We start from the raw sequence: 576,716 nt of genomic DNA on the forward strand, positions 1-576,716 counted from the left end.
AGAGGGCTGCCGCCGTGCTGTTGTGGGCCGTGCCCGGCCCGAGCGTGAAGAGTCCCAGCGGCGGCCCCTGGAGCCTTGGGGAAGGCCGCTGCGAACTGCAAGCCAGCCGCCGTGAATTCCAGCCAGGCCGCCGCTACTCCAGAGCGGGCCGCACTAGGCCTGATGAAGCAGACAACCCGCTCCACATGACGGGGGCTCAGACCATGCCCCTATTAGGCGCCGCGCAGCGATAGGCTGAAGCTGCCGCGCCCTCCAGTACTGCCTGCTGATTGGCCGCTGTGGCCGAGCCTCCTTTCGTGCCTCGCACCTGATTGCTTCCCGGGCCGCCCGCGTCATCACGGACCCGGGAACAGGTCACCACCTCACCGGAGGGCTCAGGGAAGACTGAGGGCCCTCCCCACTATGAGACACCATCGCAAGGAGCCCAGAGAGGCCCGAAGACCAAGGTAACCCCCCCGGGGAGGAGGGCGGGAGGGCGGAAGGCCGGAGGAGGCCCAGTTCGCCCCTCCCCTGGGGAAGACTGTTGCAGGGCCCCGTTGGCCTTAATTGGCCTGTTAATATACTGGACCTGGGCCAGAACCCTGCAGGACTCCCTTGAGACCTGCGTTGGTTGGAAATAGCCCCTGTTGGTGAACGGATTGTTCACGCTTGCCTTGTGCTGGCCCAGAGGGTTATGATTATTTCTGGCCTGATGAAATGTTTATTCCTGATTAATTTTACCTAAGGCAATGGTTCACTTCTACTTACTGGAAGGTTATTCATCCCTGATGCAATGTTCATAATTACTTGGTGATATGTTTCCTCTTGTCTAACAAGATGTGGCCTGGCATGTAGAGATCCGATTATTCCTAATTCATGGAATGTTATTTAAATGTCTTTCTAAGGAATTTCTTGCAGGTAGTGACTAGGAGCAGGCCGGTTGCCAGGCCTACCGTTATTTAATATTTAATATTTATTTATTTAAGTATTTATGGCCGGGTAATGCAAAACATGTGCTTTTAAGGGAAGGAAATAAGTCAATACTACTGTGATTTTTGATTACCCTGATCTTGATCTTAGATAAAACTTATTTATTTGAATCAACCATACTGGTGTGGTCTCAGTCTTTGCGTGCATTCATTGTTTCAGCGGATGAGTGTGCTGTGTAGTCACTTTACACCGAAGCTTCGGGTGCCTACCTGCTCGAGCCAAGCTACCCCCGGGGACCTGGTGACCCCAGTTCCTACACTCCCTGTACACCAGAATTCTGCCCTCGAGTACAAATGTATTTGTAGGATTTTGTGATCTGATATCATGAACTACCTGTCCATGCCAAAATTTAGTTTTTTGAGTTGTACGCTTTTGGTTTTATGCTGAAAACAATAAAAACTAAATACATTGTTTTAAAATTATTTTCTATGAAATTTTCACCATGTTACTCTGCAATTAGCCCCTTCCTTTGCACTTACATTTTCTGCACACAAGTAAACTGGAGTGCCGGGAGATAATCAAATTTGAGCAAGAACGCAATGTGCACAGAGAGTGAAATCTTAAACTGGGTCTCCAAGGTCAACAGTCTACTGGTTAAACTACTAGCCAACATCTCATCTCATCATGATAGTTTTAGTTTAAAGGCTTCCCAATGAAGCATTATAATTTTCTGAAAATGGTCAACCAGGCCCAAGCAAAGTATTTTACATAACGAATAAAACAGGATTCTATAAGGAGTAGTCCGAAAGCTACTGGTGGCTCTCCAGCTACCTATAAGTTGATTTCCTATGTGCTGCCCAACCTTTTGCTTGGTTGAATGGATATATGGAAGCATTGAAAAGCACTAAGTTGAGACAAAAATGTGTGCATTTTCAGAACTGACGTTTTGGAGAAAAGAATTTACATTTCAAAAATATATTTAAAGCAGATATTTCTCCGATAGATCATGGAGTGCTGTGGTGGCTTATTACTAATATTATTACCTTGGTGCAAGGGACATTGCCTCTTTAACTGTTAAGTATTACTAATATAGAGGCATTGCACATAGACAACGCCGTTTTAACATTACAGTAGGCAATCATGCCTGATGCATCAAAGTAATTACTGCCGGTAATCTTGCATATGCCATCTACTAATATAACCTAGTCTGATGTGGTCTCATTTACAACACTAATAATATTAGTAGCTCAGGATCATTCTCATTGATCACAAGTAGTTCTAGTTTGGAGATCCCTGGAATAAAACAACAATAACCCTGGAGACGATAGTTCAGTGATAAGTGAATGCTGCGTTTGAATGAATAGCTCTTGAAGCCAGACCGGTCTTTGGAAGGAGAAAACCAGCAGCCAATAAAAATAAATAGTAAGTTAATAGGGAAGACACAGGTGGGAAAGAAACCGACGTAGAAAACAAAAGGAAAATTCACAAAGGAAAACAACACAACAGAAAATAAACAAGTGGAAAACAAATGGCAAAGACAAAGAGGGGAAGAACAACACGGAAGACAGACAATGTATGCACAAGAGGACTGAGTAAAACATTAAAAAGTCTGTCTCCGTCTGCAAAGAAAAAATTAAACAACAAAGATTGCCTTCTGTGTACAATGCATGTATGATCTAAATAATTTCATGTGTGATGATTTGTTATAATTTTGAGATGTAATGTAGCCCCCTCATATCCCCCTATGATAGCAAACGGCATGAGTCGACTTGGAAACATTCCACTAAATCTCAGGTATGTTTATATCTCATTATCCATTTGGTTATATCAAATATTCTAAATGTAATCTTACTATACTAAGTGTGCCTAAAATCTTGAGGCATTGTTGAGTTCATACACGTAGTGATGTGTGGCCTTTTGGTGAGGTAAAACTGCAAGGTGTAAGCTCAACAACTTTTGGTGCTGCCATTTCCCGAGTACAGTAATACTTTCTCTAATAGGGGGCTGCTTGCAATAAGGCCCCTAGTAGACAATATTTCTCATGTAGATTATCTACAAAATGAAAAATCTGCAAGATAAAAGATGGCCACACACGTGCATTTATTTGTACGATTAACTTTTTTCCCTCCACAGGTGAAACAGTTCTCCCTCTGGAGAAAACCTTTACCCTGTAACCAAATTAAATACAGAAATGTACTGGTTGTTTCAGAGTGGAAAGAATCCTACCGGAACGTCTGTAAATGCCCACAAACTTGAGAGTTGTGGGTGTCTTTTGCATTCTACCTTTGAAAAAACTCACTAGTTCACACCGGTACCCCTAAACGTGCAACCCCAAAAACTTTTACAGAATAGCAAGTGCACTTTATGATTTTCAAATGTCATGTATCATTATTTTGTGAATCAGGGCTGCTGTAATTTAATTTAATTGCGGGTTTATATAGCGCTAGGATCGACTCCCGGAGGAGTATCTCCGCGCTTCGACCGCTGGGGAACCCGTCCTGGCTCACCCTGAGAGATGGTCCCTAATGGGTATCTCTAAGGTGCGACCAAGCATCCCCGGCGGTCTGGGGGGGGGGGGCGTTGTGAAGATGAGGCAAGCTAATGCCCAGAGTTTCCGAGTGTGATCGCTGGTTAGAGTAGGCACCGAGGCGAGAATTATCGAGCCCGCTGACCCTGGTCCACGGCCCTGCCGCGTCGGGAATCAAACCCTGGTCCCGGGCCGTCCTCTGCTTACGGGTCTGCCGCCTCTAACCAGTGAGCCACACCACTCCACTCCACTTGGGTCTGCCGTGACAGCACAGCTATCTGTATGACCCATTGTGATTAGATCTTCAAACATATGCAATTATAGGCGTTGGCTGTGATCAGAGTACTGGTTCTCTCTCGCCTTTTGCCATTGATTGGCTGCTGTATCATTCTCATTCCTATTGAGTGTTTGTATTGCAGTGCATGAGGGGCTATTTTAAATGTTAAAATTATTCTAATCATCACGCATTCAAATATTTCTCTCTTAGATGTATTATATACTTAAAGCAGTCATTTTATTTCACAGAAGTGTATGTTAACGTTTGCGGCAATAGAAACAACCTAAACCTAATTTTGCCAAGGAGCACTGGTGTCACTGGCCTGCATATCACAATTGATGCTGCTAGGAAGAAATTATCCACAACAAATATGAGCCTGTCTCCGTCTGTTTGTCATGTAAACAACACGGACATTTCCGCAGACTGGTGACAGAGCTGCCATCAAAGAAGCTCATTAGCTTTGAAATGTAGAACCCTTGATACACATCTACAACTGGTTTGTTGAGTCCCAAGGCCACTGACCACTGCATGTTATCCTGCTCCACTGCTGCAAAGACTCTCACGTGCACTAGAAAGGACCTAGTATAACAAGCTAAAAAGACTGTAGAATTACAAGATGACACCAGGCCATTAGGACACCACGTTGAAAGTCATGGGCTTTCATTTAAAGTTTGTGCATTGTACAAACAAAGGCCCTGGTTTTCTGGACCCAACTCACTGGATATCAAATCCAGGACTCAACAACTGGAGTGCAGTGACCAAAAGCCATCAGGCCATCCTGCTTTGTCCTGCAGTCACAGCAAGAAATGCGACTTGTCCCACAGATGGGAGATGTTTACTGTGACATCTGATGTAAGAGGAAAGGAATAAAGCCTTGAACAAGCTCGGGGTATTTAATAAATCAGACTTGTTCAACAAGCAAAGTCTTGCAATAATTAACAATACATCACCTCATCGACGAGCACGGCACCACACTCTCGGGAATGTCTGAACAGACAATCGGGAAAAATAAAAAAAACAGTAAATATGCGTTGAAGCATTTACTGAGACTCATGAAATACTCGTGACCTTCTCCAAATACAGACTGTGCACCCACAGTATACCTTACTCCAGTGACATACGAATTCCAGCTGTGACTTTAAGTGCATGGGAAGCAGCTTGTCCAGTCTCAGCTCAGGGTCGGCGGCCTGGGCCCTTCCCGAGGAGAGGTAAACCCCCAAAGGCCACGCGTGCTGTTATCATATTACAGTCAAACTACATCGATCGCCGCATGTCTCCCTCGTTGGATGGGCGTGTCACACCTTAGGAACAAGTCTACCAGCCTCCGCGGTATCACGGGCCCCATCAGAATACCACACGCCATGGGGAAAATGACGTCAACGTTTGTTAAAACAAAAAAAAAAAAAGGTTTTTTTAATAAAACTCTAAAGACCAAACACTTATGGTCACTAAGGTGGGGTCACCCCGATTATAACCAAGTTTCTGATTTAGGCGAGTTAACGTCACTTTACAAACAACTAACTCTTTGAGGATGCGACGTTTGGAGACATGAAACTATGCATCTCAGATACTACACTCCAAGAACAACCGCGGCTCATCGGTACACCAAATCAGAGCGGCGGGGTGCAAATCAGTAGACATGAAAGGGTCAGGGCAGTCCGTTGCGTATGTGCATTACATTACGCCTGTCTTCACAATAGGCACAAACACTACCCTCCCAATCCTCCGTAGGTCTCCCACCCTCCCCACCAACCAATGGTGCATACAAACCATGGAGAAAAAAAATCGTGGTCTGGCCACAATACAACTAATCTACAGCATATGGAAATAGGGCCGAGTTTCAGATGTGAAATAGGGGGGCTAATGCAAGTAGAGGTAATGTCCCACGGTCGGTGCACCCCGGTACCACTGCACCTGCTGTACTGGTAACTACACCGCTGCCAGAACCAGAATGTCTAATGGCACACCGAGACCCTAACTAACGCTAGCTAGACTTGAATGGACGTGTTAATGTCAACCTACAGGCGTCACCTCCAGGGCATCAACACGCATGCTTTCCTTCTCCCTATCACTGTTTTGTAAAATGTCAAATTCGGGGTGTAGTGACGTACCACACGCCCTCGTAGTGAGGTGCGTCTGACGAGGCGAACCTAGTGGTGATAACCAAGGGTTAAGTAGGGTGATGTAATGACAATAACCCTACCGGTGGCAGCATCGCAAACTCCACGTGACCCTAACGGAGGCATACAAATACAATCCCAGTGTGTGTGGTTATGGAATATGTTAATGTATGTTATAACCCCGGTAACCACTGGGAATAGCATTAACATATTGGACTGTGGCTACCATGTTTACTAAACCGGCCCCAGTGCACATCTATGTAGTAATGATGTAAGGACCTCTGGGTGCCTGGATATGATGATGGTTATGTGTCCTGGATCATAAAACATGGACCCGCCATCACATACATACATGGGCCTCTGAGTCGCGGTGGCATGGGGCTTCCGACAAGAGCATCACAGGGACCAGGGATTAATAATGCAGCGATGCCTGTCTTTCTATAATAGGGGACCTCGGTGAGGTGGTCATTTAAGGGGCCTGGCATTGTCCGTGCGGCTTCTGCTGCGATGCACGGGGCCGGGTGGAGGGGGCCCGAGCTGAGACCCCCGCCGCGGCGCTTCCAGAGGACTAACGACGCCGCGGCGGGGGGCGCAGTGGTCTGTGACTGCAGAGACAGGGACGGTGACACCGACACCACGAGGCTCCCACCGCGCGCCCCTCAGCCGCACACCGCCCCCGGCAGCGGTACTCACACACGGCAGCGGTACTCACCCCGCGCAACGGTCCTCGCACCCACCGCCGCTCCGCTCTTTAAAATGCTGTTCGGCTATCACGGACACGGCTCATTCAGCAGCAGGACCAGGACACAGCCAGGGGCGGGCCTCCGAGGGGGCGGGGCCGGCTGTAAACACCAAGCAATGCCCCGTGCGGCGTTCAGAAGGAGGGCTCCGTGCTTCAGGGCAAAGGAGGCGGCAGTCTGGGCGTGCGCAAACACCTCCACCAATCACCGGAGGGATCGTGCATGCGGGTTCAGCTTTGGCTCCACCCATTGGCCTGACAGCCTTTTGTTGCCGTCGTTTGAATCCGCCCACTTGCGTCTGGAGCGACGCTGCAGCTCTCAGGTGTAAAGATACACTCTTTTCAGGGGCGGTAGAGGGCGCGCGCGGCCGTAACATGTACGTCACAGCTGCTGAGCTGGGTGACGACACTTGTCATAAAGGCAGTGCGTAAAAAAGAGAAGAGGGCTGCTGGAGGGAAGACCAATCAGCGGATAGATTGGTGTTGCCCCGGGAGCTGGAACAGCGGTGTAAAGGGAGCTAGCCTATGAATTCTTTCGCCGTGTTGAGGGCTTGATGTGGGCGGGGCTTGGTTTCCGTGGTGACAGCACAACACGCCTCGCGATCTCCCTTTCTTTCCTCCCCTTTGCCTTATTTTTAAAGGGATACGCAAGGGGAGATCTAATAAGGTAAGGATGCTCCTGTCATTCAAAATGAAAGTAAATAAAAGTGCATGCAGACCTGCGTCCCGCTATTGCAGTTTGCCCTCTCCTGCATGTGCAGCCACATTATATTGCCCGTGCAAATGCAGCTGGGAGTTTCGATTGCTGCTTAATGCTTGATCGAGTATTCAAGGGAGGCTGGAGGTGTGCCGCTCAATGTGTGGGCCTATTGCATGGCATTTTATTTATTTATTTAATGCGATTTTATATAGCATGTGTGCCCATTAAAAATGTCTGTAAGGGCGTTTAGGAAGAATATCTGTGTTTTGAGCGACAACTGTAAAGTGCAATCGCTCTGCACTGAACCAGGTTCAAACATAAGGAGGACAACATAGCAGTGCCACTTCATTATTAAACATCATTTATTAATTATTAAACAGCATTTATTAAGCGTGTAGCTACCCTGAGGCATCCCAGCGCTAGCAGCAGAGACATGATGAATGAATGAATGAAAGAACATTTCTAAGGCGCCTTGATGCTTTTCGGCAAAGTTGCGCAATATACGTTTTTATTCAATTCAATTCAATTCAATAGCGCATAGCTACCCGCGAACATCTCAACGCTTACTGTAGCGCCCTTCGAGCTTAGAGCAGATCAAGGAAAGAGACACATTTTAAGCTGTTTCCTGAAGTTTAGATAGTTAGGTTCCAGACGTAGGTGATGGGAAAGACAGGAAGAACTAGATGGTTTATAGGTTGGTATTTCGGAACAACCAATTTTTGACGAGGTTTTGAAAAAGAAGATGGCCAGACTCTGCGCGAAGATGTAAGGGAAGGGTGTTCCAGAGTTTAGCTGTACTGTAGGAAAAGGACCTGCCTCCACATCTTACCCTTTTAGTTTTAGGGGTTGCGGCTAAGTTTAGGTTAGTCGAACGAAGGCATTTCCTGGGATGGTAGAAAGTAATGATAGAGCCATTGACTAAAGGGCCCTTCCCCCATAAGTATTGGGGCACAGCAAGTGATGCAGCGGCTTGTTTACACTATTTGGTGTTGTCAAAGAAACTAGGGAGCCAGTGGCATTAAGCAACACATAGACAATAACCTACTACGAACAACTGCTTAATCATATATCAAGCTGTTCTGTGTTCACATTGTCTGGTTACACCTTTTGGGCAATGTGTAACATTAATTTTACAGGCGGTTGTACTGGGGCTCAAATGCAGAGCTTAATTTGAGCTGGTGGTTTATGGTGTTCGGCATCATCACTAAATTGTCAACACCGGCACGTATGACAGCGGCCTCGTGGTGGTGCTGTTTGTCTATTTTATGATGAACATAACAGATGTTTAATAATTCCATATTCATTAAAAATGACTAATACCTGACACCCAAAGCTGTAAGACTAGCTTGGGCGGCAGGCATTAGTAATGTTTAATGAATATTAAAAGTCTGAATTGTCAGACTTATAGGTATGTGATGGCTAGTATGAATTAAGGAGAAATTAGGAATTCTTTATTTGCATGGTTATTTAAAACCATTACAAAATACGTTAAAAACTTGTGAAGGTCGAAAAATAGAATATATGTGCAGGACATTCTTACAATCAATTTTGGTGCCGCAGCGCACGAGTTGTTCATGTGTGAATACTGCTTTGACTATACGGCTCTCTCCGGCTGGTGAAGGAAATCGTGGGAGGCTGCTGTAATCTGCTGTGCCCTGACCCAGAGAGGCGCTGCTCGTTGCTCTTACCTGGAGCTTTGTGTTGGGAGATTGGAGGGACTGCGAGTCCCAGGACGCTTTGCTGCGCACACCTGTGCTGGAGACCTGACACGCCCTTAGCCTCAGGCGCATTTGATAAGACCTCGCCGCACCCGCTATCTCGGGTGCCGCAGCGCACAAGGTGTTCGTGTGTGAATACTGCTTTGACTATACGGCTCTCTCCGGCTGGTGAAGGAAATCGTGGGAGGCTGCTGTAATCTGCTGTGCCCTGATGCAGAGATATTTACAACAAGGGGTGGTGAGGGACAGAGTCTCTGAATTAAGCAGAAAGCTCTCACCCAGTCAAGAGATCAGGGCTAGATCCAACACCGTTTTTTAGCTCACTGCACCATCCCAGTTTCAGAACCTGGCTGTATGCAAATTAGTCTGTTCCTGTCCCAGTGCATGATGGGAACAGGGCAAACCAAACTACAAAAGCCAATTCTTACACTGGGAAGGAAACAAGCTCCCGGGGACCGGTTTCTGGCATTACAGCCGTCTTCGGCCCGGTTTGCTTGAATCCTGATGGTGCAATGAGCAAGGGTCTCACATCTGAGAATACCCTTCCACGCTTAGGGTGGACAAAAATATTTACAACAAGGGGTGGTGAGGGATAGAGTCTCTGAATTAAGCAGAAAGCTCTCACCCAGTCAAGAGATCAGGGCTAGATCCAACACCGTTTTTTAGCTCACTGCACCATCCCAGTTTCAGAACCTGGCTGTATGCAAATTAGTCTGTTCCTGTCCCAGTGCATGATGGGAACAGGGCAAACCAAACTACAAAAGCCAATTCTTACACTGGGAAGGAAACAAGCTCCCGGGGACCGGTTTCTGGCATTACAGCCGTCTTCGGCCCGGTTTGCTTGAATCCTGATGGTGCAATGAGCAAGGGTCTCACATCTGAGAATACCCTTCCACGCTTAGGGTGGACAAAAATATTTACAACAAGGGGTGGTGAGGGACAGAGTCTCTGAATTAAGCAGAAAGCTCTCACCCAGTCAAGAGATCAGGGCTAGATCCAACACCGTTTTTTAGCTCACTGCACCATCCCAGTTTCAGAACCTGGCTGTATGCAAATTAGTCTGTTCCTGTCCCAGTGCATGATGGGAACAGGGCAAACCAAACTACAAAAGCCAATTCTTACACTGGGAAGGAAACAAGCTCCCGGGGACCGGTTTCTGGCATTACAGCCGCCTTCGGCCCGGTTTGCTTGAATCCTGATGGTGCAATGAGCAAGGGTCTCACATCTGAGAATACCCTTCCACGCTTAGGGTGGACAAAAATATTTACAACAAGGGGTGGTGAGGGACAGAGTCTCTGAATTAAGCAGAAAGCTCTCACCCAGTCAAGAGATCAGGGCTAGATCCAACACCGTTTTTTAGCTCACTGCACCATCCCAGTTTCAGAACCTGGCTGTATGCAAATTAGTCTGTTCCTGTCCCAGTGCATGATGGGAACAGGGCAAACCAAACTACAAAAGCCAATTCTTACACTGGGAAGGAAACAAGCTCCCGGGGACCGGTTTCTGGCATTGCAGCCGTCTTCGGCCCGGTTTGCTTGAATCCTGATGGTGCAATGAGCAAGGGTCTCACATCTGAGAATACCCTTCCACGCTTAGGGTGGACAAAAATATTTACAACAAGGGGTGGTGAGGGACAGAGTCTCTGAATTAAGCAGAAAGCTCTCACCCAGTCAAGAGATCAGGGCTAGATCCAACACCGTTTTTTAGCTCACTGCACCATCCCAGTTTCAGAACCTGGCTGTATGCAAATTAGTCTGTTCCTGTCCCAGTGCATGATGGGAACAGGGCAAACCAAACTACAAAAGCCAATTCTTACACTGGGAAGGAAACAAGCTCCCGGGGACCGGTTTCTGGCATTGCAGCCGTCTTCGGCCCGGTTTGCTTGAATCCTGATGGTGCAATGAGCAAGGGTCTCACATCTGAGAATACCCTTCCACGCTTAGGGTGGACAAAAATATTTACAACAAGGGGTGGTGAGGGACAGAGTCTCTGAATTAAGCAGAAAGCTCTCACCCAGTCAAGAGATCAGGGCTAGATCCAACACCGTTTTTTAGCTCACTGCACCATCCCAGTTTCAGAACCTGGCTGTATGCAAATTAGTCTGTTCCTGTCCCAGTGCATGATGGGAACAGGGCAAACCAAACTACAAAAGCCAATTCTTACACTGGGAAGGAAACAAGCTCCCGGGGACCGGTTTCTGGCATTACAGCCGTCTTCGGCCCGGTTTGCTTGAATCCTGATGGTGCAATGAGCAAGGGTCTCACATCTGAGAATACCCTTCCACGCTTAGGGTGGACAAAAATATTTACAACAAGGGGTGGTGAGGGACAGAGTCTCTGAATTAAGCAGAAAGCTCTCACCCAGTCAAGAGATCAGGGCTAGATCCAACACCGTTTTTTAGCTCACTGCACCATCCCAGTTTCAGAACCTGGCTGTATGCAAATTAGTCTGTTCCTGTCCCAGTGCATGATGGGAACAGGGCAAACCAAACTACAAAAGCCAATTCTTACACTGGGAAGGAAACAAGCTCCCGGGGACCGGTTTCTGGCATTACAGCCGTCTTCGGCCCGGTTTGCTTGAATCCTGATGGTGCAATGAGCAAGGGTCTCACATCTGAGAATACCCTTCCACGCTTAGGGTGGACAAAAATATTTACAACAAGGGGTGGTGAGGGACAGAGTCTCTGAATTAAGCAGAAAGCTCTCACCCAGTCAAGAGATCAGGGCTAGATCCAACACCGTTTTTTAGCTCACTGCACCATCCCAGTTTCAGAACCTGGCTGTATGCAAATTAGTCTGTTCCTGTCCCAGTGCATGATGGGAACAGGGCAAACCAAACTACAAAAGCCAATTCTTACACTGGGAAGGAAACAAGCTCCCGGGGACCGGTTTCTGGCATTGCAGCCGTCTTCGGCCCGGTTTGCTTGAGTGGTCTGCTCAGAGTGTCTGCTCAATTCAGACACTCTGTTCATCACCACCCCCTTTTGTAAATCGATTTTGGCCACTATAGGTGTGGCAGGGTATACTCAGACATGAGTCCCTTTCTCACTGCTCCATCAGGATTCAAGCAAGCCGGGCCGAAGAGGCTGAAATGCCAGAAACCGGTCCCCGGTAGCTTGTCTCCTTTCTGGTAAAGAATTGGCTTGGTAGTTTAGTCTGCCCTGTTCCCATGATGCACTGGGCCAGGGACAGACTGATTTGCATATAGCCAGATTCTGAGCTGGGATGGGGCAGTGAGATAAATAACGGTGATGGATCAAGCCCTGATCTTTGGACTGGGTAAGAGTGGTCTGCTCAATTCAGACACTCTGTTCATCACCACCCCCTTTTGTAAATCGATTTTGGCCACTATAGGTGTGGCAGGGTATACTCAGACATGAGTCCCTTTCTCACTGCTCCATCAGGATTCAAGCAAGCCGGGCCGAAGAGGCTGAAATGCCAGAAACCGGTCCCCGGTAGCTTGTCTCCTTTCTGGTAAAGAATTGGCTTGGTAGTTTAGTCTGCCCTGTTCCCATGATGCACTGGGCCAGGGACAGACTGATTTGCATATAGCCAGATTCTGAGCTGGGATGGGGCAGTGAGATAAATAACGGTGATGGATCAAGCCCTGATCTTTGGACTGGGTAAGAGTGGTCTGCTCAATTCAGACACTCTGTTCATCACCACCCCCTTTTGTAAATCGATTTTGGCCACTATAGGTGTGGCAGGGTATACTCAGACATGAGTCCCTTTCTCACTGCTCCATCAGGATTCAAGCAAGCCGGGCCGAAGAGGCTGAAATGCCAGAAACCGGTCCCCGGTAGCTTGTCTCCTTTCTGGTAAAGAATTGGCTTGGTAGTTTAGTCTGCCCTGTTCCCATGATGCACTGGGCCAGGGACAGACTGATTTGCATATAGCCAGATTCTGAGCTGGGATGGGGCAGTGAGATAAATAACGGTGATGGATCAAGCCCTGATCTTTGGACTGGGTAAGAGTGGTCTGCACAATTCAGACACTCTGTTCATCACCACCCCCTTTTGTAAATCGATTTTGGCCACTATAGGTGTGGCAGGGTATACTCAGACATGAGTCCCTTTCTCACTGCTCCATCAGGATTCAAGCAAGCCGGGCCGAAGAGGCTGAAATGCCAGAAACCGGTCCCCGGTAGCTTGTCTCCTTTCTGGTAAAGAATTGGCTTGGTAGTTTAGTCTGCCCTGTTCCCATGATGCACTGGGCCAGGGACAGACTGATTTGCATATAGCCAGATTCTGAGCTGGGATGGGGCAGTGAGATAAATAACGGTGATGGATCAAGCCCTGATCTTTGGACTGGGTAAGAGTGGTCTGCTCAATTCAGACACTCTGTTCATCACCACCCCCTTTTGTAAATCGATTTTGGCCACTATAGGTGTGGCAGGGTATACTCAGACATGAGTCCCTTTCTCACTGCTCCATCAGGATTCAAGCAAGCCGGGCCGAAGAGGCTGAAATGCCAGAAACCGGTCCCCGGTAGCTTGTCTCCTTTCTGGTAAAGAATTGGCTTGGTAGTTTAGTCTGCCCTGTTCCCATGATGCACTGGGCCAGGGACAGACTGATTTGCATATAGCCAGATTCTGAGCTGGGATGGGGCAGTGAGATAAATAACGGTGATGGATCAAGCCCTGATCTTTGGACTGGGTAAGAGTGGTCTGCTCAATTCAGACACTCTGTTCATCACCACCCCCTTTTGTAAATCGATTTTGGCCACTATAGGTGTGGCAGGGTATACTCAGACATGAGTCCCTTTCTCACTGCTCCATCAGGATTCAAGCAAGCCGGGCCGAAGAGGCTGAAATGCCAGAAACCGGTCCCCGGTAGCTTGTCTCCTTTCTGGTAAAGAATTGGCTTGGTAGTTTAGTCTGCCCTGTTCCCATGATGCACTGGGCCAGGGACAGACTGATTTGCATATAGCCAGATTCTGAGCTGGGATGGGGCAGTGAGATAAATAACGGTGATGGATCAAGCCCTGATCTTTGGACTGGGTAAGAGTGGTCTGCTCAATTCAGACACTCTGTTCATCACCACCCCCTTTTGTAAATCGATTTTGGCCACTATAGGTGTGGCAGGGTATACTCAGACATGAGTCCCTTTCTCACTGCTCCATCAGGATTCAAGCAAGCCGGGCCGAAGAGGCTGAAATGCCAGAAACCGGTCCCCGGTAGCTTGTCTCCTTTCTGGTAAAGAATTGGCTTGGTAGTTTAGTCTGCCCTGTTCCCATGATGCACTGGGCCAGGGACAGACTGATTTGCATATAGCCAGATTCTGAGCTGGGATGGGGCAGTGAGATAAATAACGGTGATGGATCAAGCCCTGATCTTTGGACTGGGTAAGAGTGGTCTGCTCAATTCAGACACTCTGTTCATCACCACCCCCTTTTGTAAATCGATTTTGGCCACTATAGGTGTGGCAGGGTATACTCAGACATGAGTCCCTTTCTCACTGCTCCATCAGGATTCAAGCAAGCCGGGCCGAAGAGGCTGAAATGCCAGAAACCGGTCCCCGGTAGCTTGTCTCCTTTCTGGTAAAGAATTGGCTTGGTAGTTTAGTCTGCCCTGTTCCCATGATGCACTGGGCCAGGGACAGACTGATTTGCATATAGCCAGATTCTGAGCTGGGATGGGGCAGTGAGATAAATAACGGTGATGGATCAAGCCCTGATCTTTGGACTGGGTAAGAGTGGTCTGCTCAATTCAGACACTCTGTTCATCACCACCCCCTTTTGTAAATCGATTTTGGCCACTATAGGTGTGGCAGGGTATACTCAGACATGAGTCCCTTTCTCACTGCTCCATCAGGATTCAAGCAAGCCGGGCCGAAGAGGCTGAAATGCCAGAAACCGGTCCCCGGTAGCTTGTCTCCTTTCTGGTAAAGAATTGGCTTGGTAGTTTAGTCTGCCCTGTTCCCATGATGCACTGGGCCAGGGACAGACTGATTTGCATATAGCCAGATTCTGAGCTGGGATGGGGCAGTGAGATAAATAACGGTGATGGATCAAGCCCTGATCTTTGGACTGGGTAAGAGTGGTCTGCTCAATTCAGACACTCTGTTCATCACCACCCCCTTTTGTAAATCGATTTTGGCCACTATAGGTGTGGCAGGGTATACTCAGACATGAGTCCCTTTCTCACTGCTCCATCAGGATTCAAGCAAGCCGGGCCGAAGAGGCTGAAATGCCAGAAACCGGTCCCCGGTAGCTTGTCTCCTTTCTGGTAAAGAATTGGCTTGGTAGTTTAGTCTGCCCTGTTCCCATGATGCACTGGGCCAGGGACAGACTGATTTGCATATAGCCAGATTCTGAGCTGGGATGGGGCAGTGAGATAAATAACGGTGATGGATCAAGCCCTGATCTTTGGACTGGGTAAGAGTGGTCTGCTCAATTCAGACACTCTGTTCATCACCACCCCCTTTTGTAAATCGATTTTGGCCACTATAGGTGTGGCAGGGTATACTCAGACATGAGTCCCTTTCTCACTGCTCCATCAGGATTCAAGCAAGCCGGGCCGAAGAGGCTGAAATGCCAGAAACCGGTCCCCGGTAGCTTGTCTCCTTTCTGGTAAAGAATTGGCTTGGTAGTTTAGTCTGCCCTGTTCCCATGATGCACTGGGCCAGGGACAGACTGATTTGCATATAGCCAGATTCTGAGCTGGGATGGGGCAGTGAGATAAATAACGGTGATGGATCAAGCCCTGATCTTTGGACTGGGTAAGAGTGGTCTGCTCAATTCAGACACTCTGTTCATCACCACCCCCTTTTGTAAATCTGATGCAGAGAGGCGCTGCTCATTGCTCTTACCTGGAGCTTTGTGTTGGGAGATTGGAGGGACTGCGAGTCCCAGGACGCTTTGCTGCGCACACCTGTGCTGGAGACCTGACACGCCCTTAGCCTCAGGCGAGATATAACCAACCACCTATCCCCGCGGCGCGGGAGCGTCCCGGGAGAAGCCTGGGACAAGGGCGGGACCGTCCAAGGCCGTCACAGGCCGGAGGAGGCTGGGCTGGGGCACCCCTTTAAGGCCTTACATCGTTTTGCTGTCCATTCTGCAAACTTAGTATCCACTCCCCATTTGTATTTGTACTTCTGTTTTTCGACCCCCAACTGCTCCAACAGCCTACACAAGCCCATCTACTTTAGGACTCTTCCCAAATGCCAATGTCCACACGAGCGAGTAAGGGAAAAAGGGCGGGGGGGGAGCGTTGTCTGCGGTACACTAGACATTTTTATAACTTGTGCTTTCTCTGTTTTGGAGAAGGAAATAGCTATTACTGAGAGTAGGATCTCGACTGAGCTATTGACCAACAAGCGCTCGTCGCTAGGGCTATTGGCGCTAGCAGCTTCACCGACCCTTACCCTAGAGACTGATACTGGACTAGATTCTAATTCTGTCTCTATTGGGTGCACCATCGAGGAGGTGGAAACGGAGGGCGCTGCCACATCTGAAATCACACCTAGCCAGGGCCCTCTGGACCTATCGACCTCGGTTAGCTTAATTATTGAACATGATGAACATGACGTTGAGTGTCATAACAGCACTGCCCAGAGCCCTCAAAATTTCACTGTGAACCTTGACCCCCCTAGGTCAAACAGTAATAACACCCTGAATAAAAGGAAGAGAAAAGGTAGTGGGCAGAAGGGGGCTTGCCAGAAACCTAATAAAAAACCTAAGGTTGCAGGTCATATCAACTGCATCAGGGATAAGGAAAAGAGGAGGGTGGGGAACATAGACAAATCAGCTACAAACAGCTACATCACTAGCTAGTAAATCTCCTGGTGTAGGACCAGAGCAAATTACAACTTTGCCAACCTCTACAATCCCGACAGAGTTTACAGAACTGACCCCCCTCTGGCTCAATTTGAGCATGTTGTAAGATCCCTTGTTCTCCCGATACTCATGAGAGTGAAGGTACTAACAACGAGAATAGATAGATTTGAACAAGTGACTCTTGACAACTTTTTTTCACTTAAAACCCTGATTAAATTACAATCTAGACTAGGGCACGAAACTTCTGAACAGGGGAAAACGCCTGACTTGGATTCTGCAGCTATGCCCGCATTGCTGCAGGATAAAGCAAAATCAGGTGCTATCCCCAGACCCCAGCCTGGCGTCATTTCGGGAGCCGCTAATAATGTGCGGAATGGTGCGAAGGGAGCTAGCAAACCCCTATCCTCTTCTATACGTAAGGGAAAAAAGAAAGACGCCTCGCAGCAGGCTCCCGTTAGCAGCCCAAAAGTTGATAACAATTTGAGCAAACCATCTACATCAGACAATGGTAGCCTAGTACCACGCCAGGCGACAAGCAAGTTAGCGCCCCTAGCACAAACTACTAGACACATCAACCTCCCCCCACAGTGTTCACCGTTTGTAGTGGTCCTGACCGGAGTCCCGCAGCTAGAACCTGGCAGGCGGGAATCCTATCAAGAACTAAAAAACAAAACAACTTACTGGCTAAATGCTAATAGACCATTACAGCCTCACATGGATGGCCAGGTCCTCCATGTGAGACGAACCCATTGGGTTGGGTACAGGACTAAGGATATCCCAGGCGATTGCATCTTAGTAAATTTCAGAGATGCTAGAGTTGCAGGCTTCATATGTTCCCAACAGGGTTGCCAGTAGGGCAGTGTGATTAGAACTTGTGATTTGGGGTATTTTTATCCCCAACCAGTGTACCCACACCAAATGTATGCTCCCCAGCCTCGCTATGGAGGGTGGCCGCAGGATACTCCTGTACATAGCAATCACCCAGTTTGGCGTGTAGCATCTCACAATGCCCACTCTGATCTTAACCCGTATGGGGCTGACTCTATGTACTGACACGATTCTCATAAGTCAACGAACAGTAAGAAAAACCGAGTGTCAGTCTTAGATGGATCAAATGCATGCGAGGATCCCCAAGACCACCAGGTAAACATCAAGGCAGGTTCTTGACAGGTCCCATCTCCCCTGAATATATTCCTTGAGGATAAACCTAATGGGGCTGGAAGTTCTTCCTGCCCTGCCAACTCTAGCCAGACAAGTGAACCCATCCCGGGAGGTGGATAGCCACTCACCATGGTACCCCTCAAATCGTGCAGGATTGGCCTCGGATGTATCCCCCCTGAGGATCTTGAGTTGGAACTTAGCAGGAATTTTGCAGAAACTAGAGTTACCCGATTGGAACGAGCTCATTGAGACCCATGCAATTTGCTTGTTCCAAGAGACATGGAGCCTGGTTCCACATCATAAAGTAGGGTACACTACTTTTTTCCTCCCTGCAGTTTTGTCCCAATCAGGCAGAGGTCGCCCTTCGGGCAGGCTCCAGATATGGGTGAGCATTTCCTTGGATTGTCAGATCACGCAGATCCAAAGTAACTCCCCCGATATCCTAGCCCTGTCCTTAATCAAAGGGCATAAGGGCAATAAATTGGATATCTATAATATATATGCCTGTGGAACGAAAGGAGGAACTTCTTCACCCTTGATAAGTCTCTTGGAAAAAATGTTTAGACAGCGACCCAGCGGTGTGCATGTTTGGTCGCGGGGGATATGAATTGCACATTTGAGCCCCTTGCTACCGATGATATATTGGACACTAATGAGGAGGATATTAGAAGGGGCATCCCAACTCTTAATTTACCGCCTATAAAGAGGTGGACGCAACGAGCCATCCAGTTGAATTCGATGGCCGTTGAATTTGATCTGAGAGCAGTAAATGGTAGATAAGCTTCAGATCAAATGGGGGCCCACACTTTTAATAGAGTGAACTATACCTCTATAATAGACTATATCTTTCTTGATTTTAAACTCTGGCAACTAATGAAAGATATGAAAGTCCTTCCTACTACCGATAGCGATCACAATTCCCTATTGCTTCATGTTAACTCATTGTGGCAAAATATTGGAGATCCTAAACTTGCGGCTCCAATCCGGTCAACTAAAGATGTACACCCATCCAATTGTGGAAGGCGCCTGAGATGGCCTAGAATTGCTCTAGATGAAGGCAAGCTGAAGGGTATTGAGGGAATATTAGTATCAGCGCTGGCATATCTATCTCACCAACCTGCCCTGCCTAGCGTTTCTGAAATCTTCCAGAATATGATCACTTCTCTGGGAGACCTCTTCCTTATTCAAATCCCATCAGCACAGAGAAGCAAGCCCCAAATGGCGATTACCAAAAAAGACTGGTATAACACTGAGTGTCGCAAAAAGAAATCATTGCTAGTTAAGGCAGTCAAGTCTAGACAGGTAGACCAGCTAAAACTGGCTAGGAGCGAGTATAAACAGGCTGTAGCATCAGCTAAAAAAACTCGGAAGATCGATACTGGGAAGCATTGAAAGAGGCAAGTCTGGGGAAGGATGCAGGACGTTTCTGGGCTATCATTAGAGAAAGGAATAGGCCAGATGGAACACTGATAACTTGTAACATATCTGCCCAAAGGTGGTTTGACCACTTTTCAAAACTCTATTCATGTTCCCAGAATATCTCTTCGCAGTGTAATGTGTTAAATTACCTAAGAATTAAGGAGGACCCAAATACTTATCCTTTCACACAAAAGGAGGTAGAAAGGGCAATTGATTGCATTGTTCCCCGTAAAGCGGCAGGTCCTGATGGTATCCCGGGAGACCTTATCCGTTTTGACCGGCCGAAATGGGCAAAGGTCATCACTATATTAATTAATGCTATGGTAAATGGTGCACAGGTCCCTGTGTCGTGGAAAGGGGTAGAGGTCGTCCCTATTTTCAAAAAGGGAGATAGGGACGACCCTGCCAACTACCGACCAATACGTTTATTGGACTCCTCACAAAAAGTAGTGGGGAATGTGATCCTTCAGAGAATTCAACAATGGATAGATGATAGTAGAGTCCTTTCTGATTACCAGGCAGGTTTCCGATCAGGAACTGGGACCATAGAGCAGGCATCTTGCCTGCTCCTAATTTATTGGAAAGTGGTCATTCTGGGCCATGGCAGTCTTTACCTCGCTTTTATAGATCTAAAGACTGCCTTCGACCTGGTCCCAGGGGAGCGTCTGTGGGGAGTTCTCTTAGGAATGGGGATTCCCCGCTACCTTCTCCTGCTATTAGTGAGGATGCACGAAGGCAACTTCGCGCAAGTAAGGTGGGGCCAGCAGGGGCAAAAGACTGACAGAATCCCGGTGAACAGGGGCGTCCGACAGGGATATGTTTTGGCTCCCACCCTGTTCTCTTTATATGTGAACGGGGTGGTGCAGCACTTACTGCAAATTCTATCTGATGCACCATCCCTGGCGGGCGAAAAAATTCCAACTGTCCTGTTCGCCGACGATACTCTGCTTATTTCTAAATCCCCTGTTGGCCTGCAGACCCTCCTAGACAGTTTCCAAGCATTCTGCACTTTGCGAGGCCTAGTGATAAATACAGATAAAACTAAATATCTGATAATAAATCCTCCAAAAAAACACATTAGGCCTCCTGTCCTGAACCATGTCCAACTGGAGAGGGTTACTGTTTTTGATTATCTGGGCATTTGCATCTCTGATAATATGCAGTGGACATCCCACTTACAGAAGATGCTACTGTGTCACAAAAGAGTAGGGGGGGCTATTCTTCAAGAACAGCGCTCCACAACATCGAAGCCTATTGCCCCTGTGATAGTTATATACAAAGCCAAGGGAGTGACCTCTGCCCTGTATGGTGCAGAGTTATGGGGATTGGGTAATGTGGACTTGTTGAAAAGATCGGAAAACAAGTTCCTTAGGGATATAATGGCGCTCCCCCAGAGCACGCCTATGTTACCCCTGCTCATGGATCTGGGTTGCCATGCAATATCCGACCTCGCCAAACTTCGACCACTCCTACTATGGGCTCGCTTATGGCAAGCCCCAGAATTAGCTAAGTACGTAGAGGGCTTGTCAGAAGTCATGTCTATGGTTGGTTGGTACAAAATTAGCTGGCTCAAGCACGTTAAAACACTCTTATGTGACTTGGGTCTTAAGGACGCCTGGGTAACCAAATCTGCCCCCCTTAAAGTAGTGTTAAAGAGAATCTACTGGGATTGGGTAGCGTCCAAACAATGTTCCGACCCTAACCTAGGCAGGCTTAATGAACCCTTCATGGAGACCAAAGATGTAGCACTTTGCAAACCTTACCTGAATATCATTCAGAAACCTTTTGATCGGGCACTGTACTTCAAATTCAGGGTTGGTATTTTACCGATCTGTGAGTTTACTGCTCGATGGGCGCCTCCCCGACAGACCCTACCCAATTGCCACTTCTGTACCTTGAGGGTAAAATCAATGGATCATGTTCTGTTTGCATGCCCATTGTATCAACTGCCAAGGAGGCGTTGGCTTAAGCCTCTCTGTAAAGAACTGGGAACAAGGCAACATTCTGTGGCACTACGTATTCTTAAATCTGACACCCGTACACTTTATGCATGCGGCATTGCAAAGTTTTTAAGTTGGGCTTGGTCCATCAGATCTCAAAGGCTTAAAGTTATTATTTAATCCAGCTTTTAAAAAATTTGTGTTAATGAATTGTATCCCTATGTCCCACCTAATTGATAATGTGCAAAGTCTATAAGATGGCTTTTATGTATTTTATAGTTATTAGAACTTTGCATTGGGCGATAAGGATATTTTATCAAATGTTTTTTATATTTCATGGAATAATATGTGTATTTATGCTTTTAAGATATGCCTTTTATCGAAATAAAGCACTTTGAACTTTGAACAATCATTTTTTTTCCTTATTTTATTTAAAACATGCAACATAGGGACGGGATTTTGAGGCTGAAAGTTCCCCGATGTGAGTCAGTTGTTCAGTAATGGCCGGACCTCCGGGACGGTAACCCTGATGTTTTAGGGGCTGCTGGGCTGTCCGCAGCACTCAGCCTGTGGAGACTTGCCCTTCATTGTTGTGCGAGTGTGGTAAACAAATTTCCCAAAGTTAGCCATGTGCTTCACAATGTCCAGAGTGTACAGCTCTTGGACAACCTTCTTTACTGTGCGGGTGCCCAGTTGGAGAAGAATGGGTCTGAAATGGATTCCGCATACTAGCCGCAAGGCAGGGCAGCAAAGTATGATGTGTTCCAGGGACTCTCTTTTGTAATTGCAGAGGAGCCACTCCTTAATGCCCAGCAGAGCCTTCCCAGTTGGATATAATTCTTTTAGCTGGAGCAGATGTAGTCTGGCTGCTAGGATCCGATGTAAAGCTTGTCTCCCCACGGGCTGTGTGAGGTCGAGCTTGTGGCTAAGCAGTATGTGAGGGAGACTTTGGGTTTCATGAAAATCTCTGGCTGAATTTCTATGCGGTATAAGTTCAATAAAATAGCTCAATCAAATGAGAGGCAGAGTCCGTGGAGTCTGAGTTTATAAGGGTTTTATTCCATGTAATGGAATGGTTCGAACCATGGTATCGTGTTCCTTCACCACGAAGGTTCAGGAAGGGATAGACAATGCTTTATTAACAGTGCGCAATATATATAGTCAATGCATACAATGGTGATGGATACAGAAGGCGTAACAGCTGAAAGAAACGAGATAAGAACACATGTGTGTAACAGAAGGCGTGCACGAGGGCGTACACGGAGGTGTGTGCTAGAAACGTCACATGAAAGTGTCACAGGTGGGTGGATTCATAGAGAAATCCTGCAGTGTCAGCAGAAATATATGGCTGGATGCGCGCGCAGGCAACATGACGTGTGATTGACGTGGGACTGGAGGGTGCAGGGGACTTGACATTTAGCACTATAAGGGAGAGACAGAAGTCTGGCATGTCAGAACAACCTAAACCCAATCATATCTGATATCTTGTGTTTAAAGAACTGTATTATCTAGAAGGAAAGGTCTTTCGGGCAGGGGCTATTCTATACTGACTGCTAGTGCGTGCATATGTGTCTACGTGTCTACGTGTAATGCGAGGGGCCATGGGCCTACCATGGTAACAGGAGCAATGAATTACTTGCATGGAGACAGAAAGGCCGGGCCCTTTGCTCTGCAGCTGAAGATATGTTTACCTAAATCACCAGACTGGAATGTGTTTTTGAGGAGCGGAACAGATAACTTGAAGGCAAAATACTGTTCTTGGCAGGCAAGCAGGCCGGCCGGGCACCGCTCGCCGCGCAGGGAGTAAGGTAGAGGTCATGGATGCAGATCCAGGCTGCAGCTTTCAGAGGCAGAAGACAGAAAGGGCTTGATGGCAGAAATCAGGGCCTAACTCGCCAGAGCCAGGAAAACGTGAAAGTGCACCATGTAAAGACGGTGGCACGGCATACTTAGGAACTGAATTATCGACCCATTCATGGTGGATCTGAAAGAAGACTTGTTAACGTTGGACGCAAATGTATTTGCGTCTTCATGGCTGGTTGTGGAGGGAAATAACATGTACTTGAAGCACGTACATGGAGCCGTTGGGATTCACAGTAGGGGACACATTTGACCATAAAAATTCTAATTACCTCATTCCCTCCTTGTCCCCTACGGACCCTTCATGATATATCAATCTTCATTAGTCCATCTATTTGTTCATATAACATCATTTGCTCATCCTTTTTCAGGCGGGATCTAGAACGTGAACTTGGATGGGGAATACATGATGTGGCGCACAAGTCGCAAACCGCTGGCCCACATTGTAAGCATAGACAGCAACTGAATACTATGAGTAGTATGACTCCTAGAAATGACAGGATTTTCCATCCCAGGCGGATATTGTACTCCAGAGCCAGCCGGACCAAGTCCAGGTGCCTGGATTCTGATGTATCTGATTAGCTATCTTATGGAGACGGGTTATGGCTCTATATACTGACGGTGCCTTTTCCGGAATGAAAACGCAGCAACTCGATCCGATGACTCTACAAGCTCCGCCCCTATCGGCCAGGATGACGTCAAGAACGAGACGATTTTGGAGAACGACAATCCTCATAGCGGACTGTTCTTCTGTTAAGTTGCCTAGGGCGGAAGTAGTTTCATTCACTACTGCTTCGAGGGTTCTGGTCAATCTACGTATCAGTTTACTATTCGAGACAGTGCCTAAATAGGGAAAGAAACCTTTATTGAAGTCTGTGTATTGCTCCCATGCTGTTTCAGTATAGTCGACAATCGGGAGTTCTCTCTTGGGTCTATTATTGTTGGATCTTTCGCCGACTCAACCCACAACCACGGAAGCGAGGATGGCCCCACTCCTCTACCCCTGCTCGGAACGCCACACGCAAGTTAGGACAGCGTGACCGCGAACCGGGAAAAGGGAGAAGGTAGGAAAATATAGAACAAAGAAAGAGTAAAGCCACTCCTCTCTCTATGTTACACCGCTGCAGACTCTCTTCAGCTGCATAGGAAAAGGTCTTCTAACCTGCAGTCAAGAAAGAAAAGAAACACAGAAAAGAAATAACACATTAACGTATGGCCCAGTGTTCCTTCACCTGAATCCTTATTCTCACCCAATAAACACGACCAACACACCCCAATCCCCTCCTTACTTGTGTAACATAGCAGGATTGTCCCGAGGAGAGCGAAAGTCCAGTCACGGTGCAAGGATAAAATACTCGAATACTCTTTCTAGGCGAAAGGGGAAAAAAGTCATACGTCTGACATAAAAAAACCCAGGAAAAACGAGAAGTGCAAACTAGGCACTACTAAAGCAAATAATAAATGCAAATTACTGTGGCCACAGTCTAGACACGCAACCAACTGGTAGCGCTAATAACTACTCTATACCTCGGGCACTAAGAACCCGGCAAAGCATCCGCGGTTCCCTCGGCGGCGAGGAGAACCCTTGAGCACAGTCCCAATTCGACAACAGCACGTTCTCTTGCTTTCCAAAGCGGACGCCTCTCTTACGTTTCCGCCGGTTCTTCCTCGATCTTGGAGACGACCGGAGTTGCACCCATCCGGGCGGCTGACACGAAGCCTCGTGCAGCAGAACGCCTCCTCTAGCCGAGACGCGTCAAGAACACACAAAGTCCCACAAGAACCCTCGATGAATACGAGAAGTCTCGAAATCCAGACTCACGAAAAACGCCAACAAGGTAAGAAACCAAGCACAGAGCCCAAGTGCTGGCGACCTAAATCCACGGAGGGAAAGGGGGCGGGGTTACCGAAAACAAGGAAACAGAGGAAGGACACCAAAGGAAAATCGAAAGAAGGAAAAAAGACTAGTCCGGAAAGGAAAAACCCTAACTAATCCCTAACAATTATGTACTAGATGGGAGTTCCTATGATAATCAGGTGGGGCTAGAAAAACAGGTGGTAGAAGGAATGCAATATAGCAAGTCCCATCCCAATCTGGAGGTAAACGTATGTATGCTGTCTGACCACAAATGAAATAGGAATGACGGGAAGCTTTGAATGTAGACTTGCCTTTATCACTGAATTCGATCACAGTAGTACATTCACTATGACCTAGGTGTACCGAACCATTTTTCCTGATACATAATTCACCTTTTACTGGTAATACTGACATAGCGGGCAAGACTGGTTTGGTTTCGGACTGGACATTCAGAATCATGAGGTTAAGTGTAAAATTACCTAATCCATATACTTCGTTTTCTAGATCGGTCCCTGTCCTCCGGGGAAGACCCTCCTTGTCAGGGAAACATGCTTTATTCATAACTGTGTTCAGATTTCCCCATACCCAATTGCCCTGGTATACTATGGAATCAGAATTCAAAGAATTCATTAAACTAAACCATGCACCACAGGAACCATTGTGTGTGAACGGATACGGAAAGAGGGGCAGTACTCCCTTGTACTTCTGATAGGGAGGGAGTCGGCCACATATCCAACAATTGGTAGCGTTGCTGGTCTGATGGGAATGATGTAACATACTGATGAAAGTATTGTTGCGCAGCGCAAGTCGGTAAGATAACTCGTGCGGGGGCAATTCACTGAAAGTATGCTCGACAGTGTTATTTGAGGAAGAATGTGCACGTGCGGAAATAGGAAAGTACATGTGTAATAATAAACTTGTAGCAATAATCGTAAGACTCAGAAAAAACATAATCAATAATGTAACAATACAATGGCTACGGAGAGATTTACAATATTTCTGTTTCTTGATCTGTTTCTGTCTATCTCTCTCTCTATTGGGGTCTAACTTATACATGTCAGGAACCTGTCTAACCGCTTCACCTAGGGGAGGACTTAAACAATTAAACTGTCTGACTTGCTAGACCTCAATTTCATTCGAAACTCCTGAGAAGGAGTTTTCTCTACCAGGGGGAGTTTAGTATCAAAGTCTGGAATGCAAGGATCCTGGGAATCTACTTTTGGCGGAAGTCCATAATGTCTTTTTACATGACTGGAGTGGAGCCACCCCTTGCGGCCCTCCACCTTCACTGCAGTCCTTGTTGTTAACAAAACAAGCTTCGGCTCCTTCCAGCGGGGCTCCAGCGGACTCCTCCTATCGAAATTCCGGATAGACACTAGGTCTCCAGGGACGATCTGGTGTGGTTTCACCTCGGTGTTGTCGGGAAAGGCTGCTGCTACCTGTGAACGACATGATTGTAGTGCAGACATCAAGGAAGCAAGGTAATCTGTCAGCATATTACAGTCAACATCTGTGATCTTACGAGGCAGAGGCGTCCCCCACATATTCGGTGGCCTGCCAAAGATCACCTCGTACGGGGATAGCCCTGTCCTAGAATGTGCTATCATTCTCATATAAAAAAGGGCAACTGGTAAAGCTATTATCCAATCTACGCCTTTCTCTTTACACACTTTGGCGAGACGTATTTTCAGGGTCTGATTATGTCGTTCCACGAGACCTGCTGCCTCGGGATGTCGGACACAGTGGAACCTCCACTGGTAACCTAGCAGGAGTGATACCTGCTTCATGAGCTCGGACGAGAAGGGCTGACCATTATCTGAGTACACGACACGGGGCAAACCGTACCGTGGAAAGAATTCACGTACCAATTGCTTGGCAGTGGTCGGGTCAGTGTAATCTGGGACTGGATATGCTTCTGTCCAACGGGAAAGTGCACATACAACTACGAGGACATACTTGAATCCTCGACAACGTTCCATCTGGATATAATCCATCTGGAGGACTTCAAAAGGGTGATCAGGAGGATGAAATCCACCTTGCTCTACGGGAATGCCTTTACCTGGGTTGAACTGACAACAGATCATGCAAGTACGCACTTTCTGTTTTGCTGCTGCTCGTAAATGCTTATTGTACCAAAGGTTTTGAATACTGTCTAACATGGCTTTTTCTCCTAAATGTGCAGGACTATGTACTGTGTTAATGATAACTTGAACCATAGAGTTGGGGAGAAACCATGTGGCTTTTCCCTTCGTCATCCATCCCTGTTCTGTCTGGATCCCTCCTAGTTCAGTCCATTTCTTGATTTCGTCTGGTGTAGCATGTGTCTGTATGTCAATTACATCTAGTGCGGGATCCCTAACTGTCATGCAATGTATCGGCGTCGGTACTACTGTCTTTGTCAGGTCAGTTGTGTGAGTATGGGTCTGAGCTGTATGTTTGGCTGTTCGGTCTGCCAGGTCGTTACCCTGGGAAATGGTATCTGTGACTTTCGTATGTGCTTTGCACTTCATGATGGCTATGGCTGTAGGCAAATGTATTGCTTCTAACAGAGATTGAATGAGGGGACCATGCTGTATCTTGGCACCGTGGGAAGTTAAGAAACCTCTCTCTTGCCAGAGGACTCCGAAGTCGTGTACAACTCCGAAGGCATAACGGGAATCTGTGTATATGTTAACTCTCTTGTTCTTTGCTTGTATACAGGCTTGAGTCAGAGCGATGAGCTCTGCTGCTTGGGCTGACAGGTTGTCAATACGATGTGTTTCTATGACTTTAGTTTCCGTCGTTACTGCATATGCGGCCACCAACTCTCCTGTACTTGTTCTCATACATGAACCATCCACATAAAGTGTCAGGTCTGGATCTGGTAATGCGATGTCTGTTAGGTCTTGTCTGGGTTTCGTCGTAGTGTTAATGACTTCAACACAATCATGTGCCATAGGGTCTGTCATACTTAATGGTAGAAGTGTAGCAGGATTCAATGTATTGCAGCGCCTGATGTCTATGTGTGGCTGAAACAATGTCAATTCATAACCTGTCAGTCGTGCTATAGTCAAGTGCTGAGTCTGTGTTCTGTTCAAAAGGACTTCCACGGAATGTGGAACTTGTACTGTCAATTGATGTCCTAACACTATGGAATCACTTTGTCTGATTGCTAGAGCTGTTGCTGCTACAGATTTCAAGCACGCAGGCAGAGCCTGGGCTACTGGATCTAATGTACTAGAAAAATAAGCACACGGTTTGTGTGAACCTGCTTGATCCTGGGTGAGTACTGACAATGCAGTACCTTCGCGTTCTGTGACAAAAAGTGTAAAAGGCTTGCTGTAACATGGTGTCTCTAAAACAGGTGCTTGACATAAGGCTTTCTTTAAGTCGTCAAAAGCTTGTGTATGTTCCTGAGTCCAAGGGAGGACAGTCGATGACGCTGCCTCCTGGGTTGTCAACTGTATAAGGGGCTTGGCTAGAAATGCGTACTGAAGGATCCATTGTCTACAGTAAGAAGTGAGGCCTATAAAGGCCCGTACCTCCTTTTGTGTCTTGGGTTGTGACATATTTACAATTAACTGGATGCGGTCAGGTGTTAGCTGTCTCCCCCTCTTGGACAGCAAGTGCCCAAGGTACACCACTTGCTGGACACAGAATTGCAGCTTCGAAGGAGACACTTTGTGTCCCTTGTCAGCCAGGAAATACAAGACTGTCAGTGATGCTTGTTCACATTCTGGTTCACTACGGGCGGTGATCAATAAATCATCGACGTACTGGAGTAGGGCAGTGTTAGCAGGCATGTGAATACTGTCAAGTTGTCTTTTCAACGCTTGGCTATAGATGCTGGGGCTTTCTGTGAATCCTTGAGGTGCGCGTGCAAATTTGAAGCTACGGCCATTTAAACAGAATCCGAAAAGGTATTGGCTTTCCGGGTCAATGGGGACACTAAAGAAGGCGTTCTTCAGATCAATTACAGTAAAGAACGTCGCCTCTGAATCAATAGCTGTCAATAATGAGGAGATGTCTGGAACCACAGGGTACTGTGGTACAATACATTTATTCAATTCCCGTAAATCGATCACTAATCGATAAACTGGAGGTGCATTCGGATCAGTACGTTTAAGAATCGGTATAATAGGGGAATTACAAACATTCAAGTCGGTTTCTACAACCACTCCTTGTGCTATGAGCTCGTCAACGATTTTCAGTAAAGCCACTACAGCATCAGGAGGTAACTTGTATTGTCGGATTCGAGGTAATATAACTCCTTCCTTGAGTGTTACTCGATATGGTGTAATGTGCATACACCCTACATCAGTCGGGCCTTGTGCCCATAAATGTGCAGGAACATTCTGTAATCTGGAATCAATATCTCTCAACACATAGTGACCCTTGAAGTCACGCAGAAACAGTCTTACTCCTTCCGGAGAACAACAAATTACAGCTCCTAGAGCTTTCAGTGTCTTGATACCCAACAAGTTTTCTGGACATGATTTTGTGAGCAATAAATCTGTAGTGCGAGACAACGGACCAACTGTAAGGGGAACAGGTTTCGATACTTCATTAACAATAGGCTTTCCTGAAAATCCAAGGGAAACATTCTGTGAGCCTGAGAGGGGTGCCCCTGGAACTTCGTCATGACTGATTGTCGTCCTGCTGGCCCCTGTGTCAATCAAAAACTTTCTATCCTTGCCTAATACTTGACTATGTACATAAGGACCCTCTTGATCTACAGGAATCTCGATGAGAGGCAAGCCAACCTCCCTCTCTAGGCTGTTTCATGAATACTGTTGGTAATCTGGGTAATCTGACTGTGCATACTGGTACATCTGCTGTGTGACATGTTGTGTTGCAGCAATCGGTTGTGGCTGTGGTACCGCTACGGTCTGTACTGTCTGTTGTGGAACATGCATAGGCTGTACATTCTGTGGAATACGTTGCTGGACCTGGTGTTGAACCTGGTCCTGTCTAGGTTGACGTGGTCTTTCTTTAGTTTTACCTGTGGATATATTATGTTTCAGAACTGCACAATCATTTACATAGTGACCTGGTTGTTTGCAATAGTTGCATGTCCCTTTAACAGGAGCAGCCAAATTATTGGACTGTGTCATACCCCTTTTCTGACCGTCAGCTGGAACTGACTGAGCAACTAGAATTTTCATTTTCGTGTCCTTCATACGTCTCTGTTCGTGTTCATGTTCCTCCCTGATTCTGTTCTGGTGGTACTGTAACATTTGTAACATTTGGGAAGGCGTGTTTGCTTGCCATGTGCTCTCGACTTTCAATACACGGTTCTTAACCTGAGGCAAGGAATTCTCAACTAATTTGGTTACAAAAAGATGCGGGTAAGACTCGCTACTTGTTTTCATACCGCTATTGATAATGACACATTTCTCAAATCTAGAATAAAAATCACTAGTGTCTTCATCGTGTTTCTGATTGCAGGCTGAGATTGCATCCCAGTCCTCCTTTTTAGTTGTCAATAATCTTGGCAAAATCTGTACTAATAAACCTGGTAATGCTTTAGTTTTATCCCCAAGACCTAGACCTGGGGTTCGCCCTTTTTCCTCGTCTTCTAATTCAGTCCACTTGATCTTTTTATCTCCCACCTCCCAATCTTTTTCTTTCAGTTTCTCGTAAATCCCTGCTGGCAGTAACACTTTTAACATTTTAAGAATATCTGTATATGTGTAATCACCCATCAATAACATGTCTTTTATTTCTCGGTGGAATCCTGCTGGATCTTTATCGTGACAGGGTACTATTTTCTTCATCTCTAGTAACTCTATTTTAGTTAGTGGTGTGTACACGAATACACGTTCTAGTGTGTCATCCGGCTTCCGGATTGGATGAACTTCTCGTAATGGATTTTGTCTGTCTATGTAAAACATTTTCCTCTCTGGGGGTGGAGCTGAAACGAACTGTGGATTCAGGAAGGCACTATATCTGTGCCGATGTTCTAAGATTACTTTAATTAAGTCGGTACCTAGGCCTTTCCATTTATTCGAGAGGAGTTCTACTAATACATCAGATAGGGGACCTGGATCAGAATGTTTACTTTTGTACAACGTAATGAGGTGTTGTATCATGTACATACCAGCTAGTCGCTGTTCATCTGGGGAAAGATTCAAAAAGGTTTGTGCTACTGCATCATCATTATATATACTAGAATTGTCAGCCCATTGCACTGCTGACCTGGCTAGTTCTTGTTCATCCATAGAACTGAGTACATGGTACCCCATTCGTTCTTGAAGTACTTTATCAGTAGCCTGGAATAGGTGTTCAGGAGTTCTCGGGTTTGACATAGCAGAGAGAAAAAGTCTCTTGCTTTCTGGACATATCGTTTTATTAAAGGATCTACCCTTACCTACATACGCGATCATTTCTGTACTCTCTGGTTCGTCCTCCTCTGAGTATTCATTCTTACTGGTTTCCGCTTCCCTTTCAGCTTTCTCTCTTTCATGCATTATTACTATTTCTTTGCGGATCTTTCTGTACATGGCCTCTATACATTTCTGTTTATCATGTTTTCCGTCTGCAATATTCTGACCCCATGTAGTTAGTACCTCCATCTCTTCTTTATTCACTCCAGGCCGATCTCGTTCTCTTATGAAACAGTTTATGAGGAATCTTAATACCTTGAGTGTCTACTTTCTGATATGCCATGGCCTCGTGAATACATTCAGGAACCTCCCCAGTCTGAACAAAACGGTATATCCTGTCTAGATACTCTGGCATTCCAGGTAATAAAACTAAAAAATTTGCAGCACGTCTTAAACGTATCGAGGCTAACATCATGGGCCCTTGCTTGCCTGGAACGGGATCATATCTACAGTCTGTAAGATATTCTTTAAGCTTTTCTGCAGGGGCCCCTTTCGGGGTATGTTGTGCAGCTAATTCTCTCATTGTTAATCGCTGTGCTGGTGGCGGGGTTCGAAAGTGACCTCCTGCTGCACCACCTGAAGCTTGACCGTCAACCTGACCGTCAGCCATCGTGGCCGGTATAGTATGTACAGTAGGTAGGCCCCTGGGAAAAGGATTCCCAGGCCCAACGACGGGAACAATAGTAGGAGGAACAGTAGGGGGAGACGTGACATGGGCATGAGGGGGTGTCGTACCTTGAACAGTAGGTTGAGCAGTCGGAGCGAGCAGATGTGCATTATTAGCGGGCTGTGCGGGTATATTAGTATAAGCTGGAGCTACATCCTCTAAATAGGAAGAAAGGAAAATATCTGCTGCGGTCTTTTGACGCACTTTAGTCGGAACCAATGGTGGCGGTAAATTACTTGGCACTTCCGGAGTGGCCGTAGGTAGGCCCTCGGCCAGAAGAGGATACATGCCATTAATAAGTGTATTTCGTTGTCGGTCTATTTGTTTTGTTTTAACACGTTCTGCTTCTGCGATTAATTCTTTTTCTCGTTCTTTTTCTGAATCTTCTCTATGTCTCTCTGCTTTTCTGAATTCTTTCTCTGTGCGTCTATGCGATTCTTTACGCCATAATTCTATAGCATCTTTCTGGGATTGTCGGGCTTTCTTTTTCCATAATGCTTCCTCTACTCTCATGATGCATTCAGCATCCCATGTTCCTGTAACAGGCCATCTATATTTCTCGTCTAAGTTCTTGGTGTAGTCAGCCCATAAGTCTAAGTACAATATGGCATCTAAGCCATGCTTGTGGTACATAAAGTGCCCTGGGGTGTCCCTGGGTGGAACAGGCACTGCTTCTTCTAATATCCCTTTCCTAGTTCCTAACTGTCGTAACTTGGTAAACAGTGGCATTCTGAACCTTGATACTTGATACTTACTCGAACTCGAACACAATTAATACAATAAACACAGTAATGAAGATCAAACAATCACTCATACCACTACATTAAACACATTAAAAATTTCGGACAGATACTGAATATGAACGAGCTCTATAACGAAAACACAACCTGACTATATTACTTGATGTACTGCTAAAACAGCACAGATACACTGCTAAAACAGTGCAGACCGGATCTGTGTACCCAGACCCGTCTTGACCGGACACAAATTAATGCACCCGTCTAGATGCGTCCCCAGCAACGGTACTCACCGGGAAGCACGGAACAGAAGGCCTCGGAAACTCGACACCGGACTGGACCGGACTGGACTCGACTCGACACGTGACGTAGGTACTTCGGAACTGGTGGGCCTCTAGACACCTCGGACCTTGCTCTCTCGGCTGGGCTCTGGTCGGGATCCTCCGCACTCCTCACCGCCTCGTCTGGATGTCGATCGCAGTCTCCGTCACCTCCGTAGGCCTGAGGGAGATACAGGAAATCCTGCGGGTACGCGTAGTTGTCCGTCACGGCTGTGGCAGGGGGCAAGGCCTGCGACGCATCGCCGGCGTGTAAGGTGGGGGAGGGGTCCCTATTCGGGCTCCAAATTATGTGGTAAATAAAGATTTACCGTATACTGAATTTCTATGCGGTATAAGTTCAATAAAATAGCTCAATCAAATGAGAGGCAGAGTCCGTGGAGTCTGAGTTTATAAGGGTTTTATTCCATGTAATGGAATGGTTCGAACCATGGTATCGTGTTCCTTCACCACGAAGGTTCAGGAAGGGATAGACAATGCTTTATTAACAGTGCACAATATATATAGTCAATGCATACAATGGTGATGGATACAGAAGGCGTAACAGCTGAAAGAAACGAGATAAGAACACATGTGTGTAACAGAAGGCGTGCACGAGGGCGTACACGGAGGTGTGTGCTAGAAACGTCACATGAAAGTGTCACAGGTGGGTGGATTCATAGAGAAATCCTGCAGTGTCAGCAGAAATATATGGCTGGATGCGCGCGCAGGCAACATGACGTGTGATTGACTTGGACTGGAGGGTGCATGGGAATTGACATTTAGCACTATAAGGGAGAGACAGAAGTCTGGCATGTCAGAACAACCTAAACCCAATCATATCTGATATCTTGTGTTTAAAGAACTGTATTATCTAGAAGGAAAGGTCTTTCGGGCAGGGGCTATTCTATACTGACTGCTAGTGCGTGCATATGTGTCTACGTGTAATGCGAGGGGCCATGGGCCTACCATGGTAACGGGAGCAATGAATTACTTGCATGGAGACAGAAAGGCCGGGCCCTTTGCTCTGCAGCTGAAGATATGTTTACCTAAATCACCAGACTGGAATGTGTTTTCGAGGAGCGGAACAGATAACTTGAAGGCAAAATACTGTTCTTGGCAGGCAAGCAGGCCGGCCGGGCACCGCTCGCCGCGCAGGGAGTAAGGTAGAGGTCATGGATGCAGATCCAGGCTGCAGCTTTCAGAGGCAGAAGACAGAAAGGGCTTGATGGCAGAAATCAGGGCCTAACTCGCTAGAGCCAGGAAAACGTGAAAGTGCACCATGTAAAGACGGTGGCACGGCATACTTAGGAACTGAATTATCGACCCATTCATGGTGGATCTGAAAGAGGACTTGTTAACGTTGGACGCAAATGTATTTGCGTCTTCATGGCTGGTTGTGGAGGGAAATTACATGTACTTGAAGCACGTACATGGAGCCGTTGGGATTCACAGTAGGGGACACATTTGACCATAAAAATTCTAATTACCTCACAAGGACTCCATGTCCAGACTGCGAGAACGTAAGCGTAGCTGCTTTTTTATTGTTGTTTTGATGATAGCATAGTTGATTATGCTAGGGTCCCAGTTCTCTGTTGCAAGTTGCAGATCTTTGGCTGTAGCAAGGCAGGCAGACCAGGGGATACTTGGTTGTAGGAAAATTAATTTGATGACGGTCTTCATGGTGTTCTCTGGAGCCACAGTTTTTAGATAAAAGTATTTAGTCAGCACAGCGAGCTCTTCTAATTTTTAATGGTTAAGATTGAATTCCAGGGGAATCAAGATGTTCCTAGTACAAGTTGGTAAATAAAATATCTTTTTATATGCTGTGTAATGTATTATTTCCAAGTCTTTTCGCAAACCTCCATGGAAATGCCTGTTGCACGTAGTTGCACGTAGTTAAGGGACGGTAGTAATTTAGCCGTCAATACTCTTTGAATGGCCGTAGTTGTTGGACTAGCTAAAATGGCATATCATTTACAGAGGGCATAGGTGACTATCTTGCCTTTCTGCCACAGCTTGTGGAGGTGGGCCTGTGGACGTCTAGTTTCGCTAAACCAGGCCCCAAAGTAGTTATAGGTTTGTACACATTCCAAAATCAGGGGACCCAACCTCTACTTCGCCAGTTTTTTCTTCGGGTAGTGGCTAAAAATCACTATTTTGGACTTGATTGGGTTAGCGACCAACTTGTTTTCGGTGTTATATTCAGGGAGGACGGTAAGTGCTTTTTGAAGACATATTTTGGTGTGGTCCAAAAGAACAAGGTCGTCGGCATATAGCATCAGCTGGATCTTTGTGTGGCCGATCTTAGGGGTAGCTAAAGTAGCTCATGCAGTGCTCGGCCCATATCTGCAGTGTACAAATTAAAAAGTATTTGTGCCAAGGCGCATCCCTGCTTTAGATCAGTAGCATTTTTTTCCGTGGCAGACTCCCTGGTAAGTTTTGACCCATACCCAGGTTCGAGAATAAAGAGATCTAATTGCTTGTAATAATGATGGGCTAATGTTCCAGAGTGGCAATTTCTGCCAGAGGATGTTACGGTCTATCCCATTGAAGGCTGCTGATTGGTCAATGAAGCAGACGAAGAGTGGCGGGGAGCGATGGGCCACTGCTTGTTGGGCTAAGTATGACAGAGCAGTGATGTTATCTATGGTAGAACCCCCTGGTCTGAACCCAGTCTGGTAGAAGGGCACAAGACCTTTGATGCAAGCCCAGTCAACTAATCCCTGCAATAGTGTACCTGCATTGGCCTTGCCCTCAATGTCCAACAGGGCAATCATCCGGTAGTTCCTGGGGTCGTGTTTGGCCCTTTTTAGGTCTTGGCCTGCGTAGGCTGCGCTTGCGCAGTCTCGCCAGCGAGATCTTATGTTTTTCAGTGAGGGCTTGAACGCGCCCCTCTTCTCCATTGGCTGGCTTCCTTAACGGAGGCCAGCCATTGGAGGAGTGTGGCGTCTGTCTGTTTAAGCCCCGTGTTTTTGGGATTGAGGGGCGTGTTTTTTTAGGTTTTTTCTCTCCACTTCCCATTGGCTGGAATTTTACTTTCCAGCCAATGGGAAGAGGAGAGAAAGAAAACCACGCCCCCGAATCCCAAAATGACTGTGCGTTTCTCCGAGGCATTTCTGCTTCGCCTCGGAGAAACATGGTGGTGTTTCCACCACCTCAGCTCCTTTCTCCCGGTTGCCTGCTCGGACCGAGCGATTTGCAAGGTCCACTGGGTGTATTTGCAGGCCATTATAACTTTGTCCTAATAAAATGAACTGGCGCCCATTCAGTTGTTTAAAGGAATAAATCGTGCTCGCGATTCTCTTGCCTGAAGCCTGAAGCATGAATCCACCATAGCGGCTACATTCAGTGACAAGGACACCCAGACGTTACCCAATCCTGGTTGTGCAAACATTTTCGTATGCTATATAAAGACAAACGGCGCGCCCTGCGAGCTCCTCGTACCTAATGCATGGAGGTGAACAGTCAATCTGATCTTCCTTAACGAGTCTGGGTGGAAGGGTCACACTGCCTTCCATCCAGTTGTATAGCTAGCCTTCTGAAGCACCTAGCGGATAAGAGGGCAGCTCTAGGCGCTAGATGAAATCGGGTGGCATCAGCATGTGGTCGTAGACCAGAAAGGCAGATGGTAAAAATACGTCTTTCAACTGGTTCTACAAAGTAGGTTGCTGTAAAATGGTGAGGTGCCAGAGGACGTCGGAGAAACATGGTGGCCCCCAGTCTTCCCCCTGCCGTACTTTGGCTCTTTCTGCACCTGCTCGGCTCCGCTCGCATACCCCCCTTCCCTCTGCCCGCAGCCCTCCTCCGTCCCGCTCTCGCCTCCCCCTTCCCTCTCGGCCTCCGAGGGGGCGCGAGCCAAGAGACGCTGCACTAGTCGCTGCCCCCGGCACGTGTAGGAGGACAGCGGCGGCGACATTCCTTGGCCCGAGCAACTCCAGCCGTGTAACGGGCTCCGCAACAATGGAGCTGCCCGCGGCCGGTGAGCACGTCTTTGCTGTCGAAAAGAAGCGACAAATTTGTCCTGCCATGAATATAACCTGTGAGCTAGATATTGCTCTAATATTCGAGAGATTGTAGCGGGAGGGCACCAACTCACAGAGCTGTCCATTTTGTCTCGGGTATGCAGCTCACTGAAGTGCTTAGGTAGGTGTCAGACAAACAGAGCCAAGTGAACCCTTGCCATGCAAGATAAATTCACTCAGTCCTGCTTTTAGCCAACAGTGCTTCATTGGAACTCTAATGTGGCTTGTGCTTACATTGTTAAAAGTGAAACTACATGTTCCAGAATTGAGTAAGTGTTAAATAATGGTTAGCTAAATGTGTTGCATGTAAAATGACGCCACTTTACATGCAGGTAAATTGCAATGATTAAAATTTAGTGTTGGACATCTCGGGAGAGGTCTGACCTGTGGTTTAATGGCAACTTGTTATACAAATAACAAAACGCTTCAATTCATCCCATTGATGATTCAATTCATACATATAGATAGGAGAGAAGGGTTGCAGCCATTACTGACAATTACCCAAATATTCCTTATAGAAAACTTTTTTTCTTGCCTCTGTTCCCTGCTGCTGATCGTTTTTTTCTTGCCTCTGTTCCCTGCTGCTGTTTGTTTTTTTCTTGCCTATTTTCCCTGCTGCTGTTCGTTTTTTTCTTGCCTCTGTTCCCTGCTGCTGTTTTTTTTCTTGCCTCTGTTCCCTGCTGCTGTCCCCTGCTTCTGATCGTTCCCTGCTTGTCATCGTTTTTTTCATGCCTTTGTTCCCTGGGGCGTTACTGGGCAGACATGGGCGTGTGGCTGACCTACACTGAGGGATGTCTGTGTGTGTCGCTCTGTGTGTATGTGTTGGGCTCTGTGTGTGTGGGGGGGGTTCTGTGTGTGTGTGGGGCTCTGTGTGTGTGGGGGGGGGGCTCTGTGTGTGTGTGTGTGGGGGGCTCTGTGTGTGTGGCTCTGTGGCCTCTATTCCCTGCTTTTGCTTGATTTTCTTGCCTCTGTTCCATGCTTTTGCTCGATTTTCTTGCCTCTGTTCCCTGCTTCTGCTCGTTTTTTTCTTGCCTCTGTTCCATGCTTCTGCTCGTTTTTTTCTTTCCTCTGTTCCCTGCTTCTGTTTCCTGCTTCTGATCATTCCCTGCTTGTCATAGTTTTTTTCTTGCCTCTGTTCCCTGGGGCGTTACTGGGCAGAGATGGGCGTCTGGCTGACCTAGACTGAGGGATGTCTGTGTGTGTGGGGGGGGGCTCTGTGTGTCTGTGTGTGGGGCTCTGTGTGTCTGCTTGTGGGGCTCTGTGTGTGTGTGTGGGGGGCTCTGTGTGTCTGTGTGTGTTGGGCTCTGTGTCTGTGTGTGTGGCTCTGTGTGTCTGTGTGTGTTGGGCTCTGTGTGTGTGTGTTGGGCTCTGTGTGTCTGTGTGTGTTGGGCTCTGTGTGTGTGTTTGTTGGGCTCTGTGTGTGTGGGGCTCTGTGTGTGTGTGTGGGGGGCTCTGTGTGTGTGTGGGGGCTCTGTGTGTGTGTGGGGGGGGGGCTCTGTGTGTGTGTGTGTGTGTGGGGGGGGGGGGCTCTGTGTGTGTGTGGGGCTCTGTGTGTGTATGTGGGGCTGTGTGTGTGTGTGGGGCTGTGTGTGTGTGTGTTGGGCTCTGTGTGTGTGGGGCTGTGTGTGTGGGTGGGGGGGCTCTTTGTGTGTGTGGGGCTCTGTGTGTGTGTGGGGCTCTGTGTGTGTGTGGGGCTCTGTGTGTGTGGGGCTGTGTGTGTGTGGGGGGCTCGCTGTGTGTGTGTGGCTCGCTGTGTGTGTGTGTTTGGCTCGCTGTGTGTGTGTGGCTCTGTGTGTGTGTGTGGCTCTGTGTGTGTGTGTGTGGCTCTGTGTGTGTGGGTCGCTATGTGTGTGTGTGTGGGGGGGGGCTCTGTGTGTGTGTGGCTCTGTGTGTGTGTGTGGCTCTGTGTGTGTGTGTGTGTGTGGCTTTCTATGTTTGTAGCTCTGTGTCCGCTAACACTCTCTACTACTCTCTAATGCTCACCTAAGAGAAGATGCTTTCAAGTCGACAGTGTACAGATATTTCATGTGAGCTACCCAAGTGTCCGCATCAAGTGGGTTCTCTCTGCTGGAAGTCTCGTGGATTAGATTATTTAGATATTGCCAGAATTCTTGGGACTTGCACGGAGCCAACAGCGCAAAAACAGCCATTTTGCCTCTGTGGTTCACGTTTTGCCTTCCAAACCAGTTAGAGTGGGTTTTTGCTGCTTTTCAGTTGCTTTTTGGCGGACTCCGACCCAGTTTTTTGATACTCCCTTCGTTTGGTGTTTAGTTGTTTTGCACATTGCTTGATCGCTGAAATTTGGACCAGGGAAGGTTTTGGATTAATTATGATTCTATAGGTGGTGCTCCCTCGGAGCAACACAGCTAGTTCTTATGAGAGTTTGTCCCATTCACCTATGAGATCCGAGTTATTTGGGCCAGTCTGCCAAACAGTCCATGTCGATTTCCATGAGCCAAATTTGTTGCTTGAAATTTGCCCTCATTTAATTCTTCTGAGGAGCCTGTGTTGTTCTTCATCCTTGGACGCTCCAATGGTGCAGAGGGTATGGCAGGATTCTGCTGTGATGGTTAAATGCAGTAGTAAGGCGTCATGATTGTTTTCGCTCTGTAGGAGCACTGCATAATTTAGCACGTCTTTTTGTAGCCTCTCACTTAATAAAATGTAATCTATGGTAGTCTGATTGTTGTAGGTAGTTGCGTGGATTACCCCTGGCTTGGACTCTATAGATAAAGAATGAGTTGTTGCCAAATTATATGTCTGAAAAAGCGCAATAAATCTTCCAGTACTCCCAGAGGGGTTGCCATCAGATGACTGCTCCCCTATAGCGTGCGTATTGAAGTCCCCAAGAATGATGGGTTCCATGGATGCAAATTGTGTGAGCAGGGTTTCAATCTGTGTAATCAGCTGAGTGAGATTATCCTTGGAGCTCTGCCCGTGGGGATTTTATTATACATTATTTAAAAGTATTGGCAATGGGACGTCTACCATGTTGAGGCCTATCAGAGTACTAGCTAGGAACATGTCAGATGTGTTCTTTATCTCTGTGAATTGTAGTTTCAGGGCATGCCTAATATATATGGAGATACCACCGGAGGGTCTCCCAAATACGTTCCCTTTGGTTGCAGGTTTGAAGTATTCTGCATAGCCTGCTAATGGAATGGATGGGATTGCCCAGGTTTCTTGGGCACAGATTAAATCGTCCCTTTCAAGGAATATGATCGCCGATGGGCTTTGCAGAACCTTGATCATCCCTGCAACGTTCCAAGTCATGATGCTTAATGGTTTGGTGCTAGCTGATGTGCATCTATGCTGGACAGACCCATTGCTTGGAGAGGACCTGAATTTTGACGACCAAGGTGCAGTACTTGATTGGGGCCTGAATTTTGTCAACCAAGTTGGAGGCGACCCAGCCTCAATAGGCCAAATTTGGGGAGGGTGGAGCGCAAAAGGGGGAGAAGTTTTTGAGAATGGAAGTGACCTGCACTGGATGTTCATGTTTGCTTGTTCGAGGGTGCCTTCTCTTCAGTGGATCCCCCTCAGTATTTTAACCGTGGGTTTGTTCTTTGTGGGTGTCTGTAAAATGAATGGATACTTCTCCTGTTCCAGCCTCCGAATGTCGATTCCCCATTCTGTGAAATGTTCTTTTTCAATGTAAATGCTTGCCGCTATGTCTGGGTTGGCCCAAGTTACAATAGTTTGTTCCTTCCCTGCTTGTGAGGGCGAGGGGACAAATTGCACCCTGACAATGTCCCTGCTCGTGATATAGGACAATGTCTGTGTATGTTGGAGGAGTGTCAGAATATTTGATCTATTAAGAGTATCAAGGTTCCCCTTCAAGATGTACAATGGTGTCATGCTCATTTTCGCAGAGTAACCTGCACCTGGTACCAGCGTATTTGACCTGAAGATGCAGTCATTGTGGAAGGGCCTTTGTGTTATTGGAATTTTGTCCGCATGTTTCAGCGTAGACCGATAAACATGCAGGAGGCCGACTTCAGTCCTTCGGTGCAATCTTATAGATTGTGTTCTCATGGGGGTGGCGTTGTAATGTTGAGGCTGGGGTGTTGATTTTCCATTGATGTTACGCTGGCTTTTTATTAGATTTTTTCCATGCTCGGTATCACTCTGGATTCTGATAGGACTTGGAGCCTGGGTTGAGGGCAAGGTGGTAACGACATTCCCGATTGAAGGGCCGTCCCCTAAATCAGCCCCCACCACCCTGGCCTCCCTGTCGTTGTTTGAAGTTAGGCTGGTGGACATGGGTGGACAGTGCTGGGACAGTGTTGGATCAAGACCTGCTGTTGCTAGGTCCCCGGGCATGCTACTCTCTGTCTGCCTGGAAGAACCCCCTGTGGCAGCCTCCACATTTGAGGGCAGATTGACTGTATGCGTAGTCGATGGGGCTGGTACTGATGGAGGTTTAATTTGGGGAATCTTGCAGAATGTGGGGAAAAGAGGTTAAATATTTTCCGGTTTGATTGCCCGCATTGCTGATAATATTTTTTGTTCAAAGGCTGTTAAATTTCGCTGGGGTTTTCTTAATAGTAGTCTCTTAGCGTGCTTTTTTTGCTGTTTAAGATGTTTCTTCTCCCTCCGTGTTGTTGGCGGGGCAGACTGAGATACTTCCAGCGAGCTTTAGGCCCCTATGTTGTTGGGGGCGAGGTCCGCTGAGTGGTTGCTCCCTCCCGTCATACCCTCTGGATATGAGGGGTGTGATGGCTGGGTTTCTGTGCTTAATAGTGATTGTTGGGGATGGATTGATTCTAGGTCTCCATCCCTGGGCACTACAGTGTGGTCCTTTATGCTCTTCTCCAGGCTCGCAGGGTCTTAGCATGTTCTGATGCCGAGTTTTAATTCCTCCACCAGCGAGGAAAGTACAGTCGGGAGCGATGCCAGTTTGTCAATTAGATCAGGGCACCAACATTCAGGAGAGGGAGTTAGCAGGGTTGGATTGCTACTAGTTGCAGCCAGCGTATCGATTTTCTTGGCCATCTCTGCCATTTTTGTTGCCATGACTTGGAGGGTGTCCATTTGTAATTCGAGCTTCTCTGATTGCCACGTTAGCGCCTTAATGGCAGTGGAGAGGGAAGTGCTGACTGACCTTAGCAGGTTGTCCTGCGCGCATGAAAGTTCAAACGACAGGAGCGATGGTGATTTGTGAAGAGAGTCACTGTGATGGCTAGTAGTTTTGTTGATACTGTCATTGGCTGTGCGGGCAGGTGTAGTGGGTATTGCAAGGTACAAAGGTCTCCTCACACGTCACCCTGGTACGTATTTTTTTATTTTTACAAATTAAGCACTGGGTTCAAGAGTGGGTGAAAGGAGGAAGCTATATCAACTGTACTTTAACCCAAAATTCCCGTAAATCTATTAGCTAATTTGCTTTCTAAAGTTTACTAATATTTAAGTGAGCATTATTGGTTCTTTTATTCACAGAATGCAATCATAATAAATTCAATGTATTCATTTTAGATTTGAGTGAGACACAGATGGCAAAACGATTTTGATTTATTGTTACTCATTTTTTTTTAGATAGCTACTTTTTAATTTCATAGTAACGCGGTTTCTTCGTATTTATAACTGATATGCACTGTCAATTATCTTCCATCTTAGATATTGTATTTTCTCCCATTTTTACTTTTAAACTTGTCATTTTTAAGTGTGCATAAGCTCTGCAGTACTTTGTTATACTGTACATTATGTGGTGTTACTACGTCATACTTTTATCATTGGTATAGGCCTTTATCTTCTTTTTCCATGATTGCCAGCCAATCAGAGTGTGCGGATTCGTAGATCTAGCGCAGATCCCTGAATCTGCAATGAATGATGAGACAAACAGTTTCCTCGTCCAATATGGTGTTTTTTAATTTTTAATTTAATGGATTCACTGATCCTTTGCAGATTTGCAAATCCACTGACTAATTGAATATGTTTCTATCCTGTAACAGTTTGAGCCCTTCCAATACCTATTTGTAATGCTGCTTCCTTAGAAGCTGCTGAACGGATTACACCAATGCAAGCAAATGCAATTCCTTGTATAAAGTTATAGGTTCATGGTAAATTTGTTGTTTTGTGCTGTACCAGAGAGCAACACTCTATGTGGCAGTAAAAATGTAAAATGCTCAATTTTTGATCCTCCCTTTATGTACCTCCACCCCTTGACTGAGCTGCATGAAATGTGAGATTCCAGAGTTTAGCCACTATTATCATTGGATTAGAAAGTTTCAAAGAGACATGTCAAATGGCAACTACATTATAATAAAAGAAAATATTGTTTTTTAAATGGAAGCAAAGCTCTAACAATAACTACTGAGTCACTGTTGTTCCCTCTGCAGTATCATTAGATATGGATTTAAAGTTAGTCTGGTCATTTTCAGCAGCAGAGCATCGAGCGAGAGTGTAATGAGGACCAATGTTCTGAATAACTCTAGTAAACAGGGATGAGATTTTAATCTACCTGACTTAGAGATGATGGCTAAGTTAAATCGAGTGACTCGAAAACATCTGCTATAAAGGTCTGTACTCAGAGGGAGAATGACTTGGCCCTGCTACAGCAAAATAAACACATTCATTTAGTTTTTGAAACTCTTGTTTCAAAGGACCAATAATATCGTGGGTCAAATTTGCCTGGTTACATCAAATAAAATAACTAAGATTCAGATTGTTCTATATTCCCATATATGAATTTGAGGGGAAATTGAATCTAGCTTGTAAAGGAAAGTCTGCTTGGCAACTTTGTGGACTTACACCTGAAACGGTTATGCACATTTTATGTATTTGGCCTAAGGTTTTGTATCTAAGAAAAGTCATTGTTCCATGGCACAGTATTTTTAGGAGCATTGTTTGATAGCACAGGATTCTGAAGGGCATTGTTCCATTTCTCTGTGTTCTAAGAGATTTATTCCCATGCACAGTCTTCCCAGGAGCATTGTTTCATAGCACACAATTCTGAATTGCATTGTTCCATATCAAAGTATTCTAAGAACTTTTTTTCTATAAACAGTCTTCCTAGGAACATTGATCCATAGCACAGTATTCTGAGGTGCATTGTTCCATGGCACAGTATTCTGAGGTGCATTGTTCCATGGCACAGTATTCTGAGGAGCATTGGTTCATGGTGCAGTTTTGTGAGGGTCAATATTCCATTGCACCGCACAGGTATGTGTCAGTTGTTCTACTAGTTCAACATTTTTCTAATGGAATTTTTCTTAGCACGGTCTGAATTCACATACACTGAATGGAACAGGAATGACCGCCCATACGCCAGTTCCAAAACTTCAGTTTTGTTCAGAGAGTGACAGCACTTGAAAGGTGGCTGGGGCCAAGAGTAATGCCAAAGCTGCAGCTCTTATTCAAAGAGATGGGCTTCCATTCCCACACACCTGTATCCTGCCTTACTCCGCCCAGAGAGGACGTTGTCAAAAGTAGAATAATTCCTTTGTAGCCTGTTTGTCATGGTGATGTGGCACATCTTTGACTGGACTGGCTTCACCCAAAAGTTGGGAGCCACACTGTGTATAAGCTGACACCTTATAACTGTGCCATGCACACCCTAGGAGTGACTGTAATCGGCTATGTGCGCTCCAATGTGTGTCTGCTTTTGTCGTTGTCCCATTGAGGTCTGCAAGCCATGTAAGGGCGGCCATGTGCCTCCACTCTTGTTTCTTAGCCTTTTTAGCGTGTAAGCATTGTCAACTTGTTGCATGAAGGCCTGTGTGCTTCGGTCCCTGAGAGACGTCTGTGAGTGGCAGCATCTTCTAAAAAAAAGGCACATGTGCCCCCATCACATTCATTGTTCGTCCAGAGAATACTACGTGGCCGTAAAGCCCGTGTGAGGCTCATGTATCGCAGACCTTGCCTTCTGCATATGAGTTGCATCCGTGAGTGGAGTTGTCCCAACATGAGAGTCTGTGTGCAGTCGTCCAACATTGCAGCATCCGCGCTCCCCAAAAGAAGCAGCTCTGATTCTGAGTGAAAGCCCATGGGCCTCTGCCACAGCCCGTTGTTATTTTATGTTTTTAGACTGTTTCTGCTGTTTTCTGTGAACCACACAGGACAACAAAAGGCATCCCCTTCCACCTTGTATGGCACCCTTGCATTGCCTCCCCTATTTCAGAGCAGCCATTGCAAAGAACCCAGACACTGTCTCGCCACCAGTTGAGTAAGATATCTGACTGTGTGTCTGTGCCAACCCTAATCCCAACACTGCCCCTTGGTTGTTAGTAGGGCTATCCGCTTGTCACTCTATCCTTGCCTGAGGTGTGTAGGACTTGAGAGACACAGATGTAGCCGCAGAGTAACTGCAGTACTTATGGCATAAAGGTTTATGCTATGAAACTGCAAGATATTACTAAGCATATTTGTTTATTTGTACGACTCTTATTAAGAAGCAAACATTGGCAAAGCCAGCTGGTCTGGCTTTTTGTTAGGGGCTGGGTTTGTTAATAGTTGGGCATATTTGAGTCTTTTGCCGCAAGCAGCCCTAAAAACAAACCGCTTTATGAATTTACATCTTGGGCTACAACAACATGGAAGCTGGGAGTGAGACCCCTTTGCTGAACAGACTGTACCAGCAGAGTAACGCTGTACCCTCAAGGAAAAGGATCCAGAGGACGAAGCTTGTGTTGTAAATGGTGAACATTCAAGGCATACATAGCAAAATATTGCATAGTAGATACTTTTGATTAAAGGCCACAATTTTTTATATCTTTAAATAAGCCTTTTTGCACGAATGTCTTTGTGAACAAAAGGCAGCCATAGTACCGGCAACATGTTATCATGACAGTAAAGTAAAGCAAATGCATGTGCAAGACTGATTAGTGAATAGTGCAGTCTTTATGAAGAGCTAAGGCATCCAAACAGTAAGCAATTCCTAAATCTGTGAAGTACATACATCAGCAAATCACATAGCACTGCAGTCCCACTGCTGGGCACCTAAGGTCATCATCGGATGGCCTTAGGATAGAATGCTCAGTCAGCTTTGTCAGTTTTCAGACTTGTGGTCTGAAGATCACCGCATAGCTCAGCAGCAAGCGCTTAATTCTCGAAGCCATCCGTTTGGCTTAGACTCCTTAGAGAATAACAGCACTGTCACTGTACGCTGTTTTAGCTCTGCAGTACTCCTTTTTTGTTTTTATAAACTCTTTTTTATTGATTTTATGCAACAAAAACAGAACAGAAAATATACAAGCAGTGCCTGGCTCCGCTCTCAGAGAAGGAGAAATTCCAATCATATGTCAGAACAGTACAGTGATGGGAAAAAAAATTGAAGTAGACATGGCTGAACCACCCACCAAATGCATAGATCAAGTTAGAGGTCAAGAGCACGTCAATGGCAAGTCGTCATGTAGATTATACAGTACATTACAGTTACACAAGCTTGACTGCCAGAATCACATGGCCACGGCACCTAGAGCCCACGCATCATCCCTACCCATCAGAACCCTGCTCCGAACCCAAAACGTCTTCCCCTGCAAATTTATTGAGAAGATATTATTATTACATATTTTTTATAAAGTGCAACTATCACCCAATGAGCACCTTGACACTAATAACTTATCAGTAGATATGAGAGATCTTTCTTACAGTGAACTCTAATTGGTAAAAATAGAAGATGGGAGCACACTGCTAGCCTCTCCGCAGTATCGCCCCTCTGCATTATGGTCAATGCAGTGCAAGTGTTTCAAACAAGCACTGGCGTTGCCAATAGGTTTCGCATTTGGAAAGTTGGAGCTATTGGTTTTATAAATGACATTTTATATTTATATATTGTTATTGACAATGCCAATAACGATATATAAATATAAAATGTCAATTACAAAACCAATAGCTCCAACTTTCCAAATGCGAAACCTATTGGCAACGCCAGTGCTTGTCCTGACAAGTGCCCAACTTATCTTCCAGCGTAATTTTGCTTTTCCTTCAAGTGAAGTTATAAAAACATAGTCGGACTCTTGCAGGACCCTCCCGTACCCCGTCTGCCCCCCGAGGTGCAACCTGACAAGCATTTAAGTTTACCGTCCTCCTCCCACCATTTCCTTAGCATGCCTTATTCTCAAAGACTCACAAGCCTGTTTACTAGGTCTGCCAGTCTGCCATGCACTCTCTTCTGCGCCATCTCTCGGTACACATCTCGGCAAGCTTGTTTGTGTCTGCCCGCCTACGCAACCACACATTGTTTAACTTCCGTGGGGCAACAGCAAGCACCCTCCCAATTGGCTGTCTCAATTGCATCACGTCCAACTGTACTGCATAACTATTGGCACGAGCCACAGCAGGCTTTTTTTATGTATTTATTTATTTTGTGCGTATTAATTTGTCGGAGGGATTTGAAAATATGCCGGTATGGTGTTGGGTGAACGAACCGTGGTGCCAAAGGTTACCTTACCATTCAGGTGTTAACAACTTTAAGCATGGGCAGAGGTTTCTCACTAAACTAAGTAAATACTACAAAATGCCTATGTTTTCAAGAAGATCAGTTAGACTCAATTCGTGTTTAAAAACACTATGACTCCGATAGATAGAGGTAGGTGAAAAAAAAAATGCAGGCCACCGTCAGAGACCCGTGCTGGGGTAAACAGCCCAGGAACACGTCAGCAGGCTTGTGTGTATGCTAATGCGATACTACTGACTGTTTGTGTGGGTGTTCGGAGGGGAAATGAACAGCTCAGAACCACACCGAGTGGAAACCAAAACCTGCAGGCTGTCACACAGCTCTGCACTGAAAGACCCAAGTGACCCTATTCTGGCAGAGTTGTCATTCTTTTATACCGATGTTGTTAGCAAGGGCCCCTTAGACTATCTGTGTTATGCCAGCTGCGTGGGCTCTACAATCTTTCAGCGTAAAGCAGTCTGTTTCAAAGCAAACGTAAGACATTTTACTTAACTTCTGGCACACAACTCTGGCTTGCATGGCTTCTTTGTTTGTCTTAAACCGAATGCTACAAATGTTTTTCTTCAGCTGGCCTCGCAATGCTGCCAAATGGCCGGAGGGAAGCCGGATGGGGACGGGAGAGCCTGGTGGGGGGGGGGGGCGGGAATGCAAGCGAGGGGAGGAGAAGTGTGGCAGGCGGATTAGGGAGATGCGCGTGCTTGTGTGGTCACGTGACCCGCTTTTGTGGTCACGTGACTCACATGCACTGTGAAGAAACCGCAGTGGTTTCACGAGTCGATCGAGCACTTGAATTTTCGCCTATTACATTCGCAAGCGAATGATAATAGGCGAAACCTAAAAACGAGTCCAAAGTTCAAAAGTGTTTCACCACAATCGGTGCAAGTTAGTACTTGAAGTGTAGTTATCTCTCGACACGAGACATGGCTCGTGTTTCGGGATTGTTTACCTCATCAGTAGAGACAGTTCTGGGGTAGCAGAGCAGGCCGCAAAACATCCGTCAAAGGCCTCGTTGCCCCTCCGGCGCGCAGGTGCGTCTCCAAAAGCTTGTCAGCTTGGATGGCTCACGGGAGCCACTGTAGTAGAAATAGAAGATGGGAGCACACTGCTAGCCTTTCCGCCGTATCGCCCCTCTGCATTATGGTCAATGCAGTGCAAGTGTTTCAAAAACCGAGTCCAAAGTTCAAAAGTGTTTCACCACAATCGGTGCAAGTAAGTACTTGAAGTGTAGTTGTCTCTAGACACAAGACATGGCTTGTGTTTCGGGATTGTTTCCCTCATCAGTAGAGACAGTTCTGGGGTAGCAGAACAGGCCTCTGGGGTAGCAGAGCAGGCCGCCAAACATCCGTCAAAGGCCTCGTTGCCCCTCCGGCGCACAGGTGCGTCTCCAAAAGCTCGTCAGCTTGGATGGCTCACGGGAGCCACTGTAGTAGAAATAGAAAATGGGAGCACACTGCTAGCCTCTCCGCCGTATCGCCCCTCTGCATTATGGTCAATAGAGTGCAAGAGTTTTAAAAAAACGAGTCCAAAGTTCAAAAGTGTTTCACCACAATCGGTGCAAGTAAGCACTTGAAGTGTAGTTATCTCTAGACACGAGACATGGCTCGTGTTTCGGGATTGTTTCCCTCATCAGTAGAGACAGTTCTGGGGTAGCAGAGCAGGCCGCCAAACATCCGTCAAAGGCCTCGTTGCCCCTCCTCGTTTTCTCTACTGATTAGGGATACTATCCCGAAACACGAGCCATCTCTCGTGTCTAGAGATACTGGAAATATCAAGTATACTCACAAACTTTTGCCCAACTCTTCAAGTCATACGCACTGCATATACCAAAGTGCAGAGGGGCGATCCGGCGGAGAGGCTAGCAGTGTGCTCCCATCGTTGATTCCTGTTATAGGGCTCCCGTGAGCGCCCAAGCTGACGAGCTTTTGGAGACGCACCTGCGCGCCTGAGAGGCAACGAAGCCTGTGACGGTTGTTTGGCGGCCTTCTCTGCCACCCCAGAACTTTTCTCTACTGATGAGGGATACTATCCCGAAACACGAGCCATGTCTCGTGTCTAGAGATACTGGAAATATCAAGTACTTACTTGCACCAACCTTGGTGAAACACTCACAAACTTTTTCCCAACTCTTCAAGTCATACGCACTGCATATACCAGAGTGCAGAGGGGCGATCCGGCGGAGAGGCTAGCAGTGTGCTCCCATCGTTGATTCCAACTCTAATTGGTAAGTCATTCAATTTAGCCTTATATTTCCAAGGGTAGCTAAGTTTTCAGGTTCTTTCTAAAACTCAATAGATTGGTATTGGTTCTTAAGGAACGTGGGAGATTATTCCAAAGTTGAGCACCTTGGATCTGGAAACCGCAGTTCAGGCAGGCTTATATTCCGCTCCGTTGAGCTTGTCTGGAATTGTTACAACCCAGCATCAGTACCGCCGGATCGGGACACACCAGGGCGTACTGCCCTCACAGATCCCACGGACTTTGGGCCTTATCAAGGAGGCACAACCCATCCACAACCACGGACAACCGGAGGTACTGACACTGGGTTGTAACAATTCCAGACGAGCTCAACGGAGCGGAATCGCACCACACGACCACAGGACACGGCTGTAGAAAGAACTTTTCTCTCTCGCCGTCCCACTGAACAACGATCGATCCCACGGACCTTGGCCTTTATCAAGGAGGTCATAACCCATCCACGGACAACCGACGGTACTGACGCTGGGTTGTAACAATTCCAGACGATCTCAACGGAGCGGAATCGCACCATGCGACCAGAGGACACGGCTGTAGAAAGAACTTTTCTCTCTCGCCGCCCCAACGAACAACGATCGCCCTGAAGAAGTTCATTGTGTAATGAACGAAACGCGTTGGCTGGAACTCAGTTTTGTTGGATGACTTTGAAAATAAAGAACTGATTTTTGATACAACTTTACAAGTGAACATACTTATTGAACTGACCACCGGGGTAGTACACCACTCCAAATTCTGGTGTAGTTCTCTCTCTGCTTTGCAGTTGGCACCCAAGAACGGCATGCGCACACCAACCCGAAATACCTTTTGATCTACCACACAGGGAATACAGCAGGGAAGTGCGGCTATCCCGGCTATCCCGGTCCGCCGTTGCTCGTCTTGTTCCATTAGATTTTTAATAATTATGAAGGAAAAGTAACTTTTAGTAAATTATCCTTTACCTACATGAACTGTCAGAAGGCTAGTTAAAAGTTAACCTGAGACTAGTTCCTGAGACTAATTAAAAGGTAACCTGATCTCAGTTGTGTTCTTTGGCATCAAAATCTGTTTTGGACCAGATCAAACATCCCTGCAGTTGATCTTTCCGCTGTTACAGACACAGCCCAACTGGATTTGGATAAATGTATTATCGATGTATGTAGGAAAATGTGTTTCTGTTGCAGTAACCCCCCGCCCACTTTTTGCTCGATATCTGATGCACTTTGACTGAGTATGCCCTAGGTCCCAGCCAATCAGGTTTCCAAGGCCTTTGTTCTTTTCCTAAACTGTTCTATTTGTCCCACAATTGGCACACCTCTGACCCACAAATAAGTCCCTAGTAAAAGGTACCAGTGGTACCAAGGGCCTTTGACCAGAGAGGGTCCCTTGCTGCAGCATGTAATGTGCCACCCTAAAGGGCCCCACACCAAACACATACACACTGCCATTGCAGGCTATGTGCTGTGGTGTAACTAAACTAAAAGAGTTGACTTGGCACACCTTCCTGGGTGCAATGCATACACAACACTACCTGTGTCATAGGTAAGTCACCCCTCTAGCAGGCCTCACAGCCCAAAGGCAGAGTGCACTATACCTGCATGAGCAGTGTGCCCTTACAGTGTCCAAGTCCATTCTTGGGCACTTTTAAGTGCAGTGAAGAAATTTTGAGTACATGGGCTGGGAGTTTGTCATTACAAACTCCACAGCTCCAGGATGGCTTTACTGAAAACCGGAAATTTTGGTACCAAACGTCTCAGCATAATAAACCCCCACTGACGCCAGTGTTGGATTTGTTATCAAATGCACTCAGATGGCATCTTAGAGATGCCCCCTGAAAAACAACCAAATTATAGTGTATTGGCTGACTGGTCCCTGCCAGCCATCCACAACCAGCCTGATCTGGGTGGAGGTGCTTCACACCTCCTCCTGGCAGGAACAGCAACAGCTGGCAGTGAGCCTCAAAGGTTCTCACCTTGTGATATCCTGAATTGGACAGCTCCAACTAGTGGGGATGCCCCCCGTTCAGGCCCACTTTTGGCGACAGAACAGGCGGGGTCCGACACTTGTCTCAACACTACTCACTACTGAGAAAAGAACCCCAAGACCACAGCGGTAGAGGACATACACTCGTGTTGACGCAACTCTGCCCTGCCAGAAGAGTGCACTGCAGCTGGATGGCCTCTTGGACCTAGAGGGAGCCTCTAGCTCCGTTCCTGAAAGCCTGTACCCTCGTCCAGGTGGCCCTTTCGGCTTCCTTCCGCCCCGCCTGCTCGACCACAGCATCTCCGAGAAGGCCCAAAATCTGTGAAACTCCTCCATCCACTGCGCATCTACATCCCCACGATCGTGACTGTTGGGCTGGTGGTGCCTCCATTTGACCTACAGTGACTCGCTGACAACGACCGCAACAGTCCCAGCGTTGGCGGCCTACAGACTACTATTTATCCCCATTGCTCTCCGCTGACCACGAGAGCAAACAATATTGCCGGTATCGACCACTGCTTCTTAGATACTAAACTCTGCACTTCTCCGGGTGCCCCCAGTCTCCATTGACTAGCCTTGGGCTCAGTGAACTCTGCACCCGGCTGCTCCAGTGCCTCTGGTGCTGCAGTGCCTATCTAAAACTGACTCTTGCCCACGGCCAGTCTAAACCCCCGATGACTGAAAACTTAAGTTGTGTACTTACCTGCTGATGCATAGCTCTGTTTCCTTCCTCTGGATTGCATTGCATTCTAACTATTGCCTACAACCGTCTATCCTTTGCAAGTACTAAATGTTACTGTTTGGGATTGACAATACCAAAGTATTTCCAAGACCATATAGTATTTCGACTACCTTTTTGAAAGTATTACTTGCTGGAAAAGTCTACTTGCCTGTAACTGAGTTCAACTTGGTTCCTAAAATAAAAGTAACTGAAGTAATATTTTTGCAAGACATTGGTCTGTAGTTAGTCATTGAGTGTGTGTTCTTGAGTTGTAATAGCGTGTACAACAAATGCATTCACACTACCCTCTTATAAGCACAACTGCTCAGCCCAGTCCAACTGCCACTAAAGTGAGAGTAAATTATTATCTACTTTAACCTCTGCCATACCTCTGGGGACTCACTGGACTCTGTGCACACTATAACTCTTTTTAGTATGATATATACAGAGTTGGCTTCCTACAGTGTGCATTTGGGATTTCATACTGTGCCATGGGCTTACGTATGTCGTAGCTAACTTGTATGTGTTGAACAGCACTGGTAACATTGTTGATCGTTGAAGAAATTTCTACATAATGAGTTGATTTTAAACTGTTGACTTCTGTCAGAGAGGAAGAATCAGATCTGCGTTAGTAGTGTTTTCGTCACCTCTGCCACTTCTCCTTGTAGCCTCGAGAGATACTGTTGTCCACAGAAATGTACTTACTGGCAGCAGTCCAGATAGTTTCAGTGTGAAACTTAATTGAGTTTCCAATGCCAACTACATACCTCTGGAGACTCTGAAACCAGATTGATTTTGTGATTCTCCAAGGTGGTTTTCCAGGGTGTCTATAATCGCCTTCTGACCTCCCCATCCATCACTGATCAGACTTATGAGTGAGAGGTTACAAATTAGATGATAGTTACCAGATAATTCTGGATCACCTCATAGGTGCTGGAAGTAGGGGTGTTGAGGGTGCTGCAGCACCCCAAAATACCCATGCTGGATTTCAAGATGTTAATGAGCCACAAAGAGGAATTTTTAATTATCTTTTTATTTTGACACATTTGCTACGTAGTTCAAAGACAGAGGTTAAGTGTCTGGCTATGTCATCTGACGAACTTGCTATTTTTTTAACATGGAGACTGGTGTTTTTCTTTTCTTTCTCTCACTGAAAAGTGAGAGGATTTTGTCAAGTGAACTATGTGACAATCTTGCTATATTACAGTGAGCATGAAAGGTAGGGCTCTATGTAGGATGTCAATTCTATTCTAACACACTGTAACATTTAAATACTTGTAAATGAACTGTACGAGGATTTCAAAATATATCAAACTATATCAGCCATGAGGAAAGCATATATGAGGCACTTTTTTGTAACTCTTAATTGCGATGGAAACAAAGATTTTAATAGGATGAAAACAAATCAAGACACTTTTCATGGTGATGCGCAAATGATAAATATTTCCTTAAAGCCGGTTTCTACATATAACTGTATGCAGACTATACACTGTTATCAGTAAAACTGGACGTCTGTGCCAATTTAGTGGCCTTTTTAATGGGAAATGTGCTGTCTGTAAAATACAGTGCGCTACCACACCTGGTTTTAGTGAGATATTTGCCACAGTGTGCTCCAAGATGCACTAGGAGCCACAAACTGCACCGAATGCACGTGGCTCATTTGTTACACTTTTTCTCAGTGTGACACGTGCATTTTTCACAGTCCCTATGACTTCAGTGATGTAACGTTGCTGGCAGCACCCCCACTCTGGACATGAATCCAGCCCCACCGGTTCGCCTCCTGTATTTCTTTACAGGTGTTCAGGAATGCCTACTTTATTGTGTGGGCACCGAGCCCGGCAGGCAGCAGGGATGGGTCCAGCATTAATGTTATGTCTGGCACAAGAGAGTGTCAGAAACTCGTGCAAGTGCCACCTGGTGCTTGTGCAATCAGCTGACACGAGGCCAAGTTCCAGCAGTTTTGATGGCTTTAAATCCACCGGTCACTGGGCTCTGGAAGGCACTCGGCGCCCACCTGGAAGAGGACACTGAATTAGCCACAGTGGCAACATATTCAGTAGACTGAAAACCGCATATATTTACATAATAATCATTGCCCAGATCGGGCCGATACCGATCGCATCTCCATGGCGACCGCCATATTGTGACCTCAGCAGAAGGCCCGACTGCTAATGGCCTCACCTGCGGTCCACACGGCGAGAATTAATGGTGGCAACTAACAATTATTGTAACGAGGCGCATGAAAGCGCCGAGTGTGGCTGTTGACATTTTGTGTTTCACTCTCCTAAAAACGAGTTGGTCGCTTGTTTCCTTAACCTCCCAGTCACCTCCCCTGGGTCACGTAGTAAGTAAACTACCCGCACGGCTCAGACATAATGTTCCTCTTTGTAATTATGGTTTCGCGCTGCCACGTTCTTATCGTGCTCAGCTTTTGGGCCTTTGTGGTTCGGAGATAAGATCACGTCCCAAGTGCCTCAGAGGCGCTTTTCACATCAAACGAGTCGCTGCCAATATTAGAGAGTTCAGACCCAGGGCAGGCTGGGTCCGGGCCCGGGAGCCGTGCCAGGCCCGGGTTGGCCCGGAGTGCTTCGTCGAGGTATACAATGAGTACACATCGCTGTTCGTGGGTCCCAGGACAATACAATGTCAACACTACTCGCGACTTGGTCGGTGAGAACCCCAGAACAACAAAGGCACCAGCATAGTGAATACGCTGCAGGGCCATAAACATTGGCATACAAATAGCATTTGTAAGATGTTTATGCAGGGGAGGCCTTATGATATAGCATCGTATTAAAATATATATATATATATATATATATCTATCTATATATATATATATATATATATATATATATATATATATATATATATATATATATATATATATATATATACATACATATATATATATATATATATATATATATACATACATACATATATATATATATATATATATATATATATATATATATATATATATATATATATATATATATATATATATATATATATATATATATATATATATATATATATATATATATATTATTCTGCGAGTTCCAAAAGTAGAGAACACTTTACCAGGCTACTCCAGTCCTGATCAACAAACACAAAATAATAATTATGGCCCCCCTGCTGCGCTATACTGCACCCCAAGCTACAAGCATCGCATTGCCTTTCAGAAGAGCACGGTCTGCTCTCCTGCAACACACTCCATGCTTGGAAACAAATGTTTAGCGCCAAGAAGCCTGTTTAGGAGTTAGACTCAGTACACAAAATAATCAAATCAAACAGTTACTTTGCTGAGAGCAAGATGCCTTTCTGGACAGGCGGTCCCTTCTGGTCTGTCCTTTCCTAAGTCGTCATCTGGGGCCTACGGACTTTATGCGTTTTCTCTCCATGAACAGACATCTGAAGCAAAACATATTATTGAGCGGGGTCTAACCTGCTGATGAGAACCGTGTGTACCTCAGGAGTTCCTGTCAAATCCGGTCAGGGTTCACCAACCTCTCAGAAAATTATAGCTAGAAAAACATCAAAATCCTACACCAGGTTCTTCTAATTCATAGATGGAGAGCTAGGGTGGATCTGTTCAGCCTTTGTAGAGATTCCTGTATTGCTTGAAGGCCATGGGTGCAAATCCCAGGTTTGCTCATACTTTCAACCGTCTGCCTGGGCAACTTACTGAGGTTGATAAAATGAGTACCATTGAGATGGGCAATAATTAGCATATCAGCATCTAGACCCAGATAATGCTATATGTGCAGTATAGAAGTGTACTAACCAGGGCTTGAGTCGGAGTACCATGCGGGTGGACGCCGTCCCCCCACTTATTTTACTGTGAGCTCGGTAACAGGAACAAATGGACTCTTTGGCCTCTCTGGGGCGAGATTGGAGCTCATTCACAACGCTGCTCACGCGCTGGCTTCTCTGATGCAATCGCATCTAAGGGGTGAGCGAGGGGAGGCAATGAGTCTGATAGTGCAAGCGACCTTTCGTGACGTCACTTCATGTCGTGACGTCAGCGTCCCCCCACTTCTTTTTTAGGACTTGTGCCCTGGTAGTAACCATTACATATTACGGTGGTGCTGTAGTTGTAGTCAAGCCAGTGCATGGCGGGAAGAGCTATAATTAATACGCAACATGTCTCTGTATCACAAACACTCAAAAAGGGCTCAGAGTGATTATTTGCCTCTTATTTAGAGTCCCACGAACTGTGTACAGGCGGGAGGACCGAAGGCTTTAAGATTTGCATTATCATGTAGCACATGATGAGGAAAGTGTAAAGAGAGAATTTATGAAAACAAGGACAATGTCCGAGTCTACAGTCTCAAATAGAAAATGTTTTAAAGCAACAAATAAATAATCTAACACTTAGAGGACTGTCGAGTAATAACTCTAAGCCTGCGAAGCATCATGCATTTGGTATCGCTTATTAGCTTCTCATCCTTGAAAGGTGAAGAGAAATTCATTATTGTATGGGGGTTCCTTGCATGGAAGTGAAACAATGAAACTTTGGCATTAAACACATTGAGAATTTGTTGTTATGCATAACATACATCACTGAAAATACTCTGACATCATTTTGATGATATTCCAGTCAGTTCAATATGTTTATTCCGATTTTAGCCCATGAAACAATCATTCAAAGCGCACTTTAGATTGGTAGTTTATAAAAGTATTCATCAAAATATATTATATAGTTAATCAAAGCCAATCAATAAAAGTTCTAGTTCACACGTTTATTATAAAGATTACTGTCAGAAATACAATTACAAAAATCCAAAGCCTCTTCCCTTGATTTTAAAACCAGAGATTTTAATAGAGGAATTAGATAAACATGTCTAAGAAAAACCTGGCAAAAACTGACCATCACATATACACAACACATTATTGTCCTGTTTCCCTTGAACAGTGACGTTGTTCAGCTCAAGAATCCCAAACGAGTCCGGAGATCATAAGAATGCCTGATAGGCCCAACCCAAATATCCCTCCATGTTCTTCATCTGAGTCTCACTTATGTATTGTGTACCTATGATTCTGGTAGACAGGATTTACAGTTGGCCTAGCACCGCAGAGCCACAACACAACAATTATTTTGTATCCGCTCAGGTTCACACCAAATGTTATTTAAGCCAATATATGTCAATGGTTTGTGGACATGATTGAAACTGGGGAGAAATATGGAACTAGTAAGACACAATATATCTTTATGCACTTTCTGATAGACTAGGAGCTCCAGATTAGATCTCAATGATGCTGGTATCATTGTGTATAATGATTTTAAGTCAGAATTCAAATCTAAGGGAAGTTAGCACATTTGGGCAATTGATATAATCGTGGGGGAAAACATTAATTTGCATTCCAACTTTGAATAGTGGATACACCATAGGCTTGAATTGGCGTGGGCAAAAGATTGTCACCAAGATTAAAATTATTCAAGTAAAGGTCCTGGTAAGTATTTGTTAGGTTACATTTGCTTTTGGGGATCTGGGATGTTTAGACCCATTCTCTATAAATCAAAGACTGAAATAATCTAAAGGATTCACTATTTAGAGTTTGCTTCTTTTTAGCCTGAATTATACTTCCGGAATGTAGACCAGTTGTTTTTTACCGGTGGTCTGCAGACTCCTGGGAGGCTGCAACACCTACTCAAGGGGTCTGCAACTGTTTTGAAAATTCAATATTATTAGCAGATTAATAAAGTGTGTATATACATAAGAAAGCATAAATAAAAGTTACAAATGTTAAAATTCTCTGTAAATGTGTGAAGATTTTAAATCTGAGGCTAAAAATGAAATTGGTAACTTTAGCTTGATTTGTGAGAGCAGGACAAGCACAGCAAACAGAATCTAGTATAGATTATTGGTCCCTCAACTGAAGCACTGATATGCACAACTAAAAGAGCCTGCATTAGGAGCAGAAAAGACGAAGTGATATGCTAGAAGCTAGCTTATCACTTCGTCTTTTAGAAATAAGATAACATTTCAAAAGTCTCAAACCTTCCCTTTAAAATTAAAATTGCGATTTTTGTAAATGTGTTAGTGAATTAGGGAAAATATTTCATAATATGTGTATTTGTTTGTTTTACACTTGTTTCTGTATTTTTGTGATTTGTTTTGAGTGTCAAATTGTAGAAATTACTTAGGCCATGCCCCCCATCTTCCAGCACTGATTCTGTGGGGTCTGAAGAAGTCAAAAGGTTAAGTACTGTTTCTGTAGACTGTCCATCTATCAGGGTAGTCCATCTACTAATCGTGGAAAGCATTTTAAGTCTGCAATAGTTTTCAAATGAAAAAATAACTGGTTGAGCTTGCAAACAGATCTGCATCACTCTTATACGTTGACCATGTTATATATGTGCCCCTTGAGCTCAGATCATTAGCATTTCAGGAATGCATGTTCAAAAAGTATTGATCAGAAGTATATTAAATAGGGTCTGTTACAGGATATAACCCTAGTTTATCCATTAGTTGAAGGATATTGCTTTTGTGCATTCACCTGCAGGTCTATGGTAAATGCAGGTCTTACCTAAATATGGGATTAGAGTATAGGGCAGTAACAAAAGTCAAATGTGACTGCCACCAAGGTTTATCATTATGAAAGTATATCATTACTGCTAAATGTGTGTTGTGCAGATCCAAAAAAGACAAATCAGTGCATTCTTTTTTGACATATTTCATTAATCAAGAGTCTAAGGGCCAGATGTATGACCATGACAATTTGCGAGCCGCAAAATGACATGTACAACAGTGTCAGAGACACTGTTAGCGACTCCCAATGGGTTAGTAAACTGCGTGGGTCATGAATATAAATGAGCCTGTCCCATTTTGCGACCCCATTTGAAATCGCTGGCCCTCCCAGGGATGGTGGCCTGCTGGGCTCAGCAGACCTCCATGCCTTGGACTGCTTTTAAATAAAGCAGTTTTTATTTAAATGCAGCCCATTTTCGGAAATAATATTTATGCAATACAAGGCTTTGTATGCTGATTATTAATCATTTTGAACTATGGTGGAATTATATTTTTTTGTTCGCATTTTAGCTTTGAAATATCAGTGATATCATAATATGTTGTCTATGTTGTTTGACGTGATGTAAGCACTGGTTAAATAAAAAGGTGGTTCTGTTGGGTAAGGCAAATCACTTTGACAACGCTAATAAATGCAAAGTAAACGTTTAGAAACTCTCTGAAAACACATATGCAATGAGAAAATGAATACTCAAGCAATCTAATGATAAACTTCATATAGCCAAGGGGTGATTTGCAAAGATTTTATATCAGAATTCAATCATGTTACATCCGAATTACTTCATTCAATGATGACATTGGATTCATAGAAAAGACCGTCAAACACAAGTGAAAATGATGTGACAATTGGTGAAAAGTGCTTAGTGCATGAAGCAATGTACAGTGAAACTGAATAACACATATTTACAATTATATACAAGGGTTAAGTTAACATCAGTAATTGAATATTTTTGGCACCAGAATCTACAGGCGTCATCTTGAAGAAGGTTACATTTGTGACCCAGGTTAGCAGACCTCCCAATGTCTGTCCAAACTGTGCTTGCAGTGCAGTAATGACAAGGCGCTTTTGCTTAAACAATTTCTAGCACCAATGCGTCCTGAAAATAGTTTAAATCAAATTGAGTTTAAGTTGTGACAATTAAAACCATCAATCTTGAATGAAGTTTCCTGCCTATATTTGCAAAGGAAGGATCAAAGAGCAGATGCCATGCACGGTGGGGAACGTGTACCAGGGCCTAGATGTAGGTAATAGCAAATTACCGAATGTTAAATACCGAATTTTACCGATTCGGTATTCACTATTCGGTAATTGCTATGTAGGTAAAATATTCAGTAAAAATACTGAATCTGTAAGATTCGGTAATTACCGATTCTGTAATTACAGAATCGGTATTTGCCATTGATTCCTATGGGCCTTGAAGCCCATAGGAATCAATGGCAAATACCGATTCTGTAATTACAGAATCGGTAAAATTACCGAATTTGCAAGGGTGACAGGGTGTCACTTTGACACCATGTTGCACCCCTGTTTCTGGCTTGTGTGCCATGTGACACACAGACATGCCCTAAAGGCATGTCTGTGTGCCACATGGCACAGGTGTACATGCACAGATGTGCATGTACACTGGAATTCGTTATTTACCATGGGATAGTATTCCACGGTAAATAACGATTCGGTAAGGGTCTGTGGCACTGATTACAGTGCCACCTACATCTTGATTTACAGAATCGGTAAATTTACCAATTCGGTATTTTACCGATTCTGTAAATTTACCAAATCAGTAAATATACCGATTCTGTAAATAAAATGCCCCCTACATGCCAAATCCCAAATACCGGTCGGTAACGGCCGAAATCGTCCGTTACCGGCCGGTAATTGGCGACCTACATCTGGCCCTTAGTCTCTCATTTCCTATCCTTCATTGTCAATCTACATTATCATGGTCTGAGATTGGAAGCCCTGTCTGAAATGCTCAATATGTTCCAATAGACTATTGAATATCAGTGGGCTGAACCCCATGCACCATGGGCCTTTAGCACAGAGTTAACATGTTGTCATAAGTGTCCGAAGAAGGTAAAGGAAACCTCTTCACTTTACAAAGAGAGAGTTAAATGTAGAGGAGGGTCCACCTGCAAAATATCCTCTCCCATTGTGAGAATATGTTGGAAGGTTGGGGGATCCTCCAGGATTTAGGGTCTTCATCCATCCAATTTTAAGTCGCATCCCACGGCGGAAAAACAGGAATATGGGAAGTATCTATGGAAGAGATGCAGGTCTTGGGCTCATCATGTGTTTTCAGCTGCAGCTGGCACATCATCTTGAAAGATGTAACTTGTTTTAGGAGGTAAATGACCGAGCATCATGGAATTTATTCATGACGCCCAGTTATTTATACTAAGTTTTTCTTTTCTCGTGTGTGGGAGGCAAAATTGATACTGTCTTGCACTTGGCCATGTTGCAGAAAAAGACGAGTCTGTTGCAATGAAAGTATGAAGCAAAGGCATACCGCTGGAAATACTAAGGGCCATATGTATCATCATGACCATTTGCGATTTCTAAATAGCGATTTTTAAGGAATCGCTATTTAGAAATCGCAAAATGGTATGTATGTAGGAAATCGCTTCTTTTTAGCGATTCCTTAACATTCCTAAATTGCGATTAGCAAATTGCTAATCGCAAATTTCTCATTCATTTCTATGGGTCAGGAGGCCCATAGGAATGAAGGGGAAATTTGCGATTAGCAATTTGCTAATCGCAATTTAGGAATATTTTCAAGGGTGCAGGGGTGTCACAAGAACACCCTGCTGCACCCCTGAAAATGACATGTGTGGGCATATGGCGCACATACATGCCCTTAGGGCATGTATGAGCGTCATATGGTACCTTTGGATTTTGAATAAATTGCTTATGTAAAAGAATTCGCAACTTACCACCAACTAGAAGTTGGTGGTAATTTGCGAATCCTTATGGGCATTTTTGAATTAATTTTCCTTTGATACATTGCATTTAAGGAATCGCACAATTTTTGATTCCTTAAGTGCAATTGCAAAATAAGGAATGGCAAATTTTGCAATTCCTTATTTTGCTGCCAAAATGTTTCATACATACCATTTAGCAAATTAGTATTCGCAAAGGCCGAAATTCTGCAAATCTCGGCCTTTGCAAATGCTAATTTGCTTGATACATATGGTCCAAAGTGCCCTTGGGATTCACCCTGCCAGTAGCGGCTCGCACAGGGAAGATCAGCGAGGCAGTGGGGCGAGGTAAGGGGTGGTGGAAGTCGCCAGACGATGGGATAAGTAATGTTAAATAAATAGATAAACAAAACCACTTATTTTGCACTCGCCGCATCGCCACGTCGGCAATTCTTTCGAACGCCAAGTAAGTGGTTCAATTTATTTAATATTACTTACCCCGTCATCTGTCTACTTCCACCACCCCCCACCTCGCCTCACTGCTCTTAACTGTGTGAGCCGCCTCTGTGCCTGCCTACAACCGGCCAGGAGGAACCATTGACTGGCTTTGGGGGAAAGAAGTGTTTGAGTTCAGCTATCGTTTGGCGACCTACGCGTGTTTCGGTGAAATAAGGAGAAGTTAAAACCTTAAAGCCTTGCAAGCACCCAAAGGAAATATCGCACCCTTGATAAACCAAGAGTGTTGACCCAAACTAGAGTTATCTGAGCTTAAACTGGCATCTACATTCCAGCCCTTGGCCTAGGGTTTGCCCTAGAGTGCCTCAAGAGCTTGGGTGTAGTGTACATCCATAGTCTGTGATATCATGGCGGAGTCATGGTGCAGAAAGGTCTGAGAGTTGTGGTTCCCATATCACTAGGTGGATTCATCTGCCCTTGTTTGTTACCACCCCCTCAGCGATGTTGGTCCAGGAAGTGATGATGAACCTAACCTTTGTTAGTAGAGGAGGAAGAACATGACAGCATTGGTGCAGCCAATCATAGAGCACGAGTAAATTCTGAGTCTTTTCATTCTGGCATAACTCGAATCACAGTCATCACCAATGACTTGTGTCTTATCTTCAAGTGTTGAAGTTCTGAGATGCATCTTTGAAATTTGAAAGGCCATGAGCCCCTTTACGCTACTGTGATCTCTGACACATACAGCTTACTAGCGCCTTTTGTTGAAACGTGTTGTTGAATTCTGCAACCTAATGTTGAGCATCTCTGTAGATCCCTATCCAGATATTAATTTCCAAAACAGCAACCATAATTTACATTTTGTAACAGCTTGTCCCGTGTCTTTAGTTAGCCACTGCTATGAATAAAAATTAAATTAAAAAAAACCTGTCTTTGAAGACTAAACCTTATGTGACTTACCAAAGACACGAGGAAATAGTTAAAAATGTTTTTAAGAGGCAGGAAACTTTGAAACAGTTTCTTCCAAAACATGCATTGATATCGTTAGGGACATCTATGCTTTGTCTGTGGTCACCAGAGAATGTATACTGGTCTTGTAGGTTACACCTTCCAGGAACGATTACATGGGTAAGCGGGACACGTAGGCGAAGATAAAAAATTTGGTGTCAGGCAGTAAATATTTTTGTAATACCAGCATCCACACAAAGAGTGTCACATGTTTTTCAGTACGCTTTTTCTTAACCTCTATTATTTGTTTGCGACGTACGTGAGATGGTCCAAAAAAGATCAATCAATGTGAGGAATTTCAAAGCAACTCGTTGAAGATCTAGAGTCCTGATTGTTGTCTAGTGACTAAGAACTGAAGAAAAGTGATTGACAGTGTGTAAGAGCTCAATAATGATGGAAGAAGTGACTAAAGTGTGAAAAATGACAAACTGGAGTCGAGATTCAGCAGATTCAGTGCACGGCGGACATGCTGACAGGTCGAATCCCAAACAAGGCCAGGAGCTCTATTGGCACGTACAGTTTAGTGAACTGAGATGATATTGGCACAATGTTCACCTCTTCTGTGTCTTCAGACTACTGCTGCCCTACATGGTGAGCCATCACTGCCGGCACCAAGGTCAGACTGGCCTTTAGGGCAATCAGGCAGTGCCCGATGTGCAGGTCTGGCCGATTACTGCGAGGGCCGGTTTTTCAGCAGTTTGTGGGCCTGTTTTATGGCCCGGTGGGTTGGTTTTTACTGTTGATTTCCCTGATATCACCACAAACATTGCCTGCAGCAGATACAAAATGCCTGCTGTGTCCTATATTTTGGTAAATACCCACACGGCGTGTCTTTGCTAGATCAAAACTGGCCTGATTTACAATTGTGGGTCACTTTTTTAGCTATCGGGTTCGCTAATCGGGGCCTTTTTTATTTTGATGCCTTTTTTTTGTCCAATCCAACTCTGAGCGATACCCTTGCCAATATGACTGGCAAGTTTACCATCTTCAGTGACTCTCGACTCACCTGCTGCCAGGTTACCATTGGGCTGGAGATGAAGAAGTCCAAAAAGGAGAAAAACAGAAGGTAACAGGCCTTCTCCATTTTAGTACCCAGAATGATATTTAAGTATCCAACAAGACCCTCACTACCTTGATACAATTTAGTAGTGAGCAGAATACACCCGTTTAAAGAATACTGCATGATTATGCAGTGACAATCCTCTCTCTATCTTAGAAATCAGTTAATCTGACAATCAAACATTTACCCTGTCTCTTCCTTTTACCAGTTGCAGTGCTCCACTGCCTTTTGCTGGGCTTGCACTACATATCGTTCCTCCTTAGCTCATGCCTATTATTAAACAGAGGCCATGTGAACCAAATGCCCTGTGTTATTAACCGGATTCCCATATTATTATTATCAGCAAAGGCAGGGCTGGACTGGGAATCAAAACCGGCCCTGACAAAGTGCTCGGCCGGCCCCTCCACCCCCACCCCAGGGGTTGGAGGTGCCACCGAGCTCTTTGCCGGGGCCAGGTTTTCGGACTATTTTGTTACAGGGTCGATTTTGCAGCTATGCTGCAAAAATGGCCCTTTAACAAAAACAGCCCCCAGGGGCCCAAAACCGCCCCCCACCCGTGTGGCGCACTGGGGGTTTGCCCGGTGCCGGCTACGGCCAGTCCGGCCCTGACCAAAGGACTTATTTAATGTGATTATTCAGCGGCCTATATATTGTGGCCACTGGGGCCACTGGGTGTTCAATATCAGTGCACTCCCAATTTCTGCATCCTTGGCACACTGTTGTGTCACAGAAGGGCCCGCAGATGCTTGTGCAACTCTTCCTGCAATACTGATAGAGCCGGAGCTCATATTGAACCAGCACTATCTTAAGAGGACGTTCCCTCATTTGCATGTGGGCGTGGCCCCATGCAATTGAGAGAAACACTGCTCAGCACTTGCACTGAATTACGGATACAGGAGCAGAGGCAAAGAGGCCGTTGGGAGGGACACTGACAGTCAGTGTGCCCCTTGATGACAGCCTTCTGGAGGGGTACCATGAACCACATACATCTCCCTGCAGGCGGGCGCAGCCACTCACTATACCCTCCTGTAGGGGGATATCTGACCCATCTCTATGAAGCTCAGGCGGATGGTGCCTGCACTGTGGAAAAGGAAATGGCTACTTCAAGCAGCTGCTCTGTCTTTCACTAATGCTCTTCCCTAGGGCATTGGAAGATTTGTGCTTCGCTTGAGGGAGGCACATTGATGTTAATAGAGTGCACCACCCCTGTCTGCAACAGGTGCAGTGAGCCATTACCGTAATACAGCCCAGGATGTCACTATGTTGTCATATCCCTTTTTCTATCATCCAAAGGCTCACCTATATACCATAAATACTCAGAGGCCCAGATGTTATTACCGCCGTGCACCCGAAAGTTAATAATACATGGCCCTAATATCGCCCTGACCTACAGGTCTCTATATCAGTACCATTACCCAGAGGCCCCTATATTATCATGAAATTCAGGCCAACATACCATGATCACACAGAGGTGCATATATTATCATCACCCACAAATCCTTTTTATTAGGATCACCCAGAGGTTTCTGTATTATAATATTTCCAAGTGACACCTTTATCAGTATTACACCACCGTGCCCATGTGTTGCCCTACATTATAATATCACCAAGTAACACCTTTATGTGTACTTCTCCTCATTGCCCATATATGATCAAGGTCCTAACCTGTCAGTATTATTTTCATTGTAAGAGCATGGGCAGCACTACACCTAATTTTGTCATTTCGCCATTTATTTTCCTAAGGCAAGAAATGTGCCTCTTGTTTTCCATAATGTGTTAGCTGCGGGTTGAGGTGGACGCCTGGAATAGCACAAGTTAGCGAGTGTTTGTGTGTATGCCGAGCCAAAGAGCATCTCTGTGTGATAGGATTTACACATGCCGATGGATGGAATGCTTGAATCAATCTCAACCACTGGTAATTATTCAGGGCTGCATCCCAGTCCATGGTTATTTTGCACACCATGCCACCTCGGTTTGACCACACTGAATGCAAATCATTCTTGACCCTGCTCCCATAGGATCAGTCCATTCTGAACTGCCACACCAGGTCATCCCTCAACTGTAACACAAGCAACCCAATACCTGTTTCTCCCTTATTAGGGCTCATCAGTCCGATATAACTTGGTTCCGGTGGCACAGTTTGCAGGGAATCCACGTCTGGACATTCCCGTCCCACTTAAGGCATTGCACTAAAAAATACAAAAAAACAATGGATTAAAAAGCTTCAATTAATGTCGGCCAATGATAATCCCTCAGGATGCATCCCAGTTCATTGATATTTTGCACACCATGCCACCTCGGTTTGATCCCAGCCATATGCAAATCATTTTTGACCCTGCTCCGTTGGGAACAGTCCAGCCTGAACTGCCAGGCCAGGCCCTCCCTAAACCGGGACACATGCGACCTAACACCAATTTTGCCCTTATTAGGGCTCATCAGTCTGGCATAGCTATGTTCCAGTGGCACAGTGATGGATGGAATGCTTGAATTACGCTTAGTTACTGTTAATTACTTGGGCCACATGCCAGTCCTTTGTTATTTTGCACACCATGCCACCGCAGTTTTGACTCAGCCATATGCGAATCAGTCTTGACTCCGCTCCAGTGGGAACAGTTGAGTCTGAACTCCCAGGCTAGATCCTCTCTGAACCAAAACACAAGCAACCCAATTCGCCCTTATTTCAACAGTCATGTATAGTTTGCCTTAAGTTCACCAGTGTAAACTGGTTGAGATGTGGGCAAACAATGTATTTTTCAGGGCTTGACATGCCATGAATTGTACAGGGTTTGTGTGTACCATTAATTAGATGGAATGTACATGTGTCAGGAACTATGCATAATGTTAATTTGCCAGTGCTGCCTCTATTTAGTAGGTTTTTTTGTATATCATAAAGTGAATAATTTTGTGAATTCTCTGAAACTGCTGAAACTAGCCAGATTTACAAATTAGACTGAATTTGTACATCTTGATAAACCAGAATTTAGACATACCACTAATTAGCAAAATGTGTGCATTACACAAATTAGCCTACACAGAGCATGCTTGTCCTACAACTAAGCTAGGAAGTTGTCCATTCAGGAGGTTGTCAGATACTTGTATATATTTATCAATATGCATGGTTTATGCATATAAATTAATCCTCCCTTATTTTACATGCCACCCCAGTCCCTCCAAACAATCTAGCAGCGTTCGTATCTCAGTGATGACCCTCCAGTGTGGTGATGACCCTCCAGTGTGCTCCAAAGACACCTGCAAAAGGACAGACATTGGAAAGCATAACAAAAAGTATTTGTAGAGCACATGTTCACCCCAAAGGATATCTTGGCGCTGAATTAACAGATTGTTACTGTAACCCAACTCAGTGGTGCTCACTTTATCGATCTCAGAAGGATGAAAGGCTGAGTGGACCCGGTTTCAAACCTGTGTCCAGCCGGTCATACACAGATTTTTGAGTGGATGCATTTATCGACCGAACCAACAAACACACCTATGAAATGCATCTATGTCCCACAGCACCAGACCACCCAATCCCTTGTCTACTCAAGGGAATCAGACCCCATGTCCTGAGTTCCACCATAAACTGGGTAGTAGTAACATCTGTTAATTACAGAGCTGACACATGGTGGGTTTGCAGCATGTAAAAAAACAAGCTATTAATAATATTAGAGTCTTTTATACACCTGAAGCTGCTAAGAATTTAGACTGCATTTCCAAGGTGTGAGACCCCCATCCAAGGGAAGAGACGTGCTGCGTTCAGTGCTGTAGATCAGTTGTTCCTGCCTTTATGACATCACACGTGGCCGCTGGGATTTTACGTTTCCTTTGGAAGCCCATTCTTGTCCCTGCGTGACCAACCTGGGGTAGAGTGAGATCAATATATGTATCTTTCGTGTACTTACCAATGCAACGCCGATAGTTGTTATTGCGTTTATGTACGGGGTACAGCTGGAATTCTGGTGATCCTGTGATAAGGAACCCTCTACGAGTAAAGTTTGTTCATTGAGCATCTCATAAGTACTGTTAAGTCTCAGTAAAGGCTTGCAGGATGTAATTACTCTTGTTAAATGAAGTGGAGCAGTTGGTGAGTTCTTTAAATTTTGTTCTCAAGAAGGTCACCTAGTACCTGATCAGTATTACATATAAAGAGGATGGTATGATGGGATTGATAGACTACAAAATATCTACCTTGAGCATGTTACATTTCCTTACCGCTTGACCCCTAATGCCAAAGATTTGGCCTCAGGCGGGGTCACGTGACAGACAAGACCATATTTTACAGCAACCACAAACAAGGGAGGGAGTGAAGAGGTTCTGTAAGCTATGGACTCAGCCTCCTCCACAAATCACGAAAAAACTAAGAAAGTCCACACTTTACTTGTAGAAAAATGGATACCATTTTTCTACAAGTAAAGTATGACTTTATTTGTTTTTTCATATTTTACAGCACCCAGAATCCTCTTTTTTTGAGGCTTCATTCTCTGTTGTTTTTCTCCAAGCTTGTCCTACTAAGGCGATTTTATTATTATTATTATATTATTATAAAGTCTTGTATAGCGCATAGATACCCAAATAGGGATAATATGGCAAAGTCTTGCCTCTTAAACACATTTGCATTAATGTCCCTAAATGGACTGTTTCAAGGACTGCTCAAATTAATCTGTAGCTATGGTGACCAGATGTCTGTTTGCACTTGTCTTTCCTTAACATGTGATGGTCCAACCAGGACTACACATCCCAGAATGCACTGATTTGTTAAATATAAGTTCCAGGCATGAATCTTAGAGTATCACTAACATGGAGCAATCTGGTAATTATATAGTCAGTAGGTTTAGTACTTGTTGTACAAGTTCCTTCCTTCTGCATGTGGGAGTCACTGTAGCGGTGGAGTAGGGTCTAGGGCCTTGGGACTCAACAAACCAGTTGTAGATATGTATCAAAGTTTTACCTGTCAAAGCCACCAAGCATCTTTGATGACAGCTCTGTCCACCTTGTTTAGACAACAAACAGATCCAGACAGGCGGATATTTGTTGTGAAAAATTTCTTTCTTAGCAGCATCTGTTGTGATATGGAGGTTAATCACACCGCCCTGACCTCTTGACCTTTTTTCTTTCTTTTAACAGAAAGCGATATAATTTTTACGTCTGTAAAAGAGAATTACTGTCCCCACCTCCAGAAAAAGCAGATGGACAAAACCTCCTCAGTGTAGGGCACGCTACTTCTCTCAGGGGCAGCTCCTCCGCTAATGCGGAGGAGCGGCACCCCACTACTCTTTCAGCAGGAAAAAGAAAATGTTAATAACGTAGTTATTATAATTTTATCTTTTGCAAATTCAGGGCTGGGTTAGGACGGGGCGGGGCTGGTGGCACGGGGGAGGAGTGGTTTGCACAGTTCAAGTGCGCATGACTTCTTGGCCGACCGTCTCGGGTCAACCAAACAGTCATGCGCACTTTAGTCATGCGCACTTTGCATGTTCCCAAAAACTGCTTAACAATAAAAATATACAGAAAAGTATTTATTTATTTAAAAAAGGTTTTTACAACTCTTGAACGATCAAAAGCATGACAATATAGTCTCGTGGACAGGGATTTTCTTTGTTTTTTTAATATTACTACCAGTCCCTTTTACTTTGAATTAGGGTATCTCCCTCTTATTTTGGTCATAGCAGCGTAGAGATACATCATAAGCCAGAATGTATACCCTTATACTAGAGGGGGCTCCACCACGCCATTATTGTTCAGAGTGTGTCAACCATTATCACCACTGTGCCAGGACCAGCATTATATCTGTGCTGGCCGCCATTGTGCCGTGGGTACAAACACTCTGTCAGTTATTATTGCTATCATGACAGGGCTGGCAATCTATCAGGGTTTGCACTACTGACTACTGCATCTAGAATGCCCACAATATGCCAATGATGACCAGGTTGAGCCTTGGGTGACCCTAGTATTCCAGCGACAGTGCCCATATCCATGTAATGTAATAGCAAGATAAGTGATCGGTGGCTGTGAGACGCACACACACACCCTCGAAACAGTAAGGATAAAGTTGCCTTGTTTTCAAGGTGCAAATGCATAGGGATTGCACCCAAAAATAATTGGGGTGTAGAGAAAGGAGTTTTTTCACATGGAGAATATGTTTCCTGTGTGAAAAAACGATGCAGCAGTGTCCCCCTTCAAGTAGTTGTCCTAAAACTCTGTACCTAGAGGAGCAGATGCTCTCTTCTGGCCACTGGGTAGTATTAGACCCAAAAGTCGTGGGTACTATTTGCAGCTGTATCACCCAACACAACTTTGCCATCTTGTGCGCCTCTTGCATCATCTGCAGGAACTACATTTCTTTTAACAATAAAATTGGGAGTGATTAGATAAGGGTAGTGGTCTGTAACTAAATGAAAATTTAAGTTTACCCATACATGAGATGTATCTATATTAGGCATCTCAATAACTCTAAGCACTCTTGTGCATGCTCTCTAAATAAATTACACTGCAAATATGAAAATATGCCAAAGCGCCTACAAAATAATAGTTTCTGCTCTTTCCTGAAAATTTACTAACCTCTACAGTGCTTTGATGCTGTCGTGGAAAACACTTTTACAAAACTTTCTATATGAATTCTAGGATCATCAATTCTATCTGCTTATATTTTTTCAAACTGTTGCTAAACATTTGTTTACAGAAAAAGATGGCGGTGCAACCCTGAAAACCCTCTCAATCTTCTGCTTGATGCATAGTATTGGAGACATTAAAATTCAGTTATTTCTAAAGTTATATTACAAATGTTATGTCTCCTTGAACTGTTTGCAGGATTGATGTGTTGTCTCATCTTAAAGGTACCTTGACCTACTCTACTTTTCCTACGTTTCAGTAACGAGGCTCTGGATCAGGTTGGGGGTTTTTGAGGCCCAATGGCGTTTGCACCCCCTAAGAACGCGGATGGCTCTAAAATGCAAACCAAAATGAGCACCTGGACGCCACTCAACCACCAGCTCATGAACGACAAGGTGAGATGGATGTACTCATAATGTTAAAATGCCATATTGACTGGCACAATTTTTCTGCCTTAGTTGCTTTCCATGTACTGCACTGTGAGCATGTTCCAATTAAAGGAAAAGTAGCAGGGTCCCAAAGCAACATGGGTTAACTTACTAATTTTTTTAACAAAATAAATTGCTAGTCTTGTTGCCTATATGACCAAATTCTGTCTCATTTGACTAAGCATTCATAGGATTCACCTTGTTGTACTATTCAATTTGAAAAAAGTCTTGCTAACTCTTGTTTTATGGTAGCAATAATTGTGGTTTAGCAGGTATCAGCTAAACACTTTTCTGGGCCCCACTCTTTTTCTAAGATACCATGGCTATACCAGGAGTCCATAGATGCCTCCTCCCAGGTAAAGATAACTTTGCCCTCATGTTCTGTTTCCAGCTTAGCTATAAAGCTGTGCAAAGTTTTGACATATACTAGAGGTCTCTTTATAGATACCATCTCTGGCACCAGGTTGTGAAACCTCAGAAATCACATTTTTGGCAGACCAGATTGCAAACTCGCCATGACCAATTAGTTTCGAAGAACTTCCTCCTAGGATTCTCAGATGGGCCCCTCTCTTCTCATTATCCAACCTCTCAACCGGGCATCCATCTTCCCCCTACCATACAGGTTTTACAGTCCATCATCTTTCTGCTTTTGGAATCTGCAGCCATATTGTTCCCTCTAGCTCTTGGAGATGAGCTTCTGGCTGTTCAATGTCCTGCTCAACCCAATCACTCTTTTCTTAGGACTACCAGTGTGGATTGCGCATCTGAGGCTTCAGAGTGGACAGCTCTGAGCTCTTTACTTCCTCTGTTCAGATCACAGTTCATAAGTGTGGTAGTGAGAATTATTATGACTAAAAATAAAATACCATCACAAATGATGTTACGGTTTACCTAAATGCCGCTAAGACCTAGCTGGACGCTCGAGAGCCAAGATAATGAAAATGTTATCGGACTGCTATTTCCCAAGGGAGGCTGGTGTTACATAAAAACACCAATATATTTGCTCCGTTTGGTGTTAGATACCAGCTAGATGGCTCATCAGAAGTTACGCGACCCCCAGCGAGGTGTACGAGAACTCCGTTGTCCTTCGGGATTTATTTCAAATACATGCTGTTTCCTCGTCCCCCTCCCCTCTTCTGTGTGCCCTGAAGAAGGTGTGGCCTTAGACCTGGCCTTGCACCGAAACGCACGTCGGCGTTGTTTGTTTTGTCCTAATATCTTGTCTACTAGTCTCCTATCCCGAGTTTGGAAACTATTCAGGACATTACATAAGTATAACATCTGGCTACTGAAGTACAATGTATATGGGATGATTTATGAATGAATGAGTATGTCAGAACTTTTGGAGTTGGTGTATGCAATAAGTATGTGTGTGGTTGCCGAGTAGTATGATTGAACTTTTTTTGGGGTGTGTGGGATTTTTTTGAACTATGTTGTGATTTATCAGTAATTCTTGTGTGGTCTAAACCTTGGTCTTCAGTCTTTAAAAAAATGATATTTTTATAATGAAAAAAGTAAATAAAATATGACTATCCTCATATAAGCTTTTGTCCTGACATCAGTTGTTTTTGTTTCTGGTTACTGTGAGCTTATCCCTGCTCTGTGTGAATCGAGGACTCTTTTTGAGCCTTATTATAAATCATAAGGGGCAGACCGTTCTGATTTCTTGAATTTAGCTGTTATTTCCTCTGCTTGTCTGCCTCTCATCCGCTTTCCCAGGGGGCTCCTTTCTTATCTATTGGCTCATCAGAAGCGTTTGACTCTCAAGGGTCACACACTCAGGCATTGGATGGGAAGATCATAGAGGTTTCAAGTTTGATCATTAAAGGATTACACTTGGGGATTCCAGCCTCTCTTCATTTGGTGTGATACATTTTCTGGATTTCTTTCCAGAACAGGGCCCGGAAATGGGTTTTCTAAATCCTCTAACACTAAGGGCTTGGTCAATATGCCAACCTCAGACAGAAAAGCTGGTGGACTGTCACCACACCCCAACCCACTGAGCATTAGTGGAGTGGGCTGCCTTTTAGGTCACAATCATTCCTATGATATTTTACAGGGATAGTTGGTGGAACTCAGCATGTCATTTCATCATCAATACGCATACTCAAGAATACTTGGAAATCAAGAATATAGTTTTCAGATTTATTAAAATAGAAATCTTATCAAAATGAATAGTAATTATTATAAAAAGAAACAAGATCTAGCAACTATACTTGTCACAAAGTGGAATAATAGAAATTATTGTAACATTATGACGGTATTGTAAAGCATCTTTACATCAGTATCCTCAACCTCTCCTTCCTCTTGGCTAACTAAGCTAAACGTAGCACCAAAAGAGGCCTACTTCGAGTTTATTAGATGGTTCACACATGCATACCTTTTCTGAACAGTAGAACCAAAATTCAGGATGTATATAACAGCGGCTGTCCCCAAGTTGGAAGATTAGCCGAGTGTTGGTTGGATGGGCCTTTTCTTGGAGCCTTCAGCAAGGCAATGTGATTACAGCTTCTGTCTGAGTCTCAGCCTTAAATCCCTGGTACGAAGTTTCTCTCTATTTAATAATGCTGTACTCTAGTTTATATATTCTGTCAAAACACTGTTGATCATTTTCAGAAGTAATGCACATCTAACCTTTCACTTACATTCTGTGAAACCTTGCTCAGTGTTCATAAATAAGTGAGAAGTCAAGGTATCAATTTCTATGAAGTATGGTTTATTATTTAAAAGCAATCAATGGAAAGACACCTCAAACTGTACAGAAAAACATGAATATATATCCAAGCGAGCCGAATTGTCACAATGCAATAACAGCATTAATAAATGTGCATTTCTATTTGAAACATACTCCAACATATGCAAACATATAGAATACGAACGGGGGACGCAGAGAAAAGAAAATATATGATTATTATAACAGGTGGCTAGTCTCCCTATGATTATCCAGGTGACTATTGCATTACAATTTCATCAAATCACTGATAGATACTGTAACCGAAACAATCTTCATTGTGATTATTGCTGTTGTTCCTTTATTATGTAAATAGAAGTAACGTTTAACATTTGGTTTCTCTTCCCACAGGTGTTTGAAGAACGTGCAACACTTCTTGGAAAATGGGTAAATAGCGGAAACATGTTTTAAAGCTTTGCATTTCAACAGTGACTCCACCATAGTCCAGCTTCTATGTGTGGCTCTTATGTGGGGCCTTAAACATTTGTGTGCATGCAGGATTAGGTTATTAGTTCTGACCCATATCTGCTTGAAAGCAAAGTACTCCAGCTAGCACATAGTCTAATTATTCAAAGTGCCTTAATTCAAACTGAAGAAATGAGGGAAACACAATCTTTGCCTAGTATGAACTTTACCATGCTGCCTTTACCGTGCAGGTGAGTACCACACAGGTACAAGTTTGCACCTTCACTTTACCAAGCAGGTAAGTATTTTTTATGAAAAAAATCAAATATCAAACAGTTTCTCAAGATAGACAGTTCTTCAATCAGTCCATACATACATGAAAGCCGTAAAGATAAATCTTCAACAGATTCTTATTCTTCATATACAAAACATACAGCCCTTCCAACACATTTTGTCCTTCAAAGAGATATTCAGCGGGGAAGAAAACATTTTTTTATTGCTGCCATCATTCACACACTACCTCCTGCACAAATATGGATACGTTTATAACCGTAACCATGTGGTAAATATTTGCACTGAACCATCCGTTGCAGATGGTCCCTCTTCACACATAACGTCATTCTCCCATAGCCGAAACGCCCTAGCAGTGCTGCATGTTTTGTTTTTGAAAAATAAAGATCTGTTGAAGATTCATCTTTACGACTCTTGTGTATCTATGGACTGATAGAAGAACTATCCATCTTGATGAACTGTTTAATTTTTATTTTTTTTGGTTAAATACTTGAATTACCCAAATGCCCTATTGTAAGTTCAGTAGTGCTCCCTATTCTGTTGAAAGTTGTTTGGTGGGAAAGTTGGGGACCTATGAGCAGTATGGCTGATTGGAAGGTGTAACGCTGTGCATTGAGATATACATATCAACAGTAGGCAAACCCATTACTGCTTTTTTGGATTTTGTTATCATTGTTATTGAGATGTGCAAAAAACTGGACGAGTACATCTGTGTTAACAGTCCAGGTCAAGAATACATAGTCTAGAAATCTCCTCTGGTAAATAACATGTTCCGTTAGATGGGGTGGACATGCTTTCCATAAAGGTAAATTTTCATACCACCCCATATAGAGGTTGGCGTATGAAGAAGAACATTTGTACCCCATAGCCTCCACTTGTATTGGTCATTACCACTGACCATTATGAGTAAAAGCATTCTTGTCAAGTAAAAAGGAGATAATTTCCAATAATATGAAGGAGTGTTCTTACAACGTGGCATCTCTGAAAAAAGGGAAAGGTTTGATGACCTCGAAGACTTTTTCGCTTGGAATACATGTGAATAGAGAACATACATTTAAGGTTCCAAATGTAAGTTCTTCATGCCATTCAATGTCAATTGGTTTATGTAAAATGTAATTGGAATCCTGTATGTACGATGGAAGATTTAGAACTTTCGTTGGAGAAATGAGGTTAATATATTCTGACAGATGTTCAGTGGGAGGCCCTATACCAGAAATGATAGGCCTGCCTTGTGGATAAGGACCAGTTGTATGCATCTTAGGTAAAACGTAGATGCATGGTGCAGTAGGTGTAGGATTGAAAATATACATGTGTTCCAAATCAGTAATTAAACACAGTTCACGCCTTTCAAATAGACTGCATTCCAATTTTGACGTGATATGCTTTAAGGGATTCTTATCTAGTAAACCTTAAGCCATACTGTCAACAATTGATGATCTAGTTCCTGTACGTAGTTAGAGCGGTTAATTAAAACAATGTTGCCAGAGTGACAAACATGTTCCATTAACAGAGAATGTTGTGGTAATTTCATCAGGGCATCAGGACCACTGTATCACCCATTAGTTCCCCACACCTGCACAGGGAGAAAAAAAGGGGTAGAAGATGGTAGGAGAGGACTAGAATAAAATATGTAGTGATAAAGTAACAAGGGTTAAGGAAGATGGGCTAATGAGACAAGAGAAAAGAAAAGAATCAAGGACAAAGCAACAGAGAAATGAGAAGAAAGAGAAGAAAAGAGTGGAGAGAGACATGGAGAAAGGGAAAGCAGAAAGTGGTAAGAGAGATGAGGGAAAAAGAAATGGTGGAGGAACAGAGAGGAGAGAAATATAACAAGCATTTACAATGCAATGGTCTCGTCTTTGTTAAAGTTAGAGCTATTGGGATTGCTCATGACATTATTTTTGTTTTTAAAACATATAAATAAATGGCATTGTCATTGACAATGCCAATAGCTTAATCTCTCACAAATGCAAGACCTATTGCATTTGCACCCACACACACAAAGAGCGCCATACACAGAGCCACACACACATACACAGAGCCACACACACATACACAGAGCCACACACACATACACAGAGCCACACACACATACACAGAACCACACACACACACGCAGAGCCACACACACATACACAGAGCCACACACACATACACAGAGCCACACACACATACACAGAGCCCCAGAGCATAATTCCAAGAGCCAGCAAAGGCTCGAAGCATAGGAACCAGGGAAGTCGTCACCCCAGGCAAGCCATGTCCATGAAGGTGAGTGTGAGAGGATGAGTGAGGGTGTGTGAGGGTGTGTGAGGGTGAGTGAGGGTGAGTGAGGGTAGGTGAGGGTGAGTGAGGGTGTGAGAGGGTGTGTGAGGGTGTGTGAGGGTGAGAGGGGGTGTGTCAGGGTGTGTCAGGGTGTGTGAGGGTGAGAGGGTGAGTGAGGGTGAGAGGGTGAGTGAGGGTGAGAGGGTGAGAGGGGGTGCGAGGGTGAGAGGGGGTGTGAGGGTGCGAGGGGGTGTGAGGGTGTGTGAGGGTGAGAGGGTGGGTGAGGGTGAGATGGTGAGGTGGAGAGGGTGTGAGAGAGTGCGCCATCCGCTCTCGGACCACATTAACACCTCAACAGCCTCCAGCTACCCCCCGCCCGTGCTGCCTACCCAGCTGGGGCACAACCGCATGGCCCTTGAGCTTGCCACACACCCCCTGGCCAGACTGGGCGAACATCAATCGCGGGGGGGGCCGCTGCACTGCAGCCCGCAGCTCACTCCCCCCCTTGCAACCAGAGGCGGGGAGGGGGGACGCGAGACTACACAGTAGGAATTCGCCCAGGGCCATAAATTCAAGTGCCTCCCGTCCCCAACCGTCTGGCCGGGCATGGCCCTGGAGATAGAATCCACGCTGCCGGGTTTATCTCCGGCCCCGGCGCGGGCAACAAAGGGGGGGGGGCGTAAATGTCCATAATATCTCCTAACTTGGTGGTGACTGGAGAAATTAAACTAGGCAAGAACAAGAGGGAGTGAAGAAGTCGGGAGGAGCCAGATGCGGCCTTCCGAACATCCAGTCCACCTATGAAAGGGGTGCCGCTGCTGCACCGCACACATCCACGCCACCGCCCCATGCTCGGAAGAGATCTTGTCTCCTCGGCGGTGCCACCACAGCCGTGAAGAGCGCGCCGGCACATCTGCGCCTCTCAGCTCCCAGGCGCTGCCTGGGGTTGTGAGGGGCCCGGGAGCCAGCGCGGCGGCAATTGATTCACATACGGAAATACTGTAACACCTGGGACCGGATGAGAAATGTCACAAAACCAGGCACTGTCACCAGGAAAGAAATGCCACATAATTCAGCCGCGCTCAGCTATGTAAAGAACCAATGGGAATCAGACAAAGCAGCGACGATCAATAATGAATGCCACCGATCGCAGATGCCACTCCAGCCTGGCACAAACAAGAGGTGAGGAAAGGAATCAAAGGTCACAACAAAGCCAAGTAGACACAAAAGGACACTCGCACTAAAAAGTAACAATTGTTACAGAACTGACTAACAAGGCCTAACATTGACAGACAGCAACAGAGACAAACCACTCAACAACACATGAACAGGCACGCAAAAAAATTACGCAGGGCAACACGTATAACAGAAACAGGTTAGCAAAATAAATAACATGGCAAAACAAAAGATTGCACACACAGGCCCTGATTACGACCTGCATAGGACTTATGCAAACTCAGCATGCTAAGTTAACTTTTGTTAAAAATAAATGGAGTGTGCCTGACACCACCATATTTCTCCGAGGTGAAGCAGAAATGCCTCGGAGAAACGCAGCGCCATTTTTGGATTCGGGACATGTTTTTCTTTCTCTCCTCTTCCCAGTGGCTGGAATGTAAAATTCCAGCCAATGGGAAGAGGGGAGAAAGAACATGAAAAAAAACGCCCCCGAATCCTAAAAAGACGGGGCTTAAACGGACAGACGCCCCTCCCCTCCAATGGCTGGCCTCCGTTTAGGAAGCCAGCCAATGGAGAAGAGGGACGGATTCAAGCCCCACACTCTAAAACATAAGATCTCGCCGGCGAGAAGGCGCAAGTGCAGCCTATGCAGGGCGAGACCTAAAAACGGGGTAAAATACAAAAAAGGGAAATGAAGAATGTAAACCTGGGGGATAAAGGAGTAGTTAAGAGGATTGACATAATGAGAGTGGATAATGTATCTGATTATAAAATGATCAGAAGAGGAGGACTGAGAAAGAAGAGTCATTAAATGTTTGTCTCCTCGACGCGCCCTTAGATATGCCCCTGGCTCCACCTCTAGTCCACAGTTCAGTGGGTTGAGTACCTGCACTTATTTTTCCCCATTGTGGATTCATACTCATCAACACTATGAAGTCTAAATTGAGAAATAGTCAGGAGGAGAATCACTTGGACATGCTGATCAGGACAAAAGCCTACATTTTGAGTGGCTAAGTTAAGCTTGATAAAGGTTATTAGCGGTGAAAGATGGGCCAGGACCGGTGAAAGAAGCAGACATGTCACACACCTCATGTCAGCACTTGACTTGTCTGAGTCACCCTTTACCACAGTCTGTTTGTCCTGGATGCGCTCATTTTACAGACTGCCTCTTAGCAGGGACACAAATTGCTAGGTGGTATATCAACATGTTAATGTGTTATGTAATTGTCAACTTTCTAAATATATATACACCCTTGTATAGTCTCCCAACATTCTCCCGCCAAATTAGCAATTCTGTAATTGAGAATATTCAATAAAATCTTAATATGATGCTACCTTCTGAGTCCTGTTCTTTTCTAAATTTGGGGTGCATGCACCACTAGAGTAAACAAATCATGTCATGATGATCTGTATCTACATTGCAAAACTGTCTCAAGACTATTAAATGGAGCTATATTTGTGAAATACTCCTGTTTTCACTCTCATTGTAAACACATTTTCGAGTGGTAAATGGCAGTGATTTATATACTCAAGTACTGCGCTGGCATGCTTGGTGCACAAAGCCTTGGCTGAAGCGCACAAAGATCTTGCACGGCCGCACAAAGAGGAAATAAATTAGAGGGAACATTGGTTGCCACCCTTGTCCGCTTCTTTAATAAGAAGGGCTGGCGACTGCATGGTACTTCAAAGCTGTTCTTTCTCGATTGTTTAGATTTCTGGTAATACATTTCTTCTTCTTTTGACACTGTCCTCTAACCTATGAAGATCCCAGGTGACAAGTTAGTAAAAAAACCTCAATTGAGTTATCTGGAAGCAGGAATAAAGGTAGATTTAGAACTCAGACCACTGTCAATATTCAAAGTTGGTGTGCTGTCCAATTCTGTCAACAATATTGTAATGGAGGAAGTGGTAGGGTCAGACTCATCACTCCATATTAATAGTTGTAGGTCCTGCCTGTCTTTAATAGATCTGTTACATTTACCTAGGTTGGTAGGAAATGCAAATGGTTGGTGTTCTGACAAATTAATGATGGAAATACCATGTTCTATTGTGTCTGCTACTGTCGCTTATCCTTGTCCAGACCCGGATGTTTGTTTGCTTTCTCCTACCCCTGCAGTTGAGTGAGCTGACTCTAGTTCTTCTGATTCCTGAGGTTGCCCATTTTGTGACTCCTCCTTTTCTGAACACCCCTGGACCTGCTCTATCCCTCCCCTCCTGATTGGTTTGAATTTGTGACCTGTTTTTTGTGATTTGATTTGTTGCCTATGCGGAATATCAGTGCTTCCACAAAAACATGGATGTACCAACTACCAATGGATCTGTTACCTTAGGGGTGGTAAGAACATCCTTAATAGTGTCACTGATAATACTTGACACATCAGAACCGCAAGGGGAATTTGTCACCGTGTTGCTGGTGGTACACCTATTGTCAGATTGATTTGTGGGCCTGGTATTGTCAAACCTATGTGCATAGGTAAACATTCTCCTATTCCTATAGTTGTTCTCATCCCTCTCTGGCTTTCACATTTTGTTATGTTATGTTATGTTAATATAGTCTTTTATAGCGCACGGCTACTCCATAGAGTGTCCCGGCGCTTTTATTGACAAACCTGCAACAGAGAAAAACACAACACAGTAAAATAAAACGGACCAGGCAGAAAGAAAAGAGAGCGACCTAAAGGGCAAACAGCCAAGTTTTAAGGCCCTTCCTGAAGTTCAGCAAGTTAGAGGTGCAGCGCAATGCTAGGGGCAAAGTGTTCCAAGCTGTGGGGCCAACAGCTTAAAAGAGCGACCTCCAATACGAGCCCTTTTTACTCGTGGGACCACCGCAAGGAACAGTGATTCAGACCTCAGAGATCTGGCCGGATGGTAAAAGGCAAGCCTCTTTTTGAGATATTTTGCTCCTGAGGCGTGGAGAGCCTTATGGGCCAAGGTCAAAGCCTTAAAAACTATCCGCTTCCGGATAGGCAGCCAATGGAGCGACTGCAAAAGACCCGAGACTCTGGCTCGCCTATACAGACCAAAAATGGCCCGTGCGGCCGAGTTCTGGACCACCTGCAGCCGTTGCAGGACATATTCCGGCAGGCCGAGATATAGGACGTTGGACTAGTCCAATCTTGAACCTATTAAGGCCTGCACCGTCGTCTTCCTATGATCCTCTGAAAGCAGAGGAAGGAACTTACGGAGCATCCTGAGGAGGCCAAAACATGTTCCCGTAAGACCAAGGATCTGAGATCTTAACGTCAGACCATTGTCAATCTTGATCCCCAAGTTGTTTGCAAGCTGGGACGAGCCCGCTGGAGGGAACATGTTAACCGGTCACCATTCCTGCCAATCTGGATCGGATGGACAGCCGAAGAAGAGTACCTCAGATTTATCTGAGTTGCACTTGAGGCTGTTAAGCTGGAACCATTTAAAAATAGCCCCAAGGCACTCACGGATACTCTTTCCACCGAAATCTTCTCCGTTCCTGCACGTAAAGAGGAGCTGGGTATCGTCGGCATAGGAAACAATCTGGTCCCCAAAAGACTCCGCCAGTGCCGCCAAAGGGTTCATAAAGATGTTAAAAAGAGTCGGGCTCAACACAGAGCCCTGCGGAACTCCGACTCCCAAAGGCGGCATCACGGCAGAGCTAGGTGGGACCCAGACCGTTTGTCGACGGCCAGCCAAGAATGATTTAAACCAGCTGAACACCGTCCCCCTCAGACCGATCTCATGAAGTCTGGCGAGGAGACCCTCATGGGGGACGGTGTCAAAAGCCGCCGACAAATCTAGCATTACAAGCATAGCTTTGCCCCCCGAATCCAATGCCTCTTTAATGGCTTCAGACACCTCCAAAAGCGCCGTCTCGGTGCTTAAATTGGGGCGGAAGCCAGATTGAGTAGGGTGCAGCAGATTGTACGATTCCAGAAAGTTGGAGAGCACGGTGTGCACATGCTTCTCCAAGATCTTGATCAGCGCAGGGAGAAGAGAGATAGGCCTGTAGTTGGCCAGGGTCTAGGCCAGGCTTCTTGAGAAGGGGAATAACATTTGCCTGTTTCCAGGCCTGCGGGACCACCCCCCAACTCAAGGAGAGATTCAAGAGTGGGTTTGCCAACGGATTTCCAACTTCAGCCATTTTATCCAAAAATTTGGCCGGACAAGGGTCAAGAGGCGACCCAGATTCAAGATTGGCCATAAGTGCCAATGAAGATACAACTGAGATTGGTGGAAAATCTGCCAGGACTGGACCCAATGGGGCCAATGAAACTGACCCTTCCTCAAAACTGGGGGGTACTTCAACCACCCTCAAGGGAAAAGAGTCCTGGATCAGTTTAATCTTGGTTGTGAAGAAATTGGCAAGGGCAGAGACCCACGACTCAGAGGGAGCGGCCTGGGTCGAATTGGATCGTGGGGCTGTAAACTCCCTGACGATCGTAAAGATCTCCTTACAGGAATTAGAGGCAGCCTCTATCCTCCTTGCCAAGTATTTTGTATCTTTAATGTAGAGTTGGCAATGTTGCGAGTACTTCTTTTACTTTTTCATTCTGCTCAGTAGTCTTGAGTAGTGGAGAAGTGTGGCTCAATGGTTAGAGCGGCAGACCCTGATGCAGAGGTCTGGCCCGGGACCAGGGTTCAATCCCCGCCTCGCCGGCTCTTGGACTCAATCTCCCCGGACCTGATAATTCTCGCCTCAGTGCCTAGTCTAATCAAAGGTCCCACTCTGTGACTCTGGGCAATAGCTTGCTTAATCTCCACAACGGCCCCAGCAGCGCTTGGATGCCTGGCTTCACCTTGAGGGTGCCCAGGAGTGGACATTTCACAGGAAAGCCAGGAAGGGTTCCACAGCGGTATGAGTACAGAGCTACGAGACCTCAGGGTAGAAGTGCGCTATATAAATACAAACACATTTACATTTACATTTATAAATACAAACACACATCTTGGTAGGTTTAAATCCTTAATTTCCTTTTCTAATTTACAAATATCTGGCAAAAGACGTTGACTCTGTCTTTCTGCATGTCTTATGAGTATTGACATAATGCCAAAAGAAGAGTTGTTAAATAATTGTTTCCATTCTATTAGGAAGTCTTCCTTCAATTCATCAAATGAAGGAAATATCACAACTCTAAGAAAAATATGAAATAATGTGACCAACCCTAGCTCAAGAGAGTAGAATGCATCTTTACTAATATTCTCACCTATGTCATAATTTCATCTTCACACGTTGTTCTAACTCACTGCCTATAGCTATGGTGTTCTTTCACCTAACTATACAATAGGTGGCAACATTGGCATGCGACTCTTCACAGCTAAGTTTAGTCTCATCTCTTTTCACTTGGGGTCTAGTGGGCACTTAATCATCCTCACTGTAAGCTTGCTACAACTACTGGTACATTTTCATTTGGACTTACAATTTCATATGACACTGCACCATATTGTTTTTTAATAACTGCCTATTTGGATTCTCTGTTTCGAAATGGATGTGGTCTCAGGAGTTTACTCTCACTATGAATATTATCTTTGCAAATGTATATAACTATGATTGCATTTTATTCTGTTGCAGCCTTGAGTAAGTCTGATGGGTCAAAACATGCGTTGGCTATGTGGAATGATTTGTCATTTTGTCTCATTCAAGAAAATATTCTTTACGTTTCACGACACTTTGTGGATTATTGTCTCTTCGGTTTGTGAGTGTTCCGATACTGAATCTTTTGTGTAAAGGGAGGTGAGGGTAATTTTAGGGGTTTGAGGTGAGTAGAGACAAAGGGAGGTAAGGATGATTTTAAGGTTTAGGGTTGGGTAGAGGTAAAGAGAGATAAGGGTAAATTTGGGGTTTCGGGTGGGTAGAGATAAAGTGAGGTAAGGATACATTTTGAGTGTCTGCTTAGGTAAAAGGAGGTAAGTGTAATGTTAGGGTTAAGGGGAGGTTAGAAGTTAAAGAAGGTGAGGGCAAATTTAGGTTTTGTGAAGGGAAGAGGTCAGAGGAGGTTAGGAGTAAAAAGAAAAGAGGGGGTTTGGGAGGATCCCCCTCAAAATAAATAAAAAATAAGAATAAAATGAATACATATATATATATATATATATATATATATATATATATATATATATATACATATATATGTGTGTGTGTGTGTGTGTGTGTGTGTGCGTATGTGTGCAAACACAGACACCACATAAATGTGTTGTAAAGGACCATGAAGTAATGCAATGCGTTGTAGAGGTCAACGTGTTGAATTACATGGGTGTGGTAAAGGCATGCATGGTAATGGCATGCATTGTAATGACATAAAACCAAGAAATTACAACTGTTTAAAAATGTGTTCTTTCTATTTCTACTTCTATGTCGCTCTTGGTGCCCATAAGGTCAAACTCGAACTACATGCAAAATAACTGGTAGCTCCAAAACTATCTTTTCTACAGAAAATGTGAGGACTGGATGGCTTCCCGAGCCACCACCTGACCAGTATTTCACCGGCCTGGCTGGTATTTTCACAACAAATACAATTAAAACAGTAAAATCCATTATTTTTTTCTAACAATTTAAAACAAATACCACATTAAAACACATTCAGAAAAATGTAATGCTGGCTAGACCGTTTGTAAAAGGTTTTTAAAGCAAACGTGTCCAGAACTGTTGTGTTTCGGAAAAAATACAGAGGATTGTACACAATCTGTTATTCGAGAAATTTGCTTCGGGCCCCACCAGAACTTCAAACAGGCCCCCCATGGACAGTATTGGAGAATCTGAGAGTTTACAACCCTGCTTTCTCACATAGGTGTCTCTGATGGCCAGTTCCATACTGTTAACGCATACGGTGTTCTTTTATGTACCACTCCACTGAAAAGCCACACCCTGCTATTTCCTTCTTGATGGTGCCTCCTTATCTGCAGAAAGGTCACCCAGCTACCTAGGATAAAAAGAATAACGTATAGAAATATATTATGACAAATAGCATGCAGGCGACAACCAATCAGACCAGAATCATACGAGCCTATTCACAAATTGCATTTTGTAGTAGGTTTTGTAGTACTACAAAATATACTACAAAATGCTGTTCACAAACCTATATGTAGAATTTACACCGCCAGGGCTCCTATCTCATTCAGTGCGGATATCCTCACCCTAAGTGTGTAGTCTACACACATATAACTATACATTTTAGTATTAACTGTGTGATGGAGAGAGGGGAGTGGCTGGAAAATGAAGAATAGTGACTGCTAAAGGAGAGTAGGAAGGAGTAGGGAGGGACTAAGAGAGGGTCAGGAAGGGTTTTATTGAGGGATGTCTAATCACCCACAAACCGGTGACTTCATTCCAAGTCACAAACTGCACTTGTAAAGTTACTATATCCAAAAATAGACCCAAAATGGTATTAAAGCACTCCTGCTCATGGCTGGAGTGAGTTGCAAAACACATGGCCAACCACCTGCATTTCAATATTCTCCCATAGAAATCAACGGAGTGAGGGACTTAAAATAAAAACCTATATAAAATATTGTTAAATTAAATTAATCTAAATAATTAATAATAAATAATGTAATGTTCAGAAATATTATAAAGCATAGATTTTTAATTTAATTATGAAATATTTAAATAACTTTTTGGCAAAAAGTAGTACAATATTTTCTAATATGTACTTTTATAATATTTCTTAACATTAAATTATTTATGTATTTATTTATTTGACCAGTTGAAATATTTCAATTAAAATTAACACTATTTCCTATTGGGTTTACATCAAGTCCCTTACACCATTATTTTCTGTGGGAAGTGTTGCCCTACCAAGGGTTACCATGTGTGGTGCTAGGCTTACTACTGTTTTTTTTAGTAGTAACTTACACATGGAAGTTGGGCTACACTCCCTTTTTCAGAGACACTTTTACATAACCTTAGGCCTGGATTTGGTGACTAAGCAAAAGTAGTAAAGTTACTTAAAAGTTTAAAAGGCGGGGGCGTGGCTTGCAGCAGCGGAAGATGGCCACTTGCTGATAGAGTTCCGCTAGCAGTCAGCAATCAAACCCACAATCTGGCATTATCCGAGGGCAGTTCTTGGAGATTTTCGGGGCTCTGACAGCAGAAACGTGGTGGCAGGCTGAGCGGACTTGTGGCGGCCGCCAACGAGCATTCTGCCTGTAAAACAGAGACTTACGCCATTCTCCCCTACACGGCCAGGATGGCGCCTTCCAACCCCTGAGACAGCGGTAACTACAGCCTGGTGACAGCGACTGCAGACGGGGGCTCAGACACGCATCTGTACTGAGATCGTGGTGAGCAGAACAGGCGGCGTGGCTCGCGTTAGGAGGCGACGTGCCCAGAGCAGCTAGTGGAGGCAGCCGCACTGTGCCTTAGGCCGGAAGAGGCGCCCGTCATCTGGCAGCCGGTGAGTGTGGGCCAGACGTGGCGAGGCCGCAGGCGAGATTCGGCGCTCTACGGGAGGAGGGGGCAGCAAGGCCCGCCACAGCTTCAGCGCCTACCGGGGTGATAATCTGGAGCATCGGTGGGGCATAGGGCCCACTGAGTGTGTGCACTGCACAGCCCTGAAGGTTGGAGCGTGGACCCCCATCCCAAAGAGGAGTGGACCGCTGCTCTGGGCAGTGAGGAGAGCCCAGAACTGAGCACGTGAGCGGGCAGTGAAGCGGCGGCCCCCGGGCCTACGTGTCTGAGGTACCGGCCACACTGCGGGGCACTAGAGGGGGCCTTAGGGGAGAGAGGCCAGGCCCTGTGGAGACGTGCTGTGTCTGGCTGCCCCTTGCGCGCTGCCTTTTGCGCTCTACCGTGCCTGAGGTGTTTGTAGGGAAACCAGGCACCCCCCTGAGTGTAACGTAGTCGTCAAGGGGGCCAACCCCCAACACATCTCGTCTACGCCTCGACACGGGTGACACATTCTGGCACATGGGCCGTAATAGACCAACAGGCCCGGGCCAGTCTAACGAGATTGACAAATACACGGTGCCCATGGGGAAGACGGGGATCCATGTGGGAGCCAGCAGGAAGATCCCGCAGCTAATGGTACAGACCCCTCCTTGAGGGACATAATGTCAGCCATTCGGGAACTCCGGGGAACCCTGGAGCACAAACTGGACTCGGTGACAGAGGAGGTCAACCTACTACGGGCAGACTTCAGGAAGATGTCTGAAACAGTAGCAGTGGCGGAAAGGGGCATCGAGAGTCTCCAATCAAAAGCGAAAAGACTGGAGGAGAAAGTGACTGCCCTCACCAAAAACCAAACTGACATCTACGCCAGGGTCGAGGACCAGGAGGGGTGAGCTAGGCGAAACAACATTCGTGTAGTAGGGGTTCGGGAGGGAATGGAGAGGCCCTCCGCGGACTGGTTCATAGAAGATCTTGTACTGAACCACCTGAAGCCCAAACGCCTCTCCAACTTCTTCTCAGTCTAGCAGGCCCACCGTCTGTTTAGGGGGAATCCTAAGCCAGGGGTCCCCTGCGTACCATCATTGCCCGCATTCTAAACTTCAGTGACCGGGATGCCAGCCTGCAGGCGGCATGGACAACAGGAGACCTCCATCTTGAAAACGCCACAATCAGGTTCTTTCCAGACTTCACCATTCATGTCCAGCGCCAGCGTTGGTCCTTTGATGGGATAAAGAGAGCCCTCAGGGAACAAGGGGTGAAGTACATGATGCTCTTCCCGGCCGCCTCAAAATCCTGGATGATATCAGGGCTTACTTCTTTGAATCACCAGAGGAGGCCAGTGACTGGTTGAAATGTTGGCAAACAGTGGGAAGAAAAGGAGGCTCGAATAAACCGGACCAGCGACTCAACGGACAGGACACTGGGACTGATGAGAGACCCTTGCCCGGCAGCAGGGCCATGAACGTAGAGTAATAAAGTGACCCATAGAAGGGGGGTAATTGGATTGAACTGTTTTGCCTCTTTTCCCTTTCTTGGTATTTCGGATATCACTTAAGATTCGCGTTGTGGGGGGGATGCTCTGCCATGAGGAGCTCCGTACACTGTGAACATTGCACTTTCTTGCAATGCTTTGTGATGTTCCGAGCCCGTGAGGGTGCATTGAATTCACTGAGAGCAAATTTAGGAGGTGGCGGGACTAGGGGTTGGTGCATTGAACTGCCCTAATATAGCTTCAATGTGGGTGGGACATTCGTTAGTCCTGTATAACTCTGCAACTTCACGTTTCCTCGCATATGTTCACTGGGGATATAATGGGGCGACAGGCACTCTGCATGTTTGAACAGTGGGAGGTTGGGGACCCATCGAGCATGGAGGCAGGGATGGGGGTGTTGGTAGGGGGGAGGGTTTGTTTCAGGGGTTAGTAAGTTTTGCTCTAGGCCAGTTTAGTCCTGATGCGTGTGGTAACCTGCCTGATGACACAGTGGGTCCGAGCACATGCCCGATAATGATAAGCCTCTCTGTCTACAATGGGTACTCAAGCTAAGTTTACAGTATAGACGTGGAATGTGAATGGGCTGGGCAATAGGATTGAGAGAACACTAGTATTGCTGCACCTTAAACAACACTCTCCCGATGTAGTTCTTATTCAGGAGACACACCTGTGTGGGAATAGGTGCAAGGCTCCGGATCCGTTTGGCTATAAAATGGTTGCCCACTCGGGGTTCATGTCAGGATCACGAGGGGTGGGCATCCTGATCCGCACTGCCCTGCCCGCAGTCCCATTGGGCACATGGTCTGACGATGCAGGGTGTTTTACCGCGGCGGCAGTGAAATGGGAGGGCCGTACTGTGGTCTTTTGCTCGTGCTATGTCCCACCAGGTCTCCACTCCTCAGTTTTCCCACGACTGGGCTCTTTCCTGGCAGATCTTCCCCAGGGGCTCCTCCTGTTAGGGGGGCGACACTAATGCGGTTATGAATGCGGACCTTGACCGATCCGAGATGGGTTGGGCTGCAGGGAGGAACGGGGCCTGGAGGGCTTTGTCACGGCAATGGGCCTTAGTGACCTATGGCGTACACATCACCCCACACATAGACAGTACATGTTCTACTAAGCTCGACATGAGACCTCTTCAAGACTTGACTACTTTTTTACCCGCTCTGACCAGATGGGCGTTTTTGCCGCCCCTGGATTATGGCCCGTGGGATTTCCGACCACTCACTGGTCGGTGTCACACTTCTGGGCCCTGTGATTAACAAGGCTTCCTTTCCGAGGATAGACCTGTGGCGCCTCCGGAACCAGACTATTTGGGACAAACTCCGGGAGGGTTCTCGGCTCTACTTTGAGGAAAACCAGGGCTCGGTAGCCTCTCATGTAACAATATGGAAAGCATATAAAACAGTGTTGTGAGGGTTGGTCCAGGCCCTGATTGGGGCCCAGAAGAAAAAGGAGTCCCTGCAGATCAACCAACATGAAATAGATCCGATGGAGCGGGACTCCAGCGTGGCCTCTTCAGGTGACCTCCGTCACAGGCTGATACTCAAACAGAGGGAACTTCGAGCACTAGCTGAGGGGGAGGCATGGGCATGTGCACTTGCCATGCAACACCGGCTGTATGATGTTGGGAATAAGTCCCTAAAGTTGTTGGCTTGGCTCGAGCGACGCAACAGGTACCGCTCCTGGGTGGCTGAGGTGATGTACGCGTCGGGGTCCCCAGTATCCAACAACTTGGAAATAGCGGAGGCGTTCGCGTCTCATATCGAAAGGGTGTATTCTCTGGTGTGCACCAGGACTGAGGATGACTGTGCTGAATTCCTGCAGGATTTTGCGCTGCCCAAGTTGTCCCAAGAACAATGTAACCGCCTGGACGCGGATCTTACGGGGGAGGAAATTAGGAAGGACCTTACTTCGCTTCAGTCCGGGAAAGCGTCTGGACCCAACTGGCTTCCAATAGAAATCTACAAGAGGCAGGCAAATGTTATTATCAACCCCCTTCTCCAAATGTATTCGGAAGCGCGGGAGGTGGGTAGGGTCCCCCGATCAACGCAAAGCCACAATTGTGGTCATTCATAAAGCCGGGAAGCCGGCGGACCAATGCTCCTCGTACCGCCCCATTTCACTTAGCAACGTAGAGGCTAAGGTCCTTGCCAAGGCCCTAGCAGATAGGCTTGTATCTGTTCTTCCCGACCTGGTGCATGTCGACCAGTCTGGATTTATGCCTCGTAGGAACATCCGCCACAACCTAAGACGCTTGTACGGCATACTATATATGATGGAGGATAATGGAGACACACATACGGCGTGGATGGTGAAAGACGCAACAATGGCATTTGATAGTATTTTTTTTATTCAAATAATTTTTATTGAGAAATCGCACAGAAACAAAAGAAAATACATACATTAAATAAAGAAAAAGGGGGAAAAAAAGGGGGAGACGTGAAATAACAATACAGATGGCATCTCGGTATATAATACAAGACAATCATTGTATACAAACTACCCAAAAGATACAAGCTAACGAGAAAAAGAAAACAAAATACATACTGTACTTTACTATCGTGCTCAAGTGCCTATTAATTCAGCCATTGATCGTTTGTGGGTCGCAAGATAAGAAAATTACATTGGGCCTAGTAAAATACCAAGCTTGACCAATTGACTAATCATTAAGTGACATATGAAAGAGTGAGACAAGATTACAACATGCATCTTCATAACAATGGTGATACAGTACAGAACTATATATTTCACAATAGGCTAGATTCACGGGGGATCAAATGACAGTGTTGAGGCGTCTAGGGATTTCCACAGTTTCCGGTGAGATTTGCGCCACGGGGAGGAATGAAGTGCCGGGTTGTCCGCGCCTCCCAGAAAGGACAGCCACTCTTGCCAGATTCTAAAGGACACGTTACTAGCATTTTTCCATTTGCACAATATACCCTTACAGGCTAGGGTAAGCAAGAGGTCCATCATATGTTGATCGTTATCATTGACCAGTATTGGATCCAAGACGCCCAAAAAAATATATGAGGAATCCATGGGAGGGTGAGTGTTAAAAATTTGGCCTATGCATTGGTAGATTTTATCCCAGTATGACTGTAAAGTGGGCAGGTAAAGAGCATGTGTGTGAAGTCACCAACAGCAGATTTGCAGTTCCAACAACTCGGACTGTCTCGGAGGTGGAGTTTGAAAAGTTTTTCTGGTGTCCAGTATGACCTATTGAGTAACATCTACTTAGTCTGTGATAAGATAGGGGACATTTTATTCGAGAAGGCTGTGCTATATATTTTTTCCCAGTCAAATGAAATATTAGTGGAGTTGGGTTCGGATCCCCACTTAACTTCATTTTGTTTATGTGCTTTCCTTGGGTTAGGTGTCAGGAGCTTGTATATTCTGGATTCGGTGTGGCCAGATTTCAATAACAATGTTAATTGATGAAGGGTTTAATAGAGCGCGAAGAGAGGAGGGATTTCAATTTTAGGAATTCATAGAAGTCCATGGGGGTTAAGTTGTGTTGGCTCTGGAGAGTTGAGAAAGGTAGCGGTTGTGTACCTGAAAAAAGGTCTTTAACTAGGTTTATACCTTTGTGAGACCACGGCTCCCAGTAGAGCATACTACCTTCGATCCGGAGCGAGGGGTTTTCCATAGAGAGGCCATGTTGGACTTGTTTATCTTAAGCTTATAAAGGTGGTATAACCGTAGAAGAGCTCTTTTGGTGTTGAGGAGAACGTATCGTGAGTGAGGAAGGTGAGATAGGTCCATGGTAAGGAGAGAAGATAGAGGCATTCTATCAATGAGTGACCTTTCTATTTCCAGCCATACTGGAGTATAGTCTGGATGCACTGTCAACCAATTGGCTCCTTGCCTACAGAGAGATGCCATTTGGTAGTTCCCAAAGTTGGGCAGACCCAGACCGCCTTTGTCTTTAGAAAGCTGTAGCTTACTCAATGATATTCTGCGCTTCTTACCCTGCCATTGGAACGAGTTAAAGAGTTTATATATCTTGTTTAAAAAATCAGGAGAGAAGATCATCTGGAGCATGCTAGCCAGGTAATTGACCAGGGGAGTCACCATCATTTTTAGGGTTTCAGCCCTGCCCCATCATGAGAGGTATTTGGGTGACCATCCTTCCAGTAATGTGGCTATCTTCTTGTAGACCGAAGTTTCATTGACATGGAGAGTAGATATTAAGTCTTTCTCAAAGTCAAGGCCTAATTATTTAAAGCTTTTAGGTTGCCACGACAGGCCAGAGTCGCCCATAATCTCCTTACTGCCAATATTGTTTAAGAGTTTAACTTCAGTTTTATCCTTGTTTAGTTTATATCCAGACACCTTTGAGAAATTATCTATTGTAGACATGAGTGCAGGAATGGCCTTATCAGCCTCTTCAGAGACAACTAGGACATCATCGGCGTAAGCCGTAACCTTGACTGTGTAATCATTAAAATGGACCCCAGAGATATGTTTATTATTCCTGATGTGAAACAAGAATGGTTCAATGGCAAGTAGGAAAAGTGAAGGGGAAAGGGGACAGCCCTGTCTAGTTCCTTGTTTGAGTGGGAAGGCGGACGAGATCGAACCTCCTGCACGGACCCTGGCCGAGGGGCTGAAATATAATGACATGACCATACGCGTGAAATTTTCACCTAATCCAAATCTATTCAGGGCTGCTTCTAGATAAGTCCAGTCAACTTTGTCGAATGCCTTTTCAGCATCGAGCGTGATGGCTACTGTAGGCGAAGTGGTAAATTTAGCCTTTTCCAAAACATGTGCTAAGACCCTAGTGTTGTCGCTAGACAATCTATTCTTTAAGAAACCCACCTGAGATGGATGAATCAGTTTGGGTAGCGGTTAGCTAAAATCATAGCGTAAATCTTACCGTCTAAGTTAATGCCTGTCTCACTGAATTTGTGGAATAGGTTTAAGAGGGGAGGAACCAGGAGCGAGGGAAAGCACTTATAAAATTTTGCACTAAACCCGTCTGGGCCTGGGGCTTTCCCACATTTAAGCAGTTTAATAGAATTTTCAATATCCAGGGCAGTTATTGGGCTGTTGAGTTCTAATCGATCTAAATCTGACAGAGCTGGAAGGTCGCACTCATTGAGATAATCCTGAATTTTACTCTCATCAACATCTTTGTTCTTATTTATGGTGCTCCGGAAACTAGGTATTGGCCCAATCTTTTGCAGCTAGGTGCCTCTTCTTTCCGAACAACCTGTAGCTCGGGTTAGGGGGAACTGCTATGTCCAGGGTGTTCTCTCTCAGGAAGGGTACCAGGCAGGGCTGCCCCCTGTCTCCCCTCTTTTTTGCCCTGGCCCTGGAGCCGCTGGCTCATTGGATCAGGAGAGATGGGTTGTTTTGGGGCCTGGCGCTGACGGACGAATGGGAAGAGCGTATTGCCTTATACGCTGACGATATTGTGCTGTACATGGTACAGCCATATCACTCGATTGCTCAGGCGTTACACCTCTTCGAATTATTTGGCAGCTATTCCGGATACACCATCAATTGGGGGAAGTCTGTGATCTTTCCCTTGTCGGGCCCCCCCGCGGATCCCCACAAGATGCCCAGCCACCGTAGCCACCGACGGGTTCAAGTATTTGGGGATCTATATCACGCGAGATATGTAGGAATGTTTTGCTAGAAACCTTGAGCCTCAGTTGGTTCGCCTTGGGGCAGATGTGAGTCATTGGCGTTCATTACTTCTTTCCCTCATGGGCCGAGCGGCATTATTTAAGATGCTTGCTCTGCCGAGGCTACTATACATCCTACAAATTACACCATATCCTGTCCCCCGGGGGTATTTGCACGCATTTCGCAGGTGGTGCGGACACTGCTTGGAATGGTGGGGCTCCCAGAATAGCGCTCCACAAGCTCACTAGAGGAGTATATATGACGGTGGCCTGGCTCTCCCTGATATCAGATAATATTACTGGGCCTCGCAGCTCCAGGTAGATAATGACTGGGTATATACAGATATCTCCGAACCGGCCTATAGAGTAGGTAGGTTAGTCATGCCAGGGGGTAACTGTGAGCACCTGCTCTACGTCCGGAAGCCACGAAGAGAGTGGCCTGTACACACAAGAGTGGTAGTTCAATGTTGGAGGGAGGCGAACAAGTTCCTGGGGTGGACAGACAAACTGACAGCTTGACCGGCTTTAGGGAGTGGAGGCTGATTGGCATTGACTATTTAGGTGACGTCTGGAAGGGATCTGCCTCCGCTCCTTTGCCTACCTCAAGAAGGAATATGACCTGCACGACTCACAACAATACCACTACATACGTCTCACACATGCCATTCGTTCACATATTTGCAGAGATTCCTCAATCCCAGGATATTCCCTCTTGAAGGATAGGTTACTACTGGACCCCATATTGGGGAAACCCACGTCCACCATTTATCAGAAGCTCATAAATAATATGCTAGACCCCTTGGTGAGGCTTTGGGCGGCATGGGCCAGTGACATTGGTGTTCTAGATGACAATGACTGGCAAGACGCCATACAGAGCCCTCGTGAAATAGCAATCCGTCCCAGGTTTAGGCTGGTCCAATTGAAAATCTTACATCGTATATATTATCCTCGAACACATCTATATGCGTGGGGCAGGTGTCAATCGGCCTTTTCCGTGAGGGGCTGCCAGGGGGAAGGCACCTTCTACCACATACTATGGGAGTGCCCCAAAGTAGTTCCTTTCTGGACCAAGGTCACGGACACTATGTCCGCGGTGGTGGGTGACAAGGTTCCGATGGAGCCAAAGTGGCTGTTACTGATGATTAAGGGGGGACACAGACTGGACAAGGCATGTTGAACTCTGGCTGGAAACATTGCCAAGGGGTGGGGTTCCCAGACTCCCCCGCAATGGGAACAGTGGAGGAGGGACCTAGATTGGTGCCAAAGAGCTGAGGAATCCATATACAAGAGCAGGGGCTGCATCAAGAAATGGAAGAAGATCTGGAGGCCATGGCGGAAATATAGAGGGTCGGAAGGGAGTCTGGGGAATAATTATGTAATTGGATACCCCACTTGTGTACTAACGTGCACGTCTTTATTCACCATATCGCAATTTCCCAATCTGCTTTTTGGACATTGTCCATTGTTTTGTGGTGCTATGAGTAATGTTAATAAAAAGATTTAACCAAAAAAAAAAAGTTTAAAAGTAAAATTAATCACAAGTGTTACTGAGAAATTGGATTAATGGTTGAGGGGTGAAATCCTATTCAAGCAACAACTAAATGCTTGTCAGGTGAACCACCAAAAGTAATAAAATTAACCTATGCTTAACCCTTTGGTAGCTTGGCAGAAAAGCAGTCAGGCTTAGCTTAGAGGCAATGTGTAAGGTATTTGTGCAGCACTTAAATAGCAATGACGTGAACACACAACACAAGAATTTTAGAAAGATGGAGCAACTTTTAATAAATTATTTGACACCGAAATGACAAAACTTCAATCAGTAGAACTAGATGTTATGAATTTTTACTATTTAAAGTGAAAAGTAGCACCTAAAAGATGAAAGCACCAATCTCAGACATCTAGGTGCGTAAGACCGGGGCAAAGCTGAAAGTTATGGCCGACTGTGAGGGAGCACAGTTCATATACACAAAGTGGATGGGCCCAATCTCCACTTACCTTCGGACTTAGAAGTAATATTGAAGAGAACTTTCTGATAAGGTAAAATTCAGCAGGGCAAGGAAGCCGGCGGTGTCTGCAGAGGAGGGGTTGTTGCTGAGGAGCAGCTAAACGAGGTCGAGGTAAAGATTTCTTCGTTCAGACTTAATCTAATTTTTGGGAGTCGAAGAACACCAGTGGAGTAAGGCTGCTGGCTGTAGAGCTAACAAGGGATCCATGGGACTAGATACTCCTTCTGGGAGGAGCTGATGAACAGGATTTGCTGCTGCAGAGAAGAACATAACGAGAGCTACAAGGAAGTCAGGCCGACTGGTGGTGCACCTTGGGCGAATCAGCAAGCAGGTAGGTCCCAGTCTCCTCCTGATTCTCTTAGCACTTTTTGGCTGCAAAAATGTTTTAAGTCCCAGGTTTGGGATTTTGGCTATCTGGACACTTTTAGCACCACTTCCAAAGATCCTGGACTAGAGGGGCACCACATGGTTGGTCAGAACTCATTCAGGCCGGATGAATGAGTCTATCCGATGTGGGTTCAAGATGGTCTGAGCCTTTTCTGTCCCTGGGGCTCTGATGAGGAGGCCGGACAACTAACCCTTAGAGTCACTCTGAAAGTCTTGGGTTCAAGCAGAGAAACAGTCCTCTGAGGGCAGAATGCAGGCTTCAGGCAGCAGGGCAGTCCTCTGAGGATCCTCCCACATGTCTAAAAGTGAACTAAAGAATGGGTCTAAGGATCCTAGCTTTATACCTGGTGTCAGCTTTGAAGTGGAGGAAACGTCTGCTGTTTTCGCCCACATAGAGGTGTCTGGAATTTCCTGCCTCCCTGCTGGTCCCATGGGTTCTGGGGGCACAATAGACTAGTGTGAACTTCTTTGTATATGTGCTGGGGCAGGGTCTTGAAAGTCCAAGTGGGGCTGTGCACAGCTCCACCTCCCCATTCTGCTTGGATGGTCAATCCTGCCAAAACCAGTCTCTCTGTTGTGTGGCTCTCTGGAGGAATACACAAAGGCCAACTGCCAACTACACCTAGTCATGTGACCACGTAAAAAGCTGCAGGTGCCAAATGTTTAGGACAAGAAAATACCAACTTTCTAAAAGTGGAATTTTCAGAATTGTAACTTAAAATCCGCCTTTACCACTAAAGAGGATTTAAAATGACAATTCTTTAGATGCCAAACATGATATTTCTACCTCCTCCCAAAAAAAGTTGTCACTTACTAAATGTAATAAGGTAACGCAATGTTAGCCCATGAGAGGGGTAGGCCTTACAGTAGTGAAAGTGAAAAAAGAATGTGTGGGTTTTTACTAGCAGGACATGTAAATCTAAAACAAGTACCTGTTCTGCCATTTAAGTACAATGCACCATATTTCATGGATGTTCAGAGCTTACCTTAAAGGTGATTTATTTGTAATAAAAATGAGGTTTTAGGCCTGGTAAAGGGGTTATTTTGCCAAGTTAGAGTGTTAGTTTAAAACTGCATTCAGGCTGCAAAGGGGCTACTTAAGTGGTTGGCACAATAAGTGCTGCAGGCCCACTAGCAGTATTAATGTACCAATCCTGGGTAAATGGTATACAACATTACTATGGACTTATAAGTCAATTAAATATGCCAATCAGGAAAAAGCAAATTTTACCATGTTTTGAGGAGTGAACACAAGCACTTAAGCACTGATTAGCAGTGCTAAAGTACACAGAGTCCTAAAGCCAACAAAAACAGATGGGGAGGAGCCAAAAAAGTTTGCAGGAAGGCTACCCTGATGCTGACTGGTCTAACAGTAACATCCTTGGGAATAGCCCTGGTAGTAACCAACCTCGTAACTGCACTAATTTTATTTTTAAACAAACTTTATTGCCTTTTTTGTTTTGCATACATCATACACTTTAAGACAATCATTCCATGTTAGCCTTGGTCAGGCAAACCAACCCATTAACCTGTTGTTGCAGTCAATATCCTCGTTGTGCCTTGTCCGTCCATGGCGGTGCAGGATTGCCCCATCGTCCCTTTAATTGCAGATCATACCCCCCAATAACAAGGCCTCAAACAAGAACTGTGACCCCCCCCCCCCTCCCCGCACTGCTGTCTTTCCCTGAGCATCGCTCCAATCGGTGAATATGCTCCCTGATATTCCAACTGTAAGCAACAATGGTGCTCCGATGGCTCACGTGGAGTCCCCTTACTGTCTCTGAAGATGCCCACGCCAGCCCCATTATTGCTTTTCTATAGGGGTACCCCATCTTGCCCTTGTCCTGCGGGATGCACTACTTGCTGGATTCTCTCTGGTGTGGAAGCCTCTGAGCCCCTGTCCAGTCTCATTAGGTCTGTCACTAGACCCTCCCATGATTGGGCCCTCTCCGGCTTGCCCACTCCCCTCAGTGCGTTCCTAAGCAGTACTCTACTCTCTCAACCCGCCCACTTCTCCATCTCACGTCGCCACCTGAGAACATTGGGTCCCCCCGGTTTCTTCCAGCTACTAGTGATGTGGAAAAAAGTGAAGCAGTACGTGAGCCGGTGTGCATGGGACCACCCTTTCAGTCACCCTCGCCGTCACTTATGTCACATCTTGCCAGTATTGGATTAGGGAGGGACAACTCCAAAACCATGTGTATAAATGTCGCCCCCTGCTCCTCCTGCTCCTCGGGCATCTAGCATCCGCACCAGCAAAATATCGGTTGATACGTTCTGGGGTTAAATAGGCTTGGTGGAGTATGTAAAAACTGATCAAACAAAACCGAGCTCGCTCCAAAACATTGTCCCAATCCTTATCTTCTAGGGGGCTGCCAGTGTCGTCCTCCCATTTGTGTTTCAGTCTATCTAGTGGTTGCGTGGAGTCACTCCCAATAGCTCTGTATAAGCAGGCCACTGCCTTGATAGTGCCTCCCGCCAGACTCATGTATTCACATGTGTGGTGTTGCGGAGGTTCCACCGTCCCTGCCCCCCAGTGTCGCCGTATTGCTCCTGTGACCGCTCCGCGTAGGAGGAAGTGTCCTGGAGGTATGTCCCAGCCCGCTCTGAAATCTTCAAAGGAAAGGAGGTCCCCATCCCGAAACAAAACCCCGATCTTTGTTGCCCCCGCTTCCCTCCATTCATGCAGGCCGTGCCACTGCCCTCCGTGAGGGAGAGCATCCAGTACCTGCACCTCCATCTCCGGGGAGTATGGGCACTTTGATTTAGTTTTCTGCAGGCATCGGCCCCAGCAGCGGTATATCACCCTATGCTCATTACTGCCAATTTGTTGGGGTCTAATCGTCCTCAGCAGGGTTCAAAACACCACAGGCCCTTTCTGGGTCCCGGGCCCCGCAATCCATTGTGTAAACCGCTGCAGCTGTCCTGCCAGGTAGTAAGCTTCCATATCCGGCAGCGCCAGGCCACCCCCTAATCTGGGTCGCTTTAATGTAGCCTGGGCTACCCTTCTTCGTCCCGTCCCCCATATAAAAGCTGACATGCAGGATTCCAGCTCCTTGAACCAGGCCGCTGATATCCAAATTGGCAATGTTACGGAAAAGTAAAGCAGTCGGGGTAACGCCATCATTTTAAGTAGCGAGATACGTCCCATCACCGAGAGTGGGAGCCTCCCCCAGAAGGCCATAGTGTCCTTAAGCGAGCGGAGCGCCCTCCCTATATTGCCCTCCTTCACGTCCTCCACCGTGTGGAATATGTGGATCCCCAGATAGCGAAAGCAATGGGGCTCCCATCTCAAATTCCCCAAATTCAGAGGGGGTCTTGCGTCCCTCACCAGGGGGAACAGCTTGAACTTCAGCCAGTTCACGCGTAGTCCCGACAAGGAGCCAAAGCGCTCCATCATTGCCTTAGCTCCCAGTAGGTCACCCTCTGCATTACTGAGGAATAGTAGGAGGTCGTCTGCATATAGAGCCACTTGATGCAGTGTTTCTCTCACCTGAATCCCCTGGTACTCCCTGCTGGACCGTGCCACACAGGCTAATGGCTCCACTGCCAAGGCGAGCAGCAGCAGGGATAGGGGGCATCCCTGGTGCGTCCCCCTCTCCACTCGATATTGCGTCGATATTGTGTGACCTGTGCGGACTCTTGCCACTGGATCAGCATATAAGAGCTTCACCCAGCCTATAAAGCCCTCTCCCATGCCCATTTTGGACAATACCGCATATAGGAACCCCCATTTAAGACTATCAAATGCCTTCTCCATGTCTATGGTGAACACTGCCCCCCTCTGCTCCGCCGCCGCTCCTAATTCAATAATGTACAGTAGCCTGCATATATTGAGGATTGTATTTTGCCAAGGTATGAATCCTGCCTGGTCATGATGTACCAATGGTACCATATAGGGGAGTAGGGGCATAGCCAGTATTTTACTTAGAATTTTAAAGTCGAGATTGAGCATCGACAATGGGCGATACGATTCACACTCCAGGGGGGACTTGTCCGGCTTCAGGATCGGGACTACCACCGCCTCTCTAGTCGTACCTGGCAGGCAGCCCTTCTCCCTGGCCTCCGCGTACATCTCCACTAGCCTGGGGGTCAATACATCCAAATATGTGGCATAAAACTCTTTAGGGAGCCCATCTGTGCCTGGTGTTTTCCCTCTCGCCAGTTCTTTAATAGCTATTCGGATTTCTCTGTCTGAGATTGCTGCCCCTAGGGGCTCCCTCTCCACGTCCGTTAGGGCGTGCATCGGAAGGTCTGCCAGGTACTCCTCCACGTCCCCCGCCTCCATGATTCCTGTGCTCGTGTATAGGCGCTCATAGTACCCCCGGAAACTCTCATAAATGTCATCCTTCCGAAACAGAGGTCGCCCTCCTGGACCTGTTAACTCTAGAATGGCGTGCTCCCTACGGGTAGGGGTAGCAAGCCACGCCAGCAATCTGCCCGCCTTATCCCTCTCCGCATATGTTCTGTCCTTGTAAGCTCGGTAATCGAAGCACCACAATCTCTCCTCCTGTACCGCCACCTCCTCTTTCGCTTTGAGCAACTCCTGCTGTAGTTCCGGAGCATTCAGACGGCTGCACTCCACTTGCCTCAACACCCCGTCTGCCCTTTCCACCTCCGTCACTAGCATACGTCTCACCCCTATGGACAGCGCCATGCAATGCCCCCGAATCACTGCCTTAAAGGGCTCCCATTCAGTCACCCTAGAGTCCGTAGTGTGTGCATTGTCCATGAAGTATGTGACGATGTGCTCTTTAATCTCATTATGGAACACTTGGTCCTCAAGTGCCTCCGGCCTGAGGCGCCAAGTGGGGATGGGTTGACGTTTATGTCCCCATTGCAGTCGGGCTAATAGAGGATTGTGGTCAGACACCGTCCGCGTGAGGTATTCCGTCTTGTGGAGTCAGACGTGCATATCTGGCGAACATAAGAAGGTATCTAAGCGGACGTGTAGGTCATGGACATGGGAGAGGTGGGAGTATTCCCTGTCCCCTGGATGCGTCTTTCGCCATGTGTCTACCAGTCCCCAACAGGATTGCCAGTCCCGAAACGTCTTAGCTATCCTATGTTTTGGGGCTTCATTAAGTGGTGGGTGCGAGCGATCCAGGAATGGGTCTGCTATACAGTTAAAGTCGCCCCCATTGATAACTAATGGGGCCAGTGTCCCTGACAGTCGCTCCAGGAATGCCCCCTGATCTATATTCGGGCCATAGACATTGATGAGTGTGATGTCCTGACCATCGAGGCGTCCTGTGACCACTACGTATGGGCCCTCCGGATCCACCTTGTGAGCAGTATGTTGGAAGGGGACCCCTGCCCTGATCCAAATCAAGACCCCCCTGGCAAACGCGGAATACGTGGTGTAGTAAGCCTGTCCTCTCCACCTACGATGTAATGCCTCCCCCTCCGCCACTAATGTATGTGTCTCTTGTAGCATTGCTATGTGGACCCCCCCGTCTATTCAGATCATAACTGCACTAATGATGCATATATATGTATACATCATGAAATGGTGTTCCCAATATGCTGTTATGATGTGACCTCTTTAAACGTCATGAGCATGTGTCACAAATTGCCTTTCCTTACCAAAAATGTCTTGCCTGGAGGTGGGGGTAGGTTGGAGGTGTGCAAACACCCCAGCAGTGAAGAGGTCACCGGATGCCTCTCCCCTGCTTCATCCTTACTCTATAAGCCCATAGTGACAGCATTTCAGAAAAACTTGACAATGGCTTTTCCTTCTGCATTGTGAGTGACGCCCAGGCAGGAGCAAAAACATGCAGAATAATAAAACAAAAAGGTTGATGATACAGGTATGTATCTGTAAATGAGCCATGCTTGGACTGGGAGCAGCATGTGCTCCATGTAACAGGGCCTTAGAAGTGCTCTTCTTGACTTGAGTAACAAGTATGGCTCCTAAATTACACATGCCTGCAGTCAGAAGGCAGCTTCTGCTCAAGTTCCGCAGTGGACTATCCAGGTAACCCATCATCCACTACTACATATTCGATTGTGGCTAGGCGAATTCTCTCCTGAATGTGTTTCAATGAAATAGTGCAGAGTAGGTTTAATTTATGTGTAATTGTTTGGTAATGCCAAAGATTCAAGTTACTTGTAGGATTATAGGAGATCATAAAGGAGATTTGGTGTACCTGAAGGGTGCGAGATTAGTAGTAGAAGGGAGTATTGTTTTAGTTGGTGCATGCCTAACAGTACAGTTTTCTATGCAAGTTGTAGTCTCTCATACTTGGTGATGCACGCTAACACTACCTTGTGGTGTTCTGCCACAACCAAGATTTTATTGCCACTGTTTTGGCCTTGCAGCCACAAGCGCATACTGTGAGTTACCAGAATCAAACCACAATACAAGGACTGTTTGAGTTCTGTGCCAGGTGGGCCACCATCACAGTCTTAAATCCTATGACTTGCCACTTCCACATCCATACGTCAACACTGCCTGCTCACCTGCACCCAACTGCGTCACCATGTCGGATCCCTGCAGCAGACTGTTCGCGCCATTAGTCCCTTCACAATAGATGGTGCAGACCAGATCAATGCTACCCTTCTACAAGGCATCCAGGTCCCCCTTTGATAATCTGTCACTGGGTCTCCTGCCCTATAGGTGGGCACGTTACTTGTACTCTTCCCCGTTACTGAACTGTCTGCACTCACTGGACCACCTAGCTGTGGAGAGTAAGGCATATACTTTGTGGCCACCAGGAAAACAGATACGCCAGTCAAGCAATTCTTCCTGCCCAACTATGCAGAAGTGGAAATATACAAACTGTTCCAAAACCTACCCAACACTGGCACTAACGACAACTAGTATGCCGCTGCTGCTACTGTGGTAGCTCATTTCACTCTTCAGCTGAACCCCATCTACAAAAACTTTTCCCTATGACTAGCTAAGGAGAAGGAAGATGGGTCCATAAGTGCCTTCTACGGATGCCCTAGAGAGCTTGCCAGGATGTGTACAAATGATGATGCTTACAACGAAGAGCATGCTCAACTAATACAGGGATGGGGATACTTAGTGCTTAGACGACTCATCTTACCCGAGCTGACAATGGCTCTAAATGCCATTCTAACCCCTGACTGATCTCATGCGCTACTTTATGCCTATGTTTCCTGAATGGATTCAGAGCTGGTGAGAATGACAGAAAAAGAAGAGCATCCTAAATCAATCAAAGCTGAGATGGTAGAAGCAATTCGAAACAAACCACAATTTCTAAAAATGACACCACAAAGAGGATAGAAAGCAATCCCATGGGAAGAGAACATCACCCCATACATAAACTCAAGAAGAAGAATCAATTAAGATCCTTTTATAGTTTTCATTTGAAACCCTTTCACCTGCTGGGTCCATGTCCTGAGGAAGCCCTTAAAACTATTATGGGTCAAAACGCGTCAACAACATTCGAACGGGAACAGTGCCTCCCTATTAAACCTATCCAGAGAGGTAGATACAAAGCATGATGCTGTCTTTTAAGAGTTTACTGTTTCCAAACGCCAGGGATATATTCAAATCTTGTGGACCATTTGACCTGGGTAAATACTGCAAGTTCCACTCAACACAGTTTGAACCTGAAACTCCCTGATGCACCTTAATTGAGTTGATACTGTTGTCTGGATTAACCTATTTTATTTTATATCGTCATAGTGTTATTCACTATTTCCTCACTGGTGAAAGTATACTCACACTTCAATGAATTCACAATTTGATGTTTCCTGCAATGTGATGATGACTTCTTGAACGAACAAGTATTCCAAATGCCTCAATGGAGTTCGAATCATAGCACTGCGCTCTTAAAAAAAAATCGGAATTCCACAATCATTAATTTCTACCATACACTGTTAATGTTTTCAATTGTTCCTGATATATGACAAGTATTTGCTAGTGAGGTACTTGTTGCTTGTTTACATAAGGAGAGAACAGCTGTGCCCTCTCCAACGATGCTGCTCTATTGTTGTCAACTAGGAGTAGCCAGTGGTAGCTGCTATGACTGACTGACTGACTGAAAGGTTTTTAAAGCGCTCGAATGCCGCGGCGTCTTGGCGCTATGGTGCAGAAGAACAGGGGAGAGGTGGTTAGGGCAGGGAGAAAAGCCATGTTTTTAATGCCTGAAAAAAAACGTGAGGAGGGTCAAGGGGGGATATATTTAATGACCTGTCAACTTATGCCCCAATACTAGATACACAACAAGAAAAGGAGACCAGGTCAATTGATGGTGTACTGTCCTAAATGGTGGACCTGAATCATAAGGCCACTCATGTGGAAGGATATATTGGTTTGCACTAGGCTGGAAAAAGTCCCATCAGACCACCCTCTTGGCGGTATATCATCATTTGGGGGTGGCAATAGTTCCATGGCCCGCCTGTGTGACAGTGTGGGAAAGGAAATCAACGTATTCTGCCACCATGATGTCCAAAATGAAATGTGCAAATGAAAAGTGCAGTGCTTGGAAAAAGTGGTAAGGCCTTCACTTCCGCTCGATTCTGAGCAGAGGCACCGACGGACAGAGCGGGGCCTCAGTTTCCCGAGCGGTTGCCGGGTAAGGTGAGGTTTTCACCCACACAAAGCTGAGTAGAACATGTCTTTCCTGTCTGCAGAGGACACAGAGGTTCCAAGTCTTGGGTGATACTTTTCTATTTTATATAGTATTCTGATGCAATCTGTGCTTCCGTATACTTGTACACCCGTTAGTTTATCTTGCAGTAGCGTACTCTATTTAAGGTCCTGATGAAAGCTGGAGCACTACTCGACACAGCTGAAACTAGTCGACCATTCCACGCAGCGACATAATGTAGCTCTACTTTCTCGCTACTAGGCGTGTTTTTAACCATGACACCTACACTTTTGCTGTCAAGTTATTTCCTTAGTCTAGGTAGTCATTTTTAATATACCACTTTTTCCAAGCACTGCACTTTTCATTTGCACATTTCATTTTGGACATCATGGTGGCAGAATACGTTGATTTCCTTTCCCACACTGTCACACAGGCGGGCCATGGAACTATTGCCACCCCCAAATGATGATATACCGCCAAGAGGGTGGTCTGATGGGACTTTTTCCAGCTTAGTGCAAACCAATATATCCTTCCACATGAGTGGCCTTATGATTCAGGTCCACCATTTAGGACAGTACACCATCAATTGACCTGGTCTATGTTTTTAATGCCTGCCTGAAGCTCATTTTGGATTTTTATGAGCGAAGCGTGGGGGGCAGTGAGTTCCATAGTTTGGAGGCTTGATGGGAAAAGGATTTTCCCCCCCAACGCGCTTTTCTAATTCTGGGCTGGCAGACAAGATCCTGGGTAGCTGATCTCAGGGTGCATGGTGGGGAATAGCGGGGAAGGAGTTTTGCGAGATCATCCGGACCTTGACCATGCAGGGACTTGTGGATCAGGCAGAGAGCTTTGAACTGAATTCTACGCCTAACTGGGAGCCAATGGAGTCCGCGAATGACTTTAGAGGTTGGGTGTCGTTTTGGGAGGTTCAAGAGGACCCTGGCTGTGGCATTTTGAATTGCCTGCAGTTTGGTCAGCTGTTTTTCTCCCGTACCCAAATAGAGTGAATTACAGTAATCCACTCTGGACATAACCAAGGCTTCCATCACCGTCTTTTGAAGTGTAGGCGGAATGTAAGGTAGGATTTTTCTGAGAATCTTAATGCTGTGAAAGCAAGCGGACATTATCTGGTTGATTTGCACCCTGCAAGACAGGTCTTTGTCCAGCATAAAGCCGAGATTACGGACCTTATCTGCTGGACTGGGGCAGGAACCAGCCTCAGGAGGCCACCAAAGGTCACTCCATACGGAACGTTTTTGGCCAAACTCTATGACCTCGGTCTTGTCCGTATTTAGCTTTAGGAAGTGATGGCTCATCCAGCTTTTGACATCTAGGAGGCCATTCCTAAAACGTTCTGCTGTTGCTTCGATGGACTGGGAGATTGACACGACGATTTGTGTGTCGTCGGTGTAGGACACTAATCGTAGGCCATGTGATTTTATTAGTGCCGCTAGAGGAGTGACATACAAATTAAACAGAGTGGGTGACAGCGCCTACCCCTGGGGGACCCCTCCAGGGAGGGTGAATTCCACCGATTGTAGCCCATCCCAGTGCACTTGCTGAATGCGAGTATTCAAAAAAGATGTTACAAGGGCAAGAGCGGTGCAAAAAAATCATAGGGTTTGTAATTTATTTAGCAGGATCGTATGATTAACAGTATCAAATGCTGCTGTTAGGTCTAATAGGATGAGGGCCGTTCTGCCACCCTCATCCATGGTCCTACGAATGTCTTCAGTGGCCAGGATTAATGCGGTCTCTGTTGAGTGACAGGGTCTGAATCCATGCTGAGAGGAGTCTAATAGTTTATTTTGGTCCACATATCTCATAATTTCTTGATTCATGGATTTTTCCAGAATTTTTGCTGGTAATGGCAAACAGGAGATAGGCCGATAGTTCTTGGGATCAGAAGGGTCAAGGGTGTCTCTCTTGAGGATGGGCCGAATGCAGGCTTTCTTCCAGCTCAAAGGGATTACTCCTGAGTTGATGACCTTATTTAGCAAGGGAGTGAGAGCAGCAGTGATGGTCTACGGGATCATATGCAGTACGTAGGGGGGACAGGGGTCTAACGGGGATCCTGATTTCATCGTTGCGAGTAGGGTGCCAACCTGCGCCTCCTCAAGAGGGGGGAAGCAGGGGTAGTTGGATGCAACGAATGTAGTACTATTGTTGCTGTCAAAGGTAGTGTCTGCTGCTAAGGTGCTAATGTCATCATAGACTGCCTGAACCTTTTGTTGAAAGAAGGTGGCGATGCTTGTTACAAAGTTCTGGTTAGGGCAGAAGACCAAATCGCGGGGACTCCTTGCTAGATGGGCTACTGTTTTGAATATTTCTTTAGAAGTGTTAGAGGCCTCCTGAATTTTATTGGTGAAATAGGCTGACTTGGCCCGAAAAATCACTAACTTATATTCCTGCAGGGCTTTCATGTATTCTAATTTGCTTGAGTAGCTGTAATTGGAGCGCCACACCCGCTCCAATCTCCGACATTTTAGTTTGATTAACTTGACATCTGCAGAGTACCACTGTGCAGTGGCAGATCGTTTTCTAGCTTTTTTTTTTTATTTCCACTGGGGACAGCTTATCAACTGCATGGCAAATCCAGTTGTGGAATATAATAGCTCCCTGTTCGCTGTTGCCAGATTCAAAGTCTGGAAGGTTGTTTGATAGAGTGTTGGCTAAAAGGTTAGGTTCCGATTTTTTCCAGGGGCGTGTTTTCTCAGGGAGTATGATACCTCTACGGTGGTTGACTAGGTTTTTTAGCTGTAGTATGAAGGAGATAACTTTGTGGTCAGACCAAGGGACCGGTTGGATTGAAAAAATTTTGATCCGATCATCATTTGTAAAGATCCCATCAAGAGTGTGTCCCGCTGAGTGTGTGAAATCCGAAATTAATTGAGTCATATCAAAGCTGAGGAAGTTATCAATTAATGTGGCCGAGTCAGGGTCGTTGTTTGCCTCAAGATGAAAATTAAAATCGCCCAGGATAGTGTATGTACTTGAATCAGAGGTAGTTTCTAGGAAGGTATGTATCGCTCTGCTAAAAAGGGCTCTGGGGCTAGGAGGGTGGTACACGAGTAGGCCCGAGAATATCCTACTGTTATGTTCTTTAACTTTGAAACTCATGGCTTCCGCTTCTAGGTCTAACTGGGGGGGGCGAATAATTTCAAGTGGGATTTATAAATTATCCCTATTCCACCCTCCACTGCTCCTGTTCTGTTCACATATTCTACGGAGTAGCCTTCAGGGGTTGCAGCATTCCAATCCGGGCCTGAGGCATCAGTTGCCCAGGTCTCTGTAAGGAACAGAAGGTCCGCTGAGTGGTTGGTGATGAGTGCTTCGATTTAATATTTGGGCTTAGGCATTGATCTGACATTGAGTAGTATGCATTTTAAGGTTCTTTTCCTACTAACCGGACATTCTAAACCATGTCTGTGGTTCTTATAGGGCCCCTGATGGATACTTGGAGGCGGACACTTACTATTAGTAAAATGCGGATTTGGCGCATAGTGAGGTATAACAGGAGGATTATTCGAGGTCTGGAAGCCGCAAGGAGTGCAACTAAAGGGCTTAGAAAGGTCCTCTGGGTTTATTCTTACCGGCTGATCGCAAAAGTTATGGTCCAACCTAAAGAGCTCAGATCTTGTGTAGCGCTTTGCAGGAAAATGGGCAGCGTTTCCAGCGCTAGGCGCGGGGCGGACGGGCGCAGACGGGCTCGCCTTTGGCGCGCCTTCGGCGCGCTGCCGGCGTGCCCGCTGCGCTCATCCGCTGCGCTTCCGGCAGAGCATTGGGCTATGTAGGCTCGTATCCCGGAGAGAGCTAAAGCGCGTCCCTGCACTCCCACCACTCCTAAGATGGCGGCGAAGTGGCAATTGTAGACGACCCGTGTCTCCCTCCGCACAAACGGGACTTCTCACGGCGGACCAGGGATAGGGTGTCTAGTAGGTAACTGTGCAAAGTGCGCGATCAACTGTGCAAGTGGTGCTCACAAAAACAATTCTTAAAATCAATTGTTTACAGTCAGATTAAAAATACAAGGCTTCAAAGTGCTGGGTGCTAGGTACAAACAATTCTTAAAATCAATTGTTTACATTCAAGTTTAAAATACAAGGCTTCAAGGTGCTGAGTGCTAAGTATAAACAATTTTTAAAAATCAATTGTTTGTTGTCGAATTTAAAATGCGAGGCTTCAAAGTGCAATGTGCAAGTACAGCAATTCTTAAAATCAATTCTGTTAGGGAGCGAGGCTTTAAACTAACACACAGTTATCTCAGTATTGAAGCAGCTGGGAGATTCTGACAGCGTGTATGCGGGATAACCAAGTGAGCACTAACCACTCCACTGGCTTCTACTAACAATGCGCCTCTGTCCGAGTCCTACCTATGTAGGCTTGTGTACCGGAGAGAGCTAGAGCGCGTCCCTGCACTCCCACCACTCCTAAGATGGCGGCGAAGTGGCAATTGTAGACGACCCGTGTCTCCCTCCGCACAAACAGGACTTCCTGCGGCGGACCAGGGATAGGGTGTCTAGTAGGTAACTGCGCAAAGTGCGCGATCAACTGTGCAAGTGGTGCTCACAAAAACAATTCTTAAAATCAATTGTTTACAGTCAGATTAAAAATACGAGGCTTCAAAGTGCTGGGTGCTAGGTACAAACAATTCGTAAAATCAATTGTTTACATTCAAGTTTAAAATACGAGGCTTCAAGGTGCTGAGTGCTAAGTACAAACAATTCTTAAAAATCAATCGTTTGTTGTCGGATTTAAAATGCGAGGCTTCAAAGTGCAATGTGCAAGTACAGCAATTCTTAAAATCAATTCTGTTAGGGAGCGAGGCTTTAAACGAACACACAGTTATCTCAGTATTGAAGCAGCTGAGAGATTCTGACAGCGTGTATGCGGGATAACCAAGTGAGCACTAACCACTCCACTGGCTTCTACTAACAATGCGCCTCTGTCCGAGTCCTACCTATGTAGGCTTGTGTCCCCGAGAGAGCTAGAGCGCGTCCCTGCACTCCCACCACTCCTAAGATGGCGGCAAAGTGGCAATTGTAGACGACCCGTGTCTCCCTCCGCACAAACGGGACTTCCCGCGGCGGACCAGGGATAGGGTGTCTAGTAGGTAACTGTGAAAAGTGCGCGATCAACTGTGCAAGTGGTGCTCACAAAAACAATTCTTAAAATCAATTGTTTACAGTCAGATTAAAAATACGAGGCTTCAAAGTGCTGGGTGCTAGGTACAAACAATTTTTAAAATCAATTGTTTACATTCAAGTTTAAAATACGAGGCTTCAAGGTGCTGAGTGCTAAGTACAAACAATTCTTAAAAATAAATCATTTGTTGTCGAATTTAAAATGCGATGCTTCAAAGTGCAATGTGCAAGTACAGCAATTCTTAAAATCAATTCTGTTAGGGAGCGAGGCTTTAAACGAACACACAGTTATCTCAGTATTGAAGCAGCTGAGAGATTCTGACAGCGTGTATGCGGGATAACCAAGTGAGCGCTAACCACTCCACTGGCTTCTACTAATCACTTGACCTTTACCACCCCAGGTACTGGACTAGCAACCCCTAGCCGAGGGTCATGGAGCAGTGCTTAATTTGAGTCGGTGGTTTCCAGTTCTTGGTATAGCACTTAATTGTCAACACTAGCGCTCGTGACAGTCTGCCACAGGATGGCGCTATCTGGCTAATTTAGAGATGACCACAACAACAGTTAATTATTAATTCAATATATATTAAAAATTACTAGTATCTACCGCCCAAGCCATTCTTATAGCTTTGGATGCGTGAAATAGTCTGATTTATCACATTTGTAGGAGGAGTGTGATGGTTAGTAGTTGTGCTGGTACTATCATTGGCAGCATAGAAGGGTCAATGTGTGGAGCAAGCTGCAGTGGCCTCCTGACGAGAGCCCCAGCACTTGTTGTTTTACAAATTAAGCACTGAATTGGAGACAACATGAAGCCTGTGTACACTGTCTGGCTTGCACTCCTTTCCCATCCCCAGAAGCCTCTGCGGCAAAGAGGAGGGTGCTGTGAGGCCAGGGTTAAGAATGGGGGGAACCCTGTGATGACAGCAGCGGTGACGTGGCCTGGAATGGTCCTTCCACTGCCTGATGCATTTTTGGTGATTTTATATCCACGTGCTTCTCCTCAAATCAGTCCACCAGAGCTGCCACCTGGCTGTTTTTTCTGCCAGCCTAGTTTGTATTTGTCTGTCCCCAATATTAGAAAAAGTAGTAAAATCCTATTTATTTTTTTTACGTTTAGAAATCTAAACCTAAAACAACAAACACGTGACTAAATCACTTTAAAATGGTTTGAGAACAGTTTAAATAATATCTAAATGACAATTAATTCAGAGAAATAATTGCCGCAGTAGCCCAGAATAATGGGAATTTCAAACAGTTTTTTCACTTACCCTGACTTGGCTCTCCCACCATGGAAAAACATAAACAGATGGCCGGTATAATTTTTTTCTGAGAAGATGACAAATCTACGCAGCGTCCGCGTGGCACTGACATGCGCGGTTCCTGGCACCGGATGAAGTAATTGCCACTTCAGAAGATTAGTGCCCGCCGCCTCTTAGTTTCTTGGACGCCACTTCTTGTGAGAACAGACAATCTCTCTGTCCCTCCCCATACACTTTTTTTCTTCTGTTTTTGATCTTTTTGTTGACTTTTTTCCAGTTTCAATCCCCTGACAAGATCACTCCATATCGATTTCTTTATTTACCTTTGCAGTGAAAGCCTGCGGGGCCCGTTTCAGATGTAACCTCCAGCGCCCTTCACCTTCTAGTGATGCTCCCGGCCTTTCACAAGCTTTCGCATGGTTTGCTACTTTCGCAGACACCAGAAGGCGTATTTCCAGAATAAAACACCGAACAATAGATAAACCACGGGTTTCCATGAACGAAAGAACGCTCTTGATTTCAGGCGGGCCGAGAGCTTGAAGAAGTGTGAATGGAAAGCAGAGGTCGGCCATCTTGTTTCCATAATGGCCTTTGTTGTAAAAGCCTTTGTGTCAATAAAAGCTCAGGTAGCCAGAAGACAAGCACAGCGAGAAAGAGGCTTAGCATCATGAAAAGAATAGCTGGGCTTCCTTGGGCTTTAAGACAAAAGTGCTCTGTGCTTGCCCGCTCCCAATCAACTCTTTCTTCCTCTCCCCCTTTGTCATGGTTCCACCCAATGTGCTAATCTAAATTATTCCCCCCACCCGCACCCTGTCTGTGCACACAGAGGTTAAACAATAAAAGAAGCACTCATCTCCTGTTTATTAACGCATTCCATGTCCTCGCAAACACATCCCGCTTTAGGTATTAAGGTGGAAAATACATTCAGCTGTTCCAAAGGATTATCATAGTTTGAGGTAAACAGGGAGTCAGCTATTTTGAATTGAAAGTGAATTTCTTATGATACTCAGACCATGTTCGCGCTATCTATCTATCTATCTATCTATCTATCTATCTATCTATCTATCTATCTATCTATCTATCTATCTATCTATCTATCTATCTATCTATCTATCTATCACCCTCACTCTATCTATCTATCTATCTATCTATCTATCTATCATCTATCTATCTATCTATCTATCATCTATCTATCTATCTATCTATCTATCTATCTATCTATCTATCTATCTATCTATCACCCTCACTCTATCTATCTATCTATCTATCTATCTATCTATCTATCTATCTATCATCTATCTACCTATCTATCTATCTATCTATCTATCTATCTATCTATCTATCTATCTATCTATCTATCTATCTATCTATCTATCTATCTATCTATCTATCTATTCCCACATACATATATAAACACACTCATATACACACACATATACAAACATATATGTATATATTAGAATCACAAAGGAAGGAAAAATAGAAAAAATGCCCGGCGCTGAATCTCAGTTCCCTTTTTTCCTCTCAGGGAATATTCTGAATATTAGGTAATGCACTGAGAAAGAACACAGTCTGAATCTTGAGTGTCCATGCACATCCTTTAATTTTTGAGTGTCCATGCACATTCTTTTATTGTGCGCCCTTTTCATGGACGTTAAAGGTCGTTAATCTTTAATTATTAGAATAGTGATTATTTTCAGAGACCATCATAAATGGTTTACAATTCTTCATCAACATGTAGTCAATGAGACAGCCATTGTGCGTCCTTTTCAGGGAAGTTAAAGGTCGTTCTTTTATTACAAAATTGGACATAACCGTTTCTAAAAAAAAATGTTAGAACTAGACAACAGAAACTTTCAAGATGGTAACATATTTATATAGATACATACATTGATATGCATATGACTGTTATCAATCTATGTATCTGTATAAATATGTTACCATCTTAAAAGTTTGTGTTGTCTAGTTCTAACATTCTTTTTAGAAACGGTTATGTCCAATTTTGTAATGAAGGAACGAGCTTTAACGTCCATGAAAGGGACGGATATTTGCCTGAGTGAGACAATTAAATAAATACACAAGTATCCCGGGAACCTGATATACCTTTATGTTTGCAGCTGCGATCTTGTGAATTACAAACACACAGTCTAAGAAACACGTTGAAGCCTCCAGACAGCTGAAGATTAGTCAAGACTTGGCGTGAAAAGCAGTAAATGCATTGTTTTGTACAATCAGGCTTACTCATGAGATCAGATTGCATGGATCGCACTGGTAACAGGCAATAATGCACTAGCATTTGAATCCGCCGATCCGTGCAAAAGGAACATTTTTAGTCTCCAGACAATGCAAATGCAACATTTTGCATCGGTTGGTGCAAATGTCAGTGCGTGTTTGCACTTTCACCATTGCAAAATCACCCAACAACTGAATATGTGTAAACTTTCCCACAGTTTTTATGTGCTATGGTGTCATAGAAATCACATTGACTATGGCCTATTTGATATACATATAACTCTCTTCGCAAGCATATTGCATTGTATTTTAGTTGCATTTATCTAGTGCGTACTTCCCCCAACAGGGTGTTTAAGCGCTTTGTGGCTATAAGCACTCTACTCCAAACCCAAGGTTCATGGCTAATCCAGTGGTCATTTGTTATTGTTGTTTATTGGGATCAGTCTTGTTCTCTCAAAGAGACCATTCCATGCAGTTTCTGTAATTTGTTTGTGGTAGTTTACATTGATAGGAGTAAGTTGTGATCATTAGTGGGAGGCTATGTGAGTTCATCAAAATGCTTGGTGGAGATGAACGGATAGCCTAGCAAAGATTACGTATTGTTAGGCTGAAGGCACATGTTTTCAAACAAGGAGAGGTTGTGATCTATGAAATGAGGTGTGTGCAAAACTAGAGAATACAGTCGACAGTCATGCGACTTAGAGTAGGCTTCTGATAGAGGAAAATGCAGAGGATGGACCAAAAGGAGAGGGTAATTCGATAGTAAGAAAAAAAGACGGAAACAATTGTACATCAAGGTCAATTATCAGGGTGTTTACAACAATAGTGTAGAGGGGCGGGGGAGGCTTTTTGAGATAGCATCCAGTCTGAAGGTGCAATGCTTTAGAGAGAAACAACATTATTTGCATGTGAGATAGTGTAGTGTAGTATTGCATTTGTATAATGTGTACTATCCCTGAGGTACTGGGTTTTCTCGGAACCAATACTATTACAATAACCCAGCGGTGTCAGGGCAACACCCAAAGACCCTGGATTCCCCTGTCTTGGCAAACAGAGACACGGGATACTTCTCGATGACGCCAAAGACCAAAGTTTAATGGTTGCAACCAGGGACAGAGGTCTACGAAGTACACACGGGTAGTTCGACAGAGACTGCACCATCTCAATGAACAAAACTCGGTCTTTTATGCCGAAAATTACGCTTCTGGCAACATCACAATTTACATTTGGTGCATACAAAACTAACCAATGAACAAGTAGCATTTCAAAAAGTAACGAATCACGACAGTCAAAGTTAATCCCACTTTCCGTTGTCCAGCCCACCAAAACGATCGCACATATGCTAGTTTCCTGTTCGATCAGGCCGGACAAACCCCTCATAAAACCTTCAACCCAGATCGATGAACATGTCGTAAAGGAAAGGCAGAAACAGATGGAAAGGAGATAGAGGAGTGGGAACGGTGGGCCATAAAATCGGACCACGTCCTGTTCTTTGATCTTTATCAGTGCAGCTGCTGAACAAGGAACTGGCTCAGCAGGATTCGCCCCAGGCGAGGAGTCAGTTCGGCCAGGTCAACCAGAAGTCAGCTAAGGCGTACGTGTCAAGGACTCGTTCGGCCACAATCATAGGGCCTATGTTAGGGCAACCATACAAGATGGCTGCCACATACAAAATGGAACCCGAGGGTTCAAACTAAATCCTCAAATGCAGAGTGTTCTCCTATATCGATTCATACGAAAACACTCAGACACGTTAGACTCGTCATTTGCGGTCTGCTGACACCAAAATCGTCCATTTCCGACGGTCTTTACAAATCGGGTTTCGGAACTATCGAACCCAATTCGGGATCACGGAACCACATCCCTACATGGGGTGCTGGAGTGCCCATCCACACAGATAGCAAGCTCCACCAAGTGGCTCTTGTAGGAAACTGGAATTTTGTTGCAGATGTCCCTCACTTTTCACCCCTTTTAAGCTTCTAAATGCTAGTTTCCAGCTGTGTCAGTACACTGAGGCCCGCTTACCAGACCTCAATGCCAGAGCTCTTTCCTTAAAACAAGGTGATGTCTAATTGTAAAACAATAGGCACAGCACTTTAGCACCCTGTAAGACCCTAGTAAATGGTAACCCTGGTACCTAGGGTGTGGATACTAAAGAGGGTCCCTAAGAGCTGTAGCATATCTTATGCCACCCTAAGAAACCCACACAGACTGCCAGAGCAGGCTGCGTGACATGGTGCATACAATGAGCAAAAACACAATATGACACACTCCTGAGTGTCATACCAAAGACACAGCATCTAATATACGTAAGTCACCCCTACAGCAAGCATTTGAACCCTAAGGCAGGGTGCATTATATTTTATGTCAGGACATATCTGTGTGAGCAGATATGCCCCCCAGTGATGTGTGGTTCTATTACCAGATATTGCAAGTGAACAGAGAGCCAATTTTAAGCTATGTTTTGGGCACTGGTCAAAACTACTTATGGATTTATTGAAACATATGGTGTTTGGTATCAAACACCTCATATTAAAAAATCCACACAGATTCCAGTGATGGATTTATTAATACCTGGACACACAGGGTACCTTAGAGGTACCCCCTGAACCCTAGTAGTCCTCTAGTATGCTGGTTGCCTGCCACCACAGATGAGTTTCTGACCCTCTAGGAATTGAGAGTGCTGCTCTCAGAGGTCAGGAACAATGCCTGCTCTGGCAGGAGGTGTTTACACCTCCTCCAGCAGGAAGGCTAGTAATCAACAGGTTCACTGACAAAATATTGTGAACATAATTATCGTTTAAAAAATATGGAGCACAAAAATATCGGTACCTTATACTTATAATGTAAATGACAAAAATATTGAAAAAATATCATTATACACTAATATTGAACACAAAAAATTGTTTTTAAATATAAACATACTTAAACATAGTAGGCATTAAATGGTAATATAATGTAAATTCAATATATTTAAAGTAGTTAAAACGATATATAAATGTTATACATATTAAAAAATTCATATATATATAATTTAAAACTATTATTAAGATAAGAATTATAATTTGTTACAATTTACTCATTTTTCGTAAACTTTAAAAAACACTTCTATATGTATGTAATACACACACACACACACAATAAATTACGAACTGTAACAAAAAAATTGAATAAAAAAAATACCAATTCTATTACGCATAAAAAAGTAAACAAAATAAAAAATTAAATTTTCCTAAAAATATATTACATATTACAAACATTAATAAATTAAATAATATAATGTTAAGTACACAGAAACATAATAATAATATAAATCTAAACAATATAAACAAAACTATAAAATAGTAGGAATAATACATACACTATTTCCACTCCAATCTCTGCAACAGTAGGGAAATCCTTTGATTCAGGAGGGGTAAGATTTACTATTTCTTCTCCAGTCTGTGCAACAGTAGGGAAAGTGTTTGACTCAGGATGGGTACAAATTACTACTCACATTCCAGTCACTGGAACAGTAGGGAAAGGGTTAGATTGTGGAGAGGTAAAATTTACTATTCCTTCTCCAGTCAGTGCAACAGTATGGAAGGTGTTGGATTGCAGAGGGATAAAATGTGCTATTCTCACTCCAATCTGTGCAACAGTAAGGAAAGCGTTGGACTCAGGCGGGGTACAAATTACTATTCTTACTCCAGTTACTGCAACAGAAGGGAAAGTGTTGGATTGCGAAGGGGTAAAATTGACTATTCCCACTCCAGTCGGTGCAACAGTAGGGAAAAGGTTGGACTCAGGAGGCGTAACAATTTACTGTTTCCCCTCCAGTCGGTGCAGCAGTATAGAAAGTGATATGTTGCGGATGGGTAAAATTGACTATTCTCACTCCAGTCTGTGCAACATCAGGGAAAGTGTTTGACTCAGGAGAGGTAACATTTACTATTCCCACTCCAATCTGTTCAACAGTAGGGAAAGCGTTAAGCTCAGGAGGGGTAAAATTTACTATTGCTACTCCAGTATATGTGGCTCAATGGTTAGAGCGGTAGACCCTGATGCAGAGGTCTGGCCCGGGACCAGGGTTCAATTCCCCGCCTCGGCGGGTCTTGAGCTCAAAATTCCACGGACCTGAAAATTCTCGCCTCGATGCCTATTCCAATCATGGAGTCCCACTCTGCAACTCTGGGCAATAGCTTGCTTAATCTCCACAACGGCCCCCACAACGCTAAGGATGCCTGGCCTCCACCTTGGGGGTGCCCAGGAGTGGACGCCTCACAGGGAAAGCCAGGATGGGTTCCACAGCGGTATTCGTAAAAGCTCCTTGAGACCCTTGCGGGTGAGTAGTGCGCTATACAAGTATCAATTTACATTACATTACATTACAACAGTAGGGAAAGTGTTTGACTCAGGAGTGAGACAATTAAATAAACAAATTACTACTCACATTGGAGTCACTGCAACAGTAGGGAAAGGGTTACATTGCGGAGGGGTAACATTCACTATTCCCACTCTAGTCGGTGCAACAGTAGGGAAAGTGTTGGATTGTGGAGGGGTAAAATGTACTATTCCCACTCCAGTCTGTGTCATAGTAGGGAAAGGGTTGGACTCAGGAGGGGTAATATTTACTATTGCCACTCCAGTCTGTGCACCAGTAGGGAAAGGGTTGGATAATGAAGGGGTAACATTTACAATTCATAGTCCTGTCTGTGCAACAGTAGACAGAGAGTTGTTCACTTCAAACAAATAACATATTGTAACAACTACAATAAATAACAACAAATGTAACTATTTAAATTAATTATTTTTAAACATGAAAAACCATAACATATTTATTACAATATTGAATAAACATTTTAAATTAAAACAAATAATAATAATATAATTAAAACACCACACTATGGGGTCGATTCCGATTCGGGAAACAAATCCGTACGTCGATTTGTATTCGTAGCCGTTTCCGTACGAATCGTACGGATCCGTTTGAATCGCGTAGTACGATCCTTTGCGCGAAAATACGCCGAATCAGTGCGAACCGTATGAAAATGAAGGGTAAATCCATACGACATCGACCCGCATAGTTAACCGTACAATTCGTAAAAATGCCGTACGACCCGCCAAGTACGATCCGTACCGGGGAATGAGTACGCGATTCGTACGGTAAACGTCGCGTATGAGCAATTCGTACAGAGGGCAAAACTATCACATACGCACCGTACCCCTAAAATGAAGGAGTGTACGCACGGGTGTACACACCGTACACCTACAACCTTGGGGTGTACAAAGCGTACCCCTACAGTCCGTACACCTATGATCATGGGGTGTACGCACGGAGACATACGCATCGTACCCCTGAAATCCAGGGGTATACTCACTGTATCCCGATGCACCGTACCTCTGCAATCATGGGGTGTATGCACCGTACCCAGGGGGGGGGTCCGTTTTGTACTCATTTCGAGGCGAAATCTGCTTTTACGGATGTTTCAAGCTCCCGTAGGAAAAGAGTCGTACGGAGTGTTGTCTATACGATTCGTACTTGCTGGGTCGGAAAATGCAGCTTCGATCCGTACGGACATCACATACTGCGCATTCCGAATGTGATTCGTACGGATTATTGAGTTGTACGGTATTCGGTAAGATTCGCATCGAGAACTGCTTTGGGTACACATCGTACTACATCGTACGTACGGGTACGGTTCGGGTACGGTTCTGCATACGAATCGTACGGGAAAAAAGCTCCGTACGGCTATTTGGAGGGCATTTTACCGAATCGGAATCGGGCCCTATATTTTCACATTAATAAAAACAACAAATACAATGTTATTTACAATTAAAAGCATAACACAATTAACACATAGCATAATAACACATTTTTTAAACAATAAATAACTATTCTTATATTCATGATTACTTAAGTAACTTCTTACCCTATACCTCTACAAAGTAAACAACACACACCTATAAACCGATAATAAAGCTTAAAATTATAATAATTACAAATGTTACATAAATAATTATGAATTAAACAATAGTAATTAACTAATAATGAAATAATGATATTTAATGAACTTCCCACCCTTTAGCCCTACAAAGCAAACAACGCGCACCTAATATATATATATATATAAACATATATATATATATAAAAATCTTAACTACATAACTTACATAATTAGTTATCAATTAAACAATTAATTAAATAAATATATTATAAATTAGTTATTTTTAATTAAATTCCAACTCTTTACCCCTACAAACACAAATCGCACTGCATATATAACAAAAACAATCATTTACACAATTTACGTAATTATCAGTTAAATAATTCTTAATAATGAACATTAATTATTAATTATTGTAATTAATTTCCTTCACACTTTTTATTCAAACAAAAACCACATGTCTTAAAAATATTAATAAAAAAGTACATTACTCACACAATTTACATACTTAATTATCAATTAAATAGTGAATAATAATTCAAAAATAAGTATTAAATAATTATAATTAAATTACTTCCCACCTTATTACCCTACAAACCACACCACAACCTGCATCGAAAACATAAGGTAATACAAAACATCACATTTAACATAATTACTGATCAATTGAATAATTAATATTAATAATTAACTATTAATTTTAATTCATTTACTTCCCACCCTATAAACCCCACAACAAGCGAAGGCTCTAAAATTACAAATAAACTATTACATTACATTTAAAAACAACTACAAATTTACAAACTGTATTATAGCACATTAACAATAATTATCCAAACAATTTATAACATATACAATTAAACTATATACTAAAATATATCAAAATAATTAAACAACATTATTAATAACATTTTTGTAAACTATATTTACAACATTGATATTTTTAGCATTGATGTTACTTACCTTAACCGCATCCGTGCGGCGCGAATTCCCCGCCCATGCTGACTCCGCCTTGCGCGGGCGGAGTCATGACGGAACGGTTCCGTCATCAGCACAGCTCAGCCGATGCTGATGACGGAACCGTTCTGTCATTAGCATCGAAGGGGTTACATTCAATATTCTTCTCAACAATATTTTTTTTCAATATTTGTGCACCACGTTATTTAAAACTCTATATTTCTGCTCCTCAATATTTTTTTCTGATATTTTGTCTGAATTTCAATCAGCATAACAAGGCCAGGGGCCTCACTCAATGCCTCTACTGCTTTTGATATGAGAATCTGGCTTCCCTCAGTCCTGAAGGATGCTGCTACCTGCCCTGAGGCCCATTTGCACATGAGCCCTCCAGCCCAAGTTGCCGTAAACCGACTGTGCCCTTGAGGCACAGAGACCCTCAAGAGCCGAGTCCCATCTTGGATTTAGCTGGACAGGCCCCCCAGTCCCTGCCTTCAGCTTTTTTCTGTAGGACAGCGGTAACTGCGAAAGCCTCTGGACAGCCGTGACCCGATGCCTGAAAACACCACTGCACCAGAGCCACATAGCCCAAATAGAAGTGGACCAACGGTACCCATGGGGCCTGAGACCCCCCACAGTTGAAGCCCCCTTTGGTTTTGCCGGACTGGTCACCAGACCCCGCCTGCACCCTGTTTTTGCAGCCAACCAGAAATTACGAGTGCCTTCAGCAGTGCGACCACGCTGGAGAAAGCGCCACTGCACTGTTATATTCCATATAGGTACCGTGATATAGGCCCAGGTAACATCGCAACCCCTCACCTACAGTCTTCCCTACATTACACTTATAACGGTTTACAGGGACTGACCCTTTTACCTAGATACAACACCTCATTCACAACGCAAGTTTTCCCTAGTTTGAAATCTCATACATTATGCATGAGAATTCTTGTATAATATCTATTTATAAAGTTCAAGCCTGACGTCATCCTAAGTCCGACACAGTAATTCAGCGAGGTAGGACCACTGGGGAGACCTCTGGGTATATATTCTGGGCCTTTTCTTGGGAGCTAATGAAGGAGTGCTTAATAAACTTCAGGTGGTTCAGAACACCGCGGCCCGCCTGGTGACCAATGCCCCCCCTAGAACTCCATCTCTGCCCCTCCACTGGCTTCCCATCCGGAAACGGGTGGAATTTAAGATTTGTTGTGTGGTACACAAGAGTCTTTACAACCTCGGTCCACACTATTTGGCCGAGAAATTTGTATACCACCGCCCCTGCCGCAATCTTAGGTCCAGCAACCAACTATTACTCCAGGTTCCTAGACATTACAAGACCAGACAGGGAGGCCGTGCCCTTTCCATTATGGGCCCGCGCCTATGGAACAATCTCCCTCTTTCCCTTAGAGAGTGCCCGAGCCATCTGGTCTTTAGGAAACTCCTAAAGACAACTCTATTCTAGTTTGGAGCGTTGTTTGTCCTGTTCTGCACAGCACCGCGCGGAGATACACCTTCGGGTGTGATGCCGGCGCGTTACAAGCCCATAAATAAATAAATAAATAAATATAAAACACATCTTGCTATGATAGACAGAGGAGACCAGGACTTCCCGGCCGACACACTGACCAGAGTCGCTGAGCTTCCTGCATGCAGACACCCCAGCTCGCAATGGTCTAACATCCCTCGCGGGTTGTCCAATCCGAGAACAAGACAGAGTCCCACAGTCTCTCAATTCAGGTAATGGTGTTGACTTTATACTAGAGGGATTCTTGGCTTAACTCCTACACACATGCTAGTTACACATAGGCACATTTAGTAAGGGAGGCATCGTAGGAGTACGCACTTTATTGTCACTTTCATAGTGCATCTAATCATTTATATCTGCTACTGTCTGAGGTCATTGCAGCTCATCTATTTTACACTAGAATAACAACTGTTCAATAAATGCTTATTGAAAACACCCAGACTGTTTATTCTGTGTATCTCTTGGAGACAGACTAAGTGAGCACGAGTGACTGAGCGAAAGGTAGTACATTGTTTCCACAATCCTGAGAGATCAGGGTGGTCATGTTTGATGGTTGCCAAGAACTATTCTCTCCTTGGTAAGAGGAGATTCTAGGGGCAGTGTGAGCTAGCTAATACAGAAGGCCAATATACCCGGTGGTGGTGTTCAGAATCAATCTGACACCAATCCTACAGTGTATGCTGTCTGAACTTGCAGATCCTGTATAGTTTTTATAGGAACTACACAACAGCACACGTGCCCCCCGCCCGAGTCCCAGTGGGTCAATGGAGTCTCTGCATGCCAGAGATCCTTAAGGACTAACCCCTCCCGTGGGTTTACCCAGACTGGTCCCCCTGTCCCCACTTGCAGCCTCTTTTGAACCAGGCTTTTCCCATTGACTTAATTGTGGCACCTAATGCTGAAAGCACCACTGCACCCGAACGCCCCAGAGCTGCCCAGTGTGACCTGTTGGTGCTGCCTTGGACCTTACTCCATACTTACCTTAAATCCATAATCCTGTATGTCGCTGCTAAGTACCCGTATGCAGCATATTTTTCTTTCCCGTAGGATAACATTCCTACTTTAAAGATAGAGTTGTCAGTGTATGCCTGTATACTGCAAAACTGTGACAACACCCCAAATCAAGTGTATTTCTGTATATCCTCAAAACTGTGATATCTCAAAACAAAATACTTACCCAATTACGAAGTTCTTGGTGCTAAGTATACATATGAAAATGGCTGTTATTTTTCCAAATTGGTGTGGATCTCCTTTTGACGTTGTGCATCCTTTATTGACTGTGTGTATGTAACAAATGTCTAACACTCCTCTCTGATAAACCTAAGGCTGCTACCCTAGATAGAGCACCTTGGGATTCCAAGAACAAGTCTCTGTCCACTTATAAATGGATACCTGGACCCTTTACACAGCATACCTCTTTTTGGTATACTATATAAAGCGCCAGATTCATACAGGTCTGTGGTTAGAAGTGTGTTGTCTTTGCTTTGAGTTTACGTGGAAAGCATTTCTATGGCATGTGTGATGTTCACCAAGGTGCAATTATCGTGTTATGGGATGTGGCGCTTGGCAGTGTGGTGGATGCGGATGTGTATCCTGCCCATTGCTTACCATTGGTTGACTTCATTGTCACTCACATGTGCTTGCTTCTTTTTCACTATATTGTGTCGATCCGTCCTTGCTTTTTGTACATTTCCTCCTCCTGTGGAGCACTTGTGTCCTTCCGCTGCTCACTTTTGAAGCTCCTCTTTATTTTTTGTTTATGCGCTTCACAAGAGTAGGTGTGTTTCCCATTTGTCTCCCTTGTGTACTTCTCTCCCCCACTTTGCCGCACACCATCTTCCTCTCTCTTGTCCATGAATTTCTCCCCCGGTTGCTTTCTCGCCCTTGTGCTTCTCCCCTCCTAGTCCACAACTTTTTTGCCTGTTTTCTGCCCCACCAGAGGCTTCTGTGTTGTGTCCCCCCGCGTCCTCCTTGTTGCTTCCCCCACCTGTATCCCTTGGTTTGCTTCCATCTCTCACCCACTCTCCCCTTTGTTGCTTGTACCCACCCACACCCCCATTGCCTCCTGTTGCTTTTGCCCTTGTGGTGCTTCTTCAACATGCTCAAAAACCTCTTTTGCTCATATTTTATTTTTTTCAGTTACCGATCCAACACAGATCTATAACTAAGAAGAAAAAAGAGCAAGGCCCTTAATCAGACTGACACTGGATATCTTAGGACAAATATTAGTTTCTATACTCCCTTCCAGATATCTTAGTTCTGTCAGTGCTTTTTTTTGGCTAGAATTCCTGGAATCCGACGGTCTAGGGTGGTAGGCAGATCCTTTCTTTTCTATGGCCATCCGCCTGGAATAAACTGCCTCCTGAACTGCGTGCAATCTCAGTTACCTCCGTGTTCAGAAAGAAACTAAAGACACAGCTTTTTAATCTTAGTTAAATTGGCTTTGGTCCCCAATGCAGTCATTACTGAAGTGCAGAAGGCCAGGACACTCTCCAGACTAACAGTGTGCTATACAGATGCCCTTTCATTCATTAAAAACATGTGACTGCAGTATTTTCTAAAATTTTACAAAATGACAGTCAGCCACACAAGTTTTTTTTAAATTCTTTAGTCATGCCACACAGCGTCAGGGATGCTGTGCTGCATGTCTAGAGACCATTGACAAAGCCATTAGGTCCCAAAGGGGAGACCTATTGGCTGTGCCAATGCTTATTTGTTTTGTGTTCTCAATCCAATTTCCTCGGTTGGTTGTAACAGAAGGTTGTCCACTCTGTGAGCTTATAGATCTGGAGAGGCAAAAGGTGTGGCGAAGGAGTGGGTGGGAATCAGAGATCTGCCCGGATAGACTACATTAGAGTTCACCTTAATATACTTGCCATTACGGGCGTCAGTTAAGGAAGTTTATCAAGATGCTCTGTGTTATAAACATTCTTTTTTCATAATAGAATATTTTTGCTTAGGGTATGTTACTATTGCAAGATGGACTATGTTAGAGACCTCCAGTGACCAGTGGTGTATGGCAGATCTCTCCAGTCTTTGCCAAACTCTCTGGTTTTGAAGTGCATGCTTGGTTATGTGGGCTGTTATAGCCCCTTCCTGGCTAGAAGTGCATGCTTAGTTAGGTGGGCAGGTATACACCGTGTCTATGTCCTCCAGTTGCCGGTAAGGTTCTACAGGACCCTTCATATATTATATGCTTTTCCCATTGAAGATGAGGGATCAGGTAGTAAATTATCATATGGTGACATGGATTATATCAGATTGAGACCAGGAGGACCTTCAGAAAGACTAGAGTTACTGTCGTTTATCTTGTGGTTAGAGGTAGAGTGCGTTGGCCCTGGTGCTGCTGGCGTCTGAATCGTTAGTTGATGCCAGAGGTGACTGCCTTCTCCCTGTGTAATTACAGATGAGTTATGCCTGGGTCAACTCTCTGCCTAGTTAATCTGTTGGTGGGCTCTACTCAGGGTGATAGGCTCCTTGTGCCCAGTAGGTGGGCTGTAGCCAGGAGTGATGATCCCTTAGAGCCCAATAGATAAGCAGTAACCAGAGAGATCGTTCCCTAGAGCTCAGTACCAGCAACCCTTACCCTCTGGTTATTTATGAGGTTGGTACCCAGGTGTGCTGATCACCTAGCGCCCAATAGCAGTTATACCCTATAGTGTTGAGTAGCTGCTATCCTGGTGGCTCGGAGATAGAGCGGCAGAGTTTCTAGTCCTGGTCCCTTCCCATGCCCTAACAGAGCCAAACCTGGCAGCACCCTTAACATGTCCCCCTTTTTTGGACGCCTGGGCTGGATGTCTTAAAGGATCTGTTTACGTAGGAGGGGAAGTCCTATTTGACAGGTGACCTGGCTCCAGTGGCGTCTGTAGGAGTCACAAACAGGGGGACCTAAAGCTAGGCCCAATTTAAATTCAATACACGTTCTCCAAGTGGAGCCACGTTGCTAGAAAACACTACTTGACTTGGAGGAGCAGAGAGAATAGGGAGTAAAGTTGATCCAAATCTGTACCAAATGCTTAGGAACACATTCTTATCTCAATTACAATCACATCACAGCTAAACTTTGATTTCGTTAAAATACATTCCATATTGTCTGACACAAAAGCCCTGGGAAGCACTCTGTAATAAAGTACTTTTGCGGTGTACCTGCTTTCTGAGGATCAGGAGAAACGTTTGTAGATTGGTCCTCTGCTGAATGACAACATTCCAAATACGTTTCCCGTGTATACATTTTAAAAAAAATGTTGGTACCCATCTCCTCTTGTTTTTAATTTTCTTCATGTTTTTGTCACTTTTCATTTAATTGATGAGCCATATTCAGTGCTTAATTTGAGCCAGTGGTTTCGGTGCTCAACACCGGCACTTAATAGGCAGCACCAGCACCTATGGCTGTCTGACACATGGTGGCACTCTTTATCTTATTTAGAGAGTAGCACAGCAAAAGTTGTTTATAAATTCAGTATGCATTGAAAATTACTAATACCCGCCACCCAAGCCATTCTAATAGCTTTGGGGGCCTGGAATAGACTGAATTCTCACACTTGTAGGAGTGATGGTTGGTAGGTGTGTTTGTAATGTCTTTGGCAGGGCTGGCATGGGCAATGGATGGGGCAAGCTGAAGTGGCCCCTGACGAAAGCCCTGGCACCTTTTTTTGTACAAATGAAGCACTGCATGTGCTATAAGTGATTTCATGATTCTGTAGCCTCATGTGCGGTCCACGTTTTGTGTCTGTCCAGCTTCTGTTCTGTGCGACAGTTTTCGTCTTATTCCAGGTAATTTGGAAACCACTCTGCAATAACTTCTGAAATACTTTGAAATGGGAGTCACTTTCTCTGCAGAAGGAGCCTCTTTCTTTTTTTTTAAGCCTTGGTATTTAAAGAGTGATATGTGTGATTTCATAGTGCTCTGGTTAATAATGACTTATGTCTCTATCCTTTGCAAGCAAGCCTTGTACGACCCTTGTTAGAGTTGGCAAATAGGTGAGAGAGCTTGTTACCTTAAATGCAAGTGTTTGGAAATCCTCCAAGTTTGAGTTTTCCTTTTTATGAGCTTTGATGGAAGTGCTACTTCAGAGCTATGTGGGAGTAGGGCAGAAGAGGCGTTTTAGTGTAGTTAGGTGTTAATTTGGAATAAAAAGTATATGCAGGGGCCCAATGTTTTATTGAGGAACCAGCACTGAGGCGGCCGAATGCCGGGGTTGAATTCCAGGGTTGCTGAATGCCAGGAATGATGAATGCCAGTGTTGCTTTATGCCTAGTCTTGATTCCACCTCAGGCCTAGTACTTCCACTATCCTATACTTGTTTAAATATCTCACTCTTGCAGGTTCTGTTTCATCCATCTATGCCACTCTTCTCTTCCTCCTGCCTCTCTTTTCTGTCTTTCCTTCTCTTACTCAGTGTCAAAGACCGATAATGAAAAATAAGTCTCTGGTTAAAATCAATCAGTCCCTTTTCCTTGTTTCTCTCTTGTGCATAGTTCCCTGATAATTCAAAATTGGTATGATTTATGGCAACAAACGGATGGAATGGAATTTGCAAATGTTAATTTATGCAAGGTGGTGTCAGCAGTTCGGATGTGAGCTTAAAATGAGGAGCACTCCAAGAACCATAGCTAATGTGGGGTACATCTTAGCTTTCCTCTGGGACTTGAAAGCATGAGCTATGGCTACAATGTTTAAAGGGCTGCAGCAGCCTGGTACAACTTCCAGAGTTTCGGGTGGTGTAAAGTGGTGGGGGTGCGTAAAGTGGTGGGGGGGGGTGGAGTGGGGGCTGGAGGTCAAAGGGACAGTGAAGGCTCCCCAGTAGGCAGAGTCTTTCTGTGTCTCTTGTCTTGACTCTCTTGTGATGCAGATTCTATCAGTCCAGGTCAGACCCTTGGCACTCTTGAGCAGGGTCTCCCCTTGATCCATCCTTCCTGCAGGCCTCAGGCAGGTAGGCCTTGGCTCTGCGTCTCACGGCGAGGGCAGTTGTTCTTCACACCGGGCAGTCCAGCTCCTTGACTTCCAAGGAGGAGCAACTCCCTCATCCTTCTATTTTTGTGCTAGGCTTAGTCCCAGCATTGAATGGAGCACATATCTGTGTCCTGCTTCTGGGGCTAAAGAGCCTCTTCCAAAGTCCAAACAGGAGCCAAGTATGGGCTCCAGTGTTCCAGATATTATCCTAAAGAGGGGACTCTCAACATAATCAAAAGTAGTGCCATCTTCCAATTCCAGTGCTCCAGCCAGATACAAAAGGAACATCTTTACTAGTAGCTTCCAGGCATCCCACAATGGAGGAAGGTGACAAATGTCCAAGAAGGTATAGATTGGAAAGTCACAGGTCAGCTATCCCACGCAGTGTCAGACTGTATCTTGCCAGCCCACAAGCCTGTGCTGTGTATACAGCCTCATTGCTTTTAGCCCTGTGCTGTGGCAGGTCAGGTATCTGTGTGAATGTGGCTTGCTGCACAGAAAGAATACATGGTTACAACCACTACAGGATATCCTTTATTGTAGTTCATATTTTCCCTATAGGCCCTGCGCATTGGAATAACATAAACAGCAGTGTAGACGTAGGACTGAGGTCTTCTAGGTCTCTACTGACTATGTTAGACTTAATTTAGGTTTGCGCCAGCTAGCTCAGAGGTCACTGGAAACTTTCTTGACTGAATAGGAAGTGATCAGCTTCCCTGGCTCAGACAAGAAGGGATCAGCTTCCGACAACCGCATAAACATGACAACTTTGCTCCCCAGAATAAGTCAATCTCTAGAGTTGTGTGAAACAATAGACAGCTATTTCACTCAGTAATACGTGCGTTCTTAGTTTCACCAGGGTGCAGAGAATAGAGAGACGGGCGTTTTCAATAAAAGATATTATTTATTGAGCAGTCTTCCTTCTCATGCAAGAGAAATGAATTGCCACAATTGCAAGACTTGTTATTATGAAAAGTGCGTACAGTAAAAGGAGTATTACGAAATGATACTGTAAAAGCATTGATATGGTTTCTTAGCCATAAGATAGTTAAAATGAATAAAATATATACATCCATATATACTTTGGCTAACGACCTCAACTGGTGCTTCTAACTACGCCTACCTGACCTAAGCCTAATACGTGGGAGAGAGTAAGTAAGTAGCAGTTTAAGTTAAGTTGGTTTTGCCGAGAGTTTGATTCAAGAATTCTCTCTAAGGGTTTAGTCAGCACCGTACCTCTGGAATAGAATGTAGTAGGTCTGGCATCTCCTTCTCATTACCCGATATCCCAGTCACCCGCAAGGGTAGGCTGGAAACGCCGGAGCTGGATTTTCTCGGCAGGAGAAAAGACAGCGTCTTTCTCAGTGCGTCAAAGAGGAGGGGCAGCGTCCGTGGGCTTCTCGCATCTGCTGGGCTCTCTGCAAGGGGACAGCTGTTCTGCTCCAGTATTCACCACCGTATGTTTGCTTAAGGCAACGTTGGTATATTTATACCTGAAAGTTGCAGAGTTTGACGTAAGTTTTTGGACATAAGACGTCAATAAAGATGTCACTAAGAACTGGTCATTCTTACAGTGCTCGCAGGAGTTCTATTACTAATCAAAACAAAGCAAGCGGGGCTTTCCCAGGTTGCTGGGGGTTTGGTATGTCGAAAGAACTCGGTGTGCTCTCTAGGAATCTAAGGAAGTGGCTTCTGCTGTGTCATGGACTGCAGAGGCGAATTACTGAAATATGGCTCTGATTATTATGCCATTACAGGGATATTTATTGATTATAGCCGTATAGGGGCATAAGGTCACAATATTGACCGGGTTCCTAGATAAAACACATCACCCACTCCACAAATTTATGTCCATCAATTTACTAAAAACTTCAGCAATAAGATGCACGTGTATTCCTACCCACCCCAAAATACATTTTGAATTTGAAATGGTGTACATGAAATACATGAAAATGATAATAGGTACTGTACGTTTTAAGCAGAGTAATCATTCAAAAAATGTTTTCATATATATTCAGTTGAATGATTTTGCGAAAAATTACACATGAAATGTCTCTCAATACAGAAAAGAAGGGCGAGACTATTTCATCACATATAAATACAATTGCTGTAAAATGTGCTAGAGGCTGGGGTAATATTTTGTCTCTAGATCTACTAAAAATAGAAGCTCTGTTCTTTATGAATAGTTCTACTTTAAGCAAAGTACATGTGCCAGAAAAAAGTAAATATTATGGAAAAAATAATTTCATGGTGAGCGGGGCAAAAATAGTTCCAAATGTTTTTCAGTAGCTCTTGTTTATCAAAGCCGAAGGCCGAATTCAGAGTTCATGGGAACGCTGTGTGCCGGATTGTTTTCCAAAAGTTATTGTTTCTGTTCAGGGGAGAACATCATTTCAGACAGGCTCGCAAAGAATTGGTCTATATATTCAGGTGACAGTTCGACCAAGTTTGATAATGCTGTAACTTGGCAGTTGTGAGAATGATTGCTATCATCGATTTCAGGATCAGCAATGCTCACAGAAGGTCGTACCTGGGTGATGTTGCTTTCATTTCTTGCTTCACTGCCACCACCTAGTCGTAGCGCAGGAGTCTCAACGAATGCCGTCATCAGGATTGGTAACCGCTGGGGACAACACGATGCGTGAACCATTACTGGACTTAGCAAAGTATCGACATCCATTGGTACTGCTGATTGTAGTGCAAGACAGGTGTCTAACACACATTCCTCTCCGCATAGCATACTTCGAAGCACAGGTAAGATGCAGGTCTGCCATATAGGTCTGAATGAAAGAAACCAGGTCATATTCAGATCTCTTAGCCGGGCTAGTCCAAGGACTTTAGTTATGCGGCCCCGGTAGCGTATTGCTAGGATCGTTTCTTCCATCCTTGCCGGAGTCATGTCTGCGTTTTGGCTTGCCATATCGGAGCAGAAGGGTCAAAAATAAAATACCTGCTACGAGTCCCAAAAGTAGTGGTAGGCCGCCAAAGACCGAATGGACAAAATTGGGAAAGGTGCCCAGGACTGCTTCGAAGGGTGTTAACAGTCCCGAAAAAATTGTCTTAAATACATTCAAGATACCACTGGCATTCGACATATTTAGGATTTGGCTGAGCATTTCTGTGAAATGCACAGGGCAATTTGTTGATAAAAGTGTATGTATCTCTGCAGTTGTCCTTGCAACTTGGAGATCATACGTCTCTTTTGATGACGTGATGGGCACTGTTGTCTGCAAAAGCACAGACTTCCTTCTGCTTAAAGTATCAATTCGTATAGAAGAGATATTCAAAGGAGGCCAAATCGGAGCCACTGAGTCTCCAGGGCTATTTGGATACAATGCTTGCATACAGCAAGTGACCATGGAGCCGACGCTTAAGAGATATGCTTTCCCTGGCACCAAGCCACAACAGCTGTGATCCGTTATTAGAACGTAACTCCCGTTAGAAAGTTGCCTAAAGAATGGCTCTATCTGTGTTGCAGGTGTGCAGTGCTGGTGGCATGAAAGGTTATTCGAAGTACCCTCACAGGCCCCATGCAAGTTAATACCTTGGCACAAAAGTATACCGCTTAGTGATTGTTTACACTCATTACCACTAAAAAATACATTTTTGTTGTTGTCACTATAACATGTATGTGTATAAGGTAATTTCCATGATGACTTAATGTATCCTTTACCCAACCTATCATACTGGCCTGCCGGTATATACTCAAGGCAATTTTTGAACTGGAAAGTTGTTATCGGAATTGTGATAATCCCGTGTATTATCCATTCAATGACAGGTCTTTCTGACTTTGTCAATGGTAATCTCTCAAGTTTTTCAATGCTCAGGATTGTATAGTCTGCTCCTTTTTGTGCCAAACTGATTTGTTTATCAGTAAGGTTAAAGATAGAAAACAATGACGTTGTGTTGATTAAACGCCATGGCACATAGCCCGAACGGAGGTTTTGCAACGTCCAGCCTAGCTGTACAATAGAACTTAATTGGGACTGGCCATGTTGTAACATTAGCAAGTCCTGGTCTATTATATCAATAGCAGATGATACAATACTGTCCAGTGAATATATTCTGGAGGACAGAGTCATTAACCCATTGTCCACAACAGAAAGTGATTTTTCCAAATTAATACGATCAATTTCTCGTATTTTCTCTGTTCTAACAATCACCCTGATGTGACGCAAAGGTGTAATTTTTCCTCTGCATCGAGTACTGCCTTCGCCAGATATCTATTATCTGTTCCAGGTTTCTTTTATAGGTATTAAAGCTTAAAGTTTCCCCACGGGCTCCCGCCTTAAAGGCATCCCAAACTATCCCTGCAGCCGTACTACCCCTATTGATTTAAAAAAACTCTTTAATCCACCGAGTCATGTGCAGTACGTACTTTTGATCCTGCAGGAGGCCTAACTCAAAGGTCCAGAGTCTCCCCTTACTGACCCTAGTAGTTATATCTAGCCTTAGAACCAGCAGGTTATGATCACTCAATATTCGAGGTAGTCTCTCAATCTTAGCCCTAGAGATCAAAGAGTTAGAGGTAAAAAAGTAATCAAGTCTCACACACACCTGATGAAGGGCAGAGTAGTATGTAAACCCTTTTTCCCCAGACCTTACTTTGTTACTAACTGTCCTAATGCTCGATGCACTCTCTTTTTCCTCCCCTGATACCTCCCAAATGACCCTACACCCAGCCCATCTGCTCCATTAATATTAAAGTCCCCACCCAGTATTACCCGAGGGGCCCAAGTGGCTAATTCAACGTCTAGAAACTCCAGGATCTCCGGGTCATCTTCTGTGGAACCATAAATTACCCCTAGGGTGTACCACTCTCCCTCCAAGAGACATTCGATTAGTGCCCATCTGTCCCATTGATCTCCGAGTTTTTTTCTTGTAATCAGATTCCTATTCCTAGATAGTATAGCAACCCCTCTATGTTTTGATCCTTGTTTTGAGCACGCTAATACCTTAAAGCCTAGTTGATCTAAAAGATATCCCTGCGTAGCCATAATATGAGTCTCCTGTAGCAACATAAAATCGACATTCAGCCACTTTAATAAAACTGCAACCTTTTGCCTTTTCTTATAGTCGTTCAGGCCACTGACATTCCAAGTCACTATGCTAACTACCATTAAGTAACATTAAGCATGTTGCCATCCGTATAATCTGAATACCACAAGTATATCTTTTTCCCTTCCCTTTCCCCTTCACAGATAACATTAACATCTAATTTCAACTTCTGTTCATTTATTATTATGATTTTGATCTTTTTCTATGTGCAAAACATGATAAGTCTTTCCCAAACCAAATCTGTGTCACTCATGCTTGTTCTTGTCTGTCGTGCCCTGTCCCCCTTCGTCCCTCCCTCCCCCTCCCCAAACACTCCGCCCCTATGAACCCTCACCCCTTTACTGGCAAACAGGTCAATCCTGACCTGTGTTTGACAGCCTGGGCCCCAGGGACGTCTTCCCCCCCTCCTCCCCTTTCCTTAACTGTCTGTTCCCCCTGTGCTGATCCTGAGTGTTATATCTTTTATCATCCTTTTATCATCCTTTTAAGATTTAGCTTTTATCTAGACATCTAGAGATCTCTTATTTATAAGTCTTACGATTAACTTGTACTAAAGCCATTGACTGGTTTTTCTGAGCCCTGCTCCCCTTCAATGTTGAGAGGTACTCCTGAGCCATTATCTCCGAGAAGAACACCCTAAACTCCCCATTACTTCCTACTTTAAGGCGAGATGGGAACATCAGCTAAGCTTCACACCCAACATTATGAAAGGGAGTTATTAATTGTCTCATCGGCCATCTTCTCTCAACGGTGGTGTGGCAGAAGTCCGGTCGGGCAAAAAATGTGACATCCTTGTAAACTCTCTTAGCCCCTGGCTTTGCTTTGCTCATTAGCAAAAGTTGTTTATAAATTCAGAATGCATTGAAAATTACTAATACCCACCACCCAAGCCATTCTAATAGCTTTGGGGGCCTGGAATAGACTGAATTCTCACACTTGTAGGAGTGATGGTTGGTAGGTGTATTTGTAATGTCTTTGGCAGGGCTGGCATGGGCAATGGATGGGGCAAGCTGAAGTGGCCCCTGACGAAGGCCCTGGCACCTTTTTTTGTACAAATAAAGCACTGCATATGCTAGAAGTGATTTCATGATTCTGTAGACCTCATGTGCGGTCCACGTTTTGTGTCTGTCCAGCTTCTGTTGTGTGCGACAGTTTTCGTCTTATTCCAGGTAATTTGGTAACCACTCTGCAATAACTTCTGAAATACTTTGAAATGGGAGTCAATTTCTCTGCAGAAGGAGCCTCATTCTTTTTTTTTTAAGCCTTGGTATTTAAAGAGTGATAGGTGTGATTTCATAGTGCTCTGGTTAACAATGACTTATGTCTCTATCCTTTGCAAGCAAGCCTTGTACGACCCTTGTTAGAGTTGGCAAATAGGTGAGAGAGCTTGTTACCTTAAATGCAAGTGTTTGGAAATCCTCCAAGTTTGAGTTTTCCTTTTTGTGAGCTTTGATGGAAGTGCTACTTCAGAGCAATGTGGGAGTAGGGCAGAAGAGGCGTTTTAGTGTAGTTAGGGGTTAATTTGGAATAAAAAGTATATGCAGGGGCCCAATGTTTTATTGAGGAACCAGCCACTGAGGCGGCCGAATGCCGGGGTTGAATTCCAAGGTTGCTGAATGCCAGGAATGATGAATGCCAGTGTTGCTTTATGCCTAGTCTTGATTCCACCTCAGGCCTAGTACTTCCACCATCCTATACTTGTTTATATATCTCACTCTTGCAGGTTCTGTTTCATCCATCCATGCCACTCTTCTCTTCCTCCTGCCTCTCTTTTCTGTCTTTCCTTCTCTTACTCAGTGTCAAAGACCGATAATGAAAAATAAGTCCCTGGTTAAAATCAATCAGTCCCTTTACCTTGTTTCTTTCTTGTGCATAGTTCTCTGATAATTCAAAATTGGTATGATTTATGGCAACAAATGGATGGAATGGAATTTGCAAATTTTAATTCATGCAAGGTGGTGTCGGCAGTTCGTATGTGAGCTTAAAATGAGGAGCACTGCAAGAACATAGCTAATGTGGGGTATATCTTAGCCTTCCTCTGGGACTTGAAAGCATGAGCTATGGCTACAATGTTTAAAGGGATGCAGCAGCCTGGTACAACTTCCAGAGTTTCAGGTGGTGTAAAGTGGTGGGGGTGCGTAAAGTGGTGGGGGGGTGGAGGGGGGCTGGAGGTCAAAGGGACAGTGAAGGCTCTCCAGTAGGCAGAGTCTTTCTGTGTCTCTTGTCTTGACTCTCTTGTGATGCAGATTCTATCAGTCCAGGTCAGACCCTTGTCACTCTTGAGTAGGGTCTCCTCTTGATCCATCCTTACTGCAGGCCTCAGGCAGGTGGGCCTTGGCTCTGCCTCTCACGGCGAGGGCAGTTGTTCTTCACACCGAGCAGTCCAGCTCCTTGACTTCCAAGGAGGAGCAACTCCCTCATCCTTCTATTTTTGTGCTAGGCTTAGTCCCAGCATTGAATGGAGCACATATCTGTGTCCTGCTTCTGGGGCTAAAGAGCCTCTTCCAAAGTCCAAACAGGAGCCAAGTATGGGCTCCAGAGTTCCAGATATTATCCTAAAGAGGGGACTCTCAACATAATCAAAAGTAGTGCCATCTTCCAATTCCAGTGCTCCAGCCAGATACAAAAGGAACATCTTTACTAGTAGCTTCCAGGCATCCCACACTGGAGGAAGGTGACAAATGTCCAAGAAGGTATAGATTGGAAAGTCAGAGGTCAGCTATCCCACTCACTGTCAGACTGTATCTTGCCAGCCCACAAGCCTGTGCTGTGTATACAGCCACATTGCTTTTAGCCCTGTGCTGTGGCAGGTCAGGTATCTGTGTGAATGTGGCTTGCTGCACAGAAACAATACATGGTTACAACCACTACAGGATATCCTTTAGTGTAGTTCCTATTTTCCCTATAGGCCCTGAGCATTGGAATAACATAAACAGCAGTGTAGACGTAAGACTGAGGTCTTCTAGGTCTCTACTGACTATGTTAGACTTAATTTAGGTTTGCGCCAGCTAGCTCAGAGGTCACTGGAAACTTTCTTGACTGAATAGGAAGTGATCAGCTTCCCTGGCTCCGACAAGAAGGGATTTAGCTTCCGACAACCGCATAAACATGACAACTTTGCTCCCCAGAATAAGAGTCAATCTCTAGAGTCGTGTGAAACAATAGACAGCTATTTCACTCAGTAATACGTGCGTTCTTAGTTTCACCAGGGTGCAGAGAATAGAGAGACGGGCGTTTTCAATAAAAGATATTATTTATTGAGCAGTCTTCCTTCTCAATTGCCACAATTGCAAGACTTGTTATTATGAAAAGTGCGTACAGTAAAAGGAGTATTACGAAATGATACTGTAAAAGCATTGATATGGTTTCTTAGCCATAAGATAGTTAAAATGAATAAAATATATACATTCATATATACTTTGGCTAACGACCTCAACTGGTGCTTCTAACTACGCCTACCTGACCTAAGCCTAATACGTGGGAGGGAGTAAGTAAGTAGCAGTTTAAGTTAAGTTGGTTTTGCCGAGAGTTTGATTCAAGAATTCTCTCTAAGGGTTTAGTCAGCACCGTACCTCTGGAATAGAATGTAGTAGGTCTGGCATCTCCTTCTCATTACCCGATATCCCAGTCACCCGCAAGGGTAGGCTGGAAACGCCGGAGCTGGATTTTCTCGGCAGGAGAAAAGACAGCGTCTTTCTCAGTGCGTCAAAGAGGAGGGGCAGCGTCCGTGGGCTTCTCGCATCTGCTGGCCTCTCTGCAAGGGGACAGCTGTTCTGCTCCAGTATTCACCACCGTATGTTTGCTTAAGGCAACGTTGGTATATTTATACCTGAAAATTGCAGAGTTTGACGTAAGTTTTTGGACATAAGACGTCAATAAAGATGTCACTAAGAACTGGTTGTTCTTACAGTGCTCGCAGGAGTTCTATTACTAATCAAAACAAAGCAAGCGGGGCTTTCCCAGGTTGCTGGGGGTTTGGTATGTCGAAAGAACTCGGTGTGCTCTCTAGGAATCTAAGGAAGTGGCTTTTGCTGTGTCATGGACTGCAGAGGCGAATTACTGAAATATGGCTCTGATTATTATGCCATTATAGGGATATTTATTGATTATAGCCGTATAGGGGCATAAGGTCACAATATTGACCGGGTTCCTAGATAAAACACATCACCCACTCCACAAATTTATGTCCATCAATTACTAAAAACTTCAGCAATAAGATGCACGTGTATTCCTACCCACCCCAAAATACATTTTGAATTTGAAATGGTGTACATGAAATACATGAAAATGATAATAGGTACTGTACGTTTTAAGCAGAGTAATCATTCAAAAAATGTTTTCATATATATTCAGTTGAATGATTTTGCGAAAAATTACACATGAAATGTCTCTCAATACAGAAAAGAAGGGCGAGACTATTTCATCACATATAAATACAATTGCTGTAAAATGTGCTAGAGGCTGAGGTAATATTTTGTCTCTAGATCTACTAAAAATAGAAGCTCTGTTCTTTATTATTAAGCATGGGCGGAAAATCCATTCCGCTCGCGGATTTTGTGGATTTTCAGTAAATTCGCAATCCGCGAACGCTCGCGAATTTACTGAAAATAAGCAAATTCGCACGTAGCGGATTTTTTTTTTTTGGTGATACAATTTTGCGGCGTGCGGCGTTCACTTACAGTCATTCAGCGTTTGCCGAGTTGTTTTTCTCGATATTTTGCGAGTGCTGCGCCATTTTGGATCTTGCTGCGGGATCCCGCGGGAGTTTGGCGACGCATCGCTAGAGTTCGCAATTGCGAACATGTAGGTGCGGCGGGCAGCAACAATCTCGCACTCGCGAAATTACAAAATTTGCAATTCTGCACAAGAAATCCACTAGCAAGCAGCATAGACCTTCTGAAAATGATGATTTTTATCAGAATAACTCCTCAGGTTGACATTTGCCTGCACTTTTTTGGATTTGATGCCTTTTGACTTTCTTTGGATCACTTTTGGATTAGAAATCAACTTTCACAAGTAAGTTTGTTTGGGGCATTACAGCTGCTGTTCTGCAGAAAAACGAGTTTTGCAAAACTGAAAGCACTCAGCAGGTGCAAAAGTTCACTCATCATTAGTAACCATTCCCTGTAGTACTTCCTGAGGGGCCCCTCCAGAGTTAAGTTGCCTATGTTTATTTGGGGCATTACAGTTGCTGTTCTGCAGAAAAGCGAATTTTGCAAAACTGAAAGCACTCAGCAGGTGCAAAAGTTCAAACTCATCATTAGTAATAGTAACCATTCCCTGTAGTGCTTCCTGACTGGGGCCCCTCCAGAGTTCAGTTGCTAGTTGCAACGATTGTATGACCCTGCTCTGACCCTCACAGCAGGCTCATAGAATAGCTACAAGTAGGCCACAAAGGTACTGGAAAAAAAAATTGCACTGCAACAGAAAGAAAATTACAGATAAGGAAGCAGGTGCCAGACTGGAATTTTAAAACAGTGACACATTAATAAATCAACCCCAAATTAATTCATGTCAGTTGAAGCAGGGCAGGTGTGCTTGCTTTTCCCCCCCATAATCTACAGTGATGATGAACCAGAGGGTGGCATTGATGTGCCAGAGGGTGGCATGGGTGAAACAGAGGGTGGCAGTGGTGAAACAGAGGGTGCTGGGATCCTGTGATGATGAACCAGACATAGAAACAACATAGTCGCGACCGTTGTGAGCCGAAAAGTAAGTTTGCAATTGCGAACTGGTACAAAACCCTTGCGAACTGGCAGAAACCCTTGCGAACACAAAAAAAATCTGCAAATTCACGAGAATTCGCGGATTTTGCGGATTGCGAGTTCGCAAATACGCAAATTCGCGAATGCCAGATTTGCAAAATTCGCCCATGCTTAATTATTATGCCATTATAGGGATATTTATTGATTATAGCCGTATAGGGGCATAAGGTCACAATATTGATCGGGTTCCTAGATAAAACACATCACCCACTCCACAAATTTATGTCCATCAATTACTAAAAACTTAAGCAATAAGATGCACGTGTATTCCTACCCACCCCAAAATACATTTTGCATTTGAAATGGTGTTCATGAAATACATGAAAATGATAATAGGTATTGTACGTTTTAAGCAGAGTAATCATTCAAAAGATGTTTTCATATATATTCAGTTCAACGATTTTGCGAAAAATTACACATGAAATGTCTCTCAATACAGAAAAGAAGGGCGAGACTATTTCATCACATATAAATACAATTGCTGTAAAATGTGCTAGAGGCTGAGGTAATATTTTGTCTCTAGATATACTAAAAATAGAAGCTCTGTTCTTTATGAATAGTTCTACTTTAAGCAAAGTACATGTGCCAGAAAAAAAGTAAAAATTTTGGAAAAAATTATTTCATGGTGAGCGGGGCAAAAATAGTTCCAAACATTTTTCAGTAGCTCTTGTTTATCAAAGCCGAAGGCCGAATTCAGAGTTCATGGGAACGCTGTGTGCCGGATTGTTTTCCAAAAGTTATTGTTTCTGTTCAGGAGCGAACATCATTTCAGACAGGCTCGCAAAGAATCGGTCTATATATTCAGGTGACAGTTTGACCAAGTTCGATAATGCTGTAACTTGGCAGTTGTGAGAATGATTGCTATCATCGATTTCAGGATCAGCAATGCTCACAGAAGGTCGTACCTGGGTGATGTTGTTTTCATTTCTTGCTTCACTGCCACCACCTAGTCATAGCGCAGGAGTCTCAACGAATGCCGTCATCAGGATTGGTAACCGCTGGGGACAACACGATGCGTGAGTCGTTACTGGACTTAGCAAAGTATCGACATCCATTGGTACTGCTGATTGTAGTGCAAGACAGGTGTCTAACACGCATTCCTCTCCGCATAGCATACATCGAAGCACAGGTAAGATGCAGGTCTGCCATATAGGTCTGAATGAAAGAAACCAGGTCATATTCAGATCTCTTAGCCAGGCTAGTCCAAGGACTTTAGTTATGCGGTCCCGGTAGCGTATTGCTAGGATCGTTTCTTCCATCCTTGCCGGAGTCATGTCTGCGTTTTGGCTTGCCATATCGGAGCAGGAGGGTCAATAATAAAATACCTGCTACGAGTCCCAAAAGTAGTGGTAGGTCGCCAAAGACCGAATGGACAAAATTGGGAAAGATGCCCAGGACTGCTTCGAAGAGTGTTAACAGTCCCGAAAAAATTGTCTTAAATACATTCGAGATACCACTGGCATTCGACATATTTAGGATTTGGCTGAGCATTTCTGTGAAATGCACCGGGCAATTTGTTGATACAAGTGTATGTATCTCTGCAGTTGTCCTTGCAACTTGGAGATCATACGTCTCTTTTGATGACGTGATGGGCACTGTTGTCTGCAAAAGCACAGACTTCATTCTGCTTAAAGTATCAATTCGTATAGAAGAGATATTCAAAGGAGGCCAAATCGGAGCCACTTAGTCTCCAGGGCCATTTGGATACAATGCTTGCATACAGCAAGTGACCATGGAGCTGACGCTTATGAGATATGCTTTCCCTGGCACCAAGCCACAACAGCTGTGATCCGTTATTAGAACGTAACTCCCGTTAGAAAGTTGCCTAAAGAATGGCTCTATCTGTGTTGCAGGTGTGCCGTGCTGGTGGCATGAAAGGTTATTCGAAGTACCCTCACAGGCCGCATGCAAGTTAATACCTTGGCACAAAAGTATACCGCTTAGTGATTGTTTACACTCATTACCACTAAGAAATACATTTTTGTTGTTGTCACTATAACATGTATGTGTATAAGGTAATTTCCATGATGACTTAATGTATCCTTTACCCAACCTTTCATACTGGCCTGCCGGTATATACTCAAGGCAATTTTTAAACTGGAAAGTTGTTATCTGAATTGTGATAATCCTGTGTATTATCCATTCAATGACAGGTCTTTCTGACATTGTCAATGGTAATCTCTCAAGTTTTTCAATGCTCAGGATTGTATAGTCTGCTCCTTTTTGTGCCAAACTGATTTGTTTATCAGTAAGGTTAAAGATAGAAAACAATGACGTTGTGTTGAATAAACGCCATGGCACATAGCCCGAACGGAGGTTTTGCAACGTCCAGCCAAGCTGTACAATAGAGTGTAATTGGGACTGGCCATGTTGTAACATTAGCAAGTCCTGGTCTATTATATCAATAGCAGATGATACAATACTGTCCAGTAAATATATTCTGGAGGGCAGAGTCATTAACCCATTGTCCACAACAGAAAGTGATTTTTCCAAATTAATATGATCAATTTCTCGTATTTTCTCTGCTGTTTCAATTTGAGTCTCTTTCCATGCCTCGTTGTAAGCAGCATATATACTGGCCGCGTTGAAACGTTTTTGACACTGTTTACGTGGTCCCATTATGAAATCTCGCAAGTCAGCACCATCTTTAGGTAAAGACAAGTGTTGCTTAATTTGTGCCAGTGTGGATGTTTGTAGCCATTCAAGGCATAGTTTCCCTACACTGTATATTGTTACTATCCCTGGATGTTGTCTCTGGGAGTATCTAGGGTCTGGTCTGGTCATTTGTAACCCCTGTAATTTGTTCAGGAATCTGTCTTGACAGTTATTCGTGTCTGTAGGCCAGATTAACCACTTTTTCCAATCAGGATGTGTTCTGTTTTCATTTAAAATTTGGGATACGTCTACTTCAATATCTGTGGTTGCATTATCTGGTATTGGCTTTGGAATAGACGGTTTGTTAAGGTCTTTAATCTTGGCTAGGCCAAGACAGGTCGTTTGTTGAATTGTGTCATTCAAGAACATTATTTGTTCTGGGATCATGCAGGCTCGAAATAATGCTTCTAGGCCTTGTACCAGCCAATCTTTTGTACCCCAGATGGTTTTTGTTTCAATGTTATTCTTCCAGAAATCAAAACCAAATGTAATCATTTTTTCATAAAATGCTTCTGAATATATCAATTTAGTATTTGTCAGCATGGTTTTTGTCCCTGTTTTATCCAACAGTTTATAATAAAATATTTCTGCATTACTTGTGTTAAACCCTGAGAAGTATTGGAATTTCTCATAGAATGTTTTTGAACTGCTTTTAGGTGGAGTAGCACAATGTTCCCATTGGTTGTATTTAAAAACATTTCTAGGTTGAGCAGATTTATGTAAATAATGGTCTGCATAATGAGTAAAACAGTACATCTATTCATAATTAGATGAACCTTGCAAATAATCATGTTCTGTAAATTTTGCTGACAAAACGAAATCCGACATCATATTATTTATACTTTCAAAGTCCCAATCATCAGAGAATGTACTTGGTTTTACAAAGTCACTTAATGAAACCTTAAATTGATGAGGATATTTCAAGAGTTCGACCGGGCCATACATTTCCTAGTCTGTCTTGTCCCAAACAACCCCGCCGGGTATTGGAATGGCTGTGACATTTACTGATGATAGTTCTCTTTTCTCGATATGAGATGATTTGTGAGGCTTCAGAACTAAGTTGATGTTCTGACTTGCTGTGTCCATTGTACTGTAATACATTTTCCTAAAATTAAAACTAAAATTAGGAATAGTAGGAGTATAAGTACCCCTGATACAATCCAATGCTCAATCAATGGTGCATTTAGATATGCTTCTTTGAGTTGATGATAGAGTTCTGTTGCTTTTTCTTTAAAAGTCTTTGTTGATGGCATCACTTCAGGGTCGCTTTCATCTTCAGAAAAGTTATCGAAATTGATGAAGTAGCCAGATGCAGTTCTGTCGATTGTTGGAATTGTTTTCTCAATTTGCCTTTCATTAGCACATTCTGATGCTACATCATTGTAGACTGGTGTTTCATGACGAACTGTTTCAATTTGGGTTTCAAGAGGCACAAGTTCCATGGCATTTCTGCATAGTCCTTTTTTATTCACTGCAGGTTTATCAAAGGTGATTAGTCTTTCAGTTTGAACCTCTTGGATACTAGCAAATTTGGGTATTCTGTTACTTCTTGGGAGTCCACTGGGCCTACTATTTATTATAGGCCACATGATTGTGGTTTTACCAGGTGAATGGATACAACTCTGTTCTCCTTTTTACCAGCAAGGGGCGGTAGTACTACTGATCTTGTTCCGTTGATTGCTAAGACAGGTACTGCTTTTCTGTAAGAAGGCCCAAATTCCTTCTTCACCGCTATTTTCTCTCTGACCAGATCCCCAATCTTTGGAATCCAGACAGGTCTTGCTGGGACAGGTGGTGTGTCTTCAGTGGTTGTTGGCTGTTGCTTTAACTTTATGTTGCTCAGGGATTTTCTTGTTTCATTAAAGTCCTGTAAAACAGCCAAACGATCTTTGATGTCAAAGCCTTTTCTCTTATCTTCTACCACTGAAGCAAGACTATCTAAGTCCTGAACATACATTCTAGTTCCGAACAATAGTTCGACCGGGCTGAAACCTTCTAGAGAATTTCTTGGCAAGTTGTTAAGACTACGTTGGACACTTGTTAAATGCTGGACCCACCCATCACCCAAACCTAATACCTTTGCCGTTATAGATTGCTTTATTTCTCGATTTTTTCTTTCCACTACCCCGTTTCCCTCAGGATGGAAGGGACAAGAGAACCGCAACCCAATGCCCATGCTGGTCATGGCCTCCTTATAAGCTCGAGAGCTAAAAGCAGGACCCTGGTCAGAATGAAGCATGGCAATTGCGTATGTGCCGATAAAGACTCGCAAATCTTTTATAACAGTTCTGGCGTCAGCCGAGCGCTGGGGCCACATTTTTAAGTGAATATAGTCTCAAAAAATTAATAGGATGCTGGATTTCATGTGTAGATAGCCCTATGCTACCTACAGAAATGGCCATGGCATTACTCCGGTTGACTCGTTACTGCGGTCTCTGTCGCAGTCTGGACAGCTCTTTACAAATTTATAATGGTGCAGGCTCATCCCCGGCCACCAATATTCTGATTGTAATTCTGTCAGAGATTCCTTCATCTGTTTGTGCCTTGGACCTTCACCCATGTGTGCGTCTGCTATTAATAAGATTCTCCGATTCGTGTTTGGAATTACCCTATCCCCCACTCCAGGGATTCGAGCAAAAGGAACGGAATTTGCATCAATTACGTATGTATAATTGAGTGGATAGTTCACAGGTAGTTTTTACCGCCAGCATGGTTTCCCCGTCTATGTATTTTTCTGAACGCTTTTTCGTGGCTACGGAAGCCGGTTTAGTTGCTTCCGCTGTGGCTGAATGAGCCAATGAATTCCCTGCAACGTGAACGCCATCACGTTGATGACTCAGAGTGTGTATCACGTGAGTCTTTTGTACTTCCTTCTGTAAAAGAACTACTTGTTTCCAGAGCATTTTATGCTTGATTGTGGCACCTGTGTCATCTTTGTAATCATTTTGAACCCAGTTCTGCAGATCATTATTGTAAGAATCGACGCAAAAATGCGAATCGCACACGATTAGTGTCGGGAATTCACGTTCGGCATTTTCAAGCGCCATCTTTAAAGATCTGATTTCAGCTTGCTGAGCCGAACATTTTCTCAGTGATTCCGTTTTTGTTATTTTCGGTCTGAATTTACCGCAGAGCCAGCGACCTTTAACAATCGCGCAAGCTGCATCGTAGGATTTATCATCATTGTAATGCTGTACAAATCTGTCCGTATAGATTATACAGGAGTACTGTTCTAGAGGGAGAATTTCGATTGGCAGGGGATATTCTTTTTCATATTTTAAATCATTCAGTTTTTTCATGTTTGGGGCAAAATAGTATTTCACGTCTTCTGCAGCAAGAGAATTTTCCCACTGTATCCATTTCGGGTCTAGTGCCACTGTTTTCAGATTTACTGGGCTGAATAGCGCCTCGAAGGCTGATTCTGCTGTGAGAACAGTTATTCTTTTGCCTTGGGCTAGGGCTCGTTCTCTTGCTATAGCAGTTTGAACTGCCTTTACAGTATTTTCTGTGAGACTGAATGTTTTTTCTGCTTGTGTGTACAAATGCGATTTGTAAGCTATTGGTACCGTTTCTCCCTCATTAGAGGTCAGGTACGTGAATTCGCATCTTCCTGGGATGACCCGGATTACAAGGTTGCGTGTATTGTCACGTGTTTCTAATTTTGTTTTAGCTAACATGTCTGTTTGCAGTGATATCAAAATTTCTGTGTGTTTTTAAGTCCGGTTGATTGGTTTAAAATCAGGTTTTAATAATTCGTAGAGAGGTTTAACTCTCTCTGCATAGTTTAGAATGTAAGTTCTTCCGAAATTCAGGAAGCCTAGAATCGATTGTAAGTTCTTCAGCGTTTTCGGTGCTTGGAGTACAGCGCACTTCTCTAAGAAGTTGTCCGCTAGGCATTTTCCTTAATTTGATAATTCGTATCCTAAAAATAAGACTGTTAGATGGGCAATTCTTGACTTTTTAAAGTTGAATTTGTAACCCTCTGCTGCGAACCCAAGTATTATGGTGTTTTCAAGTGAGTATCCAAGTCGACGTCAGTGAGATAGTACCTGATTTCTGGTGCAATATTTTGACAAAAGAACCCATTAGATATGTCTAATGTTGTTTTGTATTTTTTGCGAACTATGTTATTCATTAGTGCCGCACTGTGCGAATTTTGTACCGCAAATGTTTTGCAACATGAGTTAAGGTGTCTGTAGTCCAAGACTAGACGATACGAATCGTCCAGTTTGGAGACAGGAAACAAAGGATTGTTCATTTGAGAGGTGCATGTTTCAATCACCCCTTCAAGTTGATCTAAAATCTCCCTGACCTGTTTTTTAGCTTCTTGCTTAATTGGGTACTGCCTTTGTGCAGTTGGTTGACATTTTAACTGGATTTTGTGAGGAGGAGAGTCCTCATCCCATCCTACATGATTCTTATATAATGCTGGTGCCTGGGCTACTGCCCATTTCCTTGCATATATATATTTAGTGTGAATTGGAATGTGATTTGAGAAGGCAGGCATAATCATTTCTTCGCCATGAGGGCACTCCCTGACAAACTCTGGGGGCCAATCTTTCTCGGCTAACAGGATGTCATAGCCTTTTGAGAGGTTATCCCAAAATAGACCCCTTATTTTCCTAGTCTTATCTCCCTCTATACACAGTGTTATTTCGTATATCTTATGAGGTTCGCTAACTCTGGTATCTGCAGTTTCCACTTGAATGTATTCATTCGTGTCCACTGTCTCCAGATGACTCATCAGGATCTTGCGAGCTATGCTGATTTCTGCTGCACTGTCTAGCATTCTCCGTTTTTCAGCTGTGTCCTCAGTATTCTCGGCATGTTCGATTACTCAAATACTGGATATCTTCTTTCTTGGAAATTGTAATTTTTTACTTTGAGCAGGTTCCTTGTCTTTGGACTTGGTGTGCTCTTCCCATGGATCTGACCGTCCTCTTCTTTCCGATTTCTGCGAAAAAGATCGAGAGGGACGTGTATCAATACTTTGATATCTATCAGGCTTTTTCAAGTTATCCCTATTTCTAAGGTTATATCTTTTCTCAGAGTGCTCCCTCTGGGGAGACTGGTGTTCTCGATTCGGAGTTCTTTCTCTCCGTCGAGGAGACCTTCCTCTGGACTGTAAAACTTTTTCTTTGGGAGTGGATTGTTTATTTCCATACCAGCTCTTTTTAGGAGTGTTTAGATTATTTTTAAGAAATAATTTTTCAGGATTTTCAAGTAGTTGGGGTTTTACTGGTTTTCCACCCAAACTATCTCTACCTAATTCTTCATAGCATTTTTCTATTATTCTGGCAAGCTCAATTGGTTGATCTGTTATATCTGTTTTTTGCAATTTCTGGCGGATCGCCACAGATGCTGCTTCTCCTTTTATGTTGGCTATTAATACAGCCGAGACCTGCTTGAAGTCTTTCAGTAATTTCATACCAAGAGTTAAAGCAGGTTCTGGACCGTATTCATTCTGAATTTGTTTTAGCACATCTGGTATTACTGCCATGGACGGAACACCATGTGTTTTTGTGTAAATGGAAGCAAAGACTGAACCCCAAGTGTCACAGTCCCCCACATGTGGTGCGACCCCCATTGGAAGGCAGATAGTCAGAATTCTGTGTTTCTCAATAGGGGTAGTATTAGTCAGAATTCTGTGTTTCTCAATAGGAGTAGTATTCGGGAATACTGCCTCTATTTGAGTAATTTTCTGTGCTAACCAGAAAGGAATTTTTCCCGTTTTGCTGGAGTTTTTCCAAGACATGATTGTATGTTCTGCGGTGTGATTTTATTTGTGTTCCCCTGATGAGGGGTTAGCTGTGGAATATTAACAGCTGTTTGGACTGTTGCAGTCCGCATTACATATTGGACTAACTGTCTGTGAATTTTAATTAATAATTTTAGCTGTGCTAAAAGTTCTTCTCTTGACATTTTTTCAATGTCTGGATGTGGTGTGTAGCTGGCTAGAACCGGCCAAGTTGCTCCTGGTCTACCTAGTGGACCGAGCCTGGTGATGTGATCATTATGTTTTAGTGCGCCTTTAAACCAGAGCAGGTGCTCTTGGTATTTTAATGGGATTTAATGGGATTTCAATCTCCTCGAAAGGAGCGTACTCTTCCGGAGGTTCCTCTATTTTGTAATAGTGAAACTCGTGTGTTGTAGGGTTTGCCGCTGGAAAGTTTATCCAAGAATAGAATACCTCTGTCTGCCGATATTCGTGTGCCTCTATCACGAAAATGACTGTACCACCTCGTGATGTCAGTCCATTTTCTATAAGTTTTAAAGTTATAGTTTTTCTTATGTTGACCGGAATGAGGATTGCATCCGGGTCATTCTGTAGGAGACTTGTGTCGTCCTCCATTAGTTGATTTGCTAATATAGTAGCATCCCTTTCCTCATCACTATCTGCCATTTTACTGTCAGAAAGGTTTTTTGTTGCAGATCAGGTTTCACAGAAACAAAGATTAGGTGCACAATACATAGGAATCTCTTCCTACTAAGTTCCGGCGAATTTTAACCTTTCACCCACTCCAGACGTCTATTGGAGTATTTACGGGAAAAAAGGGTCTGTGTGAAAAAGCACGACTGAGTTACTCTAACGTCTTGCGTTAGTTTTATCGCCTTACCAAACGTTGGGCGCCATGTAGTGTAGTTCCTATTTTCCCTATAGGCCCTGCGCATTGGAATAACATAAACAGCAGTGTAGACGTAGGACTGAGGTCTTCTAGGTCTCTACTGACTATGTTAGACCTAATTTAGGCTTGCGCTAGCTAGCTCAGAGGTCACTGGAAACTTTCTTGACTGAATAGGAAGTGATCAGCTTCCCTGGCTCAGACAAGAAGGGATTCAGCTTCCGACAACCGCATAAACATGACAACTTTGCTCCCCAGAATAAGAGTCAATCTCTAGAGTCGTGTGAAACAATAGACAGCTATTTCACTCAGTAATACGTGCGTTCTTAGTTTCACCAGGCTGCAGAGAATAAAGAGACGGGCGTTTTCAATAAAAGATATTATTTATTGAGCAGTCTTCTTTCTCATGCAAGAGAAATTAATTGCCACAATTGCAAGACTTGGTATTATGAAAAGTGCGTACAGTAAAAGGAGTATTACGAAATAATACTGTAAAAGCATTGATATGGTTTCTTAGCCATAAGATATTTAAAATGAATAAAATATATACATTCATATATACATTGGCTAACGACCTCAACTGGTGCTTCTAACTACGCCTACCCCGGTGTACCTGACCTAAGCCTAATACGTGGGAGGGTGTAAGTAAGTAGCAGTTTAAGTTAAGTTGGTTTTGCCAAGGGTTTGATTCAAGAATTCTCTCTAAGGGTTTAGTCAGCACCGTACCTCTGGAATAGAATGTAGGAGGTCTGGTATCTCCCTCTCAGGACCCGATATCCCAGTCACCCGCAAGGGTAGGCTGGAAACGCCGGAGCTGGATTTTCTCGGTAGGAGAAAAGACAGCGTCTTTCTCAGCGCGTCAAAGAGGAGGAGCAGCGTCCGTGGGCTTCTCGCACCTGCTGGGCTCTCTGCAAGGGGACAGCTGTTCTGATCCAGTATTCACCACCGTGTGTTTGCTTAAGGCAACATTGGTATATTTATACCTGAAAGGTGCCGAGTTTGACGTAAGTTTTTGGACATAAGACGTCAATAAAGATGTCACTAAAAACTGGTCGTTCTTACAGTGCTCGCAGGAGTTCTATTACTAATCAAAACAAAGCAGGCGGGGCTTTCCCAGGTTGCTGGGGGTTTGGTATGTCGAAAGAACTCAGTGTGCTCTCTAGGAATCTAAGGAAGTGGCTTCTGCTGTGTCATGGACTGCAGAGGCGAATTACTGAAATATGGCTCTGATTATTATGCCATTATAGGGATATTTATTGATTATAGCCGTATAGGGGCATAAGGTCACAATATTGATCGGGTTCCTAGATAAAACACATCAATCCGAGGCACTGGTCCTTAGGGCGGCTACCTACAAAAAGAACAGGAAAACCTTGAAGACTTCAACTTTAATGCACGCAACCTCCATCTTGTACTACATGGGTGTGTCCTTGAAGAAGACACCATCGATACGGCACTGGGTCTACAGACAAACTACACACCTTCGTGGGTATATAAAGGACTGAAGAACTGAATAGATTTTAACAAGGGTTTTAGACATCTCCTTTCCAAAGGGTAGAGGTAAAAAGACATGTGCCCTTGCACATCAATCAGCCAACATCAACAATTAATCTCCCAATTTCCTTGTCAGGAGACAGTAAATAGGGTAACACTGTAGCTGTTCCCTCTCTACTGGTGTGGTAACCAAAATCACCAGGAGCACCTCGATTGGGCTGAAAAACTACTGGCGAAAAACACAGGGTCATGGAAACAAGCAGGAAAAGGAAAAGTAGCACAGCTGCCCGCACTGAGTGGGGTCTTTCATCCCTACAGCTGATTGGAACCCGGCACAGTACCGAGTACCTCTTCTGTCAGCGAGGAAGCAATTCACCTTACTTGAGGGCCTTCACCGTCCCTCCTAGCTGGCACCCTTCCTGGCTTAAAAACCAGCAAGCGTTAGTAACCCCATGGAAGGCGAAAGCACTGTGTCAAACACGCCTTTTAACAGGTAGCTGATGACGTGTTCTGTCCCAATCTGTGTTGTGTAAGTGGCCAGGCTGTGAAGCTCTTTGGTGGTGGTGTGTCATTACTGAGGATAAAAGACACAGCCTAAGATCTAAACTCACACTGGAGGCACCACACTGGGAAAACAAATCTCATGCATGAGATGGAAACCTCCATCTGAGGCTGATATTTCTTTATGGGCGTGAGCCTTGCAGAGGCAGTGAGCTGGGTCTTGTGTGCGGGAATGGATTTGTGGGTGTTTAGTGATTAATGGATCAGTCTGTGGAAGGGATAAGCATGGACGAATTTTGCGGATCTCGCGTTCGCGGATTTTGCGGATTTGCGAACTCGCAATCCGCAAAATCCACGAATTCTCGCGAATTTGCGGCTTTTTTTTATGTTCGCACGGGTTTCTGCAAGTTCGCGAGGGTTTTGTACAATTTCGCAAATTGCGAAATTGTACAAAACGCGTGCGAACTTGCAGCAACCTGTGCGATCTCAATAATATGAAGAGAAAGAAGCTCCTGGTCACAGGAACAGCACGGGGATTGCGCTCATGAAAGTCAAGGATGCAAAGGCCTCTACCCAGCATCACAGCTGATTTTCCACAGTAGATTTGGGAAGAGGCACACCTGTCCCGCCTCGAAGACGCTCATGATTGTTTTTGGGCTAATGAATGAGTCACTGATTTTGAGCATCAACTAGTTCGAGCGACCATGTGCGTGTTACTATGCAATCGCCCCGAAGGGCGCAGGGGTCCCTTGAGTGAGCTGTCCATCATAGTGGGTGAATGGCGGGAAGACGGTGCAAACCGTGAGTGTGTGGGCTGGGCCAAACGGGCAGGGCTACCATGTGAGTTCACACATGCTTTTAGTGTGTATAAAAGGTCAGAGAAAGATCAGTTCAGCAGATGAAGAGAAATAAGCTCCTGGTCACAGAAACAGCACGGGTATTGCGCTCGTGAAAGTCACGGATGCAAAAGCCTTTATCCAGCATCACAGCTGATTTTCCACGGTAGATTGTGAAGAAGTCACAGGAAGGGCATGGTAAATATTTTAGGATGGTGCCGGCAAGCTGCCAGCGCCATCCTAAAATAGTTACTAAATTAGCTTCAACAGGAAGCTCTAATAGATAAAATCGAGCACCTGCTTTATTTTATCTATTAGAGCTTCCTGTTGAAGCTAACTTAGTAACTATTTTAGGATGGCGCTGGCAGCTTGCCGGCGCCATCCTAAAATAGTTACAACAGGCAGGCTTCAACTTTTGCCCCCGGAAAAATCCGCCGCTCGCGGATTTGCAAATTCTCGGTAAATTCGCGGGAGTTCGCGGATCGCGAATTTATCGAAAATTCGCAAAATCCGCAAGCGGAACGGATTTTCCGCTCATACTTAGGGAGGGAGTAAGGTCTAAGACCCTAGAAGAGCTAAGGCTTCATCTATCCTTCCGCATGGCCATGTACTTTTGTGGTTCTAACAATGGACACATGGTGATGGACACATGGTGATGGTGTTTCCTCAGTGAGCAATCAGCATCAAATTTCAGCCCCTGGTGAAGGAAGTTGTGTGACATGGTTGAGACAAAGGGAGGCCCAGCAGGCACATCTCATCCAGAAAAGTAAGGCCATTCTGGGGTTACACCTTCCACAGATTCTAGACACCTTTGCGTGTTAAGGACGTTGCCACTTTATAAGAATATGGGAGCACTCCATGTGCAAGCACCATCCTTGCCCTTGAACTCTGCTCTGTTACCATCAGCCACACCAGATCCTGTTTTTAGGTCTCATGGGCGTGGCAGGGCAGAGCACTGCTCCAGCCTCTGCAAGAGATCTTGTAAATACAAGATTTGTAAAAGGGACTCTAAGCCCCGCCCAGTTTTACACCAAATTTGGCAAAAATCTAGATCTTTGAACACAAAGTGTCTTGGGGCAAATTTGTTCGGTAGTTTTTGAGAAATTAGATTACAAATGGATAGATATTTGGATAGTTGGGTATGCGAGACTCTCGTGAGATTCCAGAGTACACACAACTTCAAATAATGGAAAGATCTGATCGGCTACAAGGGCCTTTTTTCCCCATCGGCTATCTCCCGAGAGTGAGAAGCTCCTGTGAGTCTGTAGAGAGCACTTGCTCTGTTTGACTGTCTGTAGCACAAATGTTATGGTTACCATTACAGGAACCAGGGACTTGTCCCCCGTGTACAGAGAAGAAAAAAAAAATTAAGGCATGCCCTTGTAGGGGCGGTCCTTGAGGGACGCCACCACTGCAAGTCAAATAAAAAAAATGTTTTTTTAGGAAGCCACAATCCTGAGAGAGCCTCTTAGGAGCCAGGATGGTACTCCCGAGAGAGTTTTGCAGGAACACAGGCAGCCGAGAGGGTCCCGAAAGAGTCTTGCGAGAGTTCCAAAGAATCAAGAAAATTAAAATAATAAAAAAATGGACTGTGCATGGCAGGAGGGATTGGACGTAGGGCTTGGTGATAGAGCACGTCCTGGGGCCTATCCCACACCAGCACAGCCAAAAGCCATTCATGGCAGAGTTATGTATGGCAATGAAATTTTACTTTATGTTAAAAAAAATGTAAAATTCACAGAAAAAAACAAAGGTTAAAGTGACGCTATAGTTAGGTATGATAATAATATTGTACTTTATATTATAAAAAGATCCCTAGAAATTCACTGAAAAAAACAAAGATTAACGTGATGTTATTGTTAGGTGAAAATGTCTATTAAAAAGTAACATTTTAAACACAAAAAAACACTGAAATTCACCATTTCTAGTTACCTGAAGAAACTATAACTCTCATCCTCGCCTTGAACTGCTTTTGACCTCACATATTACATCACTCATGAAATGTTCTATGACATCATTGATTACATCACTGATGACATCTGAAATTACATCATTGATGACAACACTGTGCATGGAGGGGCGCAAGTTATAGTTTCTTCAGTTAACTATAACTGGTCAACGTCAGCGTTTTCTTTTAATTTAAATTTAAAATGTTACGTTTTAACTGACATTTTCACCTAACGATAACATCACGTTAACCTTTGTTTTTTTATATATATATATATATATATACACATTATATATATATATATATATATATATATATACACACACACACACACACACATATATATATATATATATATATATATATATATATATATATATATATATATATATATATATATCCACTCCCATGTTCTAATATTGTCAAAAGAACCACTCGGACACCTCAAGTGCTTTAGCTTAGTTTATTTCAGCAACGTTGCTGAAATAAACTAAGCTAAAGCACTTGAGGTGTTCGAGTGGTTCTTTTGACAATATTAGAACCTGGGAGTGGATATTTACGAAGCGCAGGCTTCGGTACTCGGACCGCCCAGACAGCCTCGCAATCTCTTCCGGCATTCTTGGAGCGAAAAAAAAATATATATATATATATCCAATGAATTGCGGTTGATGTCGGCGTGCTGCTAGAACACTGGTGCTTGCATTTATATATAATTAGGCGGTGGTGCAGGGCACAAAATAGATCAATAGCACCAGCATTTTGGGTCCGCATCGTCTTTTCCTGGTTTATAGGAGCGTGTATGAGATGTGTTACAAGAAAAAAAATGTATATATAAACCATAGGTTTTCACACAAGTTATAGTTAGGTGGAAATTTTACTCGCATAAAACCATTGAAATTCCCTCGTTATAGTTAGTTGGACTCACTATAACGTGCGCGTGCAATGCACTGCTGATGACGTCACATATTACATCACTCATGACATGGTCAGTGACATCACTCATGACATCACTGATGACATAACTGATGACAACATCCTTGTGACAAAGTAGCAGACCTCCTATCAGCATAAAATAACCTTTGACACACACATTCAAAAATAGAAACTAACATTTTCTTAAAAAAGGAGAAACCAATACCAATTACAACAACTTATTAGGCTACATACACATCCACTCATTCACCAACAGTTCTATATAGTCACTCATGCATGTACTTACTCATCATATGTACTCATACACCTATACGTCCTGTTACACACTAATACTCATCCATATAGTTATTCAAACACAAATTCACACATGCAAATAAACTATCAAAAAACCATTTACTTGATTATACTGCTATATACACACCACTACACATACTTCTACAGAAACGGAAACATATTTACTCTCTTAAACAATCAATTATAAAAACACACACTCACTAACCCACCCATACACACAATCATCCACCCATACAGTCTTGCACACATGCTGTCTTCCAAATACATACAAATAGTGAGTCACTCATTCATGCATCTGTGCTCTAAGTAATATCCCCCACCGAACCATACAGACACTGATACTGATACTCAAAAAAACAACTAATAACCCATATACACACTCATGTAGCTACTCACCAACCCATGCAGCCACTTATACACAAAGTGAGACACAGATACAGATATTTAAATATTTAAACAATACTCGCTAATATATGTATTCACTAAGATACATTTAATAAGTCAGTTAACCAATCAATTTTACACAAAAAAAACATCCATTTAGACATTTATTTACCCATTTATTCTTCCATCAACCTTTAGATATACATATATAAAAAATATTTATTTTTCAGAAAAATACACATTCACTGGATGATGTCATCAGTGATGTCATTTGAGATGTCATCAGTGATGTCATGAGTGATGTCACTGACCATGTCATGAGTGATGTAATATGTGACATCATCAGCAGTGCATTGCACGCGCAAGTTATAGTGAGTCCAACTAACTATAACGTGGGAATTTCAATGGTTTTATGCGAGTAAAAATTCCACCTAACTATAACTGGTGTGAAACCTATGGTTTTTTCAGTGAATTTAATAGGTTTTTTAAATGCTAATTCCTTACTATAACTGGTGTGAAACCTATGGTTTCTTCAATGAATATATATATACATATATATATATATATATATATATATATATATATATATATATATATATATATATATATATATATATATATATATATATATATATTTATTTATTTATGTTCTTATATATTTATTTATTTATGTTCTTATATAGCGCCGGACTCGACCCCCGTAGGGGTATGTCCGCGCTTGTGCTTCTACCAAATAGAGTCTAGTCAGAATGTTTACGCTGTGATATAGCTGATCTTTTTATTTTTTCTCTTAGGGTGTGGAGAATAGATGGGTTTTTAGAAGTTTCCTAAAAGACAGATGGTTGATGGTTTGTTTCAGGGCAAGAGGGAGTGTGTTACAAAGAATGGGGCCTTTATATGAGAGAGCTCGACCTCCTTGTCTGGCTTTCTTTATTCTGGGAACCTCTAGTAGCTGCTGGTTACTGGAACGCAAAGAGCGTCCTGGGCAATAGAGGTTGAATTTTTTGGTCAAATATTTGGGACCGGTGCCAAACAGACACCTGTGTATTGTGCAGAGGATTTTGAATTGAACACGTTTTCGAAACGGTAGCCAGTGGAGTTTGGTCAGAAGTGGACGTGATGGGGTCCTAGGTTGGGCATTGAGAACAAGTCTCGCCTTAGTATTTTGCACCACTTGTAGTGCATTTAGTTGTTCTTCATTGGCTGAGATGTACAAGCCATTGCAATAATCAAGTCTACTGATGACTAAGGTCTGAACCAGTGTCTTCCTGTAGTTGTCAGGCAGGAATGGAAAGACTCGACGTAGGAGTCCAATGACACGGAAGAAGGATCCAGCAACTTGATTAGTGTGCTCTTTCAACAGTAGTGCCTGGTCTAACCGTACTCCAAGGTTTTTTACTAACTGTTTTGGTTTTGGTGCGGATCCAAGATCTGAGGGCCACCATTCTGGAGACCATAAAAGAGTGGCCTCTCCGAACAGCATCACCTCAGTCTTGTTTACATTACACTGGAAGCAATTTGATGCCATCCAGCCCGCTACTGCCCTCATGCCATCTGCAAAAGATTTTTGTAGTGTGGGGGTGAGGGTCTGAAAAGGGAACAGGAGTTGGGTGTCATCGGCATACGAGATCGGGGTGAACCCATAGGCTCTCACGATGTCTGCCAAGGGGGCCACATACACATTAAATAGTGTCGGGCTTAGACATGAGCCTTGTGGCACTCCCTTGGTGAGCTCCCTTGAGGTGGAATAGTGGGAGCCCAGTCTGACACCTTGCAGACGACCTGAGAGGAAGCCCTCAATCCAGGACAGAGCCATGCCTCCTAAACCCACCTCTCTCAAACACCCGAGAAGTATCTCATGTGACACCGTATCGAAGGCAGCGGATAAATCCAACAGCACCAGAATCATAGAACCCCCTCCATCTAATGACATCCTGATGTTATCGGTCACTGAGAGGAGGGCAGATTCGGTGCTGTGGTGTGGTCTGAACCCAGATTGAGAGTGGTCCAGACCCTCGACTGTCTCGATATAGTTGGAAAGATGGGTGTTCACTTGCTGCTATATATATATATAAAAAATGTATATGGCAAAATGAAACCCCTCATTGTGTTCCTTTTCAAATTAAATGTATTAAGTGTTACCACTTTATTCCAATCAAGATGACTTCAGGTGTGCAATACTTTTGTCATAAGTAAGACTGTTAGCGTTCTAGTTGTTCTTTAGAACACTCTGGGACATTCTGTCATTGGGCTATAGTTGGGCTACATCTGGCTGATATTTGGGCTACATTTGGGCTCTTTTGTCTCTGGTGGCCATCTTGGGAGACTGCATATCAGAATTTTTTTAATGAAATATAAGAGGATTTGAGAAGTCACTCAAAATGTGCCCTAATTTTTCTTTCTTCAGCACTAATCATAATTTCCATGGCAAAATGAACCCCCTCATTTTGTTCCTTTGCAAATTAAATGTTTTAAGTGTTAACACTTTATTCCAATCAAGATGACTTCAGGTGTGCCATACCTTTGTAATAAGTAGGACTGTTAGCGCTCTAGTTGTTCTTTAGAACACTCTGGGACATTCTGTCATTGGGCTATACTTGGGCTACATCTGGCTGATATTTGGGCTACATTTGTTTTTTTTTGTCTCTGGTGGCCATCTTTGGGCTACATTGGGCTACATTTGGGCTCTAACATATATATAGCCCAATGTAGCCCAATATATATTTTTTCAAAGTTAATTTTCGTAAAAACCACTGGAGCATATATCTTGAGACATAGCAAAGGCACATCGGGGTACCAGTCCCTACAATTTTGCCAAGTTTGGTGGAAATCCATTCAGCCGTTCGGGCTAAAAGTGAGGTCGACCGCCCTATAGAAATTAACATGGGGAAAACAGGTTTTGAGACCCCCCTTTTATCTCGGCCCCCGCTTGACGAATCCCCCCCAAACTTTCAAGGAAGGACCGGAGCTCAGCGAGGCAAATTTGAGGAAATTTTCAGGCAGATTCGTCAACCGGCGCCAAAGTTATTCACAATAGAATTTTGAGATTTTGCATTGAAAAAAATCCTAACTATAACTACCTACTGGCGACCGCATGATGGAACATGTTATTAAGATAAGCGATGGATGACACTGATCTACAGAATAAACGTCTGAAGAGTGTATTCAGTGACTTAGAAACACTTTGAAGGAAAATAAATCTAGCTATTAATCAAAAGAGAATGGACACTTGTATCTGTACAAACCATTAGTTTTTTTCGAAGACCCTCATAGACATCCTGGAGTTGTTATAGCGGTATATCTTTTCATCCGCCCCATCAGGAGTCTTGGCATATTCATCGGATCAACGAGTAACGTGCAGCATGCCTGCCTCACCCGAGGCTACTTCTGGTGTATACAGAAGTGTCCAGAAATGAAAAACAAAATATTTAAAAACGTAATGACTTAGCCTAGAGGACTTGGTTTTAATCTGAAAAATGACTAGTCAATAGTATTAAAAGGATTTGGATATAGCGGTAGTTGGGTTACTGAACTACCATATCACTGTTTAACAGAAGTCAACATGTTTCAGCTCTTCCGGCCCACAGAGGGTCAATGGAGCTTTCGTCAGGACAGAGAACAAACACTTAAACATATATGGCACATACACCCTTTATGTGTATGGTGAGAGTAACACAACGGAATTTCCGATCTGTGAAAAAACCAACACGGTCATTGTGTCAACAGTGCATTAACTGGGTAGAGGCAGACAATACAAAAATAAGCATTACTAAATGCTGAAACGAGGAGTAAACCTAATTGTGGCTTAGCTCTCGAAAAGAGAGTACATAGGAGAAAATTCATGGGTGGATACTTCCAGGCTAAATGGCTTTGAGGACTTTTATACAGGGTAAGGTGTGGAGTTCCAAAAGTAGAGGTGACTTTTGTGACGGATAAGAGTTAGAGGTGAAGCGGCATAGTGACTATACATATCGCCGAGTACAAGTCTATACACAACTAGTGAAACGTTATACAAGGGAACGACTCGCATGTGCAGTGAGACTCGGGTGTAAGGAGACCTGGGTTTTACTAGAGGGGTTTACAAAATATGTGGTTTGTGTTACCAACTTCATGCACACCCCAACGAAAACCCATAAGGTACCTGGTGTTTTCAGAGGTGTGGTATCCAACAGGGAATCAGAGTCGCATCTGGATTTACTCTGTATTCGGGATAATGTACATTCATTCAGGTTAGTATAGGTCGTCACCTTACCTTATTTCTTCTGGAGAACTCTAGGAACGCCATTCTTACCCATGCGGCACCAGTCTGTGGGCCTTGTGCTGGCTCTGCCCCTGGTTGTGGGCGGGTCATGAATTGCTGGTTATTTATAGGCCAACAACACAAAGAAAGGACCAGTTATTGTAGTTTTCTAGGCCGCTAAAAAGAAGAATGGGCGTAAGGGGATTACGGAACCTGTTCGTACATCTCAGGATCAGAGGTACCTGGTGTTCATTAGGCAAGATGGAGATCTCTTTAGTTAAGTTGATTCCACGGAATGTGGTCATTCATTCCTATTTCATCTGTCTTTAAGCGATCAACCCATCTTTGTTCTTTATTAAAAAGAACTTGTTCTGCGTTTTGATCCTTGATTTCAAGCATTTCTAGTACCGTCCACTTCAGCTCATCACATGTATGTCCAGCTTCTATGTAGTGGGTGCACAGTTTTGTTGAGTTCTTTTTCAATCTTACATTGCTCCGATGTTCCCCTATGCGGAGTTTGACTTTCCGGCAAGTCATGCCCACATATTGCTTTTGGCAAGGACAGGTGATCATATAGATCACGTGCGAGGAGTTACAGTTAGTATGGCTCCTTTGAGTCCATTTAAGTTTGTCATTTAACTGTAATGTCTTGGTGCTGGATGTAAACTTACATACTCCGCATGTCCCACATGGATAGTGTCCTGTGACTGGCATCATATGTGCATCTCTGATCGTAGACTTTAGGAGTGTTTTCCTTGGTCTGGTGTGTACCAGGAAGTCCTTTAAGTTCTTGGTTCTTTTGTTGGCAAAGCGTGGCTTTGGCCAATTCAATGTTCCAGAGGTCAATATTTGCCAGTTCTTCTTTATTAGTTTTTGCACCTCATAGGTAGCAGGGCAGAACGTGGTTACGCAGGTGACGAGATCTTTGATGGGTTCTTTTTGTATGCTTTGTAGTAGGCAGTCTCTGGGTTGGTTGTAGGCTCTTTTTTTGCATTTTGATATTGTTTTTGCAGTGTAGTTTCTCTTTTTGAGTTTTTGGCTCAATTCGTCTGCTTGTTTTTTATAATCCTCCTTTTTACTACAATTCCGTTTATGCCTCAGGAATTGGCTATAAGGGAGATTATCTCGCAACGGACGTGGGTGATAGCTATCATAGGACAGCAAACAATTCTTAGCTGTTGGCTTGGTGAATGTTTTCGTCTCCAGTTTTCCGTTTTCCACAAATATGGTGAGGTCCAAGAAATCAATAGTTTTCTTGTGTGCTGTGGAGGTGAATTTAAGCCAGCGATCTCTGCTGTTTAGCCATTCAAGAAATGTTTCGAGGTCATTTTTTGTGTCCCAGATGAGGAGAACATCATCTATGTAACGTTTCCAGTATTTTATACTGGAAACGTATGGGTTGCTGTCGTGTAGGATGTTTTCTTCTTCAAGGCGGCTCACGTAGAGTCCTGCCACCGAAGGCGCAAACGCACTGCCCATGGATGTCCCATGGCATTGGAGAAACAGTTGGCCATTGTACTCGAAATAGTTTTCTTGCAGTGCTAGTCTGCAGCATTCTAGTAAGAAGTGACGTGGAGTTTTGTATCTCCAGTCAAGTTGGAAAAGCAAGTCCTCCAACATGTTCAAAGTGTCTTCTTGAGGTAGGCTGGTGTAAAGGGATTCCACATCCAGCCCTACCAATAACATGTTATTTTGATCAAAAGTGATTCCCCCAATCTGGTTTAGTAGGTCTCTCGTGTCCTTGAGGTAAGTGGGTGTCTTTTGTACCAACGGTTTAAGGAACTCATCAGCGAACTTGGATAGGGGCTCGAGTAGGGAGCCGATTCCTGAGACTATCGGGCGTCCAGGTGGCGGTGTTATGTTCTTGTGAGTTTTTGGTAACGAGTAGAAGAAAGGTATTTTCGGTGATTTCGGTGTTAAGAATTCCGCCTCTTTTTTCGAGATCCATCTGTTGATTTCTGCTTCGTGTACCATTATAGCGATTGTGTTGGTCAGTCTCTCAGTGGGATCTTCGTCCAATTGTTTGTAGAAGGTTTCGTTGGACAGTAGGGAAAGGCATTGTTCGTTGTAACCTTCTTTGGTAAGGATTACTACCCCGCCACCCTTATCAGCGGGTTTAATGACGATCGTCTCATTGTCTCTAAGTTCGAGCAGAGCCTGTTTTTCTTTTTTGCTCATGTTATGGTATACCTTTTTGTCTTTGTCCATTTTGTCGATTCCTTTCATTATGGCTTGTTCGAATGTTTGAACCTCGATAGGTACATTAGCTGGTGGAGGGCAGAATTTGGATTTTCTTCTGAGATTGGTGTCTCCCTCCATCGGGGGATTGTCAGAATTGCCAAAGAAAGCCTTAAGTTTGAGAGTTCTACAGAACTCTGCCGCTTCACACTTGAGTTTAAAGCGGTCCGTTGTAGGCGTCGGTACAAATCCCAGTCCTTTATTAAGGACGTTTTTTTGGTCTTCAGTGAGGGTGATTGTTGTTAGGTTCACTATGAGCGAATCTACTTGCTCGGTCCCGGTTGTGCTGAGGCCATGCCTGGAAGTATCCACCCATGAATTTTCTCCTATGTACTCTCTTTTCGAGAGCTAAGCCACAATTAGGTTTACTCCTCGTTTCAGCATTTAGTAATGCTTATTTTTGTATTGTCTGCCTCTACCCAGTTAATGCACTGTTGACACAATGACCGTGTTGGTTTTTTCACAGATCGGAAATTCCGTTGTGTTACTCTCACCATACACATAAAGGGTGTATGTGCCATATATGTTTAAGTGTTTGTTCTCTGTCCTGACGAAAGCTCCATTGACCCTCTGTGGGCCGGAAGAGCTGAAACATGTTGACTTCTGTTAAACAGTGATATGGTAGTTCAGTAACCCAACTACCGCTATATCCAAATCCTTTTAATACTATTGACTAGTCATTTTTCAGATTAAAACCAAGTCCTCTAGGCTAAGTCATTACGTTTTTAAATATTTTGTTTTTCATTTCTGGACACTTCTGTATACACCAGAAGTAGCCTCGGGTGAGGCAGGCATGCTGCACGTTACTCGTTGATCCGATGAATATGCCAAGACTCCTGATGGGGCGGATGAAAAGATATACCGCTATAACAACTCCAGGATGTCTATGAGGGTCTTCGAAAAAAACTAATGGTTTGTACAGATACAAGTGTCCATTCTCTTTTGATTAATAGCTATCAGTTAAGGGGAAACGAATGGACTTCCTATCCTCTTCCCTTCCTTTGATTTGATATAAGTCTTTAAGCAGCGCACAGCTGCAGGGATTCTACAGAGACCTAGTTACAGTACTATCTAGACTCTGAATCACTTGGAGAGAGGAACCATGGAGAACAATATGGGTTTAAGCTTTACAGGCAGTGACATCGACGAAATCCTAGCAGGTCAGTCGTTACTACAGAACCAAGAACTCATCGACACAATCGCGCAGACAGACGAGTGGGACACTCTGACCACAAAAAAACGGGAGCAAATCCGGACAGCAATACACGGTATAATAATGACCGAATATTTGAGATCTAAATCCGCGCCGAAAGGCTTATGGATCACCAACGCACCGAGAATCTTTTTGCACGACTTGGTCTTCCGACGCGACTGGTCTTCCATCTCGTGGAAATGTACACTGGATTACCTTGTACTAATAGTGAAAACAGCCAAAAGATTATCGGACGCACTTTTACAAGAAATACAAGATCTAGAAAATGAAATGAAGAAAAACATCAATCCCCAGGTATATAAGAAGCGTCTGGATGAAATTAACAAAGAGATGGAAGATACGCAAGAATATCTTACACAAAACAAACTACAGAAACTAGCTAAAGAACTAAAAAAGTTCAGCCAGGAGAAAATGCACCCGTATTCTAAGGAAGACTTCACTGCTACCAACGAAGGTACTGATGGAGACACATCAGGAGGAACTTCCTCAGATGGGTCAGAAGCGAGTTTTGATGGTTCTACCCCAAGAAGGGGTCGGAACAACTTCAGGTTCTCACGTCCCCGACGAGGCAACAGATGGCAGAGACCACCGTTCTTTCATGGCAACCCAATGCCCTACTACCCCCCTTACATGCCACCTTTTGCGGGTTGGATGAATCCTTACCATCCTAATGCAAACCAACAGCAACAAATGGAAAATCAACATATGCCCAACAATGCCAATCAACACCAAACACAGCCTTTTTTATCGAGGGGCCACAACACCACAAGAGGCAAAAAGAAAAATCTCAAGTGGCAAGACCAACAACCCAACGTGCAAACGAGAAGCATGGCCTCAGCACAACCGGGACCGAGCAAGTAGATTCGCTCATAGTGAACCTAACAACAATCACCCTCACTGAAGACCAAAAAAACGTCCTTAATAAAGGACTGGGATTTGTACCGACGCCTACAACGGACCGCTTTAAACTCAAGTGTGAAGCGGCAGAGTTCTGTAGAACTCTCAAACTTAAGGCTTTCTTTGGCAATTCTGACAATCCCCCGATGGAGGGAGACACCAATCTCAGAAGAAAATCCAAATTCTGCCCTCCACCAGCTAATGTACCTATCGAGGTTCAAACATTCGAACAAGCCATAATGAAAGGAATCGACAAAATGGACAAAGACAAAAAGGTATACCATAACATGAGCAAAAAAGAAAAACAGGCTCTGCTCGAACTTAGAGACAATGAGACGATCGTCATTAAACCCGCTGATAAGGGTGGCGGGGTAGTAATCCTTACCAAAGAAGGTTACAACGAACAATGCCTTTCCCTACTGTCCAACGAAACCTTCTACAAACAATTGGACGAAGATCCCACTGAGAGACTGACCAACACAATCGCTATAATGGTACACGAAGCAGAAATCAACAGATGGATCTCGAAAAAAGAGGCGGAATTCTTAACACCGAAATCACCGAAAATACCTTTCTTCTACTCGTTACCAAAAACTCACAAGAACATAACACCGCCACCTGGACGCCCGATAGTCTCAGGAATCGGCTCCCTACTCGAGCCCCTATCCAAGTTCGCTGATGAGTTCCTTAAACCGTTGGTACAAAAGACACCCACTTACCTCAAGGACACGAGAGACCTACTAAACCAGATTGGGGGAATCACTTTTGATCAAAATAACATGTTATTGGTAGGGCTGGATGTGGAATCCCTTTACACCAGCCTACCTCAAGAAGACACTTTGAACATGTTGGAGGACTTGCTTTTCCAACTTGACTGGAGATACAAAACTCCACGTCACTTCTTACTAGAATGCTGCAGACTAGCACTGCAAGAAAACTATTTCGAGTACAATGGCCAACTGTTTCTCCAATGCCATGGGACATCCATGGGCAGTGCGTTTGCGCCTTCGGTGGCAGGACTCTACGTGAGCCGCCTTGAAGAAGAAAACATCCTACACGACAGCAACCCATACGTTTCCAGTATAAAATACTGGAAACGTTACATAGATGATGTTCTCCTCATCTGGGACACAAAAAATGACCTCGAAACATTTCTTGAATGGCTAAACAGCAGAGATCGCTGGCTTAAATTCACCTCCACAGCACACAAGAAAACTATTGATTTCTTGGACCTCACCATATTTGTGGAAAACGGAAAACTGGAGACGAAAACATTCACCAAGCCAACAGCTAAGAATTGTTTGCTGTCCTATGATAGCTATCACCCACGTCCGTTGCGAGATAATCTCCCTTATAGCCAATTCCTGAGGCATAAACGGAATTGTAGTAAAAAGGAGGATTATAAAAAACAAGCAGACGAATTGAGCCAAAAACTCAAAAAGAGAAACTACACTGCAAAAACAATATCAAAATGCAAAAAAAGAGCCTACAACCAACCCAGAGACTGCCTACTACAAAGCATACAAAAAGAACCCATCAAAGATCTCGTCACCTGCGTAACCACGTTCTGCCCTGCTACCTATGAGGTGCAAAAACTAATAAAGAAGAACTGGCAAATATTGACCTCTGGAACATTGAATTGGCCAAAGCCACGCTTTGCCAACAAAAGAACCAAGAACTTAAAGGACTTCCTGGTACACACCAGACCAAGGAAAACACTCCTAAAGTCTACGATCAGAGATGCACATATGATGCCAGTCACAGGACACTATCCATGTGGGACATGCGGAGTATGTAAGTTTACATCCAGCACCAAGACATTACAGTTAAATGACAAACTTAAATGGACTCAAAGGAGCCATACTAACTGTAACTCCTCGCACGTGATCTATATGATCACCTGTCCTTGCCAAAAGCAATATGTGGGCATGACTTGCCGGAAAGTCAAACTCCGCATAGGGGAACATCGGAGCAATGTAAGATTGAAAAAGAACTCAACAAAACTGTGCACCCACTACATAGAAGCTGGACATACATGTGATGAGCTGAAGTGGACGGTACTAGAAATGCTTGAAATCAAGGATCAAAACGCAGAACAAGTTCTTTTTAATAAAGAACAAAGATGGGTTGATCGCTTAAAGACAGATGAAATAGGAATGAATGACCACATTCCGTGGAATCAACTTAACTAAAGAGATCTCCATTTTGCCTAATGAACACCAGGTACCTCTGATCCTGAGATGTACGAACAGGTTCCGTAATCCCCTTACGCCCATTCTTCTTTTTAGCGGCCTAGAAAACTACAATAACTGGTCCTTTCTTTGTGTTGTTGGCCTATAAATAACCAGCAATTCATGACCCGCCCACAACCAGGGGCAGAGCCAGCACAAGGCCCACAGACTGGTGCCGCATGGGTAAGAATGGCGTTCCTAGAGTTCTCCAGAAGAAATAAGGTAAGGTGACGACCTATACTAACCTGAATGAATGTACATTATCCCGAATACAGAGTAAATCCAGATGCGACTCTGATTCCCTGTTGGATACCACACCTCTGAAAACACCAGGTACCTTATGGGTTTTCGTTGGGGTGTGCATGAAGTTGGTAACACAAACCACATATTTTGTAAACCCCTCTAGTAAAACCCAGGTCTCCTTACACCCGAGTCTCACTGCACATGCGAGTCGTTCCCTTGTATAACGTTTCACTAGTTGTGTATAGACTTGTACTCGGCGATATGTATAGTCACTATGCCGCTTCACCTCTAACTCTTATCCGTCACAAAAGTCACCTCTACTTTTGGAACTCCACACCTTACCCTGTATAAAAGTCCTCAAAGCCATTTAGCCTGGAAGTATCCACCCATGAATTTTCTCCTATGTACTCTCTTTTCGAGAGCTAAGCCACAATTAGGTTTACTCCTCGTTTCAGCATTTAGTAATGCTTATTTTTGTATTGTCTGCCTCTACCCAGTTAATGCACTGTTGACACAATGACCGTGTTGGTTTTTTCACAGATCGGAAATTCCGTTGTGTTACTCTCACCATACACATAAAGGGTGTATGTGCCATATATGTTTAAGTGTTTGTTCTCTGTCCTGACGAAAGCTCCATTGACCCTCTGTGGGCCGGAAGAGCTGAAACATGTTGACTTCTGTTAAACAGTGATATGGTAGTTCAGTAACCCAACTACCGCTATATCCAAATCCTTTTAATACTATTGACTAGTCATTTTTCAGATTAAAACCAAGTCCTCTAGGCTAAGTCATTACGTTTTTAAATATTTTGTTTTTCATTTCTGGACACTTCTGTATACACCAGAAGTAGCCTCGGGTGAGGCAGGCATGCTGCACGTTACTCGTTGATCCGATGAATATGCCAAGACTCCTGATGGGGCGGATGAAAAGATATACCGCTATAACAACTCCAGGATGTCTATGAGGGTCTTCGAAAAAAACTAATGGTTTGTACAGATACAAGTGTCCATTCTCTTTTGATTAATAGCTATCAGTTAAGGGGAAACGAATGGACTTCCTATCCTCTTCCCTTCCTTTGATTTGATATAAGGAAAATAAATCTAAGAATTTTTAAATCTGCATATTTGAGAAACCCACGTGGATGATTTGGTTCAGTCTCCATTTCTGGTAATATGAACAATTCTTAGGTGGTCAACATCCCAAAGGTGCTACAATGTCATGTCGATAGCCAAGGCACTTGTTTTCTTTGCTGTGCTCTATTACAATAGTGGCCCGCTCCTCATTAGCTCAAAGGCTAAACAAGTGGAGAAAAGGTTAGTTTATGCGATAGAGAAATTATTTAGCTTCTATCCATAGTTTTACACTCCGTTGTAATGGTCAATCTGGCAATGTTGCCAGCATGTGTGTGTGTATGTCAGTGTCACCACTATGCTACATGTGTATCCTCCCTTCCAAGTGTGAAAAAAAAAAAAAAAAAAAAAAAAAAAGGGGGAGGGGAGATTGACAGTGTCTCACGGAAGCAACACCAAGGGGAGGATTGTATCAGACTGGTACTCGCCTGATTCCTCACTTCTCATCATCGACTACTGTCAACCTTTTAAAGAAAATGGGAGAAAAACCAACATAAAGAAAGTGCATATAGGTCCAACAACCCTGTGGTGTTGTGAGTGCTAGAAACCCAATGTGATATTTTTGTGCCCAATTGCGTGAAAAAACAACAAAATACCACGCTAAAAAGAGTGCAACTAACTGGCAACTCACGATTTTATTCTGTGCTGCTAGTTCACTCTGATTAAAAGTCAACCGACATGTTTCATCACTTTGTCTTTAGTGATTTCTTCAGGGTTTAGTTAATGGGTCAGCGTTTAGCATGCACCTTTCACAAGTCTTCCCTTATTGTACCAGGTGGCCTGCCGTGATGAGCCTACCCGGCCCCCGTGAAAGACTGCGTCACGAGTGCGGTCCCTGTCTACGTACTGGGATGCTTTAAACCGCCAGGTGGTCGGTATCGCTTCGGTGTGCTGATCTCGTCTCTGGCTCACCCCTCCCCTTTTTTTTTTTTTTTTTTCACACTTGGAAGGGAGGATACACATGTAGCATAGTGGTGACACTGACATACACACACACATGCTGGCAACATTGCCAGATTGACCATTACAACGGAGTGTAAAACTATGGATAGAAGCTAAATAATTTCTCTATCGCATAAACTAACCTTTTCTCCACTTGTTTAGCCTTTGAGCTAATGAGGAGCGGGCCACTATTGTAATAGAGACTTTTGAGTGGGGGGCGGCCTGTCTCTGTTTCCCCCTTGGCTCCTGTTTTTGTGAGAGTTCTTTGCTGTGCTGTCTGACAACAGCCCCCTACAGGTGAATGCTGTTCTTGAGTTTTTTAAGTTTACCTACCAGCAACAATTGTTCACGTTAGAGTGCCCATGACTGCGTGATTGCTCGTTGTGACAACTCCTTATGTAGTAAATCCACATAGATGTTTTCTTCCATCACCTAGTCTACAGTAATGTCTACTGGAGGCTGTAGCCTTTCCAACTGGGGCCACGTAGACATTTGTAGACTTTAATGCTATTAAAGATGACAAAGATTGCACATTTATAATAGTTGAGCAGAGGCTGGATTAGGAACATTATACAGAGAAAAATATGTGGCAAGACATTTTCACTCACAGGGCTTTTTGTACCAGAAAATGCCAATATCAGGTTCATTTTCAGCTATTGTTTCCTGTAAGTAAAGAAACATTGATAGTACATTTGGTGAATGGTGAAGGGTCTCCGTCTGATCACATTTTTAATAACAAGAAAGCTTGTGGATTCTTGCAGCCCATGGGTGAAGCAATGCAGCAAGAACCAGGACTTCAAGAGCAGTGATTCGCTTTGCAGAAACCCAGGATGCACATGTCAGGCTAGCTCACTTAAAGAGTCCATTCAAGGACAGTAATTGGGGCTGGGGAAATAATCAATTAGAAAGGGATCAGGCAATGGGTAGAAGAGCCCGTCTACTGACAGCAGGACCACAGTGATAAGGCGGGGTTTGATCCACTTCCATGGTTGTTTTGGGAGGAAGGAGAGTCGGAGAGGCAGAGTTGTTTGTGCCAGAGCCTTGGTGTGGTTGTGTTCATTCCTTCTGCATCGTCGTCAGGCTCAACTTGGAGTTTCCCACTAAAAGCTCAAGGTGGAGGTAAAAGAACAGACATCAACATAATATTAATAGATGGGATTTGAATGGCGTGCACTACTTTAATCACACGGGTAAACCTCTGCTAGCCACTGTTGGAGGATTTTGAAGTGATGAAGGTATATCTCTGAGAAATATTTTATTAAACAATGTCTTATTGACGCTGCAATTTTTTCAAAAATTGTTTAGTTACTATACATAAACCTACATGGTAACATTTGCTCTTCGTAATGATAAATACATTCCACTCCAGACCTACTACCATACACCCATACTCATAGAGAACTTATATACCTGGTCATGTGTGCTTTGAACCAAGGTGCACAGACACCCACAACCGAGTATATCACTTTTAACCCCTTCCATGCTTATGACGAGCTGAGCTCATCATAACAGCCACGGCCCTCCCACGCGCGTCTAATTCCCCGCCTGTCCGGGCGTTCTAAAGGAGTGGGTGGAGTCATGACCAGGGCCGGACTGGGAACTAAAACCGGCACTGGCAAAGTGCTCGTCCGCCCCCCTTTGGGATTTGGGGGTGCCGCGGAACTCTTTGCCAGGGCCGGTTTTCGGCCGATTTTGTTATGCTGCAAAAACGGCCCTGTAACAAAATCGGCGCCCAGGGACCCAAAACAGGTCCCCACCCATGCGGCACACGGGGGGATTGCCCGGTGCCCACTACGGCCAGTCCGGGCCCTGATCATGACGAGTCCAGCTCGTCATAAGCAGAGCTCCACTGTGCAGCATGACGAGCTAGACTCATCATAAGTACCGCAGTGCCGCAACCCCCCCCCCCCCCCCACGGGGAAATTAGCCCTGCGTGGAAGGGTTAAGGAAGCACAGCATTGATCAAATCATTCTTCACTTATATTATACTACCATCTAGTAATTAATGTGGAGGTATTAGATATTTTCTGAGTCTGACAGCTTTAAGTGGGTCACCCAGTTGACCAGAATCGTGCTTTATCCAGCCAGCCCCAAATATCTAACAATCACCCACAATATGTTTTTCCAGAAAAATAATTTGTTTGGTGATGTCTGACTACACTTTACTGTTGACACTTATCATCACATTTTTTATATTTTGATTTTAGCTGTACTGCCTAATGTCTTGACCGACAGATTTTCATCGTCCTTTCCTGTGATTTCTCCTTGTCTCATTATCCTCCTTTCAGTTTGACAAATGGACGGATGCTCAGAGGCGGAGGATTCTAATGGACCTCTTTGACAGGTGCTCAATGTCCCAGATGAAGTTCTGTTTCAAGCAGCTGCAAACCAAAGTTCCATCTGAGGCTCTGGATTTCACAACCGTGCTCCCCAAAGTTTTATCACTGTACATCTTCTCCTTCCTGGACCCTCGAAGCCTATGTAGATGTTCGCAGGTAAAGGGCATTTATGCATCTTGCGTCCAGGTGGAGAAGTCTGAGCGCGCATCTCCAGTGGTTTGCAGTTCATCTCTTTTTTGTTGTAACTTTCTCTAAGATCTTCTACATTGTAATAAGCACCCAGAGTGCTCCTGTAGCCTTGCATGTTTTCAATAGAACTGTGCTTAGCATCTTACTGGTAAATCCTGTAAATAAATCAGAAAAAGTGCATAGGAATTGAGCTAACACCTGAAAATTGATCTATGGTGTGTGTGGATCTACAACTAGTTCTTAAACAATTACTGACTAGCTCTTCTTCTGATAAATATAGCAAGTCTTATATTATAGTGCCACTGAGAATGGCTGCCTACACTTTTTTCTTAGCATGAGAGATGGGATCATACGAGTCATATCCGTCTCTCCTGTCTCCCTCTCCATATCAGGTTTGGGGTCCTCAAGGATATGATAAAACAAATTATCATAATATGGATAGATCCAAAATAAGTGGACCTTTGAACGAAATGTGGCATTGTATTGTATTATTTGTATAGCACATTTATACCCCTTATAATGCCCTAGAGTGCTTTGTGGTTGATCATGTTGCGGATGGTCGGAAAATGTGGTTGTTGTGGTGTAACCTACAAGTGGTGGTTATTGGTGTCACTTGTGAGGTAGGAGGTGTGCTATGAACTAGTCACAGTGGCATGTAATAGTAAATGATTTTAAGTGTACCACTTAAACGTGGGCAACTGTTTCATTGATAGATGTCAATATTTGCAGCAGCTCTTGAGATGAATATATGAATGATAACATTAATCATGTCCTTATGCCCAGGTGAGCTGGCATTGGAAGTACCTGACTGAGCTGGACCAGCTTTGGATGCCCAAATGTCTGCGCTTTGGCTGGTACATCAACTTTTCGCCAACGCCGTACGAACAGGGAATCTGGAAAAGGAATTACATCGAGATGGTTATAGAGCTTCATGTCACCAGACCCAAGGTATGATGCCACAGGCACGTGGCTGAAGTTTGGAAATGGAAAGGTGCATATTGTAATGCAGACAACCTATAACGTTTGTGCTCTTAATTTGGGAGGTACGTTCTTATGACCCTGGCTGTGTATCCTAGCCATAACGTTCATTGCTTACTCAGAATGACAGCGGCTCGCCTCCGGGCTAGACGTAGCCAGGTTGGCAGGGCTGGTCATCTTCTCCTATTGGGTGGTGTGTCTGTCTGTTATGCACGCTCACCCTTGAGTGAATGCTTGACGGGTCATTTTGTACACATGACTTCCCACAGACTCTTCAGATAAGGGTGCTAGCTGCATCTGTGACCGTAGACATTGATACTAAGCTCAGGGCACTGGGATACAACTTTTTTTGGGTGATTTGGGGCTTTGTTAGTTTGGTTGCATTATCCAATCAGGATGAATGCATTCTTTACTAAGAGTGATGGAAAGTGCAAATCTTCATGTACAGTGTCTGAAAGCACATGAACTGCTAAGATTTCTGTGAGGCTGTTCAGCAGCAGAATTAAAATAAGGCACATCAGGTATTATTTCAAGTACAAAGATTGAAGATATTATTATTATTAACAACAATATACATTTTCATTATTAATAATTATAATAATACTTGTAATTGCTTATTTATTAGGCACAACATCCAGTATAAAGGAGTTTCTTCACAGTATAGAATTTGTGCAGGAATTGTCAGGTGCTGAAAACTATTGCAATAAAGAAGTAAAAAGAATACTTTTCCTAATCTTTAGGTGGCTTGTTCCATGTGAGGGCATCACGAATCTGACTCTGTTACCCCCACATCTTGAATCTTGGCCATGAGCTATAGATTAGCTTCTTTTCTTCTTAACATGAATTTTGACATCTATTCAGCGAAAAACCCTTCTACACCTGATTGTAAAAGATAGTGCATATTACAAAAGGTTCTGACTTGTATTATGTTTTGTACAGGTAGTCAATGAAGTTGTTGCCTAGCATTATCACAGCATATTTTGGATGCTCTGCAAGTGTTTCACCAAACATACAAAAGGGGAAGGGAGGATGCTTGCAAAATGTCTAACCACTGGAAATCCCTCGGGGTAGCATTCCAACCCATCGTTCTTTTGCCCACCATGGCGCCACAGATTAGACACTGCTCCAATAGAAGCAGTCCAGCCGGACCTGCCAGGTCAGGTCCTTTCTGAACCGCAACATCAAACTGAGATGGCATGGTGCTCAAAACAATGATGTAAGATTAATCCCAGCATTTAGTTTTGTATAGTGTGTTGCCCTAAGTGGGTCGAGTACGCCCAGGCATGGGTCCTCTGCACACTGTGTCACTGGAACAAAGCTGTACCTGGCTGATGAGCCATGAATAGGGTGAAACTGTTCCTGGGTTGCCCGTGTTTTGGTTCAGGGAGGACCTGGTGTGGCAGTTCAGGCTGGACGGTTCCCACTGGAGCAAAGTCATGACTGATTTCCATATTGATTGGCCCAAACAGGTAGCATGGTGTGCAAAATAATAATGGATTGGGATGCGGCCCGAGAAATTACCAGTGGCTGAAATTAATTCAAACATTCCATCCATCACTTTTTTTGTATACTTTAGTGTGTTGGTCTAAGTGGGACAGGCATGCCCAGACCTGGGTCCTGTGCACATCGTGTCACTGGAACCAAGCTATACCTGGCTGATGAATCCTAAGTACGGCAAATTCGGTTCTGGGTTGTTTGTGTTTTGGTTCAGGGGAATCTGGCCTAGCAGTTTGGGCTGGACTGTTCCCACTGGAGCTGGGTCAAGACTGATTTGCATAAAAGTGGGCCCAAAACGATGGCATGGTGTGCAAAATGATGATGACTTGGGATGCAGCCTGTGGCTGAAATTAATTCAAGCATTCCATCCATCACTTTTTTGTATTCTTTAATGTGCCGCCGTAAGTGGGACAGGTATGTCATTGAAACTAAGCTATACCCCGCTGATAAGCCCTAAGTAGGACGAAACAGGTTCTGGGTTGCTTGTGTTATGGTTCAGGGAGGCACTGGCCTGGCAGTTTGGGCTGGACTGTTCCATCTGAAGCAGGGTCAAGACTGATTTGCATATTGCTGGGCCCAAATCGAGGTGGCATGGTGTCCAAAATAACGAAGATTGGGACATGGCACGAGTAATTACCCCTGGGTGAGATTAATTCAAGCATTCCTTTCCTCATTTTTTTAAACTCTGAAAGTGCTGCATGCACACTGATTTGGGGCAGATTATGCTATATTGTGTTTCCAAACATAAGTTCAGATTTGGAGAGATTTGTTGATTGTAACGCTTTGTGAAGGAAAGCGAGAAATAGAAAGATGTGGCACAAGATCCAAAGATGGGGTCTGCAATTTTGCGACACCGCAGATATCTGATTATCAAAGTATAGGCCATCATCAGTCATAATTCCTACGTTTCTAGCCGCCTTCTTTGAGATAGGAGCCTTCCAAGAGATGGAGGACCAAAAAGACCCCCACCCCCCGCCCCCAGCAGCAAGGGTGGGACAGAGTAAAATTTTCTCTTGGACAGATAGAGTTGTAAAACCTATCTTTGATTCATTTCTTGGAGGTCTCCAGCTCCAAGAAAGGGTCTAGTGGATCGCGGAAGATCCTTCCGGCAAATTAAATAAAATCTGTGTGTTGTCTGTCTCCCTGCATATATAATTAACACAGGAGATCTATTTTGCAGATCCGCTGCCGCTGAATCCACCAGTGCTTCAGTGACAATCCCTGGCTTCAATCCCACCTGAGTTTCATCCTGATGCCTTCAGTACATTTAAGAGATCTGGAGTCAGGGAGATCAGTGCTTTAGAAGGGGTTTCAGCTGTGGTAGAGTAAAGGCAGAGCTAAAGGTGCTAGGCTCAGGAGCTGCAATTAGAAAGGCGCCCACTCTGTATGTTATACGTGGTCTTTGATTGGCTTTACATTTGTTTTTACAATAAACTGTGTATTTCATCAGACTCTAATTACCCCATCCGAATAACTTCTTAGAAGTGATTAAAAAATAATTAAGACTTTTATGCCCAGAGGGTTTGACAACTGGGCTACCATGTTTACATTTTAAGTATATATGTCATCCTCCTCTCCGTAGAGCCTCAGGCTTTGCATCACCAGGTACCAACAAGTCCTGAGCAGGTCATGCAGATGGGTGGAGACAGTGTCTCCTTTGTTTTTGAGCTGTGTTAAGATTGCATTACCTGCTCCTTAAGAGTTGTGGGAAAACTGACATTGATACTAGGTAGACAGAGTGAAGACTGAGTCTGCTTGAAGGAGTCAACATCCAGACATCACAGTGTGTTAGCAGAGAGGCTCCAGCTCACTGATCCATCCTGCTGAAAGTAGGCATTTGTTAGGCACAGCCTGACATTTGACTGCCTTCTCCAGACTCGCTAGACATTTTCTAGGGACGTGAGCCAAAAAAGCAACCTGTACTCCGGTCTGCCTTAGCTATTCACCCCGCCTCTGCACCTGAATCTTCTTTCAGAGCCTCCTCCTTCTCTTTTTATAGTCTGAGGAGTCTTCTTTCTCCTGCCTGTACTCTTGCCCCTAGCCACTCTTTTCTCTCTCATGTCTTGGTTTTCCTTCCCTTCAGCAGCATAGCACACCCGTGCAATGTGGGGTCGACATGTTTCTATATGATTCTTCACTTAGGCTCTATTTAAATCAGGACCTAGTGGATACAATACACATTACCGCTAAAATGGTTGGATAGCGTTCAACATAATTTGCCAATGTCATGTGCGTAACAGGTATCATATCATATCTCTTCCAAGACCTTTTGATTTTAGTAAAAGTATAGAAATACTTATTTATGAGTGCTTTCCACCAGCCCTCTTCAACCATTGGTCTGTTGTTGGGTCATTCACATTTCCTCTCTGCCCTATACAGCATACAGTAGTGGGTCAGTCCCCTTCAACCATTGGCTGACTTCACTGTATCTGCTCTTGCACAGCATGCAATTACATATAAAAACAAGATTCCTTTGGTGCCAAGGGCGACTGTCCAAATGTGTGCTTTTTAATGAAACACAAATAGAGAAGACTGATTAAAGATACATGGTTTGATAAGATTGTACATACGGTATACAACTGTTACAACGAAGTTTTTACAACGCACTACCATTACAACGCAGGCATTACCACGCATACCATTACAACGCATTGCGCTGGGGGGCGCTCTAGGATAGGGAATACGTTTAATTTTCTATCCAACACCTTCCCTAGTGTCCACGGGGACTGGAGTTGGAATAGAAAATTATACTTACCACTATCCAGCACCTCTAAGCGCTATGCGTTGTAACGGTATTCGTTGTAAATACCGCGTTGTAATGGTATGCGTGGTAAAAGTATGCGTTGTAACGTCATACATCCGTACATACACTATTTAAAACAAAGGATTGGCAAAACCAAAATACTGGCATCGAACGCCAGACCTGTTGGCTTTGCCAATGATTGTTACATATGTTCCAATATCATATTAGACTATATGGGCTTATGCACATACAAGATGTTCTTATGTCCTGTATTCGATTTATTTCTAAGAATAGCATCTACGCACTACCTTTAGGGACATCTCTGCTAAAGTAGACAGACAGCATTGCTGTTAGATATACCTTTCATGGGCTTTCAACATTGGTTGGATTGAACAGATGGTCCATGTTTGAAAGATAGGCATCCGCTTTTATTACAGACTGTGCAATCTCAGAATAGAGGCAATGGTCAGACGCTGGGTTCTAAATCCATGCTGTCGCTGCCTCTTAGAATTTTGTCTTCAACTATGAATTCTGGAACTTGATGAATCTTTTACTCAGGAGTCAGTTACAGATACAAACCAAAATTGAGCTCCTGCCAAAACTTGCCTAGAAAATACAGCTGCTGTATAATATACCAAAACAAAGTGATTCCCAATATAACGACCTCGGACCTGGGGATCTGGGTTCGAGTCTCGGTAACGACGCCAAACATGATTTTGGGCAAATCACTTAATCTCCCCGTGCCTAACAAAAATGAATGAGTGTCCTCATGTAACGTAACTGGTGCTACATAAAGCGCTCTGATACCTGATTCGGTTCGGGTCAAGTTCGCGCTATATAAAACTCTGCAAAAAAAATAAAATAAGAAAAAAGAGGTAAATAGTGAGGGTGAATTATAAACCGGTGTTACTTTTTCACAATAAAGACATCATTTCCCATTGGAAATATGACTATTTCAAATAAAACTACTGAACATGATCTCCAATTCTTTCCTTTTTATTATTAATAAGCCTATGGATATAAAAATATATTTACAAACATTCACCCTTGAATCACAAGAGTCTCTACACAAAAATACATGTATTACAAACAACAATTATGTGCAAAGTTATGAAATCACCAATCATTCCTTGTCCCTCACTAACTTAAAGTATATAGTAGGTGGTTATATAATAATTTCAGTCCATAATCCACCTGGAAGTATTTACAATGGCAAGGTATAATCCAGAGAATGATCAGCTCGCAATTTTGTTCCTTGCCACACCGCAGGATTAATCCCAAAAATATTTAACAAAAGGATTGATGCGTTTCGACCATATTGAATTGTGGCCCTCCTCAGGACAAAAAAAAGACAAGAACTCACATGCCTGTGAAACAAACAAAAAGCAATTTCTGTCATGAATATTTACATACATACACATTAACTTCCTAAGTCCTCCGTTAAGGCCTCACAGTGAAGTACTAGGACCTTGTTGAATTAGTAGATATGTGTAATGCACTCTGTAGAATGTAGCATGCCCAAAATGTTACCACCACGTGTCAGAATAGTCATCATGCCTGAAAGACTTATCATGTGCCAAGGTGAAATAGCTATCGAGTGTAATGCACAACCACATCGCCCGCGGAAGCGTGCTGGATCAAATGTAGTCAGAAATGCATAAAATATCCTTGTAAGACAAGAGGTAAATATGCCTGCAGTTGTATACGTGGGGTTGTGAGAATAAAGTGCAAAGGAACAAACAACATACACCAGTGGTCCAGAAGAGTCTGGAAAAAGAGTAGCAATGTAAATATATGTTTATGTATAGAGACTTTGTACTAATAAAAAAGAAAGAATTGTAGCTATATATATCTATAGCGGTGGCATTACTAATAAATCATCAGGACGAATATTATAATGGCGATTTTTTGTTGTTAATGAGCACCTGAGTAGAGACATTGTTGGCCACTCCGTGATATCTTGCCGCTGGCACAACAGCCAATTAATAGGATATTGTCGCAAGACCCAAGGGAGAATATAAGCCTATGCCCACTACAGGCATTACAGATGTGAATGACCTTTCGAAGTTGCTTGTATTATTCAGGAAGTGCCAGGAGAGTGCGTTCAAATATTTGGCATTAAGCGTTTTCTTATTAACAACAAAAATCGCCATTATAATAATCGCCCTGACGAAGTTCTTTTTACAAGAACGAAACGTGTTGGCTGCCCGGTGTTTTGCCAAAAATGAAAGAAGAATAAAGATAACCTGAATAACATGAATTATTGGATGGACATTCATAAATGTACTGTTTTTGAATTTGTATGAGGTGGTGCAACCCACAGTGGGTAGAAGTTTGCATCGATCTTGTGGATCACCCCTTGGGAACAGCGGGGGGTAATGGAGCTGCACACCGTGATAGCTAATTGCTTGTATCTTAGTTTACATTTTGGGAGGGCAGACAAGAGGTGTCTAGAAAGAGGTGCGACACACGCACTTCTTGTGAGTGTAGGATTGTGCTGTTTCCCCTTTTTGCTTTAAGTTTACTAATAAATTGTGTTGAAACATTTGCCACTGGTTTATAATTCACCCCTACTATTTACCTCTTATTTCTTGTTACTCCTGTAAAATGTGTCAGGGTGATATGTTGTCCACCCTGTCCAGATTACATTCAGTCTGTGGGTGGACAACCCACTTTTATTTAGGAGGGTGATTTCAGTGTTTTAACTACAGGAGCTGCCTTGGACAAGCGCCATTAGATGTCTCTGATGTTACCTGATATTCTGTTTTTAAGATTCAAGTCTCTCCTGTCTGCCTCCTTCATACCCAGACATCCTTCTCATCTTTATTCCTGTAACTGATCCGTCTGGTGGAGAGGGGGGGGGCAAGATCAAGATAATTGCACCCTTTGAAAAATATAGGGGCCAATTTGACTTGTTTTCAGTGTGTTCTAATAGTGCCATGTGCCCATCACTGCTGTGCCCACTAGCTTTTCCCAACTTAATCTGCCACTCTGGATGCATCCATTAAACACAATGCAATTCGGATTTGTGGCATTACTTTTTTTTTAGAAATACAATTCATAATACCTTATAGTGTTCTTAAAATATGTGGAAAATTGATCGGATTGAAAAACACATTAGTGAAGTATTCCTGTTCCAAGTTAATGTGCATAATATTAATAACGATTATGTTGTTGAGCACATCCATGCATTTACTCTCTTGTTATGTGTTTTTAAAGTGATGTTTTGCATAGTGGTGCTAGTGCTACTCAGGCACAATGTATTGCAGTGGAATGGAATGAGACCTTCACATTGTGTCTTTATACTCTGACTGCATCATGTGGCATTACCTACGGATGCAAAGATGGTGCAAAAACATTCTTGAATGCTGAGTGATTTTGGTGCCCTGTGATTGGCTGGTTTAATTGAATCAAATAGTAATCTATCTTCACATGGAGATTTTCTTTGACATCAGCAGACATTCGAACACATAACATCCTTGCAACCAAAGTGTTATAAAATGTAGTTTTCCATTATATGCTGAAATAGCAGGATTTCTTACAATGTGATATTGTTTGCAGCAAAAGTTATCTTGTTTATATATTCCATACTGAACTGGACCACAATTAAGAACGTTTTTAAAAGCTTTTGACTATATTGAGTCAGACGATTATAATAACTCCTTTATAGTTATTCTTTTGTCTGGTAATTGCAACTAGAAGGTTTAGAATATCTGACACACAAGTGTTGACTACTGAATAGATAGGTAACAATATATACTACTAATGGTGGAAAAGTGTTATGACCTCAAATATTCATGCTGACCTTTTACTGCTGCCACCTTTTACCTGTCATTGTCAGTCTGAAGAATCTGATGCTTGGAGCTGGTGAGTACTCTCTTTCCTGAATTACTTCAGACATCATCCTTGCAAGAGTGGACCCAGTAACTCGGCAGCCACTGGATCAATGTTGGTTTGTGCCTACTCACCAGCGTCCACTGGTACTCTCTTGCTGCAACGCTCTTTGATCATAGCTGTGGGGTACAGAGAGTGCATGTTTCTTGGCTCCAATGGGTGGCAGGTGGAAGAAGTACATAGTATGCGGAAGGCTTGGGGCCCGATGTAGGTAATCTCGATTTACCTACTCTTAAATACCGAATCATACGGATTCGGTATTTAAGAGTAGGTAAATTGGAAGTAGGCAGATGTAGGTAATTTTTCTTTTTCAATTACCGAATCTGTAAGATTCAGTATTTACAGATTCGGTAATTACCGAATCTGTAAATACCGAATCCTGCCAGGGGAACGGGGTGTCACTTTGACACCCTGTAGCACCCCAATGTCAGGCTTGTGTGCCATGTGGCACACATACATGCCCTAAGGTCATGTCTGTGTGTCACATGGCACAGGTGTACATGCACAGATGTGCATGCACACCTGAATTCGTTATTTACCATGCAATAGTATTACATGGTAAATAACTAATTCTTAGGGGCCTGTGGCACTGTTTAAAGCGCCACCTATATCTGCATTTACAGATTCGGTATTTTTACCGAGTCTGTATTTACCAAGGGGCATATGCATCAAAATTCGGTATTCCATGTCCTTAATAGCGAAAAATAAGGAATCGCTATTAAGGACATGCAAACCGCGATGCATCAATGAAATCGGTATTAATTACAGAATCGGTAAAATTCGGTATCATATAGCGAAGGTACGTTAGCGAGATCAGCAAATACCGAATTAGCAAATACCGATTCGGTATCAGTGAATCCGGTAATTGCAAATTCGGTAATAGCGAAATCGGTAAAAATACGCGACGCATCGGAAGCAGGCTGATGACATCACAACCAGGAAGTAGGACAGCCCATGCTCCATTCAGTGCCCGAGGAGCTCAGAGGAGGAGGCAGAGCACAGGAGCTGAGGAGCCAGACTGAACAAGCAGCAACCAGCACGAGACAAGCAGGTCAAGATGGAGAAGGAGGCCCTCCAGCAGGGAAAGGACACACACAGAAAGAGAAAGCGCAAGTTCTCAGATAAGGAACTCGAAATCCTGATTGAGTGTGTAACCAGCAATAATGACAAACTGTTTGGGAATCTGTCGCTGAAGGTGCCAGAGGCGGAAAAAAGAAAGATGTGGCTGCGCATCAAGGACAAGGTTAATATTTGCGGAGTCACCCACCGCAGCATTGACGATTTGAAAAAAAGCTGGTATGACCTGCGTAAAAGGGCCAAGGAGAGGATCGCTCAGAGGGTCATGGATGCTTCAGGCACAGGTGGGGGCACATCCAATGTGACACCGAACACAGCCCTGGAGGACCTAGTGGAGTCTACTATAGAACCAGAAGCTGTTGTGGGGGTCACACAACTGGACACCTCTGGTGCTGCGGAAGGAGGACAAGGTAAGATGCATGGCAGCGTAGCAATGCAGCGTGTAGTCAATCCCTGCCCACTCCCCCTTGCCAGACCCAGTGCACATGTAGCTGTGCCTAAAATACATACCCTCACCACAATGTTGCACCATGGGAGTTGTAGTCAATACATGAGTGAGTGCATGTCTGACCCCAGAGGTGAATGAAATGAAAACAGCAGCAAAGGGCCAAATGTCTGTCCAAAAATGTACTTTATATAGAGACAATAATGCAATATCCACATACAACAACTAAATATTAACTATGCACTGTTTCACACACAGATGCATCCCCCATGGAATCAGACGACAGTGGCCGCCTCGTCATCTCTGAGACACCAGTGGTGACCGATACGGATTGCCCACAGGGACATGAAGCCATGTCCTCCCCTTCACCACCACCGCGGACACCACCACCTCCACCACCGCCATCCATGGGGACAAAGACACCACCACCACCACCGCCATCCATGCCGGCAAAGACACGACCACCACCACCACCAGTGCGGAACACTCCGCAGAGCCGCAGGGCAGATGTTCCCTACCTGCACGAGATGGAGTCGGAGAAGAGTACAGCAGCCCAAAATGACCCACGCCAGGCTGTCGTCACTCCAACCACCCAAACAGCAGCACGTCAGCGTGTCAGACAGAGGGCTTGGCCCCTGGGTAGGACAGCAGCAAGACCAGTGGATCCGTCCGAAGGGTACGGAGTAGTCGAGACCCGGATGCTGCGTGTCCAGCGCCTGCAGGGGAGACACATGGGTGCAATGAAACTCACCATGACAAAACTGTGTAACAAATTAGGAAACATGACTGACGCTGTGCGTGAGAACACCACAGCCGTAGCTGCGGGCAACAATGAGATCAAGCTTTGCCTGCAGGAACTGACACGTGCTGTAGTCACAGGCCAACAAAGTGAGCGCCGGAGGCACAGGCAGATCATGCTTGCTGTAAATTCCACCAATAGGGCCATCACTAAGCTGTGCAACAGCACAGCTGTGCTGTCCCGCAGGTCCATGTCCCTGCAAGTGGGCCTAGGGCATTATTGTGGGGATGTGGCAAGGGCCCTTGAGAGAGTGACCACTGCAGTGGAGCATCTGCAGTCTGGAACAGCCAGTGTCAGCAGTGTGGAAGTGGATGAGGGGAGTGAGGCAGCCTCCAGTGTGAGCAGCGTCTCTCTGCCGGAGACCAGTGGGAGGAGGTGCAGTGTGCACAGCGCAACAGCCACTGACACCCATCGTGGAGATGCGGAGGAGTCACGGGACAGGAGACTGGGGGTACGTGGCAAACGCAAGTAGACATGTGGCAAAGTCTCACTATCCATGGTGACGTAACCATGGGCCAACTGTAGTGCCACAAGCATCACCCGTGTTGACAAGGGACATTTTTTGTTTACATTCTACTGCAGCTGCATCATGTTTGAGTTACATTTTTCTCCACCAGTCAGGTGTTCATGACCATTAAACCCTTCCAAACCAGATCATGTTGTCAAGGCACTCTCTTACCTGTCTCAGAAATAATGCTGTGTGATGTATGTCCGCCTCCGTTGCCCTTCTGCTGTGTTGGGCAAATGCGCCTGTCGGTGTTGGGGGTGGGGGAGGGGGGTTGCTGTGCACGTAGTTCATCCTCTCCGTCCACCTCTATGGGTATCCCCCTGCGGGTGGCGATGTTGTGCAGGATGGCACAGACAGCTATGATCTGGCAGCAGGTCACTGGGTCGTACTGCAAGGCACCTCCAGTCTTGTGCAGTATTCGGAAGCAACTCTTGAGGATGCCGAATGTACGCTCCACCACATTCCTTGTGCTGATGTGTGCTCTGTTGTAGCGCTGCTCTTGCGGTGTTGCTGGGTTGAGGTAGGGAGTGAGTAGATACTCATGCAATGAGTAAGCGCTGTCACCTGCAGGATGGGGAGAGAATGGTCATCAGCATGAATGCAATGATACATGTGGGGATGGAGTGAAAGATGATGCATCAATATGTACCTAGTAGGTGTCCCTCTCCAAATTCACCGTTGATCAGGCGCCTGTGGATACCACAGTGACGGAATATGTAAGCGTTGTGTGTGCTCCCGGAGAATTGGGCTACAAGGTCCGTAATGATGTACTTAGCATTGCACACGACCTGCACATTAATAGAATGATATGACTTCCGGTTGCGGAATATGTATTCGGTGGCTGATGGAGGACATATGGGGACATGCGTGCAGTCAACACACCCTATCACATGGGGGAATTGTGCCACCTGGTAGAACTCCCGTTTGGTGCGGGTCAGCTGCTGGGGGGTTGTGGGGAAGGTGATGTGGCGATTTATGAATGTCAGCATGGCCTCTAGGAACCGGTGGAAGAAGCGTGATAGTGCGCTTTGCGACACGCCTCCAGTCTCAGCTATTACCCCCTGGAAGCTTCCAGACGCCAGCAGGTGCAGGCAGCATAGGACCTGGACATGGGCTGGTATGGCGTTGGTCCTACGGGTGCTGCAGTAATGGTTCCAGATCTGCTATTAGGCGCATGATCATGGCACAGTTGAGTCTGTTTTCCTATCCTTCAAATAACTTTACCTCCAGTTTGAGATTCCCCTTATTTTGCTCATGCTAAATAGCAATTTTAGCATTTTTCGGTATTCGCGATTTTTCATGCATTCCATTGCGATTCTTTATTAGCGATTCGGTATTTCCGAGGTCAGCTTTGGTGCTCGTTATTTCCGATTGTCTGATTTGTGATTCGGTAATTTACCGAAGGGATATTTTAGCGATTCTTTATTTTTTACCGATTTGGGGTTGATGCATTGCATTTTCTGGTTTTGCGTTCGGTATCGGCCTGTTTTACCGATTCGGTATTTTAACGGGAGGTATTTTGCTTGATGCATCTGCCAGCAATTCGGTAATTTTACAGATTCGGTAAATACAGTTTCGGTAAAAATGCCGAATCTGTAAATACATGCCCCCTACATTGGAAAAGGCATTTACTGGTCGGTAACGGCCGAATTCGGCCGTTACGACCGGTAAATGCCTACCTACATCGGGCCCATAGTCCACAATCAGCACAAGAGTAGGCCTATTTTCTATCGCATCTCTCAAACCCTCATCAGCAGTTTTTGGTAGCACATCCCCAGCTGATCCAGAGGAGGTAGGGAAACAACATACCCCTTTTGATGTGTGTCCGGATGTTCCACATTCACAAGGTGCTACACCCGCCCCCCCCTCTTATTCAGTAGCATTGGGTGAAAAGTCAATTGGCCGCTAGGATGGCACCTTGAGAATTCGCTAGGAGGTGACGAGAGAGAGCAAGACTTCTAGAGCTGCTCACTGGCTGACTATGGCAGGAGGATATTTCCATTTACTCCTTTCACTTATGTTTACAGTTTATTCCAGTTCTCAGAGCCCTTTGATACATGTTTCCACCTGGGATCGCTGATGCATATTGCTGTTAATGGGTAGAAGCACACTATTTGTTTGTCGGCGCCAGCCCTCCCAATTCATTATGGGTATATAGTTCACAAAAGTATTTTAACCACAGTTCCTATGTCTTTTGCCATACTTTGTTTTATTACAGAGGTGGAGCTCATAATTTGGTGAAAGACGCTTAAGAACTATGAACACAAATATTCGTGCGAACTGCATATACCATAAGTCACTCGGAGGACTGGTGCTAACAAGCGACCAGCGTGCTCCCTCTCATGAAAAATTATAACAAGCTGCTCCATGAGGTAGCTATTGTTTTGTGACGAGCCATTGGGTGACATCTTCGCTTCGGGAGGTACTATACTCTGTGAACTCAAAAGCAACATGGATTACTCTCTTCTGACCAGTGCAGCTTAGCATCAAACATGTGTAAAGAGATGTCCAACACTAGTAATGCACATATTTAATGCTAAGAACTTACGAACTGTGAGTACAAATATTTTTGTGAACTGGATATACATTATGCACCGAGCTGGCTGATGCTGACTTGCCAGTTTTGTGCTCCTACCCATTGAAAGAGGCAGATTGTTACCTGGGACTATTAACGCATCTTATTGCCTACAACCATTGATGCATATTACTGACCAACTTACATTTGTCCTGAGAATGAAGTTGCGAGTGTACCGGAGGCATTGTATGGGCCTAAGAGGAGGAAGCATGGATCACGTTATCAGGCGACGCAGTCTGAGACCCCTTGCGCAGCTCGTTGATGACTGTCCACCCAGAACTGCCCTGCTTGTGTGGCCCAGTGAGAGCTCTTGGAGTTCAGTATGCAGATGGCAGCAGTGGGATCATTAAATGGAGCGCTGGGAGAAAGATGTTGATCTTGTGCATCTTCTTCGGTTCACAAGTCAACACCATGGTTTCCAGAATGAAGGCGTGATCAAGCCTCTTTACACACCCTTTCCAAGATGGTGGCCAGTCAATAGGATATTATCAGAGGATCCCAATCTAAGAGGAAGTAAGGTAATTTTTCTATGATAGCAGATTTTAATATGGCTTATAAAATGAAACAGTTCCAAGTGAAAGATGCGCCTCAACACAGTGGATCTCAACACAGTGGATCTCTTCTTTGTCATGACTTTCTTCTTCCCATTATTTCCATTATTGGCCTAGATTTTTCTACTTGCAACTGGAACTACCACTCGATTCATCTGCTGGAGTTTGACCTGGTTCTTTTCACTTTCTTGTTTCTTTAGGGGAAGTTTGCTGCTTGTCCTTCCGATCATTTTTAATTTTCATCTTCAATCAAGATTCAGAAGATTCTCCAGGAGCTATTTCAGCTTTAAAGGGTTTCCTCTAATTTGAAACCCTTTTACTTGACACCTTTCATGTATTCCGTTCTGCGCAGGGTGGCACAGTGGCTACTGTGAGGAGTCACCCTGTCAAGAAGGGAGACTCAATCGGCCAGACCAACAGATTGAAACTCAAACTTCTTCTTATGTTTTGTAATACGAAGAAGCCTTCTCAGGACCTAGCACACGAGTTATAATAATTGCGCGTCGAGAAATTAGTGCTAAGGAAGACTTTGGAGCATACCATTCAGATATCCCTGTAGTCCCTTCAAGTGTCCTGCATTTTCTGTGTAACATATCAAGTTAAAGGAATTTTTTGATTCCCTTTGCATGTTGATTTTCGCCCTGCAGAGTTTAGTCAAGACCAAATCAAAGAGAGTTGCCTGATTCGATGTTTTACTGGATCTGCTTTTCCCTCAGCCACTCCTTCAGTAACACATTCTTATGCTTGCTTGTAGTTGTATGATGCCATCAATTAGTTTTTAAGAAGATGTTTAGGCATCCTGATTTGGAATACTTCACAGAAGAAGCTTTGTGTGATATTCAAGAAGGGGGAATCGGTGGGTTGATGATGTGACTTGTTTTCCTCAATTGGCAGCTGGAAAATCTGGGTTGAAAGGTCTTGAGTGGTTCTTTTTCAATGTAGTTTGACAGATGTAATCAACAGGAGTTGATTCGCTCACAACCTCCTACTTTACTGAATATAGATTGCAAGAGAAACTGGACTAACTTCCTTAAGGTTTCTGTGTCTGATCAATCAGGAGACACAGAGGACCCATTGTTCGAAGAAGAGCCTACACAGGTAGCAGCTGTGAAGGGTCCTTTGACTTAAAGTGAAAAGAAGTGCCGGCAGAAACTGGGCTGTGCCATATTTGGCGATGCTGGACACACAAATCGCACCTGGGCAAAATGCCTGGCCTGGGCTAAGGAGACTGGCAAATTTCAGTCCTCTGGAGAGAAAAGTATATAAGAAGATGGCTTCTAGGTCAGACACAAAAAACACTCAGTCATTCATTTCTATTACTGAGTGTTACCAAGAGAGAAGAAGGAAATGTTGGGACTACTTCTGTCTTGTTGGCTAGTGGTACCCGTGGTATGTTTATTGGGATTGGGCCACACGAAATAATATTCCTAAAAGAGCCAAGAAGACTTCTGAAGAAATACGAACTGTTGATGGCTCTCCGTTTACTTCTGGTCCAAGTATGGGAGGCCTCTTTTCCACAGAAGGTCTCTTTTAGAGATCCTACAGAAGTGTTATGTTTTGACCTTATTGCCTCTCCTAATTTCATGATAAATTTTGGAAGTCAATGGCCGAAGAGGCACAATATATATGTGTGAATGGTCAGCTTGAACTATTTCTTTCCCATCACAGTTTTATCATGATCATTGCTATACTTCAGGAAGTTACTAGTCTCCGAGAGAAGAGATAAAGGACTCTTCAACTAATTTAATAGTGGCTAATCTTTCTTCTGTGCCACTATTCTATGATCCATATTGCTACCTCCTACCATTGATTTCAGGGGCTTTGAAACATATTAAAGCCTGTGGCCTTTCCCATTTCTAATGATACCTCTACCTTGTCTAGCCTTTCCCTTCCTATTTTAGTGAATTATTTCTCGCGTCCCTTGAGTAACTTAAGATCAGATAGTATATTTCTTTTTTAGTATTCCGAGAACAAGAACAGTTACGTTTGATAATCACTCATTTGCGACACTATGTATGTGAAATTCATTGCTTAAGTCCCTATATACCACACCATCTTTACTTCAGTCTTTACATTTGAAGTCTTTTCTGATCCCTAAGTAGCATCACATATTTTATCTGTAGTCTAAGAGAATATGTGTGTATCAATAGCACTAAAAACCTTTGGTGTACATGCGCTATATAAACGTACCATATTTGATTCTTTGGCTACCTTCTTTCTTTGGTTCCCTATTCCCTTTTGAGCCCACTAAACTTTTCCCACTTCAAAATTATTTCTAGATTTTCCAGTCAACACATTGGTTGTTCAGCTAATCTCTCTAATCAACTCTGTCCCAGATGTCCTACTACTCCTTAATCTCTTTTGTGTATTGTAGACACTCTACCCCCTGCTCCTCCTACTCCTTCTCTTCCTATTCCTTCCCATCCATTAACCTCCCTTTTCGATTTATAATTTGTCTCCCTTTTCTTATCCCATCTCTATAAAATGTCTCACCATCACCGCTGTCCTGCAACCAGTGCCTACTCTTGGCCGCCTTTGTTCCTGTTGCTCGTGATACCTTATCTTTGTCCAGCATTCTCCTCCCTAGCGTAGTGAATTCTTTCTCGTGGCACATATGTACCACTGCTTCTCACATTACTTCATCCTTGCCACGCATTGTTCTCACCCTTTTCAACGAATACACAAATGTATTGTTCTTTTTCTATTAGCCAGCGTCCTTTTTAGGTCTCGCTGGTGTTAGCAGCGCGAAGCGCTGCTCCAGCGAAAGACCTATTGTTGTGGGTTTGCCGGGAATGGGGCACAGGGGGTGGTTACGCGCTTCACCTCGGCGATTTCATCTCGAGGACGCGCTTCTGCAGTCGAGCTTGCATCACGTGTGCAGACTCTCCAGGGCGCTGCAGATCTGTTTTTGCGATCGCGCCTAATGACTTCTGTGTCTCGTTTTTTTTTAGGCAAGTTGCACGCGCCTTTTTTTTTTGCAGGCAAGTGGCATACGCATGACTCTCCAGGACACTGCAGATCTGTTGTTGTGATCGCGCCTAATGACTTCCGTGCCTCGCATTTTTTTAGGCAAGTTGCACGCGCTTGACTCTCTAGGGCGCTGCAGATCTGTTGTTGTGATCGCCCCTAATGACTTCCGCGTCTCTAATTATTTTAGGCAAGTGGCACGCGCTTCTGCTGGCTGTGTGCAGACTCTCCTGTGCGCTTCAGTTCAGATGTTGTTAACTAATGTGCTTGGTGATTTTCATTTAACGACGGTGTTAAAAGTCGCAAAGGTACGTTAAAAGCCGCCTCACTGGGACTATGGTTGCTTTTAAATTCCAAAGCATTACCACGTCTCAAACTTCGTAACCCTTCTTGTCGCTGACACCAATACGGTTAAAAGAACGGCTTACAATATATAATTTCTACGATAGCTCTCATGTTATGGAATTAATTCAAATCAACAAGTTATGTAAAAAGCCGCCTCACTGCGGCTTCTGCTGGCCCTGTGCACACTCTCCTGTGCGCTTCCGTTCAGCTGTTGTGAACTAATGTGATTGGTGATTTTTATTTAACCACGGTGGGCTCTCATGTTATGGAATTATTTAAAATCAACAAGTTATGTAAAAAGCCGCCTCACTGCCGTTTCTGCTGGCCCTGTACACACTCTCCTGTGCGCTTCCGTTCAGCTGTTGTGAACTAATGTGATCGGTGCTTTTTAGGTCTCGCTGGTGTTAGCAGCGCATAGCGCTGCTCCAGCGAAAGACCTATTGTTGTGGGTTTCCTGGGAATGGCTGAGAGGGGGTGGTTACGTGCATAACCTAGGCGATTTCACCTCGAGGACGCGCTTCAGCTGGCGGGCTCGCATCACGTGTTCAGACTCTCCTGGGCGTTGCAGCTCTGGTGTTGTGAACGTGCTGAACGTGCCTAATGACTGCGCCTAATGACTTCCGTCTATCAGTCTAGCCGTCAATGTGCCCCGACGCCCCCACTCACCGGGTCTCTCATACTCCTCTCGTCCTGTTCCACGGTAGTGGTGCTGCACGGGATTCGTAGGCGGCTAGCTCCCTTCCCTTCACAGGAGCGCGGGGTAGGCTCCCGTCCGCTTCTTGTCTGTGCTGGTGGCCCCGCCCTCAAGCAGGCAGTCCCAGGCAGTCCAGCCTGGCTTCCTGTGTCTCGCCCGTGCAGAGGGACCGGAAACACTCATTCCAAGAAAGGTACGTTTCTTGTTGTGGTCGGCATTTGCTTGCAGCGTTTCTGAGTAGTGTCTATCAACTTTGTTTGATGCGCTCTAAGCTTTCAATTAGCTAGATAAGAATATTTACATTTTAAAGAGCTGCTAATGTTGCTGTATACAAGGAGGCGCGATAGGCCAAGAATCACACAAGCTGATGAAGTGGGGAGCCGGGATCCCAACCTAGGTTTCTTCGAGAGAGAGAGAGAGACACACTTTCTGCTCTGCCCCAGCTCACCTCAGTCTGGAGTTCCAACGCTCACTCTGACCTAAATGGCAAATTTATTTACTCTTATAGCCTTAGACAAATGTTACCATTTATAGACTGTTTTAGGAGGAAAAAAGATTCCCTCAGCTGTGCGAGATCCTGTCTTCCTTGGATCCACCTGTTGGGCAGACTTCACTGCAGGCTCTCTGAGCTGGATGCACCCTGTTTAGTGGCCTCTTTATGCCGGGTGAGACCACCGCCTTTATCCTCTGGGACTCTCTCCCAGCCTCTCATGGCCCTTCCTGTGAGATTCAAGCAGACCTCTTCTCTGAGGTTTTGAGCCCCCTCACACCCCATTGGGCCCCTGCATGCGGCACAAAGCCTTGAAGCACTCTCTCTGGGGCTTTGCCTGTGTGGCGCTCAGTCCGATGCCCTCAGCCCTCATTCTAGGCCCTGCCTGTACAGTGCTCTCCAAGATCGCCTCTGGGCTCTTTGCCTGAGGGGAGCCAAACAACTGTCCCTCCATCGAGGACCCCCATGGGGTGTGCATCCACCCATTCCTATTTGTACTGCAGAGTTCAGAGCCACTGCCCCTTCCTCTTGGCCTGGCCTGTGAGGCTTATAGCGCGATGTCTCTGCCTGTAGAGGGCACCTGTGCATGAACCCCCCTCACTGGGCCCGTCTCTGGAATGCAGGGGTAATGTCCTTCCACCGATGCCCCCCATGGGGTGCGCATCCCCCAACCCTTTCCCATTTGTACTGCAGAGCCAGAGTGCAGAACAACTGGCCCTTCTTTGTGGCCTGGCCTGTGGGGCTTAAAGCTAGATTTCTCTGCCTGTAGAAGGCAGGTCTCCATTAACCCCCTTCCTGCTCCCACACCTGTGGAATGCAAGGGGTAATGTCCCTCGGTCCGTACCAGTTCCCGCTCCCTCACACCCTGACACTTCAGCTTCTGCTCTGCCTTTCCCCTCCGGGTTGAGGGTTCTGCGGGTGGGTGTGCTGCTCGATGGGACTTGGGAGCCCCCTCCCCGCATATGCTCCCAAGTACTGAGTGCTTTAACGCCAATTAGGGGCGGCTGCCACACAGCCCCATAGAGCGCCGCCGACCCCTGAATGCATCTGCCTAGAAATGAACACGAGGCGGGGAGTGGGTGAATGGTCAGGAGAGGGGGCACTCCCAGAGGAAGAGGCGGGGAGCTATGATTTTATGGAGCGCTCAGAAGCAGCGCCTTTCAGATTTATGTGCACTTCGACAACCGCAAGATCTGAGGAATCCCTTCGAGGGAGCTTCAGAGGGACTTTTGCAACCTTCTCAAAGCGGGCTGGGGCTGATCTCTAGAGGGGCTTGGCATCAATAGTAACGTTTCCAAATTACCATCATGACTCTGGCAATAGCTTGCTTAATCTTCCCGATGGCCCCCAGCGCCTAGAGGCCCTTACGGGTGATTGTGCCGCTTTACAAATGTGGATTATCATGTCATATGCTGGTATTCCCATATAACTGTAATTACTAATCAAAGGCCGGCTTAATATCCCACCCGCATTCTGTTAGCCCCGCACAGCTGGTCAGGGGGCGCTCCGCAGAGGGGTCTGGGCTGCTGTGGCCCTCATACTGCACTACAGCTAGTGCATACTGGCCGGGGTCTGCAGGAAAACGCACAGCTGATACAGCGCCTCTCAAGAGACAACCGCGTGGGAGCTATGCAAATGTTTATAAGTGTGAATGCGGTGGCACTGGTGCCTCTCTGGTGCCTATTAGACTCGCAAGTCCTTGGGGAAAAAAACAATTTTGTGTTTGTAATCATTTTGGTGCATTTAAGACAGAGCTGCACGAAACTTCATCCTAAAAGGATACCCTGCTATGGTCTAAGGTAGCTCTGTGCCACCATGGCTCACTGCTTTTCTCTGCCCGGCCTCAGGCTCTGGTGACTTGAGAAATCCGTGGCTCATAGGGCTCGGGTGGCTTCCTGACACTCTGGAACTGTTCCTTCTATGTTGTCTCAGGGATACCCGTCTCTGTCGGAATCTGGCCTTCCACTGGCACAGCTAGCATTGGGATGCTGTGGCTCACAGTACTCTGCGCCGCCACAGGCGGGGACTCACTAGAGTCAAATCTGTAGTTGCACAGTTCATTAAAACAAGCATTTGCAATGCAATAGGTCTTGCATTTGCGAGAGTTTGAGCTATTGGCATTGTAAATGGCAATGCCTTTTATTAAAAGCGTTTGAAAACCTGCAAGCTGTGCGTAAACAAGCACTTTGTAATTGTAGTCCTTGCTTATGAGAAGCAAAGCTGGCAGTCTCTTTTACTGACAGCCTTGCTTCTCGTAAGCAAGGACTATACGTACAAAGTGAATGTTTATGCATGGCTTGTAGGTTTCCAAAACAAAAGAATAAAAGGCATTGTCATTTACAATGCCAATAGCTCCAACTATTGCAAATGCGAGACCTATTGCATTGCAAATGCTTGTTTTTTTATTCTCTTTTGCTCTCTTTTTTCCCTCTTGCAGCTCAAAGGCTACTCTAAGCAAGTTCCATGAAATCTTTCCTGCCAAGATTTCTTCAAAGTAAAGTTTTGAAGCATTAACAATGTTTATGTTAAATTGCTTACAATGGTTTCAATGGTTTTTGAGGGGTTTTCATGCAACCTCTGTATTTTCTGATGTACATCATTGGCACCCTCGGACTGAGTTGTGCTTTAAAAAATGTGAACTATAATTAAATGAATAAATGATGTCACGTACACAGTGTTTTTGGATACACGTGTAATGATCTATGGACTAAGTGGCATCATTTTCTGTACTGGTGTCCCTGACAACTCTTTCTAGCCTTCTAGCCTTCAGGAAAGTGCAGAACGCATGCCTATTTCAGGATTGTTTGGCTCTGGGGCAATCGCCATCGACCACCTCCCACTCAGGGAAGTACCAGGTCTCCTCAACATTCCCCGAGGACAACCCCCACGAGTCCATCTTCTAGCCCATGTGCCTTCTCAAGTGTTTGTCTTAACCAGAACCATCTGACATGTCAGTGCTGCAACGTGCACAGAGGGCGAAATACTGGTGCTATATGACAATGTTAAGTAAATAAATAAAGTCCACAGCAGCACAGTGTTGGAAAGGGCCTCTTGGTTGGTGTGTGGCCATTGGCACTCACTACACTTGCAGTGGCCTGGTACCACAGCAATGTGGAAAATAGATTGCGTCGGAGGCCATAAATCACGCAAGAGGTAGTACCACAGGCAGTACATGTAACAGTTCCTGCCAGGAATGAAGAACAGTAGGGGCCCTGAATAGTATATACCTGTCAAGCTCAAGATTTATATGCATTAAAGGCCCAGGCAGTATATAAAGCAAAACCTCTAGACAATAAGATTCACCAAACCCTGCAGACATTATTATGCATTATTGGTCCCAGGCATTACTGTGCATCAATGGCTACCGGCAGTGTATGCATCCATGGCCCTAAATAGTATAGTCACTAATGGCCATAGACAGCATATCCAACATTTCCCCTGGTTGTATATTTTTTAAAAGCAATAAATACTGTATGCTCCCATAGCACTATACAGGGATATTAATCAGTGACCCCCATCAGTATAATGCATTACTGTTCCTTGGTAGGGTTATGCACCAGTAGCCCGGACAAGGTATTCACCAATGGCCCAAGCTGGGGGTTTCACCATTGGCAAAAACAGTAATGTACATCCATGGCTCAAAGAAATAATATGGCAATAGTATGTATATTAATATCATCGGACAGTAACAGCCATCAAGGGCACTCAACAGAAATTCAAATCAGCGGCCCCAGGCTGCTATCTGCATCAGTGGTCACCAATGTTCCATGACGAAACTATGCAAGGGCCTAAGAAAGGATATTCAACAATGGCACCAGGCAGTAAATACACTCAGATACTGATAAATATCAGAGACCTAAGACATTATTATACGTCAGAGGTCCTAAGCAGTAACAAGCAACAAGCTGGCCTTGGAATGGCCACAACCTGTGTTGTGTGAGAATTAACGTATGTGAAGAAGTGAAAATTCTTCTCTTACACCCACCTCTATCATTATATACCATACCAACTCGTAAGCAGGAGGAGGTTATCCCTTTTATGACCCATCTTAATTTTACAGGAAAGGGTCACAAAACCTTTTCACAAATGAGAAATGTGTTTTTTGTACATTGTAAAACACGGTTGCAAGCCCTGTGAATTTGGGAATCGTAGGGTTTGCGACTACAAAAGAGCTTTGTTCATCAGGTCCTGTGATGTGTTTATCCTATTAGGTTTATCCAATAGTAGGAATGCTACAGGCTGGTGAATCTTTACTGTCACAAGCTCCCGCTTGCTGTTGCCAACCTTCAGCATGTGCTATCCTTCCCCTTTACCGATGTTCTAGAACAGAAGTGACATAGGTAGATGTTTGTCCTCCTTGCAGAATGTCCTGCATGTGGGATATTCTTATTACGCACAGATTTCTTATTGGGCGATCTGTGGTCATATTACACAAAGGGCCCAATTCCGATTCGGGCAGGAAGGGTTCCGGTCGTCGGTCGAAGCCCTCCTGCCCGCATCCGAATCTGCTGTTCAGATTCCTTTCCGACCCAGCCATTCCGATGGGCTCAATCAGAAAGGAATCCAACCTGGTTTTCCGAATGGCTTACGACGAGCTCGGAGAGCCCGTCCGCCATCCGGAAACCCTTCTCTTTCCGGCCGAGGGAGTACGATGGCAGTTTCCTACGGCCTTTTTGAGCCGTTCTTTCTGGCACAAAAAGGCATTGGGAAATAGCTTTGGAGCCCCCCAGCAGGGGCCGCATGGGTGCGAGGCCGCCAAATTGCGGCATAGGGGGCACCTATGGTGCCCCCTTTTGAGGTGTCTGCTACTGGGTGCAGGGATGAACTGTACCCCTGCTCTTTCAATGAGAGCATGCATTCCGTTTGTAAGGCATGCTCTCATTGAAAGGTATAGGCATGCGACCGAAAAGGGTTCGGTCGCATCCTACTTGCAGGTCTGTAACCGACGACAGGAGTTCCTGACCGATGTCGGACGGACTCCGGTCTGTCCGACATCAGAATTGGCCCCATAGTGTCCCAGGTGCAACTGTGTGTATGCCCATATTCAGCACCCTTGGGGCATTTTGGGATAATAGAAGGGCTACCGATACTTGTGCTGCCTTCTGTAATACACTCGCACATATATAGCGCGGGCGCAATCTCAATGCAATGTTTCCTCAATTACATGAGGGCATGGCCCATGCAAATGATGAAACAATTTGTGCCCTCGCTATAATATATATGCGGGTGCAGAGGCAGAGGAGCCTTAAGGGGGCATACTCACTTGCACCACAAAGAGGTGGTGCATAGTCAGTGCGCTCGCCGAGGCGACCCTTAATATGGGAAAAGTTAATCTCATGGAACCCCCAGACATCCCCCTGCAGAGGGGTGCAGTCAGTCATTGCAGCTACCTGAAGGGGGCCGGTTGCCACCTGTACACTAAAAGATGTGCCTGGCTGCCCACCTTCCACTAATGCACTGCCCCCAGGGCAAGCGCCAGTTCCCGTCCGTGCTTGCGGCAGCTCATTAACTGTAATAGGGCACACATTGCGACCTATACATAATACGAGTGCTGCTGTTTGTGTATGGAAATAATTATGTCATTTTCAAATGATAAAGTCAGAGGTGCTTTTAATTGGGTTCTTTGGTAACAGAGCATGTCTTAAAAAATAATAATTAAATTATTCTGTATTTAATGGGGCAGTAAATCAGAAGGTACTGAATTGTAATGATATGTGTTAGAGCTTGCCTCTTCACTTTAATAACTCCTTCACCTTGTGCAACTTGATATTCTGCAATTACAGTTTGTCAACCTCTTGTACTAAATCCTTTAAAAAACTTACATCTTAAAAAGAAGTAAAGCAGTGTGATTTAAAAGGAAGTGTTGTCCTGTAGCTGAACTGCCAGCTTTGGATACAGTGGCTAAGAGTCTGCAAGACGTGGACGTAATACAAAAAATAGAAATAGATAATTAAATGATTATATAACTTGATAAATACATTGTGTCATGCTAGGTAAATTACCTAATCTCCCTGTGCCTCGGGTCACATATCTACCACACCTGTGAGCACCTCGTAAATGGCCATTATAAAGCTCTAAAGAAATAACTGGATATTTACATTTGGCACCTGTGGATTTCTTTGCCGCGTGACGTGCTGGTTTTAGGTTGGGTACCAATTTTTTGCCACGTGGCGTGCTTGTTCTAGGTTAGGGTCTCATTTTTGGCCACATGATCTGCTGGTTCTAGGTTGAGGATCAATAGCTGTTGATGGTGGACACCACTGTATGCATTTGATTCGTTATTCTATTCCTCCAGACTCCTCCGAAGGATGACTTTGAGGTCGCTGATGTTCAGCCAATCGCAAGAGAGAGTCGGGAGTCGAAGCAGTACTTGTCATCCGTTCCTCCTTCACCGTCTTCGTCAAGAAAAATGAATGGCATTGGGAAGAGAGATCTGCCACCGTGGCGCTCCTCCGATAAGCATCCGACGGACACCATGCGTTACAACTATTTAGACAACTATGACCCCATCGAGCAAGCCAGACAAGCGTAAGCAAGTAGAATCTGATTGTCTCCCATTTATCAACGACTAGTGTTTTTTTTACCTTTACTCGACTAGTATAACATCACATAATGAGCACTTGTGATTGATGTAGCAATAATGATGTGCTCCAAATGTACTTAGTCAAATCTACCTTCTTCCTTAATAAGCTGTAAATCTACTTTGTGTACGCTATGTGGTACACGATAGCTCCAGTCATATGGAATTTGGGTGCAACAAATCAATAAGGAGTAACATGAAATCTACAGGAATTTTGTGCTGGTTAGTAAAAAGCCAATTATTATTTTGCTTAGTTTTGCCGGATAGATAACCTTTATTATCCTTAAGTGTGTTACAGTTGATATTGGCACATGTTTAGCATGAAACCTGTTCCCAGTTGTCTGTTCCGCTCAGCAGCAAACCATTGCCACATTCACTCCATTTTAGGTCGAAGCCTACCCTAAGAACATCTTGGGTACTTTCAGAAATCTGACCTTGGAATGCATTCTGCCCATTGCTTACTATTGGCTTTTTGGATTGTAGTTTACATGTTCTGGCTTACTTTTTGCTGGCTTTATTTGTGTTAGGCTGTCCGGCTTTAGTTGGTCCCTTCTGGTGCCCAATCCTTGTTTACTGTACTCTTCCACAAACTCGCTTTCTGTAAACGGGTCTTTACATTTTGGTTTTCTCTTGTCACAATTGCTGTCTATTCAAAGATAGAGGTCAAATGTCTCTCTTTTGAGGGAGCTTGGTGTTTACTTTTGTTTCTCTGATTTTAAAGTGAAAGAAATTATGTGACAATGCAAAGTATCCATGTAAGAGGAAAGGGTGTAAGATGATTTTTTTCTATCACAAATAAAAAAAACTGTGCTGATGTTTCAGAGTATATCATAAATAGTACATTTTATGGTAGTTCTGAAGCGCGGTGGAATCAAATATTTGAATACAGTCAAAACACAAAATAGGTGATGCCATTTCCCTCCATTATCGATTGTATGCAGTAAAACATTTTTTTGCTTCAAAAGTAATGGTCATTTCAATTCAAAATGTGTTGTCTGTAATGGCTGTGCGCCACCATACCATTCATACGCCACACTACGCCACTCCACTCTATGTCCTTTGACTCTATGTCACGCCACCCCATTCTACGCCATTCTACTCCACTCTACAACATGCCACTCCACTCTACGCCCCTCCACTCTATGACACTCTATGAAATGCCACGTGACTTCATGCCACCCCAAGCTATCCACTCGCTCCATGACAGAACATGCCACTCCACTGCATGCCCCCCTACTCCACACCTCTTATCCCACTCCAATCTATTTCACTCCACTGTACCACAATCTACTCCACTTCGCTTCAATCTATCCCAATCTACTCCCATCGAATCTGGGGACTGAAGAAAGCCACCCCCCTCGCCGTCCTGGCAATGCTGGGAGGCCTGAGCTCCAGGGCCTGCTCAGCACAGTACCCTGGCATGAGAGCTCCTGAGTGTGCTCGGTGGAGGCCCCCTCCATGTACTTTGCAGGTGGGCCCACTCAAGTTTTGTTACGCCACTGATCCAATCCACCTCACTGCACTCCACCCTATCTAACTCACTCTACTCCAGTCTACCCCATTTAATTCTACCCCACTGTAACCCAATCTACACACGCCACTCCAATCTAGTCCCAATACAGTCCACATGATCCAATCTACCCCACTCCACTACAAACTGTGGAGAAGTGTGGCTCAGGGGTTAGAGGCGGCAGACCCGGAAGCTGAGATCGGTCCTGGACCAGGGTTCAATTCCCCGCCTCGGCAGGTCTTGGGCTAAAAATTCCACGGACTCGATAATTCTCGCTCCGGTGCCTTCTCGACTCACGGGTTCACACTCTGCGACTCTGGGCAATAGCTTGCTTAATCTCCACAACGGCCCCTCGCTGCGGGATGCCTGACTTTCACCTTGTGGATACCTGCTGGGGCTATCACACAGGGGAATATCAGGACGGGTTCCCTAAGCAAGCGCCGGGACACCCACTGCGGGTAGCTGTGCGCTATATAAGCTCAACTACATTTACATTTACATTTACAATCTACCCACCTCCACTCTGCCACAATCTACCACACTCCACTCCAGTCTACCCCCACTCCTCTCCAATCTACTCCACTCCACTTCAATCTACCTAACTCCACTCAATCTAACCCAATCAACCCTACCCCTCTCCTCCCCAATTTACTGTAGTCTACTCAAATCTACCCCACTCGGCTCCAATCTTCCTTTGTCTACTCCATTCCAATCGTATTTACTGTAATACACTCAATCTACCCCACACCAGTATACCCCAATCCACCCCACTCCAGTGTACTCCAGTCCAACCCATTCCATTCTAATCTACCTGCCGCCACTCCAATCTACCCCACCCCGCTTTACTCCTGTCCAATTTACCCCACTCCATTACAATGTAACCTACTACACTCCAAACTCCACTGCAATCTATCCAACTCCAATCTACCACACTCTACTCCAATCTACCCCACTTCACCACAATCTACCCAATTCCGATGTACCACAGGCTACGCCATTCCAATCTACCAAAATCTGTTCCACTCCATTCTACCCCAATCTACCCCACTCCACTCCACTCTACCCAAATCTACCCCACTGTACTTCACTCCAATCTGCCCCACTCCAATATAGCATGCTCCACTCAAATCTCCCCCACTCCACTACAATCTAACCCACTCCATACCTCCAATCTACTTTACCCCACTCTACCTAATCTACCCAACTTCAATCTACCCCTCCCAAATCGACCCCACTACACTCCTATCTACTACACTCCACTCTAACCACTATACCGGAATCTACTCCACTCCACCCGACCCCATCCCACCCACTGTAATCTACCCCACCGTACTCCACCCCACCCCACTCCAATCCAACCCTCTCCACTCCACTCCAGTCTACCCCATTCCACTCCTGTCTACTCATTCCAAACCACCCCTCAATCGCCCCTCTTCAATCTACCCCACTGCAATCTCCCCCACTCAATTCCAACCAGTCCTACTTTAATAAACCAGGCCTACCCCACTCCACTCTTCCCCAATCTATCTCTCTCCACTCTAATCTCGATTCCACTCTAGTCTATCTAACGCCACTCTATCCCACTCCACTCCAATCTACCCCACTCCACTCTACCACAATATACTCCACTCCAATCAACACACTCCAATCCACCTAATCAACCCCACTTCACTCTACCCCAATCTACCCCACTCCACTTCACTCTAATCTACCACAAGCCTACCAACTCTAACCCACTCCAGTCCAGTCCAATCTAAACCACTCCAATCCCCACCATCATCCCACTCCAATCTAGCCTACCCTACCTCACTACTCTACTCAAATCTACCTCATCCAATCCACACACTCCAATCTAATCCACTCCAATCTATCCCAAACTACTGCACTTCAATCTACCCCACCATAACCCAATCTACTCTACTCCGCTCCAATCCCCATCCCAATCTACCCCTCACATCTCTATCCAACTGCACACCAATCTACTCCACTCCAATGTACGCCACTCCACTCTATTTCACTCCACTTCACTCTACCCACTCTATCCCAATCTACCCCACTCCACCCCACCGACCCTACCCCACCCACTGCAATCCACCCCACCCCACTCAGTTGGGTAGGCTACAAGATCATCCGTAAGGACCGCACCATCCAAACAGGAGGAGGCATCGCTATCGTCCACAAGAATTCCATCCGCATCTCAACCAGCTCAGACGTCAACCTCCCTAGCGCCGAACACCTTCACTTCCAGATCCACACCGACCCCAAGACCACACTCAGAGGCACCCTCCTCTACAGGCCACCAGGACCCCGTGCACAATTCAGTGAAGACATCACTGACTTTATCACCCCACACGCCCTCCCCTCCGAAGACTACATTCTACTGGGAGACCTCAATTTCCACCTGGAAAAGAGCAACGACAGCAACACCACCACCCTCCTGGACAATCTTGCCAACCTCGGACTCAAACAACTTGTTAATACCCCCACCCACGAAGCAGGTCACACACTCGACCCTATCTTCACCTCCAGCAAACATATCTCCTTCAGTCACACCACAGTTCTCCATTGGACGGACCACAGCTGCGTTCACTTTGTCTACAAAAAGACCACAACACACAACCATCCCCAAGCTACTCTGCGAAGAAACTGGAACAAAATCACCATCGACCAGATCTCCTCATCGCTTCTTCAAAACCCCCCTGCCCACTCCTCGAACCCCAACCAAGCAGCCATTAACCTCACTCAATGGCTAACCAACAGCGCCGACAACCTAGCACCTCTGAAAAAACGTAAAATCAAACTAGGCAGCAAAAACGCCCCCTGGTTCAACGATGATCTTAAGAAATCCAAGAAACTCTGTCGCTCCCTTGAGAAGGCCTGGAAAAAAGACCCAAACATCAGCACCAGGGACGCCTTCAAAAACGCCACCCGCATACACCACCAACTGATCCGGACTGCCAAGAAAGCCGCATTCAAAGACAGACTAGACAACAACGCCCACAACAGCAAGGAATTATTCAACATCATCAAAGAGTTTACCAACCCTACCGCCAACTCCAACGACATCACTCCCTCGCAAACCCTTTGCGACTCCCTAGCTTCGTACTTCCACGACAAAATCGCAGACATCCACAACAGCTTCGACAACCAACCCGGAGACCAACACACCCAACCCTCTGCCGTACCTTCACCCCCCTTGAACATCCTTAATAACTGGAACCCAATCTCCACTGAGGACACCATCCGCCTGATGAACTCCATCCACTCAGGATCCCCCACAGACCCATGCCCTCACCACATCTTCAACAAAGCAGACTCCATCATAGCACCACACCTCCGAGAGGTCATCAACTGCTCCCTCAACTCCGCCACCTTCCCGGAAAGCTGGAAACACGCCGAACTCAGCGCCCTTCTGAAAAAACCCACAGCTGACCCCACCGAACTCAAAAACTACCGCCCCATCTCGCTCCTTCCATTCCCGGCCAAAGTCATCGAGAAAGCTGTCAACAACCAGCTCGCCGCCTTCCTCGAAACCAACAAATCCCTCGACTCCTCACAGTCCGGCTTCCGAGCAAAACACAGCACTGAGACCGCACTCATCGCAGCAACAGACGACATTCGAACTCTACTGGACAATGGAGACACAGTCGCCCTCATCCTCCTTGACCTCTCCGCAGCCTTCGACACAGTCTGTCATAGCACCCTGTTACAACGCCTTAGAAACATCGGAATCCAAGGAAAAGCACTGGAATGGATCACCTCGTTCCTTTCCGGAAGAACTCAGAGAGTCCGCCTCCCACCATTCAAGTCAGAGGCCACTGAAGTCATTTGTGGCGTGCCACAAGGATCTTCACTCAGCCCCACCCTCTTCAACGTATACATGAGCCCCCTCGCGGCCATCGCACGCCAACACAACCTCAACATCATCTCCTACGCTGATGACACTCAACTGATCCTCTCACTCACCAAAGACCCTAACACCGCCAAAACCAACCTACATGAAGGAATGAAAGAAGTAGCCGAGTGGATGAAGCACAGCCGTCTGAAACTGAACTCAGACAAAACAGAAGTCCTTATCTTAGGTACCTCCCCCTCCGCCTGGGATGACTCTTGGTGGCCAGAGGCCCTTGGAAAAGCACCCATCCCGACGGACCACGCACGGAACCTGGGCGTCATCCTTGACTCCTCACTCTCGATGACAGACAAGTCAACGCCGTTTCATCATCTTGCTTCAACATTCTTCGCATGCTCAAAAAAACATTTCGCTGGATCCCCACCGAAACTAGAAAAACGGTCACCCACGCACTGGTTACAAGCCGCCTGGACTACGGAAACACCCTATACGCCGGTACCACCGCAAAACTTCAAAAAAAACTCCAACGCATCCAGAACGCATCAGCCAGACTCATACTAGACATCCCACGTAAAGACCACATTTCTAGTCACCTGAAAAACCTCCACTGGCTTCCCGTCAATAAGAGGATAACATTCCGCCTCCTAACCCACGCACACAAAGCACTTTACGAACTTGGACCCGAATGCCTCAACACACGACTTTCCTTCTACACCCCCTCCCGCCAGCTACGCTCCTCCAACCAAGCCCTTGCTGCTGTACCTCGCATCAACAAAACCACCATGGGAGGAAGATCCTTCTCCTACCTGGCAGCTAAAACCTGGAACTCACTTCCCATTCACCTTCGCCTCACTCAGAACCACCTAGCATTCAGAAAGCAACTTAAAACTTGGATTTTCGACAAGTAATTCCCCTCCCTTCTTCAAGCGCCTTGAGACCCTCTGGGTATGTAGCGCGCTATATAAATTATTTGACTTGACTTGACTTGACTCTGCCCCACTCCAAACCAACCCGCTCCACTCCAAGCAACCCCACTCTAATCTGCCCCACTCCAAACTGCTCCACTCCATTCCAATCTACTGCACACCATTCTATCCAACTCCACACCAATCCACTCTACTCCAATCTACCCCACTCCAAACTAAGTAAATAATTATTTGTTTCAATTAATTAAAACCCCCTTCGTCTCCCTCCCTCCTCCCTCCAGTCCTATAGTAATGTATACTTATAACATCATAATCACAGCTCCAACCAACAGCATGCAACACTATATCAGCAGTTAAGGATTATTAACTTTACATGTGGAATCAGACTCTCTATACATGTACATTTCGTTCGAGTTAATACTTTGACCTTGTTGCGTTTGTGGGTTCGCTTGGTTAACATTAGAGTCCAAGTCACAGTTTTTTTAAGGGCTTCCAACATAATGTCCCATTCCATGGCTATTGGAATTTTACACATATCTTTAGCTTCCTCCCTACCTATTGCGGCACTTTCAGTGCTGCCCCAGCGAATTAACTCACTATGCCAAGTGTAGTCCATGGGGGGTTTCTTTGAATTCCAGCGCATAGTGATGGCTGGTTTTGCTAAGATTAGGGCCAGGGACATAAATCTCTATTGTACTTTTTGTTTGGACAAACTCTTGTAGCGCCCCAGAACACATTCCTCTATGGTATTTCCTACTTCTCTTTGTGTAACAACCAGTGTATGCTGTCTGATTGAGTCCCAGAATCCTCTTGGGTGGGGGCACACCTATATCATGTGTAATATGTCAGCACCTTCCAATTGGCATCTGGGGCAATGATGTTGTGTCTGTGTGGGGGTGAGATAGGCTCTGTGGAGCAGTATGGTCTGTATAAATTTATATTTCGCATTTCTGGATAGCTTCTTAGGGTGTTCTATAATTTTCACCCATGCTTTCTCCTCCAGGTCCCACCCTATGTCGCCTGCCCAAGTGTTGCGTAATGTAGTAAGTTTGATCGCTGTGTGTGAGGGTATTCCAAGATAAAGCCACTTGGTAAGGTGCCTGCCTCTGCCCATTTAGTATAGGGCTTTAACTAATTCATGTGTGTGGGGTTCCTGTTGTTGCGGAGCCCATTGCTTTTTAGGTCTCGCTGGTGTTAGCAGCGCGAAGCGCTGCGCCAGCGAAAGACCTATTGTTGTGGGTTTGCCGGGAATGGGGCACAGGGGGTGGTTACGCGCTTCACCTCGGTGATTTCATCTCGAGGACGCGCTTCTGCAGTAGGGCTTGTAACACGTGTGCAGACTCTCCAGGGTGCTGCAGATCTGTTTTTGCGATCGCGCCTAATGACTTCCGTGTCTCGCTTTTTTTTTTGCAGGCAAGTGGCAAGCGCTTGACTCTCCAGGGCGCTGCAGATCTGTGCTGCAGATCTGTTGTTGTGATCGCGCCTAATGACTTCCGTGCCTTGCATTTTTTTTAGGCAAGTTGCACGCGCTTGACTCTCCAGGGCGCTGCAGATATGTTGTTGTGATCGCGCCTAATGCCTTCCGCGTCTCTAATTATTTTAGGCAAGTGGCACGCCCTTCTGCTGCCCGTGTGCAGACTCTCCTGTGTGCTTCAGTTCAGATGTTGTTAACTAATGTGCTTGGTGATTTTTATTTAACCACAGTGTTAAAAGTCGCAAAGGTACGTTAAAAGCCGCCTCACTGGGACTATGGTTGCTTTTAAATTCCACAGCATTACCACGTCTCAAACTTCATAACCCTTCTTGTCGCTGACACCATTACGGTTAAGAGAACGGCTTACAATATATAATTTCTACAATAGCTCTCATGTTATGGAATTAATTAAAATCAACAAGTTATGTAAAAAGCCGCCTCACTGCCGCTTCTGCTGGCCTTGTGCACACTCTCCTGTGCACTTCCGTTCAGCTGTTGTGAACTAATGTGATTGATGATTTTTATTTAACCATGGTGGGCTCTCATGTTATGGAATTATTTAAAATCAACATGTTGTGTAAAAAGCCGCCTCACTGCCGCTTCTGCTGGCCCTGTGCACACTCTCCTGTGTGCTTCCGTTCAGCTGTTGTGAACTAATGTGATTGGTGCTTTTTAGGTCTCGCTGGTGTTCCCAGCGCATAGCGCTGCTCCAGCGAAAGACCTATTGTTGTGGGTTTCCTGGGAATGGCTGAGAGGGGGTAGTTACGCGCATAACCTCGGCGATTTCACCTCGAGGACGCGCTTCAGCTGGCGGACTCGCATCACGTGTTCAGACTCTCCTGGGCGCTGCAGCTCTGGTGTTGTGAACGTGGCGAACGTGCCTAATGACCGCGCCTAATGATTTCCGTCTATCAGTCTAGCCGTCAGTGTGCCCCGATGCCCCCACTCACCCGGGTCTCTCATACTCCTCTCGTCCTGTGCCGCGGTAGTGGCGCTGCACGGTGATTCGTAGGCGGCTAGCTCCCTTCCCTTCACAGGAGCATGGGGTAGGCTCCCGTCCGCTTCCTGTCTGTGCTGGTGGCCCTGCCCTCAAGCAGGCAGTCCCGGGCAGTCCAGCCTGGCTTCCTGTGTCTCGCCCGTGCAGAGGGACCGGAAACACTCAATCTAAGAAAGGTATGTTGCTTGTTGTGGTCGGCATTTGCTTGCAGCGTTTCTCAGTAGTGTCTACCAACTTTGTTTGATGCGCTCTAAGCTTTCAATTAGCTAGATAAGAATATTTAAATTTTAAAGAGCTGCGAATGTTGCTGTATACAAGGAGACGCGATAGGCCAAGAATCACACAAGCTGATGAAGTGGGGAGCCGGGATCCCAACCTGGGTTTCTTCGAGAGAGAGGGACACACTTTCTGCTCTGCCCCAGCTCACCTCAGTCTGAAGTTCCAACGCTCACTCTGACCTGAATGACAAATTTATTTACTCTTATAGCCTTAGACAAACGTTACCATTTATGGACTGTTTTAGGAGGAAAAAAGATTGCCTCAGCTGTGCGAGATCCTGTCTTCCTTGGATCCACCTTTTGGGCAGACTTCACTGCAGGTTCTCTGAGCTGGATGCACCCTGTTTAGTGGCCTCTTTATGCCGGGTGAGACCACCGCCTTTATCCTCTGGGACTCTCTCCCAGCCTCTCATGGCCCTTCCTGTGAGATTCAAGCAGGCCTCTTCTCTGAGGTATTGAGCCCCCTCACACCCCATTGGGCCCCTGCATGCGGGCGCAAAGCCTTGAAGCACACTCTCTGGGGCTTTGCCTGTGTGGTGCTCAGTCTGATGCCCGCAGCCCTCATTCTAGACCCTGCCTGTAGAGTGCAGCTCGCCAAGATCCCCTCCGGGCTCTTTGCCGGAGGGGAGCCAAACCACTGTCCCTCCATCGAGGACCCCCATGGGGTGCGCATCCACCCATTCCTATTTGTGCTGCAGAATGCAGAGCCACTGCCCCTTCCTCATGGCCTGGCCTGTGGGGCTTATAGTGTGATGTCTCTGCCTGTAGAGGGCACCTGTGCATGAACCCCCCTCACTGGGCCCCGTCTGTGAAATACAGGGGTAATGTCCTTCCATCTATGCCCCCCATTGGGTGCGCATCCCCCCAACCCTTTCACATTTGTACTGCAGAGCCAGAGTGCAGAACAACTGGCACTTCCTCGTGGCCTGGCCTGTGGGGCTTATAGCGAGATTTCTCTGCCTGTAGAAGGCAGGTCTCCATTAACCGCCTTCCTGCTCCCACACCTGCGGAATGCAAGGGGTAATGTCCTTCGGTCCGTACCACTTCCCGCTCCCTCACACCCTGACACTTTCAGCTTCTGCTCTGCCTTTCCCCTCCGGGTTGAGGGTCCTGCGGGTGTGTGCGCTGCTCGATGGGACTTGGGAGCCCCCTCCCCGCATATGCTCCCAAGTACTGAGTGGTTTAACGCCAATTAGGGGCGGCTACCACACAGCCCCATTGAGCGCCGCCGGCCACTGAATGCATCTGCCTAGAAATTAACACCAGGCGGGGAGTGGGTGAATGGTCAGGAGAGGGGGCTCTCCAGGAGGAAGGGGCGGGAGCTATGATTTTATGGAGCGCTCAGAAGCAGTGTCGTTCAGATTTATGTGCACTTCGACAACCGCAAGATCTGAGGAATCCCTTCGAGAGGGCTTCAGAGGGACTTTTGCAACCTTCTCAAAGCGGTCTGGGGCTGATACTTGGTGGGGCTTGGCATCAATACTAACATTTCCAAATTAACATCATGACTCTGGGCAATAGCTTGCTTAATCTTCCCGACGGCCCCCAGCGCCTAGAGACCCTTAGGGGTGATTGTGCTGCTTTACAAATGTGGATTATCATGTCATATGCTGGGATTCCCATATAACTGTAATTACTAATCAAAAGCCGGCTTAATATCCCACCCGCATTCTGTTAGCCCCACACAGCTGGTCAGGGGGCGTCCTCCACAGAGGGGTCTGGGCTGCTGCTGCCCTCACACTGCACTACAGCTAGTGCATACTGGCCGGGGTCTGCAGGAAAACGCACAGCTGATACAGCGCCTCTCAAGAGACAACCGCGTGGGAGCTATGCAAATGTTTATAAGTGTGAATGCGGTGGCAATGGTGCCTCTCTGGTGCCTATTAGACTCGCAAGTCCTTGGGGAAAAAAAAAATTTGTGTTTGTAATCATTTTGGTGCATTTAAGACAGAGCTGCACGAAACTTCATCCTAAAAGGATGCCCTGCCACGGTCTAAGGTAGCTCTGTGCCACCATGACTCACTGCTTATCTCTGCCCGGCCACAGGCTATGGTGACTTGAGAAATCCGTGGCTCACAGGGTTCCGGTGGCTTCCTGACACTGTGGAACTGTTCCTTCTATGTTGTCTCAGGGATACCCGTCTCTGTCGGAATCTGGCCTTCCCCTGGCACAGCTAGCATTGGGATGCTGTGGCTCACAGTACTCTGCGCCGCCACAGGCGGGGACTCACTAGAGTCAAGTCTGTAGTTGCACAGTTCATTAAAACAAGCATTTGCAATGTATTAGGTCTTGCATTTGCGAGAGTTTGAGCTATTGGCATTGTAAATGGCAATGCCTTTTATTAAAAGCGTTTGAAAACCTGCAAGCTGTGCGTAAACAAGCACTTTGTAATTGTAGTCCTTGCTTATGAGAAGCAAGGCTGGCTGTCTCTTTTACTGACAGCCTTGCTTCTTGTAAGCAAGGACTATACGTACAAAGTGCATGTTTATGCATGGCTTGTAGGTTTTCAAAAGAAAAGAATAAAAGGCATTGTCATTTACAATGCCAATAGCTCCAACTATTGCAAATGCGAATCCTATTGCATTGCAAATGCTTGTTAATGTATTGCAGCAGTGCAGCGTGTAATAGATATAAGTGATCCGGTGCCCCGTTTCTCTCACGAAATTGTCGTAATCCATGAGTATCTCATTATTAAGTAAATCAGTCGCTGTTCTAATCCCTACTTCAAGCCAGGGTTCAATACTGTGCTTTGTAATTTTTCTACTCGTCAGTGGTATCCCCAATAAGGGAATATTTTTGGCATACGGAGGATGCCGGGCTGTGTAGTACAATGTCGCTTTCCAGCACTGCAGTGCTGTGCGTAGCAAGGGTGGTAGCATAGGAAAAAGGGTACTCCCTAAAATTATGTAAGGTCTAGAGGAGGGCGTGGCAAACCAAAAGCAAGTAAAGGGGGGACCCCTATTATGACCTATATTTCTTTATACATGAGCATTAAAGTTACTTCAAAATTACATACAAGATGCTGCTAGAAACATAAATACATTCACTTAGAGTTAGTATTGATATTTTATTTCTTTCATTTATTTTGTATCATTTTCATAACATTTTAATTTTTTCTCATTTTTTAGTGATTGTTTTATCAAAATTACAATACAGTGACATAGTAACGTATGTACAAAACAGTTAAAATGCAAGATTAAATCATATCTAGTCAAAAAAACCCTACACTCTACAAATACAGTTATTTTCACTCATACCAACATTCATACATACTCAATCTTTCATACTAGTAGTGTTCACAAGACTAACACAACACACAACAGTGAGAGAAAATGAAAAACAAGTAAAAATGTCCTCTAGTACACTCCTTGAGATGTCGCTAAGACCAGTAGTCTTTAGATCTTTCTTTTTTTATATAAGCGTTGTTGGTCTTTTTTGATCCTTTCCTTTCTTTCTCCAAAGTTTGAATTAATTTGTACGTGAGGGTCTCTGGTGCGTACGGCCTACGTACGTTTCGGTGATATAGTTATTTTGCTTCACCTTCTTCAGGGCCAACAAAAGACTGGACAACAAACAGGTGCATTCATACTATTAAAACCAAGGGGTTCTCTGTATCTGTAATAGGAACATATGTACCATCATTAGTTTCTGAGCATCTATGAGTCAGCGCATGGTCCGACAATTTAAATGAACTTGTACGTGCTTATTGCTACCTGTGCCGCAGTCTAAAAAGTAGTCGGGTGAGAAGAGTGCATTGAGCAGCTAGACACCTTATTACCCAGAGTCAAACAAAGACTTGTGAAAGAATAAATGAGATCTAGTGATTCCCAAAGTGTTTGGACAATTAATAGAGAAAAGGCGGAAAGAAGATTTAGATCCTTGCTTGCCTGCTGGCGTGTGTATATTACTTGTTTTTCATTTTCTCTCACTGTTGTGTGTTGTGTTAGTCTTGTGAACACTACTAGTATGAAAGATTGAGTATGTATGAATGTTGGTATGAGTGAAAATAACTGTATTTGTAGAGTGTAGGGTTTTTTTGACTAGATATGATTTAATCTTGCATTTTAACTGTTTTGTATATATGTTACTATGTCACTGTATTGTAATTTTGATAAAACAATCACTAAAAAATGAGAAAAAATTAAACTGTTATGAAAATGATACAAAAGAAATGAAAGAAATAAAATATCAATACTAAGTCTAAGTGAATGTATTTATGTTTCTAGCAGCATCTTGTATGTAATTTTGAAGTAACTTTAATGCTCATGTATAAAGAAATATAGGTCATAATAGAGGTCCCCCCTTTACTTGCTGTAGCAAGGGTGGTAGGCTTTGGGGGTTTTTGCAGCGGGGGAGTAATAGAGTATGAAGGGCACCCCGATCTATGTCTTGTGTGGTATAACCTATTTCATGCAAGTTGCGGCCAGCTGTCCAATATGATGTCTTTTCTGATTGTAGCCGTGTTTCTGGGTTTACACAAAGTTAGCCCTTCCATTTTGTATTGCTTGTTACTTATCGAACGATTTTCAAAGTCAGTGCTTTAAAAATCAGAAATGTGTTCCATAATATCTGTCCTATGTTTCATTCACATGTTTGCCCTTTAAGGGATTCACAGATGGTCCCAGGAGAGCTCAAAGAAATCACCCAGATCCATAGATTTCTTTGAGTACTGCCCTGCATTAAATACATGCAGGCAACATCTTCAAAAGCTGAACATTTCTGCACATGTAAACACGCCACTCGTTTGCATTTTTACATTTAACTTTTAAGGAAAACTCCACAAAACCTGGATTGGGAATTTACTCCTGCAAGTGGCATTCTTTTGCCCATGTGAGCTAACGTAGGAGAATGCACAAATAAATGTGTAAAACACTTTGCCGCTCATGGTCTGTTGTTGACATTACGTTTGGACCTTTTGTGGACCTTATGGTCTGTTTTGGGGATATTTTAATGGTCGTTTACTGCAAGATTTATTTTTGGGAATGTCCTTGTCTTGATACCATACCTTTGTCCTTTTAAATGCTCAATAGTGCTGAACGGACTTTCGCCTTCCATAACGTTCTGTAGGAGGCAGGGTTAGGTGACCCCTGTGAGCCGTGGTTCACCTCTCAGAGTGACTAGCTGAGCAGTGGTCGAGTGTGGTTTCTGTTTGGTGCCAAACTACTCACTTACCCAAACTACTTACCCAAACTACTTACCCAAACTTCTGCGGACACAGGGGCATGTGAAATTCCTCCAGTACCTTCGACATTTTGCCTTTAATACACCTGAACTCCTTTGATGATGTATTTCACCCACATCTGACACACATATTCAATCAACGCACAGCAGTCAGCCAAACCAGATGTTTGTCTTCACTCTCTGAACTTCAGGCAAACTGCTCTTTAGGATGATGAATCTGCCAACATCCATTTACCTTTCTTCAACCTGCATATCGTTGTCATCTTCTATTGAAAACCAAAAAATTGCTATTTTTCAAACTGATACAACTGTGCAATCTTAAAAATGCTTGCTTTGCTAAAGAAGTGTTTGCCTTGCTTTTGATGAATGGTGAAGCGTTAATTTAGTACAGCGGTGGCGCGTTAATCCTCCATACAAATGCCTGCTTCACCATCTTGCATTGGTAGCTAGACAGCCGGTTAGCACAGGAGATGCTGAAGTTACTTGCCTAGTAGTTCTTCTTCTAAATTGAGGACTTGCTTCCAAAAGTGTTGTTTAGCGGGGCAGTGCTAGTTAGTAGGCTCGTCGCCAAGATAGTGTGATGCGTCAGTGTGATCCAACACCCTCACGAGCCAGCCACTCTGAACTAACCTCCTGCTCCCACCCTCTCCCTGACCTCTGCGAGTCACCGATCACCCAGTGGTAGACGATGACGGTATGAAGGAGCTGTATGTCAGGCTTTGGGAGCTGTCACCAAATCTGGTCCGGCGAAGAAGCTCCATTGCAATAATTGGAGTTATTGCCTATTTGTACTACACAGAGAAGAGGTGCAAGGAGCCATCTATCTCGATTCAGAGCTGTTGCTTTTCCCACTGCTGCCTGTGCCTGCTAGGACAGAGGGGCGGTTTGTGCTTCTGGCATACAGGGTTATTTGTTTCACATTTCACTCCCTTTCACTGTCCTGGATCCGCACTTCCTCCATTTCCAGGCCAGTAGAATAGGAAAGAGGCACATGTGCATCACCCACAACTTCTCAACTGAATGAAGGACATTGGTGTTGATGATCTGGCTCGCCCGTGGGTAGACTTTTTCGCCAAGTGATCTAAGCCTAGCTCCCTCTTGCCTTTTAAATCTCATACTAAATCTATCAGTTGCGGTCAGGGCCGGACTGGCCATAGCGGGCACTGGACGTTTCCCCGGTAGGCCGCTAGGGTGGGGGCCGGTTTTGGGCAATATCGGCCCCCTGTAACAAAATCGTCCAAAACCGGCCCTCAAAAACTTCTCCGCTGCACTCCCCCTCACCCCAGGGGGGCAGCTGAGCAGTTTGCCAGGGCCGTTTTCTGTTCCCAGTCCGGCCCTGGTTGCGGTGTGCCTCAGGGAGCGGTGCTCTCTCCTCTTTTGTTTAACATGCATGTGCTACCTCTAGCCTTCCCTGTCTATTCCTCTTAACTAACCAGGGCTATGCATCTATTTCAGCAGTACATCTGGCTAGGCTTGTTTGTCACCTATGTGCTGCTTGACCCAAAATATATTGCCTTCTCTCCTGCTGTGGCACAGTGACAAACAACCTAGAAATGGAAACAGATGAGATAAAGCATTTTCAAGCTCCTAATAGTGTGGCCCTCTCACTCCACGTCTACAAGGCAATATGTTTCCAGCCCTGCGCTTTCCTTTTACTATTCATTATTTTCAGGTGAAAAGTCCGTTTTAAAAGAGTCAAGCCTACAGCTCCCAGAATGCACTAGATTGTTAAATGGAAACCCTGGACTGGAAACATAGTGCTATGATCACATGGCACAATGGGGCATTCGAGCTTCACAATGCATGCAGTCTACAGTTGAGGAATGCCCAGATTATGTACCAGTAATCTATATTACTCCTAATCCTACTCATTAGCCTTGAGGTTTGTACCCAATCCCAAGACAGGAAACAGAACAGGAATGCTGCAACTTGGCCCACCCACCCTCAGCATGGTGCTAACAAACTATAGCATTCCACTAGCACTTCCTAAACTACCAAGCTTCCTCATAGGCCTGGACCATGAGGGTTGGAGGGAAGTAATGACTGGGGCGAGGACGAATAGAACTAGGAGTAATGAAGATTATTGGTAAGTAATCTTGGGATTACCTCCATGCACCTCTTACCCAACCAAGTCATTAACCTTGAGGTACACCAGAGCAACAAGGCCTTTGATTATAAAAGAAAATGACAATCATCCACGTTATCATGCCACCACAGTGATTTAATTGTCACCATTTGTAACTGCTTAAGGTTGTACCACTTGCAAAACCGTAGGACCAACATTCTTCAGAGAAACCTGAATATTCTGAAGTCTATAATTCCTTGTATAGTTATTTGCGTCTGCCCAAGTCCCGGCTCTGTAGATCTTCTCCTACAGCACTCCATGCAGCTCCGCCCAAGAGGCATCATTGCGTCAAGTACAGCATCCGAACACATTGCCTGGTACAGATTCATCCTCTAAGAATTAGGCCAAAAGAACAGTGTCTTTAAATTTAACAACTTAATGGTACTTTGGATGCCTTTTTACCTTTCTGAGAACTGCAAGACTCTGTCTTCCTAAAATCGTTAGATCTATTGAAATAAATAGACAGAGCCCGCTTAACATCCAACAGTCTCAACAAACTTTCATCTTCAGAAGAAGGACACGGATAGAAAGTAGGAAGGATTAATTCCTGAGAAGTATGGAACTTCCAATTTACTTAAGGCAAGAACAAAGAGTCCAATCTCAGCACCACGTAAGAATTTAAAGGAGAAAAATGTGTGATCAACTGTCTCTAGAGGTTCAAAAGGAGCGTGCTGAAGAGTCCTTAATACCAAGGGAAGATCCCAGAAAGGAAATGAAGACTGAGCGGGGGTGAGAGACAGAAAACCCCTAAATATTCTTGCAACAAAAGAATGTGCAGATGTTATAGGTTCCTCATCCCCATGGAATGCCTTAATGGTGTACCACTGCATCTTCAAAGTAGAAACAGCTAACACATTATAAAAACCATCCAAAAACAAAGTAGAGGGCATCAGCGATAGAAGTAGATACTGAAGAGGGAGTGTGTTTAGAACACCCCGAATCAAATGTGCCCCAATGTTTCGAATATGATTAAAGAGTAGAGCATCTTGTAGATCCCTGAATTTGTTCAATAACCTGAGGTGGTAACCACTGCTTCTCAATGTTCAAACTTTCAACATCAACACCAGCAGGTTGAAGTGAAAGGGAAGAAGATTGACATTCTCCAGGGGAGACAGAAAGTGAGACAAGAACAATGGAGGTTGAAGAGCCTGTTCTTCGAAGAGGAAAACCAGGTCCTCCTTGGCCAATACGTAAGAACCACCACAACATGAGATTTCTCCAACTGGATCCTCGCAAGTAGTCACCGAATCAGTGGAAAATGGGGTGGAGCAAACAACATCTTCCAAGACCATATCCCTGACATTGCTTCCTCTGTATCCTGGAACAGAACCTCAGAAGTAAGGCTTTGTATTGGTTTCAAACAGGTGCATGTAAGGGACTCTGAATTGCTTGCAAATTAACTGAAACATTCTCTTTGTTAACTTCTGTAGACAGGTGGAGTATTATGTGGTGATGCTGGTTAGGTTTCACCATGCAATACTCTCACAGACCCCAACGATGGTCCTTAGATTTACAATAATAAATCCTTAGCTCAGTCTTGGTAGAGTGACAAGGGGGGACAAGGAACATGTGTTAAGCATTTCAGAGTACCAACTTGGAAAATAAGTAATTGACACAACTCAAAAGAAATCCAACACTGATTAACAAAAAGAAAGAAGATTTTTATATTAATTTAGACACCAAAATGAACATGATCAGATGCATATAACCGGAGTTATGGAATTTAAGAGATAAGATAAATCACAGCAATTCGATACTGCAGAACCTTTGCATTGCAGTCAAAGGGAAAAAGTGGTAGTTACAATCGGTCACCTGCAGGTTGAGTTGCGTGGAACCCAAGGAGGGTAAAGGTGATGCGGGTCCCAGCACCAAGCCACGGGGGTCAGTTACATTTTACCTGGCCCGTAGAGCCTGTGTGCAGAGTTGTCCTGGCTGTCCCTGGTGCTAAACGGGAGCCGTGGAAGAGCTGCTTTTCTTGTTTACACGGTGCTGCGGGGAAACAGGTTGCAACACCTCAACAACGGAGCCCCTGCTGATGTCGTACAAAAGTTGTATGGAGTTCCCTCCAGATGCAGCGTCGAGTAAAATTGTCAGTTGCCGGGCTGGCGAACAACAAGCATTGGCAGCAGCAAGCACTGCAGTTGGGTACTTAGACCTCCAGTGTTCCCGGGGAATACGGCAGCGGCCTGAAACGTTGTGGAAGACAGGACTACAGTTCCTACAATGCACTAGACCATTTGGCCTTGGGGGATCCCTCTGTGGGCATGATGGCCAGCGATTCTTCGGATCTGGAGCAGTGTTTTACCTGCAGTTGGCAGGGCACTACTACCATTAGTCCAGGGGAGTTTGAGGTTGCTTTTGGCTCTCACAGGTGTCCCTCTATCTGGAGGAACCAAGCTTTAGCCTAGGATGAATTTTGGTCGTGCAGTTCCAGGTGTGTTGCCACAGGTGCAGAGAATCCTTCTCTTGATTATGCAAGTCCTGTTGTCGCAGACTTGGGTCTCCTCTTTGTCTTGTGTGATGCAGGTTGGTTCAGAACAGAGGTTTGGTGTCAGCTGTAGCCCTTAAACCCTAGATTTAGGGGTGTTAGGGGTGTGGGTGCAAGCGGCCTATGTGCTACTAGCCCCAGCGGCTAATACGCCCCTGGGGTGACTACATCCAGGGTTGTAGGTCATTTTTTCTACCCAGATCCACTATTCTACCACTTTTAAAAATGGCAGAAGACTTCCTTAGCTGTGCAGACCAGGTAGCCCACCCTAGGGGTGTGACTAGCTTTCTGGCGGTGTACACCTTCTGAACACCAAATTTTCCACCCTGCTTGGCTGCAAATGTGCTTGGGGGCAGGGTGAGGGCTGTTTCCTCCTTTGTGTGACAGCCTGGTTGTGTATCACAGGCAGTGCAGCCTTCGAAACTTGCCGCCTTGGTGTGCCACTTCACTAGCCAGCCTGTCAGGGAGGGAGGTGTGACCTCCTTCCCGTCCAGGCGTTATTTCCGACTCCTGGGAGAGTTCACTCCTTCTGGCAGGGGGTCAGATTCCTGTCTAGGCAGCAGCAAGCACGATCTGTCAGCCAGAGTAAAGGAAAGGCTGGGGCAAGCAGGTGGGCAACCTCTAAGGTAGGCATATGTGTGCTTGCCACATCATCCTCGACACAAGATTCTTGTCAGGGGTGATGAGGCACATTTTTTGATACTAACCATGACATATTTAGGCAGTACCATAATTGAGCTGCCAACCTCGGGTTTGCCTGGGTACTATGCCATGTTATCGCTTATAATGTCCTTTAATAGTAAAGGCCTCTATAGGGACATATAAGCTTGCACTTAAGTGAGCACACCTTTAATAGACCCTGCCTCTTGGGCTTTAGGAGGCCATCCTTAGGGGTGACTGGCATATATTAAAAATAGTGCATTGACTTTGCCACACATGGTGAGGGCAAAGGTGAGGTTGAGCAGTTAACACTGGTCCTGTAGTCTGCATTGGCAGACCTGCTACCAGTAGTTTATTTGGGTCGCTCAGGGTCACATAAACAGTGCTTCAGGCCCTGGTGATCTCTTTAACACCCATCTCTGGGTACTATTGGTACCATATGCTAGGGACTTATAAGGGGGTTAAAGTCCTTTGCCAATTGGGGCTACCAATTCACACATCAGTTTTAGGGAGAGAGCACTGGGACTGGATGGTTAGCAGGCTTCAGTGCACTGTCAGAGTGAAAAACATGCATCTAGTAGTCCAAATGAGGGCATAAAGTGGGGGGCATCTGTAAACATGTCTGGCTTCTTACAACCTCAAATCCTGGGAGGAAGGAAATTGTCTGCTCAACTGCTCTGCTTCCACATTGCCCAGCCCTCTGATGTGACTATCCCAGACGGACAGTAAATGCTTCTCTGCTCACCATCCTAGAGTGCATACTACCTTGTTGAGAGACTGTGACCGACTGCTGGCCTGATGGTTGATGGAAGCCATAGTGACCGTGTTGGTGGTTCTCACCAACACATTGCAATGACACAGTTGGTCCTTTAAGTGAAGGAGAGCTCTGAAACAGCCTCAGGTCTCTTAGTTTGGTGATCTCAATGCTTTCCGTCTGCTCCTTCTTGCTTGAACTGACAAGTTTCCCAAGGTTGCACCCCAATCCAAGGTGCTTGCATCTGTTGTTAACACTTCGCCGGGGGAGGGAGCAGGATGCACTGACATCGCCCTGCACCCCCCTGCACAGATTGTCCTCCAGTAACCACCATTGAAGATCTGACCTGATTTCCTTGGTCACCCAAACCTTTGCCTCCATATTCTTTGATGGGAGCATTCCATGTTTCTGCAGATGCCACAAGAGAGTTCTTAGATGTAATCTGGCCCACTGTATTGTAAACACAGTCACAGTCATGTGACGCTGAACTTCCATTCACTTGTGGACTGTCACTTGCGTGTTCTTCAGGAGGGACCACAAGAGATCCTGTAGGCAAGACACCCTTTCCTTTGGAGAAAACACATTCCCTTGTAATGTGTTGAAAGTTACTCCTATGAAATTCAATTCTGTTGCTGGAGACAACTGGCACTTTGGAACATTCAGAAGGAAGTCATGCTGATTTTGCCTGGCTATGGTGAATTGAATGTGCAGTGACAATTGCTGGGGTGAAGGAACCTAGAGAAGCCAATCTTCGAAGTTTGGAAAAACCGATATACCTTTGAGAAGCAGATGGGCAATCAGAGGAGCCACTATCTTTGTGAACACTTATGGAGCCAAACGAATTCCAAGCAGGAGGACTCTGTATTGCCAGTGATGCCATTTGACACAAAACCTCAGAAATGTTTGGTGTAGTTTGAACATCAGAACATGCAAAAAGAAATCCATCAGATCCAGAGTTGCCAAAAAATAGTTCCTCTGAATCAACCGAATAACTCTTTGAAGCTTCTCCATCTTGAAATGAATCTTTCTTACATATTTGTTGAGAGTCTTCAGATCTCTCACAATCTGAAATCTATCTTTGATCTTGGGTACCAAGAACACAATGCAATAAACTCCTTTCCCTTATTCTTCTCTCTGCAATGGTAAAATGGTTTTCTTCTGAAGAAGGGAGAGAATGCCTTGTTGTATGTTAGACGCGCTTTTTTAAAATTATTGGCTAATCTTTAAAATCTGTATTTTTATTTCCCTGACATATAGCGCTTACCCGCATTTAAATTTTGGTCACTCACCGCTGTTTGGAGCGGGTCACTTAGGACTGCAAACACACTTTCTCTTCTTTGCATCCATCTTGGGTGAGGCAGGGATTTACCGCAGCGCCATTTCGGGCAGCGCCCTAGTCTTTACGCCAGAATTACACGCCCCTATTTAAACCTCCCTATGGCGACGCGCAGCGGAGACGCGCAGCGGGGCCACCGGACTCACGCCGGAGTCCAGCCAGAGTCCTGCCCGTCTGGGCTCGTCCGGGCTCAGACGGGCCTGGGGCCTGGCACTATGCCTAACAATTTGGCATCTAGACTTACGTACTCCCGGGAGGAGCTCTTCGCTTTGCGCTATCTTCTTCCCGAAAACCGCTACCCGGTTGACAATGGACTGTTCCTACCACCATTCGGCAGGGTGGACACACTGGCTCCTCTGCAGACAGGGAAGAATACCCTGCTGTTGGGTTTGCTGAATTGCAGATCTCTCCAGAGGCATTCAGTGGAAGTCAATCTTCTTATACAGGATCAGGATTTAGATATCCTGTTTCTATCGGAAACTTGGATAACTTCCAGTTCCGACGCCGACATCGTGCAAGCCCTCCCGCCTGGCTTTCTCCTGTTTCATCTGGATAGACCTGAGGGGCGTGGGGGTGGCATTGCTATCCTATATAGAGAGACTTACGTATGTAGGGCCCAGAAGGGTTTAGTTGCTGACTGTGAGAGCTGCCATTTCTCATTACAGATATCTCCCACAGTGGCTCTGTCAGGCTTATTGATTTACCGGCCCCCAGGCGGTGTGGGCAAATTCGTAAGTTCCGTAATGGAAACTGTGACGACGCTGGCCTCATTGACAACTAATTTTATCGTGTTGGGAGATCTTAATCTCCATTTTAATGACACCACCGATTTTATAGCCAGAGACCTTCAAGGTGACTTGAATGCATGTGAGCTGCCTTTAACTAATACAGGACCCACGCATGATAAGGGTCACTTATTAGACCCAATGTTTTCTAATATCCCTCGTCTCACGGCCAGGCCAGCATATTCTCTACCGTGGTCTGATCACTTTTTGGTTTTGGCGGAATGGCAAGTTGAGTTACCCCCAACACCTGCTCATCAAGCGTTCCTGGTGGACAGAGCCTGGTCCAGATTATCGATCAATGACTGGTCCGCTAAACTGGTAGACTCGCTACCCCCGCCCGAGTCAGACCCGATTAAAGGAGATGCGAACTTCAACCAATGGTTGACCGCCTCGCTGGATGCCCTCATCCCAAATAAAAGAGTACAAAAGAGGGAGAAAAGAATAGGTTCCGCTCCTTGGTACACGGCTGAGCTTCGCTTGCTTAAGAAAGGATGCAAAAAATTGGAGAGGGTATGGAGAAAGAAATTAGAGGCAAATAGGCGAGAGGAATATCGTGTAGCGATGAGGGGCTATAAAGCTGCCCTCCGACTGGCAAAAGCCCAATTTTTTGAGGAACGCATAAGATCGGCCTCAAACTCATCTAGGGAAACTTTTAAAGTGGTGCAAGAACTCCTTAAAGTTCTCGAACCGGTGGCTACACATGACAATCAGAAGTGTAAGGAGTTGGCAGACTTCTTTCACACAAAAATAGAGAAGATACTTAGTTCCCTGCCTCAGAATATACGGCCTCAACAAACACAGGAAAAGAACTCCTTAACCCAGCCTAGAGAGCTATCTACCTTTCTAGATACTTTCGGCCCAGTTTCAGAGGCCGAAGTACTGAAAGTTCTTAGATCTATGAAAAGTGGCTCCCCTATGGATCCGGTCCCTATCAAATTTTTAAAGCAAGTAGCATCCTCCATCGTGTCTCCTATCACTGATTTGATGAATGCTTCTTTTTCCCAGGGCTTGGTGCCACCAAGCTGGAAAACAGCAGTGGTTAAGGCATTGTTAAAAAAGCCTAACTTGGACATGGCGGAATTGGCACATTTTAGGCCCATATCTTTGCTGCCAGGCCTCGGCAAAATTGCTGAGAGGCTAGCAAACTATCAACTGTCAAGTTTCTTGGAGTCGAATGGACTACTCCGAGACTCGCAGACCGGATTTCGTCCAGGCCAGAGCACTGACACTGCCCTCCTGGCAGTCGTAGAAGAATCCAGACGCATTATGGATTTAGGAGGATCAGTGGCAGTGATCCTCCTGGACCTTAGTGCGGCGTTTGACACCGTAAATAATCAGGTGCTGATTCAGCGACTGTCAGAGGTGGGTGTGGCAGGGGCCGCCTTGAAGTGGCTTGGGTCATTTCTTGACGGTCGTTCATATCAGGTTTGGGAAGGCAGCAATCGGACTACATCTATCCCCCTCCAGTGGGGAGTGCCACAGGGCTCCTCCCTTAGCCTGACATTGTTTAATGTATATATGGCCCCCCTGGAGGATGTGGTGGCCCCTTATAACATCAAGATCATCAGCTATGCTGATGATACTCAGTTAGTGGTCGCCCTTTTTCAACTGGTAGAGAACCCCGACTTGCTGCACTCATGCCTGTCGGAAGTTCATACCTGGATGGACGAACCAGCTCTTAAGCTGAACGGCTCTAAGACAGAGATAATGCTATTAGGGAATTAAGCCCCCTCATTGGCCAGCTGGCCTAGCTGTATGGGCGATCTCCCTAGTATGAAAGAGGAGATTAAGAGCTTGGGGGTCTGGTTGGAACAAGATCTTTCATTCAGGACCCAAGCTAAAAAAACGGCAGGAGTTTGTTTTGCCCTGCTACGTTCAGCTCGTAAAATCTTTCCGCTTCTTCCCTTTCCATCGAGGAAGTTGTTGATTCAGAGGCTTATAACATCAAGACTTAATTATAGCAATGCCCTCTTTTTGGGTGCCCCTGAATCTACCTTTTACAAACTACAGCAGGTCCAAAATGCGGCGGCCAGACTGCTCATGGGCACTCCCAGAACCGAATCAGCTAGACCTGCCCTAAAGGCATTGCACTGGCTTCCAGTACGTGAAAGAGTAAAATTTAAGGCACTTTGTACAGCCCACAAAATTCTCCAGGGGATAGGACCCCCTATTTTGAGAAATCTAGCAGTGCCATACAAAGCGAACAGAACGCTGCGTTCTGACCAGAAACATCTCCTCCTAGTCCCCAGAGTAAAGAGGGCGCGCACGGGTGGGAGAAGATTCTCGGTAAACACAGCGACGCTTTGGAACTCCCTACCTTTAAAACTGCGCGCTGAGACCTGCACTTTGCGCTTTCGCAAATGTCTGAAAACACATCTGTTCCCTGTGTGATCGGTCCTGACTGGCTGTTCTTCTGTTGAAGTCCTGTTCAAGCGCTGGGATGCCCTAGGGTAACTGCGCGCTATATAAAATTTTAAATAATAATAATAATAATAATAGTATGGTCTACATCTTGTCCTGGTTCTTTGGTAAGGGCATAAAAATGGTCCCTTGTATTGACATGTATTATTTCCTGATGCTGCCATATATGTTGGATATCTTGGGACTAATGTATAGTTATCTAATAAGTTTCTGCAGTGTCAGGACGCCGTTGTTTTCGATAATTTTTTCTTTCTGTTTATGAAATTCATTACAAAAATATTTCGTAAAGAAAGTTCGGTCCCTAAAGATGGTGGAGGAGATAGAAACTCCATCTCATAGGCTCTTTGGACTACATTCAAGATCCATCTGTCCGAAGTTGTCGGACGTCAAGTCTCCAGAAAAAATTGGATTGTGCCCCCAACCTCTAAATCAGAATCTTCTTCCTGGTACACCACATAGTCAGTTAGTAGACCTTTTTTACTGCACCAGAGTTCCAGTCCTTAAGAAAGAGATTTTGCCTTGCAGCAATTGAGGCACCACACGATAAGGCTGAAGCTCTAATAATACCAAACTATATATCTGATAAGAATGCAACTTAGTTTTCCATGTTTTCAAACAAATCTGTAAATTGAGAACCCCCTGTAATGCCTTAGAAACATCATTGAAATCTGACAGGAGACTCTGGGCAGTGCAAGCATGTGTAAGCAACCTTAATTCCTGCACAGAAGGCCAGATGGGAACCAGAATACACCTTTTTAGTGCACCATCCACTTTCTTGCCAGCAGGTTCCTTCTAAATATTTTCTTCTGCCATAGGTGAACGCCCCACCAGACTAGCAACCAATGAGTCAACATGGATACTGTCTGACAATTTGTTCCACATAATCCAGTGGATAGTTTTTACATAAACCCCTGGGAAGATTAATCTTCTACAATTCCTTTCCAGGGAATTTCCAGAGACCATCCCACAGGGAAAGCCAGGACAAGCTCCCCAGCGTTATACAGCGTCAGGAAACCTACGGGTAGCAGTGCGCTTTACAATCTCAAACATTAATTAATTAATTAATTAATTTGTTCAAAATAGCATCCATGGGAAACTGATGTACATGAGCTACCATAGTAGTGGGTTTCCTGAACTGCCTTAATACAGCATCACTGGAAGGGCCTAATACCTCCTCTTCAGGACACCCCCATTGGATTTACTATGACTTAGAAGGTCAGACAACATGTTTCAGGAAATATACTTCCCTCTTAAGTCAGTAGGAGGAGCAGACTCGTTAGAAGGATCTGAGGCCGAAAGGCCCAAATAAATGCTGTCCTGAGCAACCATTTCCAAAGTAACTCCCTTCTTCTTAAGGGGAAGTAAAGTTTCCAAACAGAGTTTTTTAGACGCTCATCATCCACCTTTGAAGGTTTCTCCCTCTCAGCAGGAGAATGAGAACTGCCAAGTGAAGAAGAGGAGGATGAACAGTGTCTCCTCTTGCTCACATATTTGCCCATAACTGCTGCCTGCAAGTACCACAAAAACACACACAATTAGAAACAACAAGCAAAAATGAAGCGTCTCACCTTGAGAATGCTATATTGTACGGCTTGCTGAGTGCGGGGAAAAAAAACACACATACACGGAACGAAAACACTGAGGTAAACCAGAATACATGCGCACCTTCCTGACTCAAACGCAAAGCCGCCTACACAAGAAGATAAGGAAAACCATTCAACAATAAAGAAAACATTTCTTCATCACGTTAAAAAGCAAATCTTGTTACGCAAAACAACATGTTTACTGAAATATATATAACAAATACCGTCAGGGAATCCTGTCCATCCTCTACCCATGGCTCAGTTTTTCCACGTTGGTACCAGAGGCCCCTCCAAGCCTGACAGGGTGAGGAACTCAAATACTAGATGGAGGGCGGGCCCAGCTTCCGCCTCAGCACTCTTGTACCCTATCCTGAGACAGGAAACAAAACAGGAAGTGCTAGGGGAATGCTGTACTTGATCAGCAACCAGCTGGGGGGTGGGGCAAGTAGCAGCATGCCTGTGTGTTTCCTGTCTTATGACTGGGTACAAACCTCAAGGTTAATGTCTGGTTGAGTTCTAGGGACGTTGAGGTAATCCAAATCAAGGAGTGAAGATGACATATACCAGCTCTTATTTGTCTGCAGGTTATCATCTAACTTGCTACAACGGAATGGCGTCTTCTACTTGGAGTCCATTTTGTTTCTCTCATCACCAGGCTTGTTGATATGGTAACGAGATGACTCCATGTCACGAAGGATGCTGGGCTCCAGTCCACAGCTTTTCTTTTACAGACCATTATGTTTCAAGTTTGTTAGATCAGCTGAACAAACTGGAACCTGGGCTAAACTCCCAAAATGCATTAGATCAGTGGTTCTTAACCTTTTGACTTCTGTGAACGGCCACTTAATCAGTCCTGGAACCCGGGTACCCCCACTAAATCATTATTGGAATCCGGGGACCCCCACCCAATTATCACTTGAAGCAGGAGACACCGGCTTAAGCATTTTCCATTATTTTAACTGCAAAAGAATACACAAAAAACATAGAGAAACAAGCATGCATCAAACAAACACACAAAACATGAAATATTTGATTTAAATCATAAACAAATATGAAATAAAATCGACATTTTAATGGGAAGATTGGAGATTATAAATTCAATTGAGCCTACTCTTCATCTATACTCTATCTTGTTCTGTGAAATCGCACTGCTCTCACAAATCAATCTGAGGATACTAACTTAATTTTTAGCCTACAATTTTATATTTTGTTTCTTTATTTATATGCACTTTATGAGTCTGTTAATATTATTTAATTTGTTAAGCAGTCGTGGACCCCTGTGTAGGCTTTGTGGACCCACGGGGGTCCCCGGATCACAGGTTAAGAACCACTGTATTAGGTTGTTAAAATCAAAAATCCAGTACTGAAGCACTCATTTCTTGGTGATATGCAGGGTACAAGCCACCCATTATTTTCACAGGGTGGACACTGTCCGCCCTGCCAAGAAGTTGGGCCCCACAGAAATATGCTGAACTCGTCCGGGTGTAACTTTCAGATACAGGGACACATTCAACTGCACGTGGACGTTGTCTGCTTTCCATTCCCGGCAGCAATGTGCAGGCAGCGGCCAATGATAAAGGCCGAAGTTGAAGGGCCATCAGGCCTCCTTTTGATCGAATAGCCTGACTGGACGCGGTCTGGAACCTCACACTTAAATGCAAATGCAATGGAGGGGAAACAAAAGCACGCAGCTTGTTATCACTTCACAGGGAGTTAAGAGAGGCATGCTTTTTGGTTCATTTCAATCCCTGTATGTAGTTGCATGCACTGTAAGGATATCAGCTGTATTTGTCTGTTGCAGTATTTACACAAATACCATTTGAAATAGCACAGCTTTATTACTTTTACAGCACACTCATCCTAATGCAGGGTGTGAGAGCAATTACGTAACATACACATTGTACATTGACAATAAATCATGTAAATGTGTAAATCAATGTACAAGATGTGCTGCATAAGACGGTGAGGGTTACAAGTTGTAGGAGTCACATGTCCATATCTCACTATACTATATTAGAAGAATTACAATTTTTGAACTGCAAGTAAGAAAAGGATATCTGTGTGAAAGCAGTAAACCACTTTCCTATCTACATAAAATAAACATTTGTCATCTGCATGTTACATTACGTGCTTTGAATGAGACACATTAACCTTTTATACTACTTTGATTCAAATCTTGGATTACCGAAAACACAGATCTTGCCAGCAAAAGAGTTAATCTCCAGAGTTATCTTACTATTATTACTATTCCATGAGATTTACTGGGCACACAAAGACCTCTGCAGCAGGTGCCTTAACCCTTTAAAATATTTTAAAATGCAGACTTTGCAACCAATTAAGCAGAACATATCTACTACCATGCTTCTCCTTGTTGCCAATTTCTTTGTGGTAGAATTAAAAAAAAACATGGAGTTGAGGCCAAGATTTTGCACCAGGGTTGCTCCACTTTTTTGGCACAACCCCAACGCAAAATCTCATTTGTTAAAGATCATAATGCGCTTAAATGTGCTCATGATATACCTGATAAACATATGTGGGAGGTCTTAATATCTGGTGTCACTTCATGTGATGTCACGTCCTGTGAGGTCACTTCCAGTAATGCTACATGCGATGTCACACATTGTGACGTCATATGCTGTGATGGCATGCGCCATGATGTCACTTGTATACTGCCTAACTTGGTTAGTTCTCTCCACTTTTTTTTTAGGACTTGTGTCCTAGTGACATGGAGTCATCTGTATTGAACCGGGTGGTTGTGGGAAATCGATACTGGAAGTGATACCTCTTGTGACCACCCTTCTCCGTGCATGTCCAGTCCCTGCTACTTTTAGAACTTGTCTGAGTACTAAATGATTTGAGTTAAAAAAAAATAATAAAGTAAGTGTATGGGGCCAAGTTTTTTCATGCTAGTCTGGTGTGAGTGCTGCTGAAAGTTGGGTTTCTTAATAACAAACTGCCAGGTCTAATTCTACTTTATGCCTCTTTCTTCCACCTCTCCACTCTTCACTCTTCCTGTCTCATTATTTCACTGCTGCATGTTCCGTTTCATTCCCGTTTTCTCCCTTTGCCACTGTTTTCCTTTCTCTTTTTCCTCCCTTCTCCCTTTTCTGCCTTTCTTTCTCTTGCCCTAGCTCAAAGTCTGATCATGCAAGATAAATCCTGATCGCTGAAAACCGCCTGCAACCCCCAGCACGCCACATACATGCCTGCTGTTCTTGTCTGACTAGGCAGGCACACCTCTCTGTCCCCAACACCTTCTGTGAGGATGAGCTAAGTACGGCTTGTGCCACGGGGCAGGGGTTGAGTACCCGCACCTCTGAGGCAGTTACACACTCGTGCCCTCTGACCTCTGCTCACATCAGCACGTCCCTGCAATTATGGGATCAGCGAAGAGGCTGCATTGAATAGGTGCGAATTCATTAGGCGGATTATGGGATTTCTGAGTGAGGGCCTCTAAGAACACCAAAGCTGCAGAGAAGTAACGCGCATCCTTTGCATTTTTCAGGCGGCTCTACCCGGCGTGTGCACGTTCTGGACATTTAAACGGGCTTTTTAAGAGTAAGATTAGCTCGGTGTGTTTCAGTGGAAGGTGTTGACATCTGATCCGTCTAATACTTTCATATTGCTCTTCGTTTCGTTTTTACATGCGGTAGAGAGAGAAAAAATAAAAACACTAACTTTCCAAAGAAAACGACAATCGTACAATTGGATATGTATTTGATAATTTCCTATAGATTACAAAATATAATGATACACCACATAGAGCATTGGTCTTCAAACTTTTTAATGTCATGCACAAAAATGTAACCCCCCCACCTAGAATTACAGACATGTTTTTTCACAATTATACTATGAATCTGACAGCCAGAAACATATTTAACTTTCAGTGCCATTAAATTGGATTATAGTAATATCTTTCATTACAATTCTATGTAAAATTTTGTTTGATAATAATTTTTTTTTTATTCATGCACTTACTCCAACCTTTATCATCCGAGTATTCGCATGTGCAAATGGAGTGGAATGCCCCATTGGCAAGCATTGTGAATACCCACAGCCTTCTTGGCGCTCTACACTTTCCTAATGGCCAGCCTCGGTCTCATCTACTGGGAACTTGCTTGTTGCCACCTTTACCCTAAATTTACCACTGTAGAGATTTCACCATATAGCCTCATTTTATACAGCAGGAAGTTCGATCAGCTGGTGTAAATATGCTCAGATACCCATTTTGTGAACCAGCATCTGCCGCGTGTGCCCACAAATTCAATATTTGTCAACATTCAAATAAAATTTAGTAGCACAAAAAAATTTGTGAATTTAACCACTGGGATTCCCTCACGATTGCTCTCACATCGCACCATCTTTAAGTGTGTGCAAGTTTCAAGGACTTTTTCTTACCTTATTGAGACGGGAATTTCTCCTATATCATGTATCCCTTCTCTGAGTGTCAAACTGCGCAAGAAACTAGTGTCTTATGTCTCTTTTGGCCCTAGTGTTATACCTCACTAGCTTGATCGTAGAGGCCTAGGCCTGTATCTGACACCATGAGGTCCAGGACCTGTCCTGTGACCCAGAGGGGTGCACCAAGCATGCCCCTATAGAAGACAGCGGATAGTGGTCCCTGTCACGGGCACATAACATAATGCGCTGGTGGCAGCATACCATGTTTTATGATTATAGTGTCGCCATATTTTTTTTTCTCTCTGTGTCAGTGCGGTCGATGGACCCCTCTCGTGTAAAGTCCTGCCTTTATGTTCTCGTGTAAAGTCCTGCCTTTATGTGAAGGCCTTGAACCTTGCACTAACATCCCATGTGCACGTTGCGTGCCTCTGTGTGTACAGTGTTCATGTTACACCTGTATGGTAGCAGGACTGTGCCTGTGCGTACGAGTCTGAATACTGAGGTCAGTGGGATCCATTTTGGATTGAGTAGGCCTAGCATGATAGAAGACGGAGAACGGGAAGAGCTTCCCAAGACAGGGAAGTATATTGCCCGCACTCTTGCGGCTTGAGGGTGGAGATCCGGACACAGAAGTGAGGAGGATAGAGACAGGGCCACCTTTAGAATGTCCATGAGAGCCTTGTTAGCAAAAGGGTGATGATTATTAATTCCTGTGCACTTTCATTTGATAGATGGCATGGGCGGGCAGGATTGCTGTGTCTGTTGTCCACGGTAAAGAAGTTTCTATGCAGGATCTGCCGTCTGTCTGTCCCTGATTCTTGCTTCAGAACGGCTGATAACAGCCAGGTAGAGAGATCTCATGCTTCATTGGGCTCCTGTTTTGGGTACTCCTGCTTGAAGTCTCTGAGTGCTGCCTACATTGAGAAGGATCACTTTACACATTGGCTGTATCTGGAGATCAGTCTGAGATGGCCACTTGAAAGAAAACAACCCCAAGCTAGTTTTGAAGTTTGAGACTGTGGATCAACATCCCCTGTCTGGAAAATGTTTATAAAAGTGGGAAACTAACAACCACTTGAGGTTCCAGTCCCAAGTAATTCCTGAGCAAGAAATGGAGTGCTTAAAGAATTGCTGTTTAACCAGGTCTTGTGTCTGCCTGACAACCAGTCTCCCAGAAATGTGGGGCTATCATCTGAAGTCTGCACTTTCTGCTGGAGAAGCTGGAGGTCTGCCTCGTGCCTAGCAGCCTCCCTGTCTGCTGGGACAGCAAAGAAGTGTGGATGGCCCTGTGGGAGTAGAGAATTTCCAAGAGCAAAGGACCAGCATGAGGAACACTGATAGAAAGTGGACTGCATTGGAGATTGAAGCCAGGAACAATCCATGATGTGAGCGGGTCTTCAGTTCTCTCTGTGCGGTTCTTGCTGAAAACTGCCCCAAGGACTTCACCAGATGAAGGGGCAATTACAATCTCGTTTCCGACCAAATCGCACCCAGTCCAAAAACGACCAATTACGATGCCCCGAAACTGTAAGGGCTATCCGAATCGGTTGCGAAAGGTATTCGGATAGGTCGAGCCTTTCGGAGCCGAATCGTACAACTCAATGGACTCGGTTCCCAAGCGAGCGATTACAATAAACGATTAGGACAGCAGTTCCCATTCAGTTTGCCCGGAACAAAACAGCTGCTGGAATCTGTCTTTGGGGGCATGTAGCAGGCCCCACTTCACCCGGAGCCCTCCAAATTGGGCCCATGGGGGTACCCAAGGGTCCCCTATTCCCAACCATGCACAGTGTGGCCACCACAGGGTGCACAATTTTCCCCAGCCACCCCTTTCTTCAATGGGAGCCTGAGTTGGCGTTCGGAACACAGGCTCCCATTGAAGTCAATAGGAGCCCGACCAAATCGTAACCGGAAGCATTCGGATGCATCCAAATCGCTCGGTCGGACTCCCCCGATCCGAGTCATCCGGAAAGCATTCCGGAACCGATTCGGTCGGAATGCTTTCCAAACGAGATCGTAATCGACCCCTAAGACTGGGTAAAAATAAAATTTCCAAATCTCCCTCCAATAAATGCAACAGTAGTAAAAGAGATAAATTACACATAGAACATATTTACTGCACCCATTCCAGCCAATACAACACCAAGAAAACTGTTAAAGAGCAGAGGGGTAAAATGTAATATTCCCACTCCAGTTAGTGCAACAGTAGGCAAGTGTTGGATTGTGGAGCGGTAAAAATTGCTATTCCCAATCCAGTAAACACAATGGGAGGGAAAGTGTTGGATAGCAGAGGGCTAAAAATTACTATTCCCACTCCAATGAGTGCAACAGTAGGGAAAGTGTTGGATAGCGGAGTGGTAAAATTACTATTCCCACTCCAGTGAGTGCAACAGTAGAGAAAGTGTTGGATTGAGGAGGGTACAAATTACTATTCCCACTCCAATGAGTGCAACAGTAGAGAAAGTGTTGGATAGCGGAGGGGTACAATTACTATTCCTACTCCAGTGATTGCAACAGTAGGGAAAGTGTTGGATTGAGGAGGGGTAAAATTTACTATTCCCACTCTAGTCAGTTCAAAATTAAAAACAAATAAAATATCATCAACAAAATAAAAATATATCTTTTTAAGTAAATTAAAAATATATAAATATGTTGAATATTCAAATACAAATATATATAAATAAAAAATAAAAACATAATATAATGTTAATACATTTCACAAATACCTACAAATATTATATTTAATAAAATACAAAATATTTTTCAAATAAATACATATTTTTATTTACAAATTATTTGTTAACAAAACATTAATTATTACTTCAATTTAGTTTTACTTCCTACCCTATAACACCACACAACTCACAACCCACATCTAAAATGTAAAAAAGTGTTTGCATGATTAACATAATTAATTATCAATTAAACAAATATTATTGATTAAAAAACAAATTAAAACATAAAAATGAATTAACTTCCCACCCTTTACCCCTATAATCCCCACAACCCACACCTAAACTTAAACTGTAAAAAAATGAATGACACAATTATAATGTATTTTCAATTAAATAACTAATAGTATTTAACAACTAATTATAAAGTCAATAACAATAATTTACTCTCCACCCTTTACCCCTATAAACCCAAAACCCACACACAAAAAATAATTAAACAATGACCCTAATTAATTATCAATGAACTAATTAATATAACCTTTACCGCTAAAAACCTAACAACCCGCAACAAAAAATAATTACATGATTTCCATATTTATTTGTCAATTTATTAATTACTATTAATTACCAACTGTTTATTAATACATTAAAAATAAATAACTTCCCACCTTTTACCCCTATAAACCCAAAACCCATACCCCAAAAAATATAATTAAACAATTAACACAATTATTTATCAATTATTTATTATTAATTATCAACTAATTATTACGCAATCAAAAATAAATGACTTCCCACCCTTTACCCCAATAAACCCCAAAACCTGCATGTAAAAGGAATGATACAATTACCATAAATATTTTAGCCCTGTAGCCCTGTAGCTGAGGAAGGATGTTTACTGAAGCTAGCAGGCTGGAATGTATCTTCGGGGAGGAAAACAGATAACTCGAAGGTTATAGTCAATCTTGGCAGGCAGCAGGCTGAGCTGAGCACGGAGGGCCGCGCTAGAAGTAAGTCAGAGTTCACGGGTACGGGGGCTGCTTGGGCAGAGGCCCTCGCAGTCAGAAGCCAGAAAAGAGGCTCGGTGGCAGAGATTCAGGGCCTACTTTCAGCCAGGCTGAAAGACGTAGGAGTACACTTCAAAAAGACGTTGGCATAGCATACTTAGGAACGGACCATCAAACCCATTCATGGTGGGTCTGAAAGAGGACAAGTTAACGTTGGACGCAAATGTATTTGCGTCTTCATAGCTGGTACAGGAGGGAAGTTACATGCACTTTTAACTCGTACATGGAGTCGGTGGGGTACTCGCTAGGGAACACAACATGACCATAGAATTTATATTACCTCATTCCCTCCTTGTTCCCTACGGACCCTTCATGATATGTCGATCCTCATAAATCGATCGGTTTGTTCTTGTAACATTATATGTTCGTCTTTCTTTCTTTGACTGTTTGAAAGACAACTGGAATGCTCAATGCAGGATGTGGCACACAGTCCACATATCGCTGGCCCACACTGCAGGCATAGGCAACAACTGAATACTATAACAAGACCAATGCCTAGGAAGGATAAGATCTTCCATCCCCAAGCCGTTAACGTAGTCCAGAACCAACCGGACCAAGTCCAGGTGCCTGGATTCTGATGTATCTGATTTGCAATTTTATGTAAACGGGTGATAGCTTGATAGACAGATGGTGCGTTTTGTGGAATGAAAACACAGCAACTTGACCCGATGACCTTACAAGCTCCACCTCTATCTGCCAAGATGACGTCAATCACAAGACGATTTTGAAGGACAACAGTCCGTATAGCAGACTGCTCCTCTGTTAAGTTACCTAGAGCGGAGGCAGTTTCGTTCACTACTGCTTCGAGTGTTCTCGTTAATCTGCGTATTAATTTACTGTTTTGGACAGGTCCTAGGAAGAAAAAGAATCCTTTATTGAAATCAGTGTACTGTTCCCATGCCGTTTCTGTGTAGTCGACAAGGGGAATATCTCTTTTGGGTCTATTCGGTGCTAGATTCGTATTTCTATGGTAATCAGGAGGAGCTAGGAAAACAGGTGGCAGAAGGAATGCAATGTAACAGGTACCATCCCAGTCTGGAGGCAAACGTATGTATGCGGTATGACCACAAACAAAATAGGAATGACTGGTAGCTTTAAAAGACGATTTACCATGGTCACTGAACTCGACCACAGTAGTGCATTTACTATGACCTACGTGTACTGAACCTTTCTTGCTAACACATAATTCACCTGTGACTGGTAACACTAACATATGGGGCAAAACTGGAGCAGTTTCAGATTCAACAGTGAGGATCATAAGGCTGATTGTGTAATTACCTAATCCATATACTTCATTTTCTAGATCAGTTCCTATTCGAGTGGGAAGTCCCTCTTTATCCGGATAACAGACGTTGAGCAGGACTAAGTTCAAGTTTCCCCAAACCCAGCCCCCATCGAAAACAGCAATATCAGGATCTAAAGAATTAATTATTTTAAACCATGCTCCACAGGAGCCATTGTGAGTGAATGGGTACGGAAAGAGGGGCAGAGCTCCCTTGTAATTCTGGTAGGGAGGGAGTCGGCCACATATCCAACAGTCTGTAGCATTATTTGTCTGATGGGAATGGTGTAACATACTAATAAATGTATTGTTGCGCAGCGCAAGTCTGTAAGATAGTTCATGTGCGGGAAGTTCACTAAAAGTGTGTTCAGCAGAGACATTGTAAGCAGATTGTTCACGCCTGAAAATAGGCCAGTACATAGGAAGCAGAATGCTGGCAATAATAATTAGAATACTCAGAATAAACATAATTATTAGTGTCACTATGCAGTGACTACGAAGTGATTTGCAATATGTTCTTCTCTTTTCCTCTCTCTCTCTAACTCGATCTAGGGGATACATGTCAGAAACTATTTAACCGATTCACCTAAGGGAGGACTTAAACAATTAAACTGTCTGACTTGCTAGATCGAAGCTTCATTCGGTAAAGTTCTTGAGGAGTCTTTTCTCTTTTAGGCACAGTAACGTCTTGTGCTTCGACACAGTCTTTGGTGGGGGTGGACGAGTCAGAGTCCTGTTTCAGTCCGTTTTTTAGTTCATTGCATAGTTTGATGTGACTCGTGTGGACCCACCCCTTTCTCCCCTCGATTTTCACGGCGGTCCTAGTGGTAAGCAGAACGGTCTTTGGAGACTTCCAGCGGGGCTCCAGCGGACTTTTCCGGTCGAAATTCCGGACGACTACCAGGTCACCTGGGCGGACCTCATGCGCCTTTACATCGGTGTTGTCAGGGAAGGCTGCGGCAACCTGTGAACGACATGATTGGAGTGCAGACATCAAGGAGGCAAGGTAATCTGTCAACATGTTACAATCAATATCAGTGATCTTTTTCGGAACGGGCGTCCCCCACATATTCGGCGGTCTGCCAAAGACCACTTCGTACGGGGATAGCCCTGATCTCGAGTGGGCGACCATCCTCATGTAGAATAGTGCCACGGGCAGGGCGACTATCCAGTCGACCCCTTTTTCCTGACAGATCTTGGCAAGACGGATTTTTAGTGTCTGATTATGCCTTTCTACAAGGCCAGCTGCTTCGGGATGTCGGACACAGTGGAACCTCCACTGATATCCTAGCAAGAGGGAAACTTGTTTCATCAACTCGGACGAGAACGGCTGTCCGTTGTCTGAATACACGACACGGGGCAAACCGTACCGTGGGAAGAATTCACGAACCAACTGTCTGGCAGTGGTCGGAGCCGTGTAGTCTGGGACTGGGTATGCTTCGGTCCAGCGGGACAGAGCACAAACAATTACAAGGACATACTTAAATCCTCTACAGCTATTCATCTGGATATAATCCATCTGGAGGACTTCAAAAGGGTGATCGGGAGGATGAAATCCACCTTGCTCAACAGGGACGCTTTTACCTGGATTGAACTGACAACAGATCATGCAAGTACGCACTTTCTGTTTTGCTGCTGCTCGTAAGTGTTTGTTGTACCAGAGATTCTGTAAACTGTCTAACATGGCTTTCTCTCCAAGATGGGCAGGACTATGTGCTGTATTTATCATGACTTGAACCATTGAGTCGGGGAGAAACCATATAGATTTTCCCTTCGTCACCCAACCTTGATCTGTCTGAATCCCTCCTAGTTCAGTCCATTTCTTTATCTCCTCTGGAGTAGCATGTGTCTGGATATCAATTACATCTAGGGCGGGATCTCTAACTGCCATACACTGGGTCTGGACTATTGTCTTTGTCACATCAGTAGTCTGGGTGTAAGTCAATGCTGTATGTTTTGCTGTCTGGTCTGCCAGGTCGTTACCCTGGGAAACAGAATCTGTGACTTTAGTATGTGCCTTACACTTCATGACTGATATGCCCGAGGGCAAATGTATTGCTTCTAACAGTGCTTGAATGAGGGGGCCATGTTGTATCTTGGCCCCATGGGAAGTCAGAAAACCTCGTTCTTGCCAGAGGACTCCGAAGTCGTGTACAACTCCGAAGGCATAGCGGGAATCTGTGTATATGTTAACATTTCTGTTCTTGGCTAGAATACAGGCTCGAGTCAGAGCGATGAGCTCTGCTGCTTGAGCAGACAGGGTGTCAATACGATGTGTTTCTTTAATTTCAGTTTCAGTGGTCACGGCGTACGCGGCCACTAATTCTCCTGTACTTGTTCTCATGCATGAACCGTCCACATAAAGTGTCAGGTCTGGATTTGTCAATGGGACATCTGTTAAGTCTCGTCTAGGCTTAGTTACTGCATTAATTATTTCTATACAATCATGCGGAGCTGGATCTGTCATAACTGTAGGTAACAGTGTTGCTGGGTTCAGGATGCTGCAACGTCTGATTTCTATGTGTGGCTGGAATAGTGTTAATTCATAACCTGTCAGTCGTGCTATAGTTAAGTGTTGAGTCTGGGTTCTGTTTAACAAAACCTCTACAGAATGTGGTACTTGAACTGTTAACTGATGACCTAAAACAATTGAATCACTTTGTCTTATTGCTAACGCTGTTGCTGCTACTGACTTTAAGCACGCAGGGAGTGCTTGAGCTACTGAATCCAATGTACTAGAAAAATAAGCACAAGGCTTATGTGAACCTGCTTGATCTTGAGTGAGGACAGACAACGCTGTGCCATCACGTTCTGTAACAAAAAGTGTAAACGGTTTGCTGTAACATGGTGTCGCTAAAACTGGTGCTTGGCATAAAACTTTCTTTAATTCTTCAAAAGCTTGTGTGTGTTCCTGAGTCCAAGGGAGGACAGTCGAAGTCGCTGCCTCCTGTGTCGTTAACTGGATGAGTGGTTTAGCTAGAAATGCATACTGGGGAATCCATTGTCTGCAGTACGAGGTGAGGCCTATGAAGGCCCGCACTTCCTTTTGTGTCTTGGGTTGCGGCATGTTCACAATTAACTGAATGCGATCGGGAGTGAGCTGTCTCCCCACTTTGGACAGCAAGTGACCCAAGTACACAACTTGCTGAACACAGAATTGTAGCTTCGAAGGAGACACCTTGTGTCCCTTGTCGGCCAGGAAATGTAAAACTGTCAGTGATGCTTTTTCACATTCGGGCTCACTTCGTGCGGTGATCAGCAGATCATCGACGTATTGTAGTAAAGCGGTGGTAACTGGCATTTGAATACAATCTAGTTGTCTTTTCAGTGCTTGACTATAGATGCTGGGGCTTTCTGTGAATCCTTGAGGTGCGCGCGAAAATTTGAAACTGCGTCCATTTAAACAGAATCCGAAGAGATATTGGCTCTCTGGATCAATAGGCACGCTGAAGAAGGCGTTCTTGAGATCAATTACAGTAAAGAACGTTGCTTCTGAATCAATAGCAGTCAAGAGAGATGATATATCGGGGACCACAGGATACTGTGGGATAATGCATTTATTCAATTCTCGAAGATCAATCACCAGCCGATATACTGGCGGTGCATTGGGATCAGTACGTTTAAGAATCGGAATGATGGGTGAATTACAGATATTGGAGTCGGTCTCGACGACCACTCCTTGGGCAATGAGCTCTTCAATGATTTTCAGTAAAGCCGCTACAGCATCGGGTGGTAACTTGTATTGTCTGATTCTGGGTAATACAACACCTGCCTTGAGGGTAACGCGGTATGGTGTAATGTGCATACATCCTACATCAGTTGGGCCTTTTGCCCACAAGTAATCAGGTACATTTTTCAATCTGACGTCAAACTCACGAAGGACGTAATGACCCTTGAAATCCCGCAGAAAGAGTCTAACTCCCTCCGGGGAGCAGCATATTATAGCCCCTAGAGCCTTCAGTGTTTTAATTCCTAACAGATTTTCCGGACATGATTTTGTTAGTAACAGGTCTGTAACACGTGATAATGGACCCACAGCCAGGGGAACTGGTTCTGATACTTCATTTACAATAGGTTGTCCTGAAAAACCAAGGGAAACATTTTGTGAGCCTGAGAGGGGTGCCCCTGGAACTTCGTCATGACTTATTGTAGTGCGACTTGCCCCTGTGTCAATTAAAAACTTTCTATCTTTCCCTAATACTTGACTGTGTACATAAGGACCTTCTTGATCTACAGGAATCTCGATAAGAGGCAAGCCACCTTCCCTCTCTAGGCTGTTTCATGTATATCGGGAATATTCGGGGTAAGCAGACTGGGCATACTGGTACATCTGTTGTGAGACTTGCTGAGTTGCAGCAATGGGCTGTGGCTGTGGTACTGCTACGGTCTGTGCTGTCTGTGCAGATGCATGCATGGGCTGTGTATTCTGTGTAGACTGATGCTGGTTATGGTCTTGTCTAGGCGGATGCGGTCTCTCTTTAGTTTTACCTGTCGCTATGTTATGTTTCAGAACTGCACATTCGTGTACGTAGTGACCTGGCTGCTTGCAATAATTGCATGTCCCTTTAACAGGAGCTGCAGCGTGACTTGTCTGGGTCGTACCTTTTCTGTGACTGTCGGATGGAACCGTCTGGGCTACTAACATTTTCATTTTCGTGTCTTTCATACGTTTCTGTTCCTGATCTTGTTCTTCCCTAATTCTATTCTGGTGATATTGTAACATTTGTAACATCTGGGATGGCGTATTTGCTTGCCATGTACTCTCGACTTTATACACTCTATTTTTAACTAACGGTAGGGAATTCTCTACTAACTTTGATACGAAAAGATGTGGGTACGACTCGCTACTTGGCTGGAGGCCACTATTGATAATAAAACATTTCTCGAATCTTGAATAAAAGTCGCTAGTATCTTCATCATGTTTCTGTTTACAGGACGAGATTGCATCCCAATCCTCCTTTCTAGTTGTCAATAATCTGGGCAGGACCTGTACTATCAAACCTGGTAATGCTTTAGTTTTGTCCCCAAGGCCTAACCCTGGAACCCGTTTCTTTTCTTCATCCTCTATTTCTGCCCAGGCAATCTTTGCGTCTCCCACCTCCCAGTCCTTTTCCTTTAATTTCTCGAATATACCCGTAGGCAATAATACTTTCAACATTTTCATGATATCATCATATGTGTAGTCCCCCATCAGTAACATGTCTTTGAGCTCTCTATGAAAACCTGCAGGGTCTTTATCATGGCATGGTACTAATTTCTTCATTTCTAACAGTTCTAATTTAGTTAGAGGCGTGTGTACATACACGCGTTTCAAAATTTTATCCTCACCCATAACAGGGTGCACTTCTCGCAAGGGGTTCTGACTTTCAATACCACTCCCGCACTGCATATGGTACATTTTCCTTTCTGGAGGTGGGGCGGGGACATATTCAGGACTTACAAAAGTATCATATCTGCGTCGTTGTTCTAGAATTATTTGAACTAATTTAGTGCTTAGGCCTCTCCATCTATCCATCAGTAGTGCTTCTAGTGTCTCATGTAAGGGACCTGGATCGGAATAATGTTTTCTGTATTTAATGAGAAGGTGCTGAATCATATATATACCTGCTAATTTCTGTTCGTCGGGGGAGAGGTTCAGAAATGTCTGTGCTACCGTGTCATCATTATATATGTCTGCATTTTCGGCCCATGATACCGCTGATCGGGCTAATTCTTGTTCATCCATAGAATTGAGTACATGGTACCCAACTCGATCTCGAAGCCGTTTATCAGTTTCCTGGAACTGATGTTCAGCAGAATTCGGATTCGTTAAGGCAGAGAAGAAAACTCTCTTGCTTTCTGGACGGATACCCTTCCTAAGATAAGTTCCCTTACCTACATATGCTATAGTGCTTGTAGTTGGTTCTGGTTCTTCAGATTCTTCTTCCTCCTCGGAGGGAGCCTTTTCTTTCTCTTTCTCGTGTACTGCTATCACTGCTTTCTTAATCTTTTTATACATGGCCTCTATGCAATTTTGTCTGTCATGTTTTCCGTCGGCTATATTTTGACCCCACTTGTTCAATGCATCTAATTCACTCTGCTCTGTTCCGGGCCTGTCTCGTTCTCTTATTAGACAATTTATGAAAAATCGTAGTATCAGTGCTTGCATGGTAACTTTCTGTTTCTCCAGGGCATCCTTAATACTGTCGGGGTCCTTTCCCGTTTGAACGAACTCATATATTCTATCTAGGTGCTCCTTCATTCCTGCATAACATAACAAACTATCAGTAGCAGATCTTAACCGTAAAGACGCTAATACCATTAAGTCGTCCTGTCCAGGTTCTGGATCGTATCTACAAACTGACATATTTTCTTTTAGTGCATCAAGACGGGATGAATTAGAAGAACGGGGGGATCTGTACGTAAGAGGACTCTGCAGACCTCTGAGATTTAATCTGTGAGTCGGTGGCGGGGTCTGGAGACCCGCGGTCGCACCTTCTGAAGCGGAAGCTTGGGCATTATCTCTGTGTGTAGTCAGTATCTGAATTTGTCTTTTAGTAGGATCTGATTGAAGTGGTTTCGGTAGATCAGTTTTAGGTGAGGGAAGTGGCGGAGCTGGCGGAACGGGACTAGTCTTTTTCGGTGTCGGCTGAGAGTGATCTTGGGGGGCAGTACCACCCCCGGCCCTGTCAGTAGGCAGGGCACGAACAGGCAGATTGGTGTAAGCTGGCGCTACATCTTCGAGATATGAATTTAGGAATATGTCTTTAGTAGTCTTATGCATTACTTTAGTTGGAACTAATGGTGACGGCAAATTTTTCGGTATTTCTGAAATGGCGTCAGGGGTACCATCGGCCAAAAGATACATGTTGTTCACTTTGCCATTTAGGATACGATCTATTTGTTCTACTTTTACTCGAATTCCCTCAGTAACTAATTCGTTTTCTTGGGCCTTTTCTGATTCTTTAAGCCTGTCTTCTCTACGGAGTGCTCTATCAGCACGCTTACGTGATTCCTTACGCCAAAATTCTATGGCGTCTTTCTGAGATTGTCTAGCTTTCTTTTTCCGTAATATTTCTTCTACCTTTATGATGCACTCGGCATCCCATGTTCCGTTAACTGGCCATCGGTATCTTTCCTCTAGGTGCTTGGTATAATCTGTCCATAACTCTAGATACAAGATGGCGTCTATGCCATGCTTATTATACATGAAATTACCTGGAGTGTCCCTAGGGGGGATTGGAATTTCTTCCTCTAACATCCCTTTCCTAGTTCCTATCTGCTTTAATTTGTTGAAAAACGGCATTGTGCCTACTTGATACTGAAATGCTTGATCCTAAATACTTAATTAGCATGTAACTATTTAAACAAGAAAACACAATAATGCACAAAAACAATCACATTCATACCACGACATTAATCACATGAAACATTTAAAGACATAGCTAACTTCCCCCTACTCTGAATGTACCGCTCAACGATACAGATACACTGCTGTAACAGTGCAGAAATTCGGAATACTTTATATACTGCTAAACAGTACAGATACACTGCCTAAAAACAGTGCAGACCGGACTTGCGTACCCAAACCCGTCTAGATACGACCCAGCAATGGTACTCACCGGGAAGCACGGAAAACAGAAGGCCTCGGAAACTCGACTGGACTCGACTCGGAACTTCGGAAAACTTCGGAAAACTTCGGAAAACTTCGGAAAACCTCGGAAAACTGGTGGGCCTCTTCACACCTCGGACCTTGCTTCCTTCGGCTGGGCTCTGGTCGGGATCCTCCGCACTCCTCACCGCCTCGTCTGGGCACTGATCGCAGTCTTCGTCACCTCCGTGTGTCAGAGGGGGATGCAGGAAATCCTGCCAGTACACGTGTTGTCCGTCTAACTGATGGCAGGGGACACGGATTGCAACGCACCTTCCGGCGCGTGAGGTGGGGGAGGGGTCCCTATTCGGGCGCCAAAATGATGTAAATAATTAATTTACTCTCTTAATTTCTATGCAGGTAAGTACTTAATCAATAATAACTCAATCGGAAAGAAGGAAAACAGAGTCCGTGGTGTAAGAGTTTCTAAGGGTTTTATTCCTCATAAAGGAATCAGGATATCATGTTCTGACCACCACACAGGATGTCAGAAGGGATAGATGAGCGCGCCGTCGTTTATTGACAATACATGGCTTATATACTTGATTTACATCATAATGTTCAATGTAAGAGGCGTAACAGCTGAGAGAAGACAAGATAACAGTATACACGTGGTGCTAGTACATCATCAAGAGGCGTAAACTAGGCGTGTGTGCTAGAAACGCCACTGATAGGTGACGCAAGTGGGTGGCACCAAGGGGTGGTGCTAACAGAATGTTGCAATGTCAGCAGAAATCGGAAGCTTGGATGCGCGCGCAGCTGCATGACGTGTGATAGACGGGGTGCAGGGGACTTGACATTTACACTGACGGAAAGAGACAGAAGTCTGGCATGTCAGATCAACTTGTGCTTCTATCATATCTGATATCTGATGTTTAGGAACTAAGCTATCTGGGCAGAAAGGTCTCTAGAGCAGAAGCTATTCTATACTTGCTGTGAATGCGTGTATAAGCGCCTGAGTGTCTGTATGAGAAGCGTGGGGGCATGGGGCCTTCCATGGAAGCATGGCAACAGAGGCTATGAATTACTTGCATAAAGACAGGTCGGCCCTTTAGCCCTGTAGCTGAGGAAGGATGTTTACTGAAGCTAGCAGGCTGGAATGTATCTTCGGGGAGGAAAACAGATAACTCGAAGGTTATAGTCAATCTTGGCAGGCAGCAGGCTGAGCTGAGCACGGAGGGCCGCGCTAGAAGTAAGTCAGAGTTCACGGGTACGGGGGCTGCTTGGGCAGAGGCCCTCGCAGTCAGAAGCCAGAAAAGAGGCTCGGTGGCAGAGATTCAGGGCCTACTTTCAGCCAGGCTGAAAGACGTAGGAGTACACTTCAAAAAGACGTTGGCATAGCATACTTAGGAACGGACCATCAAACCCATTCATGGTGGGTCTGAAAGAGGACAAGTTAACGTTGGACGCAAATGTATTTGCGTCTTCATAGCTGGTACAGGAGGGAAGTTACATGCACTTTTAACTCGTACATGGAGTCGGTGGGGTACTCGCTAGGGAACACAACATGACCATAGAATTTATATTACCTCACTAACATCCCATGTGCACGTTGCGTGCCTCTGTGTGTACAGTGTTCATGTTACACCTGTATGGTAGCAGGACTGTGCCTGTGCGTACGAGTCTGAATACTGAGGTCAGTGGGATCCATTTTGGATTGAGTAGGCCTAGCATGATAGAAGACGGAGAACGGGAAGAGCTTCCCAAGACAGGGAAGTATATTGCCCGCACTCTTGCGGCTTGAGGGTGGAGATCCGGACACAGAAGTGAGGAGGATAGAGACAGGGCCACCTTTAGAATGTCCATGAGAGCCTTGTTAGCAAAAGGGTGATGATTATTAATTCCTGTGCACTTTCATTTGATAGATGGCATGGGCGGGCAGGATTGCTGTGTCTGTTGTCCACGGTAAAGAAGTTTCTATGCAGGATCTGCCGTCTGTCTGTCCCTGATTCTTGCTTCAGAACGGCTGATAACAGCCAGGTAGAGAGATCTCATGCTTCATTGGGCTCCTGTTTTGGGTACTCCTGCTTGAAGTCTCTGAGTGCTGCCTACATTGAGAAGGATCACTTTACACATTGGCTGTATCTGGAGATCAGTCTGAGATGGCCACTTGAAAGAAAACAACCCCAAGCTAGTTTTGAAGTTTGAGACTGTGGATCAACATCCCCTGTCTGGAAAATGTTTATAAAAGTGGGAAACTAACAACCACTTGAGGTTCCAGTCCCAAGTAATTCCTGAGCAAGAAATGGAGTGCTTAAAGAATTGCTGTTTAACCAGGTCTTGTGTCTGCCTGACAACCAGTCTCCCAGAAATGTGGGGCTATCATCTGAAGTCTGCACTTTCTGCTGGAGAAGCTGGAGGTCTGCCTCGTGCCTAGCAGCCTCCCTGTCTGCTGGGACAGCAAAGAAGTGTGGATGGCCCTGTGGGAGTAGAGAATTTCCAAGAGCAAAGGACCAGCATGAGGAACACTGATAGAAAGTGGACTGCATTGGAGATTGAAGCCAGGAACAATCCATGATGTGAGCGGGTCTTCAGTTCTCTCTGTGCGGTTCTTGCTGAAAACTGCCCCAAGGACTTCACCAGATGAAGGGGCAATTACAATCTCGTTTCCGACCAAATCGCACCCAGTCCAAAAACGACCAATTACGATGCCCCGAAACTGTAAGGGCTATCCGAATCGGTTGCGAAAGGTATTCGGATAGGTCGAGCCTTTCGGAGCCGAATCGTACAACTCAATGGACTCGGTTCCCAAGCGAGCGATTACAATAAACGATTAGGACAGCAGTTCCCATTCAGTTTGCCCGGAACAAAACAGCTGCTGGAATCTGTCTTTGGGGGCATGTAGCAGGCCCCACTTCACCCGGAGCCCTCCAAATTGGGCCCATGGGGGTACCCAAGGGTCCCCTATTCCCAACCATGCACAGTGTGGCCACCACAGGGTGCACAATTTTCCCCAGCCACCCCTTTCTTCAATGGGAGCCTGAGTTGGCGTTCGGAACACAGGCTCCCATTGAAGTCAATAGGAGCCCGACCAAATCGTAACCGGAAGCATTCGGATGCATCCAAATCGCTCGGTCGGACTCCCCCGATCCGAGTCATCCGGAAAGCATTCCGGAACCGATTCGGTCGGAATGCTTTCCAAACGAGATCGTAATCGACCCCTAAGACTGGGTAAAAATAAAATTTCCAAATCTCCCTCCAATAAATGCAACAGTAGTAAAAGAGATAAATTACACATAGAACATATTTACTGCACCCATTCCAGCCAATACAACACCAAGAAAACTGTTAAAGAGCAGAGGGGTAAAATGTAATATTCCCACTCCAGTTAGTGCAACAGTAGGCAAGTGTTGGATTGTGGAGCGGTAAAAATTGCTATTCCCAATCCAGTAAACACAATGGGAGGGAAAGTGTTGGATAGCAGAGGGCTAAAAATTACTATTCCCACTCCAATGAGTGCAACAGTAGGGAAAGTGTTGGATAGCGGAGTGGTAAAATTACTATTCCCACTCCAGTGAGTGCAACAGTAGAGAAAGTGTTGGATTGAGGAGGGTACAAATTACTATTCCCACTCCAATGAGTGCAACAGTAGAGAAAGTGTTGGATAGCGGAGGGGTACAATTACTATTCCTACTCCAGTGATTGCAACAGTAGGGAAAGTGTTGGATTGAGGAGGGGTAAAATTTACTATTCCCACTCTAGTCAGTTCAAAATTAAAAACAAATAAAATATCATCAACAAAATAAAAATATATCTTTTTAAGTAAATTAAAAATATATAAATATGTTGAATATTCAAATACAAATATATATAAATAAAAAATAAAAACATAATATAATGTTAATACATTTCACAAATACCTACAAATATTATATTTAATAAAATACAAAATATTTTTCAAATAAATACATATTTTTATTTACAAATTATTTGTTAACAAAACATTAATTATTACTTCAATTTAGTTTTACTTCCTACCCTATAACACCACACAACTCACAACCCACATCTAAAATGTAAAAAAGTGTTTGCATGATTAACATAATTAATTATCAATTAAACAAATATTATTGATTAAAAAACAAATTAAAACATAAAAATGAATTAACTTCCCACCCTTTACCCCTATAATCCCCACAACCCACACCTAAACTTAAACTGTAAAAAAATGAATGACACAATTATAATGTATTTTCAATTAAATAACTAATAGTATTTAACAACTAATTATAAAGTCAATAACAATAATTTACTCTCCACCCTTTACCCCTATAAACCCAAAACCCACACACAAAAAATAATTAAACAATGACCCTAATTAATTATCAATGAACTAATTAATATAACCTTTACCGCTAAAAACCTAACAACCCGCAACAAAAAATAATTACATGATTTCCATATTTATTTGTCAATTTATTAATTACTATTAATTACCAACTGTTTATTAATACATTAAAAATAAATAACTTCCCACCTTTTACCCCTATAAACCCAAAACCCATACCCCAAAAAATATAATTAAACAATTAACACAATTATTTATCAATTATTTATTATTAATTATCAACTAATTATTACGCAATCAAAAATAAATGACTTCCCACCCTTTACCCCAATAAACCCCAAAACCTGCATGTAAAAGGAATGATACAATTACCATAAATATTTATCAGTTAATCAATTCATATTAATTAACAACTAATTAATAATTAATTAAAAATAAATTACTTCCCACCTTATACCCCTAAATGCCTCACAGCCCACACATAAAATTTACCAAAAGAAATATCAAACATAATTAACATTATAAAATCTCAATTAAATAAAAATGTATAAAATTAATTCATTTAATAGAATTAAATTACTTCCCGCCCTAGTCCCCTATATACCCACAACCCGCTACGGAACTAAAAAACGCAAAATGTAATTAAAATAAAATTAAAAACGACAAAAAATTTCACACATATATTAAAAAACATAAACAATACTTATACAATAAATACCTCACATACATTTAATATATAAACTAAAATACATAGCACTAATAAAAAAATCAATATTTTAAAGAACAATATTTTTGCAAACGACAATAATGACTTCTATATTTTTTTAATTGGTATTTCTTACCTTAAATTCGATATTCTTGACCACGATATTCTTGCTGTCGATATTTCTGTGTCACGATATTTAAAACTTGATATTTGTGTAATTCGACATTTCCAACTCGAAATTTTGACTGAATACCCTGCTAATGTGGGTAAAAATATTCGCTCAGGCGAAGCTAAAAGGAAAGCTTGAAACGCTACAAACTAAGCTAAGGCCAAAAATCAGGAATTTGGAAAAACGTCCTTTGCGCAATTAGTACATGCTACCCTTATGTTTTATTTTTATACTACTAGGAAGTTTCATAAGAAAAATATTAATCTGTCCTCTGGGTGTCTTAAAATAGTGATCTACTGTTCACCCTGGGGTTTGCAATGCTTCCATAGGCTGTGAGATTCCACAGGCAGAGCTGCCTGTCACTCGATTGACCAGAGCCACTGGGATTGTGCAGCTGCAGCGTTTTTTCCGTAATTCTAAATTTGCAAGTTTGCTACATAATCCATCATATTTTGCCTAATCTGCAGATTTTTTATTACAAAATTACGTAAAACTCAGCGACACATGTTGCCGCGCAGCGGAAAGCCCTTTGCACAGGTTGACTGGCCACTTTTATGTTGCTTATTACTATATATATTGGGATGTTAAACTGGTACGACTGAGGTACAACCTATGACCAGACAGTGTTAACAAGTGCAAAAATGTCAAAATAATAAAATAATACTGTCACAAAATGCGGCGCATTTATGGCACATTATTTTACCTTTTTTTGCTGCATAATGTAGTCAGCCCTGCCTCATAAATTTGGCCCTCCCCTGACGGATAATGCCCGGTACCTCACTGGTAATATCCATTACTCCGAGTCCTGGTCTCCCCGTCCCATTCCTTATCAGTGAGCAGCTAGTCTGCTCCACAGAAACCCACAACCTAGCTGAGCTTTTTCGCACCTCCCCCAATATGGCGTCACTCCCAGGCGACCATAAAGGGGGGAGTGCATCATCTTAACATCTTGAGAATACCATAGAAAACCCAGAACGAAAACAGACAATCACCCAAAGAAACCCAAGACAGGGAGGGAGGGAAGGGCTCAGGAATGGGACGGGGAGACCAGGACTCAGAGTAATAGATATTACTGGTGAGTAACCGGGCATTACCTGCTCGTCCTGTCTCCCCGTCCCATTCCTTATCAGTGAGCCCATACCCAAGCACATGGTGATTGTAAGAAAAAAACAAACCAAAAAGTGCGAAAAAAAACAGGTCCATTTTAATCAACAGAAAACAGTACATTTTACAAACCATGTACCGCTGACAGGACATGAGTCCCAAAGGCAGCAGAGGCCGCCATCCCCAACTGAAGCCGATAATGAGAAACAAACGTATGGGGAGCAGCCCAAGTGGCAGCATAACAAATGTCCCTCAAGGACGCCCCCTTGAACATGGCCCAGGAGGAGGAAACCCCACTGGTCGACCTACCCTGAACAGAAGAAGGGAGAGGACATCGGGCAGAATCGTATGCAGAAATCACAGCACTCTTGACCCAACGAGACAAGGAGGAAAAAGAAGGCCGAAGACCCTGCCCCGAGAGGCCATAGGTGACAAACAAGGAATCAACCTTACAGAAACAAGAGGTACGGTCCAAGTAGATGCGGAGAGCCCTCAGCACATCCAACTAATGGAGGACCACCTCCTCAGGAGAGACAGGAACCGGAAAAAAAAAAACGAGAGCACAATATCCTCCTGACAGTGAAAAGAAGATAACACCTTATGCATAAAAAACTGACTGGGACGGAGAATGACCTTGTCATCACAAAAACGCAAAGAGGGGGGAGAAGCCATCAAAGCCTCAATCTCGCCAACCCTCCGCCCAGAAGTAATGACCACCAGGAAAAGAACCTTAGCAGAGAGGAACTTCAGGGACACGGAGTCCAAAGGTTCGAAAGGGGGACCCGTCAAAGCCTGGAGAACCAAGGTAAGATCCCAAGGAGGCACAGGAGATCGAGAAACTGGACGCAGAAGCAAAAAACTCCTCCGAAGGCGAGCCACTAACGGGGAGACAGAGGATACAGAGGAACCCCGAAAACCAAGAATGGCAGCCCACTGCGCCCGCAAGGAAGAAACCGCCAGCCCCAAGAAAAAACCATCCCTCAAGAAGTCGAACACCCTCACAGCCTCACAGAAGGCAGAAGAGAGACCCGTCCCAAGACACCAGGAGGAGAAATTCCTCCAGTGATGTGCATAGGACCTCAAGGTGGAAGGGCGCCGAGACAGCTGGAGACATTGTATAACCTCAACAGAGCAACCCTGACCCAGCAAACTCAACATTTCAAGTGCCAAACCCCCAGCCGGAGGCGGCGCAGTGAGGCAATCTCGAGAAAAGGAGCCCACAGAGGGGAGGGACACAGGGGAAACCTCCAATGTGGGCAAACAGACAAGGTCAGCAGAAGGGGAAACCAAGACTGACGAGACCACTCCTGCACCACCAGGAGAACCCCAAATCATCACTGACATGGGCAAACAAATCAGAGAGCGCAGCACCCTGAACAAAGCGCCCACGAACACACTCCTCATCACCCGGACCCAAATCGCCATCAGGAGCATCCTGAGGATCCGAAGACCCACGAGGAGCCTTGGCAGGAGGCCCAGCGGACTCCTGAGCCTGAAAAGCACCAGCCACAGCCTTATTGATCAAGAGGCGCAGGGCATCCAGAGGAGGGGCGGAGGAAGAGGCACCTGAAGACATGACAGCACCAGTGAAGAACCACAGGAGCAAGACTCAACCACAAGTCCAAAAACACCAGCACCAATCCAGAAAGCAGGCACTGAGAAGGACAAGTGTCAGGAAAAAAGCACCCTATGAAATACAGAGGAAGTCCTGAGGGCCCGAGCTCACGCGGGACCAGAAAAAAAGGGGCGGGCCCTAGAAAAGGCAGCCGCCCGGCCCAAAATCGCCCCAGGCAGCCCGAAAACAAGACTACATGCGCCGCCAGAAACCACTGCTGTAACCCCCGCCCGCTAAAGCAGGGCGCCGCGGATCCGGCAAAGAAAACTGGCCGCTAAAGCAGGCCTGTACAGGTGAGCGCAAAACATGGAAAAGCGGCCGCTAAAGCGAATTGCGAAAACCACAGAGGCACAGGCAGCATATGGGGCAAATCAAACACAAAAAAGGGACGGCCGCTACAGCAGGCCGCCAAACAGCAACAACAAATTAAAGGGAAAGGAAAAACTCGCCCCATCTGCTCAGCCAGGCACGAAGATACTGCGTGCAGAAAAAAAAGAACAGGGTGTTAGGATGATGCACTTCCCCCTTTATGGTCGCCTGGGAGTGACGCCATATTGGGGGAGGTGCGAAAAAGCTCAGCTAGGTTGTAGGTTTTTGTGGAGCAGACTAGCTGCTCACTGATAGGGAATGTGACGGGGAGACAGGAAGAGGAGGTAATTCCAGTGGCTTCGGCTATGACAAATCTTGCGGCCTAGAGTCGCATTGCTTGGGGTGTTTACTCTATTTACTTCCCTGCTACCCAATTCACAGTGGAGAGCGAAGAACAAAAGTGACGCACAGGAGCGCAGTCACGCACCCGGACCTCTCTGAATTCCCCAACCTGATATGTACGATAATGATCATTCTTCTCACTGCCTGCCTGTAAGGCACCCGCTAATAGGCGGTTTGCTGTCGACAAATCACCCGGGCTGAGCTATGTTTTGACAGGTAAAGGGCAGAGAGGCGGTTCGCTTGCGAAAAGTGATTTATGGAAAGTAGCATCACGGGTTATGTTTGGTTTTAAACAAGTATCACTTTTAAAGGTGTTCGTGGCAGATGGACAGGTCGGTATTCCTAAGTGCAAGAACTTTGTCCCCTGCCAGGGATGAAACACCCGTCAGCCACGCATACCACGGGGGCGGAGGAGGGTTGACAGCTGTCCTTTTTAAGGGGTCTTAAGAGGAGGATTCGGCTTACAAAATGCCACATTTATCTCCCCTTTCATCTCAGTTTCCAAATGTAAGGCATGTGAGCAATGGCGTCCTCGAGTCCCTGACATAGGTACTTACTTCATCATAGGACAGTTTTGTAGGTGGTCCCGAAACTTACTAATATATAAAACTTACTAATATATACAAATAAAAAAAATTACGTTACAATTAAACTTACCAAAGGTCACTCTGAAACAGGAACGGCTTCATGTTTTTAGAGCGGTCCAAGTAAGATAGAATTTTGCCTGCTGGAGTGTCCCCCATACACGTAACAAGGGCATTTTCTCCAGCCTGCTCAAGTAATTTTGCGCCATTACCATATTTCGCCCAAGCCTGCTGCCTTAGTTCACTTTACGAAAGTGCTGATCCTGCTCCAATATAGAAGTGATTTGGAAAAAAGCAGATTACATTTTATTACTGCAGCTGATTATGTGACCATTTCTTCATTATGCTCAGGGCCACTGGAATTATGCGGCAGGGGAGGGCCAGGGTATGCGGCCAGGTTGAGTAAATTATGCAGTAAGAAAAAGCAAATTATTCTGAATGATGTGGCTCATTTTGTGTTAGTATTGCTTCATTATTTTGTCATTTTTAAACTTGTTAAAAGTGTCTGGGCATTAGTTGTACCGTATTAGTACCAATTTAACATCCAAATATAGCAATAAACTGCAGAAAGGTCTCCAGTCAACTTTGCAAAGGGCCTTCAACTGCGCTGCAAGATGTCACTGTGTTTTTAGTAACTTTTTACTAGGTTGAGCTACAAACATTTTATTTTTGCTGAAATCTGCTGATTTTGCGGCAGATGATGGATTATGTGGCAAATGCAGCAAATCTACAATAATGAAAAAATCCCTGCGGCCGCACAATCACACAATTCCAGTGGCCCTGATTATGCCTTTCGATGCACTCGCATCATGTGTTTTTTTGCTTGCTCTCCGCTACATTCGGTTTTGAAGGGAAAAATCAAGGACTAGGTGTTAAGACTATGCAGTCCCAATACCTCTTTACGTGTGGCTGCTCGTTGTTATATTGTTGTTTTACATGATATGTTATGTGTTTAATAAAACTTAATAAACAGATTCCCCGCCCCACCCCCCAAAATAAGTGGCGCTGCTTTTTATGCAACTGATTAAAAAGGGACGTCCACTATTCCTCAGTGTCCCGGCCTCTTCTCTTAGATGCACCCGTCACAGTGGGGGGCGCTGGGATTCCTGCTCCGGCCCCACATTGGACATCCTCTCCACCTTTGATTTTGATTTCTGATCTCACAGTTCACATTTTGTCTGCTGAGTCAAGTGGTTCACTGACTTAACATTCACTCTTTTCTGGTTCTTATATCTGCCTTGTCTTTGGATTCTTTTAAGCTTGGGTGGGATCCTTTTATAAAAACATACTAACAACCATCCTGATTTACAATCTGGATTCTCCATTCAGATTCTTCTGTTTGGACTTTAGATTTCTCTCTCGGGATTGAGTTCATCGTTGAGTGATGTTCTCTGTTTTCTTGGTCTCTGTCCTTCCCCGTTGCTTGATCTCTGCTCAGTAAGTTATGGCTTTGGACAAGATCTTGACCACAGTATAGCATCTTCCCCAGCCTAGGTACCCGCCATTGACAACGCCACACACAGAGCTTAGTTTTAGTTTTACACGTCTTTATTCGTCTGCATTTGACTGCGAACTCAACATTCTAAACCAGCCTTCAGTGCATTCCGCTGTAACCCTTACGTCACAGTTCTACGGAGTCCATCAGGAGCCAAATGGGTTCCATCATTTGTAACTCTCATGACACTGCACACAGGTCAGATTTTTGTTTCAGATACTACATCTTCCTCTTGATTGGTGGTAACCCCCTGATTGGGACGGTATGTAGCAAGAGTACAGTGGAGCAGATCTACAAGAAAGTGCGCTGCGCGGCACCGCAAGCCCTTGGGCTGCGCCACGCTGCGTGACTTTCAGAGCACAGGAATGCGACATATCTACAATGATATGTTGCATTCCTGTGCTCTCCCCCGGCACTGGCGCAGTAACATCTGCCATGCGCCGGCGCAGGCACCCTTGCACCATGGTGCAAGGAGGCCTGCGCCATGGGGAGATTGCTTTTGTGCAGGAAGGGGCCCCTTCCTGCACAAAAGCAATCACTGCAGGCATTTTCCTCTTCCAATGTGTGCTGTAGAATGCAGCACGCATTGAAAGAGGAAAAAACGAGGGGAAGTGAAAACATTTCTCCTTGTTTCGCTTGGCTACGCCACCCTGATGCATTTCAAGGTTTACAATTTCTCATAAATCTGGAAATGCATCAGTGGATATGGGTGTTGCGTGGGAACACCCACAGCAACACCCATGTCCCGTCCCCAACACGCAAAGTGTTGCCTGAACAGGGGCCATTGCACATTGGTAAACGTCATTAAGAAATCCAGTTTCATTGTGCTTTAAACAGCGGCGGCTCCTTTGCTATAGTGCTGGGCATTCCTCTCCTCCTCCGACCCCGCCAGCAGCTGCAAGAATTACATTTAAAAATAAATTATAAAACCAGGTTTATTATCATTTTATTTTTCTCTCCTGGGCGACGCTTGGGGGGCGGGGTCATCGCTGCAGCAGTCATGGAGGGGAAGTGGCGGGCACTGTTGTCAGTGTACATGTGGGTTTGGCCGGTCGTCTCAGTACAGCCAGACTGCCATGCGCACTGAAGCTGTCTCCAACCCAAGCTGCGTTGCCGGGTTAGAGACAGCAGGCACAGGGTACCAGTCTCTCCGGGAGCGAGCGCAAATCGAGGGGTGCTCAGGCCAATCCTAATGCTGCTCTCATGCTGCTGAGAGCAGCATCAGGATTGGCTGCAGGGGATTCTGGGAGTCTGTGCTGGTGAGGAGCAGAAGAGCGGCGATGCAGTAGTAATTTATTTTTTATTTGTTGTTGTTTTATTGTTGTCGTTCGTTCCCCCTCCCCCTGCCTCACCACTTAGCCCTGACACCAGCCACTACTGGATTTAAAGGCACATGCCTAGATTCCCAGCAGAGAGTCAGGGCTCAGATTGTTGGGGTAAAGTGGTGAAGAGTGATCTGCTCTTGATATACATAAGTGCCACTCTTCTATGCAGATGTGTTTTTTCCCGATTGTTAAAATGAAAATTGTGTGCTAGGTTAGCGGAGGGTTTCTTCACACATCTACAAAATTGTGACATTGAGCTCTCAAGATGCAGGCATTTTATTTTCACATCCCAGGGAGTGAAATACAATTAAGCATTGAACCTCACCACTTCTGGGAATCCCTTTCTGTAGTCTTTTCCAATGGATCAGATACTGTCAGTCTTCCAGCAACTCACTGCCCTGGAATAAGAGATTTTTAGGTCGTGGAGGTTGGTGGGCTGCAGTTACTTCATGGGTGTCTGAGGCCGTCACCACACTTTATAAAGTTGTGCGATCCTTTTATCTTGCGCCACTTTTCCTTGCTTGCTGATTGACTAGGGCTGGGACCATGATTCATTCATAATGAGGTTCCCAGCCCTTTCAAGTTTACCATGTTCAGGTGTAATGTGCCGCTCCAGGTCAAGGTTATTCGTTGGATTCTGGGACTTGTTGTCTTGTTTGTTTCATTATAAAACATGACTACAAGTCCCAGAATTCAAAGTGAAAAAACGGAACTTAAAAGTACATCACAAATGAACCTGGGAAACTTGGCGGCTATCGGGTCCAGTCCAATAACTACTACTTGTGTATGGTTGAGCGTTTCGTACCACGCTTCTGTATTCTGTCAGAAAGATGAAAGGCCGAGTTAGCCGTGCCAGGACTCAAATCTCCCACACCTGACCCTGTTGTTTATTATTTTCTGATTTAATAAGAATTGTGGACAAAATGGTAAAAATGCGGAAACCTTGACATCAGAAGTGTGCAGTCAAAGGTCGTGTGCAAATTACAAGTCTGTGTTTTGTACCATGGTAATATCCGGCCATCTGAGTTGGTACCCATACCTTTCGGCTTGTGAACTATCTCCTGTTTGATGTAGACTAAACCTGTGCTTACCTAGGAACGCTCACAGGATTAGCGCTCCATGTAAAAAACAAATATATAGGGGGTCATTAGGATGGCGGGCACACTTTGCCCGCCTGCCACCCTATTGGGAAACGGGCCCGCCCGCCATAAGGGCCGGGGTCCCGTGGGGGCAATTAGGATGCATCCGCCACAGTTTCGGGTGCATCCTGCATTCCTGTCATTGTGGCGAGCGGTGCACTCAGCACCGCCTGCCACAATGCCAGGAAGGCATGTTGTGCACTAACATGCACAACATGGCAGGCACCGCGCAGTGCCTGCCATGTTGTGCATGCAACTGCAGGGGGGTAACATAGGTACCCCCCATGTGCACCCCAACTCCCCAGAGTACCTGGGGGCCCGCAACGGGCACCCGCAGTCTATTTCCGCATGCCTTTCCGTGGCAGCAATGCCGCCACGGAAAGGCATCTTTCCACACCCATGTTAATATGGCTGGCAATGTCCAACAGACACCGCCACCATATTGAACCCTTTTCTGCCCGGTCAACTCTTGACCGGGCGGAAAAGTGGCGGACGGTCTTTCCGTCCGCTGCGGTCCCCCCCGCCATAGTAATATGGCGGGGGGAAAAGGGTGGCGGGCGCGGGCGGATCACGGGCGGATCGCCACCGCCATGCGGGCAGTGGCGATCCGCCCGTGATCCTAATGGGCCCCATAGTGTTTTGCCAGATGGAGACCTCCCCAAACACCGATTGAATATATTTTTGGGGTATTTACTGTAATTAGATGGCTCCACTAGGTGGCACCCTAAGGGTGACACATTGCCTCATCTTATGGAAACACAGACTCTGTGTTTACCCACTCTGCAGACACCTCAACCCTGTAAACTAACAAACACCAGGGTTGGATTGGGATCCAAATTCAGCCCGGGCACGCTAAAAAAAAGTGGCCCACATTTGCATATTGCCTTTCCTCAAAACACTGCTTTCATTAAAATGTTATTTTAAAAAAGGGGGGTGGGGGGAGGGGAGGATACACAAAAATGCACGGATTCGTTTACACTGGTGACTGAAAACAAGTGAGGCCACTTCTGCTCAGGCCCCTTGCCCCGCTAGGTATGCATACATTAATGGACGATTCTGCAAGAGAAAGAAAGTGACACCTCTGCCTGTTGCTAAAAAGGAGGTAATGAGCTCCCATCTGCCTCTGGAAAGGTCACTCAGGCACCCACTGGGTCGCTGGCTGTATCCGACAAACAGCGACACCGCCCTAATCGGCCCCCCAGACTGCTCCAAAAAGCTGCCCACAGTTGGAACTCGGCACCGGCCCCTCGGTCATTGCCCGAGTGCCCGCGTTACCAATCCGACGCTGAAAAACATTGTTGCCTCTAGTTCTCGTTAAAAAAATTGCATTGCTCTTGCCAGAATTATACAGAAAACAAATTCACCAACCTTTCGGCATAAAAACTAGCTAAACATTAGCTAAAGGGTGTGGTTTAGACAATAAAAATAGATGGCGTGGGCCCTCTTTACGATCGGGCTGGTGTGTTTTGATGTATGTTTGTTCTGGAGTTGAAATTCTGACTGTGTAGAGTTTGCTGCACCCAGTAATTACTGGAGGCGATCATGTCGTCACCCATTGTTAAGTTTCGGTAAATCAAACCTGCCAGAATTTAACAGAGGCAAAGAGTTTGTTTTTTATTCTGACATGTGCATTTTGGTGCAGTGAGCCAAAATCCTCATGCTATTCCCCAAAAAACACATAACCGGTGCAATGCATTACTCGTATAATTTCATCCTACCCCTTCCCGCGGGGGAGGAATTTTATCAGGTGACAGAAATAGCCCCTTTACTACTGGGACACTTGAAACCAGGGCCTAGCTCCCAATTTAGGCCTCGACCATGATGCCTCGTAAAATACCCACACCCCATAAACCAATGTTTGACGTTTGGGGGTAAAATCCGTCAATCATATTTTTCACCTGATAAATATGAGCAAATCAAACCTGCTGTGATGTAAGGATGAAAAAGGGCCAGAACTGCTGGAAATGCAGAGTTTGGTGCAGTAAACTCCAAAATCTACATGCTTCTCCCAGTGCTGGATTAAACCCTCTGAAGGCCCCTGGGCAGTCGATATTTCGCCCCCCTCCCTCGCAAAGTATCTTCTAATATGTTTGTAATTTTACCAACTAACAATTTCAATAAACCACCACATCACATTAATACAATATTTTATTCATAGAGTCTTTAACGTAAAGTTTTCGGTTCTTTGAGTCTATTAATTTTTTTCTAAGTTTTGGAAACAAATTAAGAAAGCTCTGATTGTAATTCTCTTTCAAGATCAAATCAATATTATTTTGATCCTTGTCGCGGGGCCCCTAAAAGGAGTGGGGGACCATAAGCCGGTGCCTACATTGCCTATTTGGTAATTCCCCATTCTCAGGACAAAACTCATAATTGCGGCTACTTAGACTCATAAATGAGAGTTGTCTTAATGGCAACTAAAACACCATGTACATGTACAATAATAAAACAGAAAATTGAAAAGAAATGCTTTGCTAAATGCCTCTTTGAGCCGGGGTGGAAGTTTGCATTCTTGTCCCCACCAAACACAGCAGCCACATCTGATAAGAGCACCTTTGGGCCAAGAATGTAGCTGGGCTGAAGGTTTGACTGCTCCGAGGCGCAGCCAGGAATGTAAACCGTGACTCCCGCCTGCCCAGCTGAAGCCGTCTTGTCTTCAAAGTCAAGTCACAGGAGGCAGCTGAAATGTTGTTTTCAGATTTCAATGCCCTGCTGAAGGAAACCCTGCTAACAGGCCCGCCTGTCTGTTCACACATTCCTTCCAGTGCAGGGCTTGGCGTTTGATTGACAGGTTGGAAACGGAGTGTTTGTTCAGGGTTTAAAAACAGTTTATGTTTTTGTGGGACTAAAAGCACACTTACCTCTGCGTTTTCATATTTCCAACGTTTCTTCTTCCTAAAACGTTTAGAGAAGCAGTACTTGAATCTCTTCTCTGTCTGACAGTCTGGGGCACGTTTCCGGTATTGATGGGACACTGATTGCGGGTCAGGCAGGCTACACCACTATTTACTGGACCGCAGGCTTCCCCACTTATGGGGTAATGAATTGCTTTGACCAACCGCCCATGATGTGTCTGCCCTGGAAAGTTTACTTTGTCAACTGAAGAGTTAATTTGTCATTTTGATTGAAATTGCCCTTAATTATCACTTTCTCCTTAGCAACATCTTTTTATTAGGGGTGTCCTCGCGACAGCTTTAACACACATGCTTACGTATAGGGGTTCTAAATCAGCCCTCGTCATCCATTGGTCTCTTCAGCTGTCATTTACATTTTGTCTTCCACCTATCACAGCATACAGCCTGAGACAATGGGTGAGCCCACTTCAGTCACTGCCCCGTTGCACTGTGGGCGATGGCATTTTGCCTAATCGAACAAGCACAGCCGGCTACAATAAAAGTGCACTTCATGTGAGCACAGGGGAGTCAATACTTCATATTGCTAATGGTTTTTCTCTTTCCACTCTTGATCCTTTCTTTTTTGTGTGTTCAAACTATGCCTTTGGGTTACGGCAAATCAAAGCCAATAGTACATTTCCTTTGCTTCGGTATGAATCATACCTCCCTATCATATGCATTAAAACTAAAAAAAGGTTTCCAGACCTGTTCCAAATGCACCTGCCTGCCAAGAAGCAGTCATGCTGTTCTGTTAAATTATATATAATGGTTCATCTATTTTTTAAGTAATGTTTGTATTGCAAGTGTATAGCAAATACGTTTATTCAGCAGCTTGTTTTCTTTTTTTATGTGGTCTATGATCTGCAATAAAACAATTTAACCATTGTACTGACAAGCTTGCTAGGGCAAACCTATTGAATGTGCCACTTCTTGTTTTGTTATGTATTTGATTGCAATAGAGGTTGCCACCTTTTACCATTTCTTCTCCCCTATCAGGTCTCCATTGGTTCTCAATTTCTAAACCCTCCATCTTTATGAGGTCTTTCTCACCAGTCCCTCCACAGGAAAGGGTCTAGACATCTACAGCAGTGCGTGGGTACTTACCTGCCTTGCAGAGCCTTACCCTCAGGATAAAGAAGGCCAGCATGAATGGTTGTTCCATTAGCTTTCTTGCTACAAATATGGGCAGAGTTAGTTGAAAACATCCAATTAACAAACATGCTCTTAAGGAGTTGCCCAGTGTTGCCGTTCCGCGATTGATCTGTCTGAGTGGGCCTTGGCAGACCCAGGATCTGGCTCCCAAGGGCGGAGAACACACCCCAGCGAACCAGAGAAAGATGTGCTGCCAAATTTAAGATTCTCATTGGCTGCCATCTGTACAACTGTTGCAAAGGAGTGCATGATATTTGTACCAGATAGAGCTGTACGTAAAGCTTGGATCCTAAACGACATCCGGATCTGGACAAGGTGCCAGCGCAGTGTTAACAGCCCTGAGGGTATGACCCTTGAATTTGTAGCCAAGGTTTAAATCAGCAGTGCTCAGCATAAGTCCAGGAGAGCCTGGTCCAAGCCACACTGGTAGGATAGCACTAGCTGTGTAAAGGTTTCCATTGAGAATCATTGTATTGGCCTGTTTTGCCACCTATACGCAGACGACATTCACATTCATCTGCATGTCACTAGTCACCACAATTGTGATCTTTATTATAATGTCTGGTTGATGGGGATAGTATGGCATTTGCTGCTTCTGTATTCCTTTACACAGATCCGTAAACACCTTAACAGCCCATCCTATTGGGTCATGCTGTGGTCTTTGCCAACTAGACTGAGTAACTTGGTGTTAACAAAGATGGGGCTCTGGAGATACCATGCCTTGGACAAAAGCACCTATCACCAAATGCCCTAGCTTCATCGAAATCTGCAGTTTATTCCAGTTGAGCCACAATCCGTACGCACGGGGTATCTTATCAGCTCAGTGTCTGACTTTGTCAATGCATGGGTTCCCATACTGTCAGCCACCAGTGGCCAGACTCATTGGCTGTCTCTTCTATTTAAGTATCTCCCCTTTGAAGGAATAATCTACTTTTAGATTCTGGGCCTGATTCAGAAACACATTTGTGAAACTCCACCTACATTAGGTGTAGATACCAATTTACAAGATTCTAAGACGTTTCCAGGAGTTCTCTGGTGAAGCTGCGATAGTCGCTGTGGCTTATTCACAATAATCAAGAAACACCCAAGGGCCTTGACTCTACTCAGTAAGGCTGAGTCAATATAACCAAAACCAAAACAAATGCCAATACTGAACACTACCTACCATGCTCATTCATAATGGTGCCAATGAAACTAAATCACAGGTTCCACAGTAAATAAATTCAACTTCTTCATTTTATTTGCAGAATCCTTTAAATTATTTTCGGATACTACATAGACATCGGCTGTTATACTTAAATAAGAAAATACCAAATACGACCAACACTTAATGCCAATCCACAATATCACTATAGAGACACCACATTCACTCAATACTCTCCTACAATCATTCCACAACCATTCAACACAAATTGACCACTCCACACAACCCTGGTATTCAGTGGGTACGAAACGCATCGACCTTGCATTGTTTCAAGTCAAACAAAGGTGTACAAAATTAATTTGGTTTTTGGTGCACTGTAAATAATTGTTTGTTCACTGTGTACATTTTTAGTGTAATTCTTTGGTGTGCCTTCCATTTGAGATTGGTGTTCATTCTTCTTGTTGTTTGGCTGATTGCACTGTGTTCCCTTCTTGGTTTTACCTTCCTAAGAAAATGAGTCACTATGGCTTAACCTGTTGGTGAACTGTTTGTTGTGTGGAATGGTCAATTTGTGTTGAATGGTTGTGGAATGATTGTAGGAGAGTATTGATTGATTGTGTTGTATCTATGGTGATATTGTGGATTGGCATTAAGTGTTGGTCGTATTTTTGTATTTTCTTATTTAAGTATAACAGCCGATATCTATTGTAGTATCTACAATAGAAATAAAACAGGAATAGACAGGGAATATTCATATTTAGTTAGTACAAATAGAAGGAATTGTGCCTTGTTTGGGAGGTGGACTTTGATGTGGCTTATTCACAAAGGCTTGTAAGAGCACATGAAAGTATACTACAGCAGTACTACTTCCCAAAAACCCTAAAAGCTTTTCTGAGCCAACCCAATTTCTCCCAGAGGTACCTCTGGAAAACATTTGAGAATTCCTAGTTATGCTAATGTGAAGAAGTTTGTGCATTCATAATTGAACTTAATGTACAATTGTACATGCACATATATCTGGGATGAATGCAATTGTTCCTGGTACCTTTTTTCTTTTCCAGAATCAAGAAAACATTCCCACTCGAGAAACTACGTTCCCTGCACCCACATCAGTTCTATAGGGGTTCCCTTCTCATTCACAGCACGGAAACAGGTGTACTCATGCCCTTGACATGAGTAAACAAACCCCCGGCTGATTCCAGATTGGAAATATCCTTGAAAACATTTGAGAGTACCCCTAACTCAGACGTGACCATAAACTTACAAGGGCATCACCACAAGGGAATGACCACTTCCTGTGCTAGGAAGATTTACTACCCCATAATACTACACCATAGTGGTATGATAATATGTTTCAACAAACAGGAAAGAATGCAATTTCCCATTTGATATTAACAATTACTGAGGGAATCAGTATTTCTGGGTCAGATTTCCCCAGTAATTCCTCATTTTGTCCCCAAAGTTCAACCAGATATTTCATCTGTTCTTAGCAGACGAATTTTTTGGCTGAAACAGATCCACAGTTTTTCTGCAAATCTCAAAATTCGATGGGTCGAACAAGTACTGGTATCTACAATTACTGACCCCATCAAACCACAAGAGGCCACTGATAATGAGGGCCTAGAGTCTTACAGCCAGATTCATCAATGTCCCGAATTGCGAGTCCTTAATAGCGATTATTAAGGAATCGCTATTAATGACTCGCAAAACGGGATTCATGTAGAAATCGCAATATTATTTGCGATTTCTACAGCCTCCTTATTTGCGATTAGCAAATTGGTAATCGCAAATAAGGAATGACTCCCCATGCATTCCTATGGGCCTAGGCCCATAGGAATGCATGGGGAGTCATTCCTTATTTGCGATTAGCAATTTGCTAATCGCAAATAAGGATGCAATTTCAAGGGTGCCAGGGGTGTCCAAAGGACACCCTGTAGCACCGCTGAAATGCAAATATAGACTGATTTTGCGCACACACATGTCCAAAGGACATGTGTGTGTGTAACATACAACTTAGAAAAATGCACTAAAGTGCATTTTTCAAAGTTTTCGCTATTTAGCACGAAGTCAGACTTCGCGGTAAATAGCGGCCAAAAATAGCGATTTCGCAATTCAAAAATGGTTCATGAATTGCATTTAACCCCTTAAGTGCGGGGAACGTTCAGCGGTCGTCGCGTGCACTACCTCGCTAGTGCTGCGCACGTCCGCTGAACGTTCCATTCCCGTTAGCGCAATCGAACGTCCGCACTGGGGCGGAATTTTCGACGCGCTAAACGGGTTAAGGAATCTCAATTAGAGATTCCTTAAATGCAATTCCTGCAATTTAGCGATTTCGCAATTTGCGATTTTTGCATTTGGGATGATGACTCCCAAATGCAAAAATTGCGCTTGCAAAGGGCCAGATTCTCAGAATCTGGCCCTTTGCATGCCGATTTTACAATGATGAATCTGGCTGTAAATGCTTTAGGTCAGTAGTGACTGTTACTTAACAATTTACTTAAAAGATCATTAATCCTCGGCATTAGACGTGGTGCAAATATTTCCCAGCGCGAAGAAACTTTGCACAATTTGCGCTGATAAAATCCTGAGATTTTAGTTCAATTTCTGAGGTAATGTGGAAGAAGTTGGTGATCCACTGCACCAGATTATTAAATTAAAAGTCATTTAAGCAAGTTGATGAGCATATTTTCAACTCCACACCAATGCAAACATTCTGGAATATTCTTAGGCTGCCATTGGGTGCTGCAGGAGACATGCGGAAATGTTATTTTATGTTAATTTCGATTTATATAGCGCCAAATCACCGACAGGTCTCTTAGCGCTTGCTTTGGGAACCCGTCCTCGCTTTCCCTGCGAGATAACCCCTACTGGGCATCCCCAAGGTGAAGACCTGGCATCCCATCGCGGTAGGGCCGTAGTGGAGATTAAGCAAGCTATTGCCCAGAGTTGCAAAGTGTGAACCCATGATTCGAGTAGGCACCGAGGCGAGAATTATCGAGTCCGTGAACATTTTGAGCTCAAGACCCTGCCGCGTCGGGAATTGAACCCTGGTCCCGGGACTGACCACTGCATCAGGGTCTGCCTCCTCTAACCAGTGAGCCACACTTCTCCATGACCGAAGCAATATTTTTGCTGTCTACTCTCTAATTTCTTTGGGTTTTCTTTCAATACCATGGGAATTGTTCATTGTAATATCACCACAACCGTCTCTGCCTCATTTACTGGGTTGTTCTCAATCGGCTTAGTGCACTTTACTCTAAAATGTGAGGCAGAAAAAGTGGCTACTGTTTGGACCCTTTTTTAAAACATTTTTTGCAATATTGTTAAAAGCTGTTGATAAATTGAATACGAAAAGTTGACCAAGTTAGAAATATATGTGCTAACCTTGTAAAAAGCATGGAACTAAAAAAATGCAAACACATTTTTTCACTCTTGTTAGTGCGGCATCTGGTTATAAATCACATAGTTTGCAACATTTGAAAAAAAATTCCAGGGACACTTTGCAGCACAGCTATCAACTAGAAAATGTACCACACCCACTGCCACAAAGCTCTTCCTACTGCGCCCAAACCCACATAATTAGCATCATTTATCTCCACTTACTTATAATAGTGCAGATTAGTGAATCTACTCAAGAGAGAATTGCAGGGAATTGAGACGGGAATTTCAAATTTAAGGCTAAAGTAGCTGAGTTGGAAAAATTCTCACATGCAGCTGCATTGGAGAATTTTTGCAACTCGACTTAGGCCTATAGTTTGAAATTCCCATTGCAATTTCCTACAATTCTCTCCAAAGTGCAATTGACTGTCCCGGGATAGTGAATTACCTGGGACAGTCTCCAACTTGCAAAACAGGACAGTTGGCAGCTATAAATAGGAGGGATTGAAAATTACAATTGCTTTAACAAGGTTTGACATGCAATAAGGTACAATGCAAAGAGTAAGAGTGAGCATCGTATGGACATGCCCACACAGGGTTCCATGTCACTCACCATAGGTGTGTTATTCAGTCATAGAATACACCTTTCCTGCAGAACACGTGCAAAAGTCCTCTATTAATACCTCAGTAGCACTGAAGACTTTGAAAACATATCGATGTTTCATTTTGTGAAACTCGAATCTGTGAATACTTTATTTCTATTTGCAAAGGGCATGCCTTCTTTAAAGTGTTGCATCTTTTTAGAAACTATATTGTCCAAAGGTCATACATCTGCGAAAAAATTAATAAAGGGTTATTTGTGTTTTTTTTTACTTTGCAGTAGGAAAAAAGGTGGCGGGATAACACCGGATATTAGCCAGGAAGCCCACGAGAAAAAGAAGAGGCCGGCCTCCTCCACATCTTACAAACTGCGGAAAGCAAAGTCCCTGGCAAGTGTTTTCTCATCACCCTTTTTGCTGCCTTGGTTTGCGCAGAAAAGCATGAGCAGAGTGGGCAATTGCCCAGTGCCCCCACCTCTCAAAGGGCCCCCTGGATAGTACATTTTGTTTCTCTCACTTTGTTATATTTCTACATCTGAACCTCTCTTCTCTCTGCCTACTCCTACCTATGTCTTTGTAAGTCCAGGGTGAGCTTACGGAATTTTTAGTATCTAGGGAAAAAACATATTTCAACAGTTTTTTGTGGAAACCCATTTCTAAAAGTTTGTTTTGCATCATGTGTGCTACAATTAGCACAAAGGTGTGTAGTAAAATTCAAAGTTATTACGAAAAGGGGACCCCAAAATATGTCCTGCCTGGGGGCTCCAAAATCCTTAAGATGACCTGCTGCCAATGTTTGTGCTTGGTGGCAGGAGTTAAACACTAAAGGTGTGCTGTGGTAAATTATGTGGAACACCGGAGGTGTGCTGTGGTAAATTATGTTGAACACCGGAGGTGTGCTGTGGTAAATTATGTTGAACACCGGAGGTGTACTGTGGTTAATTATTTTTGTGCTTGGTGGGAGGAGTTTAGCACTAGAGGTGTGCCTTGGTAAATTATGTTTGTGCTTAGTGAAAGTGTTGAACACTAGAGGTGTGCCTTGGTAAATTATGTTTGTGCTTAGTGGAAGTGTTGAACACTAGAGGTGTGCCTTGGTAAGTTATGTTTGTGCTTAGTGGAAGTGTTGAACACTAGAGATGTGCCTTGGTAAGTTATGTTTGTGCTTAGTGGAAGTGCTGAACACTAGAGGTGTGCCTTGGTAAATGATGTTGAACACTGGAGGTGTACTGGGGTAAATTATGTTTGTGCTTGGTGGGAGGAGTTGAACACTAGAGGTGTGCTGTGGTAAATTATGGCTGTGCTTGGTGGTATAAGTTATACACTAGAGTTCTGCAGTGGTAAATTATGTCTGTGCTTGGTGGGATAAGTTGTACACCAGAGGTGTGCCGTTGTAAATTATGTTTGTGCTTGGTGGGAGTGTTGAACACCAGAGGTGTACCGTAGTCAATTATGTTTGTGCTTGGTGGGAGTGTTGAACACCAGAGGTGTACCGTAGTCAATTATGTCTGTGCTTGGTGGGAGTGTTGAACACCAGAGGTGTACAGTAGTCAATTATGTTTGTGCTTGGTGGGAGTGTTGAACACCAGAGGTGTACCGTAGTCAATTATGTTTGTGCTTGGTGGGAGTGTTGAACACCAGAGGTGTACCGTAGTCAATTATGTTTGTGCTTGGTGGGAGTGTTGAACACTAGAGGTGTACAGTAGTCAATTATGTTTGTGCTTGGTGGGAGTGTTGAACACCAGAGGTGTACCGTAGTCAATTATGTTTGTGCTTGGTGGGAGTGTTGAAAACCAGAGGTGTACCGTAGTCAATTATGTCTGTGCTTGGTGGGAGTGTTGAACATCAGAGGTGTGCCGTTGTAAATTTTGTTTGTGCTTGGTGGGAGTGTTGAACACCAGAGGTTTACCGTAGTCAATTATGTTTGTGCTTTGTGGGAGTGTTGAACACCAGAGGTGTACCGTAGTCAAATATGTTTGTGCTTGGTGGGAGTGTTGAACACCAGAGGTGTACCGTAGTCAATTATGTTTGTGCTTGGTGGGAGTGTTGAACACCAGAGGTGTACCGTAGTCCATTATGTCTGTGCTTGGTGGGAGTGTTGAACACCAGAGGTGTACAGTAGTCAATTATGTTTGTGCTTGGTGGGAGTGTTGAACACCAGAGGTGTACCATAGTCAATTATGTTTGTGCTTGGTGGGAGTGTTCAACACCAGAGGTGTACCGTAGTCAATTATGTTTGTGCTTGGTGGGAGTGTTGAACACTAGAGGTGTACAGTAGTCAATTATGTTTGTGCTTGGTGGGAGTGTTGAACACCAGAGGTGTACCGTAGTCAATTATGTTTGTGCTTGGTGGGAGTGTTGAACACCAGAGGTGTACCGTAGTCAATTATGTCTGTGCTTGGTGGGAGTGTTGAACACCAGAGGTGTGCCGTTGTAAATTATGTTTGTGCTTGGTGGGAGCGTTGAACACCAGAGGTGTACCGTAGTCAATTATGTTTGTGCTTGGTGGGAGTGTTGAACACCAGAGGTGTACCGTAGTCAATTATGTTTGTGCTTGGTGGGAGTGTTGAACACCAGAGGTGTACCATAGTCAATTATGTTTGTGCTTGGTGGGAGTGTTGAACACCAGAGGTGTACCATAGTCAATTATGTTTGTGCTTGGTGGGAGTGTTGAACACCAGAGGTGTACCATAGTCAATTATGTTTGTGGGAGGTGTTGCACACTAGAGATGTGCTGTGGTAAATTATGTTTGTGCTTGGTGGGAGGAGTTGAACGCTAGAGGTGTGCCTTGGTAAATTATGTTTTGGCTTTAAAAATCGGTAATCTCCCGCCTGAACCCGGTCTGTTGGCATGTATGCAAACTTCAGTACTGGACAAATTTCACATGGAATGGAGAAATTCAGTGTCCCCACTGGTCTCCTGAGCCATGCAGTCTGCTGACACTACGGCATGCCAGAGGTCGTGACCTTGTGCGCTCCAGGGTTAGAGGGTACGCAAACATTGGCTGATAGTGATTCCTTCATGATGGGATAGATATGACTAGTATTTCTCTGTCCCTATGTGACTGGGATGGGCAGGAACTAGAGTATCATAGCCCATCCGAACACTCTGATTCCATGTTAATATTTATTTCTTCTTTAAATTGAAAAATGCAAAACAGTAATTTTATTTTTAGAGTCTCTCCATGCTATCAATGTATTCCTGCAGAACAGGAGCTGTGCATTATTGGTGCATATTGAAGACGTAGAGTGTTAAAAAAGCGAAATATATAATGTCATAATGAATCTTAGCTGCAGATGTGTTAGTGCTGTAATGCCAGGTCACCCACCCGTCTATCTCCCAGCCCACCCCCACCAGCTCTGCATGGCCTTTGGGTGCAGTTCCTGCCCCGCGGCCAGCTGCTGCACCCAGTCCAGTTTTGACTGCACTAGCTGTGCAGGGCCTTCCGCTGTGCACAATGACACCTCGGTGGATGACTTGCTCAAGCCCCATGGTTGGCTCTGGGCGCATGGCCTGGCCTGTGGGTACAGTTCCTTTCCTGTGGCCAGGTGCTGTACACAGTCCAGGTTCCACTGCACTTGCTGTGCCTGGATTTTAGCACAGATATTAGTTAAAGATATGGTCTCAATCTGGGTTTCATTGATCTCTTTGCTGATCTGCAGATCTGAAAACAGCAACTAGACCCAAGAAGCCCACTCTGTCCTGAAGGCCCCATCATGTGTCCGAAGACCGCAGCAAGTGGCGAAAGTTTGTGCGCAGTGGGCACAGGTGGGGGCGCGCATGAGTTGAGCACAGGGTGTGGCTGAAGAGCGCACACTGCGGGATGTGGGGGACAGTGGGGCTATGCTCTGAGAGGCTGGTCCGATGCAGTCCATGCACAACGCTTTTTTTGCTGTGGCCAAGGACCAACGTATAGGGAAATAAATCCTAAATCATACACTGGAAAATATTTTTTAAAGGAAAGTTATGGTTCTTTAGTCAGATGAGAAAAAACTTTATTAGATAAAACCTATTGGATTTCCCAATAAAAACGTAAGTAAAAGTAGCCCAAAGATACAAACACTGGAACCCAATGAAATTCCTGAGTATCATCATCGGAGCTGGAGTATGAACTGGGGTGCTCAGGATTGAAGGGCAGCACTGGACCGAAGGTTAAACTTTGCACCCAGAGCGCGGTGGGCTTGCATGAAGGCCATACGAGCCACTGCTAGTGGGTGGGTCTTGAGCACAGGGCTGGTGAAAGCCAGGCCAGCAAGGCCAAGGAGCTCTGGAACACTCAAGGCCTGATTTACAACTCGGCAGACAGGTTACGATGTCCTAGCAGTCACCAATATCCCGTCCTCCAAAAATATAAATGCCATTATATCCTATTGGAGTTGTATTTCGGCGGACAGGATATCCGTTCTGAAGGTGTAAACCCGCCCGCCGAGGTCTTAATCAGGCCCTTAGTGCTAAAGTGTTGGATTCGGCCAAACGCCGGGCCTTGAACCCGTAGTTGACATTACATGGCCGCAGCCAGGTACAGTGACCACTTAGTATAGACATGTTCAACCAGGTCTGGTCAGTGGATAGGACCGGCATCAGTCAAAGTGGACTGTACCCTCAACAACCATTCACACTGGCTGCGAGCGCAATGGGGTAATTATAGCTGCCATTCTCACCATGGTTGGTGACTGTCTGGGGTTTTTAGTTCTTGCATCTTTACCATAAAACCCCTTCAACTGAAGTTATTTAGGAGACTATTAATGATTTTAATAAAAAAACAATGTTATTTTGCTATTTAACCAACAAAGTATATGCAACTTTGCAGATATTTTTAGGCAACTGATAAGCAGGAATTCTCTTTATGGGGCAGTTTTTACTGTTAGCATAATTTATTCACATTTTAAGAAAACATATTTAATACTTTTGAGCTCTATCATATAATTTGATGACAGTCCAGCCTCCTTCAACCCATGAAAGCTAAGCAAGCAAGGTACCTGCTCTTAATTCTGCCCTAGATGTTCCTGTAACATGTAAATACGAACCATGAAATATTACAACAGCTCTAACTCGCCTTCAAGTTATCATTTTTTCAAATCTTCTTGTCTGAAGCTTCTGCACCTCTGTGGTGGAGCGGTGTCGGTCAGGGGAGGGAAGAAGAGGGGAAGCTAGCCCAGTGCATGTTTTGGGTTTTGAGGATGATGGGGGAGGATGAGATCTGTCTATGAGAGATGAGGAAGGTCAGCTCTGGGCATATATTTCTGTGTATTTTATATTCTGAGAGAGATATTTCCTACCTGTTCGATTCTGGTTCAACCATGGTTGAAGCTCCTTAGAAAAGTTATTACATCAGATTTGTGGATACATACAAATAACATAGGACTTCTGTTTCTCGACAGAACTAAAAAACAAAGCAGATCTATTGGAATTCATGAAGAATTAAAAATACTTGGCTTTTTACTAAATAGCTGTCCAGTATTTTCCCATTATATATTAGATTCCTCAGTCTGGCTTAGCCCCGAGATACCTTCGGATAATTGTTGCGCTTTAGAAATCTTTTTTTCTTTCTTTCTTCTTCTTTTTGGAAATCTGGTCTTGAAAAGTATCCATAAACGACTATTCCAGTCCTACTTTGATTCAATACTTGGCAAAATATTTGGTACTAATCCCAATACTACACTATTGGACACTATTGAGCACACTGAATACTTTACACAGGGAACTTGAGAAGTAGCCGACCAGTGACCAAGCTAAAGGCCAAGGGCCTTATTTAGAGTATGGTCAATGGGATACTCTGTCACAGGCCGGGCAGTTGTCCCGCCCTCTGTGCATTATATCCAATGGCGGATGGGATGTCTGACATGTTTCGACTGAGTATACCACCCACCAAGCTCTAAATTAGGCCCCAGGTATAGCCTGCAATTAAGCATGGGCGAATTTTGCGAATCTGGCATTCGCGAATTTGCGTATTTGCGAACTCGCAATCCGCGAATTCTCGCGAATTTGCGTTTTTTTTTGTGTTCGCAAGGGTTTCTGCCAGTTCGCGAGGGTTTGGTACCAGTTCGCAATTGCGAACTTACTTGTCGGCTCGCAACGGTCATGACTGTTGTTTCTACGTCTGGTTCATCATCACAGGTTCCCAGCACCCTCTGTTTAACCACTGCCACCCTCTGTTTCACCCATGCCACCCTCTGGTACATCAATGCCACCCTCTGATTCATCATCACTGTAGATTATGGGGGGGAAAAGCAAGCACACCTTCCCTGCTTCAACTGACATGAATTAATTTGGGGTTGGTTTTCTAATGTGTCACTGTTTTAAAATTCCAGTCTGGCACCTGCTTCCTTATCTGTAATTTGCTTTCTGTTGCAGTGCAACTTTTTTTTTCCAGGACCTTTGTGGCCTACTTGTAGCTATTCTATGAGCCTGCTGTGAGGGTCAGAACAGGGTCATACAATTGTTGCAACTAGCAACTGAACTCTGGAGGGGCCCCAGTCCGGAAGCACTACAGGGAATGGTTACTATTACTAATGATGAGTTTGAACTTTTGCACCTGCTGAGTGCTTTCATTTTTGAAAATTCGTTTTTCTGCAGAGCAGCAACTGTAATGCCCCAAACAAACATAGGCAACTGAACTCTGGAGGGGGCCCTCGGGAAGTACTACAGGGAATGGTTACTAATGATGAATGAACTTTTGCACCTGCTGAGTGCTTTCTGCAGAACAGCAACTGTCATGCCCCAAACAAACTTACTTATGAAAGTTGATTTCTAATCCAAAAGTGATCCAAAGAGAGTCAAAAGGCCTCAAATTCCAAAAAGTGCAGGCAAATGTCAACCTGAGGAGTTATTCTGATAAAAATCATCATTTTCAGAAGGTCTATGCTGCTTGCTAGTGGATTTCTTGTGCAGAATTGCAAATTTTGTAATTTCGTGAGCGCAAGATTGTTGCTGCCCACCGCACCTACATGTTCGCAATTGCGAACTCTCGCGATGCGTCGCCAAACTCCTGCGGGATCCCGCAGCAAGATCCGAAATGGCGCAGCACTCGCAAAAATATCGAGAAAAACAACATGGCAAACGCTGAATGACGGTAAGTGAACGCCGCACGCCGCAAAATTGTATCACCAAGAAAAAAAAATCCGCTGGCTGCGGATTTTGCGGGAAATTCACGAATCTCGCGGATCGCGAATTTACCGAAAATCCGCAAAATTCGCGAGCGGAGCGGATTTTCCGCCCATGCTTATCTGCAATGCTCATTGGTGAGGGAAAGAGGCTGGTTGTAGGGGACTTCAATCCTACATAGCCACGTATGAGCCGAGAGGAGCAGATCTCCAGGTGGGATTCTGCTCCTCTAAAAATATAAGTGGCCCGGTGTTCCTGCACCCTAATTTTCTGGGTATGGGAGCAATGAATCGAATGTTCCCGGCCGGATAATAAGTCTGGTAAAATCGCTATGGAAATGGGGTGCAAGTGCAGCCAGAGCCTGGATACCGGCCCCAACCCGACCCCTCTAATTTAAGGGTCTGCTGTGTAGTGCTTAGTGCTTCCAGGGACAAATCACATCAAATGCCCCACACAGAGCAGTTTTGTACCAGTTTAAAAATTACATATTTACTGACTATGGGATAGAAACTGATGGCTTGTCTGGTCACTCAGTGCAAGTCTTGTTTTCATACTAGTTCATAGTGCAAATGTCACTGCCGAATATCCTGGAACTAAAGCAAATTTGTTTAGCACTAGTGCATAATGACACAGCACTAATTCAATTTTCATGATCCCTACCATCTGCTGTCCTAAGGTTTCCCACTAAATCAGGCTCAAAAACAGCATAACATTCCTGAGTCGGCCTGGTTCCCACTGAGGTTTTGTACCGGTTTAACATTCGTGATAAAAGAAAGTGTAAGGGCTACAACCATGTTTTGCGCCGATTTTTTTATCCACTTTTGGAAACATTTGGACCCCATATTACCACTGACTGAGCTATTTGAGTCCACTCTAATTTGTGCAAACTTTAGACACAAGGTTTTACTGATTCACCCACCTCTAGACGAGGTTGGAAACAGACATTGGAAAGAGCGAGGAAAGCCAAATAAACTGCATTTTAGGGTAAAGCTCTACATCAAGCAAGCTAGGAGTCCAGGGCCGGCCTCATCTCCTCTGTCAAAGCCCCAGAGCCTGGGGCCAGGGCAGGAAAGTTCACTACCTCAATCAAGAGACCACCGGAGAGCAAGTGTAACACAAGACCACAACGCAGGCGGAGGCTTGCACGGGCAGACCCTGTGCTGGGTGATTGACAGCCCTGGAGGTGTCAGCTCATGGACCACTCTGACTCTATTCAGTTACAAATAACCGATGGGCAGAGGCAGCTTCACAAATACGTGGGTCACATCTCACCTGCAGTGGACAATGACGGATTATTTAGGTTATCAGTTTAGCTAAACTGTACAGTAGTTTTACATACTTTAGCACAGATGCTTGGAATTCAAAGAGTTAGGAACTGATTGCTGTCTCCCTCTCAGACCCCTGAACCCCGGTGCCACTGCACCTGATGCACTATTGAGATATACGTCCATGTGTCTGGTTTGAATGTGAACAGAAACATGTAAGCTGTGTCTGTAGGACTGGCACAACCATCCCACAGATATTTTTGAAGCCTTTCGATGCATGGTTTATAGAATCCAACGTTACAAGGCGGTGGCTCGTGATTATCTGGCAACGGCTGGCAACATGTTGGGACTCTTAAGAACAGGAGAAATATTAGTTTTGAACGCAGTTAAGGTGTGGCTTTTCTGTCACAGGGGTGTGGTACCAGAGTATTGAATATCGTTGTCAGAATATTGTCTTACATAAGTATTCTATTCTAACCCTGTTACAGTTATTAATAGAAAGCGAGATGATATATATGTCCGTTGATATTTCTAGAGACACTATTTTGCCACATAACTATCACACGAGTCCCGCACATGCACCTGATTGAGTCTCCCTTTATCGTGGCCTCGCATGTACCTGATTACCTTTTTATCGTGGCCTCGCATGCACCTGATTCCCTCTTTATGGCGGCCTCGCTTGCACCTGATTCTCTCTTTGTGGTGGCCTCGTATGCACCTGTTTCCCTCTTTATGGCGGCCTCGTATGCACCTGTTTCCCTCTTTATGGCGGCCTCACATGCACCTGATTCTCTTTTTACGGTGGCCTCACATGTACCTTATTCCCTCTTTATGGCGGCCTCACATGCACCTGATTCTCTTTTTACGGTGGCCTCGCATGTACCTGATTCCCTCTTTATGGTGGCCTCGCATGCACCTGATTCCCTTTTTATCGTGGCCTCGCATGCACCTGATTCCCTCTTTATGGCAGGCTCGCTTGCACCTGATTCTCTCTTTGTGGTGGCCTCGTATGCACCTGATCCCCCTCTTTATGGTGGCCTTGCATGTACTTGATTCCTTCCTTATGGTGGCCTCGTATGCACCTGATTCCCTCTTTATGGCGGTCTCGCATGCACCTGATCCCATCTTTATGGCGGCCTCACATGCACCTGATTCCCTCTTTATGGTGGCCTCGCATGCACCTGATTCCATCTTTATGGCGGCCTCGCATGCACCTGATTCCATCTTTATGGTGGCCTCGTATGCACCTGATTCCCTCTTTATGGTGGCCTTGCATGTACCTGATTCCCTCTTTATGGTGACCTCGCATGCACCTGATTCCCTCTTTAAGGCGGCCTCGAGGGCACCTGATTCCCTCTTTATCGTGGCCTCGCATGCACCTGATTCCTTTTTTACGGTGGCCTCGCATGCACCTGATTCCCTCTTTATGGTGGCCTTGCATGCACCTGATTCCTTTTTTAGGGTGGCCTCGCATGTGCCTGATTCCTTCTTTATGGCGGCCTTGCATTCTCCTGATTCCCTTTTTATCGTGGCCTCGCATGCACCTGATTCCCTCTTTATGGCGGCCTCGCATGCACCTGATCCCATCTTTATGGCGGCCTCGTATACACCTGATTCCCTCTTTATGGCGGCCTCGCATGCACCTGATTCCATCTTTATGGTGGCCTCATATGCACCTGATTCCCTCTTTATGGCGGCCTCGCATGCACCTGATTCCCTCTGTATGGTGGCCTTGCTTGCACATGATTCACTCATTATGGCGGCCTCGCATGCACCTGATCCCATCTTTATGGCGGCCTCGTATACACCTGATTCCCTCTTTATGGCGGCCTCGCATGCACCTGATTCCATCTTTATGGTGGCCTCATATGCACCTGATTCCCTCTTTATGGCGGCCTCGCATGCACCTGATTCCCTCTGTATGGTGGCCTTGCTTGCACATGATTCACTCATTATGGCGGCCTCGCATGCACCTGATTCCCTCTATATGGCGGCCTCGCTTGCACCTGATTCTCTCTTTGTGGCGGCCTCGCTTGCACCTGATTCTCTCTTTGTGGCGTCCTTGAGTGCACCCCACCCCCCCCCCAGGCAAGTGGGATGCAAGTGTGAAGCACTGCTGCTTTTGTTACTGGGGGCCGATATTGCAAAACCGTCCCCCACTGCTGCAAATCCAGCCCCCACGCTTCCAGTCTCCCAGTAAAACGCCCGATGCCCACTACGGCCAGTCCGGCCCTGGCTCGGACTGCGGTCTTGCACCATACAACTCTGTTCAAATTATACCACTGCCTGTAAATTTGGTCGTATAAAAACGTCACTTAGTCTTTCTCCAAGTGTTTCCAGTTTCTTTCACCAATTGCTACCACCAGAATGCTTTAGAAACGAACAGCAAAGGGCAGAATTCGATTTGCTCCCTTTCACTTTGTATTGACTCTATAAAAACAGTTAAGGGACTTTTCCCATGAGTTCTGCTGGTATGCCAGACCATTTGAGAAGTGAAATCTGATGACACCCAGAAAGGGTGAATGTGATTGACTTTGTGTGAATGCCTGTGCGCCGTGTGACGTTTAGCGCCTTGCTACATATCTTCCCACAGATAAGAGGGTTGTTTACCTCAGTGTTAAACAGCTGATGATGATACATACTAGAGGTGCCCTCACTGAGCTCTTCTTTCATGAGCCAGCAAGTCAAAACAAGTGTGAGTGCCGCTCGCTCTCCTGCACGTTCACCACGAATGCCAGGGGTCTGGATTCTGTCTGTTTGCACCTTTCACTCTCGCTGGACTCAGCATTTCAACACTGACAGGTCACGGTGTGCCAGGGGGGCCAGGCAGGCACTTTATGAAAAATGAACAGCTGTAAATGGTTGCGATGAGTTACATGTCAGATGTTACCCTCGGTTAACATGCAAGGAGGCGCTATATTACAAGAACAAACATACATCGAGGCACCTGCTTCAGATAAAGAGGAGCTGAAACCAACGACGGTGTCACTCCGAATTAAACGCTTTACTAACGAGCAGTCACTGTTCCGGGCCCCTCTGTATGAAAAATGTTCCCCATGTCACTAGCGTTCTACTGCACTTCGTGTGTTACCGAATACTTTAGGAAAAATGTCAACCAAATTGAAGCCAGTTTTTCAGTCAAACAAATTATGCGGCCATGCTGCCTGTTCCAGTGCAAAAGCTGTCATCAGAGGTGGCGTCGGTTAGCTACTGCTTTTCTAAGACAATAGAAACGTCTACAATAGAGATTATGTTAGTACACTTGCGAATTCACTGAAAAAAATGTAGCTACATTTGAAATGAGGTTATCCCACCTGTGATTTATAATCGTTGTGTTTTGGTATTTTGGAGAGTGTATTATTATTGCCTCTAGGTGCTGTTGCACTATACAAAACTGAAGAAAGAAAGAAAGAAAAATAGAAAGAAAGAAAGAAAGAAAGAAAGACAGGAAGGGAGGGAGGGGGAAAGAAAGAAAGAAAGAAAGAAAGAAAGAAAGAAAGAAAGAAAGAAAGAAAGACAGGAAGGGAGGGAGGGGGAAAGAAAGAAAGAAAGAAAGAAAGAAAGAAAGAAAGAAAGAAAGAAAGAAAGAAAGAAAGAAAGAAAGAAAGAAAGAAAGACAGGAAGGGAGGGAGGGGGAAAGAAAGAAGGAAAGAAAGAAAGAAAGAAAGAAAGAAAGAAAGAAAGAAAGAAAGAAAGAGAGAAAGAAAGAAAGAAAGACAGGAAGGGAGGGAGGGGGAAAGAAAGAAAGAAAGAAAGAAAGAAAGAAAGAGGGAAAGAAAGAAAGAAAGAAAGAAAGAAAGAAAGAAAGAAAGAAAGAAAGAAAGAGGGAAAGAAAGAAAGAAAGAAAGAAAGAAAGAAAGAAAGAAAGAAAGAAAGAAAGAGGGAAAGAAAGAAAGAGGGAAAGAAAGAAAGAAAGAAAGACAGGAAGGGATGGAAGGGAAAAAAAGAAAGAAAGAAAGAAAAAACGACAGAAAGAAAGAAAGAGACAGGAAGGGAGGGAGGGGGAAAGAAAGAAAGAAAGAAAGAAAGAAAGATAGAAAGAAAGAAAGAAAGAAAGAGGGAAAGAAAGAAAGAAAGAAAGAAAGAAAGAAAGAAAGAGGGAAAGAAAGAAAGAAAGAAAGAAAGAAAGAGGGAAAGAAAGAAAGAAAGAAAGAGACAGGAAGGGAGGGAGGGGGAAAGAAAGAAAGAAAGAAAGAAAGAAAGAAAGAGGGAAAGAAAGAAAGAAAGAAAGAAAGAAAGAAAGAAAGAAAGAAAGAGGGAAAGAAAGAAAGAAAGAAAGAAAGAAAGAGGGAAAGAAAGAAAGAAAGAAAGAAAGAAAGAGACAGGAAGGGAGGGAGGGGGAAAGAAAGAAAGAAAGAAAGAAAGAAAGAAAGAAAGAAAGAAAGAAAGAAAGAGGGAAAGAAAGAAAGAAAGAAAGAAAGAAAGAAAGAAAGAGGGAAAGAAAGAAAGAGGGAAAGAAAGAAAGAAAGAAAGAAAGAAAGAAAGAAAGAAAGAAAGACAGGAAGGGAGGGAGGGGGAAAGAAAGAAAGAAAGAAAGAAAGAAAGACAGGAAGGGAGGGAGGGGGAAAGAAAGAAAGAAAGAAAGAAAGAAAGAAAGAAAGAGGGAAAGAAAGAAAGAAAGAAAGAAAGAAAGAAAGAAAGAAAGAGGGAAAGAAAGAAAGAAAGGTAAAAGGTACAAAAAACCTCTTTGCTTATAACCTTCACCGGGTTGGAGAAAACCAGGAGTATGGAATCCAGGTGAGGAAGTTCCAAGAACAAAGAGCCTGGATCAGCAAGTGAGGGAGTGAGGGAACAAGCGAAGGAGCTTGGCTTCATTGACACACACTCCGACCAGACTGAAGCTTTCAAATAGTAAAAGAACAGAAAAAGAAAATTACATCAAACACCACAACAGAAGACATGATGGATTGGGCAAGTCAGGAAGAAACCAATGGAGGAACAGCCATGATGGAAAGGGAAAATAAAAGGGAACGATAACCTGCAGTGGACCAGCTGTGGAATCGCCATAAAAGGCAGCTGCAAACCCTCAGGCGGGTGGTGTCCATTTTGGAGTTGAAGAGAGAAGGAGCAGCAGCCGGGAGCCCAGGAGCATGAGAGGAATCAGACCCAGGTGAGAAAGTCTTCCAGCTGTGGGCTGCACTCTGCTCTTGGGAGCCCTGAAGGACCCTGATGAGTACTGTGGTTCTTGGGTGCCCAGGTGCCTGAGAAGCCAGAGATGCAACACTGCCTTTTAGACACAGACATATTCAGGCAACAACCTCATCCTGAAGATGCATAGTTAGAGAATATGTGACACATGATGTCACAATATCACTCTTGTGTACAATTATGGGCGGGAAGGCAAAGGACCTGACTTTTGGGTCAACACAAGCAGACGATGGTAACATGTTTCTGTATATTGCTCGTATAATGATAATATGTATAGGTCAGGCTATTTTAATAAAATCAGTTATGGTCTGTGTGAGAAGTTAGCCTGATATGTGATGTCCACTATTCTAGTGGGCACCCTGTATCAGTCCAAACAACCCTTATGGTGATGGTTGTAAAGTCAACCTTATAGACCAGCTATCCTAGAGGTAGCATGGACAGAACAGTCTTAGGCTAAAACTTCAGAGGGCATGTAAAGCCAGCTGTTTTACCATATGTAACCTCTTGAATACCAAATGAAAGGACACCACACAGGTTATATATAAAATATATATGTATTTATTACTAAAACAATCCCTCTGAACTCTTTATGAGATTAGAGGCACAGCACATAACAAGATACTCAATTATCATACAATAAGTTGCACAAAATACAGTAGGGCCCTAGGGGCACACTAAACCATATACTAAAATTGTGGTATAAGAACCACGTCACGGACAATGGATAGGCCTAGGGACCAGGGAATCGCTGGGGCTACACTGTACTACCAAAGGATAGGAAGCAGGAGGCCCACGGGAGGCGTGTGCAGTGTCTTAACACACACGCGAGTTACCATAGAGTTAGAATGGGAACGAAAGAAATGGAAACTAGTTCTTTTAGGACACTTCCGGATGGACTAGGAGAAAGCTACTGAAAACTGGGACACTAGGATAGTCAATACCCACAGGAGCACTGGAGTACTCGCGTTACCTCACCCACAGGAAGCGGGTGCATAGGTGTCAAAGTGTGTCGGGTTTCGTCGCTGAATCCTGTGGAGCTTTGGAGAAAGATGCTGCTGGTGACCAGGAGAGACGTGTCCGGTTGGATCCAAGGGCGGATCGAGGATGAAGAGTACCTGAAAGCAGAAGGGACAGAGTCTGGGTCACTAGCCAGTGACCAGGAAGGACCCAGGAAGGAACCAGGCGATGTCGTGAAGCAATCGGGTGATGTCGTGAAGCTTGTCTCTGCAGCCACGTGGACCAGGAGGTGTCGACGACAACCAGGAGCTGGGCACGGACTGTCCCACGAAGGATCTTGCTGTCGGCTTCCGGATTGGAGTCAACAAGCCTTGGCAAAGGCAACCCACACAGGAATCGAAGATGGCTTCTTGATCAGACCAGCAAGGTCTGATGGGCTTCTCCTTTTCAGGGAAGCAAGGGCCAGCATGGAGCAACCAGGCCAGCGGTGTAAATTTGTAGGTTCGTTGTCACAGAGGCCACTAGCCAACGGGCAAGTGACCGGACAGACGCATCGAGCACAAAAACACTAGCAGACCCCACGAGGCACTCGTGGAGTGTGGAGGGCTGTGCGTCAGTGTAGAAGGGCTTCTCAATCCCCAATGCACAGCTTTGAGGGTGCCTTGGGAGCTGCACAGGTAGCAAAGTGCAGGTTGTCCAAGATGGCCGGTCCCATGTCTCTCGTCGCCTCCACGGGTCTCGGCTTTGCTGTGGCTGTGGATCGGGCTCAGGGAAGTCTGGAAGTCTTGTTCTTGTCCAGCTCTGTGATTGGGCTCCGGCGGGAGCGTCGATAAAGCAAACCGCAGATCGCTGGATGGTGCCTGTTTGCACAGGGTGGTCACTCCTTGACCACAAGGGAGATTCTTCAGTCTTCTATCTTCAGTAGAACGTCGAAGGTCCAGAGTTTCGTTTCAAGTTTCAGTTCAGGATAAATCTAAAGTCTCTTGACTCAGCTCCTACCTATATACTAATCTGAGGGGCTGGATTACCTGCTAGGTCCCTCCTATGGGTGGGACCAGGGAAGGGGGTGGTTACACCCCTTTCCCTTTGTCCAGTTTCGTGCCAGAGCTGGGGCTGGAGTGCCCCAGCAACTGGTTTCAACCGGACTATGCATGGGACATCTTGTGTGCCCCAGGAAGTGTCTCATTTCATTCAGCCCTCCCTGCCCCAATACACTATGCCCTGTCTGGGGTGGTGCGAGCACCTCCCAAGACAGGAAACCTATTGTCCAAGCCTCCCTCGCTGGAAGGGCTTCCAGCAGCAGGAGGTCAGACTTGTGTCTGTGGCAGCAGCATCCATTTTGTGATGCTGAGGCTCTGGTTAACTTTAACCGGGTTTCCTAGGAACAACATGTCTTCTCCCTCTAGAAGGGTGGAATGCTACCCCCGTCGCCAGAACTGGCGAGGGGGTAGTATTCCAAAGCGTATGACACCTTACACCTTACACGACATATTTTGATAAAGCCAAACCAAAGTTAGCATTCAACTGCGAGGATGATAATGCACTTAAGAGTATATGGTATGGCTATATCATAGAACAGCTATAAGGACATGGTTCCAAAAGCTGCAGACAGGCTCAGCTCATGCTAGAGCCTCATCTCACATAAAACCAAGCACTCTGCCTCCAGGATTGTTAAGGCCTGCCATAGGAGTGACTTATAGGTATATATGTGTCTATATGTAAAGGTAGGTATAGGGATACTACACCTAAGCAAGGGGTGATTACACAACCTTGCCCCAGCTGAGTGATCAGCCAGTTGTGTCAATGTGAATGGTCAGCCAGGGGTGGTATAATACATGCTGCAGCCCATGGTAGGCCTTGGATGCACCTATGCCCTGGGTACCTAAAGTACACTATACAGGGGCTCATAAGGTGACCCAGTATCCAATTGGAGATGTACCTAAAGTTCATGGAGTCAATTTTACAGTGAGAGCAGATAGCCTGGGGGCCTGATTAGCAGGATCCCAGGCCAACTAAGTTGAAAACCAGCTAAACACTAGGCAAAAAATCTGGGGTAACCATAGTCAGGTATCCACCTTCCTACAGTCTGACTTAGAGAAAGTCCACATATGCTACGTAGATGCATAAAGCAGGAGGAAACCCTAAATACCTGCAATCAAGCAGGTTTGAACACAATAGCACAGGTGCCAACAAACACACACATGGCCACAGAACAACTTAGATAGACCACACTGCACAGATTCAACAAAGCTCTGACATGCTGTTGTTGGCTATCAATGTGCTTGCAACTGCGGTTCCCACCATGACACCCCAAACACTAAGATCCAACATCAGGGACAGGACAGAACTCCTAACATACACCCAGCACAGCCCTGACACTTCATGTAGTCAACAGGGCTCGCCACCTAGAAACAACACACACACCTGTCTATTAGCCAGGCATTTGGCTTGCACATCAACCTAGAAGTTGCCAAACTCCTAAAGCCCCACAGTTTCATCCTTTAGACACCAAAGTCATACACTCACAGCTTAATCAGTTAGACTCATCCACCTAACCCTAAAATAACAACAACACAATACCAGCAGCACATCATCAGAAGCTCACTCAGACTGCAGTCTGTGATGGCAATCCAGAATCCAAGTGGAAAGTCTTCTCTGTCTCAAGCACTACAAGGCCATACCGGTGGCAGAGTATGCACTATACAGAATTCAAAGAAATACCCTACCCAAAAATGTTAAATTCCCCTTCCTGCGTACTTGGACAAATTAGATTGTCTACTGAGGCTGTTTGAAGTCCATCAATTGGGCCCACTACTCAGGGCCACCATCTGTATAGAGCTGATTAAGGATGAATGATTGCTAAAAACAGAATGCATGTTCATTCCCATGCAAGCTTTAAGTGCCTGCACTCTTATAAAAGATAAGTGATCGCAACCCCAAATGCACTGAAACACCCACATACGGACACATACACACACTGCAAACAACAAGGCGAAAACATGAATAATAACTTTGGCAATTAACACATGCACCAACACACAAATGCACACACAAAGTCATATCACAATAATATAACAAGAGTTGTGGAGGGTGACACAGTACACTTAAGCAGATGGTTGTGAAAACTAGAAAACACATATACCCAAGTACATACCTCCAGAAGAGAAGGTAGCAAAACAATTGTGCTGAGTCACGCTAACACTTATGCAGGTGATCACAACCATCAGAAAAAAACAACATACACAAGCTAGAAACACGTAGGTAAGCACCCAAACTCCCAAAAGAGGCACAATAAACCATACGTTATGCAGGGTGACAAATTAGATGTATGCAGATGATAATGTGGGACACCCCCGCGCCGCACGGCCACCAGCTGCTGCGTGTGCCCCCAGTGCCTGCCTCTGCCTCAGCGCCGACCTCGCTGCCGCCCTGAGCGCTCCCCTTTGGTTTTAGCCCGTTTTTGTCTAAAATTTGTGCTTGTTTTCTTTCTGTGGCCAAGATCGTTTTCCTACTGTTTTTTCCCCCGTTTTGACCTGAATTGTTGCTTGTTTTTTCTGTGCCGTTTTCTCTCCGTGTTTGACCTGTATTATAGCCTGTTTTTTCTGTTCCAATTACTCTTCGTGTTTTTGACCCCCATTGTGCCTGTCTCCTTCCTGCTTGCCCGCCTACCTCGCCGCCCTCCGCTCTCCCTCCCCGCTCCCGCTTCCCGCCACCGCCATTAGCCCCGCCCCTTTTTCTTCTGTACCCTCCCTGCTCCCGCCTCCCAGCTGCTCCGCCCACCCGCGCACTTGGCCTTAAATGGCGACCGTGCGAACGCGCAGCGGTCACGCGCAGCGGGCGCGCCGATTGTGCGCCGAAGGCGCGCCAAAGGTAAGCCCGTCTGCGCCCGTCCGCGACCGGACCGCGCCCAGCGCCAGGACCCCTGGCCCCCGAAGAGCCCGACCGACCCGCCTGACGTACTCCGCCGCCACCCTCACCGCACTCAACACCGGCCGACTCCCAGAATGCCACCTAGCCGCTCCACGAGGTACCCACGGACCTTTCAGCTGCCACGCCTGAAAGTTCTCCTTTATCCGGACCAGCCTTGCACCCGCCAAGACGAACACCAGCAGCACCCACCTCAAGTGCATCCTGCTCAACACCCGCTCGGTCCACAGACACGCCATCAAACTCTGGAACCTCCTAGACGCCACAGCCCCTGACGTTGCCTTCCTCACGGAGACCTGGATGAACGCCTCTTCAGCTCCCGACATCGCCATCGCTATCCCAGAGGGCTACAAGATCGTCCGGAGGGACCGAAACGCCAACCAGATGGGAGGAGGCATCGCCATCATCCACAGGAGCACCATCCGTCTCACGACCAGCACCGACAACACCCTGACCAGCGCCGAACACCTGCATTTCCAGATCCACACCAACCCGAACACCACCCTCAGAGGCACCCTGATCTACCGACCCCCTGGACCACGCACGCAATTCAGCGAGGACATCGCCGACTTCGTCAGCCCACATGCCCTCCCCTCCGCCGACTACATCCTCCTGGGAGACCTCAACTTCCATCTGGAGAACAACAACGACCGCAACACCATCACCCTGCTCGACAACCTCGCCAACCTGGGACTCAAGCAACTGGTGTCCACCCCCACCCACCTCGCCGGACACACACTCGACGCAGTCTTCTCTTCCAGCACAGACATCAACTTCAGCCACGCCACAGAGCTTCAATGGACGGACCACAGCTGCGTCCACTTCACCTTCAAGAGAACGACGTCCCACCACCACCAGAAACAGGCCGCCAGCAGATGCTGGAACAAGATCACAGCAGACCAGCTCGCCACCTCCCTGAGCCAGCACCCTCCTGCCAGCTCAGCGAACCCCAGCCAGGCCGCAGACAACCTCACGAAGTGGATCAACAACTGCGCGGACGAACTCGCCCCACTGAGGACCCCGCCCAGCAGACCCGGCAGCAAGAAGGCCCCATGGTTCACCGACGAACTCAAGAGCTCCAAGAAGAACTGCAGAGCCCTCGAGAAAGTCTGGAGAAGGGAACCGACACCGGACAACAGGACCTCCTTCAAACTTGCCACCCGGAAACACCACCAGCTGATCCGCGCCGCCAAGAAAACAGCTTTCAAGGACCGGTTGGACAACAACGCACACAACTGCAAGGAACTCTTCAACATCGTGAAAGAGCTTTCCAACCCCAGCGCAGGAAACAACGACATCACCCCATCGCAAGACCTCTGCAACTCCCTCGCTTCATACTTCCACAACAAGATCGCCGACATACACAACAGCTTCAACAACCAACCAACGCACACTATGACCGAACAACCACCCCCCACCACCACCCTCCACGCCTGGACCCCGATCAGCACCGAAGACACCATCCGCACGATGAACTCCATCCACTCCGGATCACCGACCGACCCCTGCCCTCACCACGTCTTCAACAAGGCCGACGCTGTCATCGCACCCCACCTGCGAGACATCATCAACACATCCTTCGACACCGCCACCTTCCCCGAGAGCTGGAAGCACGCCGAACTCAGCGCTCTTCTCAAGAAACCCACAGCGGACCCCACCGAACTCAAGAATTACCGCCCCATCTCGCTCCTCCCGTTTCCAGCTAAAGTCATCGAGAAGACCGTCAACAAGCAGATGGCCACCTTCCTCGAGACGAACGGATCCCTCGACCCCTCACAGTCCGGCTTCAGAGCCAACCACAGCACCGAGACCGCCCTCATCGCCGCCACCGATGACATCCGAGCCCTGATGGACAATGGAGAAACAGCGGCCCTCATCCTCCTAGACCTCTCCGCGGCATTCGACACGGTCTGCCACCGCACCCTAGTACGGCGCCTCAGCAACATCGGCATCCAGGACAAGGCGCTGGAATGGATCATCTCCTTCCTCGACGGAAGAACACAGAGAGTCCGCCTACCACCGTACAAGTCAGAGGCCTCCGAAGTCATCTGCGGCGTCCCCCAAGGATCATCTCTGAGCCCCACCCTCTTCAACGTCTACATGAGCCCCCTCGCGGCCATCGTACGCAAACACAACCTCAGCATAATCTCCTACGCCGACGACACCCAGCTGATCCTCTCCCTGACCAACGACCCCGCCGCCGCCAGAGCCAACCTGCACGAAGGGATGAAAGAGGTAGCCGAGTGGATGACGACCAGCTGCCTGAAACTGAACTCGGACAAGACAGAGGTCCTCATCCTGGGCTCCTCACCCTCCGCCTGGGACGACTCCTGGTGGCCCCCCGCCCTGGGCACCGCACCCAAACCGACTGACCATGCACGAAACCTGGGCGTCATCCTGGACTCCTCCCTCTCCATGACCAGGCAAGTCAACAACGTCTCCTCGGCGTGCTTCAACATCCTACGCATGCTACGGAAGATCTTCTGGTGGATCCCCACCGAGACCAGGAAGACCGTCACCCAGGCCCTCGTCACCAGCCGACTGGACTACGGCAACGCCCTCTATGCCGGTACCACCGCCAAGCTCCAGAAGAGACTCCAGCGGATCCAGAACGCCTCAGCCAGACTCATCCTCGACATCCCACGAACCAGTCACATCTCCGGACATCTGAAAGACCTTCACTGGCTCCCCGTCAACAAAAGAATCACCTTCCGCCTCCTCACCCACGCACACAAAGCCCTACACGACCAAGGCCCGAGCTACCTCAACAGCCGAGTCAACTTCTACGCTCCCAAACGCCACCTCCGATCAGCCAACCACGCCCTCGCCGCCGTCCCCCGCATCCGAAGAGCGACTACAGGAGGAAGGTCCTTCTCCTACCTGGCCGCCAAGACCTGGAACTCCCTCCCTCCCGACCTGCGCCTGACCCAAGACCACCTCTCCTTCAGGAAGAAGCTGAAGACCTGGCTGTTCGAGCAGTAGCGCCCCCCCCCCCCCCCCCCCCAGCGCCTTGAGACCCTACGGGTATGTAGCGCGCTTTATAAGTGTCAATGATTGAATGTATACTGTGAAATACCCACTCACATGCACAGATACAAATATACAGGCAGAGAGACAGATAAACACACATAACACCTAATAGCCAGCCAAAGCTGCCATCATACAAGAAGAGTTGTTCAGGGTGTCACATCACTCTGACACAAATAGTCTGAACACACAGACGCACACCCCCAAGGTCGCCATAATACTACAAATATCATATAGTGTGGCAAAGCAGAAGTGCGGAAATGATTGCAATTATCAAAAAGTACCTCCTAATACTTGTACAAACCTATCCACACATGCAAACATGCAAACATGCACATATAGACACACACATGTAGAGATAACACAAGTCACCATCAGACAATAAAAGTTGTAAGAAGTCGCACAATACACTTACACAAAACACAAATGGTCACAAACACCAAAAAACACACACAGACACACACATGTAGAGACACGCATATGGGCATACATACACAAACTAATAAAAATAGACCACCCCATTTTCAAGTGAAAAAGATTATGAACCCCCATTTAGGGGTCGCCAGGGGTCACATCTGCTACCCCTAGCATGATCCTTGCAACTTCTGACACTAATTTGCGACCCCTGGCCTCAGAGGCGGGCTAAGGCAATGTCAAGAAGAGAACAAACGTTTATTGGGGCTGTGATGAACACTATTTATTTTCTGTAGCTCTGGCTGCAAGCTAATGCATGTAACTCTTTGCTCAGTAAAACAAATAAGTTCACAGGATTGCAATATAGATATCACTTCTTAAGAGGATTCAGTACCCATCGTATGGTTCCACTTCCTGTTATGTGATTGGTCAACCAGATATTATGTGATGTCACTTTCGCTACGCCTGGCATTTTGGTGAACTGACGCTCATGAAAAAGATCAGTGCAAACATCTGTTAAGAAAATAATGGTCGCAAGCATCCGTCTAACCTAGAGAACATAACTGTAGGAAGCTGGCTTTTTATGTAGTCTTGCCAATGTAAGGGCACGCCATGAAAAAAGTCCAGACGACCCTCATAGGTTTACAGGGCTTAAATATCCCCAAGTGCTCTATTTGTGGCAGTGTGGTCAAGCAGCTTAGGCTTACCTGAGGGAAGTGTTAAACATTTGTTTCACACACAGCGTCCATAAATAGTACAAGCACTGACGACACCTAACTGGTTCTTACCATCAAAGAGAACGGTGACAAAGTAGCGGCCAATTTCCATCAGGGCATGCTGGCCATCAGCAACTGGATGTCAATTAACTGCCTCAAGTTAAATTCGAATAAAACTGAGGTCATGACATTTGGCAAGCTCACCCCCACCTGGCCCAACGCCTGGTGGCCCTCCAGCCTAGGTTCCCCACCTCTCCCAGTAACCAAGGTTAAACATTTGGGAATCATCATAGACGACAAACTCACTTATGCGGCACATGTTAACTCCATCGTATCATCTTCTTTCTTTAAACTCAAAACCATAAAAAAGATTCTCCCATTCCTTCCTCCCGAGTCTGGCAAAACACTGATCACCTCATTTTTCATGTCCTCAGTGGACTATTGCAACGGACTCCCGGTCAATGCTCAACAGAAAATCATTAAAAGGCTGCAGTCCATCCAAAACGCTGCAGCTAGACTACTCTCAGGCACCCCAAAATCCCAACCGATCGCTCACATCATCAAAAGATACCACTGGCTAGCTGTGAAAAACAGAATCAAGTTTAAAGCCCTCTGTGTCGCATACAAAGCCACACACAATCAAGGCCCGCGATTCCTTACTAAATCCTTCGCCTTCCATGTCCCAAAACGAGAACTTTGAATGCCTCCATCACGACGGTCCCACGCACTAGGACGGTCATATGGGGTGACCGCAGCTTTACGGTGTTAACGGCCAAACTATGGAACTCCCTTGACGCAGACATAAGGGCTGTCCCCACTCTGACCATCTTCAGACGCAAAATAAAGACGTGGCTATTCTGCCAATAAAACCTCTTCCTCTTCCTTCCCTTCTCTCTGCTTCATCCAAAGCGCCGAGACGCCCTCAGGCAATTGTTCGCGCTCTATAAATTGCACTAATAAATAAATAAAGGAAAAAAAAGAGGCCAGCTCATAAACAAAAAGATATTCTTATATAATTTTAGACACCAAGATCATGGGAATCAGGTAAATACTTTCAGAGTTATCGATTTAACAAGAAAACAGTAAAATAGTCAAATAACGTTTTTTGCGATATGAGCCTCAAACGCAGTAATTTTATCCTATGGGAGGACAGACATATACAGCAAGCATATACTTGCAATCGGTGTATGTTGGGAGCCTTTTTGGACTTCAGGTGCAAGGGTGCCAAGATCCAAAGAGCCATCTGCAGTTTGGGATTACCTGCCCTGGTGTGTTGGGTGCACAGGTGCTGGTTGGGTTGGTAGGCTCAAGCACTGCACAGTTGAGGTCAATGGTACCTGTAACAAAGAGGCTGCAATGTGGGACTTGATGGCAAGTCCAGGAGAGTCCAAAGGGGGTTTCAAGTCATGAGAATCACTAGGCCAAGGGGACACTTGCAGGAATCGTGAACTCGGGCTGTGGGGCTCGGGCGGAGAGGGACTTGGCGGGATGTCTACTTGAGTTTCAGGACCTCATGGTTCTCGGTTGGGTCTTCAAGAGAGGGTAAAACAAGAGAGCTGCGCCACTTGCATTGTGGTTCTCATCAGTCCTGAAACTCCTCGATGTGCAGGTAGGTTTCCTTGGCAGTGGTGTCTGGACGGGATACAAACAATCCTTGATTAATGAAGGTCCTCCAGTATCTAGGGTATTGATGCAGGGGGGCCCCTGGGGGATCTCGCATCTCAAAACTCGGTGGAGAGACGGGGTTGACCTACTAAAGCCACGAAGGCTCCTTCCTGGTGTGCTGCACCCTTGGTGGGCCCTATGGCCAATAGTTTGGTGTATCGTACTGATACATTCGGTACCTGCAGATGCAGGGGAGTGGTTCCTCCACCCCAAGAGAGATGCTAAGTGGTTTTTTAAGCAATAGACAGTCCTCCAATGGTTTGGAGAGGATGTGCAGTTTTTGGGCGATTCGGTCTTTGCGATTGTCGAGGGGCAAGCAGCCAGGTAAGGTTTGGCACCATTTTCGGTGCACGTCCTCTGTTCTCATGATGTTGGCTCTTCTTTGTCCTTCTTCTGTTCCCAGGTAGACAAATCTGTCTGTCTGATGTCAGGGGGACCCCTAAATACTGAATTTAGGGACATTTAGGGGAGTGTAGGGGAGAAACCAATGAGATAGACAACAAAGCCACCCAATCATGAGCAATCATGAGCGAAAGCCCTTTCTAGGTATATGTTATGTACTGAAAGCAGTAGGTCTGCTCACAGACAGCTACAACTGTGTATAGCTGAAAACTAAACATCGCTGATAACAAGGTTAATGATAACCAAGCAAAAATTGCAGGGGTAGTATTTTAATCCCTATCGCACACATTGAGAATGGTACCTCTTCTGCCAAGAAAACCAGTTTATTCAGTGATGAATAATGGTGTCATGTATTTTTTAAATATTTTGTGTCTGCTTCAAATTTTGATAAAACAATGTGTGTAATTAATTTGAAGAAATGAACACACACGCACATTCAAGCACAGTCCAAAACCTTAGAATAGGAACGGTTGTCAGAATTGTGATAGAATTGTGATAATTTTCTCTTCTGTTTGTATAAACTGCATTCCAGTCATTTTGGTAACAGTTGTAACAAGAGGAATATGTCCCGGGGGCTTCCCGAAGGTACAATACATCAGCGGCTGTCACCAAAACCTACCTTGCCGGTTTTATGGTTTGCTTTGTTGGTTTTTACTGTTGATTTCCCTGACATTACCACAAACACTGCTTGCAGCAAGCACAAATCTATGCAGTCTCCCAAACCTTGCAAAACACTTACACATCATTTCTTTGCAAGTTTAAAACTGCCCAGATTTACAAATGTGGGCCACTTTCTCTTTTAGCTCTCTGATTCTGTAAATGTGGACACTTTAATTTTGGTTGTGTCCCAGTTCAACTATGACCCAACCGAATAATGGCAAATTGATGTTGCAGTAAAGGTTTACTTCTCCCTGGCTCCCATTCAAGCCTCAGTGGCTTTGACATTAGCCCTGTGCATTTTTTGTTCTTCTGGGTTTGCACACCGGTGTAGGTAGATTGCGATGCTCTGGGGTTTTGCTCATTGGAGTTCTACTGCATTCTGTATCGTTGATTGCCAGTAAACAGACTGAAATCTAACCTCATCGATGCTCATGACGAGCTGAGCTCGTCATGAGGCACGGCGCTCCTGTGCTCATGACGAGCTAAGCTCGTCGTGAGCCGTGGAACGCTCGCATGTGGGGATAATTCCCCTGCAGTGCTGAATGTTCCACTGGAACGGGTGTGCTCATGACGAGCTGAGCTCGTCATGAGCACACGAGCGCCGTGCCTCATGATGAGCTGAGCTCGTCATGAGCATGGGGGTGCTGCGCGTGCCCCCCCAACCCCCAGCACAGCGGGGTAATTACCCCAGCACGGAAAGGGCTAATGATCCTAGTGGGCTGTGTGGCTGTGTTGTGATCCCTTGAAGAGTCTCAAGGCACTCAAAGGCTAGGAGGTAGCCACAGCCTCTACCTCTACTCCTTCACTCATCCCAACCCTCATTTTACTGCTATGATCTCCCAAATTACCCTTTCTAGACTCTTCCCTCCTCTATCCCTCCTTTATCTTATTCATTCCAACTAACAGACTCACATGTCCGAATATAGCACGTTACGGTGCATGCTATTACATTCTGTACTATTACAACGACCGTGTTGTTAGTACGCAATACCTTTACATCGCAAGTCATTACAGTGACTTGCTGTAGGGGGCGCGCTGGACTTAGGAACAGTATTATTTACAATTCCTACTCCAGTTTGCGCAGCAGCAGGGAAGGTGTTGGATTTCATATCCAATATCTTAGCGCCCCCTACAGCAAGTCGTTCTAATGACTTGCGATGTAAAGGTATTGCGTAATGACAACGCGGTAATTGTATCGACCGCGTTGTAAAAGCACTGCATTGTAACAACAGCGTTGTAAGCGCTGTTTCCCCACATGTCCACCACTCCAATTAACAACTTACTTTTCCCTATACTAATCCATCACTAATCCACCTTGGGTTCCAGAGTAGCGTTCTACTCGCCGAAAAGCGCGTCAACATCTCGTCTGGGGTAGGTAAGCACTATATAAATAAAAATGCAATTACAATTGACAGATAGTTTCTTTTCTATACCAGTCTGCAACCATCGATCCCTAGTGACCCTGCATATCTGTGCAATGGTGTATCTCTCAGTACCTTTGGTTGAAATAGCAGCTACCATGACTTACCACCCCCAGGGCACACCATCCCACACAGGCCTCTCTCATTAGACTCTTTTGATATCATATCCCAGTGCATTGCTGTGTAACGTTTAATGCATTCCTATGAGCCAACCAGCTGCACTTTGGACCAGCCGGTGGGTTTTGCTCAGGTTTTGCAGTCTTTATCCTGTGGATTAACCACACGAGTAGAAGTGAATGGCCTGAGTGGGAACATCTTTCTCCTCCAAAGCTTTGTTTGAAAGGCATGACTGCAAAGTATTCTTCAGCAAGGGCCCATGCCTAAAGTTTACCATAGCGGGGTTACAAACTTACTTCTTAAACATATGAAGATTGTCTGGTGGATGAGCCTTCTCTTCAAACGAGTGGGGAAATTGAGAATATGTGTGCATGCCAATAAAGTACAAATGCTATTTTAAAAAAACAGTCACATAGGATTAGAACTATAAATACATATTTTCTAATGTCAAGGTCCCTGTCAAAGAATATTTGACACACAATCGGACAACCTGCAACTTTATCCACTGCACCTTCCAAATAGTTCCACCATTACTCTGGGTTGTGCCCGCCTTCAAAGGCTGGTTGTTCACGGTTGTTAAATGTAAAACAAACTACCAAAGAAAGGCACAAAAGAAAAAGAGTCAAATACTTAAAACTAGTTCTTGCATTGTAAAGTAAATCCATTAAGTGTTTGTCTATTCAGTAGCAATTCATCAACATACATACAGCCAACGCGTTTCCTCTGCACAAAAAGAGCTTCTTCAGGGCTAATTACAAATAGTGCTGGTATACTGACACACTATGAGTCACTATCCAGAGTACATAGTCCATATGTGTCTAGCTAGTCCGCTGACGCTATGGTAGCCTACCTGGCCGAGGAGCTCCTTGGAAAGGATATGTACCTTTAAAAACTAAACTATCCAGACTTGTTTTCAACTGAATTGTGCACACAACAGGGTTTCAAGCTAATAATATCAGCAGTTGTTATTCATCCTAACTTTTTAGACTTTAACTGCCACTTACAAATCTCTTCTATTAACACTGATTTAACTAAAATTCAACACCTAGCACTTTACAAAATACCTAAATAAATAGATGGTCACTTGGTGCTTTGTTTCAGATAGTGCCTCCCTGCAGTGTTCTGGCCATGCCACTGGACTGGGGAGCGCATCCCAAACCATGAGGGTTGATCTCTCGAGCAGGATGCTCTAGACCACCTCATGTGGCCATACCAGTGGCAGAGAAGACCCTTCTAGGGTGGCTTATGATCTCTGGAGTAAAATGCTTCCTACTGCTTTGCGGAAACGCCCCACAGCACGAGTAAGGTGAAGGCTGTCGGGTTCAACCTTTGTTGCCTCTCACTTGTCCCTCACCTTGTAATCTGACAGCTACTCCGTGTCGGTGTCCAGGAAGATGTGAGCAGGCTCACAAGCAGTTATTGCAGGTCTCTGGAAGGTAGCTCTGCACAGGTTAGAGATATGGGAGTATGGCTGGCCAGTTATTTAAGGATGTTGCAATGGCCATTGTGGTTCCATGAAGGCCACTCTGAGTAGAGTTGATCATTTAATTGGGGGTATCTCGTTGGTGAAGCTCTATCGGCTTTCTGGAAGCCCTGTTCTCGCTTCATTAGAACATAGTTATTGAAACCAAACAAAAAGGGGAAGTAAAAAGTTTATTTGGGTTCACTCTACTCCCCTGCCTGACCCCAAGATGGCTTCCATATTGGCCCCCTACACGTTGTTTTACTTCCCTGGGACAACAATTGGATATTGACCAGACCTTGAACCTATCCCCTAACCTGCCTACACATCAGGACTTGGATTCTGCAGAACTTACCCCAGACTGTGGAGACCTAGCGATTTAGCTGATGCCCGGTGGAGCTACCATACAGCTAAAGAGGAGATGGGTTGTGGACCCCCCCCTCCTGCCGTCACCTACCCATCCGGACCTTGGGCAGATTTTCCCCTTGTCTCCACGTCCTATCTTCCTCCTACCCCTTTACCTTATCCCCTTCCCCTTCCTTGCTCCATTCACCTTGTCCCCTATGTTCTTTAAATGCTTTTCTTGATACTTATGTATATTTTTAACTAATTGCAACATTATTATTCCTCATGTAAGGCGCTCTGATTCCTTCGGGTCTAGCCAGAGCTATATAATAACTCACTAATTATATTTATTCCGATTTGGTACTCTTTCTCTCTTTGTCTACTTCTCTAGCTCCTATCCCCTCTCCCCTGAATCTCTCATCTGACTGGCTAGTCTGCCTAGCCCCTGTCCTTTGTGCCCTTTGACTAAGCACTCCTTCTCCCCTTGTTGGGGAAAGATCCAATATTTATACTCTGGAGTCTCAGCGAACCTGCTGAGAGAGTCCACTGCGCCAAGGGAGCCACTCACACTTGAGGTATGGTATGGCACCCCTTGCCGAAGCACTCCCTCTCCCCTTTTTGGGATAGGATCCAGTATGTAGGCCTTGGAGTCTCAGAGACCCCTCTGATAGAGTCCACTGCGTAAAGGGAGCCTCTGGCAATAGAGATAGGGAAGTGATACCACTTCCCCTGGGATCACTGCTTACTGGACTTTGGACGTTGCTTTGACTTGTCTACCGGTTTGTGTCCCCGTCACCCTTCCCCTCCTCTTCCCATGCTGTGTCTCTCACCCTCCCCTCCTCTTTCTAGCCTTCATTACCTGTCTACTTCCCCAGCTCCCTCCCCCTCCCCTGAATCTTTCCCCCTGCCTGCTTGTCCCCTTCGTATTTGTTCTTATTGTTTATCTCGACCTTACATGTAACTATGTAGCTATGTTCTAATAACTGTGTAACCTTTGTAACGATGTAACCTGTAACTATGATCTGATGCTCATGTAAAGCGCTCTGATACCTCCGGGTCTAGCCAGCGCTATATAAAACCTTTAAAATAAATAAAATAAATAAAAGACAGAACTCAATCACAATATTGTTTTAAGCCGCTTCTGAATGGTGGGCATCCCTATTTGTTTAACCCCTGACCCTCCGGAATCACTAGTGGCATGCTTCATCCTCAGGTCCTCACCTAGAAAACCTTCTTTATCTGGGCGGGCTCTGCGCTGGGAGTCAGCAGAGCTCTTGATTTTCTTGGGGAGGGAACTTTGAGTAAAATTGCCTGCATGTATCCTGTGCCTTATATTTTTTCTGGGATCCTTCGCTAAGATTAAAAACAAAGGTTTGATGTTAATGGAGTGGTACTGGACTCCCGCATCAATGGGTCTACATGTTTCATCCATATGTAATTGCCAGTAAGGTTAGATAGCTTTCATCTGGACCACAAGTATATAGTAAGATCCCTATGCTGTAACCGCTATGTGTGTGAAACAGCACTATTGTGTAGTTAGCTTTGTGAATTAAACTCAATCACACTTCTTTTATCATTACATGTCATTCATCACAAACCATACCGAGATGCTTCTTCAGTAAATAATTTATTCCTCTAATGCATCAGTTTATAGGACACACACAGATCCATGGCGGGCGTGCTACTTTAACGAAAGTGTGGCAATAGGGTCCACCCACCTCTACAGCTTTACGGGGCCCTAAAACATGATAAATACATTATTTACTCTGCAAGTATCTCAGTATGGTTTGTAAGGAATGACATGTAGTAACAAAAGACTGAGGGACTGAGTTTAGTTCACAAATAGGAGTAACTTCACAGATAGTGCATGGTGGTTACAGCATATGGATCTTACTACATATTTTTGTTCTCAGAAAAGCCATCTTACTTTAATGGCAATTAATTATATAAGACTTGGTCCCACCCCAAATCAAGATGTCTACTTTATGCCTCAATGCACGTGACCAGTTTTTCACAGGATGCACGTCGAGCTATACATCTTAACATATCTGGTCCGCTGTATTGGTTTTTCTTTGTGTTTTGGTACTCATTTTATTCTACCCTGTTGCTGTGTACCCACTCAAAAGAAATTGTGCATGTGTATGTACGTTTCTGCCTTATATTTTGACAGGTTACGCTTGACAAAGCAGTAGAGGTGTGCATGATGTGCAGAAGATCACGTGGTGTGTAATTTTACTCAAGCAGCAGGAGAACGAAAGGATATGTTTACTACTTGAGTAGCAGATCCAACATCAAAGAATCAAGCGTTGAAGAATTTTGGAGCATGAAAAGAGTGATATGGAATAACTTTAGTACTTTAAAAAAATCACACATATAATTTGTATTCATTTAACTGTAAGATATTTGTGGTGGGAAGAAACCGAACAAAGGAAAGGAAAGCTCTCCAAAGGTATTGTTTTGTATTGTAGAGTTATGTAGGGCTTACTACCCAAGCCCGGGCGTGGAAGCGCTTTGTGGGTGGACACAACACTGCAGCGTGGAGCACAATGTTAGTTTCTACTGCTGTGGGAAGAAGTCGATGTCTGTCCCTTGACCTTTGTAACCTTTCACCCTCTTCCAAGTTCATCCTGGTCGGCGCTGATGATGTCATGTTTTGCTTCCCTGTCCAAGCAGCAGGTGAAGGCGGGAGCGGCGCGAGCCCAGCGGAGCGCGGATCAGGTACACCCGCTGGGGGGGGGGGGGGGGGGGGGGCAGCACTGCTGTCTGCGGTGCGCGCGCCCCTCACCCCCCCGTGGCCGCGAGGCAGCAGGCCTCCCCGCTATCAGCTCATCCTATCCGCATGTTTACCTTTGCATGCGCCGCCTGTCACTCAAGCCCAGCGCGTGGCCGTCAGCGCATGCAGAGGCCTCGACAGCTGCGCGCGCTGAGATGTGTTTGCATGACATGGACACGATAACGTTAAGTGGGCATGGAAAGCACGAATGCCTCCTTCGCTTCACATGAAGAGCTGGGATCGAATATCGCCATGGAAGGGCCGGGAGATGTTTTCACCAGGGCGTCTGCCTGCGCTTGTGAATGTCAACAATCCTAGTTTTGCTGATTTTTTTCATGGTTTATGTTATCCGCGTTTTTTTCATTTTCATTGCTTGTTCCCCACGTATGACGTGTTTTTGCCATTTTCATTAAAGATACTTGTGCATCACGTTTTTTTTTCGGTAGGCGCTGTGGTGATCCCGCAATAAAACAGCGCATCATGTGAAGTGTCAGTGAAGAGGTCACATCTGTGAATCTAGAGCCGAGCATCGAATTAGGTTAACAAACTTTACAGTTGTTCAAAGCGTTAGACAGAGAGTAGCTAGTAATAACCAGTATTTTTATTCATGTTTTAATTCCGGAAGTCATTGACGTGTCTCTCGGGCTCTCATTATTGCCAGATTTGGAAACTGCGACATAAGGTAACAACAATGCTGTAACCAAGATCACAACGTTTTGCGAGAGAGCTAGGATTAAAAATCAGGTTAAAAATCAGCTAGGTACAAAATCACTAGTCTGTAATGTGTCCACGTGGTCACATTTCTTCCTTTTCCAAGTATTAAGGGGAAATGTAGAAAGTAACAAAACTAGCCAAAAACATGTAAATCAACAAAAATGCACCTGCTTGGCCAATAAAAATGGGAAGTTCACTGAAAAAGAAGAATGTAAAAGAAGACGTAACACCTGTTATGTGGCTACAGCCTGTTTGTGTGCACACTTATAAACACAAACAGACTCCTGGAAACGATGGGTTCTGAAATGAAATCCTACTTTTTATGTCTCGCATAGGCAGCGCGCAAGCGCTGCTTAGAGGGACCTCTTGGAATCGCTCAGGGCTTTTTGGGAAACTCGTGCATGTACTACTGCACTGTTCCCAATGAGCCCTCGTGCATGTGTGGCGTTTGCCTTGTGGGAGCGAGCACGGGGCGCTCTGTGTGCCATCTGTTTGGTTTCCTATTTCAAAGTCTTCCTTCACGTTGTGGCAGCTCGTCCGGGCACTGTTTTATATAAACTGCTGCATTCCTCGCTATTCCTCGCTTTCACTTTTGCTGTTGCACGTTTGAATCGCTCTGAACTTCTGATGGACTTTAACTTTCGCGGCCATAGTTACATTAGCTGCAGAGAGAGGGCTGAGAGGGCACTTCGACGCACAAAGGGTGTTTAAACAAAGTACAGGTGAGCCCTTTGTTTCAAAAGGGCACTGCTGGGTCAGGAGGAAGGAGGGGTTCCCTCCCACACCCCCTCAGAGCTCTCCCCATAGTGCGCACGGTGGCGTACTTCTTAGCACTAATCACCACTCCGCGGCCGAGTCCCACAGCCCCGCCGGGGTGTTCACCACACCGAGTGTGTCCAAGACAGACACAAGCTGACACTATGGAAACCACGCTGCCCGCAGACCTTGGCTCTGTCCTAACAGGTCCTGCGCCGGACACACGTTTGACGACGTAGGAGCGAGAGAGAGGCACAGGCCGCCTAAATCTGATGTCTTACTGACTGTGCCCAGCCCTACTGGCCTTTCTATCAGAGGACCTGCACGAGGAGTTCTCTTATTGGAGAGCCGGCCCTAGGACCGCGGAAGGGTCTGCTTTCCTGAGTGAGACGTCTTGAGTACTAGAGAGATGAACAGGAGAGATCGCTTTGCCGTGGGGCGCGGTCAGGGTGTAGAGCTGGTAGAAGTCCCAATGAGGCAGGAGTAAGAGTAGTCCCTGTGCTTGGAGTGGTGTTTCAGCGATGGAAAATATTTGATCATATTTTGCCATACAGAAGATAGACGGGTATTGTTGGGGATTTGTGTGTGTGTCTTTTGTTCCTGCCTGACAGAGGTGGTGGAGTGCTGCTACGAATACGGCCTGAGTATTTTTGGCACATCAGGGCCTTTGTTAAACACAGAAGTGCTGTTACCTCAGACACTTCGATGATCCCTTCTGACCTACTAGAGGTAAAGAGTGGGTCCTCGTGTTACAGTATGTGATCAATGCTTAAAACTTAGGTTATTTAACACTCCAAACTGCCCTGTGCTTTGTAGTACTCTCCTACAGTGTGGACTGTACTGTTTCTCTCTCATTATTAATGTGGATTGTGGTTGTGTTCTGGTTTCATCATTCCTGTGGGCGCTGCAGTGGTTGTTTTCTATTCCCCTCGTGATGTGGGCTGCTTGTAATCTTTGGGGGATGTGATGTCCTCGTACTACAGAATTCTGTCTCCTACCTTGTGATGTGGACTTGGCTGGGGGGGTCATGCATTCACAACAGTATGTGTTTGGGACAGATTAAACCTGTGACAATGACGGTGGTACGTGGGCAGGGGTAAGAGTTCCAGAGAACGCCTTTAATTTCATTTTCCTCCCTCTTCACATAGCCGCTAGTGGGAGGTGGGGGCACCATTGTGCCAGTAACACCCCTTTGCCCCTACCCTGTCTTTCTTTGTCCTTTGATCGCGTCGTATTTTTATCATCTTTTTCATTTGTTTTCTTTTCTGAATCGATTTCGTGCTCCTGTAGCTTCCGTTACTCATATGTAGATAGTGTAAGCTAGCTCAGTGGGTTAACAGAAGCCTTGGCGAGCTCTCCATATTTACTGTAGGTCATGTGTTTGAAACTAGGGTGGTCAACTCAGCCATTCATCCTCCCGACACCACTAAAAGGAGCAACTCTTAAACCTCTGCGATGAGCTCTCAGCCCAATGAATTGTTCTATTCTGAGTTATTTTGTTTTTCAATGCATAAACATGCAGCAAAGCACCTGTACCCCACCAACACACAAAAACATACATTGATTGCAAACATTAGCCAGCATTGCAAAACCTGTAGTTCTGGCTTGTACTGAGTCCTGTCTAAAACAATAAAAAATCTGCTTCAGAGAAAAATAAAAATGACCGCTTTGCGTACACAATTCATCTAAATAAATAATTTAACCCCTTCGCTGCTCATGACGAGCTCAGCTCGTCATGAGGCACGGTTGAGCTGTGCTCATGACGAGCTGAGCTCGTCATGAACAATGGGGATTCAGGGAATGCAGCACAGGAGGGGAATCTCTCAAGCACCCAAGGTGTTAAAGTGTGATGATTCTGACAACTTCTGCGATATAAAATTGTCATCCAACTTTGCAATGCAAGCACTTCATAGAAAGCACAATGAAACAGTAAAGAACCAATTGCAGGAAGGGACTAGAGAAATACTCCCGAGTGGAGCCAAAGTCCTTATGTTTTAAAAAAAAATTCTAAGGACAGGCAGTGCACACAGAGGTGCAGTCAACCCAGGTGTTAAAAAAACAACAACAACAAAACAGTAAAAGCATGTGTCCAGTCTCCAGCCGGTAAAATGATGAAAGGTGAGTGAGGCTAACGGCGGCATTCATTAAGCAGTTTACCTGGTTTAAGTTTTAGCCTCGAGTGAGGTCGGCATAGGGCCTCAGCACAGCTGTGATGTGGCATTAAGGTTTGGGTCCATGGATTTACCTGGCCTGCAGCAGGAGGCCCTTCCTTTATGAGAGTCAAGGCTGATGCATGACGGAGGCGTGGCTAGCTGCTGTGATGAGCCTGAGCGCAGCTCCTGCTGAAGACTGCCCATAATCCGTCGTATATGCATTAATTGGACCCTAACCGAGAAATCCACTGCACGAAACAGTGTCTGAAGGTGCCCTGCAGGATCGGTGAGGTTCGGCGGGGCCTCCAAGCAGTAAAAAGCGGCAGAAATCGAAGAAAAGTTTCCTGCCCGGTCCCGGCCTGGGAGACTGACAAGATGGCGGCGCCCTGAGCCCCGGAGGAAGAAAACGCATCCGAAACATAGCGGTGGCCTGAGGGAAGCGTCCTGGCTAGCGGCGGAGGTGGGGACACATCGAGAACAAGCTCCAGCGCTTGCTCAGGGAAGCGGACGGCCCCCCACCTCTGTGCTAACCCGCCGCGAGGAAGGAGGGAGGACGCCGGGAGTGCCCGCCGGGCGGAGAGAGCCCGGAGCCGGAAAGATCAGGCTGACGCACCCGACCGCCGGATACCAGAGGCTGCAGTGAGGTGCGGGGCCGAGCGACGCGGCCCCCTTGGTGGAGCGGAAGGTACGAGGCCCCCCCCCCGCGGATATCCTGCACCACCACCCCCCCCTCCCCGCTGCACGGACTGAGGCTTGGGAGTCGGGGAGAGGAGGGGAAGAAATCGGAGAGCACGGCCAACAGGGGCACTGGGGAAGGCCTGAGACCCTGGACACCGACCGAGGGTGACCCCCCTCGGCCCGGGGAAGACCGGAAGGCACGGGGGACTCCTACCACTGTGCAGCGCGGTCGGTGGAGGCCTGACTGGAGGGGGAGGCCTCGATAGTGCTCCCACAGGGCATCTCCATTCGAGGTGAGGAGTAAGGTGGCAAGACACGGGCCCCGGCGAGGGAGGATGCAGAGGCCTACGGCCGACATCCTCCGTGACCCCCCCCCCTACACTCGGGTGGACCGGGGGCTGCGATAAGGAGAAGAGGAGATCACTGTGATAGCGGCCCGCCGCGACGAAGGGGGAGGCCCAGGACCTGCGCTCAGGGACTACACCGAGGCCTCTGGAAACAACGGGAGGGCCTGGGGACACCCCCCCCCCCCAAGTCTGTAACGGTGAGAGGGGACGGTGAAGGCCCGCCAACCGAAGGGGTCTCCGCGCTGGAGCCTATAAGACAGCGGTAGAGACTTGGAGAACACCCGAACTTGGAGCACCATTATCCTCCTCCCCCACTCACTGAGTAGGCTCCACCATAAGGGATATCTCTGACGGTTCCTGGCCTTAGCTGCCCATAGGGAAGGGGCGGCGGGACGAACAGAAGTGGCACTGGAAGAAGGAGCTAGGCCCAAGGAGACACTCCTTGCTCTACGCCGGCGGAGGGGCCCTGAAAAGACAATGGTGAGGAAAGACCCAGCGCCGAGGTCGGCCAGGCAGGAAACTATTTAGACGTTCACCACTCCCAAACCGCAGAAAGACCTGGCCACTGGGGGGTAAGGAGAAGCCGTCGGACATGGCCATGCTCCTGGAAGCCATACAGGCCTCGAGGTCAGATATACAAAATTCAAGGGCGGCCCTAGAGACTAAGATCGGCGAGGTGGGGTCTGAGGTCCTCCTGCTCAGACAAGACTTCCGGAACCTGAAAGACCGGGTGGGGACGGCCGAAACTAAGATCTCGGAGGCAGAGGACTCCATCACGACGCTGCAAAGAGACATGGCGGAACTACAGGCCTCTCACAGGCACCTACTGTGGCGCGTGGACGACGCTGAAAACAGGGCGCGAAGAAATAACCTCCGCTTTGTGGGCCTGAGAGAAGGGATTGAGAAGGCGGATACAGCGGCCTTCCTGCGCACATGGTTACTGTCCACGTTTCCACAGGCCTCCTTTTCAAACTGCTTCGTCATTGAAAGGGCGCACAGGGCCCTCTTGGCGAAACCACCCGAAGGGGCGAGGCCGCGCCCGATTATCGCCAGATTTCTTAACTATGCAGATAGAGACCTCATCCTACGGGAGGCGCGTAAGATGGGGGAGATCAGGTTCGAGAACACTTTAATCATGATCTTCCCGGACTATAGCCAGGACGTACAAAAGCAGCGCCGCTCGTTTGACACGGTGAAGGCAAAACTGAGAGACCTGCACATATCGTATATGCTGCTTTTCCCGGCAAAGTTAAAGGTCATCTTCAAAGGCAAGACTCTCTTCTTTAACCGCCCAGAGGAAGCATGGCACTGGCTGGAGGAGAGACTGATGCTGCACGAGGCAGAAGAGGAAGGCCGCAGGATCAGGGAGGAAATGGCGGCAGCCAGCTTCAGGAGGAGTCCATCCAGAACGGCGAGGTCGAGGCGACAGCGGGCAAAACGGAAGACGCAACTCACTCCATACCCCACACAACAGGGATCGACGAGAGGAGACCGAGGGGAAGCAGACACCGTCAGTAATCATAGCGAGGAATCTGCGGGGGGACCAGGACCCGGGAGCGTACCCCCGAGGTCTGAGACCGGAACGGACTTGGAGGAAGATGCGACCCCCTCGGACATTGAAAGGCAGACGGAGGAGTCACAACACCCGTTGGCAGAGGCCATAAGGGAGCTTGAACGGGGGGAAACTGGAAACGCAGAGGCGACAGATCCAGACACACAAGATTCACATTCATGAACAGTTTGGGACTGTGATCCTTTAAGGCAGTACTTTGAATTGGGACACACAAGTATTCTTTTGTAGTTATTTGGGGTAGGCATTGACTATTCCATATTTTCAGAGACTAGAAAGTTGGTTATAATTTAGTGGGGTTTGTTTCAAGGGGGGGCGACAGACCTTGCTAGCTGGTGGTCCGCACCGTCAATGGTTGCACGGGCGGGTTGGCCGGGTAGCAGTGGTGGGGTGGGGAGGGTTGTGGTGGGGATTGTTCTCATGGTTTTTCTGGTTCGAGTGGGGAAGGGGGGGGGGGGTACTTCATTGAGGGAATGCAGTCATGGCGATAGGTACACAATGTGGTTTCTGATGAGGGATGTCCGCCCGCACCCCCTGCCCCGGGGATATGGGACAGGGAAGCATGGATGGCCGCAATGATGGATAACACTAAACTACAGGTAATGACATGGAATGTCAACGGCCTGGGAATTAAAATTAAGAGGGGGTTAGTGAATAACTTCCTTAAGCGCATAGGCCCTGATGTCATTATGCTACAGGAGACACACCTACGAGGCACGACATGCACTTTTATAGCTAGGGGGCGGTACAAGGTTCTGGGACATGCGGGGTACACAGCGGACTCCAGGGGGGTGGCCATACTGGTTAAGAACACTGCGCCCTTTCAGATCACACGCACCTGGGGGGACCCGATGGGGACATGTGTGGGGGTACAAGGGATCTGGCACAGACGTACTTACACTCTGGTCTCTGTGTATGCACCACCCAAACTGCAGGCAACCGCAATGAAGAAACTGGCGAACATACTTTTGGGCACAGCGGACACGACTCAGATTGTGGGGGGCGACTTTAACGACGTACTTGATAGAGGTCTAGACAGGTCGGGAGAACCACGATCGTCGGGAACCCAAACGCCCCTCGCCCAAATGGTTTCCACGCTGGGCTTAACAGACGTGTGGCGGCTGAGGCACCCGGACACCAGGGCTTATTCTTTTTATTCGGCTGCGCACAAGGTGTTCTCCAGGCTGGATTATGTCTTCATGCATAGACAGGAGGTGACGATGGACGGGACAGCTAACTATCTGGCGAGAGGCCTTTCAGACCACTCGCCGCTGTTGGTGTCGGTAGGCGCGTCTACAGATGGGAGGGAGAAGACGTGGCGACTGTCTGCCTGGGACATGACCAATAAGACAATCCTCAAGGGTGTCAGGGCGGACCTCCGGGTCTACCTGGCTGAAAATGAAGGGTCGGTGGACTCGGCTGTGACCATCTGGGAGGCGCTGAAGCCGATAATGAGAGACAGGATAGCCGGTCGACTTAGGGATGAGAGGAAGAGAGTACAGGAAGAGGTAGGAGGGGTGGAGAAGACCATAGTGGAGCTAGAAGAGGAGCACTTGCGTACTAAAGACCCAATGGCCCTACGTAAATTGCTAGACAATCAAAAACTATATAAGGAATTGGTCACAAACGAGGCCAAAACTCAAAACCTGGCGACCCTACATAGGCTGTATGATGTGGGGGACAAGTCGGGCAGGCTCCTGGCCTGGCTTGGCCGTAAGGAGAGGGCGGAACGCTGGGTGGATAGCATCATGGATCAGAAGGGAGGGCTAATATGCTCGGACCCCCATATCGCGAACGTGTTCGCAGACCACTATAGGAGTTTCTACGAGGCCCAACCTTTGGGAGACCAGGCAGACGCGTTGCGGTACTTGACTGAAGTCGAGCTCCCAGTCGTGGAATCGGAGGCTTTACCGGCCTTAGAGGCCAGCATTTCTCTGGAAGAAGTTCGAACAGCCATCGCACGGTTAAAACCTCGAAAGGTGCCGGGCCCGAATGGCTTCCCACCGGAGTTCTTTAAGGGCACCAGTGACATGGTGGCCCCCCGCCTACAGAAACTCTTCATCACGGCGTTCCACGAGGGACACTTGCCGGCAGACCTCACATTGGCGACCATAGTCCCTATTTACAAGAAGGGAAAGCCACGGGAAGAGTGTGCCTCGTACCGACCCATATCCCTCTTGAACATGGAGGCGAAGCTCTTGGCCTCTATTCTGGCAGTGCGGCTGAGGGGGGTGCTCCCTGACCTGGTACATTTGGACCAGACGGGATTCCTGCCGGACAGGGCCACGAAACTCAACCTACGGCGGGCACATAACTGGATACAAGAGGTGGGGGACAGGGAGAGACCACACTGGTTTCTTTCGTTGGACGCCGAAAAGGCCTTTGATTCAGTTCACTGGCCGTTCCTGGATGCCACACTACAGAAAGCCGGCCTTGGCCCCAACTTCCGTAAGTGGGTCACCCTGCTGTATGACAACACGCGTGCTAAGGTCAGAGTGAATGGGAGGCTCTCTTGGGAGTTTCCGATCAGAAGGGGGACCCGTCAAGGGTGTCCCCTCTCGCCGCTATTATTTACATTGGTCATTGAGGTACTGGCGGCCAGGATCAGGCAGCACCCTAGGATCTCGGGGTTTAGGATATCGGAAGCGGATGAATCACAGGAGAAGCTGTCGTTATATGCGGACGATGTCCTCCTGTACATCACTACCCCGGAGGTAACGGTTCCCGAAATATTCCAAGAGCTGGAGTCATATGGCCGCCACTCGGGATACGCCATCAATTGGCATAAATCAGTGTTATACGACCCTAAAGGAACAGCGGTAGGGAGAGCACTCCCTAAGAAATTGGTGGTGTCCCTAGAAGGATTCCAGTACCTGGGGGTGTACCTTACGAGGGACAGGCAACGGTCCAGACAGGCGAACATAGAAAGGATCATGACGAACACCAAGGCGGACATGGACAGGTGGCGTCAGCTCCCCCTGACGCTTCTTGGCAGGGTGGCGATTTATAAAATGATTGCGCTACCTAAATATCTGTACGCTCTACAAAATGAGTACTACCTGATACCGGACGCCCTAATACGTAAAATGCATGCGGACCTCCGGGCCTTCATTTGGTTGGGGAAACAGCCCAGGATCGCACTCTCCACCCTACAACGCCACCAATACAGTGGCGGTATCTCCCTGCCTAATTTGGAGGCCTATTACTGGGCGGAGCATGTGTCACCCATAAACGAGTGGCTGCATGCACCAGCGGACCACCCCACGTATGCACTCGAACGGGCAAAAATGTCCTCCTCCACTCTGTGGAAATACCTATACGGGGCAGCCAACACCACGTCCTTGCTCCAGGCCACGACTATTACCCTTCGGGCCAGGAAATTGGCCATGAAGCGCACGGGATGGGATAAAAAGCCGACCCGCCAAACCCCACTCTGGCACTGCAAGTGGATGACCGAACTGTATGGCCTCACTGGATTCCAGCGATGGGACGACATAGGCATTTCGACAATAGGAGACGTCATCGCAAAAGGCATCCTGAAACCCTTCGCGGTGCAGGAAAGGGAGTTTGGGCTGCATAAATCGCAACACTTTAAATATATCCAACTACGCCACGCATGGAGGGCGCAGAACATGCAACTGGAGGGGATAAAGGACTTTGCCCCCCTGGAGGGCAGATTGCTGCAGGAAAAGATACCGAATAAGGCGGTCTCATTAACCTATAAGACCCTCACAAACAACATGCTGGGGGACCTGGCGAGGCTTCGGTCTGCTTCGGAGGGTGAGGTTGGCCCCGTAGAAGACATAGATTGGGAATTAATACTAATGCATCCAAGGGAGGTGGCAATCAAATCCCGCCTCCGCCTCATCCAATACAAAATACTACACAGGGTTTACTTTGACAGGGCTAGGCTCTATAAAATGGGAAAGACCACGGATGACAGGTGTCTGAGATGCGGGCAAGGGGGCGGAGACTTCTATCATACTCTGTGGACATGTGATAGGATACAGGCCTATTGGTCCCTTATCTTCACTGAATTACGGGAAGTGCTTGAGGTACCGTTAGAGCAGGACCCAAAATTGGCCATCCTGGGCATGACCAATGATGTGGATCTACCCAGACCACACCTGGTTTTCCTGACATTGGCGCTGGTGGTGGCAAAGCGCGATATCGCACGTCATTGGGGGGCGGAGAACATACCTGAGATAGAGGAATGGAGGAGGGGCCTAGACATTTACAAGGCTGCGGAAAGGGTGACGTACAAGGCGAGAGGCTGCCCCAAGAAGTTTAAAAGAGTATGGGCAAAGTGGAGGCACTACCACGGACTAGACAGGGGTCTGGGGGGGGGGGACACACTGAGACCGCCCAGCACTGTTGAAGAGGGAGGAGAAGGGGTGACTATGTGAGATACTGGAAGGGGAAAGGAAGGAGCATGATTCACAATTAACCGGCTACTGTTAGCACACTGAGGGGGGCCCCCGGGGGGGGGGGAAGGGGGGAGGTAAGGGAAGGACACATGGAAACACTGCTATATGACTGCACAGTTAAGTTACTGTAGGAGTGGCAGTTTTAAGCCACTTAACTGAGTTCGCGTGGGGTGGGGGGAGGGGGGAGGCGTTGATAATTGGAAATGGGAACTGTTGGAAGGAAAAAAAAAAAAAAAAAAACGAAAATATTGCAGATATCAGAATGGCCGGAACAGGGATCTTGTTTTTATACTGAAGGACTACATATGATTGACTTTTACTGTGTTCCGTGGGATGAGATTCAATGAGGGCTGTAGACGTACAAGGTATGGCGGCCATTGAATTACGAATGATAATCTTGATGCTTACATCCTAATGTTTATGGAACTGTGTCACTGCTGATTGCATCATCTGTATGTCTGCAAATAAAAATTATAAAAAAAAAAAAAAAAGGCTGATGCATGACGGGAAACCAACCTAAGTCCCTACCTGATCAATACAGCGACATGAGGCACTGAGGGTGTTCACGAGGAGGTGTCACAATGTTTTAGAGCATCTCACCCCTGTACCATGGAAACGGGTATAGCCTATTCCATCCACATGGTCCTAGGTTGTACCTTTTAATGACGTGTTAATCCCAGTATTTTATCCTCGGGCCCGTTCTAGCATCTACTGGTGGAAGTTAAATCATTTTTCCCCTTCTTGTGCTGGTTCCACGATTAGGCTTCTACCAAGTGTGCTGAATCTAGCATCTTACCTCTGCTTGTGCCTACCATCTTAGGTTACTGCTTCCTGCGCTGGTTACAGAATCTTACATTTACTCCCATAACGCCTGAGGGTTACATTGCCAGGACATCTCATCTTAGCTGTACAGCTTCCAAAGGTTTAGCATCTTACCTCTCTCGTGTGCCAGGAGTTCATACATCTCCTTTGCAGTGTGCCAGATACTGAGGCGAGGTAGAGTCAGAAGGGGACAGGTAGAGGAGATTGGGACAAACGTGAAAATGTACTTAAAAGCCCACAGGTTACAGAACAGCAAGGCAGGCACTGAACTAAAAGAGACCCAGTAAATCTGTGCCATACTGTTGGCCAAAACGACAGACACCGGGCAAGTGTCCTTTCACCACATTCAACTCTCTTCTTAACTCTGAAACATCTTTTCATACTCGTAATGGAACCTGGAAATTGATTGGGAAGAAATTCTAGAAGACCAGGAGATTCCTCCTTTTTTGACCTGGAAGCATCAAGGGTCTCTGGAATCTATAAACAAGCATTGGCATAGCCAATAGGTCTCGCTTTTGGGACCTTATAAGTATTTATTCATTTATTTATTTTGCACATTTGTTAGCGCACTGTTACCGGAACGGTGTCCTGGCGCTGAATGACTACTAGAGTGCGTGATGGAGTGGAATTAGTGTGTGAATAGCCAAGTTTTCAGCGCCCTTCTAAAGGGCAGCAGGTCAGAAATCTGCCTAAGGGCCAGTGGAGGAGCATTCCAAGCCCTTGCCGCTCCCAGGGAGAAAGTCCTTCCCCCCCAACGAACCTTCCTGACTTTAGGGACTAAGATCAGTCCTTGGTCCGAAGACCTGAGCGACCTGGTCGGTTTGTACCACTGAAAAAACGCAGTCATGCAGTGAGGGCCCAAACCCTTCAATGCTTTAAAAACTACACAAAGCGTCTTAAAGGCTATTCTTTTTCGCACTGTTAACCAATGGAGCTTTACCAGATCTTGTGCTACCGAAGAGAATTTGGAGGTTCCCGTAATCAAACGGGCAGCTGCGTTTTGTAAGATTTGTAATTTATTTAACAGCCCCTGCTGGGCATTTAAAAGCAGGCTGTTACAATAATCTAGGCGGGATATTGCTAATCCCGTTACTACGGTCTTTTTGTGTACGTCAGGGATAAAAGGCAGCACTTTTCGTATAGGTTTTAGGATATAGTGGATGGATGAAGACAGGGCATTGACTTGAGGCCTGAAAGAAAGAGTGTCATCCATCAGGACCCCCAGGTTTTTAACCTTAGTGACTGGAGAGGGGGGTATCCCCATTTCCCCGGGCCACCATCTTGGGGACCAAAAGTTATCTTTGGCCCCAAATAGCAGGACTTCAGTCTTCGCTGAGTTCAATTTAAGACAGTTTTCTGCCATCCAATTACTCACCTCACGCATACAGTCCCTGAACCTGTCCGCTGTGTCGTCCACTCACCCGGTAGCAGAGACACTACAATCTGTGTGTCATCTGCATAAGATGTTATGTTAAAGACGAAAGATGTTATGACTGGCGCAAGGGTGGAGACGTACACATTAAAAAGGGTCGGGCTCAAGGACGAGCCTTGAGGGACTCCACAAGGGAGTACGAAAGGGGCCAATTCGTAGTCTCCCATAGCCACCACCTGAGTCCTGCCGGCAAGGAAGGCCTGCAAGATCTTAAGGGCCTTTCCCTGGATTCCGCAGGCCCCCAACCGGTCCACCAACAGCCTATGGTGGACCGTGTCGAAGGCTGCAGACAGGTCCAGCATGATCAGGACGGCTCTACCACCTGCATCCATCACTTGTATGTAGTTATGCAGCACAATATCCTTGGTGCAACCACATCAACTGTTGCATGGCTAAACACTCATAAGTTCCCAAAGGCGAGACCTATTGGCTATGCCAATGCTTGTTTATTTCTAATTAAATCAGCTGATCACGATAATTCACTTTAACTGCTGTGCCTTAGTTACTGGCCGATATCGACTAATGGTGGAATTGCTCCTATGACGAGTTACATCCCTCGGAATGGTGAATAACTGTGGGGACATGGAATTGCCGGGGTTTAATGCACATATTTGCCGTCTGGTCTGTGTAGGCGGTGAATATGCGTGGTGCGGCAGGGAGGAAAGGAGAAAGGTAGTTTTTGTTGGGGGAGGGAGGGCGTGCGTGCGAAAGAAAAGGCAGGCAATAACTGAAGAACTAGACTTGGCTACTGGTGTAACAAACTTAAAGAAAGGTGCACAAGTATGAAAATCAGTCACCTTAAGCAGCATCACACAAGTCTATAAAAGCATTTTGAAGATGTATGACCCAGATCTCAAAGTTATCTTTTATTTATACTAACAGCTTGTAGTTAAAGTATACAATAACTTCAGAATTAATTCAAACAGAACCACACCATGCAAAAACTCGTAGAGTTGTTTTTCTTTTAAAAATTATTTTCTTTATTCATAATCTTCTTTTAAAACGTATTTTTCCATAGCCAATGCAATTTGTCCCATACAAGACTTCTGCAGGGCTGTTTCTTTGATCTTTGTATGCGTCGTATCAACTACAGTTGTCTTTCCCACTTGAGAATTTGAAAGATGGAATAAAATCTGATTCTTAGAGTATATTTCTTTACGAGAGCTAGGTCTATAGTCCTTTCATTGTATGTAGCATGTAACCCTTTACAGTCCAGTGAGTTTTAATTGCTCAAGCACAGCATTTCGTGAAGTATCTGCTGCATTTTAAACTTTGTAAACGATGAAAGTGCAAATCTAAGTGCCTTGAATTTATATATAGCCACCACAGAGTTCAAGAAAAGATTCAAAATGATTCCTTTCCTTCCTACTTAACAACGAAATGCCTAAAATCAGTCTGCAAGACTCTAAAAGCCCTCAGCCACACAAAGTGCAAACTGTATAGTTCCTCATCCCTTTTAATATTAGGCCCCTAACTCTATTCACTTCATCGAAGACTTAATGATGGGGTTCTACGGAGATGAAAACATACTGAGCCACCTCACCGTATGACACTACAGGACCAAAGTGACATTTTTCCATCGCCACACAACATTAAACTCAAGACTTGAGAGTAATCCCAGTCTTTAGTTGAAGGACAGATGCTTCAAAAGGGAGATGACAGAGCATGTCTATCGTCTCTCTGGACAGGACAGAGGGCCTTGCTTTTTTATTTTACTGTTGGATTTCCATCAGCTGTTCTGCTAACTTATTCTGGAGTTAACCAAAAAGCTGTACCTAAAAACCCACCCCTCTCATTTGCCATGATTGGTTGCTGGCCTTCTCCATTGAAAAACAATGCAAAATGTTGCACCCAGATTTAGTAGCAAGTTCCCATCTGTGAGATATATTTGTGATTCCCTTTCCACTGTGTCCAGTGCCTCTTTTCTCACATATCCTCAGTTGCTTTCACAGTTAGGCATGAACAACAGAGAGCTCTTTATGTTTCAGCTCAAGAGATCTCAAAGGATAAAACTAAAGGCCTGATTTAGAGTTTGGCGGATGGAGTGTTCCATCACAAACGTGACAAACATACCTTCCATCTTACTAAAAATGCATCATGTGGCACTCGTAAGGTGGACGGGATATTCATCACATTTGTGAAGGAGTAATCCATCTGCCAACTCTAGATTAAGCCCTAACGCGTATACACTTTGCCATAAAGCTGTAACCCATGGTTGTAGTAATCAGGTCAACAACCCATAGACCCCCCCCCCTCAAAGGGCCATGTCGGCTCTTAATAGAATAATTAGAGGATAGGAAATATGGGCATCTGGCAAACAAATGTATGAAAAAGAAAACCTGAAGGAGTGGGAAAATAAATATCATGGTCGGTGTGAAATTAACCGAATTTAGGCATTGCTACTTTTTAGGAAAAGTAATTGGATAGGCGTTCAGCAAGGTTTGCGCTTGTCCAATTATCTTTCCAATGGTTATACAGGACCATTGGCATGATTACTTCATATGTACATCACCCTGTTTTACATTTAGGTGTACAACACCCAACTAGAGCTAAATTTAAGGAAGAACTCAGTGGGTCTGACTAACGTACAGCAGACCCCATGCTCAATGCATGCATGTCGTAAGTAGGTGGTGGATTCCAGCTTGTGACTGCCACCCAGGAACCATGCTCTAACCTAGCAAAAACTGTGAAAACATCTAGGATTTGTTTGTACCATCTGAAACTCTCAGGACGTATTCTACCTTGTGTTTGTTTGTACCATGTGAAACTCTCAGGACTGATTCTACCTTGTGTTTGTATCTACCATCTGAAACTCTCAGGACGGATTCTACCTTGTGTTTGTATCTACCATCTGAAACTCTCAGGACGGATTCTACCTTGTGTTTGTATCTACCATCTGAATCTCTGAGGATGGATTCAACCTTGTGTTTGTTTGTACCATCTGAAACTCTCAGACGGATTCTACCTTGTGTTTGTTTGTACCATCTGAAACTCTGAAGACGGATTCTACCTTGTGTTTGTTTGTACCATCTGAAACTCTCAGGACGGATTCTACCTTGTGTTGTTTCTTCCATCTGAAACTCTCAGGACGGATTCTACCTTGTGTTTGTTTCTTCCATCTGAAACTCTCAGGACGGATTCTACCTTGTGTTTGTTTCTTCCATCTATAACTCTCAGGACGGATTCTACCTTTTGTTTGTTTGTACCATCTGAAACTCTCAGGACAGATTCTACCTTGTGTTTGTTTCTTCCATCTGAAACTCTCAGGACTGATTCTACTTTGTGTTTGTTTCTACCATCTGAAACTCTTAGGACGGATTCTACCGTGTGTTTGTTTCTACTATCTGACCCTGATTCCACAGTGTGTTTATTTTTTTACCATTGGAAACTCTTAAAACAGATTTTACCTTGTGTTTATATCTTCCATCTAAACCTCTTAGGACGATTCTACCATGTATTTTTTACCATTGGAAACTCTTAGGATGGTGTTTGTGTATCCATCGAAAACTCTTAGGCCGGATTCTAATGTGCGTTTGTTTCTACCATCGGAAACTCTTAAGACTGATTCTACCTTGTGATTTTATCTACCATCTGAAACTCTTAAGACGGATTCTACTGCATGTTTGTATCTACGATCTAAAACTCCTAGGACGGATTCTACTGTGAGTTTGTTTCTACCACGGAAACACGTGGGATAGATTCTATCTTGGGTTTGTATCTACCATCTGAAACTCTTAGGACGGATTGTACCATGTGTTTTTTTGTTACCATCGGAAGCTCTTAGGATGGTGCTTGTATCTACCATTGAAAACTTTTAGGCTGGATTCTACCTTGTGTTTGTTTTTACCATCTTAAACTCTTAGGACAGATTCTACCTTGTATTTTGTATCTACCATGTGAAACTCTTAGGACGGATTCTACCTTGTGTTGGTGTCTACCATCGGAAACTCTTAGCTGGGAAGCTACCTTGTGTTTGGTTCTACTATCTCTTAGGACAAATTTTGCTTTTTCAGGAGCTGCACCTGTACGTCCCTACAATAAGTTGGAGTATTAAAATTAAATTTATTTGGAAGTACCCACTAAGATGGTTGGATTTATGGAGTGAATCCAGAATGCATCTGCCAGACTCATCACTGACCTGAGAAAAAGGGGATACATTCTGCATCTCCCCATCAGGAAAATACTTGCTTTCAATGCCCTGGTAATTCTTCAAAGGGTGGCATCTGATAACAAACCAAAAGTTAGGTGGCATAAACCAACTTGTACCCTCAGACCAGTGATTAATTTGTAAAAAAAAGTAAGTGCCAGGGCTCTCATCAGGAGGCAGCTTGCACCAGCCTATTTCTCCTATTAGTGCAGCCTAGAACAGAGCCAATAACTAACCATGAAATTGGGGAGAGAATGTGGCATAATGACCAGTGCTGCTAACTTTGGCGCTGGGGAACCAGGTTCGAATCTCTGCATCGTCTCAACATCCTGTGATACTGGACAAATCACGTAATCTCCCTGTGCCTACCATAAATGAATGTTTCTTTAACTGGTGCTCATGAAAAGCTCCGGTGTTGATGATTAAGTGCTGGTGCTGATCCCCAGAAGCCCTCGGCTCAAATTAAGCACTGCCTCAGGCCAGGCGGCCGTTCTTTCTCATCGCCCACCTTCCAAAAGAGCCAGCCCTGGAGACAGAGTGTTCTCATTTGCATTCACTTTCCACTTTCATAAGGAATCATATTGAAGACTTCAAAATCCTGATTGTCACCCTGCCGATGCTCCAGCAGCTCTGAAGCCCGGCCACTTGTATTCTCCTATTGTGACTGTCCTAAGAACCCTCGGTGTACGCTGCATTTAACAACCTTAAAATAGCAGGTGTGCCCTGCTTGATTTCTGCTTGGTGGCACTTCTTCAGAAAGTAGTGGTGCTTCTGCAACAAGGCACGGAAGGCCTGACTTGTGAACACTTACAAGACCAAACCTGATACTGTGTTTCATTTCTTGCGGAGTAAACTGTCGAAAAATTAAGAAATCAAATGTGAAATACCCACTTTATTAAATAGCTGTCAAATAAATAGAACACCTATTTATAGGAAAATAAGTGTAATCCAAAGTTTAAAATGTCGAGAAATGTATGTAAAAAATGGGAATGGAAGGCAGTTATTTTGGTTTTCAGGAGTAGGTAAGCAGATAAATTACAAAACACAATCAGGAGAAAGTGCAGGCAGATAGATGCATTGACGCATATAAAGAAATGTAATGTATGGACTTCTATAGAAGTGACACCCAATCTATTATCTTCTAAGTCACTCACACCCAAAGCATTAATGACGGAATGAAAATACCTTAAGAAGAACACTGGTAGTCTGGTGTCCTATCTTTGCAGCTTCTGTTCCAGTACAATGCAGACAATTCATGTGCAATGTTCTGGACAGTTCTTAGTGCATCACCATTTTGTCAATAGATTTCCTGCCAGGATCCACATCAGCATCCAGGGGTTCAGAAGAATGAATGGCAACAGAGATTATGTTGCTGCAGTGCTTAATTTGAGCCGGTGGTTTTCAGTGCTCGGCATTGACACTTAAGTCTCAACACCGGCATTCATAACAGTTCACCACATGGTGGTGCTGTCTAACTTTGAAATGAACACAACAGTTGGCTAATAATTCAATATACATTAAAAATGAATAATATCTGCTTCCCATGTCAATTTTATAGCTTTTTTTTTAAAGAATATGTTTTATTTTTTCCATTCCACCATTGTCAAGGTTACAACTATAATGTGACACTTTGCCTCATTTATGAAAGAAGAACAAACTTTGTAGCCATCCCACCCCTTCCCACACTGTTTTCAGAGAAGTCGCCCACCCCCTTGAGATCCCTCGTTTTTCAGGCTCTATTTTCCGCACGGGTAATAATGCTAGTACCTTTTTCGCTATATCTGAATCATCCCTGATATTTGGAGCACCTCCCTATTTGGATCAGAAATCCACTGGATCTAGAACTCCCACTGCAGTCTCGAAACTCACTACGGACTCCCAGCATGTTGTCAGATCCTCTTCTGCGTTTTCATCCACCCTACACCCCCGTAGCCTGACTTCCGCTTCTATTGCCCATTCTTTGACAACTTTCGCCCATCTCTGCTTTTGGGACCCGCAGTGCCCATCCATACTATGGCCACTCTTCTTTTTGCCAGTAGTAATACCAATTGTACAAATCTCCAATGCATTGTCCGGTCCTTGCGTTGTTTCAATATCTCCACAAACATGGTAGGTTCTAGCCTCAACGTCACCCTTCTTATATTCTGTAGTGTTTCAGCCACTTGACTCCAGTAAATGTGGACTGTTGGACAGTGCCAGGCTAAGTGTATGAAGGATGCTGGTGTTTTATAGCTTTAGATGGCCTGGAATAGTCTGCATCAAATTAGTTTCACTCACTACCTTTGCGAATAGTGTAAGCATGGTTGCACTTGTACTGTCTTTTTAAATCCAAGATGTGCTGCCATCATAATCTTAATAATAGCTGCTCACTCAAAACAGTGAAATATATGTATTGATTAACAGTTAATACTAATTCTGTTTGTTTAAGGTCATTTAAGTAATCATGAGATCATCCTTGGTTTTAATAGTAGTGCTGTGACTCCATAACATAACATGTGTGTTTGTAAAGCACACATTCACCCAAGGGTATGTTGGCACTGGAGAACAGATGTTTAATGTTACCCAACTCAATGGTACTCATTTTATCGACCTCAGAAGGATGAAAGGCTGAGTGGACCCACTAGAAGTTGAAACTGTGACCATGAGGTCGAACAAAGGTCCCCATAGTTGAAGCATTAGTCCACTAAGCCACCAGAAAGGGGTGCGGATGCCATTAAAGGGAAAGACCGGTATGGGAAGCTTTTACAAAAGAAAACCATTTGTTTGTCAAGTTGACAAACAAATATTTTTTTTGTAAAAGCACCCCATACCGTGCTTTCACTTCAATGTTGGCCACGCCTTTTCTTTAAGATGCAGCTTGTGTAAAGAAAGGTGCGGCTGCAATTAAAGTAAAAGCGTGGTATAGGACTCTTTTCAAAATGAAAAGTATTTGATAAGCAGCATAGCACGATCAGAAGTGCTGCGCTGAGCAGGGAGCATTTTTGAAAGATAAAGCGTAGCGTCCATGATCATGTGCTGTGCTGTCATGAAAACAGGGTGGGTTAGGGAGAGCCTGTCGGGCCTGCAAAAGCAGCTAGATCAAAGACATTAAAGAAAATAGTGCCCACAAACTGTAGATAAAACAGACCGTGTAACAACACAAGTAAAAAGTACAGTTCTCATGGGAGGTTACAAAAGCAGACAAGGCAATACTAAGGAGGGACTAACAAGCTTATGAACGAATCAGAAGCAACCATTTATAAAGGACAGTTTCAGGAGCCAATTGAAAAGATGGGTGGAGAGTGGGTGGAGCTTCATGTCCATACCTGAATACAGCAAGCCTTGCAGAGAAGTGCATGTGTGGCCCAGGCTCGACCTAAAAATATTTTGTTAAACATTCTCAAAGGGAAGGAGTCCCGTGGAGACCCCTTCTCATTTGCTAATGGTTACCCCTACCTTTCAGAAGGTGGTAAAATATCAATGTTTTGCAACCATAATTCGGGCACAAAACAATAATACATACAAGGCCTTTAACACGCCCCTTCCAAATACCGAACTGTAAAACCAAATTGTTACAGAATCACAGTTTGGCTTTGTACATTTCAATTTTTTTTTTACAGTCACGAATGCCTGATTCCACGAATCGGCCCCTAGTCCTATATGGACTTTATGTCCTCAGCAAAATATTTTAGCTTCTAAACGACTAGTATCATTTTAATATGCTTATAGGCATGTTTGTGAACTGAAAGGTTTACTGACAACAATACCTAGATACTATTTAGCAGCGTTTTACGTGGCATTAAGGTGCAGAAAGTGTTCTTACCTAAAGTAGGCCATTTGGAAAATGAGATAAAACACAGATCATACCACAGGCATTTGACTCTTCATTGTACATTGTTCAAACATCAATTGCATGCACCATTCATTATCAAAAGGGGAAAGTTTTATTACATTAAACAATACTAATATAGTGCATGTTTCATTTGCTTAGTTTATACCTGAACCTGTTTTATGTTTTTCTAGATGTCCCTGTCTGTAGACTTAGGCTCAAATCGGAAGCCTTCTATCCGGCCAGATTGGGCTTCTCACCAACCGTCTGGATATCCTGTCTCCAAGTCAACAGCGAAGACCCTTGCGCAGAGCACAGAGTGGAATGCTGGGATACGGCCGGCACCCGTAAGACCTCCTGTACCCAAAATGAGCGAAAGAGCAAAAAAGGCCTGCGCAAGAACAGAGCGGAGCTCTCCATGTTAGTAAGATGCATTGTAGATACTATGGTTTGCTGTCAAATGTGTGGAAAAAACACCATGGGAACAATAAACACAGAATTGGTAGTCTTCAGTATAACACCAGGCTATTTTATCACAGCCTCCACCCCTCCCACTGTGTACTATCTCCTATGCTTCTCTTCCTCTGCCTCTATTGGTTTTTTCTCCTTGGTATCTCTTTTTCTCATTCTTCCTAATCTACATCTCCTGCTGTGGATGAGTTGACCCATGTCATCAGCAAAACAACATGCTGTGCTGGCTGTTATGTTATAGAGGCCAGTTCAACATGACTTCTTGTTCTGCAGAAAGAAGCCTCAGACCTAGGCTTTTTAATGTACAACAAAAGAATGTGCATACACCTATTTCGGCCCAGATGTACCAAGTCTGATCTGAGAGAGGGAAAGAGCTTCTTTCAAGGAGTGACAGGATAATATCTTACTAGTACCTCATGATCACACACAATGGTTTCATGTACCTGTTTTACACCTATGCCAACAGATATGGAGCAAGGCAGAATGCCCTATGGATGGATGGACTACCAATCTATTTATTTTAAAGACTCTCACTCACGCTGTTAGTGGCATGCTTCATTATTGGTTCTCTTCCTGGTCCCTATAATCTAGGATGGACTCAACCATGTTCTAGGGAGCACTTTTGAGATTATCGGACAGGGGTCCTTATATGAAAATACCTCAGAGATGCCCCAGTTTCCCTTTAATGTTGGGCGACCTAGGTATGGTTAAAAAAAATGCAAGAGTGGATGTGAACAGGGGATTATTGCCCATACACCTTATATGGAGTTGCCATGTTTCAGCCTTTAAAGAGAGCCTCTCTTGGTCCTTGGCTTTAATCAGGACCTATATCTTTCCCTGTTATGAATTTATTGTGGTGTTCTTTCCCTAAACGCAAGTGAACATGTTTAAGGACAAGGCAAAACACAAAGGGCCTAATTACAATGTTGGTCGTAAAGCCTCCGACCAACATTGTAGGTTTAAAGTCTTACCGCCGTATTACAATGACAGCGGTTGGATTTTAAAGCGGCCGGGGATTGGGTAACCCGACGAGTTTCCTAAGGGCACATGGAGCCCGCTGGCCAGTCGGAAAGCCCTCATAATCCCTTAAGGATGGCGTTTCCGCAGTCGGGATTATGATGGCACTTTTCGACAGCAGTTCCATATCGGCCTTTCTGACATGGAACTGCTGTTGGAAAGTGTCTTCGGGGGCCACTAGCAGGGTTCCCTCCCCCCCTGGTTGGTTTCCCATCTGCAGCGATTTCAGTAGGAGGAAACTCCGACCGACATCGTAATCAGGGCAAAAGAATACCAGCTTCCTTTGCTGGTCGTATGATGCCCTTATTAGTGCCTGAAAGACATGATTACAATGGTCACTGTAGATTCACATTGTATGTTACACTCACTTACGTAGTTATTATACCTTGTGTAGAGATATATTATGATCTGTTTACAAGCGAATCATCATCACGCACCTCTACATACAGCATGCTGAGAAACCATTTGAGACCCCTTGTTTCTTAGGGGTTAGTGATGCATTCATAATTATAATATGCATACATATACAAACACATACATATTTTGCTGGCTCATTTTGCAAAGTTTATATATTTATAATCTCCAGTGGCGTAACAAAACTTGAGAGGCCCCCCTGCAAAGTGCATAGAGGAGCCCCCCCCTCTGGACTCACTTAGGAGCTGCCAGGGCACTGTTGTGAGGGTGCCCCCTGGAGCTCAGACCCTCCCGCACTGTGGGGGCCTTTGTTAATCCACTGATAATATCTCACTCTTGTTAAGCTTAGGGTGCTGTTTCATAGGAATATAGGGGAAACTTGTCCCTGGACTCACACTCTGGACAGAGGTGGGTGGAAAAAAAGAAGGTAAATCCCCCGTTTATTTAAAGGTTAATTAGTATGTTACCTGTGTCAGAGTGTACAACTTCTAGCCATAGACCATACCACCTTGCTACATATCTGTTAGCGTAGGTGTAAAACAAGTACAAGATATTGCTGCGTGTGATTACAGGGAGTTTTCTCACTCAAAATCAAGGACATTATTTTCTTTTCCTGATTGGGTCCACTTTGCCTCATAAATGCCATGATTGAAGAAATTAGATGTGGACGCACCACCCAAAATAGTGCAGGCGGAGGGGCTTCTGTCACTGTGACCCCTGCAGCCCTGTGGAAGATAATCTGTCAATTAAATGTTTCATATGGCCAAGTAAGCTGAATGAGGCTTGGAGAATGCAGGTTAGGCAGACAGGAGCACCATCAAATTGAGGCGCGTCTATCATCCCGCTAAATTCAAAATGAGGCCCAAACGCCTCTGTAAGAGAAATAGGAGATATTACCAAACGAAAGAAAGCACAAAGATCTTCCTCTTAAATACCTCCAACCAAACAAGGAAGATTTTCAGTATCTTTAAAGAAATGTCTCACCCTGAGACCATGAAGAACAGCACTTGTGCATTAAGACAACATTGCAATGACCTGGATTTCCTAGAGACCAAAACCAGCAATATTTGAGAGCCCTTCTCCAGCAACCCAACACCAGATCACTGTCCAACTCCACCTCAGTCCACTGCCACAGAATCCAGACCACTGGATAATGAAGAGGTGCTAATATTAACCACCAAGACAAAATCATCCTGCTTACTTATGGAACTGAGCTTGGTCCCGTACATCCAACAGTTTTTGCCATCACTAATTGGGGACATCACAAACATGATAAATGATGCCATCATCATTGGAGCCCCGAAAAAAAGCAATCAGATCCTGGAAAATTGCAGACCAAGCTCTAAACTCTCATACTCTAGCTCAACTATAGAAAAAAGAAGTCATGAGACTGGTCCAAGAAAATATGGACCATACTTGTGTCCTCCATGATCACCAGTTCAGATTCAGACCAGCAAAGACCAGTAAGTCTGAGTTAACCAAGATCCAAGGAGCCACCATCCTCAACATGGACAGAGAGCAAAATTGTCTTTATACCACTTAACTACTCCATCGCCTATGAAATCATGGACCTGAGAATCCTCCTGAAGAGGCTGAATTATTGGGCATGTGTGTCTGGCACTGCAATGGCGTGTATCAGATGTATTATTTTCTAAGGCACCAGAGGAACAATCTTCATGATTCCTTGAGCATTACGAAATTCATTTGTAAATCTTTCTACTACTGCCCCGATCATGTGTTCCATTTGATGAAGGAGAGAAGCCTACGCACGAAAAGAGTCAAAACAGAAATTCTAGTGAAAGGATGGATGGAACCAAACTTGCTGCCCTTTTATAGCTCATAAGGTTTGGAAAGTCCCAGTCTTCTTGCACAAAAGTAAGGAACTTGGGAATCATCTTCAACATAAAATTCTCATTTGCGCCTAACGTCAGCGTGGTGATTAAAATAGTCAGCACACAACTTTTGGTCCTCTACAAAGTCCTTACTTTTCAAGCCGGTCACTGAACACAACTTGAGAGAGTGTTGGTGACAATGGATTACTGTAAAACAAGCTATGCAGGGCTACCACAGAAACTCAATGACAGGCTCAAAAGGTTTCAGAACCAAGCACAGATGATGGCGAATGCAGTGTAGTCCTGTCTAAGATGTCAAACTGAGGCGAGAGACTTCATCCATACGATATGGTCCTATAGGAGCATTCACCCTTATTTGCAAGCTTTGATCAGCGCACTGCAATGTGTTCCGTGTCACTGAAAAGGCATTCCTTGTGCTAGGACTGGCGCTTGCCAAACGAGACAATGAGGAAAACTTGGAAAGGTCCAACTGCACCAATTGTGGAAAAGTGGAAGGGGAGTCTTGAAACATTTTGCATACTAGAACTTCCAAATTCCGAGGCCATAGGATGTCCCCATAAAAACATTTGGGAGAAATGATCTAAGTACTGAAGAAGGGATTGATGCGCAAGATTATGATGGTTAACACAAAGATCCATGTTTGTCAGAACGCAATAACTGGCGCCTTAGTGAGTGAATTAGACTGAAGTAGAACTTGTGGTTTGTGAATGCATTATACGGTAAGAGATGCATGTAAATAAGCAGAGTAATGATAAATAGATAAACTATGCTTTTATTTCTAAACGCTATTATGTCTGGAAATACTAAGAAAAATATATTTTTTTTTAAAACACAAGCCTCCAGAATAAGCTTGAACCTTTGACAAGGTGACAACCTCAAACCAGCCGTAAAGTGCTGCATTGGATCCCTGTGGATGCTCAATCAATCAATCAGGGATTTGTGAAGCGCACTACTCACCCGTGAGGGTCTCAAAGAGCTGGGGGGAGTTGGGGTAATTCGGGCAGCTCTGGCTCATCTGAAGAGCCTGGTCTTGAGGCTCTTCCTGAATGCTTACAGTGTGGGGGTTTGTCGGATGCTGAGGGCAGGGCTTTAAGTGGGATGAAAAAACTGGGGGGGTCTCTCAAAGGGGCGTGGCCAGTATAATTAGGGGCGTGGCTTTACATCACTTACGCAAAAAATCTGTGCTAGGCATAGTGTGCCGCCCGACTTGTAATTTGCTGTTTCCGTCATTGCATCCAGATATTTGATACAAGTAACATCATACCTACAATAAGTAAGGAATATTGGCTTTGTCAATGGTTATTACTTGTAGAAGATAAATAAGCTGCAACTATGACTTGTATATAATATTGACAAAGCTTCCAATTAAATCCCTGGTGACCCTACCACAATGTTGCTGCTCCTGAGTTTCACAAAGAAAAGGGAAATCCAGAAAGAAAATGACTCTTAAAGGATTTCCCTTCCCCCACAACGCTCCCCTGGCATGACGTCATGCTGTAACTTCTCTACTACTGAGAAGTGAGCAGTGTGAGCAGCGCACATCCATGTGCCTGGTGCTGTCTCGAAACGGCCCGGGTCTCTATTAGGCTTTGTTTTGAGCCATGGCACTTTTTTCCGGGCTGCAGTGACAGCAAACAGCAGTCATTGCAGTCCGGGAAAAAAAAAAACGGGCTGCCTGTGTCAGGGCTCAAAACAGAGCCCGATAGAGACCTGTTTCGAGGCCCCCTGAAAAAAACTGCCGGTGCTCAGACCCCTTGAGACCCGGCCCACTTAAAACCCTGGCTGAGGGGGAGTTCGTTCCAGGTCTTGGTTGCGATGTAGGAGAAGGATCTTCCTCCTATTCTGGCTCTGCGGATGCAGAGGATTTCGGCCAGTGCACGGTTGGCAGAGCGGAGGTTTCTCTTGGGGGCATAGAAGGAGATTCTTTTGGTGAGATATTGGGGTCCGGTGTTGTGGAGGGCTATGTAAGCGTGTGTAACCAGCTTGAAAGGCACTCTTTTTTCGATTGTGAGCCAGTGGAGGTCTCTTAGAGCTGGGTGATGTGGTCTTGTCATGGGATGCTGAGGACAAGTCTGGCTGCAGCGTTCTGAATGGTCCGGAGTTTGTGGAGTTGAGATTTGTTGATTCCGGCGTAGAGGGCCTTCCCGTAGTCCAGTCTGCTGTTTATGAGTGTGTGGGTGACGGTCTTTCTGGATTCGGGGGGATCCATTTGAAGGTCTTGCTGGGTATGCAGAGGGTGTTGAAGCACGTGGAGGATACGGCGTTGAATTGTCGGCTCATGGTGAGGAAGGAGTCCAGTATGATGCTGAGGTTGTGGGCGTGGTCCGTGGATGTGGGAGGGCGGGGGGCACTAGGTGTCATTCCACAGGGAGGGGGTTGGTCCGAGGACGAGGCATTACGTTTTTTCCGAGTTGAGCTTCAGGCAGCTGCTGCTCATCCAGGATGCGATGTCCTTCATTCCTTTGTGAAAACTGTGTCTGGTGATGTTTGGTTCCTTGGTGAGGGAGAGGATGAGCTGGGTGTCATCGGCGTAGGATACTATGCTGAGTTCATGTTTTCTGACAGTGTTGCGTTTGGGGCCAATTATAATTCATGGTCATCTGGTTCACAAAGTCCGCAGAAGGCAAGATCCAGAATACTTAAGGCTCCTTGGTCCACCACTGTGCCCAATTAGGAATGACCACTCAATTACTACATGCGCGTCACCCAACAGTGCTACAGATGGCAGATACACCATATCATATCCTTGGGAGACATGAATGTGACTGTGGGATGCCCTGAACTGAAGCCTGAGAGACAATTCTAACTCATGCAATTGAGAAAACAATTGAAAGTGGAACTTTTCAAACCTGCCTGTAACTCACCTTAAGCAGGAACAATGTCATGAATAAAGAGCATTGGGGAAGGCTCCACCTCACTGATCCGGCTCCAACACCCCACTTAAACAACAGCAGGCTTTCTGTTCATTACTTTCAGCACTCTGAAGTAATCAAAGGGGGTATGCAATGCTCTATGAGACTCCCACGTACATAAATTATATCTGCAATATGCATAATATATGTGTGTGATTTATGATGTGTTGAATGCTGTCAGAAGGTTCTCTTAGTCTCTCTTTGCTCTCTTCTCTTCTTTCCATTTCTTCCTCCAAGATTTCTTTCATCATCCTACATTTGGTTACTTCTGTTCTTGCTCAGAAACATCTCATTCTTTGGTGACTTCATTCTCTTTCTCCTTTCATATCTCAATTTATTTTTGTCTTCTCCTTTTCTCATGCTTTCCTTTCTTTATGTACCCTTTTATACTTCTCCTTTGTATGTCGCCTGCTCCTCCTAGGCTGTGTCTCTTCCTCCACTCTCATGTATTTTTTAAGTTTCCTCCTCCCTCTCATCCTCACCTCTCAATAGAGGACTTCTTAAAGTCTATTCACTCCCAGTGGAACTACCAACAATTAAGATGGGAAGTTCACATTGTTACTAAAATTAGTATTAATTGATTTTGCTCCCTAAAAAAAGGAACCTTGGTGCACATTTTCTGCGAGTAATCGAGGTGGACCAGGCATTCCTTCTACGATGCCAACATAAGTCTGTGGAAGTGGTTATTGAAGCAGGAAAAAAGTTTGTCATCACAAAGAATGGTGCAGGAATGAGTTATCTATCCTGTTACGCCTTTCTGGATAGCAGATGCTCTAAACTAATTGACAGCGTAATACCTTTAGTGTAGTTCCTTCTAACAAGTGCATTTAGGGATTTATACTAGATTATAGCGTTTTCTCAGTTAAATCACATTTGATACATGTCCCAGGGGGGGTTCCGGTTGTTGTTCCAGGCCTTCAATTATCTCGGTGTTAGGAGTAAAGACAAACGTAGGGGCTTTGAGTAAGGACTTTAAAGAAGGTTTTATTGGAATGTAAGTCTTTTTCTGCATAACAGGCTTATCAATCCGGTAGGGGAAAACAGTCTTGCAAAGAGTTCAACAAAATAACGGTAGGGTTTGGGACACATCCGACGGTAGCTCTGAAAGACCAATGGTAGGGCTTCGGGCCAGTTCTTCTCTCCCGTTGCAGCACGGCGTGGTCCGACAGGTCCGCCAACACCTAAAAGCGAAAAGACAGACAAGAAGACTAAGGTTACTGGGACGTCCAATACGTACAACTTGTTAAGGGAGGGGGGTGTGAAGGAAACCCAGTGCAAGTGAACCCTCTAACGAGGCGCAGTGCTCTCAGTGCTCGTGAGGGGAAGGGCACAAGGGATACAAGGTACACTCCGAGGCGGTAACTATTCAGTAGGGACGCTACTACGTCCAACCCACCCTGCTACCCGACCCCGTACCTTGTCCAGCCACGTTCCTCCCTCGGGACCGTGGCAGGGCGAAGCACCGGAACGTTGGCCTCCTGGCTTCTCGAACACAGCAGGGCTCGTCTGCAGCTCGTCCTCCTTCCTGGTCTCACTCGCGTTGATCCTTCCGGTCCGCAAACAATCCTCCTCGAGGGAAACGCCGTCCGCCGAGGAAACAGTGCATCCGCTTTTTGACGTTGCTCCGTAGAGAAGGGGCGTGGCTGACGTACCCGGCTCGTTCCAATTAAATGAGCCGATTCCCATTTCAGGAGGAGTCCAGTATTCGTCTTTCTTCTCGCTCCACTCGGTCTCGGGCAGCTGTGGGGACAATGTGCAAGGTGAGAGGGGAGCAACGGACCACCAGTCCAGATCATTACGGGGTTCACCCAGCACCCCGTCACATATCTCCCCCCCTGGCATCTCCCGATCGGGGAGAGGAAAGACCCTGGACAAAAAGTCAGCATTCCCATTGTCTTTGCCCTTACGATGCTGAACAGAGAATGAGTAGGGCTGTAGTGACAGGAACCACCTCAACACTCTAGAGTTCTGGCTACTGTTCTGGTGGATCCATCTCAAAGGGGCATGGTCAGTATGTAGGAAAAAATGGGTCCCTTCTAGATAGTATTTTAACTTGTCCACTGCCCACTTGATGGCCAATGCCTCCTTCTCAATCGTGGAATAGTTGCATTCCCGAGGAAACAATTTCCGGCTCACATAGAGTATCGGGTGTTCACTCCCGTCCTCACCCAACTGGGACAACACAGCCCCAATGCCCACATTTGAGGCGTCCGTTGCTAGAATGAAGGGCTTAGTATAGTCAGGGGACAGTAGGACAGGTGAAGTAGTCAAGGAGGTTTTCAGGGAATGAAAGGCATTCAGAGCCTCTTGGGATGGCTGCATGAACTTCTTGTTTGTTACTTCTTTCCTCAGGAGATCCGTTAGGGGAGCCGCGGTCTCTGCAAAGTTGGGAATGAACCTACGGTAGTAACCCACCAGTCCTAGGAACGCCCTCATGTCTCTTTTTGTTGCTGGGAAAGGCACCGTCTCTATTGCCCTGATTTTCTCAGTTTGAGGGGCAATGGCCCCGTCTCCCAGAACGTATCCTAGGTAGTTCACTTTGGTGAAGGCGGCCCTCGACTTCTTTGCATTAATATGCAATCCTGCATCCCGTAAGGCCGACAGTATAGTCTGCAAGTGTCTCAAGTGTTCGTGCCAACTAGTGCTGTCTATGACAATGTCATCAAAGTACGCAGAGCTGAAGTTGGTGTATGGCCGCAGTACTTGGTTCATGAGACGTTGAAACGTCGCTGGTGCCCCATGTAGGCCAAAGGGTAGAACTGTAAATTCAAAGGATCCTTCATCGGTCACAAAGGCGGTCTTCTTCCGATCTTCCTCACGAAGAGGCACCTGCCAATACCCCTTCGTGAGGTCAATGGTAGTGATGTAACGGGCGTCGCCTATCTTTTCCACCAGCTCGTCCACTCTGGGTATCGGGTAAGTGTCGAAGTGTGACACCGAGTTTAGGGCCCTGAAATCCATGCAGAATCTCTTCGTGCCATCCGGTTTGGGGATCATGACGATCGGGGAAGACCAGGGACTCTGGGATGGTCGTATTACTCCCAAGTGAAGCATCTCCGAAACTTCCTTCCGAACGGCTTCTCGTCGTGCGGCTGGAATTCTATAGGGCCATTGTTTCACTATCTTTCCTGGTACTGTGTCAATCTTATGTTCCACTAGAGTGGTTCTTCCAGGAGTATCCGAAAATACGTCTGAATAGGGGGTCAACACTTCCTGTAACTCTTCTTTCTGTTTTGGGGACAGATCGTTATTCACAACCAATTGTGGTAACGAGGATGGTACCGGGTCTGCGGGTGCGACCACATGACTGTCTTGAGGGGGAGCCCCTAACCATTCCTTGAGTAGGTTGATATGGTATGTTTGTGTTTTCTTCGGAGATATCTGTAGCCTGTAAGTGGTTTGTCCAATGGCTTCAATCACTTGATAAGGTCCTTGCCATTCATTTTTGGAACTGTTACCTATGGATGGAAGCAGTACCAGAGCCCATTTTCCTACTGCTATCGTACGTAGTTTCTTCCCCTTATCGTAGTTTGTTTTGATTCGCTCTTGTTGCCGGTCGAGCGAAGAATTAGCCAATTCCCTCAGCTTCCCCAGCTTGTTTCGTAGTTGAGTGGTATACTCCAACATTCCTTTCTTCTCCATTGTTTCTTCGGTTTCCCACAGTTCTTTAGTCATTTCCAACAGCGACCGAGGAACTCGTCCATACAGCAATTCAAACGACGAACAGCCTAGACTGCTCTGTTTTTGGGACCTGATCACAAAAAGGGCTAAGGGTAGTAGCCTGTCCCAGGATGGCCCTTCTGCAGACAGCATTTTTTTCAGGGTTGCTTTGAGTGTCTGATTGTATCTTTCTACGAGGCCATCTGTCTGGGGGTGGTATACCGAGGTTTTCAGGTGTTTAACTTTCAAGAGCTGGCACACCTCCTTCATTAATTTGGACGTAAATGGGGTCCCCTGGTCTGTGAGGACCTCTTTTGGAAAACCGACCCGGGAAAACAGTTCTACAAACTTCTCTGCAATGGCTGACGTTGTAGTGGTACGTAGAGGAAATGCTTCCACAAACCTGGTGGCGTAATCGACCACAACCAAAGCATAAAGATGGCCTCGAGGAGTTTTCGGCAGCGGACCGATAAGGTCCATCCCCACTCTTTCGAACGGCGTCCCAATGATAGGCATCCTCTGGAGGGGGGCGGCCGTTGGACGTTGCGTGTTCCTCCTTTGACATATCTCACACTTGGCACAGTAAGTCTGTACATCCTTATAAATGCCGGGCCAAAAGAAATGACGGAGGATTACATCTGTAGTTTTTTCCTTGCCTGTGTGACCGGCTGTTAGATGGGCATGGGCAAAGAACAACACCTGTTCTCTAAAGGACGTTGGTACCAGCAACTGTAGATCCCCCTCATTCTGGGCTTGTCGATACAGCAATTCTTTTTCTATCAAGAACCTGGGGAATGTCTGGTTGGGGTTCCCTTCATTCGCGTGAGCAGACTCCCATGCATTATATAAGGTTCGATCTTCAGCCTGTGCAAAGCGGAAACTTTTGTCCGCGACCCAGGGGTCGGGAGAGAGACTAACGTTTTTTGGAGACTGATTAGTGTTTAAGGTTTCTTTGAAAAGGGAAAGGAATTCAGGATTATCGGTACCAAGTATCATGTCCTCGGGTAGAGAGTCCACCACCCCCACCCGTACTTTACAGGGATCTCTTTGGGGCAAGTACAAAGTTAATTCAGCTACTGGGTAGGGTTTCACGTCGCCATGGACGCAACGTATATACACTGTGGCTGGGGTAGAGACTTGTTCCGGTTTAACAAAACGGTCCTGGACGACCGACTGTCGGCATCCGGAGTCTAACAGAGCTTTCACTATGAGACCGTTCACCTTCATACTCACATAAAAGGCACTACCGAGCTCCGCTGAATACATCACGGTCCTTGGTAGATAGCCCACTTCCATGGGTTCTTCTGTAGGTTTTTTCCGCGGGCACATTCTGGCGATGTGACCCCACTCTCCACATTCGAAACACTGGGGCCCACTGTTCAAGGGGGAGATCATGCCAGCCGGACGGGACCGAAATGCTTCTGTCTTTACTTGGGGTTTCTTGTCAGATTTTGACGGTACCACCGGTTTTTGAGATTTTTCTGTTTTGTCAGTATCCCAAACTACAGTCCGCGGTTGTGCTCTGGAAAAGTGTGACGCCATTTCGATTGCTCGGTTTACGTCCAGATCAGCATGTTGACGAAGCCATCTTTGTGTGGCATAAGGCAGAGCCTCCATGAACTGTTCCAGGTATATCTTGTTTAGGATTTCTTCCTTCGTGCACGTTTCCGGTCTTAGCCACTTGTTGGCGGCCATTCGCAGTCTAAAGAAAAGGGTCTTTGGATTCTCTCCAGGTACTCCTCTCTCTTTACGGAATTTTACTCGGTAGGCCTCCTGGTCTAGACCCAAATGGTCAAGAATGACTTCTTTAATGGTCGAGTAGGTGGTACTCCCCAAGGGGTTGGCGGCCTGATAAGCAGATTGGGCCTCCCCAGTGAGAAGAGGAGCGAGAAAAAACGGCCACTTCTCTTCCGGCCATCCCATAGCCCGGGCCACCCTCTCGAAATTGAGTAGAAAAGCATCGGGATCCTCTCCGGGTATGTATTTTTGTAGGGCTACCCCGCTATGATGAGGGGTAATCTGACGCACTTCTCCTGATACGATTTGAGTGGGAGGCGGCATTGTTTTAAGGCCTTCGAGTTGGGCCGATACTGTGGACTTAATTAAATCCCTATCCGCTTGGGCACATTGTATCTGTTGCTGTACTGCCCACTCGAGCTTCTCTTGGCCTTTAATAATATGGTCTATGAGGGCTTCCATCTCTTTTTGGCAGATGGTAGATGTTTCTGATCCCACTTCTGACACCAGTTGTCCCAGGGGGGGTTCCGGTTGTTGTTCCAGGCCTTCAATTATCTCGGTGTTAGGAGTAAAGACAAACGTAGGGGCTTTGAGTAAGGACTTTAAAGAAGGTTTTATTGGAATGTAAGTCTTTTTCTGCATAACAGGCTTATCAATCCGGTAGGGGAAAACAGTCTTGCAAAGAGTTCAACAAAATAACGGTAGGGTTTGGGACACATCCGACGGTAGCTCTGAAAGACCAATGGTAGGGCTTCGGGCCAGTTCTTCTCTCCCGTTGCAGCACGGCGTGGTCCGACAGGTCCGCCAACACCCAAAAGCGAAAAGACAGACAAGAAGACTAAGGTTACTGGGACGTCCAATACGTACAACTTGTTAAGGGAGGGGGGTGTGAAGGAAACCCAGTGCAAGTGAACCCTCTAACGAGGCGCAGTGCTCTCAGTGCTCGTGAGGGGAAGGGCACAAGGGATACAAGGTACACTCCGAGGCGGTAACTATTCAGTAGGGACGCTACTACGTCCAACCCACCCTGCTACCCGACCCCGTACCTTGTCCAGCCACGTTCCTCCCTCGGGACCGTGGCAGGGCGAAGCACCGGAACGTTGGCCTCCTGGCTTCTCGAACACAGCAGGGCTCGTCTGCAGCTCGTCCTCCTTCCTGGTCTCACTCGCGTTGATCCTTCCGGTCCGCAAACAATCCTCCTCGAGGGAAACGCCGTCCGCCGAGGAAACAGTGCATCCGCTTTTTGACGTTGCTCCGTAGAGAAGGGGCGTGGCTGACGTACCCGGCTCGTTCCAATTAAATGAGCCGATTCCCATTTCAGGAGGAGTCTCGCTCCACTCGGTCTCGGGCAGCTGTGGGGACAATGTGCAAGGTGAGAGGGGAGCAACGGACCACCAGTCCAGATCATTACGGGGTTCACCCAGCACCCCGTCACAATACACAAGGTATTTTTGATGCTATTTACCTTTTCATCCAAGGGCACTCACTCACCAGATTTACCCAATATATCTACTCTTCCTCCTCCACACCCTCTGCCGCTCCCTTATTCTTATTGTAATTCATTTACCTTTCACTCTCCTATTGTAATCTTCACCGAATATCTCCAAATTGTAAACCCCTCCTGCACATTCACTTTTCAAATACCAACCCCCATTGTACCCCTCGATTTCTATCCCTTCTACTGTACCTTCCTTTTTCGCTATATTGCAAACCCCACTTCTGTTGTCTCTATTCATTTTTTCTGCATTTTTAAATTGATTTTGAACAAGCTGAGTATATTACAGAGGTAGTTACAGCAAAACTTAGCATTATTTTTATATAACCACAACAATTAGTTTAGGAGCCGGGCAATAGGTATTCATCCCTAACTTCTGTTTCATCAGTCTTGGTCGTCCCTGCCATGTGCTGCATTTTTCTGTATCTAAACAATAATACACCTGTTTACTCATTAACAAGTATCTAGAGGTCTGTCGTGTCCTGTGTCGAGTGTGCAACTTATGGCATTCCCGAATCCATACTTCAACACAGACTTTCTTGTATATCCCATAGTTAGAAGCAGTTGCAGCATCTCAAAGTTCTGCTGTTGTGTTAGGACCGCACACTCCCATGTGAAGAGTATGGTCCAGATCAATTTCCCGTTCATCTGGAATTGATCTTTTGGAATTCTGTTTTCCTGTACCAATTGTTGAACTGTTCTATGGGTTCAAGGGGTACCTGTCTTCTGAAGATTTCCTACCATTGTTCATGGTGGCAGAGGCCTTCTGGGACATAGACTTTGGAGAGGCCTTGCGGTGCCACTTGCTCCTCTAGCTGTTTCTTCGGGGAAGCAATTATGTCCAATCCCTCTGTGTTTTCAGGAAATCTGACTACTCTTATATTGTTTATCCTGGGATGGCTTTCCACATTCTTCATGCAATATTCAAGGTACCTAACTCACTCAGTGAGTTCCTTCATCTGCTCCTGGACTTGCTCTGAGGCACACCACAACTCTTCAAATGCGTTTTTGGTCAGTTTGACTCGCTCTTTTAACTTCCATTGAGCATCACGCCCTAGATGCAACCAATTACCACATAGTAAATTTTGCTGTCTAGTGGCATTTATGGGGTTGTGCTGCTACTTTTCAGGGTCTTGCACCCATTGCTTCCATCTCTGAGAGCGTTCTGCTGCTCCTGCTTTGTACGGTTTTCAGGCTTCAGTGCATTTGCTCCTCAGAGAGTCGTGTGTGCCAACATCTTGTTGCAGTGCTTCAATCGGCTGCCATTCATCACCAGAGACTTGTCTTCTGTGGCCAGGTAGGGGAGTCACTCACTTGGGATAGCCCTAGTGCTGTTCTATCCAATATTAATGTCTGAAATAGGGTATTTGACTGAGAGCCCAGATGGAAATCAGTCCACTCCTTCTACAGTCAGCCTCGCCCCATCCATTCATGTATCCCTGGAACCACTTAGCTTTGTTTTTCTCTTCTTTATTGTAAAGCTCCCTATGTACAACACCCCTTTGTAGATATGCTCACACCCAATAAATCAAACACATGGAGCACACACAAGAACCTTTCATTTGAATTTGTCCTGATTGAAGTCTTTGACCTCATTTAGCTACCAGAAAAGGAAAACAGTACCACTTACGATTAGGGACCCTGCTACACTGATTGTAAGAATCTTTTAAAGCTATCCAGAAGTATTTAAAGGAAATCACTTTCCTACATTACATGCTCCAAATCCTTACTCCTGTTCTCTAACATGTCACAGCAAGGATTCTACTAGGTAAACTAAGTGTTTTTGATCCATTTCAATTGTTGCTTTACTTCTCTTATCTTTTAACACCACCGTACAGACGCTCGTAAACAAAAGCAGATTGTACTTTATTCGCATTTGCCAATTGATGTTTCAGCAAAACACACAAGATGATAGACGGAATGTTGCACAATGGCAAAACATTCACCCCCAGTCACAGATCTGGGTTTAATCCATCGTTATTTTGCTCACCACGCCACCCCAGTTCAGACATGGCCATATTCAATCAGTCTTGACCCTGTGCCTCATGGGAACAGTCCAGCCCGAACTGCCAAGCCATGTCTTCCCTGGACCGGAATCAAGCATCCTAGGACTGGTTTCTGGCTATCAGCCGTCATCAGCCAGGATAGCTTGACTCCAGTGGCGTAGTGAGCATGGGACCCACGTCTGGGCATACCCTTCCCACATAGGACGAACAGCAAAACACACAAGATGATAGACGGAATGTTGCACAATGGCAAAAGATTCACCCCAGTCACAGATCTGGGTTTAATTCTTCGTTATTTTGCTCACCACACCACTCCAGTTCAGACATGGCCATATGCAAATCAATCTAGACCCTGTGCCTCATGGGAACAGTCCAGCCTGAACTGCCAAGCCATGTCTTTCCTGGGCCGGAATTAAGCATCCTAGGACCGGTTTCTGGCTATCAGCCGTCATCAGCCAGGATAGCTTGACTCCAGTGGCGTAGTGAGCATGGGACCCACGTCTGGGCATACCCTTCCCACATAGGGCGAACAGCAAAACACACAAGATGATGGACGGAATGTTGCACAATGGCAAAACATTCACCCCCGTCACAGTTCTGGGTTTAATCCATTGTTATTTTGCTCACCATGCCACCCCAGTTCAGACATGGCCATATGCAAATCAGTCTAGACCCTGTGCCTCATGGGAACAGTCCAGCCCGAACGGCTGAGCCATGTCTTCTTTGGACCGGAATCAAGCATCCTAGGACCGGTTTCTGGCTATCAGCCGTCTTCAGCTAGGATAGCTTGACTCCAGTGGCGTAGTGAGCATGGGAACCACGTTTGGGCTTACCCTTCCCACATAGGGTGAACAGCAAAACACACAAGATGATGGACGGAATGTTGCACAATGGCCAATTGATGTTTCAGCCCAGTAGTGGCTCTAGCTGGGTTAGCACCAGTGGCGGCTCCTCCGCAAAGACGGAGGAGTGTCTCCCCACTGGTCACGGAGCAGTGTAAATGAAAAAATAAAATGATAACTGAAGTTATTATCATTTTATTTTTCGTATAGTCATACTAAGGTGGGGCGGATCTTGGCTCCAATGACGTCGGGGAGGAGGAGTGGTTGTGGACTCTGTAAAGTACACATAACTGTTTAACCAGCGCTGTCGGGCTGGCCAAACAGTCATGCACACTTTGCATGTTCTCCACCCAGGCTGCATTACAGTCTGCATAGAGCACATGCCCAGGCCCCCATTCCTTGGCTGAGCGCTGAACCACGGTGTTCAGACCAATCACAACGCTGCATTGCAGCGCTGTGATTGACTTAGGGATGCCTGGGTGCTTATCAATTACAATGCTGCATTGCAGCGTTGTGATTGGCTGTGGGGAGCCTGCATACTTCCTGAAAGAGACTCACTTGACTCAGGAGAGACAAGGAGAAACGCGGCGCATTCAGGTAAGTGTTTTGTTTTGTAATTCAACCCCCCCTGCCCTGCCACCCCCGTACCTTACCGGCCGCCACTGGTTAGCGCAGTCAGTGTGCTAGAGGTTCATACTGTGTGATTGACGGGTGTAAAATCACTGAAAAATCACATTACTTGATTGACATGAACCACATCCTCTTTCCACAAACAATAATAATCGAGTATGAAAGTCATCATAATTCCAATTAGACTCCAATTTAGGGTACAGGGGAGCCGAATTCCTATGTGGAATTCCACTTTGCTTGATCACAAATTTGTTGGTGTTCAAGCACCCGTATATTCTCGCTGTGGGAATACATACCTGTTTTTGCTGGCTGGAAGATCCAGATGCTAAAATCACTTTATGAAAAAGGCTGCATGGCAACCTGGCCTCATTTCAAGGCCCCCACCTGTGCTTCAGCCAAGGCACGGGGAGCAAGTCACGCCCCTCTGCCAGACGCCATCTTCTCCTTCGATGATCTCGCCTCCCACCACTCCCCTACCACACCCTGGAGCCACTACAGACATGCGAGAAGGGGGTAATATTTACATTAAAGCCCACGGAATTGGGAATTCCATGCGTAACACTGGCCAGAAAAAAACAATTCATAGTTATTCCCCATTCCATGGGATTTAACTCATAAAAAGGTGAATTCCATACGATGATACTTGCCAATAACGGAAATTCTGGGCCCCTGGAAACTCAACATAGAGTTCTTCGTTGCTCATGAGTAGGGAGGGGTTCAGATGATGAAGCTGTAGTCACTCGCCTGGTTACCTTCAGTATGTTCTTCACTTGGCCAACTTTCAGGCATCCCATTTACTGACTGGCACATGTTAAGTCTTCTCTATCCAATAACAAACTCAGATTTAAAAAAAAGTGCAACAAGTCACTAAAGCCTTCATTTAAAGCTTTGTGTTAAATTCTGATTTCTGTGCAGACACAATTTTTCACCGGGATCAGAATTATTATTTGTGTGATAATTATCACAATGTTGTAGTTTGTCCCTGATAGACTCTCTCTTCAAACCTGCTGAAATTGCTCGACTGGGGAAAGTGCCAGTAAAAATATGTATTTTGGTGTGTTAAATACTGATACCACATGCTACCGCTTGTATCTAGTTGCTATTTACCATAATTGATGAATGTCCTACCCTGTGTTAACAGTATTTGTCAAGTGTGGCTCATACCCCATCCTACTCTGCCCATCTTGTACTGAGTGAGGGCCTAATTGTGGTAACTAGCCAACCCTGTTCTTCACAGCTTGTAACGAGGGTCTATACAAATTCTGCATCTTATATCAAAATTCAGTAATGTCCCCTCCAATGTCTACATTAATATGAGAATGTGCAGCTTTAGCCCCTGCTTCCTCTAGGGAAATAGATGTCATGCACCACCCCTGCATCACAAAACGGGTAAAGGAAGTTCTTCAAAATTCAGTTGTCCTCCCAGGCTGCTCTTTTAAAAATGGCCACTAGAGGGCAGCAATGCATTTGTTTTCAGCATCGACGCAAACTAAATACCTCTGAATACAATGGTCTCGGGAGCAGTTCATTTTCTAGTAAAAGACTTCGGCCACGGGCCAACGACCGTGTTACTCACTTGCCGCAGCTAAGTTATTGGGCACTCTCCACAAAGGAAAATTTGGTTGTAAATGTATGTTCATGACAAACTTTACCTGTTTTTTACTCCTGCAAGAAATGCATAAACAGATTCCTGGCAGCCATAAATACATTTACGGGTGTGGAGACCTCCATAGATATATATAAATCCCGCTCAAACTGTTGGAAAGTGAGTATTCCTAGGCACAGTTTGCCGTGCAAGACACACAAACTCAGATGTTTGCAGACACTCCCAAAGTGACATCCATCCCTTTCTCCACCCTGGGTAGGGTTGTATATCACTTTCCATGGTGGGAAGGGATCACACCCACATTTGATGGACGTGTAGAGGGAGGGCTTTCTCCACAGGGAAAAATATTTACTGTGCTTAGTAAACTTTTACTTTAGTGTGCATTTGCAGAGGTGAATCCTATTCCGCCTGCAGAGCTCTTCCCGATAGGGAGCTCTGTACAGGGGTGATAGGATCCCCAGGAAAAGACATATGCCCTTTTTAGGAGGACTAAATCCTTTAGGAGTCCATCTCGCACTCAAGAATCAAAAGTTAATTGTTCCTCTAAAGTTCATTCAGTTCGTTGTTGTGCAACATTAACCAAGTGTTTAGTCTGGGAACACTTTATTACTATAGACAAAATTAGGAGACAGCGGAGTCCCTGTACGGCTGCAACAGGTGAAGAAGCGGGTCACGAGAAAGCACAAAACCCCCGAGGAAGGGTCGCCATAGACCCGAAATGCATTGGGTAGATGGAAAATGTAAAAATGAAGTGTCCTGAGTAAAGGATTTATATTGATGATCATGATGATGAAATAAATATCAATGATTGAACTAAGAAAAAAACGCTGAATGAAGTATCATTGTTATAAAGATTAAGAGGAGAGCCGAGGAGGTTCAAGTAGAAGTGTGCACAATATTACCACCCAGCCAGCGGGAGTTTCCGCTGTCTCCTAATTTTGTCTTTTTAGGAGGACGCCAGGAAACCTGCGACTGGTGCACCTTTCAAGGCATACTCCTGCAAATGTTTGTGAATTGGAAAAATCAGGCCGATATTTCATACTTTTTCTATAAATGAGGCTCAATATGTCTAAGGCTTTTGAAAGCAAATGTCACACTTTCAAAACTGGTAGCAACAAATTCTGTTAATCTGTGAGTACCATAAATGCTCCCATCACCCTCTCTGGGGAGCCAGCCCCCAGATTTAAATGCTAGTCAGCCCTCCCTCCCTGTTTCATGGGATGCTGTATATCTTCCTCCTCCACCGACGGCCGAGGGAGACAGACTCAAACACTCATCGCCTAGAGCTCCATCAAAGTCCCAGTCACCATTAATCTGCTTTGGCTGTGTCTTTCTTGACATTGGTTTTTCTGTTGAATACAGGAGGTTAGCTTCTATAAAAAATGTAATCTCCCTATTGCATTTGATTTTTACTGCTGCGCAAAAGCTGCACCAATAGTTTTTCTAGCAGGTCCATAGGCTGAGATGGGCATTTAGGGATTTTTCCATTTAAATCAGGCTGTTGTAAATTACAGCTACCTCGCCCTTTCCAGTAACACTTCTGGATGATGTCACTGCAGAGGCAGTGCAAGTTACAAGTTTGGCATGTCTCACTTCTTCACATTATGAACGTAGGCATTGTGGGCTCCAGGGCACCTTTAACATTTACTGATTTAATGTTGGAAGGATGCTTTGTGCAGATCTCAAAGGATTAGTCTAACATAGGGTGGCTGCAGTTTTGTCCTATAGAATTCAGTGTAGCAGTGAAGCCATGTTTTAAAGTCTCTGAGTGGTGCAAATTCTCATTGAGACTCACATGACATCTGACCTTTATTCCATGTGCGCATTGTTCAAATATTCACCCTTTTCAGAAAGGTTGGCCTATGCCCTTATGTACCATTCAGCTCTTATGACCTGTGTTATGTAACCTCTGTGATTTCTACTATAGACATTCCACAATTAAAACAAATACAGGTCATTCCAGAGTTCTGTTACCATGTACAGGTGCCAAGTGTTTGACATGTTCCTTTGTATGCTCATTGGCCCTGCCTGCATGCTTATCATTAAAATGTATATGGTTGGTGGACCAGTGGTTAGGTATACATGAATCAAACCACATATTTCCCAAGGCCAACAATAGCGTTAGGGCTTGAAGATAGAGGCCAAGACATATACATCAAAATAAATTAGAATTTTCACACACTTTTAAGTGAAATTTCCAAAAGCTTTTACTTGTCTCTGCCATGAGCTTTTGGTTCATACCACATTATTTGCAATGTAAAGTATTAACATGCGTCTTGAGCCTCATGCCGAATCTGGTGAATTCTGCTATATTATTCCTTAGAAGATCATTGATTCCTGAAATCAGAATGCTGTACGCCTGTTCTAATTGTTTTTTGTGTGTATCTTATAGCCTTGATGCTGTTTGAAAGTCAGCCCTGGCAAGTGCCTGCGTCACACCGCGAATCCGATGAGGAATAGGTGAACTGCATCGCAGGAGATGAGAAATTGAGGTGTCTCAGACAGAAAAGCTAAGTCAATTCTCTCTTTGAAGATTAGACTTTTTTGAAGAAAATGCTGTGGACACAACCTTCTGCCATGACAGTTTTAGAGTCGAAGAGGCCTTGTGTTGTATCATCAAATGAGGAACCTGAATGTGAGCAGAGAAGCAATATCGGGAACATCGGATGTGACACTTTAAACCATTGGTAAATTCTTGGAGCCACATTTGAATATTGGAAGCAAGACCTAGGCACCTGTTAGAGGCACTCAAAACACCTGCAAGGCTTTATGTGAGTGCACAGGACTTTAATATACAAATTCCTACTTAGTAATATGTGTCAACCCAAGAATTTAAATCATGAAGAAAATACAGACAATTATAAGAACCAATCAATGACACCCTGGCTGCTCTGCATGAAAGCTGTGCATGAACATGAGAACATTTGTCAAAAGTTGGGTATGACATGTTGGTTTTGTTGGAATAGTAGTAATATGGGTGAACAGCGGCAGTGTTGAAGCCAATGTAGGGAACACACCAGAAATTTCTGACACTTTAGTCAAAGACAAATTTAATGACATGTACTTCCAATTGGTTTTGTGATTTAATCCTTGAAGATCTATCGACACTTTGCAAGCACTGGGAGCCACGGAAAAGCTTCTGTTAAATATTTTAGTAGAACGCTTGAACCTTCAGCGGTTAAGGTTTTGGAAGTCGTCACATTGTGTTGGGAGACAACATATAAAGGCTTTTAGGGCCATGGTATAAAGTGATTAAGAGTGGATGTCATACTCTAGGTGAGATTAACTACTGAGGTTAAGCAAAGGTTTGCCTCATGTCCATCATGCTCTTACTACCTCTTCATCTATGAGCCATCCTTGTGGTTCACTCCAGAACTTACAGCACAGTTTTCATGTCATGGAACCAGTACATAGATCTCAGCCAACCTCTTAGCTTTCATAATAAGATGTGTATTACTCATACATTAAGGTCCACTTTCCCTAACCTCTAAGAAGCTACACTACCTGCAGAAAATCCCAATTTCAAATGCAGTGCCTTATATCTTCTTCAAACCACTATGGCCAGTATATGATAGCTATCATTGTTTAGCTGTTATCAATCATGTGATATGTTTTACTATTTATTTTTGATATGATGTGTATACATAAATGCTGAAAAACATTCTTTATGTCATTGTGTTTTAACAAAAACGGTTTGCTGTTCTAATTTCTTTGTTTTTTAAGTTTACAAAATGTATTGATCCATGTTTTCAGATCATCTGGAATTAGGTAATAAAATAATGGTCACTATGTTTGACACCTCTAATGCAATCTGACATATTGTAGAGAACCCAATAAACAGAGGTGAACTAAATAAATGCAAATATATTTGTCTCCTGCAAGAGTGTGTGCTGTTATTCAGTCATTGTGTCAGTTCAATGGCACATTTTTTTTCAGTGGCAGCTGGCATCCATAATGAAACGTTGGCAGTTTGCAAGAAAAAAGTACACAAGTGTGTACTTTCCAGACCAAACATTCTTCTTTGGTCTGTGTAGTGTCACTAGAGTGTAATACTTTAGCAAACTGTTTCAGAAGAGGGATGGCGCGAGAGAAGGTATTCGCATGTGGTGTTCTGGACATTCTTGGCTTGCTCTGGAACCCAGGCGAAAAGTAACATACAAATCAAAACAGGAAAATAAACTTATCTGGCACCTTTGGTATTGGTTCATAGTGTCGGTTACCTTCAGAAATGGATTATTGTCAGAGATCTCACCTGTATCTTTTCTACAGGAACGTCAGAGAACTGAAGACAGGTCCGCAACCTCCCCAACCACCTATTGCGCCAGTGTGAAGCGGGCAGCAAAAGGTAACCAGGGGAAAAAGGGGAACAAAACAAGGTAAAGAAGGGAAGACACTCCTCTGGAATAACCCAGACACTGCAGAAATTGTATATCACCACCCAGGAAACAGCCGAAGTATACCAGTAGTAAGCTAAAGAAGACAATACAAAAGGGGAATACACATTAGGGAAATATACCATGAGCTGTTAGCATTAGATTTAATAGCTGTATATTTATATACCTTAACTTCTCTTCTTTGGTTTAGCAACATGGGAGGGTTCCTTTACAAACTCAGGAATGGAAATGTGAGCAGGGTCAGGACTGAGTATTGCTGTAAAACAGGGTTATGATTATTGGTGATCAGTGAATCGCCGTCCCCCGCATCCGAAGAACAACTACAGGAGGAAGGTCCTTCTCCTACCTGGCCGCCAAGACCTGGAACTCCCTCCCGACCGACCTGCGCCTGACCCAAGACCACCTCTCCTTCAGGAAGAAGCTGAAGACCTGGCTGTTCGAGCAGTAGCGGCACCCCCCCCCCCCCAGCGCCTTGAGACCCTACGGGTAGGTAGCGCGCTATATAAGTGTCACTGATTGATAATTATGATCAGTGACTCGCTATAATCCTAGTCTTATTGGTTTCTCTGAGATTGCCTTACTCTGATATTGAAGTGGATCGCTTACCTTGCCCAACTGGATAAAAAAATTCCCAAGGAAAGATGGAGCGAACTGCCTTTTAAAATAACTTGCCTTTGCTAATGCATCAAAAATGTGTACAAAATAAAGTAAGCAGCGCGTTGCGCTGGCCTTCCATAACCACGGTAGAAAACGTCTTAACTAATATGGCTTACAATTAAAAAAAAAAAAATAAGAAAACAGCGTGTTGCGCTAAAATACCGTACCCACGGTTAGTCGTTTTCCCCTTCTGTGTTTTTGTGTCGTTGCCCAGGAATCAGGACCGAAACCGGGACAGGACGGAAACCAAAAACGGCCCGCCGAGGAGACAGGATGCCAAACGATGCGGAAGTGCAGGGATCTCGACGCACCGGAAGTGGAACAGGAACGGGAGAACTTGAACGCGAAGCGCAATCCCTTGGGAAGGCAGAGCTTTAACGAGCTCTGCCTAACCCTGCGCATGAGTCTTTCCATTGGGGACCATCTTGGGAGTATGCTCCTCCGTCTCCACCGCGTTCACCCTACGGTCCTAAGTGCAGGCGATCATGACAGTATACCCCCCTCCTCTTGCCCCTCCAACCGACTTGGGTTTATCAGGATATCGCCTATGAAAGGCTCGTACTAGATGAGGGGCATGGACATGACTTGCTGGTTCCCAGGAACGTTCCTCAACACCATACCCCTTCCAATGAATAAGATACTGGAGCCTGTTTCTCACTCTCCTAGAATCAATGATGGCTCTTACTTCATATTCAAGGTCACCATCCACCTCAACATGATCAGGAACATCAGGAACACGTGTACAAGGAACTACGGGTTTTAAAAGGGAAACATGGAATACTGGATGGCATTTTAAAGAGTTAGGCGATTCCAGTTTCATCGCTACTGGATTTATTACTTTGCAAATTTTATAAGGACCTATATATATCTGGGTTTGAATTTACTAAATCCTCTCAATGTTAGATTTTTTGTGGATAACCACAGCTCATCCCCTTGTTTGTAAGTTGGTTCTACGCTTCGGTGAGCATCTGCTCCCTTCTTCTATCGAACTTTAGGCTGGTTTAGGTTTATTAGGGTAGACTTGTGTATATCTTGTAAACCTTGTACTAAATCACTGGTTGCAGGAGTGGTACATGAAGACAGCTGGGGAACTGAGAAAAGCCTAGGATAGTAACCATAAGTGCAATAGAATGATGTGTGGGCTTTGGAAGTGTGGTAACTGTTATTATACAACAACTCTGCTAGCCAGACCAACTCATCTCACTCTTCCATGGTGTTCAGAACCTGGCATCTAATATTTTGTTCAAAACACGGATTTACATTCTCTGTCTGGCCGTCAGTCTGTGGATGATGACTAGAAGACAGGTTTACCTTAGTTTGAAGCAAGGCACATAACCCAGTCCAAAATCTTGATACAAATTGATTCCCCCTGTCTGAGATCAAAACTGATGGAAGCCCATGTAGGCGTACTATGTGTTGCAGAAAGACAAGAAATAATGTTCGGGATGTGGGGAGACCTGACAGAGGAATAAAGTGAGCCATCTTAGAGAATAAATCCACCACCACTAGGGGAGTATTATTGCCTCTCTTTGTTTGGGGCAATTCTACTATAAAGTCAAGTGAAACTGTGTGTCAGGGACGTGGGGGAGTAGGTATAGGCTGTAGTAATCCTACAGGACTTTGCTGAGAAACCTTTCCCTGAGCGCATACATGACAAGTTTGAATACATTGTTTAGTATCTTTTCTCATTTTTGGCCACCAGAATAGTCTTTTTAGGGATTCTATAGTTCTTTTATACCCCGGATGTCCAGACAAAGGATGTGAATGACACCACTCTAAAGCTTGTACTCTTAGTTCTTGTGTAGGAAGTACTAGACCACCTTGTACATAAACTAAGCCCTGATCTGAGATGATCTCTTGTTTTCCTACTATTTCCTTCACCACTGAAGCTTCTTGGGCTTGTTTGAAATGTTGTATAGACTCAGTTTTAGAAAACAGCACCCCTATTCGTTCTCGTGGAATTATCGAAGGAGGCTCATCTAAGACCTGTAGAGGTTCATAACCTAAACGGGACAATGCATCAGCCTTGCCGTTCTTTTTTCCTGCCCTAAACTGTATAACAAAATCATACTCACTAAAAAACTGAGTCCATCTTAAGTGCCTCATAGATAATGCTCTTGCAGACTTCAGGAATTGCAAATTACGATGGTCTGACAGTACCGTTACAGTATGATTAGCTCCCAGCAAATATTGTCTCCACTCTCTTGATGGCCAATAACTCCTTATCGTCTACTGGATAATTAATCTCTGCAGGTGTTAGTTTCTTTGAGTAAAAGGCCACCGGATGTAGCAATCCTGTGTTACGGTCTACCTGAGAGAGCACTCCCCAAACTGCCACTAGAGAAGAGTCTGCCCCAACCACATATGGAGAAAAAGGATCGGGGTGACGAAGAATAGGAGCTTGTGTAAATGCTTTCTTTAACTCCTTAAAGGCTTCTTCCGTCTGAGGGGTCCATTGAAATACTTTTCCCTTTCTCAATAGTCTGGTAATGGGGGATGCAAGCTCGGAGAAGTTATTGATAAATCGTCTATAAAAATTGGCGAAACCAAGAAAGCTTTGTGTTTCTTTAACAGATTGTGAGTCAGTCCACTGATGTATAGCCTCCACCTTTTGGGGATCCATACTAAGTCCCTGGGGAGAGATAACAAATCCCAGGAAGGTGACTTGCTGTGTGTGGAACTGACATTTTTCCAACTTACAATACAGATGGTTATCTTGTAACCTTTTCAAGACTCTCTTTACATGAATTTCGTGTTCCGACAGGGACGGTGAATATATGAAGAGGTCGTCGATGTATGCAATGACGTATTGATCCAGCATGTTCTTTAGAACTTCGTTTATGAAAAACTGGAAAGCAGAAGGGGCATTACAAAGCCCAAAAGCCATCACTAAATACTCATATAAACCGTACTTAGTGCAGAATGCGGTCTTCCATTTGTCTCCCTCCTTGAGCGCACCAGGTGATAAGCACCTCTTAGATATAATTTGGTAAAGATACGGGCATTCTTGATTTGATCAAGGAGGGAGGAGATAAGAGGCAATGGGTATCTGTTCTTGATAGTTATCGAATTTAGGGCCCTGTAATCGATGCAACATCTGAGACCCCCTTCTCGCTTAGGAATAAAAAAAAGGGATGATGACGCTGGGGACCTGGATGAGCGAATGAACCCTATTCTTAACATCTCATCCAGGTAGTCTCTCAAATAAACATTTTCTTTCTCGGTTAAAGAATACACCCTACTGCAAGGTATGTGGGCTCCAGGCTGCAGATCAATTCTGCAGTCATAAACTCTGTGCGGAGTGAGACTAGTGGCCTGTTCTTTAACAAAAACCTTTTTATAGCTCTGATAGACGACAGGTAACGTAGTCTCACCTTCAATAACCAAAGTCTCTTCTTGTGATGTAGAGACAGAAATGCTAGATGTAAGACTTTCTGATCTTAATGGAACATGGTTTTTACAATTCTCTGAATCAAACCTAATTGTCATGGTTGTCCAATCATCAAGGGGTTATGCTGACGTAACCATGAGAGTCCCAATATGGCCGGGAATTGGGGGGACTGAATCAAATCAAAAGATATGTTTTCCTTATGTTTCTGTTCAATTACCAAAGACAACTCACTAGTAGTATGAGTGATAGGCCCTGATTTTAAGGGGCTACCATCAATTGTAGTTACTTCTTCCCAGGTTGTTCTGGAGACTTGAGGGATTTTACACTACTGAGCCCACTTTTTGTCCATAAAATTGCCAGTAGCCCCGGAGTCTATCATTACATTAACTTCAAGTTTGTTATGATCCCATTGTAGAAGGGAAGGAAAAAAAAGATGCTGAGGCTGACTTAGCATACTATCAAGGGATGAGACAATCAAGCCTGAGCTGCCCGAAGTCCTTGTCTCAAGAGGCTTCTGGCTTGCTAGTTTTCCGAATTCTTCTGTTTAGGTTTGACTGGACATTCTTTCAAAAAATGGCCTTGTTGACCGCAATATAGACACAACTTCTTGTCACGTCTTTTTTGTCTATCCTCCCCACTGAGTGGCCTTCGCAAACTACCTATTTGCATAGGTTCTGGTTCATCCACTATCTTTTCGGGCTCGGGCTTCTTTACACGAAAAGGTAGCCATTTATAGTCTGATTTGCCCTTTTCTTTCGTTCTGTGATCCTATGATCCAACTTAATCACTAGATCAATAAGCGGGGGATCTACAACCTGAGCTAAGGCGTCCTTTAAATCGTCTCTAAACCCTTATAAAACAGTGCACTCCGTTTTTCTTTGGGCCACCCTGCCTCAGCTACCAACCTATGAAAAGTGGAAATGTACGTAGGAAGGTCTTAGTACTGTGCTTCAAGTTTAACAATTCTGTATCTGCCGAACTAGTAAAGGTGTGTTTATCAAACAGCTTTTTAAGTTCTCGCTTAAAGGCGTCGTAATCCTGAAGCAAGGGGTCATTCCTTTCTATCAAAGGGACCACCCATGTACCTGCAGTTCATCCTAGATAGGAAATGACAAAAGCCACCTTGGCCTGCTCAGTGAAAACTAGAGGCTTTACACATAAAATGTAGCTGGCATTGGCTAATGAAAGTAGCAAACTGTGGGAGTGCAGGTCTGATAAACAGGCGAGGAGGCTGAAGGTATTTTCCAAGAGGTATTGCCAGAGGTAACAAGAGGTTTGAGTTCAATAGGTTTTTCTTTAGGTTCTTCTTCCTCTGATGAGCTGGATGGTCATAAAGTGGCCGATGGTCCTGGCTCCTTGTCTTCTGAATCACGGGGTTCTCCCCGGAGGCTCATAAGAGGGAGAAAGAAGAGCCGTCAGAACACTATTTTTGGGTTGTTAATAATAGATGCACCCGTCACCACACCTTTAGTGCTCGGACTGTAAGAAAATAAAGAGATGCGCCGGGGAAGGACTAAATGAAGGGAGGGGAGTATTTAGATACTGGAATAACACAACCGCTAAAGTCACAGCTGTTCAATTAACGTAACTGTTCCGCCTGGTATTTTAATGCTCTGTTCGATAAGCATAAGGTAAAGAAACTTTAGAGCAACAAAAGACCCTGCCAACAACTCGTGGTTAATCTTCTTTCACGCTTGAGTTAGACAGACAAGGCTCCGAACACCTCTGTACTGCGCTTGTAGCTTAAGTGAACTATACATGGCAAAAACAACTCTGCTTCCCCTCACGGTCCCCGAAACAATGAGACACACCCGCTCCCTTTAAACAGCGAGCTACCCACACTACCGCTGAGGAAAGCCCCCTAAGGAACCCCCGATTTCCCAACTGCCTCCCGCGTTTCCCCCCCTCCTTCCCAAGGCTCACCCGCAACTCTCCTGAGTTGCGGCCACTCCCCAGCATCCTCCGGAGGACTCCACCACACCTCAGGCCAAGTCTCGTCTGGTTCGGTTTCCATCGCTTCTCCGCTCCTTGGTCTTCTCCCGGTGTGCAGCTACAGGGTTCGTTTTCTCTGCGTGGTTCTTCCGACGTCCTTCTTCCTGGTTTCTCTCCCCGAAACTCTCCTCCTCCTTTCTCACTTTTCATTGGATCCCTCAAAAAGTTTCCGGGGCATTCTCCTCCCCCTTCCGGGTTCTCGTCTGCGTCGGCGGTCTCTGGAAACACGGAACAACAGTATGGATTTCGCGCTTGTGTGGGATCCTGGAAGGCGTGTCGGGAAAGTGATACCGATGTCAATGGAGGGGAATCAGTCCAAGGCTCTACAGTGGTGAGTCCCTCCTCACACAAACTTACTAGAATCCCCTAAAAAACGCTCAGGGGGCGCCAAAGGAATGAATGGAGAAGTAGTCACCTGTATTACTGGCGTATGTGAACTGGGACCAGGTGTTCCTGCTCTGGTTTCCGTCCTTCTTTCTTGTTTCATGGCATCTACTCTAACTGATAGGGATTGAGTCTCTGCCTGTAAATTCCCCAACATGTGGGCTAATTCTGCTAACGTTACTTGATTGAGTTACATGACCTTGAGGTACTGGGTTTTCTCAGAACCGATACTATCACAATAACCCAGCGGTGTCAGGACAACACCCAAAGACCCCAGATTCCCCTGTCTTGGCAAACAGAGACACTGGATACTTCTCGATGACGTCAAAGACCAAAGTTTATTGGTTGCAACCAGGGACAGAGGTCTACGAAGTACACACGGGTAGTTCGACAGAGACTGCACCAACTCAATGAACGAAACTCGGTCTTTTATGCCGAAAATTACGCCTCTGGCAGCATCACAATTTACATTCGGTGCAAACAAACTAACCAATGAACAAGTAGCATTTCAAAAAAGTAACGAATCACGACAGTCAAAGTTAATCCCACTTTCCGTTGTCCAGCCCACCAAAACGATCGCACATATGCTAATTTTCCTGTTCGATCAGGCCCGGCAAACCCACCATAAAACCTTCAACCCAGGGGGAGGAGCCAAGATGGCGACCGGAGCAGACGCTTGAGCGCCCGGCTCCGTCGGCCCTTGGCCCTGTAACAATATCCTGATTCCTATCCTCACCGTTTCTCGAGGTGAAACGTGTGCGACGACGCGCTGACCACGCCGCTACTTCCCCGAAGTCTCAGCCTGCCCGGATGCCGGAGTTGTGTGTGATTTTGCTCTCCGCCCTGGACCCTTGCTCCATTGTTGCCCTTGCCGGCCCCTGGAGGCTCCGCAGTCACCGGACCCGCTAGCGCCGACCCGAGGCGCGCAGTCCTGACTTCATTCCACATCACGGACTGCCGCCAGCTGTGCCTGGGAGGTGACGGCCAGACAACTACTGCACCCTGCGCCTGAAGGACTGGGGCTGTGAGGTAAGCCCCGGAGAAACGGGTCTCCTGCCCCGATCTGTGGACCGCGCTGTGGGAGGCTGCCGACCCCATTCTCCTATCGTCTACCCGGCTGCAAAGGGAACCCGAGGGAAGGGTGGCGACTGTTGACGTTCCCTGTGGCGGCGCGGACCTAAGGGGAACTGACTTTTTGCTGCGACCTCCCCCCCTGGCCATTGTACCGTCCTGCGGTAAACATGGCTTTATTTGCCTGCCCGCGGCTGGGGGGTGATACCCCGGTCCTGCCCGCTGCCTGCTTCGCCCTCCCTCCATCAGGCACCAGCTCTACAGTGCCGTCCCGGATTGATGCCGATGTGGGGATGCAGCTTCCACTGTCATGCGGCTCCGTACTGGCCGTCCTACGGGACTTTCGTTTGCAAATGTGTGCTGGTTTGCAGGCGCTGAGTGAGCAGTTTGACTCCATGCTGTCGGCTGCGGGTCGTGAGCGTTTCGTTTGGCACCAGCAAGGCGTGGGTCTGCCTTTGTCTTCATGCGGGGACACAATGGCTGCATGTGATCGAGCTACACTGGTGCCTGCAACTGGCCTTCCCGGCACCCAGGATCAATCGCTCTCCCGCTCAGCTGCTGATACTTTGTTTCCCCGTCCATTGCTGCCTGTTTCATTGTTGCCTGCCTCACCGCGTCTGCAGAAGTATCCGGCTGGGCAGCACCTAACATCCTCGAGGACTCATTTACTGTGGCCTTCGTCTTCTTTCCTGTGGAACTCCTGCGCTTTAGATGCCATGTTGGGACTTTGTGTGGTGGACAAAGGGACCTCTGCAGATGGTCGGCGGCCATTTTATGTTCCTACTTCACTTTCTTCTTCTAAGCGGCCATATTGTCTTTGTTTGCACGGGATGCGGGGCCTTCATGTAGGGGCTGGCTTAATCTCACGCCCGCGATCAGGCCAGGGCTAGACTGATTTATATCGCCATGGTTTCACGGATGGGATGGGCTGGACTGGGAATGGAACTGCTATGTCTATGTTGTGCGCACTCGTCGCGATCTGTCTTCCTCCATCTATAATGCTGTGACAATTCATTTTAACACGACTGCTTTTGGTACAGTGGGTTTTCAGTGTGTGGAAGCTATAGATGGCCGAGGGTTTCGGGCGCTCTGATGTTACGTAGGCTCCTCCCCACCTTCTTCTTTTTGGGAGTTTAGATTAGAATAGTCCTATTCTTTTCTCACCCCCTTTATCATAGGTGTAAACGTTTTCCTATCTTCCTTTTATTCTATTCTTACTCTCTTTCTTGTCTATATTTCGGGTTTTAAAGGGCAACAGGCACTATGCTGGGGGGGGGGGGGCAGGCCGTAGCCTCCGCATTGGTGTAGGGTGGGGGGGTAACTTACTATTTCTAATTAGTTCTATGGGCCTTTTTTTCCTTTTATGTTTCTGCGCTATATCTGCTTCGATTCTGGGTCCGGGTGTGGGGTTGACTGAGTGGGGGCGGCACTGGAGGGGTGCGTAATTGCTGATGTGACTATCCTGTTGTAGAATTGCACCGCCTCACTGCCTGGGATTTTTCTTCCATTGTTGTTTTTAATGATGTTGCCGCTCTCCCGTGTTGTGAAGATATCGTGCGGACTAGAATCTCCTTGGTTCTTATTCTTCACTGCTTTTTTCCCTGATAAAATTATATGAAAAACTTTAAAATTAACCTTCATTTCTCCTACCCCCTGGTGTCATGGGTCTCTCCCGTGTACTATTCACAAATCGTTGCTAATTTTGACCGTTGATGCTAAGGGGCCGTAATGTTTGTATCAGTGCTTAACCGTATCGTGGCCGGCCTGATGGTTGTAGGCCCGTATTTGTTCTTTTAATATGCACGAATAAAGGTTTAAAAAAAAAAAAAAAAAAAAACCTTCAACCCAGATTGATGAACATGTCGTAAAGGAAAGGCAGAAACAGATGGAAAGGAGATAGAGGAGTTGGAACGGTGTGCCATAAAGTCAGGGCAGGTCCTGCTTTTTGATCTTTATCAGGCCAGCTGCTGAACAAGGAACTGGCACAGCGGGATTCGCCCCAGGCGAGGAGTCAGTTCGGCCAGGTCAACCAGAAGTCAACTAAGGCGTACATGTGAAGGACTCGTTCGGCCACGATCATAGGGCCTATGTTAGGGCAACCATACAAGATGGCTGCCACATACAAAATGGAACCCGAGGGTTCAAACTAAATCCTCAAATGCAGAGTGTTCTCCTATATCGATTCATACGAAAACACTCAGACACGTTACACTCGCCATTTGCGGTCTGTTGACACCAAGATCGTCTATTTCCGATGATATTTATCAATCGGGTTTCGGAACTATCGAACCCAATTCGGGACCACGGAACTACAACCTCCGGGTAGAAAGAAAAGCTATTCTTTCTGGGCTTCGTGTTCTGTCAGAGATCTCACCTGTATCTTTTCTACAGGAACATCAGGCAACTGAAGACAGGTCCACAACCTCCCCCAACCACCTATTGCGCCAGTGTGAAGCGGGCAGCAAAAGGTAACCAGGGGAAGAAGGGAAACAAAACAAGGTAAAGAAGGAAAGACACTCCTCTGGAATAACCCAGGCACTGCAGGAATTGTATATAACCACCCAGGAAACAGCCGAAGTATGCCAGTGGTAAGCTAAAGAAGACAATACAAAAGGGGAATACACACTAGGGAAATATACCATGAGCTGTTAGCATTAGATTTAATAGCTGTATATTTATATACCTGGTATAGCAACATGGGAGGGAATGCAAATGTGAGCAGGGGCAGGACTGAGTATTGCTGTAAAACAGGGTTATGATTATTGAGTGACTCGCTATAATCATGATCAGTGATTTGCTATAATCCTAGTCTTATTGCTTTCTCTGAGATTGCCTACCTGTGCTATTGAAGTGAATCCCTTGGTTTACCTTGCCCAACTGGATAAAAAATATCCAAGGAAAGATGGAGCAAACTGCCTTTTAAAATAACTTGCCTTGGCTAATGCATCAAAAATGTGTACAAAATAAAGTAAGCAGCGCGTTGCGCTGGCCTTCCGTAACCACGGTAGAAAACTCCTTAACTAATATGGCTTACAATTTTTAAAAAACGAAGAAAACAGCGCGGTGCGCTGATATACCGTAACCACGGTTAGTTGTTTTCCCCTTCTGTGTCTTTGTGTCGTTGCGCAGGAATCAGGACCGAAACCGGGACAGGACGTCAAACGACGCGGAAGTACAGGGATCTCGACGCACCAGAAGTGACGAGCCGGAAACAGGAATGGGAGAGCTTGAACGTGAAGCGAAATCCCTTGGGAAGGCAGAGCTTTAATGAGCTCTGCCTAACCCTGCGCATGCGTCTTTCCGTTGGGGGCCATCCTGGGAGTATGCGCCTCCATCTCCACCGCGTCCACCCTACGGTCCTCAGTCCAGGCGGTCACGACAATTATAGAGACAAGCGTTTGCAATGCAATAGGTCTCGCATTAGGAAAGTTTGAGCTATTGGTATTGTAAATGACATTTTTTTTATTTATGTTTTGTTTTTGAAAATAGCGAAATTAATAGCTTTGTCATTTACAATGCCAATAGTTATAACTTTCGGAAATGTGACACCTATAGCATTTGTAATGCAATATGTGTTGTATTTACGTGACTTACATGTATTGATATTACAAATAACAATGGCTTTTAATTTTTTTTCAATAATTAATACTTGAATAAAAGTTATTGTAATTTATAATGGCAATAGCTTAAAGTTTTGTAAATAACTTTTGTGAAGATTCCTGAATTTATTTGTTGACTTATTTAAGGGTTTTACAGCACTGTACATTGCATTGCCCACTTCAGAGCGCTAAGCAGCAAGAGTATCACTCATGATGAAAGTTCTGATATCACAAGAGTTAGAAACTAGTCAATCCTGTGCGAGGATCCGTCATTCTTCGATTGCTCTCCCAAAAATATATAATGTAAGCAAAAGGTTGTTTGGGTACCTGGGTGCTCAGACTGTAGCAAGATTCTATTTAGAGACTAGGACCAGGGCGGTTCCAAAGTTTGTGGGCACTGCACCCCAAGGATCTTTCACCATCCTATATTCTCTAAAAGGAACTCTGTTGGATCAAGGAAGCCAATGAGGATCATAGGTTCCTTCTTGCGGCCTAGTGTTGTGCTAGTTAGAATAAGTGACTATGCTTCATGCACAGTGAGACTGCTTTTAACTTGACCCTGAATTTAACCAGGAGCCAGCGGGGCACATTCAAATGGGACACAGGCACAACGATGTGCTTTTCGGGAAGCCTAGCAAAGCCTACACTGCCTTCCCAAACAAATCCCATGTCAGGCACGGTCATAATGGGATAATAAAATTGCCCCAGGTTACAAACTGAAAAATGGATACATTGCCAAATTATGATCTGAGAGTTTGTACAACACACTCTTTTAGCAGGACATAATCAGAGCACTTTTGCGAAGATAAGTATCGCGTGTGTTTGTGTCTGGGGCAATGCCACATAATTCTGGCCCTGACAATAGATCCATGGCTACGGAATTTTAGATGCCAAACCACTATCCTTGGGCCCTTTGCATCTCAAAAAATCCTGCAGGATAAGGGTGTGCCTCAGGGCTCATGTCTGAGCCCCACGCTCTTTAATATATATATGGCTCCCCTAGCAAAAATTGTGCAACCATTCAGCTTTGAGATAGCTTCTTATGCCGATGATACTCAACTGCTTTTTCCAGTCGGCACCAACTCCACCGACGAGAACTTACGTTTCTCGGGTGGAATGTTGGCTATCTCTGAGTGGATGAGTGAGCATTGCCTTCAGGGGAAAACAGAGCTTATGCTTCTAGGCAAAGCCGCTCAATTCTGGTCACCCGACTGGTAGCCATCAGAGCTGGGTGAAGCGCCCTCCCCATCCCTCTCAGTAAAAAGTCTGTGAATGTAATTTAAGATCCAATTCACGAGCTTTCCTGAAGGTCCCGCGCATCCGTTTAAGTAGCACAGGTGGTAGAGCTTTCTCCTATGTGGCTCCCAAATATTGGAACTCACTTCCTTAGACTTTGCGTAAATCTGCATCTCTTATGGCCTTCAGGAAACAACTAAAAACCTTTTTGTTCTAATTAGGTCCTTTTTCTCGAGCAAACAACATCTTGATCCGCCTTACGTTACCCCCTAGGTCAAGCCCTGGGATGCCCCTCGGTGAGTCACGCACTATACAAAAAGAACACTAACATAACATAACATAACTAACATCCCTTTCAATACAGCATAATGCTAAAGAATCATCATGACTTGGTCACAAACCCAGTTACCCAGCACATACTGGTTTATGAAACTAGCACACACTGGACCTTCTCACCCACTTGTCTGACATGGTCCTTTTGTCAGAGGGGCCAGATCAAGCCAGATGTCCGACCACAATGTCCTTAGGAACCAATAGTACCAGAAATCAGACAGCAACATATCCATAAGTAAATAAACCAGCGAAAACCTTCAAGTTCTGTCTGGATGGGTGCATGAATGCCAATAATTGAAGTTTCTCACTGCGGCGCCCAGCCTGGATATTGGAATGCCACTAAAAGGCGCTCAAAAAACAGGCAGGGTTGATGACATTCGGTGCGCTCCGCACCTCGACTACTCCCGAAAACCAAGTACTTCGGATTCTCAGCTAATATTAGCCTGCTCACTTAACATGCAGAGAGCGGACATGAAATGAGCGCAAATCATTTATGAGTGCATTACAAGCGGGCAGACTTGGCTGGAAATCGGAGCGTCACCCCCTTGACGCGCCATTAGTACTGCCAGAGGGCCGCATAATGAGGCCTCGACGCTGATTGCACGTCTCTCGGGGAAGTGAGCGCTGATTAACAATGAAAGGGCGACGGCGGCGGCACCTATCAGAGGCGACTGGCCAAGGTGCACGAGTTTCACAAGTAGACTGCTGCTGAGAGGCAGTGCACCTCGTGACATCGTTTCAGCCAGGGCTTTAAATGGGATTTTAACAAGCAGCACCCAAACACCTCTGTAGGGAACCATTGTCGTCACTCACCCGTGTCCGGCATTGTCTGCTTCGTGACCGAAAGCCAAGTTCAGCGTGATGCCACAGAGTGCTAGCGGAAGTCAGGCAGCCTTTGTTGGGACGTGGGCGGGACCTGCAAAGAAACAGGAAGGAACTGCCGGGAGAACGTCCTGGAACCCTGCACGCTGAATGCTGGCTGCCGAGAGACACGCGGAAAGAGCCCGGTGCGTGGAGGGGGAGGGGGGGAGGTGTACACGCGTGTGTCTGTGTGTGTTCGAGTGTGTCTGTGCGTGTGTCTGTCTGTGTGCGCGTGTGTCTGTTTAAGGGGGGCTGCGTGTGTGTATGCAGTGTGTGTGTGCCTGTGTATGCGTGTGGCTGTGTATGTGCGCATGCGTGAGTGTGGCTGTGTGTGTTTGCGCACGGGAATCTGAGGCAGGAGATGGGCACGGCGCCGTGCGGGCCCACGAGGTGAAATCTGCGCTCGTGCCCATCTCGTGTCCACATTCCCAGAAACGGGTGACAATAGTTGTCGAGCAGACTAAGCAATGCTTCGCATTGCTTGCGTCTAGGCTCGACCTAATAAACTTCTCCTCGGATATGGTCTCTTCATGCAATTAAACTTCCCTTAGGAGGAAGCCACTTGATTGGCTACGTATGATGAGTGGTCTGTCTGGATGGGATAACATCTATGACATGCTCACGGGTATCACCCTTCACCATGTGGGATGTGCTTCGGACTCATAGTACTGCTTGGTGTCTTCATAGCCTGGAGAGAAGAGATGATGATGCCTTTAACAACAAGCATTTACAATGCAATAGGTCTTGCATTTATACAAGTTTGAGCTATTGGCATTGTAAATGACAATGCCTTTTATTTAAATTTTGTTTTTTAAAACCTAAATAAATGATGTTGGGCCCGATTCACAGAACTAACTTAAGACAAAATCCTAAACTTACTACTTTCGGTATTCACAGAAGTTAGGATTCTGTCTTAAGTCTGTCTTAAGACAAAATCCTAACTTCTGTGAATACCAAAAGTAGCAAGTTTAGGATTTTGTCTTAAGTTAGTTCTGTGAATCGGGCCCACTGTCATTTACAATGCTAACAGCTCAAACTCTCGCAAATGTGAGACCTATTACATTGCAAATGCTTGTTTTTCTATTTATTAATTTACCATTCGAAGACGGGCTTCTGCCATCTTACAGCAGTACATTTTTAAAAGCCTAAATGACTCCTACATCATCAAGACACATATGTGCACCTATGTCACCATGCTGCAGCAAGCATTATGGCTTTTTTTCCGCTGACACTGGCAACAGGCTTTTGTCTTCTCATTGCAGTTGCTGCTTACCCTTAGCAACAAAAAACATTCCCAAAGCCAAAAGGTCAGCTAGCACATTTGAAAGGCGAGACCTACTGGCTTAGCCAGCTCTTGCTAAATCTCACATCTCCGGTGGCTGGACTTTTGGACATTTTGCCTCATTTTGCAATTGTTCCATATTTGACTCAATATGCACTACTGGGGAGGTGAAACACATTTGAAACCTATACACTCTTAGGTCTCTTTCCTATCATCTGTGACAGCCTTCTGCTCTATAATAACTTGGTGAACACCTCCCTCTCCTATTGCACTCTATGTCTGCCACGTGCTTTTATCCAACGTGAACATCTTGTCTTCTATGTATTGTATGGTACCTGGCAGCTCTTATAGTGTTCAGCAACTGAATAAGTGAAAAACACCCCAGCTTCCCCATCGGTCACCTGTCCTTCCTCCTGTGAGCCTCTGGTGATCAGAAACCCCTGTAAGGGAAAAAACTGCTTTTCTTTCTATTGAGCATTTGTTTCTCAGTGTGGCATTTTCTCTTTGAGTCTTAGCAAGCCCAGGCCTCCTAACATCTTAGTGCAAGTAGCTGTCCGTCACACAAACAGGACCCAGAAAAACAGTAAAGTATACCTAGCAAGCCTGCTAGCTCCACCTCAATCTCAGCAGCAGACTTCACCCTTGCTTCACCAAGCCACTGCTGTCTATCAAAGCATTTTCTGGGATCAGGTTCCACTTAGAGAGCCTAAAAGGTGCAACTATGTCCCTTGTCTCTCTCCCTGAAATGTTGGTTCTAATGCTGGTCTGAGCCACAAAGACTCTGGTGGATCAGGCTGGGCATTACCATCAGCTTAGGGCCAGCATCTTGGCGGATGGAGACACACCAGGACTCCAGAGAATCACAGCCATGTGGCATGGCTTTAGTGATATCAGAGTGCATTGCCTAGGGCAAGGAGCAAGTGCTGGGAGATGGTATAATAAATACTCCAATGATGTTTGGAAAATGTAACTTGACTACTGATTCTATTTCGTAAAAACAAGAATGTTATGATTGATTGGTGCTGGCCCTAAAAGTGATTGAATGTTTAATCTATCTTTATAAAGTATATACCGTTTTTTGTTAAATAACACAACCAAAAAGTAGATGCCAGGATACAATTTACGAATTGTCATGGTTGAATAGACAACTCATCAGTCAAAAGACAGAATTATGCATACAGTTCATTTGGAGCAACTGGAGGTAGAGGAGGTACTGAGAAGACATTATTTCCTGAAGGTCTGGAGTGAGGATCCGTCTCAAATAAAAAGGAAGTCATTCAAACGGTGTTGTGATTGCTGAAACTCCAATTTCAATGAGCGTTTTGCTGCAGGTGGTATGGAGAGAGAGAAAGACGTTTTCAGGGAAATAGTCCATTTTTGGTATGGGAAGCTCTGTAAATGGTAAAATGAGTTTAACTTTACACGTGCATTAGAGGAACCTCAACATTTCTTGATGAGCAAAGAGATAAGTTTATACTTGCACGGGACGCTGATCAGGTATTTGGCTGCACAGATGTTAGGGAAGGAGCAAGCAGTCAGAAAGGTCAGGGAGCACCGCCCCATCAATTTTGGAAGAGGGTGAGGCCTAACAGCAAGAGCTGCTGACTTTGGAACTGGTGGACCAGGTTTGATCTGGGCATTGGCTCAACATCCTGTGCTTCTGAGCAAATGACCTCATCTCCCCACGCCTAAAAAAGTGTCCTTATGTAATGTAACTGTTGCTCATGTAAAGCACTCCAGTACTATCAGGTCAAGCTTGCGCTATATAAAAAAAACAAAGCAAAACTATAAAGGTGAGTGGGCAAGGGCTTAAAGAGTAAAACACAGCCCAATTTCAGTTACTGAGTTACAATTGTTTCTGCCGGATCCGATTGGTATATAGACAGTGAATGAACTACTATTCAGATTATTCACAGTGAGTCTCAAAACTGGTATTTGTTGTCTGTTTACTTTCATTTAGAATGCCGAATTAACGTAATACAGTAACTGGAGCCAAAAGTAGCCATCTGCATTTCTTTTTACCCTAGAACGCATTTAGAGAGTAGAAATGTTTTAGTTAATTAGGCAATACTGTGCATTTCGTTAAAATACCACTGATTACTTAATGTACCCCTCCAGGTCCCAGGAACAGTAATGGACCAGAGTTGCCCAGTTACAGACCTTTTTGCTCACCTCCCTTATTCACTGAAATTTACCCGCTAAATCTACAAAATATTTGTAGTCCCAATCAGGGCACCCTCACGCTGACACAACCCCTCCCCGAGGATTACAGCTTTCAACCAGTGGAGATTAAACAGAGCCTCAGCCTTTATTCCTCATCTTCAACAGCAGCCTTCCAAAAGGCACAAGGAAAGTGTCCGTCATTTTAGAAAGAGAACCTTGATCCGACCCGGTGAGAGACTCATACGCACTTTCAATGGCTCATTAAAAAGTCGGCAAAATTAAAGAATACGTCCTCAGGTAAAATGTACGTATGTTGTAACCTACAAAGCTTATTTTCCTTTTCAATATTCGCCACATTAATAAAAAATCGTAGAGTATACTGGGAGATGTGCTGTGCCACAAAAACCCCACTCTAGGAAGGCAAGGCAGCAATGCAGCATTTAAAATAACGGCAGGTGTCAAGCACGGAGTAGAACCCTCCATGTGCTGACCGAACTCTACTTCAGTTTTTTCCTGCAGTAGGTTTATTTACTCAAGGGTAAGTTAGAATTCTGTTCCTAAGCGGAAGATTGTAAATTGTTACCTTTGCCCACATCCTGAAAATGAGATGTACCATGGCACGCTGGACCCACCTTCGAGAGCCCCGCACTACTCTGGGTTCAGCAAGAGCCGCTGCATATTTGATCTCCCTATTTCCTTCGCTGCGCCCTCCAGCCCCTCCATTTCTCAACAGCAGGCAGTGAAAATGTCAAAGCGGTGCAGCCTGTAGGCTGGTACTGCTCATTTTGATAGCCCGGCTTTAATCACGTAGATTTAGCTAGTCAGCTTGTGTGATAAAGTGCAGGAGCCCTCGGGAGAGAAAACAAGCAATGTCTGCCAGTGACGTAAGACGGTTCGCGCAATGACGCTTGGCCGTGCGCGCTGCCGCTAGCTCCAGCTAATAGGGGCTGTGAATGGGCGGAGGCCCTGTCTCGGCAGCTGTGGAACCGGAGAGGCAGTCGGGATCGCTGAGCAGGTGAGGGGTGAAGGGGGGCGGGGGTGGGGAGCGTCAGCCATCACAGAGGGATTTTGTATGTGGGGGGGAGCGTCAGCCATCACGGAGGGATTTTGTATGTGGGGGGCGTCAGCCATCACAGAGGGATTTTGTATGTGGGGGGCGTCAGCCATCACGGAGGGATTTTGTATGTGGGGGTGGCGTCAGCCTTCACGGAGGGATTTTATGTGGGCACGAGTAATTGACAGGGGGGAGTTACTTGGTCGGCCCGGTGCTGGTGTGCTGTGACTTCGGTGCATGCGCGTTGACGGGCCGTGGTTTGCAAGGGACACAGGAGATGTGCACACGCACGTGCGGCCTGCGCCGATCTGATTCCTGAGGCTGCGTGTACCCATCTCCTGTCTCCTGGGAAGCAGAGCCGGTCACTACAGGTCTCTGAAAAGACAGCACTTTCGCGCAGTAATTGCCACGAGACCTAAAAATGGCTGCACAAGACTCTGAGATATCCTCAAACATTGCTTTAAGGAAATGCATTACAAGAAGGCTGCAGGCGTGTTACAAAGTCCGAATAGCATAACTAAATACTTGTGGTGGTCAAGAAGGTTTGGAATGACATCTTTCTCCCATAACCCTGTTAAATCCTAACTAACGTATAGACCCCTTTTAATAAAGAGTTTGCGATAGCCAAGTCTAGATCCGGCAGGGCGTGTGATTCCATTCCCTAGAAAGTGCATCTGAATCTTGTGGAGTATTGCAAGAGTAGTTTGAGGATATATTTGCAGGCAATGGACACAAACCAGTTACCTGGGTCCTGGTCTTGGGAACAGCCAGGACTTTAATGCTGGCCTAAATTCTGAATGGTTAATGATGGTCTTTTTTGGCTCAAAGCCTACCACACAGCACAGCTACCTGGTTTGCTAACGACTTCTTGTGGGCATTCCGAAAGCTACCCTGGGAATGCATTCTACCCATTGCTGACCATTGGCTTTGTGGTTTGTGAGTCACATTTGCATGCTTTCTATTTGCTGGATTTATTTGCTTTAGGCTGGGAAGTTTTATGCTTGAGTTCACCTATCTCGTACTGATGAACATCCAGCAGCACCTGTGGGCACACGAAGAAGGTGAGCAGAGAGACACAGTTCCTCGCCTCCTTTTCTACTCTGGGCAGGCAAAAGTTTTTCCACTCCTCCTTCCTGCCCGCCCGCCCTTTGTCTTCCCTCTCAGTCAGGGGGAGGACTATCTTAGGCAATGCTCTATTTTAAAAGGCTGCGGTGCACTAAGTTGGATCAGTTGCAGACTCAGAACGCTGCAAGAAACTGGAGAGATATTGATATTAAATTGTGGAGGCGACTTGTAGGGGGAAGATACAGCATTCGTCAAACTCAAAAACGACAGCCATGCTCCTTTCTGACCTTATCCCTTCCTTATACCAAATGTCCCCCTTACGTTGTTCACATCCTCTCCAGGCCAGAATCTGCCATCAAGCAATCCTCTTTCCCAAGTATAACCCACTCCTTTCTCAGTACCACTCTGGCATGTCCATATCCCACCAAAGCTACCATTTTAGGAGAGTATTTTATGCGGAGGGAGTGCACGCGCAGCCCTTATTGTGCACTTGTCACAAGTCCACAGCCTGATTGCCAATATGCTCCCTATGGACCAGTTTTGTAGTTTCAGACTACTTTGGTTAGGGAAACAGGTGATATCTGGCAACATTTTGGGTGGTTTGAGTTAAACCAGTGACTCCAGTGGGGTCTCCCTTCGCTAATTGGTCGGATACATTGAGTGGTCAAATGACGCATTGTCCTTTCTGAAGGCTACATTAGTTTAGTGGTTAGTTATCCTCTTAAAAAGAGACCAGAAAAAAGGTAACCTAGGTGAAGGGAGAGGGATTGTGGGACCCTTCCTTAAAAACGTGAAGAAACCAAAATACAACCTGAAAGAATAGGTTTTCACCAAGAAAGGGCATTCCCCAGATTGGTGTCATCAGCGCAAAGAAAGCCTTTCTCTGTGTTGGAAAAAATTGTAAAAGCAGGTTTGATGAAAAAGATTATTGGGACAGTTTGCACTTTTGTTAAACACACGTACAGCGTTTTGGAGTAAAACACAAGCTGAGGACGTACAAAAACTGTATTTTGATTCACTTGGTAGGTATCTCCAATCACAGATGAGCCCACCAGTTAAAACCTGCTGCAGCATTTCTTTTGAGGAGAGCTGAACAGAACAGAAGGAGAGAAGAATGCCTGCTTGCTGGAAGTATTGGCATCTGCCTAGTGGAGGACTCAAAGCTATGTCTCGTGCTTTAACCTGAATCTCTAGACGTGGATGCATTTCTAAGGGAAGCTCGCCTTTTGCTAACCACTTGCGGACCCCTAAGCTCTTGCTGACCAAGAAAGACAAAGGGGTCTAGGGCCTGACTAATGGTGCCTGTCTGCAAGACAGAAACAGTTGTGCCTGCCTGCAAGAAAGGCAAAGAAATCAGTTGCAACTGGACATTTACCTATAGACCTGACTGCAAGCTGTGAGGAGCCTTTCACAGCTTGTAATTGGGGAATGGAGTCTGAGGAAACAGTGTTGAAAATCTAGACATTTTTCACATGGCTGCTGTTTTAAAAGAATATTTGCTGGTACAGATGTGTAAAATCTGTTTTATAAAAACGAATCCTCTTCTTTTTTAATCAATTGCTTGATTTCAGGGCCAAAAACTGATGTATATGAGGGAGTTGGGTGCCCTCGGGTGTTCATTTCATTTTGAAAACTACAGCCACCACATTGACTTGTTTGATTTCTTTTCTCCCTTACCTTTTTTTAGGACTCGCCTAACATCTCACATGTGCTGTTGCTGCAAGGGGTATAGTATACAGTAAAGGGATTGGAGCCCTTCCATTACCATTTTCTTGCTTGTTTGTCATTAATTTTAGACGCCTTTTAACTGGCCACTATATGCTTGACGTCACTTCCATTTATTTCTCCTGAGCATGGACCAAATACTAATTGATTTCAGTTGATTAGTGTCCTTCCGCTCACCATCTACTGCTTGTGCTGTGATTCAGGGTACTTTTTTTCCCATTTTTCTGTCCATCATTTCCACTTCAATGCTACACCTTTGAGTTGCTTTTAACTTCCGTCTTACATGTTTGTTTGTTGTTGCCTTCAAGCATCAAACAAATTGGCACAGAATAGTGGCTTTTCAAAGTGCCTCAATTTTGAGCAGGGAGCAGGCTCTCAATTTCTCTGTAAAACCTGTCCTCAATCTCATATGTATTTCATCTCTTCTTTGCACATACAAAGTATGTATCAGTTTAAAGAGCTTCAGGTTGTGCAGCGCAGCAACTACTCAATTTCTCTTTAAAATCTGCGCCTAAGTGCTCATTCTCGTATGTATTCCTTTTAAGGGGAATATTCATATGCACTTAGGTGCAAGAGATGTGACCTAACGGCCACAGCTACACTCCCCTGCACTTCAGTTTACCCCACTACACTCTACTCAACTTCACTCCACTCCAACCTACCCCGATCTACCTCACTCCAATGTACCCCAATCAACCTCACTTCATTCTACCCCAATCTACCCCTCTCTACTCTACTGTCCACCACTCCCCTCCAATATACTCCAATCTACCCCACTCCACTCCAACCTACTCCAGTTTACCCCACTCCACTCAACTCCAATCTACCCCACTCCTCGTCAATCCACCCCACTCCCCTTCAGTCTACCCACTCCACTTGATATACCCCAATCTACCCCATTTCACTCCAATCTACCCCACTCACTCTAATCTACCACACTTTGTTCCAAACTACCCCAATCTATGCCAAGCTACCCCACTCCATTCCAATGTACCCCACAAATGTACACCACTCCAATCAAACCCACTGCACCCAACTCCACTCCAATCCACCCCACACCAATATACCCCACCCCACACCAATCTACCCCACTCCACTCCAATCTACCCCCACTCTAGTCTACCGCACTGTACCCAAATCTACCCCACTCCAATCTACACCACTCTTCCACAATCTACCCCACTCCAGTTTACCCCAACATACCCCACTCTGACACACTCTACCTCACTCCACTCTACCCCAATATACCTCACTCCACTCTACCCCAATCTACCCTACTCCAGTCTACCCCACACCACAAGACCCCACACTCCCCACCATACCCAAATCCACCCCACCACACTCCACTAACTTTTAGCCATGCTGAACATCAGCCATACTGGTGTACAACATGGCTTAAAAACATTACCAGTCAATAGCTCTGGCATAGGTGAGCATTTTTGGCTACGCCAATGCTTGTTTCTTTTGCTTGGAAATGAATCTAATTAGTTTTTTCAACAACTCCTTATCCTTACACCAAAATTCATTTTGCTGCATTTGTAGCTAAAATGGTTTCGACCTAATACATTTTTTATTTAACTGTACTTCTGTTTTGGTTCGTTTTCACACCTTTCTCTGAGGGAAGCTTTCCAGGTGTCAGGGGTAAGGCAATTCTTCTAAAAAATATTATTAGGAAACTGATTGTTTTGAGTTTCAAGACTGTGCAACCTTTCTCCCCCGTCGCTTATATATTCAGTTTCCTACAGTAAAAAAAAAAAACAAAGAGCTTGGTTCCTCGCCATTGATAATTCCATAAAAAAATCTTGTTAATAAGAACGTTTTGGGCGCCGGGAATGATCTGGGAGAAAACGTTTCTAATGTCAGGAAGACAAGCCGTAGGCAGTTTCATGAGGCTTAAAGTGTCTACAAGTGTAATTATTGTTTTCAAACTTTTACTATAGGTGAAACATTTTCATGCCCCGAGTTTCGGAGCCAGTCATGGTATAAACTATGAGAACATGTGTACTTATGTTTTGCTGCCACCTACTGCTGGGCTGGAAATGTTGCAACGCAGGCCTGTACCCTATTGACTCACATGTTTGCACTACAGAACAATTCTTTATTATTCTCATACACAATGTTAGATCTTTCTTCCTTTTTTTTAAATCTTTCTTCTTCTTTCCCTTCTTTTTCTTCCTTCTTTCTCTCCAACGTTATTACACCACTATGTTATTTGATTACCTATATTTTGTAATATGCTTTATATATTTATGAATGCTTTTCCCCTTTGTTCTTATTTTGTTTTTTGTCTCATGTACTTGAAAATTCAATAAAAATGTCTTAAACAACAAAAAAAATATGAAGATAAAGTGAGGTTGTTAAGTGGTGGGCGATATTGCATTATTTTGATAAACGGCGGCAGCTACGCATAAAAACAATCAGACACCAACTCGTGTAAAGAAAAATGTCTACTGCTTTTTGTTTCCTTGTGCTTGAAAGAAAAAATGTATGTACGTTAATGCCCTCGCTCATCCTTAAATAGGGTGACCAGGTGTCCCGGATTTGCCCGGATGGTCCCCGTTTTCCACCTGGTGTCCTGGCAGATTTCAGGAAATGTATCTTCTGTCCCAGTTTTTAGAGAGGGACGACTGAAAACTGTGGGAGGTGCTTTTTATACTTTACAAAGCAGGGATAGTTAGCAGTTGTTGAGAGTTGAAAGAAATTTAATTATCAGGCAAGCTACTGGGTTTAAAAATTGCATTTTATGTATGTTTTAACTGCTTATTCTGTAATTCTCTGCTGAGGAGCGCTGTCATTCTGTGCGCTCGCTTGAAGTAAAACTGTAACCCCTCTTCTATTTTTGTGAAATGTCCCGGTTTTTGGCTTTAAAATTCTGGTCACCCTATCCTTAAAGCGATTATTCCAAAGTTATTTTAGATACAGAATTCTAGAAAATATTATTTTGTAGCTGTGTAGTGCCATCTCGCCACAACGGGATGACGCAATGACCCCGCCACGCAGCGTAAAAGGTCGGGTGCAGCCCAGGGTTTAAATAATTAATTGCAAGTTTATATAGCGCTAGGATCGACTCCCGGAGGAGTGTCTCCACGCTTCGACCGCTGCGAAACCCTTCCTGGCTTCCCTGAGAGATGGTCCCTTAATGGGTATCTCCAGGGTGAGACCAGGCATCCCCGGCGGTCTGGTGGGGCCGTTAGTGCAGATGAGGCAAGCTTATGCCCAGAGTTGCCGAGTGTGATCGCTGATCAGAGTGGGCACCGAGGCGAGAGAATTATCGAGTCCGCTCACCTTGGTCCAGAAACCTGCCGCGTCGGGAATCGAACCCTGGTCCCGGGCCGTCCTCTGCTCTCGGGTCTGCCGCCTCTAACCAGTGAGCCACACTACTGCACTTTAAGTAAAAGCAGACGAGACCGACCGCTCGAGGTCAGTCTCAATACCTCAATAACCCGAGAATATGTCTCTCCTAGTCTGAAGCACGATGATGCTCTAGCCCAGGGGTACTCATAGTACGGCCCGCGGGCCGGTGGCGGCTCGGCAAGCCTGCCCTGGCGGCCCGCGTGCCTCGCAGACATCGTACCCCTGTTTTAAGAACACTTTTTTAAAGAATGTCTGCAAACACTGACGGGTGCAGCAGCAACACTCAGAGAGACTCTGCTGCTCTGTGGCGGCCGGGTGATTCAATCCAGTGATAGGCAGAGCAGCAGAGTCTCTCACACACACACAGCCGCACCCGAGCACTTCACACGTCTTTAGAAAGACCATTTGCATGTTAGTGGAGCTTTGTGAATTTCACCTCTTCTTAGGCCCCTGCAGCTCCGCTCTGAGGGCGCCGGGTGATTAATTCCAGTGATAGGCAGAGCGGAGCTGCAGGGGCCTAAGAAGAGGTGAAATTCACAAAGCTTTACTAACATGCAAATGGTCTTTCTAAAGACGTGTGAAGTGCTCGGGTGCGGCTGGAAGCGGGAAGCTGTCTCAGCCCTGGCAGACACAGTCTGTTAGCAGTCTACAAAAGGTGACATTTTACCACAGAGCTGCACTGCTCTAAATGTAATGCAGCTAATTCCTTCAGTATCGAGTGAAGGGCAGTTTCCGATATGGTGGTGGGGGTCATGCGCTTCTTCATCCTGCTTGGGAATGCCCAAGAAGAGCATTTGTCTATGCTGCTTTTTGAGAGACATGCAATGATTTTAGCATTAGAATATAATGCATCATAGTGTGGCAAGGGTCTCGGAACACCTCAGGGTTCACAAGGTTGGTGGCACTCTGTATGGAGTGAGGGCACATAAGAGATGCTACTTCCAGAAAGTGAAATGAATCACGATTAGCCACTGCTGAGAATTAGTCCTATTGAATAGGAGTTCATGGGGCAAGAGCATTCTTAAGTTAGTGAAACTCTTTACGTCAAGGGAGGTAGAGGGAGGGAGGGAGGGAGAGACAGAGGGAGAGGGAGGGGGACCGAGAAATGGAGACAGAGAAAGGGAGACAGACAGCGGGCGGAGGTCGACAGAGGGAGGGAGGCGGAGGAGGGAAGCAGAAGTGAGGGAGTGATGCAGAAGTGAGGGAGTGGGGAAAGGGGAGTGAGTGAGGGAGTAAGGAAAGGGGAGAGAGGGAGGGAGTGAGGGAGGCAGAGGGAGGGAGGCGGAAGTGAGGGAAGGGGAGCGAGGGAAAGAGAGGGAAGGGGATTGAGGGAGGTAGGGTAGGGGAGGGGGAGAGGGAGAGAGGGAAGAGGAGAGAGGGAAGGGGAGAGAGGGAAGGGGAGAGAGGGAAGGGGGAAGGGGAGAGAGGGAAGGGGGAAGGGGAGTGAGAGAGGGGGGAAGGGGAGAGAGGGAAGGGGGAAGGGGAGTGAGAGAGGGGGGAAGGGGAGGAGAGGAGAGGGGAGGGGAGAGGGAGAGTGGAGAGGGAGAGGGGAGGAGAGAGGGGAGGAGAGAGGGGAGGAGAGAGGGGAGGAGAGAGGGGAGGAGGGAAGGAGAGAGGGAAGGAGAGAGAGAGGGAGGAGAGAGAGAGGGAAGGAGAGAGAGAGGGAAGGAGAGAGAGAGGGAAGGAGAGAGAGAGGGAGGAGAGAGAGAGGGAAAGAGAGAGGGAAAGAGAGAGGGACAAGGAGAGAGGGACAAGGAGAGAGAGACAAGGAGATAGAGACAAGGAGAGAGAGACAAGGAGAGAGAGACAGTCAGAGTGGGTGAGACAGAGAGAGAGTCAGAGTGGGGGAGAGACAGTCAGAGTGAGGGAGAGACAGTCAGAGTGAGGGAGAGACAGTCAGAGTGAGGGAGAGACAGTCAGAGCGAGGAAGAGACAGTCAGAGCGAGGGAGAGACAGTCAGAGCGAAGCAGAGACAGTCAGAGCGAGGGAGAGACAGTCAGAGTGAGGGAGAGACAGTCAGAGTGAGGGAGAGACAGTCGGAGTGAGGGAGAGAGAGTTGGAGTGAGGGAGAGAGAGTCGGAGTGAGGGAGAGACAGTCAGAGTGGGTGAGACAGTCAGAGTGGGTGAGACCGAGAGACAGTCAGAGTGGGTGAGACCGAGAGACAGTCAGAGTGAGGGAGAGGGAGTCAGAGTGGATGAGACAGAGGGAGACAGGGAGACAGGAATGGAGGGAGGGAGACAGAGAGAGAGAGAGAGAGAGAGAGAGAGATAGAGGGAGTGTGACTGAGATAGAGGGATGGAGGGAGGAAGACACAGAGAGAGAGAGAGAAACAGATAGAGAGAATGATGTGTGTATGCCGGGTCTGGTGGCTCAGTGGACGAAGGCGTCCGCTGCAGGGACCTGTGTTCAACCTCATGGCCACAGTTTTTTTGTTGTTGCTCTAGCCCCGCACCCTCACCCTCAGACCCCGCCCCCACCGGTGTGGCCCTCGGACCCAAACCACAATGTAAATTTGGCCCCCGAGAGAAAGTTTGTGAGTACCCATGCTCTAGCCCATGGGTACAGTAAGGGCAGCCCCTGTGTTAATGCAGAAGAGCGCCACCCCTCCTGCCAACAGATGAAAAATAAAATCATAATAAAAGCACATGTGAGTCTTCAGCGGTGCCTGTGTGTCAAGGCTAAAAAACACAGGCCTGGAAGATAAGGCTCTGGGCTGGCTACAGTCCTATCTCACGGATCGTACCCAGAAAGTAGCCTTGGGCCCCCTTTCCTCAAAACCTAAACCCCTCTGGTGTGGTGTCCCTCAGGGCTCGGCCCTCAGTCCACTACTTTTTAATATTTATCTGGCTCCTCTCTTCTCCCTTATTGCTAATTGGGGTGTCAAGGCGATTTCATACGCCGACGACACACAATTAATTTTCCCCTTCTCGGACGTCTCAGAGGCAGCCTTCAGCAATATGAAGGGATGCTTGCGAGATGTTGCCAAATGGATGAATGCAAACAAACTCAAATTGAATGCAAGCAAGACGGAAGTCATCTTCTTTGGCAAACATACTCGGCCCCCCCCAAGCCTGTGGTGGCCCTCCGAAATGGGTATCCCTCCTCTACCCAGCACCAATGCGAAAAATCTGGGAGTAAGATGGGATGAGAGTCTCTCCTTTTCTTCACATATACAGCAGGTCTCTGCGTGCTGTCTCCATAAACTAAGAAACCTTCGCAAATTTCTGTCCCTCCTGCCTGAAGACTGTCGCAAGTCGGTGGTCCATGCTACAGTCACTTCCAGACTGGACTACGCAAACGGCCTCTACCTCGGCCTACCCAAATATCTGGTGCAACGACTGCAGATCGTGCAGAACGCGGCTGCGAGACTGCTAAAAAACATCCCTTTCAAACAGCATGTCTCTCCGTACTTGCGCGATCTGCATTGGCTCCCTGTAGCCTGCAGAATCAAGTTTAAAGCTCTAACTCTGGCGTTTAGAGCCCAAAAGGGGACCTGCCCCTCCTATTTAAAGCTTAGACTCCCCAGATACTATCAGGAGAGATGCTTGCGCTCTAATTCACGAAACCTGCTCTCCATCCCCCGCGCCAAGAGAGCCAGACTCGGAGGCAGATCTTTCTCTGCCTGCACGGCGACACTCTGGAACGCCCTACCGGTCAACATCCAACTGGCTCCAACGGAAGCCAGTTTTAAGAGGCAGCTAAAGACCTGGCTCTTTTCCCAGAATAACTAAACACTCTCTCCCCTTTCTCCGCCCATTCCTACCTGGAAAAATGATCACTCAGCGCCGGGACACCTCCTTGTGAGGTAGCTGTTCGCGCTTTATAAATGTCGGTATTATTATTATTATGGCAGGGGGAGGATGGTTGGCACTTTTAAGTGTGCATGGCAGTTTTCCTGGTTGTCTTATGCCGGCAAAACTTGAATGCACACTTAGGTTCCTCCAAACCAGCTGTGTTGGAAAATGCCACAGGCTCACAGGCACTGTCTGACCGGCAAACGAGGCAGCTCAGACCAATCCCAGTGCTTCTCTCAGGCTGGGAATATTTATCTTAGCATGAGAGAAGCGTCTGGATTGGCATCTGGGAGCCTGCGCAGTGTGCAGCTGAATCGAGGATTGGAAGAAAGGAGCAAGGGGGCGGATGTCAGAGTAGCATGTAAGTGCAGTTTTCATTTTTTATTGTTTCCCTTCAAACCCCCTCACCACTAAATAATGCAAGCAGCTACCACTGTACTTACAAACACTTCCCAGGGGCCACCAAGCTTGGTCTGTGATGTGATGGAGGGCCGCATTGATGCCAGCACGGTGGCAGTCAGGAGTTCAGGGGCATTGATAATAAAGTCTTCCTCAAGTCCTGGGGATCCATGACCTGGGGCCCAATACTCTGCAGTGTCCCGGGAAGCCCACCCAGAGAAACTGTGGTTCCCTGCCTGGGAAATTGTGGGCAAACTCTGCCTGCACTCTCCCAGGTAGAGAACAGAACTGTGCTCCCGCCTGGCATGAATAGTGTAAAATCCTGCTGGGCTGGAGCAAATGAAAGGTGCCGGCTCCCGCCAGCACCCAGTATGGTGCTGGCCGGTGAATCGTCAGGGGCCACGGAGCCCTTCAGGCTCAGCCTACAGCCCCCAACATGCCCTGAAATGTGGGTGCCCCAGGTGGGCACCGGAGCACCCACCTAGAATTATAACAAGCATTTACAATGCAATAGGTCTCGCATTAATTAAGTTTGAGCTATTGGCATTGCTAAAAATTGCAACACCAATTGCAACAAAAGTCTATAAATTTTAGGCCAAACAAAAGTGTATTTATTTTTGTAGCAATGGTGGCATTCTGTGCTTTAGATGAATATGTTTAAAAGTAAAGTGCGCCATTCTGCGGTTGCTACAATAGTTGTTGATGCTTTAACAATTGATGTGTGCACTGATGGCTGGTGGTGTGTGTGCCTGGTGGAAGTGTACTTTTTCCTAAGGCAGGGAGCAAGCCTAGGATTGTTGAGGCAGATGTGCTGTTGGGATGTGGCTAGGAAGGAAAGGAACTTCCAATTAAGAAGGAGAAACCCTTTGTGAAAAGGGAAGGGGTTATAAATAGTCAAAAAATACAAGTTCCCTTTTCTTATAGTCTAGAAGAAGAGACTTACGTCTCTGGGGATTTGCAAAAAGGAGCTTGGGGTGAGCCAATCCGCATATCAAAGTTGTGGAGGGATCAACAAATTTACAACCAATTCAATATGCCTCAATGACCATCGTTTTACCACTCTGAAGTTAATAAGGATGTAAACACTCTAATGTGAATTGAATAAAAAAAGGATTTTTTTATTTTTATATTATTCTCTGTTCATACCATCTTACGGAACAAATCCATACATTTATTTATAAAAAATATGTTAAAAACAATTGATATGGCATTTTATCTCACAAAATCAAAATACAGTTAAAAAAGTTATTTTCAATACAACAAATTTATCACACAAACATATTGTCGATGCGGCGTTTCGGTGATTTTTATGCCGTCACCTTCTTCAGGACAGTGTGTAAGTTAAAATCACTGAAATTAAGCTGTTGCTTGGTCTGTCGCTTTTTTTAAAAAAATTGGCGATATGTGACCTTTTCGGGATTATCTCGGTTTCTTGCTTTAGTAAGCTTGTTCATGGATGGAGTGGATCAATACTCTTCCGCTACTCCGTTGGTGTATGAAATCATAGTGCCTGGAATAGTTTGTAGGCGGGTCTTATGCAGAGGACGGTCTTCCTTTTCTACGCCCGGTATTCCGGTTAGACTATTAATTTCTGGTCTGAAAACGTGTCTGTTTAACAAAAAAAAGCTTGCTCTTGCTTTTGTGACGAAACTTCTGTTGGAAGCACAGGAAGGATTCTTTTTAATTTAAATTGGTTCTTCCTCGCGTTTTCCGGACGTTTGCCGTGACCGTCTTACCGATAGTGTTGATCCCTCCACAACTTTGATATGCGGATTGGCTCACCCCAAGCTCCTTTTTGCAACTCCCCAGAGACGTAAGTCTCTTCTTCTAGACTATAAGAAAAGGGAACTTGTATTTTTTGACTAGGAAGGAAAGGACCCTGCCTCCTGTGAGAGTGGAGTGATGGTGCCTCCTGACCAGTTATTTAGATAACGCCACTGTGGATGGCCAAGAGCACACAGTGCGAATGACGTTCAAACTGAGTGACAGAGGAACCAATTTCTATAGATGCACTGCTCGCAGTTAAGGAGCCTATGTTTTGATTTTGTTTACCACCGTGCTCTGTTGCCCCTGTCCCAACAGGGTGGAGGGTGGTAATGAAGCTGGGGTGATTAGGCCCCAAAGCGTTCCGAACACCGGAACATGGTGGCTGTGCGCTCCTGCGAAAAAAGAAATCCCACTTTGTCCTCTTGGCACGTGGCCATGACGAAATTCCATGCTGGTGACTTGTGAACATGCCTTGGGGCAGCCAAAATGCTTGTTTGTTTTGTTTTATAGGAATGTTCAAGCATATTTTGCTCCATGCACTTTTCCCGCATGTTAGAGATGCACGTGGCTCATCCCACAGGCTCCTGTCTAGGACTCACCTAGGGTGCAGTTTGCACCTGAAAACAAATCGCTCCACTTGAATGGACACGTCTGAGGGAAAGGAGCAACTTTTCGTGCACACCGTGCACTCACTGCATTAACTCCGGACCAGTGCCTGCTGCAGCTGGTGCACAAAACTTTACACTTACTGAGGGAGTTTAAGCATTTCGTTGAAAACGGGTACTGGGGCGCCCAGTCAAATCAAAATAAGGCGCTCAAAGGCCCTAAACATTTAAGGTGCATAGTGGATGCTCCCGAAAGGTGCCATGAAGACCATATCTGAGAGTGTTGGCACTACTCAACCGTCCACTCACTAGGATTAAAGATTTATGTAACAGGCTATATTGTTTGTGGGAACTTTAAAATTAGACGTAATTCATACCCAACTCAAGGCCACATTATTTTTATCCCACATGAAAGTCATCTGTGCCAGTAATGTTTACGTTTCACACACATCTCTGCAGCAGGCGCCTAAACGCACTGCACTGTTTTACCTAATGTTGTTGCTTTGCACACGTGCTCGGACGTGAGTCCCTTGCTCACTTGGCCACTGGATTCATGATAGCCTGGCTGACGAGGATTATGAATCCGAAACCGGTCCCAGGATGCTTGTTTCCGGTCCAGGGAAGATATGGCTTGGCAGTTCGGACTGGACTGTTCCCATGAGGCACAGGGTCAGACTGATTTGCATATGGCCATGTCTGAACTGGGGTGGCTGAGTGAGCTAAAGAATGGTGATGGATTAAACCCAGATCAGTTGATTGGGGGTGAGTGTTTGATTTGCTCAAACGCTCCGTCCATCATCCCCTTTTGTATTGCTTTGTTCGCCCTAAGTTGGCAGGGTATGCTCAGATGTGAGTCCCTTGCTCACTTGGCCACTGGATTCAAGATAGCCTGGCAGACGAGGATTATGAATCTGAAACCAGTCCCAGGATGCTTGCTTCCGGTCCAGGGAAGATATGACTTGGCAGTTCGGACTGGACTGTTCCCATGAGGCACAGGGTCAGACTGATTTGCATATGGCCATGTCTGAACTGGGGTGGCTGAGAGAGCTAAAGAATGGTGATGGATTAAACCCAGATCAGTTGACTGGGGGCGAGTGTCTGATTTGCTCAAACGCTCCATCCATCATCTCCTTTTGTATTGCTTTGTTCGTCCTAAGTTGGCAGGGTATGTTCAGACGTGAGTCCCTTGCTCACTTGGCCACTGGATTCAAGATAGCCTGGCTGACGAGGATTATGAATCCGAAACCGGTATCAGGATGCTTGTTTCCGGTCCACGGAAGATATGGCTTGGCAGTTCGGACTAGACTGTTTCCATGAGGCACAGGGTCAGACTGATTTGCATATGGCCATATCTGAACTGGGGTGGATGAGTGAGCTAAAGAATGGTGATGGATTAAACCCAGATCAGTTGACTGGGGGTGAGTGTTTGATTTGCTCAAACGCTCCGTCCATCATCCCCTTTTGTGTTGCTTCACATTATTTTTATCCCACATGAAAGTCATCCGTGCCAGTAATGTTTACGTTTCACACACATCTCTGCAGCAGGCGCCTAAACGCACTGCACTGTTTTACCTAATGTTGTTGCTTTGCACACGCGCTCTCACCCATCTTTTCCCTCAGGCACACACGCACATAAGTTATACACACGCACTTAAGTTAGCTCGTAATCCTATAGAACCAATGTGTGTTGCGGACAGATCTCTGGGCGCATTGACCCTCTGAGTTGTCAATGAGCAAGCTCCCTTCAGGCACAGGAAGGTATGGAATGTCTGCAGTGCACGCTCACACACAGAGTTACAGAGTGTACAGTCAGATCCTATGGCCCCTCCCCCACCTCTCACGCAGCCCACAGCTGTGGAGGGGACATGTGTTTAGCCCGGGGAGGGGCCTCTCTCGGAGCCCACCGCAGCTGGAGCCTCCTTGTAAAGGGGGAATGTACAGCCGTGCAAGCCATGCTTTGCTCCCGGGGAATGTCCGAGTTGGATTTCCGTACACGGTGTACTGTAAACAACGCTTAGCTTTTACAAGTACACAATCGCGATGGGAGGGGGAACGGCCAGGTGACGAACTCCGTCACCCCACCACTTCCCCCTGTTCTTTGGAACCCTCCCTCGACTTATGGAAAGAAGTTGACCTTCAGTGGCAGAAGGACACCCACTGCTGCTGTGCATGCAGCGTCAGTGCTGCGTGCTCCCCGACCCACAAACCAGGCACTGCACAGGTGACCTTGTGTACTGTATTTAACAGCCACAGCACAGCACCAGCCACAGCAGGGCAAGGTCCCCTCACCCAGAGCAGAGACTAGGAGGTCTTCTATTATACCGTCAGGTGCAGCGGTGCAGGATCTCCTGGTGTGTGCAGTACGGCAAATGCTGCTGCAGAAACACTGAAAATATTCATGACAAACAGCAGCGCCAAACAAACTAAATCAGCATTTCATTTGTTCAAAGAGACAGAGGTTGGTATAAAAATAGCAAACGGTGTACCCAAGGGTAACTTAAATTGCACAGCAGATGCAATTCTGAACACCACCTCTCTCCACCTCATCTTTTATATCAGGAAGAGCTGGGCACGGTGTGAAGAAGAAATCAACCAGGCAGGAAAGGTACAGAGAACCAGCCTGCGAGTGGTGCAGGCGCCCGCGCCACTGCGAGGCATATGTCTTCAATTATCGCACCCGTTTCTGGGCATGATAATTGAAGACATAAGGGCTTTGGTGCTCATAACAGACACCAATAGGCCATGGGCGGAGCAACGCGACCGCCTATGGCCTATTGCGTGTTCTGTTACAAAACAACACGCACTCCAAGCCCAATCAGAGAAGACCATAGGACATTAACACGCACAAGCGTGTTAATTTCCAGGGTCCATTTCTGAAACGTCGTCAAAAGGACTCTCGCTGCGCGAACACTGCTGCACAGTGTAACGCTAGGCGTGAGACCTAAAAATGGCCAGTTCCCACTAGGAGTGCTGGCTGGGGCCATGGGTTCCATGGGGCTTCTTCCACTCCAACAAAAATTGAGTAGTGGGTGCCCTGGGGGAGGGGGGTCACCAGAGCATCAACTTAATAAAATATAATGCTGTGGGAGCATCCCCTCTGTAGTCTCCTCACCCAAAATTAAAGATGTGAATGTGTCTTGTGGGCACCAGGACACCCACAAAATTCTTTAAAAAGAATAAATTAGCGGCCAGAGCCGCTCATTTCCTATTTACTGTGCCGAGATGCACCTACGGGTGTGAGTCGCTGAGCTATAGCAAGTTGTAATAACAATAAGTGATCCTGCAAGGAGCACCACATAATGGCCTAGGACTTTTTTCTTGCTGGTGGTGCTTCCAGAAGAGGCTGGTAACCACCAAATATGTTGTTTAATGTTTATGGGGGCTACAGGAATCAGCATCCCACCAGCAACATAAAACAAACCATAAAGCCTCCTGGGTTAATAAATCCATGACCCAAGGAGAACTTACCATATTTTTCTAAAGGACTCCTAGAAGGAGCTCTATGCTCTTCAGCTGGAGTGCAAGATCCTCCTGGGGTTGTTTTTATGATTGCATTTTGTGGTCTCAAAAATATTTAAAGAAAGACTTTGAAACGACTATGTTTTTAAATAAACGTTATAATTTTTTTTTTACAACAATCACTTTTATTTAACATTGCATTGTTTGAATTAGTGCAATATACATTTGATTACAGTTATTGCTGATTTTTGGGCAAAGATGATAGATCTGCTTTATATATGTTGATATGCTCACCCTTGATAAAGCCATTAGGCCCACTTTTTATATTTTGGTGTTGTGACCCTTTGATAAAGTCAGTAAATCTTGCTGACGTCAGCAATGCCCTGCATCCAACACCATACTGCTGACAGCCAAGGCCTTTCACAGGGAGGCTGTTGGGTGCCAGAGAGTGGTTGGGCGCAGGGCCTGCCCATCATTGATAACAACACTGCAACATCTCAAATTACATCATTGATGACAAGACTGTGCATGTCAGGGGCACAAACTATAGCTGCTTTAGGGCATGAGTTATAGTTACTTAAGATAACTATATCGGGTGAATTTCTGTCCTTTTTTATTTATTTAAAAGGGTTTGTTTTAGCTGACATTTCCACCTAACTATAACATCTCTTTAACCTTTGCTTTTTCATTGAAATGCTAAGGTTTTTTTAATGTAAGGTATTATAGTACAATTCATAACTATAACATCACTTTTACCTTTGTTTATATATATATATATATATATATATATATATATATATATATATATATATATATATATATATACATATATATATATATACTAGCAGCCCGTCCCGACGTTGTCCGGGAGCAAAAGGCTGCTTCAGGCCCACCCCGACGTTGTCATTGTGTCCCCCGGAGCGCACCCGCGGGTGCTCGCTTCCTCCTGGTGCTCTGTCGGCAGCTTAGACATGGCTCCTGAGCTGCTTTGGCAACAGAAAGTGTAGCGTATCCTCAGGATGTGGGTGGAAGTCAGGCCACTGAATTGCATCACTCGGTAGCCGGATGTACCCAACATAGCATGCAAGGCTTTCACTGCTGCAGTACCAGCAAAGAGGCATGAGCAGTGGGAGTCTTTCTTACCTGCTCCTAAGTTCACCGCTCTGCTGCTCTTCGCCGGTCGTCACCGCTCCTCCTTGCCTGTCCACCGCTCCTCCCCGCGCTCACGTCCCCCGCTCTTCCTCTTGCTCCTGTACGCCGCTCCTACCCGCACTCCTGATGTGCACGCACGTCGAGGCCGGCGCTTCTTCCAAGGGACTACTTTTTTTTTTTATATAACAATTTTTAAAGAACTTATATTAGTTTTTTTAATATAGCCTATGTCCATTGGCTTGCCCTGACGTTTTCAAAGATGTATTGGGTGTTTGGATTGGTGGTGTAGTTTTCGAGTTTACCTGGCTCAAAGGACACACTTCTCTCTTTATAATAGTAGTATAGGTATGTAGTTTAGTTCCTATATTCCCAATAGGCTCTGCGCATTGGAATAATATACTCAGCAGTGTAGACGTAGGACTGAGGTCGACTAGGTCTCTACTGACTATATTAGACTTAAGTTTCGCCAGCTAGCTCAGAGTTCACTAGAAACTTTCTAGAATAAACGAGGAGGGGTTTAACCTCCCTGGATAGACAAGAAGGGATTAGCTTCTGACAGAATAAGAGTGTATCTCCAGAGTCGTGTGAAAACAATAGATAGCTATTTCACTCAGTCAATTGTGCGTACTTAGTTTCACCAGAGTGCAGAGAAAAGAGAGACGGGCGTTTTCAATAAAAGTTGTAATTTATTGAGCAGTCTTCTTTCTCATGCAAGAGAAATGAATTGCCATAATTGCAATACTTAATGTAAAGTAAAGTGCGTACAGTAAAAGTAGGATTATAAAATAATATTGTAAAAGTATTGATATGGTTTCTTAGCCATAAAATACTTTAAAATGGATAAAACCTATACATTCATATTTACATTGGCTAACGTGCTCAACTGGTGCTTCTAACTAAGCCTACCCCGGTGTACCTGACCTAAGCCTAATACGTGGGAAGGAGTAAGTAAGTAGCAGTTTAAATTAAGTTGTTTTGCCAAGGATCTGAATCAAGAATTCTCTTTAAGGGTTTAGTCAGCTCCGTACCTTGGTATTTAGAAAGCAGGAAGTCTGGTATCTCTTTGTCAGGACTCGATATCCCAGCAACCCGCGAGGGTAGGCAGGGAACGCCGGAGCTGTATTTTCTCGGCTGGAGAAAAAGACAGCGTCTTTCTCAGCGCGTCAAAGAGGAGGGGCAGCGTCTGTGAGCTCTCGCATCAGCTGGGCTCTCGGGCAAGTTGATACTGCTCTGCTCCAAAATCACCACCGCGTTTTTGCTTAAGGCAACGTTGGTATATTTATACATGAAAGGTGCCGGGATTGACGTAAGGGTGGACATAAGACGTCAATAAAAATGTCACCAAGAACTGGCCGTTCTTACAGTGATCGCAGGAGTTCTTATTACAAATCAAAACAAAGGTCAACGGGGATTTCCCAGGTTGCTGGAGGTTTGATGCGTTTAGAGAACTCGTGTGGCTTTCTAGGAGTCAGGGGAAGTAGCCTTGTGTAATATGACCGCACGGGCTACTGCTAGATATGGATCTAATTCTTATGCCGTTATAGGGATATTATGGATTATACCTGTGTAAAGGCATAAAATAGGAATATCGATATAGATTCCTAGATAAAAACACTACATATATATATATATATTCACTGAAAAAACCATAGGTTTGACACCAGTTATAGTTAGCTGGAAATTTTACTGACATAAAACCATTGAAATTCTCACGTTATAGTTAGTTGGACTCACTATAACGTGCGCGCCTGCAATGCACTGCTGATGACGTCACATATTACATCACTCATGACATGGTCAGTGACATCACTCATGACATCACTGATGACACCATCCAGTGAATGTGTGTCTTTCTGAAAAATAAATATGTTTTATATATGTATATGTAAAGGTCGATGGAAGAATAAATGTTTAAATAAGTGTCTAAAAGGATGTTTTTTTTTAGAAAATAGATTGGTTAACTGGCTTATTAAGTGTATCTTAGTGAATACATATATTAGCGAGTAATGTTTAAATATTTAAATATATGTATCAGTGTTTCACTTTGTGTATAAGTGGCTGCATGGGTTGGTGAGTAGCTACATGTGTGTGTATATGGTTTATCAGATGTTTTTTTAGTATCAGTATGAGTGTCGGGTCATGTGACCTGAAAATAACACTTTTCATTGGTTCAGGACAGTTTTGGTTTCCAAATGATAAAGCCAGTGTCATGTGACCTGAAAATAACACTTTTCATTGGTTCAGGACAGTTTTGTTTTCCAAAAGATGAAAGCCCCCACCTTTTTTCCTCATTCTCACTTTTTACTTTGACTGAGAAAGACCTGTTTGCAGACCTATTTGTACCTGTTTGTACTGAGAAATGGCTACAGTAGCAGCAGCAGCAGGAGCATCTCAACCACCACCACCACCACCATCACCACCACAAGGACCACCACAACACCACAGTGGTGGAGAAGAAGAAGAGGAGGAGGAGGAGGAGGAGGAGGAGAGGCGGTACCTGCCTGAAGATACTACCACCTATAAGCCAAAGGAGCACATTGTCTGGGAGTTTTTTAAAATCCCAAGGGGCCTCAAGAAAGTTAATGCGCCAAAGGTTACTTCTCGGATCTGTGGCACTGTACTTTCCAGGGGGAACCCTGCCAAAAAGTATTCTTTTGGCAACAACACCATGATTCGCCACATGCAACGCCGACACCCAAACAACTATGCTGCGGCAGAGGTCAGAGAACTGAGCAGAAACCCTCCCCAATCTTCACCCAGCACCTCCCAAAGTAAGCAACCCACTCCATCGGGTCCAGAGACAAGTGAGATGGTCCCAAAGATCCAAACCCAGTTTGGAGATTTCAAAATTGTTTGCAAATTTTGTGGAAGGACAATTTGCTATGGAGAGCAAAGTATTAAACTGATTAACCACGCCCCTTTTTACACCTCTCTGCAACGCAGCCCCCGTGCATGTTTGAAGAGGGGGAACTAATTCCCCTTGCATACTAGGGGTCTCTGGGGGCCAACTAGCCCACCTGGAACCTCCAGTATGCGCCAGGGGGCTGCATTGCACAAAGGTGTAATGAGGCTATGCCCCTTTTTACACCTCTCTGCAACGCAGGCCACTGGCGCGTTTGCAGAGGGGGGACTAATTCCCCTTACATACTGGGGGTCCCTGGGTCATATCTGCCCAAACACCGATATTCGGAACGATTGAAAATGTCTTTTCTTGAGAAACATTCGGATTTGGATTATCAAGTCCTATACTTTGGAATTTTTGAAAGACTGACTTTGAGGATGCTATAAATTACTCAAGTCTGCCCAAATTGTGTGGGTAAAATTGATACCTAGTCACTTTGAATAAGAATGTACTTACGTCTCGTCTAACATTTAGAAGAAATATCTAGTTATATGACAACAGGATACCGACATAACTTGAAGGAAATAAGAACGCCCTGAAGAAGTTCTGTTGTACAGAACGAAACGTTTCGGCTGGCTGTGGTACATAAACTTAAGGAAAATAAAAGCATTTGAATATACACCAAGATTCAGCGCTTCAATAAGGACTCTAAGTGATATGATTTGATTGGACTTATTGTGCAAGTGGTGCTGTGCCAAACTTTGGAATATTCTCCACTACTCTCTACTACTTACTCTCTCCTACTCCACTACTCTTAAATACTCACTCTCTACTACTCATTCTCTACTACTCTACTACTCTCTACTACTCTCTCTACTACTCACTCCCTACTACTCACTATCTACTACTCTCTACTACTCACTCTCCACTACTCTCTCTCTACTACTCACTCTTTACTACTCACTCTCTACTACTCACTCTCTGCTTCTCACTCTCTACTACTCTCTACTACTCACTCTCTACTACTCTCTCTCTACTACTCACTCTCTACTACTCACTCTACTACTCACTCTCTACTACTCTCTACTACTCACTCTCTACTACTCTCTCTCTACTACTCTCTACTACTCACTCTACTACTCAATCTCTACTACTCTCTACTATTCTCTCTCTCTCTGCTACTCACTCTCTACTACTCTCTACTACTCACTCTCTACTACTCTCTACTACTCACTCTCTACTACTCTCTACTACTCACTCTCTACTGCTCACTCTACTACTTACTCTCTCCTACTCACTCTCTACTACTCACTCTCTACTACTCTCTACTACTCACTCTACTATTCACTCTACTACTCTCTACTACTCACTCTCTGCTACTCTCTCTACTGCTCTCTACTACTCACTCTCTACTCTCTATTACTACCTCTCTACTCTCTACCTCTCTCTACTTCTCTCTCTACTAGTCTCTACCTCTCTACCGCTACCTCTCTACCTCTACCTCTCTACCTCTACACCTCTACCTCTCTACCTCTCTCTACACGCACACATATACACATATATATGCATATATATGCATATGCATTTATATATATGTATATGTATGTATATATATATACATACATATATAAACATATATAATCTGTATATCTATATAAATACAAATATAAATGCATGCATACATATACATATATGCATACAGATGAATGTTATTTACATGAAAGTTTAAAAAACACTAATAAAAGAAAAGCTAAAAAGCCACCTCATTACAAACAGAATGGCTTTAACTTAAACGAGGGCGAGATCTATTGCATTTTCAATGCTTGTTTACTTTGGTTCCATCAATAAGGCATTCAGATGTGTCACACACTTGCCATAAATTCTGAATGTTAGCACTCTAGTTGCTCATTAGATCACTGTAGTAAAGCTACTGCTCACCAGGGAAGTCTGCTGCTGGTATTCAAAGTGCATGTTTCAGTCTGCATGTCAGAATTTATTTAATGAAATAGAAGAGGATTTGAGAAGTCACTCAAAATGATCCCTAATTTTTCTTTCTGAAGCACTAATCATACTTTCTATGGCAAAATGAACCCCCTCATTTTGTTCCTTTTTAAATTAAATGTTTTCAGACTTACCACTTCATTCCAATCAAGATGGCTTCTGGTGTGCCATACTTTTGTCATAAGTAAGACTGTTTGCGCTCTAGTTGTTCTTTAGAACACTCTGGGACATTCTGTCATTGGGCTATACTTGGGCTACATCTGGGTGATATTTGGGCTACATTTAGGCTCTTTTGTCTCTGGTGGCCATCTTGGGAGACTGCATGTCAGAATGTTTTAATGAAATTGAAGAGGATTTGAGAAGTCACTCAAAATGTGCCCTAATTTTTCTTTCTGCAGCACTAATAATACTTTCTATGGCAAAATATACCCCCTCATTTTGTTCCTTTTTAAAATTAATATTTTAAGAGCTACCACTTTATTCCAATCAAGATGTCTTCAGGTGTGCCATACCTTTGTAATAAGTAGGACTGTTAGCGCTCTAGTTGTTCTTTAGAACACTCTGGGACATTCTGTCATTGGGCTATACTTGGGCTACATCTGGGTGATATTTGGGCTACATTTGGGCTCTTTTGTCTCTGGTGGCCATCTTGGGAGACTGCATGTCAGAATGTTTTAATGAAATTGAAGAGGATTTGAGAAGTCACTCAAAATGTGCCCTAATTTTTCTTTCTGCAGCACTAATAATACTTTCTATGGCAAAATATACCCCCTCATTTTGTTCCTTTTTAAAATTAATATTTTAAGAGCTACCACTTTATTCCAATCAAGATGTCTTCAGGTGTGCCATACCTTTGTAATAAGTAGGACTGTTAGCGCTCTAGTTGTTCTTTAGAACACTCTGGGACATTCTGTCATTGGGCTATACTTGGGCTACATCTGGGTGATATTTGGGCTACATTTGGGCTCTTTTGTCTCTGGTGGCCATCTTGGGAGACTGCATGTCAGAATTTTTTAATGAAATAGAAGAGGATTTGAGAAGTCACTCAAAATGTGCCCTAATTTTTCTTTCTGCAGCACTAATAATACTTTCTACGGCATAATATACCCCCTCATTTTGTTCCTTTTTAAATTAAATGTTTTAAGAGTTACCACTTTATTCCCATCACGATTGCTTCAGGTGTGCTATACCTTTGTAATAAGTAGGACTGTTAGCGCTCTAGTTGTTCTTTAGAACACTCTAGGAGGCTGCAGTAGAACACAAAGAAATCAACTGACAGTCTCTGTCCTTGTTGGATGTACATGTTTTACTGAGAATGTCAGACTTCATTCTCACATGACTGAGAAAGATAATGTGATTTTACAGAAAATATGCTTTCAGTTTAGCTTATAGATCCCCTTCCAAACCACTGTGGGAAAATCATGAGATATTAGTTTTCTTTCAAACATGATTCATGATATCACAGCAGAAGGCTTTTTCACATGGTAAAATCACCTTAGAACACACCACAATTCCTAAAATGAGTATGGTACCATCAACAAATGATTTATGTGTTATGTTATGTTATGTTATTTACATTTTTAATGCGCACAGCTGCTCCAGCGAAGGAGCGTCCTGGCGCAGGGAAAGGTAGACACAACATAACACTAAATCCAGCAGCAAAAAAGCAGAACACTTAAAACAGGGAACATTTAAAACAAGAAGGTTTTCAGGGCCCTACGAAAGGATATTAAATCATCCAAGAGGCGGATGTAACTAAAGTCCTAAAACCCTCTAATAACTACAATGCTTTTTAATGAGGTGCTATCATGTATATTGGTCCCAAGATGGCTGCCAACACTTCTTGGATGAAGTGCTGACAGCCAATCAGATCAGATGTGTGGTTAGGCTCAGCCCAGATATATATATTTTTTTTAACCTAAATTACTCAAAATCCACTGGAGCACATATCTTGAGACATAGCAAAGGCACATCGGGCTATCAGTCCCTACAATTTTGCCAAGTTTTGTGGAAATCCATTCAGCCGTTCGGGCTAAAAGTGAGTCCAACCGCCCTATGGAAATGAACATGGGGAAAACACGTTTTGGGGCCCCCCTTTTATCTCGGCCCCCGCTTGACGAATCCCCCCCAAACTTTCAGGGAAGGGGCGGAGCGCAGCGAGGCAAATTTAAGGAAAATTACAGGCAGATTCCTCAACCGGCGCCAAAGTTATTCCCAATAGAATGTTGCGGATTTCCTATAGAAAACAATCCTAACTATAACTATCTACTGGCGACCGCCAGTAGGTAATATATATATATATATATATATATATATATATATATATACATATATATATATATATATATATATATATATATATATATAGCAGCACAAATCAACAATGCTGTTGATAAAAACGGCAAACACACGGGTATCCAGTTGCTATATTGTTTATTACAAACCCCCTCCACCCTCGACAGACGCGTTTCGCAGTAAAAGCTTCGTCAGTGTTAGTTTGTGCATAGGAATGATCGCCATTTTAAACCCCACCGAACATTTCATTTTCCAACAACATAGAAGATGGTAAGTCTAAGTGAAAGTGGTGGCCATTTTGAAGTGTAGTATTTCACATATCATGCATTGGAAAGGGGCGACCACTCGGTCCCCCCGAACGTATGGCGGAGTGCCTCGATCCCCCCGGGAAGCCATTTTTGGGCGGGAGGCGCGTCTCGGCTGGTATGCCCGAAGCGGCGTAGCCGGGGCGCGCTTTTTCCCGCCCTAGAGTGGGCTGGCCTAGACACCGACGTAGCCAGCCCCGCCCTAGGGGCAGGCAGGGGCGGGTTTTCGCCCGCCCTGAAGACGGATAAAAAGAGACGCAAGACCAGAAGACGTCCTCTTGTTCTTGTGCTCCGAAGCTGCACCTCCTCGCTACACGTGAGCTCGGGACGGAACGAAGAGCCAATTTTGAGCGTTTTGATCTTTTTCTTTGTCTTCTAGATACTTAGTCGGAGAGATGCCCAAGAAAGGCGCAAAGAGAATGACGACTGAGCAGATGGTTCGGGCCCTTGTTAAAGATATGTCCGACATAAAGAAGCGGCTGGCAGAGCGAGACGGTGAGGAGGGATCGGGCCAACCACCGGCTGGAGGGAGACCTAAGAGGCCGAGAAGGGTTCCAGCCGGGGGCGATGTCCCGGCTCCCTCTGCCCCGCTCGAGGTGCCGACCCCGCTCCCAATGGAGGGGAATCCAATCCCCGTTGTCATCACCCCGACAACCAACGAGGATATGCCCCCCGAGCTGGCAGCACAGCTAGCAGCATGGTTGGGCGATAGTACTGAGGGCGCCACGGCTGCCGAGGCACAGGCGCTGATAAGAAAGCTGCGTAAGGAAAAGGAAGCAGCCAAGGTGACCGCACCGGTAGCAGTGATAGAAAAGCCACAAGTGGCAGAACCAGCATCCGGTTCAGGTAAGCGGCCATTGCCGATCGCAAGGGACGAGTCAGCACCCTCTCGTAGAGAAAGACTGGGGCAGAATGTTCCTTTAGCAATAAAAGAAAAGATTTGGGCGGGGGAATACGTGAATATATTCTCCCTGCTTGTCGATCATTATGAGGTAGAGCATGTCAAGAGTCAGAAGGACCTAATGCATCCAAGTGTTTGGCGCGCAAAAATGGCCGCCTTTAAGGTAAATGAGAATATTGGCAACTGGGGCAATGCGTGGGGTATTTTTACATCGATTTTGGGGGAACGTAGGCCCGAGTTGCTTCCCGAATTTCCCATTTATCAATCACGAATTATGGGTTACTCGACAGCGTATCAAGGTAACCATTGGTTCTGTTATGACAATCTGTTCAGGAAAGAAAAGGAGCATAACAGGAGTTTGACTTGGGATTGTTACGATTCTGTGACATGGGATAAAATGAAAGAATCAGGAATGTTAAAAATGCCATTGGTGGGGAGCAATGTTGTTGATTACTCCCGCCAAAATGTGGGGACGCCCTTTCGATCAAGTACGAGCACCGACGAGTATTCGAGACCCGCAGGCAATACAGGGAGAAAGGGTTTCTGCTTTAATTTCAACAAAGGGAAATGTACCAGGCCTCCGGGATCGTGTAAATTCAAACACGAATGTAGTACTTGTGGGTCGTCCCATCCTGAGTCATCGTGCAGAGCCAGAACGAGTGAGAATGAGGGTAAGGGAGGCGCCAAACAGGTCTAAGATAGTCCGAGGGGCGCCTTTACCAACCCCGATTGATACCTTGGCAATGATTCCCTGGCTCAGCGAATACCCGGATCGTACTTCTGCTGGGGTGCTGCGGAACGGTTTTACACATGGTTTCCGCATCCCGGTGGGGGACTTTCAGGGTGTAGGGACGTGCAAAAATCAACTTTCCGTTTTACAACATACATCTGTAGTGCAAGAGAAGATTCAGAAAGAGGTTAGCCGGGGACGGGTCGCCGGCCCGTTTAGTGTACCCCCGGTACCGGATTTTGTCTGTTCTCCGTTAGGGGTGGTCCCCAAGAAGGACCCAGGTGAGTTTCGTTTGATCCATAATCTGTCTGCTCCACATGGTCTTTCGGTGAACGATGCAATTGATCCAGAAGTTTGTTCGGTGCGATACGCATCGTTTGATGAGGCAGTAGCCATCTTGAATCGCCTGGGGCCCGGGACGTTGATGGCGAAATCAGATATCGAGTCAGCGTTCCGGTTGCTCCCGGTACACCCAGACGACCAGCGTCTTCTGGGATTCGGGTTTCAGGGGTCGTTTTACATGGATAAGTGTATGCCAATGGGTTGTTCTATATCATGTGCTTATTTTGAGAAATTCAGTACTTTCCTGCAATGGGTGTTCACTAAGAAAACGGGTTTCCGAAATGTAATGCACTACCTTGACGACTTTCTGTTCCTTGGCCCCGCCGGAAATCCTGAATGTGCCCAGGCCTTAGCTGAATTCTGTGTGTTGATGGGACATTTTGGCGTGCCATTGGCACCGGGTAAAACTATGGGTCCCACGACTTGCCTCGAGTTTTTGGGGATCGAGTTGGACTCAAGGGAGGGGTGTTTCCGTTTACCAGCTAGCAAAGTGTTGAAATTCAGGGCAGCCCTCCAAGTATGTTTAAATGCATCTAAGGTTACACTGCATCAGTTGCAACAATTGGTGGGAAAGTTGAACTTTGCCTTGAGGGTGATCCCAATGGCCCGCCCCTTTTCCCGCTCAATTGCCCAAGCGATGGTTGGCCTAAAGGAGGGTCATCATCGCACGAGGTTATCGGCTGAGGTCCGCCAGGACATGCGGATTTGGTTAGCATTTTTGGCGGACTTCAATGGCCGAGTCGTCTGGAACAAGCCAGCCGTGTCCTCCGAAGAGCTTGGGCTATGGACAGATTCAGCAGGAAGCATAGGCTTTGGCGCCATCTTCGGCACAAAATGGTCTGCACAAAGGTGGCCCCCATGGTGGCACGAGAAGGGGCTGACGAGTAATATTGCTTTCCTTGAACTATTTCCCATTCTGGTGGCCCTGAGAACCTGGCCAGAAGGGTTCAGAGATCATTCTGTCGTGTTCTGGTCTGACAATATGACCGTTGTAGAATGCATCAATAGTCAGGCAGCCCGTTGTAAATTGATTTTGAGGCTGCTCAAAGAAATTGTCTTACTGTGTATGCAACTGAACGTGATATTCAGAGCAAAACATGTCCCGGGGGTGATGAATCAGGCTGCTGATGCACTGTCTCGTTTTCACATGCAGGCTTTCTCGGGTTTCCTTCCTTCAGCGGACCCAGAGCCGGCACCCTTCCCCGAAGCTCTCTGGTCTCTCGGTGCCCCGAACTTCGTCACCTCGTGGGAGAGAGTCTAGCACCCAGGACAAGGAAGGCATATGAAGGGGCGTTTCAGGCCTATTTAGCCTTTTTGGGGGCTGAGAGAGGGGGACTTTGGGGTCAGGAAGAGTGGGTAGTACATTTTCTGATGTCCTTACGTAGGGCTGGGAAGTCGGTGGCTACGGCCCAAAGGCATCGTGCCGCCATTTCCTTTGTTGCCAGGGCCCATGGCATCCAGGACCCGACAGCGTCTTTTACAGTACAAAAGGCGCTGCGTGGGTGGCAACGCCTAGAGGGTCGCAGAGTAGACGTAAGACGACCGATAGGTCTAGATAGGTTGTCCCAGTTACTGGCCACACTCCCTAACACATGCTCGTCTCCTTTCGAGACCTGTTTGTTCCGGACTGCATTTACGCTGGCATTTCACGGGGCTATGAGAATAAGTGAGCTGGTTGCAAGGAACAAACAGGATGTGGCGGGGGGCTTGTGCAGGGAACATGTTCAGATCAGGGGCGATGCGATGATTGTCTCCTTTCTCAGGTCCAAGACCGACCAAGATGGGAGGGGGGACTGCACGATCATTCGCAGGACCCCCGGGTCATCCATGTGTCCGGTACAGTGCTTAGAAGATTACCTAGCACGAAGGGTGGCATCATGGGGGGGGACATTGTTGAGGCATGCAGACGCCACCCCGCTGACGAGGTTTCAGTTTCAGCGGGTGCTTGCAATGGCCATTGCCGCAGCGGGCTTGGACCCGGGCGAATTTGGGACCCATTCCTTTCGAATAGGGGCTGCCACTGAAGCTACAGCCAGGGGTCTTAATGTAGAACAAGTGAAACGAGTGGGGCGTTGGTCCTCCAATTGTTATAAGAGGTACGTGCGATTGCACATGTTGTGAAGCTGTAATCATGTACTCACGCTTCTTGTCTTTTGTTTGTTTTCAGTTGCGCAAGCCTACGCGGCAGGGCGGACTGTGCAGTCGACCCAACACCAGGCCAGCGGTCGCACATCACCGGCTGTGAGGAAGGAGGTGTGGGTCGTGGGCCACTCATACGTGAGACGGGCCGCAGACGTATTCAAAGCAGGTGACATGATTCACGTACCTGGGGAATACGGGTACAGAGTGTCCTTCTACGGAAGGGGCGGTCTCTGTATTGACCAGTTTCAGGCATTCTTTGAGGGTTTGTTAGAGCGGATGAGGTCACCGCCGTCCATAGTCATAGTGCATTTGGGGGGCAATGATTTGGTCACCACCGGTAGACGACTTCTCCTGGAGGCTATGCTTTCCACGGTAAGTTGGTTAGCAAGGAGAGTTCCGGGGTGCATAATTGCGTGGTCTCATATGATCCCACGAAAAGTGTGGCGGGGGGCTATCTCGATCCCTGCTTTGAATCATTCTGTTAGAAAATTGAATAACAAAGTGAGTAGGTTGTTCCGTTCCAAGACATTGCATTCGATCTCGCATAGTTGTATTAATGATGACAGTATGTATTTGGGGGATGGTGTGCATTTGTCGAGGGTGGGGAATGAGTTACTCATAGGAGACTTCTTAGCTTGGTTAAAATCGTTAAAACATGACCTTTAGGTAGGAGTTTTGTGGGGGGTCCGGATAGCCGGTCAACTATCCGGACCTGTGGCGGTAAGGTCATGATCGGTGAGCACTAATTGGTAGATCCCTATGAGTGGGCGTCACCCAACACGGATGGGAGCGCTCGGGAGAGGTGGCCATTGGCCCCTCAATGGGGAGGCGGTCACGTCTAAGGGCGGGTCGCCGGAAGTAAAGGAAAGGCGGTCAAGGCCCCTTCCTTTGTAGGAGGGGTTACAGCCCCCTCCTGGGGAATTTCCCGGGGCCAGTGTCATCTGCGACGGCAGATGCGGTAAGTTGTGTGGGGTGGGGGGAGGTCCACGATACCTTCTAGATACCACACACAAGTCTTCGAACGACCTTTAAATGGCGTCGAGTCTTAAGTGCCCCCGTCAAGTCAAGGGAAATTGTTAGTAGTTGCACTTGAGGTAAGCCTCTGTGCTGTCGCCCCTCCCAAGTGGGAGGGGTAAGTCTGGTTAGGGATCTTGACACCGGTTATGACCTTGCCGTTGGCCCTTAAACGTTAGGATGTACAATTTCAGTGTTTCTAGAGAATGTTTTTGTAGGATGCTAGTTCGGCTAGGAGAACCTCTGTATTAGAGAATATGTTAAGGTTAGCCAAACATCGCAATGTGATAATGAAATTGTACATAACATGAAACGTTTAATGTTTTAATTTTTTGTTTTAATAAATACGGCCGGGAGGGTCACTCCCTCCCACATCCAAAAACTTTAAGAACTGTTTCCGGTTTCCCTCCTTTTGGGGATTGTGTTGAGAGGGGGTGGCGGGTATCTCAGCCATATGGAAAGGGGCGACCACTCGGTCCCCCCGAACGTATGGCAGAGTGCCTCGATCCCCCCGGGAAGCCATTTTTGGGCGGGAGGCGCGTCTCGGCTGGTATGCCCGAAGCGGCGTAGCCGGGGCGCGCTTTTTCCCGCCCTAGAGTGGGCTGGCCTAGACACCGACGTAGCCAGCCCCGCCCTAGGGGCAGGCAGGGGCGGGTTTTCGCCCGCCCTGAAGACGGATAAAAAGAGACGCAAGACCAGAAGACGTCCTCTTGTTCTTGTGCTCCGAAGCTGTACCTCCTCGCTACACGTGAGCTCGGGACGGAACGAAGAGCCAATTTTGACCCACCCACCAGCCCCTGAGGACAGCAAGTTGTTGTGCAATAAAGTAAATTTATAAGTATGTTTTTTCCGTTTCGTTTACAGGCTGTGAAAGTATCAGTTTGTTGTTGATCATAATAAAGTATGGTGAATATCGTGTAGGTTGTTACGATTAAAAATGATTTGATGTAGTGTTGCATTTTAAGCATGTTCTTTCGGTCGTAGCGACCAATGTTTTCATAGGTTTGAGTAAGAATTGTCGTATTTATTTTTGGTAGGCGGTAAGGTCATGATCGGTGAGCACTAATTGGTAGATCCCTATGAGTGGGCGTCACCCAACACGGATGGGAGCGCTCGGGAGAGGTGGCCATTGGCCCCTCAATGGGGAGGCGGTCACGTCTAAGGGCGGGTCGCCGGAAGTAAAGGAAAGGCGGTCAAGGCCCCTTCCTTTGTAGGAGGGGTTACAGCCCCCTCCTGGGGAATTTCCCGGGGCCAGTGTCATCTGCGACGGCAGATGCGGTAAGTTGTGTGGGGTGGGGGGAGGTCCACGATACCTTCTAGATACCACACACAAGTCTTCGAACGACCTTTAAATGGCGTCGAGTCTTAAGTGCCCCCGTCAAGTCAAGGGAAATTGTTAGTAGTTGCACTTGAGGTAAGCCTCTGTGCTGTCGCCCCTCCCAAGTGGGAGGGGTAAGTCTGGTTAGGGATCTTGACACCGGTTATGACCTTGCCGTTGGCCCTTAAACGTTAGGATGTACAATTTCAGTGTTTCTAGAGAATGTTTTTGTAGGATGCTAGTTCGGCTAGGAGAACCTCTGTATTAGAGAATATGTTAAGGTTAGCCAAACATCGCAATGTGATAATGAAATTGTACATAACATGAAACGTTTAATGTTTTAATTTTTTGTTTTAATAAATACGGCCGGGAGGGTCACTCCCTCCCACATCCAAAAACTTTAAGAACTGTTTCCGGTTTCCCTCCTTTTGGGGATTGTGTTGAGAGGGGGTGGCGGGTATCTCAGCCATATGGTTTTTATGGCGAATATAAAGTACTCTAGTGCAAATTAAAAACATTGAACAGCAACAAACATTTCATTATTGTCGTGCACACATCATTTCAATAATTTAGTCAAGTACCAAAAATCCCAATAGCACATATTCAAAAATCAGGTTTTCTTATTTCTTATTTAAAAAAAAAAAAAAAAAAAATATATATATATATATATATATATAAATATATATACATACATATATATATATATATATACATATATATATATATATATATATATATATATATATATATATATATATATATATATATATATATATATATATATATATATATATATATATATATATATATATATATATATATATATTTACCAATGGCCCTAGAGCTTTGGGAGGGCTCACAACAGCTTTCTACCCGCAGGCAGTGTGATGCAGCCTGTCTTCCTTCCCCACTTTGCATTATTCTGGCCGACGCGTTTCAAGGAGAACCTCTTCTTCAAGGGCCCCAAACTCAGCAGCTCAGGCTCGTATTGTTTTTCCTTTCCGGTTTATTTAAATTACATCCAGCCCCCAGTGGGTGTCTCTCAAGTGCGTGATGTCCTGATGCCTTGTGGGACACGAAGTCCCCAATACGAGAGTCTGTGTTTAATTTTAGTAATCGAGTTGATGGCTTGCTTTTTGAATTGAATTTGTTCCTTAGTAGGACGTGGGTCAGTCTGGCAGGCTAGATTAGCATATTGAAAGCTGTGCCGATCCGCTCCGAAGGTTCGAAGAAGCAGCCTCTCCCAGCTGGTTTTGAGCGTAGCCGCCAGCCGGTGATGGAGCACCTCCCCACGGCCGAGCTGCCATGTCCAATTTGTGTATAACAATGGCCCTAGAGCTTTGGGAGGGCTCACGGCAGCTTTCTACCCGCAGGCAGTGTGATGCAGCCTGTCTTCGTACCCACTTTGCATTATTCTGGCCGACGCATTTCAATGAGAACCTCTTCTTCAAGGGCCCCAAACTCAGCAACTCAGGCTCGTATTGTTTTTCATTTCCGGTTTATTTAAATTACATCCAGCCCCCAGTGGGCATCTCTCAAGTGCGTGATGTCCTGATGCCTTGTGGGACACGAAGTCCCCAATACGAGAGTCTGTGTTTAATTTTAGTAATCGAGTTGATGGTTTGCTCTTTGAATTGAATTTGTTCCTTAGTAGGACGTGGGTCAGTGTGGCAGGCTAGATTAGCATATTGAAAGCTGTGCCGATCCTCTCCGAAGGTTCGAAGTAGCAGCCTCTCCCAGCTGGTTTTGAGCGTAGCCGCCAGCCGGTGATGGAGCACCTCCCCACGGCCGAGCTGCCATGTCCAATTTGTGTATAACAATGGCCCTAGAGCTTTGGGAGGGCTCACGGCAGCTTTCTACCCGCAGGCAGTGTGATGCAGCCTGTCTTCGTACCCACTTTGCATTATTCTGGCCGACGCATTTCAATGAGAACCTCTTTTTCAAGGGCCCCAAACTCAGCAACTCAGGCTCGTATTGTTTTTCATTTCCGGTTTATTTAAATTACATCCAGCCCCCAGTGGGCATCTCTCAAGTGCGCGATGTCCTGATGCCTTGTGGGACACGAAGTCCCCAATACGAGAGTCTGTGTTTAATTTTAGTAATCGAGTTGATGGTTTGCTCTTTGAATTGAATTTGTTCCTTAGTAGGACGTGGGTCAGTGTGGCAGGCTAGATTAGCATATTGAAAGCTGTGCCGATCCTCTCCGAAGGTTCGAAGTAGCAGCCTCTCCCAGCTGGTTTTGAGCGTAGCCGCCAGCCGGTGATGGAGCACCTCCCCACGGCCGAGCTGCTGTGTCCAATTTGTGTTTACCAATGGCCCTAGAGCTTTGGGAGAGCTCACAACAGCTTTCTACCCACAGGCAGTGTGATGCAACCTGTCTTTCTTCCTCACTTTGCAATATTCTGGGCGATGTGTTTCAAGGAGAACCTCTTCTTCAAGGGCCCCAAACTATATATATATATATATATATATATATATATATATATATATATCACCGCTCCAGTACACTCGCGGACTGGTGCTTTGATCGCGGAGGTGTGTCTGTGAAAATAAATGACCACTCAGTTTTCCTAAAAACATGTTTGCTCCCAAATAAAACATTGACGGATATTGAGAAGAAACCCCAGTGAGTGCTTCTTTCTTGGATACGATTTTCAGGATAACTGAGCGGTATATATATATATATATATATATATATATATATATATATATATATATTACCTACTGGCTATCGCCAGTAGGTATATATAGTTAGGATTTTTTCCCTATGGCATTTTTGAAAATTCTATGTCTAATAGCTTTGGCGTTTGTGGACGGAATCGGCTGAAATTTTCAGGAAAATGGCACATTTTGTTTCTGAGCAGCCCTTGAAAATTTGGGGGGGTTTCCTTAAGGGGGGGGCGAGAAAAAAGGGGGGTCCCAAAACGCGTTTTTCCCATGTTAATTTCCATAGGGCGGTTGGACTCACTTTTAGCTCGAACGGCTGAATGGATTTGCACGAAACTTGGCAAAATTGTAGGGACTGTTAGCCCGATGTGCCTTTGCTAGGTCTCAATATATGTGCTCCAGTAGTTTTTGAGAAATTAACGTTCAAAACAAGATATATATCTGTAACAGCGCTCCGGGCAGCGATCCGGTCCGCTTACTTTTCGCGAAACGGAACTTTGCGCGCAGAAAGCTGATTGGCTCTCCGGTGTCTGTCAACATTCTAAACAGTCCGGAGCGGCCGCCATCTTATCTCTCGGTAGGATCGAGAGAGAAGAAGAGGTGAAAAACGAAGGGGGAATTTAATGAAAGGGGGCAAGGTATACCCCTCTTGACCCCCTAGGATTGTTGTTGGGGTTATTAAAGGGTCCCGTGGGGAAAATAAAAAAAAAATGATTTTTCACGGTAGAAGCGCTTCACGGGCCGCGAACTGGGCCGCAAACTGGTAGCGAAACGGGAATTCGCCATTTTGTGCTTCGTTTTAATTGTTTAGAGGCAAAAATTATCGCCGCACATTGGCCACAATGCATGAATATCGCTGAAAAGTCAGCGATATTCATGCATTATCCAGCAAATGCTCTTAGCCATGTTATCCACCTTCCATTGGATAACAGAAAGCTGATTGGCTCTCCGGTGTCTGTCAACATTCTAAACAGTCCGGAGCGGCCGCCATCTTATCTCTCGGTAGGATCGAGAGAGAAGAAGAGGTGAAAAACGAAGGGGGAATTTATTGAAAGGGGGCAAGGTATACCCCTCTTGACCCCCTAGGAATGTTGTTGAAGTTATTAAAGGGTCCCGTGGGGAAAATAAAAAAAAAAGATTTTTCACAGTAGAAGCGCTTCACGGGCCGCGAACTGGGCCGCAAACTGGTAGCGAAACGGGAATTCGCCATTTTGTGCTTCGTTTTAATTGTTTAGAGACAAAAATTATCGCTGCACATCGGCCACAATGCATGAATATCGCTGAAAAGTCAGCGATATTCATGCATTATCCAGCAAATGCTCTTAGCCATGTTATCCACCTTCCATTGGATAACATGGCTAAAAACTGCTCTGTGCGTGAGCTTTTTTTTTTTTTTTGCTGCGTGACGTTTGTTAACGTTCGATTCGATGGAAATCAGGAAGTGTTGACCACCATTTTGTCACTGCGAGTAAATATTTTGTTATAAATGAATCCTTATTGATAAACATTGTCTGCGCCATCTTGCGTTTTTGTCCAATGCCACAATTTTGTCGTGCACGGCAGCCATTTTAGATGCCTTGACCAAGCTCCACTCTCTGCACGCCGCCGATCCTCAGCATGGCTCCCCACCCTCGCAAGCATCTCTTCCACGCACTGGTCACCCCCGCTGTTTCTCTCATGCATGGGCCATATACTTCCCCCCATCTGCGCTGCTCTTCTCTGAGAATCACACCCTGTGCCCGCCCGACACCTCCCTTTCACCCTATTCACTACCGCACCCTCTGACACTCCTCTTCCTCTGTGTCCGATTGTACAGGCCGGACCTAGGCTATCACCTAGCCCTGCGGATGTAGTTTATGGCCCCAGCTGTAGAGTATCCAGACATGCCAACCCTCCCGATTCAGGCGTGAGACTACTGATTTCAGTGCTAGTCTCCCGCCTCCCGATTCCTGCAAGCAAAAACCCGGGGGCATATTACCAACAACTAGCGATAATTTTTGTCTCTAACTTGTTTAGAGACAAAAATTATCGCCGCACATCGGCGAATTTTATCGCACATAAACCTTGCTATTAGCAAGGTTTATCGCAAATGCGATAAAAAACGGCCGCAATGCATGAATATCGTTGAAAAGTCAGCGATATTCATGCATTATCCAGCAAATGCTCTTAGCCATGTTATCCACTTCCCATTGGATAACATGGCTAAAACTGCTCAGGGCAGGTGTTAGCTTTTGGAGATATTCGCGCTTAGCGCGAATATCTCCAAAAGTTGGTAATAGGGGATAGCGATGTTAGCGACTGTTTCCAGTCTCTAACATCTTGGCACGCCCACTTTGCATGTCATTAGTGATAAATATCACTGACATGCCAAGCGGGGCCCAAGATGGTCGCTATCTCCTATTAGCTGTCACTAACTGGTGTTAGCGACAGCTTGGTAATAGGGAGATAATTTTATCTCCGCTTTCTTGGCTTTTAAAGCCAAAAAAGCGGAGATAAATCCTCTTGATAATATGCCCCACGATTCCTCGGGGGTTTCAGCTGACAAGGCTTGGTATTGTGTTACGTGGTAATTCTTCCAGGAAACGTCAGAGGGTCGATGCAGGGGTTCTAGAAGGGGTGATAAACCATTTAAGCCTCATGAACAAGCGCATGGTCTTTTAAAGATTTGTGAAGTACTCGGGCGGCGGTGTGTGTGTGCCCTCTTTCAGGAGCGGGCGGGGGGGGCACTGCCAGCAACTTGCCAGGCCAGGCAGTGTTCAACACGTGCATCACCCTTTCTCTGCCTGCTATTGCGCTCCATGCTTCGGAAAGGTAAGAAAAAGAACGTGCATTTGAGTTTGAAATGTCCGATCTTGTAGCAGTACACTTGCAAAGCCCACACATGACAATAACCCGATTCAAGGCCCCATTCACTCGATTTTTTAAACATATATAGCACTCCAACAAAGTTAGATTTTAAAACTTTATTAACATTTAACTATAATGAACGGAACAAAAACTGTAAAAACATTTAAACATTTTTCACCCAAAAAAGCAACAATGGTCAGAAGCTGTCTTTTGTGCGAATAGTCCCAAGGCAGCACAACGTGCAGAGTTCTGGACGGCACCCAGGTGATGTCGCCTGGGTGCCGCACTGGTTTTGGGATCCTACAATGCTGCTCCGAAAATTGGCGTGGGGCGTCCCGGGTGGGGCGGGGGGAGGCCTCGTCAGTAGCGGTCTGTTGTGCGAATAGTCCCAAGGCAGCAGAACGCGCTGAGATGTTGATGGCACCCAGGTGATGTCCAGTAAACTGCTGCACTGGTTTTGGTATCCTACAATGCTGCTCCGAAAATTTGCGTGCGGCGGCCCCGGGGGGGGGGGGGGGGGGGGGAGGCGGCGTGAACGGGCCTCCCCAGGTGGCGGCCATCCAGCTGAGTTGCGCCCGCTCTTGCGGCTACAGCGTCTCGCTCACCATGTTGTTGAGTTGCTCCCACTCTTGCAGTGCAGCGATAGGCGCCTGCCACATGACTCTTAAAATGGCGGACGGCTCTTCGGTTTTGGGCCTGGTCCACTGAAATGGCCCTGGGACACCTTGGAACTCGGACGCTTGCCTGCTAGGGCTTGGGCTCCATTCTCGAAAAGCGTCCCCTCAGCCGTGAAGATTCTACAAAAGTCTTGGGGGCCCCCGACTCCCGCAGGCTTCCGGTGGGGAGCGGCTGCCATGATTGCTCGCGGAATGACCACGACGGAGCCACGAGATGGTGGTGCTCTCATGCTGACGCCAGCTTCAGTCTGAATGATCCAGAAACAAGGTGGGGCTTTCATCGTTTGGGGAAAAAAAATGTTCTAAACCAATGAAAAGTGTTATTTTTAGGTCATATGACCAAGCCTTCCATCTTTAGGAAACCAAAAGTAAAATGATCCAATGAAAAGTTTTATAAACAAGTCACATGACCTGTTATGCGGCATAGGGCTACAAAAAGCGTAGAAAATCCGTTGGCACGTGAGGCGGCGTCAGTAGCGGACCGATGTGCGAATAGGCCGAAGGCAGCACAACGCGCCGAGATCCGGATGGCACCGAGTTAGTGTCCAGCAAGTTGCTGCACTGGTGTGGCTATCCTACAATGCTGCGCCGAAAGACGGCGTGTCCAGCTGAGTTGCGGTCACTCTTGCGGTACAGTGACTCGAACGCGCCGAGATCCGGATGGCACCGAGGTGGTGTCCAGCAAATTGCCGCACTGGTGTGGCCATCCTACAATGCTGCGCCGAAAGAAGGCGTGTCCAGCTGAGTTGCGGTCACTCTTGCGGTACAGTGACTCGAACGCGCCGAGATCCGGATGGCACCGAGGTGGTGTCCAGCAAATTGCCGCACTGGTGTGGCCATCCTACAATGCTGCGCCGAAAGACGGCGTGTTCAGCTGAGTTCCGGTCACTCTTCCGGCACAGTGACTCGAACGCGCCGAGATCCGGATGGCACTGAGGTGGTGTCCAGCAAGTTGCCGCACTGGTGTGGCCATCCTACAATGCTGCGCTGAAAGTCGGCGTGGGGTGCCCCGTTGGCTTATGAGGTGATGTCAGTAGTGGACCGATGTGTGAATAGGTCGGAACCAGCACAAGGCGCCAAGATCCGAATGGCAAGTCCTGGATGTTGAGTGCCTCAGTTGAGATTTCTGAGCAGTGCTTGTAAGACTGTCTGAAGCTTATTTGCACCTGCTGCAGCTTCACTATTGCCCTGGTGTGGCCAAAGGTCGCACATGACATAGGCGGCCGGCTCCCGAGGTCCGGCGGAACTTTTTTCCTTTTCCTTTCTGCTTCTTTTCCTACAATGCGTTTCATCTGAAGACACGGCCAGGTTCCTGAATGTGTGCAGGGGGACGCTATTGATTGAATGAAAATGGCGGCTTGACACAAAGCTGACTCAAGCGTTGCTGTTGATGCTATACAGACAAAAATTGGTTTTCAGTTTGTACATTCTTCAGGATTTTTTTTTCTATCCAAGTCTGATTGAGAGTTTGTAGAAAAATGGCTTCAGATTTTCCACATACTACTCTTCAACATTCTTCCTAAATGTAACAATGTGAAACTCACTAGGAGAACGGCTGTTTCTGTTTCCTTTCAAAATGCTGCCAACAATATTTTCTGAATGGAAGACACCGTCTTGTAGCATAAAGGGCCGAAAGGGGTTCTGGTCTGGCCGATGGTTGGTGGAGACATTTTGACTATATCTTGGACCTGCCCGGCCTCGCACAAAATGGCGCCGGTATAAATGGGACTCGTAACTCCTTGCCCGCAAATGTATATCTAGAAAATGTTATTGTAAGTGGCCCTGTCGTATTTTAATTACAAAATGTACGTCCACCGATTCCGCAACTGTTAGACACCTTTGTTCTTGCAACCTAATGGCCCGCTCGTTACGTTCCTCTACAGTGTAAATGTCTCCTCATCATATACGATTTCAGTTTGCTCCGTGGCCGGCCCACGTGGTTATAGGCCCGTATTTGTATACTGACATTTTCACAATAAAGGTTTTTAAAACAAAACACGGTAGTAGTATTTACATTGGTAAAGTTTTTACTTTTAGTCACTGTTTTCGAATCAGTAAAAGGCAAGTGAAATAAAGCAGTCCAATTACATGACGGATAAAAGGTATAATATGTAGGAACGCAGTAAAGATAAATGGTCAAGGGCAGTTGTGTTTTTCATTTCTGCAACATAAAGTGATCGATAAGAATCTGATAATCAGGCGTATCGGCGACTAAGACAGCAGGCCGAGTCTCTTTTACTCAACGGCTCCGTCATGGAACGAAGAAACGCCCTTTTTCTCGAAAAAGGAATATATTTTACTTGCAGGACAGTTGTAAATTTTCCGGGAAAGTACATTAGCCTGGAATATTATAACATATATGTTTTAAAAAAAATAATGTTCGAAAACAATAAAAAGCGTAATTTTTAGGTCATATGACCAAGCTTTTCATCATTAAAATAACAAAAGCAAAATGAACCAATGAAAAGTTTTATTAACAAGTCACATGACCTGTTATGCTTACGTTACGCGCTGCGCGCCGCGCCTCGGATCACTTCCGGGTGCGCTAACGCGGCGTGTCATATAACGCATTACGCGACAACGTAGGTCAAGAATATAGTCAAAATGTCTCCACCAACCAGCGTTCGGAACACAACCCCTTTCAGCAGTCCAAAAAGTTCTGTTAAATGACAACAGAGGGGACAGGCAAGAAGAACCATCAGTCAAAGAGGGGAGGGCAAGTTCTTCTCTTCCGGGTCATGTTGGGGCTCTACCGGAACTGATCGAATTGGTAGTCTAAAGTGTTTCTGGATGTTTCAGACTAAATCTGGCGTCAGCATGAGAGCACCACCATCTCGTAGCTCCGTCGTGGCCATTCCACGAGCAATCATGGCAGCCGCTCCCCACCAGAAGCCTGCTGGAGTCGGAGGCCCCCAAGACTTTTGTAGAATCTTCACGGCTGAGGGGACGCTTTCGAGAATGGGACCCAAGCCCTATCAGGGAAGCGTCCGAGTTCAAAGGTCTCCCAGGGCCATTTTAGTGGACCAGGCCCAAAACCGAAGAGCCGGCCGCCATTTTGAGAGTCCTGTGGCAGCCGCCTATCGCTGCACCGCAAGAGCGGGAGCAACTCAACTACATGATGAGCGAGACGCTGTAGTCGCAAGAGCGGGCGGTAAACAGCAGAATGGCGGAAGAGGCACAGTGTAGCAAAAGCGGGCGGAATGGCAACTGAAACGGTAAAGGGGCGCCCCACTACAGCGTGTCTTCAGGTCAAACGGATTGTGGGACAAGGTCCAGAATTGAAGAGTCATCAAAAGGCAAAAAGTTCCGCCGGACCCCGGGAGCCGGCCGCTTATGTCGGGGGCGATCTCAGGCTACACCAGTGCTATAAGACTTGGGGAAGGTGTCGGAGCCAAGCGTCTTCTCCGAGTCCATGGCCATCACACCGCCCCTCAGGGGCCTCCGTCAAGCTGTTTAGGAAGGTAACATATCACATTGTTTTCTAATGCAGTCAGGTCCACAAACGACACTCACTTACTTTGAGAATAGTGAAGCTGCAGTAGGTGGAAATAAGCTTCAGACAGTGTTACAAGCACTGCTCAGAACTCTTAACTATGGCACCCAACATCCAGAACTTATGCCATTTGAGAATGGCAGTGACATTGAAGCAACTCAGGGACCAAAACCATTAACGTACTTTCACGTATGAAAAACTTACTTGGGGAGGGGGCAGGAGCGAAGCGCCCCCTCCCAGTCCGCGCCACCACACCGTATGTTGAAAATCTGAAGCCATCGTTCTACAAAGTCAACCAACCTTGGATTGAAAAATCTAGAAAAATGTACAAACTGAAAACCAGTTTTGGTCTGCATAGCATCAGTAGCAACGCTTGCTATCAGAGTGCATGAGTTTCATGCTCGATCGATTGAGCTAGCCGGATCGGGCAATAAAAAGTATAAAATAGTTATGTAAATAGTTATTTAATAAAATGTTTTACCCTGTTTCTTTGCTGGTGTGTTGTCTATATTTTTAATATTTGCATAGGGTTTGTCGTTATTTTGGGCGGGGTGGGTGACGGAGTCGAGCTGTCTTGCAGCCCTCATGGTGTGGAGCTCAGTTCATCTCACTATTTTCGTATTTCTCATGAAGGGTTGTTCCTAATATTTCTATTTTAGCGAGGTCAAAAAGAGATCCAATTAGTGGCCTACTGATTTTGCTCGATTACTTTTATTTTTTTACACGATTTTTCACTATCTGCAAAGACTAAACAGAGTATTGCGACTTTGTGCTTGTTTGTAAATAGAGAATGATCCAAAGAGAACCAATTCTAAAACAGTAAATGCTTGGATAACAATCAATCAAATGGAGAGACAAGCAGGCACGACGGATTACAACGGGGGCAAAGGCCTGCATTAACTACCGTTCACTATCTGCAAAGAGAGAGTACTACTAAGAGAAAAGAGGGGAGGGGGGGGGGGCAGCATTCAAAGCACATCAGCGTGCATAAATACGAAAATGTTTTTATCTATCACGTACTTGACATTTTAAAGCTTTTCATATTTGCTATTAAAAAACCAATGAAATTCACAGAAAAAACCATAGGTTATAGTGGATATATAGTTAGGAATTTGCATTTACAAAACCTTGAAAATTCAATGAAAAAACCATTGGTTTTAGGCCATATATAGTTAGGGATTTGCATTTACAAAACCTTATTTTACTCGCATAAAACCATTGAAATTCCATATATAGTTATAAGCGCTAACTATATATCGCGCACCCGCAATCCACTGCTGATGATGTCACATATTACATCATTCATGACATGGTTAGTGACATCACTGATGACATCACTGATGACATCTCAAATGACATCACTGATGACATCACTGAAAACATCTCATTTGACATGACTGATAACATCACTGATGATATCATTCATGTGATAATACCATGAACCTCTTCAGACTCTAATATAACCTTAGATACAATCAGTGTAAACAGACAGTCACAGACTGTCACTCATCCATGGAGTTACTCACACACCTAGTCAGTTATGCCAAAAATCAATCACACCTCCATTTTCTCAACTATACAGTTATAAACACCTTACTTATTCAAACATATACTAACACATATTTACTTTACTCTCTTATACAATCTCTGATACATGTTCACAATGATCCATACAGCCACTCACACATTCATTGGCTCTTATGCACAGTTATTTATAGATGTCAACTCTCACATGTACTGTGTTTTACATATGTACTTAATTTGACATGTAGCACTGAGATATCCATTCACTCACTAATACACTCATGCACAGTCAAGCGCCCATACAGCTGTTTCCACATACACTTTTGAATCCATACATATAGTGAATCAACTACTCACACATCTATGTACAGAGTCACACACCTCCCAGCCACCCATACACACACACTCAGTTTCCTATACAAATACTTGGACAACCAATGAATAACCCATACAGTTACTCATATAGCTACTGATCAACATATGCAGCAGTTTGTAGAACAACAGATATAATGATGCACAAATTAAAACAGTTTAGTCACTAACCCATGCACTCAGTGAGACACATTTAATCACTCACTCATACAGTCAGTCTTGCACCTACTAAATCCTTCATCCAGACACTTATACATCCACTCATTCTTCAATATGTAAGACATATTTTAACTTTACAGAAACATACAGTCACTGGATGTTGTCATCAGTGATGTCATCAGTGATGTCATTTGAGATGTCATCAGTGATGTCATCAGTGATGTCACTAACCATGTCATGAATGATGTAATATGTGACATCATCAGCAGTGGATTGCGGGTGCGCGATATATAGTTAGCGCTTATAACTATATATGGAATTTCAATGGTTTTATGCGAGTAAAATAAGGTTTTGTAAATGCAAATCCCTAACTATATATGGCCTAAAACCAATGGTTTTTTCATTGAATTTTCAAGGTTTTGTAAATGCAAATTCCTAACTATATAACCACTATAACCTATGGTTTTTTCTGTGAATATATATATATATATATATATATATATATATATATATATATATATATTAAACACACAACAGGAGTCCCAAATTCGAATGAAGCCACCAAGGGAGAAAAGTTCAATAAGCTCGTTTCTTTATTTCATCTTGCTGCAAGGCTCTCGTCCAGAGCCCACACCCAAAGTTCAACAACGCCAAACGCGTTTCGGGAAGAATAATCCCTTCATCAGCGGCGAATGTTTGCAGAGGAAACTGTTAGCGCTTTCAAACGTGTACACCTTTGTATTTAACACATCCGCCCCAGTGGGCGTGGCCATACCTGTTGGCTTCTGGGATGCGTAGTTTGTGTACTTTTGCCCAAGTGGGTGCGCTGCAATATCCTCGATGAATAACATGAATAAGGTCCCCAGTGGGTTGATGTGAGTTCCTGGTAGGGTGCCTTACTTGCTTTGTAGACGAAAATTGAGCGTCAGGCTGACACCCCCTGCAAGGCATCAGCCTGTCTCCCCTCCGTGTGCAAACACCGGATAGTGCCTGCACCGATCCGCCTCAGCAGCGGGGCTCCATTCCCGACCCGGGTAGGCCGTTTTCTATTAAACACACAACAGGAGTCCCAAATTCGAATGAAGCCACCAAGGGAGAAAAGTTCAATAAGCTTGTTTCTTTATTTCATCTTGCTGCAAGGCTCTCGTCCAGAGCCCACACCCAAAGTTCAACAACGCCAAACGCTTTTCGGGAAGAAGAATCCCTTCATCAGCGGCGAATGTTTGCAGAGGAAACTGTTAGCGCTTTCAAACGTGTACACCTTTGTATTTAACACATCCGCCCCAGTGGGCGTGGCCATACCTGTTGGCTTCTGGGATGCGTAGTTTGTGTACTTTTGCCCAAGTGGGTGCGCTGCAATATCCTCGATGAATAACATGAATAAGGTCCCCAGTGGGTTGATGTGAGTTCCTGGTAGGGTGCCTTACTTGCTTTGTAGACGAAAATTGAGCGTCAGGCTGACACCCCCTGCAAGGCATCAGCCTGTCTCCCCTCCGTGTGCAAACACCGGATAGTGCCTGCACCGATCCGCCTCAGCAGCGGGGCTCCATTCCTGACCCGGGTAGGCCGTTTTCTATTAAACACACAACAGGAGTCCCAAATTCGAATGAAGCCACCAAGGGAGAAAAGTTCAATAAGCTCGTTTCTTTATTTCATCTTGCTGCAAGGCTCTCGTCCAGAGCCCACACCCAAAGTTCAACAACGCCAAACGCGTTTCGGGAAGAAGAATCCCTTCATCAGCGGCGAATGTTTGCAGAGGAAACTGTTAGCGCTTTCAAACGTGTACACCTTTGTATTTAACACATCCGCCCCAGTGGGCGTGGCCATACCTGTTGGCTTCTGGGATGCGTAGTTTGTGTACTTTTGCCCAAGTGGGTGCGCTGCAATATCCTCGATGAATAACATGAATAAGGTCCCCAGTGGGTTGATGTGAGTTCCTGGTAGGGTGCCTTACTTGCTTTGTAGACAAAAATTGAGCGTCAGGCTGACACCCCCTGCAAGGCATCAGCCTGTCTCCCCTCCGTGTGCAAACACCGGATAGTGCCTGCACCGATCCGCCTCAGCAGCGGGGCTCCATTCCCGACCCGGGGAGGCCGTTTTCTATTAAACAGACAACAGGAGTCCCAAATTCGAATGAAGCCACCAAGGGAGAAAAGTTCAATAAGCTTGTTTCTTTATTTCATCTTGCTGCAAGGCTCTCGTCCAGAGCCCACACCCAAATTTCAACAACGCCAAATGCGTTTCGGGAAGAAGAATCCCTTCATCAGCGGCGAATGTTTGCAGAGGAAACTGTTAGCGCTTTCAAACGTGTACACCTTTGTATTTAACACATCCGCCCCAGTGGGCGTGGCCATACCTGTTGGCTTCTGGGATGCGTAGTTTGTGTACTTTTGCCCAAGTGGGTGCGCTGCAATATCACGTGGTAAAATACTTCTGAACTACAATTGTAGTTCCTCGTCTAAATCCATGATGATTGGCTGACGACCGAGTACGTCATCCAATTTACTTTTTCCCGGGAAATCTAGTCCTTTTTAAGCAGCTGACGAACGCCCTTGTTTATCTTTGGCTGATCGTGCAAGCTAGCGGATGCTGAAAGGACCGAGAGGGGAGCAGGGAGGCCGGTTAGAAACTAAAAGGTAAGCGCGAGCACTTAATCCCGCTCAACCATCCCACGCTGGGAGAGCCGACAACTGTTTCTAGAACTGCGGCAAAACTAACCGACGCCAATCGACTATAAATGCTCCTATCTAAATTAACAACAGTCAGCGTCTCCATATTACTGTAGCATTGTATAATAACAATACCATAATATCATACCAACGGTAATAGACCACCCATGCCCCAAAAAAGCAATTTACCCTTTATCACCTTGTGGAACCCCACAATAGTACCAATCTGTGGTTTATATTATATGTTTTACATAGGTTGGATTCAAAAACAACCGTCAATGATACCACCCAACGCTGCGGATATAATTGAAGACATCCAGTGGCGCCTTTTAAATTCAGAAGGAAGGATTATTAACAATCCCTAGTATAGGTGAGTAATATCGATAATATAAACTAGCGAGAATCCCGCCTAATCTAAAAGATAAACAAATGGTGCAATAACAAACAATATAGCCCATTCCATCTTTTTTGATCTCAACAGTGGTCCCCACATACAATACGGTGGCCCCCCTCCGGTAACCTCTACAACATAGAGCCTTCAATACAAACAGGTAAAAAGTGCGCAATTACGAGGGTACCAAGTAATGCTAAACAGAGTAAAAATTGAAATTGAAAAGGCGAAAGCCTTATGAGTATATCTGTTCCCCATTTATTGAAAGGTATTGCTAACTGGAATTTAAGAAACCAGAAGCCACATATACCAGTATTTTGCATGAGAAATTTCCTCTAAATTGAACAGAAGAGGAAGCTGAAGAAATCACACACAGGTATGCTTCTAAATCACTTTCGCCCAGAAGCTTCCCAATGCTTGATTTTTAGTCAACAGGCTATGGGACCCAGTTATATAGTCACATATACCTAAATGCCCCCAGAAATGTACCCTTCAGAACCTAAGCATGTATACCACAACCCAAACATGTATACTGTTTCTAGTGTGTTAAGGAAATGTGTCAGAAATATAGATAAAAGGTTAAAAATTGTTTTTTATAAAGAAAAAAGAGAAAAAGAGACAATACCGTTTTCCATGCACAAAAAGGATGTCTTTTAATTGTAATGTTCTTTTATAGAATTGTTTGTCCTGAAGAAGGTGTTATCACTGATTCACCGAAACGCAGCGTCGACAACGAAAACAAACTGTGAACTCCTTGCATCCATTGCTTTTAACCAAATTGTGATATTTTAATGTTTTTTATCTGTGCATAAAAATGTTTTTAACCTTTATAAATTGTAATAAATTGTATATTTCTTATAACAAACACAACATCTAAGGTTCTTATTTCTGTTTATAAATTTCTTTAAAGGGTACAACTTTGAAGGTGCAGTCTGACATTCTGTGGCAATTTTCGGTATATGAGAACTATATTCGGGTTCCATATAGGCCATATGGTCCAGGGACTTTCCTTGTTCTTCCAATCTAGTTCTCCTTGTCCCATATCACCATATAAAGGAGGCCTCCCTTCTTTTTTCTACATTTATACTCTTCCACTATATGCATTAAGCAAACTATAGACTTTTTTTCTTTCATTTTCTTGTACATTACTTCTGCCCCAGCCATCCCCTGTCCATCAACCACCCGGCCCGAACACCCCATCAGCACGGTCACCATTAACCCAAACAGGCCAGCTACCCTCCACAACAGAAATGTGGTAAAAAGCAATCTGGCGCCTGTAGCTCTATCTGTCCAGACTCCTGACTCTCCCTCCGACACCCCCTTATCTGGTCTTTTAATAAACTGCCGGTCAGCAGTTAAACACGCCGCTGACATCGCCGACCTCGTTCTGGACAAAAACCTAGACCTAGCCATTTTAACTGAATCCTGGCTAAAGGAATACTCTTCGCCTTGCCTGGATATACTAGTCCCGCCAAACTACAACATCGCCAGACTGGATAGACATGCTAATAAGAAAGGAGGAGGCATAGCCTGCATCTATCGATCCTCCTTGCTTATCACTGAACTCGCAAAGGACATCTCAGACTCCTGCGAATACCTCGCACTCTCCGTCTGCAACAATTCAGTACACCTCTGTAACTTGCACATCTTTTACCACCCACCAGGTCCTAACGATGCTTTCACTGATCACTTTCTGGAAATCATGACTACAAAGATTTCCTCCAATGCCACAGAAATCTTCCTGGGTGACTTCAACTTGCATTGGAATGAAGCTAAAGATCCCTACGTCAATGCCATAAAAGACCTGTTAAATGACCAAGCCATGACCCAAGCCTGCTCTATGCCAACCCACTCAAAAGGAGCCATCCTTGACTGGATCATTTCTAAGGAGTCCGCTGTCAAGCTTATCTCCTTAGACCCCTGTGACTGGTCTGACCATCACTCCATATCCTTCATTTTGCCTGGGACTCGCAAGACAAAGACGTCTCAACCGGTGATTCCCAAGCGATGGACCAGAGACACTAAGAACCTTGACTTTGGGAAATTCGAGGCTCGATGCAGATCTGACCTACCCCCACCCCTGCACATAACCAAGGTTAGCGATCTCAACGAGCACTACTCATCATCCATCTTGAACATTCTAGACGTCCTTGCCCCTCTAAAACTTAAAAGAACTCAAATCAAGGACAGAAACCCTTGGTTCACTGGCTCCCTCAACATGGAGAAGAGAGCCCTCCGTCAGTTTGAAAGAAGTTGGAGACAACACCCCTCAGCAGTGCTTCTAAAACTGCTGCGCCAGGCGAGAAATGCCTACAACAAGCACATCATCAACTGCAAAAAAGAGTACTTCAGATCGGAATTAGGGAACGCCAAGAACAGACCCCAAAAGCTTTTTGAACTGGTCAAATTCCAATCTAACAAACTGGCTAAAACAACAAAAGAATCCCCCAAATCGTTAATATCTGCGGACGAATTCTCCTCCTTCTTCGCTGATAAAATCACGGCATTAGGAATTGAACTTAGTACTACCAACTGCGCCCAATACCCTCCTGCTCTGCCACACCCTTCCACTCCTACCTCTATGGCCTCCCCTAAAAACAAAGCCCGCTGGACGGACTTCAAATACTATAATGAAGACTCCATCTCAAAAATTCTCTCTAGCTTAAAACCAAACAATCACTTCAATGATCCGCTTCCTTCCAACTGCCTCACCACCGCCTCCCAATCCATCGTCCCCTGTTGGACTGCAATTATCAACGCCTCTCTCCAGCAGGGCTTGATCCCGGACCCTTTGAAAGCTGGCCAAGTTCTCCCCATCTTAAAAAAACCTTCACTTGACCCTGCCTCTCCTGACAATTTTAGACCTATCTCCAATATCCCGCTACTAGCCAAAGTATTAGAGAAGTGTGTTCAACAGCAACTAAGCCAGCATATTAACAACTTCCACCTACTAGATGACTTCCAATCTGGATTTAGACCAGGGCACAGCACCGAAACTGCTATGCTGCACATCGTGGACGATGCCCTCCAAGCCCTAGACCAAGGCAAAACCTGCCTTCTAATCCTTCTTGATCTATCCTCTGCCTTCGATACGGTCAACCATGAAAAACTACTTGAACGCCTCAAACTCAGGATGGGCCTGGATGGCGTGGTACTAGAATGGCTCAGATCCTTCCTCCACAATCGTTCCCAGAGATTCCTCATCAACTGCAATCTATCAGCTCCCACCCCGGTCACAGTCGGAGTCCCTCAAGGCTCAACCCTCTCCCCTACCCTTTTCAACCTTTACCTTGAGCCACTCACCGAAGTTCTCCGCTCCGCCAACATCTCCTACCATATGTATGCGGACGACACCCAATTATACATCAACATCTCCTCGCTCAATGAGATCATCTCCCTGAACGAGACCCTGAAATTAACTGTCCACTGGCTAGCCAATAACCAACTCAAACTAAATGCAAAGAAAACTGAATTTCTCCTAATCTCCCCATCTAAAACCAACCCGGAGATACAGATGTGGATTAAGGCCATCACAGCCCTGAATTGCTCACCGACCATTGTGGACTCAGCCAATCCCTGGGCATTATCCTCGACAGTAACCTCAATATGAGAGACCACATTAACTCGATGGCCAAAGCAGCCAGATTCCACCTGAGCTACCTCTGGAAGCTGAAACCTTTCATCGATGCACCAGACTTAAAAACTGCAGTTCAAGCACTTGTCATCTCCAGACTGGAATACGGCTGTTCTACCCTCACAGGATTACCTAAGACCTCCTTAGCACCTCTAAAAGCGTGCCTCAACGCGGCTGCCAGACTACTCACAGGTACCAGGAAGTTTGACAACATCTCTCCACACATGAAAGCGCTGAACTGGCTCCCCCTGGAGGCCAGAATCCAGTTGAAATTAGCTTGCACTGTACACAAGGCGCTTTACACAAACTCCCCTGCTTATCTGGCACAGAAATTAGTGATATCCGGAGGAAGCAGAAACTCCAGGTCTGCCGGAAACCTACTGCTTCAACCTGCCTCCTTAAAAAAAAAAAGAACTTATAACAGGGCGTTCACCGGAGCAGCACCACGAATCTGGAACTCTCTTCCACCCTCCATCAGAAAAATCCCTCTTCATGGGTAAATTCTTCGCCTAAGGTCTGCCCAGAACCTCCTCATTGAGTGGGACTAATCTAAGACTTCCGCCTCACATATCAAAAGCTACCCATGACAAATACATTTGGAACCTTGCTTTTGTTTCTGTCTATGACAATGAGTGCAACCATTCGTGTGGATCTGTTTGTCCCTGCACCTTAATCTTTTTGCTCAACATTGTATACCGTGTAACGTTTGATCTGTTTGTCCCTGCACCTTAATCTTTTGTTTGCTCAACAATGTATACCGTGTAAAGCGCTCTGATACCCTCACGGGTCATGTTCGCGCTCTATAAAACACAAAAATAAATAAATACATAATAAATAAACAAGTTCTTTAGTAGACGACTTTACAAAAGCTTGTTTACCATGTTTGCTTAGAACACCAATTCTTACATCTTTTAGAATATTTGCATAATCTTCATCTCTTGCTTGTCGCATATTCTGAGTGAGTTCTTTATATTCAAAATGTAACCACAGATTCACATTTCCAATACTGCCCAAAGATTTCTTAGTGTCTTCACGTAGAAGAGTTTTAAACACTGGTTCTCCTTTTACAGAGGTTAGTTGTAGCAGATCTCCAAATACAATTGAATGCTTTCCCCCAAAGAGAACGTTGTAATCTGTTTTTATTACCTGTTGAATTCTTAAGTGTACAAAAGCAAACATTAAGTTTGAGACCATGCTCACCTCATCAATAATTACGTTTTATTTTCTTCAGCACTCTTGACACTTCATAAGAAGCTTCTCCAGACAACTTCTGATATTCTAATTTATTATCATGCTCAACTGGTAACATCAAGAATCTATGCAAAGTAACTCCTTTAACATTGTGTGCAGCTAACCCAGTTGGAGCTGTTACCACACAACATAAATGTGAACCAGTAGTTTTTTGAAGATAACTGGTCAAACCTTTGATTAAAAAACATTTACCTGTCCCAGCTTGACCAATGATGTACATCAGAAGAGGTTTAAAAGATGAACACAAACATTCTTTTTTTTCATGCAACAAACCATGTTCTATCCGTTTTCTCACTTGCACATATATTTCTTACTGTTCAACATTTACTTGTTCTTCTAAGTTGTCCAATGTAATATTCTCCTCATGTGCTTGTTGCATTGCAATTTCGACTTCATGCATAGCAATCGCTGCTTCATTTTCCAGCATTGGTTGTCCAAGAGGATCTTGACTACACGGACCACTAATTTGACTATCTTGAGAACTTTCATGAGCTATTTCAGCTACAATAGTCTTTTCCTGTTCAACTTCATCATTCAACATTTTTAAATATGTAGGGAAAATTGTACATCCAATGCTATCTTTACAAGCATTAAAAGAATCTTCGTAGCAGTCAAACTCTCCAAGTAATTCACTTTCACTACGCCATGGTTTAAACAGTTGCAGAAGTGCTAAATAGTAAAATTCTCGCTTATCTGGAGTTTTGCAACTAAGTTTCTTGTGGTTTATAAGATTACCCTTTGCATGTTTTACTAAACAACCATGACATCCAACTACTGCAAACTTTCCTTCTTTTAAATTCTCTTTAACATTTCTTTTGAAGCTGTAATGTTGAAGTACTTCATACAGACATAGCTGTTCCAGATGTCGACTCCTTTTCGGATAGTATGTGTCCAACATATTAGTTTTAAGAATGTCTGTACTGTCTGGCCCATTTGCTGCCAATTGTTCAATTTCTTCCAATGATTTCAACACTCTATTTCGTTTGCAGGCAAGACCTAAACTTCCCCAAATGATTCCTCGTGACTTTGAATATAAACTTGAAGAGCACAAGCGGTCTGAACATTCATAAGATCCAATTTCCCGCTGGGAAAGCATTTTCAAAGTGAAGCTGTACAATTTTTTACTAAGACTATTCTCTTGTGCAATTTCTTCCCACATTTGTTTCAGCTCTGTTTTTTCTGCTTTTGTTATGTATGATGTAACATAACGTACAACAACAGCAATTGAGTTATCTGCAGCATACTGGATGTCCATGTTCGCATTCCACATTTTTAAAATGACTGGATTGTAGTCATTGATATACTTCGACACTTCTGTTCTTTTTAAGTTGTAGGTATTCTTTAGAGATTTCCGAGTTATTGTGTGCCTTACAGACGAAAAATAAATTTACTCTTCCTTTACAAATGACTGGACGGGGAAAACCAAACCGACATTTGGTGTAAAATTTTACTTTAGACTTGTATTTTCTTCTGCAATACTTTCCACAACAGTGACTTTGGAAACGTAAAACTTGCTGTCTCAAGCTTCTATCTCCTTCTTCTCTTGGAATCTCACATGTCACATAATGTTCAATGAAAGACAATACTGTTTCATTAGAATCATTTCCAAATTTAGGTGCATCCTTGATCCATAGTAGCAGATATGTATATGAGGTGCACCTCTTGCTTGATACTCCTTTCTCCAAAAGAAATCAGTAATTTCTCCAAGAGGTGGATTCTTTTTATTGCAATAAAAGACATCATAGCTTGAAACCTATGCTTAAAATATCTGCACACATTTACAGGATCCAATGAACACAGTTCACCAGGAGTCTTTATTTCAACATTTTTTATACTGGAATTCGCTTCTCTTAGAAACTCAAGCAAATCTTCCCATGCATACTCTGCACAGCTAAGTATGACAAACCATGTTGGTGTACCTAAGTTCCCTAACATACACTTGAGTTCTCCATGACGACGATACCAATACTAATTTGTTCCACGTTGACATGCCTTCAAATTGATTAACTGTGCTTCTAAATTTTCATCTGTTTCTTGAACTTTCTCCACAAATTCTTTTGCAGAAAGAAGTGATTGATGAACTCCAGTTTTAAGTATGTGGTTCACTGCATAGGAGAGAGAAGACAGATCACTTTCAAACAAAAGGTGAAATGTGTATGGAATGCACTGTCGAAATCTAGGATCTTCAGAACATAATCTTGTTGACCGATATTCTGAAGCTGGAATCCGTACAGGTCGGTCATCTTATCATCCACCTTCTTCAGTAGGAAACAGCTGTGGAAAACAACAAGCTTCCAAGCTTTTCTCCCATGCACTCATTGGAGTTCCCTGTGGTTTTTTCATTTGAAATAACTCAATGCTACTTCCTATCACTTCTTTTGACTGCAAAGGACATATTGTATAATGTTCACAAATCTCTTCAGTCCTTGACTTGTCCACTTTCTCTATTTGACGACTTGAAATTTCAGATTCATCTAAACTTATTACCTGTTCATCCACATTTACATTTTTGTAATACATATTGTTCTCTATAAGATATAAGGTAGCCTTTTCAACTTTATTAACATCCACAAATTCTTGCCATATTTTCCAACTCTTTGTTGGTACACCATTTACTAAAATAACTACTGCCTCATTTTCCTCTTTTTTTCTCCAGCAATAGCTTCAATATTTTTCTTAAAATCCTAAGGTAAGTACACCACTCTTCCTTTCAGCCCTCTTTGCATGTCTGTTGGTGGCAGTTTACCTGTTTTAGGCTCCATCCGAATTATAGTTTGAAAAGGATGAACAGATTGAATTATAACCGACTCATGTGTATTCAATTTGGCCAGTTCCTCTGGAATAGCTACTAATTCTAAGTTATTATGTACTGCAATAGCAGGCATTTTGTTCTCTTCTAATTTGTTGTAACAATATTTACATATACGTTGATCACTGCCTAACTCAAATCGACCTTCAACAAACAAGTAAGTTGCACATTCTTCCCACTTAACATTGTTCTCCTTTTCACTTTTCAAATACAAATCAACATTCCTACTTTGACTTTTATAATGAGTACATCGACAACAAACACAAACATAGTTTGGTATTTCAGAGCACACTACATTAAACTTTCCAATTTCTTCTTCAAACTGATCAGTGCGAATCAGTTTCTCATCTCCTCCAACATCTGTAATTGTCAAACTTTCACTTTCTATGAACTGCTCTTCTGAACCAAAATATCGCATTTAAATATCATCACACTTTTTTTGAACATCTGATAAAGAACCATATAAAAGATTTGTATTCAGTTCACTTAAACAGAATGCAGGACTTTTTACATAGTACAGTTCCCTTACAAACCTCCGCATTTCTGAATGATGTACATCCTCAAAAGATGAAAAACACTTGTACAAAGTTTTCTTGAAAGACAAGCCAGAGAATGTCCATACTTCTCAGTATATTTTCTTACATTGCATGGATATAGTCCTTGTAACAACTTAATCTTCTCTTTAATACTTTTCTGAGTATATTCTCGTAGAAAATTTCACATTATATCAATGGATTCCTGTTGAATACTACAAATAGTACTACAACTCCACTTATACAGAGGAGCTTGTGGACGTTTCCCTTGCACTTCTTCAGCTATTAACTCTCTACACTTTTACCAACCATTTCCTCCTTTGGAAGAGGACACCCATCCTGAACTTCGTAGCAACGACCTCCAGTATCAACTGCAATTGATAAACTATTTTCCTGGAAGTAACTTTCCTCATTAAAAAAGGCTCAGTAGTAGAAGTATGTCTCCAATGTCCACTAAAGATTTTACAAAAGTTGGTTCAGTTCACAAGTCTCTTTTTTCTTCTTTTGTCTTTCAATACTTTGACTATTTTATCCAACAGTTTCATGCTCTTCAAAATCACAATAAATAACTTCTGTTTTAAATTGAAAGCAGTATCCACTATACTTTCAATAATCTGCTTCTCTTTGAATTGCAACACTTTCCTTTTATATTTGCAGCATGTTTTCATTAAATTCTGAATCACTCTAGATCGAAAAAGTCTCTGAAGAATTTCTTGAAATTGCCTTTGTCTCCGAGTAGCAGATACTATTTCTTTATCATGTTTCCTTTTCCTGGTATACTTGAAAAATTCTTCTTTTTCTCTTTGTGTGATCTTTTTTTCATTAAATGTTCATAATATTTTTTTCAAAAATTGTCTTCTACTTTGAGTAGAACAAACTGTTTCTGTACTACTCACATTATTTTCTAATTGAAGATTTTTTCTTCTGCTCAAATATATATTTTTCTTCTCTTTTCTTTTTTTTTCACTTCTTCTAGGCATTTCCAAATTTTAATCCAAACAAAATAATTTTCTGAAAAACCAAAAATAGATGAAATTATTTTTCACATTTGTTCACTATGTTAAAATAATTACATACAGTTACAAAACTTCCACTAACGACTTCCAGACCCAGTGCTGCAACGTGATGGAGCACGACAGAGGAGCACTAGGATGACAAGTGGTGCCATAGAACATTCAGCAAGTATTTATTTAATTATTTACATACACCTTTACAATTTATATGTAACTGCACTACCTTGTACTTTTCACCTCTCCGCCGCACCCCACTACCCCACAGCACTTTCTCTGCAACCTACCGCAGACAACTTTATAGATAGTATTTTTAAAAATTGTAATCTATATACTTAGGATGATATTATCAACCAAACAGAACACACAAAAATTACTATTATTAGCCTAACAATTTTATCTACAACTTCGCAAACATAACACTGCACCCAGGGCTTTAAGTGGGGAGGGTGTCTGTGGGGGTCTGACAACCAGCACTTTATTTTTGGGGGCCTCGAAACGGGTCTTTATGGGGCTCTATTTTCGGGCCTCACAAAGGTAATCTGTTTTTTTTTCTTTATTTCACTGCAGTGAGATTGTGAGAGCATGCACACTGCTCACTACTTAGAAGTGAAGACATCATGCCAGGTGACTCGCATTGTAGGAGAAGGGAAATCCTTTAAAGAGAGCCATTTTCTCTCCGGATTTCCCTTCTCTTTTTGCAACCAAGGAGGAACATCATCGTGTGGTGATTAGCAGACAGACCACCAGGCGTGCAACCCCATTGCCCAAGACTCTCTGAGACAGCTTCCCGGGCGCACACACAGAGGCGCGCCCGAGTACTTCACAGGTCTTCAAAAGATTATTTTTTTGTAAATGAGACTCTCTTCTTTTTTACAGCCTACTGCTGAAATAATTAGGCTCCCCAGAAATTTCACACTGCCTGCGCCTCTGGAAACGACCACAAGCAGGCAACTTCAGCACGACCCTACTCTGACCTTACACACTGTTTTGTTTTAGTGCTACGAAAACATATGCTTTGCCTGGCTCACTTAGTTCTCACACCCCCTCTTTAATATAAACATAAAAGCTATGCAATTACTTTCATATTCCTATACTGTGCTTCACATGGAAATATAGAACTGCAGGTTCTCACCAACCCAAATTTGCTCTCTGGTATACTTTCTCAAATGTAAGAAGTATAGGTATTCAGTATTTGTCAGTCACGCCACTTTAAAACAGTGTACCTATATACAACTCGACAAAACGTTATGTTTCTAAATGAACGTCTTACGCTGAAAAGCTACTTTACATTTCTTTCGCTAGATGTACCTTTGTTTAAAACACCACCAGAGAAGGGTGGTGAAGTATGCTCCACAAAGAACAACTCAAAGCTTTGTTGTTCTTTATAAGAAACATCTGCCTGTCAATGCTTATCCCCAGCCTTTTCGACCCCTTAAGAGGCTGGGTGGATGAGTATAATACGTCGTTTTTAGGATCGGGGCGGAGGATGCACGGAAACAAGAACGTATACTTGAATAAAGGGGAGTGGATGCATGGCCAGATGCATCAATAGGTACATACATAAATGGATGTATCAATGTATGGATGGATGGATGGAAAGAAGAATGAATACAGGGACCAGTTTTTACGATAGACGGGTGGGCTGATAGATGCTTAGGATTAGTTCTGGAACAGATGTATCTATGCATATATAGGCGTATGGTTGCATGGATGGCACAGAGCTTACTTAAGGCGAGTGGGCTCATAGATGCTTAAGATAAGTGCAGGAAGAGATGTATGTATGTATATAAGTAGGAATGTATGCATCAATTAAAAGATGGTTGAATGGCGCAGTACTTAGGATGGATGGATGCTGGGCTTTAATTTGGCCGGGTCTGGGGACCGGCACTTATTTTCAGGGAACCTCCAAACGGGTCTCTATCGGGCTCTATTTTCAGCCCTCTCAAACATATTCAATTTTTTTTTATTGCACTGCAGTGAGAGCATGCACATCGATGTACGCATGCTTATTTTGCTCACTACTGAGAACTGGAGACATCATGCTAGGTTACCCACGTTGTAGAAGGAAGGGAAATCCTTTAAAGAATGTTTTTTTCCGAACGTATAATAGTTGGACAGGATTTTCTAAAGCACACAATGATACTTATCTTGATTTAGACCACTGCCCTACTTGCATAGCCCACACCCATTTAACAGCTTTGCCCCCCCCCTTTTAGAGCACCCCCAAATTTTTTCTCCCACTTAGAACCGTGCTACACCATAGTAACAAAGAAACAGTGTAACCTTCCATTGAAATCTACAAGGGCACCAAGTTTCATCATTTGCCATCAACGCTGGCAGCCTCCTACCATAGTGCAAGAGTGTCTATCAGCTCAAAGATTTGTTATCCACAGAAATGTTGTGTAATTTGTGTAGCTGTCTGCTGGAACACTCATCACCAAAATGTATTAAAACATGGGAATTTGACAGAAAAACATATACCATACCATAAAGCGATTCATAAATGGGCACACTGCCACTGCACCACCCTTTTCCCATCCTTCCTTAACCTTACAAAATCAAAGAAAGAGCCACACCAAACCTAGTAGACACACTATAGCAATACAGGAACATAGGGCCCGATGTAGGTAAAAGGGATTTTCCGAATTCAAAATACCGAGGCGGGCCGAATCGGTATTCTGAAATCGGAAAACGAGATGTAGCAAACAAACAGCGAAATAATACCGAATCGGTCGGCATCGGTAATGTGAATCGCTACGTACCGATTCGGCACGGACCGAATCGGAAAGTACCGAATCGGCTACCACCGAATCGGAAATAGCCGAATCGGCTACCACCGAATCGGAAATAGCCGAGTCGGTAAAATCCGATTCGGCAATTACCGAATCGGAATATGAAAACACACCCATGGGCAAAAAGCCCATAGGAATGCATTGAAGACACCGAATCGGTAAACTCCGATTCGGATTGTACCGAATCGTTAAAATCCGATTCGGTAAAATCCGATTTGGTAAAAACCGATTTGGTAAAAGCCGATTCAGCCAATGAGGTGGATCCCCCCTCCCCCACCCAAACAGGGAGTGGCAACCCTGGCAGGTGCAGCTAATTAAGAACTTTCTGGAGAGCCAGCCTGAGCTGAACACTCACAGTTAGCAGCAGTGGGAGTAGGAGGTAGAGAACTGTTCAGAGCAAGATGGCAAACCCTAGTGAGAGCCAGAAGTCCAGCCAGAAGAGGAAGCCAAAGTTCAGCAGCATCGAGCTGCAGGTGTTGGTTGAGGAGGTGGTGAGGGTGCACAGGCAGCTATTCGGGAAGCTGTCCCTCAATGTGCCGGACAGCACCAAGAGGAGGCTCTGGAGTGAAATCGCCCAAAAGGTCAATGCTGTAGGTGTCACCCCCAGGTCCCTTGATGAGCTGAAGAAGCGCTTCTATGATATCCGCAGCCTGACCAAACGTAAGATGGCTGAGATCCAGAGGCAAGCTGGAGTGACAGGTGGAGGCAGGAACCCGGCGCCACCCCTCACAGAGCTGGAGGAACTGGTGTCCAGCACCATTGAGAGGGAGAGCGTCACCGGAATAGGGACCCTGGACAGCTCAGCCAGAGCTACAGCTACAGGTAAGAAGCATGCGCATCATGACACACCCTAACAGACACCTCCCCATTAGACACAATGCACAGCCAAACCCCAGCCCAGTACTGTAACCAACATACAAGAGACAAGCATCATGGTATATGTAGTCAGCAGAAGTTAGCAAAATATGGCAGTGCAGAATCACAAGATAGGAAACAGTGGAACACATTCTAAGGAGATGCAAGGACATGTGGAATGCTTTAATTGTACTGACTGTAATACATCGGCACTCAGTTTACAAATGCCTCTTTGTACCTAGGGGCACCATCAGGCGGAGAACCACAGACAACAGAGGCAGCAGCACCAACTACCAGTGCAGTCGCTGGGCCGAGCACGAGTCAGGCTGCCGAGGAGGAGGAGGACAACACCATTGGGCTGGGTATTGAGGGAGACCTGGCAATTGACTATGATTTACTTCACTCCCCACAAATGCCGAGCACACCCCCCTTGCTGTTCTTCCCAGAGAACTCCCCGACAAGGGACCTCCATCCACCTACACCAGCTCCTGCCACGATTATGGCTGTGGCTCCAGTAAACCCTGTCCTGGGAGCAGGGGCTCAGGCCCCGGCCAGCACCACACCCCCACCAGTGGCACCCCAGCCCACTCAGCAGGCCGGCAGCAGCAGTACCCGGCGCCGTGCCATTCCCAGCACTGCAGCGCCACCACCGGAGGGCAGTGTCTTTTTGGGCCTTGAAGGGAATATGGTGAAAATCCAAAGGCAGCAGGCGAAGTCCATCATGGCCTGCCAACGCCAGCTCCTGCAGCACAACCTGCAGATGGGGGAAATGGTGAAAGGTTTTAAGGCCTTTGTAGATACCAACAAGGAGGTAGCAGCAGGTCTAGGCAGGCTAACCACTGCCATTACCCAGTTATGCGGCAGACTAGAGGAGCATGAGCTGTCGCGCAGGCGGGATGCCCGCGTGCAAAACCGCTCCATAAGCCGCCTTGCTGCTGCAACGGCGCAACTCTGTCAGCGCGGTGCCAACATGGAGTCAAGTCTCACCCAAAATACCGCCGAGATAACAAGGGGAATGGCCCGCATCACTACAGCAATGGAGGCCATGATTATCTCAAACACTGCCGCTAATCCTGCCCTGGACCTGGGGGATGCTGGGGACAGCAGCAGCCGCAGCAGCCCGGCCAGCGCTGCATCAGAGCCACGCAGGAGCACCAGGCGCTCCCCAGAAGCCGCAGGACATTCTGAAGGGGGTGAGGGACACCCCAGTGGGGCTGCCAAGCGCTCAAAGAAGTAGGCTTGCAAGGGCGGGTGAGGCAACCTGGACCTTAGACTTTTGTTTTCTTAGCTATTACACTTTTTTTTTGTTGCACATCAGTGCAGTAACTGTGTTGCAACAGTATTAAAATTTGCTTTTCACCACAACCATTTACCTGTCTGTGCATCTGTACTCACTCAGAAATAGTTTTCTGTAATCTCCTCACGTCTGTATCTGCCATCACTCGGCGTAGACACCCCAGCTGGCTGTGTTAGTGGCACAGCTTCGTCGTCGTCATGGTCCTCGTAGTCAGACAACTCCACCTCAGTGCCCTTCTTCACCGCAAGGTTGTGTAACATTGCACATACAGCTATGATCTTGCAGCAGGTGATGGGGGTATACTGCCTTGCACCTCCACTCTTGTGCATGCATCTGAACCTACTTTTCCAGATGCCAAAGGTCCGTTCGACGACATTCCTTGTGCTTTTGTGGGCCCGGTTATACCTCCTTTGGCTGGGTGTGGAGGGGTTGAGGTAGGGGGTGAGTATGAATGAGCGGAGGGCATATGCACTGTCGCCTGGAAGGGAAAGGGGTAACATTACACACATGCATACATGTATTACACCTAGCTACTTTGTGTTATGGGGGTCTGATGATGTGTCTCACCTAGGAGGTATCCTTCACCAAATTCGCCAGCCATCAGCCGTGCATAGATGCCGCTCTGTTGGAAAATATAGGAGTCGTGGGTACTCCCTGGGAATTTTGCTACCAGGTCTGTGATGGTGCACTTCGCATTGCAGATCACCTGCACGTTGAGGGTGTGCGTAGACTTCCGATTGCGGTATATGTATTCTGTGTCCGCTGGTGGGCAAATCGGAATGTGCGTGCCATCTATGCAGCCAATGATTTGGGGAAATTGTGCCATCTGGTAGAAGTCAGCTTTAGTTTGTAGCAGTTCTGCGTGGGTTGCAGGGAAAGAGATGTATTGGTCCATCCTGTGTATCATGGCGTCAAGGAATGTGTGGAAGAACCTTGACAGGCTGCTCTGGGTCACCCCTCCTGCCGCTGCAACTCCACTTTGATAGCTGCCAGACGCAAGCAGGTGTAGGCTGCATAGCACCTGGACGTGTGCTGGGATGGCGTGTGCCCTTGGGGTGTGGTGGTCCAACAATGGTTTGAGGTCCCTGATGAGCTCAAGAATGGTGTCAGAGTCCAGCCTGTATCTCTGTAGGATCTCTGCCTCTGTGAGCATGAACAGGGTTATCCTCTGTCTGTAGACCTATTCATTTCTTTGCCATTCCCTCTGTCCTTCCTGCTGTAGCCGTAGCCGCCTCGCAATGACATAAAAAGCTGCCATCCTGCAAGTTGCAATGCATTTTGGGGCTGTTTTTATGGGTTGGAGTTGGTTACCACCTGATTGTAATCCATGGTAAATACCGAGTGAATTCTACCGATTTTGAGCCGAAATCGGTGTTTCTGTGCCTCCCTACATCTCCCCATCTGTCCGATTCGGGGAATTTCCCGATCGGTGATTCAAACGAATCGGTAGGTTCTCCGATTCGGCTCATGTCCGAATCGGTGTATCTACCGATTCGGTACATGGACCGAATCGGCTTTATTCCGAATCGGTGTATCTACCGATTCGGTATATGGACCGATTCGGATAATTTCCGATTCGGTGTCACTACCGATTCGGTACATGGACCGATTCGGATAATTTCCGATTCGGTGTCACTACCGATTCGGTATATGGACCGAATCGGTTATTTTCCGAATCGGTGTCACTACCGATTCGGTACATGGACCGATTCGGTGTTTGCATCCGATTCGGTGTGTTACCGATTTGTTACATATCCGATTTTCGGTATGTACGTATCGGATTCTTTTCCATTCGGTGCTCATTCCGATTCGGTTTTCGCTCCGATTTTGACTTTTTTCTTTGCCCTACATCTCGATGGCTGTATACAGATCGGTAAGGGCCCAAAATCGGTATTTTCGGCCGTTACCGATCGGTAACGGCCAACCTACATCTGGCCCTTAATTTCAACAGCTGTGTGCCAGAACGCTCATGAGCAAAGTGTATTAAAACATGCAAATTTGTGTGTAAAAAAAAATATACCATGCCATAGGGCGCTTTATAACTGCTCCCAGTGGTACTACATCACCTTTAGTAGCTCGACATCTGCACGTTACTAAATTCTGTGTTTTAATGACCAACATACCCACCTTCCCCACAACCACCCCTGCCCTTGCTTAACCGTACGAAATGAAACAGAAACCCCCAGCATTCCTAGTAGAGCCACTATACCCATACACAGGGTTAATTTTAACAGGTGCGTGCCGGAACACTTATCAACAAAAAGTATTCAAACATGCAAATTGGCGAGTAAAACATAAACCATCCCATAGCACGGTTAATAAATGGACCCCGTGGCACTAGATTACCTTTACTAGCTACACATGTCCACGTTACAAATATCCATGTTATAATCAGCAACATAACCACCTCCCCCACCCCCACCCCTGTCCTTGCTTAACTTTATGAAATCAAACAATGAGCCTCAACACTCCTGTTAGCGCCACTGTAGCCATAAATAGACTTAATGTCAACAGGTGTCTGCCGGAATGCTCATCAGCAAAAGCTATTAAAACCTGCAATTTTACAACACCAACACCACAGCCGCCCTTGCCTAACTTTACGCAATTAAAGAAAGAGACCCAGCAAACGTAGAAGTGCCGCTATAGCCATACAGAGGCTTAATTGCAGCAGATATCTCCTGAAACACTCATCAGCAATATACCATGCCCTAGGGCGCTTTATAAGTGCTACCAGTGGTACTACATCACCTTTAGTAGCTCAACATTTGCACATTACTAAATTCTGTGTTTTAATCAGCAACATACCCACCTCCCCCACACCCACCCCCGCCATTGTTTAACCGTACAAAATCAAACAAAAACCTCAACCGTTCCTAGTAGCGCCACTATACCAATACACAGGGTTAATTTTAACAGGTGTCTGCCGGAACACTTATCAGCAAAAAGTATTCAAACATGCAAATTAGCAGGTAAAACATAAACCATTCCATAGCACAGTTTATAAATGGCCCAGTGAAACTACATTACCTTTACTAACTACACATGTCCACGTTACAAATGTACGTGTTATAATCTGCAACACTTCAAAACCTACATATATCCAGCACAGGGACACAGCCTAACAAATAGTATCACTTAAAATCACATGTAGTTCTGTAATGTCAACAAAATCATACAGAAAATATACCACACATTTTCATTTCTTTCTTATCTCTCACACTTGTATAAAACATCTCTTTTAAAGAAGCATTCCCCAACCACTTCTATTCCATAAGAACAGACAATAATTAATACGTTTACTACCATATATTTTAGTGTATCTACCTTTTTATTAATCACTAGTAAGAAACTACAAAAACTATTAACTATACCCAAATGCAAACCAGAATCCATATTCATATTATATCTCAACCTATGAACTAATGATTCAAACTATGCGTACATAAAAAAGGAACGTATCACTTTTACTATCTCCATCTCCTCTACATGTAATCTCCAAACACTGTAGACGGCCTCACAGTACAACAACCTACCTCGACTTACATTCAAATCTACCTCTCAGTGTCAAAAATGAGACCACAACCTGCCCACATAACATTTCTGGGCTTCGTTTTATCGTTTTTAACTTAATAACACATACATCTCCTACCACCACCCCACTATTTTCACATAAAGTATAATTTGCAAACGTGCAACATTTTGTTTATCTCGCCCGAATACATTACAAACCCAAATTAACACTGTACCTCATTTTCAAAACCATACAGTCCTATAAAGATCACAAACTACACTTCTTCTTTGTGAAAAATTCCTAAACATATATAAAATCTTATTTAACAACAGGTCAAATGTTATGCATATTTTATAACCAATATCAAACACCACACTATATTACTTTGAAATAAAAAATACTTAAAAACTTAAAAACATCACCTCAAATACTTAATCAGTACTACAGAACACATAACACACCTGATTCATTTCTAACTCACCGTAGTAGTTGGTATGCAGATTTCAAATGTCACACACGCATACAATCCTTTCTTTGTCACGTAGTACATGTAAAGCACTAATTCCTTCAAGAATGGAACCAGGAATGGCACCATTTCTCTGTCGCTCCACACATAAATACATGTAAAGAACAAATCGGAATACTTCATTCCTTCAACGACATTCCAAAACATATCTCCATTGGTTAATTTTGAATTTTCCATACGAAAAGCTACTTAATGTTCCATGCCACATGCAAGTCACAAATTCAACTTATTTTATCACAACACTTTCTGGAACATTCTACGACACCTGCAGGTTAAAAGTTCATCCAATTTTTTTTAACCTAACGATATACTTTTGCAACATTTTATTGAACATTTAACAGCACATGCAGGTTAAAAGTTCACAATAGGGGTCGGTAGTTCATCAGCTTTATCCCCAACTCCAGCAGCATGTCAGCTTACGCCCCCAGCGCCATCAGAACCGTAGGAGTCAGTACTTTTCACTTTACAAATACCAAACTCATTTTACACACACAAATTTACCTTAGCACTCCCTATATAACACCCCCTAAGCACCATACACAAGTTACAATGTTCGAAACAAAAGTTCCTCCGAGTAGGTATAACTACATGCTGACACTACTTGGACACATGTGGCAGAGCGGCCAGAACACATGACTTCACAGCATATGACACACAGTTTAGGCTCACTCTTTCATCCCCGAGTCCGGCAGCACCTCATCTTAGCAGCATAAGACTCTAGACACTGCCTCACATATTTTCCGTACCCCAGGACTTTCAGACCAGTACGGGTCAGTAGTTCGTCCTAGTAGGTATAAAAATGCTCACTACTTCCACAGCTGAAGTGCAGCAGCCATGGCACATGACTTCACAGCATAAGACACACAGTTTGGGCTCACCCTTTAATCCCCAAGTCCTGCACCTGCTCACCTTTCCAGCATCAGACTCTACGCAATACCTGACTAAATTTTCGTTGCCCAGCACTTTCAGACCTGTAGGTATGAGTAGTTTGCTTCGCACTCCCTGTATAGCACACCCTAAACACCCCACAAAGGTTACAGTGCTCCTACCCTCCTATTTTCGACTTTTTTCACCCTTTTTTCCCCTTACTCGCTTCAACAGAATCACAAAATGGTGGCCAACACTTCCTAGTTGCAACCGCTTGCATCGCTCACAGCCAATTAGCGGTACAAAAGGGGGTGGTAATGGACGGAGCATCTGAATCAATCAAACACTCACACCCAGTCAAAAGATCTGGGTTTAATCCATCACGGTTCTTTAGCCCACTCTGCCACCCCAGTTCAGACATGGCTATATGCAAATCAGTCTGACCCTGTGCCTCATGGGAACAGTCCAGCCCGAACTGCCAAGCCATGTCTTCCCTGGACCGGAAACAAGCTTCCGAGGACCGGTTTCTGGCATTCCAGCCATCTTCAGCCCAGCTTGCTTGAATCCAGTGGCAAAGTGAGCAAGGGACTCACGTCTGAGCATACCCTGCCACACTTATGGCGGCCAAAAGCGGTCCAAAAGGGGGTGGTGATGGATGGAGCATCTGAATGAATCAAACACTCACACCCAGTCAAAAGATCACCGTTCTGGAATGGTTGAATGCCAGAAACCGGTTCGGTGACAATTGGTGAAAAAAGTGCTCAGTGCATGGAGACATATACAGTGAAAAACATTTTATACAGCTATATACAGAAGTATTTGAAAGGTCAGAAATTGATTAGCCTCCAAGGAGTCCTAATGATTTTTAAGGGATCCTGGAGTTTCTGGACCTAGAGTTAGCGTTGACGTTTCGACCCTGATGCGCCCCAGTCGGTGGTCGCCGCAGGTCTTATCTTTATCTCTCTGCGAAGAGAGGAGACACACTGCTCTTCGTTCCCCACGGATCGTCCCTAGAAACTTCTGAGATGGATACAATCAGCCATTGTGCGGCACCTCATCAGGCAGAGAATCCTCCTGTTCTACACTGTCAACCATTTCATACCTGTCTTGATAAAGACCAGCGGCGACCACCGACTGGGGCGCATCAGGGTCGAAACGTTGTATTATATATCTGGATGCAATGACAGAAACAGCAAAATACAAGTCGGGTGGCACACTATACTAAGCATACTAAGCATCCGTCCTTCTTGGCTCTCCCCATCATTATCTCTGTCAGATGTGCTCCGCAGGTTCCGGTCGTTGCTAATAGGGGTCCACCTCCAGATGTTACCAACACCCTGAAGTATACTAACAGGGTGTTCGAACCATCAGGCGAGAGAAGGAAGGGGAAGGGAACTGCAGGGAAAAGGATCTGAAAAGACACAAGTAAAACAGTTATACATAAACCATACATATGATGCTACTCTCAAATGGTCTCATTATAAGTAGCCGTACCTGTAATGTGTCTTAAGGACCTCATAAACACCAGAGCGTCCTAGACAGAGTCTGTACTCTGAATTATATCTGCAAACACAGAAGGCAGCCATAAGTTCTACTTATCCTCATTCATAGAATTCTAATTCATTCAACAAATGCTCCAGAATGCCACATACCACATAGGATATACGGATACTCGAAGATTGCTTCCAAGTGGGAAAACTATATAATTATATAGAGTCTTGTATAAATGCAGTTCACTTCTTTCAATCAAGAGAAAAATTAATATCAAATTGAAGTCACTTCTCCGAGTCTCAACAAAACTCCAAAGGATACTGAATACCATAAGATCCTGGAATCTCAATGTTCAAAATACCGTGGGAATGTAGGTAATTTCACCACACTGCTCTATATCATCACCAAAATGTACAATGGCACACGGTAACTCGTAGTTTAAATCACCACGGAGCTTCGCTGCCCGAAATACCTCTGATGAGGTTTTCACAAGAAAATGTAAAATGAATGTCCCAAACTGAATCGTAAAACGGCAGTGCGTGGCCTCCCGACTCACAGCGCTCCGCTTAAAGTCTGAATTGAGGGTTAAATATAACAGACACGGTAGCACAGAACTGAGGCAACAGGAAAAACAGGAACCAGAGGACGCGAATGGAACTGGAACAACAACAGAATTACGTGCATCCGCTCTCGCGCGTCTTGTCATTAAGTACCTCCCCGTCCGCTCTAGGAATCATGGTAGACGTAGTCTTTCACTCAGGTAGGCGCCTAGACCACGAAACCTGACAATCTTCCCCATTATCTCTGAATTTATAGGATCGCAGAGTATTTTTGTCACTTTCTATCAATGGTAGTCTTTGCATGAAATAAAACAGTTTGCAGAAAAAGCTGCGATTTGGACTTTTGCCCTTACTGGCATAGCTGTCAAGTTTCCCATGTCCATGTGTGACTCATTAGGCCAGTCTTAGAATTCTGGGTCTTGTAGTCTAACCTGGGTCCTGTAGTCTAATCTTGTAGTTTAACCCATAACAAAACCTCCTTCTTCCTCGTCCCAGTCCTTACTGGGTGAGACGGACATCTCCTCCCTAAAAAAGGTTCTACCAAGCTAGAATAAACCAAAAAAATTACTGATATGGCAGAATTCTTATTTATTTATTTATTTATTAATGAAATTTTTAAAGCGCGAACAATGGCCCTTAGGCGTCTCGGCGCTATAGTATCTGCAAAAATTCAACCACGGAAGGGGAGAGAGGGTCTACTGATTAAAAAGCCAGGTCTTGAGTTGTTTTCGAAATGCCCAGAGTGAGTGGCTTGATTTAATCGAGGGAGGCAGGGTATTCCAAAGTCTGGGGGCTGAGACAAGAAATCTCCTGTCTCCCCAGGAGACGGATTTACTACGTGGAACGACCAGATCATTCAGACTGGAAGAGCGTAAGGTTCTGGCCGGGCAATAGGGGATCAAGTTTTGGGTAAAAAACGCTGGTCCCATGTTATGCATGGCCTTGAACACTATGCATAAAACTTTGAATTTTATTCTATTCCTTATGGGTAACCAATGCAGTTCTTTAATGGTCCCAGAAACTGAACGAAATTTCGGGATTCTGCCCAGGAGCCTAGCTGCTGAATTCTGGATGAATTGCATTTTGTTCAAGACTCCTTCTTGAGCATTCAGGAACAGAGCATTGCAATAATCCAGGGTCGACAATACCAAAGAGGTGACCAATGTTTTGCCGGCCGAGTCTGGGAGAAAAGGAAGAATTTTCTTAATTAGTCTCAGTTTGTGGAAGGCAGCAGATGTAATCTGGTTGGCATGAGGGAGAAAAGTAAGGCGGTCGTCAAAAATGACTCCGGGGTTCCTTACCTTGACAACAGGCTTAGGGGGAGGACCCAATGAATCGGGCCACCAGCAAGAGGACCATTCCGGTATCAAATGACCGAAAATGATTACTTCCGTCTTATCGGAATTTAATTTTAGGCAATTGGAAGCCATCCTGTTTCCAATTGCCACCATGCCTTGATTGAGGTCAGCTGCTTTTTTGTGTCCATCATTCTGAACAGCCAGAACCAACTGTGTGTCGTCGGCATAGGTGGTCAGGCTCATCCCGTGGGCACGAATGGTTTTGGCCAAGTCCAACACATATATATTAAAGAGTGTCGGACTTAGGGATGAGCCTTGAGGAACTCCACATGGTAGTGACAAAGTAGGGGAACAAAATGATCCCAGTGTAACCCTCTGTGTTCTATTGGCCAGAAAGGACACTAACAGTTTCTTGGCGTTATGTTGGACACCAATGTTTTCGACACGGCCGATCAAGGTGACATGATCGACCGTGTCGAAAGCAGCCGACAGGTCCAGCAGTATTAAGACTGCGGTCCCCCCAGCATCCCGGATGGATCTTATTTCATCCGCAGCTTTAATCAAAGCCGTCGCGGTCCCATGATATTGGCGGAAACCAAACTGGGAATCATCGAGGAGATGGCTTTCCTCTAAAAAGGCTGACAGTTGTTGGTTCATGGCCTTTTCGGCTATTTTAGCCAGGATTGGGAGATTGGCGATTGGTCGGTAGCTCTTTAAGTCATCCATGTCGAGATGAGGTTTTTTTAGCAGGGGTTTAATGAGGGTTTGTTTTAGAGTGGTTGGGTAGATTCCTGTGGTAAACATTAAGTTACAGATGGAAGTGATGATAGGCAACACCACTTCGATTACAGGGAGTAAGACTTTGAAAGGACATGGATCCAGAGCTGAACCTGATTTTATGGTAGATATAAGATCCTCTACCTGAGAGCCGGAAATGTCTTTGAACTGAGAAAGAGTGGGTCCAGTCCGAGGGGTGGTCAGTGAATTAGCGGGGGGTTGGTGTTATTTGCAAAGGCAGCGTAAATATCGTTGACTTTGCTATAGAAGAATTTAGCTAAGGAGTCGCACAGCGACTGAGAGGGTGGAGGGGTTAGATTTGGGGAACAGCCGGCTAACTGTTTAGTAGTTTCATACAGTGCCTTACTGGAGTTTCTTGCGAGTTCAATTTTGCCGCTAAAATATTTTTTCTTCGCCTCGAAAATCATAGCTTTGTATCTGGCCAACGTTTCTTTATACTTAGTTTTAGCCTCGGCGGTGTAGTCTTTCCGCCAGTGCCTCTCTTTATTCCTGCACTGCTGTTTTTGAATTCTTAGCTCCTCTGAGTATCAGGGGGCCGATGGAACCGATCTGTTCCGGGATCGTTTTTTTAGAGGGGCTAGAGAAATAGCTGCGGAGCCCACCCACTCATTAAATTGTATGGTGGCAGTATTGGGATCGTCTGAGAGAGAGGGGGGGGAAGTGGACAATAGGTTTTTAAGTCTGGTGGCATCGATGTCATTCCAAACCGGGAAAGACTGCTGTGGAGAATGGGAATGTGATTTGGGGGAGACGGAGTCATGGATCGCCAACGATGCCGTAATGATATAATGATCTGACCATGTTATGGGGAGAATTTGGTCAACCTGTAGCTCCGATAGATTGGTGAAGATACCGTCCAAGATATGTCCCCCCTGATGTGTAGGGGCTCTGACCAGCGGGGAGAGACCGAAAGTGGTCATGTCAGCCAGGATAGTAGCTGTGTCCTTGTCCTTGGTATTATCAAAATGAAAATTGAAGTCGCCGAGGACAGTTAGGGAGTTGTCCAAGGCGGATGTCTCAAGGATTGCCCTAAGGTCCGACCGGAATTCAATCCTTGATCCAGGGGGTCGGTATAGTAAAATCCCTTTGAAATTATAGGTGGGGACAGCTTAATGGAAAATTGCAATGCCTCACATGATACAGAGGATATTGGGTTACTTCTTACGGTCAGATCGTCACGTAAGATGATTGCAATGCCACCACCTTTCTATCGTGGTCTATCCAATCTCTGGATAGAAAAGCCATTGGGAACAGCGATCACTAAGTCTGGGTCGGATGAACTGTCCATTCAGGTTTCAGTCAGGAATAGTATGTCAATTTTGTTGTCTTCGATTAAGTCAGCTATGTCCTGTCGGTGTTTACCGAGTGACCGGACATTAATGAGAGCCATGAGATAGTGTTTGGATAAATTAGGGGATTTACAGCTATTAGCAAGGGCTGGTTTATTCAGGAATGATATAGAAATTTCGCAGCAGGAACAGGTATGGACAGAGTCACAAGCCAGGAGTGAGGGGTCGAGTGCAGAGCATGATTGAAGTTGAGGGGCCCGTAGCTGGTGCAGCATACTCGAAGAGTATGTGGTTCGTAAGATCATAGCGGGAGAACCAAGGGGGGTGGCCCTGGGCCCGGTCCAGGCACGGACGGGCGCAGACAGGCCCGCCTTTGGCGCGCCTTCGGCGCGCCGCCGGCGCGCCCGCTGCGCCGCCCGCTGCGCGGACGGGTAGGTCTGCTACTTTTATCCATTACAGAGCAGAGTGGGAGGAGCGATCACCTGGGCCAGCAGCCTTGCCCTACCCAAGATGGCGGCCAAAGTGGCTGTGCTCGATCGAAGCGCCTAATAACGGCGGTGCTGTGAGGGGAGATGAGATAAGGTCTTGGGCGAAGCAATCTCGCTCCAAGAAGGGTGCTGAACAATTAAAATTAGGCAGATTAAAATTTTTACAATTTTTAAAAAACGAGTAATTCTTGGTCAATAACTCGCGCTAATATACAGTTTTGCACAAGAAAGTGCTGAGCTCCCCCGGCTTCCGCCTCAGGGGTTGAATGCAGAATCCAGGCGGGAAGTGGGAAGCGTCCTTAAATGTCCTGGGAGGGCGGGAGGAGCGATCACCTGGGCCGGCAGCCTTGCCCTACCCAAGATGGCGGCCAAAGTGGCTGTGCTCGATCGAAGCGCCTAATAACGGCGGCGCTGCGAGGGGAGATGAGATAAGGTCTTGGGCGAAGCAATCTCGCTCCAAGAAGTGTGCTGAACAATTAAAATTAGGCAGATTAAAATTTTTACAATTTTTAAAAAACGAGTAATTCTTGGTCAATAACTCGCGCTAATATACAGTTTTGCACAAGAAAGTGCTGAGCTCCCCCGGCTTCCGCCTCAGTGGTTGAATGCAGAATCCAGGAGGGAAGTGGGAAGTGCCCTTAAATGTCCTGGGAGGGCGGGAGGAGCGATCACCTGGGCCGGCAGCCTTGTCCTACCCAAGATGGCGGCCAAAGTGGCTGTGCTCGATCGAAGCGCCTAATAACGGTGGCGCTGCGAGGGGAGATGAGATAAGGTCTTGGGCGAAGCAATCTCGCTCCAAGAAGGGTGCTGAACAATTAAAATTAGGCAGATTAAAATTTTTACAATTTTTAAAAAACGAGTAATTCTTGGTCAATAACTCGCGCTAATATACAGTTTTGCACAAGAAAGTGCTGAGCTCCCCCGGCTTCCGCCTCAGGGGTTGAATGCAATTCTTCTTCTTACCACCACTATATACAGAAGAGGTCAATCCTACCAAATCCTGTTTTGTTCATTTCCCTTCTGGAGTGGTTCTACTTTGGGTGAGTAGAAGTATTTTTAAGTTTTTATTTTATTTACTCTTAAGTATTTATTGGACTAAGCGGTGGAGTTTAAACATGTTTGGGCCGTAGAGATCACCTGTAGTGTTTGCCGTCCTGCGCTAGCGGTCGTGTTGTGCTATAATTAGATCAAAAGTGCTGATCGCCCTCTTTTATCCTTCACTAGAGGCTGGGGGTTGTTTGTTAATTATTGTCTTTCTCTCAGGACGTCCCAACAGCCTGCTTTAGTGGTTTGGACCATCTTTCATTAAAATGAAATAAATAACTAAATAAATATATATAAAGAGGAAAAGGAAAGGACATGTCACTTTTGTCTTCCTTATTAACATAGTCCTGAAGAGTTGTCTAGCAACCCTAAATATAGGAAGTGTGAATGGTTTGCATATTTAAAGGCCTTAGTCCCTTTTTTGGTTTTGTCCTTCTAGCACCTGACTACTTTAGAAGTATGGAGTCTGGAAAGGCAAAGGAAAAACATAATGCTAAAGCAGAGGAGGTTCACTCTCCGGCATCAGAGCCCATTAGACTTGAGTCTATTCAACCTGTGAATCAAGCAGCAGTGGAAGCAGCTTTGGCAAGAGAATCTCTCCTTTCCCCCTGCAAAGGTTCTTAAGCCTGTCCCTGTTGATGATGTGGATGACAGGGAGCCAGAGGCGGACATCAATTGATGGTTTGCTCAGGGACTAGAATTGTCTGAGGTCCTGTTGCATAATATGGAGAATTTGTCTCTTCCTGTGGCTGCAGAGATTCTCCAGGAGGGTGATCTTTTCGGCCAGTATCATTGAAGAGAGTCTGACTCCCTTTCCGCTCCATTCATCAGCAAAGAAAGTGTTACTTTGCAAATAGGAGAATTAGGACAAACAGGCCTTCCCTAGCTTCCTAGCTAGATGTTATCCCATTGACTGTTTTGCAGAGGAATTTCTGCCATCTGTTAAGGTGGATGCTATTATGGCTGGGCTCTTTGCAAGGTATGCTGGTTTTAGAGGTTGCTTCCCTGCTGGATCCTGTGGATAAAAGAGTGAAAGCAGCCATGAAGAGGTCTTATATGTCGATGAACTTTGGTATCAGAATCAGCAACTATGCAACCTATGAGGTTCAGTCTGAACTTGGGGACTTTCAGACGTTGTCTGAACAGATTCAGTTGGGAAATATTTTTTCCGAGACTTTTTTTAATTATGGAGCAGCAGGTCCATTTTCTAGCGGCTGTGTCTTTTGATGCCTTGGGGGCCAAGGCTACAGCTTCTGGTTCGGTGACTGCAGGACATTGGCATCTCTGGATAAGATCTTGGAGGGCGGATGCTGCGCAGTTATTTTCTCATGCATCTCCTGTTTTTGGGAATCTAAGCTGTTTTGCCAAAAGTGGGAAGACATAATTAAGAAATATTAGGAGGATGGGAGGTTGGTGATGCCCATTAGAGCTCCTGGCAGAGGAAAAGGTTTTGGTTTCAGGAGAACATTTGGTCCATCTACCACCAACACTACACCTTTGGAGCGTTTTTGAGGCAGGGGTCGAGGCCAGGGCACCCCTGCATCAGACAAAGCCAGGTTTACTCCAGCCTTGTCCTCTTCCACACCTACTCCTCAGCCTCCTAAAGCATGACTATGCCAGAAATCATCCACAGCAGGTTGGGGGTTGAGTGAAATATTTTTCTCATGTATAACAATCACAGATTGTGGACAGATGAGCAGTTGATGTGGCACAAAATGGTCTGAAGATCCAATTTTCTTCTCAACCCCCAGACTTTTTTGCCGGACTCCTCTGCCAAACAATGCCCTGAGTCAGTCTGCTCTTTTGGAAGGGACGGAGGATTTGCCTACCAAGGCAGCCATAATTCCAGTACCTCAAACAGAATTAAGGAGAGGCTGCTATCCATTCTTTTTCTGTTCCAGAAAGTGTCAGGATCTTTTCATACTGTTTTGGATCTAAGGAAAGTAAATTCTTCATTCCTTATCAAATGTTTCTTTTACTCTAGACTCCATTCTTCCTCTGTTGAAAAAATGGGTAAACAGCCATCACAAGGCAACTATTTCAACGCACTACCAATACAACAAAACTTTTACAACGCAACATCCATTACAAGGCATGCTATTACAACGCATGCCATTACATCCCAAATGCTATTACAACGCATGCCATTACAACGTAAGTATTGGTAAGTATTTCAATTAATTTATATTAATTTAATTTAATTTGAATTACTTAAATTGTGTAAATTATTTATAATTTAAAAAAATAATTTTAAGTATGGGTAAGTATTTTAATTAATTAATATTATTTTAATGTCATTGTAAGTAATTAAAATAATTGTTTTAAATAATTATAAATATAATTTAAAAAAAATTATTTTAATATAAATTATTTTAATTTAGTAATTTTAACCCCTACTCTATCAAAAACTTACTCTACTTTTACACCCCCCTGGAGTTGAGTTAGAATAGTAATTTTAACCCCTACACTATCCAACACTTACCTTACTATTACATTCCCTGGAATTAGAATAGTAATTTTAACCCCTACACTATCCAACACTTACCCTACTATTACACCCCCCTGGAGTTAGAATAGTAATTTTAACCCCTACACTATTCAACACTTACCCTACTATTACACCCCCCTGGAGTTAGAATAGTAATTTTAACCCCAACACTACCCAACACTTACCTTACTATTACACCCCCCTGGAGTTAGAATAGTAATTTTAACCCCTACACTATCTAACACTTACCCTACTATTACAACCCCAGGAGTTAGAATAGAAATACAAAATATATTTAAAACAATTATTAATTAAATTAAATTAATTTAAAAAAACTGATAATACATTTAAATAAAAGTAATAATTAATTAATATTTTTTTTAAATAAAACTATTTTAAAATTATCCGAATATTAATAAAATAAAATATTATATTAAATAAAATTAATAATTAATTTAAATTAATTTTAAAAAGTTATATTAAAATTAAATTAATATTAATAAAATAAATAGTTCATTGGGATTCAATTCAATGCACAGGATGGGAAGATCTTTCATCCCGGTCACAGGAAAGAGAAGCTGATGTCTCATCTTTGCTCTCTGCTATCAGAACCTCAAGCTTCATCCATAGAATGGCTAGTAGTCCATGGGTGACCTAGCCTCAACAGTCTCAATTCTTTGGACCCATCTCCATCTGTATCCATTGGTTCGTCACCTGCTGAGGTTTTGGTCTCCAGTAATTTAGGATTACATTGTCCAGGTTCCAGTGATAGCTCAGGTATCTCAGGATACCCATTGGTGGCTTCAGGAGGGGTCATTAAGTAGGGGCCTCACGTTTCTTCTTCCATCCCTCTCAGTCATCATGACGGATGCAAAGGGGGAGGGTTGGGGGGTAATCCTTCTTTCACATCAAATTCAAGGGAGATGGGTGCCTTCTCAGATGCAGATGTTCTAGAATGGGAGGGAATTAAAGGTATATTTGGCTCTGTTAACATTTGCTCCTTTAATTGAGAACCAGGCTGTATTGATCCACACAGACAACCAGGTAGTCAGAAGTTATCTGCAGCACCAGGGAGGTACGGATCCATCACCTCAGTTGACTCAGGACATTTGTCTCTAGGCAGAGCAGCATCTTTCTCTCTCCAGGCAGTATTTCTTCTGGGGATGGAGAATTTGCATTTGTATCATTTGAGTTGTGTCTTTCCTTCACCTATCTCGATCGTCCTTCGTCCACATGTTTTTCAGCAGATAGCACAAAGGTCTGGGTCCCCTTCGTTAGATCTCTTTGCTACGAGAGAGAATGCTAAGACACTCCAGTTTTGCACTCTGACCCCAGGTCCAGGGGTATGGGCAGTGGATGCATTTTCAGTTTTTGTGGCTGGGGGGTGGGGGGTCTCCTTTATACATTTCCTCCCATCCCTCTGATTCCCAAGGTCATAGAGAAGATTTTTATGGATAGGGTCCAGGTGATCTTAGTGGTTTGAGGTACTGGTTTCCTCTCCTTTTGCAGCTGTCAGAGTCCACTCAATGTATTCTTCCTCTGGCTGTGTCTCCTCTGTTGTCCTGAACCATGGCAAAGCTGCTCTTCTGAGACTGTGCCTCATGGTTTGGAACTTGAGAGGTTAATGTTGCAGGCGTTAGGTTGTTTTGGGAAAGCGGCTCAGGCAATCCAGCCTTCTAGACGTCCTGCTACTTTAAATGTTTAAGTTACGCACTGGAGGTCTTTTTTTAAGTGGAGTTTTCCTAAAAATCACTCCCATTCGACTTGTGATCCCATGAAGATTGTCGATTTCTTACAGGATGGGTTTTCCTTGGGTTTGGTGGTTTCTACTCTGCATAGTCATTAGGCAGTAGTAAAAGCCTTTATGAAACTAGAGGCTCAGAAATTAGAACTGCTGGTCTCTAGGTTGTGAAGAAGTTTCTTTTTGAAACGTCCAGTGGTTCATAGCCCGATTCCTTCATGGGATCTTTCACTAATTTTGAAAGCATTACAAGTAGCTCTATTTGAGACATTAGAATCAGTTGATCTCAAGTATCCGTGGAAAAAGTGCTATTTCTTGTGACTATCTGTTCAGGCCATAGAATTGGGGAACTTGGGGCCCTTCACTATTTCGATCCTTATTTTAGTTTTTTTCAAGACAAATCGATTTTGAAACTGAAGCCTTTGCTGTCCTGAAGGTCCCATCAGTCAGGATTTGGTTCTTCTTGTTTATTTTCCCAGTCCTTCATCTCCCTAAGAGGAAGAGTTGAATACTCTAGACTTTCACGGAGCTATCTGTTTAGGTGGCAAGGACAGTTTCAGTTTCAGTTTTAAGTTTAATGCATGATTATTTAAAATCGTTACAACCCCCCCCCTAGCAAAAATATAAATAAAATACATGCAGCTAAGTTTGTTATTGTATGAGCGGAAAAAAAAAATTATACCATACAGTATTAAAATCCAGTTACATAAGAGAAATAACGAGTATGTACCACCAATTAGGGGTGTGAGGAGTTTTTCACGAGATTATATTTAGTCCGTGACTGCTTGCAATAGGTAACTATTGACAAGATTCATATATTTAACTCCTCTACAAGCCAGGTGGCAAGGACAGCATCTTTCTGGAAAGTTCAATAATTTTTTTTGACTTTTGGTTTGCCTGATAAGGGGTTACAGCCTTCTATGGCAATTTTGAGCAGAAGGCTAAAGATCCACTCCGCACACTGTAGTCACGTAGCGGCCACTTTGTAAAAATCCTCACCTATTCGATAGGCTTAATCAATTAATTCAGGATTGCTCCTGTTCCACAGATACCAGGCCAATGCACCTCCACATCAACTTGTCCAGGCTATATACCCGGCCTCCAGTAGGGTGAGTAACCACAACCCTACAGGTGCATCCTTCTGCCTAAATGCACCTAGCGCCTCCATGACACATACTTTCCGTTTAATTTTCAGACTGTCAACCACTTTCCTACCTGTCTTGAGAAAGATCCGCCGTGACCACCAACTGGGGCACCACATGGTCGAAACGTCAGCGCTTTACCCTAGGTCCAGCATCAACAGGATTTTATACTTGAATAGATAGAAATCTTTGTTTTTGAAAAAAACATCTGGTCTATCCTCATTATCACTTGTACATATGTATATGTTTGCACTGTATATATTGTTGCCCACCTAAGTTACTTGCACATTTGTCACCGCCCTTTTTTGTGTATTATCCTTGACAGTCCACATTATCAAATTGTATTTATCAGTGAATGAAGTAATTCTGGGATAAATGCTTTTGTCCAAGCAATTGTTTTCTCCATGCCTTATTCATTAAGTATGGTTGTGTGTCAGAGGACTCAATTTTAAGACAGCATTAACATACATGCCAATAGACCCGATTCAGGCGGGATTGTACCGATTTGTCAAGCCAAAAAGGGCTTTATTTTAGCTGTCGCCCGCCTGAAATTGCATTTTCTACAATAGAAGTCAATGGGGAATTTTCATTCCCCCGATTTTTTTATTTTAAATCTCCCACGTCCCTTTCCTAAAATGTTGGCATGTATGCATTAATAGCATCCGTTTACTCATGCTTGCTTTACCCGACAGAACCATTCTTGTTATATTTATATATAGGGTGACCAACTGGTATTGGTGCAAATTCAGGACGGTGAGTGTAAAAATTCAGGACAAAGGGTCAAAATTCAGGACACAAATTCAGGATAGGAGGTCAAAATTCAGGACAAAACTTCAGGACAATTGGATACGTTTTACAGACACATCAGAGGTCACGCAGTAGTATATAAGTAAGCCCAGCCATATTCAAACATATTCAACCATTTGCAAACCTATCCATCATGTATCCTTTCATCTATCATTTCACCCATTTATCCTTTCACTCATCCATCCATGATCCATCCACCCTTTCACCCTATCCATCTGTACACTCATCTAGCCACTCTTCTACCCATCCATCCATTCACTCATCCATCATTTCTCTCATCCATGTATCCTTTCACTCCTTCAATCATCTATTCATCTTTTGTCTATCTACCCTCCCTTTCACTGACTGATCCATCCTTACAGCCACCCTTTCACTCATCCGTTCATGCATTCACCCTTGCACTTATGAACTCATCAATCCATCCACCATTTCACTCATCCATCCACTCACTCACTCATCATCCACCTTTTCACTCATCCATCCTTTCACTCATCCATCCACCCAGCTACCCTTCCACCCATACATCCAGCTATTTACCCTTTCTCTCTTCCATCCTTCCACTCGCTCATCAATCCATCCATCCTCTCTCCTTATCCATCTATTCACTCTTTCATTCATCCATTCACCCTTTCACTAATTCATCCAGCCATCCATCCATCCCTTCACTTACTCACTCGCCCACCTTTTCACGTTAATTTTGAGCTGAGACTATTTGAGAAGAGGCCCGTCAAGAAAAAAAATCTGTTCCTGGAGATTCCTCGCTGCAGGAGCCATTCCAGGACTGGGACAGAAGCCACCCAGGGCAGAGACAGGATCCACCACGTGGGGGGACAGGAGCCATCACAGGCGCGGGGATACAGTAGCCACCACATGGGGGGACAGGAGCCATCACTGGGGGGGGTGGAGGGGCAGGAGCCATCACAGGAGGGGGAACTGGATCCACCAGGGTGGGCACAGGGGTGGGCATGCAGTATTCTAGTATCCTCTTGGTCTCTTCCAGGGTGGGGTAGGGCTCCTCACCCCCTCCTGGACAAGACAACGAGAAGACAGTCTCTCTCTCCAAAATGTTAGTTTTGCCATCCCCCACTGTGATGTACAGTACGTATAGGAGATACTCCAAGAGAACTGATCTAACTGATTGTCCTCCATACTTTGTTAATCAGTGTGGGTGCGATTGTGCCATTTCTTTATTTTATTACATTATAGACTGCATGTTTGAAGAATCGAGGTTTGTTTACAATTTAGTGACAGTAATTAAGCTCTGTGAAGAGAATCACGTGCTACCTCTGTGTAATCAGGACCGGTTCTAGGATGTTTGGGGCCCTGAGAAGAGGTGCTGACCCTCCCCGCTGGTGCCCTGAGAAGAGGTGCTGAACCACCGCTGGTGCCCTGAGAAGAGCGCCTTGAGACCCTACGGGTATGTAGCGCGCTCTATAAGTGTCACTGATTGATTGATTGACCCCTCCGCTGGTGCCCTGAAAAGAGGCGCTGACCCCCCTAGACCCTCTGGTGCCCTGAGAAGAGGCACTGAGCCCCCCCCTGGTGCCCTGAAAAGAGGACCTGACCCCCCTCTGGTGCCCTAAGAAGAGGCGCTGGCCCCCGCTGGTGCCCTGAGAAGAGGCGCTGACCCCCCGCTGGTGCCCTGAGAAGAGGCACTGAACCCCCTCTGGTGTCCTGAGAAGAGGCGCTGAACCCCCTCTGGTGCCCGCAGAAGAGGTGCTGAACCACCGCTGGTGCCCTGAGAAGAGGCGCTTACCCCGGCTGGTGCCCTGAGAAAAGGCACAGAACCCCCTCTGGTGCCCTGAGAAGAGGCGCTGACCAGGACCGGACTGGGAACCAAAACGGGCGTTGGCAAAGTGCTCGGCCGCCCCTGTTGGGGGTGCCACTGAGCTCTTTGTCAGGGCCGGTTTACGACCAATTTTGTTACAGGGCCGATTTTGCAGCTATGCTGCAAAAACGGCCCTGTAACAAAAACGGTCCTCAGGGGCCCAAAACCGGCCCCTACCCGTGCGGCGCACCGGGGGATTGCCCCGTGCGCCGCTACGGCCAGTCCGGCCCTCCTCCCGCTGGTGCCCTGAGAAGAGGTGCTAAACCACCGCTGGTGCCCTGAGAAGAGGCGCTGACCCCCTCCCGCTGGTGCCCTGAGAAGAGGTGCTGACCCCGGCTTGTTCCCTGAGATGAGGCGCTAACCCCCCTATCCCCCCTGGTGCCCTAGGAAGAGGCACTGACCCCCCGCTGGTGCCCTGAGAAGAGGCGCTGACCTCCCTCCGCTGGTGCCCTGAGAAGAGGCGCTGACCCCCCTACCCCCTTCTGGTGCCCTGAGAAGAGGCACTGAACCCCCTCTAATGCCCTGAAAAGAGGCACTGAACCCCCCTCTGGTGCCCTAAGAAGAGGCGCTGACCCCTGCTGGTGCCCTGAGAAGAGGCGCTGACCTCCCGCTGGTGCCCTGAGAAGAGGCACTGAACCCCCTCTGGTGTCCTGAGAATAGGCGCTAAACCCCCTCTGGTGTCCTGAGAAGAGGCGCTGAACCCCCCTCTGGTGCCCTGAGAAGAGGTGCTGAACTACCGCTGGTGCCCTGAGAAGAGGCGCTGACCCCGGCTGGTGCCCTGAGAAGAGGCACTAAACCCCCTCTGGTGCCCTGAGAAGAGGCGCTGACCCCGGCTGGTACCCTGAGAAGAGGCGCTGACCCCTCCCGCTGGTGCCCTGAGAAGAGGCGCTGACCCCCCCGCTGGTGCCCTGAGAAGAGGCGCTGACCTCCCGCTGGTGCCCTGAGAAGAGGCGCTGACCCCCCTCTGGTGCCCTGAGAAGAGGCACTGAACCCCCCTCTGGTGCCCTGAGCAGAGGTGCTGACCCCCGCTGGTGCCCTAAGAAGAGGCGCTGACCTCCCGCTGGTGCCCTGAGAAGAGGCACTGAACCCCCTCTGGTGCCCTGAGAAGAGGCACTGAACCCCCTCTGGTGCCCTGAGAAGAGGCGCTGACCCCCCTCTGCTGGTGCCCTGAGAAGAGGCGCTGACCCCGGCTGGTGCCCTGAGAAGAGGCGCTGACCCCTCCCCCCCCCCCCCCCCGCTGGTGCCCTGAGAAGAGGCGCTGACCTCCTGCTAGTACCCGGAGGGAGGCGCTGACCCCCCTGCTAGTACCCTGAGAAGAGGCGCTGACCCCATGCTAGTACCCTGAGAAGAGGCGCTGACCCCCCTGCTAGTACCCTGAGAAGAGGCGCTGACCCCCCTGCTAGTAACCTGAGAAGAGGCGCTGTGCTTGTGCACAGATGAGATCGGAGAGCTACGAACTCTGAGCCCAGGCTGAGCTGCAGAGTGAAAAGTTTGACTTTGATGTTTCTCTGTAATTCCTGTTTTTTGTGTACATCTGTACAGCTCAGATCAGTGAACAAAAAGAAACAAGCATTGGCAGGTCTGACCATTTTTGTCTCACACAAATTGCAGAGACATGATGCATTCAGGGCTGTTTGCATCTGAATAGATGCCCCTGCTCCTGAAGCTGCATCCCCTCCCTCTCAGTCACCTTCAAGCCCCGCTTAACAGCTCATCAAGGGCTGAAGTATGAAGGTTGCCATCCTGCTGGGCCTCTCCGATGCTGCTGGGTGTCTGAGCTTTGGTACAGCATTGAGACTGTTACGCCGACCTCAACAGCATCGGAGTCAAGAAGGGAGGTGGGGGCAAGCTGTGCGGGCTTTAGGGTGGTGCGACCGGTGCCCTGTTAAAATTACGGACAAATGGCGTCCGTTAAAGAATCCTTCACGGACAACGGACAGACAGACGAAATTATGGACTGTCCGTGAAATTTACGGTCGGTTGGTCACCCTATTTATTTACTTACCCATGTTCTGAGGGACACAGGGTCACCCCTTTAGTATAAATTTTAAACTTGGCAGCTATGCCGTTACTGGTACTAGCACTTTGCACGTCGTCGGAATTTGTATTCAACATGTTCAGGGCTAAATGTAAATTTACAAGTCCATGCTGTTTATTATAAAAGCAAGACTAGCATGGAGCAACAACAGAACAAGGTGGTAATCAAGTCATTTTAGATATGTATTTTAAATTAATTGACAAGATGGTTGTGGGGCCATTGCAGCATCGCCTATCATTACTTTTTTTTTTATTTCAACGTGTTTTATTAGCAAGTTTTTTCAAACATACATAATACAGTAATAGCGTTGGCAGTGCCTCGCGGACGCCCTTAGGGTTACAACAGGCTTGGCGGGCTTCATGGCGGAGCATATATCACATAATCGATAGTATAGGCTCGTTGTTGAATCTTGTTGCACCCTCGTTCAAAAAGGTGAGTGAGAGATGAAGAAAAGAGGGGGAAAGGAAAGGAAATGGAGATAGAGATGGGTTATCGTGTGGTTGTGCAGTGTTGAGCACTGGTGGCCAGTGGTGGGTTGGTGACCTGTATTGAGCCTTTTTCAAGGGGGTTCGTACGTGCCCAGGTGTTTGTCTAGTGATGCCCACATTTCACCCCTCGCTGTGTGGTTGGGAGCATGAGTTGCCGCTATGTTGTCCGCCCCCCTTAGAAAGGTAATCCAGTTGACCCAGCCCTTGAACGTTGCCTTCCCTGTGTTTTTCCAGTTTGCTAGTATTGTTTTGACTGTTGCCGTGAGGAGGAGGTCTGTCAGGTCGCCGTCCTCTTTGGATTCTAGATCTGAGGCCATGAAAGCCGTTGCTAGTCCTACAAATCCTGGCTGTATGTCCCGCCCCACTATCCTTGTGATGAAGTCTTTGATTTTGGCCCAAAAGGTACTGACTCGGGTGCAGTGAAAGATTAGGTGTGCAAGATCTCCTCTCTCTTTTTTTCCGTTCCAGCAGGTGTCGCTCTCTCTGACCCCTACCTCCGCAAGGCGGGCGGGAGTCCAGTAAGCCCTGTGTAGCAGCCAGTATTTTGTCTGTGCCACTTGGGGGAGATTTTGTTCTGGGAGGCGGTTATCCACAGGCGGCCTTTTTCTCTCTCATTCAGTTGTCTGCCTAGAAGCTCTTCCCAGAACCCCATTGTCTTAGTGTTGAGTTTTGACGTTGTTGGACTTAGCAATTTGTATAAATGGGAGGTGTGGTGGCCCACCTTGTTTAGGTTGCTCATGTATTGTATGATGGAGGGTGTTCTTTTGTTCAGGTTGGCTTTCGTGATGGCAGCTTTTATTTTGAGAAACCCATAGAAATCGACTGCGGTTAGGCTATGAAGGTCTTTCAGGGCGTCAAAAGTTAGTGGTGTGTTGTTCTTTTCTAGTTGTTGGGGAGTGGATATACACTTCCCGTACCAGGTGGCGTTAGCTAGGAACTTCCCTTTATATTGGACTTTGGGGTTGTACCATATGGACTCCCATTTGGTGCTTCTGATGCTCTGTTCCATCTTTTTATCTACCTTAAGGAGGGCTGCTTTAGTGTTTTTGAGGATCGTGTTGTTGGTCTCTGGGTGTTTGTTTGCCGTGAGCATAGCTATGGGGTCTAGGCCTCCTAGCATAGCTCTCTCCAGCTCCAGCCACACTGGTGTGTACTCCTTATAAGGGGCCAGCCAGTGGGCCCCCTGTTTGGCTAAGCACGCAGTTTGGAAGGTTTTGAGGTTGGTGATGTTTAGTCCTCCTAAGTTTTTGCTCAACCTAAGTTTGTGCAGGCTTATCCTGGGTTTTTTCTCTTTCCATATAAATGTATTGATCATGGTGTCTAGCTGTTTGTGGAAGTCTGTTGTGAGTGTTAGTGGTAGCATTCCTAACAAGTAGTTGATTGAGGGTGTTATCATCATCTTGATAGACTCCACCCTTCCCCACCAGCTAATATATTTTGGTGACCAGGCGTTCAGCTTTTCCTTTATCTTTTTTAGGGTGATTGTCTCATTGTGGTCTAGGGTATCCCTTAGATCCTTGCCGAAATGGAGTCTGAGGTATTTAAGGAGCTTCTTTTGCCAGGCCAGCCCCGATTCGCCCAGGACCGCACTTGTAGTGTGGACGTTCATGGGTTTGCATTCCGACTTCTCTCTGTTAAGTCGGTATCCCGAGACTTTTGCGTATGCCTCAATGGTGTCCATTAGTGCTGCTATCGATTCGGTGGGGTTCTTGGTTATGATCAAAATGTCATCAGCATATGCTGCCAGTTTCACCGACTTGCCGTTTATGTCTACTCCTGCAATCTCAGCGTTGTTCCTGATCATGCTGAGGAGTGGCTCTATTGCTAGTAGGAACAGGGCCGGTGAGAGCGGGCATCCCTGTCTCGTCCCCCTCTCCAATGTTAGCTGCTCTCATGTTCCGCCGTTGACTACTACTCTAGCTTTAGGTTTGTTGTATAGGGCCATAACCATACCCCTATAGTTTGCTCCCAGCCCAAACTTCTGCATGCATAGTTCCAAGTATGGCCAGGACACCCTATCAAAGGCCTTTTCAGCGTCTAATTCTATCATGACCGCTGGGTTTGCACTGGTGGATGTGCGGTTGATAAGGTGGCAGAGAAGTCTTGTGTTATCTTGGGATAGCCTGTTCTTGATGTAGCCTACTTGTGAGTTGTGTATCAGGTGGGGAAGATAGCTATTCAGTCTGTTTGCTAGTATTTTTGCATACATTTTGCAGTCCACATTGATCAGCGAAATTGGTCTGTAGTTTTGGGGGTATTGCGGATCTTTCCCCTCTTTAGCTATTACTATGATGTTGGCTTCCGCCATAGTTTCTGTCATTCTGCCTTTGCGCACACAATGCGTGAACACCTCTACCAATGTGGGCTTCAGTAGTTGTAAGTAGAGCTTGTAGAAGCTTGACGTGTACCCGTCTGGTCCTGGGGCTTTGTTCACTTTAAGTGACTCAACCGCTCTTTCAATTTCCGCCCCCGTTATGTCTTTCTCCAGGGATGTTCTTTGGTGTTCCGTTAAAGTGGGTAGGTTTAGTTTGCTTAGTAGGTCAGCCCCTCCGTCCTCTAGTAGGTTTTGTCTGCCTTGTATAGGTCACCGTAGAAATCCTTGAATGTTTCCAGTATTTCTTTGTTAGCTGTGTGAGGTTTTTTTGCAGTGTCGGTTATTGGGGCTATAGAGTGTTGCCTTTGCTTTGCTTTTAGGTATGACGCTTGCGCCCGCCCTGCCTTGTTGGCCGTACATAGATTGATAGCTTTATATTTATTTATCCATGTGCCTGCCCTTTCGCTCAAGATTCTGTTGAGTTCGTATTTCTTTTTTGTTAGAGCAGTCAACGTGTTGGCGTCTGCCAGATTAGCACAGTGGCCTCTCTCCAGGTCTCCAATTGCATTCTCGAGGTCTTTTATTTTTTTAATTTCTTTCTTTATTCATCTTGGCCTTGATGCTTTAGTGTGGCTTTGAGTGCATCCCACAGGATGCCCTTGTCCACTTCGATCTCTGCGACGTGCGTGGGGTTCTGCAGAATATCATTGTTTAGTCTCCATCTGCGGCTAGGTTGCACATTGTGTCTGCCGCTGAGGGAGAGACTGATGTGTGCGTGGTCCGAAATTGTTATAGGTGCTATCTCTGTGTGGTCGATGAGGTGTGTGTGCAAGGCTGACATAAATATGTAGTCTATTCTGCTGTATGAGTAGTGGGGATGTGAGTAGAATGTGTATTCTCTTGCATCCGGGTGCTGGAGTCTCCAGGGGTCTCTGAGGTGGAGCTTTGTGCATATGTTTGTCAGGGTACTCTGCTCTTGGGCTCTATGGCTCTGCCTAGCCGGGTGTCTGTCAGTGGCCTGGTCTAGCACCTCATTCATGCCCCCGGCCGATAGTACCAGGTCGTCATGGGGGAGTTTGTCTAGTCTGCTTTCTACGCTATTCCAGAATTCCTTGTTCTCTGAATTGGGACCATAGACGTTGGCTATGTGTATGGTCTCGTCCCCTCTTTTCAGGCTAGTTATCAGCAGTCTACCATCCTCATCTGTGTGGCACTCCTGTAGGGTTAGGTTGCTCTTTTTGTGTGTCAGCGTGATGACTCCTCTTTTTTTTTTGTTTGGCCGGGGAGCAGAAGGTGCCACTTATCCAGTTTGCTCTGAGGCGCTGCGCATCCTACTCTGAGAGTTTAGTCTCCTGGAGGACGTACACATCGGCCTTGAGTTTTGCTAGGTAGTCTAGCGTCTTCCTGCGCTTGACTGGGTGGTTAAGGCCTTTGACATTTAGGGACACTACTTTGATATCCGAGCTTAACTGACTAGGTGTTGGTGTGGTCATGAGATTGCGTGTCTGTCGCCTGTTGGTGTGGTGTTCTCCATCAGTTGATTGTGTTTGCGCCCCCCTTGCAGCCTTCCCGCTGGTGTGTGTGCTCTAGGTCGCAGCCTTCCCGCTGGTGTGTGTGCTCTAGGTCTCTGACCCCCATGCTTCAACAAGGTCGTAGGTCTATTGGCTCTGTCTCCGGGACGGATAGAGTTCAAGGACAGAAAGGGAGAGATAGGAAAGAGGAAAGGAGAAAGAAGAAAAACACAGAAAACCAATAGTCGCATGCCACTGTACCTGAAGGGCTCCCCTCCCCCAACCCCCTCCCCTCCCCCGTGCTTCGTACTGTAGGCGTGCGACAGTAAGGACCACCCCCCCACCCCCCCGAGAGTAGTCTCTGGCATAGCTTTTATATATCGAAAGTTCGCCCCCCCCGTCTGCTCATGTAATGTGAGCGTCTATGATGTGTACTTAGCAAAGTCAAAAGGATATACCTTTGCTCATCTTGTTTCTGCTGAAACTTCTTGTTGGTTGGTTCCTGGCTCCCCTGGACGGCCTTGGGAGCCCTTGAGGTGGAGGTTCAGCTTCTCCCTTGGCTCTGTCTTTGAGATGAGGCAGGATCTTGAGGTAGGTCAGTTGATCAGTCTTGAGGTAGGAATGTTGGCAGTTTTGCATGAAGATGATCTGCCGAAAGAAGTGCAGCTGATCAGTCTTGAGGTAGATGTGTAAGTCAGAAGTTGATCTGGCTCAAAAGGTGGTGCTAGACCACGAGGTAGCGTCAGTCGGACATTCACTAGTGTTCCTGGCGAGAGTGTTCATATTCCGGCTCCTTCTTCTTCACCGTTTTTCGGCGGGGCTCGTCTTTTCCCCGTATCTGGACTTTGGGCTTCCATGTCTTCTGGGGTGGGGTCTTGTAGATATCTCTTCAGCTCGCCGGGGTCTTTGAACATCAGGGTTCCTCTTCTGTCGGTGATTTTCATTCTTGATGGTCCTGCAAAGCTGAAAGTTATGCCGTCTCTTCTCATTCTGTCTCTTAGGGCCAAGAAGCCTTTCCTGATTTCCACTGTTTGCTTGCAGAAATCCTGTGTGATTATGATTTTGTTACCGTTCCATATCAAGTTCTGGTTCTTCCTTGCGGTTGCAAAAATTGCTTCTGTCTGGTAGCTACGGAGCGGTTTGCATATGATGGGACGCGGTCCTCGGCCATGCTGGGGTTTGGTGGCCGGTACTCTGTATGCCTTGTCGATTTCAAATTGCCTGTCGAAATGTATTCCTGTTAGTTGCGGCAGTAGGGTTTCTAGTAGGGCTGCACAGGACCCGGTTTGTTCTTCCTCTCCTTCTGGGACGCCTAGAAGGCGTATGTTTCCCCTCCTGTTTCTATCGTCTTGTTCTGCGATCAGTTTTTGGAGGTGGTCGAAGGTCTTTGCCACGTGTCTCAGCTCTTTGCGCGTTTGTCCGCTGTTATCCTCTAAATCACTGCAGTTTGTCTTGCTTTGGTCAGCTCTTATGGCCGCTAATTCCATCAGGATATTGTCTATTGTCTTTTTTGTTGCCTTAGCCAGCTCATTTCCTTCGTTTATTTTTTTGAGGAGCGTGTCCAAAGTGGTTTCGTTCTTTTGATCGGTTTTCAGTTTTGATGGGGATTCTAGTGGATCCTTCCTCACCTTTTTGATCTCGTTGGTGGGTTTGCCGTTGTGTCCTGCCATCGTTGCAACCCCTCTTCTGGCTAGATATGTGTGGAGCCTGTCGACCCTTTGCTGTTTTGAGCCCAGTCCTTCTAGTCGGAATCCGCAGGCCTCTCTGATTGTCCTTGTCCTAGTCTTAGCTCCCGCCAGTTCCGTTTGTAGGTGAGGGTGTGTCAGGGCTGCGGTGGGCCTCTCTGCCCAGATGTTGTGGAGGTCGGGCGTTACTCTGCTTTTCTTGCCCCTGCCCCTTTGTCGGGTTTCTCGATATTCCTTGTGCTTTTATGTGCGGTGTTCTGTTGGGCCTCTCTTCTGGTTGTTCGGCAGTCGTTGTGTTGGCTTGTGTGGACAGACTTGCTTGGTCTTCGTGGCTTGCGCCTCAACGGTGGCCTCTTTTTTTTTTGTGCACATGTTGTCACCTTGCCTCTTCTGTTAGTGTGGGCAGGTTTGTTGGCCGAGTTGCATAGTTTGTTTTCTCACCCTTGTCGAAGATGGCTGCCCTGTGTTACTTCCGGTTTAAGTTTTGTTTGGCTTTGCCCTTCCCGGATTAGTCCTGTTCAAGATGGTCGCGCCCTTAGACACGACTTCTACTTCTGCGTGTCTTCTTTGTACTCACTCGTTGTGCACTTGTGTCTGCGCTTGGGAGCCTCGTGGCCGTTCCGTGTATCGCTGGGGGGTGGAGCGGGGCCTCGGAGCTATTCTGGCACTTTATGTCAGCGTGGGTGGCGTTTCGCTAGCTTGATTTCGCCTTTTTCCGCCTCCCTTTGTTGTTCGTTGTTCGGCACAGAGAGGGGGGTGGGGGTGTAGCGAGGCTCGGGGTTGGACCGGCGCTTGTGTCAGCGCAAGATGGCCGCTCCCGTTGTGTGATTCTGTTTGATCCTGGTTTCACTTTCCGTCACCTTCTGTTCTGCGCCTCCCCTGCCACTCTTCTGTGCCCCCCTGGCTCTGCTTCACTGACCGTGGGCGCGTTTGTCTCCCGTTGTTGTTGATCTTGTTACTGGCTGTGTTCGGTGCGATGCGGAGGGGGTGGAGCGAGGCACAAGATGGCCGCTCAGGTTTCGCTTTCGATTCTTCGCCCCCCCCCCTTGTTGCTCTTCTGTGCCCCCACTGCCTGTGCCGTGGGTGTGATCAATGTTAGTTCTCGCTCTGTGCGTTGTCCGCTCCCCCTCTCCTTACTCTTAGTTTCAGTGTCCCGAGGCCGTTCGCTACGCTATGACACATCCGTGTGCTGCCATCTTGGGCTCTTTTCTTCGCTTCCCTTCTGCGTCGGCTTCTTTAAATTTTCCCCTCTTTCTGCTGCTTCCCCGTGAGCTCCGTATCCATCGACCTGTGCTCTGTATCTTACCACACCGGATCCTCCCGTTCGTTCAGGGGTTTATGCCGTGCTGGTTGCTTTGTCGCCGTTATTTTCTCTCGGGGTGGTGGAGGTAATGGACTCAGGCACCTGTCCTCATCACTGTCCAAGCCACGCCCCCATCATTACTCTTTCAATATACACCCGGTATGTTGTATTTCCCATGAGACGGATGCTTCTGGACTCCCGGATCTTGGGCTTCGCAAGCGACATAGAAAGAAGACAGGCATGTCGATGCCTGTGTGGACAGTGTAAATCCAAGATGTACAGTATAATGGTCAATTTCACAGTTTGCAGCAGGCAAAAAAATCAAACGGGCAGTTTTCTTTAGATAACTTTGGAATCAAAAATCTTTAAAATAGATTTACATTTATATGTCAGATTTTCTTTGTGAACTACTAAATGTGGTGTTTAAACGTATAATTGCAGCAGTAGTATCGTTCGTAAACGTAACTTCACATGACGACTGTAATTTTGCTTCGTCAGTTCGTAGCAAAAATGTTTTGGGATTAAAATTCGGAGGCGCGGGCGGGTCGCTGGTTCATTCCCCCTTTCAAGATGGCCGCCACTTAAGCTGAGGCGAAACCTCCCAAGTGACGGTGGCCGAAAGGGGCCATGTGTTCCGGCTTCAAGGAGTAAACACGCCGCTGTCCTGTAACACGAGACTTAACTACTCCTGACTTTTGTGTCGCTGCCACCTGTCAGTGCCGCCAGGGATTGCCAGCCATGAAGCAGAAAAAGACAGGTGAGTTCTGCCCAGCTTACACTCCTCTCGTGTTTCACAACGGTTCCCATAACTTCCACCTAGATACATTGCACACACTGCGCTAACTTGCCTTATTTCCTTGTCATGCCTATCTACGCACACTGACAACACTTCTCTTGCGTCCCTGGCGACCTACATCTTACAACCAGATGATTACTTGCTCGGCTACAGCACTTATCAGGTGTTGCAGCTCTGCGGAGGATGCCTTACATACATTCTGATGCATGCCACTGAAACCAGTACACACACGTATGTCTTCACCGATGTGTACCTGCAGTGGAAATCCATCCACCACGGTTCTTTTCTATAAGAACTAATGAATCGTCAGAGTTGGAGTTTTAATTAATTTACCCAGTGAACTAACTGACTTGAAAACAAAACATTGTAAAAGGAAACTCCAGGGATGAAACCACGATGTCGCTAATAGCATGGAACCATGCACCTTACATGCACGCACTATTATCACTGACTCGGGCTTTGCACCGACATCCACTGACACACAACCATTAGAACAAGCAGACACGGACGCTGGGGCAGTTGATGCTGTCACAAATCAGTAACCAGCACCCTGGTGTGAGAGGCAGTCCTTTAGTCTTGTTTCTCTAATTCATGCAAGTGGCCTACACTGGGAAGAGCTGGCCACTATCCCTATCAGCAGCTTGTCCTTTATGTGTGTTTCCCCTCACTTCCTGTCCCCCGTACGTGCCAGGATGCGATATCCATTAGTGTTTCAGGTCAGGATCGTCCACAGGGTCCTAACACCCTGCCCACTTCACGATAGACCACATTGACATGGGCATCAGATTGGCCAAGAGCCCATCTGCCATTTGCAGGTGGGCGTCAAAAGTTGCTCCACCGTGGAGGGTGGAGGACCAAAGAAGTGTGTCATGACCGTAAGTGGTCATGAGTTATGCCACAGAGAGGAGGGGGCAGAGTAGAACCCTTTAAAAGTGGGCTCCCCCCTCCCCCAGTGACCTCCCTCTTTGTTCCCTGATGTGCTGCGGGAGCTGGACTGAATGTTTGCCACCCATCCACCCCAACATGTCTACATTGGAGCTTATCGTAGCCTTGTAATGACACTAATGCTTGAGGGAGACATAGTAACTACTCTACTTTGGGGCATGGAGATACAGATGCTGGCGGGGCTTTAGAGTCACGTGAACTAGGAGTCACAGATCCTAGGTCAGAGAGTCAAGGAAGAAGATCTTTACACTGGGACAGGTAGGCACCGACACTACAGCAGGGGGATAAATACACCTGAACAGCGAGACACATACACTAGATTAGAATTACAGGGATATGGAGACGGATATTGTGACAGGGAGGCATAGCCATTGGCTCTGACAGTCATATGGACAAAGTGAATGGGGGATGTGGACATCGGCTCTGACAGTCATATGGACATAGAGAATGGGGGATGTGGACAGTGGGAAATCAGCCAAGGGCAGTGGGACTGAGACATGTATCCTGGGACATGAAGCCATATGACTATACTGATATTAAGCCAGACAATGAAAGGTGCCCAATGGATCAGATAAACCTGCCCTTTGGGCATGGAGTAATGGACACTGGGACTAGGAGATACTGCTACTAGAGCGGAGACTGATTCACACACTGGAACGTGAAGGCTGTGTGGCTCAGAAGTGTGGCTCAGGGGTTAGAGGCGGCAGACCCGGAAGCTGAGATCGGTCCTGGACCAGGGTTCAATTCCCCGCCTCGGCGGTTCTTGGGCTCAAAAATTCCACGGACTTGATAATTCTCGTTCCGGTGCCTACTTGACTCACGGGTTCACACTCTGCGACTCTGGGCAATAGCTTGCTTAATCTCCACTACGGCCCCTCGCGGCGGGATGCCTGGCGTTCACCTTGTGGATACCCTGCTGGGGTTATCTCACAGGGGAATACCAGGACGGGTTCCCAAGGCAAGCGCCTTGATGCCTTCGGGTGATACGTGCGCTATATAAATCGCAATACATTTACAGTGGGACAGGAAGAAACAATCATAGTGATGGGGTACAACACCTAAATGTCAGGAATTTATCCCCCACATAAAAACGCTATTTACCATCGCAGGCATCGAAAGATGTGCTTAGATGTATGTGTTGTTGAATACTTATTTGATGGATTTTACAGTGTCAGCAGGGGCGTAACGCAAGCCCTCATTTTGGCTGCCTGCAACCGTGTCTCCATTGTGCATGTTTTCCATTTTGAAGCAGGCTGTCTCCGATGGTGCCTTACTGATCCAGTCCTGAAGAGAAATAAAGTAACAAATACTTTGTCTTTCAGGCAGAGCCTTTGTGTGAGAGGTGGAGAAGGCAATAAATAATACGTATACTGCTTTGTGCTTGCTTTGATATTAATGTTAACTTTTGGAATCCTTTGCTTTTTAAAAGGTGGGAGGGGTGTATTTGGTCTTGGGGAAGCAAGAGGACTGTAGTGAAGCTAGGTTTTTCAGATCAGGATTTAAAGAACCCTAGAACCACAAAACCAGCATGTACGACAAACCATCATTTTTATGTGCTTTTAAATTCAGGTAAATTAAGGTATGATAAGAAGAATAGTTGTGAAAGTAAAACAGTGTGGATTGTGCAAAGAAGGTTAGTCCAGGTTTGGTGTGCTGGTACTTTGAGTAAGATGGTATGATGATACTTTATCAGAGGCTGCAGATTTACAGCCTCCAACTTACCGGACACAATCAAGTGCAGCTGCAAACCCATCGTTACCTGAGCTGGATTGAGCCACATTGGGAGAGTTGCTTGTAATGGTCGTAGACTGACATGGTAGCAAAAGGGACTACAGAGCATTGTTTATGTACATTGACAGAGCAGCTTGTACGTGCCTTATTCGAGAAGAAGCAGGTGGACAGCACTGCCACTTAGTAATGAGGCTTGTCAGGAACCTGGGGCTAGATGTATGAAATACTGATCCCAAATTGCAACCAGTACTTTTGTGACTAATGTGGAATTTTGCGAACTAGTATATGCACTAATAGGTCGAATTGCCGGGGGGAGGGGGCACAATTCAACCTACCACATCAGTATTCATGAGATAGATCACAAGTTGTAACTCACTGCAATCGCTCTCTAATTGGTGGTTGATTTACATCATATTGAGGGTAAACAGACCACTGTTTCTGTAGTTGTTTTTTCAGATATATATTTTTCTAAATGAAGCACGTTTTCCTTGAAAGAAATGGGGATTAGCTTAAATTAAAAAAAAAACGTTTTAAATGTTTGTTTGATAGTAGACAGTAGTTCCCCGAACCACTGCCTGCTCAAGAAACTTGTTTTTTTTACATTCGCAAAGGGGAAACGGCTTATCATCCCATGTTGGCAGTTGTTAAAATCTGATTGTTTCTCAACCAAATATCAGTTACAGAAATGTTACACATACCATTTCAAATTGCTAAGTAGAAGGGACGTCTTAAAAAACCCATTTCAAATAGCGATTTGTTATGCCTTTAAAAACTAGTTTTGTGCTTCAGTAACATTTAGCAGTCCAAAACCCTTTAATTTAGGAAATCACAGGCTTTGCAACCACCAATTAACATCATACAGCTAGACCATTTTCCTAAATTGTAAATATTAAGGGCCTGATTTGGATCTTGGCGAACGGGTTACCCTGTTACGACGGTGACAGATATCCCGTCCGCCGAAATATAAGTCCCATTACATCCTATGGGATTTACATTTGGCCGACGGGTTATCCGTTAGCGTTGTAGCAGAGTAACCCATCTGCGAAATATAAACCAGGGCCTAGGTTACCAACACGGGCAAAATAACACTTGCTAACAATGCTGATTATTTTCATATTTAGGATTGATGCTAAGAAAGACATTGCAGCATAAGGTAAAGCAAAACTTACTCCAGCCATGAAATCCCTCCATATGGTTCCACAAAAAGCAGGAGTGAACTTCATAACTCTCTGCCTTGTACATAAGTAATTCCTTGGACAATCACTGAACTAATTCCAAAATGTGTTTGGGCCAGATGTACTAAAAATTATGTACAAAAGTAATTGCAAATTGTGCACCAACATTTGGTGGATTGATTCTGGTTTTGTGAACTGGACTAAGAACCATGAGGTTGACTTGTTGACTCACCATTCAGAGTGGGTTGCAATTCGACCTACCTCCTTACTATCCATTAAGAAGTTTTCAAAGTGCAACTCACTCCGATTGTATGCCATCACATGGATAGAGGCCTGCAGGGGTCAGTAGACACAATGATGGCGATTGTATTTAAAATATATTTTTGTAAAAGTAGCCCATTTTCACCAAAGGAACACCTTTTTAAGAAAAAAAAAATACTTAAAAAAAAAAAAAAGTTGAAGAATATTTAGTGATCCCTTGGGCCACGCCCAAACAGTATATATTTGCCTATGTGAATGGGTTGCATCCTCCTTTGAGGAGTCTGTAATCTATTAAAGGTTTGCGATCCAATTTGTGGTTGGAAGTTTGGAAGGCATGTCTTAAACATGCGCCTTGCATGCATTTTTCAACTCCCTGAGCGACTCGGTAAGCATTTACCGAATCACAAAATGTGTTTACTACATTAAAAAAATGCTAATCTTGGGATTTAGGGAATCATAGGCTTTGCAACCGCTAAATAGCTTCCTGCATCTGGCCCCTGATTCTGGGATAGCAGGGCAACAATGTGGCAATTCAGTGCTAGGGGCATTGGCAGTCCTACTCATAAGGACACTAGTTGCTGTGGCAGGCTAGGATTGTGTTGCTTTGGTAGAGCTGCTTGTAAGGGCCCTGATTTTGGAACAGTAGGATTAATGGAACTGCAAGTTGGGTTGACATACATTGTTAGTTGTGCTTGTATGGGCACTTGTTTTTGAAAATGTAGGTCAGGATTGAGGAGCATTGCCAGTGTTGCTTATGGTCTGAATTCTGGAAGAGCAGCGGTGCTGCAGGTCAGGAATGAGGTGTATTGGTTGAGCTTCTTGTGAAGGTTGAATCATTGCAATAGCAAGTTTGGTGCCAATTGGGCCCATGTATTGCAATCACTGACTTTTTATTTCACAGCTTATCAACATGCAAGCTTCTGTACCTCTGATCTACGTCAACTGGCCTAACCCATCTAAAAGCTATGTCAATAAATGCACATAACTGAAATAGGTTGTCCCTACTGACATGGAGCATCTGATAATGCTTCCAAGGCTGCAGGTCAGACCTGAGGCACATTGACCTACCTGCTTGTGAGGGCCTGAGAAGATTAATTTGCATGTGAGCCCCTGGATTTGCTTATCCATGTGGAGGTATGCATGTTCATGAACAGCCTGTGTGCTTCTCAATGCATTTGTTGTTCGCCTATGCTGGAATTTTAGGTGGGGCGCTCCTTCCTGAAAGCTCAGACGCTCCTTCCTGTGGCAACATCATTAGGGCAAAGGTCATATACTGTGATTGTCAGTGCTTTTATTATGCGTATTTGTAATTTTGAAGCCTGAATAAATTCTACTTTTTGGTCACTGAGTGTTGGCATGTATACCGTCCTACAGAGATTAAGCATTACAGAGTATTGCGCAATTATAGAACTGGTTATCAGAAGGTTGAAGAAGGAGCACTGAATTGATCAGTTGTTTTGGGGCTCATTCCGCATATGGGACCAGAAATAATCACTCTGGTAGGCAGGGGAAGAAAACAATCATCCAGACACGATTGGAGCTGCTTTGGAGAACAGATGGATGTTTAATGTGAGGTAAATCGAATTTTATATGACCAGGTATGTCCCCTATCATGTACCCCAACGTCCCATGTATATGCATGACCTCCGTGCATTTACCCTCCATGGCCGAAAATGAAGACGCAAATGCATTTGCGTCCAACGTTAACATGTCATCTACCAGACCCACCATGAATGACTCGATAATTCAGTCTTTAAACATGCCATGCCAACGTCTTTACATGGTGCACTTTTAACGCGAAGCCATGTTTTTCTGGCTCTGCCGAGCTAGGCCCTGAATTGAGGCTCCGAAGTTTCTTCTGTCTCTGAAAGCTGCCGTTCAGGTTTGCATCCCTGACCTCTGCCTTACTTCCTGCCCAGTGAAGTGGTGCCCGGCTCGGCCTGGCTTGGTCTGCCTGCCTGCCAAGACAGTATTTTGCCTAAAAGTTATCGGCTCAGCCTCCTCGAAAACACATTCCAGTCTAGTGAAATAGGTAAACATATTCCCGGCTGCAGAGTAAAGGGCCCTGCCTTCCTGTCTCCATGCAAGTGATTTACAGCACCCGTTACCATGGTAGGCCCATGGCCCCCGCGCATTGTACCAAGACACGTATGCACTCCCTAGCATTCAGTGATGTATGGCCCCTGCCCGAGAGACCTTTCACTCCAGACAACACATCCTCCAAACATGAGATATCAGATAGGTTATAGGTATAGGTCGTTCTGACATCCCAGACATCGAGACTCCTCTACTAGAGCTAAAGTCAAGTCCCCCAGCTCTCCCCAGTTACACGTCCTTTACACGTCATGCCAGCTGCGCGCGCATATAGAATAGAGGTTTCTGCGGACCCTGCAAGAATTCTCCTATACATCCACCCACTTATGACACTTCTTGTGACGTTCTCTAGCACACACCTCCGTGTACGCCTATTACACGCCTTCTTTTACGCCCATATGTTCTTATCTTCTTCTTTTCACTTGTCACGCCTACTGTATTCAATGCAATTATACTGTTTTACTATATATAATGTGTGATGTTAATAAACTATGAGATTGTCCCTTCCTGAACCTTAGTGGTGATGGAACCCGATGTCCCCTGCCTCGAGGCATTCCATTAAAGCCCGTATGACTCAGATACCACGGACTCTGCCTCTCATTTGATTGAGCTATCCTTATTGTTTATTTTATGCCTAGAAAAATAGTCCGGTAATTTTATTTACCACAAATGTGTGATGATGAAGAACAGAGACTCTACTTGGTGCCAAAAAGAGCTTACAGTGAGCAAGGGGTAGGAAAGCGGCCACCCAACACCAGTCTTCCTTTGTCTATGGCTACCTCAGTTGTGCCTTGCTTTGGCAGTGTGCTTTGTTATAGGGCTTACGAAAGAGCCCATTTCCAGCTTTACCTGTTTAGATATGAGGCTTGCACAGCCACACCCTATTCTGTAATTGTTTTCGGAGACAGTATTGCTGCAGCCTGTGGTGTACTTCTTTAATGTGTTGAAGACTTGTACACCTACTGGTAAAGATGTACCAGTATTATATATTAGGAAGGCTTGCACAACTAGTGAAATAAAACACATTGAACAAGTGGCAGCATTTCCCCCCCCAGACCGTTCCAAATGTTCATAAAGCACTGGGAGTTTTCTCTCGATTTGTTTGGGATAATTTTGTATTTTTGTCTGGCCATGTTTGTAATAGTGGACCTCAACATATTAGGTGCCAGGGGTAATGCCATTCTCTTCATTGTCAGGTCAACACTAAGGGTTTTCCCACTCATGGAGCCTGCGGCTGCAATGCAGTCTGAAATATAATGCTACCTTGGTCTCTAAATGAGTTGGGAAATCGAGGCTGCTAACTGAATGTATCTGTGAGGTAAGGGACAATTACAGTCAATCAGTAAATCAGAAGGTCTGATTGCAGAGCATGCTGAACTTACATGGTTGTAGGGGTTCTCTTTGACTATTATTATATCAATAGGCCAAAACAGTGAAGTACTTCCAAAGGGTGGGTGACAGCTGTCAATAACAAGCATTTGCAATGCAATAGGTCTCGCATTAGGAAAGTTTGAGCTATTGGTATTGTAAATGACATTGTCTATTTATGTTTTGTTTTTGAAAATAGCAAAATTAATAGCTTTGTCATTACAATGCCAATAGTTTTTCTTTTTCAATAATTAATACTTAACCCCTTAAGTGCGGGGAACGTTCAGCGGTCGTCGCGTGCACTACCTCGCTAGTGCTGCGCACGTCCGCTAAACGTTCCATTCCCGTTAGCGCAATCGAACGTCCGCACTGGGGCGGAATTCTCGGCGCGCTTAAGGGGTTAAATAAAAGTTATTGTAATTTATAACGGCAATAGGGGTGTGAGGATGAGGGTGTGTGAGTGAGGGTGTGTGAGGGTGAGGGGTGTGAGGGTGTGAGGGTGGGAGGGTGAGGGGGTGTGAGGGGGTAGGAGGGTGAGGGTGAGTGAGGGTGTGAGGGGGTGTGGGGGTGAGGGGGATGAGAGTGTGTTAGGGTGAGGGTGAGTGAGGGTGTGTAAAGGTGAGAGGGCTAAGGTGGGTGAGGGTTAGTGAGCATGTGTGAAGGTGAGTGAGGGTTGTGAGGGTGTTTGAGAGTGAGGGTGTGGGGGTGTGCGGGTGAGAGGGTGTGAGGTTGTGTGATGGTGAGGGGGTATGAGGGTGAAGGGGTGTGAGGGTGAGGGGGTGTGAGGGTGAGGGGATGTGAGGATGAGGGGGAGAGAGGGTGAGGGGTGTGAAGGTGAGGGGTGTGAGGGTGAGGGGAGGTGAGGGGGTGTGAGGGTGTGTGAGGGGGAGGGTGTGGGGTTGTGAGGGGGAGCTTGAGGGGGTGTGAGGATGAGGGGTGTGAGGGTGAGGGAGGTTGAGGGTAACGAGGTGAGGGTGATGGGGGTGATGGTGTGTGAGGGTGGGTGAGGGTGTGTGAGGGTTATGGTGTGTGAGGGTGTGTGAGGGTGAGGGGGTGTGTGAGGGTGAGGGGGTGTGTGAGGGTGAGGGGGTGTGGGCGTGTGGGGGTGTGAGGGTGTGGGGGTGTGAGGGTGAGGGGGTGTGAGGGTGAGGGGGTGTGAGGGTGAGAGGGTGTGTGAGGGTGAGAGGGTGTGTGAGGGTGAGAGGGTGTGTGAGGGTGAGAGGGTGAGTGAGGGTGAGGGTGTGTGGAGGTGTGATGCACACGTGATCAGGAAAATGCTGAGAAGCCCAGGACAAGATAACCAGTATGCTGAAGTATTCTGACCGACGGTCCAATACTGCCTGCTGTGTTGGGTGAAAACAACATTTAAATGACTGTTGAACAGGCCAGTGGGTAAAGAGTGCTCACCAAAAGACTTTATGTAATTATGCATGCATATATTATTATGATTTTGTTTGATTACATGAAGCCATTGAAACAGCGTACAGCAGTCTCTAGGCCACACCTATATTAGGAGCGACACATGTTCCATAAATATTTCAGAGAAGCAATAAACCACTGTCACTTTGGCATTCCACTCCCTTGCCCCAGTGGGTTATTGAGGAGAAAAAACAATTTTGCCCTGGGTATTTCTTTTTTAAAATGCCAATGAGTCACACGTTTAGTCTCTGATCTGTTCGAGGACTTGCTGAAAAATTATCCATTCATAACATAATTCCATCTGGCAATTGACGTTTTTGCTGAAGAGTAGAGTTTATTAAAAAAGTAACTTGACTTATTTTCTTTACACGTAATAGTTGATGTTATTTTTATGAGAAATTTCACTACAACATAAAGAAGGAAGCACTCACTTTTTAGTTTCAATGATTCTGAGAAAATTCGAGCCATGTATAGGCAATGTGCATGCAACAAATACATATGTTAATAAATATTCAGAAGCCACAGCTAGAGATGATTGTTACCTGTGTTTATTTTCTAGCAATAAAAACTCTCCAAGTCTAAGAAATAGTACAGTGTTACACACAAAGGCATTTCTGACCATAAACATATGTTTACAGTCGAAAATGCCTTCCAGGAATTCATAAAAGGGATTCTGCCCAATGCAAGTGGATTTATAGTGGGGGATTTCTCCATCATGACTGTGGGGAAGTGTGCAGTAGCTTACGTGCTACGGGTGGAAAGTGGGTAGCACAGGCTTTTTAAACAAGCAATGGCAAAGCCAGCAGGTTTCGTCTTCACATAATTTATTGCCTCTGTCAATTGTTTTAAATATTACACAGCACTTGAGCTGCTGTGCAACATGGCTTATAGTAGAAACAAAAGCACTATGACTCAGTCAAATGTGTGCGCATCATAGAACTTTTTTTTACATGAAGTCATGTTTCACAAAAATTCAACTGCTACGCAGTATGTAAAAAAGAAAAACATTGCTAAAGGCAAACGGTTTCACATAGGAGAAACCTATTGGCTTTGCCAATGCTTGTTTATGGTGCCACGGATCGGAGATTCTTTTCCCTAGACCTCCCAGAACAAAAAGTTTGTTCTAACATACAATTTAATGTGGAATGCTGAACCTTTTTTTTGTTGCAAAAATGATCCAGCACACAAATCAATATATTGAAAATCTGTACAATAGTAGTCACTGTTCATGATTCGAAAGATGGAAAATCATTCAGTAGCAGAATCTTTGGATGTTTTTAAGAAGTTCAATCTTTATTTGATTCTTCACACATGTAGCCTACTATTTTCCATCTTTCGACTCATGAACAGTGATTGCTATTGTACAGATTTTCAATATATTGATTTGTGTGCTGGATCATTTTTGCAAAAAAAAAATACAGGTTCATCATTCCACATTAAGTTAAAACATACATATTCAATACCACATACACTGTCCCACACAACCCGTGTAACTCTCATACTCAGACTTCCACATATTCCATAAACAAACACACAGCCAATCTTTCACACATCAAACAAAAATAATCTCACTAGTACATCAACGCCATCGCATGAATTGATATAGATGGAATATAATTTATTAAACAAAGGGGTGTTAGGCAAAAGCAAAGATAATGAGGATTGGAGATGGAATAAACAATCCTGTTTCCCTCAAGAACCACGCTGACGCGCGTTTCGGTGTATCGACCCGACCGGGCCACACCTTCCTCAGGGCGACAATATACCACGGGGAAGGGGACTGAATATCTGAAAATACAAAATATACATATGGATATATAGATACATTGACATCCGCGATATCAAAAAAACATTTGTTCTGATATATTACATAGGGTATTGTGGTTTCTTTTTAACATATGGCTCTGAATGGGACGGTGGCTCCAGATAAATGATATAGGATTGTATATTTTAGACTGAGGAGAGGAACTCCTCACGGATCTGGAAAAACAGTTCTTCAAGGGAGGTATATGCTATCCACAAAATCACATTCTTCATCTTAATCCTCATTTAACATAAGCAAAAGATGCACTCTAGGGGGCAATTCCGTCAGAATAATCGAGAGGGCCTGCTGAGTAGTCTAAAAGATACAACAATGCGATTTCATACACCGGAGGTGTGGTTCAGGGGCAACCAATGGAGTCAAGCGGACAAACAAAGCATGCAGTTCTCTTAATTACCTTTATGTAATAGTCACCGGATCAGTAGGGGTGGTTGGGGGGGCGAGGGGGAGGAGCATGATCGGGTTGCTTTAACGTGCGGTAGGGTTGGTGGTATCAGTGCAATGTAGGGGGCGGGGCTCCCAAATACCAGAGATAGCACCGCGGGGATTCAAGTGCCCTCCAGTGGCGTTTGAAAGTGTGCAGGTTCAGGCCACACACATGCCACGACCCGAGAGCTTTGAGGTGCAGGTAGAAGGGACGAGTCCAGTGAAGTTTAAATGCGCTCGGACAGCACGTGGGGCGTAGGGAGCTCCGGGTACAATTTTGGGGGCGAGGGGTGAATAATAGTAAAATAATGCATACGTGGGGGCGCAGGAAGGCTGGGGTGCAGGGATACCGCTCATGAGGGGCAGTTTCTCGGACAGCCGGATGCTCAGTTTAGGAGTTGCGAAGCAGCCAAGGTAATGGGGCTCAGGAGCACAATGTTACAGAAGAAAACAGTAGACAATAGCAGAGACTAAGGGGGAAGGGAGGTGGCCCTTATGCTCGGGCTGCCAATTTTGGATTGGGGAATTAGGATTGAATCTCAGCGTGGCTCAACATGCTATGATCCTGGGCAAATTATTTAATCTCCCCGTGAGTACCACAAAAATGAATTTGTCCTGGTGTGATGCAACTGGTGCTCATGTATAGGCTCATATACCGTTGAGTCGGGCTACAGCAAAACAAACAAGTTCAAGAAATAAAAAATACTGCATGAAGCTGTCCTCTTTTGTCGAGTCTTATTAGAATTCGAGCAGTGGCCGCACGGCGCGGCATTCGGAGAGTTTCAGGCGACGAGATGTCTAAACCCTTTCGAGGTACAGGCGCTTATTCCCACATCATCAGGGATTTCATTCCAGGCAGAAGCGGAGACAATTCCTCTCGATATGCATCTTGCATAATGCCCAGCTGCGCTCAGACACCTATGCGTGACCTTCAAATTAACATGAGGCGCGTGCCTTCTAGCCAGCGTGTTGTAAAGCAGCTCCCTCCAGGCCCCTTTCCAACTGCATTTTGATATGTTTGGCTTCCTGTGTTTCCACTGAAAGATTTATCTTGGTTGATATTCTCTGCTTGAATTCCCGAATGATCCGTGCTGTGTACAGTTCCGGAATGTGGATTTCCAGACAGTTAGCATGCCGTAAATGGGACACAGCGTATGTTCTTTCAACGTCAGTGCTGGAATTGGAGCAAAATAACCCTGGAAACCACTTAATTGGGGTCAAGGTGTGTCAGAGGAGCGAGGGTGGAGTCAGGAGAGGCGGATTCATTAACAACAAGGTATGGAAGAAACTGAAGGCTCTGAAGCAGGGAAGGGGCTTACTGGGCTTGCTTGTGTGCTTCCCAGAGAGACAGGAGATTGGGAAACGCGCGCGCGCGGCCGGCGCCGATCGCTTTCCAGAGCGTGCGCGTGACATCTCCTGTCTCCTGGGAAGCAGACCCAGCAACAATAGTATCGCGCCTGCGCGATGGCATATGGCTTCGCCATATGCATCGCAGGCGCGAGACCTAAAAAGGGTGGCACCCTCACTGTTCCTTGTAGGGGACCCCCATAGAGTTTGGTTACGGCACGGAGTGTGATCTATTTTTTTTCCTTTTACTAGCTTCAAGTAACTTATGTTCCCAGTGGCAGTGTCCCTTTAAACTAACCCCATACATTTGAGATCTTTTCTCAGAGGAGGAGTCTTTTTTTTTTTTTTTGATTTCAAGAAGATTTTATTGAGAGAGATAATGATCCAAGTAATAAAAACCAAGTACAATAGAGGTGATACCAACTGACATAAGTAAAACATATAAGCATATGCATCACTCAAGACGTAGGTAAAATAGATGTAAATAAAGTTAAAAAAGACAATCAATGCGAAGTTGAGAATATGAACCAATATAGGCTGTCAGTAATCAAAAGCAAAACGCATCACTCTCTAAATTGAGGATGGGGACAAGGGAGGAGGTAGAAGAAAAAAAAAGAAAGAAGGAAAGAAGGGAGAAAAACACAGCAGAAAGAAAGAACGGGATGAGAGGACAGGAAAGCTGAAAGAAGAGAAAAAAGGATTCCCACATGAGCGACCCAATATAACACAAAGAACAAACAGCAATTAGACAGACGAATCAACAGGGAATTGAGGTTCTAACCCTTTCGAGGAGAGTTCCATATAGTCATCTAAGGTTTTCCAAAACCCCTTTTAGAGATGGAAGGCGACAGGTGTGCTAGATCAACTGAGGTGTGGGCACTGCGTAAGAAGGATACCCACGCCCACCACGTATGGTAAGAGACAGACGAAAAGGATTTCCATTCCATAAGAATGATTTTAACCGCTACAGTTAAGAGAAGATCCAACAGTTGTAGTTCTATCGGGTCTAAAGGAAGAGGAGTATGGGCAGCCAAGGGGCCTAGTAAGACTAAAGGAAAGGAAAGTTGGAGGTCAATATTAAAAGTAAGGGATAAATGTTGCTGAATAAGGTCCCAGAAAGGTTTAAGTAAGGAGCAATGATAAAACATATGCGAAAAATCACCAGTCACCAAGCCACAACTCCAGCAAAGGTCGTCGTCTTTAAGGTTGAGCGAATGAAGACGCGCAGGCGTCCAATGGAGGAGATTGAGCGAGAAAAATTTAGATTGCATTAGGGAAGGAGCTATTTTATTACGGAGAGCCAATTTACCAATGGATTGCCAAGCTTCGGATGAGATATGATCTGTGATGTTGTGATCAAAATGGCGCGACCATTTTTGTTGTGCCACCGTCTGATCAGGAAGCGAAGTGGAAGACAAAAACTTATAAATTTTGGAAGCAACATGACCAGCTTTGAGCCAAATGTGGAAAAGCGAAATGGTGGAGGAGGAGGGGTGAAGACGAGTTTTAGAAACAGCAACCTTGATTTTAAGAAAGGTATAGAAGTCAAGATTTGTTAAAGAGTGTTCATGTGCCAAGGTAGAGAAAGGTAATGGATCGCCAGAATCACTATATAAATGTTGGACAAGAGAGATTCCCTTTGCAGCCCAGTAAGACATGAGGGCGGGAGAAATAGTAATCTTGATTTTGGAGTTTCTCCAGATAGAAGACCACCTAGTTTTATGTAACGGAATTGCCATCTTCCTATCTAATTTCTTAATCGCAGTAATTGTATCAATAATGATAGAGCGGGAAAACAGAATATGCAAAGTAGATGGAGTACAAAAAGAGGCAAGTGGTAAAGGTGATGCTAATTCCTGTTCTATGAGTATCCAAGAGGGGGCATGACGAGTTGGAGGAGAAAACCAAAAAGCACCTTGAGAGGCCAAGAAAGCAGTTTGGTATTTCTCCCAGTCCGGAAAGTTACATCCACCCATATCACAAGGTCGACGTAAATATTTATATGCTAATCGAGCTCGTTTGCCATTCCATAAAAACTTAGAAGTGAGAGCATCAATTTCTCGAAAAAAGGAATCAGACAGTTTGAGCGGCAACATGGATGAGACGAAATTGATAATCGGCGTAATCATCATTTTAAGGGTTTGTAAACGACCCCACCATGAAATATGTTTTGGAGACCATGTATCCAGAAGACGACGTACTTTGGTAATAGTCTGATATTCATTATAAGCAACGGTGGCATGCAAAGTAGAACAGAAATAAATTCCCAGATATTTGAGATGTGTAGATTGCCATTTAAAACCAGCCGAGCCCATATGAGCAGGAAAGCAATAGGCATTTAAAGGGAACATCTCCGTCTTATCTTTATTTAGAATATACCCCGATACCGTTGAGAACAAGGAGATGATGTCAGAAATAGCAGGGATGGCCAAGGCGATATCATCTGAAAAAATGAGAACATCGTCAGCGTATGCGGCAGTTTTAAGACAGTGAGAGCCAAAAGAAAAACCTTTAATATTAGGATGTAAATCAATCAACCGAAGAAGAGGATCAATAGACAATAAAAATAAGAGTGGGGATAGGGGACAACCCTGTCTTGTGCCCTGGCAAAGATTAAAAAATGAAGACGTAGCACCATTGACTCTAATGTTAGCTTTAGGTTGGGAATATAAAGACATTACCATATTAATGAAAGAATCTCCAAGGTTATGTGCACATAGGACAGCTCGAAGGAATGGCCAAGAGACCTTATCGAAGGCCTTTTCTGCATCAAGGGCCAAGGCCGCGGCGGGGAGTTGGGACCGTTTGGCAGCACCGATAATATGACAGAAAGTGCGGATATTGTCCCTTGCCAGACGACCCTTAACAAAGCCAGTTTGGGAGGGATGTACAAGGTGGGGAATAAAGGATTCTAAACGCTTAGCCAGGATTTTAGAAAAAATCTTTGCTTCCATGTTTAGGAGCGAAATAGGCCGGAAATTTTTAGGATCCGAATGGTCCTTCCCTTCTTTCGGGATCACAACTATGGTGGCTTCAGCAGCCGTACCAGAAACAGAGCCATCCTGAACAAAAGAATTAAAGACAGAGTGTAACCTAGGGACAAGCAATGGAAAAAAGGTTTTATAAAATAATATCGGATATCCATCCGGGCCAGGGGCTTTCCCAGAACGGGTGGCCTTGATTGCAGCAACAATTTCCTCGGGAGAAATAGGTTCGTTCAGGATGGAGCGATCATCCTCAGAGACTGACTGAATCGGAATCGATTTTAAAAAATCTTGACACTTGTCAAAAGAGGATTGGTTAGAGGGGGTATATAGTTTGTTATAAAAATCACGAAAAACTTCAAGAATCTCCTCCGTTTGAAACTTTTTAGAGCCAGTGTGATCTGTAATAGAAGAAATTTGCGAGGACTTAAAAGAGAAATCTTGAAATTTTAGGGTAGCAGCCAAAAGTTTCCACGCCCGATTCTTCAAAAGTAACTTCTTGGACTTTTGTGCTTGGACACCAATATGAGCCCTTTTAGTAACAATTGTATTATATTTGTATTTTAGGAGCTTTATTTGCTGTAGACAAGTCGGATCTTTGGTGTGTCGAAAGGAAGCTTCTAGAGTTTTGATTTCAGATGATAAGTCAGTAAGCTCTTTTTTAATAGCCGAATTACGTTTGGACATACATTTAATGACTTGACCCCGAAAAGTACATTTAAAAGAATCCCAAAGGGTTATTGGGGAAGAAACAGAGTCCTCGTTTTCACGGAAAAAAGTATCTATATCCGTAGAAAATTCCCCCACTTGAGAGGAGTCATGTAACACTTCAGTATTTAATCTCCATGAACGACCACGTGGTTTAGGAGTAAAGGAAGATAGCGTAAAAGTGACCGCGGCATGATCAGAGATGACAATGGGGTGTATAAGCGGAGAAGAAGAGGAGACAAGAGAAGAATGAACTAGGAGATAATCAATACGAGAAAAGGAGGAATGCGGCGAGGAGAAGAAAGAGAAATCACTACCAGTGGGATTATGAAGACACCAGATATCATGAAGATGAGAAATGGAACACATGTTAAGCATTTGTTTGTGTGCTTTAGGAGGACGAAACTGAAATACAGAATTCCTGTCTAAAAGAGGGTCCATTGGTAAATTAAAATCGCCACCAACAATGAGATTGCCAGCATGCGGGGTATTATGCAAAATTTTAGTAATGGATTTCCAAAACGCTGGATCGTCAACATTCGGAGCGTAGATATTCATAACATACAAATCATGTTGTCCATCCGACAGTTTAGATAAGAGCCAACGTCCCTCAGAATCATGCTCAGAAGAGAGAATTGATAGACCGGAATTTCTTGAAATTAACGTAACAACACCATTCCGTTTGCCAGAGGCATCGGAACATGAAACATCCGACACCCATTCCTTCTTCAAAAACAGCGCTTCTCTGCTAGCGATCTTGGATTCTTGAAAAAGAACTAAATCTGCAGAGAGAGACTTACAATAATCCAAGATTTTAGACCTTTTCACCGGGTGATTCAAACCCTTAACATTAAGGGATAACACATTTAAACCTGGCATGTAAAAAAGGAGGGATCAAAAGAAGACAACACTGATAACAGAAAAAGAACGAACGTGAAAAATATAAGGGACCAACTTTTAATCAAAAGAAATTCTGTGGGAGCATCCATGTGGGAGAACCAGGAGAAAAAAAGAAGAGATGAAAATAGAATAGAAAGGAGAGAGAGAAGAGGCAGGAGGGGAGGTCTAAAAAAGACCCATATCATGCAAGGGAGAACGTGGAAGAAGCGAGTAAGGGACCCGTACTAGGAGCATAAGTGGGTAAAAAAGATTAGCCCAATACTAAGATACAGCGACTGATAATAAGAAAAGCAAGGAGCAAATAACACCGGAAAACATTAATATAATGCAATTCCTTAACTGATAAAGAAGAGAGTACTTCAATGCATAATGGAGTAACAATATCCTAGCGAGAGTAATATCTATACTAAGCAACAATAGTAGAAAAAATAATAACAGCATTATTATGTACGAAAAAGCTAACCAGCATATATCATTAAGTGAATATAATACATATTATAAAAAGTTACAACATAAAGAATAACGTATACCTGCATTTGATTACACTATGAAGTCGACTAACAGAAGTAAGAAAAAGAGGAGCGTGAGAGAATAGAAAAAGAGTATTGTAGATAAAAAAGAGGGAGAGAATAGAAGGAAGAGAACAAGTATAGTGAATAGCAGAGCAAATAAAGAAGAGAATTGTACATCAACTATAATATAAGAACATCCTAGCAGGAGATATATGTGAGTAAAAATGCTAATGAAATAAGTAAGAATACGCTAATTATATACGAAAAGTCTTAAACAGTAGATAAATGTAAAGCAGGTAAAATGCATATTTAGAACAATAACATCATAAGTGAAAACAAATTATGACAGTAATAGAGAAGAATATGAAGCTAAATCACCGAAGTAAGAAAACCGAGAGGTAAGGGAACTTGGATGAAAAAAAGAATGGAAAAGACTCGGAATAAAAGAGGAATGACAATGTTGAAGAAATAATCAGGAGGAATTGAAAAAAGGACGACAGATAGGAAGTAAGAAGAGAAAGAGTGGCAGGATAAGAAAAAGTGTTGACGTAGGATAAACAGCATGAACATATAGGTAGGTTGAATATAAGGAAGAATGAGAAAAACGATATTAGTATAGACGAAAGAAGGGCAACGTTAGGACGAACATTGTTAGAAGGATAGACCGACATGTAAATTAGCTGGAACAAGAGAGGAGGCATCTAGCCATAAAAAGTACATCCAGAGATAGAGAAGAAACAGTTCAAGTTCCTGAGGCACCAGGAGTCCGCGAAGTTGCTCTTTGGATTTCCATCTCAATCTCCAACTGGTTGTCCAGGAATGTCGCCAAATCCGCCGGTTCATCGAAGATTCTGGAACGACCTTTGTGTGTAATGCGAAATTTGGATGGACCAGAAAACGAGAAAGGAATGCCCATTTCCGTGAGTCGTTTCCGAAGGTTCAGGAAGCCCTTCCTTCTTATGACTGTGTCTCTGGCAAAGTCCTGGGAAATGGAGATGCGATGGCCATCCCAACTGACTTGCTTAACTTTCTGCATATGAGAGAGAATCAGCTCAGTGTGTTGATGTCGCAGAGGCTTAAAAATGATTGCTCTTGCTGCCTTAGGACGAAACGTTGGAACACGGTGTGCTCTTTCTATTTCAAAATCTCTATGGAATGATATTTGGAGTGTATCCGGAATCCACTGAGATAAAAAGTCTATCATAGAGGAAGATGATTTCTCTGAATCTTCCGGTAGACCAAAAATACGCAGATTAGATCTACGGTTACGGTCCTCCTGCTCAGTGAGGTCTCTGCGCAATGCCGCCATTGAGCGTTCCAAGTGGTTGAGGGATCTGGATTGTTTTTGCATACCATCCTCTGCAGAAGTGATTCGTGATTCTGTCGCTGATACACGAAGAGAAAGAGCCTTAAAGTCATTCCTGATAGCAGACACTTCCACTTGTAGCAAGTCTGTGTTAGTTTTTGTTGACTGCGCAATATCATGTACCTCATTAAGGCGTGTTAATATTGTGTCCAATGTGGAAGCAGTGTCTGGCTGAGGAGACTCGGGCGTCGGAGAGACTGACTTAAGCCTTTTCAACGACGTGCCAACATCCTTAGAGTCTTTGTTGGTCGAAGACCGATTCATATAGGCAGTGTTGAGGTAGTAGTCTGCAAGAATACCACTTGAGGAAGAGAGAAAACACAAAAGTTGCGCAGAGTGACCCACAAATAGTAAAAATAGGAGAGCAAGCTCAAAGTGCGCTATGATATTCTAGCGGTGAAAGTATGAGCAAAGCAGGGGAGCACCGTAATAAGTTCGTAGCAAAAATGTTGACACCTCTATGAAAGAAGCGGACTGAGAGAAAAATAGCGTGAGAACAGCTTAAAACCCAACCAAGCAGCAAGAGAGTAACATAAAGAAGGCAAAAATGTTACCAGTAGTGGGCGTCGTGGATGAAATGCATCAGGCAGACAAGCAACACAGCAAAATTGTATCCGCGGCGGCGCCTCTGAAGTAAAATGACAGGAACGTCATGAGCGGGAAAATGGCTGCCGCTCGTGAGGAATGCGGGCGCCTGTGAAGCGTGAGGCAGAAATCATGCATCCGGTGGCCAAAACATCAGGAAAACAGCGTCAACCAGTTCACCACATGTTCCGCTGATGAGGGTTGCTTTTTCCGTCAAGAAGGGCAGCAAGAGACGGAGAAAATCGCTCGACGGGACAAACTCGCCTCGGAGCTCAAGCGCAACACGCCATGCTGAAGCGGCGCGCAAGCCACGCCCCCTCAGAGGAGGAGTCTCTGTAGCTTGGCTATTGAACATGTACTTGAATACAGAGGTCACACAATTAATTGGGAAGTGCATGTTGAAATTGACGTCTTTTTTTTGGTCTCCTGAGTGAAGTACCATCAATTGGAAGACATGGGTGCACGCCTCCTCCTGTTCAGTCATGCTGTTGGTGGATTAGGAATAGTTTTAGGGCCAGGAGAGTTTTAAGTAAAAAGAAGAACTTGCTTGTACAATGTTTTTATAGTAAATCATGTCTTTATTATATTATTTGTAGACATTTAGTAAGTGCTGTAAAGTGGATTTGAAAGCCTGTCATCAGTTGATATGTCTTGAAATTGTGCGTTCTTTCTGATCATGTGGAGAGGGATTTATGTTTTCATGTTTTCATGTTTGTTTGTCAGATAATTGCGTATTGTGCTAGAACTGAAATCATTTGGATTTCAGAAATAATTTGGTCCATTCTGAAACATTTAACCGTGATGTGAAAGACTCAGTGGACAAACCTGGCTTCATACACTTACAACTATCCAAGCCAGAAGATGAAGGAAGATGTGACCCATTCCCTCTCAGCACTCAATGCACTCAGTTTGAAGTGCCTCATACTTACAAGAGCTTCTGTAATATATTTTAAGATGGTTGCTTTGTCATTTTTTCTGTAACTACATTTGTCTGGTTCAATAGAACAGACAATGAATAACCACAAATGCAATCTTCTCCAAACCTTTTGGAAGTGTTTTGCTTTTCCTGTTAACGGTGGCGATGTTCTGTTTCAGGAGACTTCAGCCATGCTGAGCTGATGATGATGACAATATCAGATGTGATCAAGCAACTTCTGGAAGCCCACGATCAGGGCAAGGATGTCAATCTGAACAAGTGAGTAGTATCCTGTATCGACCACCAAGCAGGCCAGGTGCTTGTTCAACAATCCCTGAAAGACAGTACACATGGCTTATTCCAAGTCTTTCTCTAGTAATGGTAGTATTTTGCAGTGATATGTGAATGGGCACAAACATAAATATGGAAACGCACACCATGCATAGAGGCAAATATCACCTCATACAGTCACAAACAGGTGGATGGATGGATTTGTGAGTATGTGGGTGAATGGATGGACGCATGTTTGGGAGTCGGTAGAAAAAGAGAAGTCCTTAGATCCATATGTAGAGGAGTAGATGAATAAAAGTTTTGCCTACACCCGTCTGAAAGAGTTGTTAGATGGGTGAATAAATTTGGAATATAGTAAAACTAGTTCTGATGAGACCCAAAAACGTGTTTGAAATCAGGCAGTAATAAACAAAGCCTCATCCACAAAAGAGAAGCACTCTTAAAACTGGCAAAACATAGCATTTTCAAAACTTGGATGGAAATACATGTACTTGAAATGCACATGGTGAATAATACATTTTAAAAATACTTGAAATAAAGATTTGAAAAGTACATACAGGATATAGAAAACAGTAGCTCAAGTGGTGAGTTTAACCCCTTCGATGCTGATGACGAGCTCAGCTCGTCATCAGCCACAGGTGGCATGGGCTGATGACGAGCTGAGCTCGTCATGTAACGTGGTTTTGCGAAAAAAGCCGCACAGCGCAAAAATCACCGCAGCAGCGATGCGGTTAAAGCTCAATAACAGTGCACAGCTGCATGAAGTATAATTCTGACTTAGATCCCAAAGATATAGCTATTGTATTTGATACAGTCATTTTAGTCGTTGCAATATATCTTTGATGTTTAATTTTTACATGTCTGCCAATGAGTAGTGACATGGAGGAAATAGTTGCTATGGTGTGTGTCTGTGAGATTGTAGAACCAGAGATATTCACTACCAAGTTCGTGCAACGATTCAGTTTGCATAATGAAAAGAAACTTCACTGTGGGTCTGGGTAGAGTATTGCGTACAGTTTTGTAAAGACACATGCATTATGGCAAAATATAAGTATAGCAGAAGTAAACAGTTGGGTTACATGAGTTGCATGTAAGTATTAGACCCCAAAAACATGTTCAGCAATTACACCAATTGCTTAAATATATTGATGATTTAGGCAAGGTGTATCCCAATACGTCAAGAAGTGGCATATCATAGTCTGTTTTGGTAGGAGCCTTTATTTATGGTTATCAAGGTTTGCCACTAGAAGACTCATTGAGCCTGTTCCTGACAGTATCTAATGTAAAAAAATAAAATAAACTAGGTTCCTTGAGCAGCAGTCGATGCCTGACATAGGTACCCCTCCTGGGTCGTCTTACCTCCTCAGTAATTTCCCATTTCATTAATTGGTTCCATGGTCTTTAAATGTAAAATGTCCTACTGGCCACCTCCTTATGGCCCCTAGTCCTACTCTGGTGTTGGCATATGAAGAAACAGTTTTTCTGGCCTATATACAATTAGTAGCACATATTGTGATGATATAAACCACATTGTAGGTGTAGGAGGACAGTGCTTTCCTGAAGGATTGATGTACTAATGTGTGGGTGTTCTATGTTGAGTGCATGCTGCACAATTACTGTACAGACTTGTTATTGGTGGGAGACCCCATGCAGCAGTCAGGGTTGCTGCTTTGCCTTGAAGTTGCATTTACCTTACCACACAGTCAAAGATATTCATATCTTTCTGTGGGGAAAGCATGTTTTTCAGTCTTTGTATTCAGTTATTATGACAAGCAAGACTAAAAAGAGAGGAAATAATATTCAGAGGGAGGGAAAAAGAGTAGAATTAAATGCGCTACAAAAGTGAAAAACATAACTAAAATAAGAGTAAAACAAATGTAAACCAAGTACGCAAGTATTTTGATCAATTAAAAAAAGAGGTCATTATAAATTGAAATGTTGCGAGGCAAACAAGTGGAAAACGTTGGCCAGGCTCCTTCACATACAAGGAAATCAAAAAATGGGATAAGAACTTTCAAGCTGTTGATTTAAGGTAAAAAAAAAGCAATGCAAGATTGGTAGCTGTAAATATGTGGCTCTAGCAGGAAGGTATGGACATTACTCATGGGAGTAACTGGCAGAATAATTGCGGATCGAAGCTGCAAACAGAGAGTGATGAGTGGCGATAAACAGGACAGAACACTGGAGGTGAGGATTAGAGGTTTGAAAATTCCAAGGTTTGAAAAGATCAGATTCCGCATCATGGTTTTGCAGACTTTGACAATTAAGTCTGCATTAGTGGTAAGGTGGAAGGAGGAGAGTTGTGTAGTGCCAGTGGAAAAGGGTGGAAAGACTGAAGAGGTGGTGGGGGGTTGCCTGTCTGCTGTTAGAGTTCTCTTAGTAGACATCAACTTCTGTGTTGTCACCGTGAGTAAAATATGGTGTGTCCTCTGTATTTCTTATTACAATTAAAGTGCATTGGCCAAAGGTACACTGAAAATTTCACACATTTTCACCAAGTAAACTGCAATGTAACAACAATATTATGTGACTTCTGGTAGTAACACTTACTAAGCAGCAGATGGGCCAGGTATGCATTGTCTCTCTGGTGTTCAATATCTTGTGCATTGGAGGCGTAACTCTACTCCATGTTATGATGAAACAGCTACTAAGTAAGTGAAGGCACATCCCAATGTACATCCTCTGGTATCTAGATAATGGCGCTGTAAATTAGAAAGAAGGTTGTTGGAATAATTGAGCTGAGAGACACCTAATGAATCCTACCCCAAACTATCCAACCCAAGGATGTTCAAAGCAAGGAAATCTCGGACTAATCTTTCAGCTAAAGACACAGCAGATCCATGGCCTAGGCACCTAGGCACATACATAATTCATGTAGTAATAGTAGAACACCTGCCTTATTCTTGCACTGCCTTTCCAAATAAAGTGCTGTGGGTTTTGAGCATCTCAACATTTTGCTTGTTGCTCTGAGATGATATGATAACATTAGAGATGCCAGCAGGAAAGCATTTGTCATATTTCACTCCTCCTGTTAGCTGGAAATCTTGATTACTTCCAGTAAGGTTTCCGTAGTGCACAGTACTCCGGTCTCAATCCTGCCACTGGATGTTACACCTCACAACACGAAGGGTCATTGTCCTGCGCCACCTGCAAGTTCCCATGCACTCTCCTACCACACTACGCACTACCCTTGCTCCGACAGCAACCAGCACCCAACACCCGCCGCTCTCACATTCACACTCTCCAGACAGCGACCGCACAACATTTTGCACTCTCCTGCATACTCCTTAACACCCATTCCTTCACCAAATATGCCATAGAGATTTGAGACAACATTTCGGTCGAGAAGCCCATGCCGATCACCTGGACTCACCTTCCAGGACACATAAAAACATGCCACAATAATCCACCTGCTCAAAAAGCCTTCTGTGGCTCCTAGATTGCTCATCAACTACAGACCCATCTCCTTGCTTCCATTCCCAGCCAAAGTCTTGGAGAAATAATCAACATGCTCTTCATCAACCATCTCGACATCTCCCCACTACGTGATGTCACAGAATCTGTAATCAGACCCAAACACAGCACAGAAACAACCCTCATTGCCACTGCAGACAACATCCGTATGATCCTGGACAGAGGGGACACAGCTACCCTCATCCTTCTGGACCTCTCCATGAAATTCAACATGGTATCTCACCCCATCCAGCGCCTGCATGAGAATGGAACCAAAGTACCCGCTCTCCATTGGATATGCACCTTCCTGACTAGAATTCACAGCCAGTCAGTCAGCCTGGGCTCTTACTCATCGGATGCCCACAATATCATCTGTGGCATTCCACAAGGATCCTCACTGAGCCCAACCCTCTTCAATACTTGCATGATCCCACTAGCAAGCATCAGCCTCACCCACGACATCGATGTCTTATCCTCCACCGATGACACCCAGTTGATACTCTCCCTCTTGTACAAAAGTTCCAAGACTGGATGAAGACCATCTGTCTTAAACTTAACACTGACAAGACAAAAGTCATGATCTTCGGGAAGAGCCATCGCCCTTGGACTACACCTGGTAGCTGGATGAACTCAGACCCACACCCAACACAACCCCCACCTATGCCAAGCACCCTGGGATTATCATTTGAAGCCAACTCCACATGGAATGCCCACATCAGCTCTGTCAAAGCTTCCTGCTTCCACACCGTGAAGATGCTGAGAAAAATCTTCAAATGACTCCCAACCAGCACCCATAAATCGGTCACACACACACTCCCTTGTCACAAGCAAGCTGGACTACAGGAACACCCTCTACACCAAGATCAGCAAGCACTTCAGCAGGTGACTTCAAGCGATTCGAAACCTTGCAGCCAGAATCAGACTCAACCTCACCAATCGCACACACATCACACAATGGGAGAGCTCCACTTACTTACTATACACAAATAAGCCCAGTTCAGACAACTTACACACACTTTCAAAGCCTTCCATAACACTAGCCCAGCCTACCTCAGTAACTGAACTTACTTCGCTAACCAAGCAGACACCTTTTTTAAAAAAAACTTTATTTGTCATTTCGTAATGTTACAATAATACAAAGCATCAGTGCTCACTGCCATATCACCATGTCTATGAAGTATGAAAAACAAGCATTTGCAATGCAATAGGTCTCGCATTAGGAAAGTTTGAGCTATTGGTATTGTAAATGACACATTTTTTATTTATGTGTTGGTATTGAAAATAGCGAAATTACTAGTTTTGTAATTTACAATGCCAATAGTTTTAACTTTCGCAAATGTGACACCTATCGCATTTGTAATGCAATATGTGTATTATTTACGTGACTAAGATGTATTGATATTACAAATAAAAATGGCTTTTATTATTTGTTTAATATTTAATACTTTAATAAAAGTTATTGTAATTTATAATGGCAATAGCTTAAACTTTTGTAAATAACTTTTGTGAAGATTAGTGTATTTTATTGTGACAAATACAAGAACAGAAGTGAAATATTAACATCTTTTTTGTGACATTTGTAATGAAGCTTGAAACATTGAGAGAACATATTTGAACCAGTTGTTGTTAAATGGTTGCACAGATTGATGCTGTGGTGGCGCAGAGTGATGTTGTGGTGGCGCAGAGTGATGTTGTGGTGGCGCAGAGTGATGTTGTGGTGGCGCAGAGTGATGTTGTGGTGGCGCAGAGTGATGTTGTGGTGGCGCAGAGTGATGTTGGGGTGGCGCTGAGTGATGCTGGGGTGGCGCTGAGTGATGCTGGGGTGGCGCTGAGTGATGCTGGGGTGGCGCTGAGTGATGCTGGGGTGGCGCTGAGTGATGCTGGGGTGGTGCTGAGTGGTGCTGTGGTGATGCTTAGTGGTGCTGTGGTGGTGCTGAGTGGTGCTGAGTGATGCTGTGGTGGTGCTGAGGTGGTGCTGTGGTGGTGCTGTGGTGGTGCTGTGGTGGTGCTGTAGTGGTGCTGTGGTGGTGCTGTGGTGGTGCTGTGGTGGTGCTGTGGTGTTGCTGTGGTGGTGCTGCTGAGTGGTGCTGTGATGGTGCTGCTGAGTGGTGCTGTGATGGTGCTGAGTGGTGCTCTGGTGGTGCTGAGTGGTGCTGCGGTGGTGCTGAGGGATAATGTGGTGGTGCTGAGTGATAATGTGGTGGTGCTGAGTGATAATGTGGTGGTGCTGAGTGGTGCTTTGGTGGTGCTGAGTGGTGCTGTGGTGGTGCTGAGTGGTGCTGTGGTGGTGCTGAGGGGTGCTGTGGTGGTGCTGAGTGGTGCTGGGTGGTGCTGGGTGGTGCTGTGGTGGTGCTGAGTGGTGCTGTGGTGGTGCTGAGTGGTGCTGTGGTGGTGCTGAGTGGTGCTGTGGTGGTGCTGAGTGATGCTGGGGTGGCGCTGAGTGATGCTGGGGTGGTGCTGAGTGATGCTGTCGCATTGAGTGATGCTGTGGCGTTGAGGGATGCTGTGCGCTGAGTGGTGTTGTGGGATAGACGATACCTAAAAAACTAGGATCGGCCGATGAGAAACAAGCGACAGCCATCCCCCTCCAGGGTTCTTGGAAATCGTGCATGACTCAAGGTTGTGACTCCAACATTTCCTGCACTGCACGAAAAATCTCACAAGAAGATGCTAAATAAACCAGAGTGTTGTGTGTCATTGACAAAAACCCTTAGGGTAGGTAGCATATGTTCACAATGCAGTGTTTTTCTTGCACACTTCTTAGAATATGTAAGCATCGACTGGTGGTGGCTTTCCCAAGCATGTTTAAATAAAATCTAACAATGACGATACTGGACTTAAAATGTGGGCGGGTGACATTCCTACCAGAATAAGAGGTGCATACATTGGGTCGGTTTTAGGAAGCAACTCAACTACTGGCAAGTATGTTCTTGCTGACTTCTCATCCTTGCCACTAGTGTTCCAAAAGAGCTCCTGGCTGACATGACCGAAGCCAGGTGGAATATTTAACTGTTAAACTGATGAGTTGTTACTGGAATAATTTAGGAGGTACTGGTGATCAGACCAGTAAAACACATTTATATTAAGAGGCCGTTAAATGGCAGTGCGGTATATAAATGCAAGTCAGTAACTAGCATTTTAATGGAAACCACAGCACGTCTGGCCGAAAGGAGGAAGAAGCTCGAGACTGAGACAGGAGGGATGCAGACTCGGTGAAATCCATGCTGATTAGGTAAGCGGAACGTGTCAACTTTACTTTATCTTTAATCAGTTTACAAGCAACTGACAACTTCTTTGCGGGGAAGGGGGCAGTAATGATAATCCACGACAAGCAAATAGGGGTGGGGACACGGAGTGTGTAGGGAGACATGACGTCAGACACCGATGATGAACCCTAGGCTTTACAGGCAGCTAGGGTAGGCGGAGAATTAAACAGGCAGCCTGCTTGTGGTGGTGGGAGGGAGAGCCCACGGGGAGATGGAGCTTTGAAGCAGGAAGCACTGCGTTTGTTTAAAGTTATTTGATAAAAAAATTAGAGGTGGGCGAGCCGTGCCCTGCAACGTTAAATCAAATCCAATGCAGCTAAAGGATTCTTCCTTTCTCTTGTGCGCCGCGGAGACGGAAAGCCACTGCTGCCTAGCATTACATATGTATACGAAATCGGGCGCCAGGCTGAAACAAGTGGCATGGTTTAACAAGTTAAAAAACAAGAACTACAGCAGGCAAAAGCAATAAAAGGCTTTGTCAGTAAACAAGCAAAACTTGTGTCAAGGGAAAGACGTAACTTCTTAAACTCGCCATGATTTGATTTTTAAAAAACGTTCTGATATGCAGAGAGGATGAAGCTCTTCTCAAAGCCCGAGAGCTCAGCCCAGACAAAGCCAAAGCAGGAAAGCTGGAGAAGCGTGAGCCTGGTGGGGGGGGGGGCGGGATGCGAGCGAGTGGGAGGCACAGCGGCCGCAAAATGAAACGAGTCACGCATGGTTTAACAAGTTAAAAAACAAGAACTACAGCAGGCAAAAGCAATAAAATGCTTTGTCAGTAAACAAGCAAAACTTGTGTCAATGGAAAGACGTAACGCCTTAAACTTGCCATGATTTGATTTTTAAAAAACGTTCTGATATGCGGAGAGGATGAAGCTCTTCTGAAAGCACGAGAGCTCAGCCCAGAGAAAGCCACAGCAGGAAGGCTGGAGAAGCGTGAGCCTGGTGGGGGGGCGGGATGCGAGCGAGTGGAAGGCAAAGCGGCCGCAGAATGAAACGAGTCACGGCCTGGCGGCCGTGAAGTGTGAAGCAGTGGGCGGGGAAGCAGATCCCTTTGAAGCTCTCGGAGGCAGGAGCAAATGGTAAGGGGAGAGCAAGCTCGTGCACGAGGACGTGCACTTCTGGAAATCCGCTATTGGTTTAGCTTTCTGGGTTTACCTCAATAGGTCTTCTGCAAGACCTAAACAGCCAGGCAAAGGATTGTTTCCAAAAAAGACACGTCTGGCTGACTGTGTTCCTCTCACATGGGGCACTTGGCGAGTATTCAAGTGCGTCAAGTTTCCAGACGTGGGCTTTTAAAACTGCACAGAGAATCCCAGCCTTGGCTCCAGTCTCTTCATTTCACATGCATTACAGGGGCTGCAAAGGATCTATCTTTCTTCCTGAATTGGTAAAATGAAGGCTAAAGTGAGTGTTTCCGGCAGGGGCCTGCTTCTGAAAGAATGAACTACTGGCTGGAAACTGTAGAATGAAGTGGAAAAATTGTACTTCTGAAGTGTCTTTCAAGACCTTCTCCAATGCTGCGAAAGGTGCAGTGAGAGATCTTTTGTGGGTGGAGCCAGTGGAGTGGCGCTAGACGGGCGGGAGACAGCTGACGTAACACAAAACAGAAGCGAGGTTGTAGCTTATTCTCCAATGAACACAGAGTTTCCTGACAGGTTGATAAAGTAATAATCATGAACATTATTCCACCAAAAGGCCAGGGGTAGCGGAAGTGACATCACAGGCTTAAACATACACCAGCGGCGGGTTCTTGATAGAGGAACGGGGGTGTTGCCCCAGTTTGTTTTGTGCGCTGCTGTACATGTATTAAATAGTAATTGTGTACATAGTGCACGGCATGGCCCAGGCAAAGTTTGTAGGAGAGTGACCTAAGGCAAGCCGCATGGGTGGGGGAGGAGCCTGCTTGAATAAGTGACAGTGAACACGGGCCTCCTTGGGATGAAGTGCACATGTGGGGTTGGACAGGTGCCTTGCTCCAACCGGCTCGACATGCGCACTTGCACCCTTGCCTACCAGCACAATTGTAGGAGCCTGGGGGATTGCTGTCACAGCCCCCCATGTAATAGTCCTTTCTGGCCTCGCGGTGGCCCCACACCTAAATCCGACCCCCTTGTAATCATGGCTTAAATACTGAGATCTAGAGGGTATTTCAGATTCTAGTGAGATGCAAAAGTCACACAAAACAAACCTGTTATTACTGTTGTGTAGCCCACAGGTGAGACTGACACACGGTGTTGTGCAGTTCTCAAAGTTACATTTCCAAAAACATAAAGACAGGTTAAACAAGGCAGTGCAGTGGGGAGCACGGAGGGCGGTGCCTCAGATTAAGACAAAGATGCAAAGTATAGCTTTATATAGGAGAAGCTTGGGGTAGTATGCCATGATAGGCGATTTGCATAGTGCTATCCAGCATGGTGTATTTAGCGCCATGAAGCCTCTGAGTTACTCATGGCAGTCCAGCACATATTCCGCCGGGGTACCTTTCACAAGGACCCTACAGGCTTCGACTGGGCAGGAGGGAAGACTCGTTCGATAGAGTTTATGGTTCTTGGGGGGGTGAGAGGGTTGTGTGTGGTTAGTACCCAGAGCGGCTCCCCATCCACAGATTTTGGGGGCTGCTTTCATTCCTTGCATTATGACCCAGGACACCCTTGTGACGTCACTGGTTGACAGAAAGAATGAAAGAAAGAGTGCCCCTCCAGCTCCACAGATGGAAGCATGGGCAACAAATAAACATTATTGCACTCTGCTCCAGGCATTAACAGTCTTTAAGCTCCCTCTGTGATTGGCCAAGACAGCCACAGCAGTCTGTAGCTGGTATTAACGGATTTCAGGAAGAACAATGGAGCGCCTACTGCCTCGCAGCAAGGGCTGTGCTGAAGACCGGTCCATCGGGCAGGTAAATGGGCAGGGCTGGGCTACCTGCTGATTCGAGTCGCCATTAAAGCTCTATTAGGGTGACCAACCGTCCGTACATTTCACGGACAGTCCGTAATTTCGGCCGTCCGCCGTTGTCCGTGAAGGATCCTTTAACGGACGCCATTTGTCCGTAATTTTAACCGGGCACAGCTTCCACCCACCTCCCTTCTTAACTCCGAGGCTGTTGCAAAGCTCAGATACCCACCAGCATTGGAGAGGCACAGCGGGACGGCAACCCTCACACCTCCAGCCCTTGATGAGCTGTTAAGAGGTGCTCGAAGGTGACAGAGGGAGGGGCTGTGGCTTCAGGAGCAGGGGGCATCTATTCAAATGCAAACAGCCCTGAATGAGTCTCTGCAATTTAGAGGGGCCGCCGCCTCACACATTCCCTTTCTGCCAGGGCCCCAAACATCCTAGAACCGGCCCTGATTGCATCGAGGCAGCACTGGTGCTCTTCACAGAGCGGTTCTTCAAACATGCAGCCTATAATGTAATAAAGTAAAGAAATGTCAAAATTGCACCTACACTGATTAACAAAGTATGGAGGACAATCAGTTAAATCAGTTCTCTTGGAGTATCTCCTTTAAGTGCTGTACATCAGTGTGGGGGGAGGGGGGCAAAACTAACATTTTGGAAAGAGAGCCTGTCTTCTCGTTGTCTTGTCCAGGAGGGGGTGAGGAGCCCTACCCCACCCTGGAAGAGACAGGATGATACTAGAATACTGCATACCCACCCCTGTGCCCACCCTGGTGGATCCTGTTCCCGCTCCTGTGATGGCTCCTGCCCCCCCCAGTGATGGCTCCTGTCCCCCCCATGTGATGGCTCCTGTCCCCTCTCCCACCCCCCCCCCCCCCCCCGCCTGTGATGGCTCCTGTCCCCTCTCTCCCCTCCCCTCCCGCCTGTGATGGCTCCTGTCCCGCTCCTGTGGTGGATCCTGTCTCTGCCCTGGGTGGCTTCTGTCTCAGTCCTGGAAAGGCTCCTGCAGCGAGGGTGAAGTTCTTGATGGCCCTTTTCTCAGAAAGGCTCAGCTCAAAATTAATATGAAAAGGTGGGCGAGTGAGTAAGTGAAGGGATGGGTGGATAGCTGGATGAATTAGTGAAAGGGTAAGTGGATGAATGAAAGATTGAATTGAAAGATGATAGAGGATGGCTGGATTGATGAGTGAGTGGAAGGATGGAAGAGAGAAAAGGTAAATAGCTGAATGTATGGGTGGAAGGGTAGCTGGATGGGTAAAAGGTTGGATGGATCAGTAAAATAATGGCTGGATGAGTGAAAGCGTGGATGGTGAGTGAGTTGATGGATGAGTGAAATGATAGATGATTGATGAACTGATAAGTGCAAGGGTGAATGGATGGACAGGTGAGCGAAAGGGTGGATGCAAGGATGGATGAGTGAGTGAAAGGGAGGGTAGATGGACAAAAGGATGAATAGATGAGTGAAGGAGTGAAAGGATAAATGGATGAGAGAAAGGATGGATGCGTGATAGGGTCAATGGATGGATTCATGAGTAGATGAGTAGATGGGTGGGTGGATGGGTGGAAGGAAGGATTGCTAAGTGAAAGGGTCGATGGAGAGAGAAAGGGAGGATGGATGATGACTGAAAGGGTCGATGGTTGGAAGGATGAGTGACTGGGTGGATGGATAGTAAGTGAAAGGATGGCTGGATGGGTGAAAGGGTGGATGGATGGATGAGTGAGTGAATGAATGGATGGGTAGAAGAGAGGATGGATGAGTGTACAGATGGATAGGGTGAAAGGGTGGATGGATGGATGATGGATGAGTGAAAGGATGAATGAAGGGATGGATGAGTGAAATGATAGATGGACGGATACATGATGAATAGGTTTGCAAATGGTTGAATATGTTTGGGTATGGCTGGGCTTACTTATACACTATTGCGCGACCTCTGATGTGTCTGTAAAACTTATCCAATTGTCCTGAGGTTTTGTCCTGAATTCTGATCTACTGTCTTGAATTTGTGTCCTGAATTTTGACCCTTTGTCCTGAATTTTTACAGTCACCGTCCTGAATTTGCACCCATAACAGGTGGTCACCCACACCTAGTCACAGCGGTCGAAGTGTATTAAAAAAAAAAGTATGGGACCGATGATCCTGTGTGCAGTGGGGGCGGGGCCAGTGAACTTGGGGCGGGACAAACACGCGGCTAAAAAGAACAAAATATTCTGAAACTATTTTGCTGGTCTTTTACTTACAGGTGACTACATATACAATAACGTACACCTTAAAAGAAAAGGAAATGCAGGCTAAACAAATCATTGAGAGATGCATTCATTTAGGTTATTTACATTATGAAGCCGTTATTTGTTAATGTGATGACTGCACGTGTCTGTGTAACCACAGAAGTGTATTCTAGTCGGTGCAGCAGGGTATAGTGACTGATGTGCTTTCAGTGTTATGACGTCCCTGCCTGTGCCAGAAAGCACTATCAATATGAAAGTCCTTATTTTAAAATTACATTACACCCAGTATAAGACAGACTGACACATAATGTGCAAAAGGATTTATGTTTAAGATTTTTTTTAAAGTGCTTCAAAATATAGAACTTGGTTGCCAGCATTTGTAGAACTGTCAGTAAAGCTTGGACTCCACAGACTCGCTTGCGATTTTTCTTAAAAGGAATACATCTTTGTGATCAGGAAGCTTGCTTTGCAAAATTACGCAGTTACATTTCTCTGCAAGCAGCAGCAGCCCGGGAAGACGGCGGGTTTTCTTGTTTTGCGATCAGTTCCTCCCTCCACCCTGGAGACTTACTCCTCAGCCCCTCAGCTGAGGCTTCTTAAAGGTCAGATATAACCACCCCAGGTTGTCTTTAAACGTAATGTAGGATTACATTTCCCGGATTTCTCTAGTTTCGTTGTCCATGAAAGCTTCCCCAGCTCACGGGGAGGGCGGGACGGCAGAATGTATCCGAGTCGTGATTGGTCCACTGCTGTTTACACCTCGCTCCCATTGGCGGCAGCTGCCTGACGCCCCTCTGGGTAGGCTGCACCGTAAGATACGGCCGTGGGAGTGGAAGAGACCCGTGTGTGTCAGGCTGGGCACTTGTACCCATGGAGGACGCCGAGGGGGCTGAGGCAGGGGGGCAGGTCGGAGACTTTCATGGTGACGAGGAGATCATCGAGGTGTTGGAGAGCTGAATGACGACGGCCAGGACCCGGGTACTGAGGGGGCGCAGTGGGGTCAGGGGTACAAGATGTGCTGTCTGGACTCACAATTTCAAAGGTTGGCTTTTTCGAAAGTAGGAATGAGGCGGCGGCGGCGGGGGCCGGGTCTCTATGTGTGTGTGTGTAAGTGTAAGTGCGTGTGCGCGCGCGTGTGTGTCTGTGCATGCACGTGCGTTAGGCTGACTTGCTGGGAATGTGGACGGAGCCGACGTGCGCGTGCACAAGGTCAAATCCAGGGGAAAAGCGCGTGGCACCCTCTTGTCCGTCATTCCCCTGAAGTCGATAACTATAGTTGTCGATCTGGACTGCATCCTACGGATGCTTACCAGTGTAGTGTCGCCCTAGCAAGAACAGGCGGACACTACTTGTAGTTTTCAAAGAGCTTTATTATGCACGTCTGCATCACACCTCGTCCCTATTCTAACTGCCGTGGTTCCTGTCACTGGCTCCTCCCGTTCCTGCTCCTCCCTCTTAACTCCACCCCAACCACTAGACTACACGACATCTCCCCCTTTCTTAACAAAATGAACTTAATTTCCACAGTGTTCGCAATTCTTCAATCCACCACACGGGTTGGCGGACAGCTTGTTCTTCAAGCATCAGTAGTGTCTAATCCGTGGTGGTCCTGACGTTGATCAATCTTTCCGGTGTCTTAACCAAGACATCCTTGACTATGGGAGTGCACCTTTGAGAATGCAACCCATTGTGTGTGGGCTGCTTATTATCCGGTTCCGCAGTGATCATGGTTCTTTCTTGTTGTGTGACTGCTACAGGCTCAGCTCGGCAGTGGCAGTCTGCTTTCCCTGGTGACTCTTGTTCTATTGACGGTTGATCTCCTTCGGGAGTGGACAATGTTCTGGTCTTCTTCCGAGCTCCCACCTGTAAGGTTATTTCTCTTTGTCTTGTCAGGTTGGGAGCAGCACTGTTCTTCTGTTCACCGTCAGGCATGCCAGACGTTAATGTACTATCTGAAATGGGTGTCCTGTCTTGATTCTTGGACTCGTTTGCTGCCTCTGTTTGTCTTTTCCTTTCCCACTCGTGTTTGAGACTGGCGAAACCCTTGACCATCCGGTCATGTAGCTGTTTCTCTCTCATTCGGTGACAGTCTATCTCTGTCACCGCTTTTGGTCCTCCTCCCGGGGTGACAGGATAATCCTTTTCCACTTGGTAGATACTGTCCCATCTCTTTGGTTTCCTTCCGTCAGTTCTTTGAGTCAGTCTCGCTGACCCCATCAGGGGTGACGGTATATTACTCATGTCTTGAAATGGCGATGACTGATGTGACATGTTGTCCTTTGGTTCTGGTGTGCGTTCGGGTGATTGATGCCATGGACGTGGTCGGGACCATGGTTTTGTTGACCCGAATGTTTGGACAGACATGTTTTCCGACTCGGAGGAGTCGTTCGCCGATTCCTTTTGAGAACGTTCCTTTGAGGGCGTCGTGACTGATAAGTTTATTGAGTTGGTAGTCTGGGACGACATGCTCCTGGAGTCGGAGCTATCTACGGAACATTCCTTTGGGTACGTCTCTTTATGTGTCTTTTGTGTTGTTGCGATGGAGAGATTGTTTGCTAACCACACGTTTATTTCTTTAGTTTGATCTCGGAGCATTTGGTCTTTACCCTTTTCACGGGACATCACTTGTCCCTTCTCCGTTTTCTCATTGACACAACTGTCTTGAGTGCACGTGCCACTCCTTTTTCGGTATCTGAGTGGCTTACCACTCCTCATGTGGTTGGTTTCTTCTTCTCGCTTGTTGGGCGTGCTGACGTCCGTGCCATTGGGGTGATATGTCTCGCTGCTTGATGCTTCCTCGGATTCATCTATAGACTTTGGTGCATAGCGGGAGGATGCCCGGGGATGTTCGTGTGCCGATTTCCGGCGTTGACGGGACTGGTCCTGTCTTCTGTAGTTTGTCTTGCTTGCCCTCTTGTTGAGCAATCTGTCATCTTGTCCATGGGTGTGATCTGACCCGCTTGACACTTCATCTGCTTCATAACCATTTTCATCATCGGTTGACTGACTCCTTGAGGTTGAGTAACTCCGTGAGGTTGTATCAGTATCATCATCTGTTGACTGACTCCTTGAGGTTGAATAACTCTGTGAGGTTGTATCAGTGCCGCATTCGTAATCCTGATTCATCCTGGTCTTTTGTGATGGTGACTTGGAGTGTTCCATGACGCTGTGTCTCTTGTTTTGTCTTGGCTCTGATTCACCCTCCTTCTTTTCAGTTTTGTTTGTTTCCTGGGCCTTGCCCCCAGACATGAGGGATGTCTCTCTCCAGACATCCATGTGTCTTGCATTCGAGTGCACGTCTTTCGATAAGTCTTTTGCTTTTATCCGCACTCCAACCTCGGCCCCTCTGATGATTCTCTTTAGCGACCACTGCTCCTGAAGAATCTTGCGCTTCGTGTCTGCGCTTGAACAGCCTTCGATTATCCGGAGCCGAACTGCTTCTTCATTTGTAAATGTATTGAAGTAGCAGCGGGGTACCAGACTTAGCAACCGGGTGATGAATTTCGGCAATGGTTCTCCTGGTTCCTGCCGTGCTGTATTGAAAGCGACGCGAGCATGATCCACTTCCACCTGTGCATGGAAATGGGCACGTAGCTTCACTTGGAGTCTTTCATAGCTCTCTGTGTCCCTTTTGGGAAATGTTCTGATTAGGCGTCGGCCCTCATGACCGACTAGCTGGAGGAGTAGTATCAGACATTTTCCATCTCTTTGTTCACCGATTGCGTCAAGAAAATCGTCCAGTGAATCCAGCCACCGGTTCCATTCGGGACCCAAGTTCTGACTGTCAGTCTGTGTCACTGGGGGTGGTACTTCAATGCAAGGATTGGGCCGGTGGGTTGCTTTTACCACCGCCATGAGGGAGGTGTGTTTTTGTCTGCTACCGTCGCAGGATTGTTCGCTTTGTTTCCCGTCTTGTTTGCTGACTTTCTTCTACCAAGATCCTGTGTCTAGCCGTCTCCTTTGATTTTGGGCAGGTTCACCACTCCTGGGTGACTACTGTATTCTATCCGCCCTTAGCACGACTGTCTCAGAAGGCTTCACTGAGTTAGGCTTGGATTTCCTGATTTCGAAAATGGCCACCACTCAGTTGGTCCATACATGACTCTTGGCTCAGCTCCTTCCCACTTTTATTAGGGTGGCCTGCTAACTGCAGGTGATTCGGGGCTCTTCTTACTGTTGATCATCTATCTTCGTGTGGTGCGGGAAGTTTACTTCGGTACTTGCTTTTGCTCGTGTTTGTTACGTTCCAGATCTGTATTTGCTTGGTGCATTTAGGATGTGCACTTGCCTGTGCTCGCTGACTTCGGGACTTGTATTTATCTGTGCTTGGTATGTTTAGGTCTGTATTGGCTCGTGCTTGTAGCGTTCTGGATTTGCATTTGCTTGTGTTAGTTCCATTCAGTATTTGTGTCAGCTTATGCTTGTTTACATCAAGGCTTGCATTTGCTCAGGTTTGTTTATACTTGAAGCATGTGCTTGCTTGTGCTTGCTCTCAGTGTATCTCCTGCACTTGCCAGTGCTTGTTGTGTTTACTGTTGTCTTTATTTGTATCTTGCATTAATTGATGCTCGTTTTGTTACTCGTCTCGCGTTCACCTATGCGTGTTCTAATGCACTTCTTGCATTTGCTTGTGCTTGTTTGTCTTTATTATTGCTTTTGCCTCTGTCCGTCTCTTGTATTTGCTTGTGCTTATTTCATTTGCTGATGTGTTTTCTTTCATTTCGTTTGCTAACGTTGTCCTTTTTTTTTCACTTGCCAATGCTTGCGCGCTTGTATCTGTCAATGCGTGTTCATTGATATAGTCCGTCACTTGCCAATGTTCGTTCACTGTAGTTGTTCCATTTGCCAATGCTTGTTCTTTTTGGTTGCTCCTTTATGTTTGTCAATGCTTGTTGGCTTACATTTACCAATGCTTGTTTCTTTGCACTTGCCAAGGCTTGTTCCTTATTGTTCATTTACATTTATCAATGCTTGTCCTTTAACTCTATTGGCCTGACTTCAAAATGGCCGACTCAGATCCCTGACAGGGGATTGGAGGAAATCGCCTGGTTCTAAGATGGCCGCCGACTTGGAAATCTCGTTTTCGACGAGATTTGGGGCTCTCATTACTTTCTATGCATTTTCACTTTGTTTTCCGGTGCTCACTCACCACGCCGGGCTGCAGGCACCAGCGCAAGACCACTGCACCTCCACGCTGGACCCAAATCGTCACCGGGGCTCCTTGAGAAACTGCTCACCCCGGACACCTTCACACGCAGGTAGGGCCGGGGTAGGCTCCCGACGTCCCGTTCTGCATGCACCCTGCGCGACCATGCACAGTGCCACGCATCAAGGGTTATTTCCTGGCATTCGGCGCTCAACAACGCTCACACATTTGCGCTCCACGTGACTCACCGGTCACGGAGCTTTGGGTCCTTCACCACTGGGCAGTCCGCTTCAACTTCACCAGCGGCGCTCATTCAGGGCACGTCTGACGCTACAGCGACTCCTTCAGCGTGCCTCACGGGACAGGTGATTCAGCACCAGGGTTCCGCGCAGGGGGCACAGCGCGAGCATCCCACCCTCGTCGCCAGCTGTAGTGTCGCCCTAGCAAGAACAGGCGGACACTACTTGTAGTTTTCAAAGAGCTTTATTATGCACGTCTGCATCACACCTCGTCCCTATTCTAACTGCTGTGGTTCCTGTCACTGGCTCCTCCCGTTCCTGCTCCTCCCTCTTAACTCCACCCCAACCACTAGACTACACGACAACCAGCTCGACCTAAAAAAGGACCATCGTTGTTAAAGAGTCATATACAATAAATCCATCACATTTGTAACGTAAGCAGGTCATCATAATACAACTCCCTGGCTCTTCAAATACTTACATCCTACTGACCAGCAACGCTACAGCCCCTTTAGATCCATAATAGGTGCATTGCATGACAGTATGAATCAAAAACCTGAAATCAATACACGTGCCTCCGCTGTCCTGCACTGTAAGTTCACCCCACTCCAGTAGGCACCCGCGAGTCAGATGACGAATGTGTAGATGCCGTATAAGTTGTAAGTGGGTCCCAAATGTCTCACCAACCAGACACCTTCGCTCGGCTGGACTCCTACTTGCACCCATTCACAGAAACAAAACCGGTGGTTGGGCCTTCTCCTACATTGCACCTATAGCCTGGAATAACCTTCTGTTACACATTAAAGCCACTTCTTCAATTCTTGAGTTCCACAAGAAACCTAGGACATGGCTCTTCGAATAGACCCACTTGCCAGCTCTAGGCCAAGCTTGTCCTGCACTGCAACAGCTCCAGGATACTCCCCTGGTGATTATTACATATAAACACAACACATATTTGGCTTTTTATGTATAGACTGAGAAACATGGGCTGCTCCTCTAACATTATGTTTATATTCAGTAATTGTGTTTTCAGTTACATTTGTATGAATATGTTAGCTATGCCTATTTACCTATTTTCATTGAGTTTGTTGCAGGACTATGGCATAGACGCATCACGCAAAAAACCGCTCGCAAAGGGGCAGATTCTCAGAATCTGCCCCTTTGCAACTGGTATTTTTGCATTTGGGATGCATCATCCCAAATGCAAAAATCGCAATTAAGGAAATCGCAAAATTGCGATTACTTAAATTGCTATTGCATTTTACGAATCTCAAATTGAGATTCCTTAAATGCAATCCATTAAAGTTAAAAAATTTGTGATTTCGCTAATAGGGGGAGCAAATTACCATGAAGTTGAACTTCATGGTAATTTGCAAAAACTTTTGAAAAATGCACTAAAGTGCATTTTTCAAAGGTCCATTTTACACACAAACAGGCCCTTAGGGCATGTGTGTGTGCAAGATGTACCCATATGCAGATTTCAGGGGTGCAACAGGGTGTCCTTTTGACACCCTGGCACCCTTGAAATTGCAATCTCAATTTGCGATTCTATAATTGAGAATCGCAAGTTGAGATTGTCTTCCCACTCATTCCTATGGGCCTCTAGGCCCATAGGAATGAATGGGGAGGTATTCCTTAATTGCGACTCGCAATTTTCGAGTCGCAATTAAGGAATTTGAAGAAATCGCAATTTTTTAAGTGAGTTCTTCATGCCTAGCATTTTGCTATTCCTTATTAGCGAATCCTTATTTTTCTCTAATAAGGAATCGCAAAATGGATGCTTGATGCATCTGGGGGTAATTGTCTAGTATATGTGATAAATACCTATATCTGCACTTGTGTCTATTAATTTTAATGCATTCAGTTTTATGGTTGTGTAATCTATAGTGAAAAATATAAACATTTTATTAAAAGACATTTGCTCGTAATACAGTGCAGTTCACAATGATGGAGCAGATGTATCAAGAGTTTTAGAGTTCACAACACCTCTGAATCTGTAAATCTAAGGGTTTGCAAAGGCTAAACCCCTTTTTCTTCTACACTAAACACTTCTAGAGATTCACACAACTTTTTCAGAATACTTAAGCATGTTTAGAAATGGATACTGAGTTGGTATTTGTAAGGGAAGAGTCATGTTTTGAGTTTCCCTTCCAAATACCAATTCAGACCCTATGTATCACTGATTTGTAAATGTAATCCGGTTCCAAAACGTTGAAAAATGATCGCCTCATAAGTTGTGGTAGTAACCCATTTGCGCAGTAAATGGATACTACCTCAATGTAAATACAAAAAAAATAGTTTTGTTTAGTAGTAGGCAGTGATCCATGGGACCACAAATACGTCTATATTGCTAATGGGATATGTGCAAGGAGTCAGCCTGGAATTGTTGCCTTTAACCGCATGCCGGGTTTTCCCGCTGTGCGCTGAAAATTCGAAAATCGCGCGTTACGTGACCAAGCCAGCTCGTCATGCGCGCAGCGCAGGTAACGCCCATGACGAGCTGGCTTTGTCACCAGCATCGAAGGGGTTAATCACCTGTTTTTTTTACTTTTACTGTCGGTGAATCTCACTACCTGAAACTCACGTACAGTAATTCAATTTGTAAGTGGATTGAGCTTTGTTACTGCTAGTGCCCAATACTGCAGTACAGGAGGGTAGGGGGCACTACGATGGTTACACATAAAATGTGTGCACATTGGTATGGCTGCGCCTAAGAGTCTACCGACCTGCACAGCTGGTAGCTGCACAAAGGTAACATGCATGTGGCAGTTTTAAACTGCAAATTTGTCCTGTCAAAATAACCCCTTCTGCAAGGTCTAAACCTTCCTGTAAATATTAAGTCACTCCTAAGGAGGCCTTTTTGCCCATAAAGGCAGGGTGCATGGTATTTAAAAGTAGGACATGTAAAAGTTAATGTTGAATGTGTCCTACAGTGAAATATCGCAAAAGCTGTTTGCACTGCAGCAAAACTGGCTGCTTGTTATGTGTATTAAATGTCAAATTAGGACTGGTAGCAGCTAGAGAAAAAATTCAGGGACCTATTTAGATAGTTATCCAAAATCCAATTCAATGGTAAAATCGAATTTTGCCTATTAAGTAAAAGGTACTCTAAAAAAAAGTTACAACTTTCCTTGCAAAAGCCTCTAGCACCTTGGCTGCTTGAGATAATCTTCTGCTGTGCTGTAACATAATAGAAATGGGTGTGGTCATGACAAGCTCAGCTCGTCATGAGCACACGAGCATCGTGCCTTATGACGAGCTGAGCTCGTCATAAGCACAGAAGGGGCTAGAGGCAGGTATTCAACTGTCACTTAAGTGCTGAAGGCTCCCTTGTGGTGAGATATAGTTTCTCCCAGAGGACAAAGGGCTTAGGTGTGGGGAGGTTATGGCCTTTCCTTGACAGGACGGCTGTGCCCACGGACTAGGCACACTTCAAATAAGCTTTTCATGTCACAAGCAGATGAACCGGATACCAGTCCTGCCCCCGTCCTATATCTTTTTACCCAATTTGGCACCAAAACAAGTGGGAGGAACAGTGAGCTGCTCCAGAATTGGTTTAGAGTGACCACAGAGGAGGGGCTGCTAATTGCCACTGGGTGGGCAAAGGAGAAAAATGGTTCTGTCACATTGGATTGTACCAGAATGCTGTGCAGGAGCGATGGTAGAGGGGTGGATGGATGAAGTGGTATCTTAGGATTGGCTGGGGTGCCTGGCATCTAGAACTATCCACTGACACTTATAAAACCCTGCACAAGGTAGAGACTGGGGAGCAAAACCATGGGCCTGGATGGCAACACTACGGAGTAATGGACGACTGGAATGAGAAGCCACCTGATGCCCTACTAAGATGTTTGTCTACAGATGACTCCTAAGACTAGATGGTTCTCTTCAGCACCAGTGATGTGGGCCAATCTATGGCCCCTGAGAACCGGTTGAGGAAAGATCTGCACTCCCCTGCTACCCAAAGTTCCTTATAAGACAGCCAGAAGTCTATGGGGTTTGGGGCCATTAGCATGAATGTGCTCTGCCGGTTGGTAGCAGTATGTGCAATAGGCACCCACCAGCAGGAGAGGAACATCAAGTGCTTTACACCTATCCTGCTCATTTGCCACATACCAGGAAGAATTATTACTTCTGTTCCTATCCGCTAGGAGCAGAGATGAAGGGAGCAATATTTACCAGAGGCAGGCCCCTGCCGAGTTTAGGGAGCCTGGGGATCTTCGGAAGTGTTGGGGCTCTCCCTCACAGGACCGAACGAAATGCGAAGTTTGCGGGCCCTCCCACAAACTGTAATGTGGTAAGTTTGCATGGATTTCTGGCCTGGAGATCCCCCATAGTGTTTAGAGGGGGGGTTATTTGCATACCACTCTCTTCTTTTGGTGCCCAAGGAGGGGCAGTGGCACCAACAACAGTTTTGCAACATGTTGTGGGGGACTGCAGGAGGTGCAGCAGCCCTTCCCTAATGTGGTTATAAAACTTACCCCAAGTTTCAAGGGGTTTAAAAAAAGACGCATGAGAGTTTAACATTGGAGTTAAAGCTCTCCAGAGCTTGAGCTTCTACTTAGAACTCGAGAGCACAGAGGTCCCTTGTGATTGGTTCTATTGTTGCATTGTGTAGTCTGATAATTGTAAACGAAAGACTCTAGCACAAGCTTAATGTTGTTCTTACTGTTTTATTTATTTGATACCCTTGTCAATGCCAATAGGTCTGCCCTATGTATAATGTTAACCCTTGTATACTATAATGTTGGATTTGGTATAGGTAGTTTGATAATGGGATTCTTGACCCACTGGGGGTGAAATGTGATGTAAGGTTGTCACTAAAGGTATTGTCATCTAACTAAAGTACATATTTGATGCAAACTATTTAGTAGTGGGTTTAATAAGCCATTTTCCAAAGAAAAAGCATTGACTGGACAATTGTTTGAGTGTTGTTGTTGCATGCCAGTGAAAGGAGAGTACTAACCCATAATACCTCCCCTGAAAAGGCCTTGGACTGTTCTACTTTGCTACCATGACAGAGTCAAGTGCTACAATGGAGTACTTGGTTCACAGTTAGGAGACCGGTGTGGACCGATTACTTGGGCCAGACTCAAATCCCGCACATCTACTAACCTTATTTGCTACAGTCTCAAACAAACATTTCGAAAAAAATGGAAATAGTTTTTTTAATGCAATGCCAGTGGAAACTTAGCTACATTACAAAAAGGAAAAAGTGTTACTTTATTTATAGGCAATCGCAGACATTGTGGTCTGCTGACCCTAGCAGAGGATCACACTTGTGATGGCCATCAGTCTGAGTGAGTAGAAATTTGTGACTTACCTTATGAATATAAATGAGGTAGCTCAGATTGGGACTCACTTCAAATCCTTATTTTGTCAACTGACCTATTCATGCATAGGTCAGTTTGGAAAATAAATTAGTGATTGCAAACAGTTACTGTGCAAATTGTGACTGCTTCCTGCCATCACATCTTAATACATTTGGTGTCAAATTCTGTAGAAATGAGAAAGTTGGATTTGCCACACTCGCAAGCCTGGAATGGTGATGATGTTTAGTGGCTAGGGTATTGACTTTGGCACCAAAAGACTCGCCCACATTGTCTGACAATGGGTATTTCAATTTAGCTCATGGTGCTTCAATTCCACCTGGTGCCAACATTGGGAGAATTTACAAACTTCCTAAATGCTAATATAAAGTGCTTTATCAATGACACCACATTTACATTCATCAATTCTACCTCAAATAAATATACACCCTAATGTGTACTGATCTTTAGATCTTAAATATTTTCAGTCTAACTGAACCATATCAGATGTCTATGGAATGTCATTGGTAGTGTAGCAGTAAAATTGTTTTTTATGTTCATAGTAAGCAAAAGAATTTCATGGTGTGCATAGGTGGTGTAAGAGTAATGAGTGTTTTTAATTTTAGGTTGAAAACCAAGACCTCTGCCAAGTATGGACTTTCGTCTCAGCCTCGACTGGTGGATATCATTGCTGCAGTGCCTGCTCAGCACCGGAAAGTCCTTGTACCCAAGTTGAAGGCCAAACCCATCAGAACTGCCAGTGGGGTAAGTCATGTTGAGAAACTTTGGTGTCCGATCTTGACATCTGCTTTACGAGTGAGAAGGTCACTTTCATTTAGCGGACGATGTAAAGAAAATCAGCTCTACACGAATGCTTTTTGATAATGGTGAGGTGGCCTAGAAAATGTGCATGGTAGTGTTTACTATGTTTCATATGACCATGACTTTATAACTTTGATGGATAAGTAGGTGTTCCAATCCCATCTTGCATTTATGTTTTTTATTTTCTTTGTCCTTGTTTTTTATGTCCTTACTTTGTATAACCTGTTTTAATTGCAATACACGGATCTATAGTTTTGACTGCTTTTGTGGCACATTTTGGAATTCAAGAAGTTGATTATTAAGCCTATTGAATAGCAACTGCTTTTGATCTTTATTGTTCTGCACAACATTTGTAAAGTCTGGTGGCTCGGGAGACAATTGTTATGTTGATCAAACTCAGTGATCCATGATTAGTAATAAAGAGTAGTGAATCTTAGATGTCTGTATCAACTCGTGAAAAATGTATTGTAAAATTCACATTGTCTTCTGATTCCCAAACAATATTGTGGTTGATGTTTCTGTATGTATGTGTGTTATATTTATATTGTGTGAATTTAGCTAAAAGTGAGCTGTTCAGGATCAAAGACAGTGAGTGTGTGATTTCCAAAGAGCTCCTCCCTGCAACCTTTGAAACTTGATGTGGCACTTAGAAAAATCTCCTGGAAAGCTGAGTACAGGCCTTCGTTCTATTGGCATAGACTCTGGACTTCGACTGCATTGGGTGTTTATAGGTAACCCCTAAGGGATCTCTTGGCCTTACCTGGTGCCCATAAAATACCACCTTTAATGCATGTTAGAATAACATTAAGGAAGCTGTGGCTGGAGAAACTTTGATCAAAGCCGAAGGAATCTAATTCCATCTAAAAAATGGGAACAATAAATCGGCTTTACTGGGAGTACATAGCTGTAGAAACCATTCGAAGAAGTAGATGCATCCTAACTACAGAATTTGCCAACTTTAAATAGCTCCCTGTGTTTGAAAATACGATTGATGAAATCCCGCCCTCTTTGGCTCGGAAATTTTATTTACAATTCAAGTATCAGTCTCTCCCCACCAGAGCCTTCTGTACTAAGTAGGTTAATGTACAATATGTGGGTGATGAGTGTACAGGGGGCAATTGGAGACCATACACCCTATTTTATTATTTTACTCTGTTTGTTGTCTCCAGAGAAAAAATTGGATACTGCCGATGTGCAGACACCTAGTCACTAAGGCACCTGGAGGCATTTTGGATTTTAAGGACCGATAGTTCCAGGTTGGTGGTATTCGCTGTTGCAAGATTCCTTACGACTGCCTAGACCTGTTGTTCAAAGTGTATCTGAGCAAGCGAATATGAACTTGCATGATGATATTTATTTGGAAAAGCTTGGATGAGCCTTTCTCACTTTTTGTATTTAACACCACCCCAACCCCCTGTAGACCGCCTATTGTGCATTTTAACTACTTGCTGTCAGCCATGATTTTTATCACTGCCTTTTAGCTTTTTGTAGCTGTGTTTTAACCCAATGTAATTGTAACTTTGTAATTTGATTAATGAAGAGTCCAAATGAAAAATTGCACCTTGTCGCTTAGTGATCCACTGCCATTTTGCACATTCCTTTTGGACCCCAAAAGATCTAAAAATCGGGGTCTATACATAGGCTATTATAGGGACGTATACCTATAACATTTGCACAGGCCTGCATATAGTTGACCTGAGTAGGATGCTCTGCATGCATCAAATCCCGTCCCGTAGTGCACTGCTCCTTACAGATGGGTGGCCTGCTAAGTCATTAGGTACAATGACAGGCTGGTTTTACAGAACATAAGTATAGGCATTGAAAAACCATAAAGACCCTATTGTTCAATGGAATAGGGGGATCCGCATTGTCTTGTATGAAATTATTTGCTCCCAAGCTTATAATGTTTGCATTTTGGAGACTTTCGATTTGTATGGCACTTACGGATAGTGATTGGTTGGTTTTATTATGTTTTTAGTTGTACTTTTATGATCCATTGTGATTGACATAACGTTTTTTGATGTTGATTTGAGGGGTGGTTGGTTTCTAGGAGTGAAATGAACTATTACTGCATCATGATGCTGTGTTCTTTATAAAGGTGTGACTTCAGCTGTTTCCTAAACCAGAGAAGGGTTGGGAAAGTTCTAATAGCTAAGGCTGTCATTCCAGAAACTGGATACTCCGAAAGAGGCCTATTTCCATTGGATTTTCTTGATATTTGTACTGCTTCTTCTTCAGTGTAATGGTTTCCTGGGTGCAGGGCTTCCAAGAGTCTCCTGAGGTGGCACATTTGTCAGCGACATAAGCAGGGATATCAGTCACCATGGCTTTGTAGATGATGCAGCTGGTTTTGAGGATTGTGGAGCCTGATAAGAGGAGCCAGTGAAGTTCCTTTAAGGTGGGGGTGATGTAGTCCTATTTCTTGATCCCCTGCTGAGGTGTGCTATCTCTTTTGGGGTTAGGTGCTAGACCAGTCAAGTGTATCGGTAGATGGAAATCAGACTGTTACAGACGTTGTGTGTGCCTGTATCTTATGTAAAGGGACCGGAGTCCCTAAGTTTCGTGTGTGTTATCTTATTTTGTCGTTTTCCTTCCCTAATTCTCGTGTGTGCATGAGGGTCACTTGCACTTTGGACACTCATTCGTGGAGAAGGCGAATCTTTCATGTTTGTGATCTTTGACACACAGCCCAGAGTGGCGACTGGAGCATACAGTGCTATTGGTGTTTGAGGCCTATGAGTTGGACAGCTGATGCGCATTGTTGTTAGTAAATGATGACCATACAGTGCACGAGGATACAGCAATCTTTATTAGGGCTGTTCAATAATTTCCTCTATCACCCTCCAACAGTGCCTCTAATCTCTCCATAGCCCCTCACTCACATGTATTTCAATTGTTTTATAGCACCTGTCATACCAGTGTAGGGTGCCGGAGCATTTTACATCACACACACACACACATACAGAGATAATGACTTGTATGTGCATAAATCAGTGTAACGAAAATGTTAAATCCATTCTAGTAGACATTTTTTTAAGATTGCTTTGTCTGGGGTTGCGCAAACTCAGGATTCAGAACGTAATACAGTGGTTAGGGTTGACTTTACATATAAGAATGTATTTTTACCCAAACAAACCCTTTTTAGCAAAATTAGGATAATGAAAGACTGGTAAAAAACACAACGTAGATTACGATTGCAATTTATGAACTGCACAGTAAGAAAAGGATCTGTGTGACAAGAGCAGTAACACACTGAGCTATGCACATACAATTCTGTTCTGTGATCTGCAAAGTACATGCTCTTTACAGCAGGCATATTAAGTCAAAGCTGCCACTAGTCAAAAAGACCTCTCTCCAGCAGGCACATTAATCACCAGAGTTATCTTGGCTCTTGTATTGTTACCTGAAAACTGTTGGATATACAAGGAACGCCCCCCCATCCATCCAGCCTCTCGGGGGAAACGCCCGATGCCTGGTCTGGCCAGTCCGGCCTTGATTTACTCTCTATTCTAGGTCTACTCCGATCACAGGTTGGGTAGACTGGTCAACTTTTTTATGCTGTACTTACTATTCGTGTTTAAATAGATTCCCAGCCGCTCCCAATTTTTTACAAAGTTGATCACCGAATTTTAGAAATCCGTTTACCTACCGCGGAGCCCGAGCAACCTTGGCCGATGCCCGGTGGAGCTGTTCTTTACAGCTATAGAGGAGTTTGACCCCTAGGCCGTCACCTACCCAGGCGGTCATCTGACATTGTTTTCCTTGTCTCCCCGTTTGTGTCTTCTTCCCTCCCCCTCCTCCTCCATCTGTGATTCTTTGATTCAAACTGATGTAACTATGTAACCTGTGACTCGCTGATTCAACTGATGTAGATAACAAAACTGTCTGTACCTACCATGGAGCGTGAGCAACCTTGGCCGATGCCCGGTGGAGCTGTCCTATGCAGCTATAGAGGAGTCTGGCCCCGTGGCCGTCAACTACCCAGCCGGTCATCTGACATTGTTTTTTCCTTGTCTCCCCGTCTGTGTCTCTTTCCCTCCCCCTTCGATGGAACTGTGACGACGCCCCCAGGGCGGATACCAAAATTGTTCTTACCTACCCCAGAGCCCGAGCAACCTTGGCCGATGCCCGGTGGAGCTGTCCTATACAGCTATAGAGAAGTCTGGCACCTTGGCCGTCACCTACCCAGCCGGTCATCTGACATTGTTTTCCTCGTCTCCCAGTTCGTGTCTCCTTCCCTCCCGCTCCTCCTCCCTCTGTGATTCTTTGATTCAAACTGATGTAACTATGTAACCTGTAACTCGCTGATTCAACTGATATAACTATGTATCCTGTAACGCGCTGATCCTCATGTAAAGCGCTCTGATACCTCTGGGTCTAGCCAGCGCAATATAAAACGTGGCAAATAAATAAATACAATAAAGTGAATTGCTCAGGATGAAACCATGTGGCCAACTGGGCATACAAGGTTTGGAACCTAAGTATCCTGGTTAAGACGTCCAAAATATATCCGGTAGAACATATCCTACCTCTTGTACTTGTCGAACAAGCTGAGGCTTTCCTCCTACTCTGATGTCCTTCACCAAAGGAGACTGGCATTTATCAGAACAAATACCAAACATTTGGATCTGACTTGCCAGAGCCCTCCTTAAAATGTTTCCCTTTAACAATGTCCCTTACAGCTTAAAAGCTTACTCATTCATCAATCTCATGCTTCCGCTTACAACAGTAAGCACGTTCTGGTCACAATGGTATATATTTTTAGAGGAGGTTGTTTTGATAGGCTTCCTTTTCACAAGTATGATATCCTTTTCATTGGACAAACACCATGTATAACATAGTGCCCATAAACATACAGCTAACAAGTCACCCAATTCAAATATTGTCCTTCACATGCTTTCCTGCCATGTGTTCTGAGCAGACTAAACATTCTGAAATGGCGCTTATAACTCCAAGTGGTGTCTTTGTATCTGTAGCTACCAAGTGCACAATTAACCCCAATGCACGTGTATTGTTATGAACGGACAGATTCTTTGATGCAAAGACGGAAATGAATGCTAATATAACTAGAACAGGGATTGATACAGGTATAATCCTAGACATTCTCATGCAAGACAGGAACACATGCAGGTAGAAATTAATGAAACCATTTTATAGCAGGGTTTGAAAAATCAACAGATTGCCACTAAACCTAATGATCAAATGACTACCAGGTTTCCTCTCAACTGTGTTTTCTTAGAGTTGGAGTAATATATATATTTTAAGTGTCTTTTTTATTATGTCATTATGATTATATTAAGTTTGTTTGACTAATATATCCACTCTGTTTGAACTCTTGGTCATAAGTTCGATTCTGAGGTTTCAATCTTTCATCCTTTCAAGATTGACAACATGTCACCTTTGGGTTGTTATGTAAGCTACATCGTTGGCGTAACTTTACAAGGGGTGCTATCCCACCCATGGGAGGCAGTGTTGAGCTTGGCTCAATACACCAGCGATGAAGGTGAAAGACAATTTTTTGTAGCCCTACAAAACATATTCAATGTGCAACTGACATAGATGTATTGCTTTTGGGTTACCAACAAACCCATAAAGGGATCAAGGGCACCGTGGACACAACAACAAACCTTATTTCGTTATTCACACTATCACACACACTGTACCTAGAAGAATAAACACTTTTAAGTTTGAAGTATTTATTACTACAGGAGCAATCTGTTTCTAAGTACATCTGAAAGAACTACACATAATATTATAAAAACAGCAATGAGACATGGGACAAGTAACAAGAATAAAATAAACATTTCTGGCATTGTTAAAATTTCTATTAAAATGTCATCTAGAACCTAATGCCTACTCTATGCACTATACTATGAGAACATGAAAGGCAGAGCACAAACAGTTTCTTAGGGAGAAGAGACGCTCTGCATGCCTTGTTGACAGCAAAGCCTGTCTATTTTTTAAAAGGAGGCGTGACGAGTGTTACCCACAAAGGGCAAACACCCACTGCGGTAGCAGTCAGTCGGTCTTCCTCTGGGACTTGGCTTTATCAGATCCAGGCGAGTTTTATCATCTGCGAAATGTGAAGTGCACTGGCAGCAGGAAAGACTGTCTCTGTCAGAATCTCGGGCGATAATCTAGATGAAGGACCTCTCTCGACATGTGGTCAAATGACAGTCCTTGTATCCTAAATCTTATCAGAGATTGAAATTTCTGTCATAAGTTTAGGAATGTCTGACATAGATTATGTCTATTAAAGTATGCGTTTCAGACGTTTCCTTAAGGACCTAAAAGGCAAAAGGACGTCTATTCAGACTAAATTGTCTTGGTTATGTCTGTATGTGTTTTTATTTAACTTTGACATGGTGAAGTGTAAACATGAGACCCAGACGAATGTCAACTTAGATGTTGTATCTGTCATTAATCAAAGAACATGATGATATCACAGTTCCTAGAAAGATGAGATCTGCCGACATCTGTGCCTAATGGCAGAGATGACAATGATTCTGTATAAATCTGGGAATGTGGGAGGTCCATTGTCTAAAATAAGGACGATGGCAGCATCCATAAGCTAAGAGGGGGGCATTATGTTGGGAAACTGTAAACATATGTTAACTGACAAGATTTCTAAGAGACTCCTCTGATTGAGCATGCTGTCTAGAAGTTCCCTTTTTCTTTATTTTTATAATGACTTAATTTGGATCACATGAAGCTGAGGCAGTCATTCAGCTGTTTTAAAATGCTTTTGGCGTGAGTTTCTCGGCCCCAAACCCCATCCTCTATGTGGATGCACTCATGACAGCTGGTCTGTCTGATATGATCTTGAAACGTAATCAACTATGCCTGCACTTCTAATCATTCCGTTACTGGTCTGAGACCTGGCAATCGGAACCAACGTTTAAGAGTCAAATCTATCTCAAGGCTCGTCCTTGGGCCTTGCTGGCCTCTTACAGGTCATACTGGCATGTGACCAACTCCTGTTAACATCTAATCTGCTCTGCTCCATATCTCTGAAGGAGGATTCTTGCTGGTGGCTGCATTGCTGCTATGTTGCCCCTCTGTCAGATCTGGTGCTCTCATTCAGCCCATGCTTCTGAACTAGCAGAAACTTGCCTTTGCTGGCTTGTATTGTGTTTTTTTCATTATAGGTGTGAGATTCAAACTATATGCGTGCGAAGTCCTATGTGCTAATAAGCAAGAACTGGCTAAGAGTTTCACATCTGGCATGAGACCGTCAAGCAGATCAGTGATTTACTGCTCACCAGCCCTACAAACTTTTCAAATGCAGGTTAGGAACAAGTAATCCTACGTGTTTGTGAAAAATTGGGTTATTGGTTGAGGGGGGTGAATACCCTACTCAAATAACAACCACAATCTTTTTCATGGTGAACCCCCACCAAAGTCACTAAATTAACCTGTGTTTAACCCTCTGGTTGCATGGCACAAAGCAGTCAGGCTTAACTTAGAGGCAATGTGTAAAGTATTTATGCAGCACACAAACAGTAATAGAGTGAAAACGCACCACAACAAAAATCCCACCCGCGAATATAAAAATATAGCACATTTTAATAAAATAAATGAGACAAGAATGTCAAAAATCCAATCAGTTGAAGAGATGCAGTTTTAAAGATTTAGGCAATTATAGCGCCTGAAAGTACGAAGCGCCACTCGCGGTTATCTGGTCGTGCCAGACTGGGAGATGTTCAGGCAGACTGCGATGGGGCATGGGCCGAATACAAGAACCACATTAGTCCCGCTGAAAAAGTTACCTTCTCAAAGTCTGGCTCGAAGAGTCCATTTCGAGGTGGAGGATGCTCCAAGGAGCAAGGCGAGTGTTGCGGATAGTCGTGGCTGTAACGTGAAGCGCAGGCCTGGCATCACGGATGGTCGTTAATGTAGTGCGCAGGTCCTGCTGGGCGTTGCAGATGGTCGTTCCTGGAGCTATGTGGGCTGTCTATGTTGTAATGTGAAATGTACTTCTGGCATTGCCGGTTATTGCACTAAGTTGCTGTAGCACAAAGAGTCGGGTTCATCAAAGCTTCTTGTTGGCCAATGTCATGGGCCGCAAGATCTTGGTGCGAACGGACCGTTTGCAGTCGCAAAGAGCCCAAAACATCAGCATTTCTCTCTTAGTTTTCAGAGGAGTGCACTCTGCTGCCAGCCAAGGGCCCAGGACTGGGGAGGGGGTAATTCTTGGGATCAAGGATTCACTCTAGCAGAGGCCAGAAGAATTCAGGCAGGGCCAGTTGTAGGTCCAGTGGCAGCAGTTCAGCTGAGCAGTTGTAGGGAGGCCTTTGGAGCTTGTTGTGTCTCTGTAGCTCAGAACAGGAGGTGAGCCAGCTGACCCTTGGAGTCTGGGATGAAGGAAGGAGGGCAGGTCCAGTTTTCCTTCTCAGAGAGTAGGGCAGGTCTCAAGTGGCAGGGCAGTCCTTCCTCTGTAGTGTCCGCAGGTCCAATATTAGACAGAAGAGTTGATGTGAGTGTCCAGTAGTTCTATCTGGTGCCAGCTTTGAAAGTTCTAAACTATCCCCCCACATCTTGTTCTCAAATTTGCATCCTTCCCCTGCCCAGGCTTTAAGCGGTCGGGGTGACAATAGGCTGGTGTTGCGTTTTTTGTGAGTATGCTGGAGGCAGCTCCTTTGAACTGTAATTAGGGCAGGGAACAGCTCCACCCCAACTATACTGACAGGGTGTCCCATCCTGTCCACACCTAGTCCTTGTTTGTCTCAGTGTCTGGGAGGAATAGACCAAGGCCAACTGCCGAATACACATATTTATGTGACACAGAATAGATGCTACAGGCACTAAATGGTTAGCACAAAAAAGCAAGCTCTATAATAGAGACATTTTCAAAATTGTGACTTAAAATACGACTTCACCATCAAAAGAGGATATATATTACAGTTCATTTGACTATAAACGTGAAAATCCTACTTGTTCCCAATCAAAAGTTATCACTTATTAAATGTAATAAATTAACCAATGTTATCCACTGGTAGAGGTAGGCCTTGTAGTAGTGAAAAACAAATGTAAGAGTTTTTTACTATCAGGACATGTAAAACTCAACAGTCCATATCTAACTTTGTAAATGTACTGCATCTTGCCCTTTGGGCTGTTCAGCTCTTATCCTAGCAGTGACTTGTATGTATTGAAAAGGGAGGTTTAGATGTAGCAAAAGGGTTGTTTTTCTAGGCCAAATTAGCAGTTTAAAACTTCACTCAGACTGCAATGGCAGGCCTGAGACTCGTTTGAAGGGCTACTTAAGTGAGTGGCCTAATAAGTGTTGCAGTCCCGCGTTTTATTTACAGGCCCTAGGTACACATAGTACCACTTTACTAGGGAATTGTTAGTAAATTAAATTTGCTAATTAGGTGAAAGCCAATTTTACCATGTTCAGAGGAGAGAGCACGAGCACTTTAGCTCTGGTTAGCAGTGGAAAAGTCCAAAACCCAATAAAACGAATTTCATCAAACAGGAGGGGCGAAGGCAAAAGGTTTTGGGGAAGATCACACAAAAGGCTGGCAGGTCTAACAATGCAGAAAAATACACATCATTTTGTTTGCATTGCAAATCAGGCAAGTATAGTCTAAATTAAAGCAAGTTTTGCTAAAAGTGTACATAAAATGATATCTTTGAACATTTTATTTCAAATTTCTTCATTGATAATGAAATTCTATTGCTTTTTGTGCTCATGAAAACTAAACACACTAACAAGTTCAGAACTAGATACCATTCAAAGTTTTCAGGCCTATGGAATTTTTATAATTTGAGAAGGAGACAATGTCACAGGAAAATTAATCATCAATTCGCCACTTAAGTAAACTAAAATAGGTCAAGCAGCTTGTCCGTTCTTTTTTTTTTTTTTACATTTTTTAATTTTTTTTTATTTTTGAAACCTACTGCAATACAATGGCAGTTGAGACAAAACATACTGAAACTTAATCACTGAACGCTCAGTTCAAGAGATAATAAAGTAAAAAGGAGATGTATAAAAATAAGAGAGCAAACCACTGAGCAAAACAGGGGCTCCATATATATCAAAACAAAGCAAGTTACAACAAATCTAACAGAGCCACTTCTTTTACCCAATCCAATTGGTTATTGGTGCCACAGCTTCTTACCCATGTCCTGTCTCTTACAGCCTTTCAGCCTATATACTGCTGACTCCATGTTGTATATGGTGAGTAACCTAGACCTCCAACTTATAAACGTGGGGGGATCCGGATCGATCCATTGCGATGTTATATTATCTCTTAAAACAGCCATAGCGAGGAATTCTAAACCTGTTTCCGATCTAGTCCATCCCACCATATCCTGAGTCTGATCTATCCCCAGGATCACTAAACCAGGGGTTATCACAACCATCTTACCTAGGATTTGGTCCAGCAAAAGCTCAATGTCTTGCAGATATCTAGCAAGTTTAGGGCACCAAAAAAACATGTGAGTCGTATCTGCAGCTATTCTCCCACACCTACTGCAAGAATTCCCACGTGCCCCAGACCATTGAGCAATTTTACCCGGGGTGTAATATAAGTCGAAAACAGACATATAGTACTGTGCTCTCAGGCTACCAGTTATCAAAATCTTGTTTGCCAATTCTAGGGAAGCCTCCAGATCTGTACCCTCCTGAGCAAGTTTCCTGTCCGACCTAAAATTCTGGATTGACAAATCATCCGGAAGAATAGACCGGAGATTTTGATAAATTATACCTATTCTAGACCTTAAAGCTATGCTCCCCACCAATGATATTTTAGCAAAGTTGGCGCCTCCCTGGGCAATTGCTTTGCTCAAGTAGCTTCTAATCTGTAAAAACTTTAAAAAATGTCTAGTAGGCAAACCAAATTTAGTTTGTCATTCTGAGAACGACATAATTTGGCCTTCGTCGAAATATTCACCCAAAACGTTAATCCCAAAGAGCCCCCCAATTTATAGTTGTCTGGTCCTGAAATATTGGCGGAAGCAGACCAACCGACATTAGAGAGGTATAAGCGTTAAGATTTGAGATTCCAAGCAAGCGCCTCATTTTTTCCAAATAGAGAATGCAGATTGAGAAACTATAAACTTAGTTTTCTTATAGTAACTTGGTTCGATTACTCTTGTTAGGCAATATTGTGCATCCTCCCCTAATATAGCTTCATAAATAGTCGGTCTGACTGGTTCAAGGGACGAGTGTCTTGTTTCCCACCAACAATATCCCCATTTGCTGTAGTAGTGTTACCTAGTGATACAGCCTTAAAGAAGGCAACCCCCAGCCACCCCTTAATCTCAGGAGAATTAACCATTTTGCTGCCCGTCTGGCTTTATGGTAGCCCCATAAGAATCTATTACAAACTCTTTCTGCTTTTAAGATACAAGAAGCTGGAAATTCTAAGGGAATTGTCCTAAATAAGTATAAACATTTTGGAAAAATAAGCATTTTGATGACATTGCAGCGTCCGTGCAAAGAAAAATGAAAATGATTTAATCTTGACAATGTCTGATCCACACTTTTTTTTTTTTTTTAAAGTTTTATTTTTGTTGTTGCTGTCTCATGGTATACAGTAACGTACATTAGATCAGTATTTCAGCGTCAACATTCCGCTGCCTTAATCAGTAGAGCAACTTTTTAATATTTTACCCCCCCAACTTAAAGTGCTACTTTCAGGGTTCAGACAATAATTAGTAACGTTTTACATCAACATTAGAATGTCTAAATGCATCCATCAGGTCGCGGTTCATGTATACAATCCATTATGATCATCTGCGGGCAAGTGCCCGTGGTCCTGTGCCCCCTAGTATCCCACAGTCCCTTCCCCCCTCCCTCTCCTCAATCCAGGCCTTCGTCATCCTCTGAGCTGTCCCCCTCTTCTTCCTCAGGCAGGGGCTCACAGAGGTCTCCCCTGAATTTATTCCAGGGCGACCATATCCCGTTCCATTTCCGAGGATTATGTCTCTGCTGATACACAGCCCGCTCAGTTAGCATAAGCACATCCATATTTCTGCACCATTGCGCCAGTGTCGGTGCTTCCTGTGCCCCCCAGTTCTTTGCGATGTCACGTTTCGCTAGCATAACCCCTATGACCACCCACCTCTTTGCCTGCAACGAAAGGTCCGTTGGGCCCCAGACATTCAGGAGACAGATCCTGGGATCTGGTGTAAATGGGTTGTGTAGAGTCTGACCTATCGTGCGCGTGACGCGCCGCCAGTAATCCTGAATATATGGACACGTCCAAATAGTGTGGTATAGTGTGCCCTCCTCCCCGCATCTTCTCAGGCAGTGTGGGTGTTCTGCTCTATGTATTTTGTACAGCGTCGTGCGGGTGTAGTAGACCCTGTGTAACACTTTGTACTGGATCAGTCTGAATCGAGTGGAAATACCCGCCTCCCTGGGCGAAGCCAGCGCTGCGTTCCAGTCTGCCTCATCTAGGTCCCCTACCTCGTCCTCCCAATACCCCTTTAGTTTCCCCAGTGGGTCCGGCAGGTTATTCATGAGCTTCCGATAAGTGAGAGATGTCGCCCCGGCCTCCATGTAATCTGTAAGCAGTCGGTCCTCCAACGGAGCCGACTCCGGAGGCGCCGCGCCAGTGTCCAACACCGATAGGAGTGCGTGCCTGATTTGTATGTACCTATATATTTCGGTCTCTGCAAGGCTGTATTGTTCTTTTAGTGTCGTGAAGGAGAGCACACCCTCCCCGGTCCATAGATCACCCACCGTGGAGATCCCAATGGTGTCCCACTGGTCGAACCCCTTGGAACTGCGCAGGTTACCGAGGGCCTTGGCGTCCCATAGTGGCGTGAGCTTGGTGATCACTCCCTCCCACCCCAGCCGTCTCTGAGCCTTGTGCCATAGGGCAACAGTGTGTTTGGTAGGCCCTTCTAGCTTCCTCACCATCCCTTTATTATAGAGCGGGGCTAGCAGAGTGGACAAGCCCAGTTGGTGTCTATCCGCCCTGTACGCTGGGTCGTCTTGCGGTGCGTGGATCCACTGGTTAATCACCTTGAGATGGGCCGCCCAGTAGTATAGTTCAAGGTTGGGGAGGGCTATCCCACCGCTGTACCAGTCCCTGGTCAATTTCAACTGTGCGACCCGGGCCGGTTTGTCTCCCCACAGGAGAGTGGACAGTTGGGCCGAGACTTGACGGAAGAATGACACGGGGACCACCGCCGGCGTGTTTTCCAGAACATATAGGAAGCGGGGGAGAGCCAGCATCTTAAAGAGTGCCGCTCTACCTAACAGTGTTAGGGGGAGATTTTTCCAAAGGCGCACATCAGTCTTCAATTTGTCCAGTTGGGGCTTAAGATTCCGGTCGAGGAAGGCCGAGTGCTCCCTTGCAATCCGTATCCCTAGGTATTTAAAGGTGTCGTGTTCCACGAGTAGTTGGCAATCTGTGGGTAGTATTGGGAGGTCGCCTTTTATCATATATAACACTGATTTGGACCAGTTGAGTTTATAACCCGAGGCCGTGCCGTGGCTTTCACATAGTGCCAGCAAGACCGGGATACCGGTCGTGGGGTCCGTGAGGTAGACAAGCATGTCGTCCGCGTATAGGGAAACCCTATCCTCGCCTCCACCTTCCCAGGGTATACCTTTCAGCAACTGGGTAGTCCTGAGGATCGTGGCCAAGGGTTCTAACACCAAGGCAAACAGTAGTGGCGAGAGTGGGCACCCCTGTCTCGTACCCCTTGCCAACGGGAACTCTCTCGATATGTATCCGTTCGCAGTTACCCTAGCCATAGGTTCGATGTATAGCAATCTGACCCATGATATGAACGTTGGGCCGATACCCATGTGTTCCAGGACAGCAAAGAGATATCGCCACTCCACCATATCAAATGCCATTTTGGCATCAAGCGACAGTACCGCTGCCGCTTCCTCCAGCTGCGGGGCTCGGGCCAATACTCCGTGCAGTCGTCGCAGGTTCAGCGCCGTGCTGCGGTGTGGCATAAAGCCCGATTGGTCCGGGTGTATAAGGTGCGCCAGATGGGGCAGTAGTCTGGTGGCCAACAGTTTCGCCAGGATTTTACTCTCGGCATTAAGGAGGGAGATCGGGCGATATGAGTCGCACTCCTCCGGGGGTTTCCCGGGCTTGGGTATTGCGACTATCGTGGCAGTGCGCTGATCAGGGGGGAGCCTTCCCCGTTCCCGGCACTCCTGAAACATATCGAGCAATGGTGCGGATAGTGTCTCGGACACGAGTTTGTACCATTCTATTGGCACACCATTGGGGCCCAGTGCTTTCCCGGGGTGTATTGCTGCTATGGCTGCCTGTAGTTCCTCCTCCGTCAGATCGGAGTCGAGCTCGTCCCGTTGGTCCGGGGAGAGAGTGCGGGTCGGCACTCCCGCCAGGGAGTTTTCCACCATTTCCTGTGTGACCTCATATTCAGGGGAGTACACGGAATGGAAATGGTCAGCTAGGAGCTCCACTATTTGCGCCGGACTGGTGTGTATCTCACCCTGAGGGTCTCTCAGTTGCAGTATCGCTCGCTGGCCACCCCGCGCCCTCTCTAACCATGCCAGGAGCTTCCCCGCCTTGTCGCCTATGTCGTATATCCTGCTCGCTGTGGCGGACATATTGTCCCGCACTCGGCGGCGCAGAAATTCGGTGTGGCTCTGCTGGGCTAGTCGGAGTGTGTGCTGGGTGTCTCCAGTCGGGTTCCCCTCGTGGTCTCGTGCGGCCTTTTCAAGTTGTTCCTCTAGGTCTGTCAGCTCCTGACGTTGTGTGCGTCTGTGCTGTGCGATTACCGAGATCGCCTGTCCTCGGAGGACAGTCTTATAAGCCTCCCACAGAATCGTGGGCGACTCCACGGACCCCACGTTCTCTGCAAGGTAGGACCGAGTGCCCCTCTTCAAGGCCCTGTTGATGCCCGATTCTTTAAGGTAACCCGGGTAAATCGGGTAAAGTCGCCTGCAGGATTGTCTCTGACTGAGCAGAGTCAGTGTAAGTGGGGAGTGGTCAGAGATCCCTCTCGGCCTAATTTGGGAGTCAGCGAAAGCGAGGAGCCCCCCCCCCAATGTCAGGAAATAATCTAACCGCGACAGGCTGTCATGGACTGTCGAGTAGTAGGTGTACTGCCTATCATCTGGGTGGAGTCGCCTCCACACATCTACTAGACCCTGTGCTTCCATGAAATCATGCAGTTTGGAGGGCCCTGGTGTACGCATGCGCGCTGGGTGGCGGTCTAGGGAGTCTTGTGCCACTGCATTGAAATCTCCCCCCATGACAAGCTCCCCTTCAGGAAGGTCTAACAGGAATTTCCCCAGTTCCGGGAATGCTACGTTGTGTAGTGCTGGTGGGATGTAGACCGAGACCACGTTCAGTGGCTTCCCCTCCCACTGGCCGTGTACCGCTGCAAAGCGCCCCTGTGTGTCTGTCGCCGTTGATTGGGCTATGAACCTGGATGAGCGATGAAGCAATATCCCGGAGCCCCGGGATCCCTTTGTGAACCCAGAGTGCGCTATCATGGTGTATCCTCTCCTGTCTAGGGCCTTCGTGGCTGTGCCGGTGAGATGCGTTTCTTGTAATAGGACCAGGGCGGGGTGCAGCCTCTTTATACCCTGCAGTACCAGCCCACGTTTAATCTTGTCGCCCAGGCCTCTCACGTTCCAGGACATGAGGAGTAGCGGGGGTGTTTGCCCTACGTTAGTGTCCTCCCCCATCCTGTGTTGGATTACGGCCTGTGACTGTACGCTCGGGGATGGCCAGGAGGTCTGTGCAGCGCCCCTGTGTGGTGCATTGTGACCATACCATCTTGTATTCGTGTACCCCTTCGTAGCTAACCTGACCCTGTGTTGAAACTAAAAACCAAAACCCCCTTCTACCCCCAACTCCCCCCCTCCCTGCCCCCCTGCTCAACGGACTCAGAACTGCCCGCCCCCCCAACTCAGCAGAGTGCCTGATCCCATCCCTTAACATAGTACTTGCTCGCTGGAGTGAAGGTTTCTCCGTGATCGGCGGCCCCCATCTTCAGCTGCGGAGGCCGCTCCGCCCAGTGTCCAATGCAGCGTTTCCTGTTCAAATCACGTTCCTTTCAGTCGGGCCATGGCTGTGTCTCACAGATCTCCGTTTGCCTCGTCCTCCTGATGGTTGGGTAACGGGGAGTGCACCTCTAGATCTCCGTCGTTGGTTTGTGAGCCCTGTCGGGGGTCAGCTGTTCGGTGCTTGTTCTGTCTATTTGAGCGACGAGGGCCCGCCGCTCTCCAACCCTCCAGCCAATCTTGCGCCACCTCTGGTGATTCAAAAAACCAAGTCTTGTTGTCCGCCACGACCCGAAGCTTGGCCGGGAAGAGCATCGAGTATGGGATTTCCCTAGCCCTGAGTTCTTTTTTGACCTCAAAGAAGGTTCGCCTCCTCCGCGCCACCTCGGCCGTGTAATCAGGGAAGAATGCCAGCGTCGCGTTCTGGATCTTGATAGGGGGCGAGTTCCTTGCCGCCTGTAGGATGGCATCCCGATCCCTGAAGTTGAAGAGTCTCGCTATGATCGGTCTGGGGTTAGCTCCCGTCTTGTGGCGTCCCCCCGGTACCCGGTGCGCCCTTTCCACTGTGAAGAAGGCTGAGAGTCCTTTGGGCTTCAGAGTGTCCGTGATCAACTTCTCGACATATAGGTCCATTGCCCTCGTGTCTTCCGATTCCGGCACACCAATAATACGGATGTTGTTCCGTCTCGAGCGCCCTTCTTGGTCATCGAGCTTGTCTCGTAGTTCTCTGTTCTCCTTCGAGATGCGTTCCATACTAATCTGGAGTTCCGAGACGTCCTCGACCAGGGATTTGGTCACAACTTCCATATTGTTCACTTTCTCTGTCATTTTATGGAAGTCCGCCCTGATAAGTGTGATCTCGGCCGAGATCGACCCAACTGTGGCCTGTACCTGCGTGAGGGCCCGCATGACGTCGTCGATGGTCGCTTTCTTGCCCCCGGACATTTCGGTCGTCTTGCTCGCCTGTGTTCTGGCGTCCTGCGAGGGGGAGGGGGAGCCGGGTTTTTCATAGGCAAAGCGGTCCAGGCGTGATTGTGATGTTCCGCCTTTATGCCCTTTGCCAGCCATCCTGGGTTCGCCTGGGCCAATCTGCCGTCCTCTTCCAGCTGCCGGGGGTCTATCCTGTGCTCCTGCTGCGGCTACGGGGGGGACTGTGGCCTCCTTGAGGCGTCCCAGTAAGTTTGCAGATGTGCACGGGCCTCCGGCGTGTGGTGGCCGGCCAGGTCACTGACTCCCCAATGGGGCACGCTGTCGAATGTCGCCGTTTTACAGGACTCCCCCTGTCCCTCTCCGCCACCTCCTACAGCGACCCTGGCACCGGAGTTTTCGTGTTCGGGGGGGGGGGGGGGGGGGCCCGGGTTTCACCCAGAGTAGTCTTTTGCTGCGAGGACGGGTGCCCTGTCGGTTCTCGGGCGGGGGCCCCTTCGGGTCTGGTGCGCTTTGCCCGGCTCTCTGATCATCCAGGGGGGGGGGGGGGGGGGGTCGCCGTACTCACACGGTGCCGCCGCCGCCAAACTCTGCTCTCCGGCCGCTGCTGCTGCAATGTCGGCGTCAGCTTCCCCCGTCGTCGCTCCGGTTCCGTCGAGCGTCCCCCTCACCTCCGCTGAGCCTCCCGACAGTCCGATCGGCTCCCCTCGGTCCGGTACCGGATACTGGAGGGCTCGGCTTCCGAGTGCCCTGGCGTTCTCCGCGCTCCGCGGCTTCCGGCTGATGGCTGCCTGACTCGAGCCGCTTCCGGTCGGCGCGCTGCTCACTGTGCCTCCCGGTCCGGCGGTCGCCCTCAGGCCCGCTCTGGGCGCCGACTGTAACTGGTGTTCCTGACCTCGGATTGAGGTCCAGCTGCTCCGAATCGCCGCCGCTTGGTCCTGGGCTTCGCTGCCTACCCGCTTGGGTAATTAAAGTGCCGGATAAGTGTTCGGATTGAACTGGGAGCCGCCTGCAACACGGAGCTCTCCTTCTAGGCTGCCGCCATCTTCGGCTGCTAGCCACGCCCCCCCTGATCCACACTTTTGATTATTGGCTGTATATTCAATTCTGGTATTTGCTCTACTGCTGCAGTAATTTTTATGCCCAGATAAGTTGCAGATGTTACAGTCAAGATCTCCTGCGATCTTGAAGTATCTGTATAAATAATCTGAGTTTTATCAGGATTTAATTTATAATCTGCAACCAGCCCAAATTGTTTTGCAAGGTCATACACTGCGGGTAGTGCAGATCCTATGTTAGTTGTAAAGATGGCAGCGTCGTCAGCGTAGGCCAGAGTTTTATACGAAATGCCATTGACCTTTGCCGCCACTATTCATGGATCGGCTTCTAGCTTGTATAGTAAAGGGTCAATATACAACTTGGCTTTTCAATAAATCCTTTAAATGAATCCTGTCGCACTTGCCAGCGGATGTTAACATTTTCTAGGTCTGTGAAGCACATTAGGAATCCAGTTGGGGAAGGATGTGTGTTTTTAATGTAGTTGAGCAGCAAGAAGCGATTAAGAAGAGAGAGAAGGCAAATACATAGCAGGTCCTCACTCACCTCAATATCTGTATTTGGTGGTGTGCCCCCACTAGTGCTGTATCCCACCCCACCTTCTTGTACAGCGCTCTGTTGTTGTAGAGCTTGGTCTGCTATCTCCCAGCACAGGTGCATGCACACACTAAACTTCTGTTTCATTGTAATGTGCAGATTAGATTATAAATGAACATTCTAGCTCTGTGCCCCAGTTAGAGCTCGTTTGCTGCAAAATTCACCCACTGTCTGATTTCACTAAAGTTACGCAAAATTCCAGTTGGGCTTGTTTACGTGACCGTTTTCTTTAGAAAAAGCCAAATTTTCTAATTGTCATGCTTTTTTTGCAGATTGCTGTTGTTGCAGTCATGTGCAAGCCTCACAGATGTCCCCACATTACGTTTACGGGAAATATATGTGTGTGAGTATTCCTCATGTGCCTCAGGTAGCCTTTGTTAAAGAAATAAAAAAAGTCCGTTTTTAAATGTGATTCAAGCGTATATTTGAAAAACTGTACGTATAGATTTGTTTCCCTAAATATATTGGCTCAGAAATAAACAATGTGTGTACATGTTAAACAAAAAAGATACTTTTAGTCTGAAGCTGGGAATGTATCAGTCCACCCTGCCTGTAATTGTAAATGTTATGTTTCTATCCACATTGTGTAGTTTTTTTAGGTCTAGCGGAAGTCGGGGGCTTTTTTGTTTTTAATAAACATAAATATACTCTACATATTCCCATACAGGGGTTTCACAGCCTCCCCTCTTCACCCAAGCAGTAAAGCACACCTCTGTCTGGTGCTGTTGCATTGGTGTATCTGGGTGACCTAATATCACTGATTTCCCAATCTCAAGTCTAACATTGTGAAACGGGAAAAAAACATCCCTGGCGAGTAATCCAGATGTGTCCTCCAAGGCCAGTAGGTGGCAGTGTAGAAAAGTGTGGTGTTTCATAAGTACTTGAAGGAAAAGTTGCCGGCATGGGATTTGTTTGGTGCTTTGAGTTTCACAGTGTCATGAAGTCTATATTAATAAGATCAATCAGCTGAATAAAACAGCAACTGTGCAACGTTTTGTCAATTTTTAGAGAGATCAATAGAGACTACCACACTAGCTCTATAAACAGTACAAGGACTCAAACTAATTAATGGTCACTTTTGTAGTTATGTACAATACAAGGTGTGTTAAACAAAAGAACAAAAGTAAAGCAACACGGGAAGGTTTGTTCTTGAAAAAGGTTTTTGTTTATATTTGTATAGAAATAAATTGTCAGAAAATAAAGGGTATACAATTAGTAGCGATTGCATATGTATCTTAAGTAAATGGACCTGAAAAAACAATCCATTAGTACAAAAGAAAACAATCCAGTCTGCAGCAAAGTAGATAAAATTGACTTCTTTTAAAAGATCATAAATAGAAGGTCAAAAACAGTTTGTTTTTGACTTTCTATTTATGATCTTTTAAAAGAAGTCAATTTTATCTACTTTGCTGCAGACTGGATTGTTTTCTTTTGTACTAATGGATTGTTTTTTCAGGTCCATTTACTTAAGATACATATGCAATCGCTACTAATTGTATACCCTTTATTTTCTGACAATTTATTTCTATACAAATATAAACAAAAACCTTTTTCAAGAACAAACCTTCCCGTGTTGCTTTACTTTTGTTCTTTTGTTTAACACACCTTGTATTGTACATAACTACAAAAGTGACCATTAATTAGTTTGAGTCCTTGTACTGTTTATAGAGCTAGTGTGGTAGTCTCTATTGATCTCTCTCAAAATTGACAAAACGTTGCACAGTTGCTGTTTTATTCAGCTGATTGATCTTATTAATATAGACTTCATGACACTGTGAAACTCAAAGCACCAAACAAATCCCTTGCCGGGAACTTTTCCTTCAAATACTTTGACTGCCCAAGCCCGCAAGGGTTTATTGGGTTACCCACCCCTATCAGAAAGTTTCATAAGTACGACATTAGCAGAACGTTTACGGTGCCTCTTGAGTGTGCACTTTTTGTAGTATAGATCAAAATACGCAGAGTATTGGGTTTAAATCTGCAAGAGTGACAGAAACAACATTTGCGGGCACAGAAGAAATATTCTTTGTCAGACTATGATTGACAGTCATCAGGATCTGGTTGAACACACAATGCTCATGCTGTGCTCAGGCACAGTTGTTATATCCTTTATGCTTGCACTGGTTTATCTTTATGCGTGCACTGGTTATGTATCCCTAAGTTGCATCTTTCAGTTCCCTAGCACAGTAGAATGTTACTCTCTTGGAAGCTCCAGTGATACAGTTGATCTCTGGATGCTGATGATCAGAGACACTTTGTGAGGCTCATTGGTGCTGTACTCTCCTACTGGAATAAATCTACCTTTTAACCATACTATTAGACTGGATTGCCTTATTCAAGGACACCACATAAATTGGCGACGAGCGGGCGGAATCAGAGAGAATCAGAGCTGCCAAATAATATATGTGGTAGACCATCTGCGTGAATAACAAGCAGTATACTACATGATGTGCTCCCCTGTCACCTGTTTAGTATGTGCACAAACTCTCTGATGAAGAACAATAAGCCAAAAACACATGTACGCCCCGCCCTCTCCCATCAAAAGAGCCTAGCTCTTTTGATGGGGGCATCTCAACCACATGCATCACTCGATTAAGGAGAGGTTTGTCTATCGAAACATGACATAAACAGAATTACTTCTGTTGGGTGGCATCCCAACAATATTTCCATTTGTATGGCCGTAAAAGCTGCCAAAACTGTAGACCAAGCTGGAAAAATTTGAAGTTTCGGGTTCAACACATTCTTCACACTGAATATTTATGGAAACACGTCACCAGTTGATCATGCATCACCACATATTATTCCTATACATAGCATTGACGAGGATTTGAATTATGATGTAACTGGTGTACTCTAATGTACATAAACCCATTAACCAACTTATCAGGTCTTCCTGAAGTGAGCGCTTCTGAAGCATACTCTGCCACATACGCCCTTTATTGGTGGACATCCTCTATCCCACATACATCCAGTTCAAGTGGCCTCTATGAGTAACAGTCATAATTGCTGAGCCACCATGTTCTCTGACTGCTTCAAGGGTTATTTTCTCCATCAGGCTTAAGGAAATGACTCAGGGAAGTCAGGCCAGTGGCAGAAGAGATTTACTTTTCTTTACAAACAGGAGTTTGCCCTTCAAAACTCTAGAGTCTCCTAAAAGATCAAATAAAATGTGAATACTTATCAACCAAGATTGAAAAAAACTGATCCTGAAATTGGACTTCATTAAAATACACGGAATGTGACCTAACACTAGCAAACCTGGCCTGTTTTGGGGAAAAACGTAACTTCTGATGGTAGGTTTCCCAAAGTTACATGAAAATGTTATTGAAGCAGCCGTTGTGAAATTATTCTACATGCCCTGGCGTGGACCATGCAACTGTTATTATTATTTTTTTCTTGTCCTTGGCAAGAACAGTATCTCACACCATCCTCAACAGAAACCATCTTTCTGTAATAACAGTGGTGCAAAAACCCTCAAGAGACACGTCTCTTGCTTGTCTACTGCCCCTCCCCAATATTCTAGCACCACATTTTGAGAAGTTTATATTTACCATTAGTTCAGTGCTTTAATGACTCAATCAAAGAGTGAACAAATACAGCAAGTATATTTAATAGAGAGTAAATTATGAAATTAAGCAATAATTATTTGCGTGCAGTCTCATTACAGATGCTTCCTGAATTAGCTCACATAAAGGTTACAGGGAGAGAGAGGCAATCTATCACTGCAAATCAGTCTGTGTTCGACCTTTCGCAAGCTTGCTATTGTAGATAATTGGGAGTTTACAGCAGAGAGCGTAGAGATCATGACAGACTCCTCCTGCTACTCCACCTCACACCTTCAGCCAAGAACTAGAAACAATACGCTTCCTTCCGGGTAAATAGACCTCAGGGAGACTGGTATCCACCGTCCTGATATCCCCACCTAGAAGTTCGCAAAAGAAGGACCTTATGATAGTGTGACCCACAAGCTACTAAAAGGATTCTTGGCTTAGACTAAAGAGATACCTTCCACCTTCTCTGTAGTCACTGGCCTGTTCAAACAGAGGATGGCACTTGGGACAGAGTATCCCCAAACATCAAGTGGTAAGACCGACATTCCGTACGCATGCATTTTGATACTCTAGAAGAGGTGACCAATGAGCCCTGAATGATACCTGGGATCAGAAGGCAGAAAGAAAGCCTGGGGAGAAAACAGAGTCACCTGAGTAAATCAGCACATCACCATTAACAGCCATGCATACAGAAGAGAAGTTACCTGCTGTGCATGAACATTGATTTTTATGCATAACTTTAATTTGGCACAGCCAGGACCATTTCTTCATATACCCTACGCATGGTTCTAAAGCAATAGTTTTATACCAAATTCCCACTTCAGTGGCAAATAGAACCTTGGCACTTTCCAGGACAGTCACTCCGATAATGGACGAGTCTTGCCTTTTTCTGCTCAGAACCATCATGTCTAGCAGGACGCTATCAGCCCTTCCGCAATCTGATATTCTTCAAGCATAGATGGAATCCAGAGAGTGAGTAGGAATATAGGAGACAGATCGAAATGACTATCCAAAAGCGGGATATGTGATTTGCATAAAAAAAATCCCAGACTTCTCAATGCCAGACCTGTTCTCAAAGTTTAAGCGTTACAAAGCAGAGGTCAGCTACGTAAAAGAGGCTGTGAGAACCTAAGGAAAAGCTTGTTCTAAGCATTATCATTAGCCCTAGTTGTATTTAAAGAGCAGCATAGTCTTCACTGGGGGTTTATTTCTTTTGAGCACTGGTTTGTTAGACTGATTTAGACCCAATTAATGCACTTCGTGGACACTAGAGGAGCAACCAGAAGCCAGCAGCTAGGTAGATTACATATTACCATTTTAGGCCCGCCTATAGAGCGTTGGAGAAATTGATTTTAAAAATCTGCAAAAACAAAGAGAAACATAACCGTCAGGAAGCCAGACAGTGGCAGTTTCTAAAGGAAGACTTATTACTAATACTACTACCAACATTAGAACACAGACTTAATGCAATCTTACATTATGAGGTGGTTGGTACCATTGGGAAGGTTTCCTACATCGTCAAACAGATCTGAAAACACAAATCAAAGTATACTGTGTAGACCTTAGACCTATTGAAGTAAGTATACATCTATAACATATCACAAGCATAACATTGGGAATCAGTACATCGCAAGGAACATGGATCGGAGGCAAGTTTATGTATTAACTTTAAAAAATAAATCATCTATGTTCTTCACCTTATCCTTAGGGGGGGGGGATATTTATGTATCTTACACACTGGTGGGTCCACTTCTATAGGAAGAATGTTTTTTTGTTTCGCCAATACATTGGCTCTACACAAAACCTTCCCAAAAAAGTTCAAACAACTCCGCTCCTTGCTAGAAAATTTCTCACCTTTCCGTTAAGCTGAAACAAAAGAGGTTCGGGGGTGTTCTCTAAACATTGGTTGAAGGTGAAGTCGGAGTGTCTTCCCTTTTCGTAGTAAATCCTAGTCGCATGCCATTTGTATGTGACAGTCACTTTTTTTTTTACGAGAAGTAATTTGAGGTGTGATATCGGGTTTGATAACAGCCAACACATGTTCTGCTCCTTAGGGCTGATATGCCTGGGTCTTCCTCAAGGCTTTGAGAAAACAGAAGTAATTCCCTTCATGTCTTCAATCAAATTGTGGTTTCAATTGTATTTACATCTGACAGCTAAAGAGGAACGAGCTTGAGGGAGCTGCAGGGAAGCCCTTCATGTCACAGAGCTAGTACCCACAAATACTGCTTTTGAACTGTTAAACAAAACAGAATAAGTAGTTCTGAATGCCTGCGTCACCTTCTCCAGATCCACAACTCCGTGCTTGCGTTCCTTTTTGGCTGTCAGATCATCGATTTGCCATGTTGATTGTCTTTGAAAAGTTTGGGAAGCAAATCGGAAAAAACTGTTGAATGGAATTAAACCAAATTTGGCAGAACATTAGGACATTCTCAAGCGTGCTTTTGTGTTTTTTGGTGTAAATCTATCCAGCTGTTTTTAAGAAATTCTCATTTAGAGAGGTGCTCATTGTGGTCATGAAGGGAGTCAAAAAGTTTGTGATATCTCGACTGTTGGCATCCAGATGGGAGAGACACTCTACTGGCTTTAGGAGTACGTGACAGAGATAGGTGTTGCCCCACAGTAGAAGCCCGGTAATGAACTATGGAGCAACCTCAGAAGAGTGTGGGTTGAGTTTCAGAGACCGTCAGATACTGTCTCACCAGTCTCAGGGGGGTGATGTGGGGTACTTTTTCAAGGCACTGGATGGTGGGGTGAAGGGTACTATGTGAGGGGCTGGACAATTTGATTGCTAGAGAGCATATGTTCTGTCATGGTTTTCCGGAGCTGTCTGACCCCAGGGTGCTTGCACTGGAGGCAGACCTTTTGGTGGATGCCAGAGGGTCTAAAGTGGCTTTTGGGAGTGATCCTGAAGGGGTTGGGTCAGGTTTTCCCCAACCAAGAGGGTAGAGGGTCCCATGTCCCTTCTCAAGGTAGGAGGAAAGGTAGGGGTGAGCAAAGGCCCAGGTTGCCAAACACCCAATCCCAGGGCCTGGATAGGTCCCAGAGGGAGCACCAGCAAGGGGGCCTAGTCTGTACCAGGAGGCCATCTCCTGAGGGGGACCTCGTAGTGTCAGGAGAGCTGGGGGGTGGCTATCACAAACGTCCCACCAGTTCTGATGTCTGGCAGCATCACTCCTGACAGGAGCATGCAGAAGTCCAGATGGAGGGAGGAGGGAGGAGACAATCCCCAGTGTGTCAGGGGATGCCAGCTCTGAGGTCAGAGCACCCCAGGACTGACACTGGTGAGGCATTTTTGGCTTGGGAGGACTCCATGCGCTGTCAGATGGACAGAGGGCAGGAGGCCATTGCCCAGCAGACTATTGCACTACACTTACAGTAAGTGTTGCCCTTGGAGTAGGGTGACCAACCGTCCGTAAATTTCACGGACAGTCCGTAATTGGGACCTTACGTCCGTTGTCCGTGAGGATCCCCTTTACGGACGCATTTTGTCCGTAATTTTGGCCTTCACAGGGAGCAGCACTGCTCCCCTGCCAGAGGCCTCACCCGCTGATGGAGCCACCTCGCCCTCCTCCTTGGGGCACAGGAGCAGCCCCTCCCGCCCATTGTCATTCAGTATGCCGCTGATTGCCTCATACAGAATGTCAATGGTGCAGTCTGGGGGTGTTAAAGCATGTGGCGGCCTCCTCCTACCTTAGTGTAAGCAGGGCAATCTGTTAGAAATAAGGTAAAACGCACATGCTGCAAAAGTAAAAAACTGTTTATTTAAAGAAGCCTGAAAAACAAATTAAAAAGAAGGGGTTGAAGTTCCTTTACTGTCCCATCATTTTAGAGTGAGATATTTTCAATATTATATTCAACAAAGCCCTGGTTACTGCTTTTTTTTATTTTAGGCAACTAGCACCCATTGACATAGCCAATAGTCCTGGCTTCTTGTTGGTGTAATGATACTTGCTGTATTATACATCTGGATGCATTGACAGAAACAACATAATACTAGACATGCCTAGGTGTTTTAAACCACGCCCTTAATTAAGAACACACACTTTGAAGAGTCCCCCAAGTTTTTTTACACCACTTAAAGGCGTGGTAACCACACCATTGCACAGTCACCTCACATCCTGGCACTGTGCATCATGCATGACTCCTGACTTCTACGTTTTCCTATTGCCTATGTGCAGGGGCATAGTGAACCCTCCCCCATCCCACACATTAGGAACTACAGCGAGGTGAAGTTCTTGATGGGCCTCTTCTGTCTGCGACTCTGCAGACAAAGGCTCAGCTCATAATGTGAAAAGGTGGGAAAGTAAATAAGTAAAGGAATGTGTGAATGGCTGGATGGATTACTGAAAGGAAAGGATGAATGGATGAATTAAAGTGTGAATGGGTAGATAATGAAAGGATGGATGAATGAGTGAATGAGTGGAAGTATGGATGAGAGAAAAGGTAAATAGATGATGTATGTGTGGAAGTGTAGATGATGGGCAAGTGAATGGGTGTATGGATGAGTAAGTGAATGGATGGCTGGATGGGTGAAAGGGTAAATGGCTGGATGGGTGAGTGAATAGATGGATGGGTGGAAGAGTGGATGGATGACTGTACGGATGGATGGGGTGAAAGGGTGGGTAGATGAATGATGGATGAGTGAAAGGGTGGATGAAGGGATGGATGAGTGAAATGATGGATGGATGGATGGAAGGATATATGGTGGATAGGTTTGCAAATGGTTGAATATGTTTGGATATAGATGGGCACACAGATGGAAGGACAGAATGAATGGTGAAATACTGAATGATGGATGAAAGAATGATTACACCTTGTAGCACCCATTATCTTAAGTAACATTTCCTATACAATGACTTTCACATTAATATGAGTCATTGTCTCTATATAAAGTGTGTGTGCTATAACGTACTGCGACACCCTGCCCTACATACTTGGGATGAGTAACACTATAAAAGAAATTAAATACACATGAGAGACGGTCTAAGTGAAGATGAGGGGCACCAATGGGGGTGATAGCAAGGCCGGACTGGCCGGACCGGGCATCGGGTGTTTCACTAGGAGGCGGAAAGCGGGGGAGAGCGGTTTTGTTACTGGGGGCTGGCACTGCAAACCTCCTTGAATATCCAGTAGTTTTCAATCAACAATAAAAGCAGCCTCACTTATATTCAGGCGTGGTTCACCGTTGTCTGGTGACTAATGTACCTGCTGGAGCGAGATGCAAAGTTTGAATCGTCTAAGGTAGCAAGCTGCGGCCATACTGAATGACGTGCACGGTTGTCTCAACCTAATATAAGCTTATTTTGACTTGTACTTAGGTGGTTGTCTATTTACTTACTTATATACTATTGCAGGACCAACTCTGATGTGTCTGTAAAACCTAACTTTTGTCCCGAAGTTTTTCCCTGAATTTTGACCCTTTGTCCTGAATTTTTACACTCCCCATCCTGAATTTGCACCTATGCCAGTTGGTCACCCTACCTTGGAGGGGGTGGGTGTACTCCCCTGGAAGTCCTGACTTGCCAGGCACCAGCCTGCCTAAGGGGACAGACCCTGGGTTGGGGGACCAGTTGCAGGTTAGCATCCCTGCACTGGTGAGTGATTTGTGCAGGGCAGCTGCTACAAGCGCCATGACAGTTCTGGGGCCTGGGGACAAGAGTCACAACTCGGGTGTGGAATGGACAACACCACTGTGTTGACCATGGGGGTACTCTCTGCCTACTGGGAGACATCTTTGGGTAAGGTTAGGTGCTGCACTGATAGGATCCCCTGGTGAGGAGAAGGATTCCCCATGGGTTTATTGACAGAGGGATCCCAGGGGATTTAGAAAGGCGTAGAGCTGGAAGGTGCCCCTGCTATTGCAGGCCAGGGTCCATGTTCTATCACCCTCAGCAGGGAAGTCCATCAATGTATTGACTAGTCTACCCTGGCTTTAGGCTGGAAGGTGGTTGTGTTGGACCTGCCCCTTTTTGTAGGGTTATCCCCAAATGTTTTGCCTTCATCCTTCTATTTTTCTATGACCTGTTTCTGCTGGTTGTAGAACTCTGGGAACTTTACCACTGCTAACCAGTGCTAAAGTGCAAATGCCCTCTTGTCTACATTGTTTTGATGATTGGTTATACATGATTGGCATATTTGATTCACTTGTAAGACTCTAGTAAAGTGCACTGTGTGTGCCCAGGGCCTGTAATTCAAAAGCTACTAGTGGGCCTGCAGCATTAATTGTGCCAACCACATGAGGTGCCCTGCAACCATGTCTCAGACCTGCCACTGCAGTGTATTTGTGGGCAGTTGTAAACTGCCATGTCGACCAGGCAAGTGCACCCACTTCCCAGGCCCAAACCTTCCATTTTTCCACATGTAACACACACCTAAGGTAGGCCCAAGGTAGCCCCATGGGTAGGGTGCGGTTTATTTGAAAGGTAGGACATGTACTGGTGTGTTTTACATGCCCTGATAGTGAAATACTGTAAAATTCGTTTTTCACTGTTTCAAGGACTATCTCTCCCATAGATTATCAATGGACCCTTGTAACCTCTTACAAGGGTATCTTCCATTTGTGAAGGGATAGAGATTTGGAGTTTATGATCCCCGAAGTCACAATTTAAAAAATACATCTTTTACTAAAGTTTTTTTTTTAATTGCATGTTTAAAAATGCCACTTCTAGAACATCGGCATTTTCTTGCTTTTCCATTCTGTTCCTCTGCCTACCTGTGGAATCCACATCTGGTTCGGACTCACAGTTGGGCTGTTTTGTGGATTCACTCTAGACAGTCACCTAAAGGAAGCTGAGGTGTGCTCTGCATATCTTGATGACCCAGCATGAGGCTGATTGGTCTTATGGAGCTAGAGTGGTGGCAGGAGTTGTGGCTGACACCTGAATAGGGCTGTGCCTGTCCTCATTCAAAGCTGTTTCCACCCCCCTGTAGTATATTTGGAGCCTGGGCAGGGAAAGTCAGGATATTGTGCACTACTAAGAATTTCCTTTGACGTTTGCCTACTTCAAAGGCAGGAACTGGTATAAGTACTGTGACCCCACGTTTTTAGAATACTTCTGGACTTGAGGACTCTGCCAAGAAGAGCTGAAGAGCTGTCAGGAGGAGTACTGCCCCTTTGCTGTTTTGGCTTGCAGTTGCTGCTTCTGTCTGTGAGCAGTGAAAGAACTGGACTTTGTTGTTTTGATCCTGCTTTACAAATTTATCGAAGGGGTTGTGTGTGCTTACCTCCTGTTACGAAGTCTCAAAGACACAAAGACTTCACCTTCACCTACAGCCCCTGAAGTCTGCTGCTAGGAGTTCTGACCTGCCAAGTGGTGCCAATTCTAGTTCTGGGCAATTGGATGTGTTTGCTGGGTTGTATCTTCAAGAAAAGAATTCCCGACGCCTTCACAGACGCTGCTGCCTGCATGACACTGTTGTCACCTCTCGCTGGGAGAGCACAGCACTGACCTCAACAGCACCTCAGCCCTGATCTCACTAAAGACTACATGTTTCTCTGATATTGATACCACTTCCTTCACCGTGGCCACTGCCTCGTCGCACCAACTTCGACAACATCGCAACATTGGTCCCACCGATGCCACTCAAGCGCCGTCACTGACTCCACTGCTTGCACCAAAGTCGTGGTCACTGTCCTGCCACCCTCGATGACACTGCAGCCTTGGGCAGCCGACGACAGCGCCATCGGCACCGATGCAAGAACTCCAGCATTGACGCCATGCCGCTGCCTGCACTGAAGCCACGGACACTGCATTGTGACTAGCACAGTGCACCACCGGCGACGACTCTGCCAACGCTTCAGTCTTAGACTGCACAAAATTCAACCTACAATGGTTGTGATTTCAAGGCCTCACCAATTTCTGCACCAAAGCCTCTTAACTCCTCACCGCTACACTTCAACGCAAGGTATTTAAGGCCTCTTCAACTCCAACGTGGTGCTTGCGGGTCTTCCTCGACGCCATAGCCGGCTTTCAACTCCATCGAAGTCGGACTGAACTGTTGCATTTGGTGGTCATGATGCAGCGATAGCCCCGGTTGTGCTATTGACTTCAAGGAACTGTATTTCCACTTCATTATTTGAAAATCCACATCTTCGCGTAAGTATGTTGGATTTTTTTGTTGTTTTGGTCTTGTATTCATATAAAGATTGGTTATTTGTCTAAACTGGTGTGGTGTCCTCATGACAAGGTACCAAGGGGGTGAGCCGGAGTTATTTTAGGTGTATAATCCCCTTACCCAGACAAGAATAAGGGTCCCTATTTGGACAGAGTGCAGGCCACTTCCAAGTTGAAATTATATATTGCTTTGCGAAATCCATTTTTGTTGGCTTTTAGGACTGAATGCACTTTACTTCTTCTATTGCTTGTGCTCTCTCATTTGACCATAGTAACATTCGACTTTACACAATTGACACATTTGATTTGCCTGGACGTCTCTAGTAAATGGTACTGCCTGAACCCACAGCCTTTATCTTAAATGCTGCATGTGAACCTAAAGTAGCTTTTTCCCTAGGCCTGCCACCGCTGCCTGTAGTGCAGTTTTAAACTGCTGATTCAACCTGGCAAAATAAACCTTTAGTGAGGCCTAAACCTTTCTTTTTAATACTTATAACTAGGGCTCCCCGTTTTCTGTTTTTACTGATTTTTACAGCTAAATACAGACCGAAAACATTTATTTTCCTGTCTGTATTTATTTTTAAATGTGGATGAAAACAAAAATAGGTTGCATTTTCAGTAATTCTAAATACTGCCTGCCATGCCTGCCAGGCAAATAGCTGTATGAATTGATACGTGAGAGGGTTAAAAAATGAGGGAATTTTGGTAATGAGGCTTTACTAGCAGGAGATATGCACAAGGTTGATACTGAAATGTGCATATTTTCATATAAGTGCATTGATTTATCTTCTGCCGGTGTTCACAGAATTGAAACTTGGCAGGCATTCAAGCATGAGTACATATTTATTGGTTAAATAAATGCGGAAATATACTAATTTCTGCTTCATGTTTCCACAAAACCCAAAATAAATATGGATAAAACAGATAAAATTTGTAACCAAATAAGTATGGATGAATACAGATGGAAATGTAAAAAAAATACCATAAAACCGGGAGCCCTACTTGTAACTCGCCCCTAAAGGTTTATAGTGCAAGGTGCATTCTATTTAAAATGATGATATTTACTTACGTTTGACCTGTCCTGGCCGCTCTGAAAATAGTTTTTCTCTGTTGCCTATCCTATCTCTGCCATTGACTAACGCTGAGTTACCTTATCACAGTTAATACGTGATAACTTTAGATTGGGAGCAGATAGAGATAAGGTGTTTACACTCAAATGATTTATAATTTGAAACACACGTTAATGGTAAAGTCGGATTCTAAGTCACAATTCTGAAAATGCCACATCTAGAAAGTTGGAACTTTCTTGTCCTAATAATATTTAATAAATGAGAGCAACCCTTCAGGTCCAAGACACTGGGTTTATAAACCTTGACAAAAAAAAAAGGTATTCACCCTCGGTGAAAATCTTTACTATAACTTCTACTCGCACTCTCCCAACTCACTCAACATAATGTTTGCAAATTAATCATAAGAACACTGTGAAACAACTAAAAGAATATCAAAAAATATATTGTGTTTATTACAAAAAATCTCTGATGACAATATTTATATAAGTATCATACAACAAAAGCCCCAACATAAATAAACTTTATAATCACAAGAAAGAGTTTAAAATAGGCCCAAATCATTAGCAAATCAGTTAATACATATCCACTGTTTGGTCACTGTACAATAATAAATTAATTTCTCCTGAAACATTCAGTGCTTGTGGATTATGCAGATTAATCTATGTCAGCCCATTTTGGTGAAAGAAGACATTTTTTTGAGCCACCTTCTACAGGACTTTCACATATATATTCTTCCCATAGAAATATTTTTGAATCCTACATTTTGAGTCATGACTAAAAACGAACAAAAAAAATATTGTATTTCACAACCAGCAATTGGGATAATCCCATAATTCTTATTAAAAGCAAGTGACACAAAAAGCCACGTAACAAAACATTTAAAACTTCTAAAATATTACACAAATTCCCATTATTCAAACTATTCTTCCACAGTGTTCTCAGATTCATACACTAAACACCACAAAATTGGATATTTAAACAACACTCACAATTTACATTCATCTACATGTCACTCTCAAACACACTCCTGTTATAATATTTAACCCTTATTCAATAAATTGCACTGAGTTTGTAGATTCATGTTATAACCACACCCTTTTCTCTGACATATTCCTATTTCAATGTTTGATCATTAATACCCCCTCCACTGAATTTAGAGAGGGTTCAGATAGGGAGAAAACCCACACATTCTTAATCCAAACAAAAATGTGTTTATGTAAAGGAAAATAAGAAGGTGCTGTTAACGCCACAAATGTGCATATGGGTTGGCATACCTTATTTTCATGTCCTAGCCATTTGTGCCATCTGCCTGTAAGGGTTTACCAGGCCTGTTCTGCAGGAGCGCCAGGAATCCGAAGATAAGTCCTCAACCTTCCACTACGACCTTCTCCCTCTATCAGACACTAGAGAGCAAAAGGTGCATAGGGGAAAGAAGGGAAACAAAACAAGGAAAGAAGGGGATAGAATCTTGGCTTTCTGCACCTCCTCTCAACCAGCTGCATGTACTCGGATACTGTAAGGGAAAGTATGTTAAATGCCTTGCAACAAGATTTCTACTGGCAGAGCAATGTCTTTCTGTCTCAACATATTCACCTTTTCTCCTGTGTGACTGTCTCTCTTGACGTGGGGGAAGCCGGAGCCATGGACTCTATAGTCTGTAAAATATAATGCAAACACATTTAGTAAACAATAACCTGATAGCCCCAGGAATAAGGATGCAGGTAATGCTATCTTACCAATCTTTACTCAGATAGGGATTAGGGATCCTATGTCAGGAGAGACAGATGGTCCTCAATAGTAGAAAATAATAAGCCTGAAAACATACATAAGACAGTTTTAGTCAAAAGCAATCTCAAAATAGCATGATAGTACATTAATGTTGCGCAGTGCGCTGTTACCGGGACTCAGGAGAGTGTGGTGCTATTCTTCTGATACGCAGGTCCAAGATGCAGGTGAAGTAAAGCCGATTCCAAAAATAATAAGGGGTCAGGTAAGCAGGTTCCGAAACGAAGGAGGACAAAAGGGTAGGTTGTTATACAGGAGGAGGGAAAGCGGGCTCTCAACACCCTCGAGGTCTTGTTGCTGGCGGAACGGGCAAGGCTGCATCCGGCCGGCCGGCATTAGAAACTCCGGCTGACGGGCGGAACACCACACACGGCCGTCCGGCCGAGCAACCAAGAACCCCGAAGATGAAGCTCCCAATATCCCAGTGGAAGGAAACCACAAACCCGGTTAGAGGCGATAAACGCCGGTCAATGTGCAGTGCTTCCAGGCGCTGAGCAACTCCAATGGCTGTGTAATATCCCTGGGAGAGTTGGCACAGGGCGGGTTAAACGTTGGAACGAGCGTCTTAACTCCAGACGCCTGGCACGCAGTTCCGAACAGAAACAAGGGACAGAAGAAATCAGTTCCGGGTAGATACAAAGGACGGAGGTATCCAAAAGCAGAGGTACGTCGGGAGGCCTGTCACTAGAATGCGAAGCACAGTCTTGGCCGAGAGTCAGGCTTTTGTTGTCTGCCTGACGTCTGTGCACATGCGCAATCGAATGCCGCCATCTTGGTGAGGAATCCGATATTCGTGATACTGCCAATGTCCTGGGTCACATTACTGTGAATGGCTCTACTGTTGGGGTTTGTGTATTCCTCCTAGACAGTGAAGCAAAGGGGAGGGGCCAGGTGTGAGCAGGATGGCTTGTCATGCTAGGATGGCTGGGGGCGGAGCTGTATCATGCCCCACATACATTTCAAAGGGCTTGCCTCCAGCATACTCCGAGGGACCTGACACCAGCCTTTTGTCACCACAGACAATCTGGATGGAGGCTTGAAGAACTGGGGTAGGACAGGATGTCCCCCACACACAAAGGCTGGCTCAGATATAAATACCTCCAGAGGGAAACATCCGTTACAACGCGGATGTTTCAACGCGGTGCTGTTACGATGCATCCGTAACAACGCAAGTCGTTACCACGACTTGCGCTGGAGGGCGCTAGAAGATTAAAAATAGTAAATTTACTATTCCAACACCTTCCCTAGTGTCCACGGGGACTGGTGTTAGAATAGTAAATTATACTATTCGATATCCGCGCCCCCAACGCAAGTCGTGGTAACGACTTGCGTTGCAAGGGACGCGTTGTAATAGCACGCGTTGTGACGGTACGCGTTGTACCGTCACCCATCCCCTCAAGAGCCACTCATCAGTACACTCTTGGGCCTGTGGACATTACACAGGACTGCCTTGTTCCCCAGAGGACTGCCCTGCTGCTTTAGGCCTGCCCTGATCTCTGAGAAGGAAGACTGGACTTGTTGCCTTCATCCTAGGCTAACCTGTGTGACCTCAAGGTTCAGTTGGCTGACCTCCTGTTCTGAGCTGCAGGGACACAACAAGCTCCAGAGGCCTCCCTGAAACTGCCCTGGTGACCTGCTGCTACTGGACCTGCCTGAGTCCTGCTGACCTCTGCTAGAGTGAGTCTTTTTTTTCTATAATTCTTTTTATTAATGCACACAAAAGAAATACAACAAAAATAACAACATACCGGTTCAGGGATCTACCGACAATGCTGGATCATCCGGCGTGACAGGGGGAGCGCATATATCACCCCTATACACATTCCAGGGCCCACAAATCTTACCCCATTTCTTGGGTCTCCCTCTGGCCACATTCACTGCCCGCTCTCTAAACATACACCAATCCAGGTCTTCCATCCATTTCCCAATAGTAATTCGCCCCCCATAATTCAGCGATATTACGCTTGGCAATACCGCACGCCAATGTGGCCCACACCTTTCCATGGGACGTGAGGTCAGTTGGATCCCAAACATTCAGGAGACACTGCCGGGCCTCCAACTCAAAGGACACTCCCCACACCTCACGTACCCTGGAATGAATAGCTGACCAATACCCCCGAAAGAGAGCACAATCCCATAGCATATGGAAAAACGTTCCAGCCTCGCCACATCCTCTCTTCCACACGTCCCTCGCAGCCAAACCCATTCGCACCATTCGTAGGCTGGTAACATAGCAGCCATGGAGGATCTTTAATTGAACCAGCCGGAGTCTCATTTGAATTGCGACTACCCTTGGGGAGGCCACAGCCTCCCTCCACTCTTCATCCATCAGCTGTCCATTGGTCTCTAAGAACCACTGAGGGATCCTCCGTGTGATTAACTCGTTTTTTATAAATCAGGGAGATCGTCTTTGTTGGAAGATGACCGTCCAACACTCGATCCTCCAGTGGGGAAGCCTCCGGGAGGGTCATTTCCCGGGGAATACCGGCAAGCAGCGCATGCCTAATCTGGAGGTAACGAAACCTCTCACTCTCTTGCACACTTTGTCAAAACCCTTAGACTTCCATAAACTCCCAAGGCGTTCAGAGTTCCAGAGAGGTGTAGCCAGTGTGATCTTCCCCTCTCATTTAAGGGAGTGGGTAGCCTCGTGCCAGACCTGAACAGCAACCGCCGTTGGCCCCACCAGGGTAAAACGCCTAGCATACAGTGCCCTAATAAACTCCCCCCCGGGAACCTGATTGCGGTCCATAGCATAGCCGGGATCCAGCGGCGAGCCATAGATGGCATGATTAACCGCCGCCAGTTGTGACGCCCAATAATACTTACGGATGTTAGTTAGACCAATCCCCCCGTCATACCAAGGTAATGTCAATTTCGTAAATGCGATTCGGGGCCTACCATCCCAAAGAAGCTGCCTCTGAAGAGATTCAACCTCCTTGAAGTATGACTAGGGAACCGGGTCCATTGAGTTTTGAAGCGTAATAGGAAACGAGGAAGAGCCATCATCTTAAACAGAACAGCACGACCGAGAAGGGAGAGCGGAAGCGATTTCCATCGGGTCACATCGCGTCAGAGCTGGACCAGGGGCGGCAACAGGTTATTTGAGTACCTACTCTGAGGGTCCAAGGATATAAAAATGTCAAGATATTTGAATCCTTCTGTTTCCAGTTTGACCGGACACCCCGGAGGAACCTCCGGGGGATCACCACTCAAGACAAAAAGAACCGACTTTGCCCAGTTAATGGCGAAGCTGGAATATCTTCCAAACACCTCCAGGACGTCTAAAAATGCTATGAGCGAAGTTCGAGGGGAGGTCAAATACAACAAAATATCGTCAGCATAAAGCGATATCTTATCCTCCCACTCGGATGTCCACCTAAGCCCCCTAATCAATCTGTCCCAGCGGACCCAAGCCGCAAGCCACTCGAATGCCAATGCAAATAACAACGGGGAAAGAGGACATCCCTGTCTGGTGCCCCTCCCCAACTCAAAGTCAGCCGATCTATGGTTATTGACAACTACTCGGGCCAGTGGACCAGAGTATAAAAGGCGGACCCAAGAAACAAACTCCGGGCCGAAGCCCAACTTGCCCAGGACGGCTAAAAGATAGGGCCATTCCACTCTGTCAAATGCCATGGTGGCATCCAGGGATAACAAAATTGTCGGCTCGTGTATTTGTGATGCCCCTCCCAGAACTCCATGTACCCTGCGTAGATTGAGAGCCGTATTCCGGCGGGGCATAAAACCTGACTGATCCGGGTGAATCAGTATCGTGATGACCTTTACTTGGCGGGTCGCCAGCAGTTTTGCCAAGACTTTTGGCTCTGCATTCAACAAGGAGATCGGCCGGTATGAAGAACACTCCGTCTTCGGCTTGCCCTCCTAATGCAGGACTATGATGTTCGCAATTCGCTGATCGTACAGAAGCTGACTCCGCTCCCGACTCTCCACAAACATATCTCTAACGAAGGGAGCCAACTTATTAGCGTTTACTTTGTTAAGCTCAACGGGGAGCCCATTCGGGCCAGAGGCCTTACCAGAATAAACCCCTCTAATCGCCTGCGCCACTTCATCATTTGTAAGTGGAGAGTCCAAGAATTCCTTGTCCTCATCCGATAGATGGGCATCGGAATGTCTCGAATCAAGTCCGCATTCTCGGACTCAGAGTATTTACATTCGGCCGCATACACCTTCTTATAATAGCCAGCAAACGCGTCCACAATCTCCTGCGGATTCGTGATTTTATCCGAACCTATGCGCTGCAGCTCCGGTCCCAACCGTGACGCCCATTCCCCTTTCTCCAACCAAGCAATCAGCTTCCCGGCCTTATCGCCGTGTTCGTACACCCTACTCTGGGTATCTGCTAATTGTGACCTCGCATTATCTCGGGCCAGGCTCCGATATTCATCCTTAAGGAGGCGCAAGCGATGCAGCCCCTCCGGATTGTAAACAAGCGACACCTCCTGCTCTAGCGCAAGCAACTCTGATTCCACCCCATCAACCTCGGCGCGCCATTCCTTCTTCTTTCCGGAAATGTACGATAACCGTTCCCCTCTAAGGACAGTTTTGTATGCTTCCCATAGGGAACTTTTGTAGACCACTGAGTCGACGTTCTCTCGAGAATATCTATCAGCCACACGCACAATCTCCTTCCTGGCCGCCGGGTCTCGGAACCGCCAAGCGCTAATAGGTGCGACCCTGGCCACATCACGCCCTCCAAGGTCTAAACTAATCCAGACAGGTGAGTGATCTGAAACCCCCCTAGCCAAATGCCGTACCTCTCGGAGCCACACAGACTGAGCCACAGGCACCAATATATAGTCTATCCTGGAAAGGGATTTGTGAGCAGCCGAAACATGAGTGTATTGAGAATCACTGGCGTTTTTAAGCCTCCAACCATCAACCATACCAACAGTTTCCACAAAATCAGCCAACCACCTCCGGGACGACAACAACTCCGGAGCCGGGCACCTCAACCTTCCCATCCATAACTGCATTAAAATCCCCACCAACAATCAGCAACCCAACAGGCAACGTCAAAAAAATCTTGCACAGATCGTGAAATGTATCAGTCTGAACATAGACAGACAAAAAGGTTACAGTTCTCCCCTCCCACAACCCCGAGATGCCAGCAGATCTACCCCTATTATCGGTCCATGTGGGCTGTGTGGTCAACGGGAAGGTGTTCTCAATCAAAATCCCAACTCCCCTCGACCCTGTCGTAAAACCAGCATGGGCAACCAACTTATAGCTCCCTCTGTGAAGAGCCATGCACCGCTTTCCCATAAGGTGAGTTTGCTGCAATAACACCACATCTAGGGAGTGTCTCCTAATCAACTGGCCAACCATACCCCTCTTGATCTTATCCCCCAGCCCATTCACATTCCAACTCAAGGCGGAGATTCCGACCACCCCTTTAACGGAGGACATCTACATTACAAGAAGGGACTGGATAGCTTGATGGCACCCACTCTAAATGTAAAATTAAACGACATACAATAAAACAAAAGCAGACCCGAAACAACCCCCACCATCCCCCCTCCCTGCACCCCTACATACAGCTCGCGCACATCCCCAACTAGCAGTGTGCCTGTCACCCCCAACTAATCTACAATAATCTAAAAGTAGAAAACAGAGGAGGGCCTACGCACTGGCCTAACCCCCCCACCCTTTCCCCAACACTCCTTGCGGACTCCCCGGTTTCAGAAAACATCTTAAGAACAATACAAAACAAGTCCAGGGAGTATCCAAACGCCAGCACCCACTGAGACAGCCCCCATAACAATAATCAAGGCCCCCAGCCGATCTCATATTATACAGAACAGGGGTCCCTATAACGAGTATACTGTAAGTAATCACCATACACTTGATAAGTTGTATGACTTCTGTCCGTCCGGACAGGAATTTATTTTTTGGATCAAAAAAATAGTTTTAGGTTTGTTAAAAATGTCAAGCGGGCACAGCCGTGACCTTCAACATATACAAAACAACAACAAAAAGGAAAAATGGAAAGAAGCACGAAATTGGTCTGTACACTTGTGTTTCAGTGGGACAGACGTTGAATGTTAGACCACACCATTGCAAGTATAAATGTTATATACAGAGTTTGCATATGGGGTTATGTGTCAGCTGATCTCATGGCATACCAAGTCATTGTACTTCCGTTTCCTCCCGATCAGGCCGCTGAACACTATCCAACCAGTCTGCAGCCACATCAGGATTGTCAAAAAACCAGGCCTTCCCATCAAGTTCCACCTGGAGGCGAGCGGGAAACATCATGGCGTACCTCATACCTCTGTCTCTCAGTTTTTTCTTAATCAACAAGAACCTCTGTCTTTGCTTCTGCACCACCTGAGTGAAGTCTGGGAAGAACAGGAGAGTCGCATTCTTGAATTCCAGAGGATCCGCCGCATGAGCCGACTGCAGGATAGCGTCCCTGTCACTGAAGTTAAGGACTCAAGCGATTATCGGTCTAGGGATAGCCCCAACACGGGGCCTACCACCCGGAACCCTATGTGCTCGCTCCACCGTAAAAAACGTACTAAGACCCTTAGGTTTAAGATGATTAAGGATGAGGTTCTCCACAAACAGGTCAGTTGCCTGCCCCTCCGCCTTCTCCGGTACTCCCAGGATGCGGACGTTATTACGTCAAGCGCGCCCTTCATATCCATCAAGCCGACGATCCATAGATTCCCTAGAGGACCTATGATCATGCACCTGCTGCTGCAGCTGGTTCACATCATCGATAAGGTTAGTTGTTTTAACCTCCAACACTTTAACCTTCTCATTTGCCTTTGAGAGATCCGCCCTAATCAAACCCATTTCAAGCGAGACAGTACCCAGCTTGGTATCGAGAGTCTCCATCTGTTTTTGTCGCCATCCTGCCCCGATTTAGGCATCCCACGTCACAATCCACAATCAATTGTAAAATTGCCCAGTACCACACCGGGCCCAGCCAGAGAATCAGGAGCCCTTCGCCCCCCCCACCCCCCCGGAGGAGCCACGAATCAGGGACCAAGAGCGGGCTTATCAGTAGCCCCAAACACCAAGGAAAGGATCATTACAGGTCCAGACGGGGCACAACACGGCCCTACCAGCCAGCAGCCAGAAGATAGTAAAGGACAGTCAGGCTTGAAGTCACACCCCATCCAGGCCTTTCTGCAGACTCCCAGGCCCAGCGTTATCCCCTCAGGCCCCCCGGAGCACCGGTGAACCCACCACCAATTCGCTCCCCACCGTGAATTCACAGCTCACCCAAGGGGGACAGGAGTGCTCCGCCCCCCCCGCCCCCCGTTGGAGGTCCGAGCGGGCCGCGTGTTGGGCGTCGTCCGGGGCCCCCGCCGAGACCCTTCAGGCCGAGTCCCCGCCGGGCGTCAGAATCTAGCATCGGCTGTAAGATGCGGGCGGGCGAGTCAATAAGGCCCCCGGGCCCGGAATCCGTGATCAGGCCGCTCCAGCACAGTTGTCAGGCACCCCCCGTGGCTCCGGGTGCGGGGGGGGGGCAGAGTTACCAACAAGGCACAAGCGTTAAAGTGGCACACGACCCTCGCAGCCTCGACCCAGCCGGCCCGGGTCCGTCGCGGCGGCCTCTGTTGACTCGCTATGGCCGGGGGTCGCGGGAACTCGAGGCCCTGGCGTCCGGCAGCTGCAGGCCGCGAAATGGAGAGCGGTGCAGCGCGGCCGCCAGGGCACGTACAAGGACCGGGACGGTCCCAACAGGCTCCGCTGAAGTTCCCCCACCCGAAAATCGGGTCTGGGTTCAGGATGATGTGCAGGATATCGAGTCAGGGAAAGGAGGGCGGCCGGAGCTGGTCTTCACGCGTCCATCTTGGGCGCTGGCTCGGCTCCTCCTCCCTAGAGTGAGTCTTGAATCCCCAAGAGGTACCTCCCCAGGTCCTGGATTCTTGGCTGGCATCAGAATACACGCCTGTTGAAGAAAATGAGAAATCCTAAAGTTTTTGGCTCTTCTCATGAGCAAATGGACCCCTGCACACTGAGACTCTGCAGCCTACGAAGTCCGCCAACGTTAACCTTCGGTGAACCCTTCGCTCTACAGTGACTGCCTTCATTAACAAGAGATCTGCATTTCACGTGACAGCAAAGGCAGCCCATGGTGACGGCCAACACAAAGCTTCAACAAAGACGCATGCAATGCCAAAACAGATCTTGGTGCTACAGCATGGAATGTCCGTTGTGCCAGGCCTGCTTGTTGGGCTACAGCAAAGACCATCCTCAAAGTTCTCACTGCTCCTTAGGGCCTCCAACGCAAACTGAGCTCTTTGTTTTGGAATTTAAGAATGTAACTACAGTGGGACTTTTCCATGGTCTAAGCACTTTGCGCTTTAAGGTGCTATACCTACATAAACGTTTTAAATTCAGTATCTCCAGTTCTATTGATATGGTTTTTGTCTTTTTGGTCTCGAATTATTTATTAAAATGTTCTCTCTTTTTCGAAATTGTTTTGAGATTTTTTTTGTACTGTTTGTGTGTTGCATAAATACTCTAAGTTAAGCCTCATTGCTTTTGCACCAAGCTACCAGAGAGGTAAGCACGGGTTAATTTAGTGACTTTTGTTGTATAACCTGACAAGGATTCTGGTTGTTGCTCAAGTAGGGTTTTTACTCTCCTCAACCAATAAGACAATTATTGACAATATGGAAGGTATTTTTTATTTTTTCTCACTACAAAAACCAAATCAACGGACGGTGGAGCATACTAAATATCTGCCACATTTAAAAGTGCCCCCCTTGACGAGTCTGCACAAATTAAATATTCTAAAGAGCAAGCTAAGAATCTGCCAAATTTGATGTAAACTAGCCAAACAGTGCTGAAGTTTTGGGCAAATCAAAAACTTGGTAACTGTCAAGATATCTCTAAAATGTAATATCTTCATGCCCAACTCCTATTTTCAATGCAGATTTTTCCAAAACTACTGAATGGATTTACATCAAACCACCAAAAGCCCAATTCTTGAGTAAAGTTCTAACTTTGTGGCTGGTTTGTTGTAAATCTATTTAGCTGCTTTTTTATCAAAAAGCAAAGTCCCCTATCAAATCAATTAAAACGGGAAATCATGCTTTTGGGAACACAACTTTTTTGTGGCCTCCCCACTTCATGCATCTGTGCAAAACGTACTGTGATTGACCCATAGAATGAACTTTAAATAAAAAAAGATTTGTGCAGTGACAAAATTATCAAGGAAAAAAATGTCAAGAGGTACGCCAATCTAGTCGGAGCGGAGGATTAGACTTTCCGTCATAATCAAATGGATCCAGATCAAACGTGAATCCAGATTGCTTTTGATTGTCCACAACAGCTGTGCCCCATGTCTCGCCTGAACCACTGCAAAAACCACTCAGCATCTCCATTACTACTTACAGTGGTTCAGGGGCACTTTCTTCTGGGAGCCATAACATCTTTCCCTGAGACGAGGCAGGTTTCCCACTCCCATTGCTTTTGGGTGACCAAGAAGGGATATCATCTGTTTCTCATTCAAGATCTTCAACCCCTCAATAGGTTCTGCTCAGACCATTTCCCCACATTGTGCAGGCAGCTGTGGCATCCCTCCTTTTTATTCAAAGTTTCAGCCCCATTCGCAGGGAGCTTGGCTTTCTTAGTGTGTATGGTGGCAGTTTGTTCATTTTCCTTGCTGGCGTCCTGCATGGTGGCTCTTCAAGCGCAGGGGCTTACAATTACTTGGGGGCGGACTGCACATGCCCGTTGATGAATAGCAGGCAGAGGCTCCATCATGCACACTCAGGAGTGCTCCACCTCTAAATCCGGTTGAAGAGCTGTCAGTTTGGTAAGGCAGGAGGCTGCCAATTGGATGTGACTGCATTCATGGAGGAGCTCTAGCTCTGCCAAACTCTAAATGACCTCCCCAAGTGCTTACTAGAGTTCTGAGGCCTGTAATTTGCCACAGGTATATCATGTGTGTACACTATTTGCATATTGCATTAGGTGGATCCGAAAACATGCTGCAGCATTACTGCTGAATGCCACAAAGGCCTTCAGCTCAATAAAGTGGTCCTATTTGTTCCCCCTTCTTTATAATTATTCCATTCACATCCTGTGCTCTAGCCAAGCAGTGTGTATTAAACTAAACCGGACTTTCTCTTATCCCATAGAGATAAGGTAGGGAACAACCAGGGATGCTCCCTATCCCCCCTCCTTTTTGTACTTTTGCTTGAACCCCTGCCCTTCAAACGGTGGCAGCACTACTCCCACTGTGCTTTACAATTCCTATCACAACCAATACTAATTTCCCTATATGCAGACGGTATGATTCTGTATATCTACGATCTTGTGACAAACCTTGCGTACATTTCTTAGGGAGGCCACAAGATGCGGATGCGGGGACCATTGTAAACTGGTCCAAGTCGGTGATAGCCCTTTTGACAGCACCCCAAACTTCACATCCGACTTCTCATTGGAGTGAGTCCTCAGTTAAATACTTTAGAATATAGATCTGTAGGGACAAAGAAACCATAATAAGAGAGAAGTATGAGAAGGCGATTTGGAGGAGTAAAGAGAACACTGAGTCAAGCTCACATTATAAGTGCTGGCGTGGTTCATTAAGCTGTGCATCCTTAAGTTAGAGATCTGTACTAAGATGGTATGCTTCTGGACCTACACACATTCATTTCATCCTCTGACTGCTCACTTCTGGGTATGTTTTCGTATCATTGTTTAAGGGCCACATCCAAGGCAATCGTGCCTTGCTTCCCGCAGGAACCTTCGCCTCTCCTTCCTTTTGAAATAGTGATTAAGACCACCTCACCAGGGAGGTTTGCAGCCATCATATATGCAGTTACTGCCTCCGAATGCTCCCATTTGGGGGGCGAGGTCGAAAAGTAAAATGGAAAACTATGTTGCATACTGCAAACCGGATAAAGATTGTCAATTTTGCTGCACGCTAACATAATTATTGGTACCAAGTAGCATTCTCTGCATGATACATTTCGCATGCTTACATGCTTTATTATCACACTCCACTTTGCTGGTACAGAATGAGCCTGACCACCCAATCCCACTTCACAAGATGCGGAATAGGTGAGGCTAATTGTGTTTACCCCAGTATTGGAACTTTCATAGATTCCCATGCTTTGTATCATTCCCCATCGTCGGAATGGGAGTCTCGGTAACAAAAATACCATAGCTGTAGGTACAAAAGACAATGGAAAAAGGCCTAGGCCTCATTACCTTTTGTAGCATATCACCCTCTTTGTGCAAAAGAGACCAAACTTTGGCCTCAGCCAATCAGAAGTGCCTCACCACTTAGAACCTTCCTGAAGGATCCTCAGAGCCTCAGATTTTCTACCGCACGTTGTGCTAGGGAGTCTCCTTTGAGCTCTGCTCAACTTCTACTCTTCTAAAGGATTTCTTCAGGTTTTTTCTACAGGATTTTCTTCAGAATCTTTCAGATTCTCTTCAGGATTGTTGCTGCCTTCCAGGATGTCGGAAATTGAGAAGAAAAATGCGCTTTTCAAGCCTTGTTCCTCTTGTGCAAGAAAAGGCTTTTTGTGGAGGATAAGCATAAGGACTGCATTTATTGCCTCTATCCTGACCACCAGGCGGCTGCCTGTTCAATCTGTCGCACTTTTTCTGCCAAGACCCTCCGGGACCGTGAGGGTAGGCTCCTGACATGGCTGCAAAAGCTTAAATCAAGGAAGGATACTGTCTCCAGTGACAGTGAGGATGCTGGATCGATGGCTTCTACTAGAAGGTCATTGAAAAGGGGTAGGGGTTTCCCTTCTACTTCTGTGGGAAGATCTTCTAAGGCCTCAAAAAAGACCCCCAGTGAGTCTGAGAGCCCAGGTCCCAGCAAATCTCCTCACGAAGTGTAAAGGAGAGGGATGGACCTTCTACGCAGTCTACAGGTGCGAAGACTTCCACAGCCTTCAAAACACCTTCATGCCAATCTTCTGAGAGGACTTCTAAGCCCTCGACGACGAAGACGTCGACAGCGGGAGGCCCGTCGACTAGAACATCGAAGGCTCCGTCGACTGGAGGTTCGTCGACGTCGAGACCGTCGACGGCGGAGTCCTCACCGTCGACGGAGAAACTAAAGACGCCGACGACGAAGGTACCAGCTTTACAGGTGTCGACAAAGGAGCCGTCGACGTTTGAAAGCCCCGTCGACGCCCAAAGTCCAGTCGACGACGAAGGCCCCGTCGACGTCGAAGACTCAGTCGACGACGAACGCCCCGTCGACGTCGAAGGCCCCGTCGACGTCGAAGGCCCCGTCGACGTCGAAGGCCCCGCCGACGACGAAAGCTCCGTCGACGACGAAAGCCCCGTCGACGACTATGACAACGGTGTCGACGACGAGAGTCCCGTCGACGGCGATGACGACGGTGTCGACGACTGCGGTCTCGTCGACGAGGGCGTCGACGACTACTACAGTGACTATGACGACGGCTGGTGTGTCGACAGTTTCGTCGTCGACGACGTCCACGACCCCTATCTCGACGGCGTATATACAACCGTCGACTACGGAACCCACGATCTTGTCCACAGAAAAGCGAATCACCATTTCTGTGACGCGGGTCACGCCGGAGATGACCTCTCCAAGGACAGTGTCCCCTCTGTTACCAACAATGCTCCTTCAAGAGGGACAATCAGAGGAAAATGACCAAGATGCATATAGCTATGCCAATAGTCCTTCACAACTATTTGTCAAATGCCAGGACACTGACCCAGAGGGCGAATACACCCACGAGGAACATGGTCATAGTCAACAGCAACAGCAGCAAACTGACCAGGAAATGGTTTCAGTGCCAACATCTTTCCTGCAGGATCTACATAGGATGCTACAGGACTATAAGTCTAAGGCCAGTAGACCTTTGCCAAATACATCAACGCCTGCTACACCTTCAAGGGTTCAGGCGTCATTGGTGCCACCTACTTTCTCGGCTCCAACCTCTCCACAGCCTCAAGCAGCCGTTCCTCAGGATTCCTCTGGATTACCAGGATCACATGATGTTGATGAATCCTTGGATGAGGATCAGCAGTCGGATCACGTCTCTAATCCCGACAGGGAATATGAGATGAGTACGTTATTGACAATCCCGCATCACCAAATCCGGACCCGGCGGACTCCCCGCCAGCGGATATTGGAGGTTTCCATCAGCTAATGGAGAGAGCGGCGGCAAGATTTAAGTTAGCAATGCCTAAAGTCACCACAGATTGTTTCTTATATGACTTTAAGGAACCCTTTCGAAAAACTGCCAGGTCTATTCCAATCGTGGATCACCTATGGAAAGAGGGCATAAAGACCATGACACACCCGGCGACGGTGGTGCCGGTGCTACCGCGTCTCGAAAAAAAAGTACAAAGCGACCGATGATGCCCCAGCGGCCTTGACAGGTCATCCAAGACCGGACTCTGTGATCTCGCAGGTAGCGCAGAGAAAATCGCGCAACCCTTCAGCACCGCTGACAACTCCTCCGGACAAGGAAGGACGGAGGTTAGATAACGTGGGAAAAAGATTCTCAGCGATGGCAAGTTTGCTGGTGCGAGCAGCTAATGCCTTAGCGATCCTGGGTAGGTACGACCGTCAACTCTGGTGCGATGTCGCCCCGTACCTTGACCAGCTGCTTCCTGAATCTATGTCGGAGGCAAAGAAGGTTTTGCAGGAGGGAGAAGCGACGTCGATGGAAATCCTCGATTGTGCAATGGATATTGCGACTACTGCATTTCGTTCGCTGGCTGGAGCAGCAGTGCTCCGTCGCCAAGGGTGGCTTAAAGCTACTTGGTTCCGACCTGAGGTCCAGAATAAAGTATTGGATCTCCCCTTTGATGGAGAAGCTCTATTCGGCAAACTCATTGACGACACCCTGCAAGATATTAAAAAAGACACAGAGACCGCTAAGTCTTTAGGAACACTTCAGTACAGGAAGTCTCCCTTCAAGGGCTCCAGAGGCAGGGGTGGTACTTATAGATGATCCTTCCAACAACAACGTTATTCCAACACAGGATCCAGTTCCCAGCAACACCGCCAATCTTACCAGCAGCGGCAGGGCCAGTCTTCCAACTACTCCAGGCCTTACGGTAAAGGAAAGCAGGGGGCGCGAGGACGAGATTCGTCCAAGCGCCAATAGCGGCCTCCTGGCTCTTCCTACTGGACCCTCCTCCAGGAAGTCATCAGTTGGAGGCAGGGTCAACAAATACCTTCACAACTGGTCCCTAATAACATCGGACCGTTGGGTGCTCAACATCATTCGGAAAGGGCATACCTTAGAGTTCACTCAAGTTCCGCCACCCAACCCCCCGGCAGCCACTCCTTCAAAACGCCAGCGTCTCCTTCGGCTCGAAGTTCAACAAATGCTCCGAAAAGGGGCGATAGAGCCAGTTCCATCGAACCAAAGAGGCCAGGGATTTTATTCCAGGTTCTTCCTGGTGAAGAAAACGCTCGACAAGTGGCGCCCCATTTTAGACCTCAGGGGGCTAAACACCTATCTCATTTCTCTGTCCTTCAGGATGGTATCCCTCCAGGACATCTTGAAGCTAATCAACCCGGGGTATTACATGGCCACACTCGATCTCGAAGATGCCTATTTTCACGTTCCGATTCACCCAGCGCACAGAAGGTTTCTGCTATTCACAGTAGCCAAGAGCCATTACCAATTCAGGGTTTTACCCTTTGGACTCCGCTCAGCCCCAAGAATATTCACGAAAGTGCTGGCTCCAGTAGCAGCTTTCCTGCGGAGGCACAAGTTTCAAGTCTTCCCCTATCTGGACGACTGGTTACTGAAAGCTCCGTCCAGAGAGGCAGCGCTACAAGCGGTTCAAGCATGTACCAATTTATTCCAAAACCTGGGTCTCACTCTAAACGACGAGAAATCTTGCCAGATCCCGTCCAGAAGAGCCCGGTTTCTGGGAGCCATCTTGGACTCAAGGCTTTCACGAGCATTTCCTACTCTGGAAAGGAGGCAAAAATTACAGACGATGGCCCAAGACTTACAAACAAAAAAGTCTCTTTCAGTTCGCCGCTACAAGTCTCTGCTGGGAGTAATATCATCGTGTATTCCACTGATCCCTCATTGCAGACTGAGAATGCGTCCCTTGCAGGAACAACTGGACAATCAATGGCGGCAAGTCCACGGTTCCTTCGACGACAGAGTGGCTATCACTCCGGAGATGAAGAATGCGGCCCTATGGTGGACAGACCAAGACAACTTGTCCCAAGGCCTATCCTTCGCAAGCGACCCGTCTCCACAAGTGATAACGACGGACGCGTTGTTGGAGGGTTGGGGAGCAGTGCTGCAGGACCTACATGTCAGTGGTCATTGGTCACCCCAGGAAAAACGCCTCCACATCAACCTGTTAGAACTCAGGGCGATACGTCTGGCTCTGCAAGCGTTTCTTCCTCGCCTGGAAGGTTCACAAGTGCTTATCAGGACGGACAACACCACGGCCATGCACTATGTGAACAAGGAAGGAGGGACCAGATCGCGCCCATTGTCACAAGAGGCCCAGCAGGTTTGGGAATGGGCGATCCGACACAAAATGTCTCTGATGGCAGAACACTTGCCTGGCGTCCTCAACGAAAACGCAGACAGACTGAGCAGGTCATCCTCGGTCAGCCACGAATGGGAGTTGAATCAGGAAGTCTTGGAACAAGTCTTCAGCCGGTGGGGAAGACCGGACATCGACCTGTTTGCCACCCCGACCAACAAGAAATGCCGGTCTTACGCAAGCAGGCTTCCCCATCCAAATTCTCTGGGAAATGCCCTTTCGATAGCCTGGTCGAAGACATTTGTCTACGCTTTTCCTCCCATTCCTCTGATACCACGGCTAATCAGGAAACTCAAGGTGGAACCCTGCAGGATGATCCTGATAGCCCCGGCTTGGCCGAGGCAGTTCTGGTTCACGGAGCTCCATCTGTTGTCGATTGCTCCTCCCTTACCTCTACAAATTCTGCCGGATCTTCTCACGATGTCCGAAGGACAGATTTTGCATCCAGACCCTCAGTCGTTACACCTGACTGCATGGCTCCTGAGCAGCGAGAATTTATGAACCTGCCATTATCAAAGGAGGTTAGAGAAGTTTTGTCCCAAGCAAGGGCCCCTTCAACTAACAAAACTTACCGCCTTAAGTGGAAAAGATTCTGTTGTTGGTGTCGACAGCAACACATTGATCCATTCAATTCCAAACCTCATCAGATCCTCCCTTACCTACTGTCCTTGGCCAAGTCTGGTCTAGCCCATTCATCAATTAAGGTCCATTTGGCTGCTTTGTCACGATTCAGAAGGACAGAATCTGGGCCTTCATTATGGTCTTCGAGAATAATCAAACAATTTCTTAAGGGCCTGTTCAGGGTCTATCCACCGGTGAGACCGCCTCCTCCAACATGGCATTTGAATCTGGTCCTTTCTCAGCTCATGAAGGACCCTTTTGAACCAGTCCATCGTTCTGACATCAAATACCTTTCGTGGAAATTGGCTCTTCTCCTCGCTCTCACGTCGGCTCGGCGTGTAGGGGAGTTACAGGCCTTGACCATTCAAGAACCTTTCCTTCAATTCAAGAGGAACACTGTCATCATGAGGACTAACCCTAGGTTCATGCCAAAGGTTCCCTCGGATTTCCATTTGAATGAACCGGTCATTCTGAAAACATTTTTTCCTCAGCCTTCCACACCAGCGGAAAAAGCATTGCATTCGTTGGATGTGCAACGATGCTTGAAGTTTTACTTACAACGTACTAAGGATTTTCGAAAATCTACTCAACTGTTTGTGACCTTCGGGGGACCGAGTAAAGGCCTTCCACTATCCAAACAGGGTGTTTCAGGGTGGATCACAAGCGCTATATTACATTGTCACAGGACTGCTGGTAAACCTCTGACTGGAAAGATACAAGCGCATTTCACAAGATCTGTGGCTTCCTCCACAGCACTCTTCGCAGGGGTGCAAATTAAGGATATCTGCAGAGCTGCAACCTGGAGCAGCGTCCACACCTTTACCAAGCACTACTGCTTGGAATCTCTGCAACAGGAGGATGCATCAGTAGGACAGGCTGTCCTGAGGAACCTCTTCCACTAATGGTGAGCTTTCCTTTCTTCCCACCTTCCATTTTTCACATTTTGTATCTAATGTCATATTCTCTACTGCTATTATTTACAATGCAAAATGTGATTATCTTGCTAACTGCTTACTACTCTGATACAAAGCATGGGAATCTATGAAAGTTCCAATACTGGGGTAAGAAAACAAGTTACTTACCTGTAACTTTAGTTCCCCAGTATTGGTAACTTTCATAGATTCCCATGCGCCCACCCACCTCCCCGGGGAAAGCTCAGCCTACAGCACAGATGGTGTCTCAGTACACAACGGCTACGAAAATCTGAGGCTCTGAGGTTCCTTCAGGAAGGTTCTAAGTGGTGAGGCACTTCTGATTGGCTGAGGCCAAAGTTTGGTCTCTTTTGCACAAAGAGGGTGATATGCTACAAAAGGTAATGAGGCCTAGGCCTTTTTCCATTGTCTTTTGTACCTACAGCTATGGTATTTTTGTTACCGAGACTCCCATTCCGACGACGGGGAATGATACAAAGCATGGGAATCTATGAAAGTTACCAATACTGGGGAACTAAAGTTACAGGTAAGTAACTTGTTTTCACACTTAGCATGGAGTTGTCCTCGCTCAAATGACTACTCAAGCCATGTATATGTGCAATACCTTTCAGATATGATTGGTTTATCTACACATGTTCTAAGGTAGTGCTCTTGGACTGGATGGTGGGAATGGAGAGAGTACACAGGAATCTGAATTCTCTGGCTCTTGTACTAACTAAGAGACTGATATCTAAATATTGAAAAGACAATGTGGCTTTCAGATCTAGTGTATTGCACTGAGCAGCTAGAAACGTCTGCGTAAGTTATCTGAGACCCTTTGACAGAGTACTTATTAAGAATGAGGTCAGATGACCATTCCCTACCCTCTGCATTGCAGACCATCTCCCTCGGAAGCCACGAGTGAGACGATACGACTAAACTGCACCTATGTCATTAATGCATGTGCTGCGTGTTTCTCGTGGTTAAACATGTACAGCTCTGTTGCAGAGTATCACTCAACCATTGAGGAGGATGTGGGACACTGTGTCGCTGAGGCTTCAATGAGAAAAGCTATGACTGGGCTTTTACCGACAATGTATGCAATGATAATATCATGTATTGAGCTATAACACTGAGATATGTTTGGTTATTCAATTTGTAGGCAATACAATCTAATACAATTATGATTTGCTACAGTTACAACTCAGTGGGGAAAATACACTATTTTATTAATGGAGTAGGAGCATTCAGGTCCATCGTCATTAATAAAAACCTTCTTCATCAATTTACTAATTTGCTCTTGGTAACCTTGAGGAAGTGATTGTAATTCTATTCATTTTACTCTAGAGCCTGCCACCACGAATTTGTCCTTTTGTGAACGAAAATGCATTTGACCTTTTCCTTGTCACAGCTGCTTTCTGATAGACTTCACAATCTAATTGCATTCTGACAAAAGTGGAGTAAATAAAAATTTTCAAAGCTTATGTTTCTTCTGTATTTCTAGTGCATGAGTTTCTAGCCTCTAAACACAAGATTTGTTTTCTGTCGCATTGTAGATACTGTCCCGGCGGTCCAGATTCCGATTTCGAATATTCAACGCAGTCCTACACTGGATATGAGGTACAGCAGTGCTTAGGAAGACATAGATTCTGCATTATTTGTTGACACCACATGGAAACAATTCTGCATGATGTGTGCTCACTTTTTACATTGGTTTTAGAGGACACAAACTGAATATTTTTAAGAGAATATCCTTGAAGAAAGATGGCTGTCTACAACAAAAATACCATAGCTTCTGTGAAGACTGGTGTTACGCAGAGAGATGTCGGGTACTCAGGAGAACTGGCCCATGATGTAATTGGTCTCTAAGAAAATTGGGCCATAAAACATTACCACTTACCATGTACATGCATTTTATTCAAATATATTGTTTGTGCAATTTTAATATCTAGATTTCTCGCATAGATTCAGCCAGCTTAGACCTACATTGGACACGCCTATTTTAGAGGCTCACTTGTGGAATAGAGCAAAATAAACAATTGATGGGCGGAATGCTGAACAATGTCAAACGTTCATCCCCAATACAGAGATCTGGGCCTAAATTCATCGTTTTTTTGCTCCCCATGCCATTCCGGTACAGACCCAGCCATGTAAATCAGTCTTGACCCTGCTCCCCATGGATTTAACCCAGATGTCTTGACTGGGGTGGATGTTTGATTTGTTTTGCGTTTTGTCTATCATTTGTGTGTCTTTTGCTGCACTTGTGTAATAGAGGCTAATAAAGCTACTGCCTTTCAGGCTGAGATGAAAAGAGGTAACAGGGGCATACTGGGAGCCACAATATATGCTATACCCAAAAGGTGCATCTTTGTAATTGAAATGAAAGCGGGATTTATATAGCGCATGGCTGCCCGAGAGCGTCCCAGTGCTGAGATTGCATATACAAAAGGACCACAAAAAGGAAGGGGGAACTTTATTGTGGGAAGAGGTGCGTTTTGAGTAGTTTCCGGAATTTCATGTAGTTGGGTTCGGCTCGAAGATGGATTGGTAGGGCGTTCCATAGAGTGGCAGCCGTGACCGAGAAGCTGCGTCCTCCAGTGCGGGCTTTTTTTACTCTGTGCACTGTGGCCAGGTTCCTTTGAGAGGAGCGGAGGGACCTGTTGGGTTTGTAAGGGTAAAGCATGGTCTTCAGCATAGGTGGGCCTAGATTTTGCAAGGCTCTGTGAGTGGTACATAGGGCCTTGAATATGACTCTTTCTCGGATCGGCAACCAATGAAGTGCCTTTAGTGCTGGTCTAGCCGATGATCTCCGGGGTGTTCCTGTCAGCATCCGAGCAGCGGCATTCTGTGTTCTTTGGAGAACATTAACAGTAGCTTCTGGAGCCGCCAGGAAGAGGGCATTGCTATAGTCTAACCTCGACAGTATTAAACCCTGGATAAGCAGTTTTTGTGAAAGTGCAGGGAGTAGTGGGAGAATCTTCCTGGCTGAGCGGAGTAGGCCAACACAGGTCCCGGCAGTTTTTTTAGCCTGTGTTTTCATGGATAGATCATGTTCTAGCCAGAAGCTTAAACTCTTGAGTTCCGTCTTGGGCTGAGGGAGGGGACCTAGGCATGAGGGCCACATGGCGGAAGGAAGAGGCGACATTTGATGTCCCAGCAGCATGAGCTCTGTTTTGGAGCCATTAAGCTTCAGCCTTGAGGTGGACATCCAATCATAGATTCCCTCGAAACAATCATGAAGGTTTTTTATCTTTTCACCTTCAAGGGAAAAGGACACAACCATTTGGGTGTCGTCAGCATATGTGACGGCTTTTATCCCAAAGGGGATGACCACATCCTCTAGGGGGGCCATGTAGGTGTTAAATAGTGTAGGGCTCAATGAAGAGCCCTGTGGAACCCCACACTGGAGGTGGAACGGGTCTGATCGTATATTCCCTTCACAGACCTGGAAGGTTCTGTCCTTCAGGAAAGATGAGAGTCAACTGAGTGCCTTGTCCCTCACTCCCAGGTTAAGTAGTCGCTGGATCAGGATCTTGTGGTCCACCGTGTCAAATGCATCGCTTAGATCCAGGAGGATCAGTAAAACCGATCCCCCTGAATCCAAGATGCATCTGGCTTCCTCGACTACTTTTACGAGGGCAGTCTCTGTCCCCTGTCCGGGGCGAAAACCTGTTTGTGATGGGCGAAGGAGATTGTTACTTTCAAGAAAGTTTGACAATTGCTGGTTGACTAGTTTCTCTGTAATCTTACTCATGCCTGGTAGGAGAGAGATTGGGCGCAGGTTAGAACAGTCTGAGTTGTCCTGGCCTGGTTTTTTTTGGAGGGCTTTAACAATCGCATGTTTCCAGTTTGGGGGGACTACTCCTTGACTAAGAGAGGCGTTGATGAGATTTGTTGCTAGGTGTGAAATGGTTGGTCCAATTTGTTTAAGGATACGGATGGGGGCTGGGTCAGTGGGTGAGCCGCTTTTCATACCTGAAAGCGTTTTAAGGAAGTCTTCGTTGGATAGTTGGTGAAAACTATCTAAAGTCAGGCCAGTAGTGGTGGGTACCCGTTCATCAGGGGGTTCATTCTCCATTACAGGTGGGAGGGTTTGTAAAATATTGGTGATTTTATTCTGAAAATAGGTTGCAATTTGGTTGCATCTGGAAACTGTGGGTTGCTCAGTGGAGGGTGGATTGGGGATTTTGAGTAAGTCTTTGACTATTTTATAAGTCTCTCTGGATGAATTAGATGCATTTTTTATTTTTTCATTGAAGAAGGATGCTTGTGCTGATTTTCGTGCTAATTTGTAGGTTCTCATTGCTTTTTTATATTCGTCTTTGATGATGGGGTCCCAGTTTTTCCTCCAGTTCCGCTCTTTGATTTTGCAGATTTTTCTAAGGTTCCTCAGTTCTTGAGAATACCATGGGGATTTGAAAGTAGTGCTTTTTTTCTATGTTTTTTTTGGGAGCAACTATATCAAGAGTAGATGTAAGCCATTTAGTGAAGTTTTCGTCTGCTTTTATGGGGTCAAGAAGAGCGAAGGGGGCAGAGCTAATCAGTTCTTGGGTCCAACGCTCAAATGAGAGTTTGGACCAGATTCTGTCATGTTCTCTTGATGATGAAGTTTGGGGGACGTTCGGGGTAATTTGCCAGGTAAAAGGGATGAGGAAATGATCCGACCATGGCAACGGGAGAGTTGGTTGTGTTTCTGTTTTAGACAGATTGGAAAAGATAGGGTCTAGAAGATGACCCTTGGTGTGGGTTGCCTCCGAATTTAAGAGATGTAAGTCAAGAGCTTTTAGTTCGGAGATAAGATCCCTTACAATGTTGTCTGAGCTGTCCTCAAAATGGAGATTTAAGTCTCCTAGCAGTAATTGCAGCATTGACCAGTTTGGACAAGTTCCCTAAAGAGCCGAGAGGTAGCCAAGGGGCATTGATACTCAATAGTCCTTTTCCTACTACGCACCAAGAAACTTGTGCCTTAGCCTGCCTTGAAGGCTTGCAATAGGAATTAGACTGCAATCTAGTGAGAACGGAGTAAATAATAACTCGAAGGCACACAATATTAAAGGTCTGAAAAGACCCCGTGAGATTTGAACTCCTGACCCTTGGGTTACCAAGTGCCTTCACAAAGAACAGGAGAATGCTACACTTCCGCATGCGTCTCTGTAGACCACAGCTCGCGCACTGGTCCTTTCCCTTTTAAAGAGAATAACCTGCGAGACACCAACCAATCATTCTCAGGATGCAGGGAGAGACTGGTCTTGTAGCTTCGTCTGCAAAGGCAACTCTATGCCTCAGATATGTGGGCACCAACTGAGAAGCCAGCTGTCCGCCACCCCAGGCAGCGGTGGGGCTGCATGCGCAGTACGTGGCCTCCCAGCCAAACCGAAGGGAGCTTCTCTGATGCACTACTGCTGGGGAGGATCCAGGCATGCGAGGAGTGAAGTGATGCTTAAAAGAAGCATTAGTGGTAGTAAACACAAAGCCACAGTACAATAATAATGGGGAGGGAAGGGAAAAAATGCACAAAAGCCACAGTATCTCCTAGAGGAACTTATCTTGCTGTACGAGGAGGAAAAAGGATTCGCGGAGGGAGCTATGGTAGTTATGGGGAGTGCGGACTCCTTATTGGCAGAGGTTTACAGCAAACAGTAGTGGGATTTGCAGTGTTGTTTCTCACTACTTCTTGTTGGCCATTGTGAGAATGCTGTTTAATAATGAAGCTTCTGGATGCTGAAGTAGTTCAATTAAAAGATGTTTATGCATAATCCTTGCCTCCTGTCATCATATGGAATTCATAGAGAGAAAACAATATGATAAGGCTAAGAGGAAGAAGTGCACCAAGTGCATTGGAAGATGCATAACCACCATGCAAAAGAAAGTGACGTTGGTGCATGTGTCCACACAAATAGTAAATCATCATCACAACTATTGTGCTTGGTCGAAGAGCCTTTTTATACAGTGGGATTAAGACTGAAAGACCCTGATTACGAGTGTCCGAATGTAAGAATTGATCAGGTGCAATATCATCTCCTACCACACATTTAGCCCTTCAGAATGGGATGGAAGCAGGTTCTAGTGCTTTCTGCACCAAGATTCACACGTGATGTTATTTGCAGAACATTTTCCTTTGGTGTGTATTTCAAGTTTGACCTCCTGATATGTCTCTGGAGAAAAGGTAGATATGGGAACTTTATTGTGCCCACTATTTACTATAGGCAGTAAACTCCTCCTGACTAATATTTCTGAGCACTCTGCTAACAAGAGAATATACCAGGCCATAGACAAGCCAGAGATGCGGTAATCCTCAAAGCACATTGAGGAAAGACTCAAGAATTTAAATACTGTGTATAAAAATGAGAGGATTGGGTCTGGAAATTGCTGAAAGAGGCGTTACAAGTTCCAAAGTGAATAAACACACTATAAGAAGAAGGTCATTTTCAACAGAAAAATATTGCTAGAGCAATAAGAGTTTGGAATGATGTGAGGTAGCACAGGAGTAAAATATTTGATAGTAAGTGTAGGAGAGTAGGGTCTGCAATCCTATGATCACCCAGATTTTTTGCTTTTGTTTCACTGGTTTACGACTTTCTCTGGCTGTGGGCCTGCCAATCAGACCCACAGCCTGGCTGTTCTCTCTCTAAATTACAACGTGTACCCTAGGTGCATTTTACCAATTGGTACTGGGCCACCTTGTCAGACCCTGTAACTCAGGGCATAGGTGTACCCAGGGCCTACCAGGGGCTGAAACATGTATTATGCCACCCCTGGCTGGCCTCCTAAAATTGACACAACTGGCTGCATGACAGCTGGGGCAAAGTTGTGTAATCACCCTTTGCTGTAGATATAGTATACCTATATCTAACCCTAAAAATGGACACACAGATTCCTATCAGTCACTCCTATGGCAGGCCTTGACAATCCTGAAGGCAGAGTGCTTGGAATCGTGTGAGATGGTGCTCTGGCATGAGCTGAGCCTGTCTGCAGCTTGCGGAACCAAGTCCTAATAGCTGTTCCATGATAACGCATACCATATACTCTTAAGTGCATTATAATCCTCGCGGTTAAATGCTAACTTTGGTATTGCTTTATCAAAACATGTCGAGTAAGGTGTCATACGAATTGGAATACTAACCCCTCGCCAATTCTGGCGACGGGGTTAGCATTCCACCCTTTTAGAGGGACACGACATGTATGTAACTGTGAACCCCGGTTAAAGTTAAACGAAGCCTCAGCTCCACAAAATGGATGCTGCCACCACAGACACGAGTCTGACCCCCTGCAGCTGGGAGTCCTTCCAGCGAGGGAAGCCTGGACAAAGGGTTTCCTGTCAAGGGCGGTGCTAGCACCGTCCCAGACAGGGTTTTGTGTATCCTGGGTAGGCAGGGCTTTACAGGAAGGTGACTGCTGAGTGGCACCCCGGTTCTCACTACGCATAGGCCGGTCAGAACCAGTTCCAGGGGCACACCAGCCCCTGGCCTGGGGGAAGTCCGGCATGGGAGAGGGGTGTAACCACCCCCCTCCTAGTCCCACCCATAGGCAGGACCTAGTCACCGGGTCAGCCCCCTTTCTTAGTATAAAGATAGGAGCGGGCCCCCTGTTCAAATTAGATCATCTTTGGAATCCAGAGACGACTTTCTGCGAAAGGACATCAAGATTTCTTCTTCAAGATTCTCCCTTGTGACTAAGGAGAAGTCACCCTGCATCCGCAGGCACCATCTTAAGAACACTGCGGTCTGCTGCAAGTCCTTCCTCAGGAATCCGACAACACAGCTCGACGAGACCCGGCTTCCCTGGCACCTCTGACCTCTACAGCCAAGCTGAGAACCGTGAGTGCGACGAGACCTCGAGGGACCGACGATCGCCAAGACTGCACGACTTCTTCACAACAAGCCCGCCGAGTGTCCCTCTGGTGAGTGCTTTAGGGTCCGAGAAGCCCCGACCCTGAGCAGCTCCAGCACCGAAGTTCAGCCTCCCAGCATCTCCACGATCTGCGTGGGGCCCTTCTGCTTTTTGCTGCTCACCGCGTTGTTTGGCTTCCAACCCCGCTGGCTTGTGGCCTTCTGAACGACGCCCGACGACATCACTGCTGCTGGTCTGGTTGCTCCAGACTGGCCCTTGCTCCCTTCCAAGAGAGGAGCACCCCGGATCCTCCTGGTCCACTCCAGACGCCATTTTGAGTCCACCGCGTGGGCTTGAATTTGCCAAGGCTTTGTTGCCCAATCCTGGGTCCAGCGACGCCGACAGCTTCATCCATCGTGGGACAGCTCGCTCCTCCATCCTGGTCGCCGACAACGCCTCCTAGTCCGTGAGATCTGCAGAGCACAGCGTCGCCCACTCACCTAGTCGAGGTGACTACCATCCGGTGCCCTCCTGGTGCCACCTGACTACTGGCTAGTAGTCACGAACTTGGTCCCCTCTACTTTCAGGTGTCATCCATCTTCAAGATCCAGGCTTGGATCACTTCGACCTCTCTTCACTGGTCGCCTGCCAGCATCTTTCTTCCAGGCTCCTGGTCCGTCTACGAGGATTCCCGACGTCTTTTGAGACCTATGCAGCTGCAGCCCCTGGGCTAAGTAACTTCGGCATTTCGGTGCCCCAGCATAGCCTCACTATCCAAGGGTCAGAATCCACTTTCGTTTTCCTCCTACCAGGTCGGGTTCGCCCGAGAACACTAACTTTGTGAAATCTAGCTACCATAGACTTTGTCCCGCATCACGCGTGAGAGTGCACACTCTGCACCCGAGTCCCCTGGGTCTCCTAGAAGTAATCTAACGATTCTATAGTCAAGTCCTAGCGATTCCAAAGCCTATTAGTACTGTACTTACCTGCTAGTAATTTCGCATTCCACTTTCAGAGTATATGGTTTTCCGTGCCCCTCGGGCATTTGTATATACTGTGCTAACTTAAGTATTTTCGTAAGAGTTTTGTGTTGTGCTTAGTACCCTGTCCTCATAAAGAGTACAGGGCTGTTGTGATTTTAATAAATACACTGTTTATTTTCATAACACTTGTGTGGTGTCCTTTCACTTGGTGTTCAAGGGGTATATGTGTGGTATAACAGCTGGCTTAACACGCCCTCTCGAGTCTTTAGCCTTAGACTGCTCGTATCCACGCTACTAGGATAGCTGGTCTATAAGGTTGACTTACAACCAATCATCAATAAGGGTTGTTGGACTGATACATAGTGTTCACTAGAATAGTGAGCACTGCATATCAGGCCACCTTCTCACAGTAAGCACATGGAGCAGGCTTTGAGGTGTAATATCTGTGGTGGTTAGGACAAAGGTGAATATGGTGTAAATTGGTGGCGCCAAGAGCAATTGGGAAATGGTCATAGTGGATGATCAGTTATTTCTCTGCTGTCGTATTGTGTGTTCTAAGACTGAACCATACAGCTGTGGATTGTTCTAGGGAGTAATGCAGAGTGCAGCAACGTATGCAGGTTCTGCCAAAATGCTTGTATTTATCAGAGTGAAAACGAATGACAATAGAACCAGAGACAGAACAGAACCGTGCCAGTAAACAAGAAAAAAATGTTGCTGCATGTTGAAACCACAAACTGTGTTGCTGAATGGATATAAAGCAAACCTAGTGCAGTGAAATAAAATACCCCTACAGAAACATGAATGTAAACATGTCTAAATTGGCCCCATAACCACACAGGCTCTAGTGGCCTTCACAGGGTAGCACTTGCAACACATGATGCACTTGTTCTGATGGATACTACCTGCAGATTCCTCACCTGTTGAATATTCCCCAGTGCCAAACTAGAATCAGAAAAATTGCAAGAGCTGTCCTATGCCAGTAGTTGACATTCCACTCCGTCTCAGTGTCTGTTAACATGGTAGCATTACATCTGCAAGCCCATATAGCGCCACCATGGTGCTGTCGTCATTTCCTTTTGTTCTGTAGCCCTGGATGCTGATCCAGAGCGCTATTCTGTGGAACATTTTCTACAAATAAGTTTTTGCAGTGCTGGGCAGATGTCTCCACCTAAAAGGTCAAGCTTCAAACTCTGTCATTCTGGCCATGGATCCTCACAAGGCCTGTCTGTGGTGCTTGGGCTTCAGCATTGTCTGACTAGGCAAAACTCTCTATGGTGTGTGCGACGAGTGCTGGACTTTGTGTCCCTCGCGCTCCAGGTCTCATTCACAGTCCATGCCTTCCCCTTCTCAATCATTGAAGGAGAACAAGAGGAAGCACAAGCAGCGACACCCTGACATTGTTCTCACTTCAGAGATAGGTCTCTGCCTCGCTCCTCACCTCAATTGGCCAAGTCTTCCCCCGAGACAGTGTTGGTTGAAGTCACATCTGCATGGGAACTTGCTTCAGCACTAACATGTGCTCCTCCTCTGGTGCCGGCCTTTCCTCGTTATACCAGATGTTCCTGATGCTGGTGTTGCCACCTTGTAGGTAGTAGCGTTTACCCAAGCTAGTGCAGCTCTTTTGTAGTGCCCTGGTGCACAATTGAGGCCCATGGATCCTGCCATGACTATTACGGCCGATGAGTTCTTCCTTCAGTGCCAGTCAACCGATGATGTCCTCTTCAGACAGTGTATCGGCCCAATCAGTGCCACATCAGTGTCCAAGCACCTCTATGACGACGGCTTTGGAGCCCTCCCAAAAGCCATTGTCAGGAGCTTGGGCTGGGGTGGAAGGCAGGGCCTGGAGCCTCCTGAAATCTTTCCTGGCTGACAGAATCCAAACAGTTTTCACTTTATTTAAACCCATGCTGGCGCGCCGAAGGCAAGCCCGTCTGCGCCCAGATCGGGGCTCAGGGCCAGTCCCCCTTGTCCTGTCTTGCCAGATGTCTTAACATATTCCTCCAACTTGCTCAGAAGTTTGGACCCAGAGGATGGGAAGGCACGCTGCCCCTGGTTTATGCCCAGTATCAGGCCGGGAGAGTTAGCTGCGGCGTGCTCTCATTGCCACCGTTCCCTCCCATACATTCTGGCTTATCCCAGCAATTTTCCTCTTAAGGAGGTGGGGGGGGGGCATAGAAGCTAGGTGCAGCTGCTCATCCTAAGTGCTTACTGTTAAATGCCAGCTCACTGGTAAAATACAGCCTGGAATGTAGCCTGTTCATTGAAGAACACCAGATCATGATAGGCTTTGTCCCGACTTGGGGCGGGACAAATCTAAGCCTTTTGCCCTCCCATGCGGGCTGCCTCAGGGGGTCCTCCCTGAGCCCCACACTTTTTAATATTTATGTCAGCCCACTGGCGGCATTGATAAGATCATTCGGTCTGCAAATTACATCCTATGCAGATGACACACAAATTGTGTTGTCCATACAGCGAGGGACCCAAGATGGTATGGCCTCGAGAAGTCATTACTGTCTGAAAGACATCTCTGGCTGGATGGCCTCCAATTGCCTAAAATTGAATGCAGGCAAGACTGAGGTCATTATATTTGGGAACACTCCCAATATCTGGACACCTGACATGTAGCCTGAAGTTATGGGTAAGTTACCAGGTCCCTCAGGTAAATCTAAAAATCTGGATGTGATCATGGATCAGAAACTTGATTTTGGGGACCAGGTTAGCGGAGTTGTATCTCCCTGCTTCTATATCCTTAGTATATTGAGAAAAATCTAAATTTTCCTTCCAGCCGATGGCTTCAGGACAGCAGTCTCAGCCCTCATTTTGTCGCGCCTGGATTACTGCAACAGTCTGTACTTGAATTTGAAAAAACACCATCTGTACAGACTACAGCTAGTACAAAATGCAGCGGCAAGACTGCTAACAGGCATACCAGGGTTTGCCTCTGCTCGAGATGGACTCCAGCAACTGCACTGGTTTCCAGTAACATGACAAGCACAATTCAAAGCACTGTGCCCAGAGTTTCTGAGCAGATGCTTTGAATGGTATGTTCCGGGTAGAGCGTTGCGCTCCACCGAAGGCAGATTAGTAGCTGTGCCCCCGAATAAAAAAGGCTAGTTGGGGAAGCAACAGCTTTTCCTATTGTGCGGCGAAAGCCTGGAACAGCTTGCTGATGCATCTCAGGAATGCCTTGGAGCTTCTTTCTTTTAGAAAGAGGCTGATGACATGGTTATTCAGGGTATAGGCACCCCTTTGTTTCCTGTGAGTCAGAGTGTAGCGCCAGGACACCCTTGGGTAGGAGTGCGCTTTATAAGCTCCTATAACATAACATATGTATTGAAGATGTGGGAGGATTAAGAGGAAGGCGAGTGAGGGGTAAGATCAAGGAGTGCCATGAAAAGAAAAACAAACAAAAAACAGGCAAGGGCACCACCAGCCTTCAAGAAAAACTGTGAAAAAACCTTTTAATTCATGCTTAAGTTATGTGGAGAATACTGCAGGAAGCACCTGGGCCCCTCTGGAGGTCGGCGCCCTGGGTGGGGGCCCAGCTCACACATTCTACGGCCCGGCCAGAGACAGTACTGCATTCACGGGCACAACTCTCACCCTGCACTTGTACAAACACAGCTTCTGCAGTGCACACACAGGCATGCCACTCACCCTTTGCTCATACAAGCACACCTCTCATTCTGCACTCTGACACCTCTTACTCCCCTCTCTCTGCAATTACACACTGGTCATCTGGCACTCACTCCCACCGCTCTCTTTACACTCACTCTGCTCACCCTGCACTCTCGCAGCTCACACTCCACACCACTCGTCCTCCACCCACACTGTTCACCTTGTGCACACCCTGCACTCATACTGGTGACACACCCTGCTCTCACACGACTCACCCTACACCTACACTGTTCATCCTGTATGTACACATCGCTCACACTTGCATCTCTTAATAATTAGAAAACTTGCGCTTACTGGTAATTGTGCAACATATTTTGTGTTTATAGTGTGAAGCCCTCAAATACACAATATTTTTTTCCTTAGAGGGATTTTTCCTAGGACAGATCTTTATGTGTGCTCATAGTGTTGGTAAAATTTGAGCCGCTACTCCTTACACTAACTGGGGGGGGGTGGAACTTCTTAGCTGATGCAATCTGTGTTGTTCCTGAGCTTGGCAAGTTTCATTCATCAGCTGTATGTAGCAAACGCAGTTTTCTTTCTTGACAACTGCATCAATAATATTGACTTCATTTTAGGTAGAGTTTCATTCTGCAGTTTTGCCTTTTCTAATTAGGACTAAAGACAGTAAACTGGTGGGCAGGTAACAGGATCCTGCGAGTCCGTGTGGAGGACTAACCTTACATTGCCCATATTTGGGCACACCGATTACTCAGACAGACATGGTGTGTATCTATTGAATACACAGCCACACCTGGGACCTTTCATGGCACTATTAACAGATGATTAATTTGTTGATTGTTACCCAGCTCATTAGTCGCTGCCTTTGAAACAATTTTACTAGAAATTAGATTTACAACCAAGGTACAATCTAGCGATAGACCCGTCAAGAGGGCCAGGGGAAGACCTCATAAGTGACTGTAATGTTAATGTGGAACAACAGGTTAAATTTGTTATGTTCTTGTATCAACAGGATACAATTGACGCTGGTATCCTCGGTGTCTTAGTGTACAATATTGTTCATATGATAAAGCTCCATCATGTCCACCTATGTATGTTCTCTGACAAGATAAAATATGTTTAAATGTTTTTTTAATAGATTTACAGTGTGATTGCTTTCCCATGCGATGGCACCAACCATGTGCCGAAAGAGTCTTGCAGTAGGTGGCGATTTAGGTGATCGCTATGTTCAACTTCAGCACGTGGTCTTTTTTCGATAATACAAAGCGCGCCCATCAAACACCCACTGATCGCGATTGTGCATTGATGGTGTGGCATTCACCCGTGCAAAGCAATAGATAGCGACCCACAAAGGACTGTAATGGGTGAAGGTAAGCAGAGCTTTAAGAGAGACCAAACAGGAACGAATTCCATATTTTTTTAACCCTTTATCACATTTACTGTTCTTTTCAACTATTCTGACAGATATGCTCACACTAACATAAATCTGTTTTTACATGTCTTTGTTCTCCTAGCCAACTTCAATGAGAGCGATACGCGCCAGATATGATCCCTTCCTCCAGACGAGGCATCGAGTAGAGCAGGTAAATTAAACCATCATCAGGTTTTTAATTATTTTTGTATTAATATGAGGGTTTTGTATAGACTTTTCTAGAGCAATGAGGGCAGGGAACACTTCAGATTTAACATACAGGTGATACCCTCACACCATGAACATAACTTTGAGATGAAAGGAGGGATAAAGGTGGGGCGAGTAAGATAGTTAATTGCGGATGACGATATTGACTTGGTGCTTTTTCAGTGTCTATGGAGGATGTCAAAGTTTGTGCCTATGAAATGTCTTCACATAGATGAATCTAGGTTCACAGTGCAAGACAAAATAATGCTTGATTCAATGTTTTAGATATTGTTTTAAACCTAAAAGCAGATCTTTTGCAAGCATTAGATGCAAGTTAAGGAAACTGTTCAAATTAGCAGAAGCCAGTTTCTTGGCTATCACAGGATTTATTTTACATTCAACTCTCTCCCATCATCAACTCAAGGGTGGACTCCACAAACGAGTGGTAGGGGTGGATCCCATGAGTCAGGTTAGAAAAAAGTAAGGCCACTTGACACTCTGCTTGCCCCTGAAGTGCATCACAGTGTCCCTTTCCTTATGTCCTCTTTTAGTCCTTTGTCGTTGATGCTTACAAATTAGATGATGTGAAGTTGTGCTGTAGTACATTTTAAGTAACTGGGTTTTTGAGGCAGAAACAACCAAGCACCAGAAGGGAAGCAGAATTGAATACACTTAAACTCCTCCGTTTAGTCTTCATATGACTCAGCTAGGATGATGGCAGGGGACATTTGCAACATCTGAGAGACCTGCATTCCCAAATAGGCTGCCATTTTTAAGTCCATCCAGAATAGGCAGTACAGATTAGGCAGATTCATGAGGTGGAGCGTACTTCTGAATCAACCATTGATCACAATGCTCTTGTGACCATGTACACTAAGCTTGGAGAGTTTCTGGAAGGGGTGGACCAGGAAGTTAAGTTTCTCTGCAAATATTCTGTGGCTAGGAGGCAGAAGGCCATGTGAGGACATTGGATAACATGATGCTCGCAGTTTAGGCCGCTGGAGACTTGATAGTTATAGAAACCTCAAATAATTGCCAGATATAGGATTTCCCTGCCATACCATCCCGTTTCAGGGAATATAAGGACTGATACACCTCCCAAATGTCCTTCTCTAAAATAGGATTGACAGATTATTTTGTTAAACTCACCCTTACTTAGCTTGAGAACATTGACAGAGAGATTTTAATGCAGCTTCTCTTAGTGACCCATCTCTGGTAGATTAATTATGTACAGTCTGCATACATTCTTTGTGCCGGTAGACGAGGTCCAACCTGAGATTCGGGGAGCTTTAGCCTTCGTAGATACACAAAAAGCCTTTTATTTGGTAGAGTGGGAGTATGGATTAATACATCCTTATTGGAAACATTCCATATTACCTGTAGCACACATCAGGGATGCCCCTTTTCCCTGATTCTGTATGTTTTGCCTATGCAGTCCAGGAGCGGAGAATCATGTGCATAAAGTTATTTGGTTTATGGGTAAAAGAACGACAATTCCAAGCATTGACTTATGATATTCTGCTATTTTTACTTGATCCTAAGGATAATCTCTCTGTGGTGGGTTATTGGGCCTTATGATCAATTGGGAAAAATCCCTTATTTTCCTGCTGATTGAAATTACAAATCTCCAACTGCTGCATTCCTCCTTTCGGTCAACAGAGGGCATGGTCTGTATTTGGGCAGTAAGGTTAACCGGGACCCCCTGGTGGTGTTTAGAGAGAACAACAGAGCAGGAGCTGACTGAAGCACTCTCCCACTTTTCCTGTAGGTATTATGAAAAAGTGTATCCTTCCTAGCTTCCTATACCTCTAAAATTCCCTTTTCCCCCACTTAGGGTATTGCTAATAATCTGAGCACCTTATGGTTAGGCTGGCGTGGTTTGCAAGCAACCCAGGGTAAAATGGGAGGTTCACACCATTCCGTATGAGGCGGGAGGCTTTGCAGCTTTGACCTGGAACTATGTTTTTATGCAGCACTTTGCAGTTTGTACACATTTGGCAGGCTCCATGGCTCCCACAATTTCCTGCCTTTTGCAATTAGAAGAGGGAAGCCCTCGCCCTGCTTGATGGCGATGGAAGTGCTGCTTCTGGCTGGCATGGTACTTGGGCAAGTGGACTCACTAAAATGTTCAGGCCATGTGTGACTATGCATAGCTGGTAGACAGGGGCTCCCATGTACCTACACTCCCTGCATATCCATCCATGACAACTCCTACGTCCCCCGTATTTAAGGAACCAAAAGGAAAACAGCATGCTTGTGTGGGGGGTAACTTGCTTGGGAGACATTTTTTTAAAAAATGTTACCCGTGGTAACCTGGAACAGTTATAGGGTGATGCACCACTTAGATGTGTTCCTGCACTACAGGCTTGGTGTTATACTGCGGGCTCGTTTACCACAGTTCTTGACTGACCGTCCCGTCCCCCCCTCCAACCCCCCCCTTTCGCAGGTATTTATCTACCTGCTCAAGAATGCTCACTCTTGATATATTGTTATCAGGCGGATATAGAGTGCGGACGTTTCGGCCAGAACTGAAAGCCTTTTGTTATATCCAGATGAGAGTTGGGCACTTGAAAATTAAGCAAAGACTTGTTCATTTTAAATTGATTCAGCATAATCTTTACACGCCAGGGACATTGCATGTGTTTAATCAGCTGCCATATATGGCAGACTTTATACTTTTAACCCGTAAAGGTCTGGGAATAGTAGCGTTCTGGAGGAACATGTTTGCCAACCTATTCATAATGACGGAACACAAACTTGAACCATCTCCACTGACTGCTCTTCTGGGTTGTGTTAGGAAAGGCCCGATATCTGTGAGACCGTGTGGTGGTTTTGGCCCTTTTATTAGCCAAGCAATATGGCGACAATGTACTGGGTTAGGATTCCTTCTCCTAAAATTGCTACATGGCTTAGGGGCTTGATTTCTGTAGAGAGGAGGTTCCTGTAAATACTGAACACTCAACGCGGCTTCATTGCGTCTTTTTGACATTTGGAACGCTCTGAGGCAATACTCACAAATACAGGGGTATGATTTTTGACTTAGAAATACCAGGTAGTGAAATATAGAACAGATCAGCTAGATGCTTATGCAGGACGGCTAAGGGAGGTGGTGTATTTTGGTCAACATGCGAGTATAATGTTGTTGATCCCCTGGATACGGTTTCTCCTCAGAGATTGGCTGCTGGTTTTGGGAATCCAATTTGTTTGTACATAAGAGGTTTAAGCAAGCTTTCCATTTAGAGTTTTCCTCTTCGTCTGTCTGTGACTTGAAAAATAGAAGACCTGATTCAGGGCATGGCAGGATTTGAGTATCCTCCCTTAAAGCAAAGGATTCACCAGCAGCGGCATAACAGGTGTATTTGGCGTATGGCAGGTGGCAGGCATCCCACTGACAGCAACCTCTCACTCTGCCATCGGGTTTGCATAGGTGCAGAGGTAATTCCACCAGGAACAGCAGCAGATCAGTTACCTGATCTAAAATGCTGGATTTGCCAACATGTCTGCAGAGGTAAATCCCTGAAAGACCATCGTAGAGAGGGTGGGAAACTTTCACGTTAAGGTAGGATACGGGTTGCAGATATGCAGGAAAATACCCTACCCGTCTATGAGCTTATTATTGAAACTGTTTATGTAGGTAAATTTTTTGTTACCCAGATTTTATGTCAGAAATTCTGCTGTATGAAATGTTACGTAAAAAGTGTCTTCAACCTAAGAACTCTGCCACTTTGATGGATACATTTCTGCTTTGTCGATGTTTCTCCACTGCCTTAGAAGAGTAGGGAAATCTGTCGTAATCGTGGATTTAAAGTCCGCTGGGTCTCCCTCATAAGGTCTTCATTGGTTATTGGAATATTGGCAAACAGTTTATCTCTAGCAGTGTGCTTTCAATACTTGGTGGGGAGGGGACTGTGGTCCGTGTTCTGAATTGAAAAACTCCTGCAGCAGGTAAGTGGATCTTTATATTGTGTGCATTGCCATAGTTAGCAAGGGTAATGCAAACATTTTAAACTTTCTTCCACGGTGGATCACCAAATTACCACAGAGTTTTTATTCAGGGGGGAGGACGAGTCTGTCACAAAGAATACCGTTACAAGTGATTGTGACCGAGCTCCCCTCAAATGCTTGTCGGGGAGAAAAAGCTTCATGTGAGTCCTACCCGATTGTTCCTTGATGTCATCTCAAGTTTCACTGTCTACTACCTTCTGCCTATAGAGGTCAACCCCTGCTGCACTGTCCCATAAAAAATCTGGCCTACTCAAGCAGGGTAATCATTCCGTGGCTCAGTCTATTTTGGAGTACTCTGGTAAAGGCCAAAGACCAATTCCTTCCATCATGAAATCATTCAAAAATCTATGTTCGAGGCATGTGGGCTGCTGAATTCATATATGTGCATAGATCGGCACCTAGTGTTGGGTCCTGATGATTGCACATTGTTGTCCTGGAAGAGTCTTCGAAGTATCACGAGATAGGTGGCTCCTCCCCTGAACTACAGTGCGCATGGGCATCCTCTCCATCCTCAGATTGTTTTTTTCCGCCATTGGGTTTGGATGTTACTATCTTAGCTCAAGTTAGGAAAACTTTCTACAAAGCCAAAATGCTTTCGATAGCGTCGGTATCGTTTTGTTCGGTATCGGTGCCTTTGCCTTGAGGACATCGAGGACTCAACTGATTTTTTCATTCCACGCTTACTCGATCTTAGATCTGCAATGGAAAGAAGTCCATTCAAGCGGTGTCCCCTTTGCAATGCAAGATACCCGCATATCGATGTCCACCCGGTGTGCAACAAGTGCTTGTCCCCAGACCATAACAAAGCTAACTGTATGGCCTGTGTACGGTTCAGGTCGAAGAAAACCCTCAAGATTCGACGCGCGGCTCGATTGGAGTCGAAGAAGTCAGCGCCTGTTCCCGTGAACATCTTCGGGACCGAAGACGAGGAGGTTGTTGATCTGGAGGGTCAGGAACACTGCCCCGATTCGGCTTCGGGCCATGACTCCGAGTATGACGCCGAAGACGAGGAGGTATAAGACGAAGACGAGAACGTCGTCGATCAGGTAGGAGACGACGTGGAGGCCCTTCAGGCCGTCGAAGATAGCTCTGGCGAAGGGCTAGGCCTACCCGGCCACACGGAGGCTGGAGATGGTGCACTCAATAAGGCTCAGGTCTTACCCAAGATCCACAATCCCGTTCTACAGCCCCGCATAAAGGCCCGGCTTCGAACATTTCTAAAGAGCCTGCGGTTTCGAAACCGCCATCGGTCAATACAGAGAAATCGAAACCGACAGCACCTTTGCAGAAACTGAAACCGAAAGTGCTTGTACCTCTCGTTGGCTCCACGGCCTCAAACCCCTCGGAGCCGAAGAAAAGTAAAATGGCCGTCGATGCCGGAAAACTCAAGAAGGTCGTCGAGCCAATGGTTGGGGCGCCGAAGACCAAGGTCAAGGCCGTCGACCCATAGAAGCCGTCGCCAAAGGGTGTTGAGTCGCACAAACGGCCCGAACCGAAAGACGGGAACGATCCTCGGTCGAAACCTACGGACAAGTCGAAGACTGGCTCCAAGGACCCTGTCGAGTCGACGAGACCCAGTCCGTTCATAGTCCATGAAGTGTCGGAGTCGATCCGACGCATCAAGGATAAGGCTACATCGGTCGGACCAAAGAAGGCCCCGACGCCGAAGCTGGTCGGACAAGTTCAGACTGCGTCGACACCTATCAAGTTTGGGTTACCACCCTCTGTGCGTCTGAAGATGTTCGAGTCGAAGAAATCTATCGGCGCCACTACACATGTGTTGACGGCAATGGAGGCTACGGATGAGCCTGGAGACCAAGAGCCAAGACAATTCATTGACTCGGAAACTGGGAGACTGTCCATCTACAAACGAAAGTTAATGCCAGAGACTCCCATGGAATCGCATAAGATTCCCTTAAAGAAAAAGAGACTTTCTACAACTTCTCCAGCTCTTGTGGAACCCCTCCATCACTATGGACAGGAACCTCAAAATGTTTCCCCAACATACTCCGATGTTGAGACAGGGGATAATGACAATGAGGATGACCTCTATCATGTGGACACTGATCCTGATGATCAAGACCAACAATGGACGGACCCTGCTGACTCAAGGGATCCGCAGACTGGCCCGGACACTAATGTGTACTGTGTGAAAACGTCTCCTACTGAGGACACAACTGCTTTTAACGCCCTTATTGAGAGGGCGGCCAGTAATCATGACGTCGAGCTACATGCTGACCCTGTGGACGAGGACTTTCTGGTTGACACTTTTTCAACTTCAGAAAGAGCAGTCAAAACCCTACCCATGCTCAAAGGGGTCCTCAAGCATGCTGCTGACATTTTTAAAGATACCACTAGGGCCAGGGTGTTGAACCCAAGGATTGAGAAGAAATATCGGCCGGCCCCTGTGGACCCTCCTTATATAAAGGGACAGTTGCCATTAGATTCATTGGATGTTTCTAATGCACGTAAGAGAGCAAACTCCCAGACTACAGGTGATGCTCCTCCTCCTGACAAAGAGTCGAAGGTTATGGAAACTTCAGGAAAGAGAGTAGCTGCGCAGGCGGCTAACATCTGGCGCATTGCCAACACTCAGGCACACTTGGCTAAATATGAACGGGCACATTATGATACCCTTGAGACACTCTTACAACACCTACCTGATCAGTACAAAGAGGGGGCTGAGCTACTCATCCAGGAGGGGAAACTCATAACCAATGCTTCTATCAAGTGCGCTCTAGACGCTCTAGACGCAGCTGACACTGCAGCCAGGGCCATCAACACTAGTGTTATGCTAAGACGACATGCCTGGTTGAGGATTTCAGGATTCAAACCTGAAATTCAAACTTCTATCCTCAATCAGCCAGCTAACCCAGACTTCTTATTCGGACCGGAGGTTGACACCACCCTTGAGAAACTTAAAAAGGACACAGAGATTGCAAAGTCACAGCAGTTTCGGGGTGGCTCCTTTCATCGCTCCAGTACTAGAGGCCCCTCAAGAGGCCAGTCAACGCAACAGACACAATACAATAAGGGAGGTACACAATCCACCTACAATAAGAACACCCGTGGTGAATATCGGGGAAACAACATCAAGGGCAGAGGCAGAGGAAACAACAGTTCCAGATCCTCTGCCAATACCAAACAGTGACGCCCTGTCACTGCCCCCCGACCATATAACACCTGTCGGGGGGGAGACTACAACAGTTCCTGCCGGTCTGAAAATCCATCACCACAGACAGGTGGGTGAGAGACATTGTACAGTACGGGTATTGTCTGGAATTAACGTCCACTCCACCCAACATCCCACCAAGACACCGTCCTATGTCCGCAGAGCACTTACACTTATTGCGGCAGGAGGTCATTAGCATGCTGCAAAAAGGGGCCTTAGAGCTCGTACCTGTAGAAGACCAAGGGTCAGGGGTGTACTCTCTCTACTTTCTAATACCCAAAAAGGACGGGTCGCTCAGACCTATACTGGACCTCAGGCCTCTAAACAGTTACATTCTGACAGAGCATTTTCATATGCTCACCTTGCAACAAGTTCTGCCGTTACTCAGTCAGGGAGACTTCCTCGCAACGCTGGATCTAAAAGATGCATATTTCCATATACCCATACACCCATCACACAGACAGTATCTCAGGTTCACTATTCAACATCAACATTATCAGTTCAAAGTCCTCCCTTTCGGAGTAACGACGGCACCCAGGGTGTTCACAAAGTGCCTGGCAACAGTGGCAGCACACCTCAGGAGACAGCACATACATGTCTACCCTTATCTGGACGACTGGCTTATTCAAGCAAAGTCGGCCCAGCAGTGTGCCAGCCACATGTCCCACACCATTCATCTTCTTCACAGTCTGGGATTCTCACTGAATTATCCAAAGTCACACCCTCAGCCCGCCCACGTGCGACGGTACCTGGGTGCGACAATAGACACTCTGGCAGCCAAAGCACAGCCAAATTCAGTGAGAATAAACAGCATGCAATTGCTGATACCGAAATTCAGACCTCAACGCTCGCTTCCAGCGAAAGTGTTCATGGAGTTGATGATGGCCTCCTGCTTTTTCATAGTCCCGCACGCGAGACTACATATGCGTCCGCTTCAGGAGTGCTTAGCACGTCAGTGGAATCAGGCTCAGGGACAGTTAAAGGACCTAGTGTTGGTGAGCGGTCGGGCATTCAACTCTCTGCATTGGTGGAACCCACGAAACCTTTGCAAGGGCCGACCGTTCCAAGAGCCTGTTCCGCAAATTGTACTGACGGCGGACGCGTCTCTCCAAGGATGGGGAGCTCATGTACTCCACTACACAGTGCAGGGACTGTGGACAGCACAGCAAAAGAAGATGCACATCAACCTTCTGGAACTGATGGCAATCTTCTTGGCGATGAAAGCTTTCAAGGTACACTTGTGCAACAAGGTCGTGTTGATCCGGACGGACAAAATGACTGCCATGTACTACATACAGAAGCAGGGGGGAACGCACTCTCCACAGTTGTCTCATCTGGCTCAGAGCATGTGGAAGTGGGCCATTCAGAGGAGCATCTTCCTCATGGCGGAACACCTCCCGGGCAAAGACAACCAGATGGCGGATCTGCTCAGCAGACACAGCCACCAGATGCACGAGTGGGAGATACATCCATCAGTACTCCAACCGTACTTCCAGAAGTGGAGTCATCCACAGATAGACCTGTTCAACACAAGGGAAAACGCAAAATGCCAACGCTTCGCAAGCAGGTTCCCACACCCGCAGTCGCAGGGCAATGCGATATGGATGAACTCGTCAGGCAAATTTGCGTACGCTTTTCCCCCAGCACCTTTGATACCGCTGGTGGCACGCAAACTACGGCAACACTCGACCCTCATCCTGGTTGCTCCAATGTGGGCACGCCAACCATGGTACACCACGTTTCTAGAACTATCCGTGGTACCGCTTCAACGGCTACGCCTCACACCCAGGCTTTTGACGCAGAGCCATGGAGACATTCAGCATCCAGATCCACAACAGCTCAACCTTGCGATCTGGCTCCTGAAGTCCTAGAATTTGGCTACCTCAACTTGCTGCCAGAATGTATGAATATCATCAAGGAGGCAAGACGGCCCACAACCACACAACCAGAGCATGCTATGCGGCTAAATGGAAAAGGTTTGTCATATATTGTACCAACAATGACATTAACCCACTGGATGCATCTATTCAAAACATCATCTGTTATTTGTTACATTTATACAGATGTAATCTAGCCTACAGTTCTATTCGTATACATTTATCCGTCATAGCGGCCTATCTTCAAAACAGGCAGCACCTCTCATTATTCAGTGTGCCTGCCATTAAGGCTTTTCTGGAAGGACTTAAAAGAGTGATCCCTCCCAGACACCCACCGTCACCAGTCTGGAACCTGAATGTGGTCCTCACCAGATTGATGGGACCACCTTTTGAACCTCTACACTCTTGTGAGATTCAATTTTTGACTTGGAAAGTTGCTTTCCTAGTGGCCATTACCTCACTGAGGAGAGTTAGTGAACTCCAGGCACTAACAATTCAAGAGCCATTCATCCAGGTCCACGCAAATAAGGTGGTATTAAGCACCAACCCTACTTTTATGCCTCAAGTGATTTCGCAGTTCCACATGAACCAGACCATAGAACTGCCAGTTTTCTTTCCTAATCCGGAAAATGTCGCGGAGAGATTCCTACACACGTTAATGTCAAAAGGGCTCTAATGTACTATATAGACAGAACAAAGGATTTCAGAAAAACAAAACAGCTTTTTGTTGCCTTTTCTCCACAACACAAAGGCAACCCCATTTCCAAAGCAGGGATAGCCCGGTGGATCGTTAAATGTATACAGATTTGCTATGCTAAGGCTAAACGCACACTTACCGTTCCACCACGCGCACACTCCACACGTAAGTTAGGAGCGTCCATGGCTTTCCTGGGGAATATTCCTTTAGAAGAGATATGTAAGGCAGCCACTTGGTCCACCACACATACATTTACGAAACACTACTGTGTAGATGTGCTTTCTAAACAGCAGGCAGCTGTAGGACAGGCTGTTCTGAAAACTCTTTTTCAGACTTCTGCAGCTGGCACGGGCAGCCGCAGCTAACAGGAGGGACTGCTATGTAATCTATGCACAGATATGAATTCAGCAGCCCACATGCCTCGAACCGAATTTGCTACTTACCAGTATGCATCTGTTCTTGGCATGTAGGGCTGCTGACATTCATATCGCCCACCCTCCTCCCCGGCGCCTGTAGCAGCTGTAGCATTCAGAATTACTATCTAGCATGGACATCATTCACTGTATTACACTCTCTGCCACAATGGCGAAAAACAATCTGAGGATGGAGAGGATGCCCATGCGCACTGTAGTCCAGGGGAGGAGCCACCTATCTCGTGATACTTCGAAGACTCTTCCAGGACAACAATGTGCAATCATATGGACCCAACACTAGGCGGCGATCTATGCACAGATATGAATGTCAGCAGCCCTACATGCCAAGAACAGATGCATACTGGTAAGTAGCATATTCGTTTTCCCCAAGAAGCAGTCACTACCTATGAGTGAGTTAGAGAAGCCTTTTGGCATGGATTTTAAGCTCCAAGCTGGCCTTTGATATAGACATCTGTTAATTGTTTGCATTTGATAAAGCTGCATTTAAGACTGCAATCCTTCAAAGCTGTAAGAGACCCAAACCTCTTTATGGGCCTCTGAGAGGCCATGCCTAGAAAATTAAAAGGACTATTAAGGTGCAAGGAAAATTCTGCATTCTGTTATTGTGCCCTTATTTATATATCTATCTATACTACTATTATAAAGATAGAGCTGAAACCTTTGAGGCGGGTAAGCTTAAGAAGTACAGCACCAATCACAACACCCAATACAGCATTGTAAAGGGGAGTTGCAGCAGATGGACATAGGCTATACAGCTGCCCACCATATACATTACAATGGTCAAAGAACCTTAGGGGTAAAGTAGTCCCTTGTGGGCGTTGGCGTGTCAAAGTACACTTCGCATTAATCCTTTGTGGGCGTGCAGCGTTGTCAGAGGGGCGTGGCCCAAATTTAAAAAAAAATGGCAGTGGAGTTCAGTAGCGTGGCTTTCACAAGCAATGTGCGCGACCATTCACGCTCCACCATGGCGTTGTGCTCAGTTCTCACACGACCATCTCCAAACACCAAGGTGCGCCGCATTCACGCCCATTGACATTCAGGCGGCATTACTCATATATAGTGCGGCGCGACCTTTGTGGGCGTCAGTGTTGACAGAGGGGACTGGACACAATTTTTTTTTAAAAAGGGGCACGGCTTTCACAAGCAATGTGCGCGTACATTCACGCTCCACCTTCGCATTCTGCTGACTTCTGAGATGGCCGTCTCCAAACACCAACGTGCGCCGCATTCACGGACTTTGCCATACTGCTTCGCAAATTTGTCAGAGGGGGCTGCCCAAAAAAAACCCATAAAGGGGCGCACAAGCGCGCTATTCACTCAGCGCGCCATTCACGCTACAACGGCTCCGGCGGAGACTCAAGCTAGGCAGCGTACCACACGATAAAAGCCACTTCACAATTGAAATTTAGTCCGGGGCTCAGGCGGGGCCTCAAAGCACTCAAACTACCAGCGTGAATCACACACACATTCATCCCCGGACAACGTCAGGACGGACTGCTAGTACATTTATAAAGCAAGGTCAAATTCCACCCAGGTTTGCAGGAGTTTTATGTAATTAAATAGAAAGTGTGACTAATAGCAGCTAAATGGTTGATCAGGGCATTTAAGACATTAAGGCCCTTCTTACAATCGGACTGGAATTCCATTTTTACTTTCAAACTTGTGTTTGTTCCCAAATTGAGATTACATGTTGCATTCAAATTTCTCATACACTTGGTTGTTTTGAGTTTGTTCCCAAATTGAGATTACATGTTGCATTCACATTTCTCATACACTTGGTTCTTGTCTATGCTTACATTTGGCTAGAAAAAAGAAATAGAGACATTTTTGTGGTGTAAAAACTAAAATATTCATAGGTTTGCAGTTCATATCAGTGGAAAACGTGTGTTACCACATTGTTCTCCACTTTGACCTTGGGAACTCAGAAAGGGGAGTAAATACTGCACTAGAAAAAATCTTCACCCCAGACATTGGACCATTTTTGGAAATTGTGGGTAGTCATCCGGATGTACCTGGTCTTGCGCAGTGCCCACCTCCTGGACATTGAATGTTGTCCCACATCTACTCTTTTTCATCTACCTGAGTTGATAGCACTATGGTAATGACTCCCGAATGCGTGGTGGATCTGGACTCCAAAGGGCTCCTATTCACATCCAGCCTTGTTGCAGGCAGCAAACATAGTTAGGAACAGGAGGACTGCAGCAAGGCTGCCCGTTAGTGGCACGGGCCAGGCTGCTGTTGGCATCTCCAGTCCTTGCGTCTCCTTTAAGCTGCTCCTGGGGGGCCTGTCCCAGGGTAGGACACTCCACATGCAACAAAGGTGAGCGGATTCTGAAGCCCATCACTACACATCAGCTGTGCTTGGCAGCTTGCATATCTGGATTTCACTGAACTGAAGCCCAGAACATTCTGTCCTCATCCACACACAGCCAGCAGTGCGGGCACATTACCAGCCCATCTCCTACAGGTTCCTAATTCACTTTAAACCCAACGAGTGCACTCTGTAACTAGTCCCTCCATGCCACTGATGGAGTTGGTAGTACTCCCTCTCTTCCTGGGCCCACCAGCGTTGGTACCTGCATGGAGGGCTAGAGGAAACATGTAAATGCACATTCCAATGCATGAGTATGTGACCGGGTATCTTGACACAATCTAATTTGTACCGGAGGGAAAAATATTCCTCCACTTTCTAATTAATGTAAGGCCGAGACAGTGTTTATAAAAAGCGAACATATATTAATTAGCAGAAATAAAAGAAAAACAAATGGAAAATAAAAGTGATTTTTTTGGGAGTGATCAAACTCTTTAAAGATCGTTACCTCAAAGTTACATATGTGATAGAGTGTAGATTCACTCTATTAGAAACTTATGAGGGAAATAACCAAATAAACGTGCAAGCAACGGAACGTGCTTTTTTAGGACCATAGGACCATACGAGCAGCACTATCCATGCCTACAAGCAGTCCAGTACCAGCTAAGTAACTAAATCACAAACCTCACATTACGCAACATCCCAACGTAAATGCAAGAAACTAAATGACCACCTTAAGACAACACATACACACACAGGAACACAGCACAATCAAATTGCAAACACCTGCAATCTCCAAAACAAATTCGCGTATTCATACAAAAGCCTTTGTCTGCACAAGTGGGCTATATGCTCTTCCCAAGTCCTATTTTCTCACTTCTGTATACACAGAAGAAGTTCTCAAAAAATGATTTACATGCTTTAGACTGGGTCATGCTTTCCACTTCTTTAATCGTAACATTGTTGTTCCTACTATGTTTGAAACCACTTTCGCTTAGACACACCTTGAATATCCTTGGTAATAGAACCAAAGCAGGCATCTTCACCTCCCTTACATGGGGTGACTGGGAGAACGACTCACCTATGGCAACAAAACGGTATTGCGCATTACCACACCATTTCTTTCACAGGATGCTGCTATTCAAAATAATCTTCACCACTGAATCCACAACTACATATATATTCACCCATAAAAATCCATCCAATCACTTTGGCGATGCCACTGTTACTGGCTCTCTCCTTTTCAGGGACGCAAAAGGTGGAAACACAATGGCTCCATTTGGCATTGTAGGAAATGCAAATCATTGTTTCCATTTTTCAACTCGTTCATTTTCTCCTAATCAAACCATACAACATTATCTCTATCATCTGTGAGGAATTCTCCTTCTGGAAGTCTGTCACCACCCGCTCCAATTTAATTTTGGACAGGTGGTTGTGGGGTGGAAGTGGCCCTAGTGCTTTGGTTGGGAGTAGGATGATGGTGGGCTGGAGTGCTTTGGTTGGGGGAGTGGTGCCAAATATCCTTAGTTTTATTAGGGCTCCAGGGCCCATCACATGTGGCACGGGTGGTGGGCCCAAATTCATTTCTTCTCGTAATGCCCCTCAGTACCTAAATATTATCTAAAGGGCCCACTGCAAGCCCATGGGCCCAATTTTTTTTTTTTAAATGTTGCCCCGCGGGTCCCATTGAATGCCTCACGGGCCCAAATGAAAACAATTGGGGTATGCTGATAAGTGTAGGTACTCTCCCGTTCAAATTAAAGAAGTGCAGGGTCCCTGTCCCTGTGAGAACCGGTCCATTTAAAGCACTGTCCTAGAACCATGTACCTCATCACCCCAGTCCCATTATGCGCCAGTCCCCCATGGGATGTAGGTGAACTCTCTTATCCTTAGATGCTTACTTAACCGCCTGGGCTCTTCCCACTCTGTGCCCCTCCAAACCACCATCCTCCCATGTGAATCAACCTATTTGGAGCCTACACAGCCCTCTCCTCCTAGAGAACAGCTGTACCAATAGTAGTCCATTCATATGTGTGTTGGCGACTGCAACAAGGGTGAAGGGGTGGTGGATAACCCCATGGCCTGTGGGCATTGATGTGCTGCCCATGTCTGGCATGTCCTGTATCCACCCTTCGAAGGGCCTTACACATTTTACCTTTCACCTCCACTGGCTTTCTGTGCCCCAACCAGCATGTAGATTTCATCTATAACCTGACCTGGATGCCCTACAGTAGCCAGTAAATATCAACCCCTCACTTCACCCCTACTTAAACTTTTAAGTGTCCTACATGCCAGTGTTGACAAACGTACCCTTTTCCTGGCCGCCAAATTGTCAAAAGTTCCTGTCAAGCAGTCCATATTCCCCCACTTCACACAAAGCATTGATTGGTTTTAATTACGTTTTTATATAATATTCAGAAGACCGTTATTTTTAAGCACTTGCTATTGCTTATTGTTGCCAGCATGCAAAACGTTGTTGGATCAAATTTAAGGGCAGGCATGTTATACAAAACCTAATGCGATTTTACAACTCTGCAAGTACTTAAATAAGATGCAGATATTTTGATTACCCTTTTGGAATGTGAATTTGTAGTCTCTGAAAGCAAACACCATAGACAAAAGCAATCCTGTTTTAGTAGCATGGATGTCTGCAGAATAGTTTTTGTCTCATCACTATATGGTATGTTTTTCACACTATGCAGAATTTAGTTAGTACGGTGGGGGTAAACAAGTTTAATAACTTATGTGTGGTTACACACACTGGTTACACTAGCCATATTCATTTTTTTGGACTAATTTATTGGTTAGAGGGATACGATTCTCTAGTTTCCATACACAGTAGTATATATTTTAAGTCTTTTTTAAGTTATAACCATGTTTACAGTTCTACTGTGACCTGTTGATGCTTCAGGGAAAGCTGTACGGTATTTGAAAAATGTCGAAATGTGTGTTTTGATGCATTTAATAGACTAGAACCTCTGAAGAGGACTTTTCTAGTCCTGTTCACAGCCGCCCATGGCTTCTTTAATATGATCTTGTTAGCATGTACATTGCCCTCAAGAAGCGACATGAAATAACGAAACATGTCGGCCACGCATGGTGTGCAGAAGAAAATAATTTCTTATTTTCTGTTACTGCCACTACAAGGTATTATGAGGAACTATTTCTTTAATTGTTAGAATTACTTTTCCACATGTAGCCACAAGATGGCAGAAAAGACATGCATGTTAATCTGCGAATGCTGCCAAGTTGCAGAATGAGTGCCACAAGTACACATACTGCACCGATTTGCACAAAGGTATACAAATACAAGCACTGGCGTTGCCAATAGGTCTCGCAGTAGGAAAGTTGGAGCTATTGGTTTTGTAAATGACAAAGCCCTTTATGTTTTTAAAATGAAAACAAAAATAAAAGGCATTGTTATTTGCAATTGTAATAGCTCCTACTTTCCTACTGCGAGACCTGTTGGCAACGCCAGTGCTTGTTTGCAAATGTTTCCATTTATTTCCTGTGCACATGTTTTGGGGTTAACAAGGCATTAACTTGTTTACGTTGTTTTAAGGAATGTTAGCTTTTGTTCTGTTTTAACTGTGATATTGTGCGCACGTTGTGCTGTGTTTTTGATCCTAAATCTGCAACCCAAATTGATTTCGGACATAAATGCAAACACTTGTTGTGAACTTTTCAGATTGCTGTTCGAGTTTGTGTGGATTTACCAGCCCTTTCAAAACAAAGCCTCCATTATATGGGATTACCAGCCCTTTCAAAACAAAGCCTCCATTATATGGGAATGATTATGCACTATGTTTTTATTTCTTATTTTGTCACCTTATTGCTAAAAGTTAGTGTTTGTAATTAATGTACTTATTTTTTACTCTAACCTGGCCCCTCATCCCCTCAGCAAGGCTTTCCTGTATTCACATACTTGTAATTTATATGCTTTTTAAAAATAATATTTTACATAGCGCAAACTATCCTCCAAGGTATTGGCGCACTTTACACGAGCACCATTTGCATTACACACAGCACATACACAAGCAAGGAGAATTGACAGTGATTTACCCAGATACAGAGGATGTTGAGCCTTCCGCTGATACTTAAACGGCTCTTACCCTTGCGGGACATTCTCTCCCCTTTTGATCAGCATTTAAGGCTAGGATGACCAGGTGTCCTGGTTTTTCACCAGCTGTCCCGGCAGATTTCAGGATATTTAGCTCATGTCCCAGTTTTCAGAGAGGGGCGACTGAAAACGGTGGGAGGTGCGTTTTTGTGTTTTACAAAGCAGGGATAGTTAGCAGTTGTTTCAAGAAAGCAATGTAATTAACAGGCAAGCTCCTGGGTTTCAAAACTGCCATTTATGTATGTTCTAGCTGCCTGTTCTGTAATTCTCTGCTGAGGAGCGCTGTCATTCTGGGCGCTCTCTTGAAGTAAAACTGCAGTCCTTCTTCTAATTTTGTGAAATGTCTCCGTTTTGGGGTTTAAAATTCTGGGCACACTAGTTAAGACTGCTGCCACTGCTTTGGAATGCACAATAATTATACGTTCCAAAGCAAAGCCGCGCCAGCCATCTTGTTTTCTAATGCTGCAGCTGAGTTCAATAGTATGGCGCATTGTGTTTGTGCACCAAAAGTATGCTTCCAGGGGATGAGACCAGCGTTGGATTGGTAACGGGGACATTCGGGCAATGCCTGAGGGGCTGGGGTTCGAGTTCCACCTGAGGGCTGCTTTTGAGCAGCCTGGGGGCCGATTTGGGCGGTGTCTCTGTTGTTCGACTATACCTCCCGCGGCACAGTGGGTGTCCAAGTAGCCTTTCTGGAGGGAGATGGGCACTCACTACCTCCCGTATAGCAGCAACAGGTAGAGGTGTCACCCCTTTTCTCTCGCTGGGCCTCCCATTAATGTAGGCATACTGAGCGGGGCACGGGGCCTGAGCAGAAGTGGCCTCACTTGTTTTCAGGTGTGTTTCACTAGTGTGAACTGATGCGTGCATATTTTTTTTCAACCCCCCCCCCCCCCCCCCCCCCCCTTTTGTGTAAAATTACGCTGAAGCAGTGATTTGAGAGAAGGCATTATGCAAATGTGGGCCGATTTTTTTTTTTTTTTTTTTTTTTTTTTTTTATGCGTGCCCGGGCCGATTTTTAATCCCAATCCAACCCTGGATGAGACTCACGGATATTAAACTTCGGTAGCACCTCAGTCATGCTTGTGTCTGATGGCTGTGCCTGTACGCGATAAACCAAAAACAGGTACTGGTGTGATTGTGCAGGCACCACCCCCGTCCCAAGCGTTGTTTGACACTACTAGGTGGGGCTACCCATTAGCCACCCCTACCCGATTGACAAGCCCAATAGGTCGCCCATAGGCGAGACCTATTGGCTTTGCCAATGCTTGTTGCGGAATAGGACTTGCTTGTTAGCAAACTTTTCCAGAACAGGAGAAAGAAAGGAGGAAAGGTGAGAAAGGAAGGAGGGAAAGTGAGGAAAGAGGAGTAAGACAAAAAAGGTGACAAAGGGTGAAAGTAGGGAGAAAAAGAACCTGGAAGAGGGAGATGAAGTAGGAAGTGAAGGGGTAACGAGAGAAGCTCATGAAAGGAATACAAACTCGGCAGCCTTTCTTTTCGACAGCGCAGGTGGTCGCCGCCTCAAAACTACTTCGGGGCCAAGGGCTTAATTGTTGTACAAAATAATTAAGCATCGGTATCTTCTTTCGTCGAACCTCGGTGCCATTCTTTAACCGACTCCCCTCCCCCCTACAGGCCGTGCCAGCCCCCACCCACCCAAGGAGTCGAGGAAAGTCGAAAAGAGAAAGCTCAGCGTCTGTCAACTTTTCAATCCGCGTCCCTTTATGCCGCAGAGGTTGCCAGCCGCGTGCTCGTCTGATTATCTGCTCACGAAGGAAAAGGGCGGTAATTGTTTTATTGAGTGGTCTTTTTTTGGGCCCTAATTGAGAGTTATTGGAGATTCCTATCGAGCGGCAGGCTGCGCGCTCGTCCTTTGAGGGTCCCGCGGTTGGGGGGGGGTCTCCTCGAGCACCCGCAGCGCGAGAATGCTGAAGTGACCCTTGATAACGGTGATTGCGAGATGGTAATCGCCGCGCCTTCTGTTGGGCTGTCAATGGGCGCCAACCCGGGCTGCGAGGAGCAGATACCGCCATCAGGGGGCAGCCTGATTGGGTTTATTCAAAATGCTGCTTTAATTGTAAAGGAGAGGTGCGGTTGGAGGTCTTTGTGAAAGGTCAGGGTGCTGACTGCAATGGACAGGGTCTTTCGGACCTCGACTGACTGACAGGTGATAGGCGCAACCAGGAAAGGGGCAGAGGGAAATAGAGGAAGCGAGAGAGGGGGACAGTCATAGGAGAGATGGGGCGAGGGAAAGGACCGGGTAGAGAAAAGGAGAAATGACGTGCAAGGATGGAGAATGGGAGTGAGGCCTGGGTGGTAACACGCATGCAACTTAGGTATAATAGAAAGAGCGAGGGGAAAGGTAGAATATAGAGAAACCAAGGGAATTACATGGAGGTGACCAGAGAGAGGAAAATGTGGTGGATAAAGCCAAAGAAAAGGAAAGACGGAGAACATTAATTGTGGCAAGAGAATGAGAGATGAAGATGAAAGAGTGTGGAAATCAAATAAATGAAAATGGGGTTGGGGATATGAGTAGGGAAGAGGGTAAAAGAACAAAAAAATAAAAGCAATAGTGGAGGGAAGAGGAAAGGATGATTGATAAGGAGCAGCGTGGGACAGGCGGAGAGAAGAGATGCGGCGTAAAGGAAAGATAAGAAATGCAAAAAAAAGAAAATAGAGAAAAGCAAAGAAAAGAAAAGATAAGACAAGAAACAAGACGGAGGGAAGGCAGAGAAGGGGAGGGGGAGGAGAAATGCGACACGGTGTGAAGCAGCAGGGGCCTTTGAAGTGAAGCTAAGCTTCACTTCAAAGGTGTGGGAGGAGTGCTGCTACGGCCTGGGGGAAGCTGGCTGGGGAGGGGGAGGAGAAATGCAAGTTTATGGCCCAAAAGCGCGTGCCTGTGGCCACGTGAACTTAATGAAAACCGCAGCAAAAAGCCTGTGGTTTCACGAGGATTTTGAGCACTTGAATTCTCGCTCCCTCAATGCGCTTGCGCGCATTGTAGGTCACGAGACCTAAAAAACATCTAATTTTGCAGGATTTTTACAAAACTACCGATTTTGCATTTTCCCCAAAATTGCTATATCATGGGGGGTCTGTATTATGTATCTTCCACCATCCAAGGGACATTGTGTAGTTATTTTGACAGTTGGTGCATTCTCTATGATGACTCCTTTCCCTCCATTCAAAGAGATTCCATTTGCTAAGATTACGGCTGAATATTTCCTCTCCAAGTGTTTTCAACTACATCGGTTACCCACCATAATAGTGATGGAGTGACATATCCGATTTTGGAAAGTGTTGTGTTCAGCCTTGGATGTTCAGAGAGCTCTGTACTCAGGATTTCATCACCAGACTAGTGGCCAAAATTAAAGTGTACCAGTGTTTGGAACTGTATGTAATGCTACATAAAATAATTGATCAAAATACCTAACTTTGTCTTTGCTTACAATAATGCAAAGGATAGTGTTATCAAGATGTCACCCTTTATTTTCTGCCCGCAAGAATATCATCCTAAAATGTTCTCACTTCTCCACATATTGATCCTTCAGTTTATGGGGCTGCTGATTATAATCAATTAAACGACATTTTGTCTTGGATAACCTTCATAAGGTAAAGATAGCCTTGGCTAAAGCTGCTAACCACTGTAGAATTCCATCACCAAATTTCAATCCTGTTGATAGTGTTTGGTTGTCTGCTCAATTCCTTTCTGCTCAGACATTCCGCTTCAAGTTGAGACTTCCCTTTATTTGTTCCTTTGTTGTAATAGGCCAGATAAACCCTTTAATTTATCGCCTTTATCGTCCTTCTACTTGGAAGTTACATCTTGGGTTCAATACTTTTCCACTATAACCTGATATTCTTGATCCATTTTACAGAGGCATTCTCACTCCTACTCCTGTCATGGTTCAGAAACAACCAGAATTTGAGGTACAGGAAATGTGAGAGACTCTGCTTTGCAGGAGACATTGGGCCACCTGATCCAACACCATTTAAGTGGAATATTTATATATATTGTTAACTAAAACAAAGTCATCTTGTATACACTAGTAGGCCTGACTTATGGTTGATGTTAATCCTGTTACCATTGTGATGTACACAAATGAGAATCGTTAATGATTTTAATAGAAACAAACAATTGATAAATCAGTCATTAAAGAATTCCGTCCCTGACCAAATGTCAAAATCAGGATGCCTAAAGTCCAGAATTTTTTGGGACTCCCAGCAGGGTCGTACAGTAGCCTCTTTTGTTCCTAGTAGGATTCCATTTGAATTCAGACATGAAACAAAATTTCAGATGTGCTTTGTCACAGAGCTCGCTATACACTTTAGCTAAAGTCCTCTCAATATCTTAGGGGAAATGTGTTTTCCCAATGACTATTGGTGCACTGCTTTGTAACAAATCGTGCAGGATGTCCTTTGACCTTCTTTGTCTGTTTGCAGTTGAAGCAGCTGGGTCACAGTGTGGACAAAGTGGAGTTCATTGTGATGGGTGGCACATTCATGGCACTTCCAGAAGACTACAGAGACTTCTTCATCCGGAACTTGCATGATGCCTTATCTGGGCACACATCAAACAATGTGGCAGAGGCGGTCAGGTGAGCGTGTTGGAACTGTTATATCACTGAAAATTAAATGTGTTATTGTCTCTAATGATCATCAATGACTTGGGAATTAGTGGGGTTAGTTAGACTTGAACATATACTCTGCACCTCCCACCATGGCCGGCAACCATACAGCTCATCTGTACTGAAGTGCTATTTAGCAACATGCTCCGAGTACCTAATGTAGCCTGTGGGTCACAGTTGATGGTCACCCCAGGAGCTCTTACCCCTGCTCTCCTGTTTTCATAAATTAATTTTATTACCTTCCTCTCTGCTTGCCCTGTTTGAGTTGCAGCTGCTATTGATGCTGTCACCTGCAATAAAAAGGTCTTGGGAAATGAGTGACTGAAACTCCTGGAAGACCTCTCAACCTTGGCCTTGTCGTTGTAGAACCACAGGCCTCTCTGGGCCGTGGAGCTGCTTTAGCACCCCCTGCCTGGCAGGAAGTGGAGAAGGCAGTGAAGTTGAGAGCTGAAAGCCAAAGTCAGCACAAGGGAAGTAAAAAAAAATAAAATAATGGTTGAGCGTGAGGAAATTGGAGGAGGACCAGAGGAGTTCCAGGGTCGAGAGATTCTGGGGTGTGGGGAGACCTTGAATAGGCATGTTGTTGGTTGTTAAGGAGGATGGCATCGTTTTTTTAGGGTGCTGATAACTCCCCTGCTTTACACCCATGAGTGCTACAACAACGATATGATAGATTTCCTGCTCTTCCTTATCCTTTCTGTGGCAGAAGGTATGGCAGCCAATGGGGGTCTGGAGATGTTGAGAACATGCTTTTGAGGGGAAAGAAGAGGAGAAGATGGAGGAGGTGATCAATGTGGTGGTCAGAGCCAGAACCTGGACAGAGGCTGGCATTACACATGGGTCTCCCTATGATGAATACGGAGACAGGGTTCAGAGAGGGTCTACTGGTTTAACCACCAACAAACATCAACCACAACAAAAGTGAGAATTAGAAGGAAAGAACCATAACTGAGCCCAGACTTTGGTCACGTAATCACTGTGCCACTGGAACACGCCTGTACACCCAAATCCCATTCAGTGGGCTGTTACCCTTCATGCTGACAGACTGCAATATATCATGGTTCAGCCTCAATGTTTCTTCTTATGGATATGGTTTCTTATCACAAACAGTAGTGTCTTTTTTAACTCTCGCCAGGTTTTTAATTTGTTTATCTGCACTGTATTTGTAATTCTATGTGGATTCATATGATGATGCCGCTGCTGCTTTTGTATACAATGTATGCTGTATGACAACTTTTTTTACATTTTGGGATACTTTTATCAATAAATTGTCTTTAAAACTTTGTACTTTACTTGTATGTGTGAGCACACTGCTTTTTGGGCAGAATGGGAACCCTCAAGTTTGGATGTATATAATTTTGATTGATTGAGTATAAAACATTGGTGGTGAAGTAGTCTCCAAAGGACAATTCTCTGCTTCTTTTTGATTGAACCCTAGTCCTTTGGGCGTTTAAAGGGTCCCTCTCACTTTCTGTAAGAATTAATTCAAGCATTCCATCCATTACATTGTTGTTATTGTGTTGCCTAAGATAATAATTTCTGGCCAGTTATCTATTTCCCTCCCTGCTATTTGAGAAATGCTGTTAAGACCTTCTCCCAGTACAGTGCAAGCTTCAGGCAGGACCACAGTATATACAAAATTGTGCCTTCTTCACCACATTGTCTCCAACAAACACTGAGCTTAGTCTGATCTGATTTATTCAGCCTCTCTTGTGTGTAGTGCCACCTATACATGATCTCATGCAGCATATTGTTTCATTGTGCGCATTTTGCAAAGTTGACTA

The 576,716-nt window shown here is 45.4% G+C and overlaps 2 protein-coding genes across 2 annotated transcripts in view; both read left to right on the plus strand.

The window, feature by feature from the left end:
- The first annotated feature begins 71,288 nt into the window (after positions 1-71,288).
- FBXO16 (F-box protein 16) lies at positions 71,289-336,555 on the plus strand. The gene is made up of 8 exons (XM_086928016.1): positions 71,289-71,420; positions 74,536-74,571; positions 169,667-169,873; positions 170,690-170,854; positions 195,765-195,997; positions 262,060-262,168; positions 314,228-314,453; positions 335,069-336,555. Exons 1-8 carry the CDS (start codon positions 71,325-71,327, stop codon positions 335,134-335,136), a joined length of 1,140 nt encoding a protein of 379 aa, XP_086784142.1. The 5' UTR covers positions 71,289-71,324; the 3' UTR covers positions 335,137-336,555.
- Positions 336,556-445,114: 108,559 nt separating this feature from the next.
- The window catches only part of ELP3 (elongator acetyltransferase complex subunit 3), an 805,914-nt gene continuing 674,312 nt past the window's right edge, over positions 445,115-576,716 (plus strand). The window contains exons 1-7 of the mRNA XM_086928018.1: positions 445,115-445,261; positions 466,039-466,138; positions 489,311-489,449; positions 508,314-508,384; positions 541,172-541,235; positions 553,582-553,650; positions 574,748-574,902. Of these exons, the coding sequence (XP_086784144.1) occupies positions 445,243-445,261; positions 466,039-466,138; positions 489,311-489,449; positions 508,314-508,384; positions 541,172-541,235; positions 553,582-553,650; positions 574,748-574,902 (617 nt within the window). The 5' untranslated portion in view covers positions 445,115-445,242. The remainder of the gene's footprint in view (positions 445,262-466,038; positions 466,139-489,310; positions 489,450-508,313; positions 508,385-541,171; positions 541,236-553,581; positions 553,651-574,747; positions 574,903-576,716) is intronic.

Source organism: Lissotriton vulgaris, chromosome 6, assembly GCF_964263255.1.
Source record: "Lissotriton vulgaris chromosome 6, aLisVul1.2, whole genome shotgun sequence".
Lineage (NCBI taxonomy): Eukaryota > Metazoa > Chordata > Amphibia > Caudata > Salamandridae > Lissotriton > Lissotriton vulgaris.

What these genes read in the sequence shown, in the direction of transcription:
- FBXO16 (XM_086928016.1), top strand. Translation starts at nt 71,325, where the DNA reads ATGGCGTTTGCACCCCCTAAGAACGCGGATGGCTCTAAAATGCAAACC. An exon ending in TTCATGTCACCAGACCCAAG is followed by an intron (nt 170,855 to 195,764) that starts GTATGATGCCAC and finishes CTATTCCTCCAG; the next exon opens with ACTCCTCCGAAGGATGACTT. An exon ending in AACAGAGCGGAGCTCTCCAT is followed by an intron (nt 314,454 to 335,068) that starts GTTAGTAAGATG and finishes TGTATCTTATAG; the next exon opens with CCTTGATGCTGTTTGAAAGT.